The sequence below is a fragment of the Nyctereutes procyonoides genome, unplaced genomic scaffold (assembly GCF_905146905.1).
Source record: "Nyctereutes procyonoides isolate TBG_1078 unplaced genomic scaffold, NYPRO_anot_genome, whole genome shotgun sequence".
Lineage (NCBI taxonomy): Eukaryota > Metazoa > Chordata > Mammalia > Carnivora > Canidae > Nyctereutes > Nyctereutes procyonoides.
In genome coordinates, this window is record NW_026575043.1 from 44,205,128 (window position 1) to 44,781,843 (window position 576,716).

Consider the following 576,716-nt stretch of genomic DNA (forward strand, 5'->3'; position numbering starts at 1 on the left):
CCACCCGAGCTGGAGTTCAAGGCCCACCCTCCAGGCTCTGCTCTTGCCTAGCCCTGATTTCCAGCATCTTGTCTTTCCCCACAAATGGAGGTGGTGGAGGACAGTAGATGGGGGGGAGACAGACAGATGCTTGGGGACAGGCACTGGCCAAGGGCTAGATGGGGGACAGGCTTGTAGGCACTCCCAGAGGCTCAGAGGGACTGTGTGGGCTACCTTTGCAGACCTGCCAGCTTCCCAGGCCTCTCACCCCAATTTAGAAGCCCTCCCTCGCCCTCCCCCTACTCCACCTAGCCACACTATCTCCACACTGCAGCCTGAGCAGGCAGAGGGAGCAGATGGAGAGAAGGTTGCAGGCAGCAGCGGGAGGAATATGTCTCTAGCTGAGTGGTGGAGCTGGGAGTCCCTATAAAGAATGGGTGGGGGAGGTGAGCGCAGGGTGGGAGAGGACTAGAGGGGAGAGGGAGGACTCTGGCCTAGAAGATCAAAAGACCCCATCCCCACCCAAAGCTTTCCTATTCACTCACTCATTCAGTGCTCTTTACAAGGTACTCACTCCATATCCAGATCTGCATCAGGTTTGGTGGAGAGTCCCCACTAAAACCAGATCCTTCACTGCAAGAAGTTTCCATTCCTGGCATTTACCGGTGGTTTTTATAAAGAGGGAGGCTGAGACTGGGGGTGCATAAAAGTTGGTTTCTCCCTTGGGGAAGAGGAGGCCTCCCATTGCTGTGCTGTATTAGGCCGAAAGCTCTGTAAGGAGTGGCCTTGCCTATCTCAGCCATCACCATACACTTAGGGTCTGCACAGTACTGGTATGCAGGAAGCATACAGCAATACTTGTTGAATGGAAACATAAACAAGCAAAGAAACTGAGGAAAACAGAAAGGGAGAGAATGAGTGAGAGAAAAACAGAGACAGGCCAGCTCCATACTTGGAGGCAAGGAAACCGGCATTTATAAGCATCTCCTGTTTGCCAGGTGCTCTACCACACAGTGCATAGTTGCTCATTTCAATTTCATAATAATCCTTCACAAGGAGACATGATTGACTCCATTTGCCAGATAAGAACCTGAGTTCTAGAGAAGGTTACAACCTAGCTGAGGTCACTTGGCCAGGAAGCGATGGAACAAGGTAGATTCAAGAGCAGGTCTGAGTCCAAGAGCCAGAACCCATCCTCTCTCAGGAATTTGATGACTGTCTCCATGCTGTGATTGGGTAGATGTTCCCTGGTGCTTTGACATCCCCCTGGTTGCCAGAGCAGGCCACAATGACTAAAAGTCCATCATCAGGTCACCTTTTTTGGTAAAGGCATTGGGCATCTAAAAGGTCATCACTTGCATGTGGGTATGTTATATGGAAGAAGTGCTACCGTTAAATTATTAACCCATTGAATAACACAGGAATTACTCATTCTGTTTGCCAGCTGGTTTACTCTGCTCTGCACAAAGTTCTGAGAGAATAAGACATAGGTCTTGCAATCTGAAATGATAATGGAAGGAAATATTTCTTTTTTTAAAGACTTTCTCTTTGCCCTCCACCCCCAACCCCCCCCCCCACCAAGAAGAAATACTATGATGGATGATGAAAACTATCCCCCGTTGCATTTTTGATACATTACAGATGAAAAGCCTGAGGCTCAAGGGAATAGTGACTTGCTCAAAAATCGTACACTTGGTCTACCTTTTGTTCAGGCTTGTGCTCTGTTACCACAGGACACTTGTGGCCTCAATTCTGGTGTCAAGGTGAACTCCCTGCTACCCATGACTGCCCAGGGGGAGAATCCTAGCTTCTGTTCAGAGATGTGTACCCACAACTGTGTCTACATGTTGCCACTTTAATAAGTCATCTCTTACACAGTGAAAATTGGTCAGGAGACAAAGGACTAGATCCTGTCCTCACCTCTTTCTTCTGGGTAAGAAGGGCAAGTTATTTACCCTCTGAGCCTTATTTTTCTCTTCTAAAGTGAAAAGATAAGAGTAACACTTACTGTGTGGGCTGATTGACACAAGTGGATAATAATATCCCTGTAACATGAGGGGATACAATAACACTTATTTCATAGGGCTAGAAAAAAGTTCCCATGAGCCAAAGAACTAAAGCATCAAGCCCAGTTTAGACTGTAAGGAAAACACTCAGCTTCATTCTCAAAAATTTGGTGTTGTGAGAGAGCAGTGGGTTAGGAGTCTTTGATTTTGATCCAAGCTCTGCTGACTTATCCTAGGTAAGTCATCAACCTCTCTGGGACTCTGTTTCCATATCTACCCATCTACCTATCCATCCATCCATCCATCCATCCATCCATCCATCCATCCAACCATTCACCCACGGCACTCCCTCATCCATCTGTCTACAAATACTGATTGAGCATCTACTATTTATTGAGTAGCTACTAGGTACTAGTTGCCAAACTCTAGGTACACTAGCCAAACTCTTACTAGATGCTATGGGTGCAGAAGACTCCACCCTTTGCTCTCTGGAGATATGAGTGCCAAATCCTTTCTGGGATTAAAGTTCCATGCCAGGGGAGGCAGTATAGCACAGTGGTTAAAGCAGGCTTTGAAAGCTGACAGATCTGAATTTGAATTGTTTCTCTCCTGCTAATAGCTGTGTGATATTGAACAACTGACTTAACTTCTCTGAAACTGTTTCAATGAAAACCTGTGACTTAGATTAAATGAGATAATTATTAGAAAACTCTTAGGATAGTACCTAAAACATACAGTAAACTCTCTATCCATCCGTCCAACCACTCATCCACCCATCCTATCAAAAATATGTTTTTGAACATCTACTATGTGCCAAACACTGTTCTAGGCACCAAAGATGCATCAGTTTACAAGATGAAGCTACCCAGAGCTTACCTGGTATAGGTGAGAGATGGACAGTAAATCCTTTAATAACTAAGAATGTAAGAGAGCTCTAGATTCTACAAGGAAGAAGAATGGCATGATTTGAAAGTGAAGCAGGCAAGTTCTTTTTTGAGCAATGGGGGATGGCCTCCCAGATGAGAGGCATTTAAATCAGAGAAGTAATTGGTAAGAAGGAGGTACCAGATTAAAATCTGGGGAAGAACCTGTTCTACGCCGAGGGCACAGAAAGCACAGTGTCCGAGGTCGAAACAGGGTTGCTGCAATAAATGGTCGGCGTTGGCAGGATGCTTTTGTGATGCCATTTCTCTGTCCACACAGATCACGGGGCACCAGGGCTTGATTTTGAGATTGCCAGGAAGTGTATACTCAGTCTTGACTCTCTCCATTAATATAATTTTGGGGGTCTCAATTTTTATCCACACTCCACGCTCTACCTAAACCCAGCACAACATTTCACCTCCAGGAACACCGGCTGTTAGGAGGGTCTTTGCTGGGGATATATAACTTCTGTCTTGGAGTGAAAATGAAATGTAAAACAAAACAAAACAACAACAACAAAAAAACCCTAAACCAAAAAAACATCTTGAAAGAGAGGGAGAGAGTTTGAAACTACAAAACAGCAATAGTGCAGCTCAGGAGACAAATCCATCCTGAGTCTTTGAAAGGCAGGCAGAGCATCCAACCAGCATCTCATCTGGTGTCCTCAACCCCATCTTCCTAACCTTCCCACAAGCCCACACAGCCCTGTGCGGGGCGATGCGGTCATTACATCGCTCTGGCCAGATGCTAACAAGGGAATGATCAGCTGTGATGCAGCCACCCTCATCCAGTGTGTCCACACTACCTAGAAAGAAGCAATTATGTCTCTTGGGTTTCCTTGGAAATGCTTGATCTGTCTATACCACCTGCCCTGGCTCTTGAGAGAAATGCCTGTGCACAGCAGAGATTCGACAGGGAGACAATGCCTTTATTTCAAACTGAAAGTTTACAGAATACAAAGTGAGCCTGCAAAATGGATTTGCATTCTCTAGAGGCTTGTCTGGCCAGATGAGAAGGAAAACCAGTGTACTCTGGAAACGTGAAGGAGGCTAAAAGAGAGCGACAAACATATAGGATCTGATAAGACCCCACAGTCAAGTTCCTGCAAACCCAGCCAGGAGACTTCCCTGGGTTTATGCTTTTGGGCCTCAAAGGTGAGGGAAAAAAATCAATTAAAGATACTGTGTATATTTATATACTCTGTTGGCATTATAAACTGTAACACGTACATTTTTCAGACCTTGAAGAACAGCCTAATTCTGCAAAGAGGCACATGCCTATGGACTCTTCTAAGTCTTTCATGTTTGGTGACCTGAGGAGCATTTGGGTCCTTGGGAATCAGCAGGTTTATTTGGTGTCAGACATGCCTGAGTTTCCTCCTCAAGAGCTATCACCTTCAAACCTCAGTTTTCTTGTCTGTTTGAAGTGAGGGATATCCGTGATGACTTCCTAGGGTTTTTGTAATGATAAGAGAGAGGATGCAGGGTCAGTGTTGAACTGAGTGCCATCCTGCAGTAGATGCTCAATAAAAGGGAGTACTTAGACTGTAGCACACAGACCATAAGGGAGAAACACAGCCCAAACGCCACAAACAATTCTTTCTATTAGGATTTATTAAGTGTCTTTAGGTATGTCTAGAGCCAGCAGAAAGTCCCGCTGGGGTTAAGGATAAAGAAGAAGTAAAACTCCTAAGTCCATCAGGGACTCAGCCAATCTAACCCATTTTCCATGTGACTCACCTCACTCAAAATGAACCAAGGTGGCACCATTCTGTTTAACGGCAGACATGTCCTCTAGCCCTTTGCCTTCCTCACCAACGCTCTTCGATAGGCTGTACGGAAAAGGTCCCTGCCACCAGGCATCCTGCTCTTCTTCCCAGTGACCTACCCCAAACCCAGTGTTTGTCCCCAGGAAGTCAGAGGACAGTGGGAGAGGAGACTAATGTCTAAGCCCCTCTGAGCCTTTCCATTACCCCATGCTGTTCTCCAGAAAGAAGCACCACCCCGCTGCAGCAGGAACAGAGGCCAAGAAATTTCCCTTTGGAGATCACGGGTGGGCTTGAGTTCAGGGGCCCAAGGAACAGTGGGTGGGAGCTGGAGAACCAGTAGGCCGCCCCACTAAACTTCCGTGTGATGTCTGTACATCCCTTGTCTTCTCTGATCCTTACTTCACCCACATGAAAAAGGAAAATAATTACCAAAAATGATCCCTCACACCTTCCCAGTCCTGAAATTCGTTCATTCTGCAGTGTTAAAAAACAAAAAAACAAATCAACAACCTTCAATCGAATAAATCTGAAGATTTAATTGGCTTTAGTAAGCATTTCCCGAATTGGGCAGCATCCCATCTGAGGAATAGAAAGGAGCTCAGAGGAGTCTTAGAAAATAGGTTTTTTCTTTTTTTTTTTTTTAAGTTTTTTTTTTTATTTATGATAGTCACACACAGAGAGAGAGAGGCAGAGACACAGGCAGAGGGAGAAGCAGGCTCCATGCACCGGGAGCCCGACGTGGGATTCGATCCCGGGTCTCCAGGATCGCGCCCCGGGCCAAAGGCAGGTGCCAAACCGCTGCGCCACCCAGGGATCCCAGAAAATAGGTTTTTATGGGAAAGAGGGTGTGGTGAGCAAGTCATTAGCGAAAGAAAAGAAAGGATTGTTCTGGCCAAGGACACTTTCCCTGAGGGGGAATCTCCAGGGGGTGTTATCCTGCAGACCTCATTTTCCTGTGGGTGAGATAGAGAGCCACAGTGACAGATTACCTCCATGGACTGCCCAGAAAGTTCCTGACTACATTTCTAGGGGAGGTGCCACCTGCAGTTGGGTAAGGTATTAAGCCCAGTGACTTGGCCTAAGTGACTCCATCTTGGGCCTGTGATTTTCTTTTTTTTAATGGTGGTATGCTAGATTCTACAGCAGCTCTCCTGGTGAGAATCACAGCTGAGGTTTTAAAGTAGCTGCTTAGAGTTTATCATTTGATATCTCATTTAATGCATACAGTCAACCCAGGAGGTTGTATTATTATAACCCAAACTCCTACCTAGCCTTCCAGGGCCCCCCCAGATCCAGCCTCTCTTCCTCTCTGACTTCCTGTTCCTTCTAGAAGCCCCAGCTGCCAACATTCCTAATCCAGATGGGTCTCTCAGGCTTTGGCCCTGGCTGTCCCTCCGCCTGGGACGCTCTTCCTCCTGTTAGCCACAGCTGGCTCTTTCTCATCCTTCTGTGGCCAGCCAGAATGGCACCTCCTCAGGGACCACTTCCCCAGTTTTAAATTCTCCTTAGCAAGTATTACTACCTAAGATGATCTTTCTTATTTACTGATGTGTTTATAGATGTATGATCTTATGTTCTCCCACTAGACTCTAAACTCCATGAACACAAGCATCTTTTTCAGCACAAAGCACATAGAGAGGTTTTCAATGAGTCTTATTGAATGAATGAGTGAATCTCCACTTTGCAGATGAGTAACAGAGGCTCAGAGGGGTGAGGAAATTTGCCCAGCAGCCACCAGGCAGGAAGTGCAGCGAACCAGACTCCAACCTAGGACAGTCTGACCTCCGGTTCAAGTTTATAACCATTTGACCACACCGCCTTTCGGATCGGGAACAGGTGATGCTTCCCAGCAGCGAGACTCTAAACCAGCGGGAGTTCCCAGCTGGAGACATGATCTAAGTGCCAATGTCTGAATGTCTGCAAGCATTTTGAGTCATTTGGAGAAAAGGCAACGTTAGCGGCACCATTACGGCCTGCTGTTCTCCATCCCATCACTGCCATCCCCACCTATTAAAATAATGGTATGAAAAATAAACAGCCTTTATGGACAATTTTATACAATGTGTGCATTGTTTGTTTCTCTTACCGTTACCATGGCAGTGATGTTCTCCAGATAACTTCTGAGTTTCTACATGATGGAAGGGAATGAAATAAAGTTGCCTGAGAGAAAATTGCCAAACAAAGCCACTTCCTTCTCTGGATGCTGCATTCCCCCCACCCCCCAGCGCTCAACTGCAGCTGCACCCTGAATTCTTACGCACAGAATAAAGGCTGCCTTGTAACCTACAGCCTGCCATGGCTCCCCAGTGCCTGCAACGTGAAGGTCAGGGGTCTCCACAGGGCTCTAAGGCACCTGCTACCTGGCTTCCGCTCCTGCCCTTTACCCTGTCACATATACCTGGCTGTAGGTAATCCCCTTCTTCATATCGTTCCTCCCCCTCCCCTTGATATTTCACACCTCCACACATTTGCTCATGCTTCTCCAGCTTATGTGAGCCACTCATCTTCCTTCCACATTTCTGCCAGGCCACTGCTTCTCATTTTTTCAAGCTAGAGTTTTGATGTGACACAACAATCCCCCTCCTTTCTCGCCCAGTCCCCATTGTGGGTGAGATTCCTTTTCCCCCTGCTTCCAGAGCCCTTTCAAGCCTGTCATTTCTCCATGGTACTGTCACCCAGACACCAAGCTACTCAAGGGCAGGCACGGTGCTGTCTGTACTCCGTGTCTAACACTGTACCGGGAATATGGTTGATGCTCTACAGCTTCTTGTTGGCCCCAAATAGAAAAAAAAAAAAATCAAATGATCTGAGAGGCTGCCTAAGGGCATGACATCTAAGTGTATCTTATGCTTTGGGAATAAGTGGAGGAGGCTTACATCAAAGCCCCAAAGCAATGCTTTCCAATGTTGGTTATACCTTGGAATCTCACCTGGAAGCTTTTAGGAATTCCTATGCCTAGGAGGAAATCCAAGTTCATTATATCAGACTCAGACTTGCTGGGAGTGAGCCCGGGGAATATGTTTTTTTTTTTTTAAAGTTCCCCAGGTGACCGCAATGTGAAGGTGGGGCTGAGAGCCCCTGGCTCAAGGTTCCCACGCACAGCCCTAACCATACAATGTGTGGGACCAGGGTCTCCTGAGGGCTAAGGCCAAGGACCCAGAGCCAGGACTGAACCGAGATCCACTGGCTGTAATGTGCTCGGCAGGCAGCTAGGTATTTTCTGTGTATCACAACATACTCTGAACCTCCACCTACAACATCAGAATCATGAGACTGAGATTCGGAGAGTGGTGGGATTGCCCCTGTTCACACGTCTGGGGCAGGATTTGAATCCAGGTCCATCTCTACTGAGAGTCCGTGCCCTTGAGCATTTGTCAGAGGTAGGTGAGACAGCAGTGAGGAATGGGAGATGTGAAAAGCACCCTGCCCAGTGGGACAAAAGCCACTGCACAGTTCTGTCTGTGTTGGGCTTGGCTCGTGGCATTTCCTTCCCTCTTAGCACCCTGTTACCTCCCCACATGCCCGGGTTCTTCCAGAGCAGAGGCTGGATGGCAGGTGCAACAGGACCAACCAGCAGCTGAGTGGTGGGGGTCTAGTGATTGCAAACCACCCATGAGGCCACAGCTTCAGTAGTTTCCAGAGCCTGAAGGAGAAAGGGCTTTGCCAGCAGCCCCAGGGGGATGGTTCAGGATGGGAGAGTGAGTGCTGGCTCTCACCACACCGTCAGCACTGACTTGGCATTCAAATATCTTCTTTGAACTTGTTTTCTAGCTGATGCTTATTGTGTACTTTTAAGTGTCAGGTCTTGTCCCTACAACAGCCCTATAAACCAAGTCACCTGCAAAATGGAATCAGGGAATAAGAACAAGAGAACACAGGATTCTATTTTCCAGGTTTTGTGCAAATCTCAGGGAAGCCTTCCCTGACTAATGGGTTTAAAATTGCAACCCCTCTTTATCCTGCTCCCCTGCATGGCATGCTCCTGACCTCCTGTCCTGCTTCACTTCTTCCCATAGCACTCCCGAGCATCTGAGTACTCTCTGTTTTCATTTATGTGTCATTTACCTCTGCCTCTTCCAACTGGAATGTCAGGCTCAGGAGGGCAGGGATTTGGGTCTTTTTTGTTCACTCTTGTATCACTAGCACCTAGATGTGCATTTTCCTAAAATCGATACGGCACCTTTGTTGAATGAAGGAGTTCACATTTTACTTCCCTTCTGGGTTATGTTTTCTTAGTATGTCAAACATAAAATGGGTCCCAAATTTAGAATAATAGGGCAGTGGGGTCCAGCCTGGTATGTAGCACATGATAGAGGCTTTGTTGATATTGGATAGAATTCATTACTATGTATTATTTAGGGCTCTTTGATGAAAAAGGGCTGATGCTGGCTAAATTCAGCCAGGAAAATGTGCAAAGGATTTGTTAGAAGGACAGGAGTATCTCACAGACTAAAGAAGAGCTGAAAAAGCAATTCTGAGGACAGGACCACAGGAGCTCTGAGGATCTAGGAAGCAGGGACCATCCCCCATCCCTTGAAGAGGCTGCACTTGGTATGAATCATTATGTAGGTTGGATCACATGGGCAAAGGAGGGGAAAGCCTTTTGGTTGACAAGCCCATCCTGTGACTGGTTCTCAATGCAAAACTAAAATTCTGATACCAAAATAAAGATGGATGTGGACTCTGATTGGTAGAAAACAACAGATGCCCATGGTAGTTGACACATCAATTCCATTGGGCACCCCAGTATGTGTAGGGGGCTATGTGGCTGTGAGTGAGCCATGTGAGGACTGTGATGTTTTGGGTTTTCCACGTTTCTCTTCCAGCCGTCTGAGCCATCTGAACAGTGAAGGATCAGAAGCACATTGCATTGAGGGGCATGAGCACCATGGCAAATCTCTGAACTCAGAAGTTCCAGTTCCTCTCCAGTCTACCCAAAATCCATTCTGGAAGAAAGTTCAATGGTTTGGGGATAGCCAATAGCCAACAAGCCATTAGTGTATTTGGAACAAGGGGCACAAACAAAAAGCAGACCTGACTGCAGAGAGCAATCACTGTAGCTATCAGCATAGGTTGGGTTATGCTGCTGTGACAAAGAGCCTTCAAAACCTCAGCAGTTTCATGCAACAACCATTTCTTCTTCACTCATAAAAGTCCTGGCATATTCAGCTGCTCTCCAGGACAGCTGTCCTTCCTGCAGTGGCTTGATGATCTAGGCCACTTCCGTCTTGTAGTTTTGCTATCTCTGCATGTGATTTCTTGGTAAATAGAAGTGACATATTTATGCTCACAGGCTGTTGGTCAGAAGGAGTCACACGTCCTCACTCTAACTGCAAAGGAGACTCAGAAATGCAGGTGAACACATGGGATATGTGATAAGCTCTACTGTCTCCTTTACACATACAGATGGAAGAACATTTTTCAGCAATTAAGGTCATGACAATGGGACATGGCCTTGTAGGAGGCAGCGCAAAATATCCTCTGAGTGAAGGCTGTGATTAGAAGCATGAAAATCCTTCTTTTTATATTCTATATATGCCTGTGATATATCACCATGAAAGCAGTCTCTCCAAGGGATGGGACTGGTTATTAGAGATGGAGAATTAAAGTTGCTCAAATGGCTAGCTCCATACACATCCTTTATCCATCCCCAACATCCCCTTGAAAATTCTGTCCATTTTACGAATAAGGAAACAAACAGAAGAATATAATGACTTGTCTGAAGTTGCATATCTTATGAAAGGCACTGGTTGGAGGGCTACCAGAATCCAAAATCATGGTGCTTTCATTATACTAGGAAGCTCACCAGGGCCCTGGCAGGCATTGCAAGTCTTCTTTTCATTGGATGATAATGATGATGTTAATGGCAGTAAAGATGATGGTGATATTGATGATGGTGATGACAATAACGATGATAATAATGACAGTGATGTTGGCGACGATGATGGTGATAGTAATGATGGTGATGGTGGAGATGATGATGACAGTGATAATGGTGATGATAATAGGAACTCCTAATTATGAAGAATTACTTCATGTTGAAAAATGTGTAATCTCTCTAATCCTCCCATCACCCTATGAGATAGACTCTACCATTAACCCCATTTCACAGATGAGGAAATTGAGGCTCAGAGAGGCAAAACAAAATTTGTTCAAGATCGCACACCTAGTAACCAGTAGGATTAAGGCATGAGCTCAAGTTTGCCTAATTTCAAAGCCACCTCACCATACAGAAAAGAGAGCTCTTCAATGTAATTGGTGGTTTTGTTTGCATGCCTCCCATCACCAAGTTTGACTAATTGTTTTTTTAAACCAGTCACTTCTTGTTTAAGCATTTCATAGATGTCTTCACTATTTGCATCTTTTTTCTTTAAACAGTTCTTAAAAGGGAATAAGAACTGCATGGCCTGCTCTACCTAGGATCCAGAAAAAAAACCATGAATGCTCTCATTATGTTTCCCATAAACATATACATCTCCACCTCACTGTCCTTAACAAAAGACAGATGCTAATTAGAATTTTCAATAGCACTTAAAGGCTCAGTTTTAATTATACCAGATCTATCTGAATTTACTGTAGCCCTCTGATTAACAGGGGAGGAAAATCAATAAGCATACCAAAAAATTTGGATGTGTTATACAGCTAATTCCAATTTTATGTTATAATCATGTTTTAATGTGGATCCTAATTACCATAATTAAGCTGCCTGTGACAGCTTTGGCTGGGATAGAAGCTGTTACTATTCTAAGATGACTTGTTAAAGGCTTTCCCCAGATTTTGGGTGCATTTTGCCATTTGGTTAGTTTGGGGTGTTAGGAGGGAGGGAACAGTATGTGTGTGGGTGATAGTTCCTGGAACTCCAACTGCCCAGAAAAGCCTTGGTTCTAAGGTTTAAGTTGGGCCAGGTGCCATGTCTGTGTCATTCATCCAGTATTTATTGAGCACTTACTATGTGCCAAGGCCTGTGATGGGCCCTAGGAATACAGATGAGAGTTTCCATTCCACTGGGGTATGTTAGCCATCAAGTAACTATTGATGTAAAGGGGAAACACCAACTAATATGACAGCTATTATAGTTATATATACATGTAATATGAGGGAGAAATCTGGGAGGCTTCCCCAAAGAAGCAAATTCTTAGCTGAGATGTTAGAATCTCAGGAGTTAAGTAGGCAGGAGGTCGTTAATAAGAGATCATTCCCAACTAGGGAAACATTTGCAGAGAGCTGGAACTGAAAAGTGGCCCATGTGGAGTATGATGTAAAAGGGAGTGGCTGGTGTAGGGTGACATGGGACCCCAGGAGGGATGAGAGCACATGGGGTCTCATAGGCCCCTTCATGATGCTCACTTCTGACTCTAAGCCTCTGAGACTCTTCCCTTCTTCCCTCCCTTCCTTTCTTCCTTCCTTCCTCTTTTAATTCTACTTTCTTTCCTTTTCTCTCCCATCCACATGAAAAGCATTTATTCAACATTGACTATGTACAAGGACATAGACTTTTAGCTCTTGACTCCATTCAATGATCATTCATCCATTCATCCATTCACCTGTTCAAGATGCATTTCAACACCAGAAATTCAAATGCTAGATTCGTAGAGGTTTACCTTGAACACTATCTATTTATTGAATGCTATTCATTCAGCAACCCTTTGTAAAGGTTTACTATGTTTTTTTAAAAAAGATTTTATTTATTTATTTGAGAAAGACAGTCCAAGTGGGGGGAGGGGTAGAAGGAGAAGGATAGGGACAAGCAGACTCCTCGCTGAGTGCAGAGCCCAACATGGGGCTTGACATGAGGCTTGATCCCAGGACCCTGACATCATGACCTGAGCTAAAGTCAGATGCTTAACTCACTAAGCCACCCAGGTGCCCCAAGGCTTACTATGTTTTTTTTAAGTGCATGGTATCCTATCTCTCTACTTTGGCCTATTAAATATTTGGTCATCACCTATTCAACAATCATCTTGAGCATGGTGTCCCTCAAAAGCTGACTCTGAAGAAAGGATTTGGGTGCAAGTGGTTGATTTGGGAGATGATCTTGGGAAATAACATAATAGAGTGAAGAAATGAGAGGAGGAAGGGGAAGGGCTCTTCACCCACCCACACACTCACACACACAAAGTATGTTATTGAGCAAATGACCACCATGGGCCATCGGGGCTCTATCTCACTGGGGACATCTGAAAGACTCACGTCTCAGAGCTATCTTACTGAAAGGGTGAGGGAGCTGGGGTACTTATACAACCATTGTCAATCAGTTCTGTTTCCAGGATTGTTGGAGGTCATGAGCTAACTCCCTAGGACTTATGGCCTGTTCTGCTTGCAGGTGGTGGGGAAAACATAGAGAGGCAGATGTTGGAGGCTGGCACAATGAGGTGTTGAGGTCTGAAGGGATATGAGGAAGAGGAGATTACCAAGTGCATCTATTATATTAGCATTTAAGATGCCTAATATGTGCCAGGTATCTGATTTCATTTAGTGACACACTTTTGACACACAAGAATAGAATGTCCACCACTCTCTGCCTTGTGCATAAGATCCCACCTCATACTCCTTATATTATTCTCTCCCTCATGGTTCTATTCATTTATCAGAGTTGTACTAGGCTCCTGGTACTCGCTGGTGCTTAGGATTTCAGCCTTAGTCTCAGGCTCTAGGAAGCAAGACAGGTCCCACAGGGATTACAGGAGGAGGCTGGATAGATCGCAGTCTACTTTCGCAGATTGGAGACCCAGCCAGGGAAGGAGTGGCCTCCTGAGATCTGAGCTGTTATGGGGCAGGCCAGCCATGGTCACTCTGGCTTCTGTTCATGGCCTATGCGAGGCCCCACAGCAGCTAAGTAGGCAGCCAGGTGTCAGTGAGTCCTCTCTCTACAGCCTAATGTAGTTCCTGCAGGAGTAAGTGAGGACTGCCCTGGCTAGCTGGGAACAACTCTTTGCTACCTAAGAGCAGTGGGAGTATGTAGGTCAGCAGCATGGGATGTACCCATAGACCTGTGGTTTCCAAGCTTTAATGTTCCATGAGAGGCACCTGTGACATCTGTTAAACATGCAAATTCCTTGTGGTTCAATGGGCCTGGGGTGAGGGCTGAGGGCTGTGCATTATAACTGTTTAGCAGGTGATTCTGAAGCATGAGTGGCCCACAGTACATATCAGGGGCAACCCTGCTGTGGCTTTATACAGATGAGACATCCAAAGTCCATGGAGAGCCCAAGTTTCAGTAACCCATTGGATCAGGACCCGAGGCCTCCATCCCGTAGGCCAGAACTATCTCCCACTAGGAGAGATGAGTCTTCCCAAGCTCCCAGGTATTTGTGCATTTCAGACACACTCTCTGTTATTGACAGACACTAATGGTAGTAATGAACTAAGGAGACCTGAGTTCATGCAATAACTGCAGTTAAGGCTGAAAGAGTAAATATGGTCCTCATTAACATAAAGTAACCTTCTTCACTATAGAGACCTGATGGAAGCTGTAAGCCGAGGCAGGGCTTAACTACACTCTTTAAAGTTTTATTTATTACTCACTTAGATTTTAGAAAAATATTTCAGGATACTTATAAGATACGTAAAGAGAAGCCAAACATGTATCAAGCTCCCCAAATTTGATGTATATAACTATATACTTAACTAAGCCGGTCTGGGTGTGGACACAGGCACATACCTATCTAGCCACATTAGACAGTACCTGAACAAAGAAGCAAAGGGGTAAAGAAGAGAAAGTATGAGAAAAAACAATGTAGCAAGATGAAATAATACATATGGTAAAATGTTAATTGGTGCAGGCTACAAAATCTTACATATATAATACCGCAGGGGTATAAAAATTTAAAAATGCATCTACACAAGTCCTGAAAAGAACAAAATAAAAAAAATGCAGGTAATTAAGGTTGTTTTGTTTTAAAGCATCATTCTCTTTCCCCATGAAAAGAAAGAGTAAAGAAATTGAGGAGAAATATAAGAATATAATAGCAAAAGATAGCAGAAAAAAAAGAGTTTATAATCTGATATCATGCCATAGGCACGAATTCTACACGTTTCTTGGAAATGAGAATTGTCTGGAGGGCTTGTTTTAAAATGCATATTCCCAGGCCCATTCCTCAGAGATGCTGATTTTAATGAACTTCTCTTGTAATTCTGATGTCTGTTGTGATTAGGACATAATTTGGTCCTCAACAGAAATGCCCAAGCCCCTCTTACCCAGCCAGATTTGATCATATCTGAAATTCCAGTTAGAATCTACTTCCTATAACAAGACCATGTTAAAATATAATCTCCATCTGGGAGATAATCTATTGAAACTTATTGTTATAAGACAGTGTGATAAGGTAAATCTGATCTTTCAACCCTTTCTTAAAACCGGGTTCATTTAATAGGAATAGAAAATATTTATTACTCACTTACTTTGGACCCAATATTAAGAGCATTATATGCTCTTGATAGGTCCAGGAAGGAGTGTTCTGATTATTACCATTTTCTAGGGGGAAAAAAAACAAGGCACAGAGAGGTTAAATAATCTACCGAAGGTCATACAGCTGGTAAGTGGAAGAGGCAAGTTTAACCTCTGTTATCTTAAAATATACCAATATACTGCCTCTCCCCAATAGAGACAGAAAAAGGAGATAGCATCATGACTCTAGAAATCTGAAACGAGGGAAAAGGCATGCCAAGAGAAGGTAAAGTAGGAATCTAAAACAAGCCTGATAACCATATTCCCCAAGCCCAAATTCTAATGTGTGGCTAGAAAAGAACACTTTTTTTTTTCCATTTTGCAAAGGTCTGAAGATGTAGTCATGCTTACTTATGCTTTTAAGGAGTAGGATGTGCTGAAACAAATCAAACTGCATGACTGTATGGAAATGGGCCTGGATCCCTCAATCAGGATAGAGATACAGGCTCTGAGTGTGGAGGGTACAGAGGCCTGGGTGGGTCCGTAAAAATATCAGGACATACTCTCAGTTTGTTTGTTTATTTATTTATTTAAAATATTTTATTTACTTATTCATGAGAGACACAGAGAGAAGCAGAGAGAGAGGCAGAGACAGGAAAAGCAGGCTCCATGCAGGGAGCCTGATGTGAGACTTGATCCCGGAGCTCCAGGATCATGCCCTGCACCAAAGGCAGATGCTTAACCACTGAGCCACCCAGGCATCCCCTCAGTGCAATTTATTTTAAGCCACTGATATTTTAGATCTCTGGTATCACACAGAGTCCTTAGAATGTGATGCTTTATAGGAAAATGCTCAAGTATGTCAGATGACTCAGAAATATCAAGACACCAGTGGTGACCCACTGTATGGGTATATCCCATTCTGTTTTCCCACCCATCTACTTATGGATGTTCACGTTGTTCATTTTTTGGCTCTTACACTAAAGCTGCCACAAGGATGTGACAGGTCTTGGCAAGGCATATGTTTCATTTCTCTTAGGTAAATACCTAGGAGTGGAATAGCTGTACCCTACAGCAGAGACATATTTAACTCTTTAAGGAACTACCAAATGGCTTTCCAATGTAGTTGTACCATTTTACATCTTATTAGAACTGTATAAGAGTCTTAGTCACTAAATATCCTTGTCAACACATGGTATAATCTGATTTTCTAATTTAAGGCATTCTTCTTTTTTTTTTTAAGATTTTTATTCACTTATTTGACAGAGAGAAAGAGAGAGTGCACAAGTAGGGGAAGCAACAAGCAGAGGGAAAAACAGACTCCCCACTGAGCAGAGAGCCTGATGTGGAGCTTGATCCCAGGACCCTGGGACCATGACCTGAGCCAAAGGCAGACACTTAACCAACTGAGCCACCCAGGCAGCCCTAATTTAAGGCATTCTTGTGGATGTTTAGTGATATGTCCTTTATGGTTTTGGTTTTCATTTCTTTATTTTTATTTTATTTTAATTTTTAAAAATATTTTATTTATTTATCACACACACACACACACACACACACACACACACACACACACACACGACAGAGAGACGAGACACAGGCAGAGGGAGAGGGGGACTCCATGCAGGGAGGCTGACACGGGACTCAAACCCGGGTCTCCAGGATCAGGCCCTGGGCTGAAGGTGGCACTAAACCGCTGAGCCACCCGGGCTGCCTGGTTTTCATTTCTTTAATGAGTAGTGATAATGAGTGTGTGTGTGTATATATATATTTGCATATGGCTATTCAATTTTTTCAGCACATTTAATGCAAGACCTATCTTTTCCCTCATTGAACTGTGTTGGCAACTTTATTGAAAATCTACTGACCATATATGTGTGGATCTATTTCTCAACTCTGTTCTACTCTGTGTATCTATCTATCTTTATGCCAATACCACACTGATCCTGTCTTGGTTACTGTAGCCTTATAATGAAATCTTAAAAGCAAACAGTGTAGGTCCTTTGACTTTGTTCTCCCTTTTCAAAATTATTTTTGCTCTTCTATGTTCTTTGTCTTTCCATATGAATTTTGTAATCTTCTTGTAAGTTTCTGCACAAAGTCCTCCCTGAGGTTTTGATTGCACTGAACCTGTGGATCGATGTGTGCAGCATTGACATCTTAATAATATTAAACGTTCTGACCCATAAACATGGTCTATTTCCATTTATTTATGCCTTCTTTAATTTATCTCAACATTTTATAGTTCTCAGAATACAGATCTTGAATATCTTTTGTCAAATTTATCACTACGTACTTCATAATTTTCATGATACAGTGGTAGTATTATTTAATTTGAACTTCCAGAGGGTTATTACTAGTTCACAGAAATACAATTCACCTTTTGTATATTGACCTTGTGAAACTCACTTATTATTTCTAGTAACTTCTTTGTAGATTCCTTAGGATTCCTTCCTTGCAAAATCCTTAGGATTTTCTATGAAAATTATCATGCCGTCTGCAAATGATGTTAGTTTTATTTCCTCCCTCCCAATCTATATTCCTTTAACTTTTTTTCCCTTTTGTTCCCTGGACCAGAGCTTCAAATAAAATATTGAAGGGAAAGGAGGAGCACGGACTGTTGTTTTATTCTCCATCCGGGAGGGAAAGCATTCAGTCTGTTACCATTAGGGATGACGTTAGCTGTAGGGTTTTTTGTAAATGCCCTTTATCAAGTTAAAGACATTCCTTTCTGTTTCCAATTTGTTGAGAGGTTTTGTTTTTTGTTTTTAATCAAGAATGCATGTTGAATTTTGTCAAATGCTTTTTCGGCATCTATTGAGATCACTTAATTTTCCTAAAAAGTCTCATAAAATTGTGAATTCCATTTATTGACTTGCAAATTTTAAATCAATCCTGCACTTCTGATGTATACCACACTTAGTCATGACGGATTTTTCTTATAAGAGTCTCATTAAAATGTCGTTTAACTGTTAAAAATTTGTGTCTACATTCATGAGTGAAATTGAGCTGAAGTTTTCTTGTAATCCCTGTGTCTGATTTTGGTATCAGGGTAATGCTGGCCTCATTGAATGATTTGGCAAGTCCCCTTTGCTCCCATTTTTCTGAAATTATTTGTCTTTAATTGTATTTGTTTTTTCTTAAATGTTTGGTAGATTTCACCAGTGAAGTCAACTGGGCCTTGGAGCTTCCTTTGTGGGAAGGTTTTTAACTACAAGTTCAAGTTCTTTAATATACACAGAGCTATTCAGGCAATCTCTTTTCTTTCTTTTTTTAAAAAGATTTTATTTATTTATTCATGACTGACACAGAGAGAGGCAGAGACATAGGCAGAGGGAGAAGTGGCTCCCCATAGGGAGCCCAATGTAGAACTGGATCCCAAGACCCTGGGATCATGACCTGAGCCCAAGGCAAATACTCAATTGCTGAGCCACCCAGGTGCCCCGCAATCTGTTTTCTTGAGTGAGCTTTGGTAATTGGCATTTTTCCAAGGAATTTGTCCATTTTACCCAAGTTGTTGGGTTTACTGGCGTAACGTTGTTCACAGTATTTCCAAATTAGTTTTTTAATGTCTATAGCATCTGAAGCAATTCCCTCTCTCATTCCTGATATTACTAATTTGTGTCTTCTCTTTTATTCCTGATTATTGTGTCAATAAATTTATTACTTTTTTGATTTTTCTTTACAATGAACCAGCTTGACTTTCACTAGTTCCATTGCTCTTTTGTGTTCTATTTTATCGACTTCTGCTCCCTCTTTATTATTTTCTTCTACTCCCTTTGGATTTAATTTGGTCTTCTTTTTCTAGTTTCCGAAGGTAGAGACTGAGGTCACTCATTTCTCCTTTTCTCAGATAAGTATTTGAGACTACATCTTTCCCTCACAGTACTGCTCCAGCTGCATCCAATTTTTGATAAGTTGTGCTTTGAGAAAACTTAATTCAAATGCATCTTAATTTCTGTTTTGATTTCTGTTTTGCCCCATCGGTTAGAAGTGTGGTTTTAATCACCAAATATTTGGGGATTTTCTGGATGTCTGTTATGGATTTCTAATTTAATTTCACTGTGGTAAGAGAGCACATTTTATTTGATTTGAATAATTTTACGTTTGTTGGGATTTGTTTTATGGCTTACAGTATGGTCTATGCTAGTAAAATATTCCACATGCACTTGAGAAGAATATATATCCTGCTGTTGTTAGCAGAGTGTTGCATAAATGCCATGTAGATCAAGTTGGTTGATTGTATTCTCAGGTATCTACGTTTCTTTTCAATTTTATGTCTTTTGGCCCATCAATAATTGAGACGGGGATGTTAAACACTCTGACTATAATGGTGGATTTGTCTATTTTTTGCTTTTAGTTCATTGGTTTTTGGTTCATATATTTCAAAGCCAATGTTTGACTTTTAAAAGCAGCTTTATTGAGGTATAATTTACATGTCATCAAATTCATCCATTCTAAGTGTACAATTCAATGATTTTTCATAAATTTATAAACTTGAGCAACCATCACCATAATCCAGTTTTAGAACATTTCTAGTACTCCCCAAAGACACAATCCTCAGCTCAAGGCAGCCTGAATCCTCTTTCTGACTCAATAGATTGGACCTTTCATATAAATAGAATCATATGATGTATACTTTTTGTGTTCTTTCCCTTAACACAATGCTTTTTTTTTTTTTTAGCACAATGCTTTTGAGGTTCATCCACATTGCAGTGTGGATTAGCACTTCATTCCTGTCTATGGCTGAGTAGTATTCCTATCAATGGATAGAAAACATTGTGTTTATCTGCTTCCCAGTCGAAGGACATTGAGATTGTTTTCATTTTTTAGCAATTACAAATAACATTGCTAGGAAGATTCGCATATAAGCCTTTGTGGGCACCTCTGCTTCCAATTCTCTTGGATAGATTCCTAGGAGTTGAATTGTTAGGTCAGATGGTACACTTATGTTTAAGTTTGTAAGGAGCTGTCAAACTGTTTTCCAGAGTGACTGTGCCATTTTGCATTCCCACCAGCAATGTGTGAGAGTTCCAGTTTCCTTTCTTTTTTCTTTTTTTTTTTTTGAAGACTTATTTATTTGACACAGAGAGAATATGAGCCAGGAGGAGCAGCAGAGGAAGAGGGAGAGAGAGGATCCTCAAGCAGACTCCCTCCTGATTGAGAAGTCCGACTCAGGACTTTATGCCAGGATCCTGAGATCATGACCTGAGCCAAAATCAAGAGCCAGCCACTCAACTGACTGAGCCACCTAGGTGCCCCCACCATTTTCTTTATATACTCACCAATGCTTGATGTTGTCTTTTTGATTATGAACTGCTTTGACCTGTTGAAAATGAGTCATACTATTCAACCTAATATCACTACCCCATTATACAGATGTGAAAGCTGAGAGCCAGATGTGAGAGGTCAGAAATCAGATTCATGTTCGCTTTGCTCTGTCATGCAGACCCAAGCTTTGTGAGCTGTGTGTGGCTGTTTTCCTTTCTCATCAGAAGCTCAGGCCCTGGTTTTCCCTCGCAGTCATCAGGGAGACATGCTCCAACCTCAGACCCCTCTTGTCTCCCTCTCAGTCCCTCTAGAAGCTGGCTTAGCTTATAGGTTTGCTGCCTGCTGTCTCCACAGGACAGATGCAGAAGAAAATCAGTGTTTGCTTAGGTGTGTCTGAGTCCTGTGGGCTTCTTCCTAGATTGGTATTCATACCAGGAGTTTCTCAGCTTCTACTTAATGCATCCCCTATAAATTGTGAAAGAGCTCGACTGAGTCTGTTACAACATTATTGGTTTAAGGAATACTCTTTTAGGTTTGCTGAATTTGTGTTGGTACCTGAGGAAGAAAAAAAAATATATATATTATCAGCTGATGATTTATTTTATTGGTTATTTATCAGCTGACACTTTCCTGAAAACGCATTATTTTAGAAAACCCCAAGACTCTGTGCACCGCCCCCCCTGCAAGACTTTGGTGGGGAGTGGGGCAGGCAGTGCATTCAGAATGCTGGCCTGAAGCCCTGGATTGGGCTCTGACGAGGTCCCCACTGGTTGAAGGGGAAATAAAGAGAATAATGTGGAGCGAGTGCTCGGAAAGCCACATTTATTTAATTTAAAGGGCTCTCGTCTGTCCTATGAGGATGATTCCCCCAACGTCTTAAGTGTTAAAATGCCTGTACTTTTGAAAGAATGGTGGTGAGAGAGGAAAATCATTTTTATAAACTGCCCTGTTTGCTGAACGAGAAAATGAAAGAACTTGACGTCAATCCATATACATTTACTTTAGTTTTGATTAGTATTCTGTTCTACTTTTATGACTGACGAGTGATGTCCAAATGTCTGGGAACTACTGGCCTGGGAACAAGGACACAGGATGGACGCAGAAAAATCACACAGACCCAACTCTATTATTTTTATTTTTCTTAAGATTCATTTATTTATTTTAGTGGGGGGAGGGGCAGAGGGAGAGAGAGAGAGAGAGAATCTCAAGCAGATTCCCTGCTGAGCACAGAGACCCATGTGGAGCCCAATCTCACCATCCTGAGATCATGACCTGAGCTGAAACCAAGAGTCTGATACTCAACTGACTGCATCATACAGGCACCCCAGAACCTCCCACCCCGCTTTAAATGTCATTTTGTAGCAATTTGATCTTGGGTAATAACAATATTAATCCTAATAAAAACAGCAAGAAGAATAGCAGAAATAAATGCTCACAGAGGTCTTTCTTTGTGCTGAGCACTGTTCTAAGCACTTTATATTCATAAATTCATTCCGTCTTTACTGGTGCCCCTAGGAGGTTAATAGATGAAAACTACCAGGGTAGAAGGAGGTATATTAACGGGACAAGAGTCTATGGTATCTTAGAAAGGTGTTTGGTCTTTATGCTCAGGTCCTGGCTCGGTTTCCAAAACCCTTGGAACTTCCCGAGAGATAAGGCTGACAGGAGCGTCTTCTGTTCTAATGAGGGAGGTAGGGAGGTGACTCTTAGCTGGTCCCTAGATAGCTTCAGGGTGGGGGTTGGTGGACAGGAAGAGCAAGCCTGCATTAGAAACTGGGAACTCTCAGACCCACCCCTCCTCCTCCTGGGAGCAGAGAGGGGCTTGAGGATCACCAGTGGCCAGTAATGTAGTTGAGCAAGCTTGTGTGATGAAACCTCCATAAAATCCCCCGCTGATAGGTTCTGGGTTGGTGAACACATTGAGGGTGCTGGGAAGGTAGCACTCCTAGGGAGGGCCTGGAGGTCCTGTCTGTACGCACCCCTCACCCTCATACCTGAATTTATCCCAGAGGGCAAGCTAAGATGCTTAACAGCTTGGGTTTGGGCATCTAATAGACCTGGATTGGAGTCTGGGTCCTTCGCTCTCTTGGCTGGGAGACCCTGGGCAGGTGGCTCACCCTCTCTGTGTCCCCATGCCTAAAAGCTGGAGAATAGCCGAGGGCAGTTCTTATCTGGTGTTATATTCATCCTCTGATGTCAGAGAAGGCCAGACATGAGAGACTGGGAAGCAGCGTCTGGATTCTGCTCCTCTGGGTTTCTCCTCCTGGACCTGATCCACTGCTGCTGCGGTGATGTGTGGCTGAGTCTCCCGCCTGCCCTCCGCCTGCCAGAGGCGGCTTCCCTCCAAGCTGGGGCCCTGCCAAGCTCAGCCGTGTCGCCGGCACTAACCTCTGCGGAGGGAGGCCTGGCCAGCCGCAGTGGAGCGTTAACCAAAACCTGAGTCAAACTTCATTTCCTCTTACCCAGGGAGCCTGGCCTGCCACGGGCCAGGTTCCAGGCCAGACTGCTGTTGGCAAACTGAACCACTGCACAGTGAAAGCCCTGCTCACGGTGCCTACGAAGCAAGTGCTCACACACCCATCTTCTCCCCTGCCATCGCAGAGCCCTCGGGGAGCTCCCATCCCCATCCCCATTGCCCACTGTGCAACCAATAAAACCAAGGCTTGGACAGGCCACGTCACTTGCAGAACAAGTCAACCCTTCCTTTCCTGTCCCCCGTTTTGCTCTTGGGGGTGAATGACTCATTAACAAAGCTCAAAATATAATGAAAAACAGCTGCTGCAGGGAAGGATGGTAGTGACACCAGGACGGTCCTGCAGGGTCTTGAATGGTACCAACTACCATTTTGTGAGCACCCAAAATACACCAGGGGCTGGGCTTTCACTGAATCATCTCATTCAACCCTCCAACCACCCAGTGAAGTGAATTCTAACAGTGCCCATTTTACAGATTCAGAAACTGAGTCTCTGAGAAGACAAGTAGCTGGCCCCAAATCATACAGCCTGGAAATGCAGGGGCTAGGATTTGTACTCAGGACTGTGGCTTTGGAGCAAATCTCCTGTTGTCTCTGAATGTCAACCCTTTTGGGAGCAGCCTGTCCCTCCTGTGGCCTGCCCGGGTGGATGAATCCTTTTTTTTTTTTTTTAAGATTGATTTATTTGAGAGAGAGAGAGAGTATGCATGAGGAACAGAAGGAGAGGGAGAGAGAGAATCCTCAAGCAGACTGCCTGCTGAGCACAGAGCCCGATGTGGGGCTCAATGCCAGGACCCCAAGATTATGACCTGAGTCGAAATCAAGATTCAGACACTCCACTGACTGGGACATCCAGGTGCCCCTGGGTGAATCTTTGACGTTTTCTCTCCTGCAAACACAAGACATGATGCCTGTTACAAAGGAACTATAGATACAGCAAAACAGAACCCTGTGGCTCCAGTAGAAAGTGCCCAGTTGGGGAGCAGGAGTCCCTGGGGCTGTTCTTGGCACTGTCACTCACTTTGAGTCTGAATTCAGATTCACTCCAGGAGGGCAATTTATTTCAACCTCTATGCCAACTCCCATCAATCGAAAGTTGTGGTCTAGAGTGCTCTACTGGAAAAAAACGGTGAGGTTCAGCAATCAACTTGTGATGTCTGTCTCTACAGCACAGGGCAGGGGGCAGGTGGGTCCAGGGGCTTGTTTACATGCTATGCCTTTGCAAACCCCAAACTAAGGGCTAGCTAAGATTCCTAACCTCAACCCCCTATCTCAGAAAGCAGGTTTTTTTCCACTTGAGCACTAGGTAAGGATGCCAAGAACGTAGGGTTGCCAGATAAAATATGGGCATCCTACATTTTTGTTTGCTAAATCTGTCTATCCTACAAAAACTGCAAATTCAAGATGTTTCAAGAGTATCTTTCAAGTAGTTTGATTTAATCTCAAAGTTCACCCAGTTGATAAACAGCCATGACTGGCCACAGACATCTGTGTCCTTTCTTTTTCTTCTTTATAATAAATTCAGCTTAGTTCATGAACCTCTTTGCAAGTGGAAGTACTAACTTGGCTAAGTCAAGGCAACAGAGTCACATTTTGGGGGGAGATTTAAACTCAATCTCTTTTTGAGTAATGACGAGATCAATTCTGGATTCTCTTCCCTCGCCCCCTGTCCTTATCCCTGGGTGCTATGTCCAGAGACGTGTTCTGTCCTTGCTGGCTCTGCTGGCATCTGGTCTGGACGACTTCCTTCTGCATTGTTCCTTGCTGGTCCAGGCACCATGTTGAACTTCAGGCCTACATGGGAAACCAGGAGCCCCAGGATATACCTCAATTTATAGGGGTTTCAGTGGCCCCTGTGTCTTCTTCTGCCTCAAGACCAAGACACTGAGGCTCTTCTCAGGGACCCCTGCTGATTCTCTTTTTGGTCCACTGCTGTGGAAAAGTGGGTATTATGACTTCACACACTCTTGGGCACTCTGGTTTATGCTTCAGGTTCTTGATATCTTTTTATTTTTTAAGAGAATTTATTTATTTATTCACGAGAGACACAGAGAGAGAGGCAGAGATGCAGGCAGAGGGAGAAGCAGGCTCCATGCAGGGAGCCCGATGCGGACTCAATCCCGGACCCTGAAATCACACCCTGAGCTGAAGGCAGATGCTCAACCACTGAGCCACCCAGGCATCCCAGGTTCTTGATATTAAAAGCCAGCTTCTGGACTTTAGAAAAAAGGAGGGTATCTTTTTTTTCTTCTCAAACGTTTGAAATTTTTGGTTGAGATCCACGGTTTTCAATACCATGGTTTCCGTACTGGATTCACAAAAGTCTACCTAAGAACTCAAAGCCTTGGGTTCTTCAGTCTTTTTCTGCCTCTATTCCCTGAGGGTGATCTGATAGGATTCCTCCCAGCTGCTAGAAAGGTGGGCAGAAGAAAGGGGTGTGAAGACTTGAATATAAATCGAGCTTTTAATATCAATGTATTACATCACTATGGATACATTCGAAAAAGGTATAAAATTCACAAACCAAAAGGATTCTATCTTCCATACAAAAAATGATCATGTAAACACAAGCTGTGCATCTTGTCTGACTTATTTCCAAGGATGCTCACATCTCTGTGGCTCTGATCCTACTATCCCAGGGTATTTCCATCCATCCATCATCTGTCATTACTGCAATGTGAAAAGACTCCCCCAGACTTTATTTCTAGAGTCCTGCTGCTGATTTTTCATTCATTCTCTCGGTCATTGATTCATATATGCATTGGCAGTATTTCTTGTACTTCCACTCTGAGTTAGGAACCCAGAGATGAATAAAACAGAGATGGCCTCTGCCTGTCGTGGAGCCCACAATCAAAGTATCTACCTAGCAGAGTCTTGGGAGATGCTCAGTTAGTCCATGAGCAAATTCTGATTGAATTCTCCTTGCTTACTATTTCAGTTTGCTAGGGATGTCACGAAGAAGTAGCATAGATGGAGTGGCTTAAATAAGAGAAAGTCATTGTTCCACAGTTCTGGAGGCTGAACGTCCAAGGTCAAGGTGTCAACAGGGTTGGTTCCTTCTGAGGGCTGTGAGGCAAGACCCATTCTAGGCATCCTTCCTTCTGTGAATTTTTGGCTCATACCCAGGTTCAAAGAATATTTATGGAGCATCTGCTCCATCAGCTTCTGATGGCTTGTTGGTAATCTTTGGTGTTCCTTGGCTTGTAGAACATCGTCCTGATCTCTGCCTTCATCTCCAGATGGCATTCTTTCTGTGGGTCTGTGTTCACATTTCCTCTTTTTATAAGGACACTGGTTACATTGTATTAGGACCCACCCTAATGACCTATTGTAAATAAGAATTTCTGCAACAGCCTGATTTCCAAATAAGGTCACATTCTGACGTACTGGGGGTTAAGACTTATGGATTTTGGGGACACAACTCAACTCACGACAGTTATACACATGGGCATGTAGTTCTCACATCAAGCTTTAGGTCCTTAAAGGCAGACTGTACCTTCCTCTTGGGTATTCCCAGGAACCAGCAGAGATAAGACCTATAGCAGGTGCTCCATTAATATTTTTTACCTGGGCATAAGCCAGAAATTCATAGAAGGAAAAATGGATACCATGAGGCTAATGACTTGCTGGAGATCAAAAGTATAGTATGAGTATATGAGAGTGTGTGAGAATGAGTGTGTGAGAATGAGTGTGTGAGTGTGTTTGAATGTGAGTCTATGAGTGCATGTGACATGGTATATTGAGAATATATGAGTGAGCATATAATTATGCATATGTACTTGTGTCAGCTTGTGAGTGAGTATATGTGAGTTGCAGCACGTGTGAAGGTGTAGGTGTAAGTACACACACACATACACAGTTGACTCTTGGACAACATAGGTTTGAGCTGCATGGGATCACTTATATATGGATTGTTTTTGATAAATACAGTTCAGTGCATTTTCCCTTCTTTATGATTTTCTTAATAATGTTTTCTTTTCTCTAGCTAATTTTATTGTAAGAATACAGTATATATTAAATGTAAATCAGATATTTTATATAACCATCTATTTATGTTACTGGTAAGGGGAGTAGGACTCAATAGGAGGCTATTGGTTACGTTTTGTGGGGAATCAATAGGAGGCTATTGGTTATGTTTTGTGGGGAGTCAAAAGTTAAGTGCTAATTTTCAGCCATGCAATCACTGTTCCTAACCCCTGTGTTGTTAAGGGACAACTACTTATATTTATAGAGATGTATGTATACATAGTTAGAGACACAGAGAGAGGGACAGAGAAAGAAGAAGCGGGGGTTGGGGAGCATTCAGAACTACTAGTTAATCATTTCTGAGGTGGATGTGATTGATCTCAAAGATATGTGGGTTAGTGGTAGAGTAAAAATAATTGTTGAATGTTTTTTAACTTCAATATTTAGCATTAGTAATTAATTATTTTATGGCCTTTAATACCCAAGTTCAGAAGCTTAAAAAGTAACAAACATGCACTTCTATGGCAAGGGTGCACTTCAAGCTGGTAGCTTGCTTACATTATAATGCCCTTAATTAATTCATTCACATTCAAGGAGCACCTGTTCTTTGCCAGGCCCTGGGGTGGATACTGGAGATATAGTAGTGAATACGAAAGAGAGATTCATTCATTCACTCCTCTGTCCATTCATTTGTTCATCCATCAACTTTCCGACTACCTTCCTGTGGTTCTGTACTTGATATGGAGGTGGCCATAAGGAATTCACCTCCATTCATTCAACCAATGGTCATTAAACCTCTACTATGTGCCAGACAGAGCAACTCATTCATTCATAAAACAATTATTTATGGGGAGCCTATTCCCTGCCAGGCAAGTGCTGGGCACCTAGTGGTCAACAAGATAGACATGGTCCCTCCCCGTGTGACATCTTGCAGAATCACTTCTTTGTTACTGGCTTTAGGTAACTAGGGGGTTTAAAAGGAGAGGGACCATCCAGGTGGCATGGCAGGCTGACCCCAGGGGTCACCTGAGAAGCTGATGGTGGGGGCAAGAGTAGGGCTGTGTCCTCCTGGTACCTGTCTTCATGCATTCCTTACACACAGCCTCTGCTGCCACCAAGGACAGGGCCACACTGGGTAGTACCTCTCTCCCCCCTGAGTGGTTCTGCTGTCCATCTAATGCATGGATATTCCTGCTTAAAAGCATCATGATGACATACATCCAGCTCGTTTCTCTCCTCTTGGCATTGTGGAGATGGCTCTACAAGACGGCCAATGCGACTGCACATCTAATAACCACACATCTAATAACAAGGCTCACCACTGCAGTTAAGACTTGCCCCGAGCCCCCATTCCCAGCACACAAATCAAATATCACACTGGCTTCCTCGCCCAGCCAGCCGCTTCCAGGCCCTGGCTCTCCTGCAGAAATTCTGGCTCTAGACAACTTCCCAGGGATTCCATGGTTTATTTTTGCCTGACCAAGCTGATTTTGTTCTAATTCTCTCAAGGTTTTGTTCCTGGCACAGTTGTGGGAGATGCTCTGGCTTTGCAGTGAACTAAAATGTTATTCACTGCAGGGGAACAACAACAACAACAAAAAAAAAAAACAGCAAAGGAAAGCCTGCAGTTTCGCATAAAATAGGATTTTAGTCACTGAGAGCTGCAGAAGGGGAATGAAGGTAACAACTATTACTCTTGTGGGAACATCCCTTCCACCTGATTCCAGGAGTCTGCTTGGGTTCCAGGCACCAAGAATCTCATCCAAAAACAGGCCAAGAAGGACATGGGAAGGAGAAGTGCCCCGGTAGAAGAGTCTCCTTGCAGTAGCTGATTGAATTATCATTCAATAAATGTTGATAGAGCATCTTTTATGTTGCAGGTACTGTGCTAGGTGCTTACAATATACTGATGAGTGGAGTGGATGTGCTCCTTGCCATTATGAATCTTCTAGGTATGGGGTACACAGACATTATAAAAGATTCCCTGGCAACCTATAGAATGGGAGAAGAATATTTGCCAATTGTATATCTGATAAGGGATTAGTATTCAGAATATATAAGGAACACCTATGTCTCAGCTACAAGAAAACAAACAACCCAATTTAAAAATGGGCAGAGGACTTGAACAGATATTTCTACAAAGAAGATATGCACATCACCCATAAGCACACAATTTCATCTCAAGTTTTAAAAACTGCTTAAAGGTGTGGTTTTAAACTTTAACACGTGCTATGTGGGAAAAGCACGGGGAGCTACGACCAGGTTCAACAGGAGTTCCCAATGCTGTTTGATGAATGGTCAGGGAAGGCTTCCCTGAAGAAGTGACTTTTAAGCCGATACTGGGAAAGGGAGGACTCAAGACTAGGAGGGAGAAAGGGCAGGGAAGGCAGAGGGAATGGCATGGGAGAAGGCCACGTGGGAGGTAGGATGCCTGTGGGCTGGACAGATTGAAAAGAGGATGTTAAAGCAAGAAGCGAGGTGGAAGATGCAGAAAGACCAGAGTATTGGTCTGTATCCAAAGTCCAGTGGGAAATCACTGGAAGGCTATACCCAGATTTGTCATGACTAGATTTTTATTTGCAGGAGCTGACTACAACTTCATTAAAAAGATAACTCTCCTGTAGAATGGAAAAGGAAACCAATTAGGGTGTTATCACCCTAGCGCAGGCGAGGGGTGATGGGGGGTTGGCATGGCAGTGGAGAAGAAAGAGGGGCAGATGCAAGTGATGTGTATTGGGGAAGGCAGGCCAGCAACTGGTGACCAGTAAGTGCCCCTCATGGGCACGGAACTGGAAGCCAGGTCTCCAATGGGGCACCAGTCCCAGGTTGTGATCCAAGGTGGGTAAGACTGTCAACCAGAAACAAGTGATGAGGTCAGAAGCAGAAGCAGAGTAGGAAACAGGGGTGGGGGCAAGGGGTTTAAGAGTGATACATCTACAGCCCCCAGTGCTGGAGGTCTGTCTGCATAAACTCCATGGTACCAAGGTGGGCCTGATGTCCTTGAGAGCTGGAACATCTCCGTGTGCTCACTGCAGTGGCAGCAGCCAATTCTGCAAGGGAATAGAACTTTCTAGTGGGACCAGCTGCGGCATGAGGCTATTATGGAAAATTTCTAAAGACTGGCTCTGTTTAGGTGGGCGCCCTAAGTGTTCTATTCTTATCTCCCAGTGCCGAGCTCAGGAGAGCTAATGATCACCTTGTTTTCTGTGCTGCTATAGTAACCCTCACAGGGAGACCCTGTATGATCGGCACAGACTAAATTGGCAGTACGTATGTGAAAGAAAGATGGATGGCATGACCTTGGGGGAGAAATCTCTATTTGGGTTTATTAAAAACACACACTGCTGTTCTATGACAAACGTGTTGTATTTGTGTGAAAAAATAAAATAAAGGGGAAAATACACCGTTGGGCTCGTTCATTGCCGGAGGCCACTTGTATCGACGCAAATGCCTACAGAAAGCAATGGGGGCCCTTAGATACCGAGAGTCTTTAAATTGTTTATGACTTTGGTTGTAGTAACTGTACTTCTGAAATTCTTTCTTCATGCAATAATCCTAAATATGAAACAAAAGCTTTAGAGACAGAAGCATGTTAGCTGTGATAGAACTTGTAAAGAGGTGAGAAAGGAATACAGCCCACCAGTCCAAAACAAAGGCCAAAAAATTCTGTACCATTCCACTTCCTGGAATATTATGTGGCCACTAAAAATGATGATACAGCAAGTATGCCAAGCTGGGCAATGCTCATAATAGGGGAGTATGTGTGTGTGTGTGATTGAGCTCCAAGCCAGGAAGATAAATCTGCAACAGCAGAAATAAGATTCTGAACAAAGGCAGAAGCAAATGTATCAAAATATTAACCACCTTGTGTTGCTTGTGGGGTACTCATGAAGCTGTTGATACTTTTTCATTGCTTTAATTTATACAAAAATAGTTTTATAATGGGTAGGTATTTGATAATGGGGAAAAGTTAGTTCCAGTAAGAAAAACCTTTGCTAGTTAGCTTACTACTGGAGAAATCACCAGAGCCCTTCAAAAGCCAGGTCTTTGGGGGTGCCTGGCTGGCTCAGTCAGTAGAACATGTGACTCTTGATCTTAGGGTTGCTGGTTCGAGCCCCATGTTGGATGTAGAGGTTCCTTGAAAAAAAACATAAAATCTTGAAATGAAAACAAAACAAAAAGCCAGGTCTTCAAATGTTAATGCCAATCTCAAGGGGGAGGAAGGAGGTGAAAAATGACACAGGGAGGCAAGGTGCATGGTGATCATGAACTTGACCTTGGGTTTGGTTTTAGATGGGGTTTGAGGCTTGAGCAGTAGCTTACTGACTGTGTGATCTTGTGTAAATGACTCAGCCTCTCTGTGAGAGGTTTCTCCTCATCTGCAACAGATGAGGACATCTGACCCCTTTATAAAGCTTGTCAGGATAATTTGAAATGATACAGGTAACCATTTAACAATATCCTTGGCATGTAGGCTGTCCCTCCTAAACACTATCTACTACTACTATTATTATTGCCAGGGGACTGGCCTACAGAGATATTTGTAGAAACTGTTGACAGTCACAGAATCCAGATTTCATCGGTCTGAGAGAGTTAGACTGCATAGACATTTTGCTCTGAAAAATGTTGAAAAATGTTGCCACTGAGTCTCTACAGGGCTCTATGAGGAGTTAACGGTGTATAGCTGAGGCAGCCACCCAGGAGAAGAGCACCTGCTTTTCCTAGGAGCTGCCGAGGGCATCTATGAAAGCATTTGCATCATATGGGCTCATGCAGTCACTGTTGTGCTGTCGGGGGGATGCCCGACGGGGGCCGCCTTAGTGTTCCTCTGGCTGAAAAGCACAGCTATTGGAGGCACATTGCCCCCAAGTGACCAAAGTACAGGCCAAGCTGGTTGGCATAAACTCCTCGAAGTAAAGATCTGGGTGCCTCTGTTGCTGGTTTTCAGATCACGGCCTGTGCTCAGGAATATTTAACACCTTATAACTCCTGGGAGAAATGGGCTCCCAAAGTTCAGTTTGGGGCTTCATATTCTTCCCCTCCATTTGGGGGGGCATGATTTTGAACTTTGGCGGCTCTGTACCAGCTGTTTCCTTCCCTTTAAATGTTCCTCCCTCTGCTTCCACCTATTGTGAACTCCTACTCTGCCTTCCAGACAGACTCGGCCCAAATGTCACCTCCTCTGGGAAGCCTTCCCTGCACATATTGCCCTAGAATTAATCACTTCTTATAGATAATGACTTTGTACATTGTTCACTGCTAGAGATACACATACCTCTCTTCAAACCCATGCCTTGCTTCTCCTTTGTAGCTCTTGTCATAACACACACTTATATGTACCTTTGGTATATACCCTACGCCAAAAGACTTTATTATGGTGCTGTCCAATGTCTCTCTGATGGCAGGCATGTGTTTCTCTTGTCACATGGCTGTTATCCTTAGCATTTCTGGCATATAGCAGCTGTTTGATCAATATCGAATAGACAGATGAATGAATAAATGAATGGCTTTTCACCTTCATGGTTGCACAATTTTACCTATTCCACAGAATGGATTTTCTCAGGCAGAAGGAAAACTCTGTCAGGGCTCAGCTAGTGTTTTTCTCAGTTGCTCCCTCTCCTGTGATAGATGTGGGGGAGTCACTGCCCAGATCCTTCTCCCAGTCCTGTTGGCAGGCAGTCCTCTGCCCTCACCCCATTCGGGAATACCTCAGCTGCAGAGAGCCACCTCACCCATGGGCATGTCCTTCCCGGGGTGACCACATCCAGTGACTGGCTAATGTGGAGAATAAAAGCCCCGTCATCTGGCCCCAACTTGGGACAAGGCTGGAAGACCCCCCAGCTCTGGGGTCTCTCATGGGGTTGGCTAAAGCTGGTATCAGTCTGTACATGGCTTCTCTTTTCTCTTCATCGTTCTCCACCCTCCTATAGGTGTTCCTCCCAAGGGCTGTCTTTGCTGCACGTGAACTCAGCCTCAGAGTTTGCTTCCTGAACCAGACCTGCAGCATCCTCCGTCCCAGTAGTTTGGGCTGAAGCTACTTTGGGGACTCTGGAGGAGTTACTCGCTAAATATTTCCTGAGTGAGTACTTGGATGCACGAACCCCCATCTGAATGAATGGCTGCTCTGACTGGCTTCTAGCCTGTGAGCTTTCCACGGGCACGACCGTGTCTTTCTCATCTTCATCACCTCAGCCCCTAGCACCCTGCCAGGTATACAGCAGGTGCTCCATAAGTGTGGGAGGAAAGATGAACATGTAAGCTCAAATTTGGAGGAGAGAGCGTGGCTGAGTCAGCATAAACCTGTCTCCATTTTTAGGCCTTAAATTTAAAGAGCTTCTCCCTTCCTCCTCCCCCCTCTTCCTTCCCTCCCTCCTCCTCCTCCTTCTTCTCCTTCTCCTCTCTCTCAGCGGCTGCCTTGCAAAGGTGGGCCTCCTTTCCAGAATGGTCAGATGGAATCGGAACAATTTCTCCCCCACTTGGCTTCTCAAAGGCCCTTTCAACACTTGTTTGAGGAATAGATGCTGGCTCAGGAACACAGCTGAGGTTGGCAACAATAAAGGCCTCTTTAAAAATGACTCCCATTACCTGTGGTCAATTTGAGGCTTACAGGCCACAGAAATGGGTCTCAGCAGGCTCCTAGTTGTGGGGGATCAGCACAAAGTGATTCTGGTAATTAACACCACAGCTCTCCAGAGCACAGACCCATGAGAGGGTAGGCCTCCCACCGCAGCCTGAGCCGGCTGGTCCAGCGACAGCCGGGACAGTAGATGGTACCTGGGCTCTGGGGACAAACCAGGAGCCATTTTCCACCTGTGTGATCCCAGACAAATGACGTCACCCCTCCAAGCTGCAGCTGCCTCCCCTGGGAAATGGGGCCCCTCCCCGCCTCTATCAGGCCAGCAAGAGCAGTAGCCATTGCAAGCTAAATTCTGAATTAGATAAGTGGGGTCTGAATATCCACATAGCCACTTGCCCAGCTTTGTGACTTGGAGCAAAACCCTCACCCATTCTGAGCACGAGCTATTTCATCTGTAGAATGGGACTAATGATGCCTTTTCTTAGAAGTCCTCGAGAGAAGTAGGATGCCGTGTGTAGCACGTTGGGTGCACTGCCTGGCTTTGAGCGCAGGTTTAACACAAGTTTGCTACTGTAATAATTTAGGTTATGAATGCGGTTCTATCGCTGAGGTAATTATTTTGGAGCCTCTATGGATCCACAAAGTGGCTGACAGAGGCTGTACCACGTCCCCATTGCTGGCTGGCCCAGTTATTTCTTACCAACCTGCATCATTTCAATTTTTTTAAAAAAATATTACACTTCAATTTTTTTTTCTGATTACATAAGTAACACATGTTCATTGTAATATATTTGGAAACCACAGAAAAGCACAAAAAAGCAAATAAATATTACCCAGAGATAAACATTGCTAATACTTTGGCTTATTTTCTCTCTGCCTATATTCTATGCTGCATTCACATATATATGTATGTAAATACTGCTGCCTCCTCCCTTACGTTGGGTCACATGGCATCATAAATCAGGTTGCAACCTGCGTTTTTCACTTAATAGATTATATAGACATTTTCCTGTGTAATAAAATTCCCTTCAAATATGATTTTTAGCCATTTCATAGATTGTATTTTATGGATGTGTCCTGTATATTTAGCCATTTTCCTTATTAAGGTTTTTTTCCTCTCCCAAACATGACTATCGTAAACAATATGGTCATGAACATCTTTGTGTCTAAATCTTCCTTGGACCATTAGATGATTTCCTTAGCACAAATTCTTTTTTTTTTAAAGATTTTATTTATTTATTCATGAGAGACACACAGAGAGAGGAAGAGACACAGGCAGAAGGAGAAGCAGGCTCCTCATGGGGAGCCTGATGTGGGACTCGATCCCATGACCCTCGGATCACGACCTGAGCTGAAGGCAGACACTCAACCACTGAGCCACCCCAGCATCCCTCCTTAGCACAAATTCTTCAAGGGAATTCCAAGTTGGAGAGATACACATACATTTAGGCAGGATTTATGCATCCAGGGCTCCCATATAATACTGAGTTACAACAGGAGAGATGATTGACTGGTTCAGTTGGGAGAGCATGGGATGCTTAATCTCAGGGTTGTGAGTTCGAGCCCCACATTGGATGTAGAAATTACAATCAATCAATCAACCAATCAATATCAACAGGATCTCTACCTATTCTGTTGCCAGAATGCCCCCACCCCAGAAAGTTTTACTAATTTTCACTCTTTCTAGTTAGTGTATGAATATACTACTTCCTCATACCCTGCCAACATTAGGTACCAGCATTTTTTAAAGTTTTTTGTAGTATGTGTTTTTAAAACACAGAGATCAATCCATACTGAATTCCAACACAAGTTTGCTGTGTGACCATGGCCAAGGCACATTCCTTCTTTGGGATTCAATAACCTTATCCATCAAGTGAAGAGGCAAACTTTCACTGGATTCTCTCATTGCAAGTAAAAGAAGCCAAATTCCACTGGCTTAAGGCAATAAGTCATTTATCAGTCCATGTAAAGTTTAGAGTGTAGGACTTCAGGCCCAGCTGTATCATAAGTAAATACTATCACCCAGAATTGGTTTCTTCTGTCTTCCAGAGGTTCTGTTTTGGTTTGCTTCTCGGGCAGGCTCTCTCCACGTAGCCCCCTCCAGCACTGCCAGCACCCCTTTTGTTGGTAGAGTCCCAAGGTTCATTCTGATTAGGCCAGCTTCAGTCACATGCCCTTATGAACCAATTACTGCGGAGAAGGGGCTGGACGATGCAGATTGACCACATCTGGATCTTGGACTCCTCTTGCAGGTGCCCGGTGATGTCTCCCCAGTGAAAATCGGGGGTGGGGGGCAGGGTGTCACCAGAGCGGGTGGAATCGATGCTAGACAAGCAAATCAGGCCAGACAACTTCTGAGGACCTTTGATTCTGACACTGTGGGAGTTTGAGAAACCCTAGTTCCCCCCTGCCACTGCCCCCCACCCCCGGCACATTTCCTGCAGAGGTTTTGCACACCTGGTTTCTCCATGGCTAGTGTATTCTGCCCATTATACTCATGGGCACCTTGTTTCGGTTATCTTTGCTTCTAGGGGCACTGGAACGGAGGGGAGGATAATTACCATATAGATTTATGGACCTCTGCTCAACAAACAGGCCCTTTCCCCGCAATGGCACAAAGCCAGCCTCATAAATATTAATCAGAAGGAAACTGCAATCAACCCAAGTGGGAGAGGAAATGGCAAATTGCTTTTTCCTCTGTAGGACATAAAAGCAACATTCATTGTTGCACGACCAGGGGCTATCTGGTGGGTTGCCTGTGTCTCCCAGCCCTTAATAACAATAAGGATAATCATAATAGAGACCTACTACATCCTACACAAAATTTAGTGCTTCACGTACATACATTTTAACTCCTATTTTACAGATGATGAAACTGAGGCTCCGGAAGTTAAGCCACTTGCCCAGGAAGACTGTCAACGTGGAGTTGAGTCAGGATTCAAACCCAGCCTGCCTGACCTCAATGTCTGAGTCCTTTCTGCTTGATGGATTGGGTAGGGCTTCTGCAGGAGGGAGGAACTTGATTGGCCTTTGAGTTTGGGGGATACCATCGATCACATTTCTCTTTATGTCTTTGGAGCATCAGAGAGAATAGCGAAGGAGATCCTGGCTGCTTTTGTACAAAGTCATCAACATGCAGAGGCTCAGGCTGAAGGCTCTGGGACAATGTGCTCTAGCTTGAGCTTCGGCCAGGAGCTAGGTGCCAGGGTTTTACACTTTGTCCTAATTCATGACCACCACAACATCGTCACTTAACTAGCCTCAGGCCCATCTTACAGGCAAGGACATTGAGGCTGGTGGGGTGATTTAGACTAGATCCCAATTTTCATTCATTCATTCAATGACTATTTACCTAAATGTTTAAGTAAATACTTAACTGAATCTTAGCCAACTTCCTCTTAACCAACTTTCCTTGTTTACAAGCTCTCATTTACTCAGTAAAACATGATGACAGATGCCGGCCACCCCCTGATGGCTAGTAGACCTCCTGCTTGCTCGCCCGAGCACTTGGCACAACCAGCGAGCTGCACGCTCACTCCAAATCAGTGGTATCTGTTCCCAAACCTGCTTATGCTAGTTGCCCTTGTTCTTATAATTATACAATTTAATTAAGCAAACTGATTACATTAAATGTAGTGTGAAAAGAAAGGGGAATGTTTCTATGAACAGGAGAATGAATGCTATACACTCATTGAAAAGGAAAGTCCCTGGAATTAAAAACAAAAACAAAAAAACCGGTGATCAAATTAGGTGTGAGAAGTGACCTGAAGGTTCAGAGTCAGTGCACATCACACAACGGTAGCTTTGCAAAGGAAATCCTATGAAACTCCAGTAGCAAAGCCTCACCTTCCATCATGAGAGTAGGGAATCTGTAACTGAACTCAAGGGGTCGGCTGCTTGGGGTACATGAAATTGAACACAGAACCCAAGGAGGTGTTGAAAGCAAAGAAGTTTTTATTAGTTGTTACGTGTAAGGAGACAGGGAGCTAGCTCCCTGGGTTGGGGCAGGAAGCTTTCATTCTGTGTCTTAGGTGGCAGGGCTGGAGAACTGGCAGATACATTAAGGAACTTACACATGTTCTGTTACTTAGGCACAATGGTTCAATGGCTCATGCCTAGCCTGTCAACATGCTGGTGCAGGCATTATGTGTTCAAAAACATGGCAGAAAAACATAAGGGAAGATCTTTGTATTATAATGAGCAAAAGGTACCTTCAGGACAACTCAGGAGAGCTTGAGTCAACTGATAAGAGCTCCCAACCTGGACAATCTGGGTCACATAAGGGACTATCAGGAGAAGCCCTTAGCTGGATGTCTCCTTGGCCGGAAATGTTGGTTCTGTAAAACCAAATACATCCCTTCCTTGCTTTTGTCCCTTCCTCCCCAGCCCCCCACCCCATCCTTTCCACTGATAGCTTCCAGCCCTCTTATTTGTGTAACTTCCCCTTGCATCCTAGCTGACACATCTATGTCCACGTCCTTGAGTTTAAAGAAAAAAAGTGTTAAAGGATCGATCATTTTCATTTTCAGTTTGAACCATATTCCCTTTGCTTAGCTGGCTAGTGGCTGGCTCTGTGTGGACTCTTCTGTATGCCAAAGATAACCGGGGACAGAAGGACATGGGGAAGCAGGTAGATGAAGGAGATCAATACATTGGAAATGAACTTTTACTTGTCCTCTTTCCCCAGTCACAAACAATTTCTTCCTTGGGAAGGACAAATGGTACCTGCATCTGCCAAGATGCCTAAGTCAAAACCGGGTGTCATCATAGATTTCTCCTCTTCCCTTCATCCACAGCCAAAGTCCTGTTGATGTCGTTGCCTCCTTGACATCCCCCAAACCCTACCCTCCCTCCCTCCAATCTCCTATTTTCTTCCTTGTCTCCTTCCCTCCCTTTCTCTCTCCCTTCCTCCCTCCTTCCCTTCTGGTTTTCCTTCTTCCCCTCTCCCCTTCCACTTGCAAATATTTATGGAGTCTCTACCATGTACCAGCTACTCAGTCGACTCTGGGGAAGGGCTAGTAAGCAGGGTTGAGGTGGTCCCTGCCCTTAAGAGGGTTATACTGTAGCAGAGCAGACTAAAGAAATAAGTAAATCAGGAAATACATAAATCATTATAAAGTTATTTAAGTGCTATCAAAAAAGCAAAGGAGACAGTGAGCAAGAACTGTGGAGAGGGCTGCTTGGAGGAAATCAAGGAAGGCTTCCATGAGGAGGTGACATTTAAATTGAAACCCAAATGATGAGAAGGAGCCAGCAGGGAGAAAAGTAGGGGAGAAAACATCCCATGGAGAGGGGAATGCCGTAGAGGAAGGCTTGAAATCAGGCGAGAGATAACATGAAAGCCGCTAGGGTGGCTAGAGTCTGGAGAATGGGGCATCATGGGATGATTTGGGAGGTCAGCAGGGCCTGAAGTTCAAGACAAGAGTTCAGATTTCATTACAAAGTTAATAGAAAGCTTTGAAAGGTTTTATTTTTTAAAAAGATTTTATTTATTTATTTATTCATTCATTCATTCATTCATTCATTCATTCATTCATGAGAGACACAGAGAGAGAGGCAGAGACATAGACAGAGGGAGAAGCAGGCTCCATGCAGGGAGCCTGATGCAGAACTTGATCCCAGGACTGGGATCACGACCGGAGTCAAAGGCAGACGCTCAACCACTGAGCCACCCAGGTGGCCCACTTTGCAAGGTTTTAAATATGGAGCCAATGTTCTCTTTTGAAAGAAGATTATTATTTTTTTTTTATTCTAGAGAATTGTTGGTTCACAGGCAGGTGTAAGAAATAATACAGAGAGATCCCTGGTACCCTTTATTCAGTTCCCCCAATGGTAACATGTTGCAAAACTGTAGTGCAATATAATAACCCAGATATTGACATTGGCACAAGGCAGGAAACATTTCAATCACCACAAAGACTCCTCTTATTGCTTTTTAGGGCACATCTACTTCTATACTTCCCCCACAACCTCCTTTACCCCCACAACCACTCATATGTGCTCCATTTCTATGATTTTGTTGTTTCAAGGATGCCATATAAATGGAATCAGGTAGCAGCTTTTTGATATTGGCTTTCCTTCCCCCCACTGAGCATAATTTCCTGTGGACTCATCTAGGTTGTTGTGACCACTGATATTCTTTTTATGACATACTCCATATGTGGGTGGACCAGTTTGTTCAGCCATTCACCCACCAAGGGACATCTGGATTGTTTCCAGTTTGAGGTTATTGCAAATAAAACTGCTATAAACATTCATGTACAGATTTTCAGGCGGATGTAAATTTTCATTTCTCTGGGACAAATCCCCAAGAGTGCAATTGCTAGGTCTTATAGAATTTGCATATTTCATTTCTTTTTTTTTTTTTTTTTTTTTTGAGGTAAAATAAGATTTTTATTCAAATGACACATGAGGGTGGGTATCTGATTTGTATTCTTTTTTTTTTTTTATAAATTAATTTTTATTGGTGTTCAATTTACCAACATACAGAATAACACCCAGTGCTCATCCCGTCAAGTGTCCCCCTCCGTGCCCGTCACCCATTCACCCCCACCCCCCGCCCTCCTCCCCTTCCACCACCCCTAGTTCATTTCCCAGAGTTAGAAGTCTTTATGTTCTGTGTCCCTTTCTGATATCTCCCACATATTTATTCTCCCTTCCCTTATATTCCCCTTCACTATTATTCATATTCCCCAAATAAGTGAGAACATACACTGTTTGTCCTTCTCCGATTGACTTACTTCACTCAGCATAATACCCTCCAGTTCCATCCACGTTGAAGCAAATGGTGGGTATTTGTTGATTCGAAGATTCAGATGCAATGAAACGCCGGGGCACCTGCACCCCGATGTTTCTAGCAGCCATGTCCACAATAGCCAAACTGTGGAAGGAGCCTCGGTGCCCATCGAAAGATGAGTGGATAAAGAAGATGTGGTTTATGTATACAATGGAATATTATTCAGCCATTAGAAACAGCATATTTCATTTCATAAAAACAGGTACTGCAAAACTCTTTTCTGCAGCGACTGATCCATTTTTCATTCCCACCAGCAATGTATGAATGATCTAATTTCTCTATATCATTGCCAGCGCTTGGTGGTATCACCATTTTTTATTTTAGTCGTTCTGATAAGTGTGCAGTGATATCTCGTTGTGGTTTTAACTTCCATTTCCCTGATGGCTAATGATGTGCAGCATCTTTTCATGTGCTTATTTGCCACCTGTAGATCCTCTTGGATCTAGACCAATACTCGTTTAGACCAATACTCTTTTACAAATTTATCACTCTGTCTTTACTGAGAAGTCCCTTGACCCTAATAAGACCTGAGAGCAAGACCTGATCTATCGATGATGTGAATAAATGCTCCTTGGATGAACAAACTCAGGACCAGGGGCATCATCAAAATCTGGTTATGGCTCAACCTAGGTCAGTGCCCCTCCTGTGGCACCAACCCTGCCGCTGTGGCATAGATTTCACCGGCTCACCAGCACGCAACTGATAGTGTCAGTAAATTCCATCCAGAAAGGATTCGACGCCCAGAGACTTGCACTTGCTGTATAATTAGGTCTAGCAAAGCTTATGAATGTAGTCCCAGATTATAATCACTTTTTAATTATATTTACCTTTGTCTGCAGAGAGGTGAGATGTATTATTGGCTCTGGGAGGTAACAATTCAAATCTTCATCCAAAGAAGCAGGTGCCCTGAGGAGGATGTACAGGCAGAACCAAAGAAATTAAAATAGATCTGCAGGCACAAAGCTCTAGCCTCCCTACTGAGTCTAGGATTTGGAGACCAGGGAGTTGAGGGGCTTAATGTTTTCTATTCTCCATGCACCAAGTGGGTGGGAGACCAATAACAGAGTTCAGTTCTTGAGTGCTGACTATGTGCTTGGTACTACCATAAGTGCTTTCCATAAAAATCTTGTTTAATTTGCAAAAGTAACCCTGGGGGGGAGGTAGATACTGTTAGTATCATTCTCATTTTGTAGAGGAAACTGAGGAACAGAGGAGGCCAGTGACTTACCCAGGGTTCTACAGCAGGGAGAGGCAGGACCAGGATTCAAATTCAATTCCGCCAGATGCCAGAGCCCTTTTAGGGATCCCTGATGCCACAGACAGCCAAGATCTTGCTTCCTACAGCTGGATCCTCTGATTAACACCCTTGGAATTCCTAGCCCCATCTGCTCACCCTCGTTGGCTCAGGAGGTCTAGACATGTCTTCTGGCACCCTCTTTTCTCCTCCCATGCACAGAGACCACAGCGGGGAACATAACAGGAGACATAGAGTCATATATTTTCACAATGGCCTTCTTGGTTCTATCTTGGCTGCCAGCAGATCCAGACCCTTGCCAGAAAGTTCTCAGCCCATGGGATCATGTCATGGTGATGATGATGATGGTGATAACAAAGCTGATAATAATAGTCAGTCACTTATTGGGCACGTACCATGTGCTGGGCACTACACTAACTGCTTCCTGGGAATGGACTTAGTGGTTTTCAGAATACAGTCCTTGGATCTGCAGCACCATCACCTGGGAACTTATTAGAGATACACCTTCTTGGGCTCTGCACCAGCCCTAAGGAATCAGAAACTCTGGGGGCAGATCCAGCCATCTGGGTTGTAACAAGCACTCCAGGAGATTCTGATGCAAGCTTGAGAACTGCTATATGAACTCATCATGTAAGCCTCACAACCATTCATGAGGAAGTATTATCTTTCCCATTTTATAGATAAGGTAACTGAGGCTCAGAGAAAGGAAGTCATGTGCCCAAGGTCACACTGTTGGTAGAAGATAGAGGATCTCTCTCCCATCTCTGGCCCAGAACATTACCTACTGACTCCATCCATCCATCCATCTGTCCATCTCTCCATTCATCTAATTATCTATCTCTCTACTCACCCACCTGTCTATCCTCACCCTCTTCCATCCATCCAACTACCCATCCCTACATCTAATTGTGCATCCATGCATCTACCCACCCATTCAAATTACCCATCCATCTACCATGGATCCATCAATTTACTCATTTGTCCACTGATTTTTAAACGTATTCACTCAATCATTCATTCATAAAAGACCTATTGGTCTTTATTCTATGGGATAATTTTATGTTCAATTTGATTAGGCTACAGTATCCAGATATTTGGTCAAACAGCAGTCTAAATTTCACTGTGAAAGTATGTTTTTTTTTTTTTTAGGTAAGATTAACATTTAAGGGATCCCTGGGTGGCGCAGAGGTTTAGCGCCTGCCTTTGGCCCAGGGCGCGATCCTGGAGACCCGGGATCGAATCCCACATCGGGCTCCCGGTGCATGGAGCCTGCTTCTCCCTCTGCCTGTGTCTCTGCCTCTCTCTCTCTCTGTGACTATCATACATAAATAAATAAAAAAATAAAAAAAAAGATTAACATTTAATCAGTAGATTTAGGGAGCCTTCCACACATGAGTGAAATCTGAAGCCATTGTCTTAGGTGGGATCTTCCAGGGAGAGTTTTGGGTAGTGAGGAGAGGGCTAGACATAGAAAGATCCCTGTAAAGAATTGACATTTAGTGGTACAATAGCAGAGTAGACACATTGGTAGAAAAATGAGTGTGAAGAAAAGACTAAGGAGGTAGGAATGAAAATGAGAATTCCTTCAGAGGCTAATGGAAGAGACAGGTGTTATCAAGAGTACAAAGTAGCATAAAGAGGTCAACTCATAGCTTTGAAATCCCAGTTCAGCTGAGCTACCTCACTTAGGTCTCTTCTCTTTCGTGTGCTTTGGCTTAAATATCCAGCAATGCCAATAAAATACCAGCTTAGGGCTACCATGAAAATTCAAACAAATTGATTGACCTCGCAGTGCTTGACACTTAGTAGATGCTTAATAAGTGATATTTCCTGTTCATGTCCCCATGATAGGCTCATTAATAAATGCTTCCAACCAATGAGAACCAGAGTACCTTCTATTATGTACACATCTCATTTTTTTTTAAAAAAAGATTCATTCATTTATTTGAGAGAGAGAGAGAGAAAGAGAGAGCAGGGGTGGGACAGAGGGAGTGGGAGAGGAATCCTCAAACAGATTCCCCACTGAGCACCCATGACCCCAAGATCATGACTTTAGCCAAAATCATGAGTCAGACGCCTGACCAACTGAGCCACCCAGGCGCTCCAGTGTACGTCTCATTTTTTATTCTCTAGTAGAAAATGTGTTGTAAGAGAGTGTGTATGGGTGAGTTGGGTAATCTTCCCCTGCATGGATGGTCTGGGCTGTTGAGGACTGAATCCTGTGGTTCCAACTCAGAGGATGGAACCTCCAGCTCACCACCAGCCAGCTCAGAGTGAACTCCTAGAGCAATGAGAGTGGCACCCATGCCCTTAGCATGCACCCCTGTCTGCAGCTGATGCGAGGGCTGGGGTGTCAGAGCTGTCAAACTGGCTTTCTTATTTGAGTAATGAATTCCTAGCAAATGGGGTGTGTGTATATAATTATCAGAGATGTAGATCCTGACATTAAAACAAACTGTCTCGAGCCCCCATCATCTCTAAGGATGGCAGTTCAGGAGGAAGGTGGGGGTAGAGCTGACATGTCAGCAGTGATTAGAGAAGGCATCTAACTCGGCACCCCGGGGAACGTGAACAGCAGAAAAATAGAGGAGGAATTTAATAGCACAGATTATGTTTTTAATTACTTTAGCAAACGAACTGTTCTCGAACTGTTCTCGTGCTCGGGTGGAGTTGTTGGAGAAGCCACCCCCGGTGTTCCCAGGCTGCCTCTGAGTCACCACCAGGATGGGGGCTGGTCTTGGGGAGCCAGAGAGCTTTCAAGGCAGCACAATGGGGCTTTCAAGTGCTGTCTTCTTCCCGGGGAACTTTTTGCTTCATCAATCTACAGGGCATTCAGAAGGGACATTCACATCAGCAGTGTGGTCAAGAGCAGATCCTGGAGCCAGCCTGACTGCTTAAAGCCTGGCTCCACTATTAGCTGTGTGATCTTGGATATGCAACGGTTAAGGACTGAATTGTGTAAACCATCTCCCCCCAGATTCATAGGTTGTAACCCTAACCATCACTATCTCAGAATGTGACTTGATTGGGAAATCGAGGCATTGCAGAGGTAATTAATTAAGATGAGGCCATGGTGGATAAAGGCTGGTGTCTTTATCGGAAGAGGAAATTTGGACACAGACATACACACACATAGGCAGAACACCATAGGAAGATGAAAAGTAATCAAAGTTGATGCTTCTACAAGCAAAGGATTGTGAAAAGATCATCAGCAACCCCCCACAAACTACGGAAGAGGTACAGAGCAAGTTCTTCATGGCCCTCGGGAGGAGCCCATCCTACTGACATCTTGATCTCAGAGTTTTAGCCTCCAAAATTGTCAGATGATATTTCTGTTGTGCTGAGCTACTCAGTTTGTGGTACTTGATTAGGGAAGCCCTAGGGCATGGCAACAGCAACTTTTTCTTCCTGTACCTCTGTTTTCTCATCTGTAAAGATGGTGGTATCTCGACCTCATGGTGTTGTTGTTAGTACAATTTATATAAAATGCTTTAAACCATGCCTACGGCATGGCAAGCTCTCAATCACTTTAAGCTGTCAGTGCTTGAAAACCCTTTTAGGGGGGTGTTTTGAAAGGGAACTGATGGGGCACACAGGTGGCTTGGTGAGTTGAGCGCCCAAGTCTTGATCTCAGCTCAGGTCTTGATCTCAGGGTTGTGAATTCAAGCCCCATCCAGTGTGAAGCCTACTTTAAAAAGGTGGGGGTGGTGGTGATTAGAGAAGAAACCTATCCTGGATGGGGTACCTACTCTTTCATGGAAGAACCTTTCTGAACTCCTCATATACCTTGTTTCTTTTGCTATTTATAGGAAGAAAGCATTTCAATCCCATTTTACTGACAAGAAAGTTGTAACTCAAAGAGGAGAGGTGACATCTTATTCAAAATCACACTGGTTGTAAGTAGTGGATGAAAGACCTGAACCGTGGGCATCTAACTTAGAAGGCAGTAGCCACACCCTCTATCAGCTTAGTTAAGGATATCAACCATGGGCATTCACACTATGTTCATGGGATGGGGGAAGGCAGGAAGTGACAGTAAGGGAACAAGCAGCACAAATTCTGAGAAGCCACTGAAGCTGGGGGATACAGAGCTGGGTTCTGGACTTGGAGCCATTACCTCCTGCCTGTCCCATCATAGACAAGTCACTACCCCTTAATCAAGCCTTAATTTTATTATCTGTGAAATGGGAACCATGGGAACCATGATGAATACATCTGTAGCAATGTAGATGAAGCTCCCAATAGACAAGAGGTACCCAATAAATTCTTACATTATGGGGATCATACACCAGGTGTTTAATGTACTTGGATGTGGGCCTCTGCTCCATCATTTCGTGACTAGTCTCTTTGGGCTGTTTCTTCGTTTGTAAGATGGGGTGATTAATCATCATAATTCTTTGAGGTGGTTACTTTAGATATTCCCGTGTTGTTGATGAGTTCTGATTTTAAAGCCCTTGCCTATAAAGAAGTGGGAGGTTGGTGGCCTCCACGACCAAATCCTGTGCACCTGCAGGCTCATTTCTTTGAGCCTCCATATATTTTTGTGTTTAGTCTTGTTCTAGTTGTTGTGGCTGCATCACAAATTATCCCAGAACTCAGCAATGTAAAACAACTGTGTGTATACTCATGGATTCGGGGTGGGGGGGCTGGGAATTAGGACCAGGGCACAGCGGGGCTGGCTTGTCTCTGCTTCACAGTGCCTGAGGGCTCAGCTGGAAGACTTGAAGGCTGGGACTGGAACCATCCCCAGTCTCATTTATTTGTTCCTTGTCAATCGGTTGATGCAGACTATTGGTTGCAGCCTCTGTTCTTGTCTGCATGGCTTCTCTCTATGTGGTCTCTAAGCATTGGCTGGTTTACGCTTCCTCAGAGCATGACAGTTAGATTTAACAGTTGAAGGGACAGGGGAGAGAAAGAGGAGAGAAAGAAGAACAGAGGAGAAGTGAGGAGCGGGGAGCTCAGGAAGAGCTCCCTGGTATCCTTTTCATGATTTCACCTTGGAGGTCCCATAGCATGGCTTCCATTACCCTCTGCTGATTGAAGTAGCCACCTGCCCCTGCTGAGATTCAAGGCAGTGGACATGACCCTCTTTGAAGTGCAAGGAGTGTCAGTCACATTATAAGAAGAGCTCATGGGAGTATATAACTATCTGTATCTATATCTATATCTATATCTATATCTATATCTATATCTATATCTATCTATATCTATGTCTCTCTATCTTTGGAGATTACAAGCTACCAAGCTCTTTCATGGCTTTTGAGTAAAAAACAAAAAAAATCTATCACCAAAGTTCCCTAAAAAGGGCAATATTTGGATAACAATGGGCAGAAACCATGTATATTTATATAACAGAACATTATCCTCCTGGGACCTAAATTCCCATGGTCTATGACTGCAGGTGTCCTCAAAGGAGTTTATAAGAGACAAAGCATAAGAGGATGGCTTCCCAGTGGTTCTAGAAGAGAGAATACTGTGCATCCCCTTCCCTGGTTACACCCAGCCTTTGGAGGTGGGGGGAAGGACCCATCAGCCCATTTTATGTGGAAAAGAAAACACTTACATACCTGGAAAAAAATAATGGTAACAGCTCACGGGATCCCACTGGACCCTCACCCTATCCCTGCCCAAGCCCATTGAGGGTTGGTTCACCCATGGAGTCAGCAGACAGCTCTGGGCTGTGTGAGCTCTGGCTAAACCTGCAGGGGCTGAGATGAGTCAGTAGGCCAGCTCAGGACCAGGCCAGGCAGAGAAGAGTATAACTGGATTCTCAGACATATCCTCTATCATTGTAGTGGGGATCTGCACATTGTGAGCCAGAAAACTCCAAGCTGGACAGCAGCCTGGTGTGGCTGCCCCTGGTAGAGGGGTGGGATTGGGGAGGCTTTCTGGAAAAGCATCCAGAATCACACAATCTTATTTCACTGGGGGGAGAGAGCAATCTTTTCGCCATTCATTTAAATAACAATAACAGATTGAGGGGCTCCTATGTGCAAGGTCATGGAAATAATGGGGTGAACAAGCATAGCTTCATGAAGTCACAGTAAGGCAATTACAATTCAGTATATTGAGCACTCTAACGGGGGAACCAGAGTCCAGAGGAGGTACCTAATTCAGTCTGGGGATTAGAGAAGGTGGAGGTGGTGATGTCTAGGAAGTGTCTTAAAGTGGCGGGGGGGGGGGCGTTGGAAAAGCAAAGAGGAGGTAGGAGGATGACGGCTCTAGGCAAAGGACCCCACACATGCAGGGTCTAGAGCCCCAGGTGAGGCGGGGCCTTCAGCCCTCTTCAAGGAAGAGAGTGAAGCTTTTTCTCTCACCCCAACTGAGGACATCATGGTGGTAGCTCTCTTTCTCTGCCTGGCTGGAGGTGGTCACATATCCCCACAGTTAAAGAAGACTGGGGCCTCTGAAAGTCCCTGGCACTGGGCTGGGGACAGTGGGTGGCTCAGCAATGGATGGAAAGGAAACTATCAGCTAGAAATGTGGTGGTGGGTGTGGAAAGGATTCGAAATTTTCCTGAGACAACTGGCCCGAGTTGGAACAGGGAGGCAAGGCAGAGAGGATGGAGGAGATGCAGCTGTGTGGAAGATGCAGGAAGCACCAGCTGAATCCGGCTGTCTGCGCATGTGTGTATGTGAGTCTGTGTGCATGAAGCAGAGGGGTGTTCGCTAGGTGGGGTTCAGGTGAGGATTTGCATTTGAACATTTCTCATTGGTCATTTTAAGTGCCCAGGAGGACTCTTTGCCTCAGCAAACTGTTCTTTTTGTAGCTAGGGAAATGACTCCAGTTCTCAACCCAATTAGACCATGGGGAGATGCCTCAAGCAGAAGATAAAGAGCACATCTGTACTGTTCCTGTGATAAAAATAGGTAACATTTATAAAGCACTTATTCTGTCCCAGGTGCTGTGTCAGTGAGTCTTATAATTGTCTTATGATCCCTCTGCAAACTCCCAGGTGGGCCATGGATTGGCTGGAGAAGATCGCATCCCAGCCCCTACACATGCTCTGTGAGATTAGACCTCCATCCTGAAACTGAGGAATCTGCCAGGTTCCTGAGAAGCTCATTTCTTGTGGTCCCTTGACCCTGTTTCCTTGGGCCTTACTTCTCCTTTCAGATAAGACCTGTACAGTCTATGCCCTTGCCAGACAATTCTTAGAGGCACCAGGGCCTCTTCTAGCTTTTGAGCAAATGTAGCAGCAGCCTTAGATCCATGGCCACACCTGGGAAGAGAAGGTTAAGCAGTGGCCAGGTGAGCTGGGGAAACCTCTCTCCTCTCTAGTAACCCAGAAAGTCCATCTCCCTGCATCATTAGAATAGCCCTGAGAGGCAGGTAACCCTGTCATCAGAGCCATTTTGCAAGTAGGGATGCCAACATTCAAAAAGGCAAAATCACCTGAGCATGGCCACACACAGTTAGTGATAGTAGAGGCTGGATGTGAATCCACAGGTTCTGAATCCAGTCTAGGCTCTTGTCCAGTGTCTAAACAACACAACGTGACAAATTCAAGTAGGAATGGAGTACCTTGACAGTGCGCAGGGGAGGGAGCAAAAAACCACCCATGGCTTCAGGATGGACAGGACTGTGGGGCTGGGTCTTCATGGCTGCATAGAAATTTGACTGGCAAGGCACTACGATCAGGGGAGAAGCAGCAAGTGCAAAGGTGTGGTGCTGTGATGACATGAATTGGGGAGTTTGGTGTGGCTAGAGAGTGGGGTGTATGGGGTTAAGGTGAAGCAGGAGGGACAGTCTACGCAATGAGTCAGGCATCCACATTTTAAAGGATGTGGCTGCCATATTGAAGTGTTCATGACTCATGTGGACAGCAAGAACCCATAGGAGTCCAGGGAGAGTGGTGATGGATCAGACTGGCTTGCTGATGGCAATCAGGTTGCTCAATGATTAAGAAGGTAGGGAATCAACCTGCTGTATTCAAATCCCGTATCTGTGTCTCTGAATTGTGTATTCTTGGGTAAATTATGCAACTTCCCTAAGCTTTGCTGTCTTCTTCCATAAAATGGGGAAGATGGTAATACAAATATACAGCTCAGGGTTATGGAGAAGAGCAGATGATGTAATCCATGCCTGGCATCCAGTGGGCTGTCTGGCACATGGTAAGTGCTCAGTTAACATGACTGCCATTCTTATTAGTGAAGGCGGTCTCTGGAGGCAGCATTCAAGTAGCTGGGGAATGGACAGGGGAATAGACAGGAAGTAGACAGGGGAAAGGGGTTCAGGGGGCTACGGCAAAAGTGTAGACTACTGGTGATGAGGGCTGGTTCAAGGGTGCAGCTGTGGGGACAAAATGTGGAGGGCAGAGGGAGGACTGGTGAGCATCATTTAGAGGATTAAATAAACTAACATATACGGATGGGTTTTGTAAACTGTACATATTTGAGTATGATTACAATTAGGGCTATTTTCATCAACTTTATTTCTGGGCTCATCAGCTTCAGTTCTCTAGAGAGGAGATGCCATTTAATTCTCCCAGATCAAATATTTAACAAACACAACAGTGAATAAACCCAGCCTTGCCTATTTAGCATGCAGTCAGTATTTTTAGTTGCTAAGTGCAACTCCAGATATTTACCACCTTGGCTGACATGATTCTCTCCCTGAGGCCATTTATCTGTACCAGTGACTATAATACATTGTCATGGCCAAGAATACAGTTCTCGGGGTTTGCCTGCAGTTGAACCCAGGCTCTGCCCTTGGGTGAGCTACTCAACCTGTGTCCCTAGTGGTAAAATGAAAAGAACAGAATTACCTCATGGAGCTATCATGAAGATTCAGTGTGATGGTAGAAGAGGGTCTGGAATGTGAACAGATTCATCATCATCATTATCACCACCATCATCACCACCACCACCGGCACTGTCACCATCATCATTATCACCACCATCACCATCATCACCACCATCATCATGATCATCACCATCATCATCACCACCATCATCATTATCACCATCACTGTCACCATCATCACCACAGTCACCATCACCACCACCTCACAATCATTAATGCCACTACTCTCAGAATTTCTTTTGGTTGTGCAAAAATAGTTACTTTTCAGTAGGATATGTTACATTTGTTGACTTACAATGGGTTTATTACTGTTATTTGTAAAATAATAGATAAATGCTTAAAAAGGGGTTCTGTTTTTAATTTCTAACATTTTTATTGATACAACCCATATAGATATAGCTTTTTGGGTGGGTCTTCAGTCATTTTTAAGAGTATAAACAGTCCTGAGACCAATAAGTTTAAGAAACAAGAAGTAGTTACAACATAACTGTCATGGAAGCCCTTGGAATTAGTCGGGTACCTGGGTCAGACTGTGGTGGAGTTTCCAGACCCCAATTCAGAAGTGGGGACTTCCAATCCTGACCAGACGAGGCTTCCTCAATCACAGCTAAGGGGGCTGGATGTTGGGGGGGCAGGACTGAGGCCCCTGCAATCAGTGACTCCCAAACTGTGGGTTGACTGTCCTCCAAAGGCCTCAGGCTAAACCTAAGAGTTGCTACACCACTTTATGGGCTATTCATCTCCCCAGTGTCAGGACAAAGTGCCTGGCTTGAGTCCATGTGCTTGTCTGCTCTGGGAGTTGCTTTATTGTCTCTTTACTTTGGCCCCACAGAGCACTATTCTACTAATTAAAGCAGCCTTATTCCAGAGGCCTCTGGAGAGGGCACACAGAGTTATGCCAGACTGATCCCTCCTCCTCCTGGTGTCCTTTTTGATGAGAAGAATGGGAAAAAATTTTCTAAGTGTGTACTGGGGCCAGGGTTCAGTCCTGGTGCGTTTATGCATGGTTAAGAGCACAGGCCTCAGAATCAGTTCTTGGATGCTACATATGAGTGGTGTGACCTTGGGCAAGTCACTGCACCCCTCTGGTCCTTGGTGCCTGAAGCTGTACAAAGGAATCATTATCATACCCACCACTGTAGTGAGGATGTGAGAAGAATCCCAACTGAGGGTCCTTAGCACACACCAGCTGGTGCATAGTAAGCATCACTTATCAGTGCCTGATGCTGTCACTGGTTAATGGACAATGACCATCACTTTTACAAAACTTCCCAACAACCCCAAGGATATAGGAAGAGGAACCCAAGGTTTAGAGATGAAACGAATGTGCCAGTTCATTCAGCCAGTAAGTGGCAGTGCTGGGATTTGAACCCAGGACTGTCTAGTCCTAAGTAGAGTCCAATCAGTGGCTCTGGTCAGGATGGGGGCACATTGAATCTAGGAGCCGATAAAACAATCTGCTTGGTGACCTCCTGCTGTTTCTAGCTAAGATCTCATTTTCCCTCTCTTTCACCTTGAGGCGAGCTGCTAATATTTGACAGCAAACCTGAGGATCAAAGCAGTGGAATGGAGGATTTATGTGATGATTTTGTCTCCATTTCTTATCTCTCTGTCCCCGAATTGTGAGGAGGGGGTTTGCAGACAGTCTTTTTGACTAGAGCAGCAATCTTGTTGCAAACAGCTTTTTTTAATAAATTAATTTTTATTGGTGTTCAATTTGCCAACATACAGAATAACACCCAGTGCTCATCCCGTCAAGTGTCCCCCTCAGTGCCCGTCACCCATTCACCCCCACCCCCCGCCCTCCTCCCCCTCCACCACCCCTAGTTCGTTTCCCAGAGTTAGGAGTCTTTATATTCTGTGTCCCTTTCTGATATTTCCCACACATTTCTTCTCCCTTCCCTTATATTCCCTTTCACTATTATTCATATTCCCCAAATGAATGAGAACATACACTGTGCAAACAGCTTTAAAACAACCAAAGTTATTTCAAATCATTAAACATTTTTCCTGAAGGATATCAATTGTCAGGACATGGATTAAAAAAAAATCTACCCTACTTTGATTTGCACTGAATGAAGGGATGATATTATAGGAACCAGGTGCAGAATGAATAAAGGGGGAGAAGTGTGGGAGATGAGGCCTGGGAGGGACAATGGAATGAACATTTCTAAAATTGAGCTGCTGAATTAAGGAATCAGGAAAATGCCCAATTACAGTACCAAACAGAGGGAAGAAAGATGTGAAACTTACCTTAAAAATGAACAAGGTAGTGGAAAATTTAACGGCTTCCAGATCAAGGGCTCCCACCTATTTGGAAAGAAAGAGCTACCTTTATCTCTCTGATATCACTTGGGAAAGAAGAGAAAAACTTGTCAGATAAGGGGTGTGTGTGAGAGAGAGAAAGAGTGGGAGAGAGTGCACACACAATATAGACAGAAATACAGAAAGAGGGAGAAAACCATGAACAGGTGAATGGAGACAGATCAAGAAAGAGAAAGAGATGGACTCTGTGAATGAACTGGGTCTGGTGGGGACAGGTGCGGTGGGTTGCTAAGCTCTCCTGGTCTGTCTCTCTTGCCCTGCCCACCCAAGCCCTCCAGGTAAGAGAGCCCAGGGACTGCCATCAGGATGGAGGTCCCTAACCCTCATATCCTGCTCAGGGCACTCCATCTGGGTATCCAGTCTGTATCTATGGGCTGGACTCCTGCCTAGGAAATGAGCAGCCACGTACCTGGCATGTGACAGAAGGATATAGCAGACAGGCCCAGATGAGGGATCTGAAGGTTCAAATCCAGACCCGGCTCTGCTGGGGTTGCTCTGTGATCTTAGGCAAACGTACTTAACCACTCTCGGCCTCAGTCTTCTCACCTGTAAAACGGGAGAGGTCCTTCCAGTCCTTCCTACCTCCCAGGGCTGGTGTGGGACTTCAATGAGATCGTGGTTCTGAGCATGGTTTGAACAGTTTAAGAGAAAGTGAGAAGCCCTTAAATTTAATCTGTGGGGGTTAAAGCCCGCTTTGTTACATTTCCTGGATGATTCTCCAGTTCTCTTCTTCATTGTGAGGCATCAGCCTGGCCAGAAAGGGGATCATTGTGTATGCAAGGCTGCAGGAGGAAATCATTCAGAGAATCTGTGTCGTGTTCCATTCCAGAGGGAAACCCCTTCAGACACACCATGAAACTCAACAGGGAGAGAAATAACAATGATAATATAATAATAAGGATCATAAAAAAGGGAAAATAAGGGGCATCTAGGTGGCTCAGGTGATGATCCCTGGGTCCTGGAATTGAGCCCCGCATTTGGCTCCCTGCTTAGTGGGGAGTCTGCTTCTCTGCCTGTGCTGTCTCTCTTAAATAAATAAATGAAATCTTTAAAAAAAAAAAGCGGGGGGGGGCACAGAGCCACTCAGATCAACTAGAATAACGTACAGCCAAGGGAAGTGCTGTGTGATTGTCCCCCCCTCCACTGCCCAACACTTCCTGGCCTCATCACCTCCTCCCCCACTTTCTTCTTAACAGGCCCATGGCTGCAAGGTAATTTGTTTTGGGGATGGTTTACAGATACAACCTTCCATTTCCATCATGCCTGGACCCTCCTTCTTCTTTGTCTTGAGATAGATTCTGCAGCTCATCAGGGCCCTCCTTATCTTGTTTCGCTCCCCAGGCTCTTCAGAAACAAACCCAGGGAATTAAACAGTTGGAAGGAAACACCACCCTCATCATTACTGTGGCCAGTAGCCAGTCACCCCTCCCTGTCAGGCCTGTGGGCAGCCCGTGGGCAGCCTGTGGGCAGCAGCTCAGTAATTGCTTACTAAATCAAGGGGGTTGGCAAGAAGCAGATTCCTCTGGGCATCTCCTTCCTCATCTCCTGGAATTCCCCAGAAACCGGAAATGGAATTGCTTCAGGAGCTGGAACCTTCTAGATTAAACAGCTAAATTGCCATCAGCAGGGATCCAAGAGACCTTGTGACCCTGCAGGTGCATCTAGCAATAGTGCTCTCATCTAGGTGGTCCCTCTCAATCAATCCTCACACCTGCCCTGGCAGGTGAGCTTCATCAACACCCAGCTTGACAAGTGGAGCCTGGAAGCATCACGGCCACACAGAAGGCATGTGGGGCTCTGGAGGTAGAGAGATGAGACTGGAATCCTGCCTTGGGCTTGCTGTATGACTTCCTAAATCTGCCGATCTTTTGAGCCTCAATTTTCCCATCTACAGAATGGCAAAAGCAATTTCTTACTGGTTTTGTAGAGAGAGAGTGTGTACGAAAATGTCTAATCTTGTATAGGATTTTTTTAAAAGTGCAAAAGATGACTACCATTGACCCTTTTTTAAAAAAAGATTTTATTTATTTGTTCATAAGAGACTCAGGGAGAGAGGCAGAGACATAGGCAGAGGGAGAAACAGGCTCCTCGAGGGGAGCCTGATGGGGGACTTGATCCCAGGACCCTGGGATCACGCCCTGAGTCAAAGGCAGATACTCAACCACCGAGCCACCTAAGTGTCCCTCTGCCATTGACCCTTTTTATCAGAGACCTTTGAGAGGTTTAGTGACTGGTCCAGGTAAACAGGGTTGCAATTGGGTTTGCAGGTTGGTGTTAAGACAAGAACCCAGGGTTTCCTCAATTAGGTGTGTATCCCGTGTCCAACCAAACAAGGGCACTAACATTTCATTGCAGAAGTGACACTCTACCTGTCCCCTTGATGCTTCACATATGTGTCACCACTGCCCACACTCCCCCAAAAAAGCTTGTGAAGACAGGTGTTCTGCGTTCCCCTTCAACAACACTTCCCTGACCAGAGCCCCACCCTTTTGAGTTTCTCCTTTCAGTCTGTTTCCTTACAAAAAAATCTGGAACACCCTTAACAATCTAGCATTGACATCAACTAATTACAGAGGCCAGGTAGATGTAATGCATGAGGCAGGTAGAGCTACAAGACATCGGGGAACACTGGGGTCTGGGGCAAGTCCTAGCTACTTCAGTTAATTATCCCAATGAAAAATAAAAAAAAAACCATAATGATCCCTCATTAAAAATCTTTTGAAATGTAAATTTATTATATAAATACATGATTAAATTTATTTTATTTTTTTTTGAAACTATATCTTTCTTTTTTTTTATAAATTAATTTTTATTGGTGTTCAATTTACCAACATACAGAATAACACCCAGTGCTCATCCCGTCAAGTGTCCCCCTCCGTGCCCGTCACCCATTCACCCCCACCCCCCGCCCTCCTCCCCTTCCACCACCCCTAGTTCATTTCCCAAAGTTAGAAGTCTTTATGTTCTGTGTCCCTTTCTGATATCTCCCACACATTTCTTCTCCCTTCCCTTATATTCCCCTTCACTATTATTCATATTCCCCAAATGAGAGAGAACATACACTGTTTGTCCTTCTCCGATTGACTTACTTCACTCAGCATAATACCCTCCAGTTCCATCCACGTTGAAGCAAATGGTGGGTATTTGTCGTTTCTAATGGCTGAGTAATATTCCATTGTATACATAAACCACATCTTCTTTATCCATTCATATTAAGCAATGCATTTGAATCTATTTGAACAAATGGTTATTATCATTTAAAAATTATTAAAGAGGAATTATCCCAACCACATATCAAAAATGCAATGATCCCAAATTAAAAATTATTTTAAAATTTAGATAAACAGTTATATTTAAATATTAAACATTAAATTTAAATATATTTGAATAAACTGTTGGACTTCCCATTATTTTAAAATTATTACAAATGAATCATACCAATTAAAAAAAATACTTAACAGAGATAAAATATGTCTTTGGGCTCCACGGAGCTCACAGACTGCTTACAACTTTTGTTCTGGTTCAGCTTCTACATTGGGCAGAGGAAAATACAACTTGCTTATGGCTACAGAGTTGTGGAAGTGGCAGGAGCCACAGTGGCTTCAAAGCTCTGCATTTCTCTACTCCCAGTCCAGTACTTTTTCTGCTTGGAGGGTCAACTAATTCATACTATTGTGTTAATGACTGCCCGAGCCTTTATGTTACTCTTAGAAAAATAACAGTGAGGGTAGAAGTCTACTCTGTGATACCATGTTGAGGGACATTTGAAAGACAAGGAGCTACATGGCCAATGCCACGTTAAGTGTCATCCCCAAAGCATGCATACATTTATTTCCAGGGAGGAAGAGGCGTCCTTACTACTCACAGAAAGTGCCGATGCCCATCATCACTTCCCTTTCATTTTTAGGCAAGAGAGTCTTCTTGAGCCCTGTGATTCAGTCCTGGGGGCATAGCTCAGGAATTCCCTGCCATCCACCCCTCTCCAGGCCACAGGCTTTCTCCTAGCACAGGAACTGACCTTGTAATGGATGCAAAACAACCCTTTCTTGTGTTTTCTTGCACTTTCTGCAGAAGAGAAGGAGGCACCATGTGCTTGCCCTATTTCAATCCCACGACCTTCGTAAACACATGCCTGCTGCAGAGGAAGATAGGAAAACCCAGGTGATGCTGGAAGAAAATATGAGACTCCCCCAAAAGTTTCCCTTGGTTCTGTCTCTGTGGTGTGTGTGTGTATGCAAGGAAGCCACACCGCGTTGTCAGAGTGCCAGTTTGTGCAACACGTGGGTTCTGAGGGACATCTGGCTTTCCCTTTCAAACCAGGAGAGAATGACATGAGTCCCCAGAATCCATGCGAAGATGAAACCAGAAAATGCAGCCCGAGTGCCCGGCACAGTGCCTCCACGTAATGAGCTCCCCACAGTGAAGGGTAATGCTATGAATATAAAGCTTTGTTGGAAAACAGCCATCCCTGTTCATTTAGCTGCTAGAGAGACTGTTTCTGTGCTACAACAATAGAGTTAACTAGTCGCTAAAAATATTTACTATCTGGCCCTTTGCAGAAAAAGCTGGATGACTTCTGACCTAGTGGAATTAGAGCTGTGTTTGTCGTTAGGGAATAGGGTGCTTTGCTTCTCTGGGCCTCAGTTTTCCTCTCTAAAATGGGATGATAACTGAGCCTTCTTGTAAGGGAGTCATGAGGAGTAAAGTCGGTAGTTGTAAGGATTAACTATTGGTTCCCTCTCTCCCCACTGGGCCCTGCCCAGCTCTCTGCCTTGCTTCTTACCAGCCCAGCCCAGCCCTTGATTCTGGGCAGACGGGGTCCCTCTTGGTTCATTAAGAGTGCCTCCCCCTTACCTCTGCGCCTGTGCCGGGGGTTTCCTCTTACCCATCCCCCCCACATCACGTGGCTGCCTCCTGTTCACCCTTGACATGTGCATCACCACCTCAGGAAACCTTCCTGAGCCTCCCATGCTGGGCTGGGCCTTCCTGCAGGATGCTGAGACCCTTGCGCTTCCCACATTTTGTGTCATGATGATCCATCTCCCCCATGAGCATGGAACTCACTGTTTGTTGACTGACTGACTGAATGAAGGAAGGAAGGAATGCTCCAGAGACACTTCACAGGATGGGGAAGAGAGCGCTGTGGTGAGCTGACAAGAGTTCATGAAATAGGGACTGTGGCCTGGTTGCTTCCATGCCTGCAATCCTCCTTCATGCCCACATCCTCCCTCCGCAGAAGGGACACTGGAGAGAGAGTCAGGAGACCAGGCTCCAGATGCTGGTCTTGCCGTCCACCCCCATGGAACCTTGCCCAGTGCCCTCCCTCCTTGGGCTTGGGGTTTCCTCACTAATGAACACCCATGAAGGTCTGCCTCCAACTGGCCAAGGGCCCCTTAGCAGGGGACTTGAGAATCAGCCACGTGCTTTATCCTGGAATGCCTCCAGAAGGTTCCTAAAGGCAATCATAGTTCCAGCCCCTCTTCTCTCTTGTTCTCCACTCAAGGCCTATGAGGAGCCAGAGCTCTGTTCACAGAGGAAGTTTTCTAGGATTCCCTAGGGTACTGTGTGAGAACTGGACATACCTCGTGGCTTCAGATCGGCACCATGCTAATGTGCTTAGTTGAAATGCTGGCACGTGATAGGTGATAACTACTCAGCCAACACATCGGCCCTGAGGACATCACACCGAAGGCTGAGATTTGTGGCCAGGACTGAGTGAGCTGGGCAGAAGCTTACGTGGGCCATGTTTGCTATGTACCTACTGTGGGATCTTCTCTGTGACTCAATTTCCTTCTTTGTCAAGTCAAATAGAGATGATAGTGATCACATTGTCAGGAGGATTAAGTGAATTACTCTTTGCCACATTCTCAGAATACTTCCTGAGATACAACAAGCTCCCTAAGAGATTGTTCAATGAATAAGGTTAAGTTTTCTAATGTGGGTAGAAATAGTTTGCTTATGTGTGAGAATTAGAATATAAAGACCAAGAGAGTAAGGGCTTTGTCTGTTTTGTTCACTCTGCTTGGGTCAGTGTTTGCACTTGGTAGTAGTATAGTAGTGCTTACTAGCAGTGCTTGGTAGAAGTAGTGCTTACTAATAGTGCTTAGTAGTAGTAGTAGTGTTAGTAGCAGTAGTGCTACTTAGTAGTAGTGCTTAGTAGCAATAGTGCTTAGAAGTAGTAGAGCTTAGCAGTAGTGCTTTCTAGTAGTAGTGCTACTTAGTAGTAGTAGTAGTGCTGCTTGGTAGTTTTGCTTAATAGCAGTAGTGCTTGGTGGTATCAGTAGTGCTTCATAGTAGCAGTAGTTCTGCCTACTAGTAATAGTTGTGCTTAGTAGTAGCACCAGTGCTTAGTACTAGTAGAACTTAGTACTGCTTACACTTAGTAGGACCATGACTATGTGTTGGATCATAACACATAGTGACTGTAACGTAAGGACTATATATAAGCCCTACTTAGAAAATGCAAAGAGGCTTTCCACACAAACATGTTGAGCAATACAAGTTGTGAAGGAGCGTGTATTAGGAGAAATGATGGTCTTTGTGGGTGATAAAGGTAGCAAGCACATTGGTAAGGCTTGCTAGATTCTAGGCACTTCACACGGATTGACCTATCTAATCCTTACAACAATCTATGATTACTCTCATCTTACAGATGTGGAGACTGAGTCACAGAGAGGTTGAGTAACTTGCCCTGGGTCACACGGAAGGAAAGTTGGTAGACCCAAGTAATCAGCCTGTGGAGGCCATGCTCTTAACTACTGCCTTATAGACTGCCTCTTTCAAAGCTCACCTGAGGAAACTGTGACTACAAACAAAACAACAAGGGATCATCCAATAAAAAACAACAACAACAACAACACATCATCTCCCATGAAAACATCTAAAGGCAAATGCTGGAAAAAGAATACAGTCCCTGTTGTCTTGGGGCATGTAATTGGAGAACGTGGGGAAAGGCTCCTTCCTCTCTCTGGTGCTCAACTTCCCCATCTGGAGTATGGGGAGGAGATGCGCTCTGGTGTGCCTTTCCTTCTGGGGTCCTGGGTGTCTGCACAGAAACTCAGGTGCCTGCTGCAAAGCCAGGAACCTGGAGCTCCCAAGAAATTTAGGTCACATGGGCTGAAATGTGCTAGTTGTTTTCCAGCAGGACCTGCCTCCCCATAGGCTTCCCACATATCCAGCAAAACGGAAACCAGAGAGACTGAACCCTTTTATCAAAGGAGCCACTCTGGAGGAGCTGGGAGGTTGTGAAGCCTTGGGAAGGCAAAATCAAAGGCAAACTTTGAGGAAACACTTTGTGAAGCAAGAGAGATTTCATCACGCTTGTAACAGTGCTATCGACTCCGCGGAAGGTAATTGACTTGGAACAGAGCGAGGCTGCGTCTGTTCGTGTCTTCATGCTGAAAAAACAGACCCAGAAGGGTAGTCAGACAAATACCCAGGCAATGTGTTTGTCAGATAATTGGCATAAAAATGTTGTGTTTCCCTCACCTCTTGAATTATTTGGGTGCTTCAAGAAAAATCCTCCATCCTAAAATTTTATGTGGAAACACAATTGTGAAGAAGGGTTCTTTCTCCTTCCCTCTCTTCCTCCGTCCCTCCTTTCTCTCTCCTCCCTTCCTTTCCTTTTCCTTCCTTCCTTCCATCTATGCATCCATCCGTTTTTAAATCTATCATCTATCTTTCTATCTATCCATCCATCTTGCTATCTATCTGGATATATATTAGAAATATATTAGAATCTATCTATCTATCTATCTATCTATCTATCTATCTATCTAGCCATCCATCCATCCATCCATCCATCCATCCATCCATCCATCCACACATCTACCCAAACATCTATCTTGCTATCAAGCTTTTCTATCTTAGAAATATTTTAAAATCTATCTATCTATCTATCTATCTATCTATCTATCTATCTATCATCATCATCTAACATCTTTCTAGCCATCCATCTATTCATCCATCTATCAATCCACCCACACGCCTACCCAACCATCTATTTTGCTATTAAGCTATCTATCTGGATAGTATTAGAAATATATTAGATTATGGGGTGCCTAGGTGGCCAATTTGGTTGGGTGTTTGACTCTTGATTTCAGCTCAGGTCATGTTCTTGGGGTTGTGGGATCCAGCTCCGCATGGGGCTCCATGCTCAGTGGGGAGTCTGCTTGGGATTCTCTCTCTCCCTCTGCCCCTCCTCCTGCTTGTGTGTTCTCTCTCTCAAATAATTAAATCTTAAAAAAAAGAAACATTAGATTCTACCTATCATCTTTCTAGCTAGCCATCCATCCATCCATGCACACACCTACCCATCCATCTATCTTGCTATCTACCTGTCTGAATGTATATTAGATATTCAATTCTTCCTTCCTTCCTTCCTCCCTTCTTTCTTTCCTTCCTTCCTATCTATCTGAATATATTTCTATCTTTTTTTCTTTTCATCCATTATTGACCTATAAAATCTAACGTAACTTGAGAGAATCTAATATTCATCAGGGAGAGAATGAGGGACAGTACAAGGGGGAACCTATGTATCAGGCCCCATGCTGGGCTCTGGGGATTTAGTAAGGTACAAGACAGACGTGATGAGGAATAGATGATCTGGCCTCACGGAGCCCATCATCTAGGGGATTGCAACCTGGTTGTAATATGCACAGTCAGAGGAAACATGGAGGAGGGAAAGCTGTGGGAACAGAGAGGAGGAACCAAGTTAGCTTAAAGTGTTGGGAGAAATGTTAGTGGTTGGGGAAGGACCACTAACATTGGACGTGGAGAAAGACACTATCGTCAAAGAGCATTCGATTAAAATTCAGATCAATAATCTTTACTTCCCATCACTCTCAATGTGCTAATGAACATGTCACTCTCTCTAGTGACCTGAGTGTCTTCATACATAAAATAAATTCAACCTCCCTCAAAGAATGTACCACAGAATCCTTGGTATTTGTGATATTCTGTGAAGGAATGGATTGCTGGCTAACCAGGTATGAGGTACTCACATGGGATCTTCATCTATTGAGAATGAAAATTGCAGTTAAAGTATAGTAATGGCTCTGACAAGTACTGAAGTAAAAAAGAAAAATTGAATTTGACTCTATTTCCAACATTTCTTTGATAATAAATGTTTCTAAAGTAGCATCTCCATACTCTACGATTCCACAGGATGCTTTTTGCAAGCTGCAGGAACAATCTTGTTATTAAGAACATCTTATGTGTGCATATCACTCTTAAGGTTTAGAAGCATTTTCTTCCTAATGCCTTGCTTGACTCTCACAAAAACATCTGGGAAGGTATTATAACAGCTCCTTCCTTTCTCCTTTTCTCCCTCCTTTCCTTCTTTCCTTCCTCTCTTCCTGCCTCTTGCCCTCAACAAGTGTTTTTCTACACCTACTTGTACCAGAACTCAACAATTATAAAGCACGAGGAAACTGAGGGTCAGAGAAATGAAGTGATCAGCAAGAGCTGGAATTAGAGCCCTGGCTGTGTAGCCGAGGGGAAAACCTGAGAGGCAGCCAGTCAAGGCAGCGGCCTCACAGCAGCTTTGTCTCCTATGGTCACCTCCTTTATGAAGCCATTCCTGACTCTCTTCCAGGTAGAATTAACCACCGACTTCTCTGTATTTTCTTCCCTAAGATTGTATTAGGGTGCGAGTGGGGGGGGGGGCAGAGGGAGAGGGAGAGAGATAATCTCAAGCAGACTCTGTGCTGAGCATGAGCCTGATGTGGGGCTCCATCTCAAAACCCTGAGATCATGACCTGAGCCAAAATCAAGGGTCAGGCACTCAACTGACAGAGCCACCCAGGTGTCCACTTCTTTGTACTTTTATCTAACCTTCCTAAGAAAGGTCACAAACTGAAATGCCCCAAGGGCCGGGGAGGCAGCATAAATGAGCCTGATGGATGTTCACCAGGTATAGGGCAATAGGGAGTGGTGGGGACAGGGGCAAAGTGGAAAAGAGTCCTTCCAGGAGAGGGTGGTTCTTACTCCACTCCAGCTGATGGTTATTTTATAGAAATCCAGGCCTGGTGTTGTCAGATCTTTTGATTTTTCATGGAGAGTTCTATATTTTTTAATTTTTAAGAAATTTTAATTTTTATTTGAAAGAGAGAGTATGAGCAGGGGGAGGAACAGAGGGAGAGGGAGAAGCAGACTCCGTGCTGAGCAAGGAGTCTAATGCGTGGTTGGATCCCAGGACCCCAGGGTCATGACCTGAGCCAAAGGCAGATATTTAACGCTCTGAGCCACCCAGGAGCCCCTCATGGGGAGCTCTAAATCTAGTTTTTATCTGATACCTCCCGATAACTGGCCACGCATTCATTTTTTGTGAGGACCTTAAAATATGCCAATGAGCTGGATTTGACTCAGAGTTCACCTGCTAGAAAACTCTTCCTCCAATGAATATGAGGGACACTTGGTACCCCTCATTATACTTCCTAATTTACCTGTCTTTTCCCTCCCCCACCCAACTGGGTTGTAACCCCCTTGAGGGGAGGGATTATGGCTTAATCATCTTTCATGTCCCAGTGCGCATCACAGGGTTGGCATGTGCAAGGGGCATACCAAATGCTTACTGAATCAATGCTACATTTCCTCCTTCTACCGCAGCTGAAAAATAAATATATAATAGTTTTTAATTAAAAAGAAACAGGATGAAATATGCATGAGAATCTTATTCTCTGACAGGAGGCAGTGTGTTAAGGAGAAAGATTTTCAAATTATGTTTGCCAGCAATGCTCCCGAAAGACTAAAAAAGTTTTCTGGGCATGCGGTCTCAGCTGGCAAGATCTTGTTCTCGGTTCTGCATTGCGACTACTGCTCACTGTGTTTGGATAGTTCTTAAAGCTCAAGAAGGTTGAGTTATGGCCCTGTGGGCTACAGAGATCCCCTGGTGAGGAATTCAAACACCCCTCAGCTCACCCTTCACCACCATTCTTAGGACTGTTATTCCGTGGGAATGTCTTTTCTCACAATAATGACAAAATAATACTAATTACAAAGTGCCTCCAGTAAGAAATACAGTCAGGGGCACCTGGGTGGCTCAGTCAGTTGAGCATCCAACTCTTGGTTTCGGCTCAGGTCATGATCTCAAGGGTCGTGAGATGGAGCCCTGCGTCTTCAGTCTCCATGCTCAGCAGGAAGTCTGCTTAGATTCCCCCCTCTGCTTCTCTCCCCACTTGCTTGCTCTCTTTCAGATAAAGAAATAAATTTTAAAGAAGAAGGAAATATAGTGCAGCTGCCTGAAGGTTTCCACTGCTGGCTTCAAAAATCAGAGCTGAACTGGAATCTCTGATTTGGCACAATGATGGAGGTGATTGAGCTAGAGACTTATCCTCCCTAAACTGCACTTTCTTTTCCTGAAAAGTATGGATAATAATACTTACCTTGTAGTTTTGTTCCTAAAGGTTGGAAATAGCACTGGGCATATGTAGTAGATATTAAATAAATGACAACCACCATCATGTTAAAACAAATGGTTTCTAAATTTCTTTTTTTTAAGATTTTATTTATTCATTCATAAGAAACACACAGAGAGAGGCAGAGAAATAGGCAGAGAGAGAAGCAGTCTCCCTGCAGGGAGCCTGATGTAGGACTTGATTCCAGGACTCTGGGATCATGATCTTAGCCAAAGGCAGATGCTTAATCATTGAGCCATCCCTGTGCCCCTCCAAATTTCTTCTACATGGCAAGACTCCTTTCCAAATTAAATCATACCGGAACCCTGACATGGAAAATAGGGCAAATGAGGGATCGTCAGGTTTGAATGGGTGTAGGAACCCAAATCTTCATCCCTTGGGAGAAGCTCTTGCTGGAATTCTGAGGAACACAGTCTACAAGCCATGGGTGTATTCTAACTACCACATTCCAAGATGTGAAGACTGAGTTTCAGGTGGGGACGTGACTTCCTTAGCACACACAAGGAGTCTTCCAAGGAACCAGGACCCAGAAGCAGGAAGCTAGTAGTGCAAAAAGATCAACAGGGTGGAGATGAAAAACAGTGGCTTTGGGCTCTCTCTAGCTTGGTTCATAGCCTGGATCCATCCCCACTGCCTCGGTGACAATGAGTATGACACCTCCCTGCTGTGAAACTGCTTTTCCCCTCTGTAAAATGGAGGCAATGATGAGTACCTAATTTGCAGAGCCATTATGAGAAATAAATAAGATAACATACATAAAAGCACCAAGCAGGGTGCCTGGCACATAGTTGACACAATACCAACAATTAATAATAAAAATAATAGAAATTGTTGTAACCATATCAACAATGCCTTGAGCCTGTACAGAAATTCACAGCTCACAAAGGACTCTAAAAAGTCACTTCACCCTTAAAACCACCAATGAAGGAGTGATTATTCTTCTCATTGTACAGATACCACCCTCCCCTCTCACCTCCAAGGAAAGAAGCAGCTCCAAGGGATGTTGTCATTTGCCCAAGGTCACATAGTAGTTGATGAAAGGTGGAAATGGAATTTAGATTCTTCTGGCATGGGTCTGGTGACCTGACACTCTGCCTATTGCCTTAGAGCCACATCCCCATCTAGCCGGATTGATATGCTTTCCACAAAAGCATCCCGGATCACACATAGCTGATAACATGGCACATGCACCACACCACTCTCCAATTCCACGCTCATGGCAGACGTAAAACCATCCACCACACTGAGCCTCAAAACCCGTCCTTGCACAGGGCGATTGTAAATGGGCAGTCATTTCCAGCAGATTGGTGTTGGGCTCAGAAGCAGCAACTCTTTGGCCATACCCTACCCTCAGTCCCTTGCCCTGGGCAGTCATGAGCCTGGAATCTGGGCTGCTGTGCTGTAAAGAGCCCACAGGGCTCCACTTTGGTTGGGTCACTGGGACATCTTTCTTTGTCCTCTGGCTCTCTGCCAGGAATGCCTGAGAAAAGAAACAGCTATTATAGGAAAAGCTATTTGTGCTTAACAAATCCTTTATCTAGGTGTTGAATCACATAATTAGGAGCCCTTCCCAATAATATTTAACATTCCCACCTGGCTTGGTGGCCATTGTCCATACTCTCCCCACCTTCCCAGCTGAATTTAGCTCCCTGCCTGCAGCCTGTCCCCAGCAATTTCCTATACTTGAATTAAATGCTGATGAGAGTCTGCTTGTCCCAAATGGACCGCCTTGAGATTTATGCCTCTTCAGGGCAGGAGAAGAAGGCGAATTATTCATGACCCCTTGAAGTACCAGGAGCTTTGTTTTATAAAGACATATGGGATTGGGAGAATGAAAAGAACAATCTCAGACACACACTTCTGGGTTGGTGGTTGTTGTTCTCACTTCCTCCTTCCGTGATGCTCACAGTTTTTCTTTGTGTTTATTGTCTGGTTTGATGGGGAAAAATATGATACACTGATGTAGAACAAATGCAACCGTCGCTTTAGGATCAGAAAGTACGCAGCAGCTCACTTCACAGTTACGGAGCTGTCACGCAGCTGACTGTTCTATCATGTTTCTGGGAGTTACAAACACCTTCCCCCAAATCCCCTCAAGGTGTCTAGGTGTGTAAATGTGTGTGTGTGTGTGCACACACAGGTGCTCATGTATCTGAGAAAGAGAGAGATGGAGAGAGAATGCCCATTGGTATAATCACTCCTTTGCATTCAACCTGAATATTCTCCACTTTCTACCTTTGTCACACTCACCAGGCAAAACCCCAACCCAGGTTAGATCCAAGCACTGACCTTTTCTGCATCTGTGGCTACATAGGTCTGCATGGTCGGAGAAGAACTGCAGTCAACTTTCACTTTAATTCATGCTCACTAACCTCACAATCCCATTGCACCTCTATGATCCCAGTGACTCGAGGTCATTCCCAGCCCTCTCCATCCCTCCACTCTTCCTCCTCTGTCCTGGTTAATAACCTTACTTCCTTTCCCCTGAGAAAACAGGAAAGGATTTTCCCTGCACAGTGTGCCTGCCACTGTGGCACCTGCCAACTTTCCAGTTCCCCTGGATGCCCCACCTGGACCCTGGTTCTCTGCTTGCACCTTATGAAGGATATCACCCTAGCTGTCCCTATCTCTCGTGCATCATCAATTTTTCTCTTTCTACTGGGTCATTCCCATCAGCAAGTGAACTTGTTGCAACAGCTCCCTTCCTAAAACGAAACAAATGAAAATAACAACCACCAGAAACTTCCCTTGAGCGCACATCCCACTTCAGCCACCATCTGTTCCCTTTAGGAAAAAAATCACTCAAAAGAGTTGCCCAGATTCCTCTAATTCTCTCTCACGCATTCTGCCTTGAGTCCACCCCAGTCAGGCTGCACTGAAACTACTTCTGGCAAGGTCATATTGATCTCCATTTCGCTACATCCAAAGGCTACCCCTGGTGTTCATCCTATTTGAACTGTCAGAGCTCTTTGTTGCAATCAGTTGTGGCAATCTGTATTTGTATTGTATTTGTTGCAAGAAGTTGCAATCATTTTAAAATGCTCTCTTCCGTTTGGCTTCCAGGACAAACATGTTCCTGGTTCTCCTCCTCCCTGGCTGGCTATATCATCCCCATCTCTTTCCCCAGTTCCTCATTTCCTGCATGCATCTCAGGACTCAGGACTCCTCTCCTCATGTTCACTTCTGCAGGGTCTCATCCAGTCTCTAGTCTTCACATACAAGCTTTGCTCTTACAACTCCTACCGAGAGATCTCCAGTTCCAGTCTCTCCAAACATGTTAGAGTCCTGCTCAGCATCTTCACTTGGACATCGGATACGTGCCCAGCCTAAGGGGTCCACCCTCCTCTCAGCTGCACTTCCCAAAGGCAATTCCATCCTTCCAGCTGCCTGGAGTCAATTTCATTGCTTCCTATTTCTCACTGTTCACAAATCAGTTAGATAATCCTGACCTTCCAAATAATCCAGAAAATGATGACTTCTTAACACATCCACTGTGATTATTCTAGATTATTTTTCCCAGTTTTATTGACATATAACATTGTGTCAGTTTAAGGTATACAGCATAATTATTTTACATATATATTAAACTCTTTTAGCAACTTTCAAACACATAAACACTGTTATATATTATAATTATACATGATTGGCATGTAACACTGTGTAAATTTAAGGCCTACAGCTTAATGACTATATGTATATATACCTTTAAAATCTATTCTCTTAGCAACTTTCAAATATATGATACAGTTAGCATTAGCTAATTATAGTCATCATATTGTACATTATATTCCCAGAACTTATTTATCTCATAACCAAAAAAAACCATGTTTTTTGGTTTTTTGTTTTGTTTTGTTTTTTTTGCCTGTTGACCACCTTTACCTAATTCCTCTATCCCCACCCCCACCCCTGACTCTGGCAACTAAAAATCTGATCTCTGTATCAATGTGTTTAGTTTTTTGAGATTCCACATATTAAGTGAGATCAGACAACATTTGTCTTTCTCTGACTTATTTCATTTAATGTAATGCCCTCAACGTCCAGCCATACTGTTGCCAATGGCAGGATTTCATTCTATTTTATGGCTCGATAATAATCCATTGTATGTATATACCATAGTTTCTTTATCCATTCATCCATCAATGAATACTTAGTTTTTTCCATATCTTGGCTATTGTAAATAATGTGGCAGTAAACATAAGGGTTCAGACATTTCTTTGGGATAGTGACTTCATTTCCTTTGGATAAACACCCAAAAGTGGAATTGCTGTATCATACGGTAGTTCTATTTTTTTAAAAATTTTTGAGGAACCTCCATCCTGTTCTCCGCAGTGGCAGCACCATTTTACATTCCCACTCACAGTCCACAGCATATTCTCTACATCCTTGCCAACATTTGCCATGTCTTGTCTTTTTGACAGTAACTGTTCTGACAAGTGTGAGGTGATATCTCCTTGTGTCTTTGGGTTGCATTTCCCTGATGATGAGTGATGTTGAGCATCTTCTCATGTGTCTGTTGACCCTTTGAATATCTTTTTTGGGAAAATGTTAATTCAGTTCCTTTACCTATTTTTAATTAGATTATTTGGGATTTTGCTCGTTTTCTATTGAGTTGGATGAGTTCCTTATATATTTTGGATATTAACCCCTTATCAGATATGTGGTTTTCAAGGCTTTTCTCCCCTAACTTGGATTATTGTAGTAGCCTCTCCCCCTCCCCATAGACCTCCTTGCTTCTGTCCCTGTCTCCACAATCTGTTCTCCACCCAGCAATAAGATGGATTTATTTATTTATTTATTTATTTATTTATTTATTTATTTATTTATTTATTGAGGGGGAGGGGCAGAGGGAGACAATCTCAAGCAGACTCCCCACTGAGCAGAGAGCCCACTAGGGGCTCAATCCCACGATCTATGAGATCATGACCTGAGCTGAAACCAAGAGATGGATCTCAACTGACTGAGCCACCCAGGCGCCCCTAGAAGGATCCTTTTAAAATAAGATTCAAATTGTGTCATTTCTTTACTCAATATTCTCCAGGGATTTCCTATCTTATATGGATGCTGAGGCGCTACATCTGTTATGAGATTTCTTGTATACCTGCTTATCTCTTCCATCCTGTTACCTCTATCTCTTAGCCAAGTCCTTACTGCATATATTTTTTTCTAGAGACACCTGTGTGTTTTCTCATTCCTGGAGCTGCAAACTCTGCAGGATCACCACCCTTTCCAACTCAGTGCCACACTTTCTAATATCTTTCCTGCTCACTCCAGCTCTGATGCCATCCTCTTTCTGGTCCAGGGACTTCAAGTCATTTCTGCCCAAATTCTACATGCAAGTAGAAATTTTTCCCCATGGACCCTTCTGAGTGTAGTGTAGACTGTTACACATGTTCACAGGAAATTAATCTTTCCATCTTTGTTAGTAATGGAATAGGAAGACAGGGTAGGGAGTGGTCTAGTCCTTTCATTCGGGAGTCAGATGGGGCTCAGATTGAATCCTGACACCTCCTAGCTGCATCACCTTGGGCTGGCAACTTCTTCTTTCTGGGACTCACTTTATGCACTTGTCAAATAGGTGTGGACTCTCTTCTTTTCCCAGAATTGTGGAGGAATCAAATGAGATTATGAGCATAAAGGAGATGGATTTTTAATCAACGCCTGGCTCTGCCCTCCACTCACTTTGTGACCTTGGGCAAGTATCTTTACATTTCTGACCCTCTGTTCATTTAGTTATAAAATGGGGGTATGTGTGAATACTTTATAAGGCTATTGTTGAAGATTACAGGAAATCATGCATCAAGAATGCTTGGCTAAGAGCCTGGTGCCTACCAAGTACTTAATCAGTTATTATCACTATTATTTTTTATAAAGCTTTTGATCCAAAAGCCACAGTGGAATAATAGTCACCAAGAATACGGGGCAAATCCCTGAAACGTCAGAGGGCCTGAATGAAATGTAGTGGTATCAACAATAAAATCTTAACCTGGAGATGTTACATTTCTGGGGCTTAGAATCTTCTGTTCTTCTCTGGGCATTTTGCTTCTTGAATAGCACTTCAGAAGCAAACCAAACTTCTTCAGTTATGAAGAAGGCAACTGCAGGAGAGCTTAGGGTAAAATATGAAAGCCTTTCTCTTCACGCTTATCCTGCCAGCGATCTTAAAGGGGGCAATACACCGCCCTTTTATCTTCATCTGCAGATGAATGTAAAACATGCCGCTTGGGGCATGATGGATGGGGCAGGCTGCTGAACACATCAGCTCCTCTCCAGAAGGTTGAGGCTCCCTTGGTGAAGGCAAATACATCACCCAGAAGCCCGTAGAAAGGGCTAGATTTCAGCCTGGAGGGGGAGGAGAAAGAGGCTGAGCCTTTTCAATAATTAATTCCATTTAATCTTTTGAAAATTTTATTGTTCAACATATCGTACATACAAAACAGTGAAAATCTATAGATAGTGAAAGAATAATAATAGCATGAATATCGGTGTACTCACGTCTTGACTCGAGGAACAGAACACTATTAATAATTTAGAAGGTCCTTAAAGAAACTATTGCTCTAAATTTTGTTTTAATCATTGCTTTGCTTCACTTTATAGCTTTACCATCACGTGCATGTTCCTAAATAATGATAATAATACGATGGTGAAAACAACAACGAAGGCAAAAATAACCATAAGATCTAACATTTACAGATATTTGCTCTGTGCCAGACAGTCCATGCCTTGACACATTTTCATTCTTTTAATCTTCATAAGAACTCTTTGGGGTAGGAGCTGCTGCAGTCTTTAACATTCCCCCCCCCCTGGAGGAATTAGCTCTAAAGTCTCTATTGTCTTCCTTCTGGGAGAAGCCATATTCATCCTTTACTTTTGATGTGAATGGCACATCCTAGAATTCAGTTTTGTGGATAGAAAGATGATTAAGGCATGGGTGACCCTGGGATTGCTCTGATTGCAGGGAGAGAAGACAGACATCCTAACAGAAGTTAACATGTACTTTAGGTCTTACAGGAGAGAGCAGTACAAAAGGATCTGGAAGCGCAAAAGTGAAAGTAAAATCAGGGAAGACTTCCTGAGGAGGAAACATTTGAGGCAGGCCTTGAAGACTGAATAGGAGTTATTCTGTTGGGTGAAACAAGGCACTTCTTATGGGGGAACAGCACAGGTCAAGACTCTGAGGAGGTAGGAAAGTCATGGCATATTCAGAGCAGGGTGAAGTGTGGGGTGGCTTGAGAGTCAGCTGTGGGAGAAAAGGGGACATGAAAGCTTGATGGCAAGTGGTCTTGGATGCCAAGCAAGGGTGGACATGGTCTTATGAGTAATGGGGTTGTCGTCACTGAGGTCTCAAGGCACAGGAGGACTGCTCTTACAGAATAATCTCCTTTGTCCAACACAGAAATCACTCTTGGGGGATAGTCACAAAGCTTCCCTTTTGAGAGAATGGAAGTCAGGGACCCCATTCCGAGAAGTGCGAAGGATCCAGAAGAGAATTCATAATTCAGATTCACACCTTATTCTCTCCCTCCCAATAGTACTTACCTACCATGTGTTTAGTTCCTACTCCACTAGCTGTATGAGTTGGGGAAAATGATATAAATTCTCTGTGTTGTGGCTTCCTATCTATAAAATGAGCATAATAAAATCTCCTAATAATATTAGGGAGTTTTAGGACAGTTAAAGGCATTCATATACATAAAGTAGTTAGAACAAAGCCAGGTACATAGTCTTCAGTTTTATTGAAAATTTAATGTGATTATCCTCTTCTTCCTCCTCCTCCTCTTCCTCGTTGCCCTCCTCCTATTCCCCCCCTTCCTCCTCCTCCTCTTCCTCACATTTTCAGGAGACAAAACTAGACTCTGAAGTACATTTAATGATACTGAATCTTTTTAATAGCTCTGTGGAGTGGATAGCATAAGTATTTTCCTCCACAGACAGATGAGAGATCTAATAGGTTGAAAGAGCTGACCACTATCACCAGAATCAATAATGGGCTTGCAATTTCAACCCGTGCCTTTTTATGGATTTCCAACCATGACCTCCTACACCCACTCTCAGACTAGGACATTGCCCCATGACCTCTGCAGAACGTGGCAATCCTTAGAAATGACCAAATATTTGAACTCGACAACTGCTCAGTCAGGACCTTGGACAGTGGCATAAATTCTTAAAGAATTGAGCACTTCAGCCACAGAGAAAAACATCCCCTCAGTGTTCATTCTAGCATGACCACCATCAGTCTTGCAATGAATTAAATAGCACCTTCGGGGGAGCCCGGATGCTTCCTTACTCACTTTATAATTCTGCAAGTCACCCCCCAACACCGATACTCTTACTTATCTTCAGGGCTAATTCTTTGCTCTGATCACAGTGGGAAGCCTGTGCCCAGTTCCTGAACAGTTAATTAAGGTCAAAACTCATTTCTACAAAATCGCAGTGAGATTGAGGCTGCAGAGTGTACTGTATCCTCCATTATTCACGAAAAGAGGACGTATGTGAGGGGAGCCAGGGGGAAGAAGAGAGAGAGGGGAATGGAAATTATGAAACATGTTGGCAAACTCACAGTTTAGATCATTAGGATTATAACTGCAAAAAATTCTTTAATGGGATTTCTGGGCCAAGAAATGAGGACCCAGGAGAAGCCCAACTGGTGACAAGATCAGGGGATCACAATAAGGTCTACCAGTGACTTCACCCCACCTCTATTGAATCCAGAGACTTTTCCTTAGATCTCTTTCTCTGTGGGACTAAAAAGGGTTCACAAATGAGCAGTATAAATGGAGCGATTTCTCTGCTTCAGCTTTTACTAATCGTCAGGATTTTGACTGATCCCAGGTTCTGGTTTGGATGTTCCTGGTTGTCCAGTGGAAAAAGAACCTGAGCTGGAGGCTGGAGACACAGGCATGACATCAGCTTGGTCTGTTGCATGAACGGTTCTTCCTCCTCTCTGGGCTGCAGCACCCACATCTGTCAAAGACTTCTTTGGTGGGACAGTGGGGGTCCAAGTGCAATCACAGAGCAAATCACCTTGAAAAAATAAATCAACACAAGGGAGTTCAGCTCCCATGCTTAGTTCTGATCACTAATAATTTAGTAATTACCTGTGTGTGCCTTTCTTTCCTAAATGAAGGTGAGCTCCTTGAGGACAGAGGCTGTATCTCATTCATCCTTGACTCTTTAGCATCCAACATGGTGTGTTGTACAGAGTCACCCTCATTTAATGTTTGTGGAACAAGAGGTAGGATAGCCTAATTGGTAAGTGCATGAACTCCACTGTCATAAAAAGAGGGTCATGTCTTGGGTCTGTGACATCCTAGCTGTGTAACCTTGAGCAAGTCTCTTAATGTCTGTCATTCCCAGTTTGCCCATGTATAAAAGGATGATGACTCCTCACTGAGAATGTTGAATAAGGCCGTGAATATAAAGCATTTGAGGAAATTTCTGGTATCTACTCAGTGCTTAACAAGCCTCAGCTAACACATTTATCTTCTGTATTTGAATTCTTTTACTGTGGACCACCAGTAGGCTCCATGAGGGAGCCTACAATTGCTAAGAGGGAACTCTGTTCGTTCTGTGTGGCTATTCCAAATCTATTGTAGTATGACTGTTTCATCAGTCAGTAAATATCCAGAAATAGCCAGTGAGACTCTCCAGACATGGTAGAAAGGTAGACAGATCTCTATCAGCTCTGCCACTCACCTGCTGTGCAGCCCCATGCCAATTGCTTTTCATTTCTCAGCTTAGTTTCCCTATAGGTAAAGAGGTGGCCAGGATTGACTTCTAAGCCCACTCTGCTGCTCTAAGCACCATGAATAATCTCTGTACTAAAAGGAGGTCATCCTTTCAGAAACCCCAGCAGCTGTTTCTAGGGAGGACTGAACCTAATAGAACAAGGGATATTTGCTTTGGACAGAGCTAAGATCCTACCTACATCAGTGTTGATGAGCTGCCTGAAAGACACAATTCAAAGCAGAAATTAGAGATGAGTGCCCCACATTTCATTTGGGGGAAATCTGAGGCTTTGGGCTCTCCCAGTTCCTGCCCCCATCCCCTCAAGGACTCATTTCACTCAGGTAACACATTTCCCAAGCTGACTACTCTCTTTAAAAGAAGTCATCAGTGACTGGATTTCACAAGGAGGCCATTGCTGCTATACTGAAAAGCGCATAGAACCCATTTTCATTCAGGAAATGGAATGCTTGCTTAGAGAATCAAGACAAAAAGTAGCTTTTCCTTCTCCCCTTTGAAAATTAGAGAGAGTATGCCAATCTTGAGGTTTTTGCAGTAGTGGGAACTGGGTTGCCTTTGTGTGACCTCAGTAGGGACAGAGACTATCCCAGACAAGACTCGAGACTTGGGTCATCTGTGCCTTTACCATTGACATGCTGTGTGATGTTGGGCCAGTGCTTCCCCCTCTCTGAGTCTGGTACTCCATGCCTACTTTGACATTGTCTAGGGTGTGTCAAATGTACCACTCTGAGCCAGCACTACCCTGGGTGCTGGGGATGCAACAGGATATGGTTCCTCTTTGCCCAGAGCTGATGAGTGAGGAAAGCAGAGGTATAGAAAAATAGTAGGTAATTGCTTTACCATGAGACAATGCTGGGGGTACAGGTGGAGAAAGTACAGGTGCTGGGATAAACTTGGGAAGGGAGTGTGTGTGTGTGTGTGTGTGTGTGTGTGTGTGTGTGTGTGTGTTGGGGAGTTAGAGAAGCATTCTCAAAGGATGAGTATCTACATCAAAACTCTAGGAAGAATCATAACCACATTTTTTGAGTACTTACTATGTTAAGTACTCAAAAAGTACTATGTTACTATGTGACAGGTAAAGGGTTACTCATTTAATCCTTAAAATGTGTTTTTTGAGGTAGGTAGTATTATCATAGTCCTCATCTAAGGGACAAAGAAACCGAGGCTCAGAGAGGTTAAATCATTTTTGCAAAGCTGCACAGCTAAGAAATGACAAGATTGGGTTTGAACCCAGGCCCGGAGGCTTCTGAGCCCATGCATGAATAAGCCATCACCCTGTCTCTCATAATGAAAGATGTCCAAGTCACTGAGCAGCAAGAGGGAGTTCTAGGTAGAGGAAGACGGTGCACAAAAAAGTCTGCAGGGCAGCCTGGTGGCTCAGTGGTTTAGCACCACCTTGAGCCCACGGCCTGATCCTGGAGACCTGGGATCGAGTTCCATGTCAGGCTCCCTGCATGGAGCCTGCTTCTCTCTTTACCTGTGTTTCTCTCTCTCTCTCTCTCTCTCTCTCTCTCTCTCTCTCTGTGTGTGTGTGTGTCTCATGAATAAATAAAATCTTTAAAAAAAAAGAAAGAAAAGGTCTGCAATTGGGGTGCCTTGGTGGCTCAGTTAAACATCTGCCTTTGGCTCCAATCATGGTCCTGGGGTTCCTGGGATCAAGCCCCACATTGGGTTCCCTGCCTCCCCCTCCCCGTGCTTGTGCTCTCTCTCACTCTGTCAAATAAATAAAACAAAAACTTTTAAAAAAGAAGAAGAAAAAGAAGAGGTGTACAGGTGAGTGGCAGAGTGGTGGGTCTGAGGAACTGAATGGTGTGCACACTGGGTGGAATGTAATATGGCAGGGGGAGGGTCAAGGAAGCAATTGATGGCACCCAATGTGGCCAACAAGAAAGATAAAATATGGTAAGGCGTAGAGACTTGGTCTCAAGGCAAAGATAAGCCTAAAGGGTTTCCGGCATCAGAGAACTATTGCCAAATTCGCTGTTTTGAAAAACCATTCTGGCTGTCCTACTGAAAACAAAGTGTTTGGTGCCACTTGGTGCTGATGGCCAGGGGACTTTGCCCAAGAGACAGTGAGATGTTACCATGGAGAATGGTGCTCACCTCACTCACTGTCATCTGCTCTCTGTGCGTGACCCAATGAGCTTCTGCTTCATCAACACCTGGTCAGACTCATCAGTTAGGAGGCCAGTGTTCCATGGCAGCCACAGCCAGCCAGAGGCCTATGAGTGTGTTCAGTGGGAAGGACCACCTGCTACTTCCCATCCAGTCCCAGTCATGTTTTGGGGGAGAGGCCACTGAGAAAGAATTGATGACACTGCAGAGAAAGACCAGAGGGCAACCAACAAGTACTCCATGGTTGCAAGTTCCATCATTGCTTCCCTGCTAGATTGCTTAATATCAGCTGCTTTTAAAGCCTCAGTTTCCCCATCTGTAAAATGAACTGGTGAAAGAAGGCCAATGTTTTCCAGAGTATATTCCAACAAAATGGATTTAGAAGATGCTCCATGGAAAATAGATCTTGTGACCAAATATTTTTTGGAGAGGCTGCCTGCCAAGACCTTCCGTAGATTCACATCACACAACTATACATTAAAGGCTTTGACAAGTCCTGCAGGAATATCATTTACTTTCTTTTCTTTCCTTTTCTTTCTTCATTCTTTCTTCTTTCTTTTTTTCTTCTTCTTTCTTTTGACATTCTGCAACCATTTGTTTATTTATTTAGTTGGTTAGATAGTTTTTATTTAATTCCAGTGTAGTTAACGTACAGTGTTAGGCTAGTTTCAGGTGTACAATACAGTGATTCAGCAAGGGAAAGCAGTTTCTGAATTCACAGGCCATACACTGGCAATGGATTTTCTCCTCCCATATAACATCTCGGAGCATCGTATCCAAGTATAGTTTCTGTGGCACTCAGAACAGGGAGATTTTGGAAGAGATATTTTTAACTTTCTTGCTCTAGGAGTCTCTAGTTAAATATTAAGAGCTCCTGGAGGTCAGAGATGATCCCTCCCATAGTAGGCACTGATACAGTATTGGATGAGAGGAAGAAGTTCGTGGCTACTTCACTCCTGTGCAGAATCTAAAGGTAATCCCTAATCTTTAACTTATTTTACCAGGTGCCAGGTGACGTACCTGCTAATTCCTATAACCATGGGTTGATTGGCTACTGTGTGCCAGATTTGGAGGCTGCAGCTCTGACTGCCCCCTAGCAGGTTCCAGTCTCTGGGAAAACTGGAGCAAAACAGCAAGTGCCCTAATAGAGACCTATACAGAGGATGCTGGGTACTGGGCAGCTTTTTCTGACCTTCTACCCTTCTTCACCTATTCTGGCCTCCAGATATGGACCACATTAGCAGACTCCCTTGTATTTTCACTGCCAGTGTGTCTGCCAATGAAAGACACCAACGGGACCCTGGAAGTAAAAAGTAAGTGAGTTTGGGGTTTATTTTCCTGGCCCCTTCCCTGATAGTTCCCTGTGAGGTGAGGCTGTCAGGGAACCCTCTCTATAGTTCTATCCTTTGTGAGTTTCACTGTCTCACTTTTCCTCCCTTGGCTGTTTTAGGCCTTGGGGGTAGCACTCTCCATCCCCCTACCACCTCCCCCCCACCACTGTGTTGCTAGCCCAAGATGCTGCATGGTATCCAGTGGGTTTCCTAAAACCCATCCCTTAAGGCCTATACATTAATGATGTATCCTCCATTGTAAATAACCCTTCATTATTAAAGTCAAGGGTGAATTTGTTTTCAGCTGAGACCCTGACTAATAAACAGTGTGAATCTGGTGAGTGGAGTGGTGGGGGCATGGCTGGGACAGGGGATTAACTCTTGGGAGAGGAGGATAATGATCAGGAAAGATTTCACAGAGGCGGGGACATTGAGCTGGGTTTTGAAGGCTGAATAGGAGTTGTCCAGTAGCTGTTCTGTTGTGGAGTGATGTGCCTACACAAAAGCAAAAGGGTAGGGAGAGACATAGTATTTAAGGGAACAGCTGAAACTTACATGATGTTAGCTCTTCTTTAAGATCATCCTGACACCCTGAAAACTCACATCTTAGAGGCTGTCGAGGCAAGCCATGGCCAGAAATTCCTCAGGATTTAGTGACAAAGAGGTTGCAGATAAAGCCTAGCTCCTCAGAGATTGCAAACAAATAGCCTGTGGTTCAGATCAGCCACTTGAAGATCCATTATACTCACAAGGATCTTTAAGAAAACTCGGGCCAACACTTAAAAATTGAGATGCTTTACTTCAAAATTCTGGCTTCTCTTAATTAAAAAAAGAAAAAGAAAAAGAGACAGTCTGGCAGCCACGTGCCGCCTGCCTTCCCATCTGGCAGCAACAGTTGGAGCTGGGAAAGCCCTTTCCCAAGGCCAGGAAAGGAGCATGTGGTTTGCCACAGTCCTCACCACTCCCTACCATCTCCTGACTAGGACTTTTTTCACTCCTGTCCACCAAGCTCTGTGAGATTCATCCACAGAGCTCTGTAAGAATTTAGACTGATGATCTGGGCTATAGAGGGTCTGAAGTCACCTAGAGACCCTCCGACCTCCCTTCTCCTGTGGCCAGTACCTTCGCTCAACAAGAACTTTTCCACCCTCTGACCTGCCTTTCTCCAGACTCAGTGTCTGGGAGATGCCAGAGCATGTTCTTGCCTCACTGTCTTTGTGCAATGTGCACACAGCCTTATTTTTAAGTGGGAAGAGGGTGGGTTTGATATGCCTCTTATGATCAGAGCCGGCAGGATTTTTAAGAGCCCATTCCAGAGAAGAGCACATTCTTTGATATATGATGCCATCCCCAGAAGTACTCAGAGCATCAAAGTCAGCCCCCTCATTTTACAGATGGGGAAACAGATGGAGAGGGTGGTGGGAGTCATATCGGGGGCATGTGGGGAGTAAGAGGTGGGCTGGGGAAGAAAAGGGACCAGCATTTGGCGGCTTCCTACTAGATGCTTCAGAGGGGATGTTTGTGTTCATGTGACAATTAGGTAGGTGACTGTTAATTTCCTTTTACAAATGAAGTGATGAATGCTTAGAGCTGTGGGCTGGTGTCAGAGGCCACAGGGCTAAGATGTTACAATGATTCTGAACATGGGGATCCCAGCATCTCGATCTGGCATGGATACAAATATCAGTTGTGTCACCTACAAGAAATGAAGAGTTATCCACTATCCCAGAGGAATCATCCCCTTTCTCAGCTGACAGAATGGAGCAGTTCCGGATACCAGAGGCTTATCTTGATGAGGATGGCCTCTCCTCCCTGTAAAGGGAGGCTGCTATCATGTGGCAAATCCCACAGGACAAGTGTAACCACTCTTCTATTTACTAACCTTGTATCCTTGGTTAAGCCACTTGCTTCTCTGAGACTTAGTGTCCTAATCTCTGAAATGAAAACACTATTTCCTTCATGGAGTGGTTAAGAAGATTAGTGCAACGATATTGTAAAGAGCTTCACAAATTGTAGACTCCTCCTTCCAGGTCTGGTCTGATTTTGAGGGTTTCCTAAGACCCCCCCCTCCACCTTCCACGATTCACTGGAGGCATTTATAGGACTCAGCAGGTGGTTGTGCTCATGGCTAAAGTGTAGTACAGACACCGGGTCAGGAGGCCCAGTCAGCCCAGATAGGCAGGGAGGCATAGCTGGGTGTGCAGGAGTCCACACGTAGGATCCTATGCTGCCTTCCTCTGGGAGTAAAAATGCAGAGGCGCAGATATACTCTTTGTAATGTCCAAGGTTGCCTGTTTGAGACTCAGAAATCAGGTAGTTTACTGGAGGCTGGTTGCATAGATGTCTCTATGCAGCAACTACAAAATTCCAGACTCCTAGAAAAAAACCCGCATGTTCACCATCAATCACATTGTACGAATGGTCCAAGCCCAGAGAATCTTTTTTTTTTTTTTAATTTTTTTTTTAATTTTTTTTTTTTTATTCATGATAGGCACACAGTGAGAGAGAGAGAGGCAGAGACACAGGCAGAGGGAGAAGCAGGCTCCATGCACCGGGAGCCCGACGTGGGATTCGATCCCGGGTCTCCAGGATCGCGCCCTGGGCCAAAGGCAGGCGCCAAACCGCTGCGCCACCCAGGGATCCCCCAGAGAATCTATCTTATCAGTTAAGGAACAGAGGAAGCACACTGAAAGCCAAGACCCTACGTACCAGCTAAGGGCCAATCTTGTAAGCAGACATTTCTAAAAATCATAACCTTGGGCATGCTGTGTTAACTCTTTTCTACGAAGATCCCCTTTCAGAGTACTGACACTCATTCCACACTTTTTTTTTTTAGAGAGAGAGAGAGAGAGAGAGACGGAGGGAGGGAGATAGAGACAGCCTGTGTGAGGGGCAGGGGAAGGGGCAGAGGAAGAGGGAAATAGAGGATCTTAAGCAGGCTGCTCACTGTGGAGCCTGAATTCAGGCTCGATCTCATGACCCTGAGATCATGACCTGAGCCTAAATCAAGAGTCTCATGCTTAACTAACTGAGCCACCCAGATGCCCCATCATCTTATGAATCTTTATGGAGCTCCCACTAAGGTTCTGAGACTAGAGTCTGTGTGTATGCTGGGGCAATGAGAGATTCTGATCTCAAGAAATTGGCTGTCTAGGTAATGAGAGAGAGAGACAAGGAGGAAAATACCCAACAATGGCAACATAAGTCTATGTAGGACACCTGTTGGTTCAGAAACCTGAGCTCCTTCATTGTTTCTCGAGATAACAACACTGTCTCCTTCTTTGTGGAGAACTTTCTCCCTTGCTCCTCACCCTGGCACTTCTCCAGTGTGTAAGCAGTAAGGCTGCCAATCACAGAGGGCCACAGGTACTTGAGTACAGGCCACTTTGGGCCAATCATATTCTGTTGGCCATGAATTTGGATTTTGGCCGGAGCTGCTCAGAGACAGAAAGTGGGACTGTGTCACCCATGGCAATGTCTTAGAGAGACCATGCTCCAACCTCTGTTTTTATAATCTCTGAAGGCTGCCTGGTTCATGACCTTCTGGAAGTCTCGTGGTGACTTCCAGTAATTCCTTGTCCTGGTTCAAATGAGCTAGGATGGGTTTCTGGTGGGAACATGCAGGAGAAGTATCCTGACAGGGTTAGAAGACTGATGTGGAGTCCATAGCAGAGACAGCTATGTCCTGACAGAGTGTGGGTGGAGGGCCAAGGACCACGTTCTACCCCACATCCCCCTCCCAAGCCAGAGTTGCCAGAATTAACAAATCAAATATGAGATGCCAGGTCAATTTGAATTTCAGAGACATAATAATGCTTAGGATAAGTATATCCCAAGTGTTGCATGGGACAAACTTTTTCTAAAATTATAATTGTTATGTTTTAATCTGAAATTCAAATTTTATTGGGGTTGGGGTTAGCGTTAAGGTCAGGGTTAGGGTTAGGATTCAAGTTACCAGCCAGCCCATTTGGCTCACGCAAAAGAGAAGTTCCATATCTACCTCCTGGCTCATCTGAGACTTGTGCTAATTGTGCACTTTCATCAATAAACCCTTGGTGCTCAGCCCACCATTCCACGTGGGACCCATCCTGTTACCTTTTCTTACTGTTTTTGATGGATGGGAACAGCAGAGGCTCACCAGATGCAACCAGGACAGCCCTGTCATACAATCATTGCTCTCAGACTCTGCAACGCAATGCCAACGCACCAAGCGTCATCTCTCTTTTGATCCCATGAGAGGGGAGGAAATACTCATGTGCCTCACAAAGCCAGGGGCTCCAGTTCTCTGGCATCCATTAGAGATTCCGGAACAGGCTCTTTGGGATCCGGCTTCCCCAGGTCACAGATAAGATGATAATATGGTAGATAATGTGTCATCCTATTGGGATGCGTTGTGTGAGAGTGTCCAAATAGCCCAGTGCAAGGTTTTCCTTTCTCTGCCCAACACGTATACATGCTCTCTTTGAAAAACGTGTTTTGTAGACAGCTGGGTGGCTGGGGTGTCCTATTTCTCTTTCTTTCTTCTAAATGTCCTCCCTGGATGCCTCTGAATGCCCTGCCAATGAATGGTCCCACTGTCAGGCATCCTTGAGCAGTCAGCAGGCAGCGATTTGCCCTCACTCAATTTGCTTCGTTTGCGACCAACACATCCAACACATCCGTCCTTCCCAGGCCCCCAGGGAGAAATCCAACCAAATGCCCTTCACTCACAACAAAGTGATAGGGCTTCCCAAACTTCTTTTGCTACTGGGCATCTGTTTGCATTCTCTTCCTCTGTCTTGCTTCTCTGGTCCCATGAATCTGTTGAATCCCCCCATCCCCAACCCCAGACTGCTTCTTCTGCCTCCCACCCAGACTCAGCCTTGTCTGAGCCTGTGCACAGGCCCTAAGGTGGGAAAAAACAACATGCCCCTAATCTTCATTTATAATAAGCAGGCCTAAGTGACCCCACAAGCTTACCCTCTAAAACTCCCTGCCTTTCCTCTAGCACAGTCCAGCAGGACCTAGGGCCAAAAACCGTTTGTTGGATCATCTACATGCAGGCTTCCACAACTGTGATTTAATTACAGCATGGATGCCAAAGGCTTTGAAAGTCCCAGACTAGGTGTTTAAAGCACAGGAAGTAAGAAGGGATTTGCCATGCCTCGATATACCTTCCAGAATTGCTCTCAGGGACACATCAAATCTCCAACCCCCTTTCATCTCCCTTTTGCTTCTCCAGCTCTGTAGCAGAGAAGTGTTTTTGTCCCCCCAGATAATTATTTACACAGAAGGAGAATAATTAGCAGCCCAGGAAATACTTCTTTGTTCTCAGCTCCCTGCCCCTGCCTGCCTCTCTTGTCTGAAGTGGTGCCACTTAGAAGAGGGACTTCAAAGCGTGCTGAGGAGGCTTTGCAAGGAGAGGGATTTTCTTTGTCTGATTGAAAAGCAAAGAAAGACAGTCTTGGCTTGTTTGTCTCTGCACCCTAACTGCTGCCATATCTCTGGGCCTGAGGACCCCCCAGCAACCCTGGAGAGGTTAGAATAACAGATTGCTTCTTCCCAAGTATGGGAAGAAATCTATTTTGGGTTCAAATCTTTTCCCCTGGACGCTAAACGGTATGTTCTGCTTTCTTAGAAAACAATAGAGCTGTAAGAGAATAGTTGGTCTGGAAAACACATACTCAGACGTCTCTAATGGCCAGCAGGTCAGGAGCTGAGAGAAGCAGGCAAGTACAAGGTGATGGGATCTGGGGTGACTTGGAGCACATTTGCCCATCCGAAAGCCTGTCTTGTCATTGTCACATGGCAATGGGGGCCCAAGGCGGGATGACTCCCCAATTTTCTGAAGGAGCTGGATATTGGACTTTTCAGATAGAAATTTCTGGATTGCAAAACACTGTGCAGGCCAAATAAAACATCAAAAGAAGGTCTGGATCTAGCCCACAGCCACCAATTTCCAATGTCTGATCTTACAGATGAGGTAAACTGAGACCCAAATAGTAGCAGTCAGTACCTTACCCAGTAGTACTAGCAGTACCAAGTATGTCATGACCATTTCCAGCATTTAACATAACTTAACATGCTTGACACGTAGTAGATACTTAAATTGCTATGAATTAAATAATTAGTAACAATATTTATTTGACATTGATTACCTACGATGTTTTAGCAGTACCTAGATGTTACATGTCTCAGATACGCTCATCAGAACTCTTAAAGGCTGCAAATGAGAGAAACCCACCTCAAAATAGTTTAAACAAAGAAACAAAGATGTATGAGCCGCCATATGTTAAGGTGTGTGATCTTCTCATGTGGCTGTATTTAGATGTTCTCTGCACCTGTCAGTTTGTTTTGCAGCCCCATGTTCTCTTTTCCTCACTTTATTGAAGACAATGCACTGATTCCATTTCCAGATAGGTGGTGCAAGGTGGCACGATTGGCTGCAGGCAGCTCCGGGTTTTCTCCTTTCCAACTAAAAACCCTACAAGGCCAAAGTGCTCCATGTCCCAAGAGTTGAGCAACAGTCCCAGGACTGACTCTCATTGGACCCGACTAAGTAATGCTTCATTCCTTTTTTTTTTTTAAGATTTTATTTATTTATTCATGAGAGACACACACACACAGAGGCAGAGACATAGGCAAAGGAAGAAGCAGGTTCCTTGCAGGGAGCCTGATGCGGGACTCCATCCCAGGACCCCAGGATCATGACCTGAGCTGAAAGTGGACGCCCAACCACCGAGCCACACGGACGCCCCAGTAATGCTTTATTCCTAATCCAATCCATGTGGCCAAGAGGATGGAATGCCCTGATTGACCTCTGGGTTGTGTGACTACCCTTAGCATGTGAGTAGAAGGAGATGAAAAGGAGCTCCATCCAAATCCATGACCTGAGAGTGGCTGGAGTGGGGGGGGGGCGGGGAGTGTGCCCCAAAGGAACATCAGTGTGCTGTATGGGGAATGGACAGACAGAGGCCACAGATGCCCATTCTATCAGTGTGAATCCTTACAGCAGCCTTATGAAAGATATACTGTCCCTGGATCCGTGTGACAACCCTTGAAATGAGACGTGGGACAAGCAGAATGTCTCTATTCAGGGGAAACCATGTGAGTTTTCTCAAGCAGAGGATCTCAACTAGGAGCAATTTTTGGCAACAGTGGGAACATTTTTGATTGTCATAACTGGGATGGGGGTGCTACTGGCATCTCTCCGGTAAAGGCCAGGGATGCTATTAGATATCAAACAATGCACAGGACAGCCCCTACCACAAAGAATTACCCAGTCAAAATGTCAATAGTGTTGCCATTGATAAAACCTGTTCTAAGAGTTAACCACTACGGAAACTGCATGCACATTTTTCAAAGCAAATAGACATGCAAAAGCCATGCTTCCCCTGGGATTTCATCTATTTCCTTATAATAGGGTAGAACAGACGGAAGGAGTGGCGTTAATCCCTCCTCCTGGAGGAGGCATCCCATATGGTGGTGCCCAAAGCAAGTTTAAGATGACAGGAAAAGGTGGTCATTTATGGGGTCAAGTCAAGTTCTAGCAAACAGGATCTTTGAGACTCCAAAGTGACCCATTTGGTAGAGTGCTGGGAAGACCAGAGAAATGGGCATCAGGGGAATTCATTGCAGGGCTCAACCTCTGTGCTGGGGTCCAGGGCCCTACAGGGACTGGACAGATTGAGACAAGACTAAAGCATCTTAGAGATAGAGATTTGGGCCAAAGTTTATAAGAAGAAGCAGGACACTGAGCAGAGGGCAGAGTGCACAGGGAACAAGGCAGAGGCGCAGGTGGAAGACTGGGTTATGGGCACCTCCAAGTCAGGAGAGGTTTAAATCTGGCCCATCCACATGCAGGATTGGTTCTTGGATCCAAGGCAGGGAGGGGCATAAATAGAAAGCAAGTAGTTATAGATGTGAGTGGAGCAAACATGTGAGGGTCAGCCCCTGGTGTATCCTGACCAGTAGAGAGCCAAACCAAGACATTTTTTCCAATTTTTAAAATTGTGATAGAATATGTATAACATAAGACTTACATATCTTATGGGGCACCTGCATGGCTTAGTTGGTTAAGCATCTGCCTTTGGCTCAGGTCATGATCCTGGGGTCCCAGGATGGAGCCCCACGTCAGGCTCTGAGCTCAGTAGGGAACCTGCTTCTCCCTCTTCCTTGGCCTCTCCCCACTCATGCTGTTTCTCTTCCTCTGTCTCTAATATAAATTTTAAAAATCTTAAAAAAAAACCTTACATATTTTAACTGTATTTAAATGTATGGTTCAGTAGCAATAAGCACATTGGGTGACCACCATCCACATCCAGAACTTTTTTTTTAAGATTTTATTTATTTATGAGAGAGAGAGAGAGAGAGAGAGAGAGAGAGAGAGAGAGAGAAGAGAGGCAGAGACACAGGCAGAGGGAGAAGCAGGCTCCATGCAGGGACTCAATCCCGGGTCTCCAGGATCAGGCCCTGGGCTGAAGGCAGCACTAAACTGCTGAGCCACCCGGGCTGCCCCAGAACTCTTTTAATCTTGCAAGACTGAAGCTCTATGCTCATTAAACACTAACTTTCCACACCTTCCTCCCACCTAGACCCTGGCACTCATCATTCTACTTTCTGTCTGTAGGATTCTGATGACTCTGTGTACCTCATATGAGTCGAATTATACAGTATTTGTGTTTTCATTATTGGCTTATTTCACTTAGCGTAATCTCCACAAGGTCTATTCATGTTGTAGTTTATATCAGAATTTCTTTTTTTTGAGGCTGGATAACATATATATATATATATCATAATTTACTTACCATGTATCTGTCAATGGACTCTTGGGTTACTTCTATGCTTTAGCTATTGTGAATAATGTTGCTATGAACATGGGTATACAAATATCTCTTTGAGATCCTGCTCTTAATTCTTTTGAATATATACCCAGCAGCGAAATTTCTGGATTATATGGTAATTCTATTTTTAACTTTTTGAGGAAACCTCACTCTGTTTTCTCATAGGGGCTGCATCATTTTACATTCCCACCAGCAGGGAATGAGAGTCACAATTTCTCCACATCCTTGCCAACACTTACCTTCTGTGTGTGTGTGTGTATTTATAGTAGCCATTCTAATGAGTGCGTGGTGATATCTCATTGTGGCTTTTATTTGTCTTTCCCCAATGATTAGCTTTGTCAAGCATCTTTGCATGTGCCAACCATTTATAGATCTTCTCTGGAGAAATATCTATTTAAGTCCTTTGCCCATTTCTGAATTTTGTTGTTTTTTGTTGTTGTTGTTGAGCTTTGGGGGTTCTCTACATAGTCTAGATATTCATCTCTCATCGAATATATGATTTGCAACTATTTTCCCCCATCCTGTGGGTCACCTTTTTACTCTATTATAGAATAAAAATTGATGCATGCAATTTTAAATTTTCATGAAGTCCAAGTGTCTGATTTTCTTTTTTGCCTGTGCCTTCAGTATCATATCCAAGAAATCAAGGCCAAATCTAATGTCTTGAAGGTTTTTCTCTGTGTTTTCCTCTAAGAGTGGTATAGTTCTGGGTCTTACATTTAAGGTCTTTGATTTATTTTGAATTAATTTCTGTATGCAATGTTAGGTAAGGGTCCACCTTTTGCATGTGGCTCTCTGGTATTCCCAGCACCATTTGTTAAAAAGATTATATTTTCCCCAATGAATGATATCAGTATCTTCAATGAGAACCATTGAACCATAAATGTGAGGATTTATTTCTGGACTTTCTGGTCCTCTCCATTGGTGGATATGCCTGTCACTAGGCCAGTACCACACTGTTTTGATTAATGCAGGTTTGTAGCATGTTTTGGAAAAAAGGAAGGGTGAGTTCTTGGGTTTGCTCTTCTTTTTCAGGATTGCCTTGGCTACTCTAGGCTTCATGGAATTTCATATACATTTTTGGATGTGTTTTTCTACTGAAAAAAATTGGGATTTTGAAAGGCATTAGAACTATAGATAGCTTAGGGTAGAATTGAAATCTGAACAAAATTAAGACTTAAAAATATGTCTTATATAAATGTATATACCCACATGTATGTATGTGTGTATATTTTTTTATGTGTCTATGTGTGGTATGCATTTGTATGTTTACGTTTTTTTGTATGTTTGTGTGTCTGTGTGTTTGTATCTTGATCCAGTCTAAAAAGAGTATGAAATGGTTCTCAATCTAAAACACCCCTGGCACACAGTGGGAAATAATAACTAATTTGCCGAGTTAATCTAAATGAGCAGAGAGCTCATTATTGGCCATAATGTTCAGAGGCTAAGGTTTATCTAGGGTCAGTCAATGAGTAAGTTGTATTTGTGCTGATTTGATTATCTCATCTTAATGGTTTAATTATTCATCCAATCAATATCTTGCTTCCTCATTTAAGTGTTTAGCACGTGCTCAGTGTTGTACTACTGCTAAGGATATAAAGTGATCAACAGGACAATTTCTTCTGGCATTTATTGATCTGGGGAGAAAGACATTAATGAAACGATAGTTAACAATTTAACTGATGGCTGCTGTCCTTCTTAGGGACTGTTAGCTTATCTTAATGAAGTTGGTCGTGTCTGTTAAGAATGATAAAATTTACTTATGTCACCATATTTTCAAGGGTTATCTTTGGAATATTTTATACTTTTCAAAAAAAATTCTTTGATTAGTTAAAATGCCATAAGAGATCTTAAGCTACCAAATTAGAGAAAAAGAAAAGCCTAAATTGTCATCACCTTTTATACTCAGACTCTGACCCTTTATGGTTTGGGTTGGGCTTATATAGTCACTGTTTTCATAGGTGGCTACCAGAAAGGCTGGAAAGAAAACACAGATAGTCAAGCAAAATGGTGTTTACGGTTGAGGATGAACTTTAGACCTCAGAGTAGGGGTTTAGGGCATATGTGTTTATCTGCTGGCTTAAAAACATTGACCAACATTGACCACAGATGGGAGCCAGCCAACACAGTCTTGTGGGATACTGTGTAGAAAACTTTATCAGTACCAGGTATCTCACAATCAAGCCCCACCTTATGCCCTCTTGCCATGTGATCTTTGGCACATCACTTCATATTTTTGGCTGCCTCAATGATCTCCTCTGTGAAATAGGGCTCATCATTTTGTCCACTCAGAGGAAAGTTTGAATTTCAACAAGATTGTCTGTGGAAGCTCTTTTCCAATGTTGATGGCATTGAACATGTAAGGTGATATTTTCATTGTTCTCTACATGCATTGAATTCTTCTCATTTCTGCCACTTGTTTACACCTATATTCTTGGCATTTCTGCCATTCCACATGAGTAATTTCCAAATTAAAACTGCCACTCAGCTGGAAGGCCTTGGAGTTTCTTGTTTATTAATCTGAATATCTTTCAAGTCAACAAATGTTATTTTCTAGTTGCACCAAGTAAATTATTTCAGAGATAGAATCAATGATCTTCAGTGTTAGAGCAGTGCCACGGCAAAGAAGAAATTTAGAGGAAACAGAGAATCACAAGGGGAGGCACAAGGCTACATGAATACACCCTAAAAGCCCACCCAGTGTGTTTGTGTATAACCAATGCCTAGAGCACTAACTGTGACCTGGCATTAGGAAGATAAATTACTGATGGAGGCTATGCTGTATTTTTGCCTTGTACCATCTCTCTACTCATTATCAACCCCTTGTTTCTATTCCTTCTCTCTTCGGGGAACCTGGAATGGGTAGACCAGAACACCAGCCATGGAGCTTGGCCTTGAGGACCAAGGATTCAGGGACAGCAGAGGGATTCTGACGCAGAGTGGCATGGCACATCCATTGAACCAGAGGAGGCTGTGTTTTCTGCATCTCCATCCAGCTACATTTCGTTGATGAGAGATAAAAAGCGAGCTCAAACTAGCTTAAGCAAAACTTAAAATTAAAACTGGAATGGTGGGATTTATTAGCTGATGTTGTTAGGAAATCATAGGAATGGAACTAGCTTCAGACTTGACTGTGAACAGTGCCTGGGAAATATTGTCAGGATTCTGCTCTCTCTCCACCTCTTAATTCTTGGCTTGGGTTTCCCCTGCAATAGATTCTCTCCATCTGATGGCCATTTGACCTCCTGGCTCACCAATTGCCTAGCAACTCAACACGTCCAGTGGAAAACAGAACAAGTTTTTTCTTGAAACCCTTGCCAGAAGGGTCTCAGAAAGAACAGTGATTTGTTCAGTTTAGATCACATTTTCAATCTCAGCTGAGCTCCGTGGGCAGGACTGGGCCACACCAATCCTGTTGCTGGAGATGGTGGCACAGCATCAGTGTCACTCACACTGAATGGGAAAGGTATCTGACTACAGAGAGGTATCCCATCATCACCAGAAGAAGAGGAGTAGGAGAAGGATGGAAGCTGGGCAAAAATGACAAGCATTCATCATATCAAATAATGCTTCGTGGATCCCAAGTCCTGTGGGACAATCCCTACACAGAGAAAAGACAAGTCCCATGCTCAAATTAGCTTTGAAAACACTACAGTCTCAACTGATTTGTATTTTAAAGGCCTTGGGAAGTCAGAGAGAAGAGATTTCTTTAAATTTGTCTAACCCAGCATCTCCTAAGATGGTTTGACCACAGAACCTTCCTGTTTTTCAGAATCATTTTTAAAATTGGCAACTAGATGGGCTAGGATGGGACAAGATTTAAATGCTAAGGATGTCAAGGCCAAACTCTCTAGGGCAGGAGGGAAGATGGTGTCATAGGACCAAGAGGTTGGATCTGGGCAGAGGTACATTAAGAGTGTCAGCAGCTCAGAGACAAGCAAAGAGCATCCAGTGGATGATCTTCCTTGGACAGAAGGGACAGAGTGCATGGGTGTGCTAGAGTGGCCAGAAAAACTAGAAGCTAACAGCTATAACGGTGTCACCTATTTGGGGGCCCACCTCGCTGTGAGCAGGAGAGAAATATAGGAGAATGGAGATGTGTGTTCTTCTGGGGAGGGTAAAGAGAAGCCAAGTTCCTCGCAAGGACTCCTTAGCTGATGGAGCTGTCTACTCCCAACACATGGCACAAGAATCACTGAGAATTCAAAGCAAAACTCTAACAGCTTAATCAAAGCTAATTCTAACAGGCTCAGGATTTGGAGTTAGGACTTATATCTGTCAGAGGCAACCAGGAGAACAGAAAAACTGTATGGATGTGAAATATGGGATATAGTCCAGGGAGCTGGTTCCATAGGTGATGGAAGAGCTGAGAAGCTGGACAGGCCCTGGTAAGATATCCCAGAGAGTTAACACAGCAGGAAGCCCCTGCCCTTCTTGGCTGTGTGTTCCAGCTGGGGAGACAGTATTACCAGAGTCCGGGTCTGAGGCACTCCGCAGAAGCTGGCTTCCCAACAAAAACTCAACTCTATTGTTACAGAGTAATTCGTTCTAATAAAGTTGTATTTATGTAAACAACTATAAGCTAGATTTGGCATTCCAGGTTATGTGAACCTGGGAATGTAGAGAGACAGTGATCATTGCTGTACTTGACACCCACAACGTGAACACTTCCGTTCTCCATAGGCATGGAATCACAGAGCTAATAAAAGAACCATTTAAAAATATTCTTATGCTTAACACTGTTTCTCCCTGGGGTCTGACTTGCAAAATCTTTCCTAGGCTGTCACAACAATTTACTACATTGTTACCACACGTGTCTTTAAGATGCACCAATATGTTGCAGCCTGGATCTACATACCATCTCCAACCTTCTTTAGGACAACCTGTAATTTCTCCTTCCCAGCGCCCCAGGCACAGGGGAAGCTGGAGCAGCAGGGGGTTAATTTCCCATTGTACATAATGAACCACCAGTCAAGAGTGACTCTTCTCATTGGTTTGAAGAGGCTAATTCCGTCTCTGGACTCCGGAGAATAATTTTCTAACACGGCCCCCTCTTGGGATTTCTGAATGGATTTAGGAAAGCAGTGGCAATGCATTCAAGTTGGAATTGGTCTGAAGTGGTGCAGACTTAGGGAGACTGACCCTTTCCCCAAGCTCCAGGCACAGCCATGGCCCAGCCTGAGAGGGTTGGTACTACACTTCGACACATCCATAAAACAGAAATCCTCCCATGAAGACAAACTTTTCTAGAAAGTCTGTGTTTCTTGGCATTCCAAATGTAAATAGGGCTATTCATTTTGGGGTTTGTAGATGCCTTCTCTTCCTGGCCTGGGCTGTTTTAGACTTGATGTCTCATCATCTACATCTCCTTCCCCTCCCATTTCATCTCTTTTCCTTTTATTCTTTTGAGATCCCTTGTTAATGCCCCCAAGATCCATCACCCCAGTAGCCATGGTCCTCAGAGGGGCGTGTAACAACCAATAAAGCAGAGACTTGCTTGGTTGGATGAATCTTGTTGGAATTTGCTGGCCACGTGGCATCCACCAATCTGGGGAACCAAGAAGTGTCCTTGTTCAAGCCAACTTTAGAGAGGGCAACAGTCCCAAAAATTTTATGAGGGCCACCATTACATTACTCTTCCCTCTTAATTCTATTATCTTCCCTTTGACCATGGCCAGCCATATAAAAGAGGGGAGGAACAAAGAAAAGAGCCATCTTGTCTACAAGTTTTGAATCATACGACAAATTGTATTTCTTACCTATCAACCTTCAAATCTCAGCATTGTCCCTATAACCCAGTGCATGTCACCTTCTTTCTTTGCTGTCAATTTTGTCTTTCCTCTTGGTCAGATCATATATACCCCCCCGCCCCCGCCCAACTCCTTGGTTTCATGCACTCACAGAGTGCACTCAGATTATTGTGGGTTTTTTTTTTTTAGATTTAATTATCTTTTTGAGAGAGAGAGAGAGAGATAGTGAGTGAGCAGGGGGAGGGGCAGAGGAAGAGAAATCCTCAGACTGACTCCCTGCTGAGCATGGAGACTGACATCTTATGACCCTGAGATCATGACCTGAGCCAAAATCACAAGTTGGATGCTTAACCGACTGAGCCATCCAGGCACCCCAAGTTATTGTGTTCTTATATTGATTGGCCATCTAGCTACCAACTTATCCCACTCACCTCCAGTCCCTGCATCGTAGTCCTCCTCCCTGTTCCCATCCTGGTTTTTCTTGACCTTGAAGAAGGGTACAGGAATTGACTTACAACATTGCTTATCTGTCTCCAACCATCATCAGCACTGAAATGGATCTTTCTTAGTACTTTGGAAGAAGTTACTTTGGACTGAAATAATTTTCAGAAAGCAATACAATTTTTGACAGTAGATGCTCACTTTTTACTTATTTTGTGTCATCCTTAAGGGCCTCAGATAGTGTTGTATATGATGACTATAGTAATAGGGTTTATCTTGCTTGCCAGATCCAGTTGATTGGGAGTGCTTGTCTGGAGTCATATCCAGGCTCTGCAGGAAAGAGTTCTATGACTGATTAATAATGTCTGCAGCAGGTATATGCTGAGAGAGTGGGGACCCACGAGCTACCTATCTATTGTCCCCATGGTAGGTGTTCAACTATTACTCTCCAAAGCTGAGGGAGAGTACAAAGAGCTCAGGACCAGAATTAGAAATTCTAGGATTTAAAATTAACATTGCTGCTAATTAGCTGGACTGATATTGAAAAAATTTCTAATCCTCTCTCGACCTCTACTACCTGCACTATTAAGGGAAAAGTTGGGACCAAAACAAAAACATTTAACCTGGAGCCTCCAATCTTGCAGAAGGTTGTGAAGAAATTGATGGATGTTCCTTAAATGACGGGCTATGTTTCAAAAAGGCTAATGAAAAGGCTGTAGCATGTAATGGTTAAAAGTGACTCTGGTCAGATAAACCCAAGTTTGGAGCCTATCTGGGCAAGTTACAGAACTCTCTGTGCTTCAGTTCCCTAAACTGTGAAATGAGGACAAGTTTATGACAGTCTAGTAAAGATTAAGCAAGATAAGGTTTGTAAATCTCTTAGCTGGGACCCAGGTGATATCCAGTAAATCCTATTAATATTGTTATTGTTATTATTATTATTTTAAAGATTTTATTTATTTATTGGGGGGGCAGAGTGAGAGAGGAGAGAGAATCTCAAGCAGACTCCCTGCTGAGCATGGAGCCTGATGCAGGGCTCCATCCCACGACCCTGAGATCATAACCTGAGCCAAAATCAAGACTCAGACCCTTAACTGACTGTGCCACCCAGGCACCCTGGTATTATTATTATTATTTTAGATGGAATAGGCCCCTTATCTTTTAGAGGCATCATATTAACAGAGTGTTCCACGAGTTCTATAGATCCATGGTTACTCTCTGGGAAAATACATCCTTTTTCAGATACTCAGAGCAGTTTAGTCTGCTGGCTGCATCCTTTAGAACATGAGACCCATGGGAAGGGGGCACATTCAAAGAGCCCTCTGATGTGGAAAAGGCTGGAACCCCCAGGGATGGTTGCCCTCCAAAGCCCTTTCTTATGCCAAATGTCTGCTCTCCTCCAGGTGCCAGGAATGCATCTCTACAGGGCTCAGCACACAGGCAGCCCTCCTGGCGGGGGATGCAAAGCCATTCTGAGATTTTTCTGTGCTCTTCGGACTCAGTGTACAGTTCGTGTCCCCTGTTGGGCCAATTACCGACTTAAAACGTTAGGAAAAGGTAAGCATGTTCATTATGTAGCAGCGAGCCCGCAGGCCCCATGGTTTTCTATTTATGCTGTTTGAAAAGCCTTTATTTCCTGGCACTCTTTGTGCGCACATGTCACCAAAAGGTCTCCGAATTTCAGATTCTTTCCTGGTTTCTGCCTGTCTCCCCTCTTCCTGCCTGTCCTCTCCCACTCTGTAAGGAGTGGCCAGGAGAGGAGTAGGGGCTGCCGTTGCTGGTGGCAGAGATGCTCAGTATTGTAAGATGAGGGGAAGGCAAGAGCAAGCAGGCAGCAACTGATTTACAGAACCAGCATTCTTGTGGCTCAAGTGGAGGGTAGATCTCGTGGTGCCATAACCATGGGTAAATTCAAAGAAGACACTTGAAACCATCAAATAAAGCAAGAGCTCCCCTTTTGTAAAAGGCAGATGAGAATAGGAGCCAGGATACCCAGGTTCTGGTTCTGGCCCATTTGACCTTGAACAAGTAATTGAACCTTTCTGGCTCCCAGCTTTTTTCTTCTGCAAATTGAAATTGTTTGGTAAGATCTTCAGTGTGTTTTCATCCAGCACCTACCCTCTGTGGGTTTAGGATTCCATGAACCAGAACTGGAGGAGAATCTGCGTTCTTTGGTGGATTCCTATTTTAGCTTCACAGAGACCCAATCTCTTAAGGACAGAACCTCGATTTCCTAGATTTGTATACATCTTAGATAAATCTTGATGTGTTAAAGTACAGAGCTCAAATCGCCAACCACTTGGAATACTATTTACCCATCTGGCCAATCAATCTTTTTTATCTTGTGATAAATATTTTATTGCAAGAAATGCATACATAGGGGCTTTTTATTAATCCAAGTCTGCTATCAATCAGGGAATAGATTAATGCTTTCACTTTATTTTTCCTAAGCATGCAGAACGAGCTCATCTCAGGTGTAGGATTAACTCCTCCAGGAGTGTGGATCGCTTTCTGCATCATCAAGCTAACCTGACATCTGAGTCCTCACCTCATCAAAAGCCAGCTTCTCCAATCCAGTTACAAAGAGGCATGTATGTATCCTCTCTTAAATTGGCTCTTCTGATTTTGTTTGTCTTAATTTTCTACTGCCTTTTTTTTTTAAAAAAATATTTGTTCTTAAGTATAAGGGTGCAGGTCTCCAGAGGTAAACTTAAGGAGCCCAGATTTTTTTATTAGCTAAAAGATTACGATGGGGTTTCTCCATCTCCCCTGCCTCCTTTCTAGGCTCATGATAAACAGAAACATAAAGAGTGGCAAAGTGCTTTGATCCTCTTGGCAAAATGATGGCAACAACCTCCATGATGGCTTTCCCCCTTCCATCTAAAGAGAGAGATTTTCCTTTCTCAGAAGAGCAAGGCTCTCCTCACTAGAGTCACCAGCCTCTCAGTGTTTACTGAGTTAATATGACAATGGTCTCCTTAGCAACCTCACTATCACAGGATTAGAGGAGACAAGCCCTTCTTCAATGCTCTGGATTACAAAAAAAAAACCCAGCCTAGATCAGGACATGGCTCTTCCTAACATCAGTAAACAGAAGAAAATGAGGTTACAAAAAAAAAAAAAAACAGAGTATAAGATACTTCTCCCCCACCCTGCCCCCCAAAGCAAGGAGGGGTTATTTAGGCTACACAGTGGCTCTCTATAATGAAGGGCCGGGCCCACAGAGGATGGTCCGTCCATTCCTAAATGAACTTGATGTTCTAAACAGACAAAATGTTGCATTTTACAGAATGCACATCTCTTGGCTTTTGATTGAGGCTCACAGATAATAAATGAAAACTCCTAGCGTGGAGTCTGGCACACACTAGGCAGTCACTAAGGATGCCTGATGGGTGTGAAGAGCTTATAATTTACTAGACTATATGGTCTAAGAAGACAGGGGATCAATCTGCCGTTTTTAGCAATCGATGCTTAGAATGGAGCCTGGCACATGGCGGATGCTCAAAAGTTAGTGTTGCTTAAATGCACTTGGTATGTGTTATTACATCATTGAATCTTCAATATACCAGGGGGGTTAGATAACACCATTATCTTACATTTTACAGAAGGGGAAGATGAGAATCTGAAGCCAATCTCTGAACTCAGGTCCTCTGATAAGTGGAAGAGCCAGGCTCTGTCCCCACATCCAGTTGACATTGGTGCCAAAGTTCTCACCTCTACTACACCATCTCAACAAACAGTTGCTCTGTCTCTGGGCTCCTTGAAGAACAGAACAAGGTTCAATTTCTCACTGGTGCTCTCAGCCCTGTTTACTTGCCAAGTTGGAAGGAACAAGTGCAATGTGGGGGATTCCCCTCAAAGAACTTTCAGCATCCTTGGTGCTTTGGAATTCCACACCTCTGCCTGCCCACTGTCTCTGCCATCCTGTGTCCCCTGAAAGTTGTCTCCAAATTTGATGCTTGAGCGATCCAGTTTCAACACGGCTCATTCTAATTCATCCAGGAGAGCTCTCACTCTCTGTTGCTTTTCCAACATATGTTTATCCAAATTAATCATAGTAACAGGGGATCGCACGTCTCTGGCATGGGGCTCCGCTGCCTGGGCAGATTTTCCTGGCAAGGAACTCGAGCACACAGAACTCTGGGAATGGGGTGGGCGCACAGCTAATTTTATTGAGCCCTGGGAAGGTGCTAACAGCCTCCTTCCATAGGTTAGGATAATGGAATAAGGAGACAAAAATGCAGTTGTGAACATCTGGGCGAGTCAGTGTAGTTCATGACCACAGGTTGTTCTGTGAGAGCCCCCAGGGAGTAGATGACACTGTGAAACTGTCTGCCGGGACTGCAGAATTTGTGCGTGATCCTGGGCCTCCCTGCTCTGGACTGATGCTAATCAGTGACCTGGGAAAGTAACAGGCTCCCAGACTGAAACATCTGGGGTTTCTCCCCTTTTTCCCAACCTCCACGTCCAATTAGATTCTGGGCCCTTGTATAGAACCTTCTCTCTGTCCGAGTTCACTCATTAACACCTCTTCCCTGCACTTTTGCAATAACGTCCCTACCATCCCCCAGCCCCTTCTCGTGCCCCTCTCCATTATATCATCTCCTTTGCAGCTGGAGTGATTTTTTTTCTTGGTAGGAAAATCTACTCAAAATCCTGCAAAGACTTCTGACGTCTTTATCATAACACCAGATCCCATAGCCTGGCATTCAAATCTGTTCATGAGCTAGCCCCTGTCTAATTCTGCGGTTTCACCTTTTTGCACCGGATTTACCCTTTCCAAGCAGCAATAAACTTCCTTATCTCCATGTCTCTGCCCATGCTATTCCTATTATCAGTAGTTGTATTTCAGCCATTCTTAAGAGTTGACACATTGCTTTCCCACGAGCGACACACTCTAGCTCCCCAGGAAAATTTTAGGTCACCATGAATTTGGAGCTTACTCCCACGAGACTGAAAGGCGTCTGATGCACATTATGTACACCCCTGCGTTGACACAGATGACACAAATAAGATGCTAACCAGAATGATAGAGAATTAGAGCACGGACTTTTGATATGGATACATGCAAGTGTAAATTCCAGTGCTGGCACCAGCCATGAGGCAAAGTGCTGAACTATGTTGAACTTGAATTTCTTCTCCTGCCAGATAGGAGTGATCTAACCTCAATTTTTAAAAATTGTGCAAAGCATCTAATGCTGTGTCTTGTCTACAAATGTGTTTAATAAACAGCAGTAATGATGATGAGGATGATTGATGATGATAACAGTGACCAGAGCATAACCCAAGTACATCCGGGGCTCCACATGGTCCAGTTTGGGGTAGCATGGTGCTCAAAGAAACACAGTCCAGCAATCAGAAGGTACTAAAAAGCAATTCCAATATTTACTCATCTCTCTCAAAGAGACATCCAAGTCAAAATCACAGTGCCATATTTAAAATACCTTTTCCCAAATTCTTTTACTCTCCTATTTGGTAGCTACCCCAAAGGGATTCCCTCTCTAACCACCCTGCAATACTCAGCTCTGAAACAAAAATTCAGCACCCAAGCTACCAACTTGTCCTTTTCTCCTTTCTTTTTTTTGCTCGCTTTTCCTTCCAAAAGAAATCTCTCCAACTCCACCTTTTTTGGTTCCCCCCCAGCTGAGTTCTTGTTCTTTCTACATAATGAATGTTGGGAGGGCAGGAGAGGGAGGGAAGGAGGGAGGGAGGGAGGGAAAGAGGGAGGGAGATAGGAAGGGAGAGAGGTAATGCTGTGCAAACTGTGGCAAAATTTTCCTTATTTGGTGAGGATAGGGAATGGAGCTGATAATATATGCCCATTATCCCCATGTTTCCTCTTAAAACAGCAACAGGACAATAGAGGACAGGATAAAAACAATGAATCGGTGAATCGCACCTCTCTCCTTGGTAACTAACCAGCTCTGTAAGTGGAGAAGACCTTTTTGATTCTATAAGAAGATAATGTGTGAAATTATCACAAACGTTTCAAAGCAAACTGCAGCCAAGTTGGAAGGATTCCTAGCTCCCAAAACTATGCCTTTCACCCTAACAAGACAACCTCCAATATAGCCAACAGTGGTGAAATGTGTGTGTGTGTGGGGGGAGGGTGGACAGGATGTCTAGAATAGTGGAAAAGAATGTTAGCTGTAGATTTTACCAATACGTCCTAAAATAAACAAAGAATTCACTTAATCTTTTGGTTTAACCCTAAACATTTATCTTCTGGATGAACCTGGCTGACTCCATCTGGAAGGCATGTGCCTCTTGGTCTTGGGGTTGTGAGTTTGAGGCCCATCCTGGGTGTGGAACCTACTTAAAAAAATATATCCTACAAATGACCTCAAATATATATTCAAGGCTATTCATTACAACATTGTAATGGCTGGAAAGAAGCTAAGTGTCCACCAAGGAGGAATGGTTAAGGAATTATGGTTGATTCAGGTAGTGACATTCTGATGGCCCTCGTTGAGCCAATACAAATCAACCTCCAAGGTGTATTTTTAAGTACAAAAAGTAAAGTGCAGAAACACTTATTTAATATGCTTCAGTTCATATTTTTAAAAATTGTTTTATACGTTTAAAATTTGCGTGTTTTGCATTTATGCTTGTCTATGCTTAAAACAGTATTTCAGAAAAGATGAACAAGAAATCAGGGGGAGTGGCTTATCCCTGGCAAAAGGACCAGGGGTAGAAGCGGGAAGGAAACCTTTCTCATTGCATATCTTTTGGCACTTATTTTATTTCACAGGCATATCTTACTTTATAATGAAACCTTTTCTTTTTTGGAACAAAATTGCACTCTCTTGTAGAGAGACCTGGATCAGATCTCATGTCTTTATTGATCAGCTTTGGCAAAGCATTTCACCAGTCAGACCTCTGTGTTCTTACTATAAAATAGGAACAATGATCTCTTTCTTGCCTGATCTGAGAATGAAGTGACACCATGTACTCAAAATACCCAGCATACATCTGGGAGATAGTAAATGCTCAATGCATGAGAGTCTTTCTGTTTTGGTCTATTGTTAATCCTTGTTCATCATACAAGTCCCGGGCACTCTGTTCCCAAGTCTTCCATCTTCACTTCCCCTCTCTCAGAGCTACACCTGCCCTTGAGCTTAATAGCTATGCATATTTACCTTCAATGACTCCTCAACACAGTTTGTAACTTCCCAACCTTACTCAACTTCCTACCCAACCTTACTCAACTCTGGACCCTACAATGAGTCCATTGGCTGCCTGAAACTTGCAGGGCCGGCTTATAGCTGCCCATGAGCAATAATAATAATAATATCTAAATTTTATTGGGCATTTTCTATGAGTCTAATGCTGTTCTAACGCTTGACTCATGCAAATAGCCAGGGAGGTAAAGATCATTATCATCCTTCTTATGTAGACCACGAAACTAAGGGTGGGCTATCATGAGGTTAAGAAACTTGCCAAGAACCACAACGTGGTGGTATTGTGCTGTTCTTCTGTCTCCTGAATTCCTACCGCACCCTGTCCAGAAAAATTCAGATACCAAACCTGATCTCCACTCCATCACTACCTCTTAGTAACACTTATCTATTCAACTAGATTTGTTATTCTCTTCCTCACTGTCCTTCTAGCCAACACCTGCCTAATAAGTAGCTCCAGAAGGCAATCTTTTTTTTTAAAGATTTTATTAATTTATTCATGAGAGACACACACAGAGCGGCAAAGACATAGGCAGAGGGAGAAGCAGGCTTCCTGTGGGGAGCCTTATGTGGGACTCGATCCTGCAACCCCGGGACCATGACCTGAGTCAAAGGCAGACGCCCAACCACTGAGCCATCCAAGTGCCCTCCAGAAGAAAATCTTAAACAGCTTTTCCAGACTGGTGAGGTCTGAAACCACTTTTGGTCCACAGTCTACACATCAAAAATTCAGTGGAAGCCACCCTGCCCCCATAATGCCAGGGTTCTGATCAGACTCTGGAGCCTATACTGCATACCTAAGGCACATAGTTATGGCACCATAGGCGCACCTGTGAGCCCATCTTCAGCCTCAGATAAATGGCTCATCTTACCCTCTCTGCCGACCTGTGTTTGTCCAGTGGTTCTGCAAGAGGGATTGTACATTTAAAGATGACCCATCAATTTCCACATGCCCATTACCATGGCCTGATGGGGTGTGTGGGGGGGGGTGATTGCCCTTGTTGATTTGTCTCATCATCTAACTTCCCACCAGAGATAAATGGAGCTCTTTTCCTGAAGCCGTTTCTTGTAAGAATTAAAATCAACTCAAGTTCCCGATTCAGAATTGCTTTGTAGGGACAACTATGCCTTACATTCAAAAGCACAGGTGTATTTAACCTAGTTTTGGGCTTTGCAGTGCAAAGGAGGGTCTGTCAGTATTTAGCACCTGCTGTCTACCAGCCACCTCACCTACTACTTAACACGCATTTTCCCACTGAATCCTTCGAGCAGCTAAGTGAGGCAGGTGCTATGGTTATAGACTAGGAAACAGACTTGCCCAAGGCCATGTTGGAAATGTGGTCAGAACACAGACTCAGGCCTCTGGATTCCCAGCCCTGGGATGATTCACGCGAACCTCATTCAGTCACTCATTTCTCCAACAAGTGCATGTTAGTGTCTCCCGGTGCCAGACTCTGGGGATTCAGCCTTGAACAAGACAGTCACAACTCTGCATTATGGAACCTTTATTACATTTTGTCAGGAGCACATTATGCTTGCAAAATAACCATCGCCTTTTATTTGCCAAGCGCTTTAAAGTTTACAAAATGCATTCACGCCCATTATCTCATTTCGAATAAATTTACTGTACTCCCTGATGCTTAAATAAATGGTAAATGAGACCAGTGACTTTGGAGTGGCCTGTTATTGACAGCGCACCCTCTTCCACTCGATCTTTCCCAGACCAGAGGCTTGTGTTTACTAGATGGAGGCAATTGCATTTAAATTAAATTACTATCACTCCTTCATTCATGCCCCTCTCTGCTTTCTGCTACTCATAAAATCCTCCGTGGGTCTCCATATTGGTGACTTTTGCTTTCTCTTGCCATTGCATTTGGACGAACACATAGTTCTCCTGGTACTGGGGGACAGGCGTCACCTGGGAGACATACAGGGCTCTGTGTGACAGCTTGGAACAGCGCCCTGAGCCATAAGTCCCCCTCTTGGAAGCTACTAGTCCTTTACCATGTATCTACCCATTCTTTTTCAGGCTCTTTTTTTTTTTTGTAGTGGGGGATATAACAAGCAAATACCCCATCAAACGTTGTGCATCAATGGTGTGTCCATAGCCCAATAGACCATGATATTTGTTTTCTTACCCAGGGTAATAGGAAGCCATAGAGTGATGGATCCCTGCTATGAGAGTCTATCTGCACTGCTTTCCTCTTTGCTGATGAAGAAGAAGCCCTGCGTGGCACCTTCACTCTGTCCCTGAGAATTCCCTCCAGTCTTTAATCCTCAGCTAATAATAATAATAATAATAATAATAATAATATCACTACATGTAAATCTAAGCCTCTATCTGGGGGGTTCATCATACATTTATCCCATTACTCTAGAGTTCAGGAGGGTTCTTTCAGCCTATGCGTCCAAGTCTCTGTAGGGTGTTCATCTAGCAATGATATTTTGAGTGCTGGCTCTACAGCAGGAGAGCATTCCTATCCTCGTGGATTTTACTGTAACAATGAAACAGACGGCATACCAGGAGACCAATAATTAAAGCACAATCTATGATTTAGGCCAGAAAGGAAATCAACAGAGAGCTAGGTATAAAGCGATCATGCCAAGCCCACCTAGACTCTAGGAGGAGGAAGCACTTAAGTGGAGAGCGAAAGGATGAGAAGGAGCCAGACACATAGGCTTCAAGGGGAAGAACATTCCGGGAGCAGGGAAGAGCCTGGGAAAAGGATCAGACCTAAGAAAGGAACTGACAGAAGCCAGGGCAGCAGGAGTTGGTGAATGAAAAAGAGGTATCAGGTGTCAGAGAGGCAGGTAAGGGCTGAAGAAGTACTAATTTAAAAATTTCTGGATAGTCGAAAGAGTAGAAAGAAGTAGATGACATTTATTTTAGTAATACATGTTCTTTACAACCAAAAAAGTTATCATTTCAACTTATAAGCACATGTAAAATGATTAGTGATATATTTTACATTTTTTGATATAATGTCATTGTAACCCGGCATGTATTGTAGGCTTATAGCACGTCTCAACTTGCACTGGCCACACTGCATGTGCTCAAGAGGCATATGTGACCAGTGGCTACCATATTAGACAGAGCAAGACTTGTTCATGCAAGGTCTTGAGATAGTCAATGACATTGGTGACATCCCCTCCCCCATCCTCAGTAGATTACATTTCTCAACAGTCATGCCATTCTGCATTTTCTCCCACAGTAAAAATGGGCCAACCAATAGAACACAGAAGTGATGCTGGCCTTAAGAGTTTGGCTTTGGCAGCCTCCACCTTCACCTCTTGCTCCTGGACTTGGCCACTGTGCTGGGAGGAAGCCCCAGCAGCTGTGTGAATAAGATCACATGGAGGAGAACTAGGCACCCAGCTGATAGCCCCAGGTGAGCTTCCAGACAGCAGCCAACTCCAACTACCTACAAGGGGACTGAGCTCATTTTGGACCTTCCAGCCATGCCAGGGTTCCTGCCCATCCCGTGTGAAGTAGAAGGGCATAGTCAACCCATAAAGTTGTGAGAAATAATTTACAGTTATCTTAAGTCACTAAGCATTAGGGTGGTTTGTGTCATAGCAGTTGAGAAGTAAAATACTATGGTAATGATATTGTGGGGTTTAAGGGGGGCTGAGTTGAGGAAGAATGGAAGAATCTTAAGCAGAGGTGAGGTTTGATCTGACTTTATTTTGAAGCAGATCGTTCTGATTGTTGGGTTGAGGACAGACTCTGCAGGAAGAATGGAAATACAGAATTGAGGCAGGGAAGCTCACAGCACCCAGACTAGAGATGCTGGAGACTCTAACCAGGTTGACAGTGGTGGAGGTAGAGAATGGGCTTATTTGAGATATTTTGATGGTAGCATCAAATGTCCCCCTGATGATTTGGATAAAGGAGGTGATATACAGAGGGGAGCTCAAGATGTACGTGGGAAACTCTACTGGTGAGACTTGAAGGACAATCCTGAGCCTTTCCCAACCATTGTGGTGCCCTACTTCTGGATATTTCAGATATTCCTGCAAGATGGAAGTTAAAAGTGTCTACTTTCCTCTTCTTAGGCAGGTATTTAGGCAACACTACCCCATGTTCAAGGAGCACAGGCCAACAATGCCCACTGCCTGTTCCCAAGCCTCAAGGACATAAGTGGATGAGCCTGGATAATTAACAACTGTCCCACAACTTTTCGACAGCCACTGTATCTAAGTGGCTGCATAAAACCCTCCCCCAGACAACTGCTAAAAAACCATGATGGCACTAGTCCTCATAAATTGATACTCAATGAAGTTATAAGCACAGACATTATTAACTGGAAATGGATTGCCTGGCAGAGTCAGGCACTCATGGCAACCAAGGACTTTTAAGTCTTATTTATTTATTTATTTATTTATTTATTTATTTATTTATTTAGCTGGAGCAGAGCCTCCCTCCTTCCCCTGTGAGAAGTGAGGCACACACCCCTTGAGAGCAGAGCCAACTCGTTCTATGAGTCATCTACTGACACTCTGATGCTGCATAACAAGCATCCACAGAAACCCGGTGGTCTACAAAGATGAGTGCTTCTTGCTTAGTGCCTCGAGTGGTTGGCTGGGTGGCTCTGCTCCGCTGGTCATAGCTGAGATCTCTCACCTGTCTGTGTGTGGCAGTTATGGGGGTGCACTGCTTATATCTGGCCTCTAGGAGAATTTTATGTTCAGCCCCAAGAAGTGCCATTACGTGACAGTCTCCAGCTTCTGGGATACTTTCGGGATCTCATTTGGCCACATACTTCCAGGACACCTTCAGATAAAGACTGAACCCAGTAGGGTACTTGAGCCTGGCTATTTCTTCCCGATGCTAGATTCCTATAAAGGAAAACCTCTGCTCCAGAGCTTCCTTTGAGGTTGGTTGGGATTTCATCAGATGTGTCTCATGATCTGAGGCTCTCTTCTCAATACTATTTCCTTCTCATATTATCTTTCACAGGTGACACCCCCCACCCCAAGGAAACACCTTGTACTCTGAATCCCATTTATGCTTCCCATGTGACTCAGGTGACATGCTGTGGGCTGGCCGGCTCTAGGCTGGTGTTGGATGGCTTTAGCTAGGATGGCTGGGGTGAGTCGGTGCTGCTCCATGTGTCTCTCATCCACTAGTGGCTCAAGTCTGGGTGTGTTCACATGATGACAACAGAGGTACAAGAGAGCAAGCAGAAACATGCAAGACCTCCTGCTGTGGACTGAATGTTTGAGTTCCCTCAAAATTCTTATGTTGAAGCCCTAATCCCCATGTGCTATATCCGGAGACAGCATCTTTACAAAGGTAATAAGGTTAAATGAAGGCATGAGATAGGGCCCTGATCTGATAGGATTCAGGTCCTTATAGGAAGAAATGCCAGAGAGCTCTTCTCTCTCTTTCTCTCTCTTATGCGTGCACAGGAAGAGATGGTGTCCACCTACAGGCCAAGAAAAGAAGCTCCAGAATGTCACCACTGCCTTGACATTGGACTTCAGCCTCTTAGAACCATGAGAAATAAAATTCTACTATTTAAGTCACCCAAACTGTGATATTTTGTAAGGGCAACACCAGCTTATGAAGATACTTCTTGAGATCTAGGCTTAGAACAGGTGCACTGTTTACTCCACCTCATTCAAATGCCTAAAAAAGTCACAAGGGGAAAAAAGGACTTTGTGTGGAGAGAAGGAAGTCCGAGGTCAACAATGAAGCAAGGGGATAGGAAGAGATGAAGAAGTGGGGTCATCAGTACAATGCACCATACTCATTACCATAGGACAAGCCATCCCAGGGGGAGGGACACCAGCCTTGAGCCTTTGCCCATGTATTTCCCCTCTCTTGATGTCTTTTCTTCTTGTATTTGAACCCTTGCATCTTATCCAACCTCCAAAGGCTATTTCAAACCCTCTTCTTCTGTGAAGTCCTTTCTGGTCACAATCACTGTGCCTGTGTCCCCTGGATTCTCCCTGGGCAGATATTGAAAGCCTTCAACGTGCAAGTCAAATGCAAATTCAAAGCAGGTCTGCTCAGGGTCAAAATGAACTTCAGATAAATGTTTGTGAAGGAAACCACTGAATAATGAGTGCAATGCAACAAGAGACCTACACAAGAGTCCTCCACGTGAAAATGGAAACAATGCTTCTACCTATTGCATGGAATTGCTAAGGAGAATTAAATAAGATGATCCATGTTAAGCACCTGACACATCTGCAGTATATTATGAATGATCCCAGTCCTAAATGTAAGAGCTAAGACAAAAAGCCGCTTGTAGAAAAAAAAATAGAAGAATATCTTGATGACCTTTTCGGCAGGCAAAGTTCTCGCTGAAATGGTTTAGAAAGTATGAATCACAAAATGGGGAAGAAAAAAACTGAGCTTCACCAAAAATTAAAATTCCTGTTTATCAAAACACACCTTTAAGAATATAAATATGCAAGCCACAGACTGGAAGAAAAGACTGCAAAACATGTATCTGACAAAAGACTTGCATCCAGAATATATTAAGAATTTGTACAACCTGATAATATGAAGATGAGTGATTTGATTAAAAAAAATGTGAACAGATAGATCCTACAAGAATATACGCAAATGGCCAAGAGGCACATGAAAAAGTGCTCACCATCATTAGTCATTAGAAACATGCCAATTAAAATCATAATGAGATATTGCGACATGCCCACCAGAGTGGCTGAAATTAAAGGGCCCGCAACACTGAATGTAGGTAAGAGCGTGGGGGAGCTGGGACCCGCCCTCGAGGCTGGCGGGAATGTGAAATGGCACCATCACTTTGGAAAACAGTTGGGCAATTTCTCAAGAAGTTACACATACACTCACCCTGGGACCCACCAATCCCTCCTGAAGCGTCTGTCCCAAAGAAATGAAAACAAACGTCCAGGAAACGCTTTGAAGACAAATGTTCATAGCAGCCCTTTTCATAAGAGCTCCCCAAGGGAAACAGCCTAAATAGTCACCTACAGGAAAATAGATTTTAAAAGATTTGGTATATTTAGACAATTAAATAGTACTCAGAAAAAAAAAGCCCATAAATGACTGACTCATCCCATAACATAGATGAATCTCCAAAGTGGCTTGCTGAGGGAAAAAGACATCCAAGCACAGAGAAGTGTATTTGGTATGATCTCATTTATATTAAATTCTCGAGATAAGTAGAACTGACCCTGTGATGATAGAAACCAGGACAGGGGTTGCTTGGAGGGGAGGGAGGATGGGACCAGGAAGGAGCATGTGGAACTTGGAGCATGGGGGTGACTAAATGTCTCCTTTTGATAAGAATTGCTCAAAAGAGATTGAACAGATATTTTAGATCTGAGCATTTCTCTGTATGTGAAATCAAACTCAATTAGAGAAGAAATATGAGTTATTGGGGCACCTGGGTGGCTCAGTCAGTTAAGCATCTGCCTTCGGCTCAGATCGTGTTCCTGGGTCCTGGGATCGAGTCCTGTGTCAGGCTCCCTTCTCAGCGGGGAGTCTGCTTCTCCCTCTCCCTCTGCCCTTCTGCCCGCTGTGCTCTCTCTCTCTCTCAAATAAATAAATAAAATCTTTAGGAAAAAAAGAGTATGAGATCTCATGAATGTTATCGTCATTATTGTTTTTCTGTGCACTGGGCACCTTGACTGACACTTTGATGTCTTGTCTTGTAGTCAGGGGACTACAAGCACGGCGAGGGCAGGATCCTGTCCTGCTCCAGCACAGTGGCTGGCACAAAATAGATGCTCAGTGGATATCCGTTGGATACATTCATGAATGAACAAGTGAGTGAGCATTTGCAGAGGGGAAGAGCACTAGTGAAAGAAATGTCTGGCTTTTGAAAGTGGAGCTGGGAGAAACAACAGTTTTGGATATTTACAGCCCTCCAGCCTCTCTGTTTTGGTTTGCTGGACCAATGGGGCCTCCGTTAGCACTCATATCTGTGTATTTACAGGACAGCCTGGAGGCTGCTTGGGAACTAATTCAGCATCTCAAAGAAATCGTTTGCCTTTAGAACAGGAGATGTGAGTATTCCCCACTCAGCTGAACAGAATGGCTCCACTGGGATCCCCAAAGCAGTCCTTAAGAACGTCCTTTAACTCACTCTGGAGCCTGGGAGAAGGACCCCGGGAAAGAAAGAGAAGCTGGAAGCATCGACGGCTTGCTACAGTTCCCCACTCATTGTTTCCTTTACTCCCCATGATGATGAAGCCGGCAAGGGTCACCGTCTCCATTTCACAGATGAGAAAGTGAAGGCTCAGAAGGGTCCCAGGTGAGTTGCACTGTGCTGGGGTTGGCACTGCCTGCCTGGCAGTTGGTGAGGCTGGAGACCCAGGTGTCATCCGAGCTCCGACTCTCACTTGCTGGGTGCCCGGGGTCAGGGTGCTCTCTGAGCTTCAATTTCCTCATCTGTAGAAAGGGGTCCATGCTTTGCCCTCCCAGCTAGGAAGAAGAGAGGCTGAGAGGAGCCCCAGGGAATGCAGAAAAACACCCACTTCTCCTCCCACCCAGGGAGCTGGACGTGTCACCTGCCAGGAGGTCACCACAAAGGAACAGGTGCTTCTCCATCAAATGTCTCCAGCTGGCAATGCCCTTCTTACTCTGTTTAGAAGCTCCTCCTTCTGCACGGCCTCCATTGCTACCAGTCTGGTCCGAGCCATCTGGCATCCCTCACCTGGGTTAGTGGCCTCCACACTGGTCCCCCTGATTCCACCCTTGTCCCTCAAAGTCCATTCTCTACTCAGCAACCAGGATGATCCTTGTGAACCCCAGGTCAGATCATGTCACAGCTCCAAACACTGGAGTGGTTCTAAGGGGACCGCCTCATCCTGGCTTGCCTGGGACTTTCCTGGTTTGAGCACACAAAGTCCTGTGTCCCGGGAGCCCTCTCAGTCCTGAGCCAAGTGGGATGGTTGATTACCCTAATGGTTTCCAAATCTTTCTGTGTTAAAGCCAACGGGTTCACAAAGTCCCATATCACCCGGCTCCCATCACCTCTGTGACCCTGTCTACTGCTCCTTTCCTCCCAGCTCGCCCCACTCCAGCCATACTGGCCTCCTTGCATTCATGCTGTCACCCCAAGGCCTTTGCACTGGCTGTTCCTTCTGCCTAGAATGTTCTTCCCCCATTTCATGATTGGCTCTCTTACTCCTGTCGGGTCTTTGCTTAAATATGTCTTTCTCAAGGACCCTTTCTCTGCTTATTCCAACTAAAATAATTCTCCACATCCCTCCCAATGCCTCCCAGATCTCTGTCTGCTTCATTTTTTTTCCTTTGCCACACTTTTAATTATCTAACACATTACATATGTTACTTTCTTCTCTTGTCTACCATTTGCCCCTACCCCCAACTAGAATGTAAATTCCACGAGGGCATGAACGTCTTTCTACTTTAGTCACTGCTGTACCTCTGGGGCTGGAACAATGCTTTATAAATCAACACACAGCAGTTGCTTTGTGAATCCTGGTTGAGTGAATGAGTTGCCTTAGCATCACCCATAAGTTGGGTCCTCAAGCTCCCAGTTAGGTGGGGGAGAGCAGCTAGCACACAGAGCCTAAGCAGGGCTGCAATGGCAGAGGGAGACACAGGGGTGTGGAGCCTGTGGAAGAGCCCCCCAAGCCTGCCCGGAAGTCAGGGAAAGCTGAGAATGGGAGGAAGAAGGGCAAGAAGACAGGGGCCTGCCAGTGGCATCTGTTCCGCAGCTACAGAGCTCTGTCCCTGCATGCCCCTCCATGCTCTCTCTGCCATGCAGGGTTCCCTTGGGGACTTCGGGGACATAGCTGTGGCGGGCAGTGGCCCACCCACCTAACTCCAATTGAGGCACCCCATGAGCTGCCAGCAGCCAGGATGATTTTCTAGAAGCCTCTCTCTTTCCTGGAAAGGACACCTTTAAATCTATCCGGTGGTGTCTCATGCTGTGGCAATTTGGGATAAGCCACTCCACCCCTTATGCACAGAACTGGATTCCTTCAAAGTCAGGAGGGCTGGCGAGGCACCCCTAGAGTCGTCCCCTCCTGGATGATCCCATGCCACCTTCAAGGGAGTTGCTTGAGATCAGAGCTGACAATAGAGGTGAACGTCTGCTCACGTTGGGCCCTCACTTACGGGGTCTCTGCCTGGGTTGGAGCCAGACACCCTTTCAGCCACTCCCCATGTGGGCCAGGCGACCAGGCCAGAAGACTGGGAGGACGCCAGGGAGCACTGGACAAGGAAGCTCTGAACTCCGATCCTAGCTCCTCCGCTGCCAACTCGGTCAGTCACTCAGTCTTCCTAAGCCTCAGTTTTGTCATCTCTAAAATGGGCTCAGTGACCCTGTGTGCTGGTGCTTCTGTGGACCAAACAAGCTCTAAAACCAGGAATTCCTCTCCCACTGCTTATTACCCAAGGCCTAGTGGAGTTTAATAAACTGCTTGAGATCCCAGCTTAAAAAGTGGCAAAGAGGGGAAAAAAAATCCAAAGCCATTCCAGGCCATTGGGCACATGACCTCCAGATGGAGCAAGTGGGGCTGACTTTGGCCAGAGAGAGATGGCGGAAGGAGAAGCGATATTCCCCATAGGCCCATGCTACCAGCTGACCTTGTGGGAATCACAGTCTACACTACCAAGCTTGGCCCATGGTCTTCTTATAAGAATGGCGGGCTTAGGGGTCCCTGGGTGGCGCAGCGGTTTGGCGCCTGCCTTTGGCCCAGGGCGCGATCCTGGAGACCCGGGATCGAGTCCCACATCGGGCTCCCGGTGCATGGAGCCTGCTTCTCCCTCTGCCTGTGTCTCTGCCTCTCTCTCTCTCTCTGTGTGACTATCATAAATAAATTAATTAATTAATTAAAAAATTTCAAAAAAAAAAAAGAATGGTGGGCTTAGGAGTCAGGGCCTTGGGTTCAGATCACAGCTTCACTTGTCCTTCTCACGTTCTTCCTGAACCTCAATGTCTGACTGCGGGGTGGACCCTCCAACCCTCTCCTCTGATTCACCCATTGAGCGTGAAGAACTGTTACTCATTGAATTGGTGAGAACCAGCCGTAGTCTCTGGACTGAGTGTACCAGGGGGTAAGACCACTGTGCCTTACAGGGTTGCACACCCCAGCATCCTTCCACCTCTTGCAGCAGATGCTCCCAAGGACAGGTGGCAACGACATAAGGCCAAGGACTTTCTGCAAGTACAGCTGCATCCCCACCACCCCCCGCCCGCCCTTTGTGGCCAGCCAGAACAGGAAGATCACAGACTTGAGATTACAGGAGATTCGAGATGGGGAGGGTTGACATAAGCTACTCCACTGAACTCTCCAAGCTGATGGCAAGCGGTATGAGCACGGTTTTATCAGAACCCAGAAAGGGGGTACTGGCCTTCATGTGGCCGTCATAAAGCAGCATCTGAGTCATTTTTAATTTCATCTTGCATGAATAGAATGTGAGGGGTGATTGATAGAGCAGTGGACCCCCAACCATCTGCCTCTTAGAAGTGATGTTAAATACCCCCGAGCACAGCACCTAGCTTCTTGCCGACATATGAGGAGTGGGAGCTGTTGGTGGCTCTGAACACAGGGTGACAAGGTCACCACCTCACCTTGTCACCAAGGCTACTGCTTAGCATCTGGCACTGTGCTCTGAAGGGAGCTGCCCACGCTGACAGGTGAATAAGCAACCGGGACAGGGGTGGTGGGAACAGAGCCTCAGCTGCCTGTCATCTCCTAAAGACAACAGCGGGAGCCTGGTTAAGCCATTAATCACATCTAGAGCCGTCCATGGCCACAGCCGACATCCTCTGGCATCTGCCTCTCCCAGCTGCAATGTCTACCTTCTCTTGTTCTTTCCACGGAATGATCCCTGGGATTAGGAAAGAATACAAACCCTCAATTCCTCAGCCCTAAACTGTGCAGTTGGCCATGGGTCTGGGACAGGGCTGGATCTCCGGTGGCCTGCGGAGCATCTGGGCAGGGATGGGATGGTGCAGACACAGGAGGATGACCCGTAGCAGGTGGATGATGGACAGGACATCAGGTGATGTGGGCACAGCTGATGCCTAACTCCAAGTTTATTATTCTCGTAAGACGTAAGCTTCGCAAAGGCAGCCCTCCTCCCACCCCAGCCTCAGCCTTATCTTCAGTGCCTGCAACAGAGCCCAGCATGTGGGGGTGGTGGGAGGATCTGTAAATATTTACTGAATGAAAAAATGTTAACTGGGTCTTAAATTCAGATCTGCCTTTGGACACATCTTTTCCCTCTCTGAGTCCCACTTGCCTTTCCTGTAAAATTACCCCAAGTTTCTTTCTTCTTGTCCTGAGACTATAGGGTTCTTTTAAGATCCCGGGCACAGAAACAAGAGGAGACATTTGGGATGGCTGCTTAACCACTCCCACCTCTCAAATAACTTCCATTATGCTGGCAGGGAAGCCCCTGGAAGGCATGGCCATGCAGATGGAGCCTCCGACTTGGGCATGCCCGAAGGTCAATGGAGCCACTGCTTACTGTGAGCTGACGTGCCGGACACTGTGCTTCGGGGAGTGTGGACTTCACAAGGTGCTGGTGGGCCGGTTGCTATGAGTTCCAGATCCCTTGCACAGATGAGGGAAGGAGGGCCCAGAAAGAAGGAACTGGCTGAGGTCACACAGGGAGGGGATGGCGGAGCCAAGGGCTTGAGCCATTTTGATATTCATATAGAAGTGGTGGCTTGGGTGGCACTTACTGCACTGGGTCCTGGGCTGAACAAGATGCAATGTGACACCAGGGTCCACCTGGGGGTTTCTGCAGGTGGCTTCCAAGGAGGAAGACCAAACTGAGTCAGTGGCTTCTGCATCAGGCCGTGTTGAGTTGGGGGGATCTGAGGGGCAAGGGGGCAGTCATCATCTTCCGGGATGTTAAGCTCACTTCTAATGAGGGAGCATCTTTGGGATTTCCGTCTCCTGCGCAACAGTGAAGGGAGCTTTGCTGCTATGACTTGGGTTTAACCTTTATGGATGCACTGCTCACACATCATTGAAGAATAATGACAGGTTTCTCCTTTACCAAAATGGACTTCATAAAATAAATTGTCCAGTAAATTTTTAACAGGGAACTCACAGAACTCGCAAGATAATTTCATCCTTATTTTTCTTTATTGCGCTTCTCGTTCTCTGAAAACATTTATTTTCTGCTTACTGCCTGTCTCCCCAGGTAGGATGTTCCCTCTAGACACGCAGGAGGGGCTCTGACTGCTTACCATGGATCCCCCCTGTGGGGAACAGTGCCTGGCACTTAGCAGGTGCCCAACAAATATTGGTTCAATGAGGAATCCTGCTGGCACAGGAAACGAAGCTCCTGAAAACTCACAGGTTCCAGGCCCTAAAAATGCCCGCAAATCTCCAATGCCAGGAAGGCAATGCAAATCTTTTCTTGAGTTCTATAATTGCTTTCATTTGGGGACCAAACTGGGAGCTTGGGACATATTTATCTGATCACTACATGAATAATGCACACTATTAGCAAATTAAATTACCACCTACTTTTGCAGAGCACAGGTTGAGCTGAATTATGATATCTACAAACAGTGCATGGGGAAGCCCTGACGCAAAGCACTTCAGAATGTGACTGTATTTGCAGTTGGGACTTTGAAAGGGGTGATTCTGGTAAAGCGAATCCCTTTGCATTGGCCCAATCCAAGCTGACTGGTGTCCTTATAAGAAGGGTACATTTAGACACACGGGGAGACGAGGAGGGATGCATGCAGACAGGCCATGTGAACACAGGGAGAAGGCGCTGTCTACAAGCCAAGGAGAGATGTCCAAAGAAACCAGACCTACTGACACCTGCCTCTTGGACTTTTAGCCCCCAAAACCATAGGGTGATACATTTGTCGTTTAAGCCACCCACTTTGTGGTACTTTGTTACAGCAGCCCTAGCAAACTAACACACAGAGGGAGCTCTGATTGGCTATCCCGGAGGTGTCCCAGGCATAGGGGCACATGGGGGATAGGACAAAGTCTATGCCCATGGGAATTTAAATAGAGGTAGCATTGGCATCTTCCTGTGGGCATAAGCTGGCATTGCCTTTGTAAACAGGGAATAATAAGTACATTTATCTCCCAGGACTATTTCTAAAGTTGTGGTGTGATGCTCCATGTCAAATGCTTAACACAGTGTCCAATGTAGCATGTGAATAATAAACACTAGCCCACACTTTTAATATAATACTTCAAGAGTGTTGAAGAAGCAGGTATCCAAGCTGTAGACGTGCCTAGACAAGTGTAGTGTGTGGTACATGCGCATATTTGCATGTGCGTGGTGGGCTCTGAGCAGACGCTCACAGGTGCTTGAGTGCTGATACGGGGGCACGTTTGTGGGGATGCATTCATGTCAGTGTGTCACACACGATAAAGTTCCTTAACTTTTTCAGTTGGCTCGTTCATTCATTCATTCATCCAAATTTCTTGCCCACACGTATATACACAATGCAGACAGACAAGGAAACCATGATAGAGGTAAAGAGGAGAATTAAGGGCGAATGGAGAAAGAGCATTTATGTCAGTTTGATGTATCAGGGAAGACTTCCTGGAGGAGGTGGCACTTGAGTTGACTCAGCCAAGGAAGATGAGTAAGGCCATTGCCTGGAGTTATATAGGGGAGAGAAATAGCAGTATGCACTCAAAACTACAAACAGTTTGGGCTGATCCCATTCCTTGGAACCCTTCTACCCGTGCTGGCCCCCCTCCATCCCTGTAGAAACCTCCAGAGTCCCATAATCACAGAACAGAGAGGAAACATGGATGTCAAGGAGCCATGGCTTTATTTTGTACAGACCAAGCATGCTGGGATCCCCATGCCTGAGGGATATGCCTCCTGCTGGGCCCCTCTTGCCTCTCAAGCACAGCCATGCTGGCTGGCTCTGGACTGAGGGTCCCTGGGGAGGTCTGGCTGGTCTCTCTCTCTCTCTCTCTCTCTCTCTCTCTCTCCCCAGTTATGGAGTCAGGAAGTCTTCGACGGCAGTACATCTCAGGAGGCTGTAAACAAACGCAGGTCAGAGTGGATCAATGGGTTGCAGGAGGTGTGTTTTGGGGGTGGAGGCCCTGGCGTCCCAAATCCCCAGGTGACACTCCTGCAGAGACACCACCCGTTCCCAGAGGAATGAAGGATCGTAGGCAGCAGAAGGGGAACGAGTGGAGACACACGTAGGTTACAGCTCCCAAAGGGCCAAATGTCCGAGCTCGGCACAAAATGACACTTCCCCGAGGGTGGGGATGTCTGGCACTCACATCAAACTCACAGTGTTACTTTGGGGGGTGGTATTATTTGCCCTGCCCTTGAGCTGTGGACACAGGTGCTTGGCCAGGTCACATCACTTGCCTGAGATCTCATGGCCAGTTACAAGGAAGACGTGAGCTTTGAGGGAGCTTGCTTGGTTCTGAATCTCCTAATACATTTGCCTTATGGGGGCCGGGGCTGTGTTGTTCAGTTCAAACCTCCAGCGTGGAGGATTTTTTTGGCAGGTGCTCTGTTATCACGGTGAGCACCGCTGGGAGGGAGAACTTGAGTTTAAAAAAAAAAATGGCAGAGACAAGATGTTCTGTGATGACTTCTGCTAAGAACTGTTCTCCTTATGGACGTGTGCCCTTTACTTGGCCTTTGAAACTGCTTTCTGTGTCCCCGAGAGCATAATAATGTAAATGAATATCACATCTCTTCCCGGTAATTGAGAGCAGAGAGAAGGCCATGTTAAGTCAAATTAATTTGCTCTGATACAGTCCAAGCCCATCTTCACAGAAGGGGCAATGGCTTTTTGATGGGCTGAGGGTGGCTCTCGAAGTAGCAGGTCTATGGAAGTGGAGGCCGGGTGGCTCGCTTGGGTCCAGGGGGCCTCTAGAAGGGGGGCTGGGGAGGGAGGCAAGGCCTGGAGCTGCTTCCAGTTCAGTGGCTAAGAGATGTCTGGAGGCCGCACGTTATTACCGGGCAGAGGGTTCGCCTTGTGTCTGGACCAGGAGGGAGGTGCTCACACGTCCTCCGCTGATGCCCAGCTTTCCCCTAACTGGCTTTGCCTTTCAGCCTGGAGCTGTGAACTGGAAATGCCCAGGGCCCCAAGGTTTGAAACATGCTCTGGGAGGACTTGTCAGGGGCCAGCCCTGCGTCAGGGCAAAGAGCACAAAACTGGAGGTCAAGGTAGGCTGGGTTGGCAGCAGACTCACTTTGTGGCGGGGAGGGGCTTTGATCTTGAGGTCTCCTTCATTTGTTTTACTGGGGAGGTTGGAGTTGGGGAGTTCCAACATCCCTTTAAGTGTAGATGGTTGTGATGTTGAGGGAGGCAACCTCTTTAAAGATCCAGCTCCGTCACAGAGGCTCTGCATTTACTCCTGTGCATGCTTAGAACATGTATTAGGGTCACCAGTGGGGATTCTGGAGTTTTTAATGCCAGTTCCACCTGGGTGACTTCGTACAAGTGGCTTGACCTCTTTGACTCAGTTTGCCAATGTGTGAAATGGGAATAAATCATACTAACCTCCTTTTGGGGGTGACAGTGGATCTTAACTCACCTGTTTGATATGTACACCCAACAAATGTAAGCCATTATGAGCAATGGATTCCTCTTCCTACCTTCAGTCTGGAGAAGTTCCAGGGTTAGCACTGGGGTAGGACAGAAGGCAGGGAGCAGCCCTACTTCTCCCATTGCTGCTCTGGGACCTTTGCCCTCGCTCCTTCCCCTTCCGCCAACCCCTACCTGGGGCCTCAGTTTCTCTCTGGATATTTAATGCAAGAGTTGGACTCCACTATTCCCAGAGCCCCTTCTACCCTGGCCTGAGCCTAGCTCACAAGATCTGCCGTCATTAATGTGAACAGAGCACCACCACGGCTCCTCCAGCTCCAGGTGGAATGGAGGCCTGGAGAGACAAGACAAGAGTGGGGAAACCGAAGACCCAGAACCTTCTTTAGCATTGCCCCACAGGACCCTCTGGCTTTCTGATGGGTCTGCATTTTAAAGTACTAAGGAGTCAGTACAGTGCTTTGGATGCAGCAACTCATTATTTCTGCAAAAATCTCTAAAGCCCGTCGTCTCTAGAGAAATCACTCACAGCGTGGAAGGCAGTGGCAGCGACAGGTTTTCTCCAGGCTGGCAGGCCTGGGCGGGCTATTTGGTGTTCACTCCCCCCAGAACAGCCCCCGCCCGTTGCTTTTTACCTGTACTGGCTCCTACTTCTGGAGGTATTTCTTCATTATGCTCTCCACATCCTCGTCTTTTGTCCCCACCCCCGGCTCTCTGTGCTCAGGGGACGTTCGCTCGCCACCATCACCCTCCAGCCGTGGCATCCTTGGTCGGCTCTTGATGCTGTCGGCGCTTTTGAAAGACACGATGGAGCTGGAGGAGGACGACGAGTCAGAGAGGTGAGCAGGGTCCTCCTTGGACTCCGGACTCTTTTTCAAAATGGTCTTGATCCCTGAGAAAACGTTCCGGTCAGCCTCCTCTGTCTCAAAGTGGATACGTGAACGCCGTGGACTGCCTGGACCCTCTTTGGCCGCTCTGGTCAAGGACACAGGAGTCTCAGGCCTCCGGATGGCCGGGAGGAAGTCATCGAAATCCACTTTGGTCTTGCGTTCGTAGTTGAGGCTTGGGACCTTCCAGGTGAATGGATCGCTGTCCAGGGATTCTCCCATTAGGTGGGCAAACTGGCGGTTCTGGAAGATGAGTGGCTCCTTCCCCAGGTCTGGACAGCCCGCATCATCGAGTGAGGACTCCAGGCAGCGCCTCCGAGGGCGCAGTGTGGGTGACAAGAGCGTGTCCCTGGCTGTGCTTGGGGAGCTCAGTTTTCTCCCCACGTTCTGCCCCGATTCGAAGAGGGACTCGCAGGAGCTGAACCGGGTCTTCAGCTTCTCAGGCAGCAGGGGGGTGCCCTCCGTGCCCTGGGAAGAGATGCATTTCAGGCTGGTGGACCGCAGGAGCCCGGCTGATGACGTCCCGCAGGCACCCTGGGGCTCCGGGGCTGCTGCCTTGGCCCCAGGCCCCAGCGAGAGGTCTCCGGCGTCGCTGCCCGCCCTGGCCCTCCGCAGCGTGGAAGCCCCAGTGGTCTGGTAAATGGGTAGAGTGGGCCAGTCCTCCAGGCCCAGTGGGGACCCCTGGCCCCTCTGAGCTCTCTTCCTCCGGAGACCCTCCACAAACTCCGACAGGGCTGCTGAGGGACTGGGCAGCTTTTCCCGGGATGCCGGGGATGCGTCTGCACTCCGAGAAGCCGGGGAAGAAGACCGCGCTCCCAATCTCTCCGTGGACTTTCTCTGCCCACCACGCTCGTCGCCGTCCCCCAGATGGTAGTACTTTTGCCGTCGGAGGCAGAGGGGAGAAACAGACTTGTCCCCCGAGGTCTGGCTCTGCACCGTCCGCTGCTCTGCTCAGGGCAGACACCGCCTGGGACCTCTCTGCATCCCCAGCTTCCTCGTTCATCCTGCGCCAGGAAGACACATGCATGCAGTCAGTGGAAACTGTGCAATGCATACAATCTGTGCAACTGGTGTGAGAGCTGCTCAGCATAGGCGCTAATACTATTTTTCTTTGGACACACCACCCCTACCACACTCTCAAATGAACAGAATCATGTAATGCGCAAATTCAAGCCATGTAAGTGATTTCTTGTTGCCTTCCGAAATGCAATTTCTGCCTATAATTAAACCCAGCTAAGCACATGTGAGTGGATTAAAACTGCAGTTAGGACAGGTGACTTGGATTTATGAGCCATCATACCTGACACGATAGGACCTGTCATCCCAGAACCTGCTGCAAAATAAGTGGTTTACTTCTTGAAGACTCGAGGGGGATTCGTGGGGGGCTATTTATTTATTTAGGGCCAAGCCCAGAGGAAGGTCCTACACCAAGCAGGGCTTCTGAGAGTCAGTGACCCAAATACGTCTCAGTGGGGGTGCTCCACAACACCCTTGATTATCTTATGAGGTGGAGGTAAAAAGCACAGTCCCCCCCAAAGGGAAAGATTTTCATAAAATAGACACGAAACCAAGTCTATACACAAGAGGACAGACGGTTTCTATTCCGGGACTATACCAGGCTTGGCTCTGATGCAGAGGCATTTTGTAGCAGCTGAGCCAAGAACACTCCCCCTCTGAAAAGTAGGAGCCTTGCAGCGAGGTGAAATTATAGACTATAAAATAAAGGGCATCTTTACAGGAGAGAGACCGGAGTCCATCAACCATTCCTTTAATAAATAAAACCCATTTGTCCTCCCCCTAAGAGAAATGACCCCCTTCTCATCCATGGTAAGGTTTTATAATTTATGAAAAAGCAAAAGGGGGATGAATGTCAGAGCTTTGGCATGGCGGACAAAGTCAGGGGCTGGAGCCTGATTATGGCCAAGGGCCATGTTCAGGCAGGTTTCTCATCATTATCCTGCTTCTCTACACTGTTGCTCCAACTGTAACAATGGGATTCAGCCCCCTTTACATAAGGGGTGTTGGGATTCTGGCACAAGACTCTGGGGAGGGCTTCTTGCTTGCTGTGGTATGATATCACCATTTCCACCTCAACCACACGGGACAGTTTAGAAGGAAAAGAGAGGACCACAATGACCCAAAGTGCTTTTTAATCTGTTCAGGGAGCCAAGCTGATGGTCCCTAGAGGGGATACCCAGATCGATAGGAAGGTACAGGCGGGATAAGGGATCAGGGTCCTTTCTAGGGACATGGGTAGGGACCTAGATAGACCTTGCCTTCCTGAGCTCCCAAAGCCAAAGCTTCAACCTTCCCATATGGCTCTCTCTTCTGGGGTTGGCAGGAGCCTCCCTGAACCTTGGCTTGTGGGAGGTCACCATGGCAATGATGCTCTGTTACAGAGTTCCATGAGTGACAGGCACAGGGCTGGCTGTGTTCAGCTGCTTCTCCTTCTTCCCTTGGTCAGCTAGGTGGAAGGTCAAAGTTATGGTCATGATGGGGGCGACCACAGGGTCAAGGTGGTGGTCTAGGTGAGCTACCTCTATCACCCACTCTCTTCCCCATCCTCCGGACTTCTCTGGCAGAGGCATGCTCCCCACACTCCTTTCCCAGCCTCCTGTCTTGAACAAGCCCATCCAGCTTCCAGTCTGCAAGAGATGCACGCAAGCATGGTGCTGACATGTGAAGTCACAGGAATGAAAGAAAAGCACTGGGGCACAATGGCTGGCACCTAGCTCCTCAAAGAATGGGGGCGAGATGAATAATTAAGAACCAATAACTAACAGTTGTGCATCATGGATCACAAACAGCTCATGGTGATCTTTAAGACTCCTAGGAATCGGGGATCCCTGGGTGGCGCAGTGGTTTGGCGCCTGCCTTTGGTCCAGGGTGCGATCCTGGAGACCCGGGATCGAATCCCACATCGGGCTCCCGGTGCATGGAGCCTGCTTCTCCCTCTGCCTATGTCTCTGCCTCTCTCTCTCTCTTTCTCTGTGACTATCATAAATAAATTAAAAAATTAAAAAAAAAAGACTCCTAGGAATCTCGAGCCTAATCCACAGCTGGACTCCATGAAAGCCTCAGTTCAAGCTCCAGGAGGGATGAGCAGAGGAGTGAGTCAGCAGGTGACCTGGCTGCTCATCGTTCCTGAGAAAGCTTGGTCCCCAAGTGCTAGGACGGCAGCCACACCATTTGCCAAGAGCATCTGCCTCCTTTCCCGTTTCTTGGCTGTCACCTTCCAGCTCTGTCACCACTGGACGTGGGCTGGAGTGCCCCCTTTATGAGGACCCGAAGGTGTGTGGTCAATATCATTGCCTTGGAGTCTCTCCCCGAGCACATGGCGAGACAGCCTTCTCGCTCTTTGCTTTATCTTTACTTTTTATTTTTATTTATTGATTTTTAAAAATAAACAGCTCAGAGCTGCCAGGAGCAATGGGCTACCACCAGAGCCAACAAAAGTCATTTCTGTCCTGCCTTGGCCCCAAAGGGAGGTGGGCATTGATGAATGTGTCTCAGGTGCTCAGGCCCATCCATCACCTGCCATGCGGGGATGGCGGGATTTAGGCTCCTGTCCCTGAGTCTCCTGGGGTGCTGATACCTCACTCACCCCAGCTCCCACCTTGAGCGCTGGCTGTGGGTGCCAGGACAGGGCATGGGAAGAGGGATGAAAGAGGAGTTAAGAGGAGGAAGGGGGGGAGAAGGAGGGAGGGGAAGAGGAGAAGGGGGAAAGGGGAGGAAGGAGGTGGAGAGAAGGAAAGGGGGAGGAGGAAGAAGGGAAGGAGGAGAAGAAGGGGAAGAGGGGAAAAGGGGGAGAAGGAGGAGGAAGGGAAGAAGAGGAGAAAGGGGAGGGAGGGGAGTAGGAAGAAGGGGAGGAGGAGGAGGAAGAGGGGGAAAGAAGGAAGAAGGAGGAGGCTTAAGAAGGAGGAGGAGGAAGGAAGGAAGAAGAAGTAGAAAAAAGCAAAAAGAGAGGAGTTGGGGAGCCCCCACCTGCCAGCCATTCTGTCAGGACTGTGCAGGCTCTCCTCCCCGCTCCCCCTGACTTGGCACAGAGCCCAGCTCACAGCAGCTGCTCAGTAAATGTTGTTGAACTGAATCAAGTCTACCTTGGAAATAGGTCTACCAGGAAGAGGACCTAGAAGGACAGGAGAAGGGGAGGAAGGGCAGAAGGAAGTGGGAAGCAGGCAAACAGGCAAGTGAGCAGCTGTGGTGAGAAGGGATGGGGGCTGGAGTGCACGGGGAGGAGGGGAAGGAGGAGGGTGTCTGAGGGCAAAGGTGGGGACAAGGGGTCCTGGGGAAGAGGTGCAGGCTGCAGGGGAGGATCTGCCCTCCTCATCTTTGACCCAAGGAGGGATGGGTTGGGGGGCACAGCAGGCCACCAGCAGCCCAGGAGCGGGGGCCTGGAGGCCCCAGGCTGGGAGAGCTGGTGTCCAGGCTGGGAGAGCTGGTGTTCAGGACCCCCGGCACAGGATCACTGGGACCGACCCATGGGGACGCCCAGATCCCCCAGACCTGACAGACCTGACTGCCTTCCCCAAGACCTGCCAGAAGCAGCACCTTCCTTAAGGGGTGCAAGCCAAGGTGTCCCAGCCTGGTGGTCACTGAGCTGCACCGAGGAGCCCAAGGGCCCAAGGGCCCAGTGTTCTGGGGGTGGGGTGGGGTGGGCTGGGTCCCGCTTTCCTGGAGTTGTCTGGTGTAGTCAGAGCCACAGCTGGTGGGCTCGTAGACCCCTGGGGTCTACCCCTCAGCTCGTAGACCCCTGGGGAGCTGGAGGGGAAGGAGGAGGGGATAGAAGGAGAGGGCAGTAGGAGACACAGGGAAGGGGAGGGCAGGGCAGCAGCAGAGAAAGAAAGGAGTGGTAGCTGAGGACTGTCTCCTGGATCTGCCATTCGGAAGTCCACCCACGTCACTGCGATGCCGGTGTCTATTTCCTGTCTGCATTTCCACTCAAAGTATGGAAGTTCCTTGCATCCACTCCTTTCTGTGTGCACACCGCAGGATTTAATGTGAATGCAGACACCCTCTTGCAGGCTTCAGGGGGAGGGTCCCAGTTCTGCTCTTTGAGGCAGGAAGGTCCTCTCCATTTCTTTTTTTTTTTTTAATTTTTTTTTTATTTATTTATGATAGTCACAGAGAGAGAGAGGCAGAGACACAGGCAGAGGGAGAAGCAGGCTCCATGCACCGGAAGCCCGATGTGGGATTCGATCCCGGGTCTCCAGGATCGCGCCCTGGGCCAAAGGCAGGCGCCAAACCGCTGCGCCACCCAGGGATCCCCTGTCCTCTCCATTTCTGAGGCGGCTTTGGATATTTCAAACCAGCCTGCTGTTTTCATCCACGGACCTGGGAAGACTCATTTTTTCCCCAGTTGTCCTTACTGGACAGCTTGGTTTAGATAGAACTCTCCTCCATCAGCATCGCATGATAGATGGATGACAGATAATCAAGATGTCGCTGTGCCTGCCTCCCAGAACCTTGGCCAGGGCGAGCGATAATGAATAGAAGTTTTTCTGAGTTCCTGGGAGACAGGTATGGACAAATGCTAGGCAGGGACATGCTGTTTCTCTAAGAGATTCCAGAAGCATCTTGGGAACTTCTGCTATCTGGCCTTTAGTCTATCAGAAGAGCAATAGCTCTCTAGAATACTTGCTGAAAGGAGCCAGCAGGCATCCCTGAGAATCTAGCCACAACACCAGGCTGGTCCCATAATTGAGTGGAGGGGGTAGTCAGTTGTCATTGAAACAGGCACCTTTAGGCTGGGCACCTACTGTGTGCCAGGCACTGTGCTGAGTGCCATGCCTACAAGAGAGACCAATCCGATGGGCCTCCTGCTCTCCCGGAGCTGCCAGCCAAGTTCATTTATAATCTTTATAGCAACTCCAGAGATAGGATTTATGACCTTCAAGCACAGCAAGGGGGTGGTGACCTCCCCAAGCACACATGAGTGGAAGTGACAGAGGTGGGGTTCCAATCCCAGGAGAGATGACCCCACGGCCAGTAGCACTGTCTTCTGTAAACTTCCTTTGAGCCCTGCGATGTGATACAGAATTAACAGTTTTTTCTATGTCACCTTGTCCAGATAACATTTGTCACTTGAGGCTTGGTTTGCTTCTGCCACTCACCAATCACATGGCCTGGGGACAGTCACCTATCTCTTAGCCTCAGTGTCCTCAGCTATGAAATGTGGGAAATCAGGTCAATGTTGCAATGTTGTGGAATTAAGGTCTCCAAGGGGCAGGGGTTTTGTCTGTCATATTCACTGCCCCATCCTCCAGTGCCAAGAACAGCATCCTAGCACACTGTAGCTGCTCCACAAACATGTGCTCAATTAATGAATGAAATGCCAGTGCCCTGGCACCTAATAGATACTTAATTACTATGTGTTGGATGAGTGAGTTAAGCTCTGGTGCCTACCACCTAGTAGGTGCCCAATTGATGTTTATTAAGTGAATTGATGAAGAAAAGAATATACATGAAAATGCTGTATTAGTGGCTTAACCTTCTGAAGGTTTATTAGGGAGATGAGGATATGAACATCCAGATGTACTGGAATTTGCATTTTCTAACCTCCTAGGCTAGGAAAATGGGCTTCAGAGGCAGACAGGTCCAGATTAAAATCATGGCTCTGTGCTGGCCCAGCCAGGTCTCGTGTAGAGCTGGAACTTGCTCAGCTGGAAGAGTGGGAATGATAATGCCCTATCTCACAGGGATCTGTGAGGCATCAGAGAGGACATATATGATCGGTATAGCCAGTTCCTGTGAGCGTTTTCCGGGTCTACCTCCACTTGCCCCCAGCATTCCATGCAAGGCAAAGAGTGGTACACTTCAACATGCATGTGTTACTTATTCGGTTCAAAATGCTGCTCTTAGTAAATGTATGTTTACAAATCTTAATGCTTGTTTGATTGTTTTTCTTTAATGGCCCTGCCCATCAGGGCTAGAGAAGGCCCCAGACTGAGGGCAGAGGTTCAAGAACAAGCAGTTGCTATATATGAGCCTGATCTGAGCAGCACAGAAGAAAGACAAGCATATCAAAGTGGTCTGTTGGGTGGCAGGATGAGCCAGCTGCCGAGACATGTGTCTCAGCAGGGTCCACACTCCTGTTCCTGCCAGGCTGTCCTGTGAATGCGGCTCCGGCATTTTACCACATTCCTAGACACTCCAGGAATATCAGGTGAAGAATGAAAAAGGACCTCTATATGCATGTGATTTGTATGCACGATCTCATTAGAATCAGAATCCTTGCCCCATCTTTCAGATGAGGAAATTGAGTCTCACTGGTGAGAAGCCATTTACTCAAGGTCACACTACTAAGTGGCAAAGCCTGGATTTGAACCCTGGTGAGCCAGATCTGAACCTCTTGCCTTTTCCTTCCATGACATCCTACACCCTCCAGGTAGAAAGCTGAGTGGAAACCTCAACTAGTTGAACTCATATCTACATGTTTATATATTTCAGTGTCCACTGAGACATAATGAACCAAAAAAGCGAGGTCCAAGTCAAGGAGAGATATGGGATTCACCAGCATTTGACATCATTACACAGCAAAAATAATTTCCAGGTCTGAGTCTGGGCAGATCCTGAGCCAACTGTAGCTATAGGAAACTGGATGCAGACTTAATGACGCCATGAATCATCCCCCGAGATGTGCTGTCACCCCCATTCTTCATCCACACCCTGAAATTCAAGAGGAAATTAAAAATGTATAGATGTTCTAATACGAGCGAGGCCTGGGATGGGAAACCAGATGTGCTTTTATACTGACCTGAAGGTTTTGTGACCAAGGCCAACACAACAGTGGATAATCTGTAATAAACATTGATATGGTGCCGGCAACCGTGCGAGATGTGGTAGGAACGTGAGACATTTATTAAGTCCCTATAGGGTGCAGCTGAATTCCCATAATCGCTACTGTAGCCTGTGCCTTTAGGCTTTGCAGAAACTCCTTGATTTTATCTTCACAATAGTCTTCTATTATAATCCACTATCGTAATCTTCCCATTTCACAAATGAGGCTCAGAAGGATATGCAACTTGCCATGTAATACATGGGAGAACATGGATTTAAGCCAAGGAGTCCAATTCCAGGATCCATGTCTCTTGGCTGCTCGCTCTCCTGCCCTTTACTGGCCTATTTTACAGATGAGGAAACCAAGACTGGGAGAGTCATGTAGGCTTGCTGAGGAAGTAGCAGAGCCAAGGGTCTCCTCTCTGTCTGACTGTATACAATGCTAGGCTGAGCTCACGGCAGCAGAGGACACCTTTCCTTCCTGGAGAGCACATGGTAGGAGTGGCAACCGGATAAACCCGCAAAGAAAGGTCAGTAGGACAAAAGTTCTGGGTAAATTGAGCCTCAGGGTAATTGCAGCAGGAGGTTGGCAAGGGAGAGAGGTGCCAGGGCCTGTGTACTTGGCCTTCTGGGGGACATTGGGGTTGAGTGAGGCTTTGGAAGGGGGTAGGATTTGGGCAAGGATATCAAGGAAGACATGCTAAGCACCAGAAAGGGATCACCATCCCTCCCCCCGCAACCCTGCCAAGTTATGAGCTTATTTAATCTGCAAAACCCTTGGCAAGCAAGAGCTGATCATCTAAATCTCACAGACAAGGAAACCAAGGATGAGAAAGGCTATCCAGTTGGAAGACTCAAAACAAGGAGAAAGCCATGGAGTAGGATAACCAAAGAAGCATGCTCAACTGCAATGAGCCTGGTTACTCCTGGAGGGAAGGTACAAAGACTTGAGACAGGAAACAGACTCTAAATATCCTATATTCTTGATATCTTGATCCTATATCCTATATTCTTCATGATGGTTTCTATGAGACAAGATAACTCCCAAGTCTTCCTTGCTGTTGATTCTGATCTTAAGTGGCTGCTGAGTCCTTGACACTGGGGCAAAAGCAATCCAGTGACCCGCCCTCAGTAGATGCCTGTCTGCCTACCTTCTGTGCACCAGGAGACTTTGCTTTGGCCTCACCCCTACATTCTACTTGGTCCCAGGTACTAGGACCAGCTATTTTTGAATGCAGTTGCCCATCAGAACCATCCCTGATACTCTATTAAAACACACCCATGCACGCGTGCGCGCACGCACACACACACACACACACACACACACACACATTTCAGTGTGATGAAGAGGAGATTAGGGGCTATTCTAGTTTCAAGAGAATAAAGGCTAACCAAAGATGGGAATAAAAAAGGGAAAACTGTGTGTGGGAAGAGAGGGGGTATATGGGTACCCCTTAATTTTTCTGTAATCCTTCTTAAAACTCCCCCCCCAAGAAATTCTAATAATTTTTTTAAGAAGAGAGATTAAAGAAACAGAACAACCAAATGCAATGAATATCTTTGATAGGATACAGTGATATAGACAGTTTTAGGATATTGGGGGTAATATAGATGTTGGGATCTTGGATGATCTTATTGGTTTGTTTCATTTTCTTAGATGGGAGAGTGCTGTAGTAGTTAGGAAATGTCCTTCTTAGGAGAAAGTTGGGTAAGTATTTGAAGGAGAACTGCCATGATGTTTTCAACTTACTTTCACATTGTTTAGCATTTAAAAAATGTGTTTAGATATGGATAGAAGTATAAAAGGAACTAAATGAAATGAAGAAATGAAGTGTATACACAAAACATTGGTCATTGTTAAATTAAGGTGGAGGCTAATAGAATGGATGGTGCCCAGATATTTCTGGAGTAGGAATATATAAGAAAAAAGAAGGTAGGAAGGACACAAAGAGAGGGTGAGTGATACTTACAGGTGATTTGGAGGAACCACTATTCTATGTTACAATAAAACCCACACACACAAAAAAGCAAAACAAACATCTTTCTTCATCCTTCAATGTTCAGACCAACTGTAGCCTTCTCCAGAAAGCCTTCCCTCATCTCCCAGGCTGGGTGAGGTGTCTCCTTTGGCTTCCACAGCCCCTGTGCTTCCCCATCGCTGTGGATTGCAATTGCTTGTTGACTTATTTATAACCCCTAACAAGATTATTATGAACTAGAATGGATTATTCTGCTACAAATCCCTGGTATCTAGAAAAGCATCTCAAGGAAAGTTCACTGATGGGAAAGAATGAAGGAATGGAGGTGTAGAGAGAGGGGGAGCATGTGGAAATGTAGAAAGAATGAACAAAAGGGCTCCATCTGACTCCTCTAGCTGGTTAATTCAGACCCCAGCAGCCCTACTTCTCAGCCAGCCAATCCCACTTCTCTGAGCTTAAAAACAATAGATTCTAAGCCAACTTCCGGCACACAATCTGGAGTGAATGCTTCATGTCTAAGCCCAAGCCAAAAGCTTTGTTTCATTGCTATAGAATTTCATCAACTTCTAGAATATCAGAATTGAAAGGGAGCTGAAACCCCAGCTAGCTTGAACTCCTCATTCTTTTTTCTCTTAAATATTTTATTCATTTATTCATGAGAGACACACAGAGAGAGAGAGGGAGAGAGAGAGAGAGAGAGAGAGGAGAGACACAGGCAGAGGGAGAAGCAAGCTCCATGCAGGGAACCTGACGTGGGACTCGATCCTGGGTCTCCAGGATCAGGCCCTGGGCTGAAGGCAGTGCTAAACTGCTGAGCCACCTGGGCTTCCCCGAACTCATTCTATACCTGGAAGGGAAGAGAATATCTCAGGTCATACCCTGATGACACAGTGAAAGTATTGGTTCTATTCCTCCTCCTCCTCTTCTTCTCTCTTCTTCTTCTTCTTCTTCTTCTTCTTCTTCTTCTTCTTCTTCAGAGAGGGAAGGGGGAGGGGCAGAGGGAGAGAGAGAGAATCCCAAGGAGACTCCCCACTGAGCACCGAGCCTGATGTTGGGCTCAATCTCACAGACCTGAGATCACAACCTGAGTCAAAATCAAGAGTCAGATTCTTAACTGACTGAACCACCCAGGCACTCCTATACTTCTTTACCTTCTGATACAATTTCCACAATGTTTTGAAATAACAAACTGGATATGTCAAGGGATTAAAATCTCTAGCTGGATTGGAGATTCAACTTGGGTTCAATATATTTAACAAATTTTCAATGCATTCCTTCACTTTTCACTGACATTGCCTCAGTGGAATGTGGTGCAATGGAAATAGTCATTAAAAAAACACAGACTTAATCAAAAAAGGACCCAGTTCCTCATGAAAATGTAGTTTCAAGTGGATGGAAATTATCCAGCCATCCAGCCAGCCACCCCTCCTTACATCCATCCAGAGTCGTTTACTGAATCCATGACCCCAGATGCCATCAATACGAAGATCAATATCCCTAGCAGTACAGAAGCTTACATTCTAACAGGGAAAGTAGATTCACCAAGTTTATGACTGGAAGGAAATTTGAATGAAATCTTCATATCCTCTTAGGCATGGAAATCAAAGAAGAAATGTTTACTTAGCAAAGAGAGTAAAAAGTCTAGCTCAGCATTCAGTTTCTGGCTGTGATAGATGAGCTTTTCTGGATATGATAAATTTGATTTTCCAGAGGGAATCTCCACTTAGAAAAACTAGAAAAGCTAAGTTTAAATTTACAGGCATTGGAGAGCACCAAAGCAGCCAGGACTTGAAGGGTCAAATTTTGGAAAGAGAGAAGTATGTTGAAGTGACCCCAGCACTATGGCATTTTACCTCTGGAGTTCTGTTTCTTTCTCTCTTCTTTCTTCTTTCTCTCTTATGAGAGACACACAGAGAGAGAGGCAGAGACATAAGCAGAGGGAGAAGCAGGCTCAGGAGCCTAATGCAGGACTCGATCCCAGGACCCCGGGATCATGACCTGAGCCAAAGGCAGATGCTCAACCACTGAGCCACCCAGGTGTCCCTGGAGTCATTTTCTGATCTTGAGGAACAACTAATCCAAGTTTATGACTGGAAGGAAATTTGAATGAAATCTTCATATCCTCTCAGGCATGGAAAGCAAAGAAGAAATGTTTACTTAGCAAAGGGAGTAAAAAGTCTGCACATGCAGATATCAAGACTTAAATATAAAGCTACATTAGCTAAGGCAATGGTAAATCAGCTCAAAGATGGACAAGTAGAAAAATGGAATAGAACAGGGTCTAGAATATATATAAAATCACTTGCTTTAATAGAAGAAGACATGGTTGTAAATGTGAAAAATATGATTCCTTTTAAAATACACAACAGGGCTAGTTGGATATTCATATGGCAATGAATCTCAACCTCTACCTCATACCATAAATATTAATTCCTGATGAATTGTATATCCAGATATAAAAGTTAAATCAATACAGTGTTTGTAAGAAAACATAGGGGGACATGTTCATAATTTGGAAGTAGGCAAATAAATTTTCAATGGGATAGGAAAAGAACCAACCATAAAAGAAAATATTCTATGCTTAGTTACATTAAAATTAAGAACTTTTTTTGTCAAAATAAACCAGAAGATGGTGAAAAAGGCATTGCATCAAATGAAGAGGATCCACATACTCAAGAAAGGACTTATATCTAGAATATATTAAGGACTCCTACAAATTAATAAAAAAGAGACAGCCCAAAAGAAAAAAAACATCATGGGCAAAAGACTTGATCAGACATTTCACCAAACAGGATATTCCAATAAGCATATAAACATATGAAAAGGTTTCTTTACAAGGAATATGCAAGTTAAAACCAAAAAGGTGACTCTATCAATATCTACCAGAATAGCTAACTTTAAAGAAAAATGACAAAATCAAGTGTTAGCGAAAAATGCAGAGTGACTGGAACCCCTATCCACAGCTGGTCGGAATATAAATTGGTACCACTGTCTTGACAATATTTACTAAAGTTGAAAATATACCTATGGCCCAGCAATTTTACTCCTGGGCATAAACCCAACAGAAATCTAAATACATGCAAGAAAAGATGTGCACAAGATGGCCCATAGTAGTGCCATCCATAATAGCGTTAAACTAGAAACAACTGAGGGGCACCTAAGTTAAGAGTCCAACTTATTTTTTGACTTAGGTCATGATCTCATGGGTCGTGATATGGAGCCCTGTGTTAGGCTTTGCATTCACTGAGCAAGTCCACTTGGAGATTCTCTCCCTCTGCCCCTGCCCCCACTTCCTTGCTCTCTCTCTCTCTCTCTCTCTCTGTCTCTCAAATAAATAAATAAATCTTTTTAAAAAACTGCTAGCAACAATCTAACTGCCTATTACTAACTGAATGAGTCATTATTATATATTCCTAAAAAGGAGCATTATAGACCAGGTTTTCTCAATGGCAGCATAACTGACATCTTGGACCAGATAATTCTTTGCAGCCAGTCCTATGCATTGCAGGATGTTTAGCAGCATCCTGGTCTTCTACAGTAGAATCTGTCTCTGTTATGATGACCAAAGATATCTCCAGACATTATCAGCTATCTGCTGGCAGAGGGGGCATGCAAAATTGTCCTCATTTGAGAACCACAGTAATAGACTATAGAGCAAAGAAGTCAAGGGAATTAGCCCTACATGTAACAATGTGAGTTACTCATAATATTAAAAGGGGAGCCTGGGTGATGCAGTCGGTTAACATCTGATTCTGGTTTAGCTCAGGTCATGATCTCAGCCCTATGTCCAGCTCTAATTTCAGCTTGGAGTCTGCTTGAGAATCTCTCTCTCTCCCTCTGCCCCTCCTACTCGTGTTCTCTTTCTAAAATAATATATATATATATATATATATATATATATATATATATATATTTTAAAAACCACCTAACGTTAAAAGAAAGTAGCCAGATGCCAAAGAGTACTACCAGATACTTCCTCTTACACAGAATTTTTAAAAATCAGTCATATCTAATTCATAGTGTTAGAAGTCAGGATGGTGGTTACCTTTGAGGGAGGATGAGGTCATGAATTGAACAGGTGCAAGAAGGTTTTAGGGGCACCTGCAATGATCTGGTTTTGATTTGGGTAGTAATTACATAGGTAGGACCCATTTTTAAAAATTTCATAAAGATGTACTTTCCAGAATGTGTATTACTTTTTTAAAAAAAGATTTTATTTATTTATTTATTTATTTATTTATTTATTTATTTATTTATTTATTTATGAGAGACACAGAGAGAGAGGCAGAGACATAGGCAGAGGGAGAAGCAGACTCCCTGCAGAGAGCCTGATGAGAGACTCGATTCCAGTACCCTGGAATCACAACCTGAGCCAAAGGCAGATGCTCAACCACTGAGCCACCCAGGTGCCCCCAGGATGTATATTTCAATAATAGTTCTACTTCACAAAAATAGAGCTCAGTCAGAGAACCACAAGTTCTAAAAAATGTTCTGGACCATCAACGTTTAATCCAAATGGTTTTTACATAAACTTGCAGCTAAATTAGATGAGCCTCAAAATTCCTGAGACAACCACAGATCTACCATCCAAGACCTGGAGTTTTAGATAGAAAACAGCCCTCCTTCCCATGGGAACCCATCCAAGAGTCATGTTGGCTTCAGAGATGAATCCTGGACAGAGCCAGATTTCTGTTTCTATTTGCTCAGGCTGTGGGTCCACTGGTAAATGTATCTGCACTGATACTTCAATGCTTTCATTTTCCACTCATTTCCCTAACACTGATAAAAGTGAATAGAACCCTTTTTGTCCCAGGAAGACATAAAACCATATTGATGAGAGGTCTGTTCATTAAATATCTTCAGGATGGATTAAAATGATCATGAGCTCTGGTTCTAAGAATGCAGAGACCGGTAAATAAATGTACTATTGAAAGGAGATTAGCGGTGAATGCTTAACCTACTTTGAGAACAACTTGTTTTTAACACTAAGTACCATCCATTCACATTTACATAATTAATGAACTAATTACAAACGCATCTTATCTAATCATTTAAGTGGGCCTTATGTGACCCATCCTTGCCTTCACTTCTAATTGCACTTCCTTCAAAGGAATACAACTTTACTTTCAAAACAATACCCTGTAATTTAGACCTTTTTATTAATTCAAGCCAGCCTCCTCCCACATAAAAATCAACCGGGGGTGAAAGGAAGTTGGTGTCTAAATGTTGTTCTTTTTTAAACTAAGAACTGCAAGCCAAAAGTATGGGGCTGCAAATGTTTACAGAAAGCAAATTTTCCCCAGAAAAAGGAAAAGTTGTAATGCCATCGTTTAGCCAGACGAACAGCGGTTGTGTTAAATCGGCACCAAAGCAAATGATACATACAACAGTAATTAGCGAAGATTACACAGTAATTAAAATCACGATGATTATGTGAGTGAGAATAATTTATACAATAATCTCCACGCTCACATTGCAATATGGTACAAGTCCAATAGCAACAGTGGAGAGCCATGTTTGGTAATAAATTCAAATCACAGCATCACTAATTATGTGGTGATAGATTGGTCACTGAAGTTTAGGGATAAATTAAGTCTCTGACCAGGATACACACAATTTTATTTGGGCTTCCCAAGGCTACCAGTGGGGACCTCAAACACTTGAATGATTTTTCTCTTTACTTACTGTCCTCTCTTTTTCCTTCTCATCCCTCCTCTAACCCCATCCCTCAACTCTGTCAGCATAATTTTGTCCACTCCCATAATTCAATCTTCCACTTGGTGGAAAACATTTGCTTTGCTTATTTGTTTTTTATCTACTCACTGTTATTCTGCTTCAGGTAAGGGACCCAGTTATTCTTTTGGGAAACTTTTCCTCCCCCAGTGTTCCTGTAGTTTGGGTGGGAATAACCGCATCTCCCAGAACCAGGTGAGAACACCAACTTGAGCCTAGGATAAGAGACTCCTTCATTCCCTTTATCCATTCTGACTGGTTCAGAATAGCCATGTGACTCCCTTTGGGCCAATGAAAGTCAAGCTCAGGATTTTTGTGGAACTGTTTAGAAGAGAGAAGCCCTCTTTACTTTTGGACTCTGGGTGGTGCAGACATGAGCTGGAAGGTCTTGGCCACCATCTTGCTACCTCAGAAAAAAGCCAATGTAGAGAAGAGTAGAGCAGAGAGGTTGCTGAGGGATCAAATACCCAAGATCATTTTTTGAATCCTTGGATCCAATAATGCCTGAAGCTAGATCTACCTTTGTTTCCAAGCTGCATGAGATAATGCTAGTTTTCATTTTGCACAAGCCAGGTTGAGTTGGGTTTCATGTCATCGATACCCTCCACCAATCCTAGTAATTATATTATGCAGAGAAGTCCTGGCATCTCCATGGATCCAGACCAGAGTTCAAAACCTCTGGATGGTTCCACTTGCATGTCCTTAAACGCATCAAGTTCAACATGTTTAAAACCATTTACTGAAACTCCACTGTCATTGGCAAGGGATTCTCTGTCATGCTCATGGTTTTCTGCTGCAAGTCTGGTCCACTTCCACAATCTCTGGCATGTGAGATTATTATAACCCAGTCATAGGGTTCCCTAGTCCTGCCTGTCACCATCCCTGACTTCAAGAGCAGCACTGCCCAGGCCAGCCAGGATGAAGGAAGGAGAGTGGAAGGGAACTCTTGCTTAGTAAACACCAACTTGGTGCCAGCGCTTCCACCAGCCACTATATAACTATTAACTCTTTAATCTTACAAAAGGGATATAATCATGGAGGAGAGGCTGTAACGTGCTCATGACCAGGTGGCTAATAAGTTTGGATTAGAAACCAGGTCTACCACACTGCACAGTCTATTGTTCTCCTCTTACCACTTTTGAAATAGGTCTTCAAGATCTCTGCCAGAGGTGGTTTAACACTGTGTCCACCACTCACCTCTGTCCTTGGTCTGCACTCTGGGGGAGCTGAGGCCCAGACCTTGAGTATTCCTCCCTATATTCCATCAACACTGGAGACAGTCGAGCAGTCTGACAAATTTACCTTTAGTGTTGACAGCAGAAGCATCCTTCAAATCACCCTGGTGAGGGGTCATCTAACTTCTATCCACTGTCAGTCATTTGCTCCATGCATATTTATTATCTACTATGTGTCAGGCACTGTGCTAGGTGCTGATGTACAAGAAGAAAAAGACAAGGTTTGGGTTTTTTTTTTTTTTCCTTAAAAGGCTGCTAAGATGCTTGAATTCCATCCTGTTCTATCCTGGAGGGCAGAGATCACCAAAGTTTTTCTGTAAAGGGTAGATGGCAATTATTTTTGGCCTGGAGGCCATCTGGTTTCTGTTGCAACTACTCAGTTCTGCCGTCATGGTGCAGAGAGAGTCACCAACAATATGTAAACTCAAAAACGAAAATGTGGGCATGGCTGGGTTCCAATAAAACTTTATTTACAAAAACAAATCGAGCGCCAGATCTGGCCTGTAGGCAGGAGTTTGCTGACTTTTGAGGTAGGAGATGGGAAACCACTGCAGTCAGACTTTCACTTTAAAAGGATCATACTGGCTGAGGTGTGGGGGATGGACCAAGGGAAGATGGTTTTGGAAGTTTTTTGTCAGCATCTAGGACAGAAATGATGGCAGCTTGACTTACAGGGCTTGGCAGTGAGGATGGAGAGAAGCAGAGAGAGGCAAGAGTGTTGGAAGGGGACAGGATAAACAAGATTTGGGGATCCGTTGAATATGAGGATGAAAGAGAGGGGATGATAATCTGAGACGATCCAGCTTGGGCGACTTTATGAATGGATAGAACCACCAAATGATACTGATTACGCACCCTGGGCAGGGAGGCAGGAGTTCCTCCTGGATATGCAGGGAGACATGTGGTTGGCAGATCTCAGTGTAGACAATTAAATACGATATCTATGTTTAAAACCTAGGAGAACATAAGAGCTGGATGTCTAGATTTGGGGGTTGCCTACTTACAGTAGAGGAGTTAAAATCACAAAAAGGTCATCTGGGATCAGGTAGGGAGCAAAACAGTCAAGTGAGGGCAGAGTACCCCCACAGCCCTCCAGATTTGGGGATTGAGGGTGGGAAGGAAAAGACCAGAAAAGAGAGGTTTGAGGAACTCCAAGGAGCAGCAACGTCTACAAGGCTGAGTGAATAGAGAAGTATTTGACAGTTTGCCAATGCTGGGGAGAAGTCCAGAAAAAGATCAAGACTGGAGAACATACCCTGATTGATCCCTTTGAAAGCCACGGATACAGTGAGCACTGAAGTGAGTGGTGGGGGCCAGGCCAATGTGAAGTGTGTGAGTGCAGATGGCACGAGAAGACCCCTAACCCCCTTGGAGAAAAGCCTGGTGCCAAAGGGGAGGAAAAGGAAGACCTCAGTGGGGCTGCAAGGTGACAGGCGAACAATACAATTAGGATGGGGAGGACCTCAAGGTATTTCTCACCTATGAAGAGGAACTACTGGAATGGGGAAGTTGAAGGTGTAGGAGACAGAGGGGACACTGGGTGGACGGGGGTGCTGGGGTGGTGGCGGTGGTGGTGTGTGGGATGCTAATTAGAGGTGGACAGGACCAGATCTCGTCTTCTGAAACTAGAAGGAAGATGGGGGCAGAGATGAATTTATTTATTTATTTACTTCATGTATTATTTTTTAAAAGGATTTTATTTATTTGAGACTCAGAGAGAGAGAGAGAGAGAGAGAGAGAAAGCATGAGTGCCAGGGTAGGGGGGAGCAGAGGAAGAGGGAGAAGCAGGCTCCCTACTGAGAAAGGAGCCTAATGCAGGGCTCGATCCCAGGACCCCAAGATCATGACCTGAGCCTAAGGCAGACACCTAACCAACTGAGCCATCCAGGCAACCCCAAAGATAAATTTATAGACAACACAGATGTGGAGGCAGTTATTATTATTTTTTTTACTGGGAATGAATCAAGAATTTAGGGTTTAGGGTCTCTCTTTAGAGTGAAGGACAAAGGCAGAAAGAAAGTTGGGATGGTTTGGAATAATGACCAATGGTTTGAAATGACTGGTCCATAACCAGACATCAGCATTCTGTTCCACTGGGTCAATTCAGACTTGCCAGCACATGGACCCTGCACAATGGGGTGAGAGACCTGGGTTGGGGGTCAGTTGGGTTTGGGGAAGAAAGAAAAGCCTGATATACTGTGAAGACAAGAAGGAAGTAGGGGGAGGCCCCCCCCAGCTTTATCACTCTTCCAGTGAGGGCTGAGGCAGGAGAGGCTAGGCACACGGAGTGGGGTCGAGGTGTGAGGTGAATGCGCCGGTCCTGGGACGGCCCTGGCACCACCTGCAGCCAGATGTTAAGAGAGATTCCTAAGCCAAGTATGACTGCCACCACCAAGCCTATAAACTTCCTCTCTGGGGGACATGGAGGTAATTTAGTGTCTCCATCTCCAGAAGCTTTTGCGTTTATCAGCGCAGCTGCATGGTTCCTGGACTGTAAATCATAAGGCTTTAGGTGTATTTCTCTGGGGTTGACGTCCCCTTATAAATAATGCAGGGAATGCTTTTATTTTTTGGCAGAAGACCACTTTCTCTCTCTCTCTTCTGTTTTTAAAGTGACCTTCCTTCTCAGTCAAACTCAAAATGTCCAAGAGACCCATTTATTGAGCCCAGCAATGGGTCAGGTAGCGTGGGGCTGGGGATACAGGTGTGTCATCCTCTCCTACCGCACAGTCACCTAGCAGAAAGGACACTGGGACAATCCGGTAGTATCCAGTCACATTTAACATGCAAATGCCCTTGGACTCACAGAATCATTTTCCCCTGTGTATAAGAATGTGTGTGTGTCTGTTGGTGGGAATGTGAAATGGTGCAGCCACTCTGGAAAACTGTGTGGAGGTTCCTCAGAGTTAAAAATAGACCTGCCCTACGACCCAGCAATTGCACTGTTGGGGATTTACCCCAAAGATACAGATGCAATGAAACTCTGGGACATCTGCACCCCGATGTTTCTAGCAGCAATGTCCACAATAGCCAAACTGTGGAAGGAGCCTCGGTGCCCATCGAAAGATGAATGGATAAAGAAGATGTGGTTTATTTATACAATGGAATATTACTCAGCCATTAGAAACGACAAATACCCACCATTTGCTTCAACGTGGATGGAACTAGAGGGTATTATGCTGAGTGAAATAAGTCAATCGGAGAAGGACAAACATTATATGTTCTCATTCATTTGGGGAATATAAATAATAGTGAAAGGGAATATAAGGGAAGGGAGAAGAAATGGGTAGGAAATATCAGAAGGGAGACAGAACATAAAGACTCCTAACTCTGGGAAACAAACTAGGGGTGGTGGAAGGGGAGGAGGGCAGGGGGTGGGGTGAATGGGTGACGGGCACTGAGGGGGCACTTGACGGGATGAGCACTGGGTGTTATTCTGTATGTTGGCAAATTGAACACCAATAAAAAATAAATTTATTATTAAATAAATAAATAAAGCTACAGGAGGAATAAAAAGCAATTGTCAAATAATAAAAAAAGAGGATGTGTGTGTGTGTATGTATGTGTGTGTTTTAAAGGCTTATAGGCTCAGAGAAAATGTCCTGAAAACCTCTGAAAGCAAAAAAGACAACTTTAATTAAGTAAACCGTGGCATGACTTGAAGATCTTTTGCAGGACTTGAAAAAACTGAGACCTGCTTGGGCATACTGATAAGGAAAGTTCGCCAAAATATATTGTTGAGGGAAAGGAGCACATTGTAAGAATTTGTAAGAATTTATGCAGAGCATAAGGTACATAATAGGGCATAACATCATTTATGTCTTTTAAAAGCCCACAAATGTGTGATATATTTGGTACAGGTACATATATGTTTAAAAATCCAGAGAGAAAGATGTCAAAGGGGGCACACCGAACGGAAGGTGGTGGATACCTCTGGGAAGGGAGCTGAGATTGGGTTTGTGGTTAAAAGGACTTTAGCTTTTGGGGTGCCTGGGCAGCTCAGTCGGTTAAACGTCTGACTCTTGATTTCAGCTCAGGTCATGATCTCAGGGTTGTGAGATTGAGCCGCATGTCAGGCTCTGCTCTGGGGGTACAGCCTAAGACTGTCTCCCTTTCTCTCTGCTCCATATCCATTCTCCTGCTTGTGGACATGTGCGCTTTCTCTCTCTCTCTCTCTCTCTCTCTCTCTCTCTCTCTCTTTCTCTCAGATTTTAGCTCTTTCTGTAATATTTTAAGTCCTTGAAGAGAGCAAGTATTCATAGATTACTTGCGCAGTTAGAAGGCACTGGAAGACACCTGAGCTCTAAGGCTGGACCTCACTATAAATTTGGATAAGATACTTCCTTCCACAGACCAATGTGTTCCCCATCTGCATAATGAGCAAATTAGATCAGATGATCCCAGTGGTTCCTTTCAACTCAGAAGTTCGAGAATCTTTAAATTGTAAACGTATTCCAAGGGCGGTGCTCAAAAGTTTCAGGGCTTACTGCCATAGGATCTGGCACTCAGTAGGCATCTTTTGGAATGATGCTGAATGTTGAATAATAATCTTATGCAGTTTTAATATTAAGAATAGATGTTCGCCAGTAAATTTTGCAGGTGAGTGATCTGCACCCCGCCCCCACCCACTCTGGATAAATATCAGAGAGCCATGGCAGTGCAACAAATACAAATATAGGCTTTGGATGGATTTGAACCTGGGTTCAAAGGTTGGCTCTTCTGGGATGCCTGGGTGGCTCAGTGGTTGAGCATCTGTCCTGGGCTCAGGTTGTGATCCCAGGATTGTGGGATCAAGCCCCGCATTGGGCTCCCCGGAGGGAGCCTGTTTCTCCCTCTGCCTATGTCTCCGCCTCTCTCTCTGTGTCTCTCATGAATAAATAAAATCTTTAAAAAAAAACAACAAAAAAATCCTTAACCCCCCCCCCCTCCAAGACTGGCTCTTCCACTTACTTGCTATGGGACATTGATCAATTACCGGCCCTCTGGGAGTCACAGTCCGTGCTGAGATATGACCAGGTATGGTCAATATTTTTGCTCCAGCCTTTATATTATGGTTAGTTATTCACTCAACAAACATTTACTATTTATTGTTTGAGAGAGAGACAGAGAAAGAGATACTGTGGTGTGTGGGTGGGTAGGGAGGGGTAGAGGGAGAAGGAGAGAAAGAATCTCAGGCAGGCTCCATATCCAAGAATCCAATGCAGGGCTTGATCTTACGACCCTGAGATCATGACCTGAGCCAAAATCTATCAGACCCTTAACTGACTGAGCCATCCAGGCACCCTCTCAACAAACATTTATTGGCACCAACTGTGTGCTAACCCCAGGAATGCAGACGTAAAGAAAGTTGACAAGGACCCTTATGATCCCTCCTTGCCTCCTGTTCTATCACTGTCCTTGGTGTAGGCACCACTGTTCTGAACTGTCCTGGGACAAACCTGAGGACTTGGAAGGGGGGAAAGGAAGGAATAGGGGGGCTAGGCTCTGGACAGCCTGCCTGGGGATGCCAAGGACAGATGCTGCTTGAGGCACAGCTATAGGAGCAAGGTAAGACTGTGCCTGGACCAGTTGTGGGCCTCATATTCCTATTCTGTCATAGTGAGAGTAATATCTGTCACCTGGGGTTCCTCTGGGCATTGAGTAGATACCAACATCAACAAAGCCAATTTTCTTGATCTCCTTCTAGGTGCCAGTCTCTGAATGAAGACACATTTGTGCATCATCTCATTAACCTGACAACAACCCAGATTGATTCCCAAAGAAACACAGACAGAGAAGTTCAGAAATCTTACCCCAAATCTCACTGCCCCAAGTCCTCCATGAAGGTTGCAATCAACCTCTTCCACGTTCATTAATGTTGCGCTTTTGACTCCTCCAGTGAATCAGGAGTGTTCTCAATGTTCTCTTGAATGGTGAGCCCTTTCCAGAAGGTTTCCAATTTACTTTGGCCAGACACATCAGAGGACACGCTATCTCTGGCGGCTCTAGCATTTCAAATGGATTTCTTAAATAATAAGATCTGAAAGTTGAAATTACTCCTTGGTCCATGGGCTACAGAAAGGATGCTGTGTTAGCAGGCATGGAAACATCATGAATCCTGCATGTCTCCACTCCATCAGAGCCCATGGGTGACCAGGTGTGCTGCCAAAGAGCAGTGCGATTCTGAAAGGCATTCTTTTTTTTCTGAGCAGCAGGTCTCAACAATGGGCTTGAAATATTAGGCAGCCTTATTGTAAACAGATGTACTGTCATCTTGGCTTTATTGTTCCATTTATAGAGCATGGGCAGAATAGATTTAGTATAATTCTTAAGGGCCCTGGGATTTTCAGAATGGTAAGTAAGCACCGGCTTCCACTCACAGACACCAGCTACATGAGCCCCTCACAAGAGAGTCAGCCTGTCCTTTGAAGCTTTGAAGCCAGGCACTGCCTTCTCCTCTCTAGCTATGGAAGTCCTCTGGTAGTAAGCTCTTGCATCTACACTGGAAATCTGTTGTTTAGTGTGGCCACCTTCGTGAATGATCTTAGCAGGATCTTCTGGAGAACTTACTGCAGCTTCTCCATGAGCACCTGTTGCTTCACCTTGCACTCTGTGTTATGGAGATGGCTTCTTTCCTTAAGAAAGCCAACCTTTCCTCGTGAGCCAACCTCTGCTAGCTTCAAATGTTTCTTCTGTAGCCTCCTCACCTCTCTCAGCCTTCACAGAATTAAAGGGAATTAGGGCCCTGCTCTGGTAACTAGGCTTTGGTTTAAGAGAGTGTTGTGCTTCCATCCAGACCACTCACACTTTCTCCAGATTAGCAATAATGCTGTTTTCTTTTCTTATCATTCATGTGTTCCCTGGAGTAGCACTTGTCATGTCTGTCAAGATCTCTTCCTTTGTGTCCACAACTTGGCTAAGTGTTTGGCACAAGAGGCCTAGCTGTTGGCCTCTTTCAGCTCTTGATGTGCCTTCCTCACGAAGCTGAATCATTTCTAGCTTTTGATTTAAAGTGAGAGATGTGTGACTTTTCCTTTCACTTGAACATTTAGAGGCCACTGTAGGTTTATTAATTGGCCTAAGTTCTTTTTAAAAAAGATTTTGTTTATTTATTTGAGAGAGAGAGCATGAGCAGGAGAGGGGAGAGGGAGAAGCAGACTAGACTCCCTGCTGAGCAGGGAGCCTGAGGCTCAATCCTAGGACCCTAGGGTCATGACCTCAGCCAAAGTCAGACACTTAGACAGCTGAGCCAAGCAGGTGCCCCTTGACCTAATTTCAATATTGTTGTGCCTCAGGGAATAGGGAAGCCCGAGGAGAGGGAGAGAGATGAGGGAATGGCTAGTCGTGGAGAAGTCAGAACACATACAACATTTACTGATTAAGTTCAACATCTCACATGGATGTGTTATTCGTCACGCCTCAGAATAATTACAATAGCAACATCAAAGATCATTGATCACAGTTCATCATAACAAATATAATAAGGAGAAAGTTTAAATATTGCAAGAATTACCAAAATGTGATGCAGAGAGCTGGAGCAAGAGCTGTTGGAAAAAATGGCACTGATTGACTTGCTTGACAAACCTCCAATTTGTAAGAAACACAATATTTGACAGTGCAATCGGCGAACACGATAAAGCAAGGTATGCCTGTACAATTCTAATTATGAAACTCGGATATGATGTTAATGATCATTCACATCCTGCTATGGCCACCCCTGGTTCTGCCTCTGCTGCCTTATACACTGGCTAATGGGGGAAACCAGGGGGTATGTATTTATCGGGAGAGCACAAAGCTCTCATCCTTTGGGGTTCACAGAAGAGGTGGCTCTTTTTCCATATAGGCTTTTGTTTTTAATTAAGAGCAGTAATCAGATAATCTTGCTTTAATTAACTCCCCAGATGCATCCCCACTCTTGGAGCCTCTCTTTGATATTTTCGACGTCAAATTTTTCAGCCTAAGATTATCTGCAGGCATGCATCAGACATTTGCCATTTGCTGAATATGCCCAAAAGGTTAGCATGAATTTCCACTCCCTTCTTTTTGTAGAGACAGCATCCCCCTCCTTCAGAGCAAATACATTTCAAGTCAGGATGGGGTTGTCTGCATTTGCTCCTTGAGTCTGTGACTTTTCTTTCTACTTTATCACACTGGTTCTTCTGGTATCAGAAAAGCAGTATGTATTTCATCTTAATTATGCATCTGCTTAATCCATAACTTCTGATTTATGGCCATTAGCTCCTAATTACAAGAAGGCCACCCTTGAAAAGGAAAACCAAATGAGCTGAGAGAAGCAAAGCTGGCTGAAAAACAAGAGTGAAGATGGATTTAAGTCCTAAACTAAGAGTGGATCCCAAGGCCCGTTTGTCAGAGGAACCTATTGTTGGCAATCCTACAGATTTGCAAGGGTTTATCTTAGGTCATAACTGAATCCGTCTCTCTCTGTGATGGGGAAAATATAAAACCTTGACATTCAAAACAAAGCTAAAAATTCTAAGGGAGAAATCATCCAGCCCAACTGTCTCCATACTGATTTGCCATTAAAAGAACACCCCAAAATATAGAAATGCTTAAGTGAATATGTTTACAAAAGAAAAATTAAAATCCAGAACTACCTATAAACAGAAAATAAGTATGACTTGCTTTAGATAGAAGGCAACTATAATAAATCCACAGTTATTTAAAAAATCTTCACCACATGCTATTTAAAAATCATTGGGAAAACCTGCTTTAGGGAGGGTTGCATTAGGTTCTCATCATTTCAACTGTTTGGAGCAGTAAACAGAATTATATTTCCTGTTGCACAAATGAGGAAATGAAGGCTTGGAGAGGATCATCGACCTGCCTAAAGTCATTCAGCTAAGAAGTGGCAGGGTTATAGCTCAAACTGTCCAAGGCCATGCTTATCCTTGCTGTAGCTGGAGAAAAAGGAAGACATGAACAACAAGCTTCAAGGCATCAGATTCTTCAAGTTATCGCCCATCCAGAGGCAGCAGAGGGATAATCTTACCTGGGGCTGAGAATGTGGCTGCTGCTGGCTGACTGTCGAGAGGGGCTCCTCATGGTATCTGTGGCCAGGGACAGCGTACAACTCAACCAGGACTGCAGACTGCCCTCTGGCTGGGAACTGAGGATGGAGACATTATCTCTAGAACCAGAAAACAGGGCGCTGTCAACACAATGACAACCACACTAACAGCAATAACTAGATATTCACCCCTAAGCATAAGCCATGTGCTACAACCTGTACATGCATAACCTCAATCAGTGCTCACAACACCATCCCTGAGAGATGGGAGCCAGTTCTGTCCCCATTACATAGATGAGAGTAATGGGATCTGAGGAGGCCAACTTGGGTCTTGTCAAGGTCATCCACTTAGTCAGTGATGAAGCTGGAGTGCAAATCCTGGTCTCTCCGATTCCAATGTCCACGCTCTTAACCACATTCTTCCTTAGATAGGTACTCTAATACAGATGTTGAGGCAACTCAGATTTTAGAGTAAAAGTTGGCGCTGAATTTTATACCAAATAATATGTCCATGGAATATGCCAAGTGTGAAGATCTTAACTCTTTGCCTGCCTTAACCAGAATGGCTTTGTAGATAGATGACTTTTATATCCTTTAATTCTTAAATTAGGCCTTGTGTGGGCCTGTCATTGATGTGGGTACTCAACAATGGTTTTATATTCTGGTTTATATACTCACACAACTATATCAATATTGATATGTATATCTATATATATATATCTATATATATATCTACCTATACTTGTGTCTGTCTATAAATTTTTTTGATTATTTATAGAATACTCTATGGTGGGCAACATGGGAAGGAGCTTTAAATATGAATCCAACATTGACCCTGTCCTCAAGACTCCATCTTAGAGGAGTACACATCTATAGAAATAACCACAAAATAAAGGAGAAAATTATTAATGCCAAGAGAGGGACAGAAGGTAGGAGAATAAGGAAGGAGCATGGATTTGCTTCTTGGAGGCATAAGGGAAGGCATTAAGTAATGATAGTTGAGCCACAACTTGTTTAAAGGTTGGTTATCTCTAGAACCAGAAAACAGGGTGCTGTCAGCACCTGTTCTTCTGCCTGAAGAAAGGAATTTGAGCTGGAAGGAACAGCATACACATAACTATGGGTAGGGCATGGATGATATGGAAAGCAGGAGTCCCAGGTAGAGAGGGAAGGAAGGGTCAGATATGTGTGGGGCTCAAATGTCAGTCTGAAAAGTCTATTCTGAGGCAACAGGGAGCCATTGAGGATATTTGAGGATGTCAGTGCCATGCCAAGTGGTAGGCTTCTCTCTGTCTGGAAGAAGTTGCACAGTTCAATAACATGTCCCCAGTGCTATATGTTATGATCATGGGGTCAGAGCTATCATAGACATTGCTAGTAATTCTCCAAGTGGGTGTGGATGTTCCCACTGGACACAGAGAGCCAGGGGCTTATTCTTGGCTTCAATGTCAACTGCCCAGTTCTATTTGGGGTTAACTTACATCTCTTTTCTGCCACTGCTGTAGTCCACTGCTGTCTGGACACTAGAAGGAGACACAAGAAAGAGTCTGTTATCCTTGTGCTGTTGGGAAAGAACATAGTCCTTGGTGTTAGACCAATTTAGGTTTGAGTTCCACTTCCAACCTTTGCTCCTGTGTGATCTCAGGCAAGTCACTTGCCTTCTCTGACTCCCCTGCGTTCCTTTGTAAAATGTGGTTGTGAATAGGACTGAGGTGTGGAGCAGATGCTTCCTGTGAAGCAAGATAATCCCTAGAAAGATCTCGGCATGGTTCTTGACAAATAAATAGTGTTGATTAAAAGGAAACAACCATGATCACTGCTCTTATTTTAGGACAACCGCTACTGCTATTATTAACAGCACCATTACTGTCAACAAGCCATGCATTTGCTTTATGTTCTTTGTGAGTGCTAGCGAATCAGACAAGAGGGCAGGTGGCCAGCTTTCTAGGGCATTCTGGGAAATGCTGAGACTAATTACAGTAGTAGCTATTCTGTAGGGAGCATCCCTTCATTCAACAAATATGCTTTACCTGCGATCTCACCTAACCATCCTGCCTCTGTCCATTTAGTGAACAAAGAAACTGGCACCTTTGCTTAAGATCACACAGCTTTGAATCCCAGGTCTGTAAGAGCTATTAACCTCATGCTCTTCATCAAAAGGCAGTTGCCCAGTGTGTGGGTGTAGACAGCGAAACCACAACCTCAGATGCCTAAGACCTCATTTGAATCCTGGGTTCACAGGCCAGGGCCTCCCAGTTTTATTCTTTGTGTGGAATCTGGGAAATTTCTTCCTTAAAAAACCTGGTCATGGGGTAGCCCAGGTGGCTCAGAGGTTTAGTGCAGCCTTCAGCCCAGGGCCTGATCCTAGGGACCCAGGATCGAGTCCCGCATTGGGCTCCCTCTGCCTGTGTCTCTGCCTCTCTCTCTCTCTGTCTTTCATGAATAAATAAATAAAATCTTAAAAAAAAAAAAAAACCTGGTCATGGGGCACCTGGGTGGCTCAGTGGTTGAGGGTGTGCCTTTGGCTCAGGTCGTGATCCTGGGGTCCTGGGATTGAGTCCTGTATCATACTCCCCACTGGGAGCCTGCTTCTCCCTCTGCCTGTGTCTCTGCCTTTTTCTCTGTGTCTCTCATGAATAAATAGGTAAAATCTTGAAAGAGAAAGAAAGAAGAAAGAAAGAAAGAAAGAAAGAAAGAAAGAAAGAAAGAAAGAAAGAAAGAAAGAAAGAGAAAGCAAGCCAGGTTGCCTCTCCAAGGGTTGTACCTGTGGCTCCTTGGTCCCTACCCTCAAGGGTCTGTTTATCTTGGGGCTTCTATTCAGACATGTCTGTCCCCACCAGGACAGCAAGAAGCCCTCCTGAACCAAAAACATGCCTTATTCATCCATTTGGCTCCAGTGTTCAGGCCAGACCAGAAGTTCTCTCAGATACTGCTTTGTGAATTCAGAGAACTTCTGCTGTGAGCCAAGTCCAACCTATCAATGTTTTTATAAAAAAGTTTTATTAAAATACAGCCCCACTAACTCATTTCCATTTTGCCCATGACTGCTTTTGCTCTATAGTAGCAGAGGAGTTGCAAGAAAGATCATATGACCCCTGAAGCCTAACATACTTACTATCTAGCCCTTTAAAGAGAAGATTGATGTGACTCCCCCCCCCACCACCACCACCACTACCACAGTAAAACAAAAGCAACTTTTGTGAATGAGCCTCGGAGTGGAAGAATAATCACCCCCGGAGATGTCAATATCCAAATCCTCAATCCCAAGAACCTGTAGCTATGTTTCTTGACCTAGTAAAAGGGACTCTGCAGATGTGGTTAAGGCTAAGGATCCTGAGATGGGGAGGTTATCCTGGATTATTTGGGTGGCCCAATGTATGCACTTACAGCCTTCAAAGCAGGGAACTCTCCCCAGGTTTGGTCAGAGGAAGACATGGCTACGGTAGAATGGCCACAGATGCAACATTGCTGGCTCTGAAGATGGAAGTGTGGCAAGGCAAGGTGTGTTGATACCTTCTACAAAATGGAAAAGGTGAGAAAATGCATTCTACCCTAGAGTCTCCAGAAGGAACACAGTCCTTCTGACTCCTTGACTAGGCCAGGGAGATTCTTGTTGGGCTTCTAATCATCACAACTCCAAGATTATAAAATCCATGTTGGTTTAAGATACCAAATTTGTGACAATTTGCTATGGCAGCAATAAAAAGCCCTGCAATAGGACAAAAGTGTCTTTGGTGAGTGATCTTGAATCTTCTTGGGGATCTAAACACAAAGTCTTGATGCAGCTTTTTAACAAACTATTTGAAAATACTGAAAAATGACACTTTGTGAACTGGAGCAGTCCACGTGAGTAGATCCAAGTCTGATCCTGCTAGTGACCCGAGTCTTTCTACGGCTCTACTGGGCTAGGGTTGTGGACAGAATAGAAGAGTGAGAAAAAGGCAAACAAACCCTAGAGGCCTCGCGGTGTGGTCTTTCCCACCCTCTTTCCTGCTTGGGATCTCAGTTTCCCCATCTGTGATCTAAGGAATTTAGGTCAATGAGCTGAGGCCTTGTCCAGCTTAGATGCTTGATGATTATATAAACTGAAAAGGATGTACTTGTCCCTAAAGCAGGAGTCCTAAGTCATATTGGTGAGAATCTTTTGTGAAGAATCTAGAACGTACACTTCTACTTCTCCAAATGCACAAACCCTGATTCAAATTTTGGGGCAATGCCTGAGACGTCATGGTATCATCTAGACTTCATGCATGGAAACCCCCTCCCGTGAACTACTGACCCCAGGCTAAGGACACTGGTTCCAGCTAGCCAAAGAAACTAAGGATGTGGTAGGCAAGGGCCCTTGGAGGCAGAGTAGTTCCAATGAATAGGGCTAAACCTTCTGAGTGTTGATTGAAAGAAAAAAAACCTGAAGACACCTGTGGCCCAAGCTATTGAGTTGTAAATGGTGTGACATTCCTCTTTAAAAATAGAGAGGCTTAGTTGTACGGGGAACAGGAACAGGTTTTCTTGTGGCCACAGACAGAGAGGATAGGCAAACGCTGGCTGCAACAGGGATGGGATTTGGGAAATGTTGTGTGTGTGTGGGGGGGCTTCCCACCCCAGGATTCCATGACTCTGGATTAAAAGAGGCTGTGCTCACAGGTCCTAGTGGGTGTCCAGGCAACTTCACATCTCCATAGTCCTAAGGCAACTTGCCTTGAGCGCTATAGGAGACAAACTCTCTCTGCTGGGCAGCCAGGTGTGCTCCCTGACTCGCTTCATTTGACTGAACAACAATCTTTAATTGAACCTGACCCAGGAAAGTCTTTACAGGACAACACATCTAATCAAAGCACCTGTTGGTGTTAATCTGTGCCCACTATTCACCCTTGCACGAGTGTCAGCCCCATGGCTGAACTCAGTGTTTAAATCTGTCCCCTTCTGAAAGGGCTCTCCCCTCACCCCAGACTAAAGAACCGTTCACTTTGAGATGTATAGTTGTCCCCGACGTCTGCTCTCCATTCCTTTCCATCCACTTCATGCTGCCCACCTCGCCAGATGCCAAGGAGGCTGATCTATCTGGGCCACATCCATGGGCTCCCTGCCCTGTGACCTCCCCTTGGGTGTGGCCAGTGGGGAACTTAGATGGCAGCTGGAGGGAAAGATGGAAGAGAAAAAGCTGGAGTATTTATTCTCTTAGAATTCTCCTTCCTGGGGCACCTGGGTGGCTCAGTGGTTGAGCTTCTGCCTTTGGCTCAGGTCATGATCCTGGGGGTCCTGGGATCAAGTCCTGCATCAGTCTCCCCACAGGGAGCCTGCTTCTCCCTCTGCCTCACTCTCTAGGTCTCTCCTGAATAAATAAAATCTTTAAAAAAGAAAGAAAGAAAGAAAGAAAGAAAGAAAGAAAGAAAGAAAGAAAGAAAGAAAGAAAGAAAGAAAGAAAAAACAGAATTCTCCCTCCTGCTTCTCCTTGTGTTCTCCAGTCCTCAAACCAAAGCCAGAGCTCCTCCTGCCAGGCAGCCCTCTTTACATTCTCCCAGGCATTACTACTACCCCCTGGGTGCTGTACCACCCCTGGTGCTTCTCTACACTGGGTCCATATTTGTAAATGGTCCTTTTCAGGCCCCCTCTTTTGGGGCATGCTTCTGGCTCCTGCCAGACGCTGACTGTTACAATAGCTCATCTCAGTGCTGGTTTCTACCTTAACAGAAAGAACTGGATTTTCCGATCCAGTATTTTCTATGAGAAATAAGCAAACAAACAAACAAAAAAAAAAGAAATAAGCAAACAGCAAGCATGAACCATCACTGCTCTACCAATGACTGTTATACCCTTTATCACCATGTGGGGAAAAAAAATGATGAAAAATCTCAAGAAGCAATCTTGTAAGAGCATAAGATTATCAGCAATCATTATAATGCCTTCTAAGCCCATGACTCTGGAAAAGAACCAGCCACGAGAAATAAAAAGATATAGATAGGTACGGAAGCTTATTGAAAATAATCCTACTTTTTTATAGACATTTTAATCTGTGTGCTGGTTGCTTTTGCCTGTGAACCCATGTCATTGAATTTCCACAGACCTTCTGAGGTTAAAGTCAAGGTCTGCTGGGCATCCCGCTTGTCAACTTTTGATGAATTACCGTCCTGGCCAATTGTGGTGTCCGGCCTGCACCCTGTACCAGCCTTCATTTTAGATGGTCTCAACAACACAGAGGATGTTTAAAATAAAGAGTCTGGGTTGAGAAGGGTTTCAGGAAGCCACATCACACCTTATGGTCTGAAAGATTGCAGGAGGCACTTATCAGCTTTACCCTGTGGTGGTCTACAGCTTGGGGATAGGGAGAGGAGAAAGGTTTTCAGGCAGAAACAGGAGTTTTGTTCTGTGTGATCCTGAAACTCATTGAACCAGATGGGTAGAAATCACCCTCCAGGGTGACTTTTTACAAGTCACGGATTATTGGTCCTGGCAGATAACTGGAGTTTGTGCAGCACGGTCTACAGAGCCCTTGTGTTCTGAGAGACCTCTAGGAGGCTCCCAAGGGGTCAGGGAGAGAGACTGAGTAGGGAGGTTTGACCCTGCACTTTTGGCTCCTTAGGACTCCATCCTAAGCTAGAATTTTCTTTTTCCTTGACCTGAGCTGAAGGCAGATGCTTAACCAACTGAGCCATCCAGGTTACCCTAAGCTAGAATTTTCTATAGGAGTTTGTGCTGGTGGGTTCCACACTTAAGGAGGGTTTTACTTAAGAGGGAATTTGAAATCCACTTACCCTTTAACCCTGTGAAGAGTCTCTGCGTTGCAAGCTCCATGTTTGCCTATTTCTTCCTGTTACCTCCTGTCTTAACTTGGAAGGCAAATATTGATGGTGATGATGATGATGATGGTTTTAATGTGTTGACTGGGCAAGTAATGACTCTGGAAGGGCAGATGACCTGGTCTAGGTCTATTTGGTGGTACATCCAAGACAGAACCCTGTCTCCCAACCTATCAGTGGTTCTCTCTCTCGCCTTGGTACGTGTGGCTTTTAAAGAACTTGTGCCAGGGGAATCCCTGGGTAGCTCAACAGTTTGGCCCCTGCCTTCCGTCCAGGGTGTGATCCTGGAGTCCCGGGATCGAGTCCCACATTGGGCTCCCTGCATGGAACCTGCTTCTCCCTCTGCCTGTATGCCTCTGTCTATGTCTCTCATGAATAAATAAATAAAATCTTAAAAAAAAAAAGAACTTGTGCCAGGCATTAGTGGACAGGGCCTTGCTGATAAGCTAGATAACTAATTAGATGTCTTCTGTTGTATTGTTTTTGGCATGTGTCTTTGTCAGACAATTCCAGCCTAATTGCCCACATTGCCTGGGAAGTAACACAAGAATGCACTGGCCCCCTGTCACATTGACAGACACACATGCACCAGAGTGACAGGTCAGTTACTTGGCTAAGAGCAAAGAGTTTGACAAGATAAAAGAGGAAGATGGGGTATGTCAAATGCGACGGCCGAGCTTGCTCATTGGAAGTGTGGGTGGTGGGGTCAGCCTAGAAATCATCACAGCCCCATCACTGCTGTGTGAGCCCAAGCCAGCTCCTTGATTTATTTGACTCCAGTGTCCCAGTCCGTAAGTTGGGCACCAATCTTAAAAAGTTGTGAGGAAAGTGTCTGCAAAGCAAGTAGTTTGCGTAGCTCAGCACACAGTCAGCTCTCAGCAGAGACTACCTCTTATCCCAATTACCATCATTTCCTATAAGGCAGGAGTGGGTAAAAATAGGTTGGAGCCCTGACTCCTCATGACCCCTATCAGCCGAGTATCCAGGCCTCCCAAGCTAGAAAGACACTTGGAAAGTCAGGTGGCTTCTGTGGCATCACTAGGCTACGTGTCTTCACTGGGAATGGGGTATCAAGCTTCTCAGGATAATGAAGAGATGCTAAAGCATCTAAGGCCTAGGGCAGGCTTATTACTCGAGGTGGAAGCTCAGGGATTGCAAATCAGAAGATAAGGGCGTTTTAGGAAGAGGAATGTGAGCAGTTCCAAAGTCTGTCCTTTTATGTAGCAGGAACCTTTACAGTCTGGCCAGAGCCTGGGCCCACTAATAAATAAATCAACTCAGAATTAGGCCCTCAGTGGCAGCTGCCATCTGTGGTGAGACCCACATCTTCCTACTTATGCTGCTGCAGCCTAATTTTAGCCCAGTTAGAAGGATGTATGTCGAGAAACATGTAACTTACATGCAACACAGCACAAGAGACACCTTTCAAGAGCATTGGTCTCTGACCGGGCCAGCTGGAATTGGTACGTTCTCAGCTGATCTAGAAGTCAGAAGTCATCCACTGATCTCTCCACGCTGTCCGCCACCCTACCCCAGACCCCCAGAAAGGTGCCAGGCAGAGCAGCCACAGACCCTGGGGCCAGGAATAGATGGGGCTGTCAACTGACACATCCCTTCCTCCCTGAGTAATGAGCATGCTCCGGGCTCTGGGGGAACAGCTTAAAGCATTTCCCCATTAATCTGCGAAGGTTGATGCCCCGATCTAAGTCACAGCACAGAGCCCGAGTGCAGGAATGGCACGTGTTTAAATGTCGCTGCATGGGCCACCTGGCTTTCTGAGCACGTAACCACGTTTCCAGCCTGGAAGGCCTGTTACACTCCGATCTAATTCCCAACATGGGGAAATGTGACTTTTCATAATTTGAACAAGTCTCTTAAAGAACCTTACCTCCAGCAGAAGCAACACACACACACACACACTCTCTCTCTCTCTCTCTCTCTCTCTCTCTCTCTCTCTCTCCCCCAGGATGGGTGTGAATCCTAATTGAGAGCTCAGTTTGGAGAGGTACCTCCACAAATCCCTCAGGCTCCCATCCAAACTACGTACCCCAGGTGACAAGACAATTATGAAGGAAGTATAGCGTGTTGCCATCAGGATGGGGAAGAGGACAGGCTGGCACCAGGGTAGGAGCTGGAGCTCTGCTCCAGACGGCGCCTCTGTAGCCCAGCAAGGCATGGATTTCCTTCTATTGATGAGGATCATTTTAATTGCAGTGTGGCCAGAGAACAAAGTTTGTGCAATATTAATTCTTCAAAATGTGTCAAGACTTCTTTGTAGGCAATCCCCATCACCTGCCCGTCTCTCCCTATTTGCGTGCTATGGGTGAAATCTCTGCTCTGCATCTATTTCAAATCCAGGTTACAGGGAAGAGGGTCAGGACCAATTCCTGCTGAGACAGAAGATCATGAAAATGCAGGCAGGAAGCTAAATTCAGATATGATTCCTGGGGTCCCAAGGTCTGGAACTCAGAAAAGCTGGATGAGCGAGTAGGAGGCTTGTCAGCTGGAGTGGAAAGAGATAAAGTAACCTCTTATCGAGATGAGGGTGAGGTCAGGGTCCCTTTCAGGCTTGAGAGGAGCCTCTATAAGCTGAGACTAGAGCGATGTCCATGACCATCTGTGACCTCACCACAAGGATCTCACTCCCCAGACAAGAATGTGCTCCCTGCTTCTGTCACTACTTCTATCTAGCCTCCAAGCATGGATCCTTTGCTTCTTTCCAATTTTGTTATTTTTAATAACAAATTTTGTTTTAATAATAAAATTTCATTTATTTCACTGATAACTTTCACGTATCAGAAAAGCAACCTCAACACCTTAAAAACAAATAATCCAATTAAAAGTGGACAGAAGAGATGAGCAGACATTTCTCCAAAGAAGACCCGCAGATGGCGGACAGACACATGGAAAGATGCTCAACATCACTGGCATCAGGGAAATGCAAATCCAGCCCACAATGAGATAGCGCCTCACACCTGTCACCACGGTTAAAATCAAAAACACAAAGAACGAGTGCTGGTGAGGAAGTGGAGAAACAGGAGCGCACTTATCATGCCAAGCACTGAATAATGTTTAGAATTGTTCAATCACTATACGATACACCTGAAACTAATAGAACACTGTATGTTAGTTATGCTGGAATTAAAATAAAAACTTGAAGAAAAAAAAGAAAAGAAAAGCTAGGACCTTAGGTGGCTCCATCAGTTAAGCATCCCAATCTTCATTTTGGCTCAGGTCATGATCTCAGGCTCGTGGGACTGAGCCCTGCATCAGTCTCTATGATGAGCATGGAGCCTGCTTAAGATTCTCTCTTTCCTTCTCTGTTTGCCCCTGCCCCCCCCCCAAGCTTGTGTTCTCTCCCAAAAGAGAGTGGGAGAGAGAGAGAGAGAGAGAATGAGAGAGAGAGAGAACAAAAGAAAAGCAATCTCTGGCTATGCAAGTAAAAATGTTTCAAAAGTTTTACTCATTAGTTAAAAAAAACCCTCATATATACAACCATTAATTCTCATTATAATTAGTGCAAAAGTGCTCATGTCTTTATTAACAGAAGAGCCAGCCCAAGCATCAAGTAGGTAATATTGACAATAGGGTTTACAATTACAGACATGATTTCTGTCAGGACACTAATAAACTGCAGGGAGGGCAGCTCACGGGACATCCTAAATGTAATCGTGAGCCAGGAAGCAGGTGCAACACCAGTATTTGCCATTTCACCACAATTTGGCAGCTGTGCAAATTAGCAGGGCATGGTAGCAACACTTAGAATTGTGCATGGAAGCAATTTTTGCACAAACTGCGATTTCTTAGATAAAGTCCTTTATTTAGAGGCAAAGACATGCAGAGTTCACTGGGTCTCTGTCAGATGACGCTGAGCATGAACAAGTTCAATGTTACCCAACTCTGAGCAGCTTATGACCAGCCCAGAACCACATCAAGGAAAGGATGTGATCACATACTAAAATCAGGTGTAGAAAGTCTGTAACTTAGGGGTGCCTGGGTGCTCAATTGGTTAAGCAACCGACTCTGGTTTCAACTCAGTCATGATCTCAGGGTCATGAGATCAAGCCCCACATTGGGCTCCATGCTTAGTGCAGAGTCTGCTTGGGACTTTCTCTCCCTCTTCCTCTGCCCCTTCACCCTGCTCTTTCCCTCTCTCTCTAAAATGAATAAATAATCTTAAAAAAATAAAGTCCGTAACTTATGTGAGCAAAATCTCCAAATGAGGATCCTAGTCTAGGGTTGTATGTGTATGTTCATTGCAGAAATTTTATAATATATAAATAAAGCTTGAAGAAAACAAAAATTGAGGTCAGGAGTGATGCCTTCCATCAGTATTAGAATGTTGGTGTGTTTCCTTCTGGGCTTTTTTCCCTTGACCAGGCATGGTCTGCTCCACGGGTTCTTCCCACTGGCTAAGCGACAGCTGACTTGCAACTCTATTTCCCTCACCGCCCACCTCTCTTGCCCATGCCTCTTGCAGGTCAGCAGCTGGCCCCTGCTTCACCCTATTACGAAGGGTACGACTGGCAAAGGCCTAGGGTAGGAAACTCAGCAGCCCCAGCTTCAAACTCCATGCATGCTCGTAATTTGCTATGTGACCTTAAACTTCTCTCAGGGTCTTCCTAGAAGTGGAGACGGTTGCACTCATGGTCTGCTACTGGATTGTTCAGGCTGCAACGTGAATCATTTCACAGAGACAGGGACCAAGGGGGAGCAGCAGCGAGTACAGCCCCACAAGTGTGTGTAGGGAGGGAGTCACATCTGAAGGTTACATTAAGGTACCCTGTTTCTTAGCAGAGCAATGCAAACAAAATGCCTCTCCTTGCTTCCCAGGTTTTAGGCAGAGACTGGGATGTGAGCAGAGAGGCTACAGCCAGACAGGCAGCTATAGTTTCCAGAGAAGTAACATGCCAATGTTACAAAGGCAGCTCTGGGGAACAGGATGCTATGGGCCACCTGCAAGAGACTGGACAGCCTGGGTCCATGTGCCCATCTGGAACACCTCGAACTCCTTCCATCCAGGTGAGCAGCCCACCCATGGCCTAGGGAAGCTTGAGATTTGAGTGGAGACAGTGTGAAGTAACCTGTCTTCTAAGACAGGAGAGAAGCCCTGACACTGAATTTGGGTGGTCTGGCGTATCACCAGCTGTCTAATCTTACATCTTCCAATCAGCTTTTGCCTCTGTGAAAAGATGCCCATTCTGTGCCCAAACACAGCTTACACCCCTACACCCTGTGTGCACTCCTGGTACTGCTCTAAATGGTGTCCATCTGGTACCTCATTTGACACTCACTGACAACCCCGATATGCAGTGGGTTGGGTACATGAAACGTCAATCTGCGTGCCAAAAAGTAGTCAAAATAGAGCAATTTGATGTAGCTGGTCCGAAGCATTATGTCCATTTCGCATGTGAGGGGATTGGGCCCAGATTGGACATGGAACCTGCCCACAATCACGATCTGCAGCCCACTCTGCAAGCACTCCACTGATTGCTTCTCTGAAAGCTTGGAGAGCTAGGCTAGGTGGCTTCAGTGGCAACAAGGAGATGCTAACACCACAGGGGAAGCAAACATCCTGTCACTGCTCACATAAGCCAGCCAGTTATCCCTCCCACCACTCAATGCCCTGGGGTCTCCCTGTAGATGGGGACCCTCAGACCTGAGAATGGGAGTTCTGTCTACCAAAGACTGTAGAACACTCAGGGTACAGTTCACTTGCTGTACCCAGCCACACCTGGGCCCTGTAGATTACCTCTCCGTGTCGCTGTCGCTGGACACCACCTCCTCTAAGGCTGCCTGTAGGTCGGCAATCCGCCGGATGGACGTCTCCAGGTCTGTCTGGAGGGTCTGTCTCACTGCTGCGAGTTCCTCCACATACTTCTCCTGGAGACAGAGACCACAAGCAAATGTTGGCCTTGGGCAAGAACTCACCTACTTGCCAGAGCTTCTGGGGAGGAAAAACACACCCCAGGTGGAGCCTAGTGTTCACTGAGTACCTAGTACATGGTGAGCACCCTCTCCATACAGGTGGGCTTTCAGACCCTCAGATAGATGTTGTAAATTGTATAGAGGACATGGATGTTTTGGGGGCCACCAGGGCATGGCTGATGGCCCCCAAGACAGAGCCCCCTCATCCACACTGGGGGGGTGGGTCTCAGCCTAGTGTGTCTGACCCCAGAGTCATGCACCACCACCCACTTTGCACCAGTCAGTACATCTTGGATGGATGAGTAAATATATGGACCAATTCATGTTTCCCAGAACAGTAACTGAGGCTGGTTCTGGAAGCTATGTCTGCCTCAGGGATGGATCTAGAGTGAGGCATCTGGAATAAGAGATTGGGCACGTAGTGGGGGGCAGACAGGAATGGTTCCTTTTGAACTCCACCATGCTGACTCCCCCAACTCTGCATCTTAGAGGCAGCAAAGGCAAAGACGGACAAGCCAGAGGGGTTCCTCCCAGAGCAAGCAGATACCACTGCCATTTACTGAGCTCTTTCTGTGCCTGGCACTGTGTCAGGCAGGGGTGCTACTGACATTAGTGGGTAGAGGCCAGGGATGATGCCCGACATCCTACAATGTGCACAAAAGCCCCTCCACAGAGAACTACCTCACCCAAATATGCGTAGTGCCCAGTCTGAGAAACCTTGGGTTAAACCTGGAATCCCACCTGCTAGAAATTTATCCTACAGGGAATGAGTCAAAAGGCAAAGTAAAGTCTGTACCAGAGAATGCTCAGAGCAGTGGGATTGGGGATGGGGAGAAGTTGAAAGCAGCCTCATCATCCAACACAACTGGGAATGGTTAGGAAGACCACAGTAGTGTCTCTTTGATGCCACGAGGCAGACATTAACATTTGAAATAAGGGTTGTGGCAGTGTGGAATGCTTCTGTGGAATAATGTTAAGCAAACGAAATAGAATAGGGACTATCATGCCCCTATCTATCTGCAAATAACACACATACCATTGGAAAAACACTTAGGGAGCTGGTGATATTTATAGATGAGGATGATGGGGGAGTGTAGATTAGGGATAAAGTTTTTCTTTTAAGCTGTTCTAAATTATGTAAGGATTATTTGTTGACTGTTGATTTATTTATTTATTTATTTATTTATTTATTTATTTATTTATTTATTTTAAAGTAGGCTCTCAGAAACCTGAGATCAAGACCTGGGCTGAGATCAAGAGTCGGACTCTTGGGGCACCTGGGCGGATCTATGGTTGAGTGTCTGCCTTCAGCTCAGGTCATGATCCTGGGGTCTGGGGATCAAGTCCTGCAGGGAGCCTGCTCCTCCCTCTGCCTGTGTCTCTGTCTCTCTCTGTGTGTCTCTCATGAATAGATAAATAAAATCTTAAAAAAAAAAAAAGAGTCAGACTCTTAAGCAACCGAGTAACCCAGGCGCCCCTGATGCTTTAAGGAACACATATATACCAACTGCTGAGGGTGTAGAAAGGTGAAAATATGAAGATTTAGGGTCATATCTAAGCAATGTTCCCAGTTACCCATTTAACTCACTAGCTGTGCAATCTGAAACAGCTTACAGTGCCTCTCTGGGGCTGGGATCGTTTTCTTTATGTTGTAAATGAAGAAGTGGAGGCCAGTGAAGGCATTCAGTGCAGAGCCTGGATTTAAAGCCTGATCTTGCCAGTGATCTTTCTGGGGCTGCGTGTGCACACCCCCAATGAAAGTCAGGGAGGACCAGGTCCTCCCCATTGCGGGAATGTGCACAGCTGTCCTTTGCAGAGTGGCCTGTCTATTCGCGGTATTGTGGGTCTGTGCTTTTCATCTGATTTTGAGTTTTCCCAATTTTAACGAGACAGACAGAGAGAGAGAGAGAGAGAAAGCGAGCAGGCAAAGACTGAGAAGTGTAAGGGCTGAGTGGAGCTGAGAAGCAGCAGCGTGGAGAGAGAAGGGGTGACGGACGAGAAGTTGGCAAGCACTAGAGTTGATTGAAGTTGCCAGCTGTGAAATCCCCATCTTGGTGCTGACAAGGTGAGAGCCGGTCAGAGGCAGGGGCCCCCGGGCAGGAGGCCAGTGGACTGTCACAGGAAATAACACGCACCGGGGGATGGCTGGGAGGCGCTTGCCTCTGGACGCTGGCATGTCAGCTCATAAAGACACCCAGAAAAACGGCCGGGTGCAAAGTCCCAGCAACTTATAGGAGCACTTGTCTGAGCTCAGCTCTCTCCAAGGCAACAGAAATCAAACATGTTCTCCCAGGAAATGGGGCACCTGTATCTTTCTTTGTAAGATACAGAGATGCTAGCTGACGTCCACTTCCCCAGGCCATGTTAGGCGTGCTGTAAGTGTTTGTTTGGGGGCTACGGAAAGCCAGAGCAGCAGAGGGGCCTGTGTGAGGTCATGCAGCCGGGAGAGCACAAAGCTCAGAGGTGTGGTCTTGGGTTCTTGGGGGACAGAGTTTTCTGCCTCATGAGCCCAGAGATGAGAGAAGAGCACTGGTGTCCCCTCCCAGCTGTGCCTGGGTGAGCTTTGCACCTGCAACGTCATGCAGCGTGAGCAACAAGGGCCTGATGTTTTAACCCTCACAGAGCCTCCTGGTAGGCAGAGACCAGGGGACCGGGCCCCCGGGGACAGTCACTATCTCAGGGATGGATGGCTCTGCTCTGGGACTAAGTGGGTGGGAGCAGGCAAGGGCGAGCTGAGGTGAGTCCAATCTGTAGTATCATCAAAGACAAAGTAGCTTCTAGAGCCAGTGTGCCTGGGTTCAAAGCCCAGCTCTGCCCCTCACTGGCTGTGTGAGCTGTAGCAAGGTACCCAACCTCTCTGACCTCCAGAAGAGGAAAGGCTTGGTCAACGCTGGCATTGCTATCATTTAATTTTCAGAGGAGAATGAGGAGCCACTGGGGATGAGGAGCAGAGGTTTGCCAAGGTCACAGGTGAATAAGGACTCTAGTTCCAAAGGTTTTTTAGCACCCCACAGAGAAAAGACATGGATGCAACTAAGGGCCGCATAGGGGATGAGTTATTGGAACGGGGAGAGCTTCAAGCAAGAAAAGCATCCATAGATGAGAGTATATGGACCAAGGATGGGATCCAGGGTACTCAGATCAGGCCCAGTGGGAACACAAGGAGACAGACTTGGGAAATCTAGAGTCTGTGCAATCAGCAATCAGCAAACCTTTTCTGCTTCAACTTGCAAAGCAAATAGAGTCTTCTGATTGCAGAGACCAAGTCGTTAGGGGAAATGAATGCGGTGCCCCAAACTGCCCCTGGGGCAGACAAAACAAAACGCAGCTAGAGACTGCTCAGGGGACACTGGGGGTGGGGAGCATGACACAGGAGAAGGGGGTACAAGAGATGTGTCCGCTTTCCTGTCTGGGAGTTTGGGGCCTTCTCTCCCTCTCATGACATCTGACTAAGGATGCTTGGGATTGAATCGGTATTGCCATGTGCAAATGGGGTTGCATTTTGAGACCAAGTGTGAAGCTGGTCTTCTCTGTTATTCTCTCTCTTTAGAGGCTTGAAGCAAAAAGAAGTTGGGAGAGAAACTAGGATATGAAACTATGCAGATGCTAAGATGTATACAGCAGAAGCCTACTAATAAATACATCATATACCCATGTTAATCTCTAACTACAGTAATGGTGATATACACATTGTAATGACACCCAACATATAGTTGGTGTCATTACACCCAACATATCTATAGTAATAGATATGATATATTCATTACACTTGGGCACATATATTCACATGCCATTCACTCATTCAGTAAACACCCATTGAGCACCTACTATGTGCCAGCACGGACCTGTGCACAGGTGACGCAGATAAAGTCCTAATTTCTGTGGAGCTTACATTCTTGCCGGGACCAAATCTCTCTGTATTGCTGGTGTTTAGAACATAGCGAGCACTCAATCTATATTTGGGGATCGGATGAATGGTGTTACTGCATGACTGGAAATGGCGAATGAAGGAGGGGCCCAGGTATTACACTCACTATGTATACATAATACACCCCATGCATTCAGAGATAAAAATCAATAAAAGTATTTTTACTGTGTGTGTACTTGTGACCTCCCCAGCATCGCTTAAGAGAATCACTAACCCTTGTTAAACTCCCAAGCTACTCCCCCTGGAGCAAGCCACACAGAGCTGCCCGTGTGGGAGGTCTTTCATACGATAATTAGTGGTTGCAATTAAAATTGTCTCCTTTTGTGATGTTCAATTAGAGGTGAATATTTAAAACTGCTGTTTGTTTTCTTTGCCCTGGGCATCTTTAGGGGACTGTCTCTTGTCTGCAATTGCACAGAACTCTCATGTCTGTTTCCGGAACCCTAGAGGTTGCCTCTCCATCTTTTCAAGGTGTCCTCCAAGAAAATTAATTTCATGTAGCTTATATTCTAGGGCACAGTATCTCAAAACACCCCTGAAACCTGATGAAAACTCACTTTGTCTTTTTCTTCTGATTCACTAAAGACAAATAGAAACTTCATGTTACAGGGCCCATAGCTAAAAAAAAATTTACACACAAATACATATGCTATTATAAATACATATAAATACACGCAAATATGTGCTCACATACATACATTCAGATACACATGCATGAACCTTCCCAGTCTGACACACAGCACATACTTAGTTATTTGTTTAATTATTACATGAATATATTTATTTGTTTTCTCACGTACATTTAGCAGGTCTCATCTCACATAATCTTTATGAGCCCTCAGAGTCAAGTGCAATGTAAAAACACAAAAAGTAACTCAACCACATTACAGGAAAGTAATGGCAGTGTTATTATCTCCGAGTGGTGAGATATCAGGTGATTTTTGTTTTCCGTTTTATTCTCCTCCAGGTCTTCTACAAAGGATATGAATGACTTTTCTGATCAGTAAGTTAAAAAATATGGGATTTTATTTCTGTCTATGGTATGAGGAACAATCCCCTGGACTGCCCACTCAGTGCCTCCCATGGCAGCCTCATTATCCCCAGTTTATAGATGAACAGGCTGAGCCTCAGAAAGGATAAATCACTTCCCCAGGGTCGTGCAGTCAAGACACAGTGATCTGCAGTCAAACCCAGGTGTCCTGACACCTGCCGACAGCGCTTTTCTACTTTGCCTCCAATTACTCCTGCTTTAGCCAAGGATGCCTGTGTCTCCAGAGGTGGGGGCAGTCCGCCCAGAAAGAAATGAGGAGATGATGAGGACCTGCCACTGTTTCATTCAGATTGTCCTAGGGTCACTTGTCTGGGAGAAATGAGGCTGTGGGGGAATAAAAAGCCCTGTGAACTGTGCTTTGGCCAGAGTTTCAATGCCATCATGGAGTGAGCATTAACATGAATGTTCGGTCTCCATATGGGAAAGACTTGGTGTACCCAGAAGAAAACCCAGAATTATGCATTAGATTCTCTTATATAAGGCTGAAAAATAGCCCAACCTTCAGCAAAAAGAGGAACTAGGAAGAAGATGGTCATCACTATGCCAGGTTCTTTCTTCCTAAGCCTCTTGCAAATTAATTGTCTGAGTCTAGTTTTATCATGTGGTAATAGACCCAGAGAGACTCATCCAAGATCCTAAAGTCACACAGCTAGAAAGTGACACACAGATTCAAGCTCAGGCCTGCCTGTTTCCAAAGGGTCAGTCAATACCTGACCGTTCCTCCCACCCTTTTCTACACCCACAGTGGGCATGTCCAATCGATCACTGTCTAGACCCAGGCAATCTAGGGTCATAGTCCACCCTATGAACTACCAAGCTAAGCACTTCATCCAGTGATCCATCTACTAGCATCAACTAGACCTCCCAAAGCTTCCGCACTCTACTCAACCCTCTTGGAAATGCCTCCTGAGTCCTCAAAGAAGATGCTTATAGTAGTTGGCTGGTTGGCAGGGGAGGGGGCTGTTTTTCCTTGAAAACTGGTAAGTGGGGGCACCTGGGTGGCTCAGTAGTTGAGTGTCTGCCTTCTGCTCAGGTCCTGATCCTGGGATCCTGGGATCAATTCCTGCACTGGGCTCCCTGTAGGAAGCCTGCTTCTCCCTCTGCCTATGTCTCTGCCGCTCTGTGTCTCTCATGAATAAATAAATAAAAATCTTAAAAAAAAAAAGTAAACTGGTAAGTGCTCTGTGGGACTGAGGGAAGTGGAAGGCTACCACTTTTAGGGAGAGATCCTGATGAGTGGGGAGAAGGGAGAGGCAAGCTACCAACAACACAGGAGGAGCAGGAGAAACAAAACACCTATGTGAATTTTGAAGAGTTCTTAATCCTTCCTTACTTTCACCTCCTCATCTGGTAGCATGCCAGTATTATTTCCTAACAAAAGATTATCACCAGGAACAAACAAAATAATGTCCAACTGTGTACATCTGGTATACCTAATATGTGGGCTCTCACTTGATATCTAACAGATATCCTTCTTTCTAAGTAAAGACTTGGAAAGTATGAAGCCTGCAGGTATTGTGTAGCAAGGACAACCTCATTTTTCAGAAAATGAAGCCTATAAACCTGATGGTTTTTTTTTTTTGAAGCTGGAGGATTTAATACAGTGCCTTGAAGGAGCCCATATCAGTCAAGAAAATGGAAATTGCTCTAGATCATTCACATAAAGGAATTTAATACAGGGAATTGGTTATTCAGATGATAGGAAAGATGAGAAGCCAGGATAGATTAGCAATGGCAGGAAGGCACTGCCAACCTAGGACTGGAAGGAAAAAATGGGACGTTGGGCCATCCAATGGAAGTGTGCCCAGTGGAAGGTGGTTTCATGGAAGAGGAGCATTCTGAATGGGATGATCTGGAGTTAGAGTTTCAGCTGCCATCAGGGATGCCCCCCACCAAGGCAGCACAGGAGATGGAGAAATACCCTGGCTTCTCTCCTTCCCCTGTCCTTCAATTGGCCATCACCACTTATCTTTGGCTGACCCTACCAGGGAAACTAGAAAGCGTAGTTTCCTACAATTTAGAGTAGAGTAGAGAAGAGTGGGAATGTATCTGAGAGGAATCAGGAGAATCACTGGCACAGAGCAGAGACATATCCAGGTTCAACCCAGGCTTCATTCCTCAAACTGTATACTTACAATTCCTATCTATCTATATCTATGTATATATTTATAAACATTTATATTTTATATAGATGTATATATGTGTATGTATATATATGTGTGTGTATATATACATACTATATATATATATATATTTCAAGGAAAAAGTTACAAGAAATCCAGAATAACAATTTTCAAAGTATTACAGCATCAAATGCTGTATTGCAAACCCCCAGTCTATTTTAATTATTTATTGCTACATAATGCCTCAACACCTAGTGTTTTGAAATATCGAATACCACTCATTATCTCTCATGGTTTCCTGCGGGTCAAGAATTCAGGAGTGATTTATCTGGGTGGTTCTGCTTTAGTCTAGCTAGAAGGAATAACAGCCCCCAAAGATGTCCACATCCTAATCCCTGCAATTCGGGAATATGTTAATTTAGATGGCAAGAGAATTTTGCAGGTGTGATTAAATTAAGGCTCTTGAGATGGGGAGATTATCTTGGATTATCTGGGTGGGCCCTAAATGTAATGAAAAGGGTCCTTACAAGAGGGAGGCAGAAAGGTCAATGGAGCAGTGGGACACAATTCAACCTCTAAACAGATGTATTTCTAGAAATAGGAGGAAGTTCAGGATGGCTACACTGTTTTCCTTTGTGGGTGGTGGAGTCCGTTGAGTTGGGGCCTATACAATAGTATTCTGGACAATGAACATTTTAGGCAGGTTGGGCTGTTCATATCTAGATGATGGAGATCTGGCTTGTGGAAGGTCTAAGATGTGTGTGTTTGCCACACACGCACACCACCACTGCATCCATGGACACACACACTATATACCAGGCCAGAGCAGGAGGCCACCTGGCCAAGGTTGCTGGGCCACTCCCTGGGTGGCTGAGGCAGAACTAGAACCTGGGCTTTCCTATCTAGACCTTCTCTCTGTTAGAAGGTGAGCTTCTCTCTCTACGTTTTGTTTCACACACTTTGGACCATGACTCATTTTTGCCTAAACACCGGCCCTCACCGCTTGGGCAATAATGATGCCATGGCCTGGGGTTTCAATGGTGAGGAGGGGGTCCCAAGATTCCCCCGAAGGGTGGGGAGTGGCAGAGGTCACAGACTCCTTGGACCCTTGTACTCCTCGGACGGTTGTACACAGGCTCTAGACCCTTATACAAAGAATGTGGTTGAGGTTCTCAGACAGTGGGATGGGGACAGCCAGGGGGAGGGAGGTGATTAGGCTTTGAGGCATGAGTGTGAAACTCTCCTGTGAGTCTTTGAATCACAGGTTTGCAAGTTAAATTAAATTAAGTTTAAATTTAAATAGAATAGAACAGAATAGAATGGAATAGAAAAGTAAAATAAAATAAAATAAACCCACTTTCTAAATTTTCTTATGGCTCTAGGTATTCAGAGCTCATAGCTTTCCCAGCCCTAAAACCACCCCCAGGCTGTGATTTCTGATGCAGCCATCTTCAGAACAGGGCAAAAACAAGGACTGCCAGAGGACTCCAACCCTCTCAAGGTTGACACCTGCCAAGACCTTACAAAGCCCCACCATTCACTGAAGATATCCTGACCCAGAGTGAACTTCCCCATGCCCCACTCCTGACTTCCCAGAGTCACCGACTCAACTGCTTCCTGTAAAAAAGAAGGAAGGCATTTCGTTTTTCTGCTCAAATGCAAATATGACAGATCTGTGCCACCCAATTTTCCTGACAGAGAAATAATTATATCAACATAATTAAGTCTCAAATGCAAAAATTATCTGTACCACATACACCGACACTACACTTCCCGCATCAGACGGCCATTGTTCCAGGCAGTAATTATCGGGCCACCTTTGACATGTCTTATTTCAATTTAAATGGAAATGAAGCTCATGTGTCTTCTCAGCCCGCTAGTCCATGTGATTGCAGAAATAGGGAAACTGGACTTTGAAATTTCTCAAGTGTCCATTGGGTTCTGTAACCAAAGAGGGTAGTGTGAGAACAATTTATTTCATACCCCTTGTCCCTACTCTGGGCATCAAGTATTTTGTCAATACAATGGGCTAATCTCTTGGCATCTTTCTCCTGCTCTCTATTCATGAGCATAGAGATAGTGTCCATTATTGTCCCCTAAGCTTTCTCTTGCTGTCTTGAATTGCTGTCCCTCTCTTCTACCCAGGCCCTTTCCCATGCTGTATCCCATAAATAGCCCAAGGGAGAATCTCTGTAATCTGATAAATCTCCTGCTTAAGAGGCCCCAATTACTCCTCATTTCCCACAATTCAAACTGGGTGGTTAAGCCTAGCGAGCCCTGCATAGTCCATCCCCCAGTCTACGTTCCGAGGTTCTTCTCCTTCTACTGCCCATACGCTGCACCCCAATTCTTCGGAACTCCCATGGTCTTCAGAGCTCCCAAACATACTGCATTCCCTCATGCCTCTGTGCCTTTGCACCTACTGTTCCTCCACCTAGAATGCTCTTCCCTGCTGACAGGTGAACTCCTACTCATCTTTCAAGACCCATTTCATAGTCACTTCCTCCATGATGCCTTTTCCCACACCTACGGTCTGACCCCAACCCTCAGTTTCCTCATCTATAACGTGGGAATGACTTCAGCATGGTCATGCTGTGGGACTAGCTGTGCGCTCATGAGTGGAAAGCACCTGACGCACTGCATACAATGTAGCAGGTACTCCATAAACATCAGACCTCTGTCTTGTTCCCATGATGACCAGGTGATAGCTTGTGAAGTATGGCAAGTTGACGGGGACTCCTCTGCTGTGACGCTTTCTTACACTCCCCCCAACTCCTGTGACCCTCTCATGTTCCTCTCTTCATTTAGACATCCAGAACACTCAACCCTGCAACCCTACTAGCCCTACCGATTAAATGCCCCAGATCTCGCCCCCCAAATCCTCCTTGTCCCCTCTCCACCAAAACATGCTCTTATTTGCCCCAATTCCTCACTGCCAGCTCACGAGTAATGCAAACATGCCCAAGAATCAGATAAAAGCATCATTGCCAATGTGCTAACCCGTACCCTGCCCACTCTCAGATTTAAGTCTCATCCTTATTAGCATCCTTATGCATCCAGAGTTTCCCAGGAGAGACAAGACTCAGGATTGCAGTTTCTGCCTACAAGTCCAGGAACACGCCCCCCACCCCTCCACCCCCCTAATAGAGTCATCCAGGCCAGCAGTGACTGAAATGATTGTATCCCAACAGCTATGCCCAGTAGGCACAGCCAAGGAGAGGCAGCACAGAGGTGAGGTTGAGAAATGCACCAGACCCGAGAACTGGACACGGGTCCCCCGTCTGCCCTGACTCACCAGCAGCAAGGAGTACATGCTAGAGTCTGTCCCCTCGACTCCACAACTGGCATGAGTTCCTTTCCTGTCTGCGGTACAGAAGGCTATGAGGCCCGCATCATGTCCACATGCTCTGTGAACTGCGCAGAGCTGAATGCATACGAGATCATTATTTATCATATGGTCTCTTGCCCCTCCAGAGACCTACTTCTCTTCAGGCACGTCCAATCGCTCTGTAACGACTAAAGCCCCAGCCAGCGTTCCCAACAAGCCAGAGAACCATCATGAACGAACTCGAGTAAACAGAATCAAACCCTCCCAGGTACATCAGCCTTCATGAATCATCTTATATTATTAGATACAACACCCCCCCCCCAGCCCCAAGAAGTGATCAGACAGGACATGGACTGGAGCTGTCTCTACTGGCAATCAATGCTGGATCCTGCCCTTCCTCGCGCTTGGACCACAGTCAATGCCGTCTGGCTGAGAAATGGGTGGAGGTGGGAGCTATTGTCAGAGAAAACAGTGCATGCGACATTAACAGCTAAAGATGCCAATAAACGGCGTGCGGCCAGGCGTGATAATGACCGGAGATTAAGACAATGATTTCCCAACTTGATTGGCTTCCATCTGCTGAGGCGAGAGGATGTTCCAGAGACGCAAACACTCTGGCCTCATCTTGAAGCAGTGGAAACTTACACTTATTGATTGGGAAATGGGCTTTTTCTTTTTTTTCCAGTTATGACTCTTGTTTATTTGTGCTACTTTTGGGGGGGGGGATTGTTTCAAGTGCTCACTGACTCCTCTAATTCAAGGGCACTATATGGCCTCCAGACAAGGGTTCTGGGTGGATTTTTATTTCCTGGACTGAAGAAGACTCTGCTAGAGAGAAGCATTACTGACATTATTGATGTATTGACATCAATTGGCAATTGACATTGACATGGGGAGGGAGATCATTCTTTGCTCGGGGTGCCAGGAAGGTGACTGTTCTATGCATTTCAGAATGATTAGCAGCCTTGACCCAGTAGTTATCAGGAGCATCTCCGGATATTGCAAAATATTCCCTGAGTGGCAAGATCCCACGCAGTTGAAAGCCAAGCTAAAGGCAGAAGGGTAGGCGATAGACATCATTTCAGAAAAGCCACAGCCTCTGGATCAGATGTGAATTTGAATCTTGAACAAACCACTTTCTGCTCTGTGACCTCATCTTAAAAAAGCAACTCCCCCCCTTCCATGGCTTCAGGGGGTCTGGAATAAGGAGAGGGTATAATACAGTGCCAGCCACCCCAAGGGAGGTCCCTGGGCTGGTGGCATCTCCTGTTTGCTGGTTAGGAACGCAGACACTCAGGTCCTGTCCCAGATCTGCTGACATAGGACCTGCATTTTAACCACATCCCTAGGTGACCTGCATGCACGTGATGTTCATTTGAGAAATGCCAGCATCGTGATCGGGAGTTTACATTTCAGAGTCCAGGAGACTGATTGCATGTCTAGTGCGAATCTTTCCTACTTATTTAGCCTTGGGCAAATCACTTAGTCTTTCTATGCTTTTTTTTTAAATTGTGTAAAATAGGGGGGAAAATATCACCTCACTCATAAGATCCAAAGTGCAGCTTTAATTAGACAAATCGTGGAAAGCACGGGAAGCACTTTGCGCCATGTCTGCCATGCAGCAGACAGGCACTAGCTGTTTCCAGACTGCTCCATCCTCCTTTGAGATGACTCCCAGACTATAACATTAGGAAGCTCGGGCTCCCTGCGGGGGAACAGAGAGACGTAGAAGCTCCCTCCATACACTTTTGTGATCTTCCTTTTGATGGAGTCTAAAATTATATCAGCCACTTGGCCACTCATGGTCCATTTATTCATTTATTGACTCAGCAGGAAAGAAAAACAACTGCTAGGCGGTGTGTGCACTCTCTTGTGCCCTCTACATCTCAAGGTTAGGGCCCATTGGCACGTGTCTCTCAAATGAAGAGCCTCATCAAATCCACCTCGCAGCTGGGCCCCGGCTCTCGCCAGCTCCATCGATCCTGCCCTCTCTGGCACTCAGGGTCATCTGGAGCTTCTCACTGAGGAGCTTGGCTCACTGGGACAGCTGGCCCTGGTCTTCTCAGTATAGGCACTCAGCTCATTGATTCCCTCCCAGTGCCAGGGAGCACATTAGCAACAGTCCCCAGAGACTCTCCTCATTCCCCCCTTGGGAGCCACACACTGCCCTGCAAGAGACAGTGGTCTGAACTAGGCCATACTGTCCTTAAAATGTTTCCACATTTGAATGGGCCCCTTTAGACCCTCTGGAAGTAGGGCTAGGAGTTTCCTATGCAAATCCAAGTACCTGATGGAATACTATCAGTTTTTATGTTCCAAAACAATGGCAGCAAACTATGGCCTGCAAAGCCCATCTGGCCCTTGCCTGTCTTTGTAAATAAAGTTTTATAAGAATACAACCACACATTCATCTGTGTATTATTTGTGTGGCTGCTTTCAGGGTTCAGAGGTTGTGACATACTCTGTGGTACATGAAGCTGAAAATATTACTCTCTGGACCTTAGCAAAAAAAAAAAAAAAAAAAGTTCCCTGGCTCCTGTTCTAAAATCCTAGGCTTCTAAAATTCTATAGCATTAGGATCTAATGATTCTGAGAATGTGTGAATTTCAATATTCCACACTTTTATTAGGTTGAGCCATGTGAAATCAACTATATTCAATCTTTTTGTATGCAAATGGAATTTCGTATGGTTCAACCTAATAAGATTTTAATATTATGTACGTTAATGATCCAAGCTTCCACAAGTGAGATTTTCTGGCTTGAAGTTTCTTTTTTTTTTAATATTTTATTTATTTATTCATGAGAGACACACAGAGAGAGGCAGAGACACAGGCAGAGGGAGAAGCAGGCTCCATGCAGGGAGCCCAACATGGGACTTGATCCCGGTTCTCCAGGATCAGGCCCTGGGCTGAAGGCAGCGCTAAACCGCTGAGCCTCCCGGGCTGCCCCTGGCTTGAAGTTTCTAAGGTCTTAGACATCATACACAGTTCTAGGAAGCCATCATTCCAAATGCTAAGGTTCTGTGGATCTAAATGTTGAGTAGCCATATTGATAATTAGGAAGCACTCTTATAGTGGGGAGGGAGTGGAGGTCTGAAAGTTAATGCACAGGCACCAACGAGTGTAGCTAGTAAAATTATTATGCAAAACATGCAGGGCAGTGGTGTCTTGTGGAAAAATGGATAAATGACAGAGACTAGATGACAGTGCGTCCTTGCCATCCCAAGACTAGGGTGGCCCCAGGCTGAAGTGGGGTTTAACCTAAAAGAGCTGAGGTCCTGAGGAGGCTATGCTGAGCATGCCCTGCTCTTTGTTCCTCCAAACCAAGTTCCCCTCTTTATGGCAATGAGAAAAGCCATAAGTACATAAAAAGGGAATCAGAAAGTTAAGTGGCATGTGGTCTAGCTAGCTCTGCCCTGGCGAAGAAGTCTGGGAGAAACTGTGTCTGAGATGAGAACAAAGAGGAAAAATTCAGATTATACACCAAATGGTTAAGTTGGCATGAGAATCCACCTGCTGTCCACAGGTGGCTATGGGGCATCTGATACGAGGCCAGTGCAGGTGAGCAACTGAATTCTTAATTGTATTTAATTTTAATTAACTTAAATTTAAATAGTTCCATCTGGCAGGTGAGTACCACATCAGACACCACCATGCTAGGGGATTTATATATGTTGTAGTGAGATAGAAAATAATCTAGGGGCACCTGGCTGCAGTTGGTGGAACACGTGGCTCTTGATGTCTCAGGGTTGGGAGTTCAAGCCTCCAGATTGAACATAGAGACTACCTTTTTTTTTTTTTAATTTAAGAAAGAAAAAAAAAAAGGAAAGAATCTGAACATTTGAGAAACCACTGTCCTGACTACTGAAGAGGAAAACTAGAGAAACTCCAAGTTTCTAAGAGCCATTGGGTTCACGGTTTCTACGGTTCTAACATTCCAGGAAGTGTTATTATTCTATATTCTAAAGACTCAAAGTGCTGAAGGGCAGATGTGCCCAGGAAACCCTACTAATGGGGCACCTGGGTGGCTCAGTTGGTTAAGCATCTACCTTCAGCTCAGGTCATGATCCCACGGTCCTGGGATCAAGCCCCACATCAGACTCCCTGCTCAGCTGGGAGCCTGCTTCTCCTTCTGCACTGCTCATGCTCTTTCTAGCTCTCTCTCTCTTTCTCTCTCTCTCTCAAATAAATAAAAAAAAATCTTTAAAAAATCAAACTCCAGCTAAAATCCATCATGAAAAACAAAAATCACAAATCAAGGTTCTGTTTATACTTTTTCTATGAAGAGCAATCCTTTCTCCCTCTGGTTAAGTATGTCTTAGCATCATCACACAAAAGTCAGAATTCGCTCAAAGATCCCATCTAAAAATCATACCAGTTAAAATGCAAACATAATTATAAGACTTGAAATGCAGTGTCCTTGACTTACAGTCTTTCATTAATCCACAATGTAAACTGCTCACTCTAATAACGACTGTACACAGACTGTTGATTTGTATACTTGGGGTTTTCCAGCCAAGGCAGTGCTTTATGGTGAACATGGGGTAGGTTGAGCCAAGGAAGGCATTTTGGGGTATGAAGGTACTAGTAGAAATAGATGACGGCGGGACCAACCTTGGGAAGCTTAGAGCAGAGACACTTTCAAATGAGCTTTAAAAAGATGTGTGTCAGAACTTATTACCATTGGTGGGGCCAAAGAAAAGCCTTTAGTCACACTTCTTTTCTCCTGCATGATTTATAGCAGGAGTGAGGAAGTGGGTACTAGGGAAGACTTATTATTTATTGACCTTTAAAATGTGCAAGACACTCTTTAATCTCTTGACTAACTTATAACCCATTTTACAGATGAGGAAACTGAGACTCAGAGGAGACAGGTAACTTGCCCCAGACAGAGTCTGGAAAGGCTAGAGTCAAGATTTAAATCTAATTCTGCCATCTGTCTCTTATTCTACTTTTCCTCCCAATAGAACTTAGAGCAGGAGTCAGCAAATGATAGCCTGTGGGCCAAATCTGGCCCATTGTTTTTTTAAAATAAAGTTTTCTTGGAACACACGTGCCCATTCATTTGTGTGTTGCTTATGGCTGCTTTTGTGCAAAGATGTGCAGAGTTTTTTTTTTTTTATTTATGATAGTCACAGAGAGAGAGAGAGAGGCAGAGACACAGGCAGAGGGAGAAGCAGGCTCCATGCACCGGGAGCCCGACGTGGGATTCGATCCCGGGCCTCCAGGATCGCGCCCTGGGCCAAAGGCAGGCGCCAAACCGCTGCGCCACCCAGGGATCCCCAGATGTGCAGAGTTTTATGACAAAAAATATAGGCTGCAAAGTCTGAAATATTTACTTCCTGGCCCTTTACAGAAAACATTTGCTTAACCCTGGCAAACAGCATCCAACTGCTACCTGTGCACAACCATCGGAGGTTTTGGTAGGCTTTCGGGAAGAACTGAAAGCCATCTTATTTCTTCAGTTCCTTTCCTTTTGTTTGCTGAGAAGTGACATCAGTCTTCTTTTTTTTCCCCCACCCACCAGCCATGAGCTCACAAAGGCTGGAGCCTAAAGGATTTCCCCTGAGTATTTGTTTATAAGCCACTCTCCAGCAGGATGCTTTGTCTCCAAATCACTGCCAAACTTAATAACAGCATCGACCACGTCATCTCCCACCAAAAGCATAAAGTAAACTAGCTCTACCGCCCAGCTGGGTGGATGTCAGCCGTGGAGAGCTGCAAGTTGCCCAAACAAGGACAGATGTAGCTTGTTTTTGCCTTTCTTTTTCTATTTGAAAACTTTTCGGGGGGGAAGATGAGAATGCCATTAGGGAAATGGATGTGTTGATTCTAATTATCTGAGTGGGGAGCAGAGGTGACTAGAGGCAGGATGGGCTCCACGTCATTTACCTGGAATGCAGCCAAAGCAAGGCTGGGGAAAGAACAGAATTCCAATGAAGCCAGTGCTCAGGACACTGAACACAAATAAGGAGGCATCCATGAACCCATAGGATGACAGCACATGGGGGACAAGATTCTCAGAATTGTCAAACTGGAAATGATCCAACTCCTGTTCTGGCATTCTGCCTCTGTTTTTAATGCATGTTGAGTTGGCCTGTTCCCAGAGGGACTCTAAGGTGCTCTCTGCTCTGGGTCTCACTTTTGTGGTGATGATGATGATGGTGGTCAAGATGATGATGGTGGTTGTGGTGCTAGTGGTCATAATGGTGGTGATGATGAAAATGGTGGCGGTGGTCATGATGGTGGTAGTGGTAGTGACAATGATGATGGTGCTGGTGGTGGTGGGATGATGTTGGTGATGATGATGATGGTCATGATAGTGGTGACGATGATGACTGGGAACAGGATGGTAGTAGTAGTGGGGTGATGAGGATTATGATGGTAATGGTAATGATGGTGGCAATGATGATGATGTTGGAGGGATGGTAGTGGTGGTAGTAATGATGATGAGGTAATGATGATGAAGATGATGATGATGATAATGGTGATGATGGTAGCAGTGATGACGATTGCTATGGTCTGAATGTTTACATCCCTCCCCACCCACAATTCTTATGATGAAATCTTAACCCCCAAGGTGAAAGTATTAGTAAGTGGGGCTTTAGGAAGTGATTAGGCCATGAGTGTGAAACCCTCATAAATGGAATTAGCACTTTTATGGTGCTCCAGAGAGCACCCTAGCACCTTCTGCCATGTGAGGATACAAGAAGGTGCCAGTTACAAACTAGGAGGAGGGCCCTTACTAAAATACAACTGTGCTGATGCCTTGATCTTGAACTTCCCATCTTCTAGTACTGTCAGTACTAACTTTCTGTTGGCTAAACATTAGTTTGTAATGTTTTGTTACAGTAGCCCAAATGAACTGAGACCATGTTCATGACGATGATAATAAGTTTGCTTTCTTTGCACCAGCCCCCATGACAGGCCTTTAAACACATTATCTCATTAAATCTTCCCCTCAATGTTGTGAAGAAGTTGCAGTGATTATCCCCATTTTATAAGATAATGGAGACACAGAGAAGGTGAGTGTCTTGACCAAAGTAACACAGAAGGGAAACAAGGGAACTAAGATTTTCATCTAGGTCTCCTTACTTCCATATCTTGCCCTTCTGTCAAGCTCTTTCTTCATTCAAGATGTATTTTTTTTTCAGGCCTTATATGTGTCCAGCAATGTTCTAGGGCAAAGGTACTAAAATGAGAAAAGCCATTTTTTTTTTCTGAAAAGGGCTAGGTAATAAATATTTGAGATTTTATGGGCTAAGTGATCTCTGTCATTGTCATCTCTGCCATTGTAGCATGAAAGCAGCCTTAGACAATACATAAACAGCTGTGACTACGTTCTAATAAAACTTTGTTTACCAAAGAAACTCAAACAAAACCAAACCAGAAGACAGACAAGATCTGGGCCATGGATTGGAATTTGCTGACCTCTGGTCTAGATCATGGGATACGAAGCTGAGTTTTATGGTGTTGCATCAGGGGCCAGGGTAAATGGTGGTAGAAGCCTGATGGAGGGCTCTGCTTTGATTTACCACAAATCCGCATTAGCTATGGACTTTAAAGGGGGTGGGAAGTTGGCTATTTAAAAAAACAACAACATGGTAGTCTCTAGATAACCCCTTACGGTCTTCCAGGTGAGAGAAGCAAGAGGGTGCCTCTCTGTATCTCCCCAGAGATAAAGTGATACAACCGGAATCTACCTCTGGAATCTGTGGTAGGTACAGAATCCACTTGGAAGGCACCAGAGTAAAGGGGCTATATACAGGGATTTTGTCACCTTCAGAGGTTCATGATTTCTCCAGCACTATAGTCTGTTTAACCAGAGGTGGAATTTCCACCAGTCTGAGGCTGGAGAAGGCATCAGATGAGATGGAAGAGTCTAGACAATTTCAGGTTTGAGATTCTGCAACCCTGTTCAGAGATCTTGGGGTGGAAGGACACGCTCCTTCCAGAGGAGGTTCCCAGCATGACCTGTCAGCCCTTTGAGACACCCCCAAAGCTCGCAGCTCCATAACCACTGAAGTCTACCCTTGCACGCCGTCTCAGCCGAAAGGGCCTTGGAGATGATCCGATCCATTTTATGGGGAGAGAGAAAGTGAGCCCTGCTCAGGGGAGAGGCATGCCCCAGGTCCCACAGCCAATATGAGGCACAAGCAGGGCTCTCGAATCCAAGCCCTCTGGCTCTCAGGCAGGCTCCTCTCATTATAGGAGCTGCTCCCTTACGGAGCCAGAAAGGAAAATCAGGCTGCCCCCTTCTAGTCTGCTCCCCTGTTTCTTTGATCTGTCCTACTTATGGGACCTCCCAGCTGCATGAGTAACAGAAAAGTATAAAACAGAAGGGGAAGAAAAGTCAAGTGAGAGAAAAAAGAATAAGTAGAGAGGAGAAAACATAAAAGGAACTTGGGGCAGAGCGGAGGAAAGCTGGCAAAGGTCAAGGCACACAGACACGGCCTTCGAGGTGGGCACCTGAGGGCTTCCCCTCCCTGGAATCCATTCCTCATCCTTCTGGTTTTCCTTGGGGGAGCTCTTTTTCTCCTATTCTCCATCCACATGGTGAGGACAGGGCTGACTCCACCCCTGGATTCAGGGCTGGGCACGTCTCCCAGAACTATGCAACCAGAGACTGCTCCCTTCTGGCACTGGTGCTCACTTTAGGGATGGGCATGGAACCCATACCAGGCCAATCAGAATCAGTAAGATTCCATTTCTGGACCTCTGTCTGAGCTGTCGGGTACAAGGAACTGTCTTACCACTGAGGTTGATTTGCTGATCATTTTTCAGCCTGACTGTGGCACCTGGGAAGGAAAAGCCTACCTGAGAATGGGGATGGAGAGGAGGGTTCAGCCAGTGGCAGCCTGGTAAATTTTTTAAATTGGCCCTATGGGGAAGGGGGAGCCCCACTTTGGAACAATTTCCATGGTATAAATTCTCCTTTGATGACTAATGTCAATCTATCAAACCAACATCCTCAAATACACAGATGTGCACCGTTAGCTCTGGTGAGCTGGTGCAAGTTGGCCCAGCACACTGCATTCAGCCCGTCAACATCATCTGAGTCCCTGAATTCCACTGGACCTGAAATCACAGGTCACTAGACTTTTCCATTAGATGTGCCAATACAATCCCTTTTGCTGAAGCCAATTTGAATTTTGTCACTTACAACCAATAGAACCTTAATTTAGACCAGTTCGCTCATCCTTTCCCACTATGTTACACTTGCAACTCCAAACCAGCCAATTCTCCCAGTAAAAACCATTTTCTTTCCCACTTCCTGGTCTATCCTCAAGTCCTGGGGTCTCCTTCCATCTTCTCATTGTTTAAGCTCAGCCAAAATTAGAAAGGGCACCAAAAAGAGATGAATCACCTTTCCAAACAAATTGCTGCTTGGAAATGATTTCAGAACATTGAGTCTGATTTAGGGCCCCCTGGGTTTCCTTGGGACCACTATCTTCTGAAGATGTCCAGCTGGTGCCAATGATCCTGCTTTTGATCGTGAAGATTAACCTTCCTGAGCCTCTCTGCCATGCAATTAGGTGAAGCATAATCTCATCTAAACAATTTCAGTTGGATCTATTTGAATAATTTAATGTACACCTGCAACATTCAATCAATACCTGCCCCCCCTTACTTTTTAAAATAATTAAATTTGCTTCATTAATTTACTCTAATTTCCAGCAAGTCTTAAAGTGACAAAAGTTCAATCGGTGAAGTCTCGGGGGACAAGATCAGTATCTACTCTTCTGTTCACCATCTCAACACTCTATGCATTATTTGTAATTGGTATTAGCAACTTTAAGTTCTGATTAATTATAGGAGAGCCTGTTCTCAATGCAGAAACAAAGCCACAAGTCAGGGAGTAATAGACCCAATTATTCCTAGGTAGGGCTTTCCGTAATAGATTTTATTATCAAGATATCTCATCTCAGAGGCAGACGCAAAGAAACTCATTTCATTAGACGATACCACCTCTTGAAGCGAGACAAGCACATTTATCGTTTGGGATAAAGATAGCTTCGAAGAATTCTGTCCCAGAAACATGTCTGGGGCTAGTGGCGTAGGCTCCCACTCATTCTTAGGACCAAGTTTCTTTTGTAGGGAAACTTATGTGGGGAGACAGGAGCCCATGGTGCCTGGAAGGGGGTATTGATATAAATACCCACATTTCCCCCCTGCCAGCTCCCTGAGAATGCAGGAGGCCATTACGGGTGGGAAGTGAACAGGGAGTTTATAAAGTGCTGGGCCACTTTGGATCAAACAGAGATAACGGGGTGGTAATTAGGAGAGCTATCTCCCTGTCAGGAGAGCCATAAAAGGTATTATTTACACCCTACTCATGGCCCCAAATGCCCTCCATATGGAATGCCTTTTTAAATACTTCAGTTCCCAGCCAAAATAATTCATCGTTATGCTCTGAAGTTCACAGCCATTTGCAGGAGGAAAACACAGAGAGGTTTTTTCTTTTCTTTTCTTTTCCTTTTTTTTCTTTTTTCTTTTTTTTAAAGGAAACCCTCAATTCTGGATTTGGTGAATGCCTCCAGGCGAAGTGGTAGGAGGGAGCTGTGTTTCCAACTACAGTTTGGAGATACGGGTCTTCAGGTGGCCAAGAAAACCCAATGAGAGCAAACAAGAATGAACATGAAAACTAAGGCCCTTACCAGCGGTGGCCAGATCCTCAGAAGCCAGGAGGAAGCTGCCAAGAGGGAAAGATGAAGGAGCTGGCAAGACCAGCAGAGCTAGAACATGGAGTGAAGCCACTCAGAAAGAGTAGATGGGATCCTCTGACCCACAAGGCCAAAGAAGTCCTTCAGGTGACAGAGTTCTGATGGTGAAATCATTTTGCTTAAAAAAAAATCAGTTAATGATGAGATTTGATTTAAGAGCCTTCGGAACCCCAAGCCACATTCTTTCTACTCTACACCACAGCCTCCTAACTGGAGCTTGGGACCCTACCCCAAGGAAACTCCAAGCAACTGGTGTGCTGGAAGGGGCTCTTAACAGCTTGCACGAGCCAACTGCTGAATTTTCTAGGACTTTGCAGGCCAGCTGTTCGACACAATTGCCATTAAAACTTAAACGGTACAAATTTACAAGTCAATAAATCATATTAAAAATTAAAGTAACACATACTCAAAATGCATTGCTTCCTAATTATTTTAGCACCATTTTACTATTATCCATGCTTTTGAGGAGTTCAGTGTCTATCCCATGTGAAGGGTGGCTTCCCAATTATGTGTTCAGGGACATCATGTGGTTAGCTTGAAATCAGCCCTGGTGGGAGATTCGAACACACTACATACCAGGACTCACCTGCTCTGGAGAGCTGGTTGGTTGGGGTTTTGTTTGTTTGTTTATATTTTTATTTATTTATTCATGAGATACAGAGAGAGAGGGGCAGAGACATAGGCAGAGGGAGAAGCAGGCTCCTCTCAGGGAGCCCGATTTGGAACTTGATCCCAGGACTCTGGGATCATGCCCTGACCCAAAAGCAGACACTCAGTCACTGAGCCACCCAGGTTCCCTGAGCTGGTTGGTTGTTAAACTCCTACTAGCATACCACTTACTGCCCTAAGCTTTCCTCCTGGCAATGCCTTCCCAAATCCAAATTCACTCCAACTTCTCCATCACATCAACGGGAGGTCTCCTCCTTATAGGGAGTATGGAAACCCCACCAACCAGTTCAGAAGGGAGACAAGACCCTCATGGCTAGCCCATAAGCTGTTTCAGATCTCACCTTCTTTTCCCTTTTGCCCCCTACCCCAAAGGTGGAAAATATACCCCCCATGTAACAACCACTAAATAATTCATGGGCCATATATAATTGATGCTGGATTTAACAGAAGTAGAGCCGTAAGTGGTTGTCTATTAACTATTTATGATTTTGCCCGGGCAGCTGACAAGCCAGGCTCAGTGAGGAGATCACACCCATGCTCCCATGTTTTATTTAAACATTATTAAAAGTACACAGTCTGCAGCAAGGCCTTCCATTCCACTCAGAATTAGGTTCTGCTGTGAAGTCACCTCTGGGGCAAGCCTAACATTGGGATTGGGATTTACTGGAATCACTCCTTTTTCCTTTGGGTGTAGGGAGTTAAGCTACCTTCTTCCTCCTTCTGTCCTTGAATTCTCTCCTCCTGATGGGTATGCCTCTCCTCTAGTTTTTCTGGGACCTTGGGTACATCCCATCACCCCCAAGTGGGGAGTATCATGAGCATTGCTTTCAGAGTTACTGCGAGGGTCATGTGAGAGCAGTGATCCTAATGGGGTGCTTTTGCTCCCTAGCGCACATTTGGCAATGTCTGGAGATATTTTTGATTGTGATGTCTTGTGGTAGGAGGGTGGGGGTGCTACTAGAGTCTAGTGAGTAGAAGCCAAGGAGGCTGCGAAATATCCTACAGGGCACAGGCCAGCCCTGCACCAGACAATTATCTAACTCCAAAAGTCAATAAGGCCTAGATTACAGAATCAGAACCAATATTACTTTTTATGACTCAATTAAAAAAAATACTCGAATGAGTAAATATTATGTACCTAAAACTTATTGAGGAGGAAAATGGGTTTGAGTCGGACAGACCTGGGTTCAGATTCTGACTCTGCCACTTGCTGGGATTATGGCTTTGGAGAAGTAGCTTAATTAAGCTTTCTGGCTTCCAGTTCCTTTACCGGTAAAATAGGGATAATTTGCTCAGAAGGAGAGGTTTGAATGAGAGAATCCATGTAACTGCTTAGCCCAGGGCCCAGGATGCAGTAAGTGATAAACAAGCACTAACTCCCCACAATATCACTACCATCAACCATCCTGGCCATGGGATGGGATGGGGAAGTAGAGCCGGTAGGTTTATGATAAAGTTTAAGCAGAAGGAGAATCAGAGTCAGAGGAAGAGGGAAAGACGAAAGAACGAATACAGTGTGATATCTATTAAGTCCCTACTGTGTGCTATCACTGGGCACTTTTATGTAAATCATCTCATTAAAATATATATATATATTTATTTATTTATTTATTTATTTTAGAAGTGGGAAGGGGTAGAAGCAGAAGGAGAGAGAAACTCAGGTAGACTCAGTGCCAAGTGTGGAGCCCAACACAGAGCTTGACCTCTTGACTCATGAGATCACAACCTGAGCCAAAACCAAGAGTCAGACTCTTAACCAACTGCACCCCCCAGACACCCCTAAATCACTTCATTTGATCCTCACTGCCACCCAATAAGATCAGCTGCATTATATTCACCACCCCATTCCCATTTTATAGATGGTGAAGTGAGGTCCTGCCATGTTAATTTAGCTGCCCAAGCTCTCTGGCTTCAAGTCCAGGGCTCTTTCTACCATCCTATAAGTGAGATAAAGAGTGTCTCCCCAAAATTCATATCCACTGGGAACCTCAGAATGTGGCATTTTTGCAAACTGGGCCTTTGCAGATGTAATTAGTCAAATAATGTCATATGGGATGAGAGTGGGTCCTAAATACAATGCCTAGTGTTCTTATGAGAAGAGGAGAGAACACAGAGGCAGAGAAGAAAAAGAAGGCCATGTGGATGCGGAGCCAGAGGTTAAAGTTATGTTGCCACAGCCAAAGAACACCCAGAGCCACCAGAAATTGTATGAGGAAGAAAGGATTCTCCCCTAGGGCCTTCAGAGGGACCATGGCCCTGCCAACAACTTGATTTCAGACTTCAGCCTCCAGAACTATGAAATAATAAATTTACGTTGTTTTAAGACAACCAGTTTTTTGGCAATTCATTACAGCAGTGCTAAGGAGCTAGGCATCCTTCCCCCACCCACACACATGAGTCAAAGCAATTCTTTGGGGGAATGAGAGAGAAGGATAGAGAGAGAGAAAGAGGGAGGTAACATCCATGCACCTACGCAGGTGGTGGACAGGTGGGAGCTGAGGAAGAATGAGGCCAGCAGAGGAGAACAGGTGTGGGGTGGGAGGAAGGGACTCAGCAGCTGGCATTCAGTGGAGGGAGCTGCAATGAGAAAGAAGGAAAGGATAGAAAGGAAGGGTGAAGAGTCAGTGTTTATGGCCCTATCTGTGGTGTGTCTCTGCCCTTCTGGAAACTTGACATTGCCTAACACTCATCAGGCATTTGCTAGACATCTGCTGAATGCAGGTGTAAAGAGGCCACACTGAACAGGATTGGACAACTCCCCCAAAGCTGCCAGCCAATCCTGCTTTATCATTCAAGACACGCATCTTCCACGCGCTCTTCTCTGCATCTCCTGATTATACCAAACCACTTCCCCCTGTGCCCACAAATCCCATCTTGTATCAGAATCATTTAGGGCTCCGTCCATCTCCTCCTCTCAATCTTGAAATCTCCAGAGGTATAGTTCCTGGGCCATTCATGTCTGCATGATTTGGTAAACACAGAGGGAAGTAGGAAGACAGAGGAGACGCTTCACCTAGGAAGGGGTGGGTGTAACAGTAAGGACTTCCTGGAGGTGGGACCTGACTTGAGTTTGAAGGTTAAGTAAGCAGGCAGAGGGATGCATGGGAACAAAGATGGTGAGTCAAGAAACAACATGATGTTGGGTCTTTTCACACTTGAGTAGAATGTGCAAAGTGATAAGAGGCGGACAACCAAAGGCAGAACATCTATAGAGGCTAGATCGCAGAGGCTCTGAGAAGGAGCCTGGGTTTGGTTCTGAAGGCCGTGGGGAGCCATGGAAGATTTCTTAGCAAGAAGATTGCCCAGGTAAGAACTGTTCTTTCCAGAAAGATCTTCTGCAGGGATGAATGCGAGTGGAGGGAGAATGGGGAGACAGGTTGAAAGGTAACTGTAGAGCCCCAGACCAGAGGGGATGGAGCTTAATTAAAGACAAAGGAAGCAGGGATAGGAGGATGGAAGGGGATGAATTTTTATTTTTTTTGGTTTTTTAAAATATTTTATTTATTTATTCATGAGAGACATACAGAGAGAGGCAGAAACATAGGCAGAGAGAGAAGCAGGCTCCCCTGATGTGGGACTTGATCCTGGAACTCCGGGATCACACCCTGAGCCGAAGGCAGACGCTCAACTGCTGAGCCACCCAGGTGCCCACTGGGGATGGATTTTTAAAACAGCAGGCCTGGCCATTGATCTACGTTAGCCAGAGAGAGACAGGCCACTGGGATTTCTAGTGTGGGTCACTGGGTGGTGCACTAAGAGTAAACAGAAGTCCAATCTATGTTTTTCAAGGCCTGGGAAGCTTTAGAAAGAAACCTGGCAGGGATCCCTGGGTGGCTCAGTGGTTTAGGGCCTGCCTTCTGCCTAGGGTGTGATCCTGGAGTCCTGGGATCGAGTCCCACATCGGGCTCCCTGTGTGGAGCTTGCTTCTCCCTCTGCCTGTGTCTCTGCCTCTCTTTCTCTCTCTCTCTCTCTCTCTCTCTCTCTCTCTCTCTCTGTGTGTGTGTGTGTGTGTGTGTCATGAATAAATAAATAAAATATTTAAAAAAGAGAAAAAGACACCTGGCCCAGGAGAAAGTTAAAGGTAGGGAGTCAGGCCAAGGTACTGGAGGATAAACCCAATAGGTGCAGCCTCCAGAACAGATGCATCTGGTGGAAAGCAAGCAGAGGATAGGCCTTCCTGTCACCATCAGCCCTTCTAGCTGCCCTTGACCTTCCTCGGTTACCCTGTTGTGGGGCTGAGGTGGTTTCCCCTGGGCTCTGTAACTATTGAAAAACAACAGGACATAAATCCACAGATGAGCCATCTCATGGCTCCCATGACAAAGGGACTTGAATGATTTAGGACCAGAATATTCTTTTTCTCCATAATGGCTCCTGGAGTCGCCAGGAATAGTACATTTACTAAAATTAATGGCAAAACCTCATTTTTCTTTTTTCCAGGAAGAGAAGTTCCATCGGCGGGGTAATTGATCCTGATCTGGACGTGCCGGTGGGCCAGCTAGGGATGTAAATCATTCACATGAAACAACTCGCAGCCTTTAAACCAACACCAACAGTGACAAATGGCACAGTCTGGGACAGGCGGAAGGGAACACGAAAGGGAGATCCATCAACATCCTTCCCACTTCTCACCAGGGCCTGGCGGGTGGGATCTTTCTGGGGGTCTCCCATGGCAGAGCCATTTTTCAGCAGGATCAGGCTGACAGGGCAGGGTGGGGTCCTAGTGATACCTTTAGAGCTGGACACATGGGGACACCCATCCCACTTCCACCACTCCCAACTCTGCAGCCCTGGACCAAGCCCTTCATGTGTCTGCACCTCCACATTCTCCACCTGCTGCGCTTGGTATCAATGTGAAGGAAAACCATGTCTGCAAAGGGCCTAAGCATTGAATGAATGAATGAATGAATGAATGAATGCTTGGGCTGGAGCATTAAAAAATTCCTTCTATCCCTACCAGGAAGATTTGAATCTAAAACATGGAAAGTGCAAAGAGCAATGCTTTACTCAAAGAAATGGCTGTTGGCCAACAGTGGCCATGGTGTCAACTGGCTTTCTAAGAATCCTCCAAACCCTGGTGTACAGACACCTCCTTTGCCTATAAACACTCTGAGCACCCCTCACAGAGAAATGCATATAATACATGAATAGTGGTCTTTGTGATATCTTTTCATTCGGTGTGAGTTCCTCGAGGGCAAAGGTATGTATGTCTTGTTCCCTGCTGGATCCCTCAATATGGAGCACCGGGCATGGCCCATGGGAAAAGCTGAAGATACACAGTGAATAGGGAAAGAGCCAGAATGCTGACTGCCTTGCAGAACACATGGCACCAGGGGCACCTAGGTGACTCAGTTGGCTGAGCATCTGCCTTGGGCTCAGGTCATGATCCCAGGGTCTTGCAATCGAGCCCCACATCTGGCTCCCTACACAGCAGGGAATCTACTTCTCCCTCTCCTCCCTAGCATGAGCTCTGTCACTATCTGTCTTTCTCTCAAACAGATAGATAAAATTAAGGAAAAAAAGAACACATGAACAGAGTGGCTGCTCCCTTGTCTTACAGGGGCTGGAGGAAGGCAGACTGGTGGCTTAAACATGAACCCAGAGAGGTGAGATCACACTTGGGAAGCCTGGGGAAGTACCAGTATGCCACAATGATGGGAAGTTGGGACAGGAAGGGGGGCTTTGGAAACAGGGTGCTCCCACTGAGTTGTGCTTTGTCCATACTGTGAGCTTCTACAAAGCAGGGGCTCTATGATTCCTTGCACTCCCTACCAATGCCCACCCCTACACTATGCCCATAGTTGGTGCTGAATAGACAAATGTTGAATAAATTGGTGAATAAATGATACGAGAGAAAAGGACATCCTCTCTTCTCCCAGTGGATATATCCCGGGCTCTTAGGCAAGGAATGGATTTGAGGGCAAATGGGTTGGTGAGTGTGGGATACCTACTATTAAGCAGGGTCTGCCAGCCTGACAGTTAGCCCTCTGAGCCTTGCTGATCCACAGAGTCACTGAAGAAACAAGCAATTCAGGGTCACTGCAGAACACCAGCGAGGCAGGAGCATGACCTCCTTTCTCACGGTGGATTGAAAGGCAGCCCCCTTAAACCAAAAATCCTCCTAGGACCTGTCAATGTGACCTTATCTTTTTTTTTAAAGTGTATTTATGGATATAATTAAAGTAAGGATCTCAAGATAAAATCCACCTGGATTCAGGGGGATCCCTAAATTCAATTATAGGCATCTTTTTAAGAAAAGGGCAGAGGGATATTCAAGACACACATACACAGAGACAACCACCACATGAAGACCAAGGCAGATATTGGAGCGATATGGCCGCAATCCAAGGAATCTTCAGTGGGAGTGTGTTACGGCCTACACCTTGATTTCAGACCTTTGACCTTTAAAACTGTGAGAGAATAAATTTCTGTTATTTTAAGCCACCCAATTTTTGCTACTTTGTTAAGGCAGCCCTAGGAAACCAGAGATACACCAAAATGAAGGGAAGAATTCAGTCTTGGTAAACTTATGCAGCATCTTGCAATCAGAAAGCAGAGAACGACACAGGTCTCATGTCAGCATACACACAAGCTTTGTGTTTTACAGCTTTTTGTTTTTATTTTGAATCCTGTATGAGGGTTGCTCTATCATCTTTTCAGTATTTCAGGGCCTTTAACGATCTTAACCTGTCCCTAGAAATGGAAATAGAGAAAGGAAAGGGAGACAGAGAGGGAGGAGAGGAGAGACAGGGAGAAAAGGAGAACAAAGAAAAGAGGAGGAAAGCCACTGTTTGATCTGACCGGCATGCCTGGGTGTCTGGCCAGTTAAAGAAGACATCAGAGGAGACGGGCTGGGATGTGCTCTTGCTCCCAGCCAGAGCTGGCGGGAGGGGAACTCAGCTGCATGAGAAACAGGGCTGGTGAATGAGGAAGTCATCCTGTCAACTGGAGGAAAGAGCCTTTCTCTCTCCCTGGCTATGGGAGGTGGAGGAACTGCCAGTCATGGAGCTTGGACTTTGTCTGGGAACCTGGGTCTCTGTGCAGAGCCTCACCTCCCCCCACCCCCCGCCCCACACGACAGCCACATTGATGGCTTGTCAAGGGCAAAGCTGATGAGAATGGCCCTGGCTGTGACAGGCAGTGGCCCGAGAAATATACTTGCTGCAGGCAGACAAGTTGGTGAGACCTGTCACAAAACCAGAATGGACAGGGCGGGTAGGAGATAAAGACTGTGATTTAGAGACCTTCTGGGCAAGCTTTGGCAGGTGGCGGGTTGTCTCAGTGAAGGCTCTATAGTGGTGGGCAAAGGCAGTGCCAGATGTCTCCCAGGTCACAGAAGCAGAAACCTGGAGTCTTAGGGATATTGGATCTCACGGGGAAAAGGAGGAACCAGCTCTCTCAGATGGCCTGTGATCCCTGCAGGAAACTCTCCTCAGAAAAATACCACGCATGATGGGAGAGACCTTCCCACTGGACATGAAACAAAATTTTTATCTGTGTTCCCCTTTTTCTTCCCTATGAAATTTAGTAAAATGCCAAACTCGACATTTTATTCATTCTTACTTTTTTATTATTTTACCTTTTTGTTTCCCATCCTGTTGGGAAACAGATTTTTAAGTGTTGCTTGGACCACACCAGGAAGCTAAGCATGGCTTAGTGAATAAAAGCACAGACTACAGAGTTGGACAGCCGGGGTTCAAATTCTTACTAGTGTGTGTAGCCTTGGGCAAGTGAGTATACCACTCCGAGCCTCAATTTGGCGTGTTGATGGCCCTTGCCTCAGTTCTCCCATCTGTAAAATGGGAATAACATTCTGACTTTGCAGGGTTGTTATGGGGATTCTATGACATGGATGTTAAGGCTCAGTGCAAGGTGGACATTTAATCAACGTTGGTTCCTTCCTCTCCCTACGAGGGTGCCCTGCCTTTGGAATGTGTGAGGCAGGAAAAGTCTAGAATCTGAAATGCACACACAGGCTGGGTGGCCATCCAGCAGCAGCGAATGCGATTGGTCCACCTTGGACCCGACCCCAGAGCTTGCAGCCAATGGCAGCGTCATATCTCTGCCCATCCCCTTCTGGTTTCTCCCTGCTTCCCAAAGGCCCTGGAGGCCAGCCTGGAGGAGGCTCCCGCAGGGAAACCCTCTATCACTTGACAGCCAGCGTGGGGACAGCACTCACCAGCTCCATGCACCTGCGGCTGGCCTCTGCCTCCCGCTGCACCAGCTCCTCCATGTCCGCCTTCAGCTCCTCCAGGCGCCGCTGGTAATATTGGCTGCTCTCCCGCTGCTGGGACTCAGACTTGGCCGCCTGCGTGAGCTCCTCACCCATCTTGATCAGGCTGTCCCGAAGCCGGATCACCAGGACCTGGAGTCGGGGCGGAGAGCACACATCCCCCTCATGGATAGAGGCCAGAGGCAGGAGACAGGGGCTTCCAGGAAGAGAAATCCTATGCTGAGTCTCTGGGCGTGTAAATAAGGTCATCAAGACGATAATCCTGATTTCTGATACAGAAATGAAGAATTTATTTTAAAAGCCTGAGAAAATGATAATTGCTATACCGCGGGGCAGCCTGGCAGGCGGACAAGCACCCTGGCTTTGAATAGGTGCTAGGTTCAATCTCCACCACTACCTCTTCCTGGTTGTGTGAACCGTGGGCAGGTTATATAACCTCTCTGAGAGACAGGGATGACTGACAGTATTTATGTCCCAGGGAGACTGTCAGAATCGAAAATGTTATGTTATGCAGGATGCTTAGCTCAGTGCCTGGCACACAGAACATTCTAGATAAGGGTTGGGAATTATTAATATTTAGAGCAGCCCTCATCATTTTAGGAAGCTGTGTGGCAGGGAGCACACGATGCTGGGGAGTCAAAACCCCTTCTCCAGCATGGGTTCGGGTTTCTTGATTTGTAAAATGAGGTGTTTGATCAGATAATCTTACACGAGCTTCCACTCTAATGCTTTATGGCAATTTTCCTTTTTCTGGGGGGCAGAAACTAAGAGGACACAATGAGACAGTAAAGAGAAAGGAGCTGTGGGCATCACCATCGCTATAGAAAACAAACCCAAGTGCTGTTCTGCAGAATTCATTAGTTGGCCAACAAGCCTGGAGCCAATCGATTCTGATGGGCAAATACTCAAGTGTTGACCTAAAACTGAGCCCACATGAATATTTCAGGCCCTCGCTCTGGTGAATCTGAGCCCCTCTCTCCAGATCAGAGACTGAATAACAGTCTAAAAGAAAAGCTTTACTATTCAATTGCCCTTTGCTTTTCAAATAGCATTTAGCAACAATTTCAAAGGGCAGCGGGGGAAGGGGGGGTATTAAAAGGAAGAAGAACAGGGATCCCTGGGTGGCACAGCGGTTTGGCGCCTGCCTTTGGCCCAGGGCGCGATCCTGGAGACCCGGGATCGAATCCCACATCGGGCTCCCGGTGCATGGAGCCTGCTTCTCCCTCTGCCTGTGTCTCTGCCTCTCTCTCTCTCTCTCTCTGTGACTATCATAAATAAATAAAAAAAAAAAATAAAAAAAAAAATAAAAGGAAGAAGAACAGTTCTCAAATGGTGTCCCCCAAGGAACCTCTTCCTTTCAAGGGCCTGGGATTCTACTAAATTCAAATCATGGTGGCAGAGGGAGAATGTGAACTTGGACATAGACTCTGCCCCTGAAAATTTTTTTCTTATCATTTTATTTCTTCCTTCCTATCCCTTGATTATGCTAGAATCAAATTTAAAAAAAAATCTGATAGAGCCCAACATTATGTATACTTAAAATGTAGTAGATCAAAGTTCCATGGTGATCTGCAGAGACCATTATGGCTTGAGGGATCCCTTGAGCTATTCTGGGAAACACTGAGGGTCAATGCAGGGAAGACTCTTTCTCTGTTCTTCATATCTAGCAGCTTTCTTAGAGACAAAAGGTCTAACAGGGGCATCAGCAGAATATTTCCAAGTGAGGAATGCAGGCTCCCATTTCTAGATGCACTGTCATCCTGTGGCTCAGCCAGCTGATTACAGAGAAATTATAATCTGCGACCAGAAGGTACAGCATCAATCTACCCCTGTCACTGACACTACCTGGTTTTATCTTGAATAGGTTACTTGAACTCTCTGGGGACCCCTTGGAGTTCATTCAGTGAGGCCTATCCTACCTGCCCCAAGGTGGTTGCGGCCAACATCCCAAGGTATGGCTACTGAGAAACAGTTTTGACAGTGGCGACATCCACTGGTGGTGGCTCGTGTCACTGGCCTGCAGAGCTAAATGTGAATGTCATTCACCCTGCCCCAGCCCATCCACATCTTACCTGCCCTGTTCAAGGTCCAGCATCAATGCCACCTCCTCCTGGAGGCCTCCCTGATTCCCCAGCTTGCAAAAGACCTCCATCCCCCAAGCCTCACAGCTCTCTCAGCATCTTATTTTATATTTCACCCACATCTCCAGACAAAAATCTGTTTCCGGAAAGCAGAATCTGCTTTGTACATCTGCCTTTCATATGCCTAACACAGAACCTGGTACACCTAAGTGGAAAATAAATTTCTGCTCAAAGCGAGTTTTGTGTGCCTAAATGCATGAGGGGGTGGATGGAGATGGGGAAAATGGATCAACAGATAAAGATGAGGACAGACAGAGGGGTCAAGGAAGATCTGAAGAAAGGGAAAGACCAGAGGAAGAGAAGACAGACTGGAGAAAGGGGGAAAGAAGAGACAGAAGGGGACTGATGGATGGAGTGATGGCACATGGCCATGGATGGAGGGAGACAGAGGTGTGTGGGCTGGTTGGATAGGTACTTGTGGGATTGTGAGGTTGAGGGAAGGCAGAAAGGAGGGAGCAGGGGAAGGAACACGAATGGGAGATGCAGGAGGATTATGGATCCAAGGAAAGGCATGAGGGATGGCCAGAGGACTGACAGAGCGAACAGACTTGGCTCTAGGCCTAAGTAATATTTACATGGCCACTGATACCTCAAATCTCTTAATCTGCACTTTCTGGAACTCCGTCTTGTTCTCCAGGTCACAGATGACTGCCTCCTGCCTGCTGACAATGGCTCGATCCACGGTGGACTGCTCCAGGTACTCGATCCGCATCTGAGCCACCTGCAGCTGGAGGTGAACCCGAGAGGTCCGTTGGCCACCTGCTGGCCCCAAGTCCACCCAGCATCAAGATATAGGTGGGACTTGGCCCCAGGCCCATTCACACTGCCTCCTTCTTCGTTCACGTTCAAGGCACAAACACAGACGGTTGGTACCCTCACACCAGACCCTGCCCTCATGTCCCAGAGGCTGGGGGTGATGTTTCTGTGTCTTCAGCCTCTGATATAAGACCTTCCATCAGGTGCTTGCTCACCCTCCTCTCCCTGCTGTGCTAAGAGAGCAAAGCCCGTGTGTGAGCAGCAAGCTTGGGCATTCCAGGTCGGCACCAAGAGTGGGCTTGGGAGCCAAGCACGTATATCAGAGTCCAAAGTCAGGCTCTGCCATTTTCCAGCAGGAGGCACCTGGGCAGGCCAGTTCCCCTCCTCGAGCTCATTCTTTCATTTCTGTGTGTGTGGGAGGATTGAAGGCAATTAGTACCTGGTATATCATAAGTACCCAGCAGAGGCCTTGTGCTATTATTGTGGTGTTACTGTTGGTGTTACTCATGCCCATGGACATTTGCTCCCGGCCCCGTCACTTCGACAGAACCTCTTAGCAGGCACATGCAATAGTTCTAGAAAAGCTTTGAGAACTGCATGGATAAGAGCAGCCCACTAGCTAATGAGTGAAATTCAGGGGTATTTGAAAGAATCATGGCCTCAAAGAAGGATTTCACAAAGGATGAGGATCCTGTCTCATCCAGACCATCACTTTCTCCTTGGAAACGTTTCTCAGAGAAAGAAAAATCTTGTATTGTATGGCTGATGAGTTTCACTACACAAGACACATCTGGAGGCTGAATTGACATGAGCAAAAGTCAGTGGGTGTGTGTGTGTGTGTGGGTGTGTGTGTGTGTGTGCATGAGAGAGAGAGAAAGAGAGAGAGAGACGGCTGGGATTGTTCTCAATTCATTTGCACAACTCAAGTTGAGTGAGTGGACGGATGGATGGATGAATGAGTGACAGTTTCCAGGATCCAAACAGGGAGGTTCTCCCCCCAAGTGAATACTTTCCTTCCTCCCCACCACCAGGGCAGCTCTGAGCTCTGAGCACGTACATGTTCCTGAAGTTTGTGCTTCTCTTTCTTGGCTTCTTCCAGCTGTAGCTGCAGTTCTTGGATCTGCCCAATGTCAGTAGCAGACTAGTGAGACAATAAATAAGTAAGTAAGTAAATAAATAAATATAAATGTCACCTTGAGACTTTGCTGGGAAACTACTGCTGGAAAGCCCTTCCCCCTACACCCCATCCCCAGATGTCTAAGACTCTCAGAGCCTCCATGACAATAGTTCATTCCTAAAAAATTACTCCTCGTCTCCTCCCCACAATGTTCATCACAGTGCCTGCTGAGTCACTCCAGTTATATAAGCCCATGGCTTTGGTCAACCACCCAGCACACAGTCTATCAACACTCTTGAGAGCCCAGAAAGAAATGAGCTCGTCATGGCCCCAGGGCCAGATTCTGAGGAGAGAGGACTCCCAAATGTCGGGTGACTGGGATACTGGCCTTGGCCTCTCTGCACCTCAGTATCCCCCATCTGTAAAATGGGCTGATAGGCTTTGCTTAGCTCCTCTACCTAAGGTTTGGTCAGAGATTAAATGAGGCAATGGAGACTATAAAGGTGCTCAAAAAGAAGTAGAACCAAACTGTTAAGCGTGATGATCTCCTAGGAGAGGGATTCCAGGGGGCAGGAGGGCTTTCTATTTTCCACATGTCTTTATTGTTTAAATTGCTTATAACATACATATGAACATACTGCTTTGAGTAATGGATCAAACAAACAAATTTCTCTTTGACCCAAAATAATTGTGAGTCACAAGGGCAGAAGATGGCATAGGCTATTTCTGTGATGGCTGTTCTGATGTTGAAGATATAATTGGCTATTTTTGTTATCATTATTCCTCATTTAGTAGAAATTCCCAAAGATTCCATCTGGGGAGGATGCATTTGAAGTCTGGCAGGCACTGTACCATGGATCCCCTCTGGGGCACAACGTGGGAAAGACACTCATTACTCCTGGAGGGAGTTGCTCTCTCTTCTTATGCAGATCAGAAAGCTGCCAGGGATCCCCATCGCTCATCTGTTGGCTCTATCTCAAAGCCTCTGCTGCACCCCAGCCTGCCACCGTGCCTCCCGATGTGTCCTGGGTCCCCGTCTACCCATGTCCACTCCATGTCCCCGGTACAAGCCGACCACAGTTTTCATTCATCCACCAGCTGTTTACCAGGTGCCCTACTCCACGGCAGCCACCTTTCTAGGCTCTGGGATACAGAGCTGGACAAGACAGGAGAATCTGGGGGTGGCATCCTGGCTGACCCTTTCTCTCCTGCTCTTGCCCCTGAAAAATTTGCCAATGATTCTCATCACACATAAAATAAAATCCAAACTCATCTCAGCCTATGAGCCCCTGTTCTGGCCCTGCTCTGCTGGCCTCATTGAGCTCATCTTGTGCCACACTCTTCTTGCTGGCCTCCTTCCAGCCTCTCAAATGCACCATCTTTGGCCCTTTGCACACGCTGTTCCTTCTGCCTAGAACATTTTCCACACAACCCTTACTATTCCACCCAACCCAATTAACTCCTGTTCCTCATCCTGATCTCCATCCAAGAGCCACTTCCTTCGGGAGGCCCTCCCTGACCTCCAGCCTCAGTCAAGATCCACAGAAACATGTTCATTTCCTTTCTGGACTCTAAGCTCACTACAAGCACCTCCTGTGTTCTGGGCGATTATGTGAGAAGGCCTGTCCAGCCCATGAAATTACAGGCAAACACAGGGATGGATGTGCTTCTCTCAATATGGTATCCTTGGCATTTCACACAGTACCTCACACATGGTGGGGGCACAGTAAATATTAAGTAAATGAATGGATATATAAACAGATGTATGGAGAGGTAGATGGATAGAGGGATTGGTGGATGAATGGTCGGATGGATGGATGGATGGATGGATGGATGGATGGATGGATAGGTGAGTGGCTGAATGGGTAGGTGGGTGGATGGGTAGAAGGATAGGTGGAAGGGTGGGTGGGTGGGTGGGTGGACAAAAATGGGGATAGGTGAGTGGGGTAGACCGATGAGCAGATGAATGGTGGATGGATGAATATTTTGATGGGTAAGTAGAAGGGTGTGGGGGTGGGTGGGTGGATGTGTGGACAGATGTAAAAATAAATCAAATTTTTCTCGGTGGAGATGTCTTCCAGGCATGCACACTCATCTGAAGGTGACGCCCTCCTCCATTAGGACCACATGAAATGTCACAGTTCCTATTTATCATTGTGGCATTTAATTCCTCTAAGGTCCTAAGACCAGAGAGGGGCCCAGTCACATCCCCTTCTCAACATCCCCCACCTGCCTGGCCCAAGGCCACCAAGCCGTCTTCCACTTCCCACTGTTACCTGAGCAATGAGGTCCTTGTGCTTCTGCATGAGGTCATTCAGGTCATCCTGGTCCTCATCGATGCGCTTCAGCAGGTCTGCTCTTTCAAACTGCAGCCGGTACAGCTGCTCATCCACCTGGCGGGAGGCAGGACAATGTGGGGGTAAGCCAGAAGGGTGGATAGGAGCAGGACAGCAGAGGCCTCATGAAGAGCAAAGGGAGGGGGTTCCCCTGTGAGTGTGTTGGATAAGTGACCACATACCTGAAAGGATGGTCATGATGTGTGTGTGTGTGTGTGTCTGTGTGTGTGTGTGTGTGTGTGTGTGTGTGTGTCGGGGCACCCATGTGGCTATGTGAATGCAGTGTGTGTGTATGTGAATGGATATATGTCTGTATAAGCCCCCGTGGCCTTACATTTTATGTTCATTTTATTTTTTTTAAGATTTTATTTATTCATGAAAGACACAGAGAGAGAGGCAGAGACATAGGCAGAGGGAGAAGCAGGCTCCCTGCGGGAAACCCGATGCAGGACTCAATCCCGGGGTCCCGGGACCACCACCTGAACCAAATGCAGATGCTCAACCATTAAGCCACCCAAATGCCTCTTTATGTTCATTTTAAATGTACCTAGGACACACACATGAGTACAAATCCCTAGAATCTCCCTCAGAACTGGGTCTTTGCTCTGTTCGGGGATATACCCCCAGTACTAGGCCTGCATACAGCAGGTGCTCAGTAAACAGGTATTGGGTGGGTAGATAAAACTGGATGCATGTTTTACCTATGAGGGCATTTGTGTGTCTGATGGTTTTGTGGGTGAGTGTGCACTTTCGTGTGTGTGTGTGTAAATGTTTGTGGGCAAGTTCTCCTTAATCTGGTGCCCATAAAATCTGGAATAAAAGGTCCAAGAGGGATCTTGAGACAAACTTTTGTCTATAAATCTGTGGCTATACCTAAACTTTAGGATTTTGCATGCCGAGTAAAAATTGAAGTCAACCCTGTATACAAACAGATGACTTAGAAACGCACACCCAATATTCACCAGTTGTATTAGATTCATGCTATATGTTCATTTCCCCCCATTCGGTGGCAAGCACATAGTAGGTTCGTAATAGATGGTTGGGTTCCTTATAGGAGTGAGCCTAAGTGGGCCCACAAGGTACACCTTTGTCTCCATCATAAGATTGGACATACACTAACCCAGTTATAATGACCAAGTCCTCTGTAATGGTGGTGAGCACACAGTAGAACCACAGCAGGTGCCTGGGGACCCCTTTCAGTTGTGAACATACCATGGACACACTGTAGATATTTTTGTTCCCACTTAGGGTACTGGGCAAACATTAGGCTCATACTGAATGCATCCCTATAGTGCTGAGCACACATTAGGTCTACAACAGGTTCCCTTGTCTACCTTTGCAGAGATGAGCACACAGCTGACCCTTATAGATGCCCTTATACCTTTATAATGCTCAGCTCACAGTAGGATGTTTTTACTCTCAGAGGGTTGACCCAGTAAGAACCCAATGAGTGCCTCTTGTCCCTCTTATAGTGCTGAGCACTTGGTGCGCCCACACTAGCCCCCAGAGCCCTGAGCTGGCCTGGGTCCCCACAGCTTCCAAGACAGGACAGGTACCAGGCTCTTATTCCGGGTCATGTTCTCCAGCTCGCTATGCATGCTCTCCAGGTCTGCTGCCAGTGCCTTCTGGGTCTTCAGAGCATCCTCACACTTGGCTTCACTCTGCTCCAGCTGCACCAGGCAGGAGGATGGGAAGAGGAGAGAAGAGGAGGGGAGGGGAGGGGAGGAGGGAAGAGGGAGAGGGAAGGGAAGGGAAGGAGGAGGGAAGGGGGAGAAGAGAAGGGAAGGGGAGGGAAGGGGGAGGGAAGCGCAGGGGAGGGAAGGGGAGGGAAGCCAAGAAGGGAAGGGAGGAAGGGGAGAAGAGAAGGGAAGGGAAGGGGAGGGAAGGGAAGGGAAGGGAAGGGAAGGGAAGGGAAGGGAAAGGGAAGGGGAAGGGAAGGGAAGGGAAGGGGAGAAGGAATGGAAGGAAAGAGAAGGGGAGAAGAGAAGGGGAGGGAAGGGAGGGAAGGGAGGGAAGGGAAGGGAAGGGAAGGGAAGGGAAGGGAAAGGAAAGGGAAGGAAAGGGAAGGAAAGGGAAGGAAAGGGAAGGAAAGGGAAGGAAAAGGGAGAAGGGGAGGGAAGGGAAGGGAAAGGAAGGGAAGGGAAGGGGAGGGAGGGGAAGGGAAAGGAAGGGGAGGGAAGAAGAGAAGAGCAGAGCCTCGTGATGCCACCTCCTTGATGTGCTTCCCCTCCGGCCCAGCCCTTCCCTGGTGGCAGAATAATTTACAGACGATCTTCATGCCTTCAAAACCATCCATCAGCCCACAAGGAGGGGAAGGGAATGTGTTTGCATCTGAGGTGGCCAGGGTCTGAGCTACTCAAAATTGAACAGGCACTGTCCCATGAAATACGGATAGTCCGTGTCAGTGCCAGGAACTCGTCCCCAGCTATGTTCAGCAGATATTTGCTGACACCCACTCAGAGCATGCAGGGAACCATCAACCTGGCCCCTGCCCCATGATGCTGGGGGGTGGGGTGGGGGTGGAGGAGGGTAGACAGGCAGGGACAGCCTCCCTGAGGAGCACAGGAAGGCGTGGAGATACTGGGAATATAGGATGAGGGCAGGGAAGGCTTCCTGGAGGAGGTGCTCAAAAGTCAGTGGGAACTTGCCAAGTAAACATTTCTTTATTTGTTATTTATTTTTTTAAAGATTATATTTATTTATTTGAGAAATAGCAGAGGACAGCATGAGCTGGGGGAGGAGCAGGGGGAGAGAGAAGGACACTCAAACTCCTGCTGAGTGGGATTGATCTCAGGACCCTGAGATCATGATCTGAGCCAAAGCCAGATGCTTAATGGACTGAGCCACCCGGACGCTCCCAAGGAGACATTGCTTAAAATGAGGTTTCAGACTTGTAAACTCCCTTGATGTAAAATATTTGCCATGTGAGCATTTTCCTGGGTTCTTAAAGACTAAGAGCCACTGACCTGAACAAAGTTTCTCTTTGTCACTCTTTTTTAAATTTTTTTTAATTTTTTTAATTTATTTATGATAGTCACAGAGAGAGAGAGAGAGAGAGAGAGAGAGAGAGGCAGAGACATAGGCAGAGGGAGAAGCAGGCTCCATGCACCGGGAGCCCGATGTGGGATTTGATCCCGGGTCTCCAGGATCGCGCCCTGGGCCAAAGGCAGGCACTAAACCGCTGCACCACCCAGGGATCCCAAGTCACTCTTCTTTCTCATTCATTCACCCACCTGCACACGTCTTAGCAACGGGGGGCTATCAAGTAGGTACAAGGACCTACATGGACCCAGAAAACAGACATTCCCTGCTGAGGAAAACCGGGGCACAAACCCTAAGTCTATTCTGCAACTGGCAGTTTCCCCTTGATTTCCAAATCTTAGAATCTCTGAGCAGAAAACAGTCTCAGAAATTGCCTAAGGAAAATGCTCGGAGCTCAGAGAGGGACAGTGGAAGTCACACAGCTGCAAGGAGTGAAGACAGCCGCTTGTATTGTCCATGCTAGCAGACTTTTTCACTGCCAGGCCACTGTCCCTCCAAAATAGTTAATAATATTAAAATTGGTGCTCAAATACAGAAAAAAAATTTCTGCACACAATTTCTGGTCCCTGAGGCCACCAAGTTAGTGAGGGGGCCCCATTGATCTATAAAAGGACAACAATTGAGCCAAGGTGGATGCCGCCCCAGGCAACTGGCCAAGGTGGGGACACTCTGTGGGCAGAGCCCACTTTGGGATCATTTTTATCTCCTTCCAAACTGGGCAGAGAATGTCATCCTCAGAGTATCAACAGCTCAGCCCAGATGTTAGAATAATAATAACAATAACAATAACAATAACAACAACAACAGAGAGTGGGGAGAATGGAGGTCACCACCGACTCCAGGATCTCCGGTCAAGTGCCATGGGGAATGTTCTGCTGCCATTTTGTCCTGTAATCCGTCGTCTTCCATCAGTGAGGTGCATACCACTGAAATCCCATTATACAGATGGGGAAATTGAGGCCCTAACCTCCTCCCACAGCTTTCTCACACTGGGGCCTGGAGTTAGCCCCACCTCCCTTGCCAGCAGCCACAGCCACAACCCCCTGCCACCCACCCCTGCCGATTTTCCAAGACCCAAGAACAATGTATTCCTGCTGGGGGTTTGGCACAGGGTGGCCCATTTCCCTCTCTGTGGGGGCTGAGATACACAGAGAGTGACATGGAGCAAGGAGAGGTATTGGCATCGATAGAGCATCCCGAAAAGGGCAAATGAGACATCAGGCACAGTCTTGTCTTCCCATGGGCGACTGCAAGGCAGGGAGGTAGCAAAGAGGGCTGTCTGTGGGCAGGCTGGCAGGGCAAAGCCAGCTCTCAGTTCCCACAGAAGCCAGAGGCCTCACTAAGGAGGGGCATTGAAGCTAAGACCTGAAAGATGCAAGAAGACAGCCGTGCACAGATTGAGGGGGAAGAAAGAGTCCCCTGAGTGGAGGCAGTAGCTGGTGCAAAGGTCCTGAGACAGGACAAGAACACGAGTGAAAGTCATGCTGAGGCAGCCACTGTGACTGAACAGCTAGCTCTACAGGGAAGGGGAGGGGAGAGGATGCTGAAGAAGTGGGTGGGTTGGGGAGCACGTTAGTGGGGCTAGTGAGCCAAATGCAAAGTGCTGGTTCATTTTCAATCTGCAGGGAAACCACTAAGGAGGAAGAGGAGGAGGAGGAGGAGGCAGGTAGCATGATCTACCCCCTGGCTGCTTTGGGGAGGATAGGCTTTGGTGGACAGGGCTGGAAACAGGGCAGCCAGTGAGGACACACCATGGTGTGTGCAAAGAAGAGAAGGTCTGGGCAGGCAGGAGCAGGTGGGCCGTCAGGGGAGGTGACGTCAGTGCTCTCTGACAGTGGAAAGGAGGCATCACACAGGGCCCTGCTGCCAGGCCAAGCTGCTCGGCCTGGGGCCAAGAGACAAGCGAGAGCCACTCTTGGTGACTGAACAGCACAGCGCCAAATACGAGGACAGCACTTCCCATCTGCTGAGCTCCTCCTCGGGCTGAGGGTTTTGGCAGCATGATGCCCTGGTCCTCAGAGCCTCCCCGGAGAGAGGAGCCTCTGTTTGTGTCTCCATTTTACAGGTGAAATGATGCATTAATAAGAAATGCTCTTCTTTTCCCCAAGCTGAGCAAGCAGAGAGGGGGACAATTTGTCCCCGGGCAGAGACGGACATGGCTATCGATGTGATTCTTACCTCCTTCTGGGTTAGGGATAGGATTATCTTGGCCCTGATGATTTGGGCATTAACGGTTGCACCTGCTACTGTTGTTTGGGGACTATTTCCAGGGCACTGTGCTTTCTCCGTCTTGCTTCATAAAAGCCCCACAAGACCTCTTGGGAGCAAGGCACCACCGTTAGGACCAGTTGATATATGAGGACACTGGGGCTGGCAAAGGGGAAAGGACTTGCCCACGGTCATACAGCCAGTCAGTGGAGAAGCCTGGCTGGTCCAACTCCAGAGTCCAACCTCTTAACTGCTGGTCTCCACTGTCCCTCATGGAAAACCACCCTCTGGAAGGTCTGGACCACATGGGGAGGATGGGTTGAAATAAAAAAGAAAGCCCTGTTGCAGAGTGAATGGTTAGCTCAGCAGCAGTGCCATGAGGTGCTGGAGGCCAGGTCTGGGGGCTCTAGAATATGGGCAATCAGAGACAATGGACAGAACTCGGAAGTTGAATCAATGTGATGGCACCAAGGAAACACACATCATCCCCGGAGCCTCTTGGAGATAAACAAGTTCATCCCCGAGGGACGAGAGAAGAAACCAAAGCTTACTCGCACTTGCTAAGTGCCAAGTCCCACCAGTGTGGGGGCCAGAGCTTGGGCACAGAACCAGAGCTGGGGGATCAGCCTCTCTCAGCTGGTCACTTAACCTCGTGTCTCAGTATCCTCGCCTGTAAAATGGGGAGAGTCACACCATAGGGTCTATGTGATCCCTCGTAGTGAGTGAGTGAAATCAGGGCAGCACCTGCTACTGAGAAAACCCTAGAAAAGTAATGGTGGTTGTTACTGCTATTTGTCCCTTTACTTCCCTGATCAGCCTAAGAAATAGGGGATTTCAACCCCACTTTAGGGGTGAGGAGAATGAAAGAAATGGCAGCTGAATGAGCCGTCAAGTTCCCCTCACTGGGATGAGGCAGGGCCTGGGCTCCCACCATCTCAGGAACAGTATCAGGCTTCCTGGCAGACTGGGTGGGAGGAGAGAGGGTACCAACCCTGGAGGCGCCCAAGCCAGTAGGATCAGGATGAGCAAGACCAAAAACAGCCTCCCTCACCCAGCCCGAGTTCTCTGCTGGGCAGGCTCCAGGCTGCTGCTGACAAGCCATCTAAATGCTGAGCTTTAAAAATTTCAATTTATTATACTTTAGGGAGCGGGAAGAAATACAGGGCCATCTCAGGCTGATTTTCCATTATGGATGACCCGCTGTAAGAATAACTCACTGCATGTTATTTCCATATGGGGGCCGTTTGAGTGACATTTTTATGAAGTCGAGTGGCAAGTCATGCTGGGGCTGGGATCAGACCCTTCAAGGCAGTGACACTGCCCACTGCCTCTTTGCAAACGCCTTCCCTTCCCGGGAGGTGCTCCAGGAGGGGCAGTCAAGAGAGCGGAAAGGAACTGGGCCACTGGGCAGGACTCCCTTTGGGAAGGGTTATTAGGGTCCACCCTCCGGTCCTCGTGGCCAGTGTGGCAAAGAGGATCCCAGGGGGAGCAGATCTCACATCTTTTGGCTCGAAGTTCACCATCCACCTGCACAGATGAGCCCTTGAGGGTTCCCTGTCAGACCTCCAAGATACAAGTGGGGGAGTGTTAGGAGAATGAAGTCCCTGGTGATTTCCATCCATTTCCAGACCTGGCATGGTGCTGAAGATAGAGAAGTCAAGTGACTTCCTGAAGGTCTCACACGTACAAGGGTGGCAGGCCTGGGATATGACTCCAACTCTAAGCCATTACACTGCATTCCCTCTATAACAGTAGCACTCACGACAGATGCTTAATGGGGAAATTTTGTGATGTGTCTGCACAACATCCACTCTCCCTTCTTTGGATAGGAGCACCCCATCTTCTCTGCAAAAAAAAAGTGCATCCTCCAAATGTCCATGTGCTTCTGATGGAGCTGACCCCCTCCCCAGAGCTATCAAGTTCTAAGAAGGGCATGCGACTCAGCCTAGCCAATCAGAGCATCACTTCCTGTTGGCCAGAGGGCTTAGTTGTGGGATAATAGCAGGGCTGACACCAGGATTTTTGCTGGGACTGTGGAAGCGAAGATCTTTTTTTGTGATGCAGAATGTAAGCTTGGAGTGTTTGGTGGCCCTCTTCCTAGCAAGAAAGAAAAGACTGCCTAGAATAGAAGGTGACATTGAAGGTGCAAAGGCAAGAAACACATTCTTGATGATGTGGTTGGAGCACCTAGATCCAGGCAAGCCTGAAGGCAGCTTTCGCCTTAGAACTTTTCAGATATTTTGGCCAATAACTTCACTTGTCCTGCTTGAGCCAATTGGAGTTGTGTGGCTGGGCACCAGATACAGATGAGTGAACAGGTTAGAGGAGATAGTACGTGCACAGTGTCAGCCACAGAGTAAACCGTGAAACCACTGGTGATAGTGTTCATTGATCCTATCCTGCCAAAAATATTGGATCAAAGTAGCTCTGTCCAAAACCCTGTGATAGAATAGTGATCATTCATTCTTTATCTATGCTGTGTATGGATCCCTCCCTATAAGGGGATAAGTATTGCCCCTTCCAGATTGCTCAGTGGGGAAATGAGGAGGGAATGCGAGTTCTCCCACATTGACTATATGAGGCACCATTGGGGCTACTTGGTGTTCATTATCACTATGGCCCACAGCAGCCCTGCACAGTGGGAATCGGCCCACACCCTGTTACAAAGGAGGAAAGTGTACCCCCAGCAGGGGAAGGGACTTGCTCAGGGTCAGATTCAAGTCAATGGGACTCTGAGCCTAAGCTCTCCCTGGGCCACCACACAGCCTACTCTGCACACAAGTCTTTCCCTCCTGTTGAGTTCATCCTCTGCGTTCTCTCTGCAACATCCCCCCCCCCTTCGTTCCCCAGGAGGGCAATTGAGATTCCCATCACATATACATCAACTACAACCCGATGAATAGCATTACTTTCCTATGCAAAGCCATCTGCCTGCTTTAAATACCTGGCGAAAATGTTTGCTTTGGACTTATTAAGCTACTAGATGAGTGGGCTAGGCATATGGAATGAGGCAGGGAGAGGAGGAAATGCTGATATTTCAGTGGAGCGGTTAGAACCTGGATTTCTGGGTCCGGCTGAACAACCCGGAGGATTTAAGGATCCTGTATCGCAAATGCCACGGGGAAGCGTTCTAAGAAACGGTGTCATTGGTGGGCTAATCTCAACACATTCCAGGCCTTGACATCCTATCAGAGCACTCAGAAGAATTAACCTTCAGTAGGAAGGCTTTCCCTGAAGGGAATTACCAGCATCTCAAACTACAGACAGCCTTGATATCGAACAAATTTATTAAATGCAAACATATTAAAAATGTCAGGCCAGGTCCACCAATGGTCTATCTGGCTCAGAAATCTGATGACAGTGGCCCCAAGGGGAAATTTCCTAAGACCATCTGGCAGTTACTCTCTGTGTCCTTGATCAAACCATTTGAGCATATATTAGACAGTCCATCATATTCCTTACATTGTGCTAGAGGATCATTATTTATTGATGCATTGAAATGCTTTCTGAGTATTTACCATTTCCATCTTCTTCAGAGTAAAAATAATCATTATTAGTAGTGGCATTTTCATAACTACTCTCTGAATGCTTACCACGAATTTGTTATTTGCAAAATGTAACAACTCTGTGCAGTAGGTACTTTCATCACCATTTTATAGATGAAGAAATTGAGGCTCAGAGAGGTTAGTTAACTTGTCAAGATCACATAGCTTCTAAGGGGTGAATGGGGCTAGGACCTGGACTGAATTTTAAGCCCACAGCTTTCTCTTGTAAGAGCCCTGTGGCTTGTGCCTCCCAGCTGCTGGGTATAAAACAAAACAAAACAAAACAAAAAAGACCTTCTTTTACTTGTTTTAAGTCTATTTCTTTGAGGGTTTAAGGGTCCTTCTTCAGTGACAGAGGACAACTACATTTCGTAATGCACCTAATTGTCAAATTGCTAGACTGTACACCTGAAACTATTATATGGATGTATATACTAACATAATATACTAATATTGTATGTCCACTATACTTCAATAAAAATAATATATTTTTAAAAAGAGTCCTTCCTAATTTTGTGTCATAGGCTCTCAGGACTGCTCAGGTACTACATGATTGAATAGGCTTCAAGACTTTCCTTCCTGACTTCACCTCTGATGGCAGTGGATTTGGAATATACTGGTGTTCTCCAAAGAGAGAAAGAAAAAGAAAAAGAAAAAAAAGAAAAAGAAAAAGAAACCTTGGACAGGCAGGATAAAATACACATAAAACACCCTCTCTGCTTCTGTCCTATCACACCCCCATTTATATCATATTTCCAACACCCCACTGCTCCAGCACCCCATTGCTCCCCTAAATAGTGCAGTATCTGAGTGCTTCCCTGTCTGTCTTCTCACTAGACAGTGGGCGCCTAGAGGCCACCTGAGTCTTGCTGTCCTCTGGGTCCCCACATGGTAGGGGCCCCACACACACACTCACGGAAGGAGCCAGGGGAAGGAGTCAGTTCAGTGCATTCCTAACCTGTCCTGGGCAGCAGGGTCACCTGAGTCTGTAGCCCATACTGCCTGAGCTAGCCCCGAACACCCCCTTGGGAAGCCATCCCAAGCTCCTCCTGAGCACGGGTCTCTGACCCAGACACTGGCCAATGTCCACACAGCCAGTTCCCCAGGAGCAGGCCGTGTGGACAAGACCCTCTCCTGCAGGAGGAAATGACCTGGCTAGGGAGAGTGACCACAGGCTTGTTCAGCAAACCTGGATCTCAAGTCCAGCCTGAGCCCCCAGTAGGGAGGTAAGCTTCCTGCTGTCCTGTGCCACCATACTCACTGGAATATGTGGCTAACCAGAACACTCCCTGCCTGGCCAAGTGATATTAAATTTGGATTCCAAGGTATCTGATGAAGACTGACCAGTTGAGTTGTTCATAAAATGGCACAGTCAGAATATTGCAATGTATACACAAGACTATCTCCAAAGCAGTAGAAAGTATTTGCAAGGTACATAACTAGCAAAGAGCTTACATCCAGAATATCCTACAAATCACCTAAGAAAAATAGCCAACGGTTTGAAAATGAACATACGGCTTCAATGGGCAGAAGTAGCTAACCAAATGGTCCATCTATTTTTTTTAAGGATTTTATTTATTCATGAGAGACACAGAGAGAGAGAGAGGCAGAGACATCAGCAGAGGGAGAAGCAGGATCCCCACAGGGAAGGAGCCTGATGCGGGACTCTATCCCAGGACCCTAGAATCATGACTCAAGCTAAAGGCAGATGCTCAACCACTAAGCCACCCAGGTGCCCTGGCCCATCTACTTTCAAAAGGTGACTTGATTCATTCCTAGTCAGGGAAATGCAAAACGGGACCACAAGACACCTTCCCCCTCAGGATGGCTAAGATGTGAATAACTAACAAAACCAGGTGCTGAGCAGGATGGGAGCCTGGAGTAAACCATGTTTACAAGATACTTGACAGAACCATTTGGCTACATCTACCACAGTTAAGGAAACAGGTGTACTGTGATCCAGAAGTACTACACTTCTAGGTCTACACCCAACAGAGATGCACACACTGCACCTCCTTCCCAGATAAAATAACATGGGAACAAACGTACCCAGTCGCTGTGTACCTAACCACCAAAATCTAGATGCAACCTATGTGTCTACCAACAGCAAAATGGCTAGCTCATGATATAGTCTCAGAAATAGCAAGGAGCGCCTTTTGATGGGGTCATTAAGCCCCTGCCCTACGACCCAGCAATTGCACTGCTGGGGATTTACCCCAAAGATACAGATGCAATGAAACGCCAGGACACCTGCACCCCGATGTTTATAGCAGCCATGTCCACAATAGCCAAACTGTGGAAGGAGCCTCGGTGTCCATCCACAGATGAATGGATAAAGAAGCTGTGGTCTATGTATACAATGGAATATTACTCAGCCATTAGAAACGACAAATACCCACCATTTGCTTCAACGTGGATGGAACTGGAGGGTATTATGCTGAGTGAAGTAAGTCAATCGGAGAAGGACAAACAGTGTATGTTCTCTCTCATTTGGGGAATATGAATAATAGTGAAGGGGAATATAAGGGAAGGGAGAAGAAATGTGTGGGAGATATCAGAAAGGGACACAGAACATAAAGACTTCTAACTCTGGGAAATGAACTAGGGGTGGTGGAAGGGGAGGAGGGCGGGGGGTGGGGGTGAATGGGTGACGGGCACGGAGGGGGACACTTGACGGGATGAGCACTGGGTGTTATTCTGTATGTTGGTAAATTGAACACCAATAAAAATTAATTTATAAAAAATAAAAAAATAAAAAAATAAAAAAAATAAAATCTTAAAAAAAAAAAAAAAGAAATAGCAAGGAGAATGAACCAACTACTACATACGATAATATCAGTAAGTCTTGTCTGCATACATGGAGAGAAAAAAAAAAAGCAAGACTCAGGCCAGAACACGTAGATGGTAAGAATTCATTCAAGGAGCAACATGAGCAGATAATTGAGAAAAGGTGCTCAAGCTAACATCTGGTTCATCACCTTCTCCCCTAAACCTGTGACAGGCACCTGCCTTGATCTTCCACACAATTACTCCACGCTGGCAATGTTGGCCCTACTACAGGAAGCTCCCCTCACCCCATTTGCCCGAGACTTCCCTGGTTTGAGAATCAAAGATCCCTCGTCCAGAGGACACCCTCAGACCTGCCCAGAATCCAAAGGCTCTGGAATTACAGAGATGGAGACTCAAATTCCGGTTCCTCCAAATGGAAGAGCAAACACAACTGGCCTGAACCCTCCCCAAACGCCAGCATCATAAAACACAGAGGAAAGACAGACTGAGGATCTTTGGCATCATGAAAACTGAACGCAAGCACTTTTGCATTCTGGGTTGGATCCTTCCTGAATATGGAGAAAAATCTCTATGAAGAACGTTAACGGGGTGATAGGCAAAATCTGTGTCGTGGGAAGATAAGATCGAGGGTTGGCAAACTTTTTCTTCAAGGATCAGAGAGTAAATATGTTTGGCTTTGCAGGCCAGGGGAAAAAACGGAAGGAGATACATATAGGTAGGTACTGTACTTACCTAACCACATTAAAATGTAGCCTCTTGGGGTGCCTGGGTGGCTCAGTCAATTAAGTATTTGCCTTGGGTTCAGGTTGTGGCTTTGGGGTCCCAGGGATGGAGCCCTGCCATCTGCCTTCCTGCTCAGCGGGAGGTCTGCTTCTCCCTCTGCCCCTCCCCCCTGGCTCATGCTCTCTCTTGAATAAATAAATAAAATCTTTAAGAAAGATAAGACGTAGCCATTTAAAAACATGAAAACCATGCTTAGCTCTCAGGCTGTGATAAAAAAAACAAAAACAGACCACACAACAAGAAACAGGCAATTGGATTTGAGCCGGACTTGGCCCGTGGGCCATAGTTCATTGACCCCCAGATCAGAAAACAACATATTATCAATGTGAAGTTTCCCTCCTTTGATTAGAACAAAAGGTCATGTTTGTGACTCTTTTCCCGATAATTTGGGAAACAGTAATCTGCAGAGAGAATGATAAAGCAAAAGTAGTAAAAATGTTACAAATTGATGAATCCAAGGGAAGGATAAACAGGGACCATCTCTGCTATTCTTGCCACTTTGGGATTCTTTAAAAATATGTTATTTAAAAAAAATACAGTTCCTCCCGAATTCTGTACTTTGGACAAGTGTCCTAATGCTGAGCTTCCTCCAGCTTAAAAGGAGCATAATACAGGGACGCCTGGGTGGCTCAGTGGTTGAGCATCTGCCTTTGGCTCAGGTTGTGATCCCGGGCTCCTGGGATCGAGTCCGACATCAGGTCCCTGCAGGGAGCCTGCTTCTCCCTCTGTCTGTGTCTCTGCCTCTCTCTGTGTCTCTCATGGACAAATAAAAAAAAATAAATAAAATCTTAAAAAAAAAAGGGGGGAGCATAATACTGGCTGCTTTCCAGGGAGAGTCAGGGCCCATTCCGCGAGTCCGTACTCATCCGCAGAACACCTGCTGCCTGCAGATCCACCTCTACACTCTGGCCCCAAACAGAAACGGGCGTGCTCACATGGTGTTCACTGCATTCACATGGGTTCAGGGGCTCAGATTAAGTCACGGCATCTAAGTGCCTGGCCCCATGCCTGGTGGCCACTTGCCATCAACATAATCATTGTTAAGATGGCTATGATTACCCTGATGGCTGGCTGGCTGTTCTGGGGGCCCAGCCCTCCACAGTGCTCGAGGGTGACAGGTCCTTTTGGGGAGATGTATAGATATCACTCTCTGCCTATGATGAAACCAGCCTTCCCCCACTTCATTTATAACAGCATCAAAAGTGTCAATATTTGTGGGGTGAACAGGCCTGTGATAACCATGTTCTCACCCAATTACAACTCGGTTTTTATCTCCTCTGACAGGAGGTTATGTTAATATTGAATCAATTCACTCCAACATCATATTTAAAGAGGAAAAAAAAAAGTCTTTTCAAATAAAATATTCAGGCCACCTGTCCTGTGGTTCCTGGCCGAGGAGAAGCATTCCAAAGGTGCTCACTCACGCAAAAGACTCCCATCAGAGTCATCTTCCCAGGGCGTATTATTATTTTCAATGTCTCATGGAAGCATGGGTGACACGTGGTGACAAACGTCCTGACTAAAGGCACTGGGGAGGAGTCAATGGCTCTCAAGTCTTGGGCACACTGGTGGGGGGGGGCTCAGGCTGTTGCCCAACCCTGGCTGGGAGTTCATCATGTGGAAGATACCCCAGGCCCAGTGGGCCCTCCTGAAGGAACATTGAAATTGAGCCCGATCCCACCCCCTTTCCTCGCATGGAAAGGCCCTACAGGGGTATTTGGGAGCTTTCCAAAGGGACTCGAGGGCCCAGAGGTGGCAGAGAGCCAAGAGGAGACACATTCATGGTCTTGGGGTAGCACATACTAAACTCCCAGGAGTTGAAGGCTGTGGGTTCAACTCTCACCTTCATCTCTTCATACCTCCATGACTTTGGAACAGTCTCCTGGTATTTTTACTTAGGTCCCTGCCTTTAAGGTGGTGGAAGGTAAACGGGGAACACAGGCAAGCAAAGGTAGTAATTGCGAGAGACCGACGTACTCTTCTAGATGTAAACCCAGGAGACAGTGAAGGTAGAGAGGTGGGCCCTCACCCAGCCTGTGGGAGTCAGAGACGGCTCTCAGAAATGATGCCATAATCCTAGCTCAGGAGAGAACTAGATGTTCAGCAGGAGAAGAGGTTTCAGTGGGGAGAAGCAAGAAGACATAGCTTGGGCAAAGGTGGGAAGGCGGGACAGGTGTAAGGGACCCCAAGCTGTCCCTTAGCTGCCGGTCAGAAGTGTCAGGAGCACAGGAGCCAGACTGCACCCGTCAAGGTCGCGTCAAGGAACTCGCACCATACTGTATTCTGAGGGCAGTGGGAAGCCACTGAAGGCTCTTGAGCATAAAGAGCCAAGATTGCACATAAATTTTAAAATTCTCTCTCCAGGGGCACCTGGGTGGCTCAGTCCATTGGGTGTCTAACGCTTAATGTTGATTCAGATCATGATCTCATGGTTTGTGGGATCGAGCCCCACATCAGGCACCGCACTGGGTGTGGAGCCTGCTTGGGACTGTCTCTCTTTATTCCTCTGCCCACCCCCCAAATTCTCTCTCCAAAGATCAGCTGGGAGTAAGATGGTTTGGACAAGGCCAGAGACCAGAGATGTGAGAGAACCCCAAATGAGAGTTACGAGTGGTGGGTGACATGGGGGGAGGACAGGAGGGACAGACTTAAGAGCTGTTTAGGGGTACAATGATTGAGACTTGGTGACAGCTTTGTGCTCAGCAGCCCCCCGCATGATTTCAGTAAACACGAGAGCTGGTGAGGGGAACGGGGGTCTCCACCTGAAAAACGCAAAACCACATTTCCTTTGGGGAAGAAACAAAGGTCAAGGGCATGAATCCAACTAAGAAAAAACAAAACAAAAAAAGCAACCACCGCCCCAGAGAGGACATCCTCTTCGATGTTCTCGTCGGAGCCAGGTGCCAGCATCTGCTCCTCACAGATGTTATTTATACATGGCGATTATCTCAATTATATATCTTGGTTGTTGAGATTGCTTCTGTCTCCAGATTAGTTTGTTTCCAGTGGAAACATTCCATGGGAATTAATTAGTAATTGGCTCCTAAAGAACAGGTGTCAACAGGACAACCCCACACACTGCCTCGCCTACCTGTTCTACAAGGTCTTATAAAATTGTGTGCCCAGAAACCAGTCTTCATGCAGCCAGCACCTCGTCTGGGACGAGGAAGCCAGCAGGGAGCTCCTCATTTAAAAAAATCATTGTCTTATTGGTTTTTTGTTTTTGTTTTTTTGTCTTATAGTTTTTAATCTAGAGAATTCACTCGAATCCATGGTCTCGTGTTCTTCTGACCAGCCCCATAACAGGGAATATCGTGCCCCTTTTTTCGGTGAGAAAAAGGAGGCCGAAAGGCAGGGTGGTTTGCTCAAAATCACACAGCTAATTAGGTAGCAGAGGCAGGATTGGGACCCAAGAAGGTTCTACGCTCCCTCGAGGGGTCTTCCTGATTTTATTACAAGAGTCTTAACCTTCAGGTGTTACCTGAGATATAGCCAAAGCTCCCGATGGAGGGAAACTGGGTGGAATGAGCCAAATAGTGATCTTAGGGTTCTAGATGGTGGGGCAATGGGTGGAGAAGATGCCTGTCCTTAAGGCAGTTATTTAGAGATTCTGGAAGATACTCTGTCTAAGGGACCTCTCCCATGCTGCTGGTTGAGCCTGGCACACGGCACATCAGTGCTTTGGCCAGGACCTGGAGTCCTGCCATTTCTTACAAGCACTTCTGATTACGTCCATCTCCGCTCTGTAACTCTCCATGGCTCCTCATCACCAAACCAATCATGAGCCAACTCCAGTCTCAACTCCCAACATTACCCTCTCCGCTCTCATCCCCCGCCACCTACACTTGATACTCCAGCAACACCACTGTCAAGAGGAATAGTTCCCTGTCTCCACGTGCCTCCATCCCTTTATGCTCTGCTGCTCCCTCCCCTAGCCAGCAATCCATTTCCATAAAGAGACAGCTGAAGCCACCAGCCCCCCTCCCACAGCTAAGCTAAGGGCATCCTCTTTAGCTAACCCCCCACCTCCCACCCCCTGCCTGCCTACCATTCCTCCGGTAAGGAGCTTATCCCTCTGCTTGGCAAGTGGCTGCTCCTTGCTCTGCCTCTTGCAGACTGGGAGTCCCTCAAGGGAAGGGGCTGTATGGTCTTCTTCTTATCCCTGCAGCCTGGCCTCCAATCTGTCCCAGAGTGGAGACCAAGTCAGTATCTGCTGAATGCAAGTAGTTCTTTAACAGGTATATTCAAACAATTTCCTCATCTGTGCCCTGAGAGAGGAAACCTTTCTCTGGATTGTCTGGCACCATAGTTAGCGAGCTGTAAGGGCTGCAGGGTGTGTGTTCACTTTTTCTGAAGAGCCTCGCTGGCTTGACCTCATCAGCAACCCCTCCACACACTGGACCATCGAGTGAATGAAAACGTTCCACTTTGAGAAAAAGTCTTGGGGTGGTCACGTTGCATGTCCAAGGTCACAAGATTAGCAAGTGCCAGATCCAGTCCTCTTGACTCAAGTGTAATTAATTTAAAAACAGCCAAACGAAGATCTGTCACACTAATACAAATTCGCTGTCAGTTTTCTCGCCTGCAAAATGGACACCTGACCGCTGAACTTGAAAGGGAGTTTTGAGAGATAAATGAGGCCCATGACTCCCACGTGCTGGTCCTCAGACCAGCATCCGAATCCTCCAATAAGGATGGTTTAAAATGGAGGATATCAAGTGCCAACCCAGACTTCATGAAGAAAAACAAAGAAAAGATTATTGGGGGTGGGAACTGGAATCTGTGATTTTAAAATGTTGCTTAAGTAATCTGATGTACAGCAAGTTTGGGAATCCCAAGATACCAAGGAAAAGCCTGGTACATAGTAGGTGCTTGACAAATGTTAACAGGACCCATATTATACCAACCAAGTTGCAAAGAAGACTAAGCAAACAATGACACAAATAAGTGGAAAACATCCCACACCTCAATATGAGTATTAAGGGAAATAAATAAGGTTCTGAAATAGGGACTTGCAAGGGGTCTCATGTAGCTTGGGTGGTCAGGTAAATTCTCACCCTGGGAGAAGGAGAAGCAGGTGGGGACCTGAACATGTAGAACCTGGGAGGTCTGGATTTTATTTCAAGGGTCATGCAAAGCCATTGGGAGGTTTTGAGCAGAGAGTGACATAATCTGATTCACAGTTTAGAGGATTGCTCCTCTGTGCTGAGAATGGATGCAGGGGACAACGATGCCCTTAGGAGTCAATGGACCCTTCCAGTCTGGACAAAATGATATCTGGGTTAAGTGTTGATGGAGCTGGCTAGTAGGGAGGGACAAACTTGGGGCTGGTTTGAAGGTTATGGGACTTGTAGATGTTCTGGTGGCAGCAGTAATTGCAGTATTTAGCTAATCCTTAACATAACTGCAGGAGGTGGGTATTTCTGTTTGACTCATTTAACTAATAAAGAAACCATCTCTGAGAAGTCAAGTAACTTATCCAAGGGCACACAGCAATGCATGTCTGAAAGCTGTGGATGCCAACATTCTTTGCCATCACATCAGGATTAAGTTTCACGAGGAAGGGTACCTATGTAACCATTGTACACCTAGATGGAGCATATCACCTGACACACAGTAGGTGCTGCATAAATCAGGAAAGAAGGAAGGAAGGGAGGGAGGAAGGGAGGGAGGGAGGGAGGGAGGGAGGAAGGAAGGAAGGGAGAAAGGAAGGAAAGGAAGGAAGTTGCCCAGGGCCAGACCCAGCACTCCCGGCCCAGTCAACAACAAAGTTAGCTCCCTCTCTGTTCCCCCTCCCATCTGCTCGCCCTGCCTCTGTCCCTCTGAGCCTTCAGGTAAAGGACAAATACCTTTCCTGGGAGGGGAAACACAGTGATGCCCAATGTCATCACCACTCTATTTGATTAGCTCTGACACCAGCATCCGGGACACGTGTACTGGGAGCCAAAGCAACTGTAGCCTGACCCCTGGTCTACACGATCCCATCCTTATAATGATTTCCATGACAACAGCAACAGAAAGCCAAGGCTGTGAATTCCCTTTGATAGGAGCCGGATGCAGAGATGAGGAAGAAGGACTTTCAGAAGAATGAAGCTCTTTGATTCAGCTCGAGGCGCCTTCATTAAATACCACTATTTTTCAAGAACACACATTTTAACCCTGCAGAGGAAGGTTTCTCATGAATACTTAAAAAAGGAAGAAGAAGGAGGCACAAAACCATCCTGGTTCTTTTTCAAGAACAATCACCTGTAGGGAGGGGGATGCTGGGTGGCTGTGGCTTTAGGAGTATTTGTGGGGGAGGTGAAGAGCTCACGGCCCCCTGACAAAGAGGCTGCGCGAACCCAAGAGGTCTGGCCAAGTGCTCAGCTATCTCTGCCCACTTGAGGCAAGTCAAAAGGCCACCCATGTGGACAGCCAAACAGGCAGGCAAAAGAACCCCTAGATCCTACAATTAGAATCATGAGCTGGATATGAATCCCAGCCCTGCCACTCAGCTGCTGTGCTGCCTTGGGCATACCACTTTCCATTTCTCAACAGAATTTCCCCATCCGTGAGGTGGGCACAATATCACTTCCCCTGCCTCAGGGGTAGGAGAGGGTATGAGGATTGAGTGAGGTGACACATTGAAGCCCAGGTGATTCTGGTTTTCTGACCTGGCCATGGAGAGAATAGAGTGACCAACTGTCCTGGTTTGTCTGGGGCTTGCCCAGGACAGGGGACTTTCAGCCCTAAAACCAGGACAATCAAGGACAAGCCGGGATGGTTGGTCACACTAGCCAAGCATGGTTGCTAAACAAAGGAACTGCTAAAAATCCTAGAATTTTTGAGAGAGTAGAGCCCTTCCGTGTGGTCTCGTTTAACAGCATTGTGCCTGTGGGGTATTCTCTCCAAAAACCCACCAACCCAGTCCAATCATGAGAAAAGCATCGCACAAACCCAGATTGGAGGGACACTTTACAGGATACCTGGCCAAGACTCCTCAAAACTGTCAAGGTCGTGAAAAGCAAGGTAGGACTGGGAAACTGTCCCAGACCAGAGGAGACTGGGCACGCACAAAAGACAACAGAGAAACTAATGAAATCTGAATTAAGCCTAAAAATTAGTTTAGAAAAAAACCTGTGGTTGGGGGCAGGGGGAGGTTCTCCTGTAGCTAATAATCTCTACGTGAAACCTTTCATTTTACAGATGGGAAACTGATGCAGGGACAGGACGTGTAGAAGGCTCTAGATCCAGTTTCTAAGACCTGGAGCTAGACTCTGCTGCCTCTCACTGCTTGCCTGGGAACCCGCTGACCCTCATGAGCTCCAGAAGGAAGAGAGAAGAGCACTGGTTTTGGGGTCAGGGAATGTGGGTTCAAGGCCCAGCTTTGCCTTTAACTGGCTGTGTGACCTCAGGCAAATCTCTCACCCTCTCTGTACCCTGGTTTCCTCATTAGGTGAATGAGTCCATTGACATTTATTCAGTATTTATTACATGCGGTGGACTGGACAGGCAACATCAGACACAAATAAAGCATAGTCCTGCTATCAGGAAGTATATAGTTTTGCCTGAGAGTCCAAAAAATACGGATAACCCATCTGAGCTTCTGGGGATGGCAGGGCTAAGGCCATGTGATAGAAGGCCAGAGAAGGAAGAAGAAAGGAGGGCAAGAGCCTGAGATGGTGAGGTGGTGAAGGCAGCAGGAAATGCCTTCCAGCTCCCCACACCTGGCTTCAGCACAAATGGTTTACCCACAGGACGCGTGGGTGCATGCATCAAAAGCAGGGGCGCAACACCCCCAGTGGGGCTCTGAGCATCCATGCCTCATTCCAGCTCCCTGTGGGGTTGGGTAGCCAGTCCTGCGTCCCTGCTCTGGGACCTTTCTCCCCAAGCCCCCCACCACTCCAGTGTGAGATCTGGCCCTCACATCTCTCAACACCTACCACCCCGGGCCATGCCATCTGCACTTGGCACAGCCCAAGCCTGTCCCACCCCCCGAGGTCTCTGGCCTCTGCCTGGTCTCACTGCCCATCTGTCTCCAGTCCTTCTCTGAGGACTGCCAGGGAGGGTGGAGCCCTGAGTTCGAATCCCAGCTTGGACACTTTCTAGCTATGTGACTTTGGGTGGGTCTCGTCCCCTCTTTGCCACCTCCTTTGGGAACTGGAGATGATGTGCCATCCTGCATGGTATAATTGGTACACGGTGGGCACTCTGGCAGATGACAGCCAAAGTTAACTCATTACCATTCTAATCGGCACTGTCGGTGGTGGTGGTTGTGCGAGCTTTGCTGTATTAGCACGATCACTGGTGGTTTCATCCCCAGCGACCACATACACATGCACGCACCCACACGCATGTGCTGCACCCAGCCGTTCTGCCTCAGGCCCCTGGTCTGCCCATGTCCTTGAGATGCATTCTATCTCACCCCTGAAGAAGGGAACTGGGCTCATCGGTCATTTATAAACCCATCCTCCTCATCCTCCACCTCCATGTGACCTGCCCAGCCAGCCCCTCAGTGTCTCCCATCTTCATGCAGGTCTAGGAAAGTCGGAGGTCACTGCTGTGGCCACAGCCATACCTGGGACAGAGAGCCACTGTCCCTGGCTGGCTGCAGCATCCTCCCCAGCCTGGTCCTAAAGGAACCCCATGACACCCACCTGGCTGTGCACTTTCTCCAGCTCCTCCTTGCTGACCGATGTCTTGCCATCCTCCATGCTCCCCAGAAGGAGCTGCACATCTGACAGCAGTGCATGAGTCCTTTTGAGGTCCCTCCGAAGACGCTTCTCCACATCAAAGTCTCGATGGCCAATCTGGAAGCCAAGGGAAGGCTCTGGTGAGCTAAGATGGTAGAGTAGTGGACAGACAGGCTCCAAGTTCTCTGGAAGCAGGCTTGCCTGGTCTCAGATCCTGCCTCTGCCTCTCACACTGTGGGACCTTGGACAAGACCCTTCTCCTCTCCCCAAGCCTCACCTTCCACATCTGCAAAATGGGAACGGCACCAACCACACAGGGCTGCTATGGGAAGTAAGCAGCTGTTTAGCTGCAGGCCTGACTCATGATAAAGGCACGAGAATCTGAGCTGTGCTCCTTGCTGCTTTCACAGCCTGCAAGCATCAAAGTCACCAGCTCTCATCTTTTGCACCCAAGTCATCAATAAGGCCTCTCCTCACCTCATCAGGGCCTAGGGGTCAGGTGAGGCCCTCTGGTGACAGAAGTGAGGACAGCAGTTACTGGGGCTGAGACTAGCTAGGGCAAGAGAGCTAACTCCCCACTGGCTGTTAATGCTATTCCTGTAGGTGCTCTGTCTCTGAGTTTATGAAAATTCATTGAGCTGTGCAGGTGGGGTACACCGTGCTTCCCCGCATGCATGTTACACCTCAGTAAATAGTATTAAAAATAGCTGTGCTGCTTTTGCTGGTCTAAATCGAGTTTTTTGTCCTTTGCGCTGGTCTCCTTTGCCAGGTTAAGGCACAAGGTCATTTTCTGCAAAGGGATGTTACCCAGAAGCGAGCACATTCCTTCCCCCAGAATCCTGAATGTCCTGCCCCTTCAAGTGGGCAGCTTTCCAGTGGCTCCTGCAGAAACCACATCCTGGACTTGGTGTCAGGGGGGCGACAACTCCCAGTGGTCGACAGTACAGGCTGAGATGAATGGAGGCAGGTGCAGGATTACCTGAGGCTGGACCCGAAACACTGACGGTCCGCTGTCTCCCCCAGAAATGGTGCTGATGGGAAAAACACTGTCTGAGCATCTCTGAAACTCGCAAAGAAACTAACAGCCCCCCTCTTTAGAAGACCGGAGGAAAGAATGAGGACCGATCAATCAGATGCGGAGTTTTCAAGAAAATGCAGCAGAGGTGTTTGTGGGAAACCAAATTCTACACACCTGGATACCTTTGCCTCTACAGAACCATTTCCTGGGATGCTCACAATGCCAGAATATTCTAGAAAGAAGGTGGGGGTTGGAACAGGGTGGCCCAGGTTTTAAACCCTGGGGCCATTTGCTGGCAGCGGGAAGTATGGCTGAATCACGCCACCGCTCTGAACCCGAGGCTCCTCGTCTATAAATATAAGGGAAAAAAAATAAAAATAAAAACTCTATCCTCCATGTTGAGATAAGACAAGGATCAGGCATGATAATGGATCAGAAAGCACTTTGTATGCTGTCAAGCGCTTTACAAATATAAAGAATTATGAGTATTGTCTGATGACCTAGAATGCACTCCTCTAGATTTTGCATTACTATTTCTCTGCTCCCAGTTTTGGATTCTTTCAAACATGCGTTGGTTCTTCAAATCTAGCCTTTTTGTTCTCAGATGTATTGCTTTGTTAAGTTTCAAATACTGGTCATATATATATATATATATTCATAATGATTATGTTATATAATCTCACCTGCCGAGCTAAGATCAGAACCAGGCATGGTTCCAGGCCCTTTGTCACATGTTATTGCCTTAACTCCTGTGACCGTCTCTTAAAAATAGACATTATTATTATTTTTATTGCCTTTATAAAAGCAGAAATAGCTAACATTTATAGAGAGCTTCCTAAGTGTCAGACACTGTTCTAAACACTTTATGGGAGTTAACCTGTTTGGACCTCTTGGAGAATCTATGAGGTGTGTAGTTATTACAGTTCCCATTTTGCAGAAGATGAAGCTGAAGCCTATAGGGGGAGAAGTAAGTGGCCCAAGATCACACAGGTAGTAAGTGGCAGAGTTAAGATAGAAATCCAGCTGTCCAGGGGTACCTGGGTGGCTCAGCAGTTGAGCATCGGCCTTTAGCTCAGGGCATGATCTCGGGGTCCTGGGATCAAGTCCTGCTTCTCCCTCTGCCCATGTCTCTGCCTCTCTCTCTCTGTGTGTGTGTGTGTCGCTCATGAATAAATAAATAAATAATCTTTAAAGAAAGAAAGAAAAGAAAAAAGAAGAAAAGAAAAGAAAAGAAAAAGAAATCCAGCTGCCCTGATCAGAAAAAGGTAATTTCAGTGCAATGTATGATAACAGAGGTAGGTTTTGCTCCTTCGTCTAAGAGAAAGTGTTGTGGAAGTACAGAGGAGCGTCAGTCAGCTGCGGCTGAGATGGGATCAGAAAGAGGCCTACGTAAGTGGGAGCCAGGTGAGGTACAGGGAAGGGCATTCCAGGAAGAAGCCACACCGGGAGCAAAGACAGAGAGCTGAGAAAGTCTCGTATATCTGGTTCCAGGTGATTAGCATGAGGGCATAAAACACGAGGTGGAGTAGGTCGTAGAGCAAGAGAAGTCACCTGGGGCTAGCTCACGTCTTGTGAGCGATGTGAGACTCATGTACCGTCATGGGAAAATGGAGGTATAGCTGATGCAATTAGTAGAGTAAGGAATCTTCTCAAGGTTCTGGTGTGGCTCTGCAGGGGGGATTTGAACCCCGGACAGCCCAGCATTAGAATGCAAGTCTCTAACCATTGCACCGTAGCACCTAGGGGAACCTGAATCCTGATTCACTAACTGAGCCCAGGTTCTTCACCACGATTGCATTCAAGCAGCATACTTGGCATCTTTCTTATTTTCTATCTGTTCTTGCTCTTTACTCATCCCAGAGTATAAGGAGCATTCAGTCTCCTGCAGGGCAGGTTGGCATCAGGGGCATCCCCTGATGTTCGTGCTGACCACGGCTCAGAAGACCCTGAAAATGCTGCCACTCTGCCTCCTTTCCAGTGGGATGTTTGCAAACAAAACTTACAACAAAAATCTCAGACCAGGGCAGCCCTGGTGGCGCAGCGGTTTGGCGCCGCTTGCAGCCTGGGGTGTGATCCTGGAGACCCGGGATCGAGTCCCACATCAGGCTCCCTGTGTGGAGCCTGCTTCTCCCTCTGCCTGTGTCTCTGCCTCTCTCTCTGTGTCTATGAATAAATAAATAAAATCTTAAAAAAAAAATCTCAGACCACATCACCCTCCCCTTCATAATGAATTGCAACAAGAGAGGAGAGCAAAAAAAGAGAGAGAGAGGGAGAGCTCATTAGGTTAATGGGAAATAAATGTCATTCTGCAAGTTCACATTCTGTAGCACAGAGATTCAAATTTGGATAAAGCTGGTGAATAATTAACCAATAAATCTAAATGATGTTTAGTGTTGTTGTGGGAAACTATATTCAAATCTCAATTGTTTCAACATTAATCACAAAGCCAAATTGCCTGGGGCAGTTGTTAAATGTCTGTTGAGCACTTAAAAAATATAAGCTGGAAATGCTGGTAGGGATAATCAGCCACTTTACAGATGGGGAAATTGAGGCTAGGCAAGAGAATGGATAACATTCTGAAAAAATCAACATGGGCAACTAAAGGTTTCTTTTAATTAACTGGACCTTAATCATTTTTAAGCAGCATAGTGCTAGATTTTAAAAATACTGGCTTTCAAATAATACAGACTTCATTTCAAGTCTGCTTAGGCCACTTACAAGCTATATGATCTTGAACAATTTGTTTTAGCCTTTGAGCCTCAATTCTATTATTTATAAGAAGGCACTAATAATAACAAACAAATAGAGTATGTTAGAAAAAATTACAATCAAATAGTTATCTACAAGGCGCTGGTGGCTCAGTAGGTTAAGCATCCAACTCTTAGTTTTGGCTTAGGTTATGATCTCAGGGTTTGGGATAGAGCCTGACATTGGGCTCTGTGCTCAGCTTGGAGTCTGAGATTCTCTCTCTCTCCCTCTGCTCCTCCCCCAGCTTGCTCTCTTTCAAATAAATAAATATATAAATAAAATCTTTAATATAAAAAAAACTTCAAAAGCAAGAAAGGAATAAAAGAAGAAGCAAAGAAAGGAGACAATAAGACAGCAAATATTAAACACAAAATAAAAGAATAGAGGGACAGCTGGATTGCTCAGTGGTTGAGCATCTGCCTTTGGTTCAGGGGTGGTCTCAGAGTCCCAGGATTGAGTCACATATTGGGCTCCCCAAGAGAAGCCTGCTTCTCCTTCTGCCTATGTCTCTGCCTCTCTCTATGTGTCCCTCATGAATAAATAAAATCTTTAAAAAAATAAGAGAATAGAAATAACTCCACATATATCAGTCATTCCAATAAATGTGAATGAATTAGAATCTCCTATAAAAAATTTGAGACTGAAATGCTGAATTAAACAAAACATATTCACACACACACAGAGACACTTGGAAGAATTGAACATGAAGGAATTTAAAAAGGTCTTGCAGCCAAACTAACTAAAAGAAATCAAGCAAAATAAAATAAGGCAAAAATCATTCATGGAGAAAAGACAGACCACATAATAATCAAAGGAACAATCTGCTAAGTAAATGAAACAATAATAAAATTAGGTGCACCCAAAAATATCTCAAAACATGGAGAAACGTGGAGTTCCCTTGGAGAAACTATTGCTCACGTGCACAGTGAGATGTATGTAAGAATAGGCACTGTAGTTTTGTGTCTTAGGACAGAAACAACTGAATATCCACCAGTGGAAGAATGGAATTACAAATAAAAATAATACTGTGTAGCAGTTAAGATGAATGAATTAGAGCTACACGTATTATCATGGACTGACTGGTCTCACAAACATGGTGAAAGCAACAAATTGCAGAATCATATTACTGTAAGTGGTTAAAGTTTAAACACATATACCAGGGAATTCCATACTCCAACCATAGGATGATAGTCTCCTCTAGGAGGCAAGGAAGAAGGAAGGAGGAAGGAGAGAGGAGGAGGAGCTTTAAGAATGGAAACCACAGAGGCTACCAACTGTTTCTGAAGTGTGTTTTCCTTAAAAATATCTGAATCTGAAACGGCAAAATTTTAATTTATGTGAACCCTGGGTGCTTGGTGCATAAGCACTGATTCTATTATTCATTGTACTCTTTCATGTGTTTGGCAAACATCTTAATAAAACTTTAGAAAATTACCAAATGCGATCATTTATTTAAGGGTTCCAGCTTAGTGACTAACACCAAATTAGCATTTTATTCATTTCTAGTCACCTTCCGTTTGCACAGAAAATGTTTCATTTCAGCAACATCTATTAAAAAAACCTTTCTTTACTGAATTACCTACTTTGTCTCCTTCAGTGGACCATGCTGAATAGAATGCCACCTTCTCCCAGTGATTTCCTGCTATCATTCTAGAATCAAATATTGGGCTGGGCTCTCTTGCACGAATGCTAAAGAAAGAGTAACCCCAATGGCTCTGCACTCACTGGCCGGGTTGGCTTGGCTGAGACACTAGAAAATTCAGAGCAGGAAGATGCTAAAGCTTTTCTGTCGATTCCTTAGCTTCCAACCCTGACATTCAGTGCTATGGTGGTCCTGCCCCAGGACTCACTCGATCAATTAAAAAAAATACAGGGGCTCCTGGGTGGCTCAGTTAGCTAAAGTGTCTGCCTTTGCCTCAGGTTGTGATCCCGGGGTCCTGGGATTGAACCCTACATGGGCTTCCTGTTCGGTGGGAAGCCTGCTTCTCCCTCTCCTTCTGCTCCCTGTGCCTATGCTGTTTCTCTTTCTCTCTCTCTCTTTGTCAAATAAATAAATAAAATCTTTTAAAAATGCACAATGAGCACCTATTTGTCTAAGGCCTGGCTGCCCTACATGACCGTTTGAAGAGGGGCCCACATTCCTTTGTGACCAGAAAGAGTAACTCTGGTTATTGACAGTGAGATCATTGCTAATTAAAAGACACTGAATGCCCATTAAGCAAAGACATTAAAATACACTCCTGTGATACTTGAAAAGAAATCACAGAAGCCACAGGCATCTCTCTCCGAAAGCCGGGCTTCATGCAGAGGCAGTACAGGCAGGGCAAGTAATATGGGGCAATAGAGGAGTGATTCTCCCCAACTGGGAAATCAGGAGCTGGCGCTGTGCTCTGCTGCCTGCCTTATTTACAGCTGTGGATTTTTTTTTTTCAAAGGGGTAGGTGGATTTTGTGCTCAAGGGACATTTGGTCATGTTTGCAGGTATTTCTGGTTGTTACAATGAAAGAGGGATGGTCTGCTGCTGGCATTTAGTAGATGGAGGCCAGGGATGCTGCTTGACGTCCCACAGTGCATGGGACAGCATCCCTACAGCCAAGGATGGCATGGTTTGAAATGTCCACAGGGCCACAGTCGAGAACCTTGGTATACCACCATGGCACGCCCCCACACACACAAGGCTCTGCCCTCCAGAAGCTCAGAGGGGTTCATTAGTTCACCCAAAGCCATAAAGCCATAAAGACACAGAAGCGGCCCCAGCTAGGGCTTCTTCTTCTTCTTCTTTTTTTTAAAAAGATTTTATTTATTTATTTATTCATAGACACACAGAGAGAGAGGCAGAGACACAGGCAGAGGGAAAAGCAGGCTCCATGCAGGGAGCCCGATGTGGGACTTGATCCAGGGTCTCCAGGATCACACCCCAGGCTGCAGGCAGCACCAAACCGCTGCACCACCCGGGCTGCTCCCCAGCTAGGGTTTCTTTTTCCTTTTCTTTTTCTTTCTTTTTTAATCCCAGGGTTTGGGATTAGGCCCTGAGCCGAAGGCAGACGCTCAACCACTGAACCACCCAGGTGTCCCCCACCCCACCTCCCCTAGCTAGGGTTTCAAGCTACATGTGCTTGACTCTGAGCCTGGTTGCCTCTAACAAAAGTCTTATTCTCACGAGGCCAGCTGCAAACACAGCAGCCATTCGCATTCATCCCCTTAAGCCAAGGGCTAGGCTGCCTATCCTCCCGCCCTGACAGCTGCTGAAGGCAAGGCGACCTCATCTGTCCCTGCTGGCCAGGCTTCCTCTGTTTTTTCTCATGGCCCTTCCAAGAACCCTGCTGTGTGTGGACCCCCCCCCCCAAAAGGTGTCCTTTGAAGACCCAGTGCATGTGGACAGGGCCAGAATTGATGGGCAAGAGGGCATTTAGGAAGAGCAAGTGGAGGTTAGCTGAAATGACCAGCCTCTGAGTTTTCCTGAAGACTTATTGAGCTGCCCTCCCCACCCCCCACCTTGAATCCATTTCTCTTAACAGGGCCTGGAGGCAGGGAATGTGTTCTCTGGAAGGCCTGCTGATGATTTCCTCTTACCTGATCACAGAGGGTTCCAATCAAGCCTTCCAAATCCTGCTTCTCATGGAGGACCATCTGCTTCTCCTCGTATTCTTGTTCCAGCTGCATTTCCAGCTGGCGGAGCTGCGGGCCGAAAGGGCAGATGCAAAAGTAGGATAAATGAGCTCCATCCGGACAAAGCCCACAAGGCAGGGAGACTGTCTGGAGGAGGGGGCGACTGGGAAGCTGGCAGTCCCTTAGCCCCGTCCCACGAAGGCCGCCCTAGTGATTAGGAGGGAAGGCGTCTCTGTCGGAGAATTCAGGAGCCTAAAAGCTTGGGAGCCCCACAATTATAAGGAGAGCTGGTCTGTGATGGCAAGCTCCCTGCCACTCACCATGAAGCCCTTGCCCCCAGTTCCCTACCCATTCCCTACCAGCTGTTTCCTTCCTATGCCATGACCTTGCTTGAATATTGGCAAAATCTTGGCACTCTGACTTTTAAGGCTCTGGGCCACATTTACTCAATATGTTAAAATGCATCCACCTTCTTTCTCAAATAGAAGGATCCTTTTTTTTTTTTTTTTTTTTTTTTTTTAGTTTGCATTTGCAATTAGTCAGTGTTGTGGACTACATGTTCAGGTCTCTCCAAAATTCCTATGTCAACCTTCTAAATCCCCCAGGCAGTATTATTTGAAGATGCAGCCTTTGGGAAATAATGGGGTTCAGATAAGGCCAGGAGGGTAGAGCCCCACGCTGGGGTCAGTGCCCTTATAAGAAGAGACAGCAGAGACCTCACAAGGCCAGTTTGTCTGCAAGCCAGGAAGAAGGTCCCTCACCAGATGCCCAATCTGCTGGCACCCTGATCCTGGACTTCACAAACAACCTCCAGAACTGCAAGAAGTAAATGTATGTCATTTAAGCCCCCAATCTATGATGATTCATTATAGCAGTCCAAACAGACTAAGACATTTGGATCTGAGCAACTCATTTCATTTACATCTGGCTCTGATTTCTCTACTCACCCAGCAGAGGCAGGTGTTCTCCACTAACGTGAATACCACGCGACAACCGCTCTGCACACCCTCTTCCCCGCCAGCCTCTCTCCTATATGCTATCTTGCCCACCCTTCGCCCTCTCTTTCCAAGCTGGATCAATGACCCTATTGCCCTGGTGGGCAAACTGAGTCCGAGAGAAGTTCTAAGACACACACTCCTAAATCAGTTGCTGCTAAGAGCAATTACTGTTCCACCCTCTGGCCCCAGTTCTTCTGTCACCCTGGACAGCCATCAGCATTCCCACCCCGGTGGCTAAAGCAATTGATTTCCTGCCACAGCAAGAGACAGACAGAGCAGAGCGGGCACTAGATGTGAGGTCCAGGGAAGCATCTGTCATCAGGAGAAAAACACCTTTCTCTGACCTCATGCTCCCCCTTTGTAAATCTATCCACAGAAAAGCCTCAGGAGGGCCTGGGTCACATCTCCACCTCATCGGAGCCCCGGCTCAGGGCACTCATGATGCTTTGAGGCACTTCTACAATGCACCAGAAAGTGTGCAACCTTCACGGGAGGGCACGTGGGCGGGGACTGGGGGCTTCCATCTCCTGACCCATAGAGGGCAAAAAGAAAGTACTGATTGATGGTCACTTATGGAGAAAGCAAGTTCATTTCAAAACTTTCTTTCAAGAGTGAGAGACACAAGGCCCTCTGCTCATATGTGCTTTTAGTGTGAAGACTGGCAAAGCTAAGATCCATTTTGAAAAATACACAAAAGAATAAAAAGTCTGTATCAAGCAAGCCAAAGTTTTCTGGAGGGTGATGGGTATGCAGGTGGAGGACTGAGGAAAGTCCACGCTGGAATGAGTGTGGGAACGACTGAGTTAAGAGGTTGTTGAATGCAAGACTTATCAGAGCCTTTGGCAAATTCCCTTATGGGAAGCTAAAGGGTAGAGCATTGCCCAATGCTGACTTCTGTCAATGCTTCCCAAACATTTGCAAAAGAAAAAGAATTTAAGTCTACTGTTTTCGTTAAGAGACTGGGCTTTGGAGTGAGACACACCTAAGTTCAAGTCCTACCTTGGCTACTTCCCGGCTGGGTAACTTTGGGCAACTCACTTCACCCCTTGAACTCTGGTTTCCTCATCTGTGAACCAGGACAACAAACTTTACAGAGTTCTTCAGAAGAGCAAAGATGCTGGTGGACATCAAGACCCAAGCCTGGTGCATGGTGCCCACTGGGTATTCAAAGAATCCTGTTCATTTCTCCCAGATATGTAAGAATGGAAAAGAAGCAGAAACTGGCCCCTCCATGCTAACTCCCGGTACTTTACAGTTTACAAGGCACTTCTTATTCTTTTATCTCACCTTCACAATAGCACAGGAAGGCAAAACATTTTCTATCCCTGCTCCTATTTCATAGGAGTCTTGGGGAGGTTCTGAGACTTAACTCGGGGACACTCAGATCGGGATGAGTCCAAAATCATTGACTCTTTCTTTCCAACCCTGGGGAATTTGGGAAGGAATGCACCTGCTTCCTTAGAATGATCCATGTGAAGCCCCAGAGGGACTGAGCTTGAATGGGACCCCAAAAGGAATATTTGAAGAACAGGACAGATGCAGTAGCATCAACCACTGGGGGTGAAGAATGGGTTTGGCTCTCAAACACCCCCCTGCAGTGAGGGCAGGGTACCAAGGCAGTCAGATCTGCCTGAGGATGTGCTCAGCTAGACTCCCATTTCCTGCCAAGGTTCTGACAATCACCAAGGCACCCCTCAGTCCTGCCCAAGAGGATGCTCGGCTGTGGGCTCTGAAAGGCGCCAAGTCCCCACACCCTTCTTCTCTTGGATGGATGAATCACACCTGGGAGCAAATGAACCACCCGGCTGGTTCCCTGGCTCCTCTGAAGGGTGGACTGCATGGAAATCCACTAGTGCTTGTAAGTTTCCAACAAACAAGGATTGTTTGTACGTGTCCAACAAACAACAATTATATTACAAAACTGTGCAATATTTCCCCATCTGAGATCTCCTTGAGTCTTCACTGTGACCCTGCATGTAGCCATATTATCCTATTTTACAGATGACAACAGTAAGGCTAAATACTAGCAAGGTTATGCGGTTTTTCCAACGCCCCACACTTGGTAGTTGATGACTTTGGGACCTGACCCAAGCCCCCATGACTCCAAGTAAAGCAGCAACATTGGCTTTCTTGTATGACTTATAAACTGACTCTGGGTGACCAGCACTGGATACAGAGCAAGATGTCAAAGAATAGTCTGGAGTTGAACAGTACTTAAAGCTTAAAGTCACTTTCCCAAGATGGCACAGTTGTTAAGGTGGAAGGACAATGATCCAACACCCAGGCCCACAAGCCCTACAGTTCTAGAGGTCTCTGTGGACAGACCACTGAAGGAGCCAATAATGGGAATAAGCTTTGGGAAATGCTACCTGGCCCTTTTTTGGAGATCCAAATGCACACAAGGCTATGAAGGACCTGGAGGGGTTCCCACAGTGAGAAAACCTGTTCACTGAGCCATAATCCCAAGCTTTCCAGCCATTCCACTTAAAAGATTCATCTTCTATTCACATAAGTCAATGCATCTGTAAGGATGTTTATCTCAGCATTGGTTAGAGGAGCAGAAAATCCGAAAACCCTAATGCCCAACCATAGGAGACTTGTTGAACAGATTACAGCGGGTCCCTCAGGTGGACTGCTTTTAAAGCTCTTAAATATGTAAGTTAGAGCTGTATTTACTGACATGGAAAGAAGTCCAGGATGAATCGCTGTGTGAAAATAGTGGGCTTTGAGAAAGCATGACCCCATTTAGGGAAAACGATATTGCAATAAATATGTATGCGTGTGTATACAATGACAGAGAGCTATGAAGTGACTTTTAAAATAGTATTAATGATGTTTCTAGGTGGTAAGATTTCAAGGATTTATTACTTTCTTGTCCACTGTTTGAAATGTCTGCAGGAGCTTAGATGAAGTGTAAGAAAATATTTGCAAAAGGAAATAGCCAGAAGAGACTAGTCCCCTTCTTGAAACATGTAAGCCCTTTCCCCAAGCTATAAAGTCACATGGCATGATGGGCTTATGGGAGGATATCTTGAGGGTGATTCTGCTTGACAGTTCCAGAGGCTTCTGGAAGTTCCAGGACCATATTTAAGACAGGTACTTTTGCTCCAGCACCCATGACAGCTAAGGTCTTAGCTTAGGTGGATGCAGGAACAGTCTGACCCCAGGCCCTAGAATCCATCCCTTTCCACCCCACTCTAAGGAAGATGGGATCAAGACTGGATCTGCCAGGGCCCAAGGGCACATACCCGCTTCTGACAGGACTGACGGACATCTTCCAACTCCTCCTCCTGATCCTCACGGTCCTTCTGGTGCATTTGCTTCATCCGCTCGATCTCCAGCTCGAACCGCTGGCGGAGCTGCAGGGCAGCAAGAAGAGCAGCGCATGAGGGCAACCCACACCAACCATGTCATCCTGCTCGTTCTATCTGCATTTTTCATTTCTGGAGTGCAGGGTGAGAGTCAAGTAATCCCCGCAGGCACCCAGGAGGGGCAGAAAGGAGATCGATAAATGGCCCCCGTGCTACCTCTTCCTTCCTGCAGTCATTACAAACATCAGTTATCAATCATGCTCTTGGGGATCCCTGGGTGGCTCAGTGGTTTAACGCCTGCCTTCAGTCCAGGGCGTGATCCTGGAGACCTGGGATCGAGTCCCACATTGGGCTCCCTGCCTGGAGCCTACTTCTCCCTCTGCCTGTATCTCTGCTTCTCTCTCTGTGTCTCTCACGAATAAATCAATCATGCTCTTTCCCACTGACTTTAGAAGGAAGAATCCTTCAGGATCCTTCTCAACACTTTTAACACAAAGCAAATAAATGTGTCAGCCCTGGAGCCAGCATCGGTGAGGGTTTTTTGGATGGGCGGATAGGTGGGTGGATGAATGGCAGAATGGAAGTTTCTTTATGAAGATAGGAAGGCCTACAGAGGGAGACCACTTGCCCCAAAATGTCACCATGGACAATCCACTTGGCCACTGGTTGCTTTGTGGGAAACCACCACGTTAGGACGCTTTAGGAGAATTCAGTGAGATTGTCCGTGTAAAATACCTAGCACTTTGCCTGGCACACGAACAGGCCTTTCTCGTTTGAAAACAGACAGAAAGGACTGCCCCCCTCCCTTCCTAGGAAAACAAAATTAAGAGCTGTGTCCCCATGGAGGAGATGAGTATTTTAAATGAGAGCCTCCAAAACTTGCTCAGAGCTGACAAAGAGCCATGATCCATGACGTTTTTAAACTATGTGATGATGTATAGAAGGTTCTAGAATCGAAAGTAGATGTCATAGGTTCCTGTTCCAGTTCAAGATTTTCTTTTCTTGATCTTTGTAATTGAGGGACTGACCTAAGCTCTTGCTTCTCAATTCTGTAGCATGTTAGCATTAAATAATGTGATTTTTGAAAAAGCTTACATTCCAGGGCTTCACCCTAGACCTGCCAAATCAGAAGAATCTCCAGGTGCCAGGCTCCGAGCATCTATACTTCTAAGCTTCCATTTATCTGAGCTCTAATGCTGCTGGTCTTGAAGTGGCATTTGGAACCCAATACAGTAGATGGGTTGCAATGTAGAAAATTTCTGATCATTTACCACACCAAGCAGCACCTCTCACCAAGCCCTCAGACGGTTACAATTGCTGTCCCTACCATGGAAATTAAATTGCAAAAAAAAAAAACAAACCAATCTTGGTCTTTTAAAATGTTGACAATATTCTCTACTATGCAGAACTGTGGTGGAGAGGAGAAAGGAGAGTGTACCAGAGCCCCTATTACAGTTCCTGGCATAAAGTAGGCTCACTTTAAATGTCAGCCTCTTTCCTCGGCTCCTTTAAAATGACAGAGGTTATGGGAAGATAATCCAAAACGAGGAGCTTAAGCAAGTAAATATAATATTTCTTTTTCATTTTTTTTCTAGCCCCCTGGACACCCCTGACATCTGCAATACCATTTATGTCAAGCTTATATGAGTTAACATAAAATTCCCTGGAAAAAGTGCTATATTGTGATCAATAAATATCTCCCGGATGTCTACAAGGGCACAATGCAGCGTGAGGTTTTGGGCAAAGCTAAAGTGATTCAAGTGTTGCGTCAGCCTCACCTTTTGTGCACACTAAGGATGGAAAATTAGGAAGGATGCATTAACTTTCGGGTCCCTGAGGTCACAGGAATACATTTCTGCTCCCGAGCACCACGGGGTCCCCTGATGGTATCTTAAAGAACTAACAGAATTTTCCAGAGTGCTCACTTTATTCTTGACTCTGGGTTGTTATGCCAGCTGCTGCATCCTCCATGTCTCTTAAAGATCTACACAGATATTCCACCTCCTTCATGAGCCTCCCTGGATTCCTAGCTGGAGCTGGGGGAAGCCAGGGGATTGACAAGGCTCCAGTTTCATTGTACAGATGAGGAGACTGAAGTCTAGAGAAGATAGTGGGTTTGCCTATGGTCATAGGGATGCCTTGAGGGTCCCATGTGGATGTGACCATATTTCAGCGCTTTGAATGCCACAGGACTTTCTTGTCCCTGGGCGTTTGCTCGGATTGTTCCTCCTGCCTGGAACTCTCTTGGTGCCAGCTTGGACTCATCCTTCAGTACATGTCACTTCCTCCAGGAAATCTTCCCTGATTGTTCCCCCAACCCTGCTCCCAAGACCAGATATGCAAATTAAGCTTTCTCATGATACTCAGCATGACTATAAACTTCCAGAAGGTAGAGGGGCACATCTGTCTTGTTTTGTTTTGTTTTGTTTTTAGAGAGAAAGGGGGGGGCGCAGGGAGGGCAGGGCAGAGGGAGAGGGAGAAAGAGACAATCCCAAGCAGGCATGGAGCTTGACACAGGGCTCATCCCAGGAACCTGAGCCAAAATCAAGAGTCGGATGCTCAACTGACTGAGCCAACCAGGTGTCCCTTGTCTTGTTTACCCCAACATCCTTAACATCCACACCTTGCAGGAGCAAAGAGGTGCTTGATCAATTCTCATTGGCTGAATGAGTTAAAGGAACTCTTTTCTGAACTGCCCCAGACTCTGTCCCTCTATGCCCGCCACACCCAGGTCTCAGTACTTGGTAGGTTCCGTGCCAGTAAGTGAGTGTAAGGGAGAAGCCAGGGCAGGCACCCCAACCTTCCCACTCCTGCTTCCCCCTTAACCCCCCACCACTTAACCAGAGCTGCTCAGAGTTCATCTACTTTACATATTTATGCTACCTCATCAGATTATCTAGAAAGCGATCTCCACCTTATAATCACTTCGAAGTCATTGCCACTTGTGAAATGCCACATGAGCAATTTCTTTCCAGTTAAGCCTCAAAAAAAAGCTCCGCTTCCCCTTGAAAAGCTGGTTTGTTTTTACCTTGGGATAACACAGAGCATGCAACTCACATTTCCTTTCTCTCTCTGGCCACCAGGAATTTTAGAGCTGAAATCATTAAGTGTATGAGTTCGTTTGTTTTGTGTATTGGCTTATTAATTCACAATCCCCAAACCTCCTTGGTGTCTATTTTAGTGTGTGTTTTTCTGGCTTGTGTTGTTTTATTTATAATTTTTCTATTTTATGATGCATTCAAGGCTCTATAAGCCGCTTTGAATCTTTGTGGAATGAGGCGGGCATATCAGCAAACGAACCGACAAAGAACATATTCATCAGATAATACTTCGTTAAGGATGATGAGGGAACAGAGGACTAGCTGAGGACAAAGCACAAACCTGGGGCAACGTATTGACAAGTCCTTAAAACAGGGAGACTGACATTCCTCTAAGGACTCAACTGCCTCAACGTTAATACTTTGCTAAGGGCAAAAGGCAGTCTTAGCCTGACCCCCAGGATCCTTTAAGTCTACTTTAACATAAAAAAATCCTTTAGAAATTTCCTTTATCTCTATCCCCCAAGATACATGTTGGCAATCATCCCCCAAGCACATGGCCCACCGATATACATTTGAAGGGTCTCATGGCTCAGGTTTTATTAGACGCTAATAAGTGACCTTTTCCCAGCAACAGCTAGCCTCCTCAAGGTCCTGGAAATCTTGTTTCCAAAATTCCTTAGAGAGTACGCTATCCTCAAACCCCTCCCAACTCCCAGGTATATAATCAGCTACCCCTCACAGGCCTCGGGCAGCAGCTCTTCCTGCCCACGGGTCCTGTCCCCGTGCTTTAATAAAAACACCATTTTGCACCAAAGACATCTCAAGAACTCTTTCTTGGTTGTCGACTCCAGACTTCACCCCACCAGACCTCACCTATATTCCAAAACTTCATCAAAGGGTGCTGGTATTAGGGTATTCAATATTCCTGCCTTATTCTTTATTTTGTGTTTTCCAAAGACTAGTGCTCCAATCTTTCTGGAGGTTGTGCACAGCGCTGTGCTCGTAGCAGATATTTTAGGTGCTACGGACTCAGATGGCACAGGCTCCACATCCCATTCCTGGCACCCTCTCGGTGTCTCCAAGCCTTAGTTTCCATATCCAGGAAGTGGGGTCTGACCCTTGTGGGATGGGAGGAGTGGGCTTGATCATGAAGGATCTGAATGCCAGATCTGGAGGTTGAGAGGGTTTCCAAGGGTAATAGGGAGCCACAACAGAATGAGGAACAGTTGAGTGAGTTGAGGTGAAGTGCTGGTATTGCATCTCAGTAACCTGCTTCTGCACTGCAGCCAGTATGCGACAGGACATTGACCTGGGACGGAGCTTTCCTACCTGCTCCAGCTGCTTGATGGTGTTTTCTTGCTGGTTCTGGATTTTCTGTTGCTCGAGGGCACTGGATTCCAGTTTCCAGAGCCTGTCCTTCAAGCCAGCGACGCAGTTTTCTCCCAGAGAGGACAATCCCAACAGCTCCTGCTTATGGGCCTGCAGCATCTCCACTTCCTGCTTCAGCTGCAAGGTTTCTCGTTCCTTTTGCTACAGAGATCAAGGCGGTGGGGATCTGGAGTCTCATGACCACACACCCTCACCCACCGGGGCACAATATGCCATCTCTGCCTCGGGCTGGAAGCTGGGCAGGACACCCTTTGGGGTACCAAGGCCTGGGCCCCGGGACAGCTCACACAAGCAGGAGTGGAGGGCTGCCCCCACAGTTAGACCTCAAAACATGTCCATTTGTAAGCCGTGTATCTATCTGCCAAGGCGAGGATTGAGACATGGGGGCAGTGAGGCAAGGTGTCCAGAAATGACTCACCCAGGTTAGAAAGTCAGCTCCAAGGTCAAAGAACTTTGGGCTAGACCAAGAAAAACTGCTGAATGCCTGGCTGAGAGCTTTCTTGCAGTGGGAGTGGGGGGAGGGTGGCGGGGGGGGGTAGGCAGGGAGCCACAGAAGGGTAAGGAGCAACTGAGTAAAGTGCCCACATAGTATTTTAATAAAATGTCTCTGCACCAGAGCCTGCATGGGACAGAGCGTTGCCCCTAGATGGGGTGACAGCTAACTCATTCGTTGCCCAGCCTCTCCTACCTCCCAGGTGGGCACCTTGAAAGAGCTAGGAAGATCTGATTATCAATCTTCCAACTACTGTTTGTTGTATAAAGGCACCCTGGGGCCCAGGACTCCAGCTGGCTGACAGACCTGCACGCCCGCTCCCCACCCTCCACCCAGAGTTCTCTCCCTGTCACTATTTACCTCATATGCCAAGGGGGGGTTCCGGGAAGCCAGCAGCTAAGAGCCAACCAAGAGGGCTCCATGTACCCTCCCTTACCTTCAACTGCTGCTGAAGCTGGCCTAGTTCCCACCGGACGCTGGTGTTCTCCTGGGTCACTTTCTCTCGAAGACCTTTCTCAAACACAGACTCCCCTAGGGCCTGGGCCAGCTGCATATCAAACCTGTTCAAGCAGAGCACATGTCACGGCACTGGGGTGGGGGCCCCTGGGGCAGGGGCAGACAAGACTGGACACAGGCATTTAGCTTTCCAGCAACCAGGAGAGAGGGGCAGAGAGAGACGGGAGGTTTCATTTGGTGCTTGTAGGTGAGGTTGTGGATGGACGGTAGGAATCTGGAACACCAGAGAGCAATTTTTTAGGGTTTATATAGACTTTCCACCAGAATAATGGAGTCTTACGTAAAACATGATAAAATACATAGGTGAAAACAAGAGTAGAATAAAACTATATACAGACACAGGAAAGGAATTAAGAAACATATAGAATGATAGAAAAATTTCATCTACCTGGTTTGCCCATATAAGCTAATGCTCCTTAAATCCAAAGCCCAGTTTGGGTGTCTAATGTTGGTTGATCAGTGAAGGAATGAAAGTATGTATCTGCACAAACAAGGCATATTCTATGTTTCATCTCCTACATGATATCAGCTGGCTCCCGCGCTCATAAGCCATATTAGAGCAGAGTAACTTTTGATAAGAGGATGGACATTAGTACATTTGGTCTTGTCTTCATTTGTTTCCCCAGGGAAAACCACAGAGACTAGACAGTCATTTTGGGGGCTGTTCCGGGAATTAGGAAATGCCTCGTTTGGGGCCCAACTGCCTCTCCATGAGGGTGCCTGCTGTGTGAGAAGCACTTTCTGGGCTTGGACATCATACCATGAAGTTGTCTTCCTCTTATATCCCTATCACACATGAGGAGCCCGGTAGAGGAGGCTGTGCCAAGCCTCAGTAAGATGTGACCTTGGTAACTTGCCTTGGCCCACACGGAAAGTCCCACTGCTCCAGGGAACTTGGTGTGGTCAGAACAGACGAACTAAGCATGGGCTTTGGGCACTGGTGAGAAGAAAGTCTCCCTTGTTACAAGGCTATCCAATGTATCTTAACAGTAGATAGTCCTTCAAAGCCTCAGACTCCAGAGAAAGCCATTAGGCACCACATGAGGGAGTCTGCCTGTTGGAAGAGCCAGGAGCTTTCTGATTGGCTGTTGGTGACATCACTCAGGAGGTGCCACTGGCCCCCTGGAAAGGGAAACATTGTGAGGGTGATAGTGCTCTGGAGTCCCAACCTGCCGGGGCTCTGCACTTGGGTCCATGTAGTCCTTGTACCGCTTCAGTAATAAACAGGTAATGATGTCCATTTTACAGAAGAGGAAGTGAAGCTCAGGGAGGCAGAGTGATTCAGTCCCAAATGCCAAAGTGGTGGAAGTGGGCTGGCATCCAGCTCCCCTGCTATCTTAGCTAGCCCTCCATCTAAGTGGGACAGGTGGGGGCAGACAGTAGGGGCCAGACAATGACAGGTTTCCAAGAAGTCCCTGACCTAGCAGACCCCTGATGCCAAAGGATGGCTCCTACAGACTCCAACTTCTAGGATGTCCTGACCAACCAACTGCCCGAGGCCAGAGGGATTGACAGGCATGCCTCACCCCACCCGAAGCAGGCCTGCAGTCTAACCTCCAGTGAGTGTGGGAGTCAGTGAGCCCAGCACGGGCCTCATCCCAGCGAAGCAGGCTGGGAGTTCCATCGGTTCTCGGAACTGAGCTCTGTGACCCATGCAATGACCGTGGCAACAGGAAGCCAAGCCTAAGATGGAACCACTTCAGGCCATTGTGAACTTAGAAGCCAGGGAGCTCTACAGGCATGGAGACATCAGTCCATCCAGGGCCCAGAAAACTGAGAAGGTGGCTACATCTATACTTTGATTAGACTTAGAGGGATATGAGGAAGTGACCCTCATTTCCAGATCCTTCCTTCCCTCAAGACAGTCATTTTACCTGAGTTCCCATCATTAGAGCAAGGCTTCCCTGCTCAAATGCTGGTCCACCCAGAAAGATAATGGCTGCCATTTGCAATGAGCTTAAAAACATGAACTGACTTCTGCCAGAAGATGGTAGAGGGATAGGAAGTATCACAGGATAGGTAAGTCTTAGGGGAGGGGAAAGCAACGTTAAATATGAAGAAATGGGACTTTCCCATGGGAGCCCAATAGGGAGGTTCTTGAGTGCCTGGAATGGAGGATTTTGCCAAGGGGTGTCAGGGAACGACCAGAGAGATGGAACTTTCTGGTGGCATAAACTCCATGGACAGCCTCTATTCCCATCAGAGTGGAAATCCTCCATATAACCCCTCAGAGCAGGAGGAGAGGGGGGCACCTGGGTGGCTCAGGTGGTTTAGCATCTGCCTTTGGCTCAGGTCTGGATCTCAAGGGTCCTGGGATTGAGCCCCACATCTGGCTCTTTGCTCTCAGGAGGGAGTCTGCTTCTCCCTCTCCCTCTGCCCCTGCCCCAGCTCATTCTCTCTCTCTCAAATAAATAAAATATCAAAAAAAAAAAAAAAGAATAGGAGCGGAATCCACAGATGACAGCCAAGACTGTCATAGCTGGCAGAAACTCCAGAAGAGGCTGGAGTCCCCACCTCTGGGTTTACAGAGGGGTTCTCTAGGGGCTTTTCTCAACAATAAGTCCAAGAACTCCTCCAGAACCTCAGTCTCTCTCTGGCCCAGAGAGGTGGCATCATTTGACAAGCTCACATAGGAAATGGCCAAGGTATAACCAAGCCATCTTCCCCACTGCAAGGACAAGGTTCATCCGGAGTCCCCAGGAAGGTGGAAAATAAAACAGAGTCAAATATTAATAAAAGATTAAAGAAACCTCTCTCATTTGGGGAGTGCATGCTAACAACCCCCAAGGATCTTTTTTTTTTCACATGAGGAAGCCAGCCCAGAAAAGCTCAAAGTGAGACATACAATATTTAATTACGCAGACCCAGTTCAAAATCTATGCCACTCCCATGGAAATATAATTCAGCTTGGCACCTCTTGCACATCTTGTAACATTTTTCTGTACTGTTATCCCAGACTGTCTAAAAGAGGCTATATCTCATCTCTTTATCTCCTCTAAGTCTCCACTGGACATCATCTGACTCAAAAGGGGACCCCTGCACACCACTAACCTCAGCAAACAAGGCGAAGAGCTTCTAACCCAGCCAGGGTGGCCAGGGATAAATCAGCACAGGTGCTAAATAAGGTTTTGCATATGGAAGTTTCTGGGTCCCAGTCTAGGCTCTACCACTTGAGGAGCATGGGAACCAGAGTGCAGCTTCAAGACTGACTTCTTGGGGTGCCTGGATGGCTTAGTGGCTGAGTGCCTGCCTTTGGGTCAGATCATAATCCCAGGGTACAGGGATTGAGTCCTGAAAAGGGCTCCCCACAGGAAGACTGCATCTGCCTCTGTGTCTCTGCCTCTCTCTGTGTGTCTCTCATGAATAAATAAATAAAATCTTTAAAAAGACTGGCTTCTTTTTCATCTATCCGTCTGTCCATCTGTGCTAGAAGTGCTCACATTATCTGAGAGCCTAGGCTCAAATGCAAAGGGTGGTGAGTAGATCTTTGGCCTCCCCCTTCTGTGGCCCACTGGGTCTACTAACAATATCATTAAGTCCTCACTGCTATGTGGTGTTTTCAACCCCCACCTGAGGCTAAGAAACTGAGGCACAGGGAGTTGAATAACTCATCCAAGGTCATACAGCTAGAAAAAGGCACAGTGAGGTCTTGAGCTGCGGTGGTTTGACATCAGCGCTTGCTTCCACAACCACTGTGCTAGGGTGTCCCCACCCTCCATCACCAAGTCTTCCCTCGATAAATGAGGATCCCCAGGGCCCAGAGAGGCCAAGAAAGTTCCCCAAGGTCACATGGTCAACTGATTGGATAACAGGTAAGAATCGCTTCTTGCTGTACACTTAGGGGGAACCTTCTGGGAATAAGGTGTGAGGGGTGGAGAGGAAAATACAGGACCAAACAAGCAGGTTATGCCCTGTGGATGAGTGGGCCTGACAGAATTTGGGGGGCTGAGGAGGAGAACCCAGAGGCCCCAGAAGACAATCACTACTCCCTACCACCCATTGGTACCAACACAGCCCATCCTGCAGCCCGGGTAATTGGTGGGAAATGCAACTTACTTCTTCTGCTTCTTCTCAAGCTCATGATTCCGGCTTTGCTGGTTCTCCAGCTGGAGGCGGGTGTCCTCCAGGTCACAGGTTAGATAGTGGCACTTCCTCTTCAGCTGGTGGGCCATCCTCTTGGCCTCCTCGTAAGCACTCTGCAGCTCCCCAAACTGTGGGAGTCACAGAATGAATCATCCTGCTCTGATCGGGCTTTCTGCCTTTTATTTCAAGCAGCTGCCAGCCCTAAGGTGAGTGTGGTGGACAGAGAACAGGTGCTGAAACCAGAGAGACCCTGACTTGACCGCTTTCTGCTTGTGTCACCTCAAGGAAGGGACTTCTGCTAGGGGGAGCCAAGGGTGAGTCCATCAATCTCTTGGCATTGTTTCTTATTTGACTCAATAATAACCCTGCCAAGGCGCCCAGAGGTTCTTTACGTGCCCTGCCTCGACACGACAGCCCTGTGGGTCCCGTGTAGTTAATACCCCCAGTGGTGGGCAGACTCTCAGAGCCATGTGGGGACCAGCCATGGCACACCTCGAAGACATGCCCAGGAAACCCATGAGACAGGCTCTAAAGGTCAGAGCCATCGATGGCACATTCGATGGGCCTGATGGCACAGGGATACACATAACCGTAAACAGAAAAGCCAAGCCTCTTGCCTCTTCTTCAAGGAAAAACCTTCCCAAATGTCCTAGTTTAAATCTGGGAGAGAGGACAAGTCAGCACACTTGCTTTGAAGAAATGGCCTCATTAAAGAATTTCTTTAAATAAGCAAAACTCTGAGTTAATGAAGCTTGTAATTCTAAATTCAGTATTTGAAGGCAAATGGGATGTTTTCTTATATTCCGCGGCTCAGAAAAGGTTGCAGCCTTATTACTTTTTAATGCAGCATGAATAGCCCCCCTTCCTTGGGGAAACTAACCCGCCTTTGTAATTTGTTACTAAAGAACTGTGCTATTTCCTTGCAGTTGGGTTTATCTACAGCTCAAGATGCTTTTGAGGATCACATTACAGTGTCTGTGTTGGAAGTGACCACTGAAACCGTGGGAGGATCCTGAGCTTACTTCCATTGTTTATAAAACCCCACGTGAGCTCACCCTGTCCCTCCTCTGCACGTGGTCACACAGTGCTTTTCTCTCACAGTGAGGAGGTATATACAATGGTAGGACAGGCAAATATGACCTCAGTTCTCAAGGTGCTCACCACGAATGGTGGTGGTGCTCACCACAAACTCTCCTGGTGGAGACCAGGAAGTGCAGATAATTATAATGCATCACAATGAGGTTTATACTTGGGGACCCAATTCAGGAGCACCCAACCAGTCTGTAACAGGGGAGACATCCTGGAGGGAAAGATATGTAAGCTCAGATCTTAAGGATAGTTGGAAGTATTCAGGTCGGGGGGAGAGAGTATTCTAAGAAAAGGAAACAGTATGTACAAAGGCCCAGATGTGAGGAAGACTAAGGTACTGCAAGGGAATAGGATAGAGAGCTCAGAAATATAGACATTTGATCTTTCTACAAAGGGGTAAAGGTGATACAATGAGCAAAATAGTCTTTTCCACAAATGATGCTGGGACAACTGGTCATCCATGTGCAAAAAAAAAAAAAATCTTGACACAGAGCTTACACCTTCACAAAAATTAACTCAAAATGGATCACAGACCTAAATGTAAAATGCAAAACTATAAAGCTCCTAGAAGATAATGTAGGAGAAAACCTACATGATCTTGGGTTTGGCAATGACTTTTTAGAAATATACTAAAGGCATGACCCATGAAAAAAAGAGTTTGTAAACTGGACTTCATTAAAATTTAAATTTTTCTGCCCCATAAAAGACATTATCAAGAAAATGAAAAGACAGGGGTGCCTGGGTGGCTCAGTTGGTTAAGCATCCATCTGCCTTCAGCTCAGATCATGATCCCAGGGTCCTGGGATCAAGCCCCACATCGGGGTCCCTGCTCAGTGAGAAAGGAGCCTGCTTCTTCCTCTCTTCCCCAACTCTCTGCTTGTGCTTTCTCTTGCTCTTTCTCAAATAAATACCTTAAAAAAAGAAAAATGAATAGACAAGCCATGGACTGGGAGAGAACTTTCCCAGAAAACATATCGGATGGAGGACTATTATCCAAAATATACAAACAACACTGAAAACCCAACAAGAAAACAACTCAATTAAAAAAATGGGTCAAAGACTTTAAAAGACAGTTTGCCAAAGAAAAAAAAACGAATAAGCATATGAAAATGCACTCCACATCCTATGGCATCAGGGAATTGAGAATTAAAACAATAAGACACCGCCACCCACCTATGAGAATGGCCAAAATCTGGAATGCACATGAGAACAAATGCTACTAAAGATACAAAGCAACAGGAGTCTCTCGCTCACTGCTGGCAAAAATGCAAAATGGGACAGCCACTTTGGGAGACAGTTTGGCAGTATCTTCCAAAACTGAACACACTCTTACCATATGACCCAGCAATTGTTCTCCTTGGCATTGACCCAGAGGAGTTGAAAGTTTACGTCCTCATAAAAACCTGCACATGGATGTTTATTTCAGCTTTACTCACAATTGCCCAAACATGGAAGCAACTAAGGTGTGCTTTAGTAGGTAAGTGGATATACAGTTGCCCATCCAGGCCATGGATTACTATTCAGCACTCAAAAGAAATGAGCTATCAGGCCATGAAAAGATGTGGAGGTAACTTTAATGCATATGACCAATTGAAAGAAGCCAATCTGAAAAGACGACACACTGTATGATTCCAACTATACGACATTCTGGAAAAGGCAAAAGCATGGAGGGATGAACTGTTGAAGCAGAGAAGATTTTTAGGGTAGCAAAATTACTCCATAAGACTACAGTGGAGGATTCACATCATCGTACATTTGTCTAAACTCACAGAATGTACAACAGCAAGAGTGAACCCTACTGCAAATTCTGGACTTTGCATGATGATGATGTGTTGTTAACACAGGTTCATCCATTGTATCAAGGTGGCCACCCTGGTTGGGGGGAGTTGACAATGAGGGAGGCTGTGCATGTGTAGCCTAAGCAGGTGATGTATGGGAAAGTACTTTCCTCTCTTTGCAGTGAGCTTTAAACAAGTGAGTATGGTTGAATTCAGTGTGCTAGAGCCAGTGCTGAGAGCTGATCCTCTTCCCAACTCCACACCCAAGGATATCACAGTAGTAGGATGAGATCGGCCCTGGTGGAAATATTTACACCATGGAAATTGGCAATTGGCAGATGCTAGACAGTTGGAGTGCAAGCTGGCTAGAATATAGACTAGGGGGAGTTGGAGATGACACAAAACAGGCAAAAAGGTCAAGCTATCCTACCTTCATCTAAAAAACCCTAGATATGAATATCTTATTTGCGTAATGTCCAGCTGCACTTTCAAGAAAGGAAGGGAAATTTGGGGATATCCAAAATGCAAAGGACACAAAACAAAGGCAATCACGATAGAGGCTGACACTCTGGCAGCCAGGGTGGGAGGGAAGAGGAGAAGCTGAAAGATCCAGAAATATCACTAAGGAAAATGGCTGTGTTTGAATGACCTGTTGGAGACAAGGAACAAAGCCTTGGGACCATGGAAAGTGGGGATTGGAATGAAGTTCCTTGCATCAAGCCAGAACCCTCAAAGAGCTGCACCTTGGGGTGAGGGGACCGGAGAAGCTCCACCCACCGGCCTGGAAGGAGGTAAGAAAGCCTGGCACCACTCTGGCTCTGGGTGGGGGAGGACACATTCCCATAAGAAATCAAAACTCCAGGCCTGTGCCTCCAGGTTTAGAGCTTGAAACTGGCACTTTACACCTGTTGCAAGTTGCAAGAGTCTGCAATGGAGAGAATTTTGCATCATCTCAGGGGCTGGTGCAGAAGACAGTGCAAAAGTGCTCCTTCTAGAGAAACACACTGCAACCCTATAAACACAGGGTTGCCGGGAACGTCAATACCATGTTTTTTAAAATTGAAAAGTAAGAGCAACTGACTCAAAAATAACTAAGTACACACAAGATTCACCCTAAGAGTCAGAGGAAGAAACAGGAACATTCCACCATGCAGACTACCTGGGGCTCCCGTGATAGGAGTATGAGGGGCATGTTGAAGATGAGCTTACAATCAAAATTGACCAAATACTCAAGGAAATGGTCCACCATGAGAGTCAGCATAACTTGCAAAATCTCTTGGCGGCAATATAGCAAGTGGGTGAGGGGAGAGGCTGGAGGCAAGGAGACCAAGCAGGAGGCTGTTGCTGTGGTCTAGGTGAGAGATGGAGGTGGCAGATTCAAGGCAAAGGAGATGGATGGATCAAGGATTCTAAGAGCATAGTGCAATCATTTTATAAAGCAGAAAGATCTGAGGCCCAATACCCAAGGTTCTTTATTCCAGAGTATTCTTTCCCCAGGTAGAACACCCACATGCAGACAAAATGTTTTCATCTCCCATAGTGATGAGAGTTTTTAACAACAGTGAAGGTGGAAAAACACGAAGTAAGGGTGCTCTCTTTCTCCCTCCCTAGGTTCGGCCGATAGCTTGGACAGTGCTGCTAAGAACCTGCCCAATCTGATGCTCTGGGGACCCAGGCTAGCTACAACCTCTTACCTTCTGCTCCATCTCTTTCCTGGATGTCAGCTCTGAGTCCAACCTCTCCTCGAACTGCTGTAGACGCTTCCTGAGGAACTCATTCTCCATCTGAGCACAGTCAAAGTGCATTTGCCATTCGTCTGCTATTTAACAAAGTTGGGGGGGAGGGAGGGGGCAGCGGAAGGGTAGGCTAGGTGAATGAGGGTGGTTCTCTCACACTTTCTCAGCTCTTTGCACACAGTTTCACAATAGAGAGTGCCTGATGTCTGACTTTGGACTTCAGGGTAAGAAATTCTGCTTTAAGTCCAGGTTAAAAAAAAAAAAAAAAAAAACTTCTTCCAGGCAGCCTGTCCTGTCCACCTCTAGTTGTCTGAAGTTATTGACTGCTCACTATTTTAAGCTTGGTTGCTTTATACTGCTCAATTTCTCTATAACCATACACATACTTTTCTTTTTCCAAGGAAATCCATAACCCTTGAGGTCAAGAGAGCTGTTTTTATCATTTGTAGATCCTCAACACACTCTAGAAGCATTCCCTACACACAGAAGTTTCCTCCATATGTGTTGATACAAGCTCACCAACTGGAATCATCTTACTGGCCAACCACAATGGGTGACAGTATGTAAGCTTTAACTGCTGGTTAAATTAACAAATAAATCAATGAACAATAATTAAAGGGTCTACTGAATGTGTAGCAACAGAGACATTGATTCCAAGATATCTCTATGAGATAACAGAACAATCACTTGTTTCAGTACAAATATTAAAAAAAAATCACTTGCTGGTGTGCTGAAAACTATTTGACTATATAGAATAGGCCAGACCAGGTTATGATGTCTTCAGATAATCTGAGTAATAGAGTAATGTCCCTTAAGGTAATGGAGCTGTGGGAAACATTCCACATATGGATAGTTGAAGATAGAGACCACTCACTTCATTCATCTTTCCATCCATACATCCATCCATCCATCCATACATACATACATATCTCTATCCATCTGTCTCTCCATCCATCCATCCAGCCATCTCTCCATCCACCCATCATACATTGTTCTATCTACCATACACTGGAATGCCCACTGAGCACATTACTCCATACCAGGCACAAGGGATATCGAAACAAATAAGAAACCACTCTATCTTCCAGCAGAATCTAGTAGGGGAGACAAACATACAAAAAGACAGTTACAACCTAGCATGATCAGAGCTCTCATAAAGGAAGCTTACAGGAATCCAGAAGAGAATTCAAGTTCATAAAAGCAGCAAATGTTTTTGCTCATGATTGTATCTGCAGGACTTAATACAATGCCTAGCATATCATATATGCTTCATAACTTCCACTGGATAGGTGGATGGTTGGATGGATGGATGGATGGATGGAAGGACTGGATGGATGGTTTTTAGGACAGGCATATGTATATATGTATTGATGGACGGATGAGTTTCCACCAAGGTAATAACATCATGGAAGAAAAAGAATTCTATCTCCTTTCCAGGAAAAAAAAAAAAACCTTAAATGCACCTGCAAAAGGAAGAGAAAACAAAAAGCATTTGTGCAGCTGTACGTGTGCTCTGTTCTATGATGTGCCACAGAGCAAGTGGTATGAGTGAGTGGTCAACATGAGCAGATGAGGAAGCCATTCTCCATTCTTCGAGGCTGATTTCCACCACCAGTGCCCATTCCGGGGGGCGGGGGGGCATTCTTAATCAGTACATATAATTCAGCCCTTCGTTAGCCATTTTTTCCTGTATTTATCTGACCTCCCCATGTCTACTGCAAATTTCTCGAGAGCAGGGCCCAACTAAAATTCTTCCGAAACCCCCTCCTCCTGGTGGCCTGCTCAGTGCTGGCTGCACACCATGAAAAGTCCTCTCCAAATACTTAACCATGCATGGTGGAAAAACTTGTTCTTAATAATTGATACTCCAGCTTGATCCATTGAGGAGGTTAGGGTGGCATTGCTCTGGTGTGATTAAAGTGTTTTATGGCTCCTTTCAACTTTCCTATATTTTAGAAATTTTCTATAATGAGTATGTATTGCTTTCATAATGAAAAACAAAATATTTGTGGATTTGGCTTCCTGGAATGAGCATCCAGGGCTGAGAGCCTATATAGCATTGTGACTAATGGGCTCATGAGCTAAGCACACCCCCCTCCCTTTCAGTTCCCAGATCTTCCCATAGAAAACAAACTGGGAAATAAATCACAGTCAGGATGGAACTGGGGCTGATGCTCTTCTGAGGAAACTGTGCTGTCCCACCTCCCAGGTCCAAGCAAACCCATTTCCCACTCCCTGATTGCACCCTACTTGTTGGGTGTCATGTATCAGAGAATCCCCCAGCTCCCCTAGTAAATGCCTGCCCTGGAGGGAGCCAGGATAAGAGGAAGCAAGAGCAGAGTGAAAAGCAAATGCACTTTGCCTCTTCACCGCCTCCTGACCTCTGTTCCTCTGAGTGTCCCTGACGTTTCTAGGGCACAAATCCTCTGGGGGCACCGACAGAATGATGTCAATGTTTTATAAAAGCTGACAGACATGCTAGGCATCCTTCTCACCTGACTCATTTAGACTGGAGAGAGGAATTGACAGAGATGTCACCATGCCCACTGAGCCATGAGATGTGAATCTCCAGGCAACCATGGAAGCCAAGCACCACCCGAAAGCCCTGGCTCTGTTGAGTACACCTATTGCTGGGCAATTCAGGGGCCTCACCTTCTCTTCAATGATGGCTGAGCACCTGACACCACTTTGAAATGGGGATAGTAGTAGTTCTTGCTCCATAGTTTACAAACACAGATAGTGACCCACTATTAACAGTATTAATAATAACAATAAAGCAGCCATGCCCATGGCTAACCACTTTTCCACTAATCACCTATGACTACATCCATTTGAAAGATGAGCAAACCGAGGTACACATTTCTTTGCCCAAATTCACCCACCTCATGAGAGATGGAGTCTAGATTCAAATCCAGAGAGGCAATTTCATCAATTCTACTTTTAACTACTGAAATGCCTTGCTCAAAATTTATATTAAAAATATTCATATAAGGGCACCTGAGTGGCTCAGTTGGTGAGTGTCTGCCTTTGTGGTCCTGGGGTCCTGGGATTGAGTCCCACATCAGGCTCCCTGTAGGGAGCCTGCTTCTCCCTCTGCCTATGTCTCTGCCTCTCTTTCTGTGTCTCTCAGTAATAAATAAATAAATTTTTTTTTAAAAAATTCATATAATTAGGGCAGCCCGGGTGGCTCAGCGGTTTAGCACCACCTTCGGCCCAGGGTCTGATCCTGGAGACCCAGAATCGAGTCCCACATCGGGCTCCCTGCATGGAGCCTGCTTCTCCCTCTGCCTGTGTCTCTGCATCTCTGTGTGTCTCTCATGAATAAATAAATAAAATCTTTAAAAAATTCATATAATTATAAAGGTGCCTTGTCATAGGGCCATTATTTTTTTTTATCATTCTTTGCATTATTACTAAACTGTACCTGTCTCATTTTGATAATTTACTGTTTGGGATATTGTCAGGTTCTTTGTTTCAGGTCTGCACTAGATAGGAAGTTCCAGGAGGATGGTGGGGCCAGGTCTGCTGGCTCTGCCAAAGCGTCAGCCCCTAAGGCAGTGTCTAGAGCATAAGAAGTGCTCAGTGTGTATGAATGAATGAATGAATGAATGAATGGAACAAACAGCAATTTCCACCCACAGCTAACCCCAAGGGTCCCAGTTTGCTCACCCCCTCCTATGTGGCTCCTTCCCAAGTCACTCAGCTGAATTTTCTGCTGGGCTTCTTCCAGCTGCTTCTGTACTTCCCCCAAATTCTTCTGGACTTGCTCATACTTGCTCTGGAAGAAAGGCCTCGAGGTGTCAAACTAGAGCTCCAGAGAGCCTGGGCCTGGCCATCTCCCCCGTGGCGCCTCCATAGCCAGGGACTGTCTACCCCCTGTGTGGTGTTCATCCAGGGCACCGCTGAGGCCAAGCCTTAGGAAGACCCAAATGCCCTCCAGGGCCTTGAACATGGGAGTCAGTAAGCTGCACATCTGGCTTAGGCTTACTGCCCCACGTGTGAGCAGATGGGGAGGAGGGCAGGCCCAAGCACTCCCAGCCACCTTGCTCAGCCACACACACACAGCCCCCACCCAGGGAACACCCACCTTCAGTTCCTGGACCTCCCGGAAGGCACGTTGCCGCTCTGCCCTCTCACTCTCCAACACCTGGCAGGCCACATCCCCTTTGAAGTGTTCATCTGCGAGCTCAGTAGTCAAGTCAGCAATCTGGAAGGAAGAAGGTTAGAGCAGGGTCACTCGTGGGGGGCCACCAACCCTTCTTCCCCCAGGCACCCTCCACAGGACCACCCTGGGACAAATCACCAGCTCTCATAGCAAAACGACCTCTCAGGGTAATGAGGTGGTTGAGAGCGTGGATGTCAGAATTTTATTGGTCTTGCTGTGTTAGAATTCTTGGCCCAGCGCTCACCTGCCGTGTGACTTTGAACCAGGCAGGATGCCTACCTGATTCTCAGTTTTCTCAACTTTTGAGGGGAGGGGATAACTTATAGAATTGTCTTGAGAATTAAATGAGATAATCCACATACAGCTTAGCGCAGTGCTGGCACACACAGTAAGTGCTCACTTTAAAAAGATGCTCTAGCAGAAACTCTCCTTACCCATCCTTCAGTGAGCCATCGTGCTGGACGGACCAACAGGCTCCCCTCAGTAAGACACACAGGTGCCCACCACATAGGGGTGCTCTCAGCTAGAAAACCTCTCTATGGTTCCCCATGGTCTTCATGCCTCTATCAGGGGATAGCCATGCGCACGCAGCATCAGCTGCGTGTGCCCTATCCATTTGTGCCTGTTGCATTTCTGCCATAACTACTGATTAATTAGCTGTTACATATGCAGAAAAAAATATGATCAGGCAAGGAGATTCCATGAAAATTAGGTGGAATACATCAGAAGAAATGAAAACAGGTGAGTTGCTTCTTAAATCTCTTAAAATTCTAATTAAAATACATCTATGTTGGGCACCTGGGTGGCCAGTCAGGTTAAGCGTCTGCCTTAGGCTCAGGTCGTGATCCCAGGGTTCTAGGATCAAGCCCCATGTCGGGCTCCTCGCTCCTCAGGGAGCCTGCTTTTCCCTCAGTCTGCTTCCCTCTCTCTCTTTCTGTCTTTCATGAATAAATAAAATACATACAGAAATTAAAATATACCTATTTTTTCAAATAGTTGCAGGTACAAAAACTATGGGGGGAAAAAACCCAGAATTTAAAAAATTAGTTTTTTGCAAGCAATCAAACTACTCTGCCATTTGCTCTGCTTTAATGAAATCAAAACTGGAAATCACATAGTCGTGCGTTGGGGGGATGATTTAAGAAAGGAAGAAGCGGATCTTGAGTCAGTTGCTCATACTCTAAAAGCCGGGCATCTACCACAGAAATGCAGTGAATTCAGGAAGTCCTGTTTTGAGGCAAAAAATAAAAATGCTTATATTTTAATGAATTCCCACTCGCGCTGACTTTTTTTTTCCCATCAATGACCAATGACAGACGCCAGATGGGTCAAGGCTCCTGTGTACCAAAGTGCAGCCTTCCAGGTGCAAGGATATGCCAAAGCAGGTGAGGAAAGACACAGATAAGTGGACTGTTTATGAGTAAAGTGGCTCAGACATGACCTTACACAGAAGGATCTCTCAGGAGACAGCGCCTCCCTCCATGGAGGACAGTGGTCAAGAGACAGGGAAAGAAAAAAAAAGGTATGGGGTTCAGGTCCAGGCACAACAACTAACATATAACATGACCTGGGATAAATCTCTTCCTCTCTGGGCCTGTCCTCCCCTGAGCTAGAAAAAGCGCTGCATTTAGGTAATGCCTGTTGTCCTGTTGGCCTTCCCATCTGATGCCATTAATGTTGCAAGAAGATGTCTAAACACTTGACTCTGCCCTCAGACCCTGTGCATGACACAGAGGAGTGGCCATGGGAGTTGCCACAGATGCAAAGTGGCCCCTCCAGCATGGAATCCCCAGAGGCCCTCTGGAGCTAGTTGCCATCAATACCACCAGCTCACAGGTGGTCTCAAAAATCATTCCTCTGAAATTGAACACCAATAAAAAATAAATTTATTATTTTAAAAAAATAATAATAAAATAAAAATCATTCCTCTGCCCCATGAAGGAGAAGGATGAGGATCCACACATTTTGACATGGAAAAAAAAAAAGGCCCCAAGATCTATCAATGGTGGGGGGAGAAAAAGCAAAGTTGCAGGATAGAATGTCTGGCATGTACCCATTTTTGTTTGGTTTGTATCTGCACAGAAAAAGGCACTCCTGAACTGTTCATAGGGATTTTTTTTTCCTAGAGGGTGGGCTCACAGGGGACACTAATTTCCTTGTGATGCATTTCTGATTGTTGATTTTTTTTGTATCGACTTTTGCAATCAGAAAAACCAAAATAAATCTCTTTAAAAAAATAATCCCCCAAAATCGAGCTACAAATATGAGGGTTGCTGCTCCGGAACATTCTGTGCCGCCCACCTTCTTCTTCCGTCCTCCAGCCCATTGGCTTCTTGGTGATCACACCAGTGACTGGCTCAGACCAAAACACACATTTCAACAGAAACGGGGAATAAAGGAGGCTTAGGAGGAGCATTCCAAAGTCACATAGCAAGTGAATGACAGAGCTGGGACTTGAGCCCAGACGCCTCTTGTCCAAGCAATGGCCACCACTTAACAAAGCAGGGGCTCCCCCAGGGTGTTTCTGGCTGTCTCTGGGGTGGGGCTTCTTTTGTGGATCCTTACATTGCTATCTTTTAAGTGTACTGGGGAAACACTTTTGTAGTCCCCTGAGATGGTTGTTAAAACACAGAGCCCCGGATTCCCAGAACGCCCACACAGTAGTCTGCGGTGAGACCCCGGGATCTGAATTTCAATGCACTCCACGGTTATTCTTAAGCGCAACGGAGTTTAAGAATTATTGCCATAGAAATTGGCAGTATCTCTTCCTAATCTTGGCTTCATGCTTGGCTTTCAATGGGTTACATTGGCTTACGTCCAGGCACACTACAGCACTGGCATTGGAGGAGTGATCATTTGCAGCGGGCACGGAATACAGGCTGGTGCAATTCGGCAACACCCCACATCATGCCCATCACCCCCACCTTCCCATCCCCGGGATCACCATTGATCCCAAACACCAGGATGGTGTTCTCTCCGCCTTAGCCAATTAGTGTGAAATTTAATTTTTGCTAATCAGCCTGAGCAAAGGGAGCACAAAATTAATTTAATGCATTAATTTTGAATTCTACACAACCCAAGTCTGGAGCCCAAAGGACAATTAGTGCTTTCAAATTAGGGACATGACAGACGCTTTTCACAGAGACAAGTAGCCCCTGACCTACCCCTGCCCCAAAACCCTTCTCCCTTCCTACATTCAGGGCCCGAGGGCTTCATCCATAAAGGTGAGGGGTGGGCACCACGCCCAGAGCCATTAGGTGAATATAAAATGAAAACCAATTTAACGAGGAGAGAGCCTAGTTTGCAAACCCAGAAGGGTCCTTGCGGATTACTCAAGGACCAATTAACTAGAAATTATTCCGAAAACCTCCCTGGATCCACCACTTAAGCCAAATCATCAGAAACTCTCTTTCTACTTAGGGACAATGACTCCAAAGGTCTGCCAGGGAGAAGGGGACAGAAGTGAATGAATTTTCTGTACATTTTGCATACAGTCAAATAGAAATAATATATATCCTGCTCACTGGCATCATTTCCACTTTGAGCGAAACAGCGGGTAACAAAAATTTTTGATGGACATTAAATGCTGAGCACAAATGGGACCCGCTGGGCTGTCACTGTCACTTGTCATTCATTATGTGAGCACCGACTGTGTACCAGGCCCTGCTTTCAAGGATCTGCTCGCTGAGTTGGGGAGATTAAAACACATGTGGAGCACCCATATATCTGAGCCCAACCCTGTCATTGGCTCTTAATATACAAGAGCTCTTAAAACTCCCCAAATCGGGACACCTGGGTGGCTTAGTGGTTGAGTGTCTGCCTTCGACTCAGATCGTGATCCTGAGTCCTGGAATCTAGTCCTGCATCAGGCTCCCTGTAGGGAGTCTGCTTCTACCTTTACCTGTGTCTCTGCCTCTCTGTGTGTCTCTCATGAATAAATAAATAAAAATCTTTAAAAAAAATATCTTATCTATAGAGAGTGAGCAGTGGCCTTTCCCTGTCTTCCTCTACTTTTTGATATGATGAAAAGAATCAGTTCATTATAAACCCTTGTAGGAGTAATAGCTCACCCTCACTGAATGCTGGAAAGAGACATTTTTGTCATTCCCTGTTCACAGAATAGGAAACTGAGGCATTGAGTGGTGAAATGATTTGTTCAAAGTCATGGCTGATAGGTCCCACGGGGAGTCTGGCTCAGACAGCCTGAGTCCCAGGTCTTGACTCATAATTACAATGCTGTCCTGTCCCTACATCCACTGTCTAATTCAATCCCTCACCCCCAAGCCCCTGGGGGTCAGCAGTGCAAGAGTCATAGATGATCCTCAGGAAGTAGTGGATGGGGAAGGAAGTGTAAAACATCCAGCTGCATGCAGCTCAAAGACAAGATCAACCACCCCTGTGGGGCCATGGCCAAAGGGAGTTTTATGAACCCCTAGTGTAAGGCAAGCCCCATCCCCATCCTCATCGACCTGAGTGATTAAGAGAGAAAATGGAAAATAAAATCAGAAAAAGTGGGGTGGGGGAGGGGGATAAATCAATAGACAAAGGGTCTATCCAACTGCAGAGCCAGCTGGCTGGTGCGCTGTTTGCTTGTCAAGGAGATTAAGCCACGGCTTCAATCTCACGGTATCTGCCCTCAAAGCTGCTTCAGTCATTAGGGGAAATTCAGAACAATTCTGTGGCTTAGTGGCAGGCTCCAGGGTTCCCCAGAGACTCACTCTGGGCAGCAGTTCAAGCTCTGCCCTGTGGATTTTTCTTCCCAGAGAGATACACCACCTGCTCCTAGGTGATGGTAACAGTTACCTTAATCGTCGTCACTACTACGCAATGCTCACCACGAGCCTGGCACAGGGTAACCCACAGAACCTTCGCAGCAGCACTGGGAGCTAGGTCCAGACATCTCGGCATTCCAGATGAGGACCCGAGGTACCAGGGACCCAAGGATACCCAGCCAGCCAGTGGCATAGCTGGACGTGAATCGAGGCAGCCTGGCTTGAGAGCCTTCACTCCTGACTACACCATCAAACTGCCTCTCGGGAGCTCAAAAAGTCCATAAAAATTCTGCGGGAGCCAAGGACAAAGGGAGGGACGGACAGCCTCTGGCACGTCTGTGGGAACTGGCCACGGGGCCACGCTGGGAGAAATGTCATGCCTCAGAGCACAACACAGGGGATGACACATCACTGACTGGCCTTGTGGGGAGAGTGGTTTCCATGAGCTTTAGAAGGGGTCTTCAAGAGGAAATAACCCCTTGGACACTGCTCCCTACATCTCCCACCTTGGAAATATTTTGGGGCCAGCCCCCATCTTCAGGATGGAGTTCAAACCTCTAATAAGATTCTCACAGCCACTGTGATCTAAACCGGCTTCAGGGACTGGCCCCACTCCATCACCTCCCCATGCACCCAACACCCTCCAACCACCAGGACCACAAGTGCCAGCCCAGGTCCTCGATCTCTGTCTGGTTCTTGCCGTGCCCTTTACCTGGAATGCCTCTCTACCTTGTCACCTGGCCAGCTCCGGCTCATCTTGAAAGATGAGCCACTCCCCGACCTGATTCCCAGTCCGAGGAGGACTCTTCCTCCATCACAGCCTGTTTGGAGTCAGCCAGACCCAGGGTCAAAGCCCAGCTCTGCTACTCACCAGCTGTGTGATATTGGACAAATCACTTCACCTCTCTGGTCTTCACTGTACCCATCTAAAACATAGGGGTAACTAATGATACCTTCCTTATGGTTTGATTTGATGGTAAAATGAGATAAAGCAGGTAAAGGATGTGTCACAGCACTGGCAAGGACACATTGCTCATCATATTTCTCTAATTACTAAATCCACTATTATTTCATTCATTCATTCCATTGGCATTGAATTCTTTGAGGAGTAGAGAAATAGCTAAGACACAATCACATATATGTTAGCAATGGTGGCAATGTGTGAAGTCTTGCTGTGTAAGAGACAGTGTAATAATTACTTTATATGCACCTCCACACACCACCCTGTGGAGAAGAATATGGAGTCATCACTGTCACCATGTTGCTGATAATGACATAAAGGCTCAGAGTCCCGTAGCAGTGAGGGCCCAAAGCCAGCCATCCTGATCCACCCTCTGCTCCTGGACCAGACACACCAAGTCAGGACATCATATCCATCCCTTAACCTGTACTTAAAATACAGTCCCTAGTATTTTCATTTGTGTTACAAAGTAGGTAGAGAAGACATTGTGGCCCTGGAGGAAACTGAGGCATGCAGAGCATTCCAACTCTGCACTCCTCTGTGGGGCTTTAGCTAAGCCCATGGTGGTCATTTGGGACTATGCCCACACTGTGGCCATAGAACCTCTGCAGCCAGCTTTCTGTCAGTAGGACACTCTCCCCAGAAATGTCCCAGCAGCTAAGGCTCAAGAGGCTCTAATATCCTTAGGTAGATAGGCAAGCTGGCTGGTTTAGTCTCCTGGGTATTACAGAGCTGCCACACCCAGTCCCCACCCAGTCTTAGCAGAGCACGAAGAGCCCGAAGACTTGGTAGATGATCTAGACTCAGTCACAAATCACTTCCCTTACCTCCTGGAACTTAGCTCCTGCTGGCCACGCTTGTGACTAGCCAGGGCCAAACTCCTCAGCACCTTGCAAATAGACTTTCTGACCTAAACCATCCTGGTGGATCCCAGTGGATCCTCTCTTGCCATTCCTTAACAAAAAGCGAAACTTCTCAAGCTAAGGATACCAGACATCCGGAGTGCACAGACCTGTCTTTTGCTATAAATAAAGTCTTAGGGAAAACCCAGAAGATACTCGAGAGAGGGAAGAAAACACCCCATTCTCATTTTTCTCCATGTGTTCCCTATAGGAAATTCCTATAAGAAGAAAGACCTGCTTTCTTGCGAAAATAAAAAACCCCACTTTGCATCGAGGCAGATTTTGCACGCTTGAAGAATATTTATAGCCAGCTTCCTGGAGGCTTCTCATCTCCTCTTCTGCTCCTTCGCAAATGAAGCACTTAAATCATTTTGCAATAATGTTGTCTTTTTAATAAGCCTAGTCAAACGGAGTTTCCACTGATGAGGCACAACATGTTTTAGCAACATTTCTATCAATTGTTTTCCCCCTCCTACGGAGACAAGCGGGTGGGGTGCAGAGGCCATGAATAGGGCCAGGGGTGTCTTCAGGATGCACACATGGCCTCCCAACCTTTACCAGGTACTCTTGGAAGAAAGTAGACCACATGCAAGGGGATGCCTTGTACCTGTTCCCTAAGTGTGGCCCCCAGACCAGCAGGTTCAGCATCATCTAACAGCTCATGAGACATTCAGAATCTCCAGAGCCACTCCACGCCTACTAACTCAGAATCTCTAGGGCTGGGGACCAGCAACTATAGTCTAATACATCCTCCAGGGGATTCTGAAACTCTTGAGTAGGAGAACCACTACTCTCACATGGCATGACTCTGCAGCAGGTTCACCTTGGGGCTCATTAAATGAAGCAGTGAAAGACTCCCCTCCCCAAGATTCCCTCCTGGGTCAAATCCACAGGAGATGGGATGGGGAAGCTACAGGGAACAAAGCTCCCCCCGCCCCCACCCGCCCAGGTAATTCTGATGCACTTCACAATATAAAAGCAACCAGTAAAAAAAAAAAAAAATCAAAGTAGCTTTTTGGTGGAGGGGAAAGAATTAAAGACCTTTCTTCAATGAAAATCTTACTTGGGCTCCAGTATGCTACATTTCACCAAATCTGAGCTGCCTCTGATTATAAGATGCACCACTATAGAAATAAGAAAAGAAAGTGCTACCAATTTTTAGTGGAAGGTGCCAGTGATTTTCAAGATGCATCACAATCACAGAGAAGCAGAAAGGTGAGAAATAATGTGCATTGGGAATCAATAAAATACATTATTAATCCAAAGAAATGTATCTATTGCCATTGATAGGTTTGGGAGTTCTGAAGTCCTTTGACCTCTTCTTAGCCCTTTGACAGAGAGAATCTTGGGACTTCAGAAGATAAATCTTCTAATTACTGCATCCAAAAAAAGGCAAGCCAAAAAACAGAGGAAGAGATCTGTGCCACATACATCCAACAACTGAACTTATATCCACGGTATATGAAGGGTTGCTACAAATCAATAAGAAAAGCAGTAGAAAATGGCCAAAAGACTTGAAAGACCACTTTGCCAAAGAGGGTAACAAGCAGCCAAAAACATATGAAAAGCTGCAAATTAAAATCATGATGTTGGATTACTGCATGCCCAACAATATTGCTAACTGAAAAGGATAATACCAAGTGCTGGTAAGAGTGTGGAGCAACTGGAATGCTCACCCATTGCCATGGGAAGATAAATTGATACATATAATTGAGCAAACTGTTTGTATCAATTAAAACCCAAAATAGAAAGAACTTAAAACCTAGCAATTCCATTCCTAGTGATTTCTTTATTTTTTAATTTTATTTTTTTATTTTTTTTATTTATGATAGTCACACACACAGAGAGAGAGAGAGAGGCAGAGACATAGGCAGAGGGAGAAGCAGGCTCTATGCACCGGGAGCCCGACGTGGGATTCCATCCCGGGTCTCCAGGATTGCGCCCTGGGCCAAAGGCAGGTGCTAAACCGCTGCACCACCCAGGGATCTCCCATTCCTAGTGATTTCTTAACAGAAAATGCATGATCTGTGCACCAAAAGATGTGTGGAAGGATGTTCACGGCAGGCTTGTTCATAAGAGTTTAAAGCTGGAAATAACCAAATGTTCATTTAGAATAGAATGAATCAGTAGTGCTCTATACACATGATAGCACGCTATACGGCAGTGACAATGAGCAAGCCACAACTGCCCATAACATGGATGATTGTCACAAACAATGTCACATGAAAGAAACCAAACAAATGGGTACACACATTTGATTGCATTTAGGTAAAGTTTAAAAATAGGGGGTAAAAAACCCCATCGATATTGCTAGAAGTCAGTTCAGTGGTTACCTTTTGGAGGGTAGTGGCTGAAAGGGCCACGAGGGTGGGTTTGAAGGGAGCTGGGAATATTCTGTGTCTCCACATGGCTGTTGATTGCCTTGGTGTGTTCAGTTTGTGAAAACTCATTGAGCTGTATACTTATGAGGTGTGTGCTTTTTTGTATGTTGGACCTTAATATAAAGTTTACAAAGGAAGAAGAGGGTGGGGAGAGAATCTGGATAGGAGGAGGAAGAAACCATAACATTTGGTCCACTCAAATGTGCTTCCTGAATAAAGCTTTTTTGCCTCCTATTTGAATTCTTTAGGGAACTGATGTCATAACCTTGGTTTGTAGTTCAAGACGATGTCCGCAAAAGCACCCCTCTTCTATTCACTGTACGAACATTCCTGAAGTGGTACTTTGCCAGGTTACTTAGTACCCCTTTTCATGAGGACTCATAGAAGGAACTTCTCTGATATTTCCATACCAGGGAAAATTAGGATTATCTCAAGCAACAGGTGTGTGTGTGTGTGTGTGTGTGTGTGTGTGTGTGTTTAACTTGGGGGACAACATGTCTTTGGAATATCTTAATATCTTGCTTCCCTCTTTGCTTTGGTTGCTAAGAAGCTCAGTGTCAACATTTCAGTTCACCTTTCATGGCTCCATTTTGTGTTTACTGTGCACCAGGGACTGGGCCAATATGATGAACAAGACACACCCCTGCTCTTGGGGCCTCAATTAGAACACACCCTTCAGTGCAGTGGTGGGAAGCACAGGGCTCCGGGATCACATATGGTAGGAACCTAACTGGGCACTTGGGTGGCTCATTTGGTTGAGCATCTGCCTTCTGCCTGGGATCGAGCCCTGCATTACGCTTCCTGCTCAGCAGAGAGCTTGCTTCTCCCACTCCCTCTCCTGCTCCCCCTGCTTGTGCTCTCTCTCTCTGTCAAATAAGTAAATAAATCTTAAAAAGAAAAAAAGGTAGAAGAACCACCTGAACTGGGTGAAAAGGGATGACCAGGCATTAACCAGGGAAGGAGGGTGGAGAGAACAGCCCATGCAAAGTCTGTGAAGTGAGAACAAGTCTAAGGTTCAACAGTAAATTTCTATTTCCTAAGTCTTCCTCTGGTGGGATGCACTCTTCAACTCTTCCTTCCCGTTGCTCTGACTTTCTTAGCTTTTAAACTATATCCTACTTTTCCCAGGCCCTATACGTCTTTTTATAACCATGTACAACACAAAGACATAGAGAACCTGAGTAGAATATCGTGCAGGTGCTGATACTTTGAATGCTCAGTTCAGGTCTCAGAAGCCTGGCCCCCTCCCTTCCTTCTCCCAGCGTGGCATAAGCTGTAGCCCAAGCTGTTAATGATGCTTAATGATGCTAACCTCATCACTCTCTCCAGTCTCCCCCAGCAGCTGAGGCACCCCCCAAGCCCCCAAGTCCGACTTGACAGTTTGTGATGAATTACTGTATCAAATGTCAGCTCAGTTGGAAGGAGTTTTTACAGGGAAGTCACTGATATTCCCAACCCATGCAGAGCTCTCTGATTTTTTGCTTCTGCCGCTCTACCAATGCTACTCCCTGCAAGAGAGGTCAGGCTGCGTGCTCTCTAGAGCCTTCAATGAGACTGGGGGTAAGGGGCTTGTGTGCCATTTCCTCTCCTCCTTACAGTATTTTGCCCAAGAGGGCATACCTGTGGTACAGCCTTTCCACCCACCCTCACCTAACTCTCTGTGATACAACTGTCCCTTCCAGGAGTCCCTGCCTCTTCCTTGCCCATGGGACTCATACAGAGAACCCTTGGTGGGGAGAGTGGACACAATTATAAGGAGAATGAGAAAGGATGGAAAAGAGATAGCCTGCACCCCCAAACTTCATACATGTCCCCATGTGAGCCAGCCAGGGTCAGCTCAGGCTGTCCACATAGGAAAGAGAGGGTGTTCTGTTGGCTTGATCACAAACCCAATTATAGCCACCACTATCCATAAACCAAACCAAGCAACATTATTGTAATAACAATGGCAACATGGGCCCACAGGTGTGGAAAGCTCCGGTTTTGCTCTAAATTGATGAATATAATCCCAGGTTGCCTCAGGACCTTTGCACTTGTCACTTCTACTCTTTTCCCCAGATCTGCACATAGATGGCTATGCCAAATGATTCAGAACTAGACTCAAACATCTCAGTGCATGGAAGCTTTCCTGGACACTTAGACAAAAAATAGCCACCTCCCCTCTGACTGTCACCTCCCTCTGCTTATCTACAGCACTGTACCATCCAAAAATAGTTTGCTTGTTTATTTACTTGTGGTCTGTCTTCCTCAGTTGGCCTGGGGACCTCATGAGGACAGGGATTTTTGCCTTCTCCCTAGCTGTATCTGAGGTGACCAGCTGAATGCCTGGTACATGGAAGATGCTCACACATATTTGCTCAAGGGATGAATAACTGGACTTCCTTTGAACTTCAGTAGGCCCCTGTAAACTACCTAGGACTAAGGATGTGATGAGATGGGCAAAGCACTCACACAGGGTGCAAAATTTTAGGGAGTGCCAAGAAACTCAGAAACCGAGATAAATAACATTCTAATGCAATATTTAAGAACGTCAAAATTAATGCCAAAATCCATGATGAATAAAACATCAAAAATTTAAATGAAGACAGGATCCCACTGTGCCGACTGCCTTACTTGCCTCACCTTAATCCCGGCCCACCAGTCCTGTGTTTATTTGAAATTTTGGTATTTGGCTCATCATGGATTTTTTTTGCATTAATTTACATTTTAAAAGATACTGCACTGAAATATAATTTATCTTGCTGAGTTTTTGGCACCCCTTTAAATTTCATGCCCTATGCACGTGACTTACTTGAGTCCAGGCTCTGAAAAACTAAGCAGAACAGCAAGTTTCCATGAACAGCTCTTCCTTGATCTATCCACGGCTCTTTGACCGTGACCCACATATACATTATATGGATCTGTTTAGGAATCTGGAATTTTCTGTAGTCCCCTTGGGGGCAGGGACCGTCTGGCTCCCATCCTCATCCTCAGTCTGTGAACTCAACACCCCGCTAAGGATAGAGGACGTGAGCAATGGTCATACCCTCACCCCACAACGTAATCTCCAATTACATGTCCCTTTCCACTCCCGAGAGGTGACCACCACTCTGAATTTGGTGCTATTATTTCCATGACATAGCTTCACACTACAACCATAAGGCATATGTCCCCACTCAATATACAGTATTATTCTGCATATTTAAAAAATTAATACATCTGATATCATATTTTAAGTATTCTTTCATAACCTAAATCATTTGTCTTCAGTGCTATGTTTTCAAGGGCAATCCATGTAGATCCATGTACCTTTTGTGGAAGGGTCAGGAAATTTTTTCTATAAAGAGCCAGATAGTAAATATGTTTAGTCTTTGTAGATCAAAGATTCTCTGTCACGACTTCTCAGCTCTGTCATTGTGGCATGAAAGCCACCAGAGACTGCACACAAATGAATGGGTGTGGCTGTGTGCCAATAAAACTTTCTTTACAAAAACAAAAACAAAAACAAAAATGTAGCCAACTGGGTTCAGCCCGTGGACCATAGTTTTCTGCCTCTTTATTCATTTTTACTTTTGGCAACTCAATTTTTCACCTAACAAAATGTGTTCATTCTCTTATTGATAGATTCCCATTTGGGTGTTTACATTTCTTCAGCATGACAAAGCCACTCCTATATACTTCTTCGTGTCTCTTCTTATATAAATGAGAGAGATTCTCTTGCATATACACACAAAATGGAATTGCTGGAGCACGGTGTATGGACAGGATCATCTTGTTCAGAGACAAAGTTGGGTTGTTCAAGAGTGAAGAGATCAATTTACACTCCCACAGCAGCGTATGCATTCCTGCTGCTATACATCCTTGCCAACACATGGCAACTCAGCCTTGGATTTTGCCAATTTGAGGTGAGAAATGGTACCTCTTGTGGTGTTAATTTGCATTTCCTGATTGCTTACTTACATTAAGCATCTTTTCATGAGACTACTGGCCATTTGCATTCCGGGATGTTTGAACTCTTGACACAAGAGTTCCCCTCTTGGGACCTGCCGATTCCTCTTTTTGCCCATTTTTTTCCCTACTGGAGTGCTTTTTCTTTTTCCAATTGATTCAAGAAAGTTCTTGACATGTCCACATTCTCTTTGCCAGTTATATGTATTGCAAAGTTCATGGCCCAGTATGCGGTGTGTCTTCATCTTACGCTTTGATAAACAGAAGTTGATTACTCTAATAGAGTCAAATTTGTCAATTTTTTCCTTGTGATTTGTGCTTTCATGACTTACGTGAGAAATTCTTCCCCTTGGAGTCAGGTGATACGAGTTTGCATCTCAGTGCTACACATGCTAGGTGTGTGACCTTAGGAAGAGACGTAATTTCCCAGAACCTCAATCTCCTCCTTTGCAAAATGGGGACAAGGACTGCATGCCACCCCCACCCCCCACACACACACCCAGGGCTATTTTGAGGAGGCTTGTAAAGCACTTAGCACAGTGCCAGGCACATCATCACCTCCCTGGTCAACCTCGCCCCACCCAGGGACCCCACACAGGAGGGATGCAGTACCTTGCTCTCTAGCAGGTCTGCATTCTGCCGGAGTTCATTCCGGGACTTTTCCGATTTTTCTAGCTTCTGTCTCAGCATCATAAGCTCCTCCTACAAAAACAAACACTTTAACAGAAACCATCCTGGAGCAGAGGCAAAGGTCCCACGCGGGTTAAGAGCAGCTGGGGAATGGAGTAGTGGTCCTGTCAACCCAACTGATGATGCCCAGATACTCAGCTCATTCCCCGTTTCTGAATCTCAACCTCCCAGTCTAGGGGCTGAATGCAAATCCTCAGAATGAGTCCATTGTTTAACCTGGGACTGGGGATGCCTGAGTGAGATGGTGCCCTAGGCCCTTCACCCTCTCTGAGACCGCTCTTCTGTCAATGGCTCAGCGTTATGTTTGCAGTACCACCATCAGGAGCTGCCTCGATGTGCACCCACAGAAGACCGTTGGGGTGAACTATGGAATGTACACAGAAAGGGGTCCCAGGCTGTTGTGGAGAGAGAACCAGGGAGACCTCTGTGAAACGGGACACGGCATGACTCCCAAAATATATTTCTAAGTGTAATGTGCCAGCGGCAGAAGCATATTAACAGTATGCTATCTTTTGTGTATGAGAGAAAGAAAGTCTGCATGCATGGGTGAATTGACTAATTCTGCAAGAATAAACAACAGCAAAGATAAACCAGAAAGCAATCGACATGGGTACTGTAGAAGGCGGGTGCTACCAGGGTAGAAGAGACAGAAAGAGGAGTGTTCTCTAAGAGGCAAAGAGATCAAGGACTCAAGGATCCCACCACCAAGTTTCCCTGGGATGGACAGTAGGTGTCCATGTGCCGCTGGGTGGTAATGGGGTATCTGACTAACACCCACAAGTCTAGAGTGTAGCCAGACATGGGACAGAGGGTGGTCTATGTCTGCATTGATGGAAGCCAAGGGATATCTGGAAAAAGGCAGTAGGGCTGCTGGGCAGAGCATTTCTAGATCAAGAATCTGCAGGGTGGAGACACTGGGTCTGGACGCAAGCACTAACATGGGGGTGCAAAGAAGGAGCGGCCACCCGGCGCCCTGCCTGCCACGTGGACTGACCTCCTTGGCATGGAGCTGCTCGTCCCCAATAGTGGAGCTCAGCAGCGGCCGGAGGGAACCGAGCAGCTGCCACCATGACCAGTCCTTGACCGCCAGGAACACAGCCACATTCTTCTGGATGCACTGTGAGGCCAGTCGGCGAATCTGCAGGGAGAAGAGGTCAGAAACTTGAGGGGAGCCCTTCCCAACCTGGGGAAGGTGAAGGAAAGAGAGCAAGGGGATGGCAAAAGGGACGGAAAAAGTGGGCTCATGGCTAATGGAAGAGATTGGGTAACTTAAAAATTTTAAGAGCTTCTTTTCAATGGTGCCATAATAGCGCTGCATAGTGACAGGTGGTAGCTGTGCCTGTGAGCCGAGCACAACATATAGACTTGAATCACCATGTTGTACGCCTGAAACTAACGTAACACTGGGTGTCGACTCTATTCAGCAAAAGTAAATATGAGAGACTCCTAACTCTGGGAAACGAACAGAGTAGTTCGTTTGGGTAGTGGAAGGAGAGTTGGGTGGGGGGGATGGGGTGACTGGGTGACGGACACGGGGGGGCACTTAACAGGATGAGCACTGGGTGTTATACTATATGTTGGCAAATTGAACTCCAATTAAAAAATACACAAAAAATAAATTAAAAATAAATTAAAAAAAGAAGTAAATAAAAATGTTGTTAAATTTTAAAAAATTGTTTTGAAAGCCTCTTCTCATCAAGTTGGGCTCTGGGCATTGGATGTTATGCCACAATATAATTTTGCATGACCTAAGAAGAAGAGGAAGATGAGTCCAAAATATTATACAACACCACCTTGTATGGGGCTTAGATTCAGAAGCCACCATGAAAGGCAAATCATTGAACATCCCTGCAATTGCCCACAAGACACAATGGCCATAATTATGTCTCGAGGTGATATTTAGGGGCTAGGTATCCCTTTAAGTGAATTTAAACACAAATCCCAGGCTTCTCAAACCTGAGTGTGCATCACAAGCGCCAGAAGAGCTTGTTAAAACACAGATGCTGGGCTCTGCCCCCAGGGGGTCTGATTCAGTAATCAGAATTCAGTAATTCTGAGTGGGGCCCGAGAATGTGCATGGCTAACAGATGCCAGGTTGGCATGAATACTGTTGGCCTGGGGACCACCCTTGGAGGGGACCACCAGCCACATTCACTCATGTCTCAGGTGGGAACCATGTTGCCTACTGAGCCAGAAGATCCATCCCCATCATCACCATCATGAGAGCCAATGCTTGCACAGCTGGTACGGCTCTCCCTGCAGGCCAGGCAGCATGCTGAGCACCTCATAGACTTAGCTCAGTTCACACCGCAGCCCCGGGAATGGAGGCGTTACTGTCATGTCCATTTTACAGATGGGGAAGCTGAGGCAGAGTGGCACGCTCAGGTGCTCAGCACCATACAGCTGCCCGGCTATGGGGTTGGGATTTGCACCCCTGCAGCCTGGGTGCAGGAAGAATCTGACGTCTAAACCTCTATTCTAAATAATTCCAAGGGCATAAGCTACTGGAGAGCAGTGGGCCAGTGGGTTCGCCCACAGTATTTCAATTATTAATGTTCTTGCATTTGCCAAGTAAGTATACTTGAATTTACAGATTCACATAAACCGGAGGCGCATGTAATGAGACTGCATGCTAGTAGTACTTAGTAATGAGGATACTAAGGTAACAGCAACTAGCATTTATCGAGCATGCTAAGTGCACACGACCCCATTTCACCTTGACCCAGCTACTAAGCGATGGAAGTGAGATTCAAGCATAGTTCCTATTTGTCAAAGCTGGGCTGCCTTTTTTTCCATTGCTCAAGCAACAAGGAAGTTCAGTCTCCAAAGGTCTCAGAGGATAGAAGCCCAGGGTGGCTCAAGATTGCAGACTCTGAACTCTGAACTCAGGTCCCCTAAGCCTCGGTGGCCCGGTCCTGTCATGCCCTGCCCACTGACCCTTGAAAGCCAAGTTCTCCAGAGATGGAACAAGTGGAGGCCATAACAAACCAATCAGGGCTTGGACCGCCCCATGATATCCAGATCAAGTCTGACATCGTTGGTAATTTGACGTCAATGTCCTAGAGACAATCACAACATCTTACAAAGTGTCACTTTAAAGTCCTGCCATTTAGGGTAAGCCTGTGGACCAGCAGCACTGGCACCATCGTGGGAGACCTGCAGAGCCCTGTGCTCACCCCAGACCCACTGGATCTGCAAGTGCATGTTAGTAATATCCTTTAGGGTTTCATGCACCAGCACAAGTGTGAGAAGTGTGAGATCGCAGCCCCCAGATCAGCTCGGATGCTGCTTTGCCCGGATCTCACACCTCTGCAGGGATGACGAGGCACGCTAGCCACCATACCTTCAGCTTTTTGAATTCCTGCCGAGACAGAAAGCCCTTACAAGCCGCCTGGAATAAAAGGATCCTGTGAGACGCCAGCTTCTCCCGCTGCCTCTCAAGCCTAGAGACCACGCCTGCCTTGAGGAAAACCTGGAAGGAGAGAAGGTGGCAGGTGACTCCTCTTTCCCTTCTTCTAGCTTCTGGATGCTCAGAGCACGGCCCCATGAGCAGCATTGTCACCACTGAGGAGCCTGTTAGAAATGCAGAATCTGGGATCCCACCCCAGACCTGATGAGCCAGAGCGACATTTTAACATGATCCTCACGGGACCCAGGCACATGTTTGCTTGAACACCACAGCTAGGAGAGACTTGGCCTAAAAGTCTCTGTGCACCAGGACTGCCTGGAGAGTGTGGGAAACACACAATCCCAGGCTTCACCCCAGGAAAGCTGGTGAAATCCCTGGGTTTGGTGTCAGGCCTGGAAATGTGCATTCTTTCTGGGAAGAGCTGCCAACTGTCTGAAAGAAACAGTGCCCTCGAAATACTCGGTCCTACTTTAAAAGGAGGGGCAGAGGATGTTGGGGGGCTCAGGGCAGCCCTCCTAGGCTAAGAGAGGAGGGGGCCAGGCTCGTGCCATCTACAAGAGGTGCTCAGGTAGCTAACAGAAAAACAGCTTGCAGTCCACAGTTTCCAGGCCTCTGCTCATCAATAATGGATGGAGGTCCCTCTGCAGCAGAGTGATCAATGCCTCCTCGGCACCCTGCAGGGCCGCCTTCCATAGACTGCAGGACATGCAGAGGGATTTTCTGAGAACCTGATGCTTTGGGGCTGGACCTGCTCTGGCCAGTGTGCTAAGGTAGCCATAGTCTGTGTCACCCCACTAGAGGCAAAGGAAAGATGTCCTAATGGCCGAGGACTTGAATCAGTGACAGGCGAAGGGGTCACTTTTCAGATGCCCAGCTGCTGCTCATTTCTGTAACCAGCCTGCCGTATTTCTTTGCCAGATGTGGCTTATCACCCCCAAAGATGTTCAATTTCTCCAGGGGCACTGGATTAATCAGTGATAATATGTTAATCAGTGATATTATCAAGCAATGGGGCACATTATCAACCAATGTTGTGGATCAGAACCAACCACTTGATACATGCAGGGAAAGTACTTCACACGCACAATCCTATATGGCGGTTATTGTGATCCCACCACTTTATGGAAGGAGACATTAAAGCTAAAAATGGCATTCCCCCCACAACCCTCCACTAGCAAGTGGCAACAGCAGGCCTATTTCCCTCTGCCTGACTCCAGACTACAGTTACCACTGAATGCAATTAACATTTGCATGGCATCTAGGTTTTTCAAAGCTCTTTCTCCTATGTCCCATTTTAATAAAAAAAAAAAAAAACAACCTTATGAGGAATCTATTAGCCTGGGGAGATTATGTAATTGACTCCAGTTCACATAGCTGGTGAGCTGCAAAGCCAAGTTCACCTCCAGTACCCCATCCTCATTGTCAACATGAAGCTTCATTTCCTCCTTCACTATGATATAAACGTCTGAAGCTTCGGGTTGAATTGCAATTTGATTCCAGGTGGAACAAAGGGTCTCCATCGATTGGCCATTCCCCTAAACCTATTTGCTGTAATGGAGACCACTCTACCTATCCCACAGCGAACCCTCCCCCCACGGGAAAATGAGAATTTGCACGTCCAATCCGCGCGAACTCTGTTTTGCAACCTTCCCTGGCCTTACAGAACACTTCCTATCCACCAGAGCCACCAAGACAATTAGCCTCATTGAAATAAAGACACGATTGACTCATTACCTATCAGATTGCCTCAATAATGACTGTATTAATTTCACAAGCTAGCGAGTCCCAAAAGCCGCTATAAAAAAAAAAATCAATGATCAAAATGATGACAGCTCTAGTTCGTATATTACAAAAGGCGGCGGGTGCTGCCAAAACCACTATTGATTAAGTATGAAGCTTTCATTAAAAAGATAATTGGAAACGACCATACGCAGAACGGGAATAAGTCACCGGCTGTGCAGAATCTTATCTTGATTTTTTTTTCCTTCTAAAGAGCATCTTGCCAGCCAGAAGGCCAACTGCATGTGGGATACCACCTTTTTCATAAATGTCATGGCCCTCAGCACAGGCCTTGATAAGGCACCAGGGACTGAGAATCACAAAGAAACATCTAAATTATTTGCTTTTTGTGGGTCCAATGGCTTATTGGACCCAAGCAGAGTGTTAACATCCCAACAGCCCCACATTTAAGGAATCTATGGGGGCTACTGCTAATGCAAGCTGTTTTCCTCTGAAAATGCTGAAGGCCAAGGTCTAAAAAAATCTGATATGACAAGAGCTCCCATATCTGGGACTGCTAAGGAATTAGGTCCTGTCTTAGTCATTTTCCAGATTAGAGGAGATTCATTCTTTAAACATTACAATGTTAGCCTCTTTGATAAACGTTTCGCCCCCCTGACAATTGCATTCAGCAAGTAAATGACAACCGGCTGATTCCCATAGCCAACTTGTGGGATAAGAAACAGTGGCTCCATTTTACAGAGAGCCCCAGAGAGGCTAAATCACTCATGATTCACGCAGTTGGGGAGTGGCTGAGCTGGGGTAGGGACCAGGTCTGACTGGTTCCTCTGCTTCATGACCTTCCCACCTAGGAAGTGTCCGATCCTGCCACACCTAAGACTTACACCTGCACTGAAGGGTCACAGGCTAGTCTGGTTTCCAAAGGATGCATTACTGTAATTTGCTCTCGACTGTTTCTTAATGGATTTCTCAAGAACAATGATTTTCTTTATTGGGATGTTTTGGCTTCTTCTAGATTTCTTGCCCTCACCATGTGAAAATGTGTGTAAAGACTTCTCCTGTTTTCTTCCATGCTCTACAATAGCCGCGGGGATGATAGAGACTGATTTTTATATTCATGAAAAAACGGAGTAATTATCCAGACCAGTGGTTCTCAAACTTGAACATGTGCTGGAATCCCCTAGAGGGCTTGTCACAACCCACCCTTCTGAATCCAAACCCACAGAGTTTCAGATTCACTACGTCTCAGGTGGGGGCCTCTGAGAGTTGATGTTTCTAGCAAGCTCTCAGGGGATGCTACAGCCACCACTGGCCCAGGGACCCTATTTTGAGAATTGCTGGTCCGCAAGGATGACATTTTTAGAGCAAAGGAACAAGTGCTGTGATTTCAGGCCATAAAGACCCAGATATATTTCCACTAATAAATAGCAGACCCTACAGTATATTGAGAAAACCCTGGGATTCACGGTGATATGGGTTTCCATGGGAGCTTTAACTGTCCTCCCTAGCTACCATAAGGCCTTTAAAAGGTATAGCTCCCTCACCAATAAAGAAGGGATTTACCACACCTGGGCAGCTCAGTGATTGAGTATCTGTCTTTGGTTCAGGTCATGATCCCAAGATCCTGGGATCGAGTCCCAACTCCGGCTCCCCATGGGGAGCCTGCTTCTCCCTCTACCTATGTCCCTACCTCTATGTGTGTGTGTCTCTTATGGATCAATAAATAAAAATTAAAATAAAAATTAAAAGGAAGGAGTTTACTAATTATCTCACAGGAAATTTCAAGGGAAAAGAGGAACAATATGTGAAATGCCCAGCTTGGCACCTGGCCATGGGGGTGGGTGGGGAGGAGGGGGGGGGGGACACCAAGGACCGACAGGTTCATTCCTTGGAAAGGCTTGCAAAAGTCCAATCGCTGCTAACTCCTAGCGGGATAAATCAGGTTGAAACCACAGTAGACTACAGCTTCCACCACACATTTTTGTAGGAGGCCTGTGGGGAGAGGCTTGGGTGTCTTTGGGGCAATGACTATATGAAAGACTATGAGCTCTCCAAGAAAGCAGGTGGGACAGGGTACTCAGGGTTCCATGAATGACCAATGGTCAATGATGCCACCATGGTGGGCTTCTGGAGACCAGGGCCCTTCCCCCAGCACCTTGCATGGCACATGGAAGTGGAAGGTGGTCAACAAAGGTTTACGGGTTGATGCTAGTCAATCAGGAGATGAGTGGAGAAGTGGATGGAGCAATTTTTCCTTTGGTTTATTCTCTCTCCAGTTTCTATTTCTGAACTTTGTCCCCCACCCCCACCTCCCACCTACCACATGATGCTTGAGTTTATAATCTCCATACCCCACTTCCCAAACTAGAACCCATGGAACACTGGTTCTGGGAGATGGTAAGGGTTCTTCCACAAAGACAAAAGGATGGGACTCTCATAGTCAAAGAGTTTGGGAATTTGGGAAGCTCTGAATATATTTTCCTTCTTGAAAACTGAGTGGATATACGGGTATATCAGACTCCGTGAAATTCTTCCCTAAATGTTGAAAAATTATTGGAAAGTCTTTTGGCTTAACATTAGTTTGGGAAAAGCTATTCCTTTCAACATTAAAATCATGTGCCTTCTCATGGAGACCTAACTTTTCACTTTGCTGCTAATCAGCTAGGACTATAGTTGGGTTACTGTTGGTTTCAAAGTAAAAGTTACAAGCTCTGAGTGAAGATGAGCTTTTCTTCTTGCATTTTATGGCAGCTCTTCCTGAGACTTAGAAAGTCACAGTGATGTGCAGGGTGTTAACTCTTCCAGACCACTGAGGTCCCTGGGGGTGTAACTAACCTCTAATAAATGATACTTCCCAATGTTCTTTCTTCCCATACTATACCATGTTATCTTCCTGGCCTTGTAAGATAGGCATGGCAGAAAATCGCCAGCCCTGTCTTCAGTTTCCTGAAAAGGATCCCCACAGAGCTAGCAGACAATGAAGTAGAACAAGAATTGGGCTCATCTAGATCTGTAATGGGATGAATGGAGTGACCTCAGAAAGCAGCTCTACTCACTTGGCTGTGCCCAACGACGACTGCCTTCTTCTCCAGGTCCAGGGTCTGCAGGAGCTCCTCCACAGCCTGGGGAGAAGAAGAAAGTTAAAGAGAGATAAAATGAGACAGACCCCACCATGAGACATCAGGCCGGCTGGCTGGCTGGCTAATTCCTCAGGAAAGACAGGATGAGAGCCCCACCTCGCCCAGACAAGTGTAAAAGATGAGCATGTACTGACACCTATTGTGTGCCATATGTTGGGACCCTCACAGACACCATCTCCTTGCATCTCCATGACAAGGTTGGGTCCTCACACATCATGCCCATTTATAGAGAGAGAAAAAAAAAAACAAACCAGAGATGCAGAAGTAAGTGAAGGATGTGTCTGTTATGGAAAACAGTATGGAGTTCCTTTAAAAATTAAACATAAAAGGATGCCTGAGTGGCTCAGTCGGTTAAGCATCTGCCTTCGGCTCAGGCCATGATCCCAGGGTCCTGGGATTGAGCCCCGCCTCAGGCTCCCTACTACTCAGAGGGGAGTCTGCTTCTCCCTCTCCCCCTGCCCCTCCCTTTGCTCACACTCTCTCACACTTACACTCTTTCTCTCAAACAAGTAAAACATTTTTAAAAAATAGTGATAAATTTTATGTTATGTATATTTCACCACAATTTTTTAAAAAACAACAACGAGAAATGAAGGCATTTCTCCAAAGCTATAAATCACACAGAGCCAGACGACAGAGCCAAATTAGAATTGAAATCTGTCCGGCCACATTGTAACACCTATGATTTAACTATTTCCAGTGCCCAGGATGGCTCCAGAGGACCCTAGGCCACTAGGAACTTCACCTGCTGTGTTGATGAAGTGTGCTGTGACAGCATGGCCGGCATTCTGTCCTTTCCCCATTGTACTTGCCAGAAACGATCTGGCCTTCACAAATATTTCCTGAATAAATGGCGTGGCTGTTAACCATGTGTGCCCGACCCAGAGAATGGAGGGGGAGCCTCTGTTTGCTTCTTCTCTTATTTCCTCCACTCCACCTGGTACTGTTCTAGGCACACAGTAGAAGCACAATAAGTACAAATAAACAAGTGATCTAACAGAGGTGGAAATGGTGTAGGGGTGGTGGAAGGAGAAGGACAGACCCATGCAGGAGACATAAATTCACTCAAAGACATTTCCTGAATGCAGCCTTGGCCAAATCACAGCCGTGCCGTGGGATTTTCCTTTGTCATCAAGGTATGCAGGCTCTGAAATAGCCCTGCTGGAGATATGTACCCTCAGGAAAATACAGGTCACACCTGGTTCCTTTGGGCCTGCAATTCCGCCCCCACTCTACCTCCACACCACCCCTCATGGACCTTCCATTCACTGAAAATCACAGTCTATTTTCAGAATAAATTGTCAGAAAAGTAATTGCCACACTCAAGAAACAAAAGGTATTATGGGCCTGGTGTAATTTACTAGATGAGTTTCAGTTCCATGGGTCATCAGCATTATAGAAAATTTCCTAAGATGTTTTAAAAAAAAAGCTTATTAAAATCTGGTCCAAGACTATCATCTAGGAGCAATTTTCCTCCTCTGACCTCCTCGAAGAACATTCCATAATGCCCCTCCCCAAAATTCAGTGGTTTTACTCATTACATTTTAGCCAAAAATGTTCCCAAGGAGCTGTAGGCAGCAGAATGCATAAAAGCCAATATCTTCAAAACACAACATCTTTTTCTCTGCACAAGAGCAAAACAAAATGAAATTTGACCAAAAATGGATGAAAAATAAATGAAACCTACAGCCAGTGGAATTTTTCTAAGTCAATCATGGTGTTAGCACCCAGAGTAGCGGTGGGGGGAATCAAGATCTGGAGGAGGTAGGTACACCTGGGCTGAGATCCTACCTGGTTTTACCACTCATGAACTGTGTGGCCTTGGACAAGTACTTTACTCTGAGCTCTGGGCTCCTCTTCAGAAATATTATTTTAGAAGAAATAATAGCATCTATTCCAGAAGATTCTGTGGTTGTTCTTGCAGAAGGCTCCATGCCAAACCTGGCATGTAGCAAGTGCTCAATTGACATGAGAAGTTAGTTATGCTAAAGTCCTTGAGTGGGTCCTACCAGTTCTGTCTTGGTCAAAACTTGGCAGAGGTGCTACAGAACATAAACTGAGCCTCCCTTTTGTGGGTACACCCTCAAATACCCGATATCCAGATTCGTCCCCATCTCCTTTCTTAGAGCCCTATAGATGTCCATGTGGCCAAGAAGATCAGGTCTAATGAAGACACATTCTGTCCTGTTCATCTCATTTTATAGGTATGAAAGCTTATTCAAAAGATGGAGCAAATGAGTGGCTGCAGGCATTGAATCATGCTTCTTGTCCTCATTTTCCTCACCTGCAAAATGGTACTAATGTGTCCCGCATAGACCATATGGGTGTTGGGATGATGAACTGAGAATCTACATAAAGGTCTTTGTAAGCAATGTTGCACTTGATTGCTCTTATTGTTATCATAATGAATATTACTCTTAGATTGAACCATATGAAATTGGTACTTGCTTAGGTCAATTACCAGTGATCTGATTTGTTTCTATACAAGGTCAATCACTGTCCAACAGATCGTTGGTGGAAAATAAGGCAAGAATTCAGATTGCTGTAATAAATGTCTTCCTTGTGCCGCATCTTTATGGAATCAGCTATTCCACCCTAATTGTCCAGATACTTGAGGTTTACCCTCCTCACATAGAATGCTGAGTACAATGTTGGCCATTTTACTTCAACGAACCAGTTTGCTCTTGTGCTTTGAACTTAAGCATGACTCTCAGTGCTCTATACATTACTCATTTTCTTTTCTTTTTTTTTACTCGTTTTATTTTCAAACCTCTTCAGATACTATTTGGTGCCAGTTTTATTTATTTATTTTTAAAGATTTTTATCTATTTTCTGAGAAAGAGAGCACAAGCAGAAAGAGGAGCAGAGGAAGAGGAAGAAGCAGACCCCCCGCTATGCAGGGAGCCCAATGCAGGCTCTATCCCAGGACCCTGGGATCATGACCTGAGCCAAAGGCAGATGCTTAACCAACTAAGTCACCCAGGCACACTGTTTGATGCCTGTTTTACAGACAAAGAAAGTGAATTCTAGCATAATGAAATGGCCTGTTAAAAATCATGTGCTAGGAAATCGTGGGTGGAGATACAACCCTACGGAATCAGATTCTTGAACTTTTTCTCTGCCCTCTGATGCTGGGGTCCTGTCCAGCTCCACTACTCACTGGCTGTGTGACCCCGAGCAAGCCATACCTCCTCTCTGTCCTCTGATCCTCCATGTCCTATTCTACTATGTGGGGTAATCATGTCTGTCCTCCAAGGATAGAGTGGAGCTTTAATGAGGTCACAAAGGTAGCACACAGGAGTGAGACTTACAGAAAGGTGATGGAAGGAGCTTGATAAATCCTCTGCCCCTCCAAAAACAGTGGTAAAAACGGATACAATTTTTGAAAGCAACAAGTTCAATACTCTGTAAATTGAACAAGGGGATACAATAAATGGAAAAGCATTTGTTCAAAAGAAGCTATTGAATCTCAGGTAAGAACAGTGAGAGATTGCAGCAATCTTGACCAGGGCTGTTCCAGTCCTGACCAAGCCCTGCACTGCAGTAATCCTACAGGGGAGAAGGAAGCCATAAAAACCAGCAGCTTTGCTGCCAGAAGGGGCTCACACATGGAGTAAAGTATAGGAATATCCCATCCCCAGGATCATTGTCAGAAATAGTAGTCATCTTGGCAGCAAAGCAATGGAGAACGTCAATAGCACACCTAGCCTAAGATTATCTGGAGGGATGCCTGGGTGACTCAGAGGTTGAGCATCTGCCTTTGGCTCAGGTCATGATCCCAGGGTCCTGGGATTGAGTATCGCATCAGACTCCCCTCAGGGAGCCTGTTTCTCCCTCTGCCTATGTCTCCGCCTCTCTGTGTGTGTTTCTCATGAATAAAAAAAATAAAATATTTTTTAAAAGATTGTTATCTTATTGGGGCAAGCAATGAACATTGACAAGCCGGAAATGTGATGAAGGGACATAAGTAATGGACAGGCATGTAGGGGCCTTGTCAAGCCCCCATATATTCCTGACAACCTGGAGCGCTGTGCACATGACTCAGAGTTACATGCAGGCAGAGGCTGACAGAGCCTTTAGCTAACTACACGTCCCTATTTAAACATAAGGCCACGTACAAAGGCAGAAAATCTGGGAAAGGGCCAAAGAGTAAAAGCTGTGGCACAACTGTAAGTGTCTGAACATTGACTACATTTCCCACACATAACTCCATTTGAATCAGGTAACGGCTTGCAGTTTCCCGGTGTTTGATTACAGCCTGTACTGACCGCTAAGCTATGCTGACAAAGGGGCAGCCCCTGAGAATCCAGGATTTGTAATAAAAACAGGAATGAAAAACCCAACCGGAGACATCAATAACCTCATAGTGTGGGGGAGACAGACTCCATAAATGTAGTCCACATACATCACTAAATAATTGGGAAAAGATCAGAATCTGGAGATGCTATTATGTATTATCTAAAATGTCCAGTTTTCAGCCAAAAAAAAACAAAAGAACCCAATATGAGACATACAAAGAAACTGGAAAGTGGTGACCTACACTCTCAAGGAAACAAATAGAAATTCAGTCAGTAGAAATCCTTCGTGGGCTTAAATGTGGGACCTAATACAGACTGCCAAGCAGCTATCATAATGCCCAGAGTGCTTGCTCACTCTCTGGCCTGGTGCACGCTAGATTTCAGTAAATACTAATAACTCTTGGAGGTTCAGAGGTTATCAGGCCCTGTTAGGCACTTTAAAGTGATGACACATTCTTCATCCACCCTTCCAGGCTCAAATTATGAGTCCTTGAATGCACCTGGAAGAAGCCCAGCTCATCCTCTACTTATAGAGCCCCTTTGAGTCCTAGAATTTTGCAGAGAGTTTTCTCTCTGATGTTCAACAAGGATGCACCCAATAAACATGCGATCTGACATCTCACATTAAGCTGAACATGCCAGACAGGCAATAAGAGACTCCAGGAATAATGGAGAGCCATGGTGGGCAATTCTTCCTCAACTCACTCCTCAGCGAGTAGTGTGGTGTAAAGAATCCATGTCTGTGGAATCGAATGCTCACCCAGGGAACCATTTGGCTGCTGTGAGCACAGCACCTCTTCCCTGAAATCCACACCATGACCCAATGGCCACCATGGCCCAATGACTGCCATCTGTTGCATACCTGCTAGGTGCCAGGCACTTTGTTATGCCCTATGACATGCCGCCTGTGTTCATACAGCTAATCAGATATCAAGGGCTGTGGATGAATGAAAAGATGACAGAAACGAGGATTTGAATACAAATCTGTCTGATTCTAAACCACATGCTTTTAACCACTGAAGCACCAATCAAATCAACCCATAAGGGCAGGACTATGTCCCTGTTATTTAACTCCTTATACTCAGAACTGCATATAGAATGCGGTATGAACACACACACACACACACACACAATTGGGTGAACACTGACTAGAAAATGTGTACAATTATTAAACAGTAAATCCAAAATGGAGGAAGACAGTAAGGTGAGCAAGAAAAGAATGGTGAATACACCTCAAGGGCTTAGGCCATGGAGAAACCCTGAGTAAGGGTTCAGCACTGTCCAGTGGACAGCTCCCCTCCCAGCTGTTGGGCTCCTGGGGGCCCCTCCCCAGCAGAAAGGGGTTCAGACAAATTCAGAGAAACTGGGAGTGTCCACAAGGGTCTGAGATGGAACAAGAGTGGCTGCCTTCGAGAAGACAGACTGACATCCCTTAATCGTGCTCTTCCGATCAAGTCCGCAGGGACAGGCTTTGTTGGCTAAAATCAATCGACACTGTAGGCAGTCTGAGGAAGAGGGCAGGCCATAGGGTTTCCTCACGTCGACTGGGGAGACTTGGAAAGTCCTGCTGGAACAGCAGAGAGACCGAAGAGACCAGAATCTGGGACATGCCAAGGTGAGCTGAAAGAGCCCCTCGCCTGACTTGCCTGAGATTCCACCATTTATGGTCATTCTGAGGGGGCTTCAGTGCAGGTGGATGCATAATCTCAGCCAGATGGGATAACTCGGGGAGGAGAGGAATGGGATGCAAAGTGATCAGAGAGGGAGACAGAGTCATTTTGGAGAAAATAGCATGTGCCTGGGTGTCTAGAAGGCATGGGGGCATCCTGAAGAGCTGGAGACCAGGGTGAGGAGACTGCTCCCTAGACAGGACCGTGGAAAGACAGAGTAGACTGGACTTCCTTCATGATTTTGCTTCAGGCACTTCATGTAATGAAGGCCAGGTTTCTACGCCATGCCTCTGCCAATAACTTCTCAGTTGACCATCACTGACCACCTGATAAAGCCCAGACTCTCTTGTCTGACCAACAATGACCCTTGACAATATCCTCAGCCTGTGTTCTTGACACATGGCATCCTTTGTGCTCCAGCTACTCTAAACTAGCCATGCAACCTCATCACTGGACTTTTGTACATGTTACACACAGTATAGGTTGCCCTTCACTCTTTCTCTTACCTAATTCTCCAAACTGTCCCATGGGGCTCAACTCAATCATCATCCCTTCTGAGGAATCTTCCCTGAATGCCTTACCCTCAACCTGACTGCAAACACTTTAAGGGTGTTCCCTGGGGTGTCCCAAAGCCATCCCTCTGCATGGAAATGGCCTGTTTTAGTCTTTCCCTCACCCTGTGAGACTGTGTTCTGTCCATCCCTGTATCTCTGACACCTAGCATAGGATCTGGTGCAAAGCAGACACTTGGTTAAAGCTGACTGGAATCAAAAATAGATTTTAAATTAACATCATGGATGGTATATTCTGTACAGAAATTCACCAGACGCTCCGCCTATCCTCAAAGGGCTCCCATTCCAAAGTCTTATGTGAACATGAAAAGACGCTCAACATCATTGATCATCGGGGAGATGCAAATCAAAACTACACTGGGATGCCACTTCATACCCCTTAGGATGGTTCCTATCCAAACAAAACAGAAAATAACAAATGTTGGCAAGGATGCAGAGAAACTGGAACCCATGTGCCCTGTTAGCTGGAATATAAAATGGTGCAGACGCTGTGGAAAATAGTGCGGCATGTTCTCAAAAAATCATAGACACAGGATTACCACATGATCCAGCAATCCCACATCTGGGTAGACACCCCAGAAGAAATGAGAGCACGATCTCAAAGATCTCTACACCCATGTTCACAGCATCATTTTCCACAATAGTCAAACGGTGGAAGCAACTCAAGTGTCCATTGACCAGTGGATAAGCAAAATGCTGTGTATAAAGACACAGTGGAATACTATTCATCCTTAAAAGGAAAGAGGTTCTAACACATGCTAAGATATGGATGAATCTTGAGGAATTATGCGAAGTGCAGTAAGCGACACAAAAGGACAAGTAGTGTGTGATTCTACTTATATGAGGTCTCTAGAGCAGCCAACTCCATAGAGACAGGAAGTCGAATGGTAGTGGCCGGGGGCTGTGGGAGAGGAGAGAATAGGGAGTTAGTGGTGTCTAATAGGGGCAGAGTTTCAGTTTTACAAGATGAAAAAGGTGTGCTGGAGTCGGATGGTGGTGCTGGCTGCACAACAAAATGGATGTGCCAAATGCCATTGAACTGTATGCCTAAAAATGGTTAACGTGATATATTTTATGCCTCGTACTGTGCCACAACAGTTTTATTTGTTTGTTTGTTTGTTTGTTTTTTAAGAAAAAAAAAAGCCCTTTGTGCAGGGTCTGAGAGCCTGAGTTCAAATCCCAGCTCCACCAGTCCTTGGCTGGTGGTGATGGCCTCAGTTGTCTCTGCTGTAAAATGGGTATGATTCCCAGAGTGGGAAACCTTTATCTTTTGAGGTCTGTTTCAGGTGAAGAATCTGAAATTTTTTCACATCGTGCCTATTTTGTGATGAGAGTTTGCACATATGCGGTAAAAGGCATATGCTATTTTCGTTCGAGAAATACCAAGTAGCCAGCAGGTGCCCACCAAACGCGTGTAGGTAATTGGGAAAGAGTCTTGATTAGGTACCACGTATTAGGCACATGGGGGACCTCATCAAAGGCCCCTTTCGCACCCTGACAATGCGTTCTCTCTGCTGCCATCTAGTGTCTTGTGGCAATATTGACCTTTCCTCGCTGTCAAACTTGTCTTATTAAATCCTGAGGTCTTAACTGCTTTGCACACAGAGGCTGACAGTTTGCCCACCCAAGCACGTGTTCATGTATAATTCATGGTGTATCACGTTGCCTGGCAAATGAATATTTATCAGCTTTTTCATAAGAGGCAGGCTGGTGTTTCCTTTTGTTGCTACCAAAATTCTATGCTGTAGCAAATGAAATTTGCGAGCAAATAAAAAGAGAATGAGAAGAAGAGAAACCTCCCAGCCAAGTCCATTCCACTTGTATTTTTCCATTTATCTGAGGCCCCCCGGCATATGCATGGAGGTGGTTTCGGCTTGGCTACAACAGAGGACTGCCGAGTCCTCCAGAATAGAATCATTCCATATGCTGTACCTCTTGCCCCCGCAGAACACACCCCCACACCCCTCTTCTGTGCTGTGTTCAACTGAAGAAGAGCCCAAGACCTTTTCGATGGCTCCACTCCAGATGCTCTGAACACAGACCAAGTTTAGGGGTGACCGAGGACAAGGAACCCCAAATGGAGATTGGTACAGACTGGCTGGTGGCGTCAAGCCCAGGCAGTTTCATGACTTCCAAACTGGGCTGCCACCAAGAAAGGGGATTTCCCTGAATCACACTGGTTGGGTCTGATATCCCCTCCCCATAATGAGTTAGGAGGGCCATGTAGAAGGGGCTACCTTGTCTACAGGAGGTGACCTGTGCCCTGGTCCCTACAGCAGTGAGGAGCCATAAAGGACCTGAGAATTGTGACTCTATTTACTCTTCTTGCCTCATGACTCATTGACTGAAGATTCCAGTGATGACGATCTCAGACACACCTGGGCACACTCCCATGGAGGTGGAGTCTCAACATGGTTGTGAGCATGGTGGCTGTTGCTATCATTCTGGCCTTGCAAGATGCCGATGACAATACTAACGTTCATGCTAATGACAGCAGTGCGCATACACTGAGCCCTTACAATACAGCAGGGCCCATGTCAAGCCTGTGAACTCTACCATTGCATGTAATCGCCAAAACACCCTCTGGATGGAGGCATTAATGCCGTGCCCACTTTACAGATGAGAAGACTGAGGCAGAGAGATGCCATCACTTGCTTATGTTCACGCACCCCCCACTGGGAGTCAACCACAGCTCTCTTTGACTCTGGAGCCATGCTTGCTCAACTGCCCTCCCTGGAAGCAACAAACTTGGGTCCAAGGGCAAAACCCACAAATGCCTGGCTGCATGGTCTTGGGGGAGTCAGTTCATCTCCCCGAGCTTCCATTTTCTCATCTGTAAAAGGTATGCAACAGCTCTCGTTTTGCAAGGCTGTCGGGAGGATGCAGGGCTTTGCATATTCTAAAGAGTTCTGAGATCATCGATGAGCCAGGGGCCATTCTCGGCAGAAAAATGTATTGATATTTTGACACTGGAGTAAAGACAATGTTCCAATCATAGGAGTTTATCGTGGAGTTGGAGAAAGGAGACACACTGGGGCAGAAATACATGGGTAGGTATTTGTATTCATTCATTCATTCAAGGGACAATTTTTTGAGCCTTTGCTGTAAGCCAGAAAACTCATAGGAAATGTTCGTAATTTCAGAGAAGGGAAGTGCACACACATTAGTACAAGATATGTGAGGAGAGGGTAAGCCCTGAGCTAGCATCTGAAGAGCAAAGTGATACTATCCACACAAAAACTGGGGAAGAGTGCTCCAGGCACAGGGAACAGCTAGTGCAAAGGCCCTGGGGCAGCATTCACAGTGATTCCCTAAGGTGGGGGCTTTGGTGTGAAGCACTTCCTGAACACTGGGCACCATGAAGCTTTCTTTTTCACGGACTACCCCCAGGTGCTGGTGCTGGCTTTTCATCTTGCGAGAGGCCTTTCTAGTGGGCACATGCTCTTCTCATGGCCCTAGTTTTCCTCCTGCACTTCCTCACACAGAGTTTCAGGAGGGTCATTCCTAAGTGACCAGTGCAGGGGGTACAGGCCGGACCAAGGATCTGAGGCAAACCTCACACCACCCTCACCTTTGCCCCCCCTTTGTCTCCGATCCCCGCACCCCTGCTGATCCAGATGCCTCCTGGGGCAACCCCCTCTGGAACAGAAGCACCCAGGGACCCACTCCCTCCTGCATTGCCCCACATACCTTCCTCTCGTCTATTCCTTCAGAGGCCAACATGAGCTTCTTTGCGAGGAGAGGGTCGAGCATCTGGAATCGCCGGCGGAACTGAGTGAGTCCCACGTGCTCAGCATAGCCTGGGAGGAGGGCCCAGAGCAAGCAGAAGAACAAGGGGTTCAAGTGAGAAGACCAGCTCAGGGCCTGGCCTCGCCGGCAGCCTCCACCCTGCTCCCAACCTGACAGCGAACTTGTGGGTGGACTGACTTTTTAGGGTCTCAGTTTCCCCATTTGTCAACATCGGAGATTGGGTTCAACCAGCATTTCCCAAATGTGTTCCTCAGAACACAAACCCTATGAAACATTCCACAGATTTGCCCTCTGGAGGGTCACACCGTGTGCCAGCATCGATGCCAAAGGCTCTGCGGGCCACTGCAGGGAAGCTGCCAGATTGGCTTTACTTAAAACCTGTTTGACATGGGAAAAAATTTTGGGGGGGGGTCCACTATGTATGACCACCCCATAGACTGCATGTGGGAAATACTGCATGTGGGGGTTTTACAAATCTAACATGTAGGATGGACACAGGTATATTCTGTGTGGAACCTGGGCAGAGGCCTCTGGAAAACTCCAGAGAGGTGACATTAGAGCCAACCTCTGAAGTAGCCAGAAGAGTTTGGCACAGGAGTGAGTATGGAAGGGAGGTCTCAGCAGAGGGAGCCAGACAGGGGTCACACAAGGGTGGGATGCTTGGTCACAGCGCTTATGTGCACAAGACATGAGGTTAACAACTTCCTTGTGTTATAGACAGTCAGGGGCCACCATCATTGTACCCATTTTGTAGACGTGGAAACTGAGGCCTGGAGAGTTCGAGTCACCTAGCCCAAAGTGACATGGATAGAAACTCCCTCAGCTGGGATTTAGACCCAGACAGTAACTGTAACTAATCCACTGGAGAGTAGCCAACAATGAGGTCAAAGATGAGCAGGGACAAGATCCCAAAGGAACTTGAAGTCAAACTCCAGGCCTCAATGTTTGGACTTGGTCCTGGATACAAGGGCCATAGAAAACGCTCAATTGTTTAAAAGGAAACTGGCGGGCAGCCCCGGTGGTGCAGCAGTTTAGCGCTGCCTACAGCCCAGGGTGTGATCCTGGAAACCTGGGATCGAGTCCCATGTCGGGCTCCCTGCATGGAGCCCGCTTCTCCCTCTGCCTGTCTCTGCCTCTGTGTGTGTGTGTGTGTGTGTCTCTCATGAATAAATAAATAAAATCTTTTAAAAAAATTATAAATAAATAAATGGAAACTGGCTGGATGGGGCAGAAAGTCTGGTAAAATCTGACTCTACTTTGAGACTTCACAAGAAGCCAAATACATGAAGCATGAGGCAGAGTGATGGTGGTGGATATGTGCGGTGAATCTAGGAAGACTTCCTGGGGGAAGAAGGGCCTTAGGCCAGGTTCACAGGATGCTGACCACACAGAGATGGGGGTAGGAGGTTATAAGCATGCACTTTCAGGTCAGATTGATGTGGGTTCACGTCCCATTTTTACCCTTCTTTGCCCTCTGACCCATCACGAATGACCCCATCTCTTTGAAATTTAAGTTCTTCACTTGTCAGGTAAGAATGGGGTCACCATAAGGATTGAATCTGATGATTTATGTAGTAAAAGATGCTAACATGTATGGATGCTTTCCCACATCCAGGAAATTCTTCTATGAAGTCTTTATTAACTCATCAAACTGCTCATTAGCAACCTGAGACCTGAGCTATTAGGGCAGACGAAAGAGAGGCATGATCCGGGGTCTCACTCGGTGCCGGCCACAGCCAAGCCCAGGCTGACCGGCTCCGGGATCTGAGCCACGCCCACCAGGCTGTCCAATGCGTAATGTGTGATGAGCATTTGCTATATGCCAGGTGCTGTGCTAAGGGCTTGGTAAGGATGACGTCAGTTAATATATGTAATGACACAGTGCCAGTACATCGTAGGCACTCGATACCCTGCCCACATACGTGTGCATTATGTGTGCATGTGGGTATATGCATAAATGCACCAAACATGCACGAATTCAAATTCATAAATATTTGATAGGTGTGTATATCCACATGTGCACAGACATATTTCTTATACAGTGTAAGAGAGACAGAAACCACTTTGAGCAGAAAAATGAGGAACTAACCAGGCCAGGGAGGCAGAAAATCGGAAAGTTCCACCATGAGGCATCAAATCTTTACCTGGTTGGAAAACTTATCCTGCCCCAGGCGGGCTGCACTGAGAATGCACAGGGCAGACACCGCGGAGAGGACCGAAGGCCGAGGACTGGGAAGGGACAGCGGACCCAAGCCTGCATGCAGGGCTCCTAACGGATAGTCCACGGCGTCTGCAAAGGCCCAGCGCCTCCTGCCAGCCAGCCAGCCAGCCAGTCAGCCAGCCGGGCTGAATCGATTGGCCACCGCTGTGACCATTCTGCTCTTCCCCTGTGACATTATCTGTCACCCTTCGCTTGCGGTTGTGCAGGCAAGAGGAAAAATCAATGAGATGCTCAGAGAAGTGAGGGTCTCTTCTCTGCTTCCAGCTGCTTCCAGCCTGTGTGTCACATACCTAGTGCTCTGGGTGCTGGCTATTAATGCGGCAGGAGGAAATGGGACCACAGCCACAAGCCGGGCATCAGTGACCACAGAGAAGTTAAATGAACAGGTGCCCCCCTCACCAGCCTCCCCCCACCCCACCCCAGCTACCCCGTCCCCTGCAGAGACTGTGACCGTGCCTGAGCCATTTCTAATGTCAAGGAGGGGAATCCACTCGGTGGCTCCTGGGGTCCCAGAGGCAGAAAAGAATCAGAAGGATTCAGAGCGAACTTAGCTACTAAAATGAGCTTATGTGGAAAGCTTGGGTGCAGGCTTACTTTCTGAAATATTGACCTAAAGACTTTGTTTCTCGGATTAAAATCCCATCCAGCCCCTGCCACCTCCTTACCACCTTAGCTTGACCCGCTGAAAGCCAAACCTCCAAAATTGGCCCTCACGGCCTTCCTTGGTGGATGGCCTGCCGCATCAGCCACAACTGCCCTGCATTTTGAACCCCAGTCCCTGAAAATCCAGGCTCTTCCCTGCCTCTGGGCCTTTGCATATGCTGATCCATATGCCTAGCGTTCCATTTCCCAGACATGAGCTGCTGGCATACAGCTGGTGCTCCTGTCCCTGGGTGCTACCGGTCAGTGGGCATGTCCATGGACTCAGACATAAGGTGCCCACTCCCTGGCTGTCTCTTACCTGCCCTGTGCAGACGCAGTGCCTCCAGGATGTGGGACCCCGCAAGCTGCACCCTCAGTGCCGGGATGTCCAAGGTCAGCAGTCCGCCTGTCCCTGGCTTATCTCTGCCAGTCTGTGGTGGGGTCAGAGGCCCCTGCCCAACCCTGCTTTCCCCAACAGGGCCTGGCACAAGGCAATGGATGAAGTGTACCTGGGACCGTCTAATTATGCTGGTCAATGCATCCTAGGACCAAGAGGAGAGAGGGATGTCAAGGCCCGCTGCTTTGGGATGATATGGACAGGGATGCTCCCCAAATGTACATTCAGCCTCACCTGGGCATCCTTGGGGGTCTCCATGTCCTATGCCAAGGACTATGCCTATCTACGGCCTGATTGATGCTCATGAGAAAAAAGGGGGAAAGGGCTGTTCTAACAGCCCTTGTAAGCACTGGGGAGACTGAGGGCAAGCAAGACCCCATGTCACCCAGACCCCTAGCAAAAGAGGCAGGCTAGAAGCCAGGACCCAGGCCTACAGGCTTCTTCTGTTTAATAAGCTATGAGGATTTGTTTTTTTCCCCCAAAATGTGTTCTCCCCATGCCCCACCCTCTGGACTCAGACTGACCACTGACCCACCAAGGCATTCTCATTTGTTATTGGATGAATTTCCATCCAGTTGTAGATCCTGCTGCCTTCCCCAAGGAGAGCCTCGTGGTGAAAATGAGGCATGTGAGAGCTGAGACAGGGCGGGGTTTTGCTGTGATATTCGTCACCCTGTCAAGAAGGTATTCGGAGGGGATGCCTGGGTGGCTCAGTGGTTGAGCGTCTGCCTTTGGCTCAGGGTGTGATCCCAGGGTCTGCGGAATGAGTCTCACATCAGGCTCCTCAGAGGGAGCCTGCCTCTCCCTCTGCCTATGTCTCTGCCTCTCTCTCTTTGTCTCTCATGAATAAATAAATAAAATCTTAAAAAAAAAAAGAGGGTATTTGAGGATCCTGGGACTTTCCAAAGCTGCTCAAGGCCACACAGAGGAACCTAGGCTTTGGCCTTGGATGTGGATAGATAACTCCCCAGGTATTTGATGGTGGACGTTTCTCTGCTGCTCTGAGCCTCAGCTTCCTCCTCCATGGAAGGCAGGGTGAGGTCTGCCCCTGCAGGCTCGCGGAGGAGTTTCAAGATGATGTGGGCCGATAACTCATCCTGGAGAAGGAGTGGCAGTGGAGGCCAGGGCTCCATGGAGTTGGGGCTCCTGCTCACCATCTGTAGCTTGATCTGGGAGCACGGGGCTCTCCTCTTCACCGTGGCAAAGCTGCTAGCAAACGCCCTCCTCACGGCGCAGCTCCTTTGCAAGGCCTGCTGGGAGGTGCCCTCCAGGCCAGCCACGGCCCGGCACACAGGGGGCACCTTGGCCCGGGGCTGGCATAGGAGCCTCAGATCCTCCCTGGCAGGTAGGACGGGGAAGAGAGAAGGACTTTAAGGACTCACAGAGAATGGGTCCCCCTGCTTGCTTCTTGCTAACCTGCTCCCTGAATCCACCCCTTGAGTCACACATCCTGGCTGCTACGCTTTTATCTGCAGTCCCTTCTGCCAGACAAGTCTTTGCTTCACGGCAAATGCCAGCTTGTTTCTCCAGGCCTCCCCCTCCTCTGACTTTAGAACAGCAAGAGCAGCAAGAAGCCCAGCTGGATATTGTTGTCACTAAGAGGCCTGTAGGAATCCCACTGAGCCTGCACTTTCTTAGAGAGCAAAGCCATCTGGGTTCTCCCTAGAACAGGTCCAGCACATAGTAGGCCCCTAGGTCTGGCACATAGTAGGCGCTTACTCTATAGTTCATACAAGAATGACTAAGTCAGGGCCTGAAGAGGCCCCACAAGAGCATCAGTGAAATGCCTGGCCCAATATCCAGCGGCAGAGGGGGCCTTCTCAGTACTCCTGTAACACACAGCTGTGGGGCCGGGGCTCCCTGAGCATCTGCTCTGATAAATCTGAGCTGCCTTGCCTTCCCGTTTGGGCCAATAAGGGTGAAGAAGGCCAGGAAGACCCTGCTGTGCCCTGGATGGGGCTGGAACCCAGAGAAGGCCTGGTGCCTCCCAGGTCCCATCCATCCCCTCCCCTCCAGTGAAAGCATGCAGACAATTTCCATCACTTTCTCCAAGTCCAGACTGCACCGTCCCCAGCCCTGAAGGTGCGTTATCCACCTCCCTCTATGCCTCCCCAGACTATCCAAACTATTGAGGATCTTCATCCACACGATCCAAAGGTACTTAAAGTGGTTAAATGCATGGCAGGCCACAAAGATTACCAATGGCTTGACGTCACTGGCATTAAAATAAGAAGCTGGGAAGGAGCTGCAGGATCCCCCCTGGAAGCAGGAGCTGTGAGAGGAGAGGTCAGGGCCCTCAGGCTGTGGGCACCAACCCCTGGCAGAGGGAGAAGAGGCTGCCCATAGCCCTGAGCCCCATATGTGGGCTGCCCCATCTCTAGGGTGGGATCTGACTTGTAGTTTTTAGGGGAAAATGTACCCCTGGACAGGTCATGTCTGCTTTGGGTCTTCGCTTGATATATGTGGAATGATTGAATTTGACCAAAGCAGTGGAACTTTAGTGTGCATAGGCACCTCCAGGGAAGCCTACCGGCAAAACAAGTCCCCTGAGAGATGGGGTGAGACCCGCAAATTGGAATGTTAGACCAGCAGTGAATCTGGGGAATCTGGCACTCCTGGGGATAAAACCACATTCTACAAAAAAAAAAAAAAAAAAAAAAAAAAAAAAAAAAAAAAAAGCACTGTCTGCTCTCAAAAATCACCAATGCTTCGCTCTCAAGCACACAAGACATCCTCATGGAATTTACCCTCAAACCTGCTGGGTTCTTTCACTCCCACGGGCCATGACCTTACACACATGGTTCCTTCCTCCCAGAATGTCCCTAACTCGCTGGGCCGTCAGATCAACAAAGCTTGGCCTCCCTCTTTCCTAATCCCCCATCTCTTGCCCAGGGGATGCAGGCCGTGGGATGTTAGAGCAGGAGGACTCATGAGGCCACAGGTGTGCAGTGAGGGCCTGCAGTGAACCAGGCTCCTTAATAAGCCACAAAGCCTCAGAGCACACACATACTCCTGGCCCCACCATTCCCACTTCTCAGAATGTGAAACTGAGGCCCGCATCATGCAGCTTGAAAGTGGTGAAAGCAGAAGTTGAATAACTGCCTGACCCCAAGGTGTGCAGTATCCGCCCGATTCACAGCCCAGGCCAACAAACACTCATTTTATGGTGGAGGAAGCAAAACAAGCAAACAAACCCAGGGGAGAGAAAGTGACTGCCCGCAGTCACCCAGGTGAGCAGCGGCAGGGCTAGGACTTCACTCAGGTCCCCTGGCTCTCCACACTGTCCTCTGTGTGCTCATGGACCTTCCTTCTGGTGCCCCACCCCACCCCACCCCAGCTTGACCTCCTTACACGAACTGCGTGCCCTTGAACCCACATACGGGCTTTCCAATCGACTCAGACCCACATGCCAAGAACTTCTGCAAGGACCATGTAGACCCAAATGGATGCCGGTGCTGCCTCTCTTTTCCTGCGTGATCAAAGGAAGGCCCCTCCACTGCCTGGGGCCTTCACAGCATGGGTAGCCAGTACGTGCCTCCTCCCCCTTCACACGTCCCCAGCACCTGCCTGGTGCTCTCGGTTTCTCTCTGGTGCCCTAGCTCTGCCCCTGCAAGGCTCCAGCAGCAAAGCTGGGAGGATCAGCATGCATACTGGCATGCACATGCACACACCCACAGAAGCATTTTCCAGTAACTGTGGCCTGCAGGCCGCGCTTGCTGCCAGCACTTCTGAGCACAGCCGTCAGGGAATGCAGTGCGCTTTTTTTTTTTAACACCACAAAATGTTATCGTTTCCGTTTTATGAGCCCCTAGTTCTAGGATGTCCATAAAATCGTTCCAGTCACATCATCTCCCAGATACTTAATGAAAGAAAGGCAAACAGCCAAAATAAGAAGGCTCAGTTTTCTAGCTTTTGTGCTACCCTTACTCTCTCTCCCCACCCACAGAAGGCCAGCTTTTCTCTTTGGCTAGACTTGTGCTGGCTCCAGGGACACATGGCATTTGAGGGATGGGGTTGCTGGACTGACCCTCCCTCACTGGGTTGTTGAGACCGCGTGGCCCCGGTGGGGAGGGAACTGCAGAGCCCTGAATGCCCCTGGCTTGTCCCTATCCCTGGCTGCACTCACCTTTTTGACTGCTGCAGGACCAGGGGGGCATCCAGGGCTGAAAGGTTGGGCTTGGCCTTATGGAGCCAGCCTGTGAGGTCGTAGCGCACGGGGTCCTGTCCTAGCTGGTGGAAAATCTCGAACTGGAGGGGCTGCTCACAGGACCGGAGGGCAGAGGTCCCTGAAAGCAGACCTAGCACATGAGTGTTGGGGCGTGCAGGGGGCGGTGGGGGCGGTGACACTCCACAATCACTTGGCAACACCAACAACACACTTTTTTCATTTAAGTATATTTCCAGGTAGCGAAAGCTAACAGTTCTGGGCACCCGCATCACTCCTGGTGTACGCATGTCCACGCATTATTTCTAACCTAGAATCTATTCCTCCTGCTTTCTGAAACACAGGATATCTGTTTTCCCCAAATATCTTCAGTGCATACAGTGTTGATGATTTTTGCCATACCCATGTACCACCTGGGTTGTTATTTACTTGATATTTTCTTTAAATAGGCCAACATTTATAAACAGGTGAATCCACTTCATAATGAAGCATTACACGACAGGTTTGGTGTGCATGCTCTATTTTCTGGAAATAAGTATACAACCATTAAATATTTTGAAAATATTTGTGTGCCACCGAAAAGCGTCCTGAATGGTACCAACCAATTAAAGGCATAGCATACTCTTGGGAGATGTTGACACGCACTTGGTTGCGGGGTCCAGGCCAGAAAAACAAAAAGGCCTGGAGCTTCGAGAGAAGGCCTGCATTCAAGTCCTGACGCTACCATTTACTACTGTGTGACAAGGGCCAAGCATCTTAAATCACTGACCCTCAGTCTCTTCCCTTATAAAATGTAAATTATATATATACCTCCCAGGATGGCACAAAGCTTAAAGGAGATAATGTGCTTAAAGTATGTTAGCATGGTGCCTGGCACTCAGCTGTCACTCGGTAAACTGTAGTGGGTGTCACAGCCATTTCTTGCATTCGATCTTATGCCAGTGTTCTAGAGCCAAGTGCTCATCTCCAAATCCTAGCACTCAGCATACTGCCTGGTACATGAATGGAGTCCAGGAGTACATGTGGAAGGAAGGGAGGAAGGGACTGAGGGAGGGGGAGAGGGAAGGTAGGGATGGGGGGAGGGAGGGAGGGTGGGATCCTGGTCATTAATCATATCGCTCTACTTGCAGTGATGCTCTTGGGTTGAGTAATGGCCCCAGACCCATTACCCTCAGGAGTGGTCATACTGTTCCGGTTCTTGTACGTATTCTGAATGTCCGTGAGTTCCCGTCTTCCTCCTGTCAACGTGCCAGCATGTTCCAGGGCCCCCATCCCTCCCTCAAATGCTAATTTGCCACTTCTATGCCGCAGTGAGGGAGGAAACACGAAACTCGCATCTCTTGGAACTCCGTACACAGTCACCGCAGTCGGAGAGTCTGCAGGCTTCCGACGAGCACGGGACACAGGTTCTGCATGGGCTTGGCTTCCTGGAGGTCTTTGAGCTCGATACCCAGCTGACTGAAGTTACCAGCAAGGGAGGCTTCTAGTGAAGTCAAGTGTCCCGTCATCAAGGGCTTCCAGGAGGCCTTTGGAGCCATGCAGTCCCTGCCCTCAAGGGGTCACCTTCCAATGAAAGCCAGGTGACACAGCGCCCACCTGGGTCTGGCCTGTACGTCCACGCTGCCTGTACAACGTCCGAGGTATCTGTTTGCATGGCCACTCCCCAGACTGGACTGGAAGCAGCTTGAGGGCAGCGACCATGTTCATTCATCATCATGTCTAGCGGCTAGCACAGAGCTGGGCTCTGAATGAGGACCCCAAGAGCATTTGGGGAGGGGGGCCAAAGGTGAGAGAGTCCTGTTTGCTGAGACCCCACCGGCCTCTGCTGGACATGCACTCAGGCATGATGTCACCTCTCGGGTCCCTGAAGTGAGCATTGCTGGGCTGGTTTTCTAGAAGGTAACACTGAGGTTCAGAGATGAGACCACTTGGCTAAAGTGGCACAGCTCGTGGGGCAGAGCCAGGATGAAGACACTGGTCTGATGGCCCAAAGCCTGTGTTCATCCCCGTTGGTGGCCTGATACACAAAGAGGAGAAGCGTCACATTTCCTCCCGGGTTCGCCCCAGGAAACCACTCCCCGGCTCCCAGGGGGCTGCTCTGCTCGGTTCTCTCACTCTTCCCTTTCTTCAGGAGGTGGTTTCAACACAGTTTGTTCATCCAAGCATTTCATGGGCAGTGTTTGCTCTCAGGAGCCCCATACAGAGCCTGACCCAGTATATCTCTGTTGTGGCCCTGCACCATCACCTCTCCAGGACCCCAACCCCCCCAGACTGGGGTTGGGGCTTCTGGGGCACCGTGCCCCCGGCAACCACCCTCTATGTCTGTGCTGCAGAAGCCTGTCACCTGACTGTCGGCTGGTCCTGTGCTCCACGGGGCTGCCCGCTGCTCACCCAAGACACTCAGTGGAGAGGTAACAGCAAGCGCTGGGTTACGAGACAGCATTCTCATTAACTCAGAGCTCATCAGAAAGCCCTAGAAACAAAAGACCTTTTTTTTTTTTTTAACCAAAATATCTGAAGTAATGAGTCTATCTCTGTCTGGTCAGGACAACAAATGTTAACAGTACCCTCCTGGGAGCGGCCAGCACCAGAGCATCCTGCTGGGGGTGTCTGGGCGTGGCAGGTCAGGCCTCACAGGAGGAGAGGGGACCACAGATCTCTGCGGATCCCTGCCTGCCCCCACCATGCCCTATGTGACCTTCTCCTTCTGAGCCTCCTCTGTGTCATTTGCCTGAAAGTCAGGACAGGAAACATCCCTTTGGAGAAATCCACCTCCTTTGATTCTGGATTGGGGTCTTTTTCCATATTCATCTCTTCTATACCAAGGATTTGTTGGGGTCTTCGGGCCAATGCCATCCTGGGTGCTGAAGGGGGGCAGCTAACCCCTGCCCTGACGAGCTGACGTTCCCGTGAGGACAGATGCGAGCTGTCTGGCATGAGGGCTGCAGGGGAGACAGGAAGAGCAGGGGAAGGGGGGCCCAGGGTACGGGTGGAGAGAGGTCATTACTTTTCACAACATGGTCAGGCAGGCCCCTGAGACCCGTAGGAGGTGAGGGAGCCGGTCACGTGGAAACATGGCGGAAGAGCATTCCAGGCAGAGGGAACTGCCAGTGCGAGGCCCTGAGGTGGAAGTGTGCTCGGCAAGTTTGAGGAGTAGCCAAGGCAGCGGGGTGGCTGGAACAGTGACTGGAACAGAGCAGGTGAGGAGAGAGGAAGGGAAAACAGCAGATGTCCACAGACGCCCTGCTGTGTTCCAGGCCAAGAGGAGACAGCAAGGAGCATAGGTGCGCCCTGTGCGCTCCACGGTCACACAGGCTGGTCGGGGGAAAGAGGACAGGAAAGTGAATGAGCCCCGAGAGGCCCCTGAGGGAAAGAACCAGGGAGTCAGGCTGGGTCAATGGAGCTACAGAAGGAACAGCTTCAGACAAGGCCTGGAAGGTCTCTGAGGAGGGGCCCTCTAAGCACAAAGGGGAGGGAGGAGGATGTAGAAGGGCTTTGCACACATTAGTTCCTCCATCCTCACACGAGCCCCCTGGGGGGGGGGTGTCACCATTATTCCTATTTTACAGGCTGCGGAAGTGGCTTCCCAGAAGTCACACACATTGCCCTCAAGTAGTAGAGTTGGGATCCAGCCCAAATCTCTGGGGTTTAAAACCTTGCTGAGCTTTTTTTTTTTTTTTTTGTAAAGATTTTATTTATTTATTCATGAGAGACACAGAGAGAGAGGCAGAGACACAGGCAGAGGGAGAAGCAGGCTCCATGCAGGGAGCCCGATGTGGGACTCGATCCCAAAGGCAGACGCTCAGCTACTGAGTCACCCAGGCGTCCCCGGTTGAGCTTTTAATAGCTCAGGCTTCTGGCTTCCTGAGGATCTGAGGGATGTTCCTCCTCCACTCCACAAAAGCACTCCCAAGCCCTGGTGTCATTCTCCAAATATAGGGGCTGCTTTCAGAGCCCAGAGAAGGGTGGCAGGTCTGTGTGGCCTTTGGAGACAGGACTCCCAGGCCCAGCACTTGCTCTCATTTTGGATGCCTCCAGGGCCCTATAAGCCACCTGGCTTCTCTGAGGCCTCAGCGACCCTGCTGTGGGGTGCATTAGCACCCACAATCCGACGCTTAGACTAAGGGTTCACTCCTAGCCATTCTCTCTGCCTCTCCATCCTCATTCCCCAGCTGGTCAAGAGGCAGGTGTACTTCAGAGGATAGAGGTGACCTCGAGAGAGGAGAGGTAATCATCCCTGGGAGCCAGTAAAGCTCTAGGACCCTGCAAGGTGACAGCAGTCCGGGGCTGCATCATGACTTGCTCGGCTCCTGGGCACTTTTGTCTTCATAGGCTGCCCCTTCTTCCATTAAAATATATAAAAGTTATTGGGGCTCCTGGGTGGCTTGGTGGTTGAGCATCTGCCTTTGGCTCAGGTCGTGACCCCGGGGTCCTGGATGTGAGTCCCACATTGGGCTCCCTCTGGGGAGCTTACTTCTCCCTCTGCCTCTCTCTGTATGTCTCTCGTGTATAAATAAATAAAATATTTTTTAAAAAGTTTTATTTCATGACTGTTGATATCAAGGCAAATAATAAAATAATACTAGTAACACATAAGTACCCTATATGAGTCTGCTACAGCTGCCATAACTGGGGATACCATAGCTGGGGGGCTTAAACAATAGAAATGTATTTTCTTAAAGTGCTGGAGGCTGGAGGTGCAAGGCATGGGCAGGGCTGGTTTCCCATGAGGCTTCATTCCTGAGCTTGTAGCTGGCTGTCTTCTCCCTGTCTTTTTGCTCCATGCACATCTGAGTCCTGATCTCTTCTTTTAAGGACACCGGTCACATGAAATTAAGACCTCACCTAACTTTAATGACCATTCTAAAGACCCTCTCTCCAAAAACAGCAAATGCAGGCACATTCTGAACTCCTGGAGTCTGGGACTTCCACACATGGATTTGAGGTGGGATACAAGTCAGCCCATACCTAACACACACGTACACGTATACATACACATACATGTACATATATACACATATACATATATATCATATTTGACCTAAAAGTTCATTTTTTTCTTCTTCTTTTAACAGAAATTAGAACATGTGCATGGGCCCCTAAACGCTCTGTGCCTGGCGAAGTCAGCCCTGGGACGACCACATTTGTGAGGCCAAATCTTCTGGGATTCGTTTGGGTACTGGTGTCCTGAGCTTGCACTGGGGAGAGTAGCCAAAGCCCTCAGATGTTGCCGTGGTTTCTGCTCAGAAAGTCTGGTCCTGATGCCAGTGCAGGAAAACTCTGTGAATGTCCCAGAGAGAGGCCTCAGCTGGTCCCTTTAGGGTACAGGTTTTTGCTGTCACTAGCCCAGCAGACAGTAGCAAAGAGAGCTGTCATCTGTCTTTCTCCAATTTTTTTTCCGAGTTTCCCATAAACTACTCCAGGTGGACGCTTACCCCAAACATTCCATGGAAACGGCATTTGTCCCAGTTGCCAATGACCTCCATGTGGCCAAATCTATGGCTATTTCTCTGCCACACCTCACCTGAGAGGCCAGGTGAGGCCAGTACCCTCCCTCCTTCTGTGGCTTCCAGAGTGCCACACTCTCTCAGCTTCCTTCCTGCCTCCTTGGCTGCTTGTCCTCTGTTGCATTTCCTGGTCCCTGGCCTTATCCCTAGGCCTTGACACTGGAGTGTCCCACGGCTGAAGCCTGGACCATCTTCTCTGCCAACCTGGATCATCTTAGTGATCTCAACCAGAATTGTGGCCCCCAATCCTCACAGATTTCCTCATTTTATCATCCATCTCCTCTGCTAGAATGTCAGCCCCATGGAGACGGAGATATTTGTCCTCTTTGGAGATGTATGTCCTGCCGTAGGACAGAGGCTGCCACATGTTAGGTGCCCCATAAATACTGCTGAATGAATGAGCCAGGCCAGTGGGGACCAGGAAGATCTCAAAGCGGATCTGCCTTCGTTGATGCCTGAGGGCATCTGGGTGGAGTGGAGGGGGGCAGCAGTGTCACAAGAGAGATTTCGATCCAGACAGACGTCGTTTTGCATCTGCCTGCTGACACTCCCCCTCTGGGTGACCTTAGACATCTCTACAAGCATCCCTCTGGAGCTCAGTGTCCTCATCTTGGGGGAGAAGAGTATCAACCACCAGACTGATGACAGAATTTGATTAGACGGCCTCCATGAAGCTCTGAGCACCGTGCCAAGTGCGCAGAATGGACATCACTCCTCCAACCCCTTAACTGACGGGGATAACAGTCTTCATCGCCATCAACAGCTCGGTGCTCATCCATCAGCGCTCCCTCACTACTCTCAGAGGCTGAAAACAAAGCTGATACCTCTCTCACCCAATCATTGTCGCAGAAATCCTGGTGAAAGGCAGGTGACCCCCGCCCCCCAGCCCTCTTCATGTGAGCAGTCCATCTGGGGTTATTCGAGGCTTGCTCAGAGTCACATTGGTGAAACATGGAGAGTCAGACTTGAACTTGGGGCTGAATGAAGCCAAAGCCCGCATTCAACCTGTGGTTCCATCTAGATGTCATGATTTCCCCTCCCCCCCCAGTCCAACTCCTTGCCAGGTGCTGTGGGTTCCACCTGCTAAATACCCCCAGGCTCCGCCCACCTCCCTGACTGCCTTCCATACCACCACATGCATGAACTTTCCAGAACATAAATCTGACCATACCTCCTGCTGCCTGGAATCCTTCATGGCTTCTCAGAGCTCTAGGGCTGAGACTAATGTTTTTTGTGTGGCTCACAAGGGCCTCCAGCGGTCTGAGCCCCAACAACATCTCCAACCTTGTTTTCCTGCACTGTATCTCCTCTTCTTTGGCAGATTTGCCTGCACGTCTGTCCCCCCGAGACCCTCTGGCTCCTGGAAGAATTTGGTCTGCCTGACAAGCACCAGGGTCTTTCATCTAAGGTTCACCAGACAGGGACAGGCTTATCTGTTTGCTTGTCCAGTCTTTCCCCCCATGTCCTCCCCCGATGAAGACATGGGCCACATCTCATGGCTGGCTCATCTGGGTAGTGTGGTGCCCAGCACACAGTAGCCAGTCAATACATGTGTTGACTATATTGATAATTGGTTGATAAATGATTGATTGAATAGTGATTAATAAATAATTAAATTGATTGATAAATGTCATTCATTAATAAATGAATGAAAGCACACACAGGCATAGGCACAGACATCTATGCACTCAGATGCCTCCACACCCCACCTCACCTCGTACAGGCCTTATTGGGGCTTTCTCTGCAGCAGACAAGGACAGATTCAAACTCCCGGGCTGGACAGAATGCCCTTCTCCCTTTGTCCTTTGCCTTGACTCTCTTACCTCCGGCCCCAGCTCCTTTCTTCTCAAAGGCCGCACAGAGACGTTCGAGCACCACGCTGTCACTGGAGCCCTCCACCCGGACCTCTTCATCCAAGAGCCAGAAAAGGCCCCTGGCATCCTCAGCACCTCCAATGGCTGGTAAGCGGACCTGGGGGAAGATTCCAGGATCACCGTGGAGCCCTGATCCCAGACAGAGGCTGGTCCTGGGCTTCCCTTCCCACCTCTGGGAGTCGGAAGATCTGAGTCCCTGGCATCACGCCTCAGACGTGCCGGCCCACATCCATGCTCCCACTCACCTCCAGACTCCGGTATGGAAACCTCAAAACTATTACCCCCTGCTTCAGGAGGTCCGAATCCGGCCTCTGTCCTCACCTCCTGTGTGACCTTGGGTAACTTACTGCACCACTCTGAGCTCATTTCCTTTTTATGTAAAATGGTGACTGCCGATACCTTGTCAGAGGGCTGCAGCGGGGAAGTAACAAGGGAACACACTCTGTGAATCATGCATTCTAGATACACGCAGGCGGCTGTGTATATTTGTGCACAGCCAAACATCAAAGGATTAATTCCATCTGCATCACTTCTTAGAAGTCTGTATTTTTTTAAACTAAGATCTTAAGTGGAAAGTGGGGTGTTGAGTACCCAAAGAATGTTCTAGAAGAGAAGGCGAACTTGGCTCAATAGCATAGGCATGGGAATTTGAAATCCAGTCATGAGCTTCAGAAACCATCTAGGCAACTCTGAAGTTTTGTTTCTAGGAACCAGAGAGCCCTGGAGATGCTAAGCAGCTCATCTGAGGCCCACAGTGAGTCGGCATCACCAAAAATGTCACCAAGGGGTTATGGAGGAAATGCATATGATGCATGGGGTGACTGGCTGTCCCTTGGCGACTGGGACTGAGGGACCTCCCAGAGCATGAGGATTTCAGAGCTGTAGCCAGCAAAGTCACTGGCAAACCAGGGCAGCTGGGAACCCCAGCTGGGAAATATTGGGCCTTGCCCCCAAGAGGCCCAGAAAGGACAAGGGACATATCCAGGGTCACACAGAGAGTCACAGGGGCAGAACAGGAACCAGATCCCAGATATCCAGAGCCTTCACCTTGCCTTTCTTTACGGGGCTGAATTTAACAGCCAGCCCATCCTCAGAAGGTAGCTATTCCCAGCCACTGCCCCAGCGTCCAAGGAACCCCGTGCCCCCACCCCTCCTCCCACTCCTCACACTGCCCAGGTCACCCCTCCAGGCCTGCCTCTTCCAGGTCAGGAAGCACAATAGGGAGGGGGAACCAGCCCAAGAGGTGCCAGCTGGAAGCATAAACAGGTAGTGACCGGCAGGGCTCATGGACAAGGGTGCTTTGCAGGAGCAGGTGCAGGCCACTAGGAGCCAAGAGAAGGCTTGGAAGAGAAGGCCAGGGGTGGCCAACAGGAGACAAAGAATGACAAAAGTGGCAGCCTCACATGGCAGGAGGAAAATGTGACCTGTGGGACACCTAGCACATGCCATGCACCCTGCCAGCTGCTCTGTGTGCCACATCTCATAAACATTCACAACCATCCCAGAGCATGCTATTGTTCCCATTTTAGGGACGGAAAAAACTTGAGAGACCCAGAGATGTGAAGGGATTTGCTCAAGGTCACTGAGATTGGACCAGAACCGAGTGAGCTGAGCGAAATGGTTCGGGGCAGTTCTGAGGGACAGTTGAGCAGAGGAGGTCTGGGGTCACCCCAGGGAGCTCTCGGGATAGGGACAGTAAAGACTCAGGTATACCTGCAACCTAAAGCCTGTAAATGTGTGGACCCAGCGTTGCCCCCATTTTCCATCCACCATCGGCCCCTTCCCCCAGGCTCTTCCAGATATGGCACCTGCATCTGAACACCAGACCTTTCCCCCAGGTGTCCCCTCAGCTCACCACGGGCTGCCAGGTGTGAGTGCTGGCGAGACGTGGTGTCAGACATCAGGTAGAGAGGTAGTTCTCAAGCTGAAGGGGTTTGAGGATTCATCACCCGGGACCACACCCTCCGACCAGGCGGAGAGGGGTTCACCAGCTTCAGCGGTTTTAACAATGCCCATGGGTTTCCAAAGGCCAACAGCAGTGACAGCTAGTGGCTTAAAAGCTCAAGTCATCTTGTTATTTGCCACGTGGTGTCTGAGAGCCTCGGTTTGCTGGGCCCTGCCTTACCTGGGAAGGGTTCTGGTCCACTACAGCCACCGTGGTCCCCGGGGAAGTCTCTGGGAGGTCAAAGGGCACGGAAATACCTTCCTGGAAAGTGACAAAAGTTCAGCATTAGTTCCTTCTGTGAGCTAAACAGGGTGGAAAACTTCTGGAGGAGGAGAGATAAGTGAGGGCTGTCACCTCCCCTTCACCTTTTTTTATTATCATTTTTAAATCTTTTTTTTTAAAGTAAGTTCTACAGGGCACCTGGGTGGTTCAGCAGTTGAGTGTCTGCCTTTGGCTCAGGGAATGATCCTGGGGTCCCGGGATCGAGTCCCAAATGGGGCTCCCTACATGGAGCCTGTTTCTCCCTCTGCCTGTGTCTCTGCCTCTCTGAGCCTGCCAGGCGCCCACATTATTTTCTAATCGTGCGGCATAAAAATCTACCTTTCGGTGTGCACAGTGAGCGGCATTAAGCTCACTCATGTGTTGTGCAACTGTCACCGGCCCTCACCTCCAGAACTTTTCCATCTTGCAAAGCTGAGACTCCGTCTCCATTAGACACTGACTATCCACTCCCTTCCTCCCCCTCCAGCCCCTGGCAATCATCGTTCCACTTTTCGTCTCTGTGAATTTGACTGTTCTTAAGTATCTCATGAGTGGAGTCATACAGGATTCATCCTTTTGTGATGGGCTTATTGCACTCTGTATAGTGTCCTGGAGGTTCAATCTACGTTGCAGAATGGGTCAGATTTTCCTTTCTCTTTATGGTTGAATAATAAGGAGCCCATCGTGTGGATAGATCACATTTCTTTACGCCCGCACCCACCCACAGACACTTGGGCTGCTTCTACCCTTTGGCTACTGTGAGCAATGCTGCCGTGCACATGGGCATATATGTTTCTATTCAAGAACTTACTTTCAACTCTTTTGGGTTAGATACCCGCGGTTAGAACTGCTGGATCATAGGGTAATTCTAATTTTCTTTTTTTTTTTTTTTTTCAGAAAAATAGCATACTGTTTTTCACAGCGGCTGCTCTATTTTATAATCCCACCAGCCAGGCACATGGGTTCCAATTTCTCTACATCCCCTCCCACGCTTGCTGCTTGCTATTTTCTGGGGTTTTTGATCTTATTCATTCTACAGGGTATGAAGTGGTATCTCAGTGTTTTGATTTGCAGTTCCTTAAATTTTGGATGCTTATTGGCCATGTGTCTGTCTTTTTTTAGGGGGCCGGCAGGGAGGAATATCTCTTCAAATCTTTTGCCTTTTTTTCCAATCAGGCTATTTGTTTGTTTGTATCCTCACCGCTCAGGCTTTGGATGAGAAGAAAGGGGATAGACTAACATTCCAATAACATCCAGACACGTTCATCCTGCAGGCTCATCAGCAATTGCGGTGAGAACTTTATCAGAAGCTAGTCACTCAGTCCAAACTTTTCTAGTATTTACTGGGGAACTCACAAGTGCTGGGCCGAGCACTGGGTGTCAGAGGCAGCATGCACAAACTATGGTTATCGACGATCGCCATACAAAAGTCATCGGAAATGTCCAGGTGAGGCTGTGCATGAAGATGCCCGTCACAGCGTTGTTTACAAGAGCATCATCGTGGAAATCACCCAGATGCATAAAAGAGGGGTGAGACAGCATTGGATGTAACCAGTGAAAAGCATGATTGCTAAAAGTTGCAAATGGAACAAGAATACGTGAATAACACAGGAAAGTAGCAGACAACAAAATCGTGTGTAGGGAAGGATCGGAAATCTGCAGAGAGGACAATATATGGAAAATTAAGTGGTATAAAGTACAGACAGCAGCAACAGTGCTTGCCTGTGGGTGGTGGGGCTCCTAAAGGAGGTTGTTTTCTGCTTAGGGCCAGTCCCATGCACTTTCCAGTTTTTAAATAAAGAACATGTGTTGCTTTTATCATCAGAAATAAGCAAAAGGGTAGGCACCTGGGTGGCTCAGTCGGTTAAGCATCTGACTCTTGGTTTCAGCTCAGGTCATGATCTCAGGGTTGTGAGATTGAGCCCCATGCCAGGCTTCGCACTCAGAACAGAGTCTGCCTGAGATTCTCCCCCTCCCTCTCTCTAAAAAGAACAAAAAAAACCCACAAAAAAACATTCTTTCCCCTTCTATGTATCTCACTCTTGCATTTTCTCCCATCAAGAAGTGGAACCTATTTCCCCATCCCTTGAGTCAGGGCTCAGCTCCGGATTTGCCATGACCCACTGAATACAGAAGTGATGTCACCAGTTTCAAGCCTAGGGCTCAAGGGGCCCTGCACACTCTTGCTTGTCTCTTGGAACCCTGCCCAGCACCATGAGCACAGCCTAGGCTAGTCTACTAGTGGATAGGACATTCCTGGCACACAGATGAGTCATCCCAGCCAAGGCCTGCCTGGATCAGCTCATGGCCAGCTGACCCCCAGACACAGGAGAGAGCCACCCAGGACCATCAGAGCCATCTACCCACCCTGAACCTGCCCACAGACACAGAGTTTACTCAGCCAAGACCAGAGAGCTGCCCAGGCAATCCAGAGACTTGTAAGCAATAACAAAAGGTAATTTTCAAAATCACTATGTTCGGGGGCACGTTATTATCTAGCATTATTGTGGCAATTGATAACTGATACGGGAATATTTTTATTTCTATTTTACATGTGATAGAATCAAGAATCAGAGAGAGTGAGTGACTTTCCTACAGCCACATGGCCAATAAGTAAGAGGGTCAGGCCCCAGGGCTCATCATTTTAGTGTCACGTGTTTCAGATTTATCCACGTTGGTGCTTTCATGTTCATTGCTGTGCAGACTCCAACCAAAAAGATAAATAGATGTAAAAAAAAAGGGACCATAATTTGAATACCATTATCCAATTGATAAGCAAGATGGTCATTTCCAACATCATGCTATTAGCATTTGCTGGAGTCAAAGAGGTCCTTCCCCTTCAGGGAAGAAAGAAGCAGTAGATATGATGGGGCCATCCTGGGTGCTGGCAGCGTTCCACTTTTCACCTGGGTGGTACGTGCATGAGTATGTTCATTTGGATAAATTCTGTGGAAATGTAATATTTCCATTTAAACTTAAAAAAAAAAAAAAACAAGAAGAGAAGGGCTGGCAGGAACGTGCCTATGCGAGTTTCCTGGTTCACATTCTTAGGGTCTGGAGGGTGGCTCCTAGGAGGGAAGTGCATCGAGGACTTTGTTATGTATTGCCACCCTAGGAACCCAAGGTCGGGCAAACCCTCCCATCCAGAGTGTTCCCCTGGCCCCAGAGCACAAAGGGCTTTCCACAGGGAAGATGCAAGCCATGTTGGATGAGGAGCATCCAGCTCGGGCAAAGTGGGTGAGGAGGAACAGGTCACCCCAATGAAGGTGCAAAGCCTGGGGGGGGGGGGCAAGTTCCCTGGAGTTTGCGGACTGTAGGGAGCAGTGCATGGAGATAGGGGAGCGGCAGGGGTCTGGGGAGCCAGGCCTGGAGTCAGGGTTTCCTTCAGTGGCAGGCCAAACAGGAGGAAGCCAAGGGTTACCGAAGGACCGGACCGTTCCCGCAACCCTGGCTGACTCACACGCTCCCCAGAGCCCTGCCGATGGCTCCACGGCAGCCAAGTCGTACCTGCCGGTATCGCTCCAGTGTGGAGACAAAGGTCCGCTGGTGGCAAAGCAGCTGCAAGCGCTCATGAGCGTAATTGTGGCACAGCTCCTCGAAGGTGGCAGCCCGGTCCTTGCACTGGTGCCGCGGGTTCTGAAAGCCCGGAGAGTCCACCACCATGATGGAGGCCATGGAGAGGTGGTGGGAAGAGAAGGACCTGGGGGGAGAGGAGAGAGGCCTCAGGACCACGTGGGACCCTAGAGCCCAGATGGCCCCCGCCCCCCACTCCCCCATGACAGATATGGAGAGACTGAGGCAGCATGCTGGGTGGGCCTGAGGATCTGGCAATCTAGGGCCAAAATGAGGCTCACTGCTTACAGGCTGTGTGACCTGGGCAAGTTACTTAAGCTCTCTGAGCCAATGTGTCCCCAGCTGTTAAATGATTGTAGGGATGAATAGGATGATGCTAAGGGGTCAGATTCAAGGTTGAATCACGGGAGTCAAAGTGTGGAAAGTGCCTCTCAGGGATATAGCAGGCCTTCAGGAAAGGCTCTTTCTCCACCAGGCCCACAGTGGAGAAATGCCTTGCTTAAGGTCACACTACATATTGTCCATAAACTAGAACCAGAGCCTCCTTGTCTTTCTCAAGGACTTGTTGCAATAGAAAAACAACATGCATTTGGTATTTGGTGCCTCCATTTAAGATATTCTTTCAAGCCCTCTCCTCCTTGGATCATTTTTTTAAAGATTTTATTTATTTATTCATGAAAGACACAGAGAGAGAGGCAGAGACACATGCAGAGGGAGAAGCAGGCTCCATGCAGGGAGCCTGATGTGGGACTCAATCCCAGGTCTCCAGGATCATGCCCTGGGCTGAAGGTGGCGCTAAACCGCTGAGCCACCAGGGCTGCCCTCCTTCGATCATTTTGATGAATCTGTCTGCTCCTCCTATGATCATTTTGATGAATCTGTCGGGGTGGCCAGAAAAGGGATTATTTGAATCAACATGCAGGAGTTGAGAGATGTTGGAAATAGTCACACAAAGGCTCCAACCTTCCTTCTGCAGCCAGGGGGCTGTGTGTCTTGGGAGATCTGCCCAACCTCTCTGGGCCTCAGCTGCAAAAGGGTCAATGACGGACACACCCAGAAGGCTGCTGGGAGGGCTGGAGTTCATGAGACATCCAGGCTCTGAGTGCCAGGTCGGCGGGGGTGGGTACGTGCTTAGTAAAGGTTCCCTGCTATTATTATTAATTATGATTATTATCACGATTGGCCCTACCCTTTGCAGGGTGCTTGTTCGAATCTTAGCTCTTCTGCATTACCTGCCAAGGCTTTCTATCTATACAACGGGGCCAAGAAGATCAACCACCACATAGACATGCGTGAAGATTATCAGTTAACACTCAAGAAACCAGGCACCTACGAGGGGTTCATAGGTGGTGGGGGAGTGGGTTCTGTATCATGGAGGTTTGAAGGATGCGATGAACAGCCCCCCTCTGCAAGCCGAAGCAGCTTCTCCCGCCAGCTGTTCATTCCCTACCCCTGGCACTCCTTCCTCCAAGCATGCACGATCTCCTTGGTTTCTAGATGATGCGTCTGTGGCCTCAGATGGCAAATGCTCCAGTAGCCAGAGAGCAAGTGGATGCAGTGTCCCAGCATCATAGGAGAACCCCTGCTGCTCTGCTGCTCTGCACCAGCCTCGCCCCACTAACAGGCTGACCGAAGCCTAATGATGCCTCCTGCTCTCAGAACCGGGGAGAGAAGCCCTTACAGTGATAGAAATCAGGCTCCTGGCCCCTGCAGCCTGGTAGGCTCCTGGCCCATTCCAAAACGATACCTGGGTTGCTCCCCATCCTTAACAAAGAATTTTAAAAAGAAATGGATGAGAGCGTTGTGGTGAGTTATTCAGGGAAACCTAAAGGTGTCAGGTGGGAGCACAGCACTGTGCCCGCCTTCCAGCCCCACTTCTCTGCGCCTCTGTTACCTCAGCTGTAAAATGGGCACATAGTAAATGATACAAGACATGAAACACACGGAGTGCAGGCCCTTGCCTTTACTTAGCGGGGGCCCCCAAATTATTAGCTTTTATTGTCGGTAGTTTATGATCACCATTAGGAAGAACTGTTAAACACACACTATCTCTTAATCCTTGCAATGACCCTGGCGGAGGTGGGGGCAGAGCTATTTCACAGGAGCTGGAGGGGAGGTCAGAGAGCTGAAATGATTTCCCTTGGGTGACCAAGGGAGAATTGAAACCAAGCACCACCCAGCTCAAAAATTCACTCTTCTCTAGCCACGCCCCCCAAAACCTCACTGTGCTAAAGTGCCTGTGCTTGAGCTTATGTGGGTACCTGTGAAGAGGCTGCCATTACCTGTTGATGAGTGAGATCACAGCCGCAAAGAGCTCTTGGTAGAGGCCCGAGGCCATCCCCTCCACACACTCCACACCTGTCATCTTGAGCCCTGGAGTGGGGAGAGAAGAAAGGGTGGACATCTGTGGTCAGGCCCTTGTGTGAGGCCAAGGACAACATGCCCCAGCAATGGCTGCTGGCTTTAGAGAACCCCCTCCCTCATATTCATCCCTCCACTGCTGAAATCACATACCCATGCTCTTAGAACCAAGTTCAAGTGTCTCATCAGGACTTATGCAGTTCTGTGTCACCTGGCCCTACTTCTGATCCAACAAGCACTCCTACTAATCCCTGGGGGACCAGCCCAATGTCACCTCCTCAGGAGAGCCTGCCTTGACCACCCCCACCCCCGTGAAGCCAGTTCCTGTTCTTACCTTGCTTCTTTTGATTTAATTAATTCATTTTTGACTGAGTAATGATTGGCATACAAAAAGCTACACCTACCTATTTAGTGTTTCCATCCTGATGAGCTTGAAGGTAAGTTACGTCACCACAAACAGTGCCCTGCGCCTGTCAACTCTAGAGAGTTTCCTCCCTCCTTCTTTGTGTGTACATGTGTGATAAGAACACTTCATGTAAGATCTACCCTCTAAAAAAGAATTTTCATCGTGATGTGATGAGCCCTGGGTGCTATACTACATGTTGGCAAATTAAATTTAAATAATAATAAAAAAAAGAAAAAGAAAAAGAATTTTCAGTATACAATACAGTATGGCAGCCGTAGGCTCTGTGCTGCTCAGCGGACATATTCACCTGCTGATCATCTAATTTGTCTACTTACTCATCAGCACTCTAGGATTTATTCATCTTGTGCAAATAAAACTCTACCCTTCAGTCATTCTCTTCCTTTTTTCCCCGTCCCCTCAGCCCTGGGGAACCACTATCACTCTGCTCTCTGCTTTTAAGAGCGTGACTGTTTTAGATTCCGCCTATAAGTAGGAACATGAAGTAGATCATTCAGTCGTAAAAGGGAAAATCCAGCCATTCACTACAACGTGGATGAACCCAGACGACGTCACGCTATGTGAAACAAGCCAGACACAGAAGGACAAAGCTGCCCTTTTACAGTGCTGAGCTCATGTAGTCTTGCTTGTGCAGTTAGGTTGTTGACAACCTCCTCCCTGGCCCCGCACCAGGCTGGGAGCCCCACAAAGATGGGGACAGTCTCTCGGTGAGCTGCCTCCCTGAGCAGCCCGGCGCCTGCCACATAGTAGGCACTCAGAACATTTTTGCCGTTCCCTCTTTCTGGAAGGAAATTTGGCAGTTCTGTGTCAGAAGCCAAAACGTTCATAGATTTGGACTTAATAATTACACTCTCGGGCTTTTATCCTAATGAAATACTCAGAGAAACAAGGATTTCTGGGTACATATGTTCTCCTGATTGTTGATTAAATTGGATGAAAAGCGCTTTTTTTTAAACAACCTGCATACCCAACAATAGCAAATGGGTTAGATAATTTGTAGTCTGTACAAAGGAGTGCTTAAAGCCAGGCATAGACGAATATTGAATGAGAGGGAAAAGCGCCTACCTGTCACATTAGGAGGAATGAAAATGCTTAGCAAACTATTACTGTAGTCATGGTCTCAATTTTGTTTGAACACACACACACACACACACACACACACACATACACACAAGAGTGCACGTGTGACCTGTTAAAATAGCCAGCCTTGATGAAGGTGCATTGAACAAAGCAGAGTGAGAAATTAGGAAGGGATGGTCAGATCATAACTCCTAACCTTTACATTCTGCTTCAATCCATAGAATCAGAAACGTGATTTTCACATCTGCACCGTGCCTGGAGACACAGTTCTGCTTGTACACTCCAGGCAGCCCCCTGCAGCCCCAAAGCACTTCCCATCCCTCCGGTAGCTCCACCCCGAACCTGGGCTGTTGCTAGGCAACCCACAACCTCTCAGCATCTCTCCTAAGCCCATTGCTCCCCTGTCTTTTTCACACCTACCCTTAATACCTTGGCCTGAGAGGTAATTAGTGTTAATGTCTGAATGTGCATGCCCGTATGCTCATGTTTCTGTGCACGTGTGTGTGCTTCCTGCAGGGTGTGAGTGTGTGTGTGAGTGTGTGTGTGGTATATGTTTGTGCATGTGTGTGTACATGGATGTATGTGTGCTGGGTGTATAAGTATGGGGTGTGGGTGTGTGTTTCAAAGAGGAGGAGTAACCGTAAGCATACTCCAGCTCATACCTGGACCTACAAGCAAACAAAAGGTTAGTGGCATCCAAGTGACATTAGTCATCAAGCTGAAGTCCCTGGAGTGGAGCAGCTCTGAGGATCTAAGGGGCCTCTGAGAGGTGGGCCCCAAAACCACAGTTCAAAAACAGTGCTACCCACTAATGCCAGACTCTGCAGTCTCTGGGACAACCACTCTTAGTTCTCAGGGACTCACAGTCCCTGTGCCCTCACCTCCTGCAGCCAAAGCATCTGGTTGGTGGCGGCTGCAGATTTAGGAGCCAGTGGATCATGCTCCAGCAGGTGCCATACAAAGCCCTCTGGCTTCCCCCTACATCAGTTGAAAGCATCCCTATTCCTCCACCCACCTAGGCCGAAATCCTAGAGGCTTCCCTGGTCCCTCTCTTCCCCCCAGGCCCATGCTATCATCTCTAGTGTGAAGCAGACCTTGAACATGCCCTGCCCATCCCAGCTCTACTACCACTTCCTTGTGTAACCACCAGCATCTCATTAGGTGACCTGTGTAGGTTCCTTCATGGTCTCCCTTCTCCCACCCATTCCCCAGGCTTCCCTCTGGCTGAGCCATTTGAAGAACAAGTCAAATCATGGCATTTCCTGCCTGTGCTTCTGCATGGTTTCTCATGGGTCTGAGCATAAAAACCCTAGTTTGCAGAGTCTTATATGAGCTGACCACCACTACCTGGCTCTCCAGCCTCAACTACTACCTCCCAGCCCCTCTGGCCATCACAGACTTATTTCTATTCTTCAAACTGGGAGGCCAGCCTTTCCCCTGACAGGGTAGGGGGGAAAGATCATAACTCCTAACTCCTATGGCTCAATAAACATAACAGCCAGTGGAAAAGTGTTTTCCCCTTGGTACTGCTCACAGTGTCCCCTCTCCATAGCACAGGGTACCCTCCCAGGTTTCAGTAGAACCTTCAGGACCCTGGACAGAGCTACTTGGCCATAGCACTGTGAAGGTAGGGACCATGTCCACTTCGCCCACAGGTGCCTCCCTTGCACCCAGAAGGTCCGCATATAACAGGTCCTGGTAAGTAGGTGAAGGCCTGTTGGAATGTCCACAGGGGCTGGCCCATGGGAGGAACCCAGCCCACCCAGAGAGGCAGCAGTGTAGCACCTGAGCTGGTCTCCTCTTCCTCTGGACCCCGCCGGCTCGGCCCAGATGTCACTTGCTCGATGATCTGTCGCAAGTGGTGCTTGAAGGTGGCGGTGTTCAGCTCCTCATATTCACAGCCCAGGGCCTCAGCTGCATGGTTTGCCCACTCAAACCTCATGAACTGCTTCCGGCCCACTGCAAGAGGGACAAAGCAGAAGTATGGTGGTGAAGTCCTGGGCATGGAGTGGGTGGGCCCCAATGGTCCTCAGGGATCTCACCACTTCCCACCCTCTGGGCCACCCACCCTCAGCAGGGAGCCTCAACAACCAGCCTGGGCAGGGGTCAGCTTTCCCAAGAGTCATGCTTATCCTACTTCCTTGCAATTTGCATTGTTCACTTTTTCAAATCAATTAAAATTATCATGTGGACTCTCTAAATGGAGACTTGGGGAATTGTTAGTAAAAGTGTGATTTGTCCTCTCGTGTATCCACTTACATATCCATCCACTACCCCCTGCTGCCCACCTACCTATCCATTCAACTACCCACTCAGCCACAGACTCAACCATCTCACCGTCCATCCATTTATTCAAAACACACTTATTGAGCTCCTACTGTGCAACAGATAGCATTAGCCACTGGGAAATCAATGATGAGCAAGACAGATAAGGTGCCTGCCCTCACCTCAAGGTGCCTGTGCTTATAATCTATTGAGAAAGTAAGACAATAAATAAGTAAACAAATAGATGAATAAGATAAATTAAGGATAAAATTATAAAGTTTTTCCCCTTTAAGGAGAAAACAAAACCAAGTGATGAGATCAAGAGAAACAGAGAGCATCCCTGTGGATCCATGGCTGTCAAAGTGGGCTCTATCTGAGGATGTGATACCTGAACTGGGTTATGAAAAGTGAGAAGGAGCTGGCTACCTAAAGAACCAGGGGAAGAGCTTTAGAGGTAGAAGGAGGAGACTTTACAAAGACCCTGAGGCAAAAAATGAGCATAGTGTATTAGAGAAATGCTGAGAAGGCCAGGTGGCAGGGATATAGGGGGGGGCATGAGGAGGAATCAAACGAGTTTGAAGACGCAATGAGGAACCACTCTATGAACTATTATAAGGCCATTTAATATCAGAAAGGGAGACAGAACATGAGAGACTCCTAACTCTGGGAAACAAACAAGGGGTGGTAGAAAGGGAGGTGGGCAGGGGGTGGGGGTGACTGGGTAATGAACACTGAGGGGGGCACTTGATGGGATGAGCACTGGGTGTTATTCTATATGTTGGCAAATTGAACACCAATAAAAAATAAATTAAAAAATAATAATTTTTTAAAAAGCCATTTAAGATCAACACCAGCGATGTCTGGGTGGCTCAGTGGTTGAACATCTGTCTGGCTCAAGTCGTGATCCCAGGGTCTGAGGATCGAGTCCCACATCGGGCTTCCCGCAGGGAGCCTGCTTCTTCCTCTGCCTATGTCTCTGTCTCTCTCTGTGTGTCCTCATGAATAAATAAAATTTTTTTAATCTTAAGATCAACAACAAAGATTATACAATATGAACAATGTTTACATTAAATAAAAATCAAATTAGAAAACTGTACTAGAGTATGATGTCAACTGTATAAGTTATTCTAAAATGCTATAAAATGAAATAGTAAGAGTCACCTTGGTGACTCAGTTGGCTGAACATCAGACTCTTGATTGCAGCTCTGGTTATGACCTCAGGGTCGTAAGACCGAGTCCCACATCTGACTCCCTGTGGGGCGTGCAGCCTGCTTAAGATTCTCTCTCTCTCCCTCTGCCCCCGACCTTGCTAAATAAATAAATAAATAAATAGATAAATAAATAAATAAATAGAAAAAATAAATACATCCAAATATTAACAGTCATATCTGACTGTCATAGCTGAGTAAGGGTGTTTTGTGTTTTCTAAATTTTCTACAGGGTTTGCATAGTAACTTTGTAATCCAAATAACAAATTAATGGCTGATTAAAACAAATAAGAGTGTCATCCTTAAATAATTTCCTCCCATTGCTTATCTCCCCATACATGTGTTTCCTTCTTTGAAATAAAAATCACAAGTACCAACAGCCCAGCTTAAGGCAAAATTAGAAATTTAGACAAAGACTTAATGTGGGACTTGGATGCTACCCAAGGAAAAGGAGCTCTGGCCCCAGGTCACTGAGGGCCACAAATCGCCACTGCTTCTTTTTTTTTTTAAGAACTTACTTATTTGAGAGAGAGAGAGAAAGAGGGAGCACAAGCCAGGAGGGGAAGGGCAGAGGGAGAAGCAGACTGCCCACTGAGCAGGAAGCCTGATTTGGGCCTCGATCCCACGACCCCAGAGATCATGACCTGAGCTGAAGGCAGACCCTTAACCAACTGAACCATCCCGGCACCACTAGCCACTGTTTACTGTCATCCTCCTCTGTGCCAGTTACTCAGCCCTGATCATCACAAGAGACAATTCCTATTTTACAGATGATAACACTGAATCTCAGTGTTAATAACACTGAGTTATTAACTCAGTTACCAAGGAGGTAACGTGGTTAATAAAAAGTCCTGCCACTTGCAAAAATGATGAAGAAGGTGATGATGGTGGTGATGAAAGCAGTCACCATTCATTGACCCTATTTTATTCAACATGTCACCTTTGCACAGCTCGTGGCTTTTGGAGTCAGAAAGCCTGCATCAGAGTCCCAGGTGTGACAGGAGGAGAAAGCTCAGTACATGTTAGCTGTAATTACTTATCATCATCATCATCATCATCATCATCATCATCATCATCGTGAAGTCTTCACAACGGTCCCAAAGGCAGTCATATCATTCCCATTTTACAGATGAGAAAACTGACTCAGATACATCACCAGAAATCAGATGGACAGTAAGTACAAGAACCACTATTTCACCAAAATCAATCCTTCAAATATCACTTTTAGGAAATCGGCCATAGCCTTGTGACCCCACATAAGACTCTCTTTAAAATGGACTTGTTTATCTCTCTCACTTAACTAGACACATTGTGAAAGGAAATGTTACAACATTATCTTAAATGAGAACCCGTTGGTTGGAGGGAGTCAATTGAGAGGACGCAACCGCCCCCTTCACCCTCGAGCTGGCCTCCGGGCCACTGGAGGCTCCCCACCCCCTCCCCTGTCCATGAAGTGTACATTCCACCCACGTTCCCACAGCGGAAGCTGTCTTCAAGGACGTAGCCTTGAGTGAGGACGGTGTTGTTGAGACCATCTGGACTGAATATGTGACTCTGTATAAACTTTTAAGGTTCTGGTGGTGGGTGCGGAGATGTACAGGGCTGGCCAGCGGAGGCAAACCTCATAGGTAAGCTCCTTGGCTTATTACACCTGCTGCCCACCAATCTGGAGTGGCCGTCCGCTTTCTTTGCTCTCTCCTTGCCCTCAGTGAGCTTGGGCTAGTTTGCAAACCAACATCATTATCACTTGTCACAAATGGAAAGTAAAGATAAATATAATCCGAGCACCAAAGTATCATTCGATTCTAATTAGTTACCTGGGAACCGTAGGGTGGCTCTCTTTGTCAAAATGCAAGATTAGCGAGTATTAGAGATTTTAAAGACTGTTAGCCCTGAGTGAGACTTCTTTCTTCCTGGGTTGGAGGTTGAAAGGGAATTAAATAAGAGATAGTGTTCTAGATGGGCAATGTCCTGTCCCTCTCCTGCCCTGTCAACCCAAAATAGTCCCCCGCACTCCACTTGCAGTGACCTTCTGTACCTGGCTGAGCCAGGGAGGAATCAAGAAGGGAATTAGCAAAGGCTCTTTCTGAAAGGAGGAGAAGTGAATGCACTCGACCTGACTCCACATCCCGCCTGACAAGGGGGATATTTCTCGGTTCGATCGCTGAGCAGCACCCTGCTGGGGAAATCCAGGGAGCACCCAAGGGAGCTTCACCGGGATAATGCATTTTTAAAAATATTTTATTTATTTATTCACGAGAGACACACAGAGAGAGGCAGAGACACAGGCAGAGGGAGAAGCAGGCTCCATGCAGGGAGCCTGATGTGGGACTCGATCCCAGGACTCCAGGATCATGACCGGAGCCAATGGCAGACGCTCAACCACTGAGTCACCCAGGTGCCCCAGAAAATGCATTTTTGCTTCCAGTTCCCTGAAAGCTGGCTGGTGTACAAGAGCTAACCCATGGGTTCCTCTATCTTTGTTCAGTCATGGGTGGAAGCCAAAGCCTCCTCAATGGGGCCTGAGAAATTTGGCACCTGAGACAGGGACAGGAACACAGACACTGGACCGATAGAATCTGAGTCCCTTTCCCGTTTCCTGCCTTTCCCACTGCCAGTCTTTGGGCAAGCTGCACAGCCCTTTTAAGCCTCCATTTTTTCATCTGTAATATAGTCATAAAACCCCATGCACTTCATAGGGCTGCAGGGATGGGGTGAGATGCTTCCACTTACATGGGAGATACCCAACAGAGTGCCTGGCCCTGAGAAGGCGATCAGTAACTTTCTAGTCCTTTCTCTGCCTGTGAAAATGAAGAGGGCACCACTCACCCAACAGGGATTGTTCCATCCCAGCTGCTGCAGGGACTCCCTGTAGATCTGTCTATCCATAGCTTCAGGAGAGGATTTGGGGATGGATAACGAACCCGGGCACTTCCCATCTGGGCCAACTCTACAGAAAGGCGGACACGTGTTGGCTCAGCACCTCCCACCAACCTACCCCAAAGCCAAGGACAAAGCTGTGCTCGGAATGCCCCCGAGGTTGAAGATTCCTGTCCAAGCGAGGTTCATATACACAATGGCTCCCTCTCCTGAAAAGCCATCACTTAATGAACAAGGACAGCCTTCAAGCAGCAGCATGCGCCGGGCACTGTGCTAAGTGCCTCCTCTGACTCTTCTCCTTTACTCTCATCAAAAGCACTGAGATCATTCAAAGATGGGGAACGGACCCAGCAAGGTCTAGCTCCTGGTCCAAGGTGTTGCAGGGAGCAGGGGCGGAGCAGGATTCCCAGCCTCGTGTGCGGGTCTCAGACTGTGCAGTAGCCACCCACTGGTCTGCTTGAATAGAGTCTGTATGCTCACTGCTCTATCCAGATCAGAGCTGGCACCAGGAGGTGCTCAATAAACATTTGTAAAGCCGGTGATTAAACGATGGAAGCAATCGAGAAAGGAATGCATGCTTCTCCATGATGGCCAGCCCTGCCCACTTTCCCTCCCTGCTTGGCCAAGACGGGGAAGAGAGAATCTCTGTGTTCTGCTCTCTGCATGGCACCCGCCATCTGAACCTTAGAAACAGCCTTTTTGAACAGGAAAGATCAAACAAAAGACAAAACAAAAGTGAGAGAGGCAGAGAGACAGAAATGGAAACAGACAGGATGGAGCCAGGCTCCTCGAGGGCACTCTTTGTGGGGCGGATGTGTGGATGTCCTCCGGCCTCGAGCCCCCTCCAGAGGAGAAGCACACACTCAATCCAGGAGCTTTCTGCCACCCACCAGGAGGCAAGGAGCCATTGCCCAGAACGATGCCAAAGCTAAATGCAGAGATCATTTCAGGCTTGTGCATCTGGCTGCCAGCTATTCTGCTGGTCACTGGTGGGAACAGGACCCCAGCAGGGAGAACCAGTCTGGCTTCTGCACACTACATATAGGGATCCTCTCCCTCTTTTGCAAGCATCACACAGGACATGTGATGTTGAGCAGTAGGACACGCTCCCTGGCAGCCACCTGTCACTCCTCCTCTGTATCACCCACCCAGGAAAAAAAAAGAAATCAGAATGTAAATGTTTGACAGTATTACAAAGGTGACCTTACTATCATAACAGCAGCCAGCAGCATGTACTCTACACCTACCCCGTGCCAGCCTGGGCTGAGCACTGAACACTGCTGCCTCATTTAATTGTCCCCATGGCCCTGTGAGGAAAATGGTAACATCACCACTTGAATTATGAGAAAATCGGTCACCTCGGGGTGACCTTCCAAGGCCATACAGCTGGTAGGGGGCAGAGGCAGGATTTGAATTCATGTCTCCTGCCTCCAGCACTCAATATCCTAAGCAGGGTGCTGTGCAGAGGGGTCTTCTCTCGTAATGAGTATCAATCTCAAGCCAGAGTCTAAGGCAAAAAACTCCAGTGCCCTTAAAATCCCCACTTGAGAATCTCAAATTGCCTGTAGCAAATAGGACTGTAGCTTATCTTCCCAAGTCCAACGCAGCAAGCCTTCCCCCAGGCGGTGCACCAAAGGAAATGGGCGGCTTGCCTTTAGGGGCCGTGACTTAGGAAAAGATAGACACCTGTAACCACCAGCCTGGCATTCGCTTTGCATGCACGGTTGGATTTACATAAATACAACGGATGTGTGATTGGTACCACCCACCCTTGAATCTGTTCTCTATAAAAAAAAAATTATTTGCAGATGCCAATTCTGTTCTTACTCTTAGTGACAAATGGCCCATGCATCTCACCATGGCCTGGAGGAAGTCCACCCACCTGTGTCTACACTGAGGGTGACGACAGTCGTGCGACCTTGGCTGAAAAGCCAATCGCCTTGCAAGGTCTGCAGTCTGGGTGTTGTTAAGTAGTAGAAGCTGCTGAAACGCAAAAAGGAATACTGCCCTGCCCTAAGTCACACAGCCTGCAAGTGGCTGACCTAGAACTTGAGTCCAGGTCCCCGACCTCCAGGTCAGTAACAAGGGGTTAGGGGCAGTTCTGGTACCCTCACATATCCCGCTTTAGATCTAGCTTGAGCCTACACATGGGCTGTATGTAGGTCAAATCAAAGGGAAACGGGGACAGCCTTCAGATGGCAACATGGGACTGGGGAGACCTGCAGCAGAGCTGTCACAGCTTCCCATACCCCAGGGCTTCCTGTGCCCCGTCCTGATGAGGCGTTCCCTCCTGATGGCACTTGCTCATACAAGGGGAGGCTGGAAGGGCCGAGGAATTAAAATCCTCAGCCCTCAACCAATGAGGGCAGGTGATGCCCTTTGGGTGGGATAGCTGGGGTACGTGTTCTATGCTGCCCCCCAGAGGTCTCTGGCGGGATAGAGCCCCAGTTGCCCACAGGGGTAGCTGGCTTGATAACACACTCTTCGTGGCTGCCTCCCTTCCCTACTTCCCCTCCTCAAGAGCCTCCCAGTACTTCCTGGGATCACCTCCCATAGGCACCGTCTTGGCCTTGAACCCTTGCATCAGCAGCAATACCCACGTGAGGTGCTAAGACTCAGAGAAGGCCTTAGAGACTCATCACACTTAGCAAGATTTGGTTTGGTTTGGATTTCCCTTCAATTATTGAGGTCAAAGAAAGGTTCTCTGAAAGGGACCCAAGTCTTGACAGGCTATTTCTTTGTGTCTTTGTTCCTCTGAAGCCATTTGCTTATCTGGGGTGAGTGAGGTCTGGCTCCAGCCAATGTGCCACCAAGGGCAAGGCTGAGTCAGAAACTCTCCACATGGCAGAGTGGTATGGAAGAGGGCAGAGCGGCTACACAGCTGAGGCTCAGTTCCCCAAAGGGGCTCCTTACAGTTGTCGTTCCATGGAATGTACATCAGCGTCACCGGGAAAAAATGATCATATCATATCAAATTGGTCATTGCTTGGTGAAACAAGTTTCTTGACTGCAGGACTTCTCAGAGCCTTTAAAGTATATCTAATGACTCCCCAAGAAGGGGATACTCTGTTTAGACTAATTCGGCCTCAGAATGCTTTCAGGAGCGTCTTGTAGGTCTAACGTCCCACGAGACACTAGTTTAGGAAACACTGGTTTAGCAAGAAGAGCCCTCTAATGAACCAGGTGGCCCTAGACAAAGTGTCTTACCAGAGTCACTTACCCAAGGTCACTCTGCTGGTAAGGGGCAGGCTGGGATTGAATTAGAGGCTGCACAAGGGAGCAAATGAGAGACAGAAAAAAGGAAGGAGCAAGGGAATGTAATGGGACCAGTTTCTGAGTAGCTCAAATCCACCTGCACAGGCAGGTTTTTCCCTTTATGTTCAGTACCAAAAAAAGAGAGAGAGAGAGAGAGAGAGATAAAGAGGAAAAAAAAAATAATACAACTGTTTTCCCCTGTGCGCCATGAGTTTAATTGCTATCAATGACTGAGGCCTCCTGCATTTATTAATAACCGAGTTATTTCTCCTTCCAACAACTTCCAACAATAGCCATGCTGTTGCTGAATTACTGAACATTATGTGACTTATTTATAACGCTGGTGCATCTGGGTCACATTTCCTCACACAGAGGTTTACAATTCGGATGCCTGAGAAGAAGGCCACCTGCAGGGAAGAGATGAGCCTAGAGGTCTATAGATGCTAGAAGGAAAAGCAGGAGCGCTCTGCAGACAGACTGCCTGGGTTCAAATCCTCCCTATCCTGCCTAAAACCCCGTGGTGCCTAGGCTCACCTCCTAGAGCCTCCATTTCCTCTCTTATGAAATGGGAATCTACCCCCCAAGAAGTTCTTGGGAAGCCTCAGTAAGATTACTCTTGCAGGGCGCTTGGCACAGGGTCTGTTCAATAAATGTCAGCTCCCATAATTATGACCACGTTCTGAGATTTCTGCCCTCAAAGGGGACAAATGGGTCAGCGAGAGAAACCCCAGGACCCAACTCAATTTGGGTACCTGTGGCTTCCTGCCCAGGGGTGCCCAGCAAAGTTCTATTGTTGGGACCATGGGAAATGCAACCCTCTTACAGGCTGGAACTTGCAAGCCCTTCCTGCTTCTTAGGGCTCCTCCTGCACGTCATATGCTGCCTCCAGGCTCCAGGCAGCCCTCCACACCTGGACATATTGTTCCAACTATCTGGCTTTGGAGAAAGCTGCCATCTGTCCCAGGACCTTTGCCTATCTGCCTGGTCAGTGGTCCCTGCAAGGTCTAGCCAATAAGCCATCTACAACCCAACTGGTATCAGTCATAACTCAACTGGAATCACTGCTCACACCCTAATGGCTGGAAGACAATGCACAGACCACTCCCAATGCTCTCAGGAGTATGAGCAGATGTTTTGGAAAAAGAAGTCTCACCAGACAAATCATTCGGGGCAGCATCAGATTAAATCAAGGAAAATGGTTGCTTTCCCACAGGACTTCTCAGAACCTTGAGTGTGCCAACGGGCATCAGGAATTTACAAGAGGAGAGAGGATGGAGAGGAGTCTCCCAAGCTAATATGATCAAGAGGCTGGAGGGAAAAAGCAGACATGGCATCTTTGGGGTGGTGGGAACTATGGAAAGAAGCAAAGGCTGGACATCCCCAAAACAGATGCAGCCTGGCTGTGAGATCTTGAGCACGACGTATCCCTTCTCTGACCATCAGTTTCTGAGTCTGTGAAATGGGTGGCTCCTCTCCCACAAGGTTGTTTGAAGGATGAAAGGAGACAGTGGGTGTGAAGTTGCCTGAGGATGTCCCCAGAGCCAGTGAGCTGAGCTAAGAAGCAGGGCCATCAGGGAGGGCTCAGGTGGAGGGCACGACTGTCACTCTGGGGAACTCTAGGAGCAAAGGCTCAGCTGCGAGGCCAGCAGCGGGTGCCTGAGCGACTTGCCCCGAGGCCACACAGCTAGTGAGGCCACAAAGCAGCCCTGGCTGGCCCCCAGGCAAAATGCTTCTTCTACAGTCAAGTGTCCCTCAGCAAGACAAGAAGAACGGCCGCTCAGCAATCACACTGTCCCCTTTGGAGCTGCTTCCTGGGGCCCAAGGAAAGCCCAACAACAGCTGGTGCTTCCTGAGAGCTCACCATGTGCCCGACCCTGTGCCGAGTGAGCACGTGATCTCATCAATGCACCAACCGTGCAAAAAGGCCTCATTAGGATTTGCATTTACCGAAGATGCCATGGACTACACGACATAATGTGGCATAAAGGACAGGAGGGTAAGAACTCCTTGGTCCAAAATTGGGCTCCTCCCCTTCCCAAGTCCACGACCTTAGACAACTTACTTTACCTCTCTGAGCCTCCACTGACTCATCCATAAAATGGGTATAACCTACCATGTAGGGATACAAAGATTTAATGGAATAACCAGCACGCAAATCATGCCTGGCAGAGTGGCTTCTCCGTAAATAGCAACCACGAATGAGTCCATCATCGTCTTCAGGGTTGTTATCAGCTGCGCTGTCTTCGAATGGCGAGTCCAGGCACACACAGTGGAGTCCTAGCTTTCGTCCCTCTGCCCCCAACAAAAAGTTAGTAGGGTCTCTGGCGATCAAGGCTTAAAGAGAGCCCAGAGAGCACCTGGCCCACCCCCATGAGGCAAGTCCTTCCCCTCTCTGAGCCTCAGATTTTTAATCTGTAAAATGAGGTAATAGCATTCACTCCGTGGAATTGCTGAGATGGCCAAAGCTCTTAGTGTAGTGCCTGGCTCATAGTAAGCACTAGATAAATATCAGCTGCTATCATCATTTGTGAGAAACAGAGGCTAGGAAGGGGGGGAGATGCCTTGGCAGGGCCACCCAGCAAGTGAGTGGCTTGGCCTCTGTGGAACCTGGACCTCCAGGCGGGCCAGCCTTCCACTCAAGGCCCTCCCAAGGTGCGGGGCCTCCCGCAGGTGATGCCTTCTAGGAGCGGCTACTTCAGGGTTTTGCGGAGCTTTTTAAAAATATAATTGTTTACATCCCAGAGCAGCCATTTCAGCTTTAATGAATGAATTCAATATGCTCAGAAAATGCAGAATAAATCCTTGCCTGTGGCCCAGAATAGGCCCGGCTGCACCAGCTGCCAGGCGGGGAGCCAAGTCACCAGCTGGGGCCAGGCTGAGGATGCAGGGGCTTGGTCTGCACAGAGGCAGACGGTGGGTTGGGGCCCGGGAGGGGACCGGCCCGGGGGATGCTGGGTCCAAGAGCAGATAGGTGCCAACTCTAGGTGGCAGGGCCGTGCGGCAATCTGCTCTTAATCAGAGCCCTGTGTCGACCCAGCATTGCCTGTTAGGTTGGTACCTGGAGGAGGGGAACACAGAGGCTCCAGACTTTGATCCGTGAGGCTCCTCCACCTGGAGCGCCCTCCTGACTTTCATCTCAGTTTTGGAGATCCCCCTCAGGGGTCCCATCGGATGGTAAGACCCCTTGGCTGGGGCTGACCACTGTGAACTTCGAGTGTCTCCTGCTGACAGTGTTCTCTGGGCATCTCCCACGCACTTATCTGGGTCCATCTCCCTTGATCAGACTGAAATTTTGCCTTGAGAAGTGAGAAGTGAGGGTGGTGTCCCAGGGCAGCCAGGGCATGGAGGAGAAGACAGGAAAGGAGGAGAAGAGAGGAAAGAGGGGGAAGAAGTGGAGGGAGGGAGGAGAGAAGGAAGAGCGGAGCAGAATGAACTTGGGAATGGCCCAGGAGCCTGGGGACTCAGATTCTAGTGCCATTGCACCCACAGCCTCACTGTGTGGCCCTGAGCAAGGCCCTTGCCCTCTCTGGTCCTCCGTGCCCACCCGATCTAAAGAGGGGCTGGGGCCTGGCATGATCTCAGCCCTTTCCAGGGGGTGGCTCTCCGTCACCACTGGGGGTTCCCGGAGCCAGGCAGGTGGGATGCCCTCCCTGACCTCTGCCGGGGTGGGTCCAGTCTATGAGAGGCCAAGCTTGCCATTCAAGGCCCTCTGCAGAGGAAACCCATGCAGGCCCAGACAGCAGCTGTCCTGCTCCTCCCAACTAGGTGACTTGATGTCCCTTCGCCTAGAGCCTGAAGGAATGAACAGCCCTGGTTCCCAGCCAGCTGGGGCCCAGACGCCAACCCTAAGCAGAGATAGGAGGTGCTCATACACTGAGCTCTGAACACCTCATTACAACTGTGCAGCTTGTGTCCTTAGGGACAGGAAGCAGCGGGTGCTGGGGGACAGACAGGGAAAGCCCCTGTCAGGGGAGGGGAGGGGGCAGGGTGCTGGAACAGGAGATGGGGGCCTGGCCTGGGCTGCACTGAGCCCTGCAGGCTTCACCTACAGGAACAGAAATGAGGGGAGCCTGGGTGGTTCAGTCGGTTAAGCATCTGCCTTCAGCTGAGGTCATGAGCCCAGGGCCCTGGGATCGAGCCCCGTATTGAGCTCCCTGCTCAGCAGGGAGTCTGCTTCTCACTCTCTCTCTGCCTGCCGCTCCTGTTCTCCCTCTCACTGGCTCACTCTGTCTCTCTCTCAAATAAATAATAAAATCTTTTTTTTTTAAAGGAAAGAAACAGAAATGAGCACAGACAAGCACAGAGAGAACTGGAATGGTGGATGGAGGGAGTGTCCCCAGAGTGGAGGCAGTAGGTCCATTTTGAAACGCCAAGCCTTCCTCTGCCCCAAACCTTCCTCTGCACAGCAGACAGAAGGTCCAGCTTTGGGCCACTTAGAGCTGTGTGACCCTGAGCTAGTGACTCTCACCTCTCAGAGCCTCGACTTTCCCACCTGCACATGGACATGAAAACAGAAGTATCTACACCACAGGCTCGTGGGAATTCAATGAGCCAACCTATGTAATGCCCCGGGGATGCGAATCAGGGCCATGTACGTCCAAAGGTCAAGTGAGCACACCCTTCAATCCAGCAGTGACATGGTCTAGGAGACCCATGTCCACTTGCTCCTGTGCCCCAGCTCTGCACACAAGGGTGTTCAGCATGGGGTTGTCCAGAACACCAAAATGCAGAAAGCAGTCTGAACGGCCTCCAGGAGAGCTGCTTCACATATGAAGCCTTCCCCCCAACCAAAGGACAGGTCCCTGCAGTCAACAAAGAGAATCAAGGACATCTTGATGACCCAGCAGGCACGCTGTGACTCCTCACAGGCACAGAAGCAGGCATCGTGATATACAAACAACGCTCGACCAAACAGCCAGCCTGTGTATTTGTTACGTGCATGGATGTAGCGGTGGGTCAGTCTCCCGGGGTCAGCTGGCCCCACCGCTGCGGGCTGTGCTGTGCTTGGAGAAAGCTCCCGGGACTGTGTATTCCTGCCCCAACCTCCCATGAGTCTCCCATGACTTCGAATCGAAAAGTTTAAGAGAAAACAAAACAAAACAAACCTCAGCCTGTTAGGGTGACAAGCTGCCCTGTATGATGCTGTCACAGGGGAAGATGACATTATACATTTGCCAAAACCCACAGAAGGCACAACAGCAAGAGTGAGCCCGAATGGAAACTCTGGACTTTAGTCAATAACGGCGTGTCTGTATTGGCTCATTGGTTGTAATCAAAGTCACCCTTACACCTTGACCAATGCTCACCTCTGAGGGCAGAGGGATCTGGGGACGGAGGGAGAGGAGGGACCTTTCTTCTTCTATGTTGTCCTGCACGGTTTCTGTTTCTCATAGGAAGACAACTTTACGGTATTCTGCGTGCTGTCATTTTAAAACCTAAGCAGTGATGCACCTCACAAAGTGCTCGGATATATGGCCATGGCTCTGGGTTGATGATCTCCCTTTTATGACTCCCAGCGGCCTTCTGCGTGGGGAACATCTGGCCACCTTCTCCGATCCTGGGATGGCCCTCCCGGCTGCTGGAAGTCAAGGTGCCCAGCAGAAGGCGGGCGGGCTGGGCCTTTGTCATCACTGCTGTTGTCTCTCTTCCCTGCGGGCACTCTCCACCCAGGCTCCCCGAGTTATGACCCCATCCATTTTGGGACTGACATCTTTATTACAGCCCGCAGGGAGTTGCCAGTCGATGGGCAGCCTCCCTTCCTCACCCTATGACAGGGCCCCTCCTCGGGATATATATATGAGCCTGGCGGTGTCATATATTAGGCAAAGGGGTCAGTGGCAAGTAGACTGGCACATTTAGTGGAAGAATAATAAATTAAACCTCCCATTGGCCTTCAGATGAAAAGGAAGGCAAAGCAACGGGGCCGTCCAAGCAGGCATCACTCATCCATGGTTATTTTGGATCCTGCATATTATTGTCGTTTTTGTGAAAGAATGAGGGACAGCAGGCAGAGTGACAGTCTCTGGCTTTCTAGGGAGAATGCATATCATCTTTTACAGAGACGGGACCACAGCAATCCTGAAAGAAGAGCCCGAGTCAGCCCCGCAAACTCCAGCTTTGCTAGGAAACCCCTCGGCCCAAAAGTGGACAGACTTCCTGTTAATAAGACCAGCAATAATAACCATGATGACGGAGTTTCACATATTCCAATGAAATGATGTGAGCCTCACAAGAACCCTGGCAGGTAAGCACTATTATTACTCCCATTGTACAGATGAGGACACTGAGTCTCCAAGGTCGAGGGAGTGGCCGGGATTGTGCAGGAGAGCAGGGATTGAACACAGATCAGTCATCCTGGTCCCAGAACCCAGGCCTTTAGCCTCAATTCTGAGCTCTCCAACTTTAATTCTGCTTAACGGGATAACCTTCCAGATGGAGGAACAGGGACTGGAGACTGGACAGAGACACGAATGGAAACTAGATGGTGTGGAGAAGGAGCTCTTAGGGGAGAGGTGGGCATCCGGGCACCCAGCTTGCACACAAGAACTGGGCAGCTGGCTGGCCTGGCAGAGAAGGGCAGGGGCCCGGGAGGCAGGCAGACAATGACCCTAAGCCCTTGGGTCCACTACGTGATGCATGTGACTTTGGCAATGTCACATGACCTCTCTGAGCCTCTGCATCCTCAGTTCAAAATGAGGATTCCTTCCCTATCTGTCAGGGGTGCTGGGAGGATTCAAAGGGAAAACGCAGATGAAAGGACCCCCAGGCCTGGGCTGAGGTGGAGAGCAGGGGACGGCGAGAAGGCTTCGTTCATGGAGATCATCCCCAGGAAGAGTGTTGTGTCTGATTCCACTCACACAGCCAGGGGGATTCGAGACACAGAAATAGTTTCTCTCTGCAGAGAGGGAACCAGGTTCATCCTTGATGTATGTACTCTTCTGTGGGAAGAGGATGTGACAGCAAAGGATAGTGGCCAGGGCCAGGGGGAGCACTGCCAATAAAAGCGGGGAGCAGAAGCGTCTTCTTGTGTCTTCTTACCACCCCTGCAGAGAGCCGGGAAACCTTGGCTGTGGAATTCTACAAGCTTCATGGTATCCCAACTTCCAGCAACCAGGACTCAGCCAGTGCCCAGCACTGTGCCCCGTCCCTGACACACAGCATCTCAGTCCATCTGCATGGTGGACCTGTGAGGTCAGTGCTCTTTTCAGTCCCATTGTACAGGCCAGAAAACTAAGCCTTAGAAAGCTAAAGTGACTTGCTCAAAGCCACTGTGGCAAAACATGGCCACACCCCTATCTCTCTATGTGTTCTAGAACCTTGTTGCTGCCCGTCGCCAAGGGTGGAGTCTGGTTCCCCTGCCCTTTGAAGCTTACAACCCATAGAACATGACAGAAGGGATGCTGCATGATATCTGAGGCCAGCTCAGAAAAGCTTCCAGGTTGGAAACTTGCACCTGAAGCCCAAACAAGCCCATGCAGGGAGACCGGAGACCACACTGGAGAGGGAGATGCCCAGCCGGTGCCAGCCTCCTCCAGCCCCTGCTCTGTCAGTGCCAGCCCCCGCAAGACTGCAACCAAAGGACACACCTCAAGCCAGAGAACCGCCAGCTGAGCCCTTCCAAACTGCGGACCCACCAAAGCCTCGGGAGGTAATGAAATTATTCTGTGTAAGCTGTGGGAGCTTGGGGCTCATTTGTCACACAGCACGGTACCACGGCCAGCCCCAAAGCTAACAAGTGATGGAGTTCTCACTTTGAAGCGCTTGCTGAACGCCTCACATGTGCCAGGTGTGATGCATCCAGTCTCTGACCATCGCAAATGCCCATAGAAGGTAGGTGGATTTATTACCATTTTACAGACACGGAAGCTGAGTCTGGAGGAGGGTAATCACTCTGGACAAGTTAAATCACACAGCTGGAGGTGGGGAAGCCTGGATTCAGAGAGCCCAGCTCTTCCCTTGTCCCTCTCTCTCCCCTTATCAAGTGAGCTCCAGAGAGCATCCATTTGCTGCCATATGAAACATGGGCCACTTTTTGCCAAAGGAAAGAGACACGAGGTTGGATGAATGGTTTCCTGATGGCTCCTGAGGGATGGCCCGGACCATGAGCCTTGGTTAACAGCAAACCAACCGTGATGTCAAATCACCCGGGGTTTTCTGCCTGCCAAGTGGAGCCAGCCCCAGAGCGTCCTCCCGCTGCCTTCCCAAGGGACCAGTCTGGGACGGCAAGTCTGAACGACAGAAGGGAGGTGAGGACACAGGCGCAGAGCCGGGGAGCTCTGCGGCCCCTTGGCCACATTAAGAACACATTCCCTAAGACCCAACAGCCAGCTGAGGCTGACTTCACCAAGTCACTTTGTAACAACCTCTTCAAACAGGTCACTTTATAATGAACCAGGCAAAGCCGGGAGCCACCTTGCCTGTCCATGGGAGGCGGCCCAGAGTCAGGGCATTCTTAGCATCACAGGCTTGAGGGAGCCCCCAGACAAGCTCTAGGATATCCTCACTCCCCCCTTCCCTCCTCCTCCCTCATCTGAGGCTCAGGCAGGTTCTGTAACTTGGCCAAGATCATACCCTGCTGATAAAAGGCCAAGCTGAAGTCTGGCAAAACTTGGTGTCCTTCGCCCAGCCCCTGCATCTCCTGGGGGATGGCAAGCCTCTGGCTTCAAGGCTGCCCAGGGCACAGCTGATGACGGGGCAGTCCATAGTCCCCCACCTCCACCCTAGGCAGCCAGCCTCCTGGGATAGAGACCATCGTGCCACAGGGGCCAAAGGGATTGAGAAGGGGGTGGGAGAGAGTCAAGGTGGAAGAGCTCTGCAGGAGTTCAGGGGGCCTGAGAGGGCCTAAGGGAGCTTTAGGAAGAACAGGATATGACACCCCTTCCAAAGGAGGAGGCTCAGAGCAGCCCCCAGGAGTTAGGCTGAGACCGCGTATGATGTAGGTGCTGAAAGCTCAAAGCAGAGGCCATGAGCATGCTGGGACCCCGTGGTGATCTGAGGGCCTAGGGTCTGGCAGCCTGGGACCACCCACATGTGCTCAGTGGCCCTTTCATGGGGTCACCAGGTCTGGAGGCTGCTGCACTGGCTTGGCACCTTTGATCAATATACATTAGGTCTTCATCCCTGGTCCCTGGCACTCCTAAAACCCTTGGCATCTCTCAAGTAGTGAGGATGGTCTTTTCTACACTAATGAATGGCTAGGGTCTGGTGGCAGTGGGGAAAGGGTCCCCCAATAGCTTCAGGACAGGGGCTGGTTGCTGGGAAGACCAAAGCATAATCAAAAGTTTCAAACTTTGAGCCTCACTCCCTGACCTCCGAGGAGGGGAGAGGGCCTGGAAGCTGAGTAATCACCAGTGGCCAATGACTTCATCAATCAGGTCTCAATATTAAAACCTCCATAAAACCCCCAAACTACAGCATTTGAAGAGCTTCTGGGTTGGTAAACACATTGAAGTGTTGGGGGTGGGGGTGAGTGTCGTACCAGGGAGGGCAGGGAAGCCCCTCGCCCATGCCTGGCCCTACACATCCTCCACTTGCTCTTCCTATGTTGTATCCTTTATAACAAATGAATAATAGTAAGTAAAGTGCCTTCTTGGGTTCTGTGAGCTTTTCTGGCAAATCATCAAACCTGAGGGGGTGGTGGGAAGCCCCCCCACTTTATAGCTGCTTGGTCAGAAGCACATGTGTGGTGGTCTGTGTCTGAAGTTGGGCAGTCCCATGGGGTTGAGCCCTTAATCTGTGGGGTCTGCACGGACTCCAGTGTCGAATTGAATTGAATTGAATTGAATTGAATTGAATTGAATTGAACTGGAGGAGACACCCAGTCATTGTCTGGAGAATCAGAGAATTAGTTGGCCTAAGGAAAATTTCACACATTTGGTGTCAGAAGCAGTTCAGAGAGCCCTGCTGAGAAAGTGACCCCACCAGCCATCTGGGAGCCTGAGCAGATGCTGCGGCCCACGGGGGCAAGAGAAGGAGGGATGTGGGGTTCCCGAGTTTGGACTCAGAGCTCAGGAGGACTTGGGTCCAAAGCCCACCTCTGACTTTAGTTGTGTGCCCTGGGGGATATGGACGAAGCTCTGGCCAGCCTCAGTTTCCCCATCTGTAAAATGGGCATCATAATAGGCCTCTTCCATCCCAGACTGTTCTAAAGGTGCAGTGACATCTGCATGTCTATAAGCCCTCAGCCCAGCACCCAGGAAATCAAGTCGGTTACCCCCCTGGAGATGACCCTCACAGTCTGTTGCGAAGGCGAGGACACTGGAGGTATGTTTGCAGGGAGACTGACCAGCTGAGCTTCCAAACCTCGCTCAGGAACGTACTAGCTGTGCAACGGCAGGTAAAACACATTCTTTCTGAATCTCTATTCTTCCATCCATCAGAGGGTGATGCATGACGGGAAACACTACTGAACCCGCACTTCAGGAGCCAAGTCCTGTGCTCCACACTTTTGGGCACTGACTCAGTTAATCCTCACAGTCAAGCCTGCAAGCCGGGGTCTGTTATTGGCTCCATTTTATAGAGCAGAAAACTGAGGCTCAGGGAACCCAAGCCAAAGCTCGCACCCAGCAGGCTGACCCCCGGCTCCCACCCATGGCACTTCGTCCTCACATTACTGCATGAATCAAATCGGATCAAGAGGCACGATTGAGGCACAAGCGCTTTTGAAACCTCCAAACGCTAAACCAATACTGGTGGGGGCTGTTGTCGTTGTTGTAATGGTTCAAGAACCCTGAGGCCAGTTACGAGGCCCAAAATCTTCCCCAGGGACTAATACTGGTTTTTAAAAATAAGATCAGAGCTCTCAAAAGAAGTTAAGGAAGCTAGGCGCGCTGGGAAGAGTTCATCATTCTAGTGGGGGAGAAAAAAACTCTGATTAATGGAAATGATTCTTAATATATTTCAAAATGATCTGTTATGACACAAAGCAAAGACATTTATATATGACTTTAAAATTCTTAATAGCTGATTTTAGAGCAACCTATTATGAAATCTTCCAAAGCAGAATATATAGTAAGTAAATCATCGGGCAGGCCTCCCAGGCAGGCTGACAGCAGCTCCTCTTAAAATAATTTATAAGGTGGGGTAGGGGAGAGGCTGGGAGAAATTATTGCCATAATCATGTATTAATAAAATATTTATAAATGTGACTTTCCCAGATACCATTACAGGCAACTACAGGTATGGGTCAAGTCCTCGAGCCCACATCAGAAAAGGGCATCCCACATGTTCCAGGGAGAGAAACTCCACCAACCAAACTCCTCTGGTGACAGGTCAGTGGATGGGGGGAGGGGGGTTCTATTAGCCTCTGTTTCGTGGCATTGGAGGTAGAGAGAGTTGAAGTTGACAGTGCAAACCGGAAGGCAGATCCCCCCGTATGCAGACCTTGCAGGGTGCCCAGTGGGGGCAATCCTGTGTCAGTTTAGTGCAGCCAGGATGCAACCAGCTGGGCCTCCTTGAGAGAGTCACCTATGCTGGGATCGGCAACAAAATCCTAAACCTTCCTTCTACAGAAGGGTTCCCTTGAGCTATCCACTACTGATGGCCTATCTGCCATCCCTCACCCTGGCCATCCCATACCTGCCACCCCACAGGTCCCTGGTCTGGCATTGCAGGTACCTGTCTGGACCTCACTGCTCTCTCTGGCTGCGGGCACATGCTCAGCTCAAGAGCCGGACAGGCTGGGAGTGCCGCTGTTCATGCCTCCCAGGAGCAACCTTCAACCAGGGAGAAGCAGGAGGTGGTGAGTAAATATCCTGGCTCCCTCGTCTCCCAAGTAATACGACTTGGAGCCATGCTCCTCAGAGTCGCCCAGAGGTCCCCAGTGGAACTGGGCTCCAGGCATCAGAGGTAATGCGCTCATTAAAGCACATGGTATCACCTGTCTTCCCTCCCCTGTCTCCTTCCCCTACTCGTGATCACCTCCCAGAAAGGACACTTGCACCCAATCTTTGTCTCCAGGTCTGCTTTAGGGGACCCAGTGCAGTTCAGCTTTCTCTTCCATATTCCATTTGATCGTCCCATCAACCCCGTTCTCTGCATGTGGAAAGAGGAGACCACTTGAAGTTCAGACCAGTCTGGTATTCAGTCTTGGTTAATTGCATCAAGAGCCTCAGCTTTCCATTCTGTAAAACGGGCTTGCTTCCTTCAACTCATCCCCAATCCACTGATGTCCCGACTTTGAACTTTCAGGGCTTTCCTGCTCTGACCTCTGTAATCCCACCCTCAACCCAATCAGTTCACAAAACTGGCTCATGGGGATCCCTGGGTGGCTCAGCAGTTTAGTGCCTGCCTTCGGCCCAGGGCATGATCCTGGAGTCCCAGGATGGAGTCCCACATCAGTTTCCCTGCATGGAGCCTGCTTCTCTCACTGTCTGCCTCTGCCTCTCTTTCTCTGTGTTTCTCATGAATAAATAAATAAAATCTTTAAAAAACAAAACAAAACAAACACAAAACTGGCTGGTGGTCCCAGCAAGGAAGTCTCACGTCTCCTAATAAGATGATGAATTCACAAGAAGGGACCCTCGTATTTTTCCCTTTGCCAGGTCTGGACACAATGTAGGTGTTGGCCCGTCTCAGGGATGGGGATGTGTTAGGGGCTGAATTATGTCCTCCCAAAGTTCATATGGTAAAGTACTAATGCCCAGGACTTCAAATTGTGGCTGTATGTGTTGATCAAGGCTTTAAAGAGATAATTAAGGTAAAATGAGGTCCTAGGGGTGGGCCCGAATCCAACGTGATGGTGTCCTAACCAGAAGAAGAGATCAAGACGCAGCACACACACACACACACACACACACACACACACATACACACGAATGGAGGGCCAGCCATGTGAGGACACAGCAGGAAGGCAAGCCAAGACAGAGGCCTGGGGAGAAACCAACCCTTCAGGTATCTTGATCTTGAACTTGCAGCCTCCAGAACTGCCAGAAAATGAATAAAGAACCTTGAATCTGGCTCAACTACAGAATTTCACATCTGACAAAACTGGGACCAGAGAGAAGGCGGGACTTGCTTAAGGTGACACATGAAGTTGGGGGCAGAGTCAGATTCCTAACATCCTCTCTCTGGCTTGACTGGCTCTAAGGGGGATGGAGGAGTTTTTTTCCAGAGCACAATCAAACAGTTAGGCACTTTGGACGCATAAGCCTCCCAGATGCTGTGACCTCCTGTGGGAGTGGTGCAGGATAGGGATGAGTCAGCTTTTTCTGGAAAAGGCTAGATAATAATAATTTGAGGCTTAGCAAGCCACAGAATCGCTGTCTCAACAACTCAACTCTGCCATTGTGGCAGGAATGTAGCCATAGCCATATAAATGAATGGGCATGACCATGTTCCAATACAACTTTAATTATGGACACTACAATTTGAATGCCATAGAATTTTCACACATGCCCAAATATTATAGATAGCTAGCTAGCTAGCCACCTAATTGAAATATAAAGATTATTTTTAGCTTATTGCTATCCCAAATCAGACAGCAGACTGGATATAGCCCATGAGCCATAGTTTGCTGACGCTTCCTGTGGACAAAGCCAGCTGCAGAGGTAGAGATTTTACCAGATGATGAGAGTTTTGCAGGAAAAGAAATGCAGCTCAGGTTGGAGATGGGGCCATGTTCTCACACCGTGGTGTGTATGACTCACGTTGGTCTTGGTGACAAGGAAGCTGAGAGAGACATTACGGTTCCACAGGCAAAACGCTGTGATGCCCCAGTAGCCAACGTGTTGAGCATGGCCCACGACTAATTAAAGAAAGGCAAGTGGTCTTTGATTTTTTCACTTTTGCTAGGTCACGTCTGTCCTTGGTTTGGACCAATGGTGGGAATCCCTACCTTACTTATTTCTGACTTACCATAACTTCTGGAAATTTCCCAAACCAAATCAGTGGGTATCGGCCGAACTGATATGCAGTTCACATGTATGAGAATCAAAAAAGTGGGCCCCAAGGCCCAGGAATGTGGGGATGGCCAGAATGATGCGCCAACATATTCCAGGAGTCTGCTGCCCACAGACAAATGACAGAGAATGTCAGCCAGAGTTGGTACACAGCCCCAGAGGACAGACCTCAATTTACATGTATTCATTCAACAAGTAAATCCCAACTCTTTGCCCTGGGCCCCAAGGAAGTCATTCCTTACTAGCAAGAGCTAGACAAGGACACAATCACAATACAAGGCACCACAATCCGCATGAAGGCAGGAATCACACTACTCTTGATCCCCACTGTCTCCCCAGGACCTTTTACAGTGCCAAAAGAGATCAAAGAAATTGGCTAGGGAAGTTAGGAGCCTTGAATGCCAAGTCAAGGAATTTTACTTGACTTAGCAGGCAAGGGAGAGCCTCAAGAGGATTCTAAGCAGGGGAATGGCACAACAGAGCTATGTTTTTAGAAAAGAGCCCAAAGGTCACAATGAAGATGAACAGAGGGAGGAATGTAGACATGAGCAATGAGACTACTCAATTGTCCAAGTAAAAAAAGAAAAGAAAACCCCACTGGCAAACAGGAAGAATAGAGAAAAAAAAGGACAGAAATGCTGTCACAGAGATCATCTGCAGGGCAAGGTGAATAATGATCCACTAGGGAGGAGTGATGGCAAGAGGGAAGACCAGAACCACTTGGGAAACCAAGCTGCAGTAGGGATGATCAGTGAGCAGAAAATTAAGGGCAGGGAGCAGACTCAGGACGAGGATGGCTGGGTGAGCTTCAGCACATGAGGTAGGGAGCAGCTCCAAGATATCCAGATAGAAACCCAGCGCCTTTATGGCTCGGACCCAGCTATCTCTCAAATGTTCTAGAGCTCCTGTGCTCAATGCAGCAGCCACTAGTTACATATGGCTATTTAAATTTATGTGGATTACAATGTAATGCAATTAAAAACTCAACCCCTCAGTCGCGCTAGCTGCATGTCAAGTGCCCAACAGGCACACGCAGCTTGGCGCTGGTTCTGGACCGCACAGACGGAGAACATCTCCATCATCACAGAAAGTTCCACCGGACGATGCCAGTCTGCAAGGCTTCCTTGAAAAACCCAGCCCCATTTCCAGCTCGGTGCGCCTGGTCCGGCAGCTTCCCAGAGAACAGTCCCAGAGACCCAGAAGATGACAGATTGCTCCTGTCCCACCTCATGGAGCGAGGGGCCTTGTCAGGCACCTGCCAACGCAGACAGCTGGCAGCGCAGGTGAGCTCGGCGGGAAGGACGTACCTTTGCAGGCCCCCGCCGCGCCGAGGTGGTAGATGGCTGCCAACACCCGCCAAATGGCTCGCTGCTCGCCCTCCGAAATGCCCAGTGTCTCCATGGCGCCCCGGAGCTGGGCAAAGGCGGCTGCCGCCTTCTGCTTGTCTTCAGGCTGAGAGCAGAGGGAGAGAGGAGGAGGCCATGAGGGTGGAGGAAAGGCAAAGCTCCGATCAGGGCCCACCCTTGGGGGGGTGGGGGGGATGCACGCTCGCTTTATTGCCACAGTAAATTACCCACAATTAGGCTGTGGCATGTTGACACCCAGGGCTCCAACTGCAGGGAAGTTATAAAGATCGTTTCTTTTTTTAAAAAAGATTTTATCTATTTATTCATGAGAGGCAGAGACACAGGCAGAGGGAGAAGCAGACTCCCCACAGGGAGCCCAATGTGGGACTCGATCCCAGGACCCCGGGGTCACTCCCTGAGCCAAAGGCAGATGCTCAACTGCTGAGCCACCCAGGCATCCCATAACTATCATTTCTATCTGACTTGGAATGTGCTGTGATTTTTATCTATCCTCATGTTCATGCAGGACATTTTTTTTTTTTTTTTTTTTTTTTTAGGCACTGCCTGGTCCTGGGCCCTGAGGACACAAAGCCGAGGGAAGCCCAGAACTTGACTTGGAGGGCCTCTCAAGGTAGCAGTGAAAGGAGACATAACCGGGGTCTAGGTATGAGTGGGGAACAGTGGGGTCTCAAAGGCAGGCAGGCACTAATGATTCCCACCCAAAAGTGTCAAAAGAGATTGTCATAGAAGGGGAGACAAAACCGAGATTGAAGTTTGAAAAACGAATAGGCGTCATTGATCAATTTAGTGCAATAAGTCTCGACCAGCAGAGGGAACAACATGACCGCAGGAGACCCAAGGAGACAACACGTGGCCCACAGAATGTGGGCACAGAAGCAGGTATTTTTGGAGGTGGGGCCGACAGAGAAGAGAGAAAGCCTGAGAAGCTGGCAGGTGCCAACTGTGAAGGCCTCACGCATGATGCTATGGGCATAGGCTTTCAAATTCCAACCATGACTGGCAAACACTGTCTACACTCCTGCACCAGTGGCAGACATCACTAATCGATCAGGAGCCCACAGCAAGCTAGTGAGTCCCAATTCTTTTCAGGACACCACCCCTTGCAGCCGACACCAGCTGATCTGCCTCAGCAACTGAAGTGGAATCTGTTTGCCGTCCCCAGTGCAAGTGATGGGAAACTGCCCAAGACTTTTAAAGCAGGAGGAAAGACAAAGTGACACGATCAGATGTTTATGGGTTGTACTGTGTTGTTTTTTCTTTTTCAGATTTATGATCCCAATTATGTTTGATTGAATATTAAAATTAGTCTGAAACTCCTGCACGCACCATCTGGCCAAGGAGGCTCAGCCCAGAAACCTGCTGGGTTGAGAGGAAGTGAGCTGGGGACAAGAATTCTTTTGTCACTAATCCGCCAGCAGATAATGAGGAACTGATTTGCACTTGGCCCTCTTACAGAGCGTGGGCGATGAACTGTAGGCTGTTGAAGTTGGCAGGTCCTTGCATTTTGCGGAATCCAATGCCCAGAGAGGGGATAACACTTGCCCAAGGTCACACAGTAAATTAGTATCAAATAGAGAACTAGAATCAGGCTTCTCTGATTCCCGGCCCAGGCCACTTGTCTCCTCCATCCAAGCCACTTCTAACTAGGAAAGAAACCTTGCAAGGATCGGCAACCAATCGGGACGACGTCAAAGCATACAGTGACATTGAGAGATGCGCTGTGAAAATATTTCAATTAATAGCAAAAGCATGTTCCACTGATCCATCATATTTCTGGGCCACCACAGGACCACAAAATCCCTAGCAACCAGGAGCTCAACCTAGCAACCACAGCTGCTCCACTGAAGCAAACGGAGAGAAGGAAGGCATCTTACCAACATGTTCTCGGTTATTTATGAGATTTCAAAGCAGCAGCGAAAGGACACCAAAAGGACAGTGGCAACACATTTATTATGGCTCCCACTGTCAGTTCTGAGCATTTGACTTTAAATTATAGGCGAACTCCATCATCTGCCACTTAGCTCATGTGAAGAGAAGGAGCAACTTTCCCTGAAGCTTAATCTGTTTGTCTTTCCCTCCCCTCGCAGCCCCCCCCCACCATGTGTCTGTCGCAACAGAAAATATAGAGAGACAAATGTATATGTTTCTGATCCAAACAATTAGGATCAGGAAAATGCTTACAGTTCCTTAAATTTCCAGGGAACCAAACACTCCTGCCTCTTGCTAGGTGCAAGCCACTGGCATCCCAATCGTGCACATGGAGATTGGTGAAATTAGTGGAATACATCAAGTCACAGCCCAAATGTCTACCCACGGAGAACGAATAAATGGGGAGCTGTGTAGCTGGGGCATGGCGTTGGAGTACGACACGGCATTGAACAAGAATGAGCCGCTGGTGGGTGCAACCGCATGCCCGCTTCCCATAGACCCAGGGTGAGCCAGAGAGGCCACATACCAAAGACACTGCACCCAGGGACCCCCTTTCTGCGAGATTCAAGCATGGGTCAAGCTAACCCACAGCGAGACAAGTCAGGTTGATGACTTCGGGCCAGGGGCCAGGGAGACACGTCTGATGGCCAAGAGACTTGAGGGAGCCTGTGTCAGAATGAGGAATGTTCCAGGCGTTGATCTGGGCTGTGGCTGCAGGTGTGGTTAAGAACATAATCATCACTGAGTTGGAGGCTGAGAATGAGAGCACTTTATACGCTTTATGTCTCACCTCGATTTAAAAAAAAAAAAATTAACGGAAAAAAAGCCAACTCACACAATGCCCGGGGTTTATCTGAGGCAATCAAAGACTCAAGGTCAACCCAAGACTGCAGATAATTTAGTGAAAAAGAAAAAATCCAAAATGCTGTCTCCACATTAGACTGGGCTGTGCTTAGAGCACCCAGGAGATTCCTACAGAGAGAGGCCAGGTTTGGATTTGGAGTCGGGCAGAGCTGGACGTTCCCTCAACTCCACAGTCCCCAGCACGATGACTCTGCACAGATCTCTTGGCCTTGTGCTGGGACTCAGTTTCCACTTCTGTAGGATGGAAATCATCGCCTACCTTCCTCCAGGGCCGCTGTGAGGAATAAATGAGTCGTATGTAAAGCACCTGGCATCGTGCCCGGCACACAGTGGTGCTGGATAAATGCTGATCTCCGTGCACCACAGCGTCTGCTCCGGCCACGTCGTTACTTAGGCTGTTCCGCTTTCCGGGACACCTTTCCCTACTGCTGCCCAAGGGCATGCCCGGCCCTCCATGGAAAGCAAAGCAGGCATGGCCCTGTCCTTGAGAGGCTCCCAGTCCAATGAGGGGGACAGATGTGCCAACAGAATGACAGCCGGAGTGAGTGCAGGGGTGGGGAGAGGGGGCTGGGAGACTCTGGGGAGGGTCAGAGGCTTCCTGGAAGTAGTGGCACATGAGGCAAACAGAATGAGCAAGGAGACGTGGGTGCTGAGGGTCTTGGGGGTGCAGGAAGAGTCTGTCTCCACACAGAAGGATGCGGGGCTGGGGAGCATGGTGCACTGGGTGCAGAGAACCCTGCGGATGGTGATGCAGGGCTGTCTGCTCTCTGAAGGAGTCCATGGTGCTGGAGGACTCGCTGGCCGGCGGGAGACTGGCACGTGAGCATCCTCCTCCCTGAAGCCGGCTCTGGGAGGAAAATGCTGAACATTGACTCACTTCACTTGCAAAGAACATCGGTGCCCACACAGGTGGGTGAAGCTCATAGAGAACGTGGGGAGGGCAGGAAGGTGTCAGCCCAGAGCCTGGACCTCCTCATGCCTGGGCAGCTCTCCCCATGCTCTCGATCTGACCAATTTGCATCCTACCTGGGCACTGAGAGTCTGTTTAAGGAGCGAGAAGGGCAAACATTAGCTGAGCACCTACTATACCACATGGGGTACTTTTACTCTATATGGTGGGTGTGAGTCTCTCCAACGGACAGAGGAGGAAACTGAAGCAAAAGCCACCCACCTGGGGAGGAGGCAAATCACTACTTGCCAAATACTCTACTGGGTCTCCAATCCTGGGAGCCAACCAAGGAGCTGGGTATGGCTCTACCCATTCCACAGGTGCAAACACTGAGGCCAAAAAAGACGTTTGGGTGGCTCAACGGTTGAGCATCTGCCTTAGGCTCAGGCGAGGTCCCATGGTCCTGGGATCGAGTCCCACATCGGGCTCCCTGCAGGGAGCCTGCTTCTCCCTCTGCGTATATCTCTGCCTCTCTCTTTGTGTCCCTCATGAATAAATAAAATCTTAAAAAAAAAAAAAAAGAGGAAGCGACCCAAGAGGGCCCAGTGGGCCAGACCCCAGCGCACATGATCTTCAGCTGTGATACAGGATTGAAGTAACAGAGTGGGATGGACAATAGTGCCAAATTTAGGGTCAGGTCCAACCCTGCCCCTGCCACTGCCAAGCTGTGTGCTCTTAGGCAAGTAACTCTACCTCTCTGAGCCTGGTTACTGCTGCTGAAAAACAGATGTGATAATAATCCCTTTGCTCAAAGGATCATTCAGAGGATTAGAGAAGAGAAGGCTCTGAGCAGAGCCCCTGGCAAGAGTGCATGATCCCCCAACTTCCCATTGGGAGACCATTCCTCCACAGTTGACAATTGGGTCATAAAAAATAAATGCGCCTCGGGCCAAAGCCTGGAAGGTAACGGCCAGAAGCAAACTGCTGGGAGGCAAAGATGATTATTATTATCACCGCTGCTGGGCACTTTAAAAAAAAAAATCAGGCTAGGTTGCAGAAAAATAAATTACAGAGAAGAAGAAAATAATATGAAAGCTTTGTGATTTCAAATGTGTCCTGGTGCCCTGGCAGATCTCAAATAAGTTCCATTTAAAAGCTGAAAGTGGCAGGCAGCAAGGGCACAGTGCAGGGACAGGATGTGGGACTGCCAGTCAGCGAGCGGAGGCGGAGGCCACCGGGGGACCAGCACCGGCCCGATTTCTCGCCCCGGGCCCTGCTCCAGCCTCATCCAGTGCTCTGCAGCCACGCTGCCCTGTTTACTGCTCTTCCCCTTCCCCTTTGCATCAGGCGCCCAGTGGAGGAGGAATATTGGCCTCGCTGCACCTGTCTGACTTCACTCCATGCACCAGCAGACCAGCTCATGCTCACCTCCTCCGGGCAGCCCTCCTTGATACGCCTCCATCCCTCCCAGCCTGGCCTCAGCCTACGCGCACCTCTGTTCAAGCACCTGTCATTCTGGCTTCGAATTATCTGCTAATATGGCCTCATGGAGGCCTCCACCTGCCTTCAAAGCCATGAGTCCTTTGTGACAGAGACCCAGCTGAGCTATCTCTGTGCCAGTGCCTGGGACACAATGAGATCAGTAAATGTCCACTGATGAGTGAATGTCAATGGGATGTCACTTAATGTCCCTGAATCACAGCCATTAATGCTGAGATAGTTTATCCACCCACTGTGCCAGGCCCACGGTGCTACTAAACCCCATGTTCGCAGACCCCAGAGGCTAGGCTGGCTGAAGAAGGAGGGCCCCAAACTCTCAAATTCCCTTCTCTGGGCCCTTCCGTGATTCCCAGCAACCACCCCAGCTCCCAGGACACAGGCAATGGATCCAATGAGAGACATGAGATCCCCAAGGCCCCCAGGAAATGCCTTTAAATGCATAGTGGGATAAATTAAAGTGCAATTAATAAAGTTCTGTCTACCAGAACTAAAATCACAGTGAAATTTAGAAAATTGAAAAGACACAATATTAGCCCAGTTATGGTGAGTGGGGCTGCTCGTTCGTTCATTTATTCACTCAACAAACATTTATTGAGCACTTGCTGTATGCTGGGCTCAGGGCAAGGCCTTGTAAAATATACAAGCAGTGAACAGGACACTGAGGTCCCCCATCTTCTTGGACCTTAGGATGGTGGGGAGACAGACAATTAGCAAGCAAACATGATGAGAGATTGTTGTTATCAATGAGCTCATACACACACACACACACACACACACCACACACAAACATTAGCCGGAGGCCTCTCCCCAGAGGGCTGGGAAGCAGGGACAGTAACACTGAGCCGGATGCCCAGGATGGATGCACAAAGATGTTTATCATCTCATTATTAAGAACTACAAGATGGCTTTAGAACCTTTTCAGTAAATGGACAACAGCGGGGAAATCTTCGGGGAATCCTGACTCGCCTCTGAATGCCTAGTCATTAAGGATACTGTTTGTGAAAGTTTTGATGACATCCAGTTTGTTATGAACTATATAAAATATTCATAGAAAAAGTGCTGAGAGCAGATCTGTAAACACGTTACCAATGGATGTCTCAGGCTGGCCAAGTTATGGGTGTCTGTGTTTTGGTTTATGTGAGTGCATGTGATTTCATTTTGGTTTTGTCTCTATGCTTTTTTCTGATTTTTTCACAGAAAGTGTGCATGGCGGCAACCTGGGTGGCTCAGTGGTTTAGCGCTGCCTTCGGCCCAGGGCCTGATTCTGAAGACCTGGGATCGAGTCCCACGTTGGGCTCCTTGAGTGGAGCCTGCTTCTCCCTCTGCCTGTGTCTCTGCCTCTCTCTGTGTGTCTCATATCTCTCATGAATAAATAAATAAAATCTTAAAAAAAAAGGAAGTGTGCATGAATTAATTTTGAAAAAACAAGTATTATATGTATATATATTTATTTAATCTCTACATCCAACGTAGGGCTCAAACTCACAATGCTGAGATCAAGAGCCACATGCTCCATCTACTGAACCTGCCAGGGTGTCCCAAAAAGTAAATGTTATATTAAAAATATAAACTTGGGATCCTTGGGTGGCGCAGCGGTTTGGCGCCTGCCTTTGGCCCAGGGCGCGATCCTGGAGACCCAGGATTGAATCCCACATCGGGCTCCCGGTGCATGGAGCCTGCTTCTCCCTCTGCCTGTGTCTCTGCCTCTCTCTCTCTCTCTCTATCATAAATAAATAAAAATTAAAAAAAAAAATTTAAAAAAAAAAAATAAAAAAAAAATAAAAATATAAACTTGAGGAGAGAGATAAAGCCAATGAGACAAAAAACAAGGTGTGTACTGCCGAGAGGCCTGGACTGGGGGTCTCGTGGACCGCTGAGGCCTTGCCCAACCCAGCTGGTCCAGTGCTGCCATACAAGGTAATGGTGAGTAATAATAACAAATCATAATCATCATAATAAATGCTGAGCGTCCAAGCACTTGATGGACTTTATCTCACTTAACCTGGGCACAAGGAGGACTATGAACACCCAGTTTTACCATTGAGGAAACTGAGGCACAGGGAAATGAAGTCACCCAGCTTAGGGCCACCCATCCGGTACTGGAATCTGAACCTGGATTTGTCAAACTCCAGAACCCTTTTATTTATTTTATTTTATTTATTTTATTTTATTTTATTATTTATTTTATTTTATTTATTCATGAGAGACACGGCGGGGGGGGGGGCGGGGAAGATACAGGCAGAGGGAGAAGCAGGCTCCCTGCAGAGAGCTGATGTGGGACTCGATCCCAGGACCCCGGGATCATGACCTGAGCTGAAGGAAGACACTCAACCGCTGAGCCACCCAGGCGTCCCCAGAACTCATTTCTTAACCACTGTCATCAGTGAATTTTCAGGGAACAATGAAAACCTCGGTTACAGATGAAGTCAGAGGTGATCCAAGCCTGCGGGACTGGCTAGGAGGAGGAGGAAGATGGCTCAGCCAGGGATGAAGTGGGCTATAGAACTGCCAGATGAAATGCAAGACCTATAGTTCAATTTGAATCTCTGATAAATGGTGGGTAATGTTGTCGTGTAAATATATTTCCCCTCAATATCTGGTGGAGCAGGAATGCTGGCCTCACTTGACTCTCAGGCTCACCTCCTCCAGGCAGCCTTCTCTGATAGGACTCCAACACTCCAGGCCTGCCCATGCAATATTTAAGGCATCATTATTCTAAAAAAATTACTCCGTGTTTATCTGAATTTCAAGTGCAACTGGGCATCCCGTGGGGGTGGTTTTTTGGTTTTGTTTTTTTGTTTTTTGTTTTTTAATTTTACTGAGTTATAAGTGACAGATAAAAATTGCATATTTTTAGGTGTACCATGTGATGATGTGATATAAGTACACATTCTGAAATGATTGCCACGATGAAGTTAATGAATACATCCATCACTTCACATAGTTACTATTTTTTGTGTGTGGTGAGAACACTTAAGATCCCACTCTCCTAGGAAATTTGAAGTATGCCATAAGCACCATTATGAACTAGAGTCACCACGCTGTACATTAGCTCCATTACAAGATGGAAGTCCTGGACATCCTATATTTTTGCGTGCTCAATCTGGCAGCTTTGGGAGCTTGTACTTAGCAACTCCCATCCTTGGGGGTATTTCCTGACCACCCAATTCCCCTACTGAGACAGTACCGGGACCACCCAACCCCAGAAAACTAGCTCTGGCTGGGATCAAAGACCAGTGAGCTTTCAGACTTTATTTTTGTTCGTAGAACACTGAGAAAAGCTTCCCTGGATACCTGCCAGGTAGCAGAGAGAGAGAACAAAGGAACACCCCACCAGTTCCCGCAAATCAGCTGGCCTAAAGAAAACACCCCCCACAAACATACACAAAAAAGAAATCTACTTCAAAAGCCTGCCTGACACGGATTCCCACTGTGACCCATTCCTGTGTGCAGACTGTAACAAAAAAGTCAGGCTGGAGAGAGTTCACAAGGACGGGGCTCAGGCTCTTCTCCTCAAAAACAGCCCTCTTGCAGATGGATCCACTAGGCCAAAATTCCTGGGAAACCCCAGTGCTGGGATAGCCTCTCATCCTGCGCTGTCATGGTCAAGGTCTGGGGTCCTAACGGTTCCCCAACTGTGGGGAGAAAGTGTGTGGGAGAAAACCCCACTCTGGAATGCCTGCCAGGGACACGGGGTATCAGAAGAAGAGAGGGTTAGCCCCCAGAATTTAAAGAAGGAACAGCTGCACCATTTCTACCTACTGCAGAAATGAGCCCATGTCAGCGGTTCTTAGAGAGGGCGGCCCCTGGGCCAAGAGCAGCAGCATCACCTGGGAACTGGTGAGGAATGCAGATCCCCAGGCCCTGCCCAGACCTGCTGGACGCGTCACTCTGGAGAGGCCATTACAATGTCATCGACAAAAGATCAACTACTCATCTTTAAAAGGTATAATCTGGGCACCTGGGTGGCTCAGTGGCTGAGCGTCTGCCTTCAGCTCAGGTCATGATCCCGGGGTCCTGGGATCGAGTCCCGCATCGGAGCCTGCTTCTCCCTCTGCCTGTGTCTCTGCCTCTCTCTGTGTGTCTCTCATGAATAAATAAAAATTTTTTTAAAAGGTATAATCTGATAAGCTATCGCCGCAATAAAGACAATGACCATACCCATCGCCACCCCAAAAGTTCCCTTTTATCATTCTTTCTCCCCCTCCCCCGCCCACCCCCACCCAGTGCCCAGGCAACCCCCATCCTGTCTTCTGTCACTGGCAGCCGGTCTGCAATTTGGAAAGTTTCACATACATGGGGTCATACAGTTATTCTCTCTTTCATCAGAGATTTTTATCAGCATGATGATTTCGAGAGCCATCATCTCCTTGGATATGCTAGTTGCTCCTTCATTTTTACAGCTGACTAGGATACTATCTTTATCGATACTCCACAGCCACTCACCTGTTTTTAGACACGCAGGTAGTTAGTTGTTAGGTTTGGGCTATTGCAAGTAAAACTGCCAAGAACTGGGGGTACCTGGGTGGCTCAGTGGTTGAGCATCTGCCTTTGACTCAGGGTGTGATCCCGGGGTCCTGGGATCGAGTCCTGCATCAGGCTCCCCCTGTCTCTGCCTCTCTCTGTGTGTCTTTCATGAAGAAATAAATAAAATCTTATTTTAAAGAAAACTTGCCAAGAACTGTCAGGTCACAACCTTTGTCTGGACACGCACTTTTATTTTCCTGTATAAATACCTAAGAGTAGACCAGTGTATCATACAGAAAGTGTAGGTTTCACTTTTTTAAGAGACCGTTTTCACAAACAGCTGTACTGTTTTACATCCTTGCCAGTGGCGTGTGAGAGTTCCAGCTGCCCCAAATTCTCACCAGCACTTGGCATGATCAGTCTTTTAAAACCCAGACGTTCCAGTGATGGTGTAGTGACATCGTAGTGGTTTTAATTTGAATTTCTTTAAAGACTAATGATGTGGAGCATATTTTCACGTGCGTACCAACCATCCGTGTGTCTTCCTTGGCAAAGTGTAGGTTGAGACCTTTTGCCCATCTCTTTGGTCAGGTTGTATTTATGTGTTTGGATAGTCGTCCATAATATTCTGGATTCAAATGCTTTATCAGATATGTGATTTGAGAATATTTTTTCCTGGTCTGTGGTGTGTATTTTCATATTAACAGTGCCTTTCAAAGAGGACTGTGTGTTTAGTGGCCCATCTAAGAAACCTTAGCCCAAAACAAAGCCAAGAGAAATCTTTCCCTCGTTTTTTTTTTTTAAGATTTTATTTATTTATCAATGAGAGACACAGAGAGTGAGAGAGAGAGGCAGAGACACAGGCAGAGGGAGAAGCAGGCTCCATGCAGGGAGCCCAATGCGGGAGGCCAAAGGCAGGCGCTAAACTGCTGAGCCACCCAGGGATCCCCCTCCCTCGTTTTCTTCTAGAAATATTATGGCTTTAAGTTTTACATTTGGGCCTATAATCCATTCCTTATTCATTTCTGTGTATGGTGTGAGGTTGTGGATTGAAATACGTTTTTGACACAAGAATTCCCCATTATTCCAGCACTATTTGTTTCCCAAACTGTATCTTTGTTAAAAGGCTTTGGCATGGAAATGATCTATCCTCCCCTACGTGGTGAACTCCTATTCATTCCTCAAACCCTGTCAAATGTCCCTGTAGCTAAGAAGCTCTTTAAACTATCCTCTGATGCCCACAGCATCTTGGGCAACGTCTGGCACATTTGTATCTCACATGACTGCATCAGTGCCCATATCCCTCTCTCCTGATAGAGTAAAAATTTGTGAATGGAGACCATAATCCCAGCACTTAGCACAGACTTGGCATAGGAGCTGGTGGTATATGCATTGGGTGGTGGGCGACTCAGAAACCAATTGTTAAAATATAAACCAATGAATTTTTTTTTTAAAGCAAACAAGTCAACACCTTGCTTTTTTAAGCATCTCTACCATCTCTCAAGGTCCTACTCACAGACCACATCTTCCAGGAAGCCGTCTCTGACTGTACCTACCCATGGGAATCACCAATAATATTGACTAAGAGTACCTGATTGATGGATCTAGGCCAAGACCTGCGCTCAGCACTTTATGCCCATCATTTCATTTACCACTCACCCCGACCCAATGAGTCCGATACTACGATTCCCATCACTTGACCGGAGAGGATACAAATGTTCAGAGAGGTGGGGTCTGAGGTCATGTATCTAATAAGTGTCAGAGCCGGGGTTTGAGCCCAGAACCCACACGCTTACCTCTACGAATACCACCTCCTGAATCCCTTGATGTGTACAAGTCCCACTTACCCTACAAGCCAGGCCCTGCAAAGGCAACCCTTGCGTCCCCCACATGACCAGTCCTTGCCAACCACTGGTTAAAAAGAAAAGTCACACAGGAAGCCCCTCCATCACGCTCCCATCCTGGCCACGGGGACACAGACACCCACACCCCTCCCCCCAGAAGGACCTCCTCCTCACCTTAGGCCATGCACCCATGCCGAACGAGCTGCTGTCTGCCATCTGGTGAAGGTACAGCTCCGTCCTGGAAGCAGAGAAGAGACTGGAAGTCAGGGAGGGGCTGCCCACCTCAGTGGCCCGGCAGACCAAGTGGTCATCACGGCAGAGGGCTTCCAGGGCCTGCCCCAGGCCCTTGTCCCCTTTCTGGAACATTCCTCACTTGCAGCTCTTCCCCGGCCCTTCCTAAGTGCCAGGAGAACCCAGCATGAAGAATCACAAGCTACACCCAAGGGAGCAGGTTCTAACTCCAGGTCCTCTGCTAACCGGCTGCGTGAACTCGCTCCAGGGTAATCTCAGGACAGTGGACCTGAATGAGTCCTTGCCACCTGCTAAGTTCAAAGATGCCAACCCTGTCACTCACCTGAGATCCAGGTCCAACCCTGCTAGCATCTGGGAGAAAACCTCGAAATTGCCTTCCCCTTCCGGCTGCCGGGCCACGCGGCTCTTCTCCAAAAGCATCGTCTGCAAGGGGAGTGGACGGGACGTGGTGGGCCCTCGGGGTACACCTGCCGGCGGGCCTGTGGCCAGCTACCCAGAGGCCCCATCGGGGCGCCCCTCTGCCCTGATGCACTTTTGGGGGGAGCAACAGCTTAGATTCGCACTCTGCCAGGACAGGTCCGTATGGAAAGTGCGCCGTCCCCCATCCCACTGGCCCGGAGCCCGCCCAGGGCCTCGACTAGGGCAACACTCTCCCGATGAAAGTGCCCAGAGGCAATGACAGCCGCATGGAGCCGGCGGCCGACACCCTCGTGGTGAACAGAAGCTGACCAACCTGACCCGCATGCTGACTATTGGTGGCACTGCAGGGCCAGGACAGAAAAGGGACTTCGGGGGCACCTATGAGTTTTCTTTGAGTCTGGATATCATCCCAGCTCAGTGTCCAAACCGCCCTGCTAATAACCTGATCCTATTTTCTGCTCAAACATGCGTGAGGCGAGAACGGGAGCGGCACGGTCATCGGGGCACTGGGGGCCAGCAGGCCCTGTGCCGGGTACACGCGGCTGGCCGCGGAGGGCTGGCGAGCGGCTGTTTCACATCAGCTTATGCTTGTAAGGATCCAGTGGATGAGAGGCTGGGCTATATGTTTACCCATGAATATTTCATCCCTGCAGCATCCAGAGGTGCAGACAGGCCGGCGATGCTCCAGGGTGCTGAGCGAGCCGGGAAGGAGGTGGCCACTGCTGGGGGAGCCACCACCACTTAGACACATCCCAGGGACCCAGGTGGAGATGTGGCCCTCCCTATGCCGGGGCTGGGGATACTGCAGGACCAAGGGCCCTCCTCTCCTGTCCACCCAGAGCACGCACCTGGAGCTGAGCGGCCGTGACTCGTCCCGTGGCATTGAAGTCCAGCGACATCACCATGGCAAACCGGGTGGCACTGCAGCTATGGCTGGTGGACACAGAGCCAAAAGCCCGGAGGACGGTGAAGGTAGCTCGGATCTTCTCCACTGTTGGGGGCAGGGGGCAGGGCGTCACCCATGGCCCAGGAGCCGCAGCCCTCACTTCTCACGAAACCACCTTCCCCACTGGCAGCTGCACCAGTCCAAGCCCATCTGGGCCCAAGCCCCAGCGGACTCGCCGCTGCCTCCCCAACTCACTAACTCACACACATTCCACCACTGCCCTGGCTGTGTACTGCAAGCAGGATGCAGGGGGAACAGGATGGAGTCAGGAAGGAGACGTGCACGGCCAGGATAGATACAGCCCGATGACAGGGGCCTCCTGGATCTGATCCAGAGGGGCAAGGCGTTAACATTCTCAGACCTGCTTTGAGGGAGTTCACGGGGTAGCAGCAGCCTTGAAAAGCCCCGTTGGCTCTCCACAACTACTTATTGGGCACCTACTATGTGCTAGGCACTGTGCCGGGCACCTGGATAAAGTCTATCCTGACTCTCACCCTCAAGCTCATGTACTCACAGCAGAACTGTGAGCCAAGACTGGTGCCTCTCCCCGCTGCATTCCCAGCCCCTTCTATAGGTCGGGGGAAGAGTAGGTGGTCAATAGAGCTTTGGAATAACCCCACTGACACGGTGGCACCCATAACAGTTAAGGGGATTTGATATGGCTCTGCCTTTGCTGGATACCTAATGTGCAAACCAACCTCCCTATGCCTCTGATTCCCTATCGGAAGATGGGGGTAGTGATAGTACCTACATCAGGGCACTGGGATGGTTGAGCATCTGCCTTCAGCTCAGGGGCATGACCCTGGGGTCCCGGGATCAAGGCCCACATCGGGCTCCCTGCATGGAGCCTGCTTCTCCTTCTGCCTGTGTCTCTGCCTCTGTGTGTGTGTGTGTGTGTCTCATGAATAAATAAATAAAATTTTTAAAAAATAATAATAATGATCGTACCTACATCATGCGGTTGTCACAAGGACTAAAAGATTTTAATAATGTAAAGCCTTTAGTCCCTGCTCCAAAGGCGGTGTGGCTAGTATTAGAATTGTGATCACTAGAAAAGCAATGTTTCCGGGACTATGTAATTCTCAGTGGGGAGAATATTGCCCCCAAGAGGGTAAAAGCGGATTCTTGCCGGTAGGGAGAATGTTGCTTTCCCACGTATAAAGCACAGACATGCCTGCACTGCATGAAGAGAACATAGTATATCTATGACAATAAGATTTCATGGTAGGGGGTGATTGGGGGAGAAAATGTCCAAAAAGCCTCCTTAGGGGTGCAGCAATGAGAGAAACATTGAGAGCACGGGCCCAGGGCCTGGAGCTCTAGAGCCAGGTGGCCTGGGTTCGACTCTCAGCTCCAGGATGTATTAGCTGTGTGGCCTCGGGCAAGCTAGTCAACCTCACTGAGTCCTAATGGTCTCATCGATGATATTTGAAGAATAACATCTGCCTCATAGAACTGCTTTAAATCATAAATAAGTTAATATGCTTGGAATACAACTGGCGCCTAAGTCCTCAGCAGACATTTATTATAGTTACTATTAATATTGTCATCATCATTATTATTAATTGACACTCTTTCTTTAAAGCCTAGCTGAAACATCGCTTCCCCAAGGAAGCCCCCCACCCCCTCCTCTCCTCTGAGCTCCCTCCCTCTGCCTCTCTCCTAACCAGCTCTGCCACCACTTTGTGCAGAGCATTCAAGTTTGGCACATATGTGAAGTTCGGTTGCCCTTCTGGCTGTCAACTCCTCATGAGCATAGGCCCTGCCCTTCTGTCTTTACTTATTGGGTCCCCTGTACAGTTCAGCAGGTTGTGCACTGCACAAGGACACCATTTCCAAGGGGCCCATCGTTTACATCATACAATCATAGGTCAGTATATTTATTAGGATGATTCCTCAGCACGTGGCAGGCAAGTGTTTGGCTCTAACAATGTCAGTGTATGATAATTTTCCTGCGTATAGCTGTGAATGTCTTGAGGAAGGAACACCTTTTTCTAATTTGCACAAGGATGTCCAATGGACAGGTGGCCCTGCCCAGAACCAAGCACAGGGTCTGCACAGGTGATCCATGAATGCCAGCACACCTTCCCACTCTCCCCACCCTCTCCCACAACCCACCCCGGACACACATCACAGGGAGACCACTGTACCTGAGACCCTGCCATCCACACTGCCTGCCATTGCCACCAGGTGCTCCAGGACCTGCTCACAGCAGGTGGTCTTCCCAGCACCACTGCGGCCCAGAGCCACGATGCTCTGGTCTCTCCGCTGGCTCAGTAGCGCCCAGTATGCCCGCTGTGCCAGGGAGCCAAGGTGGGCTGGCAGGCCATCCCGGCGGCCCCTGAGCACCTGCAGGAAGATGATCCTAGGCATTAATCTTCCCACTGCAGCCAGTGCCCAGGGGGCACCCCAAGACAGTGCCCTACCCCAGCCTCGAGCGCTGACCCCTATGCCTGCCTGCCATCCTACCCCAGCCTGGTCAGAGGAGTCTGGAATTGGGATAGCCTAGACTAGACTAGACCCCAAAGCCTAGCCTTGGGGTTTAGTTCTGCCCCTGACTCACTGTGAGTCCTTTGGCAGCCTTTGAGCCTACTCTGAATCTGGGTCTCCTCTTTAGCTCCCAGGAGGCTTGTGTTGGCTCATTATTGGATAGTACTTGCCCGGAATGAGGCAGCTGGATGAAATGGCAAGATTGATTAGTGATGTCTGCCAGGAAAACAGAATAGGCATGGGGTAGCTGGTGGTACATGTGTCATGTATTTGCCATAACAGTTTTAGGTAATACCTGAGGTCTTCCACTCCATTCAGTCACCCACTCATCCATTCATTTACTTTTCATTCAATTAAAAAAATTATTGAGTGTCTACTAGGTAGCAGGCACTGTTCCAGGCACTGGGGGCAGAGCACTATGCAAAACGGATAAAGGAAATCCTACCAACCATGAGGAGATACTATTGTATACCTCTTAGAATGGCAAAAAAAAAAAAAAAAAAAAAAGTTAAGAAAAAGTTTTTGTAACACTCACTACCACATTCTGGTGAAGACACAGAGCAACTGGCATCTCCTACAATGCTGGTAAGAAGGCTCAAATGATACAGTCTCTTGGGAATAAGTGAGACGGACGCTCATCATACAACCCAGCAATCCCAATGTTAAGGACCTACCCGAGAGCAATGACCCTTTATGTTCACCAAAGACCCTCCATGCCACTGGTTCTATTGGATATGTATTCAATATATTATATTCTGGCAATATATTCAAAATCACCAGAAACTAGAAACAGCCCCAAGTGCCTTTTAACTAGTGAATGAAGGTAAGCGACCATCCTGGTTGTAACACCGGGAGTCCCCTGTCCCGGAACACCCTTCCCTCCTGGGGAAACCAGGACAACCGGTCACCCAGTGAGTAGACAAACTGGGCACGCACTCCATAGATGAACCAGTGGCCAGTCGCCGCAATCACATGGGCCAATGCCAAATGCATGGTGGTAAGTGGAAGAAGCCAATTCAAAGGCTGCACGATTCCAATTATATGACTTTTCAGAAAAGGCCCAATGATAGGAACAAAAACAAAAAAATAAAACAAAGCCCAGATCAGTGGCTGCCAAAAGCAGGACATGGAAGTGGAAGGTGACAACAAAGGATCCAGAGAGCTTCTCAGGGGCCATGGAACTGGAACGATCCTGTAATTGATGGCTGACTTGGTTACACAACTCTACGCGTTGGTCAGAAAATTCTAGGCCCATAAGCTGGGAAGGCTGAATCGAACTGTATGTAAATTATACCTTAATAAATCTGACTTAAAACAGCCCTGCCTACGGAGCTCGCTTTCTGCTGGAAGAGGCAGATGATAAACAAAATAGGGAATTAAACTATATCTCACGGGAGACGTTTTAAAGCCTTGAGCCTGCATGAGATTGCCAAGGAGGTGGGCTTTACAGAGGAGGAGAGAAGAGGTGTGGGGACAGGGCACTGGGCCTTGGCGAGGTCAGGGAGACCAGCGGAGGAGGCCGAGGGGGAGGGCCAGTGGGATAGGGGGAGATCCAGGACAGGGGAGTCCTGGAGCTCACGCAAGGAGCGTCTGTGGGGGGGGGGGGGGGGCCTTGGCCTGGCCAAATGCAGCTGAGGGCCAAGTAAGGGGAAACCAGAGGTCGGCACATTCGGAATTGTGTTTGGCAGCATGGAAACCACTGGTGACCTTGATGAAAGTCGGCTGAGCACGGCCTTTGGGATACAGGCCGATGGAAGATGAAACAGTGAGTGGGAAGGCACCGAAATGGGCCAGGCAGCGGGCCTGGCTGGAGGAGGACATCCGAGAGCCTGGCATGACAAACAGGCGACCGCTGGGCCAGCCAAGACCCCATCTGCCCCCTCCAGTGCCATTGCAGGGCCAGGGCTGCAAAGCACAGTGTGATGGCACTTCCCATCGCCTGGACCTTCGGCCTGGGGCTCAGGCCCATTCCCAGCTCTCTGCTGGCCTTTTCACCTTTTCTGCCCAAGACACCCAGACACAATGATGAGTCCCTGTCCTGACACAGAACACAGGGCTCAGAAGGACCCCAAAGCTGACAAAGGTGGGACAAGCCCCTCCCAGCACCCCACTCCGTCCCTGCACTGGCTAGAGACGGCCTCTGGACATGCAGCAGGCAGAGGGTCCTGGGGTTCTGAGCCCCGGAGCCGCCTCCCACTCTGGGAACGCCAAAGTTCAGGGAACAGGCTATCCCATCTGTCAGGCCCCTCGGGGAGGGGGTGCCGGAAGGGCAAAGAGAATCCTCCTAATCCAGGCCCCTGTGTACACATACAAGTGCAGGCATGCACACGTGCCTTACGTGCTTGCACATGGGTGTGCTCACAGGCACATGCACCCAACCACGTGGCTCGCAGCCACACAGAGGTGTCCCCATCTACACCGCATACTCTCACACCCATGCTCACACACTTACGTGCCCCCACACCCCCAGGCACACGCCCAGCTCCCAGCTGCTGGGTGGGCCAGACTTCCAGTGAGAGAGGCCCTCAGCCCTGCCCAGGCCCCCACCAAACCCATCTCAGGGTGGCCCCAGGCCCAGGCTCACCGCGGACCTGTGCTCCCACCTGGTGGCCATCTGAAGAACCAGACTTGACTCAGCCAAAGTGCAGAAGGTGGTTTCGGGTTTGGGCTGGGGAAGCTGGACGCTTTGAGGGGGCCTCACCCCCATCCCAGGGTTACAAGGCCTGAGGCATCACCGAACTCAAATTCCCCCTTACAGGGCACCTTCCAACACCTGCACGTTAGTCTGCCCGGGATCTGCAATGGAGGCCTCGGGCCAGAGTAGTCGGCGAGAATCTGGCTCAGCATTAGGGCCTGTCCTAAGTCTCCCAGGAGCTTATGAGGAGCAAGAGGAACCATCAGCTTCTTGGGAGGCTCAGAGGCCTGGGGCTGCACTCCCAGAAGCACGGCCCTCACAGCAAGGGAAGGGAGAGTGCACACAGCGGACAGCCAGGCTGGACGGGCCACGGGCTGGGGAGCACCTGATGGGGAGGGGTGGGGAAGAGAAGTCTTGGGGAGTCCAGCCCGTTCCCACCTACCCTCCATGCAGCAGCCGGGGGGAGCCTGTTCTGGCACAGGGCACACCATCTCACGCCTCTCTGAAGACCCCCAGAAGCTGGCATCACGCTCAGAGGAAGAGCCAGAAACATTAGGATCATAACAAAGACCTGGTGTGACCTCGTCCTCACGTGTTCCCGATGCTCAGCTGCTCTACTAGACCACAGTTGTCTTTGCTAGTGGGGGCCTGTCTTCCCCCTCAAGAACGGAAGCCCCCCAAGGACAGGCTTCTCTGTCCTCCTCCCTGCTCTCCCTCCCTCCTGTCTCAGTCAACAGCCTGTGGGACCAGCCAGGGGGCCCGGCTCAGAGGGCGCGGGTGTGGCTGCAGGTCTCACCACAAGGTGGCGCTAAGAGCTCGCCTTTGCTGTCACTGTCTTGACAAAAAAAAAAAAAAAGAAAGAAACAAAAACCAAAAATCCCAGCCATTTCTACACTTTGCAGGAAAAGAGTCAGTACGAGCAGAGTGGAGACTTCTGGGTCCCCATGTCTGTGGGTGTCCGGGCCTGCCGAATGTGAGCATGGGCTTCGGAGCCCAGAGAGGCTGGCGGCCCGGGCTTAGCCCCGCTCTCCCCGGGCTGAGCTTGAGGACTGGCCCAGCAGATGTCATCCGTCACACGCAGCTAGTAAGGGGCCCTGTCTCTTCAGGTGTGCGTGAGCGTCCGTTGAGCTCTTCTGCTCAGGGGCTTGGAGCAGGGCCGGGCACAGGGCTGATACTCCTTCAATACTTGCTGGCATTGTTACCATCCCCAAGGCCCCTGCTGCTTCTAGCCGTGACTCCTCGTCCCCCTCTACCGAGGGGGGTCAGGTGGTCCGCGATGACCACGATGACCACAGTGACCATGATGCCCCGGATCTCGTATCTGGCAGGATGCTACTCACAGATGGGTGGGTTTGTGGGGGGCTTTGGCTGCCCTGCTCTCTCCCCTGAGATGCAGAGGGAACCTCCACACCCTGAGGACACCCCACGGGTGTCTGTCGAGGCACCTGTCCCCAGCCCTGTCCCTATGATCCCACTCACCTTGCCTGCAGAGGGTGCTGGGGGCCCTGGAGGCTGGAGGACGATCAAGTCTGGCCCCTTGAAGGTACAGGGCAGCTGGGCCCGGTAGCGATGCAAAAGCGTGTTCAGGACACTCGATTCGTTGACACTGACCAGGGAGGCCAGGTCCTCAGCCTGGTCCAGCTCAGGGGGGTTGGCCTGTGGAGCATCACACAAAGTGTCCTCTGGCCACACACACACACACACACACACACACACACGCACAGCCCTGGTGACCCCATCCCTGGAGAGCTGTTTGCCACACACCAGGACAGAAGACAAGGACTCTGGAGAGAGAGAAACAGGACCCTACAAGTGAAATAAGGGTACCCTGCTCCTTTGCCCTTCGTGCATCCTGAGAGCCACCTGTCTCCTCACGCTGGTCCTCCTTCCTGAACTCACTGCCCCGGGAGGGCGATGCTCCTGAGAGACTTGGCAAGATTCAGAGAGCCTCCTGGGTCTCAAACACCACACGGACGGTGGTGTTCCAGAGTGAGGAAGTGCCCGTGGCTGTTGCCTCCTCTCCGGTTCTTGCCAGGGAGCTCAAACAACCCCATTTCTCTGTCAGCCCATCATGCATTGATCCCTTGGAAATAGGCCCAAACCCTTCCAGAAGCAAGGGATGATAGCAGCTTCTTGGGGCATCCATTCTAAAAGGCTTCCTACTATTCTTTCCAGCTTCAAAGAGTTTTCTGGGCCTATGGCTCTGGGGTTTGCGTCAAGCCTGAGCTCTCTCATGGGTCAGCCTCTTTGTTTTTTGTTTTTGTTTTTTAATTTTTATTTATTTATGATAGTCACAGAGAGAGAGAGAGAGGCAGAGACACAGGCAGAGGGAGAAGCAGGCTCCATGCACCGGGAGCCCGATGTGGGATTCAATCCCGGGTCTCCAGGATCGTGCCCTGGGCCAAAGGCAGGCGCCAAACCGCTGCGCCACCCAGGGATCCCATGGGTCAGCCTCTTTGTTAGGGACACGGGCCTACTGCAAACTCTGAACACCAGCTGGGGTAGAGTGCCCAGGGTGGGTAGAGGGTGGAGAAAGGGGAATGATGAATGAGCCCCACACAGACCTTCTGGAAGAAACACCTTTTTGATTAATAATAGGCTGTGAGAGATGGAAGAGGATTGGGACAGGACCGTTTTTCCCATCATTATACTCTAAATCTCAAAAAGATTTATGGTGTGCTACAAAAATTATGCAAAACATAATTGGACTTATCAACCAAAAGAAAAGGTAATACCCAAAATAATAGGCCATTGAAACCTAAGCACTAGCTAACGACAAGCTGCAAATTTGGCTCTGAGTTCCCTGGCAGCCAGGGTGAAAAGGGAAACTTGCTCCATAGCATGATTTGCAATGTCCATAAAACAAAAAGCGATCACTTTCTTGGATCCAGTGGAACTCCCAGTTCTGACAAACAATGTCTGTCAATGTGTCCTCATAAAGAGAACACAGGGATAGAGCAGCAACCTGCACCCCCCCCCAACAATATACCTCCCGCAGAGCAATGAGTTCCATGATGGTCTTCCTCACAACTCCCTCCGGGGCTTTGGGCCAAAGCAGACTTTGCAGTCAGGTGTAAGGAAATCTCTTGCAGGGGTGGGGGAAAGAGGTGTGGAGTAGGTGGGGAGGGAGACAGAGCGCTCACCCTATGAACATGCTCCTCATCCACCTCGGTGATGGTTTTGTCAGCATCGATGCAAAGTCGTACCCTGCCTGCCGGCAGGTCAGCTGTTCCCTCATCTGGCTTCAGCACGGTTGCTGGTGACAGTCCAGAGAGAGAGAGAGGACAGGCTCTAAGCTGAGAAGCCAGACCAGGGAGCTTAAATAGGTGTCCTGGCTCAGGTCAGAAGGGGGCAGCACTGTCTCCCCTTGGGGCCTGCTCACATGGAGGCTTCTGAACTGTGACCCCAAGTTCTTTGAGGACAGCAGCTGGGTCTGCCCCACCTTGGGCTTGGTGCCAGGCAGAGGGCAGGCTCCCTGATGGTTGGGAGCATACGGGCTGCCACCTCCCCTTCCAGCGTCCGTGGCAGACATTACTAATCAATCACTCTTCCCAGCCGGGTTCTGACTGGGACTCATAATTGCCTCTCAGTAGAGCATGGTCACGACTACTTGACAAAAGTGGGCTCGTGAGATGAAACCCCTTTGCCCATTTGCACCACACTTCATTTCCTGGAGGAACACAGTAGGGGCTAAACAATGCATGGGGCATCAATGAATTCATTAAATAATTAAGTACCAAAGCTTAATTGCCTTTGGAAACAGTCCCCAGGAGACCAGCTGCCGGGTGGGGCAAATGGCACTCAACGCTTCTCAATCCAGAGGCCACAGACCCCCACCCTGGACTCCTTGTCCCTCACCTTTCCCCCCACCAAACCGTGATCCAGCACCTACGGCTAGTGGCAGAGGGGGTGCAAGAAGAAAATACGGGAACCCTCCTCTACTTAGGGGTTAACACCCCTAATTACCAAGGGTAAATCCATCCTTCTGAACCAGCCAGACCTTCTCTGCCTCGTACCATCTGTCCTCGGGCGCCTGAGAGCAAAGATCACATAAATCAGAGCAAGAGGACACTTCCCCCGGCCGCCACCCCACCCCACCCTGAGTCAGGAGTGAACCCAGGAGTCAGTGGGAGTTTCTCACGGTGGGATCTGGGACCACCCAAAGCATAATTTCCCCAAGGAAGAGCAAAGGGGCGGGGCGGGTGCTTATTTAAATGCAGATGCCTTGGCCCCACTCGTGGCCTTTTGAGTGGGAGCTCCAAGGCGGGGCCCGGGAATCCGCATTTTGAGCAATCCGCCCTCCCCGCTCCGGGACCGCAGCCCCTCACCTGGTCCGAATCTTCGCTCTGTGCTCCCCTGCTGCCCTCGGGCAGGCCTGGCCCCTCTTCACTCTCCCTGCGACTCCGAGGCCTTTCTGCGGGGCCTTCCCGAGCAGGGGGTCTGGGTCCTTCCACCTCCGTCTCCAGGGCCTCTGCCCCATCAGCTGCTCCCGAGCGGGGCTCCCCGGCCTTCTGCGCTGCGCTGTGTGGCCCGCCCTCCTTCTCAGCAGCCGCTGGGGTCTCCCCGCGGGCCCCCACCTCCTTGGGGGCTTTCCAGCCCTTCTCTGTCTTCCCTGCAGCTTCAACGGCCTCCCGGGACTCACCCTGGGGCTGTCCTTTTCCTACCTTGGCCCCGGGCTCACCTGACTCCCCAGGTGCACTGGGAGGCTCGCCGGCTTTGCCCACGTCTCGGGGAGCGTCCCCCCCCTTCCCGGCCTTCTCCTGCTCCTTGCTCCCCTTCTCCGCCTTGATCTGCGGTTCCTCTGACTTCTCTGCCTTACTTGGGAGGACACTTTCCTTGTCCTTCTTACTCTGGGCACCGTCCCACTTGCTCCTTCTGCCCAGGGGGCCTCCCCACTTTCTCACCTGGATTTGGGCCCCAGCCCTTTTCCCTTCACCACCCACATCCTTGGAGAGATTCCCTTTTGCCATCTTACTTGGGGGGTCCTCTGCCCCCTTCTCTGCTGTTTCCACCTGCTCCCCTTGGCCTGGCCCCTCTCTGCCCTGGAGCTCATCCCCTTTCAGCCCTTTGGTCTGGGGGGCCCCGTCCCCTTTCCCCCCTGCACCTTGTTTTGTTAGTAGCACCATGCCTGGGTCCCCAACACCCTCAGTCCGGGGCTTCTCGGCCTTTGTGGCCGTGTCCTTAGTGCTGGCCTGGGGGCCACGAGGAGTCCCCGGAGTCCCCCCCTTTTTTTCCCCTCCAGGGTCTGTGGCTGGGGGTGGGGTCTTGCAAGCAGGGGCATCACGGGGCTGGGTCCTCTGCTCCGGCTTGGCTGCGTCCGGGTCTAGCTTGGCTACCATCAGCAACACGTCACCCCTCCTCAGGCCTCTCTTGAAGGGCAGGGGTTTTTTGGCTGGTGTCCCAGTGGGGCCTGATTCCTGGGGCTTCTCGCCATTGATGCTGGTCATCAGCACAGAGTCTGTGGTGCCGGACCCCTTGCTCTCCTTGCCCGGAATGTCTGAGTTCTGCGGAGAGCTTGACTGGTTGCCTTGGGAAATTTGCTGGTTTCCAGATTTGGTGCCACTGTCGGACTTGCTCTTGGGTTGGCTAGCAGAAATTTCTGGGGTCTAGGAGACAGGCCACAACCATACTTAGCTGCTTGCTGACCAGAGAGCTTTGCCATTTGCTCACCACTCCCTCCCTCCCTCCCTCCCTCCTTTGTTCATCCAGCCATTCATCCACCCAAAGACCTTCAAGCGCCCACAAGACCTAACAGGCACTATGCTAGGCGGTGAGCCGAACCCCAACACCCTGGACCTTGGCCCAACGCCTCAAGACCAACTTCAGAGCCCACAGACCCAAGTTCAACTCTTCACTTTGCCATCCGCTACTGTGTGGCCTTAGGTATAATTACTTGCCCTCCCTGAGCCTGTTTCCTTATCAATAAAATGAGGAGCCTAAGGGCCTACTTCGCAGGGCGAGCGTTAGGATTCATGATAATATAGGAAGCCGAGCCCAGCACAGAGTAGGTCCTCTTGCCTTGCCTGGCCGGGACATCTGTGCTACAACACCCCCTGCCAGCTCCCCTCCCGGGCCTTGCTGCCTTGTGGTGTCAGCTCTGCTCAGAGTTCTGTCCTCAAGCCCACCTGGCTGTGGCCTGAACTGCTCACAGGGCCCGCTCTGCCGAGGCCTCTAGAGGAAGAGACCTGGACGGGGAGCGCAGGTCCACCCTGATGCCTGGCTTCACCGCCTGCCCTCGCCTGGGTACCGCCATCGGGCACCGTGCTGATGCTGGCCTCCCGCACAAACCTGGGCCCAGGAGTCTGGGGTCCTCACCCTCCCCTTGCACCTGAAGCAGCTGCAGGATCATGTTGATTCCACCCTCATGGCCTCACACCTGTGTCTCTCTTTCCAAACCCGGCTCCACGTTCACCTGGGCCATTGTCACAGTCTGATCTGCTGTTCCTTCAATTCGCTGCCAGCCAATTTAATCTAAATCAAAAGATTTTGGCAGTGGCCCATAGCCTATGGGAAAATTATTCAATACCATCCCCTGCCATTCAGAGCGCTCAAAAAGGAGCCACCACCCTCCATTCTGGTCCATTGTCCCTGCTTGTCCCCTTTGAGTCACGTGGGGGCATCTCCCACCACATCTGACCAGCCTCTGCTTCCATGCTTCATCCTCCGTTAGCTCCCTGCCTGTGATGCTCTCTCCCGTCCTCACTTGCCCATGCTCTGCTCATCCTTCCATGCCCAGCTCCAATGCCACCCCCTCCACAAATCCCTGCCTGCAAACCTCAGTCAGAACCTGTCTCGGGCACCCCCGAGGCCCCAGGGCACCGTGCTGGTACACGGTCTGTGGCGATGATCGTAGTCTGCAGCCCATTCTAGCTCCGATGTATATCTCTGTTCCGTTTGAGGTGGCGGATGCCTCAAGGACACGGCCTCTATCTACAGCTTTGTAATGATGATGATGATGACAGTACTAACAGCCATCACGTGTAGATCCCTCTTACCAAGGGCCCAACGTCACTGTCATATCCTACTCAACCCTCCTAGGAACCCAGGGAGGTAGGTTCTGAACTGCCCCCCGTTCTACAGATAAAGAAGCCAACACAAGGATATCAGGCGGCCCAAGAGACAAAGTCAAAATGTAGTCATGCAGGCCCCCATAAGTCTAAAGTCAACGTCCTTACTGGATGCATATTAGCAGCCTTCCTTATCCCTAGGACTCACTAGAACCTCCGGGGAGCTTTACAAAAATACTGATGCTTTGGCCCCAATCCCAAAGAATCAGATGGAGTTGGTCTGGGTTGTGGCCCCCCGGGTGATTCCAGCGTGTAGCCAGGGCTGAGAACCCCCACTACAGGGCCCTAGTGCTCCGTCTGACCAAGGGCCAGGGAGGACATAGCCTTGGAAAGGGGATTGGCCTCACTTGGCAAACGTCACCGCTGTCTATACCATTTTGAAGAGTGAGTCAAGGCCGTATTTTTAACCAAACTGCCATAGTGGAGACAGTAACATGACTCTGAGCCAAACAAGATAACCAATGCGACCCTACCTCTCTCCCACCCATGGGCTCTCGTCCTTTGGATTTTCATAGTCGCCAAAGCCCCTAATCCACTCTGCAGCCTTCTTGGTATACGGGAGGAGGTGCCCCTAGCATCATTGAGGCCAAGAGGCAACTCACACACACCCATTTTACAGATGAGCAAACCGAGGCCTGGACCACACAGAGGGGTGGGTCCTAGGACCCAGCTGTCCTGACATTCGATATGAGTCCCTTTCTGCCCCTGTCTCTCACTGACTGCCTGGCCTTTGGAAAGCCAAGTCACCTCTCTGAGCCTCATTTTTACCTCCCTGCAAGATGGTGACAGCTTCCAATGGCTCGTTGCAAGGATTACATGAGGACCTTGTGCTGGGGTGCCAGCTGTGCGGGGGCAAGGAGAGAATCCAGTTATTTACCAATGGGGACAAGAAAATTAAATTGGCGAGAACTAGCCAGGGCTTGCTGCCTCAGAGAAACATGTCTCCAGGCTGCCCTGCTCCAGCCCCAGGACCATCTTGGCCCTTGGTCCAGACACCTGCTGTGGTCTGAGGCCTGTCCATCCTGCATCTTGGCTCTGAGTCGCTGCCTAGACCCTGGGGTGACAGTTTGTCCCATCCTGTGCTCAGTTCTTAGCTTGTGCACCGTTACACCAGCATGGCTGGCAGCCTTGTGGGACAACTTCCTGCTCAGGTCCCCGCATCAGCCACCTTGCTCCCCAGAGTGGCCCTTCCCAAGGCAGCTCCCCAGAGCCAAGAATGCACAAGCCCTTGCCCTGGCTCTGCCTGTATCTGGCCTCATGGCCTTCAGCAAGTTGCTTGACCTCTCTAAACCTCAGTCTCCACCTCTAAGAAGTGGGTACGATTCCCATCTGCCCTGTTGCTGCAGAGGAGCTCAAGGGAGCCAATGAACGGCAAAGGGAACCTTGTCTAGTAACAAACGGCACCCGCTCACACTGCATCATGACCTAACAACAGCTATGGAGGCTGACCGTGGCCCCCCACTTATGCCTGGCTTAGGCTGGGGTGGGGACAGAGCCCATCCTCCCTGTAATCCTCCCCCAGAAGACTTGGCAGGGACGTTTCAACAGTTGCTGCCGTTCAGCTGCCGGAGAACTTCTCTGATGCAGCGAAGCCATTGTAATTGGACAGGTGCAGGCACATGGGGGACGGGACAGGCTAACAACAGCTGGAGGGATGTGGGGGGCGGAGTCAGGCTGGTCGCTGGGCCCGAGCCAACTCCAGGCCCCGAGGCCACTGGGTCACTCAGCCCAGTCATTGCAGTATTTGCTCCACCTCCAGGGTGCGCTGCAGAGACGCCAGGAGAGGATAAATTTGCAAGTCCTTAAATCTTGTCCAATGACTGCTTCGATTTAATAGTGGAATTCTTCAAAATAATTAAGGAATTTAGCGGACACCGACCAATCAGAAATGATGCCAGCGAGGTACTGAGGTCTCTACTCGTGCAAGCATTAACCCTTTAATTGTTGGCATGTGGCCATTCTGAGGGACTTGGGGGAGGGGCAGCTGGAGGGCAGGGGCCGGGGTCACCCCTGTTTGCCACCTGGCATGGAGAGAGGTCTCAGTATCATTACAACCAACACACCCATAACCAGTAACAGAACATAACCAGTAACTGAATAGCTTGGCCACGTAAAGTAAGCTAGCTACACATTGTTAGCCAACACCTAGGTTTCTCTCTCTGCAAAAGTGGGATTAAAATGATCCCTGCAATCGCTGGTCAGCTGATGTCCTTCATGCATTCATTCAACAAACATTTGTCCAGCACTCACTCTGGACCAAGTTCACAAGAGGTGCTCCATATACAGAGTTGAAGGAGAGAGAACCACTGGCCCTAAGGGATGCCCCGTCCAAAAGTCGCACGATCAAATATTTAACTCTGCCGACCTCCATTAAGACAAACACAGAGGGCGCCATGGGAATCAGAGAAAGGAAGGCAATGGGGGAGCTTTCCAGAGATGTACTATTTGAGCCGGGTTCTGAGGGAGGAATAGGAGTTTGGTAGATCGACTGCAGAAAGGACATTCCTCAAAGAGCAGGAGCGAAGGCGAGATTGCCACTGAATCTAGAGGCTCATAGGAGGGGACCGTCCTGTTGATGGGCACCTGGTCCCCTTCCTGCGGGGCCACTTACCTCTTGTTCTGGAGAGGCGAGCGCTGCCTCTTTCCTCAACCTTGCTTCTTTGGACTCTTTCTCGGTCTCCCGGACCAGCTGCTTAATGAAGCCCCCTGGGATGACAGAGAAAAGGGGAGGGGGCGAAGATGGTGGAGGGCTCTTGTCTTCCTCCCGAATCTGTTTTGCAGAAGCAAAGAAGGAGAAAGCTCAGTGAGTGAACCAGTGCAAGCAGGCGGACCTTGGAAAGGTTTGCGATGGAGCCTGGGAGGCGGCCCAGGGGGACATCCGTGAACAAGCACATGTATGAGAGGCCGTGGCAAAGCAGATGGGGTCGGCCGGGGCTCCGGGACGCCTTGAGACAGCGCATGGAGATGAAATGCATGAGCAGCAAAGGCCACCCTGTCTGTGTGATTTCTGCCTGGACCCAATTTCCTCATAATGCGAATCTGGCCCTTGGGTTCCCTTCCTGGGCGGGGAACAGACCATCTCTGGGAGGAGCTGGTACATCAGGAGCTTTTCCATTTTCCAGAAGGGGATGGACCCCAGGGCACCATGCACATTCTCTGCCTCCGCTTGCAATTAAAATAATAGATTGATCAGTTACTCACTGATGACGCGCCAGGGACATGGGAAGGTAGGGAATGGCTCACAGCCACAGTTTATATAAAAAAATCCAGCCCTATGGCTACAGCCCACTCCACTGATGCAGAGCTGTGGCTTCTTGATGGTCCTTGAACCGGGACCCAGGCAGCCAGGGGCTCCCCAATATGGGATCCTAAAGTTGGGGGGCTAGATACTGGCATTTTACACCAGAAACATAGCCTAGACCCAAGCTGGCTGGACTTGGCGTGTAGCTAAGGCTCCTTTGTGGACCACAGGGTCCTCAGGGACTGGGGCAATGGGACCTGTTCTAGGTGACTGGGGTACATCTTTAACCAGCATCATTGTGGCCACCCATGGGGGCGGCGGGGTGGCAGAAACCTGTAGCACTTTCTATGGCAGAGCCACACAGTGGTTAAAATAAGCTACTTATCAAGGTCCTCCGCGTGTGGCTGCCAAAGACTTGATCTCAGCAGCCCAGCTAATAAAGGGGAAATCCGAAGGGGATAGGGACGTCCAGGAGACAAAGCAGAGGCCAGGGGTTAAGGCTAGTTGATGCAGCCCCCTGTCCGGGGCTCACACTGACCCCACGCCTCTCCCTCTCGATGGGGCCCAAAAGCCACCTCATAAGACAGAGCAAGGCTTACGGCCCACTCAGCAGGTGTCACCCCTGCTTCCTGCGGCATTGCTCTCAGTGCTACACCCGGAGCAGTCTGGGAGGCAGCCAGAGAGAAGCTTCTCAACCGCCTCACCCCTCAGCCTCTAACTCATCAAATCCTACACGAGGGTGGGAGGCGAGGCGAAGGAGAGCTCAGGCATCAGAGAGACAGCCCTTCATGGAATCTTGTGAAAAAATACAAAAGGGAGAAGAATAACTGGGAAGAAGGGCCCGTTTCCAGTTCTCCATGGTGACAGAAGGCAGGCAGCACAGAAACCCGTCCCCAAGGCAGAAGTCTGGCAGCCACCAGCCCTGTCCCCGCCCCACCGTCCACACAAAGCCGGTGCTCATGGAAGCCGCCCCGGTGATCCAGACAGGACAGCTGGTCTACCCTCAGTCCCCCGCTGCCTACTGAGGAACAGGAAGAGAGCGGCCAGGCATGGGAGGAGTTCAAGGAGCTCATGAACTGGATTGGAGAGGCCTAGGCTCACCAGCGCTGGCCAGAGGGAGTGGAGCGGGGCACTGGACACGTCACAGGGAGGTGCGGATGCCAGATGCCCCGCCTGAGGCAGGAGGGGACAGCCTGGCCACCCATGCTCTGGCTTGTCCTCCCGCTTGGCAGTCGGCCCCGCGGCTGTCGCCTGAACCCTGAATGTTACTTTCCTTCTGCTCCCACAGGGCGAGGCGTGATGAGATGGCCATGCTGAGGCAGTGTCAGGGCTGAGATGGGATGACACGGAGCTCTCTGGCGGGCAGCACGAAATGTGGCTTTATGGACACACACACAGCACACGAGACTGACACATGGAGACACGGGTGCGGACAGGGGAGAGAAGAGAGATACAGGTTAGCTCTTGGACACAGCCCTCCTCCCACCCCCATCGCGCCACGAACCAGGGCCACGCCACCGGGCACAGCCCACTGGGAGGACGACTGTCAGCAAGGGGGCCACTGCCCGCGGACTGGACAGCGCCCCCAAATCCTTTTCCCCTTGACCCACCCTTTGTCATTGAGACATAACCAAAGTCAGAAAAGTATAGAAATATACAGCTCAGCGGCTCTCACCTAAAGATCATAACTATTTAAGCAGCATCCTGATGAAGAAGAAAATATTATTTTATTTATGGGCAGTTCAAGATGGGACAGATCTAATCTATGGTGATGAAGGTCAGGGCAGCTGCTGGTTTTGGGCTGGAAAGGGGAACAAGGGAACTTCCTGGGGTGATGGAAACGTTCTCTGTCTTGATCTGGGAGAGGGCCCCACGGGAGCATCATATGTAAAGATTCACCCAGCTATCCAATTAATTCACTGGATGTCGATCGCATCTCAACTCAAAAATAAACAAAACAGGGGCGCCTGGGGGGGCTCAGTCGGTTAAGTGTCCCGACTCTTGGTTTGGGCTCAGGTCATGATCTCATGGGTCATGAGCTCCAGCCCCTTGTCAGGCTCTACATTCAGCGGGGAGTCTGCTAGAGGTTCTCTCTCCGTCTCCACCCCACCCCTGCCCGTGCATGCATAGACACACTCTCTCTCTCTCAAAAAACAAAATTTAAAAATAAACAAAACATTACAGCCTCCCTGACCTTCCCTCCCGCCCCTTCTTAAGTTACTATTCCCCAGAGGACAACCACAGTCCTGACTTGTAGTACCATAGCATAGTGTGTTTTTCTCTTGTCCGGGACTAGTGGGTGCCACAATTTGACCACGTGCACTAGGAAAGGACGGGAAACCGAAACTATTAATTGGCCCCTGCTTTGGAGGAAATGCTTTAGCATACTTAGCATCATATTGAGAGTCTTGACAAACGCTCAGGACTTTTGACCTACCTAGTAAGTAAGGCCTCTTCTGGAAAACAAAGTTTGGGGAAGTAATCCTAAAGCGGAAAATCTTACTCTGCTGGGTCGCTTGGAGCCCCCAAACCAGAGACACAACCCCTGTGTGCAGTAACTGGAGAAGGTCAAATACATCGGAGCCCATCTGACTTTAAGGAATACAATGAATCCATCGAGAAGGGTATTTAGGAAGCATTTGGAAACAGCTCCACTGAGGTATCATTTCTAGGCCAGCCATAAAGCTCACCCACTTGTAAGCATACAGTGTGATGACCTTTGATGAGTTTACAGAGTTTTGCAACCATGACCACAACCCCATCACCCCAAGAAGACCCTTCAAGACCATCTGCAGTCACTAGCTGTTCCCTCCCCCAGCCCCCTGGGTAACTACTAAATCTGTCTGTTGCTAGAGATGGCCTTTTCTGGACATTTGCTATAAATGGGATCCTAGCATCTGTGGTCTTTTGTGTCTGGATTCTTCCACTTTGCATACCGTCTTTGCGGTTCATCCACATTGTTGTGTGTAGAAGCACTTTGTCCCTCTCTGTTGCTAAGTGGCGCTCCATTGTGCGCACAGACCGCATCTCTGTTTATGGGGTCACCGTGAATAGCGTTGCCAGGAGCAGTCCCCTAAAGCTTTGTGTGCCATATGTTTCCACTTCTCTTAGGTAGATACCCCGGAGTGGCATGGCTAAACTATAGGGTAATGTCGTGCTGGACTTTTTCAGAAACTGCCAGGCTGGGATCCCCGGGTGGCTCAGCAGTTTAGCGCCTGCCTTTGCCCCAGTGCATGATCCTGGAGTCCCGGGATCCAGTCCCGCATCGGGCTCCCTGCGTGGAGCCTGCTTCTCCCTCTCCCTGTGTTTCTGCCTCTCTATCTCTGTATCACTCATGAATAAATAAATAAAATCTTAAAAAAAGGAAAAGAAAAAGAAACTGCCAGGCTGTTTTCCCAAGTGGCCACCCTGGTGGCCTGCAGTGCATGAGGCTGGTTCAGGGAGCCTGAAGCCTCTCACGGGGTCTGGTAAAGATCAGAAGGCAGAGAGTAACACTTACCTGCACTAAACCATCCCAAATGGGCAAAACCCAAAACCGGCCACAGAAAGTGAAGAGCGGAAGGATGCACACCAATATCTCGGTGGAAGCGGTCGTGAGTGAAGGAGTGGGTGTCCTCTCCTCCCTCCAACTTCTCTCACTTCTGTGCTGGGTCGGCCCCCGGAGCAGTGCCCCCACCCTGACCCCTCCCAGCCCCCTTCCTGGGCGAGGCCCCCTCTTGATCATCCCAGAGTTTCCAAAGGCCTGCTTGGCCTGTGAGTAGCCACTTTGAGCGACGACGTATCCATGAGAGGATGGCTTGCACAGAGGTCAAGGTGATCCTGCCTGCTGCACATCCTGGAAGCTGCAGAGGTGACCTGGTGGGGAGGGTCCCCAGGGCTGGGCTGGAACAAGCTCCCACCATCTCACCCGAGCCCACCGTGGCCGCCTCTTTCCAACTCCACGTTCTGTGCCGTCACCTTGTGAGCTTGAAATCGGCTATGGGAGCGTTTCCACCCCAGAAATTGGCAAACACGTCAGATCAGGGCTTTTGCTCCAGGAGCTGCCCAGGAAACATGAACAGGCACATCCCCCGGGGAGACCCCCGGGGCCTGGCCAGGAGGATATCTCAATATCCAAAGATCCAAGAAGGGCCATTCTGGCTCTGAGGAGGTCAGGAGCCCAGGGGGAGACCTTGGGAATACGTCCCAGTGCCAACAGCCAAGTCTTTGCCTTGAGAAAAAAAAATCCCCCTGCTGCATGGTCTCCCCACCACGTGAGGCGCACAAGGGATGGGGACGCAGGAGAGTGTACACAAGGTGAGATTCCCTAGGGGGAGGGCGGGGAGGGGGGGGACCCGGGGGAGGCCCCCAAGTGACTCACAGCCAGAGTCTGCTCTGCTAGGGCCTGGGAAGTAGAGCCCAGGTTATGAATAGGCCTGACGTGAGGTGCCTGCCTGGCCGCCACCCTGGCTGCTCCCTTCCCATCCAGCCCCGGCCTGGCCAGCTCCGTGGCTGCTTCCCAAGGATCGGCCTCGGCCTCAAGGCTCCAGGGACCTCCTGGCTGTCAGCGTGGGCTGACCTCGGCCAGGGCTGCTGGCCTGCCCAGAGGTTCCACAGCGCTGGGGAACGAGACGGAGCTGCGTGGGACCATCTCTCCCTGCGCCCTGTCCCTCGCAGGCACCAGGCCAGGCCCAGTGACCCGGGGCTTGGAGCCAATGCTACCGGGGAGGCTTTGTCAAGCCTTAATTTAAGTAGGTGCTCTTATCGCCACGTTCCCTTCCAGGCCCAAAACCCACACCTGCCTCATCAGCTGCTGTTTTAAGCCCGTGAGGAGGCCCCAGATGCTCAGAATTCATGGTATAAAGTCTCCAGTGGCCCCTTAAGGGTGGGGGAGCCTGGGGAAAGGAAAGGTGATCCCCAAAGCCGGGGACAGCTTGACACAGTTTTTCATGAACACATGCTGGATCTGAGTAGCCCCACGGGGCCCTCAAAGCTTTCCCTTTCACCCCACAAATGTCCAGTACTGACGCCGTGGGTCAGTCCTCCGATTATTCTCCCTGTCTCAAAGAACAAACTGCCAAGTCTTTATCGAGGCCCACATGGCCCTCCCAACCGTCTGCCCTAAATGCCTCCCCACCTTGCTCCTCCTCTTCAGTGACGCTGACCTCCTGGAGGCACCTTCTCCACAGCTTCCTACCTCAGGGCATTTGCACATTCTGTTCCCTCTGCTTCAGATGCTTTTCCTTCGGCGTGGCTCACACCGTCATCTCCTAAAAGACTTTGCTCAGAGTCATCTTGTCAGTGATCCTGCCTTCACTGTTTAAATTGGGGCATAGTCCCCAATTTAACCCTACCCTATCCTGGGACTGCCCCTCATTTTATCCTATTCTTTTCTCCCCATAACTTACTGCTATCTCACTCTTTGTCATACTATAGACTTTTTGTTTGGTTTCTGACTCATCCTGCAGAACAAGGTTCTATGACGGCCTGAATTTCCATCTGTTCTGTCCCCTTATGTAACCCCAGTGCCTAGAACAGTTCCCGGCACAAACTTAGTGCTCAGAAATGTTTGTTGAATGAATGAATGAGTGCAGGAATGGGTAATGATTAGGGTTGCAGCTGAGAAGGGATAGAGCAGGGCCTTGGCAGCAGGTCTCTGGCAGGGATTTCTGATGCCCCCTGTGCTATCTGCATCCACGGGGAGGGGCGGTGGTGGCGAAGGGGGCGGGCAGCATGTCATCATGGCCCAAGTTCATGTCTTGCCACTGCCACTGCCCTGTGGGACCCTAGGAAATTCTCTGAGTGTCATTTTCTCAGCCGTAAAATGAGAGGAGGACACCCACATACTGAGCATGTTCTTGATCACCAGTAACTGCTCTTGATCATATTTCCATTTTTATTTGACTCCATGGATCAAAGCTGGCCTGGAGGACCCAGCCTAGGATGCAGCCCGAGATAATTCTCCAACATTTAGAGAGAACTTCCCATGTGCCTAGTGTTGAGATAGGTCCTTACACCCAAACTGCACCCAGCTCCCCTTAAATTCCTCCTAGACCTAGCATTTATTTATCTTAAAAGTTATCATCACGTAGGGCCCCTGGATGGCTCAGCGGTTGAGCCTCTGCCTTAGGCTCAGGTCATGATCTCGGGGTCCTGGAATCGAGTCCTGCAACAGGCTCCCCACAGGGAACTGCTTCTCCCTCTGCCTGTGTCTCTGCTTCTCTCTCTGTGTCTCTCATGAATAAATAAATAAAATCTTAAAAAAAAAAAAAAAGAAAAGTAATCATCACGTTCACGCCCACAACAGCACCAGCACCATGCGGTCGGCCTCACTCCCATAGAGCAGACAGTGACTCACGGAGGTTAAGACACTTGCCCAGGGCCACCCAGAAAAAAGGTCAAGCATACACCTGCCCCCCAGTGTGTCCCACTCCTCGCACCCACCCTCTGCTCCCATCGCTGGCAGCGATGAACAAGGGCCAGTCTGGGGCCGCCAGCACGGGGCCTGGAGGTGCCCCATGTCCTGGCCCCACGTTGCAGGACCCCAGGAAGTTGGCTCAGGCAGGTAGGTTCACAGGTAGCGCTGGGCGTGCTCTGCTATTTGGCTACGATCTGTTGGGTGCCAGTCACGGCGCTGCATCTGTCATCTGAGGATCAGGGGGCTTAGCCAGTTCGTGCAAGGTCACACAGGAAGGAATGGGGGTGACCCAGTTGCCTAACCTGCTCCTTCTGCTCGACCTGTGATCTCTGCCCTTCGACCCCAAAAGGGAGGCAGCAGAAGCTAGACCACTGATGACGGTCCTGCAGAGATGTGGGCCCCGCTCTGTGCTGAGAACCTGAGCGGTCGTGGGGTTTGCTCCCACCAGGTGCCCTATTCGAGGGTGGATTCTGTGAGCAACCCCGTGTCAGAGGGAGGGGAAGCCCGTCTTTCTCACCAGGCAGTGGCGGAGCCGCCTGCTGCACCCAGACAGTCTGACCTCAGAGGTCACGGCCACTAAAGCACATGGGTGTGCCACCTTCTCTGTCCCTATGTCTGGGCCACACAGCAGCTTCTCGGAAAAAAAAAAAAAAAAAAAAACTACATTCCTGTCTCGTACCCTCCAGCTCTCGCAAGCCTTTCCGGCCACCTCCTCCAGGACACCTTGCTGAGGGTGCCAGCCCATGCCACCCTCCCAGCTACCACGGCCTCCCACCTCGCCCACCCAATCCCCACTGGCCCCCGTCATCCTGCCCTTCACTCCGCTGGCCACACACCTTACGTCACTGCACGGTCCTTCCTCATTTCAACTTCCACTTAGAATCGGTGTTGCCTACAGTTTGGCGGCGAGTCTATTTGTCCCCGAGCTGGCTCGCAGATGCCTGGAGGCAGGCAGAGGTGCCGGCCGCCCTGAGAGCCAGCGCCAGGCTAGGGTGCTCGGCATCCAGTGTGACGGTCACATCAGGGGTCACACATGCAGGGATCAGAAGACCCAGTGGCGGGGGTGGGGGGGCAGGAAGGTGCCCCTGAACTGGGTATCTTCCATTTGCCCCTCAGGCACCTCCTCCAGCTCTTCCACCTTCAGCTTGCAGGTGGGTTCAAGCTCACAAGCATCACCCACTGGCAGAGATCAGAGGGCACCTGCACTCCCGGCTCCCGGCTCTCCCTCCTGCTGGGCGGCCATGGGTTGGCTTGGCTGCTTCCCTCCACCGAAGGTACCTTCTAGAAGCTCCCTCTCGTGTTCTGGCAGCAGAACCCCCCCCACCCCCCCCCCACCCCCCCCCACCCCCCCCACCCCCCCCCCACCCCCCCCGCCCAGCCTCTTCAGTCCTGGAGGAGATAAGAGCTCCTGCTGTGGCTGGTCCCAGCATGCTGCGCTCAGGAGAGGTCAGCAGATTTTCCTGTAAAGGGCCAGTCAGGGCCTTCTCCCTCGCAAACCACTCAGCTCCGCCGTTGCGTTCCAAAAGCAGCTCTGGGTGAAATATGTACGTGAGGGCGCGTGGCTGTTTCACTGAGGCTTTATTTTTTTAAAGCGCTGGCGAAGAGCTGGATTTGGTTCTGGGCAAACTGGGAAGGATGAGGTCAAAAATCCAACATCCATGCTGCTCTCTGAGGACCTCCCTCGGGCTCTCCTTCCTCCTCGCTTCTTCCCAGGCAGCCAGGTCTGGGGCCATTTTCCAAACAGAAGGGCCCCAAGTCTATGCAGGCTGCTGGGGGAGGGAAGAGTAGAGGCTTGGTTCATCTTTCCAGGCTTGCAAACGCCCCGCTTCCTTCTTTAGCCTGCTCTGTCCTGCAGGGCGCTGACCACCAGGGTTGTGGCCCCCCACCCCGGGGTTCCCTGGCCTTCTGACCTTCTGTTGAGTTTGGCTGGTGGAAAGCTCTGGGATGAGACCTGCACACGGGAGGGCCTAGAGGTAGCGTGTTTCTCCCCCCGCCTGCCCTGCTTCCTCCATCTCGGGCCCTAGTTTTGGTGAAGTCTGTGTTTCTCCATCTACAGCCATAAGCCCCTTGGAGCGGTCCCTCTCCGTGGACGGGCTGCAGGCTCCTCTGTCAACCTCCTCTGCCCTACATCAGGCCCAAGGCTAGTAGCCCACCACTGCTCGTTTCTGGGTGGTTCGGCATGCTTCGTTGCTTTCCTTAACCCTGCACACACCCCTTGGAAGAGTCCCTTGATTAAAAAGTCTCTTTAGGGGCACCTGGGTGGCTCGGTGGTTGAGTGTCTGCTTTTGGCTCAGGTTGTGATCCTGGGGTCCTGGGATCGAGTCCCACATCAGGCTCCACACAGGGAGCCTGTTTCTCCCTCTGCCTGTGTCTCTGCCTCTCTCTCTCTCTCTCTCTCAATCTCTGTCTCTGTCTCTCATGGATAAATAAATAAAATCTTTATTAAAAAAAAGTCTCTCCTAATTACCAGCTGGGTGTGCTGTCTCCAAGTAGGGCCCTGGCCGATACAGCCAGAGGGCAAGGAGGTTTCAACTCACATGTCAGCTCTGTGAGATGCTTAGTGGCTGCCCCGAGTGTTACATGGGAAGGACTCTGAGCCTTTATCTGGGCTCAGGGGAAAGGAATGTTCTGATCGATTCTTAATGTGTGCCCTGGGCATGGAAGGAGGCCTTTATACACCACTGCTATCTATTTGCCATCTGGAGGCATAATGGATAAAGTGACTCTCATGATTCATGCCTGACCCAGCCGAGTTCACCCGGACCTTGAGTTTGATGGCCAAAGAGCCACGTGGTAGTGAAAAGAGACTTTGCCCAACACAGAGCCACCCTGCCCTCATCACAGCAAGGGAAACTCAACGGCTAGCAAGTAGCTGAGGATTCAGACCCCACTTGCAAAAACCCACATGATCCTAGAAGATGACCAGGAGGGGGTGGGGGAGGTGACGAATGAGAAAAAAGAGCAGGGAGGTTGGCAGTAGGAAGGAGAGACAGTGAAGAGGGAGGGAGGGAACAGCAGAGGAGGCATTGATGGAGATGATAAGGGGGGAGCGGGGGGAGCGTGCAATGCCCCGTCCACCATCCACCGTCACAGAGCCTCAGAGGACCAGCCCCGCTCACAAGGAACCTCCTGGGTGGAAAATCATTGAGTCTTTTCTCGGTCATATCCTGAGATGGGGAGCTCACTACTAAGTAAGACATTTGGGATCTGCTCTCATGTTGCTTTTCTTCTTTGCAATCAGAGCTACAAAGCGCCCAGAGGCCAGAGAAGCCACCTTCTCTGATCCTGGCAGAGAACTAGAGTCCTCATCTCCCTGTTCCCTGGGGTCTGCCACTTTTTCTTCCTTCCCACAGAGCTGCCTTGTCAGGACAGCCACACGTTGGCCTGAGTTCTGTTCTTAGGAGCGACAGATAAGGTTTTCCATGTGATATGTATGGGGTCTGCTCCCAATTTTCTAACTTGAAGCCTTCAACCTTTTAAGTGAGAAATTTCTCACGGGGTGGGGGGCACCTGGGTAGCTCAGTGGTTGAACGTCTGCCTTTGGCTCAGGGTGTGATCCCAGGGTCCTGGGATCGAGTCCCACATCAGGCTCCCTGCATGGGGCCTGCTTCTCCTTCTGCCTGTGTCTCTGCCTCTCTCTGCGTGTCTCTCATGAATAAATAAATCAAATTTTAAAAAAAGAAATTTCTCATGGCCCCCAGATCCTTTAGAATGCCAGCCACTGTCCCCTGGGAGCTTTCTAGATGGTTCTCTGCAACAGAGTGGACGCTTCAGTTCACAAAGGCTGACCAAGGTGAACACAGTGGCCATCCCCTCCTCGGGGGGCTGACCTCAGCTCTGGAGGTCTCACAGCTAAGCTCGGGCCCCACCTTCCTTCTGTGGAACCTCTTAGGGCTGCAGCCCCCCATCTGTCCAATAGGGGCGCCGGCCTTTCTTGTCCACTTCTCGGGATGGCGGGAATAACCGGATGCTCTGTACACCTTTGAGCTGTAACATTCACAGCAGCCCTCTCCTCTATAGTCCCCATTCAAGTTCCAGTCTTTTAGGTTCCTGGACCCAATTCCAATGGGGGCAGAGGAGGTTCCCTACACAGCAGCAAGCTGTTCTCAGACACCAGCAGGGTGACCAAGAAATAACTCAGTTCAACTCAATTCTGACACTACCTACCTGGAGACAGCATTAGGTTCTGCAGGTAAAGGGTTCAGTCCCACAAGACCATTCTCCACTTTGGATACCTGTAGCAAACCCCAATTGTCACCTGTGCTTCTGACCAACTCTGGCTATAAATCAGAGGTGCCCATGACCCCCCACTCTTTGGGTCTGATAAATTTGCTAGAATAGCTCAGAACTCAGAGAAACATTTCACTCCCCAGATCACCCATTTATTATGAAAGGATAGAAGTCAGGAAGAACCAGGATAGAAGTCAGGAACAGCCAGATGGAAGAGTTGCACAGGGCAGGGTATGGGGAGAGGGGGCTCCCATGCCTGCTCCAGGGGCACCACTCTCCCCAAATTTCCAAAAACCTCACCAACCCGGAAGCTCAAAACATTATCCTTTTGTTTCGTTTTTTGTTTTTGTTTTAAGATCTTACTTATTGGAACATCTGGGTGGCTCAGTGGTTGAGCATCTGCCTTCAGCCCAGGGTGTGATCCCCGGGTCCTGAGATGGAGTCCCACATCGGGCTCCCCACAGAGAGCCTGCTTGTCACTCTGCCTATGTCTCTGCCTTTCTCTGTGTGTCTCTTGTGAATAAACAAATCAAATATTTTTTTAAAAAATAAGATTTTATTTATTTATTTATTGGACACACACACACACACACACACACTCATGAGGGCAGGGGGAGGGGCAGAGGGAGAAGCACACTCTCTACTGAGCAAGGACCCTGATGTGGGGCTTGATCCCAGGACCCTGGACATGACCTGAGCTGAAGGCAGACACATAACCAACTGAGCCACCCAGATGCCCTTATCCTTTTCAGGATTGATGAAATCATTGGCCATTGATGATTGAACTCATTCTCTCACCCGTCTCCTGTCTCAGTGTCAGGGGTGGGTCCAGCCCTCTAATCAATAATGGTTAGCTCCACTGGCAAGCAGCCCCCAACCTTTGGTAGGGGGTTTTGGTAGTTTTCAAAAACCATGTCATTAGCATAACAAAAGACACGTTAGCAGTCTCAACAGTTGGAATTCTAATGATTTGGGGAGCAGGGAGCCCTGAACTGAGAATGAAGACCAAATATATGTGAAAAATATATTTTGGTCATCTCAATATTGCAGCCGGGTCAGTTAAAATCTGCAAAAGCTTTTGCACAGCAGTGGCTGAGAAGCTAGCCGCCCCCCTCCAGCACCCCTACCCCTTGCCTCTATCCCCAAATCAAGCAGTGAGTGTTTCTTGGAGAAATGATTAGAGAAAAGTCTTGTCCGTCCAGCACATCATCACTCTCCTCTCCATATCTTTGGTTGCCCCACTGACCTAGGCTGGCCACACACCCCTGCCAGCCACCCCACATGTTCTGAGATGTTAGACCTCACAGGTGGGCCTCCTGGCCTCACGCAGGGATGGCCCATAGTGTTTCTCCCTCCTGGCAGCCCAGCGGATCTGCAGTTGGGAACTGCCTGGAGGGTTACATTGAGAAGGATCCCACACTAGTGGAAAAGCATGTGGTGACTGACTAGTAATGCCTGCCGTGAGCACAAGAAGGGTTAGGGGTGGTGCCTCTGCCAAGTATTTGCCATTTGCAGCCTAGTGTTCTCCCGGCCACAGTGAAGCAGAAAGCTGGTCATCCTTCTGCTAGGGGGGCTCCACTGACTGCTTTTAGGGTTTGAGTGTCCCACCAACCAGGTATCTTCCTACCCCTGCTGTGTTGCTATCTAGAGCTATGCTGCCGAATATAGCAGCCACTAGCACGTGTGGCTGGTTAAATTTAAATTATTTAAAATGAAGTTAAATGAAAACATCACCTTCTGGGTCACACCAGCCATCTTTCATATGCTCAGTAGCCACAACTGGCCAACAGCTACCATACTGGACGGCACAGATACAGAACAATTCTATCATTGCAGAAGTTCTATTGGATCACATTAGGTTAGACCAATGGTTTTCTGGAGGTGTGACTGCGCTTATCAATGGATTTTTGGTTGTCACAACTAGAGTGGGGGCAGATGCTACTGGCATCTAGTGAGGAGAGGCCAAGGATGCTGCCAAAACATCCTATGAGACACAGAACAGCCCTCCCACCCCACACCACTCACGGCAAAGAATCATCCAGACCCAAATGTCAATAGTGGGGTTGTTGAGACACCCTGATTTAAAAAATCCATATTGAGTGGAGAGAAGCAAGGGCAAACTAGTCTTGCTTCGAATAATAAATAGCAAAGAATAATAATAAGAAAAAAAAACTGACCTGTTAGTGACAAAAGAAAAGAAATTCTTGGATCTATCACCACCTAGTAGCTCTGTGCCTTTGGGAAGCTACAACACTCTCTGATTCTCAATTTCCTTGTCAGTAGAACTGAAATACCCACCTCGCAAGGATTATCAATGGGTTCATCAAGGTCATGAGTGTGAATGGACTCTGTTATCTGTCCAAACAGCATGGAGTAATTTCCTATCTGAGCTCCTGTTGTTTATTTTATTACATGAGAATAAAGATTCCGTCTCCAGCAGAAAAGCAGAGTCTCGGTTTCATTTCATTCTGCATGCCACTGGGGCACTTCAGCCTCTAAATGTCACTTCTTGATCTGTAAAATGGGGCCAATCACTCATGCCCAAACTCACAGGAATATCCAGCACCAATGAGACATTTAATCCCACTGAGCAACTGCCTCTCTCTCTCTCTCCCTCTCTCAACTCAACAGTTAATCCAGTTGCCCTCCATGAAATTGAAACTCAAACCCCAGCTGGTACCCACAAAGCAGCTGAAAACGCATTTGGTCTTTTACGGGTCGGGAAACATTCTCTTGGGACCTCGAAATTCCTGTTTCCCTGACCTATGCGTATTGGCCAGGTATTTGGGGAGCCCAACTTGCAGATTCCTGGGGACCTTTTGATCATTCTCCAAAACTGTAGTTCTTAAAAGGAATGAAGCATTAGAGAGAGGCTCGGTGTGAAGCAGAGCAGAAAAGGAAAATCACGGAGCTGGGTGAGTCATGTCCAGGAGGAGGTGATTCAGATGAAGCCGAGGGTGCCTCTGGATCCTTCAGACAGAATGGGGTGTGTGTGTGTGTGTGTGTGTGTGTGTGTGTGTGACAGAGACACACAAAGACATCTGTCTTGATAGTTACACAATACCTCCCCCTCCCCCTGCTGTGAGCTCTCATCCCAAAGACCTTGTTTGGTGACTAAGGATCATACTTGCTGCCTCTGTTGACACAAGACCTAAGATTTATGTTTTTTAAAATTTTTATTTTATTTTTTTAAAAAAGATTTTATTTATTTATTCATAGAGACACACAGAGAGAGAGAGGCAGAGACACAGGAAGAGGGAGACGCAGGCTCCATACAGGGAGCCTGATGTGGGACTCGATCCTGGGTCTCCAGGATCACACCCCGGGCTGCAGGCAGCACTAAACCGCTGCACCACCGGGGCTACCCAAGATTTTATTTATTTATTCATGAGACGCAGAGAGAGGGAGAGACACAGACAGAGGGAGAAGCAGGCTCCTTGCGGGGCCCCGATGTGGGACTCGATCCCAGGACCCCAGGATCATGACCTGAGTCGAAGGCAGATGCTCAACCACTGAGCCACCCAGGTGCCCCAGGACCTAAGATTTAACCCTTTCCTTTGAGGTTTGAAGAATGAGGATAGAGAAGGCTTTGAGGGTGTGGGTAAAAGGGACAATAGGGTTACTATTCCCAATATGGGGAGCCCTAGGCTGGTCCCCAATGCCAGCCGTGATAGCAGGGACTGTTCAAAACCCACTGCTGGCACTGCAAAGCTGTGTGTTCTTGAGCAAGTTGTTTCCCGTCTCTGTACCACAGACGGGACTGGGTCTGGTAGGACCCGGGGTCCCTCCACTTGTTTCAAACCCACTTGCTCCATTTTGCAAATAATTCAGTTTTACAGTCACGTGGTACAAGGGTACCATGAAAAGGCAGGGAGGAACCCTAAATGCATGTCACAAAGCCAATCTGAAAAAGCTGCATGCTCTGTGATCCCAAGTATACGGCATTCTGGAAAAAGCACGAGTATGGAGAGAGTAAAAAATCAGTGGTTGCCGGGGTTTGGGGATGTGAGGGATGCTCAGACGGAGCACAGAAGACAGTGAAGATGCTCTGCATCATATGGCAATGGCTCTGATGGATCCACGTCAGTATACATTTGCCCCAACCCTTAGAATGTCCACCACCAAGGATGAGCCCTAATGTCAACCATGGACTCTGGGTGATGATGACGTGTCCCTGCAGCTTCATCCACTCGATCAGATGTCCTGCTCTGGTGCGGGATATGGATAGTGGGGCCAGGCTATAAATGGTGGGGACATAGGGTATGTGGGAAACCTATGTTACCTTCCTCTCAATTTTGCTGTGAACCTGAAACGACTCTAAAAAATAAAGTTTATGGGGCGCCTGGGTGGCTCAGCGATTGAGCTTCTGCCTTCAGCCCAGGGCGTGATCCTGGAGTCCCGAGATGGAGTCCCACATCGGGCTCACCGCATGGAGCCTGCTTCTCCCTCTGCCTGTGTCTCTCATGAATAAATAAATAAAATATTTTTTAAATAAATAAATAAAAATAAAAAATAAGGTTTGTTAATAAAAAAATCAATGGAAATTATTATGACATTTAATGCTAACTAGCTGGAATTAAAATAAAAACTTAAAAAATATCAAGGATAGGCCATGTACCACAGCAACTAACTACCTGCTTACAATGGACCATTCCAGGGAGCCAGGGTGGCTCAGTTGGTCAAATGTCCTGATTCTTGGTTTCAGCTCAGGTCATGATCTCAGGGCCGTGAGATCAAGCCCCGTGATGGGCTCTGCGCTCAGTGTGGAGTCTGCTGAAGAGTCTCCCTCTCCCTCTGCCCCTCCCACTCATGCCCATTCTCTCATTCTCTAAAATAAATAAATAAATCTTAAAAAAAAAAAAAAGGACCATTCAGACAGTTGTTTTTATCCACTAGGTGAGCCAGGCACTAAAGGGCTGTCTCATCATGGCCTAGTAGAAACAGCTAGAGTTCCTGTTCTTTCAGCAGGCCAGGAAGTCCCTTCGGCTTTGGGGCCTCCTGTTTTCATCTTGAAGTGCCACCAGAAGGGCTAAATCTTTTTCCCCTGGGTGACACTGGCTCTCAGATATTTTGCAAGAACCTGGCCTGAATAAAGCCCTGTGCCTGTCCTCCCTGTTCATGCAACTAGACACTGACTTTTTTTTTAAGCTTTTATTTATTTATTCATAAGAGACACACAGAGAGAGGCAGAGACACAAGCAGAGGGAGAAGCAGGCTCCCTGCGGGGCGCCCAATGTAGGACTCGATCCCAGGACCCCCGGATCACACCCTGGGCTGAAGGCGGCGCTAAACCACTAAGCCACCCAGGTGCCCCTAGGCACTGACTTTTGACAAGGGGAGGGGGCTTCTGAGCTGCCTCCTCTGTGGCTTTCTTAGCTCGCACCAGAGGAAAGGCAGGTCTCCAGCTTGGGTGGGCACCAGGACCGCCTGTGAGGTATGAAATCTGTGGCTTTCTGGGCTCCTGTCCTCAAAGACTGTTCTGTAGGTCTCAGGCAAGCTGGGGCATCTGCAATTGAAAGGCCCACAGGTGGGGCGCCCGGGTGGCTCAGTGGTTGAGCATCTCCCTTCAGCTCCGGTTGTGATCCGGGGGTCCTGGGATTGAGTCCCACACTGAGCTCCCTCTGCCTCTGTCTCTGTCTCTGTCTGTGTCTCTCATGAATAAATACATAAAGTCTTTTTAAGAAAGAAAGAAAGAAAGAAAGAAAGAAAGAAAGAAAGAAAGAAGAAGAAGGAAGGAAGGAAGGAAGGAAGGAAGGAAGGAAGAAAGAAAGAAAGAAAGAAAGAAAGAAAGAAAGAAAGAAAGAAAAAAAGAAAGACAGACCCACAGGTGAGGCCGAAGCCCTGCACTTGGAGAAGTGTGCGGGCCCAGAGCCTGGGTCCCGGAAGACCGCTCGGGGAGAGCTGCACCCAACCCCCTCAGGTTTGGAAGGGGACACTGGAGCAGGGGAGGGACTTGTCTGAGGTCACAGAGTCAGCGGAGCCCGAGCTGGGCTACTCAAGGTGACCAGGCCTGTGTGCAGGTGGCACCAAATATTTATTCATCGACGACAGGCAGCCCCTCGGAAGTCAGGAGACCGAGCCACTCTGCCCTTCCTCCTCTTCCTTCCCTCCCCAGCCCAGGCCTCCTGTTTCTGTTATGTTCCAGAACCCACCTGTAGCCGCCTCGACGCAGCCAACTCACATCGGGGGGCTCACCTCCCCGAGCCCACACTGACCCATTACTCAGAGAGCACACAGCTCAGGCCAGAAGCAGAACAACAGTCCAAGAGACCACCCCCGTGTTGCACACTCACAGCCCGAGCGGGCGCTCAGCCTCCGGGAGCCAGTGCCTCCAACAGGGCAGGTGGCTCCCCGGCCGGCCGGCCCCAAAGGGAAAGTAAGAGCCCGGTTTCCCAGGCCCTGGGGGATGGACGCCCGGGGCTCTGGTGGGTCAGGGCCAGACCAGGGGCTGGGAACCGGCTGGGCTTCCTCCCCAGCCGCTTCTAGAAGCACGGCCCAGAGGGCCCGCCGGAGCCACAGGCCTGTGCTGCAGCTGCTGCGGGCCTTGCACTAGCGCCCGGCCCCTCCCGGCCCCATCGCGGGGGGGGGGGGGGGGGGGGGGGGCCTGAAACGTCTCCATTCAAACAGACGCCCGGTGACCCGCGGCCACAGAAAACACCTCCTGGGGCCAGGGATCAAGTCAGCACCGCAGGAGACGCCAGCCTTTGTCCCGACAGCGTCCCCTCCCCCAGCGCACATGCTCCTTGCAGCACCAAGCCAGCACCCAGGCCGAGGCTGGGGGATCTGGGGGCGGACACGGGGACCCCCTCCCAGGAATCGCTGGCAGTGCAGGGGAACCCTGACCCCTGAACACGTGTCGGCTAACATTCCAGCCGCAGGGTATCCTGACCCCCAGTGTATTTTTAAAAATGACCAGCCGACAGCTGGGGCCCGGCAGGCCAGAGGGACCCTTAGAAGAGTCCGCTCGCCCCAGAATTTTGCTCTAAGATCCTTCCACGAAAGACCCGTGCTTTGTGAGTGGCCCGTTCGGGCGATCGGAGGCCGCGCAGCCGGAGAGGCCCCGACACCCGCCGCCGCCCCAGCCCCCAAAAGCACATTCTGGAAAATTATGCCCAGTGTCTCGCAGGGTGCCCATCATGAAACCTGGTCCCACGGTACCTTTCTCCGCACGAGGCCACGGGTCACGAGAACCACCCCGGCCCGAGAGATCTCCCCGGGTGGCAGCGCAGAGACCCCACCAAGTCCGGACGGCAGGGGCGAAGGAGAAATGTCAGGAACACCCCCACCCACATCCCCTTCCCTGCCTGCTCCTCCCCGTCCTCCCCACACCCTCCCTCTGCGCCAATGTGATGGCAGCAGCTGAGCCGACAAGTCATTTCTAAAATTAGCCGGTGAGCCCCAGGTCTGGCCAGGAGACGGCCGCCCGGGGTGGCCGTTGACCAGGCATCGGACGGCATGGACATATTTGGTGGCGCGGAGCAGGGGAGGGGACAGCACATTCTCCCCGTCATCCCTGCCCCTGGGCGGCCACGTTCCCGCCTCTGCCTCACCCAGATAACCGGAGGCCGGGATCGGGGGTGGAGGAGGGGAGCCCCGCTCTGCATTCCGCCTGGACACTTGGAAAAAAATAGCTGGAGCCAGTTCTGGTGCCTCTCGGTAAACAATCAATGCACGAAAACATGCGTCACCCGCCAGACACCACCTGAGGGCTTTGCTGAGCTCATTTACTATTCCCGACAGCCCCGCACGAGGCAGGGGTTTCCCCACTCTCGCTTGACAGATGGGGAGACTGAGGCACGGAGAGGTCCACCAACTTGCCCAAAGTGGTGGAAAGGCAGGATTCAAACCCAGGGAGCACAGTCTTAAATGCGGCATCAACAGGATGCTGTAAAGTATAAAAAGTACCGTGTCCACTGCTCAGGGGGAGAAAAGTAAGGGCGCCTATAGGTTAAGCTCATCCTACAAGTCCGCACAACTAGCCGGGGGCTCAAATCCAGATCTTTCTTTCTTCTTCTTTTTTTTTTAATCCAGATCTTTCTGATCCCAAAGCCCACGGCCATTCCATTCAAACACACATGCTGCTTCTCTTACAAAACATTTTAACCAGTAGTCCATGTTGTTCTATCCCTGTGGCTGATGGGGCGATGTATTCTCAAGGTATGTACTTCCTTCTGGGTAGAAAGAGAAAGAAAGAAGAAAAAGAAGAAAGAAAGAAAGAAAGAAAGAAAGAAAGAAAGAAAGAAAGAAAGAAAGAAAGGAAGGAAGAAAGAAGAAAGGAAGGAAGAAGAAAGAAAGAAAGAAAGAAAGAAAGAAAGAAAGAAAGAAAGAAGAAAGAGACACCCAGCATTTTATAAAATTCATAAAGTTTATAAAATTCAGCATTTTATTTTAAAGATTTTATTTTTTTTAAGATTTTATTTATTTATTCATGAGAGACACACAGAGAGAGGCAGAGACACAGGCAGAGGGAGAAGCAGGCTCCATGCAGGGAGCCCGAGGTGGGACTCGATCCCGGGACTCCAGGATCACGCCCTGGGCTGCAGGCGGCGCTAAACCACTGAGCCACCTGGGCTGCCCAAAATTCAGCATTTTATTGGAAGTTTATGGAAATTGTTTTCTTTGGACTATGAGACGTGAACCCACCCCCTGGGGCTAAAACTGGCTGGTGCTCGTCTGTCCTATTCAATCTTCCGTATCCTTTCATGGCCGTGCTACGTGCTGGGGTGGACCTGCAGAAATGACTCCAGGCCTGGCCGGGGGTCTCCGCCAGCCTCAATCTGCAGTGACCGTTAGGTTGACTTGAAGGGCACCGGGTCCCAAGGGCACCTGGCATGTCTGCTTCATTCCCCTGGTAAACGTGGTGCTCAAAGTATTGCTCTGCCCACGCTATGACCTAGGGCAGCCCTGGTAAGGAGTATTTTGTCACCGGGCTGAGCTTTTGCCTCCAGGTCTCCAGGCTTTGTTCCCCAGGTGGCAGGACAGGACAAGAAAGTGAAGGCACTCTTACCAAGGCCCCCGCAAAACTGGCCCCTTCTGGGCCTTCTGGAGTAGGGACAGTCCAAGCGGCTGTAGGTCCTCTGGGACCCAGACCAGGAACCGAGAGCGCACCTGCCCTGGGGCCGTCAGTTGCCCCTCCCGAGACTGGCCTCGTCTGCAGCTGGTCAGTTCTGCATCCACAAAATGGCCAAGGGGTGGATTGTGATATTTTATTTTTTAATGATTTTATTTGTGTGTGTGTGTATGTGTGTGTATGCACTGGTGGGGGGGGGCAGAGGCAAGGGGAGAAGCAGATTCCCCGCTGAGCAGGGAGCCCAACACAGGGCTCCATCCCAGGACCCTGAGATCGTGACCTGAGCCCAAGGCAGACACTTAACCAACCGAGCCACCCAGGTGCCCCTCGGTTGTAATATTTTATTGGGACGACTGACTTAAGCCTCCTGGTCATCCTTCTTTTTTGAGTAGGACTCTTGTTGGGGGTCCATCTCTTTTGTTGCTGGGGATCCCACATTGTATTCATCATCTCCATACAGCCTGAGAGTCGGGGGGCCCCAGGCACCCCATCTCACTGCAGGCCAGGTGACTGCTTCTGCTTGGCTCCTGGTGGCCGAATGCCATCACCCAGGCCCTGGCCTCTCTTCTTTTGGGCTCCTATCATCCCTACTATTCTCAGAGAACCGTGTGTGTGTGTGTGTGTGTGTGTGTGTGTGTGTGTGTGTGTGTGCTGATAAACTGGAGAAAAGTCCTGTGCATCTGAGTGTTGTGGGGCAATCATGAGAATCCCCCCCACATGACTACCGCGGGGCCTGTGTTGTGTGTCACAGTCCCCAGGGGGTGAAGGGGAACTGACTCTGTGTCTGTGTCTCTTTAAGTGGCTGGTACACAGTAAGTGCTCCGTAAATGTATATGGAATAAATAACCAAATGTATGGAAACTGGACCAGAGCAGGTGTCCCAGCACCCAGTCCCACATCCTGCATTCTCTAGACGTCTGTCTGTCTGTCCATCTCTCACCAGACTGTGGTCTCCCGCTCATTCCGGTCACCCAGCACCAGGCCAGGCACTGAGCAGGTGCTCGTGGAATCTCTGGTGGACACAGTAGCTGGTGAACAGAAGACGACAGCCCGGAGTGTAGAGGTGGGAGGGATCTCCGTAGAGGGACCCCCGAAGCCCACCCCGTGCCCAGGGTCTGGAGGTGGCGTGTCTACAGAGTTCTGGGTGTTGGGAAGGGCACAGGCTTTGGAGCTTGTGCTCACACATCTTGAAGAAGTGGCTTCACCTCGCTGGGCCTCCGGGTTCCTGTCTATAAAATGGGGTTCCTGATGCCACTGACTGTCCCCGTCCCTCGTGGCCCACGGTAGGTGCTCAGTGAGTGTTTGTTGAATGACTGAATGACCAAACATAGATCTGTGAAGGCCTTGCCTAGCGCGGCACCTGGTGCCGTCTCTCGGGATGGCCTTGCGGTGTCCTCGGGCCCTGCGGCGGGCTTTGCGGCCTTGCCCAGGACAGGCCCCAGGCGTGCCCACATCTCTATACTCTTTAATCCCTTCCTCCACCGCCTACCTCAGGAACTGTAGCATCTCAGCCCCCACCTTGCGCTCGCCATGCTCAGAGGAGCCGGGCTCGTGGTACCCTTGCCAGGGCGACAATCCTGCAGCCCAGGAGAGCGGTCCCGGATGCGTACATCCTCCCACGGCTGGCCCCAAGGCCTGTTCTCCTGGCGACAAGCCCCGCTCCGGCCCATCCCTGCTGGCTGCTGGTGCTGGGCTGTGACTCCCTCCCCTCCCTCATCGCCTTCCCGGCAGGGCGGGGTGGGACGTCACCCTAGCTGCAGACCTGGTGGCCAGGAGTGTGGAGGCGCAGCCCCCCGATGGGACCCTGGGGTGCCACTGCACCCGCCTCAGGCCAGCGGGACTGGGGGACGCTGTGTCATCGTAGGAAGGAGTAGAACACGGCTGCAGCCTTGGAGGGGTCAGAGGAAGCTGGAGATCCGAGATTCGCAAGGGCTTCTGCTCGGGTGTCCCCCTCCTGTGTGACAAGGTCTCACTCTTTCCCAAGCAGGGTGTGTCTTGGTAAAGCAGACAGACCTGCCCGGAGCTTAACCACCCTCGGTGCCCATCTGATCTGATGACTCAGCCCTGGGTCTGGTCCCCGTTTTCTTTCCCTCCCACTCGGGATGTGGCCCTCTTTGCAAGCCACCAACGAGGCCCTGACTCACACTGCTTTCTGCTGGCAACTGATTCCTCTGTGCTTCTTACGATCTTTCCCCAAAGTATTCATTAGGCTTGGGGATAGCCACCCAGTCCCACCGTCCAGGGTTCACTCTCTCCCACTATCTCAAACGCTTTGCTGCCCTGAAAAAACAAGTAGACGGAAGCATGCTCAAAATGCATGTTTATTCAGGAACAGCAGAGGGATTGCAGTTCAGGCCAAGCAAACAGTCTCGGGTTGCAGGTGGGGTGGGGGTGGGGTCCAGGGCTTGGGGTAGGTTGTATTTATGGGTAGGAATGTAAAGAAGGGGCTGTTCTGTGAGGGTCTGTTAAAATCCATGACAAACGGACACCAGCTCTGAAAACTCCCCAGACAGACAACACCAATCCAGCCACACAGAGGTCCACTCAGCCTGCTTCGGGAGACCAACAGGACCTGCGTCACCTCCGGTTCACACCTCTGGCAAGGTGTCCCAAGGTGGAAGAGGGGACAACCTCTGACCAACGTCTCATCAGCCAAGGAAATTCCAACACTATCGGTCTTCTGTGAATCAGGCATTTATGGGAAATCAGTCTCTCAGCCTTAAAGTTTTATCTTTCCTGGGAGCATGTGCACGAGGCTCCTTTTCTGTGTTCCAGCTCTTAGACTGCAATTTTTTTCCCAGCTCGATAGGACACAGCAGCCAGTGCACCCCTTCCCACTGGGGTGCCACCCCCACTCACCCCTGTTGCAAATTTGAACGCTGGAAGGGCCCCTTTCTTTGAACTAGGGGCTTTCTATGTTCCACCTACTACCACCGATTCCCATCTGTGACCAGGGCCAACCGGGCAGTGGGTGATGCAGCCCCCACACCCCACTTCAGCGCCTGTTTTCTCTACCACACCCGGGACGAACACTGCAGACTGGTTTCCTGGGGGAAGTGGACTCTGCGAATTTAAAGAACAGAAGTTCATTAAGGAGTTCTCTTGGTATCTACATCTATGGAAGGATGGAGAAATTAGCATTGGACAGAGGGAAATGTCTAGCTGTGACGATGGCCCCCAATAGCCTCAGGAAACCCCACTGTGACCTATTGTGTTCCCAAATTGGGACCAAGATGGCCGGGCCTTTGTACTTCTGTGTCAACCAGTCACTGGATGTGGGCACCCTGGGAAGGGTGTGGTGCTCTCCGTAGCTAAGGCCTCCCTGAAGGGGAGACGGCTGAGGGCCGCCTGAGCACAGATAAGAAGTCCTCCACTGAAGGAGGATCCAGACAGCATGTGACACTGTCCACCACAGACTCCCTGGCCAAGGTCATCCATGCCATACCTGGCAAGATAGAGGGACTCGTGACCAAATCCAGCACCAGTGCTGCTACCCCTTGACACAACGCGCTCCCACGCTCACCCCTGTAGTCACTAGTCAAAGCCGTGGGCAAAGTCGATGCTGAGATGAGGGGGAAGTTCACTGGCATGCTGTTTCATGTCCCCACCCCCACTGCATCTCTTGGATCTGACCCGCTGTCTAGAAAAATCTGTCCAATACATTGACATTAAAAAAGAAATGAAGAGGTGTCAGAGGAAGCCCTGGGCCACATGAAGAACCCATCCCCTTCTTGCATTTTTTTTTCCCTAAGATTTATTTATTTGAGACAGAGACAGAGGAGAGCGTGTGCATGCAAAGGGGGGAAGGAGTAGAGGGAGAGGGAAAGAAGCTCAAGCAGACTCCATGCTCAGTGCGGGGTCCCACGTAGGGCTCAATCCCAGAACCCTGAGATCACGGCCTGAGCTGAAATCAAGAGCCAGATGCTTAACCAAACGAGCCAGCCAAGTGCTTCGCCTCCCGCCGCCCCCTGGAATTTTAACACTAACACCTGCTCCTCCACCTTCAGGGCTGGCATTACCTTCAATACCACTTTGTCAAGCTCATTTCCTGGCAGCACAATGAGTCTGGCCACAACAAACACATGGCAGACAGGGCTCATGGTCCACGCAACCGCCCAGGAGTTAAGGGCTCTGGCCACTAACCCCGGCAACAACCTTTGTGGATTCCGTGCCCCAACTCTGACCCCAACACACTGAGAATGTCCCATCATTAGCACCAGGGGTCCTCAACTGGTGGCGGTTTTGTTCCCTGCAAGGCATGTGTGGCAACGTCTGGAGGTATTTTGGGTTGTCAAGACTGGCTAGTAGGGGGCATGCACTAGCATCCAGCAAGTAGAGGCTGAGAAGGCTGCTCAACATCCTACAGGGCACAGGACGGCCCCGCTGGCGCCCCAGACGACCAGCCCCAGACATGCTGGGCCGAGAAACACTCTTCTAGGCGGTTCCCATCCCAGGTACCTGAGGAAGGGGAAGGCCTTGGGCTCCTGTCTTCTTGTCCACGTCACGTACATAGGGCCAGAAATGGGAAGGAAGGGCTGGGGAGGAAGGCTGGGAGGGTGAGGTTTAGAGAACCGGGTAGCAGTTATCCGTGAGGCAATGTGGGAGCAACCATGGGACACAGCAGGCACTTCCTTTTTGCTCCCAAGTCCTGCCTAAGCCCCTCACATTTACCTTTAGTTGGAAACCTGGAGATTTTGGCAGGAATGGTCCTTCGGGCTCATCTAACTCAACTTTCACAATTCAGAGGCAAGAAAACGGCAGAGCAAACAAGTTGCCCCAGAGGCCGGCTTGGCAGGGTGCCCAGGGTTGACCCCCTTCCAGGCCCCGAGGGGGGACAGGCCTCCAGCGGCTCTGGGGACTGGCTCTCAGTGAGGTGGCGCATCCGACCAAAGGCTCCACTGCGCTGCCACCCTCTGCCCATGGAGCTGACCACCCACCCCACAGTTGGCCTCCTGTCAACTACTCGGAGAAATGGTTTTCCAGCTGGCAGACGCTAGTACATTGCAGGGAAACCAAAGAGCTACATGAGTCAATCCTGCCTGCCTTCTTTCCTGAGCCAGGGCGACACAGAAGGTGCTTCCAGCTCAAGGACAGGAAATACCCAGCCTACCCTAGACCCGACGGTCCCCAAGCAGGCAGGTCTGCACAGGCGGCAGGGATCCTGGGGTCACCACCTCCTTGGGTTTCTGGTTTAACCTGACATGCACCCCGGGGTCTCTCAGCTGGTCTCTGAGAGAGCAGGGATGGAGAGCGAGGGGTTTGCACTTCCCTGAGGGAGTCCAAGGGCACCCTGGGAGCATGCTGGGGTGGGGGGGGGGCCAGTGTAGCCTAGGCTAAGTGGGGAGGAGATGGACACCCCGCACCCCAGGAGCTGTCACCGGCTCTTTCCCTACAATATGTCTTGCAGGAGGCACAGGCAGTTGGGCCTCCAAGCCCCCGAAACCATGAGGTGGACTGTGCTCCGACAATCCACAAAATCCGAAGGAATCCAGGCTGGCTCTCCCTTCCTCTTTATAAAATCAGTCTCTGCATGGATTGTCCTCAAAACTGGGATTCTTTAAAAGGAGTCACTTCCTGATATCTCAGCAGCTTGATAAAGAAGTGCAGGTTTTCATTGGAGGGGGTGGGGGTGGGAAGGACAGCACACCCAAGTAGGTATCTTTGTACAGAGCCTTTTTATTGAGATTTTATAGAAGCAATTTATCAACAGAAGAAACCAGCCTAGCTGCTCCAAAATAGCTGTGAAAGACGGTGATACCAAATGACAGTACGTGCCCCGCACAGGGTGGGTGACCGCAGGCGTGGAACGACGTCTCCCGAAGGATAGGACTTCCAACGTGCACTAGTTAAGTGTGTACTAGGAGAGGGCTAGAAACTTCCACTGGCACAATCAATGCAAAGAGACACCAAGACAAATGATCATTTTATAGGTACAACATCTAGATTGACAATACCTAATTCACCGGCTTCACCTCGTAGGGCAACGCACAAGAGAACACGGATTTCTTTCTTAAAGGGTGTGACAGGTTGCCAAGAATATAGTGAATATGTTGCCACATTGATGGCTACCCAGCGAGGAAGACAGGGCGGAGAGAAATGTCAACACGTGAGGAGGAACCCCCTCTCCCAGAGACCGGTCATCCATCCTAGCTCACAGAAATCTTTGAGGGTCCGTCAACTCAAGAATAGGGCCTCTGGCCAAGATTTAATCACATACGAGGGCATTAGTCTTTAGGACCCCATTTTCCAAACCATTTTGAGACAGCAAGGGGTGGGGGTGGTTACGTTCAAATGCGCTCCTCCTGGAAGGGGTGTTTTTAATCACGGCTGGCCACTTGTAACAAGTGCTGAGGACCGACCTCCCGTTTAGTACTTGATAAATCAGGTGCAACAGTCGAATCTCCTGGCGATGGCAGGACGGATTCCAGGGATTTGGCACAATCAGAGTAGGAAATGATGCTCTGCAGGCGGTTCTGGGCTCCAGAACGATGCAGAAGGGCTATCTATCTACCTGCCCCGCTGGCTTAGATGATGCTGTGGCTTTAACATTGACATCAAGAGGGAATCCCGCCGAAATGTGTTTGAGATTCTTTGATAATGCAGCCAGTCTAGAAGCAAGCATTTGGGGGTGCCTGTCAACAAGCAGGAGGCCTTCTGAAGAGGTAGATGAAAGCAGTATTTCTCGGCAAGGTGGCTGTCAGATGTTGCCCAGGAAGCGCATATGTCTCAGCACAGACCAGAGGGTGAGCTTTTGTTGCAAACAGTCCATGGCAGTGAGGGGGGATGTTTGCCCCACAATAATGCTGTGTGCATCATTTCCACTTTATGAAACACAGAAAGGGCTGCCGTCTCCTTAAATAACAAACTATACAAATAAAAAGGAGCAGAAAGAAGGAATGTTTCTGATGACAACAAATGTAAGGATTCAATAAATAATATAAAATGCTTTTGTGCTAAAATAGAACTCTGTTTTTTAATATATGTCGTTTAGCAATCTTTATGTTACTCAGAAAAAGCCAAATCTACTGTAATTAGTTAAAACATAGAAAAATACGATTTTACAATAGAACTTAAAAAAATGGCCAGTGTTTAGCTTATAAACCACATATAATATATACAACCTGGGATATAATCAACTGAGACACGGGGAATTAAATTTCAAGTCCTTTTGTAATTATGAGTGCATGGTTAGAAATAGTTTTCCATTCCCTACCCTTACATGAAAGACGTTTTTATATTAGGACGAAATTAAATATGGAAGCAGAGTTACCAGTTTTCAGAGATGGTTTTGAGATTGTGGTGTATAGGAGAGTTTACTATAAGAATGGGAGTTGCTGAAACTTTAAAACACAGTTTTTGTTTCTGCAGGCTTTTGATGAAATGCATATACTACTAACTCATTTTCTGTACGGAGTACGTGTGTATGTTTAAATACAGGTAATTTAACATTTGGGGTGCTGCATTTACCGATCAGTGCCCCCCGGCCACATCAGTGAGTGGCTGGGCATTGGGCAAGGTGGGGAAGGCATCCTTGTCCTTCGGCTATAAAAAAGCAGGTCTATTGGTCTTTGAGGCTGAAAGAAATCTAACATTACGACTTGAGGAAATGGTATCATTTCAGAGTTCGGTTTTCATTAATTCAACAAGAAAATAAAAACCTCTTTGAAATGTGGCCTGGGTAAAAAGAAAAAATTGATATTCATATGAATTTATAAGTAACTGATTAATTCAGACGTCTGGAGTCAACCTTTCATGGGAGGGAAAATCATGGTAGATCTTTAGGAAGAAACGTTTTCAAAATTTAAACTGCTAAAGCTCACTCTACAAGTGGGCATGGCTCAAACAGCAAGCAATGTGCTGTTATTCTGGGGGTCTTCTTGCGGCTCCAGTGGATGAGCAATGAGGTCTGCGGCTGGCCTCAGGGCCCCAGGCCCCAGATCCTGTGCCTGGCCATCCCAGTGGCTGCGAGGCACACACAGACAGGTGTTAACTCTGGGTGCTGGGTGCCTTCCTGGAGGGTGCTGGAGGGTGTGCAGAGCCCTGATGGAAAGCCGATGGCCTGTCCATAAGTTCAGCAACTCTAATTGAAAATAAAGTGACTATATCTCACGGTAATTACTATTCAACTCCCATTGTAAGGAGGAAAAGAATTAGCCAACTTTATTTCCTTGGTGCTTGGTGTAAAGGGAATGGCTTTTTCACCTGCAAGTTAATGCTTTCCTTCCTTCGCCCCATTTCTACCACTGTTCTTGGCTGGCTGGCACTCGCTCACCCATCCCTACAGCCCATGACTCCCAGACACCACCTGCCACAGACTCCGGTGAAGCCCACCTCCTCTCTGGGCACAAACGAGTTGGTCCTCAGGGGTGGGGAGGACGTAAGTCATCAGCCATCTCTGAATGACCCAGAAACACTTCCCTGAAAAAAATTACTGAGGGAAAAAAAAAAAAATCTATGTATGACTAAGTCCTACAAAGTAAGTCTTCTCTTAACACCAGCACATTTCAAAGTACATTTTACAGATTTACATTATGTGAAAAAGGTCCGACTCTGAGAATTTGTTTCTCTTCTTGATATGAAAAACCACTGAAAAGTCAAACACTGTATTGAACTGGCCCAACTACAAATTCCAAGTGAAATTTTTTGAATCATCAGAGAAAAACCACACTTTGTTCTTTTTCACGGAGTTAAAATTCACTGTCAATTGGTAAAGGATATTTTATAATGGCCAGTAAGGGCCTTAAAACAATTGTTTCTAGTATCCATATGGCATATTTCAAATCACACATCAGGCTAGATCTTGTGGTTGCGTGTTGTGGCGGTGGTGGCCTTTCTTGGGCAGGATGTTTGCTTTCCTTCATCTCTGGCCCTACTTTTTCCACACAAATTTTGAAACTGTAATGTGTGCAGATTGGCCAATCAGAGGCATGAGTGGGGAGACATTTGCATTAGTGGCGAAGCAGCTAATTTCTAGAAGTTTTGCTGAAAAATCATACTTACATGATAGTAGAGGGAAAAACCATGACTCTCAATGCCATGAAGGGACAAATGCACCAGAGAGAATATTTTAACTTAAAAAAATAACCTTGGAGTCACTAAAGTTTTTAATTTCTTCCATCTATGTTGGATAGCAGCTCAAAGCCATCTTAGAGTCTTTAGACTTTGCTTTATTAATTCCCTTGATTTATGGAATCAAGACATTATAGCTTTACAAAAATAGTATCAAGTTTATCTTCTTTGAATGAGAAAGTGTGTGAATTTTGTCCTTTTTAATGTTCTAAACGTAGGGAGGGTCAAACATCTAAGAATGATGTAATGCTCTTAAAACTCTCTGAAATAGCCAACCAAGTATACCAAGATCTCTACACCAGTGGCCTTCGCTGGCCATGCAGGCACAACGTGCTGGCACAGAAGGGTCCCAGAAGCACCTTCCGTCTGGCAGCAGAGACGCTGGCCCTGTCAGAATGGCTGCAGGGACAAGTGTAGGCAGAAGCCTGGCCACACAAGACGCCAACACTGGAAATTAGGTTTGAGGCAAAAGTGCTCTCAGGATATTTCCCAATTTATGTTTCCTTTCTAAAAGATCAACCTCATGTTCTACTCCAGAGCAAAAATGCTATCTTTCAAAGAGCTGCAGGTTGGCCTGGCTAATGTCCTAGGTGTGAAATGGCAGACGTTAAGCCCGGATCCTGAAGGAATCTGTGCCCTTCTTGACAGGACAGCCTCGAATGTCCCGCAGAAGCTTGGGATATAGCAATTTCTAACCTGCAAATGCTGAGCGATGGGAGCTGGCAGTGGAGGGGGTGACAGCAGTAACAAATGTCATTAACTACGGCCGCAAGGTGCTCGCCCTTTACGAGAAACAGTTACTTTTCTGTTGCTAGTGGTTTTTTGGTTTTGGTTTTTTAAAAAGCAGAATGTGAACACTGTTCTTCCCTTTTAAACCAGGGGGATGCATGTAAAGAGTGCATCTGTCCTCCTCTACTGGAAATAGCAGAGTAGAACGTGGATGTTAATTTAAACCTCAACTAGCAGTTGAGATGGAGAGTCGACCTCCAGATTTCTTTTCCAAGGCGACTCTTATGAAATATAAAAACTTTCAGTAATTATCTTCCAAACTCTCAAAATATAATTTCATTAAGAAGTCCTCACTTTCTCAAAGAACACAGTGCACAGAGATTTGGAGCCACTAAAAATATCGAGGGCAGGATGCAGATAATGATAATGTTAAGTTATTTATATTGTTAGTAGTTGACTTAGAAACATACAACAAGATTGCACTAAGAATAAGACAAATATGTGGACTTTAAAAATTATTGTTATTATTTCTAGTCTGATGACAGAGAGACTTCACTGGGAAACACACTGGTTCTTACAGCCCGGCATTTATTGGGGGCGAGAAAAGGGCGCAGAACGCATTGTAGAACAGACTGTGAAGAGAAGATAAGATGCCCCAGGGATCAGGCGACCGGCCTTCCTGCTCCACTGCTGTCACGCTGTGGGACGACCCACCCGGGGCCAAGGACCACTTACTAAGGACCGGTGGAGGATAACATGAAAGTCAACATACACGGTTAACTCATTTCAACACATTCATTCTTCAGCATTCTTTTGTCAATAAAATTCATTTTAAACTATACTATAATGTGAAACAGAGCAATTCTTTCCTTCCTATATGCATCCATTACGGATATGTGTCCCAAGGGCAGGCAGAAGGAACCAGAACGACTGTATCCTAAAACTGCTTATTGTCAGGGCCCAGGACAGACTTACCCCCAAGTGTCTGTGCACACCCAGACATGTGAAAGTGCAATTTGTTTATTTGACGATTTCTGAAAATCACTGTTGCCATGAAAGTTAAAACCCCACTGCCTGTCCTTTGGAATCCCTGTAAAGCCTTCCAACGACCCGCTGCTAAACGCCTTCGGTGATGGATGACTCCCCACCTCTGCTCTCTGTCGGAGGCGGGCAGGTACCTGGATGCTGCCGCTCACACAGTGGGGGCCCACGTGCAACCGTCTCAGAAAGTATCTTCAGCTCGCAGGCTGGGGCCTCAGGAAGTCGATGCTGAAGCGCACGGCTGACCTCCCATCCAGTGGTGTTGGAGTGGACACGTGCGAGCCCCATAGGTGCCACAGGGCAGTGCTCGGGCCGTCCAGCCTCAATGCCGTCAGGGGCTGCACTCCCACTTGGCAAGTCTAAGATAGGTTTGATATCAGACATACAAACTGAAGTGATAAGCAGGGATCATTTCAAGTTTGGAGGTTCATGTCCACCCAAACAGGTGGGGAACAAAGGGAAAGAACTTTTGTTTGTTTCTTCAGTAGTTTCAAGCAGAGACAGATGTGATGCGCAGGAGGCACTGGAGGCTGAGAGGCCAGTCCCGGACCCCGAGCACAGTCACAGCTCCTATTAGGAGCACCTCGGTGTCCTGGGTCCTCCCCATCGTGGAAGGGCCCCAGGAACAAGTGAACAGAACCTCTGACCCTCAGACTTCTCCAAAAGGCTCCATGTCAAGGGCTGAAAGGCCCAATCTCCCCAACACCCTCCTGTCCCGGGTGTCAGAGGCCGTTGCTGCTCCTGTGACAGAGAGGAGGCTTGGACAGCTCCACCACGCTGGACCGAGACTTGTTGAGGAACTTGGGCGCGCGGCGCAGCAGCCGCTGGGCCTCCGTAAAGGTCTCGGTCAGCTCCTTCTTCCACTGCACGAGCTCAGGGTCGCTCTACACGGACACACAGAGGGACAAGTAGCAATGGGCATGACTGGCTCACCTCTGGCAAGGAGCACACCACCCAGATCTCTGGCCCACGGCGCTCCGCTGAACTGCGGGCCGCTCCGCTGAACTGCGGGCCATGTGGGGGCTTCCTCCAGGGCCCCCTGCAGGGAGCAGGACAGCTGGCAAGCCCCGCGGGGATCCCTCGCCCCCACCCTGAGAGGCACTACCTGTGATCCATTCAGAGATTGCCTCTGATTTCTGATCCCTAAAACAACTCAAGTTTATACGGTAATGACTAAGGAGAAATTCTGACTAGTGAACAAGCACCATCACATGTACAATGTAGTGGTGAAGCTACTGACACACATTCTGGGTATCTCCAACTCGTTTCTCTCTCTAAATATGCTCTCGTGCACACACACACACACACACACACACACACACATACACACCCATATACCCCCAAACTGCCTCCATCTAATTGCACACATGCACCCTACAACCACCCACACAGGCACTTGTGCATATACATACCCCACACACCTCAACACTTTCCCCACCTACATACATACACATGTACCCTACAACCACCCACATTTATACATGTGTGCATATACACACCCATGCATACCCACACCCCACACACCCCCAACACTCCCTCCACTCCCAAGTACACTCACACACCCTACACTGACCCACCTCTATACACAGTACCCTACAACCACCTACATGCACTTACGTGCACACATACCCCATGTATACCCCCCACATGTACACACTCCCCCATGCACACGCACTCACACCCACTACAATGCACCCCCCCATGCAACCCACACCCCCACATGTACACACACACACACACCCATGCGCACCCACCCACACCTACTACACACGCACCCTCCATGCACACCCCCCACAGGCACACACACGTCCCCCCTATACACACCCACATCCTACACTCTCTGCCCTTACACACCACAGTACCCCAAAGGAATTAAATTTGGGTACAATAGAACTTTGGAGAGAGGAAGATGGCATTTTCCCTGAGAGAAGTCACTGGTATCTTGTGTCTCCTTAAACATCCAAGCCTCAAACACCAACATACTGAAAGATAGGAATTGGGAGATGGGCTAACAAACAGGCCCATGCCACACACCAGACAGAGCTTCCAGACAGGGCTCAGATTATTCCACATACTACCTCTCGTGCCATTTTCTGCCATTCACTTTTGTAAGTAACCCATAATCTGGTGAGCACCTTGTACCCTGGGGCTTCCCTGCTAAGCCATAAAGCAGGGATTCAAGCTCTCCATACCTGGGGGGCCATCCCCACTGGGTAGGCATACAGTTGCTCTAACTTTCACTTGGGGGAAGATTTTTTTAAAAACTGAAAAACTCACCTCACATTGTAAGACAAATTGCTTCCCTCCTTTTATCCTCAACAAAATACACTTTTTGTCTTTAATCTGAGTTTCCTCCACAGACAGAATTTGTTCCATCGTCAGTAAATTTTGCTAGTCATAAAAATAAAAAAATAAGTTACTTCACATTATTTCCTTTCTTAAGTTAAACTAATAAATAATACAGAAAACTATCAGCTTGGAAAAAGTAAAAAGAAAAAATCAGCCTTTTCCTCTCTTTGATGATATTCTAGAAGTGAGAGGGAATGGCTACAAAGGGACATGCACAAAATTCAAATTATGGCATCTCGAAGGAAATGGCAAAGAACGGAATGTCTCTGTACAACAATAGCACAGCTGTTCCCTTGGCAACAGAACTGATATCTGAATGGCTGTGACTTGCACGTGTCCTTTCTGTGTTGCACACTCGTCTGAATTCTATGGACCAAGTTGTGAGGAAACAAAACAAAGTGCTGTATGACTTATATGTGTGAACGGGGTATGGCTAAATTTCTGGCATGGCAGCTCAGGAAAGGTCTGGCAATGTTGGCTTGTGAGCTAATGATATTTTGAAAAGATCAACAGGATATTATAAACAGAGGTGACACCCTTAAAAGATGGTCACACTAGGTCTATAACATGAATGCTTGAGGTGAATGCTATAGTGTCATGAGGACCTTACCATTTTATGTTTTTTTTTTATAAATACTTCAGGACTCCGAAATGAAGAACAACACTGTCATAAATGCTCATGTTTTCTGTTTCCTGACTGATACCTACTAATCCATCCATCCATATATACTAGATAGCTCTCACACAGAACACTGAATGCTGACTGTTCAAACCAAGCTAACCTATCATACCTGATGTCTAAAAAAAAGGGAAGATTTTCTAAGTTTTCACATATCCTGAAAAGTGAAGTCATTTCCTTTCAACGTGCACCAGGGTGACTGTCTAGTAGACAGCAGAGTACAGCTGGCCCTGGAAAAACATGCGTTTGAACTGTGTGGGTCCCCTTCTACAGGGATTTTTTTTCCCCATAAAGACAGTACGCTTCCATACAGTTCCATTCTGTAAATGTATTTTCTTTTCTTTGTGATTTTTTTTAATAATACTCTTTTCTCTAGCTTATTCTACGGTAAGAATATAGTATATAAGTCATGTAACATGCAAATTATGTGTTAACGTGCTGCTTATGTTATCAGTCAGCCTTCTGGTCAATAGCAGGCTATCAAGTAGTTAAGGTTTTAGGAGAGTCAAAAGTTACACATGTGTTTTCGACTGTGTGAGGGGCCAAGACCCTTGACCTCCCGTGTTATTTAAGGATCAACTGTAAATATGTAATATGCCCAGGGCCACTTATTATCAGGAAATACATTATATAATAATAATATATATGAATTATAATTTGGGTGCTGAGTTTATACATTTGTAAAATACAATCTATATTATATAATATTATGTATTATATAATACTTACCAGCACCTGAGTTACAACTCAAGAGCCCCCCTCAAAGAAACTTATTAATAGCAATTCACAGCCTAGATGTATTAGTTTGAGAAAGTGACTTCCATGGCACTAATAATGGTGAGAAGTCTTGTTTATCTGAAAGGAATGTGCCGTGCAGTAGCAATCACTCATAATTAAATATCAGCTTTACCAATGGGGATTTATTATTTTTATTTATTTATTTGAGAAAGAAAGAGAGCATGTGGTTGGAGGAAAAAGCAGAGGGGACAGGAGAGGGACAAGCCGACTCTGCAGAGCATGGAAGCCAAAGCGAGGCTCAATCTCAGGAGCCCTGAGATCATGACCTGAGCCAAAACCAAGACTCAGATGCTTAACCAACTGAGCCACCCAAGGTGCCTCTTTACCAATGAGGATTTAAAAACACATTCTAAAGTCAGAAAATACAAGATTAGAGCTTACTACTTTCTACACTTCTCACCACCCAACAACTGACAGGCAATATTCTGACATATCCAAGACTTGACTGTGTTTTGACATTTGGAACCACCATCGCCCTGCTTCCTTGGCCCCAGATGACCAGCCAATCCCTCCCCAAGAACAGAAGCATACCTTTTTCTTGGTTTGCTACCCCTAGATAAGTAAGCCCTCCACTCCTCACACAGTAGACGCTTAATAAATGCTGACTGCCTTGTGTAAAGGGACAGTGCAGATTCGAAATTTCTTCTTATCTTGTTCACAAACATTAGCCCTTGAGAAAAGGACCTGAGGCAGGAGAGGTATCTTCCTGCCTATGGTATGGAAGTCACACTTTTCCAACAAAACAGAGACCAAAGGAAGTGTGGCTTGGCAACCTCACCTCTGTGCCCAGAGTCACGGCTTACATCACTTAGTTGATTTGAGCCTGACGAGGGGAGGCCACATGAGGGAAGACTGAGCACAGGTGGACCTACAACCATCTAGCCATATTGTAGATGTCAGATCTTCTCTGAGCTCTGGATTGAAGGACCTCTGTCTGACTCCAAAGTCCTGGATTTTTTTCCCCCTCTTTTGATCTCCTTGACTTTCTCTGGACTTCTTCAAACCTGTTTTGACCTCACATCCTATTCTGAGATGTTACAGAATCCTTCCTTGGCTCTACGTTTAAAAAAGTTGAAGTTTGGATACCAAAATCTCATATGCACAAGTTAAAATAGATATCCACAGCTTAGCGGGATATTTTAGAGGCCATGCCTGCAATCTGAAAGAGCCACGTGACATCGAGTATGCTGGAAGTCCATGCTGGTAAGGCCATTTTCAACTTACCCGGGACTCTCCCTCTCCTCTCCATTCAAGTCTGTTTGGAAAGAGGTAAAAATACCGACGCTGCCACTGAGTCAGAAATGGGTTCCCTAGCTTCAGCATGTACCCGTGCATGATACAGTCCTTTCCCAGAGCGTAATCTGAGGAATATAATATAACCACGGATTAAATGGGCTCGGACACAGGTTGTCTACATTATTTTCTGGAACAAACAAGAAAGAATTACACTCTCTTTGGAAACATCAAGTTTTTATCAAGGGAACATGTCACGCAAACCACTATTTCCGTTTTGAGACACAGGTGAGCTGGGGATCGGAAGAGGTCTCTTCGGCTCTGCTAACATACTGAATGGCTGTTTCTCAACATTCTGATACATTTGTGATGGTCCCTTATCACACAGAGAGGGCAGAGCTTTGTTCCCAAACTATTTTTTCAGTATGTGTAATAACAGGAATTGGAGAGTAGAGAGAAATCTCGTTCAAACAATGCTCAATGTATCCGTGTCTTTATGTGGGACTGGGGTTCTCCTCTCAATCCTATAAATAATAGTAAGGGGCTTATCAAGCAGCCAAGGTAACACAAGGCTCAAAACTGTTTGTTCATTCAGTTATATTTATGCCTCAAATATATGGTTAGGTAGATAGACCGAGCTAATTCGCACTCATGTTGAGTCCTGATCATATTGTTAAAGTGAAGTGCTATCTCTCCTTTTTCTCTTTTTAAAGGTAATTTGAAGTGGCTGGCTTTGTTTTCTTTAAAGGCTTTGGATATCATGCTAAAATCATTCATTCACTCCTTCCCTCATTCAGCTATTAAGGGAATGTCTATTGCTGGACATGTTCTGGGCACTCTGGATTCATCAGTGCTATATGACCAGAGACAGAACTCCTGCCCTCAGAAAGCTAACGTTCTATTAGGAGACCCAGACGATAAATAGATCAGCAATACCTACATTGTGCCACATACAGGAGGGCAAAGAACCAAGGACAGGGGGGACGAGGTGATCAGGTAGGCTCCTTGGAGTTGTCATTTTAATGGGAAAGTGTTTGCATGGCTAAAGAATATGGAAGACAGATGCCTTGCAGGTTTGCTTCAGAGACCTAAGCTTAGGCTGTACTGTTTTATAAGATGACTCCTGAGATCTTCAACCAAGATCCACAGATGCCCAAATCAATTACTTGTATATGAAGATAAATTCATTAATTTGCTAGGTGCTCTAATTGAGGCGCTAATTAAAAGGATAACCTCAACAAGGTCATTAAGGTATACCTATTTTTTTCTGGGTCCAATTTGTCAAGATTCTAGTGACATCATGGCCCTCCCCAGAGCAAATTACTACTGAGGTAATTTCCCATGTAAAATTTGCTATGGTCAACAGTCCGGAGTGATATCAATGGACGTGCTCTCTAAGGAACAGCTTAGAAATGAAGCTCCTCTCCCTGCTGAGTGGAGGTGAGCACAATTATGGGGCCGTGCTGCTCCCCTGGGGTACTCAGGCAGCTTTTATATAAGGAAGAATCCATTTGAGCTCAGGCACACGTTTCTGAGCAGGTGATAAATGCTACCAGGAACTGGTCAACATGACCAATGAGCCTGCATCAAACTGCCCCCATTCAAGCAACTTATTAATAACAAAATGAAATTGTTTCTGGACAGTCTCTCTTATTATATAATGCTAACCTTAAAAGTCTTTGCCTAGAAGTAAAGCAAATGACATCATGGTCATTAACCACAATACATTTAAATATCCCAGATTCATAAAATCTTACAAAAATTGAAAGCGACAACATCTGGTGAATCAAGCATGGCGGACTAGTTTAATACTTGATGTTAGGTACTCCGCTTTGGAAATCCCAACAGGGCACTCAAATATCGTAAATAAAAATGCAGCTTCGCAATTCTTTAATGCTGGTTGTAAAATAAATGTAATTATATTGATTTATAGCTCTTGACAAGGGACATGTGTGCTGAGTCCCTCCCCAAAGCCATCTATGACATGCTTCGCTGGTCCCAGTGAAAAATTAAAATGCAGGCCCCCTTTCAAAAATGATTAAGAACATCAAGACAGTAACAGCAGAGCATTCAAGCCAGTGCAGTATCCCAGGTGGCGGCCCAGGTCACACGTCCACGAAGCCAGGCCTACTCCTGGCACTGTAATATTCAGTCCTCACTGGCCAACTCACTCTAAATGCTCCACGATCGGAGGACACACTGACACGTTACTGCTGACCACCTTCATTTATATGTTGACTGAGGACTTTGAAATATTACACTGAGCTTTTCCAAGCCACACAAAACTATTTATGGTGTTCCCCCTGCCACCCCTGGAAAGTACTTTATGACCCATATACTTTCTCAGCTTTGCAAGAATTTTTTAAAAATTCATCGCATTGAAAATATTTTGAGACATGCTGGCTATTTTACCTTCTTCGTGTCCAAGTTGCTTATTTTTAGCTCTCTTTCTGGCCTCGATTTTATCCGTGTCTGCATTTACAGCTTCATAAACTGTTTCTGCTACTTCCTGCTGCCAGCGCTCGGAGATCACCAAGGGGAAATTCTTGTAGAGATCTTGGTCGCAATCAAGAAGCTTATTATTTTAAGAGATCAAGATAGTTATGATTTAACATACTTAGCAAGGCCACAGATTCAGAAGTATCCTAACTGTACGTGGGAAGATCACTGGACCACAGTACAAAATCCTTTAGAGACAGCTCGTTAGTTGTTTTAAGTGTCTGTTAATGATATTAAGCAACCCAGACCCACCATTGTTCTCACTGTTCTTACCTTCAGCCCAGGGCTGCTAAGATTCAGCCGTTCCCTTACACCATCTTCATTACATTTTTGCCAAAGAAAAACTAATATGTACAGGGTTTTATTTAACGTACGAAAAGATCCAACAACAAAACAGAATCTCAATGATGGCGAGGTAATTCTATTTGCAAAAGTAGAAAGTTACACTGCTGTAGTTTTAGAAACAATTAAAAGGGAAAAGGTTGGTGGGAGGGGGTGGTTTCTAACCACCCTCAATTCATCTGAAAAGTGAGATGAGCGGAGGGGAGAGGAAGCTGAATTTTCCATTCATTCCACAAACCTTCCAACCTTTCACAAACCTAGTGTAACAACTCCATCAAGTAAGTGTGCAAGCATGGAGCTCAGGAGGCATGTGGAGTTCACTGGGAGTTAAGGCAACTTTGCCTTTAAGAGGCACTGGAATAAAAATTACACTTAATGATAGCATTTCTTCTCCAAACTATTACTCAAAAGTTTTCATTCTTCCCCCTGAGCTTAGAGGCCACACTCTGAAAATAAGCAAAGAAGATGATTTTATGCTCTGAGCTACAGTTCCGTGGCAGAAAGGTGAGTGATCTGACTGAAAGAAAGGAACACATTTGTCAATCAAAAGCACAGATCTCTTTATAAACTTGATTTGCTTGCTACTTTGCCTGAGAAAGTAGTACTGGATAGATTATCGTTACAAGTTATTTACAAGAAAAAGAGCTTGAAGAGGCACTTGCCCCCCAAGACTTTAGCAAATCAATGAAACACAGAGGGTTCTCCGGCTGCTCTTAGGGTCCTCTTACAAGCATATGTTGATTTTAGGGTCCTTTGGTTCACAGAACCTTCCTTTCCTTTTCCATTTCCAGGCTGAGGCCAGAGTTGAAATCCTCAGTGGCTCAGAGCATGAATGCTGGAGGCGTGTGCCCACTCACGAGAGAGAGAGAGAGAGAGAGAGAGAGAGAGAGATGAGGTGCTAGTGCACCAGGGTGGAGGGACACCCTGTGATCAGGGCCACAGGGATGGATTCTGAAAGCATCTGCCAAAAGTAAAAACACACTCCTTTCCAAAGTAGTTGCTCAGAAAGGGCCAAGTCTGCTTTGTATACAAACTTCTGCTTCCTAGAATTTCAGGGAGCCTTGACTTTCAGGACTCAGCATAAATTGTTAAAAATGAATAAAGCAAAGAAGAAAATGTATACTTATCTTGTTTCTGTTCCTGTTTTTTAAAGAAGAGTATATTATTGGGGCTGCTTTTTTAAAGATAAAGAATTGGTTTCTTAAGACCCAGACCCTCTAGCTGGACCAGGCTGTCCCAGGCTCATTTCCGGCTGGATCCCTGGCCACACGCCCCTTCTCATTCTGAGCACACTCATCCTTAGCTCTTGGTCACAGAGAATGGAAACCACAATGACAGAACCTCCTAACTGAAGCATGGACTACAGGCCAGGAAGCTTAAGGAGGCTCTCTCCTCTACCTCAGAGAAATCGCCTCAGAACCCATCACAGGTGACAGAACCAAGGCATGGGAGGTGACCTGAATGGCCCAAAGTCACTCAGCTAATGAGAGCAGATCTGAGCTCAGTATGTCCAACTCCAGAGCCCTGATTATGGTCTACAAAATTTAAAGTTTGAGAATCTCTTTATAATCTCAAAAATATCTGTGGGCACCACATCACAGTTATCTAACACCCTTCCGTGGATGGTAGTACATCTGATGACAACTCTACTGTGAAAACAGTAATCCTTTTATGTGACTTTGTAAATGACCTTTCTCCACCACATGGCTGTGCAGCGGTACTCACATACTGGACCCGTGCTGTCCTTCTAGGCTGCAGACCAGGTCTGGAGGTGATACACATATCTGGGCCCCGGGCATGCTGCCGTCCCCCCAACGGTGGGAGCCACTGCTCCAGACCACACCTCCGCTTCCCCTTGGCCTAAGCTCTTCTTCCTGGGAAGCTGGTCCTGGGTGTAGCCCAATTGACCCTTCCTCCCTGATGCTGCCTGTTCCAACCAGCTGCCACTCCTCGTGTCCTGATGCACCTGGCCTCCCTCCTCCCTTGCCGCGTGCCTACCACTTCTGTCCCCATGCCCTGTTGGTTCCAGTCCTTTGTGTCCCTAGCTACAGCTCCTCATAGGTGTGTGTGCTTAGAGTGCTGCAGTCTTCTGGAGGGGGAGCTGCTTGTAGGAAAAATGAGGGGGGTTCACACAACCAGGGTATAAGGAGGCAGCTAAGAAGGGAGGGGAGGTCCTGGGGGGAGCTGAGAAGGTGGGGGCAGACGTGAGCCTGACATGTAGTGATACACTCTGACTTAGCAGCCTGAGGAGGATGATTTTCCCTCATGACTCACCGTCTGTAATTATGCCTTGTCTACTGGGACACATAATGATATGAACAAAAGTTTGAAAAATGCAGAGGATTATACAAAAAAAACACAGTGATTATTTCACTTTTGATTGACAAATGCAAAATGACTCACGATGTTTGCTCTTTCCTTCCTAACACAGAGAGATCTGAATACTTAAAAGGATTAAGATGGCTGGCTCTTTGGCACAAGGCAAAATGTGTCTGCTATCACACGGTTGTTTTTCTCTGCTTCATATACGTTTGCATTCTATTTCATTTTTATTTTATTTTATTTTTTTAAGATTTTATTTATTTATTCATGAGAGACACACACACAGAGAGAGAGAGAGAGAGAGAGAGAGAGAGAGAGGAAGAGACACAGGCAGAGGGAGAAGCAGGCTCCATGCAGGGAGCCTGATGAGGGATTTGATCCCAGGTATCCAGGATCACACCCTGGGCTGAAGGCAGGTGCTAAACCGCTGAGCCACCTGGGCTGCCCTGCGTTTTATTTCAATCGCAAATATATCCAAATCCATAAGAAACTGACCACTTACCAGTTTATCAAACATAAAATGATTAGTCCACATAGTTTCATAGTTTCTAATTTAGGTCCTTGACTTCTACCTGCTTCAAATATGTTAGGTCGTCAGTGGTAAGTGACATTCCACAAGCAGGCCAATGCTAAGACAATCATTCATTTTGACTGCCACTAAAAAATCTCCCCACCCTCCAAAACACCCTTATGTACCTTGATGCCCTTGGTATCCTCTTCATCAAATGAGCCAATGTCAAAGGCGTCAGCAGCATTGACTTCTCCTCGGGGAGGAATCAAGGGTGGAGGGTACTAGAAGATCCAAAGAAGCCTGGTTCAGTTATTGGATCACCTCACCGCTTGTGCCAGCCTACCACTCTATAGCAAGAGCACTGTGCAAGACACTGATGTGTTGCACTCTGTGAGCCCTCCAGTCGAGCTGGTACACAGCACAATACATATTTCACAGATAAACTTGTGCATGGAACAGTCCTAAAAGAAGACCCTAGATTTTAGAGAAAGTTAAGGGGCAAAAAGAAAGATTCACATCCAAAGTCTTAAAGCATTATTGAATATGATGAAGTCTCCAGACTGCACATCCTGCCAGCTCAACTTTAGGAAAACTCCACCTCCCAGACAACACAGCACCACAACTACCTGTGGGAGCCTTAAAGTGCAGGGAGGGCAAGAGGGGTGCTCTACACTCCTAAGTGTCCAAAGGCCGACACCAATGGAGCCACAGATCGCTCTCTCGGTCCCGTAAGGCAGGACTAATACAGCTTCATTCCTTGACAGTTGGAGATCATGCAAAAATGAACCCACAGCTGATCGTGTTTTTAAAGACTTTAATTTGGGGGTGTTTTCCTGTACCAATGGGAATATAAAAATATCCTAAAATAAAGGATTCTGTTGATATCCAGTCATATTGATCCTTAAGTTGTGGGGTGTGGGCTTGGAAGTGTATGTAGATTTGTGACACATGCTTCTTGTACACTTTTATAAAGGTCTATATGAAAATACACTCACTAACTGAGATAGGAAGTCAAAAAAGTGAGCGAAAGCTAAAAACATCTCAGTTATATGGATATTTGAATTAGATAACAACTCCACTTCAGTATTTATTAATGTATACTGCAGGTAGTTTGAAACTGTTAACTAGGGAAACTGACCTCAGCCCGGAGGGAGTCAGTGGTAAGGCACCCCGAGAAGGCAGCACACTGCGGTCAAGAGCGCCCCGGGGGCGGGGCTCGAGGCTCGGTGGGACAGACCCAGGAAGTGGGGATCCAGGCCACCCAGTGCCCCCAGAGTACCTTCTGTAAGTAGACGTGCTGCCAGTCGATTCCTTTGAAAAAGATGTGTTCCTTTACTTCTTGTGCCCTGTGGAAGAGGCACAAAGGTGGTAAGGGTGCATTTGCAAACCTAAGAAATATTTTCCAAAAGCTGTCTCCTGGTAAAAACACAGAGGAATGACCATTTTCAGTTCTTTAAGTAAACAAGTAAAATATGCTTCTTTCTTTTCTTTTTTTTTCTTTTTTTTCTTTTTTTTAATATGCTTCTTTCAAAGCAACACAGGAAACACTGGATGTCTTGAAATACTGTATGCAGAAGCTAGGAGTATTATTCCATATGGTAATTTATCAGGGATGTGTATTCCAGTTTGAGAGAACCAGGGAGTTGTCACAGATATATAGACACACAGAATTCTGTCGCCATGAGAACAAATTCAAGCAAGAATTAGAGATCTCCACATCGAGGAGATTTACAGCAAATGTCGATGAGGCATGTTAGATCAAACAACAGGCATATGAAGCCCCAAATGTGAATTTAGAAGCAAACTAGAAATCTAGGAACACAGTGCATGGCAAACCTTCTTATTAATTGAAGAAAAAGTTTTCCCAAAGATCACCCTTAAAGTTCAATTTATGCAGAAGAGAAGGGCCTGAATATACCATGAAGAAAGCCTGCACGGGGAAAATGCAGTCCCCATGCCCGCCAGAGATTCTCCCACAGGCCTGCCCAGGGTTCCCCCAGCCCTGTCCCCTGCAGTAGAGCCCCAAGGGCTGGTTCTCGGCCCTCTTCCTCGGCTATCACTCTTTGGGTGACCTCACCCTGCCATGACTAAGTGCCTTGTACCTGCGGACAGCTCCCAGCTCTGTGTCCCAAGTGCCGACCTTGTCCTGCACACCAGGAGACCCACCCACCCAGCACCTACTTGGTATCTCCACTCGATTGGGCAAGAGGTCCATAGAACTCCTGACTTACTCCCACATTTTGTTGTCTAAGGCTGAAGAGCCAGATCACCCCGATACCCACTCTCTCTACACTCTACAGCCTACCCCCTGGCAAGTCCTGGGGCTTCTTCTTACTGCCTCCAATCCTCATGGAGATCCAAATCTGAGTGGGGGCCATGGGGTCTTCAATCATGAAGGGGATGCTGAATGTCCTGCCACTGCTACCATCATCCAGGTCCCCAACCTGCTCCCTGAATGGCCCTAACTGCCCCCTGCCCCAGCCTGCACTCCAGCCACACAGCCTGCAGCCCCACCTGACCCACGTCGCACTCACATCATTTTTTCAAACCATCTTCCTTCACCCCTGCCCAGGACTCTCCAGAGGCTTCCTTGTACTTACAGTGAAGTCTGGAGACACAGCCTATAGGACCTGCCTAGAGAGCTCACCGCCTCTCTGTCTGGCTCCTGATCTCCCTCTCCTGGCTCTCCAGCCTTCCTGCTCTTCTGCATCATGGAAGCTTGACTGACCCTCAAAGCCCTACCCTCACCAACCCTTCTGCCTGGGGTCCCTTCCTACCCCCCTCCCAAAGCTGGCGGCTCAAGGACATCATTGCTTTATTTATCTCATTCACGCTCTTCTGTCTGAGGTCATCTTTTCATCATTACTTATTTCATCATTTCTATAATATCATTCACCCCTGGCCCCATACAAGCTCCAAGAAGGCAGGGCTGTGGCTACCTTGTGGACTGCCTCAGCCCCAGCACTTAGGATGGTGGCTGGCACTCAGAGGGTGCTCAGTAAGTGTTTACTGAATGAATGAATTCAAGTCAAAGGGTGTCCCTTTGTGTTTTGCATTTATTCCTTTCCAACAACCACTAAAATGATGGAAGAGGAACAGAGACATAAATGCATTACAAAGAGGGATGGGGAGCCATCAGCAGGCAGGATGCAGGAGGCATGTGGATGCAGGAGCAGTGACCGAGGGCAGGAAGTGGCAGAGCTATTGCCCGGGGCCAGAGGGGGTGGGATAGGGGGTGGGGGAGCCACAGGCTGAGGACAGGCTGAACTCTGTATGTGGAACCCTCTACACACACACGGATGTATACACACGCGCACGCACACACAAACACCATACTTTCTTCCTCCAAATCCAATCCCAAAATGCCTGCAGCTAGGTGTTTATTCTAATGGAGTGAGGGGAACCTCTGAAAGGTTCTATTTTGGAAAAATTAAGCCTGCTAAAGATTTTGAAAAGCAATTGGAGGGATTAGAGACTTAAGCCAACAGAATGTAGAACAGAATCAAAGCGAAGATACAGAGAATACATGAGGAAAGAAAGACACATTGACGACCATTCTAGAAATCCCTACAGGCACCTAAAAAGAGTTCTACGAGCTAACCAAGGAAATAGAGGAGAGGGGATGTCAAATAAATAAAAAAAAACAGTATTCCCCAAGCTGAAGAAAATGAACCTCCGCAGTACAAGAAACTGCCAGTGCCTGACAGAAGGAGTGATAACTCAGTTCCATGACGAACTTTATTACATACAATAAAGCAGTATCTTCAAAGTTCTGGGGGAGAATCATTATCGATTTAGCATTCTATATCCAGCCAAAATATCAGTCAAGTTTGAGGACCACAGGAAGGCATTCTAGCAGCTAGAAAGCATGTGTAAAACAGCAGCTGGCTGGTTATGCATGGGAGAAAACATGTAAGACCCATGATCAGGATACTGAACTGCCATAACTACAAGCATAATTAGTAAAACTTCCCCAAAAGAACTGAGAAATATCAGGATTCATTTCCACCATCAACATGATTGATTATTAAAGTTAAAAAGTTAGCGACTCCTTCAATGTCTTAATTATAAAACACAAAGGACAGCATACATATTTTCCATGAGTTTTTTCCCCCCCTCAGATCAAAATGGGAGATTTTCAGGGGCTAGGAATGATCTGTGATGTACTGAAACGGTTATGTGTTCCGGGTGACAAGACTCAAGAGCTAAAACAGCCTACCCGCCCCCATGGCAGCCGAGTCGCTTGCTGGCGTCTCTCTGGAGCAGGCCTTCTAGGAGGGACCGCAGTTCCGGGGAGAAGGCCTCTGGGAGTTCCACATTCTGGGGGAAAAAAGAGCATGATTTCAAAGATGCACTCCTGGAGGGAGGGCCCTGACGCCCAAGCAGACCTAAAGGCCATCTCTTAGGTAAGGACAGTGTTAAAATGAAAAACTGCAGATTCATCATGAATTAATATTCACTCTAAGGAAATATGAAACTGTACTAGTCACTTTCTTTTTTTCTTTTAAGTAATGGCTATGCCCAACGTGGGGCTTGAACTCATGATCCTGAGATCAAGAGTTGGATGCTCCACTGAGCCAGCCAGGTGCCGCAGATTACTAGTCATTTTCAATGTCAATCAACAGGCTGGGGCCAGGTCAGGAGAAACAGGGCTCCCTGTTCTTCTGTGCCTCTGCAGTTTTTTTCTTTTCTTTGATCTCCTTATTTTGGTTTTTGATTTTCTGGATCTTTACCTTACTGACAGGTGGCAAACCTTAATTTCTGCCTCAGCATCTATTTTCACTAAATTTTCCAGTTAGGAATTTTAGGAACTGTATCTCCACTCATTTGTTTTAAGAAAGCAAATTTTTACACCAGTTGTGATGGAATGAGACATGAAAATTAAGATACAAATAAGGATAGAGATTTTAAGGGGAAACCTAGCTGGCTAAATCGGTGGAGCATGTGACTCTAGATTTTAGGGTTATGGGTTCAAGTTCCACATTGTGGGTAGAGATTACTAAAAAAATAAAAGAAAATAAAATCTTGAAAAAAAAAACAGAGTTTTTAATCTCCTTACCACGGTGAGGGTCATTCGGTCTATCTCATGCTTGTCTTTGGTTTTGTGTTGTCTGAAAGGGCTGTGCCTATGGAAATGAACAATATGCTATGACAATGTGGTATCAGTTCACTTAGTGCACGTCCCTGACTCATGTCTGGGTAGCATCCTGGATTCTGTCACTGTTCATCCAAAACCACAGAAATATACAAACCATACCCATTCACCATTTCTAGAGAAAGACTGGTCTTGGGGTACATTAGGGTCTGAAGGGGGGATGGGGGGCTTGTGCTCACTTGAACTGTCTGATCCTCACATCAATGAAATCATGGTACTAAAACATGCTTCAGCAAATATATTCCCACTGATATTTAAAAATATCCTTAAAAAGAAAATAAGCAGCCGACCGGTAGTCATGAAAATGAAGGTCGGTTATATAACTTTTTGTCACTTTTAGTGTTTTGAGATAAAAAATTTCACACAATTTTATTTTATTTTAAGAAAAATAGTATTAGTCCCTCAAATAACCCAAAGAACCACAGTCCAACCAAAACACAACCAAGATGAACAGGCCTCCCCCACTGGAAACCAGTAACGATGCAGTACCTTCCCTTAATGATAACAGATACAAATGAACCCTGTGCCCGAGGCCCTCCACAGTTCTGAGTGCTGCCTTTCTTTTTTTTTTTTAAGATTTTATTTATTTGTTTATGAGAGATAGATAGACAGACAGACAGAAAAACACACAGGCAGAGGTAGAAGCAGGCTCCATGCAGGGAGCCTGACATGGGACTTGATCCTGGGTCTCCAGGATCGCGCCCTGGGCTGAAGGTGGCGCTAAACGGCTGAGCCACCCAGGCTGCCCCTGAGAGCTGCCTTGTGTTTTACTTATGGAGAGCCCCAAATTCAGAAGTCAGCAGACCTAAGTTTGAGGTTTTGACGGGGGTGTTTACTGGCTGCGGGCCAGTCACGGAAATGGTTAGTCTTCATTTCTTCATCTGTTGATGGGCATAAGGTCACGCACTTCACAGAAATAGCAAAGGTAGCCAACAGACAACGCGTATGCTAGAAGCAGCCACGATATGGCAATATACGGGAGTATCTGTTCCAGCAATCGTTGACGAAATTAAGAAAGATGAACCTTGACTTTACAAAATGAATGTCTGCTTGACAAACTGAAAAACAAACTATCCTTACTCTTTATCCTGCTATTAAAACCCTGGAGAAGCTGGCTTTTAAAGGAGATCTTCTCAAAAGAGACTAGTAAACATGTAAATTATGAACTGGTCTTACTTTTTTACTTGAAAATTAAAGTAAGAACTGGTCTTACTTTTTTACTTGAAAATTAAAGAAGGGAGAACTATATATATATGTATCTATATATACATATATATGATTGAGTTTTCTTAAAGCATGACATGCTTACAAAATTATGAATCTTACAGATTTATTTCTGAGGCATATATAACATCATCAGAGGCAAGATAGTCTGTAAAATATCTGAAAGTTACTCTATAAAATGAGTTGGAGTACTGATGTGATTTAGAAAAAAGAGCTCATCCTTGCACTACATAACTGCTACCACTCTGACCATTACTTCACCAAATTAGTGAAGTAATGCACTGAATCATCTCTTGGAAGGGATTATTACATTTCAGAGCCTTTATTCTCTTAAATATTTTAATGTTCATTTTGTACAAGAGAGGGCACTCTAATGCTTTATTTTCCTTCTTACCATGCAATGAAATAGAGTAATTTCCATCTCTTGGAAGCAATACTTTGAAAAATAAAATCTAAAACAAGGTGAATGAGTGCCAAGCAAACATGCACTAATCTTTAAGCTAGATTTTGACTGGAAATGTTTCCCCTACTTGTTTCTAAAAAGAAATATGTAAAATTACTGCATTTAAAAAGCAAATCGGGTATAACAACAAATGGTACGCTGTTATTTATAAGATATAATCATTTAAAAAACCATCACTTGTATCATCCTCTTGTGTGAAAGACACAGAGATATTGACATGTTCATGGTGGAAGAGCAAAATAATATTAGCTTATTAAATCTTATTAAAACTGTAGTCTCTTCCAGACACGGCTGTCTCCACCCCACACAAGGTCCTGAACGCATAAAAAGGGTTTGTGAGCAGATGTCCTCGCACAGGGGCAAATCCTGCTGGTTTGACTCCTGTGGGCAGTACTGGGGACCCCAGTCCTGCTCTCGACGCCCCGAGTATTGGCCTGGGCCTGCCACCGGAAGGAAAGCACTGTGCCCTGACCCTTGCAGAGAAGGACTGCTGTGTTCTGACAGAAATGCTCTGTGCTAAATTTAAAAAGTCTTTCATGAGACCAGAGGGAGGCTTGCAAGGGGGAGTGGAGTTAAGTCGGTGGTGCCAAAAACATTTCCAGCACATGAACCCTGTCACTACCCAGCCCGCTTTACAAACACGGCTATTCCACATCCGACTCAATAGGAAAACAGTCGGAAATGCTTTTCAGCGATGCAGCTCCGGGCCGTGGCGCTGAGAAAGTTTGCTCTTTCAAGTTCGAAATCTTGATGCACATCTGTTTCCAATGTAGTCTTGATTATTCTTTGTGAACCAAACCAAAGATTCTGTTTCTATTTTGGCAAATGTTAAAGAGACCCTACGATAGTAATAATCTCTGCTTGGAGGGAGGCACGTGGTGCTCGCAGATCCTGTGTGGCTGCAGCTGCTCCCTGATGCAGCCACTTTAAATAGGAGCCAGTTTCAGGCCTGCCAACAGCTTGCAGGGCAGGCCCACTTCTCCCCCCAAGGCATGCACCACTCTGGCTGCATCGCCTAGCGCCGCCACGGGAAGAAAACTCACATGTGCCGTGGTCAGATGTGGCTTTCGAGTTACAGACCGAGTGGGAGCACCGCAAATTCCCTCCAAGCAAGTTGGCAAAGCATTCAAGATGGGAGAAATGATGGGAAAACACACACAAGCACACACACAGTTCAAAAGCAATACATTTGTAAGTAAGGGTGATTCAAAGCTCTTACATCAACATTTAATTTTAGAACACCAAAAAGATGACATGTTACATCAAATACGAGTTGAACTCAAGCCAGTAACTGCCAAAATATTTATAAACATTCCCTTTTTTCTCTCCCCACAGGAATAAACTTGGTAACCTCGGGCAGAGCTCAGCTGTTCCCGGATCACCACCCAGGCTCTCTCCCTGCATCTGACACCTTCAGGGACAGACCATCAGAGGTGACAAGTTTAGGATCAAAGCTACTGTCACATCAATTCTTTTCCTTATCAGACATCTGAAATCTAGATTGAGGATCATGGCAGTAATCCCATTCATTTGCAACATGGACACTTCTTCAATACCCTGTCCCATCCCTGTGAATCCAGAACATGGATGCAGAACATGATCTCAAGCCTGAACAGCCTGCTCACATCCAGATTCCTTTTCCTCGTGCCTCTGTGGTGTTCTTCTAGGGTGTCAAGGCAAAGTGAGGGGTGCAGACAAGCATTTCAGCAGAGGCACTGCTGGTCCATGTAAGAAGCAAATGACTACAAAAAAGGAGAAGCAAAAAAAATCTGTTGGTGACCACCTGTTCAACCTCACTGCACCACTGTGGGAAGGAAGGAAGAGACGTGCTGTAGAGCAGACTTTGTCATCCTCGGCACTGTTGACCTTTTGGGCAAGGCAATGCTTTGTTGGGGCATAGGGCCCATCCTATGCATCATAAGATGTTTAGCAGCATCCCTCACCTTAACCCACCAGACGTCAGAAGTAGCCCTTCCCGAAGTTGTGACAACCGAAAATGTTTCCAGGCATTACCAAGCAGCACCCCTTAGCTTCCTAGCTTCCATATCCAAGCACCCATCAGAAAAAATAGCAACTGCCACTCCCACAGATCAGCGTAGCAACACCATTGTGCCACTTGCCTCCATTCAGGTCCCAGGCCCACAGGTCCTGGCGTAAAAGCCCCCACCACTCTACCATATGGCATTCTAGGCTCTCCCATCTTGACCCAGTCTCCTCAATATTATCCCCTCAGCATGCCCACCCCTCTTGACAAACAGTGACCTGACCCACCCATGTCACCACTGGGGAAAGGTAAGTCACCCCATGTTGTCTGCTCCCTGTAGAAAACATGTTCACTTTGCTCCAGAGTCTTGGAATTGCCAGCCCCTTCCAGGCCCCCTTCACAGAGCATCCCATGTGGAATTGGCCCTGCTCTCCCAGCTTAGCCCTGGGGCCCTTTTGTGTACCCCCCACCCCCTAACCCGGGGACACTGCAGCCTGCCTTGCCCATATGTGTGGACATCTCTACTCTCCAGCAAGCTCCTTAAAGATGGGATGTGGCTTCCTACCTTCCTCCCACCCTCTCTCTCTCTCTCTCTCCCCAGAGCATGAAGCATAGTCTCCTACATATTGTAGGTGCTCAATCAAGTTTCCTCTAAACCATTTAAGTCAAACAACTGTCTCTTTGCCTTCTGGTTTCAGTACCCTCTCCTCTCCTGTGAATGGCTTCTGAACAAGTGATGCAGAGAATGGCATAAGACCATAAATCTTAATGGGGAAGATCCATTTAGTCCCATCTCTTACACAGCAGAAGGATTCTTTGCACGCCAGGCTCAAAAGGTGGTCCCCAGACAGTGACAGGGACCTCGCTACCTGTGAAGCACAACATTCCTTTAAATTCTTGTGTCAAACTGAAATCTTTCCCCTCCTTAAAATGCCTGCTCTTGAAAGCACTCCAGCATGAACAGAACCCCTTCATGAAGATGGATCCTCAGCCAGCCAGAAGCCAATAGTTAGGACTCCCCTAATCCTTGTACCCAGCTCTTCCAACCTTTCCATATCAGCCATGGTTTCTAGATCTTTCACCATTTTCCTCTCATCCCATTCATCCCACCCTCAGGAACACCCTCTGGATGTCTTCCTGTGGCCAAGACTCTTCTTGACAGGAGCTGCAGTGAACACAGTGCTTCCACTGAGCTCAATCAAGGACCTCATGAAGAATAAATACCTCCCAATTCAGTACTCCGAATCTGACATGTGGCCAGATACAACGGGATTTACTTTAATAGCCGCAAATCACACTGCTGGCATATTGTTCATAAATAAATTTTCAGATCTTTTAAAAACTATGTCAGGCCAGATGATCCCCAGTTTCTATGTGTGGACATTATTATAAACAGACTAGTATCAAACAAAAGACATGAATCAAGCCCTCAATACGTGGCTTTGCAAGTTTCCCTGTGACATTTTACTATTGATTTTTCAATCCTGACTTGATTTATTCAACAGTTTTGCTGTTGCGTGGAATTTTATGGTCTCAAAATCCCGGGGGTATGGATTCAGTACCTCCAACCCCATCTCCCGGGGTCTACCTCTGTGCATTCACCACACATACAGAGACTCCACCAGGTGGAAGGACGTCTCATGTGGGAAGTGGTTTTCTCTGGCCTGTCTTGCAAAACTCTCTAATTAGGTCAGCAAGTCTGATGATGTGGATTAGGGCCATCCAGGCTCCACAAATAGAGTAATTCAATTAAGGACCAACAGGACCTGACTCTGGGGGCAGTAACATGATTTTGGTTCCCAAGTGAAAACGGTGAATAGAGAACAACTAGATTATCAGGGTCCTGGGGAAGCATCAAGGGTGCTGGGAACCTAATTTGGGGCGAAACACGTAATCCAGCCCCTTTGCCGAATGTACGAATTATGGTAAGAAGATGTGGCCGTGCTCAACGAGGCTTCCCAGTGGAAACGTGAAAAGCTTAGCAAATGACCAGACCTGTGTTCACAGCAGAAATATAAAAGGGAGAGTCTTGACCAGGAAATTTTAAAATAAAGTACTTTTTGTATCTTTGTGGATGAAAATGACCAAAAACATTTATTGAAACTTCAGATTTCCATTCTGGTTGGCTGAAAATTTCTAAAAATTAATGGAAGTATTTAACATAATCGTTGTGCTCAATATGAGGACAGTATTTTTGACAGTGCCTTCCCTAACCCTTCTGCTCTACTTCTCCATTTCTAGTAGTTGAGAACTAACACCAATTAATTAAAAACACAAAATTATACACAGTTGCATTTTGTGTTTTACAAAAAGCAAATTAGCTTTGGCATGCTCCCGCATACCTGCACACTTTTAAAATCAGTTCATTTCAGGTCTTGGGCCTTTCCTGTCACCCTCAAAACACTGAATGTTGGCGAGACAATCATGAGTAAATGACTCCTAACAAAAAAAAAAAATCATCCTACCTTCTTCAATTATGCACATTTTAAAATAACACTTATGCCTCCAAAAAAGGCTTATCAATGGAACTTCAAAGCAGTGTTATTTTAGATTTAAATGTGTTGACATTCCTATAAGGTATGGAACAAACCTTTTGCCTAACCATTCATGGGAGTGAAGCTCTCGCTTTGATAGGGCAGAAAGAACTCTGGTCATTGTCTAGATTAGCATGGTGGTTAAGGCTTAACAACGTCTAACTAGCCTGGACTCTGATCAGAGGACATGCTGTGGCGACAGTACGGGAAGGATGCATTTCACTCACCCTCGCAGAAGCTTGAAAAGCATGCAACCCAGGGAGAACCAGTCGGCACTGCTGTCATACGCTGCCCCCTTCTGCAGCACCTCGGGAGCCATGTACCCATGGGTGCCACTAGAGAGAAGAAAGTGTACATGCGGTTATCAGAGCATGCCCACTGTATAACACATTAACAGCTCAGCCCAGAGGTCCAGACATCATTTGTTGAATTGCAGCCACTGTAAACAAGGGGGAGGGCACAATGGGGATTCCACACAACATGATTCATGGAACACCCAATGAGAAGACAACCTTTTCTGTCTTAATTAGTATAGGAATGAGTAGAAACAAATTATAGTACAAGATAAATATGAAAAAATTCAGGCTCCAGTCTCAGAAGGGAAATCTGAACCATGTTAGTCTTTTTGCACGACAGCTAATGAAGAGGTCTTCTGCCTGTTCCAGAGGTAATGAGGACTTAGCAAGGGTTGCGGTAGGGTGGGGTCGGGGAGGGGAAGGTAAGCAGGCACCTACAGGTGGTGCCATGGACCTGAAGGGATGGGGACACCCCTCCTGTGTGGTACCACCCTCCGTGCTAGGACCTGAGCTGGTACATGCTAAGGGTAGGGGCTACTCACACAGTCTGCATGGCAGAGACAGACCCCAAAGGAGTGGGTAAGACATGAGGGTGCAAGCCAACAGGTACAAAAGATTGAGAAATTCTATGTCAAATTTTGAGGGCTGCCGACAGGTCAAATGACTGCTAAGCAAACATGAGGATGGTTTTCAGGAAGTTGAGAACAAGATTTGGAAGGACAACCATTTGATCTTGATTTGCACTACTCTGTACCTCTGAACCCCCTCCCATTGTTCCATTCCCCACTCTTCCTTAAGGGTCTGAGCGTGCACCATTTCACTTAAAGAGCGAGAGGCAGCTCAGAGGGGGCTTTCAAAAACACAGCCCGAAAAAGTTCCTACAAAGGCCATACTCGCCAAAGTGTCCACCCTCACTGATCTTCCTTGACGAGGTGGGTGATAAAAGGACACCTGTATCATGCAGGGTTGCCATGTGGATTACACATTTGTAATGGATTAGAATGGTGCTGGCACAGAAGAAATCTATGTATCTAGTCTTATTTTATTACAATCACACTTAGGTTATGTGCACTGAGAATCTGTTCAGAAAAGTGATTCTGGATCACTCATTAATCTTTCCTGATCCAGGCTCAGCATTGGGCCCAGTGCTGTTTAAAGAGTCTTAACTTTGGAAAACTGCTCTGAAGCAGTGAAAATGGGTGCTGCCCCATCAAGGAAGGTCCAGCAACCTGGATAAGTTCCACTGTCTGGAATCCTTAAGTCTGACAGCCTAAGGCCATCCAGCCATGCTGTGAGGGCACTGGAGATTTCTATGAGGGGCATCTGAATCAGTCTCTGCGAAGGGTTAATTTCTGTGTTGCCCAGAAAGACCTTTGTGGTGACCTTAAAGCCTATGATTCTCAGAATCAAAACCCAATTCTGGAATGGAAAGTACTGCAAGGATAAACACAGGAGGCTAATGCAGGCCAGCTCTCTAAGCTGACATGAGACACAATCAGAGCCAAATACCGTATCACATACCATGTGGCTTTCTGATTCTGACTGCATGGCAGCTATTGGTGCTCCCTGACATTTCTCACTGACCATCTGAACTACTCTGAATCCTGAAAGAACACTTGGAGGTTTTGAGACACTGTGACATGAGACATAGCTTTGTGTTCTTAGATAAAATTAAGCTGGAACTCTAATCAGGCCTGTGTAAACTGTTCAATCCCCCAAGTCTTTCTTTGCTTTCTCTGGGCTACCGCACAGTTAACTTTTAGTTTATGGTAATTCATGAGGCACTAAATGGACTCACTAGAGGGATGAAGTGGGAGCCCAAACTGGGAACCCCAACCACAGCACTACTTGTAGATGGACTGGCTAGATGAAGTCCATAGATCACATCTGTAGCTTTGAGAAGACTTCAGAAACCAAGTCCAAGGTGAAATTCTGGCCAAACATCCTCATTGGGTATGAAGTGGACCATTTCATAGTGTCAGGCAGTTCACCCATGTAAGTGAAAGGAGCCCAAGCTCTGGAGTCAGAGGTGGAGTTTAATTCTAGTCCTATAATGGGCCAGGTCTGTCACCCTGTTCAAGTTACTTGATTTCTCTGGCTTTCAGTGTCCATGCCATAAAGTAGATTATTCTACCTGCAATGCTTGGTGTTTCTGTAAAGATAAGAGCATATTCAAAGCAGCTGGCCCTGCATGCCTGGGATGGTGGATGTTCAGCTGATGACACAGTGAGCGCGGTGGCTGCTGGCACCACTGCCACCCACACACCAGTCACTCCCTACGTGGCCAGTCCTAGGGGGTCCCCGCAGTACTGCCTGCACTTGGCACCCAGCCAATGTTACATAAAAGCTTGTTGCATTCATCAGTGGACTTGACCCTCCCAACAGTTGGATAAAATAAATGCCACTGTCATCTCCTCTTTAGAGAGAGGGAAGAAAGGAGGCATAGAGCTTGGAGGAGGATTCAAACCCAGATGTGCTGACTCGAAAGCCTCTGTTCTTGGGCCAGGAGATGCACTGTTAGAATAGTGGCCTCACTATCATCACGTAAACATAGAAACCAACCTTCTCAATCCTACCCCTTTCTACAGCTACTGTTTGAATCCTGAGAACAGCCCAGCCTGCCTCTCAGAGCTGACAGGTGAATTACAGTAAGAAGTGGGTGCAGCTCTGTAAGGAAATAAATAACCCCAACACTGAAAGTTAATTCGTTTGCAAGATTAACTCTTCTGAGGCTCTTGGATTCCCCTTCAGTTCAGGCTACACTAAACTGAAGAAATTAGCATACCAAATAGCTACTGCATTAAAAATTCAAACAACCCTCTTAAAACTGCCTGATGAACTTGCTGAGAGAAGCTTATGCAACCACAGGTTCTGGCCTAATAATTGTAAAGTGCCGGCAAAATGCTAATGCTATTATCGCTGGACCCCAGATTCTGCAGGAAGAGAGAAACTTGTTTACAGACTCAGTGCTATTCACCATTCACATTTGATTGAAGCTTTAAAAGGCAACTCTGATTTAATGTAGTCCCTCATCAGGTATTGTAATGCAGAACCACCTTATTTCATCAACCAGAAAGAAGGGTCTAGGGTTTATTTTCTGCATGGATGCGTAAAGTGAGACCCTTGGGAGTTTCTTAAAGCCCATTCTATACAGTGATGAAAGCTAGCTCAATATGGACAATAAAATGTAATTTTAAAGGACTTCTGTGCTGAGAATGATACATTTACAAAGAAAAAGAATAAAGCAACACTCATCTGCTTTTCTACGAACTGCATACACGTCCATGTTTTCCACCCAGATAAACTGATGCCGAAGGATCATAAACGAAAACTGGTGTGCATTCCCTTCTGTTTCTGCAGAGGCCTGGGATGGCACTGTCCATCCCTAGAGGGGAGCGTGCAGAGGGGTCAGGTGCTGGCTGGGGGCTGTGGGGCCGGGGGGCTCCCTCCATATGGTCTGTTGGAGGACTGATGTAATTAATGCTCAAGTCTAACGTGGCCTGCAAACAGATGATTTGTGTTTTTAATTAAAAAAAAAAAAGGTTCCTAATTTTCTTTCAGGGAGATAAAAAACCATTCTGAAAATGAAGGAGAAAGCAGATGGAGAGAGAGAGAGAGAGAGAGAGAGAGAGAGAGAGAGAGAGAGAGAGAAAGGGAAGCCTGACCTCTGGGCCTCCCAGAAGAGTCACACGCAGATGCCTCTGCACCTTCCCGGGCACATGGGCTTCCCTTTATTCTCAGGACACCTTGCAGGGATTTATTATTGCTTCTACTTTCTAGTGGAGAAGACTGAGGGCCAAGCAGATAAAATGACTGACTAGGGTCACACAGGTGGCATGGTCTTGGGTCTGGGGTCCTTCTCTCCACCACAGACACTCCGCCCCTGTGGTCACGCTGTGGGTCCATCCATCCATGCTCCCTGAAGACAAACGAGGCATATCCTGCTTATCTTCTCTCCCAAAACCAGGGATATGGGGCCTGGTTGATATTGATAATCACCTTTGGCAAGAAAAAGCTGGGTGAACAAGTGACCAGATTGGGGTCTACACCAGTCAACGCATCATGGTAGAGAAACAACAGGGAACAGTGAACAGAGATGCTGTGCTACTCACACGCTTGCATGTGGCTTCTTTTTGGAAAAGTCACAGGCCAGACCGAGATCGGATATCCTGACGTGTCCGTGTTCATCCAAGAGGATATTTGCAGGCTGAGGAGAAAGACAAGATGATCTTCGGGAGTCCCCAAATTGTCACAGGGCTTGGGAATTTCTACAACTATAGTCACGTGCTATCTTATCATTTTATCCAAACCCTAATTCCACACTGTCACATCCAAGTATGATACTGACAGGAACGCATTTCATGTTTAAATCCCACAGAAAAATGGCAATGCATACACAAAGGAGTCTACTCATGAGATAATGAGACACAGGGAGAGAGCTTGCAGGGGGACGACCAAAGTTCATCAGTTAAAAAATATTTCCTCCCCGCCCCCTCCTAACCCTGCGGAGAACTGAGGCCCGGCCAGAGCAGGGCGCCTCTCCACAAAGGGAGTGAGTCCACATGGCTTCTGTGAACCACAAAGGCCTCAGGGAATGAGCCCATGAAGCACATGGCAGAAAGTAGTCACAAGAAGGTACCAACACAGATCTAAGAAATCAGAACAACAACAAAAAAAGAAATCAGAACATTCCACAGTGGGGCACCAATCCCAGTGAATGGCATCTCTGCTTCTGAACATCAGTCAGTACACAGGACCTGACCGAATGACCCAGTATGACTCTGACTAAAATGTATCTATTGAGATTAGATTTAGTCAGTATAATCAGGGAAACGAAGCTCCTCTCCCTAATATACATCGAATTACAGTCATCTTAATATTTTTCTGCTAGAAATCAACAATTGTTTTGCTTGAAATAAAAATAAATGGCATACTATTATAAAACTGAAGCATGAATAATCATGAGTGACTAGAATTCAGTTTGAATAGAAATTAAATAATACCACTGCCTACTAAATAGCTTAGAAAACAAAAAAAAAATACAGCATAAAGATAATTAGAGACCGGTTATAGATCTAAATTAAAATGTATTACAATAGCGCTTCATGGGCCTTCAGCATATATTTTATTCTTCTGCAAAACTCACAGGAGGAAACAAAATGTCATGTGCCAACCAGTGTCTAATTAATTCTAATTCAATGAAAATACATTTTTTTCCTTCTTCATGCTCAGATGAAAACTAAGGAGATAATTCTGTAACCTTGCAGAAAGCTTTAAATTTTACAAAGTGTTTTGTGACAAAGTAAGAGTCTCAAAAATAAAATATAATATTTTAGATTCTTGGAAGGTAACCTTAAAAAGCTAAGACAGCTAATCAAAACATAGCAGCAGCTCCTGAGAAAAAGGAGCATAATCTGTGCATTTCAGTAGTTACACTGGATTCATTCAAGAAGGAATCTGAAAAAGAAGGCAAACACATCCTCCCAGAGTGTTTTTACCCTGTTGGGAAACTCTCTCTCTGATCATTTTTCTCCTTATTACTATCTGTAACACATTTATGTATTTGCATGATCATTTCTATAATTTGTCAAGGTCCCTTTTATCTCTCTCCCTGTCTTCTGGTGGTGAGTGTCACCACAGAGGTGCTGAGCCAACTCCTAGCTCCCTTATGAATGTAGAACCCAAGACTGAGCATCATGGCCTGGAAGAGGGGAAACTTGGAATAGACTCAATGCATTTTTTTTCAAGTCCAGAGAGAGAGAACAAGAATGAAGAAGTCCAGACACAGCAGTAGGAGGCTCTGCTCTTCAGGGATCTAAAAATCTGTTAATGATTTTGAAGACAGTCCTAAAACAACATGAAACTCTCAGAGTAGCCTTTAGGGGAAGTTCTGTAGGCTGATCGACCCTGTCTCTGATGAGCGATTCAGCCATTCTATGGCCTGGTTTACCCGCATACAGATCCCGGAAAACACATGTTATGTGCTTCTTCTCTTTGTACATCACCAGTTCTAACACAGAGCCAAGGCTAAACCAGTTGTCTAGTGAACATTAAGTGCATTACAATTAACTGTAAAATCAGCAACAGCCAAGAGACTCCTATCTTGCCTTTCATTAATTAATTAAAATTTTTGAGTTAGTGTGTGTGCTGCACTAGGCCAAGGAGCCCATGCTGAGCTGATAGTGACAAGGAAGAAGGAAAGGAGGGCCTGAAACAAAGTTTAGAGTCTGGAGAGATGGGCCTTCACAGGGGCTGAGGTGAGGGGAATGGCAAGAAGGAACCATCCGGAGAGCCAGGACCTCAATATCTATTGTGCAGGTCCTGGAAGCAGAGTGCCTTACCTTCAGATCTCTGTAAACAACAAACCGATTGTGCATGTGTTCCAGCCCCAGGATGATTTCAGTGGCATAAAACCGCATCTCCTTCTCTGAAAACACCCCATGCTGTGAAAGGTGATAGTGCAAATCGCCCCCTGGAACGAGAGATGTAGAGGTTAATATTAAAGCCTTTCAATTCATAGGAAATGAAAATCATTGCCATCTTAAATAGTTAAGACATAGTCGAAAAAAGGGCAAACTGCTTCTGTGTATCTGTCTCTGACTTCTGTAGTTTGACAAAACACTTTAAGAAGGATAGAGGGAACTCAAACATTACAAGACTTTCATGCAGGGATGGCCAGGACAATATATAACACAACCATCACTCTCAGATTGGCAGTCCAGCTTCCAGATGCACCTTTGGGGGCGGGGGGTGGCTAGCTTATCTGCTCTGAGTACTTACGTCCTGTCTAACAAACTGGACCAAACATGTAATGATCTAGCAGATGGCTCTAGCAACTGGCTCCGTGGACAATAAAGAAATAAGCACACAAACAAAATGATCATATTGAAAGATATTTGGTAAAACAGATACAGTAAAATTTTAACTGGCGAAATCCAGGGAGGTGGGTATTTGGGTATTCCCCTTAAAATTCTTTCCATTTTGCCTTATGTTTGCATACTAAGATGCAAACAATTCATAATATGCTGGAAAAAGTCAATCATCATATGGGCTCAAGTTACAGAGACCGAGACCAACAGGGTAAGGGAATTTTCTTTTTTTTTTTTTTCTTTTTCTTTTTTAAGGGAATGTTCTTACACACCGTAAAAGAATAGCCTCTACTGGTCTGCAGAAGTTAATGTGTGGCCAACGTTATGGCCCCTGCTTTTGCTTACTTATCTTCCCTTTCACACACATATTCCTGTACAACCACTAGCAGATCAAGATGTAAAAGATATCCAGCATCCCAGAGGCTGCCCCGCGCCCTTTCCTGGCAATGCCTCAGCTCTTGTCCTCATCAGACCAAGGGGACTCCATTCTGACCTCTCACCAGACATTAGCTTTGCCTGTTCATGCAATCACACAGGAGACATGCTGTGGTGTCTGGCTTCTCTGACCATTATTACATCTGGAAAATTCCTCCATGTTGTTAAATAGATCTGATTTTAAACCAAACCCTCAAAACATAATAGAACTTCAAATGAACTTTCAAAAGAGGTTAGTTCATTTGCTGTACTGTGTGCATTTCATTTCAAGCTCTTGTTACTAAAAACATTTGACTATGGTGTCACTCTCTAGTATTAGAAAACTATTTTTCTACCTAGGACCTTCTCAACATTTGCAGGGTGATTATTCATAGCTTAAAACATTAGTGGATGGTTGGTCTGGGCTAAGGGTACAGAACACTGGGCTAGAAGCTGTGCTGGCCACAGCCAATCCTTCAAAGTTGGTTTCCTAATACACTTCTATCTTTGGTGTATGTTCTTAAGAAGCCATTTCATTCCTAAAAGTTGGGGGTCAGGAAACATGCTAATTAAAGATCTAGGCCAGCTGCATTCCAGAAAATGAAGTTTCACTCTGCCTATTTTATGAAAATCTTTTCCAAAAAATGCAACTTCCTGGGGAGAGACTAGGAGGGCTAGACAGGAACGGTGGTCAACATTTTAAAATGAATTCTAAGGGAAACTTGAAGAGTAAGAAGGTTTCCTTAAATTTCAGAGGGAACCCAATTAATTATCTGAAAAACCCGAACCACCAGGGTGCCTAGAACAGTATGCACTGAGGTGTCATGTCCCAGCCATGTCTTTCCCTGCATCTGGGCTTTCTGCATGTCACTCACCGTTCATCAGATCCAAGATGAAGCAGAGTTTATCTGGAGTATGGAAGGCATAAGTCATACAGACAATGAAAGGACAGTCCTAGAGAGAAAAACAAGAGTTTGTAAGAAAAAAGCTGTCCTAGGAAGTGCATGCTATCTGCTACCATATACCATCCATAGATTTTCTCATCCAGACTTCTGCCCTGTGTGTTAAGCACCAACATCTCCATGGTAACCTTAATGGTCCCAGCAAAACATATATGATAACTTGACAAAATGCATAGAGACAGAGCATTGCTAAGTGGAGCAGGTGAGGGGTGCCTGGGTGGCTCAGTCAGTAAAGCGCCTGCCCAGGGTCCTGGGTTCGAGCCCCATGTCAGGCTTCCTGCTCAGCAGGGAACCTGCTTCTCTCTCTCCTCCCCCCTGGTGCTCTCTCTTACTATCTCTGTCACTATCTCTGTCCCCTCACCTCAAATAAATAAATAAAATCTTTTAAAAAATCCTAAGTGGAACAGATTAATTCGAAGGTCTCATCTCTCTCAGATTCATTCATGACCCTTTTATCTGCATCTTCTTCAAAAGACCCAGTTTCTACAGAAAAATATTGCTGCCTTGCTAGTCTTTGTGTTGGTCTACACTATCATTCTGGCTAGTCAAATATCCATTTCAATCTCCGATTCAGACATGGGAAGCACCATATCACAGTGGGAGGAAATATCTATATTATTGTCTTGAAATATGAGCATAGAAAGGGAATTCAACTAGCTTTTTTTTTTTAAGTTTTAATTTATTTATTCATGAGAGAGAGAGAGAGAGGGGCAGAGACATTGGCAGAGGGAGAGGCTCCATGCAGGGATCCCGACGTGGGACTCGATCCCAGGACTCAAGGATCATGCCCTGGGCTGAAGGCAGGTGGTAAACTGCTGAGCCACCCAGGGGTCCCTCAAATAGCTCAAAGTGGAAAAATAAACCAGGGTCAGGGATTGAATAATTCAACTGTAAAGATGACAGTTTTCCCCAAAGTAATCTAGAGATTCCATGCAATTAAAATGGAAATGGGGGATCCCGGTATGGAGCCTGCTTCTCCCTCTGCTTCTCCCTCTGCCTGTGTCTCTGCCTCTCTTTCTCTCTCTCTCTCTCTTTGTCTCTCTCTATGTCTATCATGAATAAATAAATAAGATCTCTTATAAAAATAAAATAAAATAAAATAAAATAAAATAAAATGGAAATGGACGAGCTAATTCCAACGACGAGCTTCCAACGATGAGCTGATTGTATTTTATGAAAATGTACATAACTAAGAAAAGTAGAGACATTCTAGAAGAAAAACCAAGCTGGAAAAGTCACATCACCAGATATTAAGACTTATTACATATATATATATATATGACTTATTATGAAGCAACAGTAAATCAGACAGTGTGGTAGAAGCCCAAGGACAGAAAAACTGACCAAGAGAACAAACCTGAGGATCCTGAAACAGACTCAAGCATAAACGGTCAACTGATTTATGATAAAGTGACACAACAGGGTGGGGGGAAAGGATGGCCTTTTCAATCAACAGCACTGGAGCAACTGGATATTTGTACAAGAGTATGTAAACTTCAACCCCTACCTCATACCACACATGAAAGTCAACTCCAGGTAGAGAAAGGTCTAGAGAGAAAACAATAAAGCTTCTAGAGGGAAACAAGGAGAATATCTTCATGACCTTAGGGTAAGTAAAGATTTCTTAGGCCACAAAAAAGCACTAACAGTAAAAATATTGCTAAACTGGACTAAAATAAAGTTAAGAACTTCAGTTCTTCAGAAGATACCATTAAGAGAGTAAAAAGGCAATTCACAGAATAGAAGATACTTGTAATCTGTAAACACATAAAGGACTCATATTTAGAATATATAAAGAATTCTAATAAATCAATAAAGAAAAAGGCAAACAATCCAATAGAACAATAGCAAAAAATGGTAGTAGTAGTAATAATAATTAATTTAAAAGATGGGCACTTCACATAAGAGACTATCAAACAGCTCACAAGCCTAGGAATTCAGATGCTGGCCTACACTGGTCCCCAAGGAAATGTGTTATCACTAAAACCCATGAGAATGGCTAAAATTAAAAAGACTGACAATACCAAGTGGTTGGAAAGATAGGGTGGAAATGGAAATCCCATATATGGCTCCTGGGAGCATAAAATGGTACTAGTGCTATCTGCCAAAGCTGAGCACCATCTGCAAACCCTATGAGCTAGCATTTGCACTTCCCAGTATACGCCTCACAGCAACCTAGACTTCTGTGCACCAAAGAGAACTGCATGAGAATGTTCCTCACAGCACTATTCAAGATAGTCTGAACGGGGAAAGAATGCAAATAAATGTCTGTCAATGTTAGAATAGATATGTTAATTGTCGTATATTTGTGCAGTGGAATACTAGACAGCCAGAGTCAGCAAGTTTTTTTCCAAGGGGCTAGTCAGTAACTGTTGCTAGTTTTACAGACTCCATACAGTCTCTGCCCCATTTTTTATACAATCCCTTAAGAATGTAAATCATTCCTAGCCCATGGGATGTGCAGAAATAAAGGCTACAAAGCAGATCTGGTCCATGGGCCACACATAGCTTTCTGACCTCTGCTATGTAGCTGCAGAAGGTACTGCTGCTGTGTGCAAAGACACAGGTGGATCTCACATGCAACACTGAGCAACAGAGGCCAGACGCAAAAGAGTACATTTAGATAAAGTCTAAACATAGGCAAAGCTAAATTATGGTGTTAGAAATCTGGGCAGTGGTTAGCTTGGGCAAGGGATAGGTGACCAGAAGAGGCACAAGACTTCTAGAATACGGGTAACCTTCCATCCCTTGAACTGAGTGCTAAGCCGCATCTATGACTAGGTCTGTTCAGACTCTATATACAGTGTATACTCGCCATTCAAAGGATTCAAATAAAAATTGGCAAAAAAATCTATATCCACAGAAAGAAAAAAATATTAATTTCACAGAAAACATTCAAGTTTCAACAGAATAATCTTACACTGAATTTGCATTGTCCAAACCACTATTTTAAGGGCAGACTGATAAATCTCAGTTAACCCCTTTCTATAACAGAGATTCAAGAACTTGAATTCAATTCCCATATATCTTCCAGAGGAAAGTACTCCAGAATCAATTACAGATTTCATTTTGTGATTACACATTTTGCCTTAAAACACTGTTGAGATGGTGTTAGTGATTACTGATCTCAAGCCTGATTTTGCTTTAAATAGGCAAGATAAAAGTGCTTTCCATTTTCTGTTAAACACCATGTGGCCTTCCTAGAGGGTGGTGTGGGGAGAGGGGTACAGTCCCTCTTGGAACCACTTAGTGAACCACCTTTCTAATAGCCTGCTGAAGATGGCTCATTCTGTTTTGTTTTGTTTTTTTAAGATTTTACTTATTTATTCATGAGAGACACGGATATAGAGAGAGAGAGAGGTTGGGACACAGGCAGAGGGAGAAGCCGACTCCATGCAGGGAGCCAGATGTGGGACTAGATCCTGGGTCTCCAGGATCACGCCCTAGGCCAAAGGCAGGCGCTAAATCACTGAGCCACCCGGGGATACCCCTCCTCCTTTCTTAATGCAGGTCCCCACACACTCTGGTTCCTGATTTGAAGAGCAACTGGGCTGCAGCACAGAGAGGCTGATGGAACCAGACCTTAGTTAAGGCCAGAGTCTTTCCCAGCTTGAGATGGCCACTGCACTCAAGGAGACAAGGAGACAAGTGGACTCTGCCAAGGGTATTTCTGAACATGATGGGATATGATCCTTCCAATAGTAGCCCCGAGGAAGTAGCAAAAGGTGAAAAAGGTTCAATTAAGGAATTGTCAATTTAGACTCACAGGCTGAATAGAAGGGCCCTTTAAGAAAAAAAAAAAAAATCACCTGATCCAACCTGTTTATTTTTAAGACAAGGAAACTAAAGCCCTAAAAGGGGGAAATGACTTGCCTGAGGTCACAAAGACATGTGGTAACCAGGCAAGATCTCAACCCCAAGTCTCCTGACCTTGTCCAGGGTTCTACCATAGGCTGCTTACAAAGGCAAGGTTTCTATAGCAATGTAAAGGGAAAGTTCAGCTAAAGGGGTTTGACTCAGTTATCTCCATGTTGACTGCAGTCTCTCACTTCTCAGATACTGGGCAGATACCACATCAGGGCTCCCATGAAGCTCAAGATACAAAGAACCAAATACGGGCCAATACGACAAAACAGGCAGCAATTGATGGTACAGATAGAGTTCCAAACATAACCATGGTTAAGATGTTTTGTCTTGATTACAAATTAAAGGTAATTGGGGTGTCTCGGTGGCTCAGTCGGTTAAGCATCCACCTTCTGCTCAGGTCATTATCCTGGGAGTCCCGGGGTCGAGCCCCACCTCAGGCTCCCTGCTCAGTGGGGAGTCTGCTGCTCCCTCTGCTCCTGCCCCCTGCTTGTTCTTTCTCTCTCTTTTTCTTTGTTCTTTTTCTTGTTCTTTCTCTACCTTTTTTTTAAAGATAAAATCTTAGGGATCCCTGAGTGGCGCAGCGGTTTGGCGCCTGCCTTTGGCCCAGGGCGCGATCCTGGAGACCCGGGATTGAATCCCACGTCGGGTTCCCGGTGCATGGAGCCTGCTTCTCCCTCTGCCTGTGTCTCTGCCTCTCTCTTTCTCTCTGTGTGACTATCATGAATAAATAAATAAAATCTTTAAAAAAAAAGAAAAAATAAAGATAAAATCTTAGGAAAAAAAAAAAGAACAAATTAAGAACAATAAGAACTAGTGGATCTTTTGGAGGTAAGACCCTCAGTGAGGATTTCCTACAGGTAGTAAGCAAGGTAGCCCATGTTCTGTAGCAACTCTGTGAAACTGTGATAAAATACACCACGGAGTATTTAAGAAAATTCTCCACCCTGCATTCAGAGGAAGGCTTATATTATTTTCCTGCCTCAAATGCTTTGTCTCCAACTGCTGTGAGATTTTTAAAAAATTCCTAGGACTGGCCTAGAAAGTTCTTTACATTCTGGTCCAGCCTCTCCTGGTCTTTCTCCCTCTCCAGCTTCATCTTGTGCTAGTTACACACCACATCAGACTCCAGCTCTGTTGAACCTTCCCTGTAGCCCTCAAACCCTCCCAAAGTGCTCAGGACCCAGACACGTGCTGACACCTCCTGTGACTTCCAAGGATCATCCACTGTCACTTCCACTCTGTTAAGTGCCTCCTGAGCACTGGGTACCCGTCCCATGGCTCCTGCCACACGCCCTCATTATCTATACATTCCTGAGATCAGAAGAACAAGATTACCTTCTCTCATTCCATGCAGAGCAAAGACCACAGTCAAGTTTTGGGAGCCCCATCCTGCAGCAAAATGCCTGGCACAATCTAGGCACTCCGCTATGGTTCAAGGAATGAAGGAGTAACACTTTCGAGGACATGACAAGACTGTTTAATGAAGTTGCTAATTGCTTTTTCCCAGCTAGGCACATACTTATCGTGGTGCTTAAACCTGAAGATTTCCCTTTTTACTATTCTAGAATTAGAGAAGCATACCAGTAACAGTACTTCCCACTGTCTCTTTGAAAGATCAGGGGAAGGAACACTCAATTTGAGATTGGAAGGAAAAACAAAAAACTTCCAGTAAAAAGAAAACTGTAATGAGTGACTTCAGTTCAGTTTCCTGCCAGCACCTGGGAAAAACCACGCTGATACAGGCTGATCTGAAGTTTAACCTACTGAGTCCATTTAAAACAAAAGTTCATTTAAAAAGTTCATAAAAAGTAGCCTTTGATTAGCAAAAAGGAAAGAAGGAGGTAAGGAAGGAAGTAAGGAAGGAAGTCAATCAGTCCAAATAGCTTTATTACAAGTCTTTTTGGCTAAATTATGTATCATTTTTTTTAAAGCCTTTATTTTTAAGTAATTTCTACACCCAACATGGGGCTCGAACTTACAACAGGAGATCAAGAGTTGCATGCTCTCTGGCTGAGCCAGCCAGCTGCCCCCTGGTTAAATTATATATTGGTAAGTAAACACCAAACAAAACAAAAAAGGCCCCCCAAATTCCCCAAAAACAAAAAAGCCAAGTTTGATACTTGAATAAAAAAATATAAGCAATTCTTTAAAGTTAGCTCAAAATAGTAGACTGTTTATTTATTCCTTTAGAGGGTAAGACTGGTGAGGAACCATACATACTGCTATTGCTTACCTCTATTCCCCTTCATCTGAAAAAAATAAGTATAAAAATGCTACATGATCATTGCATACATAATTTTCCAACACCAAAGATTTCTTTTTCCCTAAGCTTTCTTGAGAAAAAATACCCAAGGTGTTGGAGATAACTCATTAAAAATTAATATTTTAATTACCACTTAAAATCTGGAGTAAGTATACATCCATGTTTGAAATATAAGACAATGACATTTCTGATAGAAACTAGAAACCGATGCCATTCATACTGATTTCAATATAGTGTGCAAGCTGCTCAGTCTCCATTCCAATTAGTTGAAAATGTGGTCACGCACACAGGATAAACTCTTATTTCAAATGCTTAATATCCATATGTTGGGAGACAGAGGCACATAGTTAGAAATTATTTATAGCTATGGCATTTTCACTTATTTTACGGTTGAGCTAAATTATGATAATCTTATACTTCAGTAGCAAATAACCTTTCCAAAACTGCTTAAAACTGATGTTAGAATAATATAAACTGCAATATGATAAATGTAGGTATAAACAAAAAACATGGGGCCAAACAGGTGACAATAGGAAAGGAACAATAGGGGATGCCTAGGTGGCTCAGCTGGTTGGGCTTGTGATCTCAGGGACCTGGAATCAAGCCCTGTGTGGGCTCCATGCTCAGCAGGAAGTCGCTTGAGATTCTTTCTTCCTCTGCCCCCTCCCCCACCCAACCCTGTGCTCACTTGCACGTATGTAACTCTCTTTAATAAATAAATTGAAATCTTAAAAAAAAAAATGAAAGAAAAAAATGAACACTAGCCAGGGAGTCCACAGACTCTGGGCAAAGAAATCTCTCTGGGTCTCAGGTTCCTTGCTTACTAGTTGAAAGGGATCCTTTGATTCACCATTAAAATCTGATTCCTTAATCCTCTGGGTAGGGATGACCCTATTTAGAACCCAGCTAGGATATTTGGAGGTCATGCCCTCCCCAGTATATCTCACTGCACATAAACCCTTTTGGCTCAGTATTTAACCTTAAATTCCCATATGAGGTACTCAGCATGAGTTTGGCCACTCCATTGTCATTTCCTGAATGAGACCCTGAATCCCTGAGCTCTTCTGGATGCTGGATGACAGGCCCACTGGTGCACGTGGGCATGCCCAGGTTGGACACTGAGTTTTTCTGGGTGTCTTTATACACATCTGCTCAAATAAATAAAAGAAGGCTTTGCTTGTGGGTCATACCATTCACTGCAAAAGAAGCCAGAAATGGGACACTGTTTCACAAAAAGACACTGGGTAAAAGTTTTTGGCAAAAAAAAAAAAAAAGTTTTTGGCACATGCTAAGCTAAAAATCCTAGCTTGACAGACAAACACAATGTCCAACAGGTGGAAACATCCTCTTGGAAATGGAAATGAGCAAAGTCCACAACAGGTAAAAAGCAGCCAGACAGATAGCTTTAGTGACTGGGGACAGATTCAAATGCAAATCAGGTTTGAGTAAGCTGAGATGTTTCTCTATTTGTTTACAGAGGACGAGAGCTGCTTTCCTCCTTGTACTCCTCCTTCTCTGGGCTGGTCCTCCATCACGCAATCAGTTCTTAACTAGACTCAAGTGATTTCATTGTTGATGCCATGATTACTTCCTGCCCTCCCTGGAACCATATTCCGCAAAGAAGGAAGCCATAAACAGCCACTAAAGGGAGAAGCCGTGGGTGTGCATGATGATGGTCGCTAACACTTCTCTAACTCCCAAATTAAACAGAGATAATATGAGAATTACACACTATTTATATTAACTTAGTGCTGCTCTTCCCTGCTATAAATTCTAATGCACCCAAGAATTGACTAGCTGCATAATTTGCTGGAAAAGAATGCTTGTATTTTAAATAAATTGTCCTGATACCTAAAACCAACCAACCAATGAATACAAAAACAAGCAGCACTCGAAAAGGAATACTTACCCCTGTACTCACAAGAGATAACATAATCCTCTCATTTAAGGCTAATGTTTCTCCTTGTTTCATCTTGATCCTCTTCTTATCCAAGCATTTCATTGCATACCTGGAAACATAAATGTTACTGAAAAAAGTATACTGAAAATATATCTTTGCTGCTTTAAATGGTACACATCATACTGGGGAAGGTTTCTAAAGATTTGAGAAGTGTCTAAGAGAAGCGAAATGGTACCTGAGTGTCATGGAAAAAAAAATTTGTATGTATTAAGAAAAAAATTAAATGCCCCCTCCAGGAGGTAGAGCATATCTTCCCATTAGTACATAAGGGCTGCACAGAGTAAAAGTTTCTTTCTAAGAGAACCGTATGGAGGAGAGGGACGAGGACATTACACTGGAGGAGCCTGACAAATACGACCTCAAGCAAGTGGTCAAAGTCCACATCAACAGTGATGAGTCATGTTAATGACAGGATGGGCACCCCGATTTGATGTGATGACAATGGTGTTTTCCTCTGGGATCCTGCTTCCAAAAGCTCACAGCTCCAGTGTAACCATGACAAAAACATGCCTAAATTGGAAGACATTCTACAGAATCCCTGACCAGTACTCCTCCAATCTGTCCAGGCCATCAAAAACAAGGAAGTCTGCGCAACTGTCACAGCCTAAAGGAGCCCCAGGAGATGTGACGCCTTAAATGTAACATGAGATCCAGGAAAAGAAAAAGCCACTGGGTAAAAACGAAGGAAATCTGAATAAAGTGGAGATTTCAGTTAATGATAACATACTGGTATTTTGTTCACTTGTTGTGACCAATGTAAGACAGGGATACTGGGTGTAGGTCATGGGAACTCCCTGTGCTATCTTTTAACTCTTTTCTAAGCCTAAAACTATTCTAAAATAAAAAAAAGTTTCTTTTTTAAAAAATCCAGCAATAATTAAGATATTTCTATCATTACATTAATAGAAGTTCCAGTCCAGTAAGAGCATAAAGTAGAGGGATATAAATAAATTCGGTGAAATAAATTTTGTATGTATCATTGCTGCCCAGGGCCACTATGTGTATATCGCGGGGGCGAAGGGATATGTGTATAATATTTAGCATTTAGGAACTGTGATTTTAGCAGTGGTTGAGATTTTTTTTTTTAATCTAGTTACCCATGAGACACACAGAGATAGAGGCAGAGACACAGGCAGAGGGAAAAGCAGGCTACCCGTGGGGAGTCTGATATGGGACTTGATCCCAGGACCCTGGGATCCCAGGACTTAAGCTTTTTGAAAACTTGGCACAAGCTCCAACTAAGAAAATACAGACATATTATTTGGCATGCTCTATTACCACAGGTTGAAGAAAGCAGGACGATTTTTCAACAGAAAACAGAAAGGAAATTTTTACAAGGGTTTCAAGGGCTTTAGAAATCTGGTACATGACTATAAATCCCCACTGATGGACCACTTTATAAGACCCAGACAACTGTCTGGCTGTGATAGGACCCAGAAAATCCATTTGTTTCTAACTGATCATAACTTACAATGTCATGACTTATAACAAAACAGAGATGGATGCTCAAAGTTGCTCATTTTATCTACTCTTCCAAGAGTTCTCTGTAACAAATCCACTGATGGAGATATTAATTTGCCTAATTATGGGACTGGATATTGAGAACATGTGAAGTGGCATGTTCATTAAATATTCAATTTTCGGGGCACCTAGGTGGCTCAGTCGGTTAAGCGTCTGCCTTTGGCTCAGGTCACGATTCTACGTCCTGAGATTGAGCTCCACATCAGGCTCCCTGCTCATTAGGGAGTCTGCTTCTCCATCTCCCTCTGCTGATCCCCCTGCTTATGCGCATACACTCTCTCTGTAAAATCAATAAATAAAAATTTTTAAATACTTAATTTTTGTGATGAATTTTCAAGATGTTTCATATCACTTCTATCACTACCCCCTTCCATGACGGTGTCTAGTAAATAGTTTAAATTGCGGACCACAGAAGCTGCCATACATGGGCGTTGAGCTGCTGGGTTGAGCAAGTTTGCTTCCACTGGCTTCTGAGGTAGATGGCAGTTCCGGAGCCAAGACAATGTAACTGGCAGCCTGGGGACTGGAAGGACACACTCCTGGATTCACAGGGACTGAATCTGGCCACTGTCTAGCTGTGGGATTCCTGGTAAGTGTCTACCCTTAATCTAGAAAGTGTAAGACAGTTTTCCAAACCCTGAGGATCCTGTGAAATAACACATGTAATGAAGAAAGACGGTGGTGATAGTATGACTTTCTACATTGTGTGGCAGATTAGCAGATCAGCAGATCTCCTAAATACCTAGACAAGCAGTAGTGAGGAAGAAAAATGAACAGTCAGTGAGATGGAATAGGCGACAAGCACATCACTTAGGGCCAGAGCCCACCATGGTACTACAGAAGGGGGATGAAAGGCCCATTGGCAGAGGACTGTTCGTTAATACTGACTATGGAGGAGGTAGTGGTCTGCAGGCTTTACGATGTATTATCTCATTCAAGTCTAACAACAAGGAAGTATTTTCCCAATCCTACAAACGAGGAATTTCATGCAAGCCAGATCTGTCCTGGCTGAGGGATACCCAGACCTGCACTTTGGATCACCAGGCCATCTGGTCTCAGCACGGCACCAGACTACAGACGCCCCAGTGCCAGACCCTGGGTTCACCCTGCACAGGGCCCCACAACAGGAAGAAGACCAGGGGGCATAAGTCAGGGAATGTAAATTTCAGTCCCCGCATGATAAAAATCATGTCCATTATTGGACCTGTCTGAAGACTAAGAGGGCAACTTCGTAGAGCTGTTGGTGCCCAATCACAAGGTGGACCTGAGTGGAGGCTGAGTGACAATGCTACACAATGCTCAGGGGTGGCAGGAGGAGGTGGGCACTGAACTCGGTGACCTCATTTACTCCTTACACTGGCTCAGTGAGGTTATCAACCAAGCTGCACAGACTACTCTACTTTCCCATGGTTTTAACATGCCTGTCACTTGATCCCACTTGTAGCTCCGGGTCTATCAAACTATATTTTCCCATTCTCTTTTGATTCTAGATATATGTTCACTTCAACAAACTGCTTCTATATTTAAAAACAAAATTTTTTACCCTTGCACTACTTAAGAACTCCACCATTCACCTTCTGCAAGAACCTCGTGCCCGGCTTATGTGCACATAATTGCCTCATACCAACCTCCTCCTGTAAGATAAACAACTAAGATGGTGATGGAGGCCCACGATCATGATCCTTGTAGCAGGGAATACTTCTCACCCAGTGCTTGAGCTACCCATCTGTGGAACTGACATCTCCTGGAATGATATGCCACCCCAAGGTTCATACGCTGAATCACAGGTGGGCCACTGTTTAGGCCACTGTTTAGGAGATAATGTCTCTCCTGTGCAAAGCAGAGAATTATTTGCAGCAAGATCAGACCAGGAGGCTATACATAATGCTCCTTCTTGGTCACCTCCAGATCCTTTACCCACAGCCTGAACCACAGGGGTTCATGACACAGTTACTGGCTAACTTTCCTTTTAACCCTAAGAGGTGGAAGTTCCAGCTGATTGTTCTCATTGATAATGCTTAACAACATACAGCCTATTTCTTTCTGACAAGTGAAATGATGGGTTTCCATAAATCTATGTAGGCATTTTCTGTTGATGCAAGCATAAAACCCATAGCACTTACATTTTTCCAGTGTCTGCTTTCCTGCAACCGTATACTTCACCAAATCCTCCTCGTCCAATGATCCTATGTACGCTGAAATCATTCATGGTCAACTGTGAATTCAAAACATGAAAGGGATACACAGCATTGTGTTAAAATTATGTTGTTGTTTGCACGTAAAACATAGTTGTTAAAACAGCCATCTGATAGAGGGATCTGCCCTGTGACTGCTCTAAGAGATGGGATATGAAAGGTAGAAAGACTTTCTAGAACCTCCTTCTGCTCTACCCCCAAAATGCACAAAAGGCAGGCAAATGGGAAGACAACAGTGTGGGAGTAGAGTTAGATTGTTTTTTCAAATCTCCTAAATGTTAGGTTATAAGATGTATACTTTGAAGGCAAGGGAGTGTGAAATTTCTAGTCAAAGTGAAAAGCATCCTTAGCTACTCCGAAGCCAGAAGTTTGGGAACAGCTCCACAATTCCGGGAATCGTCATGGTAGAAGAGGAAGTCTACATCAAGAGCATCTAGGTTTTCTTAAGAGTGGGCCATATGACCAGAAAAACCCAACAGATGCTGGCCATGTGAATTTTTTATCGATAACATCAGGGAACAGCAAGGACTCATGTTGGGCATGTGAGCATGAAACAAGATGCTAAATATAAGGAAAGTACATAAAGAAGCTTCATTCATAAGCCCTCTCCTTGTGTCAACATCTCACCAATGCCCCCCACTACTATTAAAGTAGTTTTAATAGTCTTAGCACGAAGGCAGAAGTGAGCCCGATGTTCACAGTGAAGGGGCCGTCGGACAAGAGCCGACGCCTGCTGGTTTATGTACCCCGGCAAGTGAAGGGTCAGATTCCTGAAGAGTTCCCCCCAAACAACCCTTAAAACACCATGTTTGCAGCCAGGTTACTGGCCACACAGGCTTCATATCTGATTCTCGGGAACAGCAGGATGAAAGCACACCATGCATCAGAAAGATCTATAGCAGATAGAAAGGATTTTTTGAAAAAATGAGTTACTGTCCTTTTGCTTCTAAAATCCTGCCAGGAAATGTGAAAGAAAGAAGTTAAAATTTAAACACACACAGACACACACACACACACACACACATACACAAACTGCTTCTCCCCATGGTACTGGCAAGGAAAAAACGCACACAAAAAAACCCTAAAAAAAAAAATCCAATTGATAATTTCTTTTTCGCACTAGCAAACCTATGTGAAGGGAGAACATGAAGAAGAAGGTAAAAGGCTGCAACAAGGAATGAGGGCTCCAAAAACCAAGATGGGGATGTCCCGGGAATTTCTGACGTTGAAAGCCGCAAACAGATGAGATATTCACAGGAAGTGCGTGTTAGAAAGGAGCCTGTCTTTGACGACTGCTTTCCTCATTCTCAAAACTAATCAAAGAGGAGATGAACTCTTGCTCTAATAAAAGATGTCATCATTTTTATTACAAGATTATATCTAATAATACAAACAAGAAGAGACTTTCCCGGGATGGCAAAAGACAAGGGCATGTGGGAAGTACATTATGTAGGGACCTTGTATTCTGACTACTATTTCTGTGGAAGGGTCAATCGCTGCTTAAAATACCCTTTCTTAAATAAATAAACACATTCTTATATGAATCTGAGAAAAGAGAATTAAAACTCGAATTGTTTACGAGGCCGGGTACAGGAGGATGAATTCTTCATACACAGAGCTATAAGAGCAACATCTGTTTAGACAGCGTATTACCCGTGGGAGTGTGCTCCAGGGCAAAGTATTTTCTCACGAAGTTAAGCCAGAGGAAGTTTTTATTTTAAAAAAAACGGAAAGAATAAGAGGATACTCACATGGATATTTAATTCTACGTTTTTCCACTGACAAAATCGAGTGAACTTGTCACTAAAAAAGAATATAAATGGTCACTAAAAAGTTGCATATTACATTAATCAAATTTAAAGAGCAATGTTAAAGGACAAATGGGGACAGGATCACTTGTGTTGCTTCTCAACCAAAGATACATTCCTCTGAATATTTTTTCACAAAGCTTTATTTTAGGAATCAGGTGAAAGACATCATATTTCCCTTAAATTGTGATTATTGCTATGGTCACATCTGTCTCTGAATCAGGACGATTCAAGAGAAGGCCTAACCTGAGCCACATATGTATTTTCATTTTAATAATGTATTTTATTTAACCCCAATATAGCAAAAAATTACTATTTCAACATGTGATCGGCACAAAGTTAGCAATGAGACCTTCTATATTCTTGTTTTTATATTAAGTTGTGAAACCTGGCATATATTTTGTACTTAGAGCCCATCTTAATTCACGCTCTGAAAAAAAAAAAAATTCACGCTCTGTCATTTCAAGTTCTCAAGAACCACACGTGGCTAGTGGGCTACCATACCATACTGGGCCACGCAGCTCTAAATGACAAAATATTTATAAATAATTGTAATAGCAGCAAACACTCAGACAGTGCTATCCACGTGCCAGGCCCTGTTCATTTCCCCCTCCAGTGACAATATGAGCAGGTCTGATGATCAGGAATGATGACGCCCATTCTGCAGCAGAGGAGACTATGGTCCAGTCAGGGTCACACAGTGAGAGAAGGGGTAGGACTGGATCTGAACCTGGACCAAGTACTGCTGCTCAAAGATACAAATGTTTTATGAAAAAAAGCCCTTAAACTAGAATCACAAGATGCAATACCCACTGGGTGGATTTGCTCCGAAAATTTACTCAACTCCTTGATGAGTAGTTTTTTCCCTCTATGAAGATATCTATCCCCACATCTATTTAATAAAGATGTTATTTTCATTGTGTTTATTTATGAGCAACACAGTCTACACTGTTTTAAAACATTTTTTTTCCAAAAGAAATGCATTCTAGATTGACCACTCCTTAAAGGTAAAGAGTATTCTTGGTGATGGCTGGATTTCACCTAGCCCCTGGCACGATTCTTTACAAGGGCACCATCCAGGGTTCTTGGAAGGAAGGAAGGAAGGAAGGAAGGAAGGAAGGAAGGAAGGAAGGAAGGAAGGAAGGAAGGAAGAAGGGGAGGGAACAAGAAAGAAAGTACTTATGAAGTGCATGGTACAGGAATTACCAGCATGGTAATGGAATGCCCTAAGGCATCTAAATGTCCTAGTTGCCTATGGGGTCCATTTAATATGCTGTCCAAGGATCTTTTAAAAATATTTCTGAAGTTAATATAGTCAAGTTGAAAATCAAAGCAGAAGAACTCTTTGTAATTATGTAGCACCTTTTGTCAATCTAAAATGACATTAGTGTTCATTGATCCCTCTCATCTCAGTGAGGTTGGTAAAATAAAATTATATTTTGAGAATTTCTGAGAGTTATTTCAAACAGTTTCTCTTTTTTCCTAAGTATGATGAGTGCAAAAAGCAAAACCACACTGTGGTGTTCTGTGTCCTTATGAATCTATTGACTGTCACTTTGAAATTCTTGGTGTACTGGGGCTAGCTAGTACTCCCTTTACTCAGGGATTCTGGATTCTGGAGCTCAGAGCAGGCCACAGGGGGTGGTGGTCTGGCACATTTTACAAACTTGCAGACTGGCTGGGGAGGAAAGAAGAGTTCTGCTGACCAAGAGAAGAGTCTAGAGAACTAAATCCCAACACATATCCACCCTCAGAAGAACAGCGTCTCCCCAGAAAAGGACACTTTCAAACACACATTTTGCCCACGAAATATGGGTTTTCTGTAGCAAGTTCTCTAGGAAGTACAGATGGCCCCGGGGTGTCCTGGCTCAGTCACGTGTCCATGGAGGTCCCCTTAGTCAATACCTAATTACCAGGATGCACACTTTTTGACAGAAGAGGGACTGGGGCTGAGAACAGAGGAGAACCTGGGCAACAGAGGGCTCCTGACGGCCAGCGCCCTTGCAGAGGATGGAATGTTAGAGGTTACCGATACAGAAATGCCAGGGGTGCAGTGAGGGTAGGGTAGAGGAAGCATTTTTAACCCCAGTCCATGACTTGAGCTTTAGATTGCTGGGCAATTGAAGTTCACTGCCTGACAGAGGCTACCAAACCTCATCCAGGAGAGGGAAAGCCTCCTTCTCAGATTCAGCACAGCCTGGAACTTATCAGCCCTGTGCCTCTGCTGGCCTCAGGTGAAGGCAGAGATGAGCCCTAGCATAGCTGAAGATTTCCCCTTTATGATCAGACTGAGAAATCATCTTTCCTGTGAGGCCGGCAGTGAGTGTGGCCAGTCCTGATGAGGCTCTAATACAAGGTTCTATTTAGAGAATGTCCATGCTTTTCAAAACCCAGACTTGAAACTCGGTCTCACAATAGAGTTTTTAAGTTCTCATTTGAAAATGTATTAACACGAAAAGAACTTGAAATGGATAAAAATGGAAGACATTTGCTTTGAAAATAATTTACATAACATGGTTAATGACTTCAGAAAATCCAGTGTACCTACTTGCCTAAAACACAAACAGCTTGGATTTCTTGCGGTAATAAGAGCAAAAAAGTTCACCCAGTGGGACAAAATGAAATTGCGGGCTGACCTGGTGGCCCATCAGCAAAGAAAGAGCTACAAGACCTCCTCCCCAATTATAATTCCCATCCTCATTTCTCCCCTCTTCTCCAATGATTGCACAGAAGCTCGACTAACCCAAGAGCTGGGAAAGGTCAGATTTTTGAGCTAATAGTACTGGAGACAGTGTAAGCCAGACCCCACTAAGATGCAGCCAGCCTATCCCCTCAGCGTGAGCCACTGCTTTCCCGCAGTCTCTGCTCCTACTCAGAAAAGGGTAATAATCATTTGTATGCATATTAGTTTCCCAAAGTACTAATTCTACTCCAGGATAAAATTATCTCTTGAACTCTTGTGGCATCACAACACAACTTTTTCTTTTTCTTTTTTAATTACTTTAGTTCTGCGAATATGTGGAGGAAAAGAAGCTGCAGAGAAGCAATATTTGTTCTTCCAGGGCAATTAGGGAACAGCTGTGGGCTGTTCCAGCACCGAGACATGATCATCACGGTGATTGTCTAGAAATTAGCCGAGTTTGTGGAGAAGAGCACAGTCAGTGTGAAAGCACATTCTGTTTAAGAGAGTCCCAGTTCCAGCGGCACATTATCTCAGAGGAATACTCAAAACCTCAATGAAATGACTGCTGGGTGCCAGAAAGGCATATGAGCTGGCCACTTTCATGGGCATCACTGAACATTTTCAGGGTTTTGTATGACAAACATACACATATAGTTTGAGTGGCTCAAGGAACGTATTTATTAGGGATATTAATAATATATGTGACCACAGACATCTCCCTAGACCCTCAAATTAAATTACATAAAGAATCAAGTGCAGGCTTGTCCCACCTTGGGGGGATAGGATCTCCAAGTGCAAACAAATGAATCAGATAGGTCACAGAACCATACGTGCATTAGAAAAGGTGTCCCAATAAGATAATTTTAATATTGTGGTTTCATAGTCTATTTAAACTTTAGAGCATTTTGAGGCTAAAGAGCTACAGGTTCAAAGAGACATCAATATATAAAATCCTTAAAAAAAAAAAGATATACAAATCCTTTTTTTTTTTTTTTTTTAGATATACAAATCCTAAATAATAATGTAAAGTACTGAGGTGACAGTCTAATGCAAAGCCTGGCACATGGTACATGCTTGGTAAGTACTTCGCATGATTAAATCGATACCCATTTTAAGGATAGTGCTCTTTGGGTAAAATGAGGTACAGCTATAATACAAGATTTTATATATGTATATATACCAACATTTTTTTTTAAAGATTTTATTTATTTACTCATGAGAAACGCAGAGAGAGAGAAGCAAAGACACAGGCAGAGGGAGAAGCAGGCTCCATGCAGGGAGCCCGATGTAGAACTCGATCCCAGGACTCCAGGATTACACGCTAGGCCGAAGGCAGGCGCTAAACCGCTGAGCCACCCGGGCTTCCCATACTAACATTTTAGTATAATGTTACATATCAAGTATAACTCAAAAAAATGTTATATATATATACATGAAGTTTCATACCTTTCCATAAATTTTTGGAAAATGTTGCCTCGAAGGCTTTCACAAATTTCTTCTATGTAGGGCTGGAAGGGATGAAAAAGAAATCACACACTGCATAAACAGAAACGTAGAACACATACTGACAAGACTCAGACAAGCTGCAGCTCCCACTCTTACACTTGCTCTTTTTGGCATTTGTCCAGTTTTTAGTAACAGATTCATCACCGTGGTTATTTATTTAATAGTTATCTACAGCTCAACTGCATAGTCTATGAAGGTATGGACAGGTCTGATCTGTTTGCCACTGCACCTCTACTGCCTAACATGGTTCCTGGAAAGTCACAGCCACTTCCCAAGTGCCCAGTCAGTTTTCTGGGCATGTGACCCATGCAGTTCCACAGGGTTCACATTCAGAAGAGCATAGAGATTGGTTTAGTGTCCCTGCTGTCGCCATTTGAAATTCTTAATTTCTGAACAAAGGGCCCCATGTTTTTCATGCTGTGCTGGGCCCTGGAAGTTACATAGCATATTCTATAAATGACTAAAAGTGTTGATAATCAGCACTGATATTGAGTTCTAAAGACTAAAAGCTAATGGATCCATGGGGTAATCTATTCCTTAGATTAGCTATTTTACTTATTAACTTTCTACCTCTTAGAATCATAGAGCTAAAGGTAACAATAGGAAAGAATTAATCCCTCTCCTCATTTTGCACAGGAGGCTGCGGCACTGTGGGCAGGTGCCTTCCCAAGGTCTCTGAGGAAATTCACAACTAGACCAGGATGAAGGGCTCATGACTCACTTGGGCAGTGTGCATCCCTTTATGGAAAACAGTCTAAACAGTCTTGCATGAGTCTGAATGATGCAGGCCCACATTGATTTTTCATATATAATACTATAAATGTATTTTCCTTATAATTTTCTTAATATTTTTTAACTATGTGATAATTGACTGTTCATGTTATTGGTAAGGCTTCCAGTCAACAGGAGGCTTTTAGTAAAGTTTGGAGGTAGAAGCCAAAAGTTGTATATGGATTTTTGATTGCATGGGGGTCAGCATCCCAATCCCTGTGTTGTTCAAGGGTCAACTGTATTTATTTTGAAATAATTTTGTCTTACCTGGAAAAGAGTTGATGTCACTTGTTTCTTGGATAGGTGACTTTGTACATGTTCTACGGCTTGCTTTGAGAATGGCTTTTCAAAAAATAATCAAAAAAGTTATTTTTTTCCACAAATATAAAACATAATAAACCTCTATGTTACACAATACCACAACACATAATTTAACACAACTACTAAGCAGGAGCCTATGATAATTATATTGACATGCATTCTTTAAAAATCAGTTGGGTATCTATGGGCAATCCAAACAGATGCTTGTTCCTCTGAGCTTCAGAAGTTCTTAGATACCATATCAAGAAGGATGATGAGCACGGGGGCATCTGATGGGCATACCTAATCCCACAAGAGTTTAAGACTATCATGATTTTTTTTAAGAAGTATAGAGAATCTCATTATCACCTTATTAAATGTATACATCCCTTAATTAGTTAATGTAAAAATTAGAAACATAAAATTAGAAATGTAAAATTTCCACTGTATAAGAGAAGACAGGGGACCCTGGGTGGTTCAGCCAGTTAAGAGTCTGCCTTCGGCTCAGGTCACAATCTTGGGATTCTGGGATTGAGCCCTGCATCAGGCATCCTGCTCAGTAGAGTGTCTGCTCCTCCCTCACCCTCTCCCTGCTCATGCTTGCAAGTTTGCACTCTCAAATAAATAAATAAATAAATAAATAAATAAATAAAATATTTAAAAGAAAAAAAGAAAAGAAAAGAAAACAAATGCATGAAAATCCGTTTAAGAATTTGGGATGCCTGGCTGGCTGAACGGTTGTGCACCTGCTTTCGGCTCAGATCATGATCCCGGGGTCAAGAATCGAGTCCCGCATCGGGCTCCCTGTGAGAAGCCTGCTTCTCCCTCTGCCTATGTCTCTGCCTCTCTCTCTCAGTCTGTGTCTCTCATGAATAAATAAATAAATCTTTAAAAGAAAGAACGAACAAACGAACTAAAGAAAGAAAGAAAGAAAATCCATTTAAGAATTAAAATCCAGGGTGGTGAAGGCTGTAAAGAAAAGCCTTGCTGTGACCAGAGCAGAGGGGAACTTGCTCTAAAAACATAGAGCTTACACCAGCAAGAACTACACATACTATTCTTCCTCCAAACTTCAAATTATGCCTTCTTTGATAATGCACCATAAGAAGAAAAGTTTAAAATGCCCATCATACTGCTAAATACCCTCTAAATTTGCTGAGCTACATGAAAACTAAGTTTCAGTAGCATCTTCATGGAACATCTGGCATTTTCCAAGGTTCAACCATTCTCCAGCAAGGTAGCAAGGCACAGAGCATCAACCATCTGCTACAAGTTAGGTGAGAATAACAAAGAAATATATGGCACAAGCGGTGCCACCAGCTACAGTTATTCAAATATCAGTAAGAACTGTGAATGACACAGTAACTATAGAAGCACTAAAATAAATCATTATCATGGCCAGTGCTGTCCTCTTCAACTTCCTGCAGTGACAGTAATGCTGTGTATCTGTGCTGTCCAATACCGGAGCCACCAGCCACGTGCAGCTATCGAGCACTTGAAATGTGGCTCATGAGGAGCTGAGGAGTTAAATTTTTAACTCCATTGGATTTCAATTAATTCAAATCTATATTTAAATAGCCCCTTGGGCGAGTGGCTCCTGTATTGGACCCACAGGCCAGGACTGTGAGGCCACTCCTTCAGAAAGCTCTCTCAGAGATATTATGTGGTAAATTTTTATTATCTAATTATATTCCACTCACTCCTGGTAGAATAATTTCTTAGGAACCTAGTTTATTCTAATGACTGAATGGATTATTTATCTGATTTACAGGGGGAAGAAATATTTCTACCACTATTTAACTATTAATAAAATTAACATAATAATTATAATCTTCTCACTAATCCAAAGAAACTATTTAAGATTTATATTGATCAATATTTGATTAGCCTAATTAAAGTACAGCCAAATTAACAATAATAAACTTTAATTTCCTTTAGAAAGCCTGGAATTGAGACTGTCCTTTTTTTTTTCTGTTGATTTGCATGAGCTATCAATTTTTTTTCTTTCTTTTTTTTTTTTTTTTTTTTTTTTTTTTTTGCCATGAAAGAATCCACTTTTGGAAATAAGCTTGGAGTAGATGGAGCAACAACTTTGTGTCAGCATTACCAGGAAATAAATGACAGAAGAGAAGACATGGGTCATGTCCTGGGCGGAGTATTGTTCGATATTTAAACTTCTGCCTTCTATTTTACTTTCTGGAAACGCTGCGAGCTATCTTCTATCCAAACTAAAGGCAGAGAACAAAAAGAAATACTCACGTGTGAACAAGACAGCAGCTCCTTCATGATGTAGGTGTCGTAAATTTGCCGGCTTCTGCAAAGGCGATCTTCCTCGTTCTCTAGCTTCTCGTATTCTTTTATCTAGATTTTTCAAAGTTACCATGGTTAGGTATATCTTCCCAGAAAACTCACTTTATTAAAAGATATTACTCGCCCGGGTAAAAACCACTTCCACAGGAGATTAAGCAAATTGCTGAACCGGCTACTCTACAGGAAACTACTTCTAATGTTGGAATAATGAAGTTGGGATAATTTAAATGCAACTTGAAACATACAAATGGGTTTTTTCCTATGATGAAACTCGTCACTTAAATTTAGAAGGACAATATTAGGAAACAAATACTGCCATGGTTACAATTATCTTACAATATACCAGCCAGAGGCCATTCGTCCTTGCCAACTCCCCTCTCCGGAGCAAAAACCATTTAAATCTGGCTGTAATTCAGTTTCTAAGACTTATCATGGGGATCGTTCTCATTCAACTACAACATTACAAAACAAAAGAAAAAATACATAGTCAAAATAGTCAAAATTCCTGCAAGGATCCCTTTAAAAAATCAACTGAATATTTTAGAAAGGCATTAACCCATAGATGAAAAGCACTGTTGTTTTTTTTTTTCAGGTTGGAGCCTCAGCTGCACAATAAAGTATTAATAAATAGGTTACTTCAAACAGATATTTTGCTAACTTATTAGGGAAGTCAATCAGAACAGTGTTAAGACAGCCAAATAATAAAAATCATGCTTTAGAAATACTTGCTTTATGTAGAACTAGCCCCAATCCCTCTAATCTGGTAATAGAAGCTGCTAGATCAGAGTGTTTCTTTTATTTATTTACAGAAATACTTTTAATCCAAAAGACAAGAGAATGAGGGCACAAATGAAATATGGAGTTAGCAGGAAGACTGCATCAAAGATCTTCAATAAAATGACACCTCTTTAAACAAATGACTTACTTTTGGGAACAAAGTTTTCAACAGATAGGCAGTTGTTTACATTGACTTTCATAATATCTGAGTGTTCTTTATTCTGGGATGATAGAATAGAAATGAAAGTTGCCTTTTTGCAATAAGGCTGGGATAGTTCTGAAATCAAAACCTGTAAATCCTATAAGAATTACTGATAAAGAAAGGGCATAGTCGGCAGGGAACTGGGTGTGTGAAATACTGAGGGCCCAGGTGAAGGCCAGCTGGCTCACACATGGAGAAATTACTGGGGCCATATTGTTACAATAAGATTCACAAGTCTGTGACAGCCAGGGCTTAGAAGGGAGTCTTGGAAGAGGCAATAAAGTCTGCCACGAAGGCAGGCCAACTGGAGTAGGTTATACTCCATCCAACGAGAAAAGATTTTTCTAAGGAAGCAGCAATCCAGCAGTGTTGGCATTACCAAAAGATCCAGGGTTCACCACCCTGAGTTAATTAAGAACAAATCTAAAGAGTTCAAATACCATGCCAGACACAAATATGGTACTGGGAGGCAACAAAAGCCAAACACCAAAATCTGAAGTAGAGTCAGAAAATAAACAGAGGATCTGGTTTGGTTTATTTCTTTTGTTGTTTTAATTTTATGTAGTCCAGGGGCGCCTGGGTGGCTCAGTCCATTAAGTGTTTGCCTTTGGCTCAGGTCATGATCTCAGGGTCCTGGGATGGAGCCCTACATCAGGTTCCCTGCTCAGCAAAGAGTCTGCTTCTCTCTCCCCCTCTACTTCTCCCCCCTTCTCTGTGCTCTTTCTCTCTCTCAAATAAGAAAATAAAATCTCTAAAAAAGGGGGGGGGCAGGTCCAAAGGTCAATACAGAATTCAGGGATAAAACAGGTAGACTGTTAGTAAATGAAAGGAAACATTTCTGCCTAAACACTAAACAAAGTCAAGAAATAATAAGCCTTCATGGAATTATTATCCTTGAAAGCAAATGTAATGCAACATAAGGCTGTGTTCCAGGGCACCTAGAAAGCAAGTTGACACCTGTTTAAACAAATGCTGATAGTATGGAAGTTTTCCATGAACTGTAATAATCCAATGCCATGGAACATTCTAGTTTCTTGGACAAAAGATACTCTGAACCACAATACGAGCTTTATTAAGAGATCTGTGCCTCATAAACTCCAAAGTGAACAACAGAAAAGGAACTCTTAGTAGGCAAAGGAAAAGCCTAAAGTGTCTGAGTATCTGTGACTGTAATTCAAAATTAACTCCCTATTATCAGGAAGACCACTAATTAAAGAACACGCAGTCAACTATCAATTGGCTCTAGATGGGATGATCTTATTGTAGCTTGTGCATGAAAAATGCCCCCTCTAATTTAGGCAGTTAGGTTGACCAGGTAACCTGAGCAAGTAGCAGCCCAAGCTCAAGGTGAAAAGTCTCCCCCTGAACAGAAAAGAAGTATCATCATCAAGGTTGAGCATGCACTGGCCATGCAGTACCTTTCTGCTTGGGTGGTTACAAAGCTCACAGCTGAACATGTAGCCTGAATAAGTAGAAGCCTAAGAGCAAGCACTTTTGGTCCACAGCTATCATATCTCACTTTCTCACTACCATTTTAGGAAGAGGGCCTTGTGAAGCCACTAATGGCCTCTGCTTGCCCAATCAAGGGTCTCTCTTTTGTCTGTAGCTCCACTGACTCTGCAGCAAGCATTCAACTCAGCTGTCCTTCCCACCTTCTTGGCAGCTTTGCTTTTCTGACTTGTGTGATCTACACTCTCCAGAGGCTTGCCACACTGGCCTCACTTCCTCAGTCTCCTTTGGTAGTTCTTCCTCCACTGTTGGACTTCTAAATTCTGATATGCCTCAGAGCATGGTGCCAGAGTACCCCTTTTTCACCTGCTGTATTACTGTAAGGTAAAAATTTTCAGTCCCACAGGTTAAAATATCAATTACATTCTGATGTCTAAGTCAGGATCCCTAGTACTCGCTTCTTCCTCTGAGCTCCAGATTCTAAATATCTAACCATCCATTTGACATTTCTATATCCTCTCTACCCCAGCCAAGCATGCTCTTTCCCTAGTCTTCTTTATCACAAACATGACTAAAACCATCCTCCCAATTGCTTAAGCCAAAGAAGAAATAATCATCTTTGATTCCTGCTCTTTTGCTCACACTCCTGCTTCTACTGCCTCCTACATCCAATTAATCAGACAATCATATTGTTTTTACATTCAAAATATGTCATAGACCCAGGCTCTGCTTTAGGTAATAGCCAAATAACTGCTAAGGGACCAATTATCCTGAGAAAACAACTGTAAATACTGGACATATATAAGACCCAACTACACTGAGCACAAGCCGGAGTGACCAAAAGTATATATACGTAATAGGGAAGGGGCATCGAACAAAAGCCAGAAAGTAAGAGAGGATATTCCTGAAAATAAATAGCCAGAGAGTCAGAGCTCCAAAATTCTGTATATACATTCTGTCAACATCTCTGTTGGACCCGATAATGACATGCAAGCCTTGGCAGATCCAAAGCATTTCAGCTAAAGCTAAAAGAACTGAGCGAGATTCAGCTGCTATTCACTGTATAAGAAGACAGAGTTTTTGAAATCTAGTAAGATGAGTTAACTGCTAAAACAAAAAATCAATACCCTTTGAAGAAATATACAGAGTTTAGAGCATCTATTAATATATCAATCCCAATGTACAAGATACAATCTAAAATTATTCTACATATCAAGAAACAGGAAAATGTGGCCCACGTGCAAGAGAAAACACCATAAATGAAGACCATTCCAACCAAGATGACGCTGATGGATGCAGCTATTAGAACTATACTCAAAGACATAACAAGAGATATGCATGTAATGAATTAAAAGATAGGAAATAGCAGCAGAAACATATTAACTATGAGAAAAACCAAATGGAAATTTTATAACTAAAACATACATCTGAAATAAAAAATTCAATGGGTGGACATAATAGCAAAGTAGAGATGCCAAAAGAGTCAATGAATTTAAAGACCGATCCATAAAAATTACCCCATCTGAAGAACAGAAAAGTATATATTTGAGTGAAAAAATTGAACAGAGCATCAGTAATATTTGGCATTATATTCAAAAATCAAACACACATGTAACTGGAGTCCCAGAAAGGGAAAGAGACTGAGGTAGAAAAATGCATAAGGATAATGGCTCAAATTTCACTAGATTTGGTGAAAGATATGAATTTACAGATTTCAGGAATGTCAGCAAACCCCACAAAGGATAAACATAGTATCTAAAATTATTCCACTAAAATACAGACATTATCAGAAATGGGTGAGAGGTGGTGAGCAAGACACTTTTATATTTGTCTCAAAGAAAAAGACTTTATATATGAAAACACTGGTTGAAAGTAGAAAGGAAAAGATTTATCATGAAAACAATAAGCAAAAAGAGACTAAATAGCTCTAATAATATCCAGTGAAGTCATTTTCAAGACAAAGACTATGACAAGCAATGAAGAGGGACATTTTACATGAAGAGACATAACAATCATAAATGCATATGAATGTAATAACACACTTCAAATACATTTTTAAAATGACAAGATAAAGAACAGACAATTCTACAATCTCAGCAACTTACAGACAAGTAGGCCTAAAATCAGTAAAGACGTGGAAGATCACATCAATCCCCTGAATCTAATTTATATTTAGAGAATATTCACTTAACACCTCCCATCTTAAATTTTGCATGGGCTCTAGAAGCTAGAATAAAATCTGAATTTGTTACTCTGGCCCCCAACCCTGTCTCCCTCCTCGACCTGATCTTATCTCACACATCCCAATTCTCTCATCCACGAAGAACATACTATTTTGGTCTTCTTTCAGTTCCTCAAACATGCCCAATTCTTTCCCACCAGGTTAAGGGCTATGCCTTAGTCACAGTTAGCCTAAAATGCTCTCTCTCCTCACTCTGTTCCCATCTTCAAAAGACTAGCCTCCTTATCAATCAATTCTGCTTCCATACTTGCTCTTCAGAGAGTCAATTTTTGACCCGTCAATCAGAAGTGGCCCGCAAAGTCATAATGCATCACACTGAGTTTTGAGTCTGTTTTGAGTCATTGCATAGCAGTTATTACTTCTTCATACATTTCCTGTTATTTATTACTTTTTATCATCTGTTTCTCTCAACCAGAATAGAAGCTCAAAGAGAACAAGGACTTTGTCTTGTTCATCCAAGCAATGTCAGGCACAGGTGTTTGATATTGGTTGAATGAATGAAGAAGATCCTAAGTAATAACTTTGCCTCTGATCTTATATTTATTCTCTGTTTCCCATGACTTATTTCTAAATCTAGGTATGTATACATATTTTTATGAGCTGCCTCCAAATCTAAATGGAACAAGGAAGTGGAACCAACACACTGAGCAGTAACTATGTGTCTGTCACCGTTCTGGTGTGCTGCTTTCACACACACACACAAGCGTGAGAGACAGGCACTGCTATCACCCTCATTCTTAGTGAAGGACACCCAGGTAGATAGGCTAGAAATTGCTTGCCCAAGTTTATGTAGTTAGTAACTAGAGAAGTCCAAATCCAAACCCAGGCAGGCTAAATTTATAGCTGGCACTCTCAACCACTAAGGTACAGCCTCCATCTACCTCACCAGCATACTATAGATAAGGTTTAGAAAGCAACTGTCCATCCATCATCCAATCTGAGCCTCACAATTAGCCTTTGAAGTAGCAGGGGATGATTAGTAACTTCATTTTGTAGATGAGGTTAACTGAAGCTCAAGTGTGAAGTCCCCCTACGGTGCGCTCCTCAAGTATAGGGACAGCACACTTTTCACATTTATAAACTCCAAGTCTGAAAGATAGATAGATGCTTCAGAGATGGCTCACCCACTGCCCTGATGTCCTACAGCAAATGAGAGGCATGGCTGCACCTGGAGCTTAGCTAGGCCATGTGTCTGTGAGTCAAATACAGATGAAGATAAATAACAATTTTGCACACAGAAGCAGTGGGCATAGGTTAAGTGTTACAGAGTGTTACAGACAACAAATTGTGTGGGAATCAAAGGCGCAAGCAATCGTGGAAAACTGGGCTAGCTAGCTGTTCAGAGAGACTTATTAGTGAATATACAAAAAAATATATTTTATATAAAATTATAATTATATATTACACACAAAAGAAGCTAGGCTTTCCACAGGCCAAGAAGGCAAAGCAGCATTTGAAGTTGGAAGGAAGGACATAAGAAAAGAAATAGAACAGGCTCAGCAGTTAGTGGCAGTTCTATGTATGAGAAGGTAGTGAAAGAAAGGTAAGTAATGACTAATATAAAGATCTGTGAATGTCAGAATAAGCTATTAGGCCTTTAACACACTGGAAATGGGTAACCACTAAGTCTGGGGATCCAGAAAAGTGGAAATTAAACATATAAAATATGCATTTCAAGACAACTGACAAAGAAGTTTTCTAGGGATTGGGGTCATACAACAACCACCAGAAATAATCAGACTGATAAAACTAAGGACAAAGAGAAGAATTATTGATAACCGCAATGCTTAAAGGCTGTACTAATTTAGAAAACTATTTGAAGCCCCAAGACTGAACGGTACCTTCAATAAAAGAATACACAGCAAGTTGCAAGGGAGCTTTGGAGCATTATCCTTCAAGGGGATAATCTGATAAGCTAGATCCATGGTGTGCCAAACTAGAAGACAGGTGTGAAGAGCTGGGAGCAAGCCAACCAAGAGAAACTCTAATGTTTAAAGTTCAAATGGAAACACATCAGCAGTATTCACTGCCATACTGGCAAGAAGGGCTTAAGAAGTAACCCAAGTAGATTGCCCATCTGTTTCAACCTTGCAAAAGTTATCTGTTAAAGATTTCTCTGTATTTGACAAGGCAACTTAGTACTTGCTGAAACTGAAGAGTTGTAAAGCTTTTAAGAGCAGAGAAAGAAATTTCTTTTGACAGATCAAGCTGTGATACTCATCTAGATTACAATTCAGACTGAAATAATAAAATGAGTAAAATCTTTTTGCATTTGGCTTACTTTTTTTACATGATGCTAAATGTACATAATAATTTGATCATTCTCCCTGGAAATACATTAATACAGTTTTAAAAGTATAGAAAATATCGTTTTCAAGTATATCAATAATCCCAAAAGAAAAGAATATTCCTCCAATTTTCAAGCATATACAAAGATTACTAATATCAGTCCTAATTATGCTCCACTTTCTTTGAACCATTTAAATGCTTTAGGATAAAGATATATTGTGCTAATAATGGCATGTCATTTCTTAAATATATTTTAAATTAAATTTTTTTCTAATTTCTGTTCTAATTTCTTCTTTGACTCATAAATTACTTACAAGTGTATTTATTTCCAAGCAGTTAAGGATTTCTTAGTAAACTCTGTTATTGAGTTTAATTCCATTGTGATCAGAAAACAATTTTGATCTTGAAATCTGCGGGAACTTTCTATAGGGCCTGGCAAATAATTTTCTTTTGGCAAATCTTCCACTTTAATGAAAGCAAATTCTATTTTTGTTGGGTGTAGCATTCTATATATGTCCATTAGGTCAAGTTTACTCATAATTTTATTAAGATTTTTATATCATTACTAATTTTTTATCTGTCTGTTCTATAAACTCTTGAAGAGTGTTAATGTCTCCCACTAAGAATGCAGAGTTGTCTTATTTTAGCTGTCAATTTTGGCTTTATATATTTTGAAGTTACATTATTTGTCACATATAAGTTTAAGATTGTGATCCTGACCCTGTTATCACTACAAAATAATCTCTATCTCCAAGTAGCATTTACCAGATACTTGATCTGATATTAGTGTTGCTATACCAGCTTTGCTTCAGTTGGTGCTTGTACCTATATATCCTCTGGCATCCTTTCGTTTAAAGTATGTTCCTTGTAAGCAGTATACAATAGAGTTTTGGTGATTTATTCAGGCAGGCAATTTTAGACTTTTACTTGGGAGTATTTAGTCCATTTCCATTAAATGTAATTACTTATATAGATGGATTTATAGCTGCCATCTTATTCTTTATGTTTTCAATTTGACCCACCTATTTTATGTCCTCCTTTTATTCCTTTTTTAAATTAATCCAATTTTGTTTTACTCCATTTTCCCTCTTTTAACTTGTTAGATATACACATTTTAAGAGTTGCCTTAGAGATACAATATGCATCCATACCGGATTAAAAGTCAATGCAAATGATTACTTTTACCATCCAGCCCCACTAATAATTCTAGGATCTTAAAACACTTTACCTTCTTCAAACCCCTCTTGCCTCTTGTACTATCATACATTTTAGTTTTATATACATTTTAAAATCTAAAAACACTGTTTTTCATGGTCAACATTCATTCATATTTTACATACACATCACCCTTTATGATGACCTCACTCCTTCCTGCATTTCCATCTGGGAGTATTGTTCTTCTGTCTAAAGTATCTCTTCTTAGTATTTCTTATAATGCAGGTCCATGACTGACAAAATTCCCTCAGTTTTTCTCTGAAAATATCTTTATTCCACCTACATTTTAAAGGAAATTTTTGCTAGAAATGGAATTCTAGAGATTTTTGGATTTTATTTTTTTTATTAGTTAGATGGCCACCTTACTGTCTTTTTTGTTGTTGTAGTTGCTATTGTTTTTGTTTTAATCATTTCTTTTAAGATGTGATAGTCATATTATTTGTTACTCCTTTAAAAGCAATGTGTCCTTTTCTATCCTCTAGTTGTATTCTAGAGATTTTTGGATTTTATTTTTTTTATTAGTTAGATGGCCACCTTACTGTCTTTTTTGTTGTTGTAGTTGCTATTGTTTTTGTTTTAATCATTTCTTTTAAGATGTGATAGTCATATTATTTGTTACTCCTTTAAAAGCAATGTGTCCTTTTCTATCCTCTAGTTGCTTTGAAGATGTTTCCTTTATCATAAGTTTCCACCGTGTTATCTTGATGTGCAAAGACAGGTCTCCTTTGCAGCCATTCTGCTTGGGGTTTTCTAAGTTCTCTGAATCTGTAGCAGCTGCCTTTCAGCATTTTATAAAATGCTTAGTATTATCTCTTCAAATATTGTTTCTGCCCTATTCTCTCTCTTCACCTTCTGGGGTTCCAATACTACATGTGTTAGATCTTTTAACCACGTCTTTAATACCCTTATCTATTTCTTTTTTACATTCTTTCTTTTCTGTGTTTTAGCATGAAATTATCTACTGACCTGCCTCCCTAATAATTAATCCTATCTTATGCTGTAACCAATCTGCTATTGACTCTAGTCATTAGATTCTAATTTCAAATATTATACTTGATGTTCTACAATATCCATTTGGTTCTTTATGATAAATTGGACTGAAATTCCCTATTCCTCCATCTACTTTATCTTCTCCTCTATCATCTTAAACATATTATTTATGGTTATTTTTAAGTACCTGTCAGCTAACTTAAATATCAGAGTCATGCAGGTCTCTTTCTATTACCTTATGAGACATATGATCTTGTATCTTAGATGCCTCCCCCCCCCTTTTTACTGTATGCTATACATTGTAGGGTGTCTTTATATTATTTTCCACCTAACAAAAAAGGACAGAGGCCACCCTTGTACTCTGCTACACAGGTGGAGAGAGGGCTGATCACCAATACAGGACAGGATTGGGCTGGGTCTCCATTTTTGTAGGATTCAGTCTGCCTCTGGTTTGCCCCTGTTCTTAAGGCATAGCTCCCCATGGAATTCAGTTATAAGTCTTTGTCAACATTAGACTCAGTTCTGCCTGCAAGAAGTTTTCAGGACAGCTCTTTGCCCTCCTTGACATAATTCTTGAGAAGACTAATCACATGTTCGGGGCCCCTCCAGTTTCATTTGTTTTTTATTCTAGTCCCAGAAACCTCTTCTGGCTTTTCTGTCTCTCAGAAGCAGCCTTCTAGCTAGGGCCAGACCTGGACTCTTCTCTGCTTATGACACCTAGAAATCGGTAGCTGCCCCAGGTGAGACGTAGTTACAGATCTTCAGTGTCAATCGACGGTTCCCTAGGGTTTTCATCTCTTGCCCGTTCTGTTTTCAGATTCCTGCCACCACAGGTCCACATTTCAATACATCAGCATGAGGCTGTGGGAGATTTCAGTGAGGCGTCCGTCTCTTCAGCTGTCTTTCGAACGTCTTACTGGGGAAACCAGCTGTGGGTCTGAAGCTCTCCTTTCCCACCCACGTCTCCAATTTGTCACTCCAGCCACATGTAACCAGAAAACTTTGCTAGTTTCTCTTTCACTCAGTAGAGACCCTCTGCCTCAGCTTACTTCTCTGAAATCAGCAAGCTTCTGCAGAAAGTCAAGCAGTTGCTGATCCTCAGTGCCCCTCTGAGTGATAATCCCTCCTCTGGAGTTTCAGTCCAACTATTCCTCAGTGCTTGCAGAGCACTTCAGAGCCCTTGAAAATATGATTTTTACAGATGTTGTCAGTCTATAATCAACTACATATTATACCTTATGCTACTAATTACAGTCAATGAATTTCTACATATTTATAAGATATTTAGTTGTCTTGATGTTTTCCAAAGTACAGTCTACATATGCTTTTAAAATAAAAGCATCAGTAAAACAGTCACTTCTTACCTCTTCATAAAACTTCACCTGAGGTACAGCTTCATTAATTTCATTCAAACAAAAATCTTTAAATAGCAAGAAACCTAAAGGAAAAAAATAAAAAATTTCAGGGTGGGTAATAAATTGAAATATTACTCCACAGGGTGTTTTCAAAGTAATATGTTTATATTTCAACCTCTTCCTCCCCTACCTTCAAAAATAATAATGATTTGAGGGCACCTGGGTGGCTCAGTCAGTTAAGCATCCAACTTGATTTTGGCTCAGATCAAGATGTCAGGGTTGTGAGATCATGCCTCATTTCTGGCTCTGCGTGGAGCATGGAACCAGCTTAAGATTCTCTCCCTCCTTTTCCCTCTGTCCCTCATCCCTCCTTCCTCCCTCTCAAAAATTAATAATAATAACAACAAAGATTTCAAAGGGCTAAGTATACCCTAGAAGGAAATATTCCACATAAGGTAAGAGTACCACATACATGCCTCCTTACTTTGAGTTCCTTCTCTACTGGTAACCCCCCACACACACACACACCGCTTTTAAAAACTACATGATAAGCAGTGCCAGTAGTCACCACTCCTTACAGCCACTGGTCACTACAGTAAACAGAAGAGTTACCGAAGAAATAAGAGATATGGGTAGTGTGAAAGTGCTGGTAAGAGTCATCATAAAGCTAATACATACTATGCCCACATAAACAGGACTAAATTCCCTAAAAACAAACAAACAAAAACCAGAAGGACTTTCCTGACCTTCCCAGCTTTTCCTCTTACCACTTACTACATCAAAGTCCCCACCAAATACCTTGTGCCAGAGCAGATTACCTACTCCAGATCATTCTCTACTCCTTCACAGCACCATGCCTCACCTTTAATCAATCAGCACCTTCTACCTGGAATACCACCTCCACTGCACAGTGCCTGGTACACAGGAGGAGTTCCATAGGTGTTTGTTGAACAAATGCTTGGTTACATATCCCTTCCAATATGGTTCTGTCAAAGTACTTAGCACACTCCAATTAATTATTTGATTGATAAGTTACCACCCCACGCTCACATGTGCAAACCAATCACCTAGCTTAAAGGTCTAGCACACAGTCAAGCCTAAACGAATGAATTTCACTGAGACAAGCTGATAACCAGACTGAGAGTAAAGACCATAAAAAGTCACAAAATGAAAAAGTCAAAACAATGAAAGGACTGCTGGAAGAAACAGAGGTCACAGAAGGGAACTGAAGGAAAGACACACAAGTTTGAGAGGTTGGGAGAAGGCAGACTGGAATTCCCCAGGTAGGAGGGAGGAGGCAAAAGAAGCAGCATTGACAGGTTCTAACTGAGGTTAGCCAAAGAAATCATGTAACTTGAACCTGTTATTCCTCCAAAAATTCCCATCCATAGTTCCAGGAAGATGACCACTGAAAATGGTAAATATTCACTGAGTGGAGCCAGAAGAAAGTATTCGGACTATTTAGTCAAATAGACAAGGCCAGACTGACTCAGGCCAGGTGCAGCCTGGCAGCAGGGATATGACCACACTCATCTCATCTCAAGGAACAGGACAGACTGACACTCCACTTGAAGCAAGCAGGAAATTCAAGACGCAGACAAACAGAAAGAGCTGAAAATGCAAATCTCTACCTATTTGCACGTTAGTATTTTTGTCTTAAATAAGAGACATGGGTTACCTTTTCATTCTCATGCATTTCAAAGTATGTCATTTCCAATATCCTTTGTCATTTCTTCTTTGACTCATGAGTCATTCAGAAATGTGTGGTTTGAGTTCCAGATATTTTGGGGTTTTCAGGTATTTTTCTGATACTGATTTCTGTTTAATTCTGCTGTGGTCAGAGAATATGTTCAGTATGATTTCAAAGCTTTCAAATTTATTGAAATGGCTCTGGCCCCAAATCTGGTCCATCTAGGTGAATGCTTCATGGACACCCGGGGAGACAAGCATATAGCATAGAGCATTCCATTAAACAAAATAAAATGGCAATGCAGCCAACTTGGTTAGTAGGGTTGTTCGAGTCCCTCATCCAAATCCTTACTGAATATTTGTCTACTTATATATCCACTATCAGAGGACTGCTGAAATCCCCATTGGTAATTGTGGATTTGCTCATCTTTTTTCAGTTGTGTCAGGTTTTGGTTCATGTATTTCTTTTTCTATTTTTAGGAGAGAAAACTAAAATGAGAATTTGAACTGAGGTTATTTTGATCATATGAGAGATGTTTTTGTGGCGTCTAAAAGACAAAATGAACTAACATGCCACATGTGGACCACTGGCTTTGGGCTGAACTTGGAATCAAGGGGAAATGGTTCATCATGCCATCATGCCCTCTGAATCGGGCCCTACTTTCTCCTCTAGCCTCTTCTTAGACTGTTCTCTCCCAAGCTCATGGCACATGTGTCTGCATTCCAGTTCCTCTCTAATACCAAACCCAATCTGTTCTCAGGGCTACCAACTTGCTATCCCCCCTTCCTAAAACATGCTCTTTGACTTTGCGGACCTGCAGAACTCCGCTCAAATGCTCTCTCCTTCGGCCTTCTAGGATTCTCATTCATTTTCATTCTCTCTCTAAGATACATGTCTGCGTGTATAGACGCTTTGTTTATAGACCTTGTGACTAGCAAAAATTATCAGATGCATATGCTTATTTGTTTCTTTCCTATCTACCTCCCCTACAACAATGTAAACTGCATATGGAAAGGCCAAGAGGTCTTATTCTCTACTACATATGTAAGAACAAGAACATCATGACATAGAGGGAGTGCAGGAAGGAAGGAGGGAGGAAGAGGGGACAGGAGACGAGGGACAATGGGACGTCTGGGTAGCTCTGTTGTTAAGCATCTGTCTTTGACTCAGGGTGGGATCCTGGAGTCCTGGGATCGAGTCCCACATCGGGCTCCCTGCACAGAGCCTGCTTCTCCCTCTGCCTGTGTCTCTGCCTCTCTCTCTCATGAATAAATAAATAAAATCTTAAAAAAAAAAAAAAAAAGGAGAGGAGGGACAAGAAAGGAAAAGGGAAGAGGGAAGAAGGAGGGAGGGAAGAAGAGAGGGGTAGCAGAGGGAGGGGAAGGGAGGAGGAAGAAGGTGGATCAGGGAGAGAGGGAGATGAATGAATGCACATCTAACTGCAAATGTTTCTACCTACTTCTTTAATGCAATTTCCACTGTCAATGTGTGGGATGAGCCAAAGAATAACTATAACATACTGAAGGGGAAAAGCCCCATTATTTTCCTTGTCTGTGCACAAACTGAAGCCTTACTTTCTGTCTCAGCAGCTACTAAAATGGAACAGCAAGAAAAAAGGTATTTTGCCTTTTGGATAAACTCTAGATCACTGTGTTTCAGGCTGAGAGCAATTTCCCTTCATCAGGTTTAAATTACACACACACACAAAAAAAAACCCAAGTGAAGCATTTCTCAGATTAGAACAAAACTAAAAGGGCAAAAATAAGGAAATAATTTGCCTAACAGGTTCACTTCATCAGTGGTTTTTCTCCAGATTTTAAAGAATAAAAAATAGTGACCAAACACCTGCTTTACTAGATAACTGTGTAATATATTCACCCTTGTTTCTTTATTTGGGCCACTGCAAACTGCCTGCACATTGATTAACTTTTGAGTATATATAACATTCAGAAAAAGTAAACTATTCCAACTTGTCACCACAATACTTCGCAAAAATTAGGAGAAAGAATTGTATTGCTTTTTATAAAATACCACTGAAAACTTCCTATAATATACAAATATAACTTTTATATCATATTTTATAAAATATCAATTAAGAACTTTTTTAAGTTCTAAATGTAAGTTTCTATGAGAAATTTTTTGAAATGCTGCTTCCTAAAAAGTTTTCAAAGGAGAAAGAAAAATATGAAAAAAGTCTTGCAAAAAACAGTATCTGTCTTAAGTTTTGCCAAGGAGATTCAAACACTGGGAAGGATAGATTGTATAATTGCTAAAAGTTTCTACCAATACTGACTGATTTGACAAAGCATTTCCTGAGTATCTACCAGGACCCACTGTGCTATATATATTGGGGATACAATGGTAAAGACAGAATTTTTCCTATAGGGGCTTATGGATTGGTATAAGGAACAGACAACAAAGAAGTACACAAATATAACAAGTGTAATTTATGGTTAATGATATAAGGAAATTTTAAAAAGTGCTGAGATAGGGATCCCTGGGTGGCGCAGCGGTTTGGCGCCTGCCTTTGGCCCAGGGCGCGATCCTGGAGACCCGGGATCGAATCCCACATCGGGCTCCTGGTGCATGGAGCCTGCTTCTCCCTCTGCCTATGTCTCTGCCTCTCTCTCTCTCTCTCTCTCTCTATCATAAATAAATTTTAAAAAAAAATTAAAAAAAAAAGTGCTGAGATAATCCTGATGATAAAAAAGAGGAAAAGTATGTCATACAGAACAACAGTAAGACCTCTCTGGTCTGTGAGATGAACAAATTACAAAGCATTTCAGATTAGAAAAAGTCTAAAATGTTTAATCTTACTTCTAGTCAATAATTTATTAGAGGTCTTAGCCAGCATAATGAAGCATGAAAAGGAAATAAAAGTCATTCAAAATGGAAAGGAAGATTTAAAACTGATTCTATTCAGGGTGCCTGGGCAGCCCAGTTGGTTAAGCGTCCAAATCATGATTTCTGCTCAGGTCATGATCTCATGGTCATGAGACTGAGCCCCATGCTGGGCTCCACAGAGTCTGCTTAAGATTCTCTCCCTCTGCCCCCCCATAAATAAATAAATAAATAAATCTGTAAAAAAGATCTTAAAAATAAAACAGATTCTTTCATAGACAAGCTGGTTATCTATATAGCAAATCCTATCTACAATGGTACTAGGATACATAAAGGAATTTAGCAAGGCCCCAAGATATAAGGCCATTAGATAAGAATTAATAACATTCTGATATGCTCACATCACACAATTTTAAAACAGAATTTTAAAACAAGCCATTTGCAATAATATCAAAGAATAATCAATACTTAGGAATAAATAATTAAGAGATATATAAGACTCTTATGTTGAAAACTATAGAATATTACTGATAAAAATTAAAGAAGACATAAATAAATAGAAAGATATACTCACTTTATTGATTGGAAGATTCAGTATTGCTTAGATGTATATTCTCCCAAAATTAATCTTTAAATTCAATACAATCTCAATCATAATCCCTAGGAGCTTTTTAAAGAAACTGACAAACCTGATTTTAAAATGTCCATGGAGGGACACCTGGGTGGCTCAAGGTTGAGCGTCTGCCTTTGGCTCAGGGAGTGATCCCAGAGGCCCGGGATTGAGTCCCACATCGGGCTTCCTGCATGGAGCCTGCTTCTCCTTCTGCCTATGTCTCTGCCTCTCTCTCTGTCTCTCTCATGAATAAATAAATAAAACTTTTAATAAATAAATGAATAATTTTAAAAATAAAATAGATTTAAAATAAAATGGTAATCAGTGTGGTATTGGCATAAGATTAAATCAGTGGAACAGAACAGAAAATCCAGAAATATACCCTCACTTAGATGGTCAGCTTTTTTTTCAACAAAGACGCTAGAACAATTTACTGGGAAAAAAGAGTCTTTTCAACAAGTGGTGCTGGAAAAACTAATATCCAAGTGGAGAGAAAAAAAGGCAATCCTTACTTCATACCTTATAAATAGTTAAATTGAGATTAATCATAGAATTAAATGTGAAAGAAAAAATTATAAAACTTGTAGAAAAAAAAACTTGTAGAAAATGTACAGAATATCTTCACAGAAAATACTTATGTAGAAGATTTTTTAGGCAGAATATGAAAAAAATAGTAAATTAGACTTTATCAAAATTTAGCCCTAGGCTCATCAAAAGACAGTTAAGAGGGACACTTGTGTGGTTCAGTGGTTGAGCGTCTGCCTTCGGCTCAGGGTGTGATCCCAGAGTCCAGGGATCGAGTTCTGCATGGGGCTCCCCACAGGGAGCCTGCTTCTCCCTCGGCCTATGTCTTTGCCTCTCTCTGTGTCTCTCATGAATAAATAAATAAAATCTTAAAAAAAAAAAAAAAACAGACAGTTAAGAAAACAGACCAGCCACAGAGTGGGGATAAAATATTTAAAAAATTAACTCTGAAAAAGGCCTTGTATCCAACTGATATATACTTTATTAAAGGCCTCTAACAATTTTTAAAAGGAAACCTCCATAAAAGAGTGTGCATAAATTTGAACACTTCACAAAAGAAGAAATAGGAATGGCCAATAAGCACATGAAATGGACTCAGTATCACTGGTCATCATGCACATGTGAATTAAGTCACTTTGAGATACTACTGCACAACTACTTGAATGGCAGAGTTAAAAAGACAGACAATACTGTATGCTGGCAACCTCATTCACTGAGGAGCATATACAATGCTTTAGATTCCTCATGCCTCTGAGTCAACAGGCAAAGCAGGGAGTCACTGTGCTAGCTGGGGTGACTGATCCTGACTAGTCCCGGGGACACTGGACTACTCCTGCAGTGGGAAGAAGGAAGGTCATGTCTGGAATACAGGAGATCCCCTCTCTTAACATGACCATGTCTTGTCATTAACATCAATGGAAAATGACAAGAACACAAGTCAGGCAGGACTGCTAATGGCCCAGACCCTTCAGGATGAATGGTTTGGGTCACCCCACCAGGTGAAGAACCATGACCAGCTGAGGTACTTGCTGAAGGCAAAGGGAATGCAGAATGGATAGTGGTAGGAGGTAGTCATGAAACCAGCTACAGTGTGTGAGCAGTTGCAGAAACAATAATTATACCTGTCATGAGTATTTCCTCCTTATTGTGTACTAAACAAGTATCTTTGTTTTCTCTCCCCCCTGCCCCGTTATGCCCTTACCCAGTAACATAAGATGTACTGACTTTATATCATAGTATTTAAGTGTTGTTTACATTACATTGTAAAATACATCCTGTATTTATGATATAGGATACCAGGGAGAAGAGGGAACATCACCTGTTATTTTGCATCCTCCTCTGGGGAAAGGGTTAGCACATTTTGGTTATGTGCAGGTAGTTGTATCATTGGTGGGGGTATGATCTTGTTATCATCTCTACTAGAGAATGAAATACAGTTTAAGGAGATGCATAGACAGTCAAGGTGACAAGGGATGGATCTGTGATGGCAATTTTTGTGTCAACTTCGAGGGTATTTTGGGATGCAATTAACATCTAAATCGGTGAACTGTGAGTAAGCAGACTGCTCTCCACAATGGGGGTGGGCATCATTCAATGAGTTGAAGTCCTGACTAGAAAACAAAGACCAGCCTCCCATGAGCAAGAAGAAATTATGCCAGCAGATGGTCTTTGGACTTCATCTGCACATCGGCTCTCCTGGGTCTCAGGCCGGCCAGCCCACTATGCAGATTTGGACATGCCAGTCTCCATAATCACAGGAACCAATTCCTTATAATTAATTTCTCTCTCTCTCTCTCTCCCTCCTACTCCCTTTCTCTCTCTCTATATATATATATATAATATATACACACACGCACACACACACACACACACACACACACACACATCCTACTGGTCCCGTTTCTCTGGAGAATCCCTAACACAGATTTTGAGCGTGCTGCAAAATGTATATTCACTTGGGAAAACAGTCTGAAAGTTTCTTATAAAGTCAAACACCCTTAGCACACAATGCAGCAACTACACTATTAGCTATTTACCTAGTGGTAATCTATGGCTCCAGAAAGACATGTACGTGAATCTTCATAGCAGGTGTATTCATAATTTTTTGAAATAATCCAAAGCCCATTAACTGAGAGATAGTGATATTTCACAAAACTATATCCTAGCCAGCAATAAAAAACACTAGCACACACAGCAACATACGTAAATGTCAGATATTCTGCTTATCCAAAGACACCAGACACAAAAGAGTATATGTTCTGTAATTCTCTATATACAAAGTTCTAGAACAGGCAAAACTGATCTAGAGTTTTAGAAAAATATGAAGAGGGGGCATGAAATTGACTAGGAAGGGCATAAGGGAACTTTCTGCAGACAAAAATGTTTTGTAGTTTGATAAAGGTGTGGGTATACTCATTTATCAAAATGAAACTGTGTATAAGTAAATTTACTTTAAAGAAACATTGACTCTAGCTAGTAGGTTGGCATTTCACAGTGCATGAGTTGGCAGTTCTGAAACTAATCATGGTGCATTCTAGGCATATACAGATGCATAAATACATTGAGGATAACAGAAGCCTTCTTGGAAAAGAGGTAAAACACGGAAAGAGAATAGAAAATATATTGTAGTAGAGGATTGGAATAGGAAATCCATTTGAGCCCACTATTTTCAGCAGATGACAACAGATGTATGTACACACACACACACTCAAATGCCTTGCTCTTTTGCTAAGACTTAAAAGCAATGAACACTTTTAGCACTCAAGTTTAGGGATTCTCAACACAATTCTCTAGTAAAAGGAACTAGGGATCCTTGAAGAAAAGCTAGTTGATTCTAGGGCAGGGGCAGTGAATATCAAGTGGAGCTCTAGACATCCTATTATCCCAGACAGTAAGAAAGGCTCAAAGGATGATGCGGACATACCAACAAGATACAGGAACAAGCCTGGAGAGGCTCCCACCAGCCAAAATTAGGGCAACTAGGACATCAAAATAAATAATATAGTAATGGATTATAATCACTGGCTAAACTAAGGATCCATGAATCCATATTGATAAGACAGATTGGGGGGTGGGTAGGGAAGAAAGAAAGAACAAATGAACAAGAGGGAAGGAATGAGGAACAGAGGAAGGGAAAAGGCATGGAAGGAAGGAAGAGAGCAAAGACAGAAGGAGGGAAGGAGGAGAAGCTCTTCCTTAAGAGACAAATGCCAACTAAAAACTGTAGAAGGAATAACGGAGCTCGTAAGTCAATGGGTGCTAAAACAGAAAGTAAAATTTTGAAGCGAATATTTATATAGTCTCAAAAGCAATTTCCCATAAATTACTTATTACTTATAAAGGGGAAGCTTATAACTCCACAGTGGAGAACTCTTGCACACACCCACGTTAGGCAAAGGATCTAAACTGACCTCACCAGCATCAAGACGAACCAGTATCAAGATTTGCTGGGGACGGCACAGCTCATCTGCGGTCTTCCTGACAAAATGCATACTGTGAGCCTAACTGCTATAGAAGAATAAACAAAAACAGAGGGCCATTTTACAAAATTGGCCTGTATCCTTAAAGATGTGAAAGTCATGAAACCCCAAGAAGGCTAAAGAACTTGGTCAGATTGAAAGAGCCTGAATATGTGGTGACAACAAAATATAAGCATGACCCACGACTGGATCCCAGACTAGGAAAATTTATAGCCAAGATGAACATTTTAGGGGGTAACTGTTAGAATCAGGATATAGTCTGTGGATTAGACAACAGTATGGCACTGGTAGTAAGTTTCCTGATTTTGAATGTTGTACCATAGTTATCTAAGAGAATGACCTTGTCCTTGACACATGCAGACTGAAATATATAACAGGCAAGTAGTGAGGTCTCCAAATTGCTCCCGTGTAGTTCAGAAAAAAAGCCATGAAAGGCAGAATGATAAAGCAAATGCAGCAGAATACATATGACAGTGCATCTATTTAAAGGGTACATAAGAGTTCCTTCAACTGTTCTTATGACTTTTCTTTAACTTTGAAATTATATTAAAAAAACACTTAAATGTATATAAAAATAAAAAATTACAAGAAAAAAGGTAAAGTCATAAAATAACATGCTTGAAATTCTATACACTTATTAGGAAAGGAAGTTATTTTGTGTTAAAGAAAAATAACTGAAATTTGGCTTTTAACAAAATTTTTATGTGACCCATAATAGAAATTATTGCCATAAACCTAGTTTTTCAAATATTTATGCCTTTACAATTAGTAATTTCCTATCCACCTAAAAGCTACAGGGTTCCTTGAAAAACACAATATAATGGGAAAGCTAATATAATTTAAACAGAGCAATGCTTATAAGCTCCACTATAATTAAACTTAATTCTGAGAGAGGGGAAAAAAGGTGGTTAAATGTAGCAAATTAGAGCTACACGTTCCAAGAGTTCTCTAAAATATTCTTTCCTAACAATGTGAAGATTATCATTTTGTGTACTGATTTCTTTTAGCTGTTAGAATAAACCACACTGTGCAGGCATACCAACACCCATGTTTCTGGAAATTTCCTTCAACTCCTTCAAGCACCTCAAAGCAACTTCCCTTATAACTTGTCATCCAACATCACAACAAATATCATGAAATAGCTCCATCGACCACACTAGATTGTCTGTTAAACCAGGATTGGAAGCGTTACATGTTAGATCTCATACTTAACCTTCCACGTAAACAAATTAAGAGAACAGGTGTTGGGTCTCTAATATTAGCGTATGTTTTTTTTTCCAGTTTAAAAGCAAAAGGCCTTGGATTAGCTTATCTCCACATTTCTTCAACTCTAGGATTCTATTACTCTAAATAAAATAAAACTAATCAAATTATAAAGGCATGGAATGAATGGTGAAGAACATATAAACATAACTAATAATCATGAAGTTAAAGTGAAGAAAATCAGAGCAAGCTGGCTAGTGGCTAGTTGGAAAAGCCTATGAAAGCAACCAGGCAGGAAAAGAAGTCAGTAATATGATGATCCAAGAATAAAAGTAAAATCAACCAAGGGTAGTGAACACCTGCCAGAATTCTGCTGTGCAAAACAACAAAAAGCCCTAACAAATTATTTTTTAATGAATAAAGTTTAAAGTTTCAAAAGTTAATCAAATGTCATTCAAATACAATATAAGAAATGAACTATTTAAAATAGTACCTCCAAATATTAGAATTAATCTCTTTTACTGAGAGATAATGGAGCCAAAAGAATCCTAAAATATAATTTGAGAATTCAACTACTTAGACAGAGTTACTCATAAATTTACTGCATACTCATTATCAGTAGCATAGTTCTACATACTAGCAATAAATAATGGGAAATTTACATTTAAACACAATATCATTTATGATAACACTAAAAAACAGAATGCCTCAGAAGGAATCTAAGCAAATGTGTGCATGATTTATATGCTGAAAGTTATAAAATACTAATGAACAAAATCAGTGAGGATTCAAATAAAGGAGAAGAGATAGCATGTTCATAGATCAGAAGACTCAATACTGTTGAAATGTCAAACTTTCCCCAAATCAATCTATAGATTTAACACAATCTCAGTCAAGACCGCAGTAGCTGATTGTGTAGAAATCAATAAACTGAATCTAAAATTTGCATGAAAAAACGAGGGAACTAAAAAAAAAAAATCAACTTTTTTTGAAAAAGAACGAAGTGAGAGGGTTTAGACTATCTGGTTTCCAGACTTCTTATAAAGCACGGTAATCAAGGCAGTGAATTGTTGAAGAAAAAGACAAACACAAAGATCAATGGAAGGGAATGGAGTCCAGAAATAGAGGTGTACATAGTCAACTGATTTTTTTTTTAAGATTTTATTTATTTATTCATAAGAGGCAGAGGCATAGGCAGAGGGAGAAGCAGGCTCCATGCAGGGAGCCCAATGCGGGACTCGATCCTGGGACTCCAGGATCATGACCTGAGACAAAGTCAGACAATTAACCACTGAGCCACCCAGGCGTCCCTAGTCAACTGATTTCTCACCAAGGCACACAGGCAATGAAATGAGGTGAGGCAAGGTCTTTTAAACAAATGGTGCTAGAACAACTGAACATCTGTATGCAAAAGTACATGACCACTACGATATTAATTCAAAATAGATAGGAGACTTAAACATAAATTTCCAAATATAAAATTTGTAGGAAAATAAACACACAAAAAATGATCTTTGAAATCTCAGGTTAAGCAAAGATTATTACTAAGATCTGACATGATTTATGAAAGAAAAAACTGACAAACAGGACTTAATTGAAATTTAACTACTTCTGCTCTAATTGAAATTTAACTACTTCTGCTCTTCTGAAGACATGCCTACAAAAATGCAAAGACAAGCCACATTTTCAGAGAAAATACTTGCAAAATATGTATCTGATAAGAACTTATAATCAAAGCGTATAAAGAACTCTCAACTCAATAATGAGAATACAATGTGATTTTTTTTAAAAAATTGAAAAGATTCCATTTCACCAAAGAATTGAGGAACCCATGAAGATATGTCCAACATCAGTAGTCATTAGGAAAATGCAAATTAAAACTACAATGAGATACCACTATATTTATGAGAATAGAAAAAAAAAAGGCAACACCAATGCTGGTAAGGATATAAAGCATCTGGAACTCTTATAGACTGCTGGTAAGAAGACAACAGGTACAACCTCTTTGGAAATCATTTCTTTTAAGTTAAACATGCATTTGCCATTTAACCCAACAATCTCCTCCTAAGTGTTTACCAAGAGGAATGAAAGACAAATGTTCTTATATTCACAAGAAAATCCATCACAGATATTTATCATAGAGACAATTCTCTCAAACTAGAGATAATCCATGTACTTCAACTGGCAAATAAACTGTGACATATTCGTAGGATGGAACCCTACTCAATGATACTAAAGAATCAGCTACTGATATTGCACCATGAGTGAATCTCAAATGCATTATTCCAAGTGAAAGTATCAGACTCAAAAGATTTTATCTCCGTGACTGCACTTGCATCACTCTGGAAAAGGAGTAACCATGGGAACAGAGAACAGATCAGAGATTGGTAGAGTGTGGGGAGTGGTGTGGGGGACTGACTATGAAGAGACACCAGGAAACCCGGGAGGTGATGAACTGCACTGTATCTTGATTTTGGTAGTATCTATACAACTTGACGTACTTGTCAAAACTCAGAATTGTCTACTCTAAATAGTAAATTTTACTTTATTTAAATTATACCTCAATAAACCTGGCCCCATCCCCAAAAGAGTGGTGTGAAAGAAGAAAAATAAGTACCCACAAGAGAGCCAGGAACAAGGCTCAAAAGATGTTCCTGAACAGTGGTTATAAGTGGGCCACAGATCGAAAACCAAAATTTCAGGAAGCCACTTACATGGTCATCAATGACTACTGGATGTTTTTCATAAAGCACAAGTTCGTACAGAAGATAAAATCATTCACACTCAGATACATGGGAGGAAAAAGCGTAATTACAAAAGTTTTGGGCAACGCAGAGGTCAGCAACAATGACTCTCATACACCCAGGATACACAATATCCTTTACAGGTGAAAATGAAATCATAAATGATAAATAGGTAAGCAAATTCATAAGTAAAGAAAAAAAAAGCATACTGATATTGAAAACTCCCAAAGGGTGTCCAGTGTCTCTGGGCTGAATATTACCGGCCCAAACCTCCAATGAATAATTTTCCCTTTCATTTCTTCCAATAGGAATAAATATAAACTGAAATGAATATTTAGCTAATTCTATTTATCTATTTCATATAAACCAAATATTTACTTCTATTTGACTCTATCACATAGGAACTTTCACTTCGTGATTTAAAAGTTTACAAGGGAAAATTATAAATGAAATATAATTTAGGAATACTGTTAATAGTTAGGACTTCTAAAATCCAAGTTAGCCATCTCATCCTTGATTTAAATTCAAGACATACATGTTCAATAAAATACTCTTAGATTAACTAATATGGTCATTTACTTAGATAATGGAGAGATCGGGGGTCCTGAATATTAAGAATCCAGTGGACAGAAGCACAAATGAATGTGGCCATAGAAAAATTCATGGAATGTTCTAAGCAACTGGTTCTTAACTCAAATGAGAACAAGGGAAGTCAAGATAGAGAGGAAAATGTAAAAATATAGTGGCAAGAAAACTCTATCGAGAGTCTCCTAATAGCTGGTTTGCTTTCAGCCTTTTAAAAACATTTTATTATGAAATGATAGAAAAGAAAGAAAGGTCACCACACTAAAACTCTTTCCAGATTATGGTCGATGTTTTTCATTTGTCACAGTTCTGTGCACATCTAAAGTAAACAAACTGACAAAGTGAGATTCAAAATAATTTAAAGTGAAATAGAAATATTATTTTAATAAGCCACATGATATCTATTTTCCAAAGACTTTTTCAGGGGCACTGATTAAAACTGTCATTGCAGAAATTGGGGCGTGACTGTACACACTACAGATTAGACATGGCCAGTACAAAACAGGTGTGCATGTGTCAGTGTGGTGGGGGGGATGGGGGGCCTACATGCTGAATCTAACCATAATTTTAACAAGGAAGAAACAGAGTAAGAGTCAACCAATCTATATATGTGTGTCATGTATAGTTATCACTTTGTGATCACTCCAGAGGCTATGCACTGAGGATCCGAACAACTTTTCTGGTGTATAAAATATAAACATACATTTAAAACAAAGGAAAACCAACCACTAAATATTTATGGCATGATACTCTAAGTGTGAAATGAAGGGCTTCTCAAAGCTGTTATAATCTCACTGGAGGCATGGACAGACTACATTAGCTGATGCCCAGTCAGCTCTGCAGGGGAGAGAGGCAACCCTTCCTTTAGATAACCCCCCCACAACCTCACCCAGCTACCTGCCAGGCCTCTAGGCGCCTTTCCAATCCCTCCTGATGCTGCTGCCCTGGGTCTGATCACATGGTTCCCCTGTTCCTGAACTTCTCAGGGGAGCCACACAGGACATGCTGCTCCACCACTGGCCCAGCCAGAGCACCATGCACACCCTACCTGTCCAGCCAGCCAGAGCCAGGGAAGCCTTGGAGGCTCCACACACCTTCAGATATGATTGCTCCCCATCTGAGCTCAGCTCCTTTACTCCTGGCACCCACCCAAGGCTAAGTGGAGCCGTCCCTCTTCTCTGCTCCCACGGTCCTGGGTTCCTAACATTTTCAAGGCATGATCCCACTAAACTGCAACTATCCATTTTTGTTTTATAAATGGACAAGACAGCTCAGTTTGAAAAATGGATTGAGGGCAGCCCCGGTGGCACAGCGGTTTGGCGCCGCCTGCAGCCCAGGGTGTGATCCTGGAGACCTGGGATCGAGTCCCACATCGGGCTCCATGTGTGGAGCCTGCTTCTCCTTCTCCCTCTGCCTGTGTCTCTGCCTCTCTCTCTGTGTGTCTATGAATAAATAAATAAAGTCTTTAAAAAAAAAAGAAAAATGGATTGAAAGGCATGAAGTGAAAAGTTCCCTGCCCATCCTGTCCCACATCTCCCCAGCAGGGAGCCATCACCAAGTACCCCAAGCTAGCCCTGCTATCAGTGTCCTCTGTGCCCTCCTTTCTCTCCCAGAAGGCTTAGAAAGCTGTGGGACTCCTTAACCCTTTCTCACCCAGCTCAGTGCAGAGTACTGCAGGGACACCAAAGCCACACCACAGGAGCAACTTAACACATGGAGGGAAGCCTCCAGCTAACCTCAAAACACCTGCCCTGCACTGCTACCAGATGAGAAAGAAGCTTCTGTGTGGAGCCCCCACCATTTTGGGTCTGTTACAGGCACGTGTTACCTTCTAGGACAGCATGAAGGCAGGTACAGAAATGAACTCTTGTTTCCCACCATACCCTGCACACTGCCTGTATCTGTCTTTTTTACAGAACATGACACCTTAGAGATCTTGCTGTCCTAGTCTGGAAGAGCCCCTGGATCCCTCCTTGCAGCTGCACGGTCCTACAAAATGCCATAGTTTGTATAACTTTTTCCCTAACAATGAACAGTTGGGCTGTTGCAAATACTTTGCTCTCACACAACTGCTGCACGAAATAACCCTCTCTGTACCTGGTTTCTCATGTACTCAAGCATATTGGTAGGATGCATTCCTCAGCATGAGACTTCTGCACCAAAGGGCTTCATGGGCCTTCTGCTAGTTTCACAGACCTGGCCCCCTGGGAGCAGTACCTGCCTGTCCTGCCACCAGCAGTGGGTCACAATGCCTGCCCTGACACCCACAGCCACACTGAAACTGCGTCACTAAACTGGGGCTCTTGTACCAGGTTTGAAAGATGAAAGAGTAACATTTCTGAGTAACCTTAATTTGCATTTCTCTTACTTTTTATTAAAGCTGAAAGTCTTTTTGTATGGTTAAGTTGTTTTTATGTGTCTTTTGTAACGACCTGTCTTTCCACAATCCTCACCCATCTTTGCCCTGGGTCACGGGTCTTTTGCTCACAGTGTACAAGGCCTACTGAATTGGGGTTCGCCAGTCCAGTACTGCTATCCAAGAAATCCTTCCGTCTCTCCTTCTCTCGGGTCCCTTGCCTCATCTGGGTGATCTACGTGCCCATTTCTGGTTCATCATCACATTCCTGGAGCTAACAGAAATACCTCTAGCATTTCCCTGTTAACAGGGTCTCTGGTCTTTGAGACAGATAGCTGGTACCATGCAAGGAAGTATGGTGCCAGTAAACAGCAGTTGTTGATACCTGTGTCAGTAAATAGCAGCTGTCCACTCTAGAGAGACCCACGAGGGAAACGGCCCTCTCTTGCAGATTTGTATCTCTAAACCCTAACACAATGGCTAGGACTTAACCAGCTCAATAAACATTTCATAAATTTACTAAGGGGAAGGCAGGTATGGTTTGTGGTACAGTCACACATGGTTTCAGGTAGAAGTGAAGAACCCGCCAGGCATGGAGAGATTAACAGGCCACAGAGAGATGGGAGAAAGAGCATACAGGGGCTGGGAGGTCAGAATCTCAGCTGCCATAAGGAAAGGGTGAGACTTCAAACTTGGGCAGAACAAGTTCCTCTGGGAAGGCAGTGGAAGGGATGCTGGATTACACTGTAGGGGGCTTGGGTGTGCAGGAAAGGTGGACTTTGGCCAGGAGGCCCAGGGTCCATCGTAAAGTATACTGGAACCAGGTATTTTTTTTATTTTTTTTTTATTTTTTTATTCATTTATGATAGTCACACAGAGAGAGAGAGGCGCAGAGACACAGGCAGAGGGAGAAGCAGGCTCCATGCACCGGGAGCCCGACGTGGGACCCGATCCCGGGTCTCCAGGATCGCGCCCCGGGCCAAAGGCAGGCGCCAAACCGCTGCGCCACCCAGGGATCCCTGGAACCAGGTATTAATAATCACTTGCACAATAGTTGGTGTTTGCCGAAAGCTTCAAGACGCCAAAAAGCCTGCTGGGGAATAGTTTTTTTTTTTTTTTTTAACATAAGTAGGTGATTATTTTTTAAAAAATTAAAACTCAGCTCTCAAATCCAGGTCTGAGGATTTTAGAGGCTCTTTCTCCTCAACACCGTAGGTCCCTAAGCAAAGCAAATTTGTGGCCCTCTGTGATTCATCTGCCACCACGCTGTCCCAGATGACCCTTCACATCCTCATCCCATTCCCTAAGCCAACCTAAAATAGGTACTTGGTGGGGACTCCTATGTACTAATAGTGCTTGCCGACCTCTACCCCTGAGTGTTTGTGTAAGGATGCGAGGACGTTCTCAAAAGCCCTCAAAACTCAAAAGAACAGACCCATGACAGTGGAACGCCAGGCAATCAGGCTGCCACTGATCCACTGGGGCAAGAAGGCCCACAGCCTGCTGGAGCAGAACCTCAGAAAATCCGTGGTTGGAGCTGATTTTCATACTTAATGGGCAACTTAGTGAACATGAAATGAGTACTTAGTAAAGCAGAGATGGTATCTGTGATTACTTTGTCCAAATTCATTTTAACTTATAGTCAACTGACTACAGCAGTTTATCAACTAAATGGCACAGGTACCTTATCAAGTTATATCATAAGTTTAATTTCTTAAAGGCGGTTACATGTGGGGCCTTATGCCATCTTCCCAGAAGCAGGGAGGTCACCGTGGGAAGCAATGCTGGCTTCGTCCGTGAACACTCCCTCCACCTTCTGCGCAAGGAGTGGATGGAGAGAACAATTACCCAGCTGCTGCCCCATGACCTATCTACTCACAACAGCTGCCCAACCGAGCCTGCCACTTCTAAGGGGGCCCATGCTAACACCTGGCCCAACAGTGCACAGATGCCCATGGGGGCCACGGCAGAGGGAACAAAGGGGGTGCTGGGCATATGATCGGTGGGCTGTTACTTCCTCCCCAGCATACTGTCACCACACTGAGAAGTAACCACATAATACACAAACACCCTTTACACAAAACGCTGCAAGTAAGAGTTTTATAGTGTGGCAGTTGAGGGGATTTTGCACTAAAACAGAGAGTCAACCAAACAGAAAGTCAGTTCCTCAGCTGTGTAAGATGCTGAACTAGATGCTTGAGAGTCGCAAAGAAGGATCAGCATAGCAGAGATTATCTTTGGTCTCAAGAAATTTAAACTCCAGTTAGGGAACCAGCACGTAAGAGGAACCTGGCATTACTACATTTTCCACAATAAGTGCCAAAGGCGTACCACACACAGTGAGTGCAGCAAGAACACCAGGAAGTGGACTGCGGACAGTCAGAAATCGGGGGGGGCTAAGCCACTCTTCATGGGTGGACCTGTGAGAACAGCACAGATCAGACAAAGGCCTTCTGCAGAAGAAGGTGTAAGGGGATGGTGTGTCACGCTGTGCCCTGAAGATGATGACACCACAGGACAGAGACGGAGACAAGAGACTGTGGCCAATTCTGGTGATGACAGCAGCAAACATGACTTCTTCCATCGTGGGCACTAAGTGTTGGCATAGAACTTGGACAGGACCTGATGAAGGCCATTTCCAGAATACCTCCTAATACTTAGAAAAGGGACTGCAGGGATGTCTGCAGGGATGTCTGCTTGGTTGGTTAAGCATCTGCCTTTGGCTCAGGTCGTGATCCTGGGGTCCTGGGATCGAGCCCCACATCAGGCTCCCTGCAGGGAGCCTGCTTCTCCCTCTGACCCTCCCCATTTCATGCTCTCTCTCTCTCTCTCTCTCTCAAATAAATAAAAATCTTAAAAGAGAGAGAGAAGAGACTGTAGAATGAATGCAAAAATAGGAGAGCCTGTCTTGAGAACTGTGGGTCAGGGTATAACCTTAGCTACCACCTCAGGTGGTGGTGGGTGGAGGAGATGGGGAAGGAGAGGGCATCGTGTAACAGGGACAGTGCCAAACAGGGGACATGACTAGGGGCCCTGGGTGGCTGGAGAACATCAGTGGTGGCGTTGCCATCAACAGAAAGGGAGAAGAGGGGCCGGTTTGGTGTGTGTGAGGGAGACGGTGAGGGTGTTCATGACCTCTTCTTGTGGGAAATTAATCACACTGCCTTGTCCTGGAAACACAAGTAGCCACTTCAGGAGCAAACCAACCACGTCGTGCATGGAAGCTCTGGCACTGGTTCACCTGAATTCTACTGCTGCCTCATGAAACATGTCACCTACGTCACTGGGAAAAATCTCTCAAGTAGACTAGTCAGCACAGCACAGTGATTGAGAGCTTGAGCTCGGCAGGGGGTAGACGCCAACTCTGTGAGGTCAATTCCCGCTCAGCCCATCCTTGTCTGCGAGATGCCTGGTGAGTCACTTCACTTCTGAGTATCTTCTCACCTGGCAGATGAGGCTCTCGACAACATCCACAGGAAGTTATTTTGAAGACTGAGAACTATACGTAGAGCACCCGGCACCGGAAGGCTTGCTAATGGCTGTCCTCATCACCCCAACAGTACTGACAGAGACTTTTCCAGAGCTCCTACTTCCATTTACCTGTGCTGCTCTGGGTAAGCTGGAAACTGGTCACCACCTTCGTATCACTCTGCGAAATTACGACAATGGTATTACACACGTAGGATTTTACAGATTCTTCCAGTTTCATATATTGAACCCATTTCCCTAGCAAGAGCCAAATATCTTATTTTGAAAATAAAATGACACCACAGGGCGTAATACAGTAACAGAAAATGGGACAAAATGTACAAAGCCACCGTTTTCAGTCATAAAAGGGCTTATGGTCTGTGGGAGAATGAAAATAAACAGAAGGGCCCCAGGATGCGCCAGCTCAGCCTGGAGGTACCTTCTGAACTGTGATGTTGGGAGTGGGACCCCAGCACCAGGGTGGATGCACCGAGGCAAGGGCACCAGGATTCAAGGAATCCAAGGTGCCTGGAAACATCAAAAACATAAGAAGGAAACAAAGAGGTATAAGCCAGGAATAGCAACATAACATATTCAAATATACTCAATCCAAAAGAAGGAAAAAAGCAACAGAATAGGAAGATGTGACACTTAAATCCAACCATACTGGTAATTATTTCCCTGTAAATGAAAATATCTAGACAAATATTGTAATTAAAAGGCAGAGATTACAGAGACTAGATATACCATGCAAACATGAATACCAGGAGGTGGTATAGTTATATCAATATTAGGGAATGCAGACATCCCAATAATCTATCAGGAGGATAAAGAGGGACAACATGTAAAGAGGGAACATTCATGAAGCGACATTAACAACTATCATATGCATGTACCTCTCCACAGTGGGTCCAGCCACTTACCAAAGAGGGAAGGCAGCATCTGTTCAGCAGGATGTGCTCACAACAAGGATAAAATGGGTAAGGATGTCCGTAGCAGCTTTATTCATGACTGCCCCAAACTGGAAACAACCCCAAAGTCCATGAACACTGAATTGTGTGACATCCACATGAAGGAAAAGTATTCAGCAAAAATGGAACCCAAGTCCTGGATAAGCCACAATAGGGATGACTTCTCCAGGAAGGACAATAAGGCAGACACCAAAAGTGTGTGATGTTCTGTTTATTTTTTTAATGATTTTATTTATTTATTCATAGACACACACACACACAGAGAGAGAGAGAGAGAGAGAGAGAGAGAGGCAGAGGCACAGGCAGAGAGAGAAGCAAGCTCCATGCAGGGAGCCCAATGCGGGACTCGATCCAGGATCAAACCCTGGACCTGGTTTGGTCCCTAGGATCAAACCCCGGGCTACAGGCGGCACCAAACCGCTGTGCCACTGGGGCCACCCTGATGTTCTGTTTAAATGTACTTCTAGAAAAGGCAAATGTAATCCATTGTAACCAAGAGATCAGTGGTTGCCTGGGGCTGGGGGGAGCTGAATATAATGGGATAAGAATGTACTCTTTAAAGTGATGGAACTGGGGAATCCCTGTGTGGCTCAGCGGTTTAGTGCCTGCCGTTGGCCCAAGTGTGATCCTGGAGTCCTGGGATCGAGTCCCACAACAGGCTCCCTGCATGGAGCCTGCTTCTGCCTCTGTCTGTGTCTGTGCCTCTCTCTCTCTCTGTCTCTCATGAATAAATAAATAAAATCTTTTTAAAATAAATAAAGTGATGGAACTGGTCTATACACATGGACTGTGGTAGTAGTTACACAAGTGTACACTTTGGTCAAAAGTCAAACTTGATACTTAAAATGGATGCATTTCAGGGTGCCTGGGTGGTTCAGTGGTTGAGCGTCTGCCTTCGGCTCAGAGCGTGATCCTGGGATCCAGGATTGAGTCTCACATTTGGCTCCTTGCATGGAGCCTGCTTCTCCCTCTGCCTGTGTCTCTGCCTTTCTCTCTCTCTCTCTCTCTCTCTCTCTCTCTCTCTCTCTCTCTCTCTCTTTCTCTCATGAATAAATATTAAAAATAAATAAAATAAAATAGATGTGTTTCATTGTATGTATATACTTCCATTTTTTTAAAAAAAAAGAACATGAACATATAATATGGTTAAGAGTAAACAAAGAAAAAATCAGTAACAACAGGATTCTTATATATGTGGTATCTCATGAAGAAATCGGGTATATTCTGAAAATCATAAATGAGAAGAAAAATGGGGGGGAAAGGGCCCAAATCAATGTTCCCAGTAAAGCTATTCTGTTTCAAGTTCTTTTCCACCTCCAATTCTGAACACACTTGCTGATAGGAGCATAGGAGCCACAAAACAAAACTAATTCCGATCGTTTTAAGTAGTCACAATTATATGGAAAGCAAATGAATTTCTGAAAGCACACTCTGAAGGGCAACAATGACTTTAAGTAACACTTTCACCCACACTCCAAGCAATGAAAATTTCAATTAAAAAAAAATTCCATGGAAAGTAAGTGCATCTTACAAGGTAAGAATATTTGCTTCTTGGGGTGCCTGGGTGGCTCAGTCAGTTAAGCATCAAACTCTTGGTTCAGCTTAGGTCATGATCTCAGGGTCATGAGATTGAGCCCCAGGTCAGGCTCCACAGTGAGCAGAAGAAAAAAAAAAAAAAAAACCACAAAGCACTTCTTTTAAAAGTGGCCCTAGAGTCTTTGTGTTTTGCTGTTATAAATATATAAATAGTCTCTTTGAGAGACAAGCACACGTCAGCCTACCTCACCTTGGCTTGGATTTCTTTCTCTTCTAAGCCAAACCTGAGGAATGTTCTCTGCTCCTTAGTGAGCAGAAAGTGATCACAGAGGGGACAGAGCTCTGAGCTTACCCACTGACCTGAAAGCATGAGGAAGAATGCAGAGGATATGTGGCCGCAGCCCTCAGCAAGCAGCCCTGTGCAGATCAAGTTCCCTTGATTCCGAGGCCAGGATCAGCCCCATCATGCTCTGACTTCAGCCTCCCATCTGAGCCTTTCCTTCACCTTCTGGCCCGACCTGAATCCAAGGACACTGTGTCCCCAGCAGGCCCCTGTCCCTCCTACCAGCTTCTGTACTCCAAAAGGATTCATTACAAATCCCATCTCCAAGGCTGTAATTCAGTGACTTCTCTCACCACCTCCACCTACCCGACTTGTCCAAAAGCCAGAATCACCTCCTGCTTCCACCCTTGCCTCCCAGGCCCGTTTCCATGGCAGCTAGTCTGCTCTGTGAACGCCTGAGCAAGAGTGTGCCAGCCCAATGCTCAGACTCTCCTATGTCCCAACTCACTCCGAGGAAAAGCCGACACCCTCACAATGGCCTATAAAGCCTGTCCAGCTCCCACACCTGACGTGGCCACTCACCCCCTTGGCTACAGCCTCCAGGCCTTCATTCTGCCCTTCCACCATGGTGGCTCCAGTCTTAGAGTCTCTGTTGAACCCTCAGCCGGGACCTGCTACACAGAGGCTCGGCTCCCTCACTTTCCCCTTTACGAGCAGTGCCTTCTTGAAACATCCTAATTTGTAACTACCACTGGCATGCCCTTTCTCTCTATGGCTTTGCAATTCTCCATGACCTGAGCCACCATGCAGACAGTATAATTGTTGGTTTGTCTCCCTGTAGAATGTCAGCTCCATGGGGGCACAGATGCATTCCCTGGTGCTTCCAAGAATGTGCGGCACGTGGTGAAATTTACTGAACCAACAACCAAGTTTTTAGCAGTAGATTTAAAACAAACCCTAGGGATCCCTGGGTGGCGCAGCGGTTTGGCGCCTGCCTTTGGCCTAGGGAGCGATCCTGGAGACCCGGGATCGAATCCCACGTCAGGCTCCCGGTGCATGGAGCCTGCTTCTCCCTCTGCCTATGTCTCTGCCTCTCTCTCTCTCTCTGTGACTATCATAAATAAATAAAAATTTAAAAAAAAGAAACTGGCTTTTAAAAAATAAATAAATAAATAAATGAATAAATAAATAAAACCCTAATAACCACTCATAGCGTATCTCTAATCTTCCTGGTTTTGATTTTGACCTGAAGTAGAAATACTGACAAAAATCATGGATAAAGTATAAAATCCTCAGAAAAAGTATTTCCAAAACAGCTAGAACCAGAGGGATATCCTGACAGTACGCTCCACCTGAAATTTCATAACCTGTTTGGGCTTGGGCTTTTTTTAAATCCTAAAAGGGTCCCCATCATCCCCCCACAGTCAGTTCAAGAAGCTGATGTCAGAACAGCTTTGTCAGTAGAGGTGATGCTTCCTAGATCCTTGCCATTCTCTAGCTATACTTTTTAAGACCTCACATTTGCTAATATTGCTAGTGCATACCCATTTCCTCCTAAAATACATGGATCCTGCCAGGGAGAAAGCTACAGAGTTGAGTCGGCTGCGGATGCAGGCTGATTGGCTATGCTTCCCTCTCGGCTAAGAGAGGAGCCTCCCCACATTCACCTTGGGATTTAAACTCATGCCTCAGAAACATCACCAGCAGCCCCACCGATATTCAAATTGCAGGGACTCCCTGATCGGAGTAAACACACTTCACTGATGCTTTGGATCCTGACATGCCAGAGGCCCATGGGTGTCACATGCATTCTTCTGCAGAAGGAACTGGCTGGGGTGGGCAGCCCTCTGTGGCCTGATGTGGTCTTCATCCTCCCCATGTGCCTTGTTGTTTAAAGAGATATTTCTAGTAATCATTGGATCAAAACATATTCAACTGTGAATGTCTCATTTAGCAAAGTACATAAGTACATCTGCTACAGAAAGATCTCTGTGTGCTGCACTCAAATTCTGGATTTTAGGAACTGTACAGTTGATATGTTATTTAAGGAAGGAAGGAAGGAAGGAAGGAAGGAAGGAAGGAAGGAAGGAAGGAAGGAAGGAAGGAAAAAAGAGAAAGAAGAAAGAAAGAAAGAAAGAAAGAAAGAAAGAAAGAAAGAAAGAAAGAAAGAGAAAGAAAGAAAGAAAGAAAAGAAAGAGGAAGGAAGGAAGGAAGGAAGGAAGGAAGGAAGGAAGGAAGGAAGGAAAGAAGAAAAGAAAGAAAGAAAGAAAGAAAGAAAGAAAGAAAGAAAGAAAGAAAGAAAGAAAGAAAGAAAGAAAGAAAGAAAAAGAAAGAGAAAGGAAGGAAGGAAGGAAGGAAGGAAGGAAGGAAGGAAGGAAGGAAGGAAGGAAGGAAGGAAAAGAGAGGGAAGGGAAGGGAAGGGAAGGGAAGGGAAGGGAAGGGAAGGGAAGGGAAGGGAAGGGAAGGGAAGGGAAAAGAAGAACTCCATCTGCATGCTAATTTCCACACTAAGTTTTTCTGGGGACAGGTAGTTGTGAAGGACAGAACTCCCAATCCAGGCTTGCCTCTTTGCTTTGCCCTGAGTGCAAACTTGGTCATGTTCTTCTACCCAGCACACGAAATACTTAGGGCAGTGTTTGACATCCAGGCAGACATCACCATCTCAAACTAAATGGAATTTCTACTAAGCAGACACAGAAAAAATCAGGGAGAATTAAACAGCAACGATTTGAAAGATCACAGATTGCCAGCCTGCAGATCAGGGGGTCTAGCAGCCGTACCTCAGCTTTCCTAACATCTAGTGATTAGCAGATGCAAAAGGACTGGGTCATTCCAGTAAAATGCAGCTGTTCCGAATTTTTCTTGGACATGATTCTTCTGACCTTAAAACCTGAACGATGATTTAAAAAAGGAAAATCAGGGATCCCTGGGTGACGCAGGATCGAATCCCATGTCAGGCTCCCAGTGCATGGAGCCTGCTTCTCCCTCTGCCTGTGTCTCTGCCCCTCTTTCTCTCTCTGTGACTATCATAAATAAATAAAAATTAAAAAAAAAAAAAGGAAAATCAGTCCTGTCCTAATAAAAGTATTTTCATGCTCCTTGAAAGCTGTCTCAAATCTCTCCAATGTCCCATATATGCAGAGAGGGGTAGAGGTTACACAGCAAGGCAGGTGGCAGCCCCCACCTTGGGTAGGGTCCTACAGGAGGGGCCAATCCTGGCTGCGGGAGGCCAACACAGAGAAGAAGCCAGCTGAAAAGGCTGTCTGCCGGTAGGTTTTTAAGTAACAGTTTTTCCCTCTTCTCTCTCCAGTGTCTGTCGGCTCTGGGCAGCATTTTTATTAGGAAACCCAAATTGGTAATGTGCAAAATCAGTGTCCCTAACTTTTCCTGAGTTCCCTCACAGTGGGTTGCCTGTTGCTGCCTTGGCCTTTTCAATTGAAAATCCAATTAGCTGTGCTTAGTCAAGTGTTTATCTCTGCTTTTGGAAAGTTTAAATGGATCTTTAACTCTTTCCCTCACTAAAAGTCTCCACAAAGGCAAGGATAATTGATGCAGAACTGAATGAGGCCCCAAGTTTTTCTTCTCCATGGTGGCTGGCTGCTCTCGCTGGAGAAAAGTTTTGTACAAGATAAGATGGGTGAGGGCCTGACTCTGCCACTGTCAATCACAGGCCCTCACTTCCAAACAAGGTGGGAAGCAAAAAGGGAACAAAAAGATTAAAACCAGTTCCCAGGTTCAGATTCCCCTTGTTACAACCAAATGCAAAGGTGCTCAATATGCTATAACTTAACCCTAGCTTTTGAGAGAGTCACATAGTTAAAAAAAATTTTTTTGTGGATTTTAACCCTCTATTATGTTTTGAGACACAGAACACTTCGAGCCATACTTTTATAAATTAAAAAACTTGATTGGCAACTCTGGTCTTTGAAATTAACAAAAGAGTAATCCTAAAATGTTTTATTCTGTGTTGCTTGTGTGTGTGTGTGTGTGTGTGTGTGCGTTTCACTATTTCTGTGGTCTTACGTAATTTTTAAAAATATTTATTTATTTATTTATGATAGAGAGAGAGGCAGAGACACAGGCAGAGGGAGAAGTAGGCTCCATGCCAGGAGCCCAATGCAGGACTCGATCCCAGGACTCCAGGATCGCGCCCTGGGCCAAAGGCAGGCGCCAAACCGCTAAGCCACCCAGGGATACCCATGGTCTTACATAATTATTGATTCTTTTTTAATAGATACCTAGTAGATATCTGTATTTATCTTTGTTTCTATAGAAACTGCTCAAAAATCTTTTTTGAAAGGTAATAGTTTCTGTTTTTCTACTGTAGTCTTTTTATAATGAAAGATATACTTTTTTTTCTAAAGCCCATAACAAGTATATTTCTTATGCCTTAACCCCAGATGCCAAATAGAATTTATGCGCTTTCTATATAAATGTTCTCAGAAATCATGCTAAATATATGAGAGCAACGTAAGAAATATTTAAGAAATCAAAGTGAAAAGTAAAAATTGAAAAGGAAAGGCACCAGAATGCAAAGAAAGAAGTAAAATTGTTTTTATTCAGAGACAAGATTCTCTATGGGGAAAATCCTAAGAATTCACAATGTGAACATACATGCGTGCACACACACACACACACACACACACACATCTCATAGAATTAATAAACTAAATTCTCGGCAAGATGCCAAGATCTAAGATCACTGTGCAAAAACCCATTCTATTTCCATGTACTAGTGATTAAACAGCCAAAAATGAAAATAAAGAAACAATTTCATTCAAAACAGCATCAGAAATATTAAAATACTTTGGAATAAATTTAATGTGACAAAGAGTACTGAAAACCACAAAGCAGAGTTGAGAGAAATTAAAGTCTACCTAAATAAGCAGGGAGACATTTCATATTCATGGATCAGCAGACTTAATGTGAAAGAGGCAATTCTCTCAGCATTGATTTGTAGATACAACATAATCCCTATCAAAATTCCAGCAGGATTTTCTTTTTTTTTTTTTTTTTTTTTTTTTTGCAGAAATTGAAAATCTGATGCTAAAATTCATATAGAAATGCAAAGGAGGGATCCCTGGGTGGCGCAGCGGTTTGGCGCCTGCCTTTGGCCCAGGGCACGATCCTGGAGACCCAGGATTGAATCCCACATCGGGCTCCCGGTGCATGGAGCCTGCTTCTCCCTCTGCCTGTGTCTCTGCCTCTCTCTCTCTCTGTGACTATCATAAATAAATTAATTAAAAAAAAAAAAGAAGGAAATGCAAAGGATCCAGAATAGCCAAAAACAATTTTGAAAAGAAAAAGAAAAAAATAAAAGAAGTGGGAGGATTTTTATTTTCTGATTTTAAAACTTAACAGTAATTAAGACAGTGTGGTACTGGCCTAAAGCAAAGATCAATAGAACAAAATTGAGAGTCCAGAAATAAATCCTTCAATTTATGGTCAATTAATTTTCAACAAGAGGGGCTGGGGGTGGGGTGGAGGCGAGAGGAAGAGAGAGAATCTCAGGCAGACTCCAGGCTGCGAGGGGGAGGAGGGCAATAGCCTGACGTGGGGCCCAATCTCACAGCACAGATATCTTGACTTGAGCTGAAATCAAGAATCATACGTTTAACTGACTGAACCACTCTACACCCCAAGAAATGTTTTTCAACAAATGTATTCAGACAATTGGATATTCACATACAAAAAACAAACCAAACACACAGACACACACACACACACAAAAGGAAGAATTTAAACCCTTACCTCACATGTAAAAATGAACTCAAAAATCAATCAAAGGCTTAAATGTAAGAGCTAAAATGATAAAACTTGTAGAAGAAAAGAAGAAAATCTTCACAGCATTCAGTTAGGCAGAAAGTTCTTAGATATGACACAAAAATACAATATTTAAAAATGTATAAATTGGGTTTCATCAAAATTAAAACTAATTTCTTAAGTGGACAAAAGATTTAAATAGGCATTTCACCAAAGAAGATATAAGAAGGCTAATTAATATAAACATGTTCAGTGTCACTGTTAGGAAAATACAAATCAAGACCACAGTGAAGTAGCACGTCATACCCACAAGAATGGCTATGACCAGAAAGATAATAGCAAGCACTGATGAGGTGATGGTAAGCTTGGGACCCTCATAAATTGACAGTGAGAATGAAAAGTAGTACAGCCTCTTTGGAAAACAAGAGCAATTTCTTAAAAAGCTAAATATGAATGTACCAGATATCCCAGCAATTCCAAAATTCCTAGTTATATACCTAAGAGAGACAGAAACATATGGCCACACTTGCACGTGAATATTCAGAGCAGCATTGTTTATAACAAACAGTGGGAATAATCTATATGGGTAACAAAATGTGTGGTCTATCCATATGATGGAATGTAAATTCAGCTTCAAAAGGGCGTGAAAGAGTGGTATGCACAACATGGCTGACCCTCCAAAATCTGGTGCTAAATGACAGAAGTCAGATGCAAAAGACTACAGGCTATATACAGCAGCTTTCCACTCACATGAATGGGAGTCAGTGTTACAAACTGAGATGATCCTCTGGCAAGTGATGTAATATTACATCAGCCATGATGTTCTTCGAACATGAGGGTAACATTTGCATACTTCATGAGTTAAGTACCTACTTTGGAGTCTCCTTAAAGTCAGAAACACTGCCCTTGGGGCACCTGGGTGGCTCAGTGGTTGAGCATCTGCCTTTGGCCCGGGTCATGATCCCAGAGTCCTGGGATCAAGCCCTACATCGGGCTCCCTGCAGGGAGTCTGCTTCTCCCTCTGCCTATGTCTCTGCCTCTCTCTGTGTCTCTCATGAATGAATAAATTAAAAAAAAAAAAAAAGAAAGAAACATTGCCCTCTAATTAGAGTGGGTCAGTAAAAAGAAGAGCTAAGTAGATTGCTAAAGACCATGCACCTCACTTGCATATTATGAGATTACTTCAGTATATCTTACAGAAAGAAAATAGTAACAAAATCTTAATCAGTACTGATAACTTCTTTTGACTGTCTTTCAATAACTAGCATCCCTTTAAAACTATCCTTTGGATAAGCCAAGCTAAGAATACTATGTCAATACTGAAATGCAGAAGCTTTACTGACAGCAAATTAGGAATCAGCATGATTGATGTCTGTTAAGACATACAATTTCTGTATAAGGAGGAGAAGGAGGATAAAGCAGCCTGTCACTTGATCATTTTTACTCTGAAAACTGGCCATTAAAAACAGAGAATTAAGCATTTATCCTGCTATATCAGTTTTCTATTGCTTTGTGACAAATCTCCACAAACTCTGTGACTTGAAAACAGCACCCATTTCTGAGCTCACTGTTCTAGAGGTCAGAAATCCCAGTGGTTGGGATCCCTGGGTGGCTCAGTGGTTTAACGCCTGCCTCAGCCCAGGGCGTGATCCTGGAATCCTGGGATTGAGTCCCACATCGGGATCCCTGCGTGAAACCTGCTTCTTCCTCTGCCTGTGTCTCTGCCTCTCTCTCTCTATGTGTGTGTCTCATGAATAAATAAATAAAATCTTAAAAAAAAAAGAGAGAGAGAGAAATCCCAGTGGGCTCTGCTGGGTTTCCTGCTTAGGGGCTCGGAAGGCCAAAATCGAAGTGTTGGCAGGCTAGGGATTTATCTAGAAGCTCCAGGGGGGACCCACCTTCAACCTAACTCAGGCTGTTTGCAAAATTCAGTTCCTATGGTTGTAGGACTGAGGTCCTGGCTCAGCTCCTAGAGAACACCCACAGTCTTCTCACATAGTCCCCTTCACCTGCAAAGTTGGGAACTCTGTTCTTGTGGTTTGGTCTCTCCTCTTCTGCTGCCAGTCTGAGGAAATTCTCTGTTTTCTAAAGGGCTGGTGTGAGTAGATTAAGCCCAACCAGAACACAGCCTTGATTTCCTGTATAAAATTTCTTTCACTGGGTTGCTCGTGGAAGTAATGCTGGGAAGCCAAAGCCATAGGAGTTACCTTCAAATTCAGCCAATCACACCTGCCTTTCTTACATGAACTATATTTATTTTTAAGATTGATTTTATTTATTTATTTATTTATTTAGATGTTATTTATTTATTTATTTATGAGAGACACAGATATAGAGAGAGAGAGGCAGAGACACAGGCAGAGGGAGAAGCAGGCTCCACGCAGGGAGCCCGATGTGGGACTCAATCCCGGGACTCGAGGATCACGCCCTGGGCCAATGGCAGGCGCTAAACCGCTGAGCCACCCAGGGATCCCCTATTTATTTATTTTAAAGAGAGAGAGAGAGCACGCATCCAAGTAGGAGAGAGGATCAGAGGGAGGGGGACAAGCAGACCCCCCCCACCCAAAGCAGAGCCCCACACGGGGGTTCAAACCTATGACCCTGAGATCATGACCTGAGCCAAAATCCAGAATCAGACGCTTAACGGATTGAGCACCCCCTACATGAATTATATTTCAAGGCAACCAAATAGCCTTAGTTGATGAGCAGAAGTAATAAATATGGAAGGAATGGCATAATTAGAAAACCCCCCATTTGGCAACTCCCTAAAAAAATTAGCGATTTAGGCAGCTAGCATCAATGAAAATGAAAAAAACCACAGATGACAACTTAATGAGGAACTGCAGAGCTGACCACACTTGAACCCACTGTAGAGACAGGACTACAGAGCAACACCTACCTGTCACGTGCCTCCTGCCACGAAGTACACAGCACCACCTGTGAAGTACTCTTGCCAAAAAAAGTCAAACCAATCTAAAAAGCTATTAAAGCTAACTTTCAGTTTACAGGAAATACAGAAAATAGAAGTGCAATTTAAATGATCTCATGAAGAAGCGAACAGAAAAATCCAGAATATGGAACATTCTGCAGTATAACTGACCCAGTTTCTTCAAGAAGGTAAGGGGAGGTGAAGGGCGGGGTCACCTGTTCTTGATTAAAAGACATTATTACTAACTACAATATAAGAACAATATTTGTATCCTGAATCCAACAAACCAAGAGTAAAAGGATACTTTGGTTAATCAGAAAAAAATGTGACTATAGACTCAGAATTACAGTAAGAATCATCATTAGATATTAAACCAAGAGTCATCGTTTTCATTGATTGGGGTAATGATTAAGGTTGTATAAGAAAACATTTGTAGTTTTTAGAGATGCATATAGGGCTGAAACTGTCAAAAGGGCTTGCAATTTGCTTTAAATATTTCAGCAGTCACACAGAGAGGGGATAGACGAGGCCAGTACAGCAAAATGTTGCAAAATAATGAATCTGGGTGATATATATGTATGAAGGTTTATTAGTCTACTTTGGGGCATGCCTAGAAATTTTTACAATAAATACAATTTCATTTGAGAGCTTTCATTCACAGAGCATCTGCTGAGAACCTATCACTGCCTTAAGGGCTTCACAGGTACTATTCTGATCCCCACTTTTATAGATAAGAAAACCAATGTAAAAAAAAAAAAGAAAAGAAAAGAAAGAAAACCAATGTAATATCAACCAGTTTGGGGTGTAGCCAACAGATCAGCCAGGCAGCCGTCAACTCAACAAAGCCTCAGAGGCCAAGTGAATGAAAGATTTCTACCCTTTCCATTTCACAAAGCATTTCTACACATGGGCTATAGCATGAGCTGGGAGGCAGTCTCCCAAAACTACGTGATAACCATCGCAAGGAGGAGAGTGGAAGGTGCCAGAAGGCAGAAAAGAGCTGATAGGAAAGGGATACAGGGAGGAAGGTAAACAACAAAACCACAGAAAAGCAACAAGGTGGTGACATGTGGAGATGGTCCTGGAAAGGGGCAGATGGAACAGACAGGAGAGACAAAGGCGGGGAAGAGGAGGTGCTGAAAACTGGAAGACAGGTTTAACCCCAACACCAGTCACCTTCCCTTCTGCCCCCACCCTTAACACCAGCCAGAAAGGAGAAGGCCACAGGGCAGGAGGAGGGGCCAGACAGACACCAAACGCAGCCTCGCCCAGACGCAATTACAGAACTGTGTTTGGTGAGGTGACCATGTGCTCTTCTCTCCCCCTCCCGCCCCCCAAGCAGTCCCTGTTCTTGCCTGTGACCTTCCAAGTTCAGATTTAGCTTCCCCAGAACCACTCTGAGCTCACAAAGGGGAATGAAGGGAAGAGGAAGAAATTACTTATTCTTCTAAGCAATCCTTAAATTCTTTAAAACAGCTTAATCGAAATAGAATTCACAGGCCATCAGTGCCCCATGAAGCTGCTCTCACGGAAGAACCCATATGGCTGGGGCCAGGGCATGAGGCCACTTTCATGCCAGTCAGGCACTCAGGTCAAGGGCATGCAGGGCCAGCTTATGGGTATAAGGCTTGGATCAAAACAATAGGAAAGACATGCCTGGGGGCCTGCATGTGTGTCAGGAAAGGGGTGAGGGTCAGAGAAAGAATCCTTGGTGCATCTCACAGTCTGGCATGAGAGCTCAGGACACAGCAGGTTTGCCACTATCCTCCAGTATGCCCTAGTAATGGGGAACCACCTGCTCAAATTACACATCAAGAACACCTTCCTCCCATAGCAGCATTATTTATGATACCCAAAAAATAGAAATAACCCAGACATCCATCGACGTCTGCAAGGATACACATCCTGTGGCACAGCCATCCAGTGGAAATATTGCAGAGCCTAAAATGAGGTCCCAGCACATGCTACATCATGGATGATCTTAAAAATAATCTGAGATGAGCCCATGCAATGGCCACTTATTGGCTGATTCCATCTAGGAGGAGTGCCACCATGAACAAATCCACGGAGGCAAAAATTAGATTGGTAGTAGTTAGAGGTGGGGGTGGGGGGGAGTGCTAATGGGTATGGAGCCTCTTTTGGGAGGTGCTGAAATTGTTCTAAGGTGAGGCTGTGGTGTGGGTTTGCACAAGTCTGTGAATGTGCTAAAAACTACTGAACTGTATTCGTGAGAGGAGGGTGTTTTAAAGCTGCAGATCGATTTTTTTAAATTGAACTCTTGTTATTGTGATAGTTTTATTTTCTGTTCTCTATTACAAAAGCAGACACACAGGGGAGCCCTTATTTACCCAGATGACAGTCCAATGCCATGAACACAGAGAGAAGCAGCAATTAAAAAAAAAAAGGAGAGACGAAGGTCAAACTCTTTCAACTTTGGTTCACTCACCAAATCCCAATGATTGGGATGAAATATTTCTAGGTAAGCTAAGGGCCGTTGGCTCTCCACACATGGTCCTCAGAGCATAGACGGGCCACACTCCATTGGCCTCTCTGGAACATAGCAGCCAGCTTCTAACCACTGTACTTCAAGGGTTACCAGAGAAACTACATCACTTTGCTAGATGGCTAATTTTTGTAGGCTATATAAAAAATTTACCAAATCCAAAGACTTTCTGCATCAGTTTCTACTTTACTTGAACACAAGAGAACATCATGACTCTTTCTAAAGAAAAAAACAAAACTCTATCCAGCTCTTCCCGGGTGACCCTGTCTAAAGCACATTTTATATTCACTGCTGCCCTTCCAAGAGCCTTTAGAGAATGAGCAGAGAGGGAGAATGACAAATCAGAACAAGCCATCTCACCAACCTGAGTCTATGTATCCTTACCTGTAAACAGAAGGGCCACCCAGAATTCCTGCTAAGGATATCCAGTCTCAAAGGGATCAATCTGCGTCTATGAATCACGGAGACACAACTCAATGCATAAACTGAGTTCCAAGAAACTTTAATACAACCTTGGTTTCTTAATAAAGTGATTTCCTCTAGGATTAAAATAATTTAAAAACTATGACACAGTTTCTCGGCAAAACTTCTCTGAGTAATTCTGAGAGGCAAGTAAGGAGCAAAGGAAGGAAAAGAGCCTCCAATTCTCTTATATTCAGCTAAGGTGATTTCGTGTAAAATCTTAGAATTATCTCTTTATCACATTACTCTGGGCAGATCAACAATTATAGCCAGCTGGCAAGGCCAAACGATGAATCTTACCCTAGTTGAGAACAAAATATTGTTTAGGAAAATTCCTGGACAGCAGGAGATGATTTGGGGGCATAAGAAAAAGAAAAATATGTAGACTACAGATTTTACCTAACCCGGCAGGCAGTCACCTCTAAACAAATCGCCAGCCCTTCGGAAGCCAGGTGAAAACACAATATTCGATTGCTTTGGAGGCCTTGAAACCCCACATGAAGCAATTCCTGCTCAGTTCTCATTTCTCTAGGCACTAACTGCTGGTAATCAGAGAGCATGCCTATACATCCACACACCTGCACGGGCCAGGACCAGCACTGACCAGGGCTGGGTACCAGCCAGAGGGAGATGGATCTTTGACCCCTGTGAACACAACAGGGGAGTCCTAGTGACCTACTAAGTAAGACTCTGAATAGAGCCAGAAGGATAAGAGTAATTGATGTGGAACTAACAATGACAAGCAGCATGCAAAGACTAAAAAGCCCAGGAAAAGTGATGAGATCACATAAGCAAGCCCCACACTTTGGAAGGAGCTGGCCAAACACAGGAGTGCAGTATGTTTATGAAGACACAAGCTTGGGCAGCGGGGTGGCTTAGCGGTTTAGCGCCACCTTCAGCCCAGGGCGTGATCCTGGGGACCTGGGATGGAGTCCCACGTCAGGCTCCCTGCATGGAGCCTGCTTCTCCCCCTGTCTATGTCTCTGGCCTCTTTCTCTGTGTGTGTGTATCTCTCTCATGAATAAAAAAAAAAAAAAAAAAAAAGACACAGGCCAACTCCTTGGCCAACTCACAGGCCAACTCATGAAAAGTACAACAGCAGTGAGGGCAGCTGGGGACCTCAAAAGCAGATCTGAACGGACAGCGTTTCTCTCTGGTTACCAACTACCCAATCCTTTGACTTTGGCAACCCCCCAACTGCCTTAAAACCTCAAACCAAACTAGTCTGTTTCCCAATAGCTTATTCACAAGATATATTACTAGGGATTAAAGTAACCATGCAGTATCTTATTATTACATGAAACCTCCTTCATCCCCAGGTGGAGCTATAAAGCACAAAAAGCACTAGGGGGCTGCATTTATACATGACGTTAATGTCACCCGGAACCACTATGGAACTCATAGTTATGCCAGATGAGTAAGTGGGACATGCCAAATGAGTAAGGGGAACTTACCAATTTTCTGATTAAAAATCTTGTCAAAGGTGATTTCATTTCTCTCCTGAAGATACTTCTGCATCACACTCCGGATACTAAAAGAGAAGAGCAACACATTCTTAGCAGTGAAGCCTGCATCATGAGAAACCATCCCCAGCATGGACAACAAATGGATGTCTTAACCCAAGGCTGCTGGTTGACCAGAGAGCCCTCTTACTGACATTCATAACTGCACAGATGGCCAACAACAACACCTAAAGCTAGAGGCATCATGGCTCCAGGTGGTATCCTCTCCTGTGACTCAGGGCCGATGGGACATGTGGACACTTGACTAAACATAACTTAAGCCCTTACTATGGGAAAGCTTGCCGTTAACCCTACTGTTTCTCAAAATCCACACAAGAATACGCACATGTGACACATACTGCTAATCGATTAATAAGCTTCTTTCTAAAACAAAAGCCAATGTTCCCTGGATATACGACTGAGATTTTTTTAAACCACATTTCTATACATCAACAATAAACAGCGAGAAAACATAATTGGAAGGCAGATTTCACTTACGATAAAATAAGAAGCACCAAATGCCTTGAAATAAACCCTTCAAAATATGTGCAAGAATTTTGTAGGGAAAATTACAAAATGTACTGAGAGACATAACAGAAAATCTGAATAGATGGAAAAGTACACCACAGTCATGAACAAATCTAACATCTACCCAAATGTATCTATAAAATCTATTCAATCCCCATCACTGTTCCACAGTTTTTCATGGAACACAGAAACGATTAGATCTTTATAAACTGTATACAGAACAACATGGGATCTAGAGTAGCAAAATGTTTACAGAGAAAGAGAACATCGAGAACATGGCTTTTTATGAAGCTAAAATAATTAAGACAGGATAAACACATTAATCAATGAAATGGAATAGAGAGCACATAAACATAGAACTTTAACATATACGTAAGCAAGGCAGAAAACTGGAGAAACTAGGCATCATTCAACAAGTGAACCAAAAGTGAAATACCAAATGGAAAGAGTAGAAACTCCCTATCAGACTCTGGTAGGAAAAAAATCAGCAGCAGCACCCCTTTATAAAACTTTTTAAATTAAACTAATTGAGCTATAATCTATATATATGTGTGTGTGTGTGTGTGTGTGTGTGTGTATACAGTTAAATGCATATTTATGTGTATCAATAGATGAGTTTTTCCACATATGACTACTATCCAAGATATAAAATATTTCTTTTTAAGAGATATTTATTTATTTGAGAGAGAGAGGGAGAGCATGAGCAGGGAAGAGGGGCAAAGGCAAAGAGAGAAGGAGAAGCAGACTCCCTGATGAGCAGGGAGCTCCATGAAGGGCTCGATCCCAGGACCCTGGTATCATGACCAAAGCCAGAGTCAGGCGCTTTATCGTCTGAGCCACCCAGGTGCCCCAAGATGCAGAATATTTCTATCACCCCACGAGATACCCCTTTGTAATCAGTCTCCCTGTATTCTAGGATCCAGGCAAATAATGATCTCCTGTTAATTCAGATTACTTGCTCCAGTTCTAGACTTTTAGGTAATTAAAATTACACAATATGTTGTCTTGTGTGTCTGGCTTCCTTCACTTGACATAAGCAAGCTTCCTCCATACTGCTGTGCACATAAGTTGCCAAATAGTATGTCATTGTATGAATATTCCACCATTTGTTTATCCATTCATCTGTTGATAGATATTTGGGTTGTTTCCAGTTTGGGGCTATTATAAATAAACCCGCCTTAAATATTTGTGCGTAAGTCTTTTTATGGGCACGTGTTTTCATTTCTCATGGGTAAATATCTAGGAGTGAAATTGTTGGTCATATGGTAAATTATATTTAACATTATGAAAAACAGCTGAATTATACTCCAAACTGTGTGATGTTACATTCCCACCAACAATGCATGAAATTCCAGTTGCCCCATATCCCTTGCCAACACTTTGGTTGTCAGCCTTTTCAGTTTTAGCCACTCTGTTAGGTAGTGCAGTAGTAGCTTATTTTAATTTGCATTTCTCCCAATGAATAATGATGTTGAGTATGTTTGGACATTATTGGATTACTGGAGTGCTTACATCTCCTGTGAGGTGTGCAGTGAAAGCTCTTGCCTACCTTTTAATTATTTGTCTTATGACTCAATTATAAAATTTCTATGTCCTAGAAACAGGACAGTGTCAGATTTATGTGATCATAATATTGTCTCCAGTGCACACCCTGTCTTCATCTTCTTCATGAAGTCCTTCCAAGAGCACAAGTGTCTAGTCGATGAGTTCCATTTTATTGATGATTTCTTTGGTGGACAACACTAAGAAATCCTTCATATCCCAAGGTCACAAAGATTTTTAATCTAATATTTTCCTTTAGAAATTTTAAAGTTCTAGCTTTTATGTTTAGGTCTAAGATCCACTTCAGGTTAATTTTTATGTATGATGCAAAGTAAAAATTCAAGGTTCTTTTTTTTCCTCAAATACCTAGTTATTCCGGTATCATTTGTTGAAAAAAAAAAAAGTATCCTTTCTCCATGGAATTAACCTGGCATCTTTGTTGATTCAACACTAAATTTGGGTAGGTCTATCTTTGGGCTATTCTGTTTCATTGATCTGTACATCCATCCATCAATATAACACTGTCTTGATTGCTAGAGGTGTAGAGTTGTCTTGAGATCAGGTATTCCAACTTTGTTTTATTGCTTTTGTGGGATTTTTGGTTTGTTTGTTTGTTCCTTTTTTGGCTATCCTTGGTTCTCTGCATTTCCATTTAAGTTTTTTCCCAGAAATTTCTTCCCAGAAAAAGCCTGATGAGGCTCTGATTAGGATTGTGCTGAATCTATAAATCAGTTTGGGGAGAATTAACCTCTTAATAATATTAAGTGTACAATTCATAAATATAACATACTTCTCCATTTATTTAGGTCTTCTCTAATTTCTCTCATTGCTATTCTGTAGCTCTTAGAAGTCTTAGCCTTTCCATGCAATTGCCTTCTCTGGTTTTGATATCAGGACAATATGATTCATAGAAGGAGATGGGAATAATTCCTTTCTCCTTTATTTTCTGAAGGAGCTGCTGCATGACAATGTTAATTATTCCTTAAATGTTTGATAGAACTCATCAGTGAAGCCATGTGTGTAGAATTTTCTTTGTAAGAAGGTTCTGAAATTACACATTCCATTGCTTTCATAGAGGTAGTGCTACTTATATTTTCTGTTTCTTCTTGTATTAGCTTGAGTAACGTGTGTCTTTTAAGTAATTTGTCCATTGCATCCAATCTGTCTAATGGAACTCAATTAATAATGATTCTGAGTAAGAGAAGCCAGATCAAAGAGAGAGACAGACAGAGGCAGAGAGAACACAGTGTTTGATTACAAAGAGGCAGGAGCAAACAATGCGGGGGGGTGGGGGAGGAATGATGTATATGGTAAAAGTCTCTGTCCCAGTTCTTGGCACAGAGCTCCTAAGACCCTTGGAATCTCTTAATGATAAATCCTATTCATCATAAGCCCTTTTTAACCCTACCTGAGTTAACACTAATGGAGATGAACCTTAGTGGGCTCCTAGACAGCTTTGGGATGGAGCTAGTTGCCAGAGGAACCAACCATGTGACTGGAGAGTTAGAAACATTAGACCTACCTACCACTTGACATCAGGGAGACCAGAGGCTGGGTTCAGTTACCAATGACCATGATTTAATTAACCATGCCTACATAATGAAGCTTTTTTTTTTAAGATGTTATTTATTTATTTATTTATTTATTTATGAGACAGAGAGAGAGAGAGAGAGAGAGAGAGAGAGAGGCAGAGAAACAGGCAGAGGGAGAAGCAGGCTCCATGCAGGGAGCCTGACGGAATTCGATTCCAGGACTCCAGAATCATGCCCTGGGCCAAAGGCAGGCGCTTAACTGCTGAGCCACACAGGATCCCCCACATAATGAAGCTTTGATAAAAACTCTAGGACAATGAGGTCTGGAGAGCTTCTGGGTGGGTGACCCCAGGCAGGCACGGGGAAAGTGGTGCTCCTGGGAAGCTTTGTGCTCCAGTCCTTCCCACAAGACCCTGCCCTATGGAACAGCTCCTTTGAACTTCCTGACTTGTACCCTTGTACCCTTCCTGACTTGTACCCTTGTTTCTCCCTTGTACCCTTTACACAGTAAAATGAACCATAAGCATAGCACCTTCTTGAACTCTGTGACTCATTCCAGTAAAATATAAGACATAATGGGAGGATCGTGGGAACGCTTAAACTCATAGTCAGCCAGGTATAATGCAGGTGGGCCCCCATTTGCAGCTGGCATCTGAAGTGGGACAGTCTTGTGGGACTGAGTCCTTAACGTGGAATCTGTGTGGTTAGTAGCATTGAAGGGAATCAAATTTCAGGACACCCAGTTGGTGTCAGAGAATTGAGAATTGCCGGAAGGTGACATAATATATATGTTTGTTACCTCAATTTTGGTAATGGCTTCACAGGTGTAGACAGAACTGGCCAGCCTAGACATATGAAATATGTAGAGTTTATTTTACATTAATTATACCTCAAAAAAGCTGTTGTTTTTTAAAATTATTCCACAAAGAGGTGATCAGCAAAATCTTGAGTGTTTAGCAAAAAAATTTCAAGAGGGAAAAATGATAGATGGGGAACCTATAGTTCAAAGAAAAACAACTTAAGGGATGCCTGGGTGGCTCAGCGGTTGAGCATCTGCCTTTGGCTCAGGGCGTGATCCTGGAGTCCCGGGATCGAGTCCCGTGTTGAGGTCCATGCATGGAGCCTGCTTCTCCTCCCTCTTCCTGTCTCTGCCTCTCTCTGTGTCTCCCATGAATAAATAAATAAAATCTTTAAAAAAAAAAAAAAAAGGAAAAGAAAAACAACTTAAAAGAAATAGCAGGTATAATGGATGGACCTTATTTAAAACTCAATTCAAGTAAAAAAAGAAAATCTTATAAAAAATTGGAGAAATGTGGGCAGCCCAGGTGGCTCAGCGGTTTAGTGCCGCCTTCAGCCCAAGGTCTGATCCTGGAGACCCAGGATCAAGTCCCATGTCGGGCTCCCTGCATGGAGCCTGTTTCTCCCTCTGCCTGTGTCTCTGCCTCTGTGTGTGTGTGTGTGTGTGTGTGTGTGTGTGTGTGTGTCATAAATAAATAAAAATCTTAAAAAAAAAAGTACCTCTTCTTAAAAAAAAATTGGAGAAATGTGAATACAGACTGAATATCTGATGTTAAGGAAGTATTACCTTTTTAGCAATGGTAATGTATTATGTTTTTATATTTTAAAAGAATTCTTATCTTTTAGTGATACATATGGAAATTTTACAGATGAAATGATATATTATGTCTACATCTGCTTCAAAATAACCTAAATGAAATTAAGGAGGTATGAATGAAGTAAGATTGGCTGTGTGCTGATAACACATAAAGCTGAGTAATGGCTACATCAATTTCATTATACTATACTCTCTATATGTGGTTACAATTTTCATTTAAAAAAGTCTTTTTAAAAAATCAAATTCAGGCCTCCGGACTCCTGAACCATTTCTTTATATATCTCCTCATCAAAATAAGGCATATATACTATATATAATCCTCTATATATTGATTGGAGGCCTAATGAATTTTTTTTTTAATTTCATACCAAATGGTTAGAGATATATCAACCTTACCTGTCATGACCCTTTGGGGTCCTGAGATATATATACAAGGTAAGTATAATAAATTATTATATCATAATTTAAAATTTTTTTCTGGGGCACCTGGGTAGCTCAGTGGTTGAGCTCAGGGTGTGATCCTGTAGTCCTGGGATTGAGTCCCACATCAGGCTCCCTGCAAGGATCCTGCTTCTCCCTCTGCCTATGTCTCTGCATCTCCCTGTGTCTCCCATGAATAAATAAATAAAATCTTTTAAAATAGTAATAATAGGGGATCCGTGGGTGGCTCAGAGGTTTAGCGGGTGGCTCAGAGGTTTAGCGCCTGCCTTCGGCCCAGGGCGTGATACTGGAGTCCCAAGATCGAGTCCCGTGTCGGGCTTCCTGCATGGAGCCTGCTTCTCCCTCTGCCTGTGTCTCTGCCTCTCTCTCTCTCTCTCTCTCTCTGTCTTTCATGAATAAATTTTTTAAAATCTTAAAAAATAATAATAAAATATTTTTTTCCTGCTACTAAAGTTCTTGAAATATCTGCTCTCTACTGGCCAACGACTAGGTAGGCTAAGTTATACCCGAACATCTTACTAGCACAGAAACTTCAATATTTACGAGCTACTTAGCCAACTCCCATTATTAAAAGCCTCTATATTCTCTATGAGGTTTAATTCTGTTTTATTCCAATGTCCAAAACAAAATGCACTTAAACAAATATCTCTAATAATATATGAAGTATCACCTAAAGAAAAATGAGGATACATAAAGTATTTGTGAAGATAAAGCAAGATGATAAGAGACTGTTTTGTAAGAAACATGACACAAAAATGAGCGGTTACCATTACTGACCACCAAGAAACCCAAAAGATTTTTTTAAAGATGAGATGACTAAGCAGTCACACAAAGTCATACAAAATTCCCCCAAAAGGAAATTGCTTTCTTTTATATGTAGTTACTAAATATTTTCCACTAACTGCTCATTAAACACCCAAAATAGAGCTACATTATCCAAAGTCACAATAAAAATTCTACCACTAGATTTAAAACCACTGAATTCTGATAGAATAGACGCTGATAGACTCTGAAGAGGTCTGTAAAAGTATCTGGTACGGTTTAATGTCAACTCTTCTCAAGTTTCCTCAGTTCACCAGATCTTTGGCAGGGAAGTCTTGCATATAATTTGCATAACATTAAACATTGCAGCCTGAGGCAATCTACATTTAGACAATCACAACCCAATTAAGCTAAATGTGAATTTAAGTTCCTTTGTGTTTTTTCTACAATATTTTGACAATCCATATCAGCTTTTTAATGCCTTTTTCTTTGCAATATATTACCTGCTATTAAAGTGACACTAAGGGACGCCTGGGTGGCTCAGCGGTTGAGCATCTGCCTTCGGCTCAGGGCGTGATCCTGGAGTTCCGGGATCAAGTCCTACATCAGGCTCCCTGCATGGAGCCTGCTTCTCCCTCTACCTGTGTCTCTGCCTCTCTCTCTCTGTGTCTCTCATGAATAAATAAATTTTTAAAAATAAAGTGACACTAAACATAATTTCACTGGTCAGAAAAAAACCCATCATGTTAACAAACGTAATCCCTGGACAGATAAAATTGGAAGGATGAACGCCCTGATGGTGTTATCAGCTTACCTAATCAAAGTTACTAAAACGTCATGATTTAAACTATCCTTTCAAATTAGTTACAATGATCATGTTGAAATCCATTCACTTTCACTTTTCAGAATACGTCTGAAGCAGCAACAACACACAAGCAGCTTCACTCTACAGCTAAGCATCAGAAGAGGGAGAGACAGAGGCCAGGTGAGTCTGTAACAGGGTCTGGAGCATCCTCCTGGTTTCTAAGAGCAATTTTCCACGCAATTATCTCAGTTACAAGGTTCCAAGGGCCTCTAATTTTGCCCAACGTCCAAACTCTCTAGCATGTTACAGGGAGCATTTCCAAAGGGGCCCCAACCCACCTCATCAACCACCTCTTGCCACTGTCTTTCTCACAGAGCAGCCATGCTCGATTTTTTTTCACCAATGATTCTGTAAATGCCATTCCTTCTAATGCCTCTTTTTACATGAAAACCTCCTCCTTATCCTCCAAGATCCAAGTTGGGGTCACTGACACTGTGATGTCCTCCCCGACTCTTGCAAAGGTACATCACTTGGTTTCCGCTGCATATCGTGTGGCACTGCTGTATCACTCCCCCCCTCCCCCGCCCGCCGTGTACTGTAAATGTCTCCGTATCTCCATCCTCTTGGAGAGGAAAAGGCAATGTATTCATCTGATCATGAAATCAGGGATGACCGAGGAGTAAACAGGAAGCCCCAATCCAATGCAGCAAATAAGCTTCAACAAGAGCTGCAGAGCCCAGTTCAACTGAAGTATAGACCCTGAGGGGCCACTGGCAAAGACAAAATGAGAGAGAAAGCAATGGGACCACCAGAGAAGAATCCTTTAAGTCATGTTGGCCCATACCAAATAACTGAACCAAATGGACAGAGGAGAGCAGTGATTAAAACACACACACGCGCGCGCACACACACACACACACACACACAAACACACACAAATGCCAGACCCCAAACAGCTTCCAGTTTTAGACTTCTTTATTTTTCTAATTATGTGAAAAGCATACCTGCATTACCACCCATGAAATTTCATGGCTTTTTTTAAAGCAAACACTTCCTTTCCAATGACTGACAAATGACATTCTGTTTCTACCACTGGTAAAAATGCTGAGTCACTGGACACAAGTTGCAGTACTTCCTCATCCCCCAAAAACCACCCAGACCTACCATCCCCCCCTTCCCTGAGACAACGTACCCCCCTTCCCAGTCTGGGACCTCAGGGCACAAGCACTGTCTGGTATGGACAAACAGATTCACAAACTAAAATACACTCCACAGAAGATGAGCCAATGTAATTTTTCTGGACTTGTCTTTAAGTTTGGTGTATGTTTTCCAGAGAGACAGAGAGAGAGAGAGAGAGGTAGAGACACAGGAAGAGGGAGAAGCAGGCTCCATGCAGGGAGCCCAATGCGGGACTTGATCCAGGGTCTCCAGGATCAGGCCCTGGGCTGAAGGTAGATGCTCAACCGCTGAGCCACCCAGGCGCCCCTGTTTTCCATTGTCTTATGAGAACTCAGCATGATCATCTCATATCCACTGATCTTCTCCTTTAGAGGTTCCAGGTTTGAGGGTTGCTTACAAGAACCTTTATACTCCAGAGTTATAAAAATACATTTTCTCGTATCTTTAATATTTTTATGATTAGCTCATTGAATACTCTGGAATTTACTTTTTGTACAACGTGTAGGGATTATAACTTTGATAGCCAGTGATCACACACCATTCTTTCTCCACCGGACTCAAAATGTCACCATTATCCATGAACCAAATTCCCATGAATATGGGTGCGTGTGTGTATACATAAACATATGTGTGCGAGCCTATGCCTGCACCAAAACCATAGTCGGAGTAGATTCCCCATTGTTTCATTTTTTTCAAAATGGGACTGGTTATTTTTGCCCATTCTTCTCTTCTAGATGAAGGGGAATCAGCTTTCAAGTTCCTTAAAAGTTTCGTTTGGATTTTGATTAAGATTGCCTTGGATTTAGAGATTCTTTTGAAGAGAACTGGTATCTTCCCACATTGCGGCTTCCTATCAAGAAATTACCTTGTAGCTCTCCATTTATCCAGGTTATCTTGTTTTTTATAAAGCTTTGTTTTTCTCCATACTGGGCTTGTCAGTAATTATGGTAGTTAGTGAGGTCTGGTTTAGAGCCACACATTAGAAAACACTTATTTTAAAATAATTATTTTGAAATGTTTTGACAAATTAATATTCAAATAATTTAAATATAGAAAGCATTAAAGTCATTTTAGTAAGAGAGACTTCACATCGCAGTTTCATTAGGTGCTGGAAGGATGTTTACAGGGGAGGTCATCGTAAATAGCAAAGGTTATTATTTTTTTTCCTGCTAAATTTAAACATCGGGGCTATGATTTAAATGATGGTCATGAAGCTTAGTGAAGTCTTCTGTACTCAGGTGGAGGAGGTAAGTGGATATAGTTTCCTAAACTTTGATTTCTTACTATGCTTTCTCTCTTAGAAATCCTATTGCTGGTTCTCCCCCCACCCCGCCCTTCATCGTTCCTCAGGTCAACAGGTTGTAAATCTGTCCACACCACTTGGATTAGTCAGGACTCTGGTTGCAAGGGAATTGACTTAAAACTCTACCCACATCTTTGCAATTGGTGTCAGAGTCTCTTTCTGAGTCACCTACTGTGGTTTCCAAAAAGCACATCATCCTCCCCCACCCCAAGCCTAAGTTGTTAGAGGTGCAGCATATCTTGCACCTGTGTGCACACTACCACAGGAGTTTATATCCTAAGTCACCAATGCTCTTGCCCATGACATGGGGTCAGCCGAGGGTTCCAGCAGCCCTGCAAGCATAGAGGCAATCTTTGGGCCTAGCCAGCTAATTTGTTGTTTTAAAAAATTATTATAAAAATATTCAAACGTGCAAAAGAGTATAGGAGAGTGAGCCCCCATAACTGTCCTCCAACACCTCCCCTAATGGCTATCAAGGTTTTTAGCCTGCTACTTTTATCCTCACCCTGACTTTCCCCTCAGTTTTTAAAGTAGTTTCAAGCTTGAATCTCCGATTGCATATCATTCTACCCTTACGACAGTTTGTATTTCTAAAAATCAGGGAGAGTTTCCTTACATAAACACAATCTATTATTACTCCCCGACCTTGCCCTCCACCCCGCGGAAATAACTCCTATAGATCTACTACCCAGTTTCCATTCAAATTTCCGTGATTCTTTCAGAGGTGTCTTTTGAGCCAGGATCTAATCTAATCTCATCAAGATCACACCTTCATTGGACTGTTCTGTCTCTTCAATCTGTTTGAATCTAGAGCATCCCCCTCTCTCCACCACCCACTTTTTATCGTCACACCAAGTGACTTGCTGAGGACACCAAGATAGCGGTCTGGAGGAGGGCTCCCATTCTGGATTTATCTGTTTGCTTCCTCCTAAGGCCGATCTGTTCCTCTAGCTCCATTTTTCCTGCAGGCTCAAAGTTTACCTCTAGAGACAGGATTATATTTGAGTCCAATGTCTGGAGGTAAGAATGGTCTAATACTTCACATTTGCCTCACCTAGAAAGGTAGTTATTTCCTCTCAGTGATGTGAAAATTACTTAGAAAACAGAGTTGGTGATAGTCTGATTTCTCCTTTTCAAATTCCCCATGACATTTCAATTAGTGGCTTCATACTCTGATACTCTGATGACCTTTGCTTACATCAACACTTTTATTAAGAGCTGCTAAATGGTGTATCTTCTAACTACATGATTCCTGCCACCTGCTGCAATTTTTCTGTAAGGGAATCCCATCAAGTAGGACTTTCTTACGACCTTCAGATGTAGCTTTTACAGGAAAAGTGAAAAAAAAAAAGTGCTAAATTCTTTACCTTTTTGATTGCCACTTTTCAGGGACAGAGTTGGTACCATATTTCCACTACCAGTGGTGATCAATAAGGTATTCTGTTTTCATCTGTGTTGTTTGGGGGGTCTCTCTTTCAGATATCAGGGATACATTAGCTTCCTCCTGCTGCTCTAACAAAGTATCTCAAATTTGGGGACTTCAAACAACAGAAATATATTATCTCACAGATCTGCAGGTCAGAAGTCTGGAATGGGTCTTCCTAGGCTAAGATCAAAGTGCCAGCACAGCTTTGTTCCTATGGAAGGCTCTACGGGAGCATTCATCTCCTTATTTTTGCAGGCTTCTAGAAGCCACCCACATTCTTTGGTCCATAACCTCATTCTACTGTCAAAGCCAGTAAATGGCAGATACTCCTTCTCACTTAACCTCACTCTGACTCTGACTTGCCTCCCTTACTTGCAATGGTTCTGGGCACAGCCAGGTAACTCAGGGTAATAATCTCAGGATAATAATCTCTTTATCTTAAAGTCTGCACGTCAGCGGCCTGAACTACATCTGCATCTTTAATACTTTCTTGCCATGTAACGTTCACATACTCACAGGTTCTGGGGACTAGGTCGTGGATATTGAGGGGAGGGCTGTTTTTCTGCCCACCACAAGGGTATGAATATATTCAGAGTATTTTAATCAACTGCAGCCATGTTCTTTTGATAGTCACATTGTCCCACCTTTGGCCAGTGAGGACCCTTATTCCAGCCTCTGCACTTGTTAGATCTGGTGCCACCCCAAGTCTTGGATGGCTCCTTTTCCTGATACAACATATATCACACATTCCAGGCTTCTCTTGCCCAGCCCCTGCCCATACCCAGGTGTGTTTGTATAGGGTACCCACTGCGACAAGACAGCAGTTGTCTCTCAGGCTTTTCCATGGCTGGAGCTGAGACTTACATATATGTCATAAGACACCCTCCAAAAAAACAATTCATGAATATAAAATTACTTTCTAATTTGAACTTAACCTTACAGGGTTTTTACTTAGGTCTTGTCTTGTACTCCTGTATCTCTTCATTTACATTTAAAATCTTGGTTCTTATTACGCGGCTATATTTATATAGTCTATATGAAATGATTTTAAATTAACAATAACATTAACACTTCTGAATGCAACCCTATTTATCCTTAAAACATACAGGATAATTTGGCATCATCCTGCAAAACTGAAAATGCCCCTCTCTTATTTCTAGAGGTCTATCCTACAGGCCCAAACATACCCAGGTCAGAATGTTCACTGCCATGGTGCTTGTGATTAAGAACACAGGGTTAGGTAAACAACGGTTTTATGATACATCATGCAGCAATTCCAAAGACTGAGAAGCCTCTCCATGTCACCAACGAGACAAGCTGAACATGTCTCAGAAGGTATAGAGGGCAAGTTGTAAAGGGACTCACTATTGTGTTCCTGACAAACACAACTCCATCCCAGGTGGGGGCCAACAACCTTTCTATGTGAAGGTTAAATGTGCAACCTACTTCGTTCATTTCCTATCACCATTTAGAAGGTACTGCTAACAAGGCTAACAAGAAAAACCCCTTCTGTATCTAGAGTAAAGTGACAAATAGGTTCAAACCAAGGATACCCATGCACCTGCTGGTGGGCAGAAAGAAAAAGGATTTCACTTTTTAAGATAAAGGTACATGTGGAATTACAAAAAGATGTCTGGGGTCAGAAAACATGAAGAACTTTTGACATGTAGCTTTTCTCAATTTATAACACTGCCATCATAAATGATAACTAATTCCATTACTGAACATGAAATTTATGATATCTTTTAAGGAATTACTCATATATTTATTATTAAATCAACATCTCCAATGAAATTATATGTGAGCTACTGGATGGATTACCTTATCAGATAACCCTTACTGGGTGAAGACAATTCATTTTCAAATTGTGTTGGTAATATCTGAAATCGACACTGTTCTTCTACCCAAATCTAAGACCTTTCTTTTCTTAGATGATTCATGTGGCAAAAGATAGTCTGTAGGTGTCTATTAAAATGCAGAGTTTTGAACTTTGCTATCAATGTGATATTGAGCAATTAGTTTCTCTCTGAACCTGAGTTTCTTCCTTCTATAGGAATGATGAGTACTGTAGAGTCATTTCCAAGAATCTGAAAATAAGGAAGAAAGCTGGCCCTTGGAAAGAATTTTACATCAATACGTAACACAAAGGGCAGAGAAATGCCAAAGTCTCCAGGGCTGGCTGGCACTGGCTGGGGCTTCAGTAACTGTATTGTCAGATCCAGAGGAGGTCTGCCCCACAGTGAGAATAGGAAACAGGTTAATATGGAAGGGCAGGTCATCCCAAAAGCCATTAGTGCCAGGGAATTCAAGTACTTCACACCTAGCATAAAACCACTCCATGGAGAAATGACTTGGTCCAGCTACCAAAACTGATGAGCCTAAGGCTAACCCTTCTGACATATCCGACCATGAGCTCATGACTGCTGCGCTACCCTCGGGAGGGCCACTACACTTCCAGGAGGGAAACCCCCAGGAGAAAATGCTTTAGTCACGCAGCCTTTGGGCAGCTGGGCTCCTAGGAGATTAGTGCTAAGTGTAAAGTAGTAAATTTGATATTCTAGGTAGTTTGACTTTTCAGATAAATCTACTAGGTGAATAGTGCATTCTGGGGAGTGGGGGCCTCTAGCTTCATCAGATTCTCAAAAGGGTCTTTAACTATATAAGAACCACTATGCAAGAGGAGAAATATGGGACAGGCAGACTTGACTGATTGACATGAATTTCACTATAAGAGACAGATGTGTTCAATACAGCAATAAAATCTAGTTTCTGGGTCTGAATGGCTGAGGGCCACCCCAGACACCACATGTCTAAGGAAACAGCCAGTTTTCCTCCAAGTAGACAAAACAGACCTTTCAATACAGTGGACAAGTCTGGAACATTTTTCTTTTTTAAATTTCTACCTACTACGGAGGATAACTGTAAAAACTAAAAAGAATATATACATGTAAAATTATAAAGCACTGCATACAAGTATCAGTAAGGTTTCTTTTTTTTACCCTCAATCCAACTCTATCACATAAATACAAAATAAATAATCTAATGTCACTCATATACACATGCAGATCTAAATGTTAAGTACAACAAGTGGATCTCCACTGTGATTTCAGTACTGACCCAAGTCATGCCCCAGTTCTGGAGAGAGCTTCCAAAGAGGAGAAGAAGGTTGGAATCAATGAGGCACTTCCAACGAGTGTTGCTATTTCCATCTATTCCACCATCACAGATCCTACCCCCTAGATCCCTAGATGGTCAGAAAATAATCATAAACCACAATGCTTGACCTAAAACTCTAATCTCACGTGAAGGAATTTCCACCATCTACTTCATTAAACTTTCCAGCACAAAATGGTCAGGAAAAAAATAAGCTTTTCTCATATCATAACCTGATTTTCTTTTTAATAATTTGAACACCCATTCCCCATTAAGCAGGGCACTTTTTAAAAGACTGAAACACAGAGACACTGACTAGTTTTCCTTATGGAATAAAAAACTAAGCAAATGACTGAAGCCTAAGACAACTCTGACCCCAAAAACTGTCACACTTCTTTGAGGAGAGGGGGGAAGGTCATGAATCTAAGTATCCCCTCTCATTCATGACTTAGAAACTGCTAATAATGTGCAGAAAAAAACCTTCTCTTTCTAGGCCAATTCTAGTTGGGACATTTTACATAAATAGTAAGCTCTCCTCTGCTGCTGGTGGCAACCAAAGAGAAGGAAACAGGTCCTAAATGGAGCACAGAAGACTGCACAAAAGCTTTATACTCTATACTTAATGTTGTAATAACAAAAGACAGCATAATTAAGATGTCATTATAAGAAAAGTAGTAGTAAACATAGTAAAGAAAAGAATGACCAATTAAAGCTGAGTATTAAAAGCCCTTGACCTTGCCTGTTAGGGTTAGTTCTGTTTCTAAATGGAGTACAGACATCACGCTTACCACCACCTCCCAACCAAATAGCAAAAGTCTCATATTCTTAAAAGAAGATACATCTGAAATGTCATCTCAGCTTTAGATATCCACAATGCAAAATGAAAGCCTGCAGTACTCAACAGCTGTGTAAATGCCTTTCCATGTAACCTCTAGTTCATTTTTAACTTAAGCCCTTATCAAACGCAACGCAGATAGAGAACATTTAGAGTAACCTGAAAATATAACCAGAGTGATCTTTCTAGACAGATGATAAAGGACAATGGACTGACTTAATGACACAAAGCACAAATACTGAGAGTGTGTCCTTCAGTCAAGTGTCACTGCCGAACATGAAAACACTTGCTGCCTTCCCCAGCAAATTCCTAATGGAGTTATAGGTGTAAGTTTTTGAATATATGAAACATAAGGCCTCAAATCCTCAGAAAAAGACTTTTTCAGCATAATTAAAGCTCATTCTCTTCCTAAAACATTTTAGCCTCTACTTATCTAAGAAGTAAAAAGGGCCTGGATTTTCTTAGCCCTCGGCCAGTGGCAGTCACTGTCATAATTTACATGTAACACAACCTGGCTTCCACATTCTGACTAATGGAAATGTTAATCCCCTAATCAACCTCATGTAATGAATTTTATTTAAATCATTGGAGGAACCAAGTATCTTCTCCCCATAATGGAACTTTAGAGGAACTCAAACATATACATGAAATAAGATTTTTCACTAGTTTTGCCATCACTGAATTAATTATAGGTATCTTTTTAGTCTTTGTAAATTTTAATATTCTTGTTTAGCCAGGAAATGTTCAGACTGATGAGCACAGATTATACAGAGCACATGCAGACTTTAGCTGGATTTGGGAAGTGACTAAAGGAACTGGGGGACAGCTTCCAGTGAAAGCCACTGCAGAATAGGGGAGCTGTCTTTAGATATTGGAAAACCCGTCATTTTTACAGGGGATTAAATTTGTTCTGCACAACCACAAGGAACAGCAAAAGATCAGCGCATAGAATGAATTGTAAGAGAGCTTTCCAACACCACAGAGCTTCCAAAGATGCTCCTCAAAGATGACCCTGCCTAGAAGTCAGACAAGGAAGTCACCCATCCAATGCATGACTAAATTGGATGCCCTCCAAGATCTTTCCAAACATGAGAATACTACAATGTTATGTTATTAATATGCAATCTGTTAATGTCTAAGGAATACTGAAATGAATCACCTTATGCTCAGTACACTGGAGCCAGCTGCTTGTAGGCTATGCTTTTTGGTTCATTTTACTGAAGCAAAGACCTCCAAAGGATGAGCTAACTCTCCTAATTGCTTGGTTATCTATATTTAAGAGCAGCATGCTTGTGAACTCTATGTACTAAAGCCAACATAGCCCCAAGCCTGATGGATAGATGATGGATGCAAGGAAGGAAGAAGAAGGAAGGATGTGACAGAAGAATGGATGGAAGAATAGAAGGACAGATGGATGGAATATAGGAAGGAAGAATGGATGGAAGGATGGATGGGGGGATGGATGGGTGGATGGATGGGTGGATGGAAGAATGGAAGGATAGATGGATGGAAGGATAGATGGATAAAACAAAGGAAGGAAGAATGGATGGAAGGAAGGATGGATGAAAGTATGGATGGGTAGGTGGGTAGATGGAAGAAGGAAGAAAAAGGGAGGGTAGAGGGGGAAAAAGGGGGAGAGGAAGAAAAAAAAGAAAAAGAACGGAGTAAGGCACCATGTGTACAAGGTTCTGGATACCCAGTACCACCAAAAAGCTAGAGGAAAAAAACTGAGAAGAAATCTGGAAATTCACTTATTTATATGTCTAAGGGCCAACATTTGCTCTTTGCTGCCTGAGCCAACAAACCAGCTTTTCAGAAGTCCTGTCTCCCAAGCCTGCTTTCCCAGAGTACATGGCACAAGGGGCTCCATGCAATGCTGCTTTATATCTGCTACTATTTTGTACTTAAGGTATCACATTTTGTGCTACATATAATCCCTACAGCAACCACCTACAGTATAATAAAAAATATATATCACCTTTTAATACTTCATCCAATCCTTTTCTGAGTTATCACTGTTTGAAATTAATGTTCTCTCATTTAAAAATATATTGTAAGGATAGAAAATGCTCACAAAAGACAGATGGGGAGGGGCATTTCCTGATCAGAAATTAATAGATAATCATATTGTATAGAGAGGGAAAACTAAATATAGTGAATATAAGTGTCTTACCAAGGGCCAGGGGCAAGTTGCCAGTGAAATCGGCCCAGAGTTCCTGGTTCCAGATCTAGAACTTTACCCTAGTATGGCATGGCAGGTAGTAGAGAGAATCCAGAGATGAAACAGGTGATCTTCCTCAAGTTTACTAAGGATGAAGCTCTGGCCCAGGTACTTTCATATAATCACCTCTTCCTACCCCTGAAACCCTGGAAGAAGGAAATGGCAGCAAACGAGCACAGGTCCAAGGCTAGGTCCAGGCTGTCACAAAACACCCATCACAGAGCAAACGAACCGTAAAGGGATTTTCACTGTTCTCTCTGTAATGCCCTATCTAGACAGTACTACAATCTGCAGATGCCCCATGCTAAAGTTGAAGCACAGATGACCCAAAAGAAGACTTACAGAATTAGAAGAAATACTTACAGGATATGGGGAGCCAAGGTATTACTTCTCCCCCTGCATTTTATTTTAGACCCACGGAAGAATCAAGAAAGGTCCAGCAGTCCTAAGTGCTGATCAAAGACAAAAACCAAGAAGAACAACGATGTGAGCAACAGGAGGAACAGAAGCAGGTCCAGGGACACCCAGCCTGGTCAGCACGCAGGTTTCTAAACATACAAATGATTTCACGACAACAGAGTGAAAGTCGCCCAGTCCATGGTCTCCATTCCCCCACTGCCAACGTCCAGAAAAGGACAAGAACAGACGAGACCACCCCACACACACAACCCATTTTCATCAAAATTTTCATCATTCTTCAAACACTCAGTTTATAAACAAAGGAGGACTGTTTGAACGAGAAAGTGTTTTTTTTAATTACAAAGAAAGCCAAAAATATTGTTTCACCCCTTGACCCTTTTCCCCAAAATGGAAATATCTGCGCAGCGGGGAGGGGCGGGAGGGAGAGGTGGAGGGAGACAGGGTCTGCTCTTTTCTCCATTAGTAACTCATGTAGAAGTCCTGTTTGGGGCGGAAAGAGTCAGGGTGGGGGTAACCTGAGGCAGTCCAGTCTACAAATTTCTCAGCAGCAAGGTTGCACTTCTTGTGTGGAACACAACAGGCATTTAACCCTCAAGCTCCTCATGGGAAATAAGGAAAAAACTGCTTATTCACTTAGTCATAATTACAGCTTTCCCGGGTCCCAGAGGAATAGTTGTTCTCCTTCAGTCTCTGAGGATGGTCCTGACTTTTCTTTTTTTTTTTTTTTTAAAGGTATTATTTATTTATGATAGTCACAGAGAGAGAGAGAGGCAGAGACACAGGCAGAGGGAGAAGCAGGCTCCATGCACCGGGAGCCCAACATGGGATTCGATCCCGGGTCTCCAGGATCGCGCCCTGGGCCAAAGGCAGGCGCTAAACCACTGCACCACCCAGGGATCCCGGTCCTGACTTTTCAAAGGCTGCACCAGCAGCTCATAGACACGGCCTGTAAAATATATTCTCCCCAAATGAGAAAGTATCACTGTGTCATCTGTTCCTTGCAAAAGAAGAGGTGATGTGGGGCGGGGCGGGGGGGGGGCGGTGGTTCCTTATTCCTGTTGGCCCAACAGGCACAGCAAAGAAGAAAGAACCCGGATTCTGGGAAACCAGGGTCAGACTATGCCTCAGCTGCTTTCGGCTGTCACCTGGGCAGAGTTCTTAACAGTCCGGGGAAGGCTGATGCTGCTTACCAGGCGACGCTATCGTGCAGAACAAATGCACTCATCATGCAGAGTGCCCAGGAGAGTGTAAGCTCTCAATAAGTGGTAACTGTTCTATTCCTAGTTCATGAAAGTAAAACTTCTCTTTCCCTTATCAGGGCTATGGGGACCCCAGGCATCCTGCTCTCCACTACTCTGCGTTTCCTACTGTGCTTTGCCACCCGCTGTCAGATAAAGACCTACACTTCCCTGCTTCAAGCCTTGACGCCCTATCCAACAGTTCTAGTCTTGTCCAAAACAGATGTTTGGCAAAGCCAAATTCAGCATGCTGAAAAGCACTTTAAGACACTGCCTCTAAGAACACATTGCGTATAAAAACCGGGGCTGCCTGAACCTCAAAGAGATCTACTGGGCTCTCGATCCAAAACATTTCACAATCCTTGACTTTGGGCAGCTAGTTCTACGTCCAACATTGATTGCACTGGAACATCTATTTCTAAGAATTGACAACTACGCACAGCACTTGAATCTTCAAGTCACTGGCACAAATTGACTCTGAACCAAGAATGAAATAATAACCGAAAGGTCAGAACAAATTACATTTTGCATGTGTACCTTAGGTTGCCACCACTTTATACATAGAAATACTCCCTAGTGATGACAAAGACCATTTTTTTCCTGAAGGCTGTTCATTGTTTCCACATTGACTTTTCAGTTCAAAGTTGGGGGATGGGGGACACACAGGCATAGAATCCCCTACAACCAAAACAGAGAGGAATGGCTCACAGCCATCACCCACCACTCACGGATCAGAGTTAGGGAACTTACTGAAGAAACTCCAGTCCCAAAAAAGAAGAAAACTGGGCTACTTTTCAAGATCAATTCCATTTGATAGTTTTACAAATAGGAAGATGCAATATTATCACGTTACTGTATATACTCTGGGCTAGATAGCTCCTCAAAGGGAGTAACTAACAAATTATTATAAAACACTGAGCAAACATAATGAGTTATGATGATAGAATAGTAAAAGCCATCGAAATGCTACTTGCCCATGGCCAAATAGAATATTCAAGAGATTGCATTTTAAAGTAAACGTCTTTCTTGGATCAACTGTGAATTTCCCCTCTAGACTACATGAGCCCCTTGCTAGACAGGGCCGTGGTCCGGTTGGAGAAACGGCTCTACAACCACCTTCAGAAGTAATGTAAAAAAAGGTGTCACAGGTGTCCTTAAGGATACTCTAAATGCTCCAGGAAAGTTACAAAGAATCTGGCAGATGTTATTCTCAGAACTGCCTTTCATATTGTATGTATGAATACTTTGAAAGTACAGGCTTTGCAATCAATGATCTCAAACTGTCAATGTCCCCTAAATGGACATAGGTGCAGGGAAAGGGTCAAGTTCATGTTACTCAACCTCTTTCGACTCAGTGCAACTACAAGTCAACTGAATTTCAGTCTGTTTGGAAAAGGTTAAGCAGACTAATGAGCCTGAAGTAAAAATGTTCTCAGTGATCCATGGCTTTAAGATGCTGGCCCTCTGAAGGCCTGAGCTTATGAATTAGACACTATCAAATAAAAGGACTTCTCTAACATGGAGTATGGCCATTCGCATGCACAACCGAATGCTCATGTTTCTAACCGGGCCTGAATTGTGAACCCCTGGGTCACGGTTCAGTATTCCCAACAGACCCCATTATCAGCTACATTAGCTCAACAAATGTTTCAGTAAACTGAAGCAGCTATGTAATCTGAACAAATAGTCAGCTATTACGGGATTTACACTCATTGGCTCGTTAATTAAATAATGTGTCAACATAACAAAATGGTTGTCTCTCGCTATCTCAGAGGAGCAAAATCTCCCCAGGGCAGAATGTTCCATCTTCTGAGATTCTCCTATAATAGGCAGGGGACAGCAGACCCAATGTTTCACTTAAATTAGCTAGAGATTATATAGTCCTGTTGCTTTTCTGGTTTAAAACTGCATAAGAAGCAAAGCAATTTAAATAAGGAAGTGCACAGAACACTACAGTGATTTCAAATAATCGGGCTGGAAAGAAAAAGTCACTAGTGATGGGCCAATGGCAAGGGTTATGCTCCTGAATGAGACACTAAAAATACAAATCTAAACGTCTTTTTCAAGAACACCAAAGACCAGACCGGTGATCACATGCTTCACTCCAAAATGCGGCTGAAATAGAAACTCTTGTCAGAAAACATTTGACCACTATCCTTTACCAACAGAGGCGAATCATACTACCCTTTCCAGCCACTATGAAAATTAACTTTCTTACCATATTGAGAAATCCCCCAACCACCCACCCCTACCCCAAAATCCAGGAGGCAGGCCAATACCTGCCATCCAGTTAGTGGTAGATAAAAATCTGCAAGATGTTTTACTTAATAATCTCAATGTAACAGAATCCTAACAGAAGAGCACAAGGAGTGGCTGTTACTCTGTAAATGGTCACATTACAACACTAAAGCCAAAGCCACCGAGATAAATGCAAAATAAATTAGAACCCTTGGAGAAGGTTCCAATAGCCTAATTTAAGAGTCTATTTAGGGATCCCTGGGTGGCGCAGCGGTTTGGCGCCTGCCTTGGGCCCAGGGCGCGATCCTGGAGACCCGGGATCGAATCCCACGTCGGGCTCCCGGTGCATGGAGCCTGCTTCTCCCTCTGCCTATGTCTCTGCCTCTCTCTCTCTCACTGTGTGCCTATCATAAATAAATAAAATAAAATAAAATAAAAATTTAAAAAAAAAAAAAAAAAAAAAAAAAAAAAAGAGTCTATTTAAAATAAAATAGCAACAGAATAATTACTAAGAGCTGTTTCCTAAAATTACCCTCCTCTTGATATTTCTCAATTCTAAAATGTCATGAGAAATATGTTCACCATCTTCCAGTTCTGCCTTAAAACAAAGCGTTACCAAAGAATACCACTGAAAAACAGAGGCATTCATACAAGGAAGTGAATACCCTAAACATATAAGTATGTTCTCAAGAGGGACACTAAAAAAGCAGAAGTCACATTAAGTTCAAAACACCAAAAAAAACAAAACAAAACAAAAAACCAGAAGTTCCTAATTTTAATATTATATATTGCTCCCGCAAAACTGCCTATGAGTTAAGATTTGTCTATTTTATATAGAGAGACTCCATATATTTAGGACTCCCTGCTCTTTAGGAAGAGTAGAAAAAGCAAAAGAAAAAGGAATTAAGCACTGTATACCACATTTATAAAAGTGCAGTTTCTTAAAAATGAAATTCAGATTTGGTCTGGGGGTTCTTGTTTTATTTAGCTTCCCTTTTGCCAGAAACTTTAAACAGCACTGATTTTCAATGAGATTCGGGTACATTAGACTCTGGAATAGGAGTGTTAATTTCATATTACTCCAAAAGGTCTGTACTCTTCTCTGACTTTCCCTGCTAGACATTCCTTATCAAAGAGCAAACCCTGCAAACCCAACAAGATGCATGGGCTAACAAAAAAGGGCAAGCAAGCCAAAAATACCTAGCACGTGTTCATTTACACAATTTGGCTTTTCACAACAAATAAACTGAAAGGGACTGATATTTTCTCTTATGGCTCATGACCATGAACGGGCTTGTAAAAATTATCTGGTGATCACTTAGCATTAAAAGAAAGATTTTTCTTCTTATGTCAAGGTAACAATTTAAGCAATCTTGGGTGTATACCCCTTGAAACATGGATGCTTTCAATGGAGAACAGCTTTGATTTAAATTCTAATATTTTTTTTTTAGATTCTAATATTTTACAAAATTGCATGGTTTCAAATTCACCATAAAGAAGATGCCTCTATTTTATCATCAGTTCTACCAAGAGCTATTTAGCACGTTTACTGTGCAACTCATGATGGTGTTACTTAGAAAAGAAGCTGGGGGGGGGGGGTGCGGATCCAGCCCTAATCCTTTGATATACTATTTGAAACTCTATTAATCTGATGAATGATCTTCTCTGGGGTGGTGCTAATGACATGAACCACTGAAGTCTTTAACTAGTTCCATCAATAATAAGTCATTTTCGAGATAAGATTACAACTGGGTATGGCCCTCACCAAACCCTTTGCCAGTTCAATCGGGCCCTTCCTTGGTCATTTAAACAACGAATTCCTGTTTGGAATCAACCTATTCAATGTGCGTGTAAAAGGAAACCCACTTCCACCTTTTAACAAAGTACCACCAGGGGATCTGCAAGTTGAGGAAAGTCGCTGGGGTGATACACTTAGCACGAAAAAAGAAAACTGTGTGGGTCACCAGCCACTCATCATTGTGTGGGGGCACGAAAGAGGGAAGGAAAGGAGGATAGGAAGAGGAATAGACTGGACCCCAAAGGCAGCAAGCACTGAAAACTGCACTTTAAGTACCTGGGACAAAAAGGCAAGGAGTCGGCACTCCCCAGCTAAGGAGCCCCCGGGGAGCTGAGAAGAGGATGCAGTTGGCAACAGGGGCAGCAGAGAAGGAACGACCAGAATGCAGCACAAGGGAGCCACAGGCACGGGGCAGCAGGGACCCATAATGATGGGGCTGGAGGTGTGATGGAGATGGGTCAGCAGGGACAGGGATGGGGCTGAAGGGCAGGAATGGGGCAGGAGGGACCCATAAGGATGGCGCTGGAGGAACAGGGATTGGGCAGGAGGGACAGGGATGGGGCAAGAGGGGCAGGGATGGGACAGGAGGGCGGGCATGCAGGCGCGGGGCAGCAGGGACCCATAAGGATGGGTCTGGAGGGGCAGGGATGGGGCTGGAGGGCAGGCAGGCACGGAGCAGCAGGGACCCATAAGGATGGGGCTGAGGGACAGGGATGGGGCTGGAGGGACAGGAATGGGGCAGGAGGGGCAGGGATGGGGCTGGAGGGGCAGGGGAGGGGCAGGGATGGGGCAGGGATGGGGCAGGGATGGGGCAGGAGGGGCAGGGATGGGGCTGGAGGGGCAGGGATGGGGCTGGAGGGCAGGCAGGCACGGAGCAGCAGGGACCCATAAGGATGGGGCTGAGGGACAGGGATGGGGCTGGAGGGACAGGGATGGGGCTGGAGGGACAGGGATGGGGCAGGAGGGACAGGGATGGGGCAGGAGGGGCAGGGATGGGGCAGGAGGGCAGGCAGGCGCGGGGCAGGAGCGAGCCTCGGCAGAGCGGCGCTGACGGCCCCGAGGATGGCGCTCACCCCACACAGGGAAGGCACAGGAGGCAGAGGGCGACGGGGACGGAGCTGGTCCAGCCAACTCGCAGCCACATCCCGGCAGCCCGAGGCTCGGGCGCTCCCGCGCTCCGCGTGCGGCCCCGGGCACTCTGGGGCGCTCTCAGCCGGAGTGCCCCCAACAGCCCTCCGAGACCCATTTCAGAGACGGGGACGGCGAGGCCGGGGCGGGGGGCCGCGGCCGAGGCCGAGCGCCCGACCCTCCCGGACGCAGGGGGTCGCTGGCGGCCGCGGGGGGCGGCTGCGCGGGGGGCGGCTGCGCGGGGGGCGGCGCGGGCCCGGCGGCCGGTACCTGGGCTCGGGCAGCACGATCTTCTTACTGGCGCGGGCGGCCGGGGTCGCCTTGCTCTTCTCCATCGCCATCAGGTAGCTGACATCGGCCAGCACGGCCTCCAGGTCCGCCATGTTGGCGAGCGGCGGCGGCGGCGGCGGCGGCGGCGGCTCCTCGGGACCCGGACGGGACGCGCTCCCGCCGCCGCCGCCCGCCGCGCCCCGACGTGGGGGGGCCGCCCCGGGGCAGCCCCCCCCCGCGCGCTCCCGCGCCCCCGCGCGCGCCCCCGCGCCCCGCTCGGCGCCCCGCGCGCGCCGCAGCCTCTCGCCCGCCGGGGTCGCCGCGCGCCGCCCCGCCCCCCGCGCGCCCCCGCCCCGCGCACGCGCACGCGCGCCCCCGCCCCGCCCCCGCCCCCGCCCCAGCCCCTCCCTCCGGGGGTCGGCGGGGAGCGCGCCCGGAGGTCCGAGCCCCTGTGCGCGCGGGCGGAGCTGCCCCGCCCGCCCACCCCCGGTCTCCTGACCGCGTGCCCGCGGGCACGGTCCCGCCCCCGCCGCGGGGCGGCCACGGGGGACTTCCTCGGGTCCTCCGGCCCCTCCTGCCCCGCCCGCCCCTCCCCTCCTCCCCTGCACTTCCCGCCCCGAGCTCCCGCCGCGCTCCCCCCGCCCCCAGCCCCGCCCCCGGCCCCCGGCCCCCGGCGCCCACCCGCCAGGGGCCCCGCGGAGCCCTCCCTAACCCGGCGGGGCCCGTCCGCATTCCCGCCGGCGGCCCGGGGCGGCTCCGGGACAGCGCTCGGCCCACCTGTGCCCGCGGGGGACGCCGAGGCGGGCCTCGCAGCCTCGCTCCTGGCCCGCAGCCCCGCGGGAGACTCGGCCCGGAGGGACCTAAGCGCTGGCCCAGGTTGCTCGTCCCACCTAAGCCGGGCAGAGCTGGAGGGGCAGGGGCAGGACCCCCGAGGGAGGAGCCGCTGGCCGGCGCTCAGGTGACAGGTGGGGGCTGGAGGTTAAAGTGCTCGCTGAGGACTAGAACGGCGGCTCCTGCGGTCTGACCCTCGTCCTCGGTCCCGGAGACGACTGGGGAGCGCCCGCTGCGCGCACAGGCCCTCGGCGAGGGTGATTCGGGGAAGTGGAAAAGCGAGAGCCCCAGCGCCGAGGCAGGAGGGAATTTCCAGCTTCCTGAGCCTCAGTCTCGGCCCCGGTGTCTGGTCGCCACTACCCACCCCAGCCCGAGGTTCTCATTTGCTTCTCATTTTTCCACAGCGGTGCACATGGGTCCAGTTCAGAACCCATGTGGCGCTCGCTCGGGCTGCAGTGGTTGTTAAAGGACGCTCGGGAAGTCCTCAGATGACCTGCACTGGGAATTAATTACTCTTTTTTTAATCCCCCTTAAGGGGTGCCTGGCTGACTCAGTGGGTGAAGTGGCTGCCTTTGGCTCGGGTCATGATCTCAGGGTCCTGGGATCCAGCCCCCGTCAGACTTCCTGCTCAGCAGGGAACCCGCTTCTCCCTCTCCCGTTCCCCCTGCTTGTGCTCTCTCCTTCGGTCTGTCAGATAAATAAAGTCCTTTTAAAAATTAAAAAAAAAAAAATCCCGCCCAATTCATGCCCATTGGTTGCATTGCACGGGGAGCAGAGACTCAGCACTAAGATTTGAGTCAATGTCCTGTCAGTAGCTTACAGAGTTAACGGTTCACCAGAAATGGTCCGGGTCACATTTTAGGCAGTAAATGTAATGTCACAGCAGAAGCAGCCTCATTTGGTCATCATGAGGACTGCTGCCCTCTTTTGTTCTCTCCCTCCGTCTTACCACATCACCGCCCACCCCCCATCATCTGTTTCCCAGTTACGCCTGCCATCCTAATTGGCCAGTTTTACCAGATATTTCTCAAGATTCAAGGCATGATATTGGTAAAGTTCTCCAGAAAAGGATAAGACGGACGTAAGGAGTGGGAACATGAGTCAAAGGAGCTTGGTCAGGCAGCAGAAAGCCAGCACAAGCAAGATACTAATGAGACAAAGATTTGCATGAACCAAATATCAAACTTACATCTTCTACCCACTATTTTTTTTTTTTAGCCTAAAAATGGGAACACAGAATGTCATGTCAAAGGTCACCCCAGGAGGAGGGGGCAAGTTCCCAAAAAAGTAGAACACATTTTTCTGACTTAAGTAATACAATTTCTTTCAATATATCTTTGGATCACTCAGGCTTTCACATGATTGGGTCCTGAAATAAATACATACTTTTTGCCTCCTTTTTCATGGTCCCTCCAAGTACTGAGATTTTTAACCTTGCCTCTGACTTCAGTTAAGAATTTTGGTGGTGGTTTGCTTGTTTTGTTTTGGAAGGAGGAGGTTGGTGTGTGTGTGTGTGTGTGTGTGTGTGTGTGTGTGTGTGTGTGTATTTTCAGCATGGTGTGGTAAACTTGGAACAAGAAACACACCAGAATTCAAATCCCTGCTGGGCTCTGACTTGCTGGGTGATTCCAGGGGCAACATTTTACCTCTTGCTTTATTGTTCTCATTAGTACAGTGGACATGAAGCTACAGACCCCAGGGTTATAAAGAAGACCAAGATGAAAGAAAAAAAAAAAAGAAGAAGAAGACCAAGATGATGATACACATAAAAATGCCTAGCCTGCCATCCAGTAAGTCCCCAATAAAGGTCACTGCACTAACTCTATTTACTTTGCTTCATTTTACCCTGGCATGCGAGAGAAGATACTGAAACTAGTTATTCACAGTCACTACACTTGAAGCAGGAAGACCCTTTACCAAAAATAACATCCCCCTGGGCTTTTCTAGGAACCAAAATTAGCATAAATGATTAGCCTTTATAAACATGAGCAATTACTCTTCCAGGAGAAAGAACAGGGAGTCCAAAGTCAGGTCCCCTAACTGAGGCCCCTTTACCATTGAAGTCAGCTGACTGGAGCACCCAGGGGTATTTTTCCTTGGTATTAATAGTGTGCGAACCTTGGTTCCCTAGCTCTCTCCTTGGCTCTCTCCACCCCCGCCTCTCTTTCTTTCCCTTGACTCTCTTAATGCTGAACAGCTTTTTGTGTTCACTGCAAACAAAAGGCGCTAATGACAGTGATGAAGTTGTCATAACTGACCTGCTGGATCCTGTTGCTAAACACCATGGCCAGCCTGTAATCATTACTACGAACTGAGAAAACAAATAGCAATCCATTTGTACTACGCCAATCATGTTCCTTTGCAAATAATGACAGTCCTCTCCCTCCTCCTCCCCAAGATGATTTAAATGGCTTTGGGCTCCCGCTGCCTGTGATAATAGATAAAACTCCCCAAAGTTCCTGCAAGGTTCATAATGTTCTCATTTCTCTTTTCTATGACTTCCCAGGATTCAGAAATGTGTAGTGGAGATGGATGCATTAAAGTTTATACTCTATAGGGTTAATTTTGATAACCATTTCAAAGGGGGGAAGCTAACTAGAGAACTAACTGGCCTTTTTTTGTTTTAGAGTCTGGGCTTTGCTGGGACTATCTACAGTGAGATTCCGCCAGACAATAAGGAGGGTTGTTCTGGGAAATTAATCAAGCACACATGAAAAAAGTCAACTCTAAGACTCACACGAGATGATTTTGGGAGCCAGAAGAACGTGCCTGACCTTAAATTCATTAATATCATAATATATAATTCAATCACTGCTAAGAGAGACATGACTGTTTTATAAGCAATACTGTAAGTGTGGTTGCTACCCAAAAAGCACCACCCATGATTGACATTTGACTGGGTTTATTTCCAAACTTCACACTCTGCAAAGTCTGCAGAAATTTCTAGCCACACAAGAGCCACCATCCCATTTCACTTATAACCTTGACCACAATCCTATCACAATCCTGCTACTTGTCACACACATCACATCTCCTTTTCCTGCTGTTTTATCAGCAAAGCTTTATAAACTTTAATGGTGGCTCTATACAGAGCAACCCAATACTTTAAAGGATCTGTCAGAAAATATGACATCAAGCTTTGGTTTGCTTGGCACTGAAATGATGTTTAATATAGAAATGCCTTCCTTGGGCAGCCCGGGTGGCTCAGTGGTTTAGTGCCACCTTCAGCCCAGGATGTGACCTTGAAGACCTGGGATAGAGTCCCATGTCAGGCTTCCTGCATGGAGCCTGCTTTTCTGTGTGTGTGTGTGTGTGTGTGTGTGTGTGTGTGTGTGTGTGTGTGTCTTGGATAAATAAATTAAATATTTAAAAAAAGAAATGCCTCCCTTTAAATATGTAGGTGGAAACTCATTTCTCTACCAGGGCTCTAGGTCAGGGAGTCCCTCTCTAGAGAAAGGCCATAGGGTGTTGTGGTTCAGCATTTGGGCTTGGGAGCCAGATAACTTGTGTTAGTACCCCAACCCCAGATAACTTGTGTTAGAACTTCTGAGCTGTGTGGCCTTAGACAAGTTGCTTAATCTCTCTGTACCTCAGCACTCTCTCAGTGGTATTAATGGCATTGCTAAGGGATCCCTAGGTGGCTCAGCGGTTTGGCACCTGCCCAGAGCGTGATCCTGGGATCGAGTCCCGCATCGGGCTCCCTGCGTGGAGTCTGCTTCTCCCTCTGCCTGTGTCTCTGCTTCTCTCTCTCTCTCTCTCTCTCTCTCTCTCTCTGTCTCTAATAAATAAATAAAATCTTTTAAAAAATAGCATTGCTAGGAGAACAATGTGACACATGAAAGGCACTTAGAACAGGGTCTGACACATAGAAAACACTTGAAGAATTTTATCACTGACATCATCCTCATCGTCATTGGAGTATCTCTGTGCTATGCAAGGTACGATGGGAAAAGACCAGTTCTGGGAAGGAAAAAGCTGTGCTGGATGTGACCCCTGGCTCTGGTGTTGGCTGGATAACTGGAAGCAAGCCTCTTATACTGTTTAAATATCACTTTTCACAGCTGACTAGTATTGGGATTGAATGAGCTGGTCCCCGAGGTCCCATCAAATTCTAAAGTTCTGTGGATTTATTTAATCCTCCAGCAAATCCCTTTGCAAGGTGAAGAATACTGGCGCCTCTCAATAACATAATATCTCAAGAGTTTCAGTTTTACTGTATCAGACAATACCCAGCGCGTTAATCCTTACTGTCGTCACAACCCACAGGTGAGGCGAGCAGTCCATCAGCAGTTTTCTAGAAGAAAGCAGGACTGTATTTGTTCCTCCAGCATCTGCACTTGGCACACTTGACCTTGCTCAATAAATATGCGTTGAATGAATGAATGAATGAATGACATAAGAGATTATAGATTGTTCGCCTCAAAGAGCTATCCACCAGAGATCATCTAAAGGCAGAGAAAAATGCTATTTAAAACCTCAAGTGTTGGGCAGCCCAGGTGGCTCAGCGGTTTAACACCGCCTTCAGCCCAGGGTGTGAACCCGGAGACCTGGTATCGAGTCCCACGTCGGGTTCCATGCATGGAGCCTGCTTCTCCCTCTCCCTCTGCCTGTGTCTGCATCTGTTTCTCTCTGTGTCTCTCATGAATAAATAAATAAAATCTTTAAAAAAAATAAAACCTCAAGTATCTACTAACGAAGGAGCATCCTGGTAAAGAATGAGCCCTAACCTCCCTGGGTCCCTGTTGGCCTTGCTGCTGTTAATGGCTTAGAAGGGTTCTCTGGCCTCTAAGAGCCCGGATGAGCTGTGGCTATACAAAAGCGGGTCTGGAGGCTTTAGGTCTGGGTAGGGATAGAGGTAAATCCCTTTGCCTAATAGGAAGATTTGGAGGAGGGAGTAAGGCAGAGAAAGCAATGAGATGGCCCAGGGCCAGGCTCTCCAAGGGATGGGTAGTCATCCCCAAAAGTCAACCCCAGGGGATGAGGGGTTGTCCAGGGAACATTCAGGAATAGGAAATCTGTTCTCTCATCTGTGTTAAGTGTGCTGTTCTCTTCAGTAATGCCATGCCTTTCTGGGGACCCTGACAACCTCATGGCTTGTATTTGCGGGTGCTTTGATGGTAGCTTGCAGTGGGAGCCAGTGCCCACATGAGTGAGAAAGGATCAGCCATGAGACCAAGAGAATAAGAGCTCAGCAGAGACAGGAATGCAGGATCAGCAGTGATGTCTGGAAAGTGGCCTCCTTGGAATCTTTAGCCACCCAAGGCAGGTGTTTGTGTCTCCCTCTTGAGCAGTGAGAAGATGATCTCTAGATATGTAAGTCACAAAACACCAGAACTTTGCTGCATCACCAAGTTCCCTCTGGCCCTTAACCTGGTGGCCTTCCCTCCATAGTTCTCCCTGAAAGTGCACGTGCCACCCAGCTGGGGAAAAAAGACCAATCCCAGAAAGGCCACCATAGACCTAAGAAAAATCCTATTGACCTCCTGTGTCACACCTTACAAACACAAATGATCTGTGGCATGCCAGGCTGGCCAGTGGCTGCCAGAGACCCAGACCCCACCTCTCAGCTTGCATGTCATTTCCATCCCAGCCAGTTCTCTGTCTTCTCTCCCTACTGGAGGAAATAACTCCCCAGCTGGTCTCATTGTGCCAGAGCTCAGGGGTGTAGACTCAGCCACAAAGTCATGGTACTTGGGCCAGTCCCTGCATAACCCCGATCCAAGGGGACCCCCAGGAGCCACTAGAATAGTGGTCACATGCTCCTAAAGAGTGCTCCAGATGCGCACTCCTGGACACATAAGTACTGAAACTGCTCTTGCACAGGCTCAGGTTCAGAAATCCGGGGCAGGGTCGGAGAGTCTGCATTTCTCACAAGCCCCACCCCCACCCTGGGCCTTCAGGAGGCCTTTGAACTTTGGAATCGGAGGCCCCGCCCCAAACCTACTGAAAGGGGGTTTCTGCATTGTGTTAACATGACAGACCAGGGATTCCCGTGGTTCAAGTGCGAGAGGTTACCCTGGAACCTTTAGTCTAGGCAGATACCACATGGGAGAAACCCAGTTTAGGGAAGGGTGAGCATCAGCTGAGCCCAAGTGGGCAGCCCCCAGTGAGAGGAGGAGGAAGGAGAGAGATGTCAGGTCAGCAGGATGAGATTACGCAGAGCCTGGGAGACGCAGAGGGAAATCAAAGCTCTCTTAGGGGCAGTGAGAAGCCAGTGGAAGGTTTCAAAGAAGTTAACCACATCAGACAGGCTTTGTATAAGGCTCTTCTGGCTGAAGATACCATGCAGGTGAATAAGAGGGACCCTAGCACCATGTAGGGTAGCATCTGGGAGATCTGCATGAGCGTACATGCAACCTGGGAAAGCCCTCCTTCCCTTCTCCTTGGAACCTTCAGGACAAATGTCTTATCCCTCATCCTTCGGAAGGTGCCCAGAGCTTTCCAATTGTTCGTCTTGCTTCCAACCCATCCTTCCTTCCATCCCTCTGACACTTCCCTGACCCTGTTCAAGAACCTTCAATAACTCCCCATTGTTTACCAAATTATCTTCAAACTCCTCTGCCCACGCTTTATGCTCTACCTTCTATTCCCCCCGCCATTCGTGACACACTAGTTTATGCTTCCATTCATTCAACAAATATTTTACTGAGCACCATCAATGTGGCATCACTAAAAAGAAATCACTCATCCGCCATGACACAGAATCAATCTCAGGAGGCAGATAGCCACTCTGAAATGCTCTTCCAAAGAAGGTACTTTGGCTGTATAAAATAATAACCGTAGATAACCCTTATTAAGTGCTTACTGTGTGCCAACTATCACCGTGAACGCTTTGTGTGACCGTCTCATTAATTCTTCCCCAAACACCCATGATGGAGATGGTTGGCCTCATCCCAAACAGGAGAAAAATGTCAAGTTGCTGGCAAAGCAAGTACAAGAATTAGATTAATAGGAGTTGAACCCAGGCAGTCTGAGGCCAGAGCTGGCTCCCCAGATTCCCGTCTTCTAATTAACGTCCCTGATGTCTAAGTGATGGGGCTGCTGGGTCCAACAAGGTAACAGGACATATTCAAATGTGCACTAAGCTCTTAAATCCCAAGAAAAATACTGTTTCCAACTGGGTTCCTGCTACTCCAAGTCCACTCACCAAGTCTGGGTCACACTGGCCAAACCAATTCTAACTTCAGGGGCTTTTGCCTCCTGTCTCCTTTGCCTGGAAAGCTCTCCTTCACTTACCTTAGTGTGAATTTGTTGGTAGATCTACCTTCCCAGAAATGTCTGAATTTTAAACTGTACCCCTGATTATAAAAGGCTTTTCCTTGCCTTTGCATTGCATTCAGCAGGATTATCCGTGTGCGTGCGTGCAATTGCGTGTATGTGTGATGCATTAGGGGCAACAGGTGTTTCCACCCCAAGAACCACTCGGCTGATCTCACTGGCCTCGAGACATTTCGGGGTTGTAGGGCATAGCTGAGAGCAAGGAGGATTGATGTAAATTGATGTAAATCTCAGTTTGAATCATACTTCTGTCATTACCCGTATGATCTTAAGCAACTTCCCCTCTGTGAATCTCAGTTTCTCCTCTGTCATCGAAGGCAATTAACTATGGCAGGAATTACTGTGAGGATTCAATGAAACGAGAAGGCATGCAGTTAGGGCTCGACAGGACCCGTTGAGTGAAGTCCACGGTGGTGGAGTCAAGCCTGATTACCTCTGTGCCTAGACTCGGCGACACCCACATGCACTCCCAGGGCCCCCGCTGCACACAACTGTTTATGGGAAGAGCCAAGCATGGAATTTGGCAGACCGCAAAAAGGCCTGGAACTCTGGCCACTCACAAGTCTAGAACGCTCTCCTTCAGAGGATCACATTCTCCAGGCCAGTGCTGGAGCATTTAAAACTTAATTGGGGATTGGAACTTCTCCAGCCCCGAAGCTCTCCTTCTTGCCACCGTGACCAGCCAATGTCACTCCCTGCCATGCCAGCCTTCCGGCCTTCATGAAGTCTATCGGTGTCACCAAACCTGACTCCTCTAAGAGCAAACATCTGTCCCCTGGAGGGAGTCCTAATCCAGCCGCCATGAACCCAAAAGCTAAAGTGATCATTACTGAAAGATGATTCTCTCCAAGGAGCCAAGTCAGGTCTCAGATTTTAAAAATCACGTTGAATGATTTTAAAAATCATTCATTTATTCGTAGGTTTCCTTCATTACATTAGTCGTTCACTTAGCAAGTATTTCTTGGGGTCTACTGTGGGCAAGGCACTGCGATGACACTGGGAGCCAGGGGAACACCTCCTACCTTCATAGAACAGCATTCACGCAGGGTTACTTCATTGGCAGTTAACTGACCACTTAACTAAGATCCTGCGATGTGCTGGAAAGATATAGATGTCTGACAGTGCTTATAACAGAGGACCTCACAAGAAAGTGTGGATCCAGGAGGGCCTCTCAGAGGAGGTGCCATTTAAGCTGAGAACTGAATGTGAGGGCAAAGAGGAAGGGAAAAGGCTTCCAAGTGGGAGGTGCAGCTTGGGCAAAACCCCTGAGGGCCTCTCGGAGGAGGTGACATTTAATCTGAGAACTGAATGTGAGGGGAAAGAGGAAGGGAAAAGGCTTCCAAGTGGGAGGTGCAGCTTGGGCAAAACCCCTGAGTGGAAGGAGCATGCATGGAGGGAGCATGGGGACGAGGTGTGAGGCAAAGCCTGACACAGGGCAGAAGTCAGAGTCTGCAGGGCCGTGGAGCCCACACCAAAGAGCTGGGTCTGTGTCCTGACAGCAGTGGGGAGCCAGGGACGGCAGTGAGCAGGGATGTGATAGGATCCAGTTGGCCTTGTTAAAGAGAGCCCTGGCAGCTCTTGGGATAATGACCTTCCCCTCCCTTTCACACAGTCCAGAAAAAGGCATGGGTGGGGGTGTGGGAGGGGATGGGGAGAGTGAATTTTTCTGGAGGACTTTCCTTATAAACTGCTTTAAATAGGAATGAGAGGAAGCAAACAAATGATAGCTCTATCCAACCAGGCCTTAATTCCTCTAAACAAACAAGAATGATGAACAACATCAGGGCAAAATGTTTCCACCCTTGAGGCCCTGAAAAGAAATGCCTGTTTCACCGCCTGCGTCTTCCTCCTCCTCCTCCCCCTCCTCCTCCTCCTCCCCCTCTTCTACCTCCAGGGACCAGTGGGCACCATGCAAATAGACACCACATGCAAATACTAACTTTGTGGGGCTAATTAGCTGGGGGGGGGGTGAGATTCAGGGTCATGGGCAGAATCTGGGTGCTGGGGCTTACTTGACAGCATCTGACCTCTCCCTTGTGCTTACCCATACCTTGTTGCTCCATCAGTCCAGCACCCATCTGTGTGGACACCCAGGGCATATTAGGAAACTCCCACAGCTGAACCCTTGCTCAAGAAATGTTGCTACAACTAAGAGCCCCCTTGGGAGTCTTTATGATTACCCTGATTACACTTAGAACCCAACAAATGTGCAAGAGAGAAAGTGATTTCCCAAGGCTGTGAGATCCCAGTCCAGACATCAGGGGATGTTTGGCTCCAGAAGCCTTCAACTGCTGGTCACGAGGTGCAGGACCTCAGCATCTCCGCAGGAAGATGTCCCCCACCGAGAAATGGTGTAGTCATTTATTATCAACACTTGAACTGGGCAAGATCTGTTGGCTGATCAGATCGGATATTTGGATCACATTCTGCATCTCCATGCAGAGACGAGGCTTTTGCATTAGTTATTGCTGAGTAGTCGTGTGACCACAAACTTCCCAACTGAAAGCAACACATACTTGGCCAAAGTATGTGTTCTTGTGGGTCAGGAGTCTGGGTAAGGATGAGCGGGGTCTGTTGCTTAGGGTCTCAGAGGGCTGCAAGCAAAGGTTCACCGGAGCTGCAGTCTTTATCAGAGTCCTGGCTGGAAAGGGATCTGCTTCCAAGTTTAGTAAGTGCTGCCAACATGTGGTTCCTGGTGGCCTGTCGGATTTGGGGATTTAGGGCCTTGGCTTCTTGCAGACTGTTGGCTGGAGATTGCTGTTAGCTCCCAGAAGCTACGCCTAGCTCTTTATGACTTGGACCTCCCCAGCGTGGCTACTTACTTCATCGACACATCTCAAGATGGGGATTATAATCTTATACATTCATTTCCCTTGCATGATGTACTAGTTAAAAGCCAGCCACAGATCCTGCCCCCACTCCAGGTTAGGGTACTGCTCAGAGAATATGAATATGAAGAGGTAGGGTCAGGCAACCTAGAATCTGCCCATTGCAGCCTTGGAAATCTTTCCTCCACTCAAGAGCATGAAATCCTTTGTCACTGGTTTAAGTAATTTGCTATGTGTTACAGGGAAAAAAAATTGCATGTTTGGCTGAAGTTTATATTTTGGGTAATGGAAAAGAAGTAGTTCTAGCAAAATAGGCCATAAGGGAGTCAAGAATTGAGTCAGGGTCCACACCCAGAATCAGAAGTGATGCCTAATGGGATAGCACCATTATACATGGAGACAAGGTCCACAGGACTGTGCCCCTAAACACTGACTTGGTAGGTGACAGAGTGAGAACTGGCCATGGTTCAGTACAGAGACCAGGAGCCAGGGTGTGACTAGCACAGCTTTAGTCTCAACTTCACTACACTCGGGTTGGGGGACCTTAGGCCAAAGCCCTGACCTCCCAAGGCTTCTGACTCTTTATTCAGAAACTGGTAACAATAACAAGAACAATCTTCTTGTCATGAAGATTCGAGATAACCCATATAACATATAATGATGCATACAACAGTGTTTTATGTTAGAATGGCTAAAATTAAAAAGTACAAACAAAACCAAATGTTGACAAGGATGCAGAGCAGATGGAGCTTTTGTACACTGCTGGTGTGAGTGTAAATTGGTTTGACCATTTTGGAAAATTGGCAGTAGCCACTGAAGCTAAATATACGTTTACCATATGACCAAGGAATTTTACTCCAAGATATGTAAATTTCCTACAGAAACAAGTGCTTCTTATGTCTATCAAAAAACATCTGTATGCAGATGTTCACAGCAGCTTTATTCACAGCCAGAACAGAAACAATGCAGATATCCATCAACTATAGAATGGATAAATTGTAGCATGGTCAAGCAATGGAATACTACACAGCAAGGAAAAAGCACAAACCACTGGTACATGCAGCAGGATGTGTAAATCACACATAATGCTGAGTTAAAGGAGTCAATTGCAAAAGAACAACTGTGTTATGAAACCATTTATATGCGACTGAAAAAAAAAAGCACAGCTGATAGCCGCTGGTATTGGTCAGAATAGTGGTCACTGTGTGAAGGAGGAGGAGGGAGCCTCCTGGGGGCAGCTGACGTTTTATACCTTGATCTGGTTGTTATTTACTTGAGCTAAGTAAATAAAGTGTTTGGTGTTGACACTCAGTTCCAATCCCCAACGCTTCTTGGCTGGAAGGCAGCAGCCTCCCTTGATTGCTCCATGCAGGAAATCAGGAGAGAGGGCGTCTGTCTTGTCCAAGCCCAGGGTTCTCCCATTCACTGAATTGACCAGGGAAGCAACCTGGGCGTGCCACCACGTGATTTACAATCTACGTGAACTTGATCAGAAGCAGATGAAGAAGTGCCACCTGCAGCCTGCCTGGAGTCCTCAAATGTAAAACAAACCAAAACACCCCTTTCTCTAAGGTGTCTCTCTCCACCATGGAGCATCTTGCGCACAGAGTCCCCCCCAGGAAGTTTGCTCGTCTGCTTTCTCTCTCATGACAGTAAGGCTGGGGAGATTTGCTGTCCTGAGCCCCCACATTTAGAACCAGAGCAGCCCTTCCTAGTGAAACCCCTACCGGGGGTTATCTTCTAAGGGTGTGCGAACCGTATCATGCTCTTGTGACCACAATAAGGTCAATGGCAAATGTTTCCCCTCCCACATCTCGCTGATGCCAGCAGGTGTTAAAATAACTCGGTTTCCATTACTTGCCTCTGGGAGGGAGCTTTGACAGAGGTCTGTTTTCCCTTGCTTATATCTACTTATTTCTACCACGTTATTAGACCTCTTTTTTCTCTCTTTGACTCTCCATCACTTAGCGCACTGTAAAACCTCAGTAAATGGGAGCAATGATCACTGCTTGGCAACATGAGCAGTGTGGTCACTGAGAAGTGAACCCCACAGTGGAGCCGAAATAACCCAGGCAGACCAATGACTGCTTCTCTGAACTTGCCCTCCAAACCCTCTGACACACTTGACTCCGATTCAAGGAATAATAAGCCACTTTGATGATTAATTCCACTTCCGAGATTCCTTGTTTGCAATGAGAGGTGCCCCAGATCAACGATTTTTAAGCTGTGACTCAAGGCTAATCGGTGGTAGGTCACAAAGTACATTTGGACAGATGCAAAGAGCATTTTAAAACAAAGTAAGATAGGATGGAATAAAAATCAACAGAGAGTGAGTCACAATGTTAGTTTTAAGCACTGTTTTGTGAAACGTTTGTTTCAGATGTGCAAGCGTGTGCTGGTACATGTACATGTGTGTACGCGCGCGCGTGTGTGTACTATGCCACTTTGTAAAATGTACTTCTTTTTTTTAACAAGTGGAGATTCAAATGTTAGTGGGGCAGTTTTTTTTTTTTTAAAAAAAAGATTTTATTTATTTATTGACAGAGAGAGAGGCAGAGACACAGGCAGAGGAAGAGAAGCAGGCTCCATACAGGGAGCCCAATGTGGGACTTGATCCCGGGTCTCCAGGATCACACCCCAGGCTGCAGGCGGTGCCAAACTGCTGCGCCACTGGGGCTGCCCTGTAAAATGTACTTCTTACAGTGGGCCAGGATCAAAGACTCTGAAAGCCCCTCAGCCAGATCATGTATTCACCAGCATCCTGGTCACTGTAAAAATATATATTCATAATTCACTGACTTCACTCAAGTAAACTATAAAATTGAGTCCCTAAAACAGAGGCCAGTCCCTCATCCGTGGTTGCTCCCATCAAGGTACAACCACTCCATCAGAACCACCTTACAGCAGCCTGAGAATCACTCTCAGTCTGCCCAATTTAATGCAGAAATGGAAATTACAGCCACTGTGATCAATGCAAATTGTTTTAGGTGAAGACACTCTCAGACTTCTTGGGTGGATGATATGCACTTTGGAGAACAGGCTTTGAGAGTATGGCCTTTTAAGGGACAGCTCACTCATAAGAGGCTCCTTTATAAAACCAAAATGATAGGCCTGTGTGATTAGCGGCAAGACACTTAACTTCTTGGGCTTCCGCTTGTCTGATGATAAAACAAGGAGTAAGTGGGGCTGGAAAGAAGCAGGAAGACGTAACCCTTACTTTTTCCTATTCAGACTTACGTGTTGCTTGATTTCCAAAAACGAGGTGCTGCTTTTTACACTTTCAATATTTAAAGTTAACATGAAAGGAGACCGTTGAGCTGGGTTGTGGTTTCTCAATGCTGGACTCATGTGCCCTTTTAATAAAATGGAAATTTTATTAAATTTCCAGCCAAGTACATATGTACTTGGGCCACCTTGCAAGCTTCACTCTTCCCCATGCCAACTTTGGACCAGACTTAGGTTGTACACAAGGAGGAGGAGAGGGCAGGAAAAAGAGAAAGAAAGAAGCAAAGCTAACTTGAGCCTGAGGCCAAGGAGCATGGATTTTACTGAAGATTTGGTAGCAATGAGGAGGAAGGGTGTTACATCAGACATCGCAGGCCATACTGCCCAAATCCTGTCCTGGGACCTCTCTGCTTGTTCTCCTTATTCCTTGAGTGCAAGAGACAGTGTCCCCACCTCATCCCACTCTGCTGGAGTTTTCTGTGTCCCCGGCTGTCTTTCTGAAGGCAGAGGTGCCAGGAGCCCCCAGTCTGTCCTTGCTCTTCCCTGAGCCAACTCCGCCTCTCCCTGGTCTTTCCAACTAACAGGGATATGAAGCCCACCTCTAGACCCTTAGTGGTGCATTCACAGAGGGTGGAGCCATGAACTTCCATGACTTCCAAAGCCTCCTGCATCAGCTGGACACACACCATGCTGACAGATTTCCCAGAGAGCTCTGGCTCCTTTACTTGCACCAGTGCCTATAATGATGCTTAGTGACTAATGTTTAATAAAGTCTCTTCATCCACAGCTCCCCTTCATGGACCTTTGCTCCAGCATCTTCCACAAACATGTGTGTCGTTCTGATTCCTATAATATAATTTGTATTCCACAACGCCACATGGTTCTGCTTCCATAACCAACCCCTCAGTGATGCACCCAGCCTCTGGCCCCCGGCCTCAAAGACAGCAGGTGCAGAATGAAGCTGGAGATGTCAATAAGGAATCAGACCCTGCAGGACCTTGAAGCTTGGATAAGAAGTGTGGGCTGAATGGTGAGGGCACTAGGGAGCCATTTGAATGTGTTATGCAAGCACCTGGCATGACTATATTTCTGTTTTTGAAATGAAGTGCAGTACAGAGCATGGCTTAGTGGGGAGTCAGGGAGACGATGGGGAGCTGATGAAAAGGGCCATCACACACATCCCCGAGTATTTATTTTTATCGATATAGATGGAGCAGTCAGTCAATGAAAGTTAAACTTTAATCATGGCATGAAAGGTAATAAATCACTTGTCGAACAAATATTTACTATTTCTGGGCACGGGTCCTCAGTGAAATGTGGATGGTCACTTCTTTTTCAATAAGGATCCAGAACTCCCTGAAACAGTGACAACAGGGATCAACAAGAATGAACCAGAAGCAGCGGCTAAGTGGCCCTGAGAACACAGGTGACAACAGCCACAAGGCTGCACCAGTGGCCTTAGCAGAGGCTGATTCATCAGCAATGCGAGGAAGACATTCAAAATGAGGGAAAAGAAAAGAAAAAGAAAATCCTGGTCTCCTTCGCCATCCGACGACTGCCATGTCAACTCCATTCCGTACCAACTTCCAGAGCAATTTTCTGAGCTCACAACTCAGTGCCACATTATCTTGCTGAAACCAAAGCCCTAAAAGGAGGACCCCCATCTTTCCTTATCTGCTAGGAAAAGAAAGAAGAATGAGAGATGAGAAAAAGAAAAATAGGTTTGGATGGTATATTCCAGTTCTTAGTTCAAAACAAAACAAAAAGATACAGCTGCCTTCAGCAACCTTCTTTTGCGTTTCTGCTTTGAGACAGATTCAGTAAGAGTATTTTGATTGATTGGGAGCCTGGAGGGGCATGTGGGTCTGAGCCAGCAGCGGCGACAGGAGGAGGGGGAGGTTACCCTCCAGCCTAAATAAAACTCATTTTCAATTCTTCCGACATTAGGGGGACTATCTTTATTCCCACATTCCAATAAGGAAGTGGAAGGAAATGATAATGTTGAACTGCAATGGCCGAGAGTGTCCTTTGGCTCCCCCTCAAGTGGATCCTCCCAGATTGTAACTGCGAGGAGAAGCTCTCAAGGGTCATGAAGATGCAAAGAGAGCCCAGACCCCAAAATATCAGGCAGAAATGAAGTTAACACGTGCAGCAAAGCTTCTAATTCTCTCTCATTATTTTCTTTTGGATCTCTGTCTCTGTCCATTTCTCTCCCTCCCTCTCTCTTTCCCACCACAACATTCCTCTGTAGAAATACCTTATGGATACCCTGGACAGCATCCTCAAGCCATAGCCTGCCCCTGCTCCCTGTCACTCTGCCCTCACACCTGGAAACCCCCAGCCAAATCGCCCACCCCGTGACTACATCATGAGTCCCTTCCATTCCCCACCCCTCTCCAAAGGACACTGCTGCCTTCATTTGGCGTCTATGGCCCTACTTTTTATGCAGTGCCAGCCTGCATCAGGCACTGTGCCAGATGCTGGAGACACAGGGACACCAGAATGGGCAAGGGCTCTGGCCTTGAAGAACTCTTATTTTAACAGAAGACTGAGATAGCAGGTGAGTAAATAAACCAGGCACTGTTAGGTTGTAAAAAGTGCTGTGGAAGAATTAAATAATGATTTGTAGAGTGCCATAGAAGGAGATTCCTGTAGCTGGGTGGTCAGGGAAGGCCTCTCTGAGGAGAAATTGAGGTCTAGGCAGATGCCAGAAGAAGGAGAAGCCAGGAGAAGGGCACGCTAGACAAAGGGAATGGCAAGTACAAAATTCCTGGGGCAGGAATGAGCTGTAAGAATTTAAAGTTCAGTCAGCTGAGGGGGATGGATGGGAGAACAGCTAATAAGGTCTGAGAGGTGGGTAGGAGCCAGTTCTCACAGAGTTTTCTAGAATCTGTTAAAAATGAGGGAAAGCCGTTGCAGGGATTTTGGCCATGTGTGGGAAGGTCTGTATTTCTTTTATGGAATATTCATCATCTTTTTGCCCACAGCCTCCTCATAATTAGACTCTCTGGTTGTCAAGATAAACAAATACTTCTATGTGTTGATAACTAAGTGCTAGGGATTCATACCAGGCCTTGTAAATTCTACATTTTCTTTTCTTTTTTCTTTTTTTTTTAAGATTTTATTTATTCATTCATGAGAGACACAGAGAGAGAAGCAGAAACACAGGCAGAAAGAGAAGCAGGCTCCACACAGGGACCCCGATGCAGGACTCGATCCCGGGACCCCAGGATGATGTCCTGGGCCGAAGGCAGCACTAAACTGCTGAGCCATCCAGGGATCCCCTAAATTCTACATTTTAGAACTAGAAGTAGTCTCTGAAAATCATCTATTTTAATAACACTTACTACTTTACATTTTTGATTAAAATGTTTTTATTTGATGATAAAGGTGATAATGCTCAATCCATTGATAATAGTTTCGGTATAAGTAATGAAAACTCAACTAGTTGGCATAAAAACATAAGAGCTGTTTATTAACCTCTATTTGACTGAAAAGCCCAATAGTATGTCAGTTTCAGGCAAAGCTTGATCTAGCTTCTTGACAATGATGCCAAGTACCTGCTCTTTTCATTGGTTTGTTCACAATCCATAGTGTAAGCTTCATCCTAAGGCTGGCTCTCTTCATAATTACAGGATGGCTGCCTGCATCTCCCAGGCTATGATTTTAGTTATTAATATTGAAAGAGAGCCATGTCTATTTCAACTTGCTCAGCTAAAATCCTGAGATTAAATTTGGACCTGTTTGGGGGAATGTGTCCATCCCTGAACCAATCACTGTAGCTAGAGGAATGGCTCATTGGTTTAACCTAGGTCACGTCTTCTACCCCTCCAGCCCAAGGGGGTGGAGCTACCTTTTGTAGAAGCATATCAACTAAGATTTGAAAAGGGATGATTCCCACCCACCCCCCAAGCAAAAATCAGAATCATATTGTCAAAGGTGGGAATGGTTGGGGGATGACTCAATTGGGCTTTTAGATCACTTATCAATAATGAACCTTCACGTGCATAATTTTTAAGGAAGCTATAGTTTACTGAATTAACTCAAAGGAGATATCTTCAACTGGTATTATTGGGGCCATCAGGAAGGGGAATTACATTAGTTACTATATGCTAATAGCTATAACAAATATTCCCAAATCTCAGTAACCTAACAAAATGTCACTCCAGAGTAACGCAGGTTGGAAGGCACTCTGCTCCACATAGTCATTCAGGAGCCCAGGCTTTTTGAATCTGAGAGCTCCTCCATGCACAAGGGCCTTGGAAGCCCTCATTGTATTTTCTATATCCAATGGGCAGATGAGGAAAGAGCACACAGAGAAGCCACATCTACCCTTAAGTGCCTTGGCCCAGAGGTACTGCATTGCATTTTTGGTCTCATTACATTGGCTGGAAGTAGTCACCTGTTGCCATCTGCATACAGAGGAGCTGGGAAATGCAGTGCAGCAGGTGCTCAGGACAGAGGAGCATGGATACTGGTGAGCACAAGCAGCTTTCCAACAGCATGGGATTGATCATAGTTTCTAGAACCTCTGTAGTTCATCCGGTGCTTCTTGTTGGGAGGTTCAGAAACCCCATAAACATCTTGATTTGAGATTTTTATAACTGATCCACAACAGGAAATGTATAGTGAGACAGCACAGATTATTGTACAAGAAAATACTCTCCCCCTCTCCCATCTCCGCCGAGAGGGTGGAGCCTATTTCCCCACCCCTCACTGCCGAGTTAGACCACGTGACTTTGTTCGGCCAATAGACTGAGGCAGAGGTGACTGCTAATTCTGAGTCTAGACCTCAGGGGATCTCCTTACATCTATTCTCAAATAAAAAGCTTATTCTAAAAAAAAAAAAAAAAAAAAAAAAAAAAAAAAAATATATATATATATATATATATATATATATATATATATATAAAAAATCAGGGGCATCCCTTGAGGATAAAGGAGGAAGTTTAAACATAGATTTTAGTCACATGCCTCACATTGTGTGACCCTGGGGAAGTCAGCTAACTCTCCAGCATTTCAACTTCCCCCTTCTATCAAATGTGAGCACCATGGTTTCTTTCTCCAGGATGGCAAAAAGATGTAAAGGAGACTGCCATACATAAGCCAGAGGACATACAGCGAACAGTCCATTGTAGCTATGGTCATCATTGCTGCTTTTTTTTTTTTTAATAGGAAAAATAAATCAGAAAAATTCCATTTTCCTTACCAATGGAAAGAATGGAAGAATAAAGAATGGAAAGAATTAAAAAAAAAAAGAATGGAAAGAATTGCCCCCACATCGGTTGTGCATGCTGAGAATACAAAGCAGTTTGGATAATCGTTGAGATAAATGTATGGATACATGAGTACCCTGGAGCAGTAGACAGTACATCCATGTACATTTCAGTATGCCTCTCTGAAAGATAGGGGTTCCTTCTCTTTTTAAAAACATAGCCCTATGTCATTCTTAACAAAAACCTTAGCAATATTTCATTAATATTAGCGAAAACCTAATCAGAGTTCACATTTTCCTGGTTGTTTCTCTGGCCTCCAAACTTATTTTTATAGCAGACTCTATTGAGTTAGGATTTATTTTTTATTTTATTTAAAGATTTTATTTATTTATTCATGAGAGACACACAGAGAGAGGCAGAGACATAGGCAGAGAGAGAAGCAGGTTCCCTGCAGGGAGCCCGATGTGGGACTGGATCCCAGGACCCAGGAATCAGGACCTGAGCTGAAAGGAAGATGCTCAACCGCTAAGCCACCCTGGCATCCCTGATTGAATTAGATTTTAAACAGGGTCGACACATTGCATTTGGTTAATGTCTCATTAGTTCCTTTTATCAATAGCATCTCTCTCTCTCTCTCTCTCTTTTAATTTTCCTAGCAATTTGTTTATGAAAAAACTGAGTCATTAGTTCTGTAGTTTCTCATGTCTGGATCCTGTTGATTGTATCCACATGGTGTCTTTTAATATGTTTCTCTACCCTTTGTATCTCCTATAAATTTATTAGAGTTTTGACCTGATTCAGGTTTGAATTTGAGGCAAGAATATTTCCTAGGGAGCTGAGTCATTTCATCAGAAGGTACGTAATATCTGGTCGTCCTCTTTGCAGGGAGGATGTTAGCAGTCAGTGGTGATCACAGCCTAGATCCATCATTTCCTTGGGCATTTGCAAAATGGTACTATTCTAATTATAATAGTCCTTTATTATTCTTCATTTATCACTTGGGCTACTTCTGTGGAGAGGGCTTTCTTCATCAACTAATTCATTACACTAAGATGCAGTTCCTCTTGGAAAGGCATGATAGTTACTTGAGGCTTTTATTTACCAGTTTTCACAGAATAATGATTTGGTTCTCTCTCATCTTCAAAAGGCAGCCAGTGAGTTTTAGGTTTTGGGTTTATTTGTTTGCTTGTTTTGTTTTTTGGGGTTTTTTTTGTTTTTTGGGTTTTTTTTTTTTGCTTGTTTTGAATTGCTTTTAATATCATCACGAATTCATGAACTTTGATATATTTGATGTATTTTAATGCATTGTAATTGTTAATTTTTTAGATGTTCAAGGAGTCCAGATGGGAGTGGGAGCCATTGTGTTTGTTCCAGAGTCTTTTGGATGCAACCACAGTAGTCTCTGACGGCTTCCTTGCTTTCCGATGTAACAAGATGTCCCGCTATCATCTTGCACATTTCCTGCCCAGTTCTGGAATCAGTCATTTCTCTCAGGAGCTCTGGTTCCTTTTAGCAGGAAATTGTTCCCAGAGACCATGATCTAGGTCATTACTATTGGGTTGGTCATTATTTCCAGGTATTTATGGTGACCAAAGCTGGAAAGTACAAGAGATTTTAAAGAGAAAATAATCATAAGCTGATACGGTTTCCAGTTCACTCATTTGGTTGACTTTGTATTTTTATATCTTTTCTCTTAGGCTGAAAATTTTGGCTCCTAACAACTTTAATAGAAGAATGCATTGACTTTATGGTTTATTCACTATGCACATACCTAACATCATTTTGAAATAACCATACGAATGGTTTTACTAATAATAACATGATTAATGAGAATGGTTTAAGTGTTTGGGTTATTTGTTTTTTGGTTCTTTTTTGTCTTTGGGGGTATTTCTCTCTGAGAGTGTATGAACAGATGAATTTTAAAGTTACTTCTGAGTGATAAAGTCACCAAGTCAACACACAGCTAGGGCCATTTGCTTCCATTTTGCATTTGATTTTAAAGAGTTACTTTGCAGTTTCATTTTGACTTTATAATTACAAAAGAAATAGACATGGTTCCCACATGAAATCTACCCAAAAAAGAGATATTTTCAGATATTAGTATTTTAAAATGTGTCATCCACACTTCAGACTGCTTTTTATTATCTGGAAAACCTTAGATTCTATCTACTAAAGGAGAGAAATAATGCTAAGTGTCATTCAGATTGTTAGAAATGATGGGCTACTTTTTTTTCCTATGAAAAGAAAAAAAAGAAAAATATTCAACCCTGCAACTTGGAGCCGTTTTTGTTTCCCCTAACAAGGGCCTGTCTGTCAATTTTCCACAGTTTCAAAGCCCCACTGCACAGCCTGAATGAAAACACAATGTCATCGCGATTGCTGAAATCAATTAAATGTCAAGGTTTTTCCATTTGCATGCAGCTTCCTTTAGACAAGAATGCTTTTCAGAAAATCTTTATTCCCTTTGGAATTTTTTCCCCTTAAAGCCTTTATAATTAATGTGACAACACAAACCCAGCCATGTCTGTAACTTCCTTCTATAGATACACAAATAGAATGTTCTAAGCATCCAAGAGTGAACTTGCTCATTGTTCTGCAGGACTGGCACAGTCCTGGCTAGAAGCCTTGACCTCATCAGTGAGGGCTTTCCCACTCTCTCTCCTCATTACTGGTCATCTTTCTGTCCTATTGACCCGCTCAGAGCCTCAGGCACCAGCCTCTCTCCCCTTTCTACCTTGCTTCCTTCCTCCAGCATCATTCATGATAGATTACACCAGCAGACTAGCTCCCCTGCCACCAAACTGTCCCTCCAACCACACTCAATGAGGCCGCCGAAACCGTCTTTCTAGAAAATCACCAATCCCATAGCTTTAAACTCCTGTTTAAAAATCATTGATGCCTTCCCATCAACTGAGGAACAAAATCCAAAATCCTTGGCATGCTTTAAGCATCTTCCATAATCTTGCACCAAACTCATTTTTTGGCTTGGCCATGGAACCCCCTCTGTGCTTTTCCTACCTTATGCTCTCAGAGCATGCCATATATTTCTGTTCCTTTCTGCCTTTGCTCATATTGTTTCCTTACCCAGAGTCTCCTTCCCTGACATACCCCCTTAACCGACTCCTACTCATCTGCAGTACCCAGTTGGTTGAACAATCACCTGTCCTGTGAATCTTTTTTCATCTCCCTGTCTCCCACCCAAAACTCATCCTTCTCCCCTCCATGCTTCTGTTACACTGTTCTCAGCCTTTATTTTAGTATTTCTCTTTCATAGCTAGGAAGGGTTCATATATCCACCTCTTCCTGTGAACAACTGTTAAGCCAGCAAATTTGTTAACCTGTATGAGATAGACGAATTCCTGGAAACATGCGGACTACCAAAACTAACTCAGAAAGAAACAGAATATTTGAGTGGACCCACAACAAGGTAAGAGATTGAATCAGTAATCAAAACCCTCTTAACATAGAAAAGCCAGGGACCTGTTGATTTCACTGGTGGATTTAACTGAACTTTTAAAGAAGAATTAAGACTAACCCTTCCCAGACTCTTCTAATAGAAGAAGAGAGGACACTTCCTAATTCGTTCTAAGAGGCCAGCGTTGTTACCCAGATACCAAAGCCAGCCAAAGATATTACAAGAAAAGAAAACTACATACCCACTTCTTACCATAGCATGTGAGTGCCTGTGTCTCACCCACCATCATGCATTAGCATCTAGCCTGGCACACAGCAAGAAACAACAGAAGCTTCCTTATTCATGATCCATTTAAAGCATAAACGTGGACAGGTTTTAACTGGAGGAGACTGTCTAACTTGAAAGAGTTTGAATCCTCGGATAGTATTAGATGCTTATAAAAATTCCTCAGGAAAATCTTTTGGGGGACAAGGAGAAGATGGGAGGAAGGAAGGGGACAGTTTCTCAGCTCATGATTGTGGCTATAAAACCCCTGTATTAATTACCAGAATGTCCACTGATCACTGTCATTGCAATTTAATCATGTAAGGCATACCATCATTTTTCAAGCAAGAAGGTTCGTTCTTTGGTGATTCTTTTCCAGAAAGTTAGAATGGTCCTTGGGTGTGAAACAACATGATCTCTACAGCTCATCCTGCAATGACATTTATCCCAGATACATACAGTGATTCCCAATTTTGTCAAGAATGTTTTCATCTTCCCTCCAGCTGCTACTAGGAAAGAAGTGAACAAACCTTCCTTGATAGGCTGATCCCAAATGTATCAGGATTTCAGCAGAAATACAGACACGTTCATGCCCATGGATTTATGCACAAATGGTATTTCTGGACCACTAATAGCAAGTACCAGAGTGCAAAGGTGTCATTTTTCACTAGCCTAGGTTTTATTGAAAGAGGCTCTTCTCCCATTGCTGTGAAGATGAGTCTATCAGTTCAGACACCAGCATGGTTTCTCTCCTCCAGACACCCCAAGGGAGGGAGTTGGGGCTTTCTAAATTGAAGTTTGACTTGGGGAGGTAATGAATTGTCCTCTTTCTTGCAGGAGTGGCTGGCAGAGATGAGAGGACAGCACCAGAGCATCCTTGTGTATTTCTAGAACATGGTAGATAGGCAATAAAGAAGAAGTACAGTTTTCAACAGCTGAATTACCCTCTGGAAAGAGGCTTGGTTTTGTCAGGCAGATCCTTCAGCGGGTTCCCTGGGATTTGGGAACAGAATAGAGGGACCAATGATGGCTGGTTTTTATTGTTATTCTATTGGTTTTGTTTTGGGTGGTTTTTAAAAGATTTTATTTATTTATTCATGAGAGACACAGGGAGAGAGGCAAAGACATAGGCAGAGGAAGAAGCAGGTTCCCTGTGGGGAGCCCAGTGCGGAACTTGATCCCAGGACCCCAGGATCATGACCTGAGCCAAAGGCAGATGCTCAACCACTGAGCCACCCAGGCGCCCCTATTTTCTGGTTTTTGCAGAGAGCAGAACATTAGGGTAGGATGAGAATGGCATTACCAAGGAGCTATTAGATGCTATATGGAAAGAGGAGACAAGTGTCAGCCCTAAGGTTGTATTTGCTTTCTTACATGCTACGTGAATTCTCTCTCCAGAGTTCCCATAACAATTTGAGTAAAATATTCATTTCTCATTAATGTAGTGCGCAGTTAGTCCTTGGTTTGATTGTTTTTTAAGATTGAATCTAAGTGCTGAGTGGAATTTAAGGTAGGCTCCCAATGACAGCAAAGCTCCTCATTAGGACCTGCTCATCCGTAAACTGCAAGCATAATGCTCTACATATAGGTTCAATGTTTTTAGTTGCAAAAATAAAAGAACCCCAGCTTAAAACTATGTGGAGAACAAACGGAATTTGTTGATTCATGTAGATGAGACGTGGTCCATGCTAGTTTCAGGAACAGCTTAATCAAAGTGCTGACTCCATTTCCTGCAGCTGTCTTGATTGTGGCCTCTTCCACATGATGGTTTTGTTTCCAAAGTCACTTTCATTACAGTCACAAAGTGGCTAGAGCAGTTCCATATAGCACATCTCCCTGAAGAAACGAGAGGTGCTCTTTATCTCAACCACCGAACAAAATTCTGGGTTTCATTCTCATTGAACCATCTTGGGCCACATGCCCACCTCTGAACCAATCTTGACACCAAGGTACTGCCATGTTTTCACTGGTTAAGTTGGGATCTTGTGCCTGTCTCCGAAGCAATGATGTACAAAGTAGGATTCTTCCCTTCCTTCCTTCCTTCCTTCCTTCCTTCCTTCCTTCCTTCCTTCCTTCCTTTCTCCTCCCCTCCCTTCATCCCCCCTTCCCTCCCTTCATCACTCCCTCTCTTTCTTTCTTTCCAGCTTAATGGAGAAATAATTGACATATAACATTATGTACGTTTGAGGTGTACATTGTGATGATTTGTTATGCATACATATTGTAAATTAATTACCACAATAAGGCTAGTTAACACATCTTTCACCTCATATAATTACCATTTTGTGGCTGTTTTGATGAGAACATTACAGCTCTACTCTCATAGCATCTCTCAAGTATAAAACACAGTGTTGTTAACTATAGTCTACACGCCATACCTTAGGTCCCTGGGACTTGGTCACCTTATAACTGAAAGTTTGTACCCTTTGTCCAGCAGCTCCCCATTCCCTCCTGCCCCCACCCCCAGCCCCCTGGCAACCACCAGGGTAGGATTTTCTGATTGGTTTAGGCCAGTTGTGGGGGGAGGGACTTACCTCACCAACTGCCAATAGAGTTCCTATTCCCTAAGTTACAAGACTCCCCAGCACTGGGGGTAGAGTCAATATCCTTAAATCACATCACCCTACACTTGCAGGCAGTGGATGCATGGATGCTGCTAAGACAGCCAACAATGTCTCCCTGAGTGAGATTTCTTTGTTGAAGGGTGGGAGGATTTCAAAAGTGCCTTTTACTTTGGTTTTTGGTCTTCCAGGACAATAATGCTTAACTACTCTGCTGCTTCTCCAGTGAGCATGGATGTTTTCACAACTCTTCTTTGCTTGATATATTTTATTGGGAGCTCCAAACACTATCAAAAAGCAGTTCATGGTTGTGAACATGCCTTAGACATATATGGCCTTGGTGTTAGGCACACGCTTAACCAGGTAAACCAGGTCCGAGGGTTCACCTAGCACCTTCTGTTCCTTCCATCAGGCACAATAGCACAATGGTTAGAATGGCAGGCTCTGAAGTGGGGCTGCCTGATTTTGTACACTGATTCTGCCGTGTACTAGCTGCAGACCTTGGGTAATTTATTTAACCTTTCTGGGCCTTGGTTTTCTTATCTGCAAGCAGGTGATAATATGAACACACACATCATCTACTGATTGTGAGGACCAAATGCTATGGTGATGTGAAATGCTTGGTTCAGGGCCTGGTACACAGTGAATGCTCCCTAAGTGTGGAGGTAGTGATGGTGATGATGGCTCCTGCTTTGTCCTTGCCAGAGAAATGAACTCTGACACCATAAAATGTGAAATTATCCATAGTTTGAACAACAGAATCTGAGTATCATGTATCTTGCATATCTTCTCTTTGACAAGAATTTATCGACCCGTAAACATTTAATTTATTCGTTTATTTAAGTAATCTCTACATCCAGCATGGGGCTTGAACTCATGACCCCAAGATCAAGAATCACCTGCTTTTCTGACTGAGCCAGCCAGGTGCCCCTAGACCCACAAATGTTGAAATCCAGGGAACACGAAAATCTGAAGTTGGCATTTATGTAACGCTGCTATTAGAAGAAAAACATTTTAAAAAGGGAAATTGGGGCCAAATAGTCGAACAAGTGATTATAGTCCTTGAGGTATTAAAATATTCATACTGAATATTAATGACAATAATTAATAATATTGATGTTCAAATATGTAAGACTTGCTTCCAGAAGAGTTATATCGACCCTATTTCACAAAGAGGCAGCATCATGCGTGATAGATAACTAGACATGAACACAGGGATGAGAACAGCCTCTAGGGTTCAGTGAAGCGATGTCCCTTCCCTCCACTTTCAAACAGAAATCCAATGGACAGAAATCCTGGTCCACCTGGACTTCATTCCCCTCTTGTCTCCCTTCCAGCACTCACTGAGGTGGGAGCTCATGAAACCCATGCTCCAAATACCGCTGCTCCATCAGAGAGCACATTCCAGAAGTGACGACAGGAGATGAGAGATCTCTACACCCCCAGGTTCATGGCAGCATCATTCACAACAGCCAAGGTATGGAAACAATCAAAGCATCCATCAGCGGATGAATGGATACAGAAGATGCGCTACACAAAGAATATTATTTAGCCATAAGAAGAAGGAAATCCTGCTATTTGCAACAGCATGGATGTGCCTCAAGAACATTGTGCTACGTGCAATAAGTCAGCCAGAGACAAATACTACATGGTATCACTTATATGTAGAATCTTGTATTTTTTTTTAAAAAAAGTCAAGTTCCTAGAAATAGCAGAAAAGTGCTTGCCAGGAGCCAGGGAGGGGGGTGGCAGAAATAGGGAGAGGTTAGTAAAAGGGCACACATTTTCAGGGCACCTGGGTGGCTCAGTGGTTGAGTGTCTGCCTTCTGCTCAGAGTGTGATCCCAGAGTCCTGGGATCGAGTCCCACATCGGGCTTCCTGCATGGAGCCTGCTTCTCCCTCGGCCTATGTCTCTGCCTCTGTGTGTCTCTCATGAACAAATAAATAAAATTTTTTTAAAAAAAAAGGGTGGGGGGAGGTACACATTTTCAGCTACAAGATGAATGAGGTCTGAGGATCTCTTGTAAAACATGATGACTCTAGTGGATGACACTGGATTGCCTAACTGAAATTTGCTAGGATGCGGAAGTTGGATGTCCTCACACACACAAAGTAAATAGGCGAGGTGATGGATGTGTTCATTTACTAGCCGGGAGGAATCTTTCACAATGTGCATGTATGTCAGGTCATGATGTGCACCTTAAATATCTTGCAATTGTATCTGTCAAATTTCAATCAAGCTGAAAAACAACAACAACAACAACAAAAGAAATCTCGTCCCACACCGTGTTCAGCCTTCCCTCTATCACACAGCTTTAGGTTTTATGGCCACTATGGAAATGTCAGCTTTCAAGACACGCCTCAGGTTCTGAGCATCTCCCACAGACGCAGAAGCTGAGAGCTACCTTTCTTGAGATTTGGAAGCTACTAGAACCCTCTGGGCAGGCAGGTGGAGGAAAGACCTGGTTACGAATGCAGATTCCTTTTATTTTTTAATTTTTTTTTAGATTTTATTATTTATTATTCACGAAAGACAGAGAGAGGCAGAGACACAGGCTTCCTGTAGAGAGCCTGATGTGGGACTCAATCCCAGGACCTGGGATCACAACCTGAGCCAAAGGCAGACGCCCAACTGCCAAGTCACCCAGGCATCCCTTTTTTAAAATTTTTATTTATTTATTCATGAGAGACACACAGAGAGAGAGGGAGAAACATAGTGGAGGGAGAAACAGGCTCCCTGTGGGGAGCCTGATATGGGACTCGAACCCAGGACTCTGGGATCACGCCCTGAGCCAAAGGCAGATGCTCAACCACTGAGCCACCCAGGCACCCAAGAATGCAGATTCCTAAGCCTAATCCCAGATCGCCTAACTTGGAAGGCATAGGTCCCAAGAGTCCACATTCCCAGGACTTCTCAGACACCTGGCTTCTTAGTCACCTCTGAAGCAGGCCCGGAGATCAGGACCTCCCACTCTGATGAAGAAGCCACAGGGGCCTTCTTCATGATCCATGAACATTCAGGGACTCTAGTGGCACCAGGTCACCAACTCCCCCAGGGGTCTTGATGCTATTCTATGTCTCAGCTTCTGTACATGTAAAACAAGTGGGTTGGATTCGTGTAGGGGACCTGAATCAGTATGTTAAAATTCTTACAAAATGTCACAACCTTGTTAAGTGTGATCGGAAGGAATCATGTCTCAAGGAATAGAACCAGGAGTAAGAAGTTGACAGCTTGTTCCTTTTTGATAGCTTACAATAGTGTCTCTTTCTCTCTATCCCCACCTCATCCTCATTATCTGGTCAGGGGTACCAACTTCCACCCTTGTCACTTTATCGTCCCCTGCTTTTGCTATTGCCTGACTTCAATCCAGCCTCCACACTGGGGCCAGCAAGATATTTAAGACAAGAATCTGATCATCCACCCCCCACTTTGAGAATCCCCCCATGACTTTGAGGAAAGAGTTAGAATTCCTCAACTTAGCACCAAAAGCATTATGGAGTCTTCAAGGACCTGAATCTCTCATTATCTCTTACCTGTTGTTAAATTGTGCTCCCAACTGCAAGTGCTAACAAACCCAACTCAAACTGCTTAAACAGTAAGGAAGTGGTGTTGGTTTACATCAAGAGAACTAAGCAGGAATGCGGGCTTCAGGCATAGTTTGATCCAGGGGTTCACTCTATCACCAGAGCTCAGCTCCACTTCTCTCCTCCTTCAGTTCTGCCTTCTTCCATCAGTTTTGTCTGTCTAGCCAGCAGCAACATGGCCCCAGAGCCCCACACCTCATATCCACACCCCATCACCCAGGCTCTTATTCCAGCAAGGAGCTTGGAGATTCACTTTGACAAGATCCTATCACTGGCCATACCAACTGGCTCAGGGGTTATCACAACTATTACTCTCAGAACCCTTATTGTGCTGAAATGCAATCCTGATTTTCTCGCTGGCTCCCAAGAGATGGTGATTATAGTGCTCCTCTCTGTAACCCCATTGCATAGTATGATAGATAGTTGGTACTCGGTAAATGAGGATTGGGTTTCTAAGGCAACAGGGTTGATTGTCTTTTCTTCTCATCAAACTCTTGTATTAGCCCAAGACAGCCCTCAGCATTGTGGGTATTGATGAATCAATAAACAAGAATCAAAAAACATATCCTGCATTTTACTACCTCTTTCTCCCATTGGTTTTATAGGACCTCAGCTTTTATGATATCCTCCATGGCCAAGTATTTATGTCCGTCTCAGGGGCTGTCTTCAGCTACTGTATTCCCTGTGGAAGGGTAGCTGTCTCTGTCCTTACCAAGTCCCATGTCCTGTGAGGGCCAGCAGTCTCCATCCTTGGGTCTCCATGGAGATCCCGGATCTCTCACAGTGGCAGAGTCGGGGACACGCATCTCTCCCCTGTCTCCTGGTAAGTGGTGGGTCCCATAGCAGTGCTGCTCAAGCCTGGCTGTGTCACAGAGGTGGGACCCCCCCCCCCTGCACCGTCCGCTTCTACTTACTTCTCACTCTAACAGGGCCAGATACCAGTCCACAGACTGTGCTGAGGTCAGAGCCCAGAGCTAGGAGTCCCATCTGCCCCCTGGCTCTGAGACGAGGAATCTGAGCCCAGCTGGTCCTGATGGATTCCCTGTTCCCTGCCCCTCTGGTTCCTTAGACCCAGAGACTTCTGCTGTAATCAGAGGCTGCCTCACTGCTTATCACACCTGCCTGGAACTGTCTGGACTTCTGCAGTGGGCACAATTAGGTGTCCGCCATGAGTCCTAAACTTGCAAGGATGCCCAGCAGGGTCTTACCCCTTCCAGGTGGAGCAGGGGGTGGTCAGCTATTGTGCCTTGGCATCTCTGTGCCTGTTGTTACTGCATCTGTGAAATGGGGCAATACTTCCAATCTCTCAGTGTCCTCCTGTCCACACGAGACAAAGGACCTGGATGTGTATGGATGAGACTTCTGATTTTTTTAGGTTGACCTAGCATGGCTCACTAATCCTCCATAGTGCATATCAGTACCTCCCTAGAGCACTTCTGAGTCTCTAACATGCTCTTTTTCCCAGGAGACAGTATGCTCTGGGATCAGGGGTGATGTGTGCATTATTCATATTTGTGTTTTCAGTCTTCAAGCCAAGTTTAGGGCACAGCAGACAAAATCAATGGATCAAGCAATCAAAACTGAGACTGTTTGCTCACACACTGCGTATGAGGCTGCGCATCAAGCACATCTATTCAATATGTCTCCAGATCTTCCCAGCAGTCTTACAAGCTGGAGATACATTTTCTTCCTGCGTAAAGTAACAGAGGCCTGGAGAGATCTAACAATCTGTCCAAGGTCACTCAGCAGTTAGGGAATGTTGCTGGAATTTGAATGTGGGTCTTTCTGACTATTTAGAACACTTGTATTTGCCATTCAAACATATTTCCTAAAGACAGGTACCATCTATCTTTGAATCCACCATCTGTGACACAATCCCTCCCAGCACACAGAGTATGCCAAATGAGTGTTTCATTGATTAAATAATGAAATGTGGAAGGACAGGGGCTCCTGGGTGACTCAGTCAGTTAAGCATCTGACTCTTGATTTTGGCTTAGGTCATGATCTCAGGGTGGTGAGACTGAGCCCCTCATTGGGCTCTGCACTGGGCATGGAGCCTGCTTAAGATTTTCTCTCTCTCTCTCTCTCTCTCTCTCTCTCTCTCTCTCTCTCTGTCTCTCTCTCCCTCTCCTTCTGCCTCTCCCCACTCTCCTTCTCTGGAAAAAAAAAGAAGAAGAAGAAAGGAAAAGCAATATGGGGGGGTTAATAGCTAACTAGTAGATGAGATGATTAGAAGAAGGAAAGAAAGAAAGAGAGAGAGAAAGAAAGAGAGGAAGAGAAAGAAAGAAAGAAAGAAAGAAAGAAAGAAAGAAAAGAAAGAAAAGAAAAAGAAAGAAAGAAGAAAGAAGAAAGAAAGAAAGAGGTTTAGATGTTCTTACGGAAGTTGTGCCAAGACAAGAACCAAGGGATATCCTATACCCCTTCTGAGGCTCAGAAATCTATCACAGAGCTGAGCACATAGTAAATGGTCTATACACACTTACTGAATTTGAGGAAGCAGAGGAGTTAGATGGCAAAGAAAAGGATTCTTTACTGATCGTCTTGCTTCTAAGACCTTGCATCTAAGACCTTGGAAGCATCTCTAATAACATCATCCGAATGTGCCTAAAAGGGAAGGCAGGATCAACACTGAGGTAAGGTCCTTATGGTTTCCTTGCTGATGGCACTGGATGTGGCTTTATCCGTTACAGACCAAAGGATGCTTATCCAGTTTCAGAGACCAGGACATCCGAATTGAGAAGCTTTATTTCATGCTGACAAGTAGTATAGGTGGTAGAAGGAAGGGTGTGTGCACAGTCTAGGATATGGAATGATCAGGTTATCAACACTGTCCAAGCATATAGGACTTCTTCACGGTGACCAGTTCAATATATAACCAAAACCAAGGCTGACTCCTTCAACCTTGGTTAAGAGTACTTGATTCTAACAATCACCCAGAAATCTCGTTTTGAGGCCATGGTGCCTGGAAGGACAACCACATGGCAACTCTCATGAGTATGGTGTGGAAAGTGCTCTGAATTGGGAATTAGGACATCTCAGTCCCCGCCTTGCCACGACTTGGCTGTGTGACCTTGAACCCAGGGACTCAGCTACCATCTATTAACACAAATGAGCCCCTTGCTGACTTTGAGTCTAGGATTCTGTACAGGATTTTGGAGTGGGGGAAGGAAAGAGGTTAAGGAGGAAGATGGAACAGTGGTGTGCTAAAGCCACCTGCACCACCAGCTTGTGAGAATCATTTTTGTGTTTGTCTCTTCCTAATTCCAAATTCGATCACATCCTATCAATAGCTTGAAATCAACCTTTGATGGAAGGCTCACACCACAGAAATTGGCAATTACTAAATCAGAGCTCCCTGGTGCATGCGCACTCTCTTTTTCTTCTCTTTTTTCTTTCTTTCTCTCTCTCTTTCTTTCTTTCTCTTTTCCTTCCTTCCTTCCTTCTTTCTCTCTCTCCCTTCCTTCTTTCTTTCCTTCTTTCTTTGAGAGCCAATTGTCAAACATTTACCAGCACACCACTAGAAGGGGGCCAGAATTTATTAAGCACCCAGTGTATGCCAGCCACTTCATGTAGACTATCTCTTTATCTCTGGTAGCATCCACACCCATGGGGCAAGCTTCACGAAGCACAAAGAGATTCAGTAATTTGCCCAATGTCACCAGCAATGAGGAGATGAGGCTGATATTCAAACCCAAGACTGACCGAATCCAAGATCCATGATCTTTCCCCACCACCACTCTTGCTCTCCGAATCTGGAAAGCCAGATGTGGTAAGAAGGCACAAGTACAGCTGAGCCACGAAGGGAGGATGGGTAACTGAAGTGCTAATTCTCCTTGTTTCTTTGCCCATCAAAATCCCCATGATATTCTCAATCCCCCTTAAGATTTTCCAACTCACACTGTCAATGCAGAGCTGGCCTAGAATTTCCATTCCACTCCCCTGGCGGCTTTACATTACATGAACTTACAGCCAAATTATTGGAGTTGCCAAATGTCAATTTAATTTGGGTGCTGAAAAAAAAATTTGGGTGCTGACGGTCAATTACATACATTTACTGCTGTGCTAAGCTGCTGGATATACATATCGGAGCCAATTGGTCGACATTTCCATGCTGTTTGATCAGAGGAAAACCCTGTGCTCCCATCATGGATATTGGTTTCCAGAGAAGGTTCCACACAACCTAATTGAGGGGGCACAGACACAATTTCCTGCAAACACACTGCCTCCTTGGTTCATTCATGGTTGACCTTTCCAAAGACCTTCCTCTTTCCTCCTTCACCAAGAGGAAATAGCTCCCAGCTGGGTCTGTGAAGGCAACCCAGCAGAAACAAATGATGAGGTCCGTTATCAAAGATGTTTCGATTAAAAGCAACATGCCCTTATTAAGGTAAATTGAAGGTTCAGAACAGTGATTTCTTTTTTAATGGTCCCTGTGATGTTAAGGCAACTCATGCCTCCTGCTACTTACACAAGTTGAATCGAGCTGAGCTTATTGGTTTTCCCCAGACCACAAGGACGCCCTTCTCACTCCACCATGATTGACTTTTAATCTATGGCAGACATTCAATGACTTTTTGGCAGAAATAGTTCAGTAATAAATTAGATGTTCTCTGCAAGGATCCCTCTGGCCCCTTACTGGGAATGTAATTAAGCAACATGAATGTTCCTTGTAGCATGACTCTCCACCCCTTAAATTATATTCTGCTAAACTCCGTGAGCTCCAGTTAAGTACATGTGGATAGAAATGCACCTCAGGTAGATACTCTCCCAGCCAAAGTGGCTAGAGGCCTCATTTACAGCTTTCAGCCTTTGGGCTGGAGTGTCTTTGAGACAATCTCCAGCTCCTCAGTAACCAGTGGCAATATTCAAGGAAGGGATATTTCAGCTTGAGAGGTGCATGTGGCTTGTGGTTAAGAACTGTGTGCGCCCTACATTTAGGGAGTAAATCCTAGCAATCTAGATGGGTTTTGTCCTTGATTTGTTGTGGGGAGTTAGCCAAGTCACTCCCAATTTGATCTGGACCTCAGATTTCCTATCTATGAAATATGGGTATTGGGCTTAGCCAGGGGTGGAAAAATAAAATGACTTTAGAGGCATGACAGGTAAGGTAAATGAGTTCACAGAGTTCAACTAACAACTTAGGGAACCCAGAGTGTGCACGTCCCACCTGAAGGAAAACTGGTAACAATATCAATGACTGTGTAAGTAATAGTAATAGTAATAGTTAACACAATGGAACACTTATCCCCTCAGGCACTTATCCTAAACACTTGACATGTATTAGCATCATGTGCTTCTCTTAGTACTACTATGAGGTAGGTCCTATCTCCATTTACAATGAGGAAGCTGAAGCACAGAGATGTTAGTAATTTGCCCAGAGTTACACAGCTGATAAGGTTTGGGAACACTTTGCCAGTTTTCAACCTCTGAACCAGGTCTCTAATGTCCTTCCAGTGTTAACAGGCTGAATCTCTAAAAAGCAGAATCTGGACATCTGGGTGGCTCAGTGGCTGAGCGTCTGCCTTTGGCTCAGGTTGTGATCTTGGGGTCCTGGGATCGAGTCCCACATCAGGCTCCCCACAGGGAGCCTGCTTCTTCCTCTCCTATGTCTCTGCCTTTCTTTCTGTGTCTCTCATGAATAAGTTAATAAAATCTTAATAATAATAAAAAAAAAAGAGCAGAAGCCGAACATAGTAGTTGCTCAGAAAAGGTTGGCCAAATCATTATCCAGGAGTCAAAATTCTAAGCAACAAGTATTTGCGGAGCAGTCATTTGCCAAGCCCCATGTTAAGCACCTACAGATAATCATCCACGAACCTGCCCAACCCCATTTTATAGGAGAAGATCTGAAATTCAGTATACAATGGATGGGGCCAAGGTTACAGAGCTGGGAAGTGGCAGGGCTAGGGCTTAACCGCAAGTCTAAGTATGCTATAGACTCAAGCAGAGGTCCCCGCCTGCCGTTTTTATAAACCAAGTTTTATGGGAACAGAGCCATGTACATTCATTTACATATTTGTCTTTGGCTGTTTTCCTGCCACAGACAAATGGCACACAAAGCGTAAACTATTTAGTTACCTGACCCTTTATAGAAAAAGCTTGCAAAAAAAGAAAAAAGAAAAAGAAAAAGTTTGCCAGTCCCGGACTGGAAGTGCAAAGTGATGGGGAAGCAGGGTGAGCCAGCAGAAAAAGGTGGAGGCAGAGGGCATTTGCAGACTCTGTCAAGGTCACAGTGGCAAAGAGGGGTATTCGTAGTGGTGGAGTTTTTTTTTTAAGATTTTATTTATTTATTCATGAGAGACAGAGAGAGAGAGAGGCAGAGACACAGGCAGAGGGAGAAGCAGGCTCCCTGCAGGGAGCCCAATGTGGGACTCCAATCTAGGACCCCAGGATCATGACCTGAACTGAAGGCAGACACTCAACTGCTGAACCACCCGGGTGCCCAAGATCTTCCCCATTCTTTTTTTTTTTTTTTTTTTATTTATTTATTTATTTATTTACGATAGTCACAGAGAGAGAGAGAGAGGCAGAGACACAGGCAGAGGGAGAAGCAGGCTCCATGCACCGGGAGCCCGATGTGGGATTCGATCCCGGGCCTCCAGGATCGCGCCCTGGGCCAAAGGCAGGCACCAAACCGCTGCGCCACCCAGGGATCCCAATCTTCCCCATTCTTGATGGAGCCTCAGATTCCAGGGCTTGAACTGAATGAGTTCTCACTGTTTCTTCTTGCCTCTTAGAATACATTTGTTTATCTAAGTCTTAATCTTTAAGGGGTCCAGACCAAATATGCTATATTTGGGGGACTGAGTGTTGGTCTTAGGACTCATTCTCAAATCCTTGGACTCTTCAGATACCACAAAACACAAAAAACAGAACAGGGGGAGTTATTAAAATACAGGGAGTCATTTTATAAGATGTTCCTCCTCTGGTATCTTATTACTTACCCATTTATCTCTCCAGTGGAAAGAAATTTCTCCCTACCTCTGGGAAATAAATATAAACAGCTCAGTCAATGTTTGGCCAGAAATGTGAAAAATTAAAAATATTATGCCCTTGTCTTGGTTGGCTTCCATATAAATAAATATATACAGACCCGACATTTAACACCTCAATCATGAAAATTATGTTAACATGTCACAGGACATTAATTTTTTTCAAGATCGTTGGGCAATATTTTTAGGAGTTTGTGAGTACACAATTTACTTTTTTTTTTTTTTTTTTTGGCCTGCAGTTTGTGAAGTCACAGCTCCAAAGACCGTTGGTAGAAGTGACAAGGTCCCCGAGGAGGTATGAAATGACCTAGCCAAGGCTCCATCCATTTTACATCACCGCTCATATATTATCCCGAGTTGGAGGCCAAGCAAGCCAATCTGTTAGTAATCCATTTTATTGTACTGGCCTCATCCCCTTGGCTGTTATGGGCCGAGTATTTCAACACGGATAGATGGGTTCTGGCCGGTCAGGAGGATGCAACTGGACTTGAACTGAGTCCAGCTGGCAAGATTTCTGATTGCCACGGTGACCTGCCACGTTCAAAGACAGCAGGATTCAGGTGGTGGCTTAGGAGGCGACAGAGAGGAGAGTGGGGAAGGGCAAGTGTGTTTGCATACCGTAACCCACAGCTACGTGCAGACTTCAGAAAAGTTTTCTTGGATAGTGTGGGAGGAGTTAGCAGGACTTCTCCCCGCTGTCCTCTGATGATGGCCATACTCTCTGTCTTTTTTTTTTTTTTTTTAAGATTTTACTTATTCATGAGGGACACACAGAGAGAGAGAGAGAGAGAGGCAGAGACATAGGCAGAGGGAGATCCTTCCCTGCAGGATCACAACCTGAGCTGAAGGCAGACACTCAACCACTGAGTCGCCCTGGTGCTCCTCATTTTGGGTTTTGATAGATCTTTTGTTTGTCGACATAATCAGAGAGGCTGAGTTTGGATCCACCTATTTGGACACAGGACCTTCAAGTGGTTAATTATGGTGAAATGAGGCCTGAGGGCACATTGATGTGTTCATCAACCAGGATGTTCACCCAAGACTCAATGCCAGAGGCTTACACTGGGGTTTTGTTATGCAAGCATGATTGATTGTATCACTGGGCTGATAGCACCTGGCTCAAAGCCTCAGCCTTTTAATCATGAGATTCATCTTTCTGGCCTGACCAGCACCCCCGACACCATCTAGGGACTCACCACGAGTCACTGGATACACTAACTGTGCTCCTGAGGTGCTATCATGATTAACGAAGACAGTCCTATCACCTGGGAAACGTCAAGAGTTAAGAGCTTTATCTCAAGAACCAGAGACAAAGGCCAGCCAAATTCTTGATTATACAACACATATATATGTACATGTGCATTATATGAATATATAAATGCTACATATAATTGTTCTATTTGTATAGTGTATATATTGCAAAGATATGCTCCAACATGTTAATTGTAGTTATCACCAGGTGGAGGGATTTGGAAGAGTTGTTCTTCTTTAAAAAAAAAAAAATCACCTTGAAAAGGATGATTTTCAAGGTTTTGGTGAAAATGCATTGACTTTGTAGTCAAAATTCTGTTGCTTTTTATTTTGAATGGCCAGTCTAAAAGGCCCCAGTCAGTACAGTGGTATAAGAACTTGGATCAAGGGACACCTGGGTGGCTCAGGGGTTGAGCATCTGCCTTCACCTCAGGCTGTGATCCCAGGGTCCTGGGATCGAGTCCTGCATTGGGCTCCCCACACAGGGAACCTGCTTCTCCCTCTGCCTGTGTCTCAGTCTCTCTCTATATATATATATCTTTCACGAATAATTAAATAAAATCTTTTTTTAAAATAAAATCTTAAAAAAAAAAAAAAAACCTTGGATCAAATTCCCATCTCATCAGCTGTGTGACTTCTCAGGACTTCTATTTCTTCTTTTGCTGGATGGAATTTATAGTAATAGTTCCTGCCCCAGAGTTCAGCTGCTGTGGACAGAGCCTATTGCAGCATCTGAAATTTGGTAATTAGCTATTACTGGATCATTATTATGATGACCATCATTACTATTCTTGTAACTCACCTCACCATCAAATAAGTTACCTGGGAAATGATATTTTTTGAGCACCTATGGTACGAAGGGCAGTAAGTGATCCAGACTTGGGAGACCCACACCCCTTGATGCCTCCAGAAACTTATGACCACCCTGGAGACATACACTGATGCTCCACAGAGTAGAGGGTAGCACATGCCCAGGAATGTTATCTATGGAAATGCTGGCTGGGACCTGGAAGCCGAGGAAGCCCTGTAGGGGCTGGCAGGGCTCAGGGGGTTTGGAGGAGCCATGACAGACGAGAGTGGCACCTGGGCACAGAGCCAGGAGTAGTCTTAGAAAGCAGATCATTCTCCCACTCTCAGGTGGGTGAACCCTTCCCACTCCCTACCTCTTGTGGGCTCACGTTTCCCACTGCCTGGAACATCCCTCCCATTAGGTGGTGCAACCTTCACAGGAAAACCCCGTGAAGTTCAGGATCAAGACTCATTTTACAGATGGAGAAACTGAGGCTCGCAGAGGTGGTCACATGGTCACGCTCACCCAGTTAGTAAGTGGAGGAGTTGGGATTGAAACCCAGTTTAGAAGTAAGTATGGCAGTCCCCGTGGCCTGGGACTGCCAGCAACAAGCCAGGATGGAGCCACATGGCTGGTGAATGGGAGACATATCCTTTTCTTTTCTGGGACCAGAATCTTTTCTCCTCCATGGGTTTCTGTGGACTAATCAGAACTGTATCTTAGTATCTGATTGTAACAACCTAAGGAACTGTAAGAAAACAAAAACAAAAAATAGGATATACTAGGGCCACCTGGGTGGCTCAGTGGGTTGGGTGGCCAACTCTTGATTTTGGCTCAGGTCATGATCTTGGGGTCGTGAGATGGAGCCCCACACTGGGTTCCATGCTCAGTGGGGAGTCTGCTTGAGGATTCTCTCCCTCTGCCCCTCTCCGCTCGTGCTCTCTCTTTCTTACTCTCTCTCAAATAAATAAATAAATCCTTTAAAAAACACCAAAAAAACCCAGGAAAGATGAAACTGTAGTGCACTTTGCAATGCCTAGAGGGAATTTTCATCACACATGGTTGTGGGGGGGAGGGATACAATTCTAGTTTTAATTTTTTTAATATCATATTATTCTGATTTTAGGATTAGATAGACCCGAGTCTAGGTGACATCTCCAAGGCCATTTACTAAAGTACAATTGAGCAAAACTTCCCACTAGCATGGAACAGAGGAGGGAAGTTAACGTTTAGTTCTATCTTATAAACACCAGTGCTATGCTAAATGATTGACATGTATCGTCTTGTTAATCTTCACAACCACTCCAAGATGAAGCTACTATTATCAGCCCATTTTACATAGGGGCAAACAGAGGCTCAGAAAGGTGAAATGACTTGCCCGTTCTCCTGATCCCTCTCTCCAGAACAAACTGGGGGTGGCCGGAGGGGAGGTGGGTAGGAGCATGGGCAAAATAGGTGAAGGGGGTTAAGAGGTACAGACTTCCAGTGATAAAATAAATAAGTTACAGGGATGAAGAGTATAGTATAGGGAAAATAGTCAGTAATATTGCAATAACGTCGTACGGTGACTACACATACCATGTTGCACACCTGAAACTGACATAACATTGTATGTCAACTCTACTTTAGCAATAATAGTGTATATATAACAATAAAAAGACAGAGGGGGATCAATGGCTACTTCACATGGGCTGCAGGATCCCACAGACTCGGGGTTCAGACTTGACTTTGCTCCTTGCCTGGAACATCTTTGGACAAGCAGATGTGGACCTCCCTTCCCACATCAGCAAGACCACGGTAATAATACATCTGAAGCAGGATCGTCAATGATATTCAAGGGAAGGGCATATCTATGAAGCACTCAGCACAGTCCCTGGCATGGGAGGCCACGTGACAGATGTCATGGAGGAGGCTGTGCCCAGACCCTGAACACAAAAGAAGTGGTCAACAAACTTTAATCCTCGCCACAGCCACCCTTCTGGCTACAATATGGGGAGAGTCATAAGCAGGAAGACAGGCAATTTTTGCTTTCCAAAAGCTCACAGCCTTGACCGTGAGAACAGAAAGACCGTGGAAATGGGAAGCAGTGAAAAGAAACCGTCTATAATTGTATGAGTCAGGAATGTAAGAAAGAAATACCAACTCCAATTAGCTTTTAAAAAATGCATGTATTGGTCCATGAAACGGGCGAATCCATTCAATGTTAAACCGTCAGTGTAGTGGCTAAGAGGTTGGCATAGCACACCCTCAGGTCTAGTTGGATCAGGGGATACCACCTCTACAAGGCCCAACATCTTTTGATAAGAAGTGATCTATCATGCTGCCTTTTCAATTCTGAAATGAAAATCACAGATGATATACTTCAGCTATCACAGAGTTCAATAGAAAACCAATATAGTGTCCTGCCTATATTGCCAAGGAAAAAAAACACAATAGACTCCCAATAAAAATATACGGGTCGATTTCTTTGGGTAAATATCTGGTAGTGGAATTACTGGATGGTAAGGTAATTATATTATTAGTTATTTGAGGAACTTCCGTAGTGTTTCCCACAGTGGCTGCACCAGTTTATGTCCCACCGACAGTGCTCAAGGGCTCCCCTTTCTCCATGTCCTCGCCAGCACTCGTTGTATCCTGTGGTTTTGATAGTAGGCATTCTGATAGGTGTGAAGTGATAGCTCACGGTGGTTTTGATGTGCATTCCTCTGATGATGAGCATCTTTTCATGTTGGCCATTTGTGTATCTTCTTTGGAAAAATGTCTCTTCGAGTCCTTTGCCCCCTTTTATAATTTTTAAAAGATTTTATTTATTTATTCATGAGGGACACACAGATTGAGGCAGAGACATAGGCAGAGGGAGAAGCGGGCTCCCCATGGAAAGCCTGCTGCAGGACTCGATCCCAGGACCCCAGGATCATGACCTGAGCCAAAGGCAGATGCTCAACCACTTAGCCATCCAGGCGACCCTCTGCCCCCTTTCAATTGGATTATTTGGGTTTTGGTTGTTGAGTTGTATCCGTTCTTTATATATTTTGGATATTAACCCCATATCAGATATATCATTTGCAAATATCTTCTCCCATTCAGTAGGTTGCCTTTTTGTTTTGTTGATGGTTTCCTCACTGTGTAAAAGCTTTCTATTTTGGTGGAGTCCCAGTCGTTTATTTTTGCTTTGTTTCCCTTGCCTCAGGAGACATTAATATGTTACTAAGGCAGATGTTCAAGAAATCACTGCCTATGTTTTCTTTTAGAAGTTTTATGGTTCCAGGTCTTACATTTAGGTCTTTAATCCATTTTGAGTTTATTTTTGTGTATGATGTGAGAAAGTGATCCAGTTTCATTCTTTTGCATGTGGCTGTCTAGTTTTCCCTACATCAGTTATTGAGAAGACTGTCTTTTTTTCCCATTGTATTTTCTTGCCTCCTTTGTCATAGATATCAATTGACCATACAATCATGGGTCTGGGCTCTCTATCCTATTCCATTGATTGATGTGTCTATTTTTGTGCCAGTGCCTTACAGTCTTGATCCAGTAATTCCACTACTGGGTATCTACCCAAATCCTATGTTTATTGCAGCGTTATTTACAATAGCCATGGATAAGGAAGACGTGGTATACACCTACACATACAGAGTGGAACATTACTCAGCCATAACAATGAATGAGATCTTGCCATTTGCAATAACATGGATGGATCTGGAGGGTATTACATTAAGTAAAATATCAGATGGAGAAAGACAAATGCCATACGATTTCACTTATATGTGGAAAAAAAACACAAATGAGCAAACAAACAGACTCATAAATACAGAGAGCAAACTGGTGGTTGCCAGAGGGAAGGAGTGTGGAGGAATGGGCAAAACAGGTGAGGGGCAAGAGGTGCAAGTTCCCAGTGGTAAAATAAATAAGTCAAGGAGATGAAAAGCACAGCATAGGGAATACAGTCAACAATATTGTAATAACATTGTATGGTGGCAGATGGTGACTACGCTTATCATGGTGTGTGCACTGAGTAAGTATAAGTAAGTATAGAATTGTCGAATCAATATATCATACACCTGAAACTAATACAACATTGGATGTCAACTATACTCCAGTAATAAAAATACAGATCACAAAAAATACACGTCAATACATAAATGTTCACATACAGCTCCACTCGAAGACCTAATGAAGTAAACAAAAGCTTGCACATTGAAGAGATGTGAGACAAGATTTAGCCTCATGCTGTCAACAGAGTTACTTTATACTTAACATATTGGAATCATGGCTGCACAGGTAGGTTCATACAGACAAGTATAGCCCACAGAAAATTCCTAAGTATCATTTCCCAGTCTTGGGTTTTCATACCCAAACTTCATGGAACCTGTGCATTTCTCATCATACATTGATGTTTGTATAGGAAAAAGTTGTATTTCTGTATCCAAAACTCAATGCAACATTTTACATAAAATGCTGGACAGCACACTTCTGACACTACACTCTAAATACAATGGGTGGAACCTCAGGATCAGAGATCGAAAGGCATGCCCCATGTCAACCAAAGGTAACTTATTTTTTGAAAAAAAAAAAAACTATTTAAAAAAAAGAAAAAAAAAGAAAAACCTATTTTATTTGTTTATTGATGAGAGACACACAGAGAGAGAGGCAGAGACACAGGCAGAGGGAGAAGCAGGCTCCCTGCAGGGAGCCCGATGTGGGACTCGAACCCAGGACCCCAGGAGCATGACCTGAGCCAGAGGCAGATGCTCAACCACTGAGCCACCCAGGTACCCTGGTATGAGTATCTTATGTCATGACTAAGAGACGCCATGTCATTATGAAGAGCACCACTGTTTATTTCTCTTCCCAGCACCTTTACTGAAACATAATTTATATACAAGAGCCTGCAACCATTTTAAGTGTGCAATGAAGTCATTTTTGACAGATACACACACCTGGGAAACCATTGCCATAATCAAAGTAAAGTACAGTCCATCGCTCCCAAATTTGCTTGTGTTCCTTTGCAGCCCATTCATCCCCCACTCTCAGACCCAGGCAGCCCCTGAACCAAGCAACTGTTTACTACCACAATATTGATGACGTCATGATGGTGTAGGCATCCTATAACCTAAATGAGAGATTGTCACTCATATATTGAAATTTAATTGTGTTTGGTTGCATTTTAGGAAATTGGTTGGGGATTTGGGGTTGATGTGGAATGTGTTATAACTTTCTTATTTTATCATTTCATTTCATTTCATTTCATTTCATTTCATGGAGCCCAACATGGGGCTTGAACTCACGACCCTGAGAGCAAGACCTGAGCCGAGATCAAGAGTTGGATGCTTAACTGACTGAGCCACCCAGGCGCCCCATAACTTTCTTATTTTCAAATAATGGAAACTAAGACTTCTGCTTCTGGAAAGATGAAATATATGTTTCATATATGAAATATATGTAAAATATATGAAATATATTTTTCTAGTTTTCCTATCAAGTACAACTAGAAACCCTGGATATTATATATAAAACAAACTTAAGACTTTGAAAGGTAGAGAGAAGAAGAGAGATGAGCTGAGGACCTCAGGACTTGGGGAGGGATGTATCCGTGAGTAGTCTGAGATTTCTCTTGGCTTCAAATATCCCAGAATTGGAGCTGAAGAACTTGGCAACCCAGAAACCAATCAACAGGTGCAGACAAAAAAAAAAAAAAAAAAAAAAAAAAAACAAAAACAAAACCCTCCAGCAAAAGCCTGCTCTTTTTAGGCAAAGGACCAGGAAAGAGCCAGCCTAGCAGGACAGAAGACTTTTGAACAACAGCTGCTCTCCTGCTTCTAAACACACAAAAAAAATCCATAGCTATCTCCATTCCCACACCAGCGAAGAATGACAGGGAGCCTAGATTTCCACCTTTATGAAGCTGTCATAAGGTACCCCAACACTCCTGCTGGGTTGGTGTCAGGGGGGTCCAGGTAGGAGCCAGGGCTTCTATTCTCACCAACCAGCAGGGAACCCCTCCCGGGACTTCCACCTCCAGCTGGCAGAAATGAAAAGTCCCTGCCCCTCCCCATGGGAGTAATGTCAGAAGAAGCATAAGGAAGAATCAGGAATTTCACAACTGCCCCATGGTAACAAGGCCACCCTCACCCCAGTGTCAGTGGAGACCATCTGGGGAGCTGCAGCCCGACCTCTGAGAAGTAATAGAAACCCCACCCTCCTCAGGTGTCAATGGCAGGGAATCTGGGCTTATACCTCCTCTGGCAAGGTGACTGGGTGGCCTCCCTACTGTGTGACCTCCCGGAGCAGTTTCAGGAAAAGCCAGCTAAAACCAAAGTTTCAAATACAATTCAGAGTCTCAGAACATAATACAAAAACGTCCAGGCTTCGTGCAAAAATCACTTGGCATAGCAAGAGCCAGAAAGATGTCAGACTGAATGAAAAAAGGGCAACCAAGAGGTGTCAAAACCAAGAGGACATGAGATGCTAGAATGATCGATCTCACGGTGATGTTAAATAAGCCATGATGTCAATGATTCCACATGCAATTATGAACATGCTTGAAACAAGTGAACAACAACAACAACACCCAGAAATTCTCAGCAAAGAACTAGGTCATTTCAGCAAAGAAATGGCAGATATGAAAAAGAAACAGATGGACATTTTAGAACAGAATAATATAATAACTGAAATAAAGAGCTCGGTGGGTTGACTAACAGCAGAATGAAGGAGACAGGAGAAAAACAGTGAAATGCATAATAGAAATGACCCAGTCTGAACCACAGGGAGAAAACAGGCTGGATAATAAACAGACTCGGGACCTATGGAACTGTGACAAAATATCTAATCTTTGTACATTCAGAGCCAGGAAGAAAGGAGAAAGACAGAGAGGTTGAAAATGTACTTGAAGAAATAATGGCTGAAAACTTTCCAAATCTATCAAAACACATAAATAAACATGTGGATTCATTTAAGAAGCTGAGTGAGGGCAGCCTGGGTGGCGCAGTGGTTTAGCGCCGCCTTCAGCCCAGGGTGTGATCCTGGAGACCTGGGATCGAGTCCCACATTGGGCTCCCTGCATGGAGCCTGCTTCTCTCTCTGCCTCTCTCTCTCTCTCTCTCTCTCTCTCTCTCTCTCTTTCTCTGTCTCTCTCTATGTCTCTAATAAATAAATAAAATCTTAAAAATAAAAAAGGGGGATCCCTGGGTTTCTCAGCGGTTTGGCGCCTGCCTTTGGCCCAGGGCATGAACCTGGAGTCCCGGGATCGAGTCTCATGTTGGGCTCCCTGCATGGGGCCTGCTTCTCCCTCTGCCTGTGTCTCTGCCTCTCTCTCTCTCTCTCTCTCTCTCTCTCTCTCTCTCTCCCTATCATAAACAAAAAAATAAATAAATCTTAAAACAAAAAAAAGAAGCTGAGTGAACCAAAGACACAGCATCATTAGATTTCTGAGAACCAAAGGCAAAGAAAAAATTTGAAAGCAACCAGTGGAAATGTTTGTGCGATCCTCACTCACTGTGTGTTAAGCAGTTGTCGGCTCATATTTATGTTTGCATAGTAATTCCATTGTATTAAAGACCCCATGGGTCTTTAAAAAGGTTTATTTATTTATTTTAGAGAGAAAGAGATCATGAGGGGTGCGGTGGGTGGGCAGAGGGAGAGAGAGAATCCCAAGCAGACTCTTCGCTGAGCATGGAGCCCAATGAGGGCCTCCATCCCAGGACCCTGAGATCATGATCTGAGCCGAAATTAAGAGTTGGATGCTCAACTGACTGAGCCACCCAGGGGCCCTGAAAAACCCACTGCTTAATAACCCATTTTGAGGGATATATGATTTATTCTTATTTTTAGCTGTTAGAGAAAAAAAGCTTCTGTGGAGATACTTGTGCAGGTCTTTGGTGACCCTAACTTCTGTTGGGTATATCCATTGGAGTTATGGATTACGGGATTGTAGGGGGGGCGGCGTCTGTGTTCAACTTTAATAGAAAGTGCTGAACTGCTTTCCAAAGATTTCCAGTTGCCACATCTTTGAGATGACCCACAACACTGAACTTGCCGTAGGAGCTGTGCTGCCTTAACTCAGTATTGATTGGTCAGAGGATGTCAGGGGGTCCTTACTCCTCTGTACTTTCACCTCCCTTGCAAGCCTCTATGTGGCTTCACCTACAGACAGGTCAGACAGTTGTCAGCAGTTCCACATTCGCATTCTATGGCACTGAGCCTGGTGGAGAATGAGGCATTTCTCTCCCTTTCCTGGGTCCCTCCAGCCGAGGAGGAGGAATTAAGCTTTCAGTGATGTTCATCATGCCTCCATCCATTAGCCATCCTGTGATGGGGGAAGAGTACCACATTCTCATTGGCCAGACCTTGGTCACATGCTCTTCCGGGGACGGTGGTGCAGTCAACTCCACCTGCGGTTATTATACGAGGAATGAGGAAGAGAATTGCCAAGAGAAAAATCTTCCTGTTGTTGCTGGAAGTGTTGCTGGGTAGAAGGAATACCACATATCCACTCCAAAGGTCTGATGCTAAACCGTGTTATGTAGACAGAGTTCTATAAGAAACTGGGAGTATGAAGGATCTCGGAATCAGGATCCAAACAGAAGTTAGGAGGCAAATCTTAGAGGATGACATTTATAAGGGATAAATATAAAGCTTTATACTTAGGTCCTAAAAACTGCATGTGTATAAGATGGGTTTTGCAAAAGCGCCTATGTCTGAGTAAATTAGGTAAATTAGTAAATTAGTTTGGTCAGACCAAACTCAATGCAAATCAGGAGTGCTTTTCCATGGACATAAAAGCTAAAACTTCTCAAGGCCAGGTTAACAGGAGTATGGGGTCTATGAGGGAGCTGATGATGCCATACTTGGAATACTGAATTTCATCTGGTTCTCAAATGATAAAGGAGAGCAAAAGAGAGTATCCAGGTAGATGGAGGGAGCTCGAAGCCAATTTCGTGAGATGTGATTGAAGACACGTTTGTGAGAAAAGATTAGATGCATTCTGTAAGACCAAAGGATGTAAGTTTAGAGATCCAGCTGTTCACACAAGGATGAAGTTCCTGCCAACTGTCTATAGACATTTTCCAGGTCAAAACTGACTGATCGCTTTCCAAGAAGGTCATAGTTTGGCTTTGCACATTAGAGGGGTACTTCTACCAGTTCAGGTTTTCCCAAAATGCGTTCCATGAAAAAGAGGGCAAATCTGCTGGCTAGACACTGGTCATTAAGCTCTCCTTCTTACATTTACAATGAACATACTAAAGGCACCAAAACAAGGCATTCAGTCAAGGAGACTTGATTGTGTAGGCTGTCACGAGGCCAGTGCTTTCCAAAGGTATTTGACCAAAACATCTCCCTTTTTCCTCGTTAGTAACATCTACTGACATCGCTTAGAACTAATATCCTGTCAAAACCAGTTTGAGACAGACTGGACAGCTTGGTGTTTAGTGCTCTAGCTAACCCAGAGACCCACAACTTGTGGGAAGGGCAAAATCAGTAAGGGCTGTGCACTTTCTTATTCTCTCTCTCTCTCCTTTCCTTTTTACCAGCAAGCAAGTTAAAAGTTCTAGCTCTGGGGCACCTGGGTGGCTCAGTGGTTGAACATCTGCCTTTGGCCCAGGTCATGATCCCTGGGTCTTGGGATTGAGTCCCACATTGGACTCCCTACAGGGAGCCTGCTTCTCCCTCTGCCTATGTCTCTGCCTTTCTCTGTGTGTCTCTCATGAATAAATAAACAAAATCTTAAAAAATAAAAGTCCTAGCTCTACTGCCCTGTTCTAAACTCCTTTCCAAACAAGGTTCGCAGTTTGTGAATAAGTACCAACATGATGCATCTCTGCCCATGTTGGAGAACGTGTTAGCTAGTTATGGCTGTGTAACAAACCATCCTGAAAAAAATCAATGTCTTGGCACAACAAGGTTTATTCAGCTCACATCTCTGTGAGTCTAGAGATGGTTATGCTTAGCTGGGCAGTGATTGGCTAAACTCGGGTAGCAGATTGGCTGGGTTTGGTTGGCTTGGAATGGTTTTTGGTGGGGACAGCACTTTTCCACTACTTATATCTCTCATCCTCCAGCAGACTGGCTCGGGCTTATTCACATGGTTGCTGGTCAGGATTCCAAGAGAATGAGGACAATCTGGCAAGGTCTCTTGAGGCCTGGGTCAGACCCTGTACCAACACTTCTGCCTCAATCTCCTAGTCAAAGTAGGTCACAGGGCAGCCCAGATCCAAGGAGTGGGAAAACAGACTCTGCCTCTTGACTGGAGGGCCCTCCGAAGTCTCATGACAAGGGGTGTGGGTACAGGGAAGCCTTGAATTGGGATACTAATGTAGTCAATCCCATAGCCACCAAAGAAAAAATTCCAATACCTTCTACCTTTGACTGCGATCCCTGGCCAGAGAATTAGATTCCTATCTACTCTTTTTCTTTCTGGTGTGCAATACTGATTGTGCTGGGCCCCCAGTCAGGGAGAAGCCCAAAGACACCTACTGTGCACCAGGCATAGATCATGCTCCGAGATAAAAAAGGTACTAAGCAGAGACACCGCCTTCAAGTCAAGTGGGTGAGTCACATGCATAGAAATCAAGTGATAAGCACCATGAATTAGCCACACTCAGAATTTAGTGGTAGCACAAAGAAAACTAGGATTAACCTCTTTGAATCTTGGGGCACCTGGTTGGCTCAGTGGTTGAATATCTGCCTTTGGCTCAGGGCGCGATCCCAAGGTCCTGGGATGGAGTACCCCACTGGGCTTCCGGCAGGGAGCCTGCTTCTTCCTCTCCCTGTGTCTCTGCCTCTCTGTGTGTGTCTCTCATGAATAAATAAATAAAATCTTAGGAAAAAAAAAAAAAAAAAACTCCTTTCGAGTCTGACAGAGAAGGGGCCACCGAGGAAGAAGAGCTACATGAGCTGGGATGAATGAGGATTTTTCCAGGCAATCAAGACGAGGAAGGCATTCCAGGGGGAGGGAACAGCATCCACAAGACCGCGGAGGCTTGAAATAAGATGCTGAGTTCACTAAACAGCGGGTATGGCGTAGGTGGGAGCCAGAGAGAAAGAATGGGAGGCGAGTCTAAAAACTGGGGATGGTAGAGGGCTTTGGATGCCCTTCAGAGCACTTTGACTTTATCCTCAGGGCCCTGGGAAGTGGCCAAGGGAGGGAATTAAGCAGAGGCGGGGGAGGGACTTGGTCAGATTTGCATTCTAGAAGGATCTGGCTTGCTGGTGGAGCAACAGCAGACTCAGGGCTGGGCAGGGGGAAAGGAGGGTTTCTCTTTGGATCTGCTGAGTTTAAGATGCTGGGGAGGGTCATCGAGTTGGGGGTGGCGGTGGGGGTGCAGGGATCACCCCTCAGAGCAAAATGCAGGAGGCTCCAGAGTCCTGAGTCAGGGAGGGGGCCCGTGGGCCAACGGTGCCATCCTCTCTAGAAGTTTCTCACTTTTTTCTGGATCTCTCCACTGGCTTTTCTCTCCTCCCCCACACACCATGGAAGCCAGAACCCAGATCTTCCCGCGCGCTGGTGGGGAGGGAGGCGCACACACAAAATCCCCATGGGGGCAGAAGGGATGTGCTTTCCGACGGGCGGGCTCTACAAAGGGCAGAACCTCGGATTCCAGCCAAGTGTCCTTCCACTCCTGCCCCCCCCCCCCCGTTGCACACGCATGCGAGAGCGCGCGCACACATGCACGTGCACACGCACCATCTCCCACGGCCTGGGACGCCGGAGTTTCGACATCTCTGCACCGATCTGTGTTTTTTCTCTCAGGGCCATCTGTCGCTGACTCGGCTAGAAATCTTGTCGTGCTGCCTTGCCATATGGCAGAGTTAATTACTCCAAGGCACAAAGGAGCCCGGTGCTCGGCAGGCTGGCAGCCGCTGGCCCACCGAGGAGCCGTTGGCCACGCTGCGGCGCGGCCTGGCTGCTGTGGCCGAAGCCCCACTCTGGGTGGCAGCTCCGATGGCAGCCTGGCCGGGGCAAGGCCCTTCCGAGGCCCCGGGTGGCATTTATGCGCAGTCAGGCCGCACACCATCTATTCCCGTAGAAGGGGGTGAGTGTTAACTCAGCCTTGACCCCTAACCCCATCAATCTTCCTCATGTACTGGCCCAGTCGAGAACGCTCTGTGTGTGCCGCTTGGGCAGTGGTTTGTTGGATTTCCAAATCTCTGGAAGGCAACCGAGGGGGAATGATTATAGTGGGGGCACAGCCAATGGAAAGCTAAGACATTGAGTGAGCATCCCCCCAACACACATTGAACCCCCACATCTACAAACAAAGAGGATCGGATGAGCACCTAGTTCCCCGCCACCTCAAGCGTGCCAGGGTTCCTTCGGCCAATCAACAAATGCTCAGTCCACAGCCAGCCCCGTGCTAAGTGCTGAAGACACCGCTCTGACAGGGCGCACGTGGCCCATTCTCTTGCAGCTTGCAGCTTACTCCTGACAGAGAAAGAGCCATACATGCTCATGCTCTCTCGCTCTCTCTCTCTCTCTCTCTCTCTCTCTCTCACACACACACACACACACACACACACACACACACACTATACATGTAAACCAACCAAATAATCACAAGTGGTGGCCAATGGGATAAGCAACTGAATCAAGCAGAGGTCAAGTTAAATGGCATCAGGGGTACCACCTTCAGAGAGAAGAATCCCAGAAGACCTCCTGGAGGGGGTGGCTTTTTATTAATTGGATTCGCTGAGATGTAGTCCACACAGTATAACATTCACCTTTTTTTTTTTTTTAGATTTTATTTATTTAGTCATGAGAGACACACACACACAGAGAGACAGAGAGGCAGAGACACAGGCAGAGGGAGAAGTGGGCTCCATGCAGGGAGCCTGACATGGGACTCAATCCCGGGTCTCCAGGATCACGCCCTGGGCTGAAGGTGCGCTAAACCACTGAGCCACCTGGACTGCCCCTAACATTCACCTTTGAAAGTGTCCAATTCATGGGGCGCCTGGGTGGTTCAGTGGTTGGGCATCTGCCTTTGGCTCAGGTCCTGATCCTGGGATCCTGGGATCGAGTCCCACACCAGGCTCCCTGCAGGGAGTCTGCTTCTCCCTCTGCCTGTGTCTCTGCCTCTCTCTGTGTGTCTGTCATGAATAAATAAATAAAATCTTTTAAAAAGGTAATAAAGTGTCCAATTCAGTGGTTCTTAATGTATTTGTAAGCTTGTGTAATCCTGACTAATCCAATTTTGGAACATTTCATCACCCCCAAAGGAAACTTTGTGTGTGAGCAGTCACCCACCCCGACTGTCCCCTTCCCCCTACCCACCCACAACCATAATCTACTTTCTGTCCCTATGAATTTGCTATTCTGGACATTGATTATGAATGAAACCACACACTCTGTGGCCTTCTGTGAATGGTGCCTTTCACTTAGCATGTTTTCAAGGTTTCCCACATTGTAGGGTATGTCAGTAAGTCACTCCTTTTTACCGCCAAGTAATATTCCATCGAGTGAATACAGCACATTTCATTTACCCATTCACCAGTTAATGAACTCTTCCGGTGTTTCCACTCTCGGGGCTATTATGAATGCCGCTAAGAACTTTCCTGTGCAAGTTTTCACCTCAAAATGGTTTAACCGTGAAGGGGTGACGTGTAACCTGAGATCCAAAGGGTAAGAGGGAGCCATTCGTGTAAAAAGCTGGGGGAAGATTGTCCTGGGAGGAGGGGACAGCAAAGGCACAGGTCTGAACATGAGTGGACTCCAGGATCCTTGGTGTGTCCTGCAGACTTTAAAGGAATTAGAAAAGTATCTTAATGCAAGTGGCACAGATCTGCCTCTGCTGCCCTGTGTCGGGCCTCTTCCTGAGCCGTGTAACCTGTATTTACCCTGTGTAGGGGCTCATTGTCAGCTCAGAGAGAAATATCGTGGATCAGGTGAATTGAGGCAATTTCTCACAGGCTCCGCAATTCAGAGGAAGTGTAGGTCCCCGGGCCAGAGGGAGTTGATTGGAGTGATTCAAGGTGGAGGCACAATGTGGAGGCGGAGGGATTTGAAGGACAGATCCCGGCACTGGTGCGAACACATATAACCACCCCCCACAATCCTACAAAACGCAGCCTGGTTGCCTCGCAACAAATATCCTCTCTTGATTTCTGTATCACCTTGGCCACCAGTGAGATCGTTTTCCCTTAAGAGCTCTTGTTCTCCACCACCCCCAGCCTTACCGAAACACAATCAACACAACATTGTGTAAGTTCAAGGTGTGCACCTATTGATTTGATACACTTATAGATTACAAAATAATTACCACCATGTTAGCTAGCACCTCCATTAAGTCACGTAATTACCATTTCTTCTCTGTGGTGAGAACATTTAGGATCAACTCTCTTAGCAACCTTCAAGGATGTAATGCAGCATTATGCACTATAATCACTTTGCATTTGTTTCTAACCTGGCTTCACCTGGATCAGCCTGGCCCTATTTTGCAAGGGGGATGACCTCACACTGCCTCTGATGTCCTGGGAGAGGCTTCTGGGAAGGTGGTTCACCCAGGGCTGCTACAGAGACAGTTTTACAGGAGTGTGTTAAGACAGTAACAAAAGGAGAAATCTGCCTACTTGGCAGGGAAAAAAGTTGAGTCTGAGAGGAGTTAGGACCGTAGAGCCTAGATCTAGATCATAAAGCCACAAAGGGAAAAATCGGGTTCTTGAAAGTGGATTCTTGAGCTCTTTGCTTTGCAGCAGCCCCTTGGTCCGTCAGGCACACTCCTTTTCATAGCTAAGAAATCTTCACAGAAGACCCAGGCCTCTTATGTCTTTCTGTTCTATCACTTTTAACATTTCACCTCATAGTCCAAAATGGCTGCGGTAGCACCAGACATCACATCTGCACCATAGGCTTGGCGGGAAGTGAGGGGTGGATAGTAAATGGCAAAACTACTCTCACCTGTTAAATTTGCTTCTTTTATGGAATTTTTCCTGAAGCTCCAATCTAATAACGTTGACTTAAATCCCATCATATGCTGCCGTCTGCAAGAAAAGCTAGGGAACACGCTTATAGAGCCAGGGATATGGCTGAGCCTGGCAGCAGAGTGTGGTTGTAACTCAGGTAGAAGGGGAGGGCGGATAAGAGGCAACTGGTAGCCTCTACAGCAAGGTCTTAGTTTAGTTGCCTTCTGGGAGAGACCTCCCCTGCCCACCGTCTCCAGAATAGCACCAGTCCGGTGAAACCTCCACTCTGATACATCACTCTCTAAGATACCTGTGTTGGTTTCCTTTCCCCATGACTGACTTCTGGTGAGGGCACCAGAAGGTAAGATACATGGCAACTGTATCTGTTTTGCTCATCTGGCTCAATCTGGAGGGCTGTGCAGATGTGTGGGTGAGTGTTGAGTAGCCCCCATAGAAGGACCGTGAGCCTTTAATGAGATGCTGAGTACAAGGCATGACCCAGAGCCCCCACGGATGGGCTGGGGCTGACTAGTGTTTGCTACACCCCATTTCCCTAGTCCTGCCACTGGCATGGCCACGGCACTGCATTCTGGCCCATAGAATAGGGTCAGAGGGACATGAACCACGGGACCCTAAGCCTCTCATGCCACCTCCATGCTCTCTCTTTCCTCATTGGCCAACAATTCAGTGGAAGCTCCTCTGAATACGGTGGAGCTATAGAGCAGAAGAGACCTGGGTTTCTGAGAACTTTGAGCCACTGAAGTCCGGGGCCGTTTGTTATAGCAGCATGTCGTCAGGCTTTGCTATGTCGGAAACCCCTCCAAAATGCACCTACAGGCAACATCTTTTTTTTTTTTTTAAGATTTATTTATTTATTTATTTATTTATTTATTTATTTATTTATTTATGATAGAGAGAGAGGCAGAGACACAGGAAGAGGGAGAAGCAGGCTGCATGCTGGGAACACGACGTGGGACTCGATCCCAGGACTCCAGGATCTCGCCCTGGGCCAAAGGCAGGCGCCAAAACGCTGAGCCACCCAGGGATCCCTTCAGGCAACATCTTATGTCTCATGATTCTTTGGGTTGCTTCTGCGATTCCTCTGCCTGTTTTGCTCGGGCTCATTCACGTGGCTGCTTTAGGGCAGAGGGTGGGCTGGGTTGGAGGGTCTGAACTGGCCCCTCAGTGTCTAGTGGTTGGTGCTGGCTGCCTCGGGAGCCACCTCTGGTTCCCTCCACGTGGCCTCTCATCCACTGGTAGGCAAGGCCCAGATTCTGCACAGCCTGATGGTCCCATTTCCAAGACGGCGAGAGAAACGAGACCCAGTCTCAGGAGGCACACAGCGTTAGCCGAGTCACGTCCCGTGGCACAAAGCAAGTCACAGATTCAAGAGGGTGGAGAAACAAAAGCCCATTGCCAAGGCGAGCGGACCCAGAGAGATGGCACCCTTTGGGGGCTATTACTATATTGTCTACCCCCAGGAGTTCATGCAACGTGACGTGCGCAGCTGGCCCTCCTGCACCTGCGCCTCCTGTTCTTGTTCTGGTCCCAAGTAACTCTGCTTTCTGCAGGGCTCCCGTATGCGCACATTTGGTGGCTGGCCACAGGGAAGTCAGTGGGAATTGACTCAGCAGGACAGAACTGCATTGCCTGAGCTCCGGAGCAAAGGGAGCTGCCCTCCGGGGCTTGGCTTGGGGCCCGGAGCTCAGAGGAAAGGTCACCCGCTCCCGCTGGCAGGAGGTCTGAGTCAAATAGCTGTTAAACCAAACAAACTAACACCCACCTCCACCACCGCCCACACAGATGTGACCGATTCTTTCCTTGAGAGAGAAAAGAAAAGACTTCTCTTTGTTGTTTGACATCCTGACCTCTGCAGCATGGAAACTAAAAATAATACCCACCCGCAGAGTGCTGTGTGCTTTTCCTATGGTCTGTACACTCAACAACAGCCTGTGCCATGGACGCCTAGATGAGAGGAAAGGGAACTCAGGACAGGAGCAGCAGGGTCACGCTTAGATACAGGTCTTCAGAAATTGAAGCTTACAGGGATCCCTGGGTGGCGCAGCGGTTTGGCACCCGGGATCGAATCCCACGTCGGGCTCCCAGTGCATGGAGCCTGCTTCTCCCTCTGCCTATGTCTCTGCCTCTCTCTCTCTCTCTCTCTCTCTCTGACTATCATAAATAAATAAAAATTAAAAAAAAAGAAATTGAAGCTTACATTTTGTGAATTTACCTTGTATGAATCCATTCATCTTTAACATCCCACCCACCCATCCATCTCCCTATCCATCTCCCATCTACCCATGCACCTGCCCATCTACCCATCCATGCATCCTTTCATCCATCCATCCATCCATCCATCCATCCATCCATCCATCCTTTATTGAGTGCCTTCTACGTGCTCAGCCTCATGTCAAGAATTCACTGGTGAATTCACTGGTCCTCTGAGCATCAGAAGACCCATTAGGAATCTGCCTTCATGGTCCAGAGGAGTTTTAGACAATAGCAAAGGAAACAAAACAATAAACATTAGAATTGCTTTTTGGGTAGGCATATTAAGCCACCGTCCAGAGGATGCAATTTGAAACCCTCTTTTTTTTTTTTTTTGAGTTAGGTGCTGCTATAAGAACGCAACTATTTTTTTTAAATTTCATTCTCATTACAACTTTATAAGGTTGTTACTATTAATATTCCTGTTTCAAAGAAAGGCAAGCAGAGACCCAGGCTGGTAAGGTGACAAAGTCACATAGCTGGCAGGTGGCAGAGCTCGGATTGGAACGTAAGTGGGTCCACTGTGGAGAAATCACCTACATCTGGGGCCTCCTGCCTCGTTCATTCTGTGCCTTGCAGCCGCATCAGGGCTAGGGTGCCTGGGGTCTTCCTGCAGAGTCACTCTCTTGCACCTGCTCTTGGTCTGATGATGACTCAAGTCTCTGGGAACAGGATAAACATTAATCCAGCTTGTCTCTGCCAGGCCGCAGGACAGCCACACCTCCTGCTTTGCTCATAGCCCTGCCTCCCAGGGTGTCACTGGCCATCAGCTTGGGCCCTCTGTGGCCATCAGCACACGGCTGGCAGCCACAGAATCTCAGATCAATTCCTCAGGAACATAAGCAAGGTTGGTACTAAAAGACAAAGCAGTGGCTACCACCCGGGGTCCCCAAAAGCATCTAAAAAGCATCCTGCTGCAGATGTCCACACAACCACAGACTTGCTGTGTGACTCTGGGCAAGTTCGGCCTCTCTCTGGACCTCTGTTCTCCTCCCGCACCACTGATGGGACTCGGACCTTGCTGAACTCATTCATCCAGATGTTGAGAACCTACCATGTTCTCAGGTTTCATGTTAGGGCCCGGAGAGGGATGAAGCATGGGCATCCAGTTACAGAGAAAAATTGCAAGGGGTTTTGGGAATATAAAACAGGCCAGCCCGACCTAGATTAAAGGGCACAAAGGGCCCCTTGGGGAAGTGACATTTCAGCTGAGACTTGAAGGAGGACTGAAGATAACTCCATCCAGATCCAGAAAAGGGAATTCCAGGCAGAGGATCCAGCATCTGCGGAGCTTCAATGTGCGAAAATGTCCCGAACCTGCGAAACAGCCAGAATGGCAGGACAAGCCTAAGGAGGTCAGGGGGCCCAGTTGTGCCGGTCCTTGGAGACAGCACTGGGATGGGGATCTTGAGCAGAGGGAGATGTGAAGCCACTGAGTTCCATGGGGCCCAGAAACTCATGCAACAGGCTCTGTAGGCACCACTTGTTGGGCTGGAGGCTGAACAGAAGGAGGCCAGGTAGGACATTGAGGTCAAGAAATGAACTTGACCCATTTCACAATATAGCCAAGAGTGGATTCAGTAAGAGACCTTGGGTTGGGGGATAGGACAGGGACTAATGGCTTTAACTGGAGCCTAGAAATTCACACTGTGGGAGGGCAGGGCTCAGAACTTTGTGTGAGCAATTGTATGATTCAGTTAACCTTTTCCCATTGGTTAAAGCATCCTATTGGCTCTGGGACCTAGCCTTCAACTAGAGCTCTACCAACTGCAGGTAGCAGAGAACTTGACTTGAGAAAAGGGAATTTGTGGACCTTTGTTTTGAACAACCCAGGGGCAGAACTTCAGGTGTGGCTTGATCCAGGGGCTTGAATGATGTTACCAGGATCCAATTCCTCTCTCTACCCAGCTCCACTTCCTCAGGGTTGGTTCCATGTAGGTCCTTCATCAAAACTACTGTTGGCAGCTCTACATTCCATTCATTCTTCATTCCTCTGAGCATCAGAAAAGAGGTCCCAGGCTCTTCTCTGCACCTGAACCCATGCAGCAAATGGATTGGGACCATGAGTGGCCAGAAAGACAGAAGGTGCTAACTGCTTGGCTGGAGTCACATGCTCCACCACGGGCATCCAGGGGGCGGAGGTCAACTTTCTTGAAAGCCCAGAGAGTGAAGGGGTGGGTGAGTGTGAGCAAAGAAAACCCTCACCCTAGCAAAACTAGGGCACTCTTGCCATACAGAAGAAGGGAGTAACAAGCTTGATGGAAAGAGCCTCACATTTTCACCACGTAGAGGAGCCCTGCGATCCTCCAGAGGTGAGATCCTCCTGGGGTCTTCCTGGGGACTGAGAGATGTTGCAAGGTTGCTAAGAGTGAGACAAAGAGTGACATCATTACCAAGGGTCAGGACTGGGTGTCAGTCAGGAAGACGAGGGGAAGAATCAGGGATGACCAGAATCATCAGAAATCCGAGAGCTAGAGGAACTGCTGGCGTGTGTTGTGTCCTGAGCACGTAGATATGATATCGAGAACTCTGCATGTGCCCCAGAGAGCAGCTTATATGGACCTGGGCTGGGAGCAGGGGTGCTCTGGTCATACTCCTCCTTCCCCCTTGCACCCCAGACAGCTAAGAAGGGGTTTATCTCCATCACCTGCCAGCATACAGGGGCTTCTATGGGACTCTATAAGGCACCCCACGGTGGGGGTCTGAGAAGCTCAGTGGAAGGTCTGGGTCTCCCTCTGGGTGGGCTGTGGGCCGTCCAGGGCCTCTGCTGCGTAAGGAACCCAGTCCCATGAGCACGAATGCTGTCCGGCACCTACAGGGCCGATGACACGACGAGGTCTCTGGAGGCCCAAACGCTCCTTTCCACCTGTCCAGCCCTGGACTCCTGAACTGGGCACTGCCTGGGCAGCAGTCACACTCCCAAACCTTTTTGCAGTCTGGGTCCCCTGCCTTCGGGGCCTCTGTGCCTGAGGGTGACCACATGTCCCGGGCTGTCATCCTTGTGTCATTATTCACGGTGCCCCTTTCATTCTCCAGGGGTCCTGGTTTGGATGATAAATTACAGGCCACTTGATACATCCCTCCAGGCCAAACGGCCGCCCACTTTCTTTGTCACAGAAGCCTTGCTGATTCTGAGAGCTCTTAAAACCTGAATCCAAACTATTAGCAACCCAAGCATCCCCTGTCACCCTACCTCCCCAGATTTGTTTATACCCAGTCCCCCAGGAGAGAGGCCCCTCAGGCAAGGACAGGTGAAATGATTCCTTTTAAAGCAGCAAAGAAAAGAGATTCCAATCAAAACCGTTCCAGTCCCAAGGGCTTTCCTGCCTCTGCCTCCTCCACATTCCTGTCCTCGTTTGTCCCCACAATAAACCCCCTGTTTTTAAGGTACCTTGCGTGGGGCTCTTTTTCCTGCAACAAAAAGACGAGTACCTAAAATAGGCCAGGGCCTGGGCCTGTGGCCAAATTTGGATGAAAAACTGGGTCAGGCAGGGGAGGGAGCTGCAGGCTGGGATCCTTGAGGATTGGGCTAGACAGCCCCCGCTGATGGGGCATTTCTGGGTGCCAGGTACGGAGGCTGCACATTGGCCGATCATGAGCTCATTTAATCCTCTGATTGCCCGAGGAGAGGGTACCATTATCTCTAGTGCACAGAGGAGGAAACTGAGGCTCCGAGAGTCAGGACTAGGGGCTGCCATCTCAGTTTTCTGACTCCAGAGTGTGCACTTTGGGGCACAGGGCAGACTTCCAAACTCTGAGAGGGTAGCTAGCATCTCAGCCATCTGGCATTTCAAAGCGCGACCCAGTTTGCCCCAAGCCGGAGCTCCTTGGCACAAGCGTGTCTGAAGTTCCCTTCACCATTTTTAAAGTGAGTTTAAGGAATGAGAAACAGCCACAGGCCATGGTTTTGATTTAAACAGCTTTAAGTGAAGGGAGGAAATTGTTGCTTGCTTCAGGCATAGCTGGATCCAGGGGTTCACGTGATGTCCCCCTAAGTGCCTGGCACTCAATTCTCAATCTTTCTTCTTCCCTCTGTGTGTTGCTCTCTCTACGAGGCAGGAGGAATGGCCGTAGGCAGCCCCAAGCCTCATTGCGATCACTTGCAATCCAAAAGGGGAAAGGCTTTCTCTGACTCCCTATCTTTCTATATCTCTTTCTATCTCTCTTCCTCGCCTCTTTTTGCCTCACTGACACAGGAATCCAAAGAAGGGTGGGGATTGGCTCTGCTTGGATCGCATGGCTACTCCAGGACCAATCCCTGGGTCTGAGAGGATAGGGCCATGGCTTTAGGAGGGGCTCAGCCTGCCACAGGCTCTCTACCATGGTGAGGAAGGTGGCAGGTTGTGATTAGGGGCACCTGGGTGGCTCAGCGGTCGAAGCATCTGCCTTTGGCTCAGGTCGTGATCCCAGGGTCCTGGGACTGAGTCTCGCATTGGGCTCCCCGCATGGAGCCTGCTTCTCCCCCTGCCTGCGTCTCTGCCTCTCTCTCTCTGCCTCTCATGAATACAGAAATAAAATCTTAAAAAAAAAATAATAAAAAGATTGTAATGAACAGCCTGGAGGTACCATGAGGGGTAGGGGAGGCATGGTTCCATCAGGGAAAGGATGCTGGCGGTCAAAAACAAAATACTCGCTGTTCTTAGAAAGAAAGATATGTTACTGAGATAACCAGTTTAAAAGTTCTTAATATGCTTGTCACTGCACTTCCCTGAGCGCAATATTTGATCTGTACCGCCCTGGGGCATCCATTAGTCTGGGGGAGATTAGAATTATTTCAGAAAACAAAAAGAGAAAGACAGAGGTGATGTCCAGCTTTTGACATTCGAAATTGGATGATGCGCCAGACAACAGCCAGAGGGATTCTCCTGATTCCTCATGTTTCAGCTTATTGATAATTATGTCAGACGACTGAGAACATAGCTTTCCCAGGAGCTGGATGGTGTGTTCCGTCCACCTAGAACCGCTGGACCGACTCTTTGTAAAGGAGGAGATGATGTACATAAGCAGCAGAAATGTCGGCGCATTTTCTGACTTCAGGGTTGCAGGGAGAAGTAGTAGCCAAATGGTCAGATCCTGCTTCCATGATGCCCCCCTGCAGCAGGCATTGGGGGTTATTATTTTGGAGCACTTACTGTCTCCCAGGCCCTGCGCTATGCAAGAGCTCATTCATTTTTTTTTTATTATTATCCCTATGCAGTGAGAACTTCTATCAATCAGGAGTCTTGATAGCAAGCACGTTCTATCAACTTGAATGTGTTTTTTTTTTTTTAAGATTTTATTTATTTATTAATGAGAGACACGGAGGGGGGGAGAGAGAGAGAGAGAGAGAGAGAGAGAGAGAGAGAGAGGCAGAGACACAGGCAGAGGGAGAAGCAGGCTCCATGCAGGGAGCCCGATGTGGGACTCGATCCTGGGTCTCCAGGATCAGGCCCTGGGCCGAAGGCAGCACTAAATGGCTGAGCCACCCGGGCTGCCCAACTTGAATGTGTTTAAAGCAAACAGGGGAAGGTATTAGATGACATATCTGGGACAGTGTGATGATTAATTTTATGTGCCAACATGACCTGGTCACGGGGTGCCCAGATATTTGGTCAAACGTTAGGACAAGTGTGTCTTCGAGAGGGATTTTGGGTAAGATTCACACCTGAATCGGTAGACTGGGTGAAGCAGATGTGCTCTCTAGTGTGGGGGGCCTTCCCTTAATCACTCAAAAGCCTGAGTAGAACAAAAGAGCTGACCCTCTCTGAGTAAGAGGGAACTCCTCCTGCCTGATTGCCTGGAGCTAGGACATCAGTCTTCTTCTGCCCTTGGACCTGAACTGAAACCCTGGCTTTCCGTGGTTCTCAGGCCTGCTGGGTTTTGGAGTGGAACTTGGAGCACTCTGGAGAACTCTAATACAGACATCCAAGACAGATTCTGTGTAGGTTTCAGGTAAGGGTGGATCCAGGAGCTTAAACGATGTTAGGAGGCCCTGCCATCACTTGCCAGATCTTAGACAGAACTTCTTCACGTGTTATGCACGATAGTGGACACTGGCAACACTGGCTCGTGTTTTTCTTTTTTTAAGATTTTATTTATTTATTCATGAGAGACACACACAGAGAGGCAGAGACTTAAGCAGAGGGAGAAGCAGGCTCCCTGCAGGGAGACTGATGAGGGACTCAATCCCAGGACCCCAGGATCACACCTGAGCCAAAGGCAGATGCTCAACCACTGAGCCACCCAGGTGCCCTGGCTCATGTTTTTATAAACTTCACACTTTAAGAAAGAAAGAACATCTCCCTACATTCATCTCATTGGGCTCACTTGGGTCAAATGTCTTTTCCTGGACCAAACGCTGAGGCCAAGAGGATGTGCTATAGCAGGGCACCAGGATTGACAGGACACACGGAGTAGGGGAGGAGTCCTGCGAAGCAAAGTGGGCCAGACTCCAACTACAGAGCAGGTGGGCACTGTTACTGGGTCCATTTGTGAGATGAGGAAACTGGCTCAGGCTATGTACGGGACAGGCCACTGACAAGCCTCAGAGCATAATTGCAAGATTCAAACCCAGGGCTGTCTGTGGGCTCTAACCACTACTCCACCCTGTCTCTTGCCCCTTAGTCCTCTTCACAAAGCCAAAGTCCTCCAGCACTCCAACTGTTGGTCCTCATACGCAGAGTTGCAAGTGCCCGCATTGTACCTGGCACAAAGTTGGGGTGCAGGAAATGTGAGTACCTCCGTCGCCACCGGACAGAGCCCTCAACGCCTTGCCACAGGCAGGTCTTTTCAGTACCCCCCATCAGATCTTCGTTTGGATTCTTCTCCCCAACCTCAGCCACAAGGAGGGACCAAGTGACAAGCTGAGTCTGCCGGGGGGTTGGCATCGGTCCGCATACATCCGTTCTCATCCTCATGCATTTTCATTCCATGCGAGCACTGCCTATTTTGGGCAGCTCGCGAACAGGTGTTTCTTCACGACCACAGTTTACCACGAGTATTTTTAGTACCCTCATCTTGGTAAATTGTTGGGATTTTGTTGGTTCTCTGGGGAACAGACAAAACATCTTCTGCCTAAGCCTCGCAGGAGATGCCAGCAGTGGGTTAGCATAGTGATTAGACATTAGTGATTTGTTGCTGCATATCAAATTGCCCCAGAACTTGGCAGCTCAAAACGATAAACATGTATTGTCTCGCTCTTTCTGCGGGTCTGGAGGCAGGAGCACCTCAGCTGGCTGGTTCTAGCTCGGGGTCTCTCATGGAGTTGCCAACAGGATGTCAGCGGGCTGAACGAATCTGAGGGCTTGACCGGGGCTGGAGCCTTCCAGAAGGCTTCTGCACACAGCTGCTGGCCATAGCCCCCAGGTCACCGCGTGAGTCCCTACATAAGGCTACTGAAGTGTCCTGATGACATGGTGGCTGGCTTCCCCAGAGTGGCGATGCTCCCGAGGGCAAGGAGGGAGCCCCAGTGTCCTATCCTTGGAAGCTGTCGCCTGTCACTTCTGTCCTGTTCTGCTCATTAGAAGGGCTCCAGGAAGCCCAGCCCACACTGGAGCATTCCACCTCTCCAAGGGAGGATCAGAGGAGGTGTGGACCTATTTTTCATCGGTGGAGGCATTATTGTACAGCATGACATCGGCCCCAGCTCTTTCCTCTCCCTGCAAGTGACCTTTAGTTCCTTCTGCTAAGGGATGGAGTAGAGCTCCCCACCCTTCGATGCGGAGCTCAGTCCTGTGGCTTGCTGAGTTCAATAGAATTAGGCTGGAGTGATGTGTGCTGGTCCCCAGGCTAGGTCCCAAGAAGCCTGGACCATTTCTGTCACCTTCTTGCCCTCCTGCCGTTGCCAGGAGAGGCCCGCATCCCACCAGCCCACTGTCCCCCGGAGCGGCTGAGAGTCACAGGGAACAGAACACAGCTGCCCCGCTGAGCCCAGCCTGGCACAGCCAACACACAGCACATGTGTGAGCTGGATAAACACTTCTCGATCTGTGGCACCGTGATTTTTTTTTTTTTTAGACTACACAGTACTTAAATGTTATCCCAGCATAAAGTGACACCATTTCCCAAGGAAGTGATACAGTTTTGCACATTATTTTACAGTAAAAGGAGCTACAGCTGCCTGTGCTTGTGCTTTGGGTTTGTTCTGCAGTAAATGAACCACCGCCTGTGCCTCTTCACCTGGTGAGAGTCCCCATGGGGCTCCTTGATGCGGCTCTTGGCCTTGAAGCCCAGGGCAGGCTGCAGGCACCGCGGAAGGCAGCTGGGGAGACTCAGGGCAGCCAGGCCACCACGGTGGGGTGCGGGGCTTTGCCAGTTGGGAATGCAGCTGCGGGGGTCCCAGCAGGAGAACGGAGAGCCCTTGGCCTTCTGCTCTACCATGGCTTTGCCTGACTTCGCCGGAGCAGAGGGCTCAAGGCAGATCCCGGCATTTTCATTACGAACGTGGTTGTCACGTTGTGGCCGCATCTGGGAAGAAGGGGCTCTGTGCCATCCTGTGGCACTGAGACCTTGTGGTCATTTGTGAGCAGCATGACGGTGACCTAACGGATGCACATATGTGGGCTTGGGGTTCGGCCAGTCCTGGGTCCCAGGGTCAGCGTCATCACTCACCAGGCTTGTGGCCTTGGGCAAATCACCGCCCTTCCCTGAGCCTCAGTGATCTCCTCTGTAGAACGGGATGATAATAGCACCTCTTTCGGAGGTTTTGCGATGATTAAAATCATGTCTGTAAAATGCTTAGCAGAGTGTCTAGCACTGCCGTGATTATTATTAAAAAATACTCTGGGCCTGTTGTCCCAATACTGATGTGCAGCCAAGGGTATAATTTGGTCCTTTAGCTCAAGCATCTGCCACAGCCCCCTAGTTCCAGGTGCCCCTGAGTGATCTCAAGGCTTCGTTGCTCCTCCTCCCTTGCTCACTGGCCACTCACCCTCACTCTCTTACCCAACAGTTGGGACAAATGCCTGATGCACCTCTTGGACCAGGACTCCCACCGTGCACATCCGGTGAGCTTCTCCCAACACCAGACCCGCCCTTTGTGCTGGCTTAGCTCCTGTGTGACAGTGCAACAGTCCTTAAACTCCTCTAGAGTCTAGAGTCAAACACATTGGGGGGGGGCAAATCCCTGGGTGGCTCAGCAGTTTGGCGCTGCCTTTAGTCCAGGGCATGATCCTGGAGCCCTGGGATCGAGTCTCACGTCGGGTTCCCTGCTTAGAGCCTGCTTCTCCCTCTGTCTGTCTGTCTATCTCTCTCTCATGAATAAATAAATAAAATATTTAAAAACACACATTGGGGGGACCCTGAAGGCTGGCTGTACCCCCCTTCCAGCTGGGTGACCTTGGGAAGTGGCTAGATCTCTCCATGCTCCTGCTGCCTTGTTCGCAAAGTGGGGGCCAGGTAGCCGCAGGAACTTACATTCTCGGGTAACTGTGGGGATTTGATTCAATCCAAGGGTAAAGTCATATCCCCGCATCTGTGTGTTTAAAGTGGGAATAATAGTAGTTAGCTCGTACCCCTATCCATAAAGTTTCCCCAGCTGTAATGGAAGAGACTGGGTTTGTCCTGTGGTACCGTAGGGGGCTGATACTGGGAGCAGATGTGACAAGGCTTCCTTGTGGGGAGGGTAAGGTGGAGAACCCCCACTTCCACTCTGGCATTCCCTTATCTGCTCTGCATACTGGGGTGCCTTATGCTAGATTATCCAGAAAACAGTTTCTTTGCTTTAAAAAAAAAAAAAAAAAAAGGAAACCGTTGGAATCAGATCGTCTTTCAAGGCCTTCCCGGTTTGACATTTGGGGATTTCATTGCAGGGGGGGCGACCAAGGGCTGCTCAGTGGGCGCGAGGGGCTGCCGTGCAGCCGTGCAGCCCCCCGGCCCCATGGCTTCAGGGTCCAGGGCCAGGCCGCCCTCCGGCTCCAGACATGGCCCGGTGCCCGCTCTGCTCTGCCACCCCCAGCACCCCCCTCGCTAATGGTTCTCCTCCTCCAGACCTCGCCATGCTCTGTTTCCTTTTGTATATTTTAAACCATGCTTCTTGGCTTCCAGCCCCAGAACCCTGGAGGAAAACATCGCTGGCGCTGGCGGGGAAGAAGGGAGATGCCTTTAAATGTAAAGATACAATGCAAACCACCTCAACTCTGTGAACTAAAAGCCCAGCAGCGGGCATCCGTGCAGGGGGCAGCTGCTTGGGGGTAGGCTCTCTGTCCCCTCTTCCTTTTTGATCTTTTATTAAGAGCTTGTTTTGGTTCTGTGGTTGCTATGCTACGGGAGCATTTGGTGGCTGCTTGGAGAGGCCACGTGGAAGACTGTTTGTATCAGTTCTACCCTGGAGGCAAGAACTTAGCAGGTGGCCAAGCTTCAGGTTGAGGAGGGACCCAGATGGTGGGGGGGGGGGGATATCGTGGGGTCTTCAGGAGGAAGCAGGCTGACAACAGCCACAGGGACCCAGCCCCTGGACATGGCCCAGAGAGAGTCCACAGACCCCAACGTGCTGTGTGATCTGTAGAAAGTCTTCCACCTCTCTGAGTCCGAGTCTCCTGATCTGTCCAAGAACAGGTGCCCAAACAACCTTGCCTGGGTGAGGACATGGAAGGGAGGAAAGAAAAATGAAATATTTGCTGACGGTCTATTATATGGCACCCATCATCTCCTGAAATCTTTACAACGCCCCATTTTGCAGATGTGGAAGGGGAGACCCAGAGAAGTGGGGTGACTTGCTTAAAGCCGCACAGCCCGGGAGAGAAGGTTGTTCATAATCCCCCTCAAACGTTCCCGGATACTCGGTTTCTTTCTTTCTTTTTTTTTTTTTTAGCTCATCCCATCAAGTGCCCCCCTCAGTGCTCATCACCCAGTCACCCTCACCCCCCACCCAACTCCCTTTCCACCACCCCTTGTTCGTTTCCCAGAGTTGGGAGTCTCTCGTTATGCTGAGTGAAATAAGTCAATCGGAGAAGAGAAATATCAGAAAATGATGCTCGGTTTCTAACAGCCTAATGATTCTGTGGAGCACGGGCATCGCACGGCTCTGTCCCAGTGCTGCCCGCACAGGAGCATTAGCGATCCTTCCAGCAACGCTGTAAGGTAGGTATTGCTCTTCTCGTTTCTAGGAATGAGAAAATTAGGGTTGCTTGGGAGCCTCGCTCAGTTGCCCAGCCCGGAAGCTGGAGAGCTGGGATTTGGGTCCAGTGAGCCCCTTTCAATGTCAGCAGCCCTGGGGCTGCTCAAGGAGAAGTTAGATAACGTTTTCCCCGACAACAGGGGTGATCATTGGGGTGTGGTTTCTAGTAACACACGAGGGAAGCAGCATCAATGCCCGTCAGGATGGGACTCGATTAGCAGCTTGCATTATGCGTAGACAACGAAGCAGTCCACGCCGGTTACCAGGAAGGATCTAAATCTCCTGCCTGTGACAACATGATGCATATAAACATACAGTGAGACAGGCAGGACACCTTAAGGCCCGGGGACGGGAGGGAGCGGTTGGGGGGAGGTACACGGCCCTGTATCTGGAACATTTTACTTCTCAAGAAAGCAATGTCTGAAGAAAGAAAGGAACAGATGTGCTTTGAGAAGTAGAAAGGATTGGATCGCATGGAGCTCTAGGAGTTGACCGCGAGGCTCCCAAAGGCCCCTTCCGAGAAGCGGGTGCAGGGGAGGAGTCCCACCCCATCCCTCAGCTGTTGGCCTCTCTCATTCAAAGAAAACAGCTTCTGCCTCTCTGCACGTTCCCCAGCTCCACACACTAGCCAGAGGGGGTGCTCTCCAGGGCCAATCAGATGGCACCACTGCCTTGCTCAGAACGCTTCCATGGCTTCCCAGTGCCTTCAGGATCAAGCCCCAACTTCTTTCTGTGGTCACCATGTACCTCCAGGGTGCTGCTACCTGGCCAGCCTTACCTTTTCCTCCTGCACCCCACGGAAGCCCCAGGTCAACCTGCAAAACCACCCACATCTCCCTTCAGCTAATACAGTTTTTCTCCCCTGGATAATTTTGCACTCACGATCCCCTTGTTCTGGGTAGCCCTCTCCCCACTGCCAGCCTTGTCCATGTGATGTTCAGAGCCAGACTCTTCACCCAGGTGCACAAAGCTTCCTGGGGAAAGCCTGAAGCGCTGTGCCAAAAAAGTTGGAGGATGGGCCCTTCTCCACTTCCCCCATCTGATTTCCTGCAGTCTGTTTGCTGGTCAGCAGCTTGCATGTAAAATTGAGGGTAAAAGTCAGTTCTTTTCACTCAAAACCGAATGCATGCCCCGCCCCCCCCACAGTTGAATAAAACAAAAGGACAAAACGACACTGTCCTGTCCTCTTGTTTAGCCCACAGGCGTCCCGTTGGCTGAGCACAGGGGGACCCGCTCCAGATACACTGCGCACCTGCACTGCCCTCCCCCTCTCTTCAAGGCTTCGAGCCCAAAGACCACAGGCAGCAAATGCACCCCAAATTCTCTTCTGTTTCCTCTTTCCAGAACTAAGGGAAGGAAGCAAGATGAGGCTATTTGTGTGTGTGCACACACATGTAAAGCCCCTTTCCTTCCTGTGACTCCACAGCCTCTTTGAATAGAGTTGCTATATATAAAACACATAAAAAATATACCTAAGATGCATGTACGTATTAAACGTGTGCATATTCGTGTGTGTATGTGTGTGTGTGTGTGTGTGTGTATTAGGTACTCATGTTTTGCTGTTTGCCCGATACCAAAGCCTATGCCTCTGGGCCTCAGTTTCCCCGTCTGTGAGATGAGAGGCTTCACCCCTTCCAGCCCAGATAGTTTATCTGAGTCTGCAGGACGCGAGGTGAACGCCCACTTTGTACCATTTGTCCTAACTGTTCCCTCACTGTCTGCAACCTTGCCTGAAGCCCCATTATTTGCGACCCCATCCACCACCCTCTAAAAAATGTGTAACCACAGCCTGGGATTCCCTCATCCCCTAGAGCAGTGGTTCTCACTGCACCCCCACCTCCCCTGGGTAATGATTTTGCCCCCAGGAGATATTTGGCCAGGCTAGAGACTTGGTTGTCACAACTTGGGGCTGCTGCTGACCCCTAGCGGACAGAGGCTAGGGATGCTGCTAAACCTCGTGCCAGGTGCAGAAGGACCCCACTGAGGCCAAGCATACCTGTCCTGGAGCCCTTATCACACACTGTTCTTTATACCCTCCAGACTGAAACACTGGAACATCCTGGTGGCCCCGAGGCAGGAGGAACATTGAAATTTTTTTAAAGATTTTATTTATTTGGCAGAGGGAGAGAGCACAAATAGAGCACCAGGCAGAGAGAGGAGAAGCAGGCTCTCTACTGAGCAGAGAGCCAGATATGGGGCTTGATCCCAGGATTATGACCTGAGCCGAAGGCAGACGCTTAACCAACTGAGCCACCCAGGTGCCCCAGCATTGAAAGTTTAAAAGAGGGACGACTGGGTGGCTCAGCGGTTAAGGGTCGGCTTTCAGCTCAGGTTGTGATCCCAGGGTCCTGGGATCGAGTCCACACTGGGCTCCCTGCAGGGAGCCTGCTTCTCCCTCTGCCTCTCTCTCTCTCTCTCATGAGTAAATAAATACATCTTTTTAAAAATAACTTTATTTTTTTAAATTTTATTTATTTATTCATGAGAGACACACAGAGAGAGAGAGAGAGGCAGAGACACAGGGAGAGGGAGAAGCAGACTCCACGCAGGGGGCCCGACGCAGGACTTGACCCCGGGACTCCAGGACCAAGTCCTGGGCCGAAGGCAGGCGCTAAACCGCTGAGCCACCCAGGGATCCCCCCAAAAAAGAAAGTTTAAAAGAGAGAAGTTAGGTTTGTTTTGCAGCAACGAAGCACCCTGCTCTGGGCCCAGGCTTCTGAGGCATGAATAACCTCATGCACCCTATTTTCAGATGAGAACACTGAGGCTCAGTTGCTTAAGGCACACAGCTATGAAGAGTCAGGAGTCACATCTCATGGTATGACACAGCCCGGGGTCTGTACTCTGAAAGGGACTCCTGGGGGATCAGCACCAGCTCAGAAGAGGAGGAAGCATTTCTGCAGGACCCTGAACAATGAGTGGACTTCAGAAGATGGGGGGTTGGGCACACATCAAGAGCAAGACAAGTTTTTCCTCTTGCTGCCTGATTTTCATTAGACTGAATTTTCCATGGCCTTTTGCCTGGACATGACAGATTCTAAGGAGATCGTCCTATTGGTCAGTCCCTGATCTCAGGGTTTAACCATTCATTTATTCATTCTATAAATCTGTCAAGCCTGAAGCACACATGTGCCAGGCTTTTGGAGATATGGAATGTAAAATTAGGCCTGGCTCTTGCCCTCATGGAGACTTGGGTCAAGGAGGGCATAGAAATGAATCAAGGAATCAGACAAAGAAATGTGGAACAACACGTGTGATTAGGCCTTCAGGAAAGAGGTGAGCAGAGTGGAAATACGTGTGTCATCAGAGGATTGGCCTGGCCGGTGAAGCCGGGGAAGACACTGAGCTGAGGTGTGAAGACCACACGGGGGCTCATGAGACCAGCTGGGGAAGCCCTGTGGCTGGAGGGCTCAGAATGGGTCCAAAGGACAGAAAGAACTAGTGAGTCCATGTAGGAGGAGGCACTGATACGAGGCAGGGACTACTCTTCACAGGTGGTGTGAGGGGCCAGCTAGGTAGCTCAGCCAGTCTGACTTTGGCTCAGGTCATGATCTCAGGGTCCTGGGATTAAGTCGGTGTTGGGGCTCCCTGCTCAGAGGGGAGTCTGCTTGTCCCTCTGCCCCTCTCCCTGTTCTTTCTCTTTCAAGTAAATAAATAAAACCATTTTTTAAAGAAAAGGTGTTGTGAGTTGGTGATTAGGGTCTTCATCCTGAGGGTAGTGGGGAACCATGGCAGGTTTAAGCAGGAGGGTGTAATGATTGGATTTGCATTTGGAGAAGATCCTTCTGACAGCCTCATGGAGCATAGACTGTAACTCACAGAGGGAGTGTGGCAAGACCTTTGAGAAGGCTATTGGGATTGTGTGAACAAGAGAGGGTACCAACCCGGATCCGGAGATGGCTGACAAGCAGGTGGGTTTAACAGAAATTCAGGAGGTCGAAAGGATGATGAAAATTCAGAAGACCAGGGAACCTGGGTGGCTCAGTGGTTGAGCATCTGCCTTTGGCTCAGGTCATGGTCTCATGGGCCTGGGATCGAGTCCTGCATCGGGGTCCCTGCAGGGAGCCTGCTTCTCCTTCTGCCTGTGTCTCTGCCTCTGTGTGTGTATGTGTCTCTCAAGAATAAATAAATAAAAGCTTAAAAGAAGAAGAAGAAAATTCAGAAGACCGATATGGGAAAATCACACACCCTTCCCTTCCAGGCATTTCCTTCAGGCAGTCTGGCCAAAGCTTCCTTTTTTTTTTTTTTTTTTTAAGATTTTAATTTATTTATTTATTTATTCATGAGAGAGAGAGAGAGAGAGAGAGAGAGAGAGAGGCAGAGACACAGGCAGAGGGAGAAGCAGGCCCCATGCAGGGAGCCCCACATGGGACTCGATCCCAGGTCTCCAGGATCATGCACTGGGCCAAAGGCAGCGCTAAATGGCTGAGCCACCTGGCTGCCCTGGCCAAAACTTCCTGATGCCAAGTCTATCACCAGTGAACTACCTCCTGGTGTTGGGAGCAAACCTTTGGTTTTTAGAAAGATGTTGCCATGCCAACCGTGGCCTGGCTTCCAGCCTGCACAGCCCACAGAGCCTGTGTCAGCAGCCCCAGGACACTGGGACCCAGCAGCCTGCCAGCCAGCCAGCCAGCATCAAAGACCCCAGGGAGGAGGAGGCAAGGGAAGGACTATTTCTAAAGCTGGGGTCAGGGTGTCCTGCCCATCAGCATCTCCAGTACTGGAAGTTCCAAAGGGTAATCCCCTGGCCTTCCAGAGAGGCTGATGACCAATGGTCAGAGAGAGCACTGGGTTTAAACGCCAGC

General features: G+C 46.2%; 2 protein-coding genes across 11 annotated transcripts; both read right to left on the minus strand.

Annotated features, from left to right (window-relative positions):
- Window positions 1-114,048: 114,048 nt before the first annotated feature.
- MYO18B (myosin XVIIIB) lies at window positions 114,049-370,542 on the minus strand. The gene is given in 45 exon segments (XM_055323213.1): window positions 114,049-114,279; window positions 116,447-117,641; window positions 117,643-117,702; window positions 142,414-142,551; window positions 143,913-143,954; window positions 154,981-155,111; window positions 185,158-185,343; window positions 187,942-188,079; window positions 189,166-189,249; window positions 191,502-191,618; window positions 193,118-193,231; window positions 212,566-212,718; window positions 219,941-220,045; window positions 224,223-224,333; window positions 228,656-228,856; window positions 229,645-229,768; window positions 233,781-233,935; window positions 238,369-238,493; window positions 242,080-242,188; window positions 242,498-242,617; window positions 256,131-256,220; window positions 257,203-257,346; window positions 259,552-259,680; window positions 264,414-264,479; window positions 274,728-274,837; window positions 277,970-278,192; window positions 279,202-279,385; window positions 282,174-282,333; window positions 289,543-289,690; window positions 291,719-291,799; window positions 295,307-295,499; window positions 297,655-297,745; window positions 301,023-301,196; window positions 324,051-324,195; window positions 335,778-335,841; window positions 336,178-336,278; window positions 337,124-337,266; window positions 339,372-339,570; window positions 343,826-344,002; window positions 345,490-345,602; window positions 346,313-346,379; window positions 346,675-347,952; window positions 352,025-352,183; window positions 353,928-354,061; window positions 370,440-370,542. Coding segments are annotated over 43 exon segments (7,674 nt in total). The 5' UTR covers window positions 353,967-354,061; window positions 370,440-370,542; the 3' UTR covers window positions 114,049-114,279; window positions 116,447-116,458.
- Window positions 370,543-378,007: 7,465 nt separating this feature from the next.
- GRK3 (G protein-coupled receptor kinase 3) lies at window positions 378,008-506,973 on the minus strand. 10 transcript variants are annotated; one of them, XR_008664095.1, is made up of 23 exons: window positions 505,090-505,278; window positions 480,933-481,009; window positions 445,537-445,610; window positions 434,958-435,059; window positions 432,666-432,740; window positions 431,568-431,629; window positions 427,382-427,433; window positions 425,559-425,650; window positions 421,864-421,963; window positions 413,738-413,816; window positions 411,921-412,051; window positions 409,692-409,786; window positions 405,511-405,618; window positions 398,983-399,049; window positions 398,143-398,243; window positions 395,203-395,269; window positions 394,109-394,204; window positions 390,662-390,824; window positions 388,241-388,377; window positions 385,468-385,581; window positions 383,328-384,074; window positions 380,683-380,782; window positions 378,008-379,216 (listed from the first exon to the last, which is right to left on the minus strand). XR_008664095.1 is itself a non-coding variant. In XM_055322647.1 (21 exons), exons 2-21 carry the CDS (start codon window positions 480,994-480,996, stop codon window positions 383,913-383,915), a joined length of 1,941 nt encoding a protein of 646 aa, XP_055178622.1. In that variant the 5' UTR covers window positions 480,997-481,009; window positions 506,610-506,973; the 3' UTR covers window positions 378,008-383,912. The 10 variants fall into 10 exon arrangements, 6 of the variants coding, with proteins under 6 accessions (XP_055178622.1, XP_055178628.1, XP_055178621.1 ...); XR_008664096.1 differs by lacking the exon at window positions 380,683-380,782; XR_008664093.1 differs by having other exon boundaries at window positions 378,008-380,782.
- Window positions 506,974-576,716: the final 69,743 nt, after the last annotated feature.

What these genes read in the sequence shown, in the direction of transcription:
- GRK3 (XM_055322646.1), bottom strand. Translation starts at nt 505,262, where the DNA reads ATGGGTCTCGGAGGGCTGTTGGGGGCACTCCGGCTGAGAGCGCCCCAG. An exon ending in AAGAAGCCACATGCAAGCGT is followed by an intron (nt 405,619 to 409,691) that starts GTGAGTAGCACA and finishes TCTTCTCTCTAG; the next exon opens with TGGCACCCATGGGTACATGG. An exon ending in CTCGGCTGCCATGGGGGCGG is followed by an intron (nt 395,270 to 398,142) that starts GTAGGCTGTTTT and finishes CCTCTTCCACAG; the next exon opens with GGCACAAGAAGTAAAGGAAC.